Source organism: Periplaneta americana, chromosome 14 (assembly GCF_040183065.1).
Source record: "Periplaneta americana isolate PAMFEO1 chromosome 14, P.americana_PAMFEO1_priV1, whole genome shotgun sequence".
NCBI classification, from domain to species: Eukaryota; Metazoa; Arthropoda; class Insecta; order Blattodea; family Blattidae; genus Periplaneta; species Periplaneta americana.
Window position 1 is genome coordinate 127478139 of NC_091130.1, and position 487587 is coordinate 127965725.

Genomic DNA, 487587 nt, shown 5'->3' on the forward strand with positions numbered 1-487587 from the left:
TTTCATAGCATTTTTATTGTATTTCTTTCCACATTTGATCCTATGATTATCTACCATCTGCAACACGCACGGTATGCACAATAATATATCATAGATGCTATGAATACACACAATATTTTACGTTTCATGCATTTGATATTTCTTCCACCGGGGAACGATGTTATTATAGAGAAAAAATTAAAGATAAAAATTGGCCTCGTGGAATCAGAAAAGGCAAAGAAAATAACCTCCACAGATAAGGATCTGTTACATAATCAATGCATTGATAAGCTTATATTTTTTACCAAGAAATATATCATACAATATCAATACTTACAATTGAAAACAATCTGGACTACAAACACAACAAAAATATCTTCTTTTAACAAAGGGAATCGGATGGTGTATTCACTCATAAATTCAAAGCTGTAGATCTCACAACTCTTCGAGTAGTTTCCAAAAAATCTGCTTACGTCACTGCAAGAGCGCAGTGAATAAAACCTATGTTATAGTAGGTTCGTTCCTACAACAGTCAGGAACCGTCCGTAACTATCGTGAGCATGCGCAGTACAGAAAAAACGTACCAACACAGTCCAAACCAGTTCTGAACCGGAAACATGTACTGCAGTCGGACGTTCCAACAAATTTTTGACACGGGTCCGGAACGGTCAGAAGTAGTCAGCGGATTGAGGGTGTGTCTCTCGCACATGCGCATAGGCTCACCAACGTCTCCTGAATACTGAAGAAAGACATGATCGACTGTTCACATAAATGAGATTAAGATGGAAAGTGACAGTGCAGACGAATAATAAAACTAGGGATGTAGTTTAAATTTTCGCCAAGAAGGAAGAGCATGAAAATTATTTGGGTATTGAAATAGGTAATTACAATTTCAACATGCAACTTTGATTAAAAGTATAATAAATAACGTACACAAATTAATGATTTTAAAAAACTGCTTTTAGGTGAGAGTACCCCAGTAGATGACATTGAATTAGTTTAATTCTTGCCTTCAATATTTTCTGTTGTCTTTTTATAGAAAATTATCGAAATTCTATTTTCTGAAATTTGAATTAGCTGCGAAACGATAATAATTAAGCATCCTGTTCTCAGGCAAAGATGATCACAGTTATAGCATCTCTGGACTTAGTACACGATGATCCGAAAAAGCATTCCAATATCATCCAGTTCTGTTTCATTCCCGTTGCAGATACCCAACCAGCGCACGCGCATAAGATGGTCCACGGTTCGTACATGAATTGATACATGAACCGTTGTTTGAACGAACCTAGTACATCTTCTGCCATTTATACTTTACCATCAAAATTAAAATTGTCGCTGGTGTAATTTCGTGGTAGATTTAAAACGAAATATCACGAAATTAGTCGAGTTTGCTCTGTATTTGTAAATTAGGGCTAACTTTCTTCGAGATTCAACAACATTTTTTCATGACAGTAATTTTATTGAAACTGTTTATGACACGTAATTTTTACTACAATTGGAACTGAGATAAATCTCAGCACGAAATCACATGCAGAACTTGTAGAAGAAATACGTTTCACATATCTGATATGCTCCCGAATCGTTAAAAACAGTAGTCACGCTGCGAATCCTATTACATTTTCAAATAAGTTACCTGACTTGATCTCTGCCAGTATTGCATGCTTTGTACCTTCAGTTCTTTAACTCTGTGATTATTTAAGCCAGCGGTGACCAAAACTGGTATCGTGATTATATCGTGTAATCACAGACATTCAAAGGGATAAGAATAGTTTTCTGTACATTGCTGTCTGTCCCATTCACGTGCTGTAAACAAGCAGTGGCGATATCATGTCGCTCTACAAGCAGGAACAGAAGGTTTCATAAGGAATCGGAAGAGGAATAATTTCGTTCTCTTTTGCCCAACGGTTCAATCAAATTATTTAGAAGCAACAAAAGACATTACAACAAGTCACACTGAATACAAAGACACAAAAGGGATTATTATTATTATTATTATTATTATTATTATTATTATTATTATTATTATTATTATTGATCAGTAAATATTATAAATTTATTCTTCTGTACGTGCATGAATATTTTTAAAGTCTAATAATAATAATAATGTTTTATTTTCGCTGGCAGAGTTAAGGCCATAAAGCCTTCTCTTCCACTCAACCAGCCTTAATCAATACAATACATAAATTTAAATTACAAATATTTTCATTACACTTAAAAGGTTCTCCAGCAATAATCTTCACTACACATTTATTTAAATTTAGATAAATCTATAAGGTAAAATAGTAACTTAATTTATGAGCTAATTTAATTCAATGAATTATAATTAATTTAATATTTGAGATAGCTAGTAAAATGATGAAAATTAATTTAATATAAGCTTACTAGGACTATGTTACAGGGAGAATATATATATTTCTATTTCTATAATGAGAATATTAATGTAATTGCCATTAGAGGTTTTGTAAATCTATTTAGAGAAATTAAAGTATCTTCCCTTGAAGGATAAAATTACTATACTCCGTTTCATAATGTCTGACAGGCGACGTAAACATTGCAGGCAGAGGAGGAGAGAAGTATAATATTGCTATTCAACCAATGACAGAGATCTCATTCCACGTTTATCTTGAAGTTGGGCGGTCTGAAGCGTTCTACCCCCGCCCAACTTCAAGACAGATTAGAATGAGACTCTGCCATTGGTTGAATAGCAGTTAGACCTATACTTCCCTCCCCCTCTGTTTACATCTCCTGTCAGACATTATGGAACGAAGTATAGACTACATATCAATTTTAAGCCTTTTTAATCTTTAGATGAGTTTATCTATTATCAGTTATTTACTAGTTCTTCATTTAATAATAGCCTAATATTAAAGAACGACTGAATTAATATTATATGCATTATAAGAATGAAACGAGCTATGAAACTCCATTATCCTATGCTTAAAACGTTTGCTGCTAGATATTAGCGTATTTTTATTCTACTTATGTCAACAATATTGTTTTCACAAGTTACATTTATTAAACACAAAAATAGGTCCCGCCTTACAGACAAAAACAGTGCAGTCGAGAATTTCCGTGTGTAACATTCAGCCGGACTTTGTGTCCTTTGCAGAAAGATGTACAAAAAATAATTGAAGGTTAAAGTTTTGTTTCAATAATTAAGTTAATATATTTATGTGTTTGAAAAATGGGTTTTCTTATATTTTAAGTGATCTTATAAGTGAGGTCTGTTTTTATCTTATTAAATTATTCATGAATTATTATAGAACGATTTGCTTCCTTGCAAAAAAAAAAACTATTGAGATGAATTAATACACTGCTTGATTATAAATATAGTATATTCTACCTAGAGATAGACAGGAAATGAGCTATGGAATGTTGAGTTCAGTGTGTGCACGAACCACCACTGGTTGTAGTTTTCATTCAAAGTACTTTTTCCCCGTCTCCGTATTTCTTAGACCATACCTGCACAAACAGCGCTCAACGAGCGCGCGCGCTCCTTCGGAGCGGGAGAGCTGTGTTTACCGCTCGCCGAAATGGAGAGGAAGATACGTCAGAATGATATAGACTTGCTATGGGTAGAGGAGAGGGAAACGACCATTCAGTTATCTAGTGGAGTGCAGTGTGTAGGCCTATTCTCAGTAACTGTTTCACGTTGCTTACTTACTGCTACAGTATAGTATGGAGGAATCTAAAAGACGGAACATAACATTTAACATTTAACAATTTACAGCTCGAACTTATTGATCTTCAATGTGACCTAAGGGCTAAAGATCGTTTGAATAATACTACTAGCCTGGTTGAGTTTTAGAAGACTAAACGTTAGCAATAATATCCACGACTACACAGGCTGGCTGTGAACATCTGTAACTGATATTTCATTACGATCAGTAGGCTACTATTCCTTTCAGCTGTCAACAGCATAAAACCTCGTTTTGATGTACTGATAAACAAAAATATAACAAAATAATACTGTATATTTAAGTAGCTGTAGAATTTCTATTATTTCTGTAAAATAAATATTTCTTTATTAATTAATAATAGTCCAAGATAGTTTTGCAAACACTGAACGGGAATTCATTTCATAAACACTCGTAATAGTGCTTCCTTTTGTGTATATTTTGTACGAGATCACTCCTTCTTCCAGTCCACTCTTATACAGAGCGCAGCTAATATCTGCATTGCGCTCATGTGCTGTGAGCCGGCTCGGAGAGCGCAAACATTGTGCAGGCCTGTCTTAGACTGTCTCTCACGTGTAATCACAGCCGTTCGAGTTTTGATCACCGCTGATTTAAGCCCACTTTTTCAATCAAACAGTATTACTTCCATTATTTTCAACAACTACTAATTTCCTTATATAACTGCTACTATGTATATCTAAAATAATATAACAGTTTTTGTCCTCTTTCACTTTTAACATTTAGTAACAATAATCAATTTAAATTTATTGAAAATTTAAGCAACATATCAACAAGAAGTAATCATAGCCAAAAAAATACAAATATGGTACAAAAATCAGCAAGAGGAGGGTACTATGCAAGTAGAGCAGATTCATCCTGATGGAAAATTGAATACTTTAGGAAATAAAGAGGCTACAGGAACGTCTTACAGACATCTTTATAGATTAAAACATAATGTAGAAAGGAAATTGTTAGTATTAAAGTGACAATGAATTACTGGGCCCCCTGCCTCAGCCCTGCCGAGCCAGGTCCCATCCGCATGCGAGTAGTGATAAAACCCAGGTCCCGGAGCCCAGTCTCTTTCTGTACCAGCATCGAAACCCCTGCTGCATCCAAGACTTCGCCCCAACCTATTTTTAATTACATCAGATGACAGATGAAATGAGGGGGAAGTCCAAGTCTTGGTGTAGTGATAATAGAGGAAAATGAGAGTACCCCGCTTTATCCATCACAAATTCCATCACGATCCCCGGGTCGTCTGAATGGAAGACCAGCACGCTAGAGCTTGGCACATAGACACGGCACAATTACCAACACTATTACGAACATCTTCTCCAAAACTGTTGTCTTCACCGTTAAACCAATAAAAATAATCCACAATAGGAGGTAAATTACTATAAGAGCATTACTACATGTACAGACAAAGTAAAATCTTCACTCGTATAAGCTGAATGCATATTAAAAGGCCTTAAGTAGGCCTATCTACTTGAAGGATTTAGTGAAGAACTGTTTTCAGAACATGGGAGGAGTGATCGCAGGAGGAAGAAGAATAAAGTGGGTAAGATTTGCTGAGGATATGGCGTTGTTAGCAGAAGAGAAGACGATAATAATGGATATGCGTTCACACCTGTGGAGTAACGGTTAGCGCGTCTGGCCGCGAAGCCAGATGGCCCGGGTTCGAATCCCGGTCGGGATATGTTACCTGGTTGAGGTTTTTTCCGGAGTTTTCCGTCAATCCAATAACTATCGGTGCTGTATCCCGGACTCATTTCACCGGCATTATCACCTTCATCTCACTCAAACGCTAAATAACCTGAGATGTTGATACAGCGTCGTAAAATAACCTACTTAAAAAACTAAGGGATATGCTACTGGAGCTAAATAACAGCTGTGAGCAGTACGGAACAAAAATAAATACAAACAAGACGAAGACAATGGTCATAGGAAGAAAAGTAAAGAAGGTAAACTTGCAAATTCTAAGTGAGGCAGTAGAGCAAGTGGACAGCTTCAAATACTTGGGGTGTACTATAAGCAGTAACATGAGCTACTGACAGGAAATCAAAAGGAGGATAGGAATGGCCAAGGAAGCTTTTAATAGAAAAAGGAGCATCGTCTGCGGACCTCTGGAAAAAGAACTAAGGAAGAGACTAGTGAAGTGCTTTTTATGCAGTGTGGCATTGTATGGTGTAGAAACATGGACATTGCTATGAAGTGAAGAGAAGCGACTAGAATCATTTGAAATGTGAATGGTCGACCTAGGTAGCGCAGTGGGTATAGCGCTGGCCTTCTGCGCTCGAGGTTTCGGGTTCGATCCTAGCCCAGGGTCGATGACATTTAAGTGTACTTAAATGCGATAGGCTCATGTCAATAGATTTACTGGCATGTAAAAGAACTCTTGAGGGACAAAATTCCGACGATATAACCTCTGCAGTTGCCAGCGTAGTTAAATAAACCAAAATTAAAAAAATAAATAAAAATGTGGATATGGAGAAGAATGGAACGTGTGAAGTGGACAGACAGAATAAGAAAAAAAGGTGTGTTGGAAAGAGTGGATGAAGAAAGAATGATGCTGAAACTGATGAGGAAGAAGAAAAGAAATTGGTTGGGTCACTGGCTGAGAAGAAACTGCTTACTGCACGAAGCACTGGAAGGAATAGTGAAAGGGGGAAGAGTTCGGGGTAGAAGAAGATATCAGATGATAGACGACATTAAGATATATGAATCATATGAGGAAAGAAAGAGGAAGGCAGAAAATAAATAGGAAAGTCTGGAGAAAGCTGGGTTTACAGTGAAAAACCTGCCCTTGGGCAGAACACTAAATAAATGACTGACAACTGAAATTTTCTATTTTGTCTTCCATCATCCGCTATGTAAACGTGGTGTCGATCTCCTATCTTTGTAAGCACATTCTGTTTCATACGTCCAACTTGAAAACGGTTTCTCTTTTTTTAATTCCAAAAATAATTACCTCAATGTTCTCTCAGTATGAGCCATTTTACATAAAGTTAATATGTAACACATACACGAATGCACTTTTCATTAAACTAATACTCAATAACGCAGCGCATTCAGAGAACACCAATATAGCGTAACGTATTATTGTGACGTAACGCTAGCCTCGTTTAGCACGGAGATGTAGTGAATCGATACCCCCTTCCCTAGCCCCGCCCTCTAGCTTACGAGTCAAGGTCGTAGACTTGTGACGACAAGCCTCGCCTCGCACTGAACTCTCGGATCCTGGAATAACTACCAACAGTGAATTTAATAAATATGTGGAAGGATCGGAGTTACACCACAGTCTAGTATATACCGTCATGAAGCTTGAGTTATGAGGGTGCTAGAAACAATAGTGTGTGCCGGTACTATTTCGCATTGTCTGTAATGAGGCGATATTAGCGATCCTAGTGGTTAGCAACTATCTATGCATGCATATTTACTACGTATTGAGCTTCGTGACTGTATATACTAGACTGTGGTTGGTCAAACCAAGTGTTACGATGCATCGTTATTACGAATTTATAGGCCTACTGTTCCTAGGAATAATAACGGAAATTTTTTAGTAGGCTAAGCCTCAAAAGTCTCTTAAAATCTTCGCCACTGATATCTTCTCTGTTGTTCAATTTTTTTTTATCTCAGGTTCATAACTATAGCGGGAAGTGTAGGCTATATTAAAGGTTGCTATTTAATATGAATCAATAGTGAACATGTAATGAAATTAAAAAGAATATGTGTGACTTTTATGCTCAACCAATTCAATTAATGTTTTCAATGAAAAAAATCTCAAATACTTTAGCATATAGTACTTCGAAAAAAATTTCACAAAAAATCTTTATATAATTAGAACATATAGCCAACCGTTTCAGCTAATCATGGAGAATAATTTAGCCCGCACAGCTTCTTAGTACTAACTGCAATACCGCCCGAGGAAGGAACTTCATTTCAGAAATGAAAAATAAGTAAAATTATTATATAAACCGTAGCTACTTGTTAGAAACGCGTGCTACATGATTACTCTCGTATATTTCCATTCGCGTACAAAATGAGTAGCCTATAAAGCGGAACTGGAAACAAATATTTGTGCATTACTTACTTACTTACTTACTTACTGGCTTTAAGGAATCCGGAGATTCATTGCCGCCCTCACATAAGCCCGCCATTGGTCCCTATCCTGAGCAAGATTAATCCATTCTCTATCATCATATCCCACCTCCCTCAAATCCATTTTAATATTATCTTCCCATCTACGTCTCGACCTCCCTAGAGGTCTTTTTCCCTCCGGCCTCCCAACTAACACACTATATGCATTTCTGGATTCGCCCATACGTGCTACATGCCCTGCCCATCTCAAACGTCTGGATTTACTGTTCCTAATTATGTCAGGTGAAGAATACAATGCGTGCAGTTCTGTGTTGTGTAACTTTCTCCATTCTCCTGTAACTTCATCTCTCTTAGTCCCTAATATTTTCCTAAGCACCTTATTCTCAAACACCCTTAATCTCTGTTCCTCTCTCAAAGTGAGAGTCCAAGTTTCACAACCATACAGAACAACCGGTAATATAACTGTTTTATAAATTCTAACTTTCAGATTTTTCGACAGAAGACTGGATGATAAAAGTTTCTCAACCGAATAATAACAGGCATTTCCCATATTTATTCTGCGTTTAATTTCCTCCAGAGTATCATTTATATTTGTTACTGTTACTCCCAGATATTTGAACTTCTCCACCTCTTCAAAAGATAAATTTCCAATTTTTATATTTCCATTTCGTACAATATTCTCGTCACGAGACATGATCATATACTTTATCTTTTCGGGATTTACTTCCAAACCTATCTCTTTACTTGCTTCCAGTAAAATTCCCGTTTTTTTTTCCATAATCGTTTGTGGATTTTCTCCTAACATATTCACGTCATCCGCATAGACAAGCATCCGATGTAACCCGTTCAATTCCAAACCCTCTCCGTTATCCTGGACTTTCCTAATGACATACTCTAGAGCAAAGTTAAAAAGTAAAGGTGATAGTGCATCTCCTTGCTTTAGCCCACAGTGAATTGGAAACGGATCTGACAGAAACTGACCTATACGAACTCTGCTGTACGTTTCACTGAGAGACATTTTAATTACTCGAACTACTGGGTGTTCAGTTCAAAGTGTGTCATGGCTCGCTGTATGCCGTCATGTGGCTAGCCGATGAGCCTAGAGAATTCAATCTTCCTACACTTCCGCAGAGGTATATTACCTATGAGGTAGAGAAGTTGCCTAGCAAGTGAGGCGTTCATTCTCAAGGGTACGTACCGATACGTACGGTAACGCCGGTAGTGGCAGGAATGTGAACTGTTTGGAAATACGTACTGTCGGGATATGGGGAGAGGGTTAAGACGATTACTTACGTATTTGTTGACTTTAACTTCGACGGTCAACATGGACACGGAGCATTTGATTTGTGTTGTGGAATGTTACCGTACGCAACCGATGATAACAAATACCCTGCGTACGACTTGCCGGCGCAAAACACAGTTCGAAAGAGGTTATGGTAGCACACAGACCGTACAGACCGCCATCTGTTGCTACGACGTTCAAGTTATACCGTACACGTTCTCAAGTTCAGATTGAAGAACGCCTTGAATAATAGGCAACTTCTCTGACATATAAGCTGAAACTCGCTTCAAATCGGTTACTCAACAACAGTGACGTCATGACACACTTTGAAATGAACACCCAGTAGTTTCTTGGGAATACCGAATTCAATAAGAATATCATATAAAATTTCTCTCTTAACCGAGTCATATGCCTTTTTGAAATCTATGAATAACTGATGCACTGTATCCTTATACTCCCATTTTTTCTCCATTATCTGTCGAATACAAAATATCTGGTCAATAGTTGATCTATTACGCCTAAAACCACACTGATGATCCCCAATAATTTCATCTGTAGATAATCTAATATTTGTGCATTATGAATTAAAAATGTAATATAAACTTACTTAATCACTCACACAAGAGGCTTTTATTAAGAATTTAAAAAGACTATTACATGTCTGTAGATTTCCGTACACAGTAGAACCCGCGTTATACGTAATTCCGGTTTGTACGTAATTATACAGGTCCTGGCAAAATTACATTTAATTACATATAAATTAATTCTGAATTGTAGCCCACGTAATTGATTTGTACGTAATTCGTTTTTGTGAGCAGTAATTTTCTTAAATCGAGTTAGAATTGTACGTATTTTTGTTCGCTTTGATGCTAAAATTGGATTGTAACTTCACATGTTTTGTCTCATGAATTTGATTTTTTTTGTCATAATCATTTTTACAATAAAAATGTTGCCATTTGAATGTACATCTACATAACATTGCGTGACCTGTTTCACAATCAAAAAGTGACAAAATTTCATTAATTAATACGATACATTCGAAATGTCTATGAAGTAGCTAATTTATACAAGGGTTTAAGCCTATATCTTTCAAGTGTTAATCTATACGAACAATATCACTTTTACATAACAAACAAAATCAATTTATAGAACTGAAAATAAACATGAATACATAACACAATTTTTAAAAAGTTTAAACAACACATAAAAATCCTACACATGAGGGTTTATATGCATAGATGTACTAATTTATTATCTTTAACATTATTTATTTATTTATTTACGTTGATAATAGTTGGGTTTAATAGAAGTACTTATTAGTTAGATTTACTTTTGCTTATTGTGGGCGTTATTATAGCATAGTTTTTATTTATAGTCCTAGGTTTATTGCATCTATTTAATTATAGTTAGAATTAGGTTTAAGATAACTTCTAAGGTTTTATAGCAGTGGTGGGCAAAATGAACGCAACCCATAAGACAGGATTTAAATGGCAACTACTTACTGTGGGAGGGGTTGCACTCTACAGTGCAGTGACGGATTTGCAGACAGCTGCGCCATTACACTCCTACCTACCATATGTAATTAGAATAGTCCATTCACGTGATATTTAATTAATCATTTTTCAAAGCAATTTCTCGAAATTAGGATTTATATCCGTGCATGCTATTTTCAGTTGCGCAAGGAGATGAGCATCGCTTAAGCGGGATCTGTGGCTGGACTTTATAAATTTCATTTTAGAAAACAGCTGTTCACACTGGTAGTTTGATGAATACATACCGTCATTTCCCATAACTATGATCCTGGAACACAAATATGGTCCACGATACAACCATTCAAAGATCATTGTAGAAGTAACATAGACCGTTCGTAGATAGCTGCAGTGACTTGAATTCAAACTACAGTACAGCAAGAATATTGATAAACGAGGTACTAGGTACGTTATGGAGTACAAAATTTGAATAGTTGTATCGTGGACAATAGTTATGTTCCAGGACCATAGTTATGGGAAATGACGGTACTGATTATTTTTTAAGCAAACTGTCTAAGCAGTGGATATGTACTACTGGACATCTTTTAAAAATTTTAGCCCCCAGTAGACCTTCACATTCTGCTTTCAAGAAGCCATCATTCTGCAAATCCAGTACCTCTAACTACAATTCTGGGATAACATTTTCAATTTAAACATGAAAAGGAGTGGCAAAAATATTGAAATCTTTCTCCATCCTTTAAAAATCACTGCATCTGTGTCCTTTGAACTCGTATAACAGGTGATCTATTTTAAGAATGTACACATTTAAGTTCGCGTCCTGAATATCTGTAACTAATCCTAAACATGAGAATTGAAAGAACCGCCTTTCTTGTAAGTGTGATATCCTCTCGATTCATATGATTCTGCGGAAGACACTGTATCACTAATGAAGCTCCGAAATACAGCAATCCAGTATAATCCGCCACGTACACGAGCAGTATTTTCATGGAGTGGAGGAAGGGGAAGGGGAAGGGGAAGGTAGGGGATAAGTTTAATGCTTCGCTGAGGTCTGACGTCTTGCGGCAATGCCGCAGGAATGCCCACCATTGTTTTATAGTAAACACGATAGGTTTAAACATGCATTAATACCAGACGTAAGTGCAAGTTTAAACGAACACAAATTACATAGATATATGATAGAAAAATTAGTTATTAACTTGTATATATTATAAATTACTATTTGTATATGATAAATTTTAAATTATTAAATTTATGTACTTTTGTCAACTATTAACAATAAATACTAAAAATACTAAATACAATAATTTAGCTATCATTCCTCCTTGAATAGAGGGGCACGGGCTGGGGACTGCCTTCGCACGTAGGCCGCTGTAGTGGGTCCAATGTACAATCCATAATTTTATGCCATAATGTCCCCGCGTAACAGATTCCCCTACGAGCCGTCGCTGAACTCCACCCCCTACAGCCTACAGTATCCCTTTACCTATCCGCTTAGGTATCACCGCGTTCCCTCAACCCCATGTCCTACGAGCTACCATGAGCCCCAGGGTAGAGCCCTCGGTACATAGCACTACCATCAGCAACTAGTGTTCACATATCACCTGGTTCAATTTCGGTGGCGGCCTGCAGCCGATTCTACATCGGAGCAAGCCCGAAATATGAGAAAGAAATGGAGATGATGTTGAAAGAGGAGAAGTGTAATTATGAAGGTGAAATGAGTCCGAATTCCAACGTCGAAATTTATCCAGCAATTATGCTTCAATTGGTTGAGAGAAAACCTAGGAAAAAACTCAATGACGTAACTTGTCTCAATTAGGATTTGAACCCGAGCCCGCTCGTTCCACGGTTACACATGCTGAAGATATGCTAACCGTTACTCCACAGCGGTGGACATAATTATCATTACTACAATCGTCATCCCAGTGTGTGACAGGGGTGTATGGAGGAAAAGGCATAACCAAGAACTGTATTCTCTTTATGAAGATGTGGAAGTCTCTAAATACATAATGTTAACCAGGCTGAGATGGACAGGACACCTGATAAGGAAGGAAGAGGCAGAGATCCCAAAGAGAGTAATGCTAACACAGCCGGATGGGACGAGAAGGAAAGAAAGGCCGAGATCGAGATGGATTGTTGGAGTGGATGGTGATGGGAGAGCTCTTGGAGTGAGAAATTGGAGGATGGTAGCTTTGGATCGCGATGGCTGGAGACGAGTCCTTGAGGAAGCCAAGACTCAGCAATGAGTTGTAGAGCTACTGATGATGATGATAATCGTCATAATTATAGATATGAGTTAAACTAAAGATTGGTTCTAATCATGAAGATATTAAACATATTTTAGAGGGATCATTCCATCACCTTCTAGGAAGGAATATTAAGATAATATCACAGTCTAGTACATACAATCACGAAGCTTGAGGTGATTTTTTGCATTTCTCGCGATGCAATACTCCAAGCGGTTAGCACCCAGAGTACAAAGACCAATATATTGTGCGATAGTAGCGATCCTAGTGGCTGGCAACTAAAGTTCAATTGTCATTGGATGCATATTCTCTACATACTGAGTTTCGTGACTGTATGTACTGTGATAATATTATGATAGTGAGTACCGTGTAATTATATGAATATTATAAATAACTGAAACATGCAAACTTTATGGGAAACTTATCTAAATAAGCCAAATAAGGATCATACAATGGCACACTTTAATGATAAAAGCTATTCACAGTCGAAGCGCTTCTAGTTTGAAAATTAACGGAAGAATAATGGAATAAACTAATCACATAGCTATCTTGTTCACCTCAAATATGAAACGTGGCGGGAATGGAACGCTGTCCGTGTGAAGAGAAACCAACAGCGACGACTACGTTCGAATCGTTGCATACGACTTCCCTTCCATTTCAATCGATTCACCGCGGTTGCCACATTTTCTGTCTGGAATTTGCGATTCTATGTCGCTTATTGCGTTCAGTATAGGATTGCACTTTTCAGGCGGGAGAACCAAAGTTTGTTATCATTTTACTTTGTCGAAGTACAATGACAAAGTAAAATGATAACAAACTTTGGTTCTCCCGCCTGAAAAGTGCAATCCTATACTGAACGCAATAAGCGACATAGAATCGCAAATTCTATATATATATTTTTTTTTTCAGAAAATTTTCACGGAAATACACATTTTCAGCATCTCTACAGTTCAACAAGTAGTATTTTTGTCAATTCCTGCTGAATGTCTGTCATTTCTCTAATTCTGTTGTCGATTTGCAAAAGGAGACATGTACAAAATCACAGTGTTGGAAAATCGCAAAAACTATAACTAAGTTAACAAATTATAATGTTCATAATATTGTTTTCTAATTAGATCATATGGAGACATAGATTCAGGATTCATGAACATTTTAATTTTTTAAGACTGTTATGATTTTTTGCGATTTTCCAACACTTTGTTATTTTGGATGTGTCCCCTTTTGCAAATCGGCGACAGAATTATAAACTATTAGACGAATTTTGTCCATACTCAGTATTTAAGGGTCAATTCAATCGAAGATTAGCCTATATACATGAATTTAATATTTTTTACTGAAAATTGACGGATCTCTATCTGAAAATATCACGAAATGCAATTTAAATGAAATAGATTCTGACGATCTCCTAATTTTGCTGCGTACATAAGGAAGATAAAAGATCAATAAAATATGTGAGTAGTATATTCATACATGCCTATCTTTAGGGTATATTAATTATACAGAGTGTCTCGGAACGAATGTAAAATACTTCAGAATAATGTAGTTTGGGTTAACCTAGGCTACATGGATTTAACCTGATACACCTACAGTATGTCCGAAATGTAACGGTTGGGAAGTTATTGAATGGCGGACTTTGAAATTGAGAGGGGCATACAGACGTATTTCTACTGTAAGTTTTAGAACATTTTTATATGATGTATTATTGAAAATGTTACATCTTATCCTGTTCCAATGAATTTATTTTAGGGAAATGCAAACTCAGTAAGAAAATAAAATAATTACACAAGACAAATTATTAAGGTTGGCCTTCTTATGGATTCCATGAATGGTAAATTCATATTATGTACAGGTACCGGTTCTCTTTCCGACCTCAATGAAACACTTGGTAGCTTACCAGTTTCATATAACATCCGATAAACACGGAACCCTTCGATTGGGAAAACGTCGTCTGTATCACTCAACTGCAGCCAGTGAATTGCCATCACAAAATCCATAAACAAAAAGCATGTCTGCATATTTACTATGCGAATAAACACAAGTGAACCTGGATTCAGTTTTGTGTGTGTTGCGCAGGCGTTGCGGTGCTCAGATGCTGCTGTGTACAAAAGATCTGACGTAACACGTCAAGTATAGTACACGGAACCGCAAGATGTTTTAGTATTTCTCCCCTTAATTTCTTCCCAACCGTTAAACTTCGGGCATAGGTATATCAGATTAAGTAGTTGGATATTAAAATGTCCATTTCAATACGTCCGCAAACAGAAATGTCCACTTACATAAATGTCCATAAAAATTAAATGTGTGTTACCCATATCAGCATTGGTCACACATTTCGCATCACAGGTGCTTCTTTCAACACACCTCCAATATAATTTATTACCATTTTTGCTCCTTGAATGAAAGTGATACGAAAAGACATTGTGTACTAGAATGTTTCTCCTTTTTTTTTGTGAACGATTTAAAATTATTTGGTACGTCGCTTAGCAACCTCAATAAAACATTTTACATTGTAGTCTTTCTCCTGGTTACTGCTTCTGTAAAGAAACTATTATGGATTTTTTTTTCCCCAATGATGGACTTTTTATGAGCATTTTTTAATTCGGACTTCTTTATACTAGACATTTTGTTGTGGAATTTGCTAGTGGACATTTTTTATACTAGACATTTTGTTGTAGATATTTTTGTATGTGGACATTTTTACTGGACTTTTCCCTTGGACATTTTGCTCTGGACATTTTTTGTGGCCATTTTTCCTCTAGTCTTCTGAAGTGGACAATTTAACCTGGAAGCGGTTAAGTCGATGTAGGTTAACTCAAACAATATCTATTATCCTTAAGTATTCTACAATCCTCCTGAGACATCCTGTATACATAACATAGGCCTATTGTGAGTCTAAAATTTGAAACCTTACATTTGAACTTAAAATTGCCCATATAAATTAAATGCAGAATTAACATAATAATTCTAACCGTTACAAAAAGCACCAGACGTGATATTTTATTTTCCCCTAAAAATGTAATTAATTATTACTTACAGAAAATGACGCCCCAACTGAAACTTCCTGAAAAAATATAGGCCTTAAATACAGGGACATCATTTTATTTTTATTTCAATTTTTATTGTACCTGAGTTTTCGAATGTACTTCACTCACACCCCTTCTACTAATGAAGTTCAACCGTCCTGCACACAGATCCTAGACCGCATATACAGTCATAGTAGCCTTACGGTCATAGTAAACAGTACGTTCCAAAAATATGTTCGCGTTTTCCAGTGACGAAACAGCTTTCAATATTGAATCATTTTCGCACAGGTACTGTCGTCCATTTGCCTACGTCGTATCCCGGTTTCCCCCACCTCCTTTTCTTCGCCAGCTAGTGGCTGGGCTGACTTAGCTCTTTTTTGAGAACATTAATCTTTGTTAGGAATTGGACATATACGTAATATTATACAACTGTTTAAAATAACTTAAATTAAAGGGCCTCGTTAAGTAATTATCTGTCACGTGATTTCCCCCCTTTTTACGACACTACGACATAACCACTTGGACGGACAGTAGATAGTATGTCTGAATAATTTTATCTTTTCGGATCGGGCAGAAGTGAAGATTGAATTTACAGACTTTTATAGAGTAGATATAGAATTATTTCAACATGAGTTACTAGTACGAAGGACGAAACTGGTAATTGGGATTAGGTACAATAGTCTATAATGCGATAATATGCATATTAGAACTGAAGCCTGTATCGAAATGAATGGCCATCATTTTAAAAAATGCGTTTAAATATCCATATTATGATTATTTTTCAATTTAACTTCATTCTCTATATTGTACGCTAATGTGCTGTAGACAGTATAATATACACTGCATAATGAATATGTCCACATGGACAGCTCAGTTCGTGAGTAAAAACACTCATTATTAATACAGTACTGTATTTTGATTAAACGAAAACCTGGAGGAAATTATCAAACTCAAAAGCGCAGTATTTCCTAGTTTACATAAATGGATGAACTACTTTTCTTCCCTCCTATACCTAATAAAGTGATTTGTTTGTACATTATCCCAGTATCATTGAACTCCAGTCGTAGAAGGGGGTAGTAAACGGTGTTGATCCAAAGGTATAGCCAGGTTAATATTAAAAATGTTAGTAAAAATAAAATGATGTCCCTGTATATGTAAAAGAATGTATTTTCAAAACTAGTGTAACAGTAACCGACACGAAAATAAGAAAAAAGAAGAAACCTGGGGGTTAAAGAGGCGAATGAGATCTGATAGGAACTAAAGAGATAGCGTGCCTAACGAGAAAGACAGGCTACAGCGCGACGTCACATTCTTAGTCATAACAAGGCCAACATTGAACAAATATATATATATAAATGCACTTTTAACATAAGTTTAATACAGTAATTCCTTTGCTTTTAGAACTTTGAACATGTATTTATATTAGGCGATTGTCAAGATGGCCATGACTAGACCATGATAATCACGTGACTCTGATTAGTGCCGAAGCCTGTCTTTCTCGTTAGCCACGCTAGTTTAGGCTGTGACGTGGTGAGGGCAACAAAGACTTGGCGCAACACGGTGATTAGCTGGTTCATTAACAGTTCCACCAATATTAAATATCTTACAAGTTTAAATGAAATCGCACAATAAATTAAAGTGACGTTGAGAGCGGAAGTCTTTATGTAGCTATGAAAATTTAAGGGGTTAGGTACAGCTTACAGCAGTAAATGTTTTGGGAATATTCAACATTTTTTCCTTCATTACTGTATCTTGTAAAATAATGAAAATTGGTATGTGTAAAACACTGTTCTTCTGCTATATGAAAAAAATATTTTTATGATTTAAAAAATATATGTATATATATATATATATATATATATATATATTTTTTTTTCAAAATTCAAAGTTCACTGTGCAGTAATGAAGCTTTTCCCTCATAACTCATAAACTTGTTAACTTTTTCATGTTCTCTCTCTTTTATTTTATTGCTGAAACTCATGTTCATGCTCATTCAACTATATTCCTTAATAAATAATACATTAGTTATTTTGTGTTAGATATTTGACCATTTCTTAAAATGAATTTATTTTTTTTGTCAGACAATCTATCAAAGGTAGAGACATGATTTTACAACATATTGTAGACATGACATGCATAAATACACACAAAAAATTTCATCACAGAATGTTGGATACTTTTTGAGTTATGAGGGAAAAGCTTCATCACTGCACAGTGAACTTTTAATTTTGAAACAAAATATAAATAATTTTTTTTTAAATCGTAAAAATATGTTTATTGTATAGCAGAAGGACAGTGTTTTACACATACTAATTTTCATTACTGTACAAGATAGAGTAATGGAGGAAAAAAAAAGTTGAATATTTTCAAAATTTTACTCCTTTAAGCTGTACCTAACCCCTTAAGAGATCCAACAGCAACAAAATAGGCTAAATTTTATTTTCCAGAAATGAACTTCTTCGACGCTTGGATGAATAAAGTACGTGGTTCGAAGATGGGACTTTCAGTGTGTGCCCAACAATACAGCGTGGACCGCTCGAATGTATTTAATTTCAATTGTATGTGACTGGTGAACGGTTGAAGATAGAACCTTGCGGTAACGTTTATATGAAAGGAAAACTCAACAAGTTTCGAATCCTATCGGTAGATGGTGGTCAGACACGGTTTCTTTTCGTAAATTGTATCTATTGTCAAAATGGCGACACCGCAGATGAAAGTGCAAACTGTGTTGTGGTATGCGGAGTTTAAATCAATTGTTCAAAGGGAGTATCGGGGAGTGTTTAACCATGATGCTCCAACTGCTAAAAGCATTAAGAAGTGGCACGATACATTTTTAGCTACAGGATCGGTGTTGAAGAAGCATGGTGGTGGTCGTAGTTCATCCGACGAAATGGTTGCAAATGTTCAAGCCGCGTATGAGCGAACCCCGCGGAAGTCATTAAGAAGAGCTTCGCGGGAACTTCAAGTACCAAAATCAACATTGCAACGAATTGTCCACAAACGTCTCAAGCTGTACGCATTCAAAGTGCAGTTAATGCAACGTCTGGAGCCGGATGACAAACCCAAGCGAGTGGAATTCGCCAATACAATGCTAGACCGTCTCGGCGCTGATCCTCATTTAACACAGCTCGATTTCTTTCTCTGGGGTACGTCAAAGATAAAGTGTACCCCATCCCAGTCAGAGACCTTCGTGATCTTCGGGAGCGCATCATAGAGGCTATTGAGAGCATTCCACATTCCAGAAGACATGATCCAACGTGCTTGGCAAGAAATCGTCTCGATATCGTCACAGTGGCAGCTGGAGCTCACGTAGGGATATGGTGATGTGCATAACGAAACTTGTTGAGTTTTCCTTTCATATAAACGTTACTGTAGGTTTCTATCTTCAACCGTTTACCAGTCACATATAACTGAAATTAGGTACATTCGAGCAGTCCACTCTGTATTATGATGCAGATTTTTACCATATATGGTTTTTACAAGGAACACGTATTTCTTTTAGTTTACCGTTTCCTATCCATAAAACAGAAAGCTCCTTAAAGAAGGGTTCTCGCAGAATATTTTTGTTTTGTATGCAATCCATATTAAAGTATATCTGGTATTGGTAGGCATTAAAATGTGTTTGTTAATGGATTTGTATGGATAATAGCTCAAAGAAAGAAGTATATATCATTCTCAATGATAAATGAACCCATGTTTTCATCAAATTCAGTCATGTAACGATATGTTGTATATTATTAAAGATGAAACGGTATACCAATAAATTTAAAGATTACGGCGCATTAAACAAAGTGCTGCTAAAGCTCTTGAAACACTATAAATTATTCGAATTGTTTCCATTGAGCTAGTTTAGAAGTGCATGTATATTTACATTAAAACTTGTAACATTTATTTCAAATAAAACTTGTAACGAAAACTTGAAGCTTATTAGAAAGATTAAGTCAACGTCTCGAAAATGTTAATGACGACATCGGATAATGAAAATTTCCGACACGAAAGTGGCTCGAACTTTGTGAGTAAACAGTCAACTTCGGCATTGTGGAATACATCAACTTATAAGGCAACAGTAAGCCGACTTAATGACACTTGACTCCGTACACAATAGGGATGGCGGTGAAAACAAATAGTTTCTATGACAACAGTGTGAAGGCTTGAAATATCACACCAAGCAATTTATTGCATATCTTGAAACTTTGGTTGAAATTCCAATTAGGTTTTATGTTTTAAACATAAAACAATTAATTCTGAGCCTTTATGAGACGGCTAGTCAAGAATTTATTTTTCAAGCAATCTTATTTTAAGGGGAGAGGATGGTATTTTTTTATGAAAAAGGAGTAAATTTTCAAAAAAAAAAAAATTTTTTTTTCTTCAAAATGCTCTGTGATATGTGTGGAATGCATAGCATAATATTTTGTGGGTATTTGTGCCCTTATCAAATGTTGAGACGCCATTTTTGAACTTCCTGCGTTATGGATCTTTAAATCACTCGAACCCTTTTATTGTTGTTTCCAGTAAATTGAATTTTCAAATTTTTTTTCTTTAAAATACTCTTTGATATGTGTGGAATGCATTGCATAACATTTCGTGGGTATTTGTACCCTTATCGGATGTTGAGACGCCATTTTTAAACTTCCTGCGCTATGGACTTTTAAATCACTCGCCCCCTTTTATCGGTTTACGGTAGCTTCATTTTTTTGCTATTAAAGATACATCCTTGAAATTTAGAACACACATTCTTTAGACTATTAGGAAACTTTCTCTGTAACAGAATTTTGTTAATTGATTTCATTTTAAAACTACGTCCGTTTGTTTGCAAAAAAGGAATTCAGAAAAGTGTCGTTAAATTTTAATTGTTTATTTTACAAACGTAGAGACTAATATCAAAGTTGTTACAGACAGTTTGTAGAGCATGATTTTGCAAGTACATTGCAAAAAACGGGATGAATCTACCTTTAAAAATGGTTTAAATATATCGATTTTTGTAAAATCCTGCATTGGGCATATTTTTTTTTCAAATCTGAGCCCCTAAATATTTTTTTTCAAGATATTTATTTTTGGTTGAGTTTCTACAGGTATGAGCTCTCTACGTACAAAAAATTAATATTTTACACCAAATGGGAAAAAAGTTAAAAAAAATACCGTCCTCTCCCCTTAATTCAAGAGTCACGTCCACTGCTGTGAGTAACGGTTAGGATGCCTGACCGTGAAACGAGAGGGCCCTGGTTCAAATCCTGGTTGGGACAAGTAACCTGGTTGAGATCTTTTCCAGGGTTCTCCCTCAACTCATTAACAGCAAATGCTGGGTAACTTTCGGCGCTGGATCCTGGACTCATTTCGCCAGCATTATCACCTTCATATCCATGGGTGGGCAACTCATGCTCTCAGTGTCAACATAACCTCAGTGCAGGTAGAACCGACTCTGTACTAGCTGTAGTGTCTGTATGCGGTTCTTGCAAGACGCAAGTTCGCTCGCGTCTGCAGTAAGTGGCGGCTCGTTTTAAGTGAAAAACAACATAGTCCCCAGATCATTTCCCTTTAGTGATGAGTGAAAGAGAAAGATTTTATTTTAAGGGAAGTAAAGCTTGTATTATGTTCTATTACACTTTCTTACGCATAACGTTTTATGTTATAAATAAATACAGTGAAGGTTTTAGTAAAGAAATACTGTCTAGATCTGCTTTAGAACAGATAAAGGTAAGAATGGGATATCAACAAGATGAGATTGATTGATTATGTGTCCGAGTTACAGATCTGCACGACATATGATCGACTAGCTAAGAGCACTTAAGGATAAATTTGAAATGTGACAGTATCATGTAGAACATAGACAACTTCACTTTCTTTGACTATAAACTATCTTTAAGAGTGGTAATAAAATCTTCTTATAAAATATAAGACCCTACTTCAAGACCTACAGCAGAATTCACTGGTAAGTTCGGAGAAACAGTGACAATTGGCAAGGAATCGAGATTTTTCTGAAATCCTTTTGGCTTGCAGCCGATAGAAGATCCTGAAAGTTTATAACTTGAATTGATAAATCTACAGAACAGGACGCCACTCAGATTCCAGCGAAATTAGGAATCGAACTGTTAATAATGCTGCGTAAGTCAGAATTTCCTAATACACTCTTTGCTTCCATATATATGTGCTTGAGGCAGAGTTTAGTACAAGAAAGAAGTGTAAAAGCTCTCAATGTACAGACAGAACTCAGAAGTAAGTTTATTTCATTTGCCGTGACATGTAAAAAATACTTCTTTGAATTTGTGATGTTTTGCTAATACATACAATTAATTTTCTGAGAACATAGGAATAATTTTTAATGTATAAAGACTTGTAAATTCCCACATTCTTTGTTTCAAATAATACATATAATAAGAAATATTAACAAATAGTGCAATAATAAATAAGTGTTGCACCTATGTTTGTTGTATCTTGAAAAGGTTGTATTCAGTTTCTGTTTCCAGTATTAAACTAATTTACAAAGCTAGGAAATAATACAATTCTGTTATGTGTGTTTATATATAGTCTAACTAAAATTACTACAATTATTGTACCACGCGTCATTCTGAAATTCAAATTATAGAATAGATATTACGACCACCTGGATGAGCCGCCAGAGCGCACCGTGGCAGTGAACTGCTTTTGCAGCGAAACTGCCAACAACCTGTAACTGCTGCGGCTGGCTCCGTCTATCTTTCCCTTTTTCAAGGTTTTTTTAGCACTTTGTGAGCACGAGTTGCCCATCCATGTTCATATCAGTATTTAGGCCTTAGCTTCGCCACTGACAGGATTACCATTAACTGCATAATAACAGGACCGAATTGTTGCGAAAGATGCCAAACATGATGAGAATGCATGAGACATATCCGTGACATCAACTTTCATATTTTAAAATGGCCAAGAGTACATTAACAAAATTGCCAATACTTTAAATACATGTCATGAACCATACGCAAGAATTATAACACTCACAACGATAGCTGAAATAATTCCATTTATGCACAATATAGGCTTATTAGAGGAAAACTATGTGTGGGATGTTTGTTTACAATATGTACCTAATTACAGACACCATGAATTTATTAAAGCCAGATCGTGTATGAACTGTACGTTTACAATGTCACAATTAGTAGGAAGCGAAAGGAATATAATTATCTAACACTCTTTGTATTCGTTGATTACGACAGAGTATGTATGTAATTATTGTTACCATTTATGAGGAACAACAGAAAGTAAAGGCTTTGCACACCGCCTGATTGGAGCTTTGTAGAACATATTTTGAAGTAATAAAAGTATAATTGATACTAATTTAGTTGTAATAATGAAAGTAGAAATAAACCGAAAAATAAGATAAAAATTATTTTTATAAAAAGTAATATTTAATATTTGTGTTGATACTAAACAATGAATAGTTTTTCTAAAAAGCAAACTCACTACCGGTAATCTAATATAACATAGTGGTAATAGTAATATTACCGGGACAATAAACATGATGTAAAAATGTATGAAAGACTGTGCTCTAATCTAAGAAAATATAGAGTCACAGGGGAAATTGTTTTCGCAACAATGGTTAATTTTTCTACTTTTAACGTTTAAAACACTTTATTTTATCTTTATATTGTTCATGTGTGATTACCAAATTTAATATTTAATTAAAAATGTAGATTTATAAATTGATAAAATTGTATTATTATTTTCCATTCCATACAACTCAGAAGAAATAGTAACATTGCCGTATCTAAAAAAAATTATAAAATGTTTTAAAAAAATGTTTATGCATTTACGCATTAGACATTATTGTCTGTAGCAATCTAGGTCTACATATCTTGTTCCATGCCACCGTTTTTTGGATCTTCCTATATTTATTTTCCCTACCGGTTTATAATTCTTAAAATTAAATGGTAGTCTATGTTCATTCTTTGTACATGACTTATCCACTTATAATCTTTAGTTTTATCGTTCAGATTATATATATAATTCCTTTCTAATATCTTCACTTCTTTTATGGTCTATTTTCTTATGGCCAGCAACTGCTCTTAGAAATCTCACTTCATTTGCTTCAAGTTTACTTTTATTTTTCTCTGTCATGATCAAGTTTCGCTTCCATACAATAGTTCTGTCACTGACATTACTTTATAAAACTTTAATATTGTATCTTTACTTGCTTTATTTTTCAAACTTTTTTTTTAAATGCTATTAAGATATTTAAATACGTCCATTTTTTTTCATGTGATCAGACTCTTTTTGATACGATATATTGCATCCTAAGTATTTAAATTCTGTAACTTGTTCCACAATATTATCTTCAATTACAATTTTTGATCGGATGCACTCTTTTCCTTTGAATGCCATCACTTTGGTTTTACTTAGGGACACTGTCATGTTATATTCTTTTGCTATTTTATTTAATGCATATATTAATTTCTGCAGACTATCTTCTGAATTATATATAATCTGATTACCTGCAAACATTAACGTTAATGCATATTCTATTTTGTTACAATTATGGGGGTAGAAGGGTATAATATTCATCCATTGTCTAGCAATTTCATCAATGTATATGTTAAAAAGCAGCGGAGACATACTGCATCCTTGTCTTACACCTATATTAATGTCCTCTGTTTTTAAATCTTTGGTTCCTGATATCTGAATTTTTGTTCCTTGATATATATATATATATATATATATATATATATATATATATATATATATAAACTACTTCAATTAAATGGAGTGGAATAACTCATTTAAACATAATTTTCCAAAGTACATGTCTCATAATGTGTATGTATTTATGTTAGTAAAATGGTGCAGGAGGTGTATGTAATCATTTTAGTGGCACTTACGTATATAGAGAAGACTCGGCTAATTCCACAATATTAAGAAGTAAATCTATAATATTTTTATCAAAATGTTTATTGAAAAATATTATCAAGGTATGTAGACATGGCCGAAACCTTTCATTACCAAATGATATAAAGAGACCTATTAAAATTCAAATATATTTACTTGTACATACATTACAGTTGAAAAAGAACAACTCGGGTAATTTCGCAACAGTGAGGATAAATCCGCAATAGGACTTGGCTAATTCCACAGTAGTAAAAAATTATGAAATGCATTATAAAAGTAACATAAAAGGAAAAATTTATATGTAACAATGTTCACTTTCTTCACAGCTGTGTAGCAAAACACGAAAAACAGCCAACTTTCGATGTTTCACTGTATTGCCGACAGAGGTGTCAACCAATATCCTTGATTTTTTTCTATAGCACTACAGAGGACATGCCTCCTGTTGACAGCCTCTCAAAACTTACGTTCACGGTATTGTAAAGCCGCAGTAAAATCATATATGCACTACTGCGGAATTACCCGACTGCGGAATTAACCGAGTTTCCCCAATATAAAGAAAAAAAATTTATTCAACATATAATTATTAACGAAATAAACTTTATTATTTCGTTAATAGTAATTATGTCGTTAATAACATTAGCCTATATTATTAAAAAAGATTGCGTAGTCTCAGAGATGAGTAGTCTGAATTACAGAGATTTTATAATACGTCTGTTTCTAAGGGTTAAACTACAAGAATAGTTCACGAAAAGACGAATGAGAATTGGGCATCCTACAAAACCTAAGTTATTATATTATCGTAGACGGAAAACAGATATAATCTCATTTCTAATTCTTGATGTCTATATGATTGAAAGAAAATATTTACCATAGGTTATTATTGTTGAGGTTAGTCGACATAAGAAAAGTGACGAATGGAAATTCGCCTCGATTACCGCGAATTATTGAAATACAGAACGTGAATAATTTAGTAAAGTATTATTAGTAGGGCTCGGAAGTTGATGACCTAAAATCACAGAAAAATGACCTATAAAATGACCTTAAATTTATGAAAATATGACATTAAAATTAATAAAAATGACCATGATTTTAATAGTAAAATACCAACAAAATAATAGTAGACTATACTTCCATCTCTGGATAATACGTCATCAAACTCAGTCACTAACTGTCGCAAAAAACTTTATCTGTCTTGTTTTACTTTCGGCATTTTTATGTCTTCATTTCTGTGACAACGTATGCTCACTGCGGGCACTGAGGCTGCAGTATTTGCTCGTAACACACGTGGTCAGAAGTCAAGGCTAATGCAACCATAAGGAAAATTCCTGTATGACGCAATCGAATTGCGTAAGAAATCTGCATATGTTCTCGAATATAGATAGACTACGGCTATACCGTAAAAAAAGTACGTTCATGAGCAGAAAATGGCAAAAATGCGACAAAAAGTAGAAAATTTCCTAAAAAAAATAACCAGTAGACAATAAAATATCGAAAAATTAAAAAAAAAATGCAAAATAAAAGTAGGCTATATTGGTTCATGTTGAAGTGAAACGAATTTGTATTGCATCCTGTATTGTCTGTGATGTCTCAGAAAAAAAGATGATATTTCATCAACTTCCGACCCCTAATTATTAGGCATAAGGTATAGTAGTAGTATAGTAGTATTAGTAATAGTAGTAACATAGTAGTAATAGTAATATTACTGGGATAATAAACATGATGTAGGCGAAACTTCTGGTTTAGCCTAATTTAGTGTCAGTTTCCCGCTCTTGTGACCAGACAGAGACAGGTAAATATAAAGGATGAACCGTAAGTAATTTTTTCTTCTTCCATTTCGAGATAAAATTGTTTTATATTAAACATTACATAGTGTGTTTTGGGAAAGCAATTGATTGAATTCTCTCTATGTTCAGTCAATTTAAGAGTGCAGTGTATTATGACAATAAAGTGATCGAAATAATTTTAGTTTTGTCCTTTAAATGTGCAGAAATTTGATCCAATTAAATGTAACTAAGTTCTGCAAATAAATTTTTCAATGTTATAATATACGTTCGGTTCAAATTTCTACACATTTAAAGGAGAAAACTAAAATTCTTGTAGAAGTGAAAATTCACGAAATGAATTAAGAGCGACTAACTTACCACCTTCATATTGTAGATCTAGAACTCCAGCGCTATACCTCTCCACATCGTGAAATGGCAAAGGAGAAAGTCTACTTCTCACTTTCTCTCATTTCCTCTAATGCACAGATGAGACTCCAGCCGTACAGCAGAATAGTTCCAGTTTCCACAAGTTTAATTTAGTGTACTTTCGTGTTTCCTAAAATCCTACTCAGTTACTACACTGATATACAACGGTGAATATTCTCGAATATCGTAACAGTTACTCTGAATTTTTACAGAGTGGAGAAGAAACAGTTTACACTAAAAAAAATAGCAGCACAAAAGCGAGTATTTGTTATTTCACGTATATCTTCAAGGCATAATCAAACGACTCTTACATACATTTCAACAGCGTCGCTAATGTAGAATTCCTATTTATACAGACGTACTGGTACCATGGAATCCATTAAATAATGAATCACTGTTGCCGTTTGCCAACAATATTTTAATGTATTGCTATGGAAATGTAAAGAGAAATGAAAACGATGCGAGGATTTCTGGCAGTATATCAGTATATTTGAATCGTAGTGAAATATTTTTATGATTAGGGGGCGGATTCATATGCACCAAAAACGAAAAAATAAGCATGCACGCATGCACTTAAAACCAGGATATATATATATATATATATATATATATATATATATATATATTTGAATTAGTAATGAAAATTATGGGAAAACAGCTGAACTGATTTTAATAAATGACTCCTCATTTTGAAGCTTGGAACCCAAAGTTTTTCAGAAAAATAGTAGTTTTCAGTGGATGTCAATTTTTCTACATCATTTCCCTATTTTTCAAAATGTATCTGTCGTCAGTTTTGAGAAATAATGGCTTTTCAAAACAAAACAAAAACACACTACAATAAACCATATTACACGAAGGCCATGATCTGCAGGATTTCTGACATATTTAGAGTTCAATTTCAATTGGTTATTAAAAACTTCAAGGCTTACTAAAAATAATTTACAAGTCTGATTCTGTGGTGTGTAATTTTCTGAGTACAGCTGTGTATTGGATATTAAAATCTACGAAACGTGAGGTGGTTTGATCACATTATTACCATTAGCAATGAAATATTGTTATAGTTACTGCCATGATGTGACTATTTTTAATTAATTATACATATTAATGCTATACTGATGATATGAAAGTGAAACGTTTTGGGGTTATGTAAGTAAATGTAGAAAATATATGAAATTAGATCTTCATTTCTATAATTTACTGAGTGATGTTTATGTAGTATATATAACTATAAAACTTACGTAAGATAATATTGTTATTAAAAATCAAATATTTTTATAGTTATTAATCAAGTGGGGTTGGGTCTTTTTCACATACTTAATGGCGGTGTGCTGTAGATATTTATATGCGTCATTCTCTTCAGTATTGGCTCGACAGAGTGCAAAATTACAGTTCCTAAGGAAAGGAGCTATAGCTTTACTCCCACATGAAAACCCACTGATCGTCCTGACATTGTTACTTGCGTTTTCGCGTTGAAACTCAAAAACTGAAGGTGGATAAGTTCAAGAAAAAGTATTTGGCATTAAAAACATTCACAGGGAGTATCTTTCTTTATTATGGAAGCAAATAACTTTCAAAATGTCTGATATTCTTCATTGAAAATAAATCTGAAAAATTCTTATTTGAACATCTAATGAACTTAGTTTGCAGCATTTGCTGCACAAGCCACTAGTATGCTCTAAAAATAGCAAAATATCCACTGTTAAAATATTATTGTTACTATTATTGTCGGTTTTTCTGTTACACATAAGAATACTGAAACACCAGCAATGGTTCAAGTTGTATATCCGACCTACTGCTTAAGCCAGAGGTTCCCAACCGATGTGTCGCGACACACTGGTGTATCGAGCAGCCCCATGGAGTGTGTCGCGAAATTTGGAATTGAAAAATAAATTTTATGCCATCCAGAAGTATCTTTACAACGCATTTTTTTTATTCACAACGAAGTCTTTTATATAGTATATTTTATTTTGAGACAGACTTTACTAATGTAACGCGAACAACTGCAACAATGTTCAGTTTAATTTTTCTGCCTGACGATTATTCGAATGAAAGTGAACACCTGAAACAATGCTTAGTAGTTCGTTTATTCTTTCCATTTAGTAATAAATAGAGTTTAGAATCGTCAGAACATATCTACCAGTTTCAGTATATGCGTGTGAGCGGGAGATAGCGCGACTATTTTATCAAAAATGCTTTATTTAGATTTTATCATGGACAAATTTTTAATTCGAAAACGGCAATCTGAATCAAGTTCTGGGTTAGATGACAGCAGTGCTATAATCCCGTCGTTCTAATTTCCGGCAGCCAATCACGTTGCAGGTCGGCTACATTTAAACGTGTGCGTCTTGTGATTCGCTGATGAAGACGTTATACATTTCCTAATATAATCGTCCACCATTTTGGCTCTTTCGATGTCGTTCGCAGAAAGCACACGAGGACGTTATTTGCCGCTCAATTATTTGCTCAATTACAGTGCGTTTGATTTATTATCATAGGAGCTACGACATGATAATGCTTAACGGTGTGGCAAATAGATTCCTCGTCTGGCAGCTCGGCAACGAAAGGACAAAAATGGCGAACGATACTACCTACCTAGACTTTATAGAGCCTTGACTTCCTAAGACGTAACCAAAGAGGAGGAGTGACGCCGGAAATAACAGCGTCGCGACTAATTCAAATAATGTGAGCGAAAATTCCCTTCAGGGTTCACAAAAACATACTGCCTTTCCTAAATATAGTAATGAATACTTTCAATATGGTTTTATGTGGCGTGGAAATGAATATACACAAAATCCCAAGTGTCTTATATGCGGATATGTTTTGTCACATCAGTCGAAGGTGCCGAATAAACTAAAAATACATTCAGAACTGCCGTTTTCAACGTCATACTTGTGTAAATGAGCATTTTCTACCATGAAAATAGTGAAATATAAACAAAGGAACAGACTGCTGCATCTTGAAGTTAATTTACTTGTTGGTCTGTCAACCATGTATAATTAAATATTATTTTTAACTTACATTCAGAGCGCTGTAAGATCACAAATATTACAACAATATTTAAAATTCTTTCTTCTGTTTTCCTCGTGTACTTTTTGAATGCATCTGGCATTGGTGTAAGAGCGATATGATGGATTTAGTTCACTTGTGGTAGCAAGATCCCTAATTTTAGGCAGAAAGTCACTGAACTCTTTGCTGAAAATTACAGGAAAATAGAATTCAAGTATAGAACAGTTTAGAAAACTTCAAAGTTCCATGAATTTATTATATTAATTTCTTACTAGGTCTATTATTAACTTAATAATAATAATAATAATAATAATATTTATATAAATATTCACGGCATAAAACATTGCTTTTCGTTTCTGACTTGAATGTTCTGGCACTACTCAGACAAAACGGCTTCAGCCGCAGCTGTTTTTGTGGTGCAGAGCTTCAGTCTCCCAAGTTCACATGAATTCTGCTTCAGTACCATAATATAATGTTTATAATTTTACTCACCTCACTACGTCATATTAAGCAAAAGATATTACTATGCTGTTGGAGTTACTCGCTCAATGTATCTATTTAATTCCAGATTAAACATCGAAATTCGCAACTGCACAAAGAACAAATACCGTCATTTCCCATAACTATGGTCCTGGGAGAGAACTACGGTCCATTCAAATTTTGTGCTCCATAACGTAGTATCTCGTCTATCTATATTTTTGCTGTACTGTAGTTTGAAGTCAAATCACTGCAGCTATCTACGAACCGCTTATATTACTTCTACAATGTTCTTTGAATAGCTGTATCGTGGACCATAGTTGTGTTCCAGGACCATAATTATGAGTAAAAGACGGAAAAATGTGCGTTATGCCTTAAGTTCAGTGTCAACGGACTATAGTGTTATCATTCACTCATGTAAACAGCGGCAAGAGAGTACAGTCTGGTAATGAGAACCCCATCACTCCATTCAATCGATCTGTAATTAATACTGTGATGAAGTTGTGATATAGTTATGATTAGTTAAAACTTACCTCAAATGTTAACTGCCACCGCCTGAATGATTAAAGGATGCATTATACTGAACCACAATATATATCCATAAATTATCGAAAGAGAAAGTTCGACGTCTATCACTCAAACAGTTTTTCAACATCGAAAAGTTTCTTTCCGTGTCAGAAGATGTTAGAGGTGCAAATGAAAAAAGAGCCATAGTATCGTCGTTTTTCCATCCACTCAAAATGTTACACATAACTGTATAACAGTATAACCGATATATATATATATATATATATATATATATATATATTTTTTTTTTTTTTTGCAGAATTTATGGAATTTTTCTTTCACCTTTTCAACTCTAAAATGTTGATTATAAAGTTTCTTGAGCAGAATATTTGCAGAAATCATCATATTACATTAAATTCAGATCGTGTATGTTTTTCATTATTTGATGTCGAAGACCTTTGTACGTTTTCGATATGTTTCTTGATGTTACAATGCCGCTCTGTGTAATATTTTCTACGTATTTTAATTTCAAATTTTCGCACGGCACAGAAAATATTTTCTCCTTGCGGAATCAAAATTTCTCTTCCGTATTTATTTCTCAGATTGTTTAATTCCAAATCCTTCGACTTAGGTATTTTAAATCACTTTTACACAACACTGCACAAAGGCAATAAACAATATTGTAAACACCTGGCTTCCTTCTCCATACGACTAGAAGTTGACAGTGAAGGTCATTTGTTGGCTCCTACTTGTACTGCCGCCCTCTCGTAGGGCATTTATGTTATTGTGCTTGTACCTGTGACGTCATCCATACTTCAGAACAAACTAACCTGTATCGCGTGGTAATGCACATTTTTCCGCCCTCTAGTTATGAGAAATGACGATACCTATATTTTCTTTTAATATTGCTGGAAAGAAAAGAATGAAAAAGGAAGTAAAAATAGAAAGAGAGAAAAAGAGGAAAGTTATAAAAGTGAGAATGCAAAGGAAAAAGAAGAAAAGTAAGAAAATATAATGAAAGTTATCAAATAAAGAGAAAAAATAGAGGCATAAACGGTAAGGATGTAAATCATGTAAAAGAGGTACGAAAACAAGAAAGGAAATTGTAAAAATGGTAGATATGGAATTTCAACGCCTGTACTTATATGAAGGAATTGATATGAGACCTTTAGATCTCTCTCCAAAAGTACCTGTCATACTAGACGCTAAGTTCGACGTGGCGGAAAACTCAACGATGATGTAGGATTTTTCGAATTATCCCATTCCATTGCTTCCCACCCTTCTCCTCTACGTCAATCTCACAGATATGGTTCAGTTGGCAGTGAATTCAACAAAAACTAAACCAGTATCAACCCGACAAAATATAATCTGAGAACTTATACATATTTAACTTCAGCTTCAATGTAATTGATGTAAATATGATCACGAATATGAAATTAGAAGTCACCATAATATGTGTGTGACATAAATAAATCAAATATCGATAACAGGCTATTGACTTCTTAGCTAACGAAAAAAAGGAAAATTGAAAATCATTCTGTTAAACCTTAGCCGAATGATTTTAGCGTCAGATTTTTATGCTGGAGACTTCGGGTTTAAATCTTAAATCTCGGCTAGTGCTAATAGAATTTATGGTACAAAAATACGGTAGGAGAGACTTTCAAGATGTACTCTCGTGTTTATTGGCATTCCATTATTTCACCATTATTTATTTTCTTGGTGTAGCTTATATTCACCTTCCATGGTGCATCAAATGCAAAGTAAAAATATGGCATAAGTTAGTAACGTACAGTTTTAAGACATTTATTCTACAGTGAGACTCAAAGTTAAATGATCAAGAATTGAAATAGGTCTAAAAGGATCTGGATTGATTCCGCTCAGAAACTACAGCGTGTTCATAACGCGTGCGTCCGCTTCATTTGTAATGTTCGATACTATGATCATATCTCACCTTCTTTCGAGAAGTTATCATGGCTTAGGTTACATGAGAGGAGAAATCTGCACTCACTTTCTCTCTTATATCGAATTATGCACACTTCATCCCCCCTATTATTTATTCGCTCGTTTCCATACTCTCTCTCGGTACCATAATATTAATACTCGATCACAACGCGATAACACGCTAGAAGTTCCACTTCATACATCATCTCTGTATTCCTCATCTTTCACTGTTGCTACTTCTCGTCACTGGAACTCTCTGCAGCCTGAAGTCAAGGGCTGCCGAACATTGAAATCTTTCAAATCCAAGTTAGAAAATTATCTTATGATGAGTTGCCAAAGTAACTTACTATTATGACAAGTGTTGTATTGCATGTTACCACGTATTCACATTTTTTTCTGTTCTAATGATATTTAACTTATTTTATATTTTTGTTTTCATATTTTCCGATAATGGTAGTTTAGCTATATATAATCATAATTTTCCTTACTGTGTGTACTTAAAAATATTGTATTCATCGTATGCTTAGTACTGCACTATTTTATTACTACTATTAGTATTATTACTATTCTTATTTATGATTATTATTATTATTATTATTATTATTATCAATAATCGTTTTATTTTTTATACTTTGCATGTCTCATTTATTTTGACCTGCTGTTCATATTTTATTATGCTTTCTCCTTTCTTTCTGTATGTTATATATTATGTTTGATTTCTACTTACTTGTTGTTTACATTTTATTATTATTATTATTATTATTATTATTATTATATCTTATTCAGTTTTGTGTGTAAAATTGTAGTGTACTTTGTAAATTTGTAGTGTTTTTTGTAACGCAGTTTTACTCCTGGTTGAGTGTTAGAGAAGGCCGTATGGCCTTAACTCTGCCAGGTTAAATAAATCATTATTAATATTATTATTATTATTATTATTATTATTATTAACTATGAGACTAATTGCAAATATTTTAATTGCGGTAGTTTGTTTACCAGACGTCAGGATCTTGATTATTTATTTTTTTGTAAAGTCATTAAGGGTGATATTGATTGTGAATCTTTCATAAGCAATATCAGTCTTCATATTCCTGCTAAGGGTTTAAGATTTCATAAAATGTTTTATAATAGGAATTCTAAATCTCTGTCTCCGGTCTGCAGATCTATTAAATATGCTAATTTGCATGGATTGAACTTGGATCCATTTAATGTGTAGTATATCTTTTGAGTTTTTATGACAGTTTTATTAATTTATGCTATTGTCAAGATATGTATCATACTATTCTTGGCAATTCATATCTTTACAATATTACTTATATTATTCCAGTCTTCATTTATTTGATTTCATTAATACATTTGTAATTCACTCTATTCAATTGCCATTATTTTTAATTATCTCACTGAACTAATTTTAATAATTATTATTTGTGCTATTTATTTTGATGCATTTGGTCAATTGATTAATGTAGACTATTATATTGATTGTATTTCATCTCACTGCCATTTCTATCATTCATTCTCATCATCATTTGTTGTTTTGTTTGTATCTTGTGCTAAACTGTAATTGGCCTTGTGCTGTTGTTTCGCACATTAATATTATAAATAAATAAATAAATAAATAAATAAATAAATAAATAAATAAATAAAAGCGTTATAAGAAAACAGAATTTCAGACCTTCCGAATAAAAAATATAACACAAAGTATCATATCTCTCCCTCATTCGTGAATAGACTTGTAAATAACATATTGAAACGCTTTATTTTCATGTGAAGTAAGTAATACAAAGTAGTAATAAAATTATTTTCAGATTAAACAAGAATACACGTTATTTTAGTAACCTAAACAGACGTTGAATGGTAACTTTTCGGTCTGAGGACGCTCACTTGGAGGAACCAGATAGCCTACGGCTATGATATGCAATGTTTGGTAACGGCTAGCGATCAGCTTCAGTCATCTTGGTAGTATGTCCGGGGCTGAAAATACATTCGCATGGATTCTACTCCCTCGTTCCACTTTCCTGTATGAATTATGTTTCGACTTCCGTACACACAAACACACACGAAGGAAGCTGCCAGGCTCATCAAATGATTCGCAGGATTCTGTGAGCTGACTTGCTTTCTGCCTCTAATCACTGCATGGCTTCTCTGTTTGCTTGCTTCAGTATCAACTAATATCGCTGATGAATATTCCTCATCAACGATCTCGACGTTTCACTTCAGTATTAATGATGTTGATCAAGTTTGTTAAATACACGTCATTAGTTGTGTGTAGAAGCCAAACATCCGTGTCTCGAAGTTGTGAATTGTCTCTGTGTATGAGATGAATCAAAGACGACGTTGTTACTACGCTGAATCAATAGCGAAACACTGTCGTACCTTAGTGGTATCCAACTGTCCAGCCACTCTATTTAGACTATATCAAAGGTACCTGTTCTATACTAATTTATAGGCCTTGCATTTCGCAGCATTTACGGAATTCACATTGACAAAAAGAAATGTGATCCAGTATGTTTAAAAGATTACAATTACAGAAACTGAAGGCATATATTGTAGAAACATTTAAAAGAGCTTTGGGAACATATCTGTGGCTGGGAGGAAAGAGGTCTTTAGTCAATTTTTTGTGAAAATGAGATTTTTATATATTCTGAAAGCGGAAACAATCTATATATATATATATATATATATATATATATATATATATATATATATATATATAATTTGAACTGATAATGGAAATTACGGGAAAACGGCTGAACGGATTTTAATGAGTGACCCCTCATTTTCATGCCTGGCATCCAAAGTTTTTCGGAAAAATAGTAGTTTTCAGTGAAATGTTAATTTTCCTACATAATTTTCCTATTTTTCAAAATCCATCAGTTGTCAGTTTTGAGAACTAATTTTATTGAATCACGGCCGACTTGATTGAATTTCAGAACAAAACACACACTACAATAAACAATAGGCTATTACACGAAGGCCATGACCTGCAGGATTGCCGATATATTTAGAGCTCAATTCAATTTGTTATTAAAAACTGATTCTGCAGTGTATAATTTCTGAGTACAGCTGTGTATTGGATATTCAAATCTACGAAACCTGAGGTGGTTTGATGACATTATTACCATTAGAAATTAAATATTATTATAGTTAATATCACGATACGTCTATTTTTCATTAACTGTACATAATATTGATGCTATATTGATGACATGAAAGTGAAACGTTTTGAGGTTATGTAAGTAAATGTAGAGAACATCTTAATTTAGATCTTCATTTATATAATTTACTGAGTGGCTGCTATATATAACCACAAAACGTAAGTAAGATAATAATATTGTTATTAAAAATCAAATATTTTTATACTTATTAACCCAGTGGGGTTGGGTCTTTTTCATATACTTAATGGCAGTGTAGTGTAGATATTGATATGTGTCATTGTCTTCAGTATTGGCTCGAGAGAGCGCAAAAATTACAGTTCCTAAGGAAAGATGAAAAGGTATTACTTACTGATAAAATAAGAGGCCTAGAAAATTTTGTAGTCTCCTGATCATTTCAGCAAGATCTCTTAGTAGGATAAAATGATTTTACGCTCTACATTTCAAGTTCTACATGCAGCAGCTATATAAAAATGCTATTGTTCGAAAGCTTAGCAAACCTGACATTTTTTTAACTTTTGCCTACAATCCACAATGAACTGAAATAGCTACTGCTATCGTCCTGACATTGATACTTGCGTTTTCGCGTTGAAACTCAAAAACTGAAGTTGGATAGGTTCAAGAAAAAGTATTTGGCCTAAAAAAATCCATTCAGAGGGAGTATGTTTCATTATTATAGAAGCAAATAACTATCAAAAAGACAAGTATTCTTCATTGAAAATAAATCTGAAAAATTTTTATTTGAACGTCTAACGAACTTAGTTTGCAGCAGCATTTGCTGCACAAGCCACTAGTTCTCTATAATCTGGTAAAAAGGCTAAAGTCAAATAAGACTCCTGACTGAACTTATAGAGCATTATCAAATGTCCAAGAACTTTTTGAATCGAGTACACACAGAATAAAGGACTTAAGAATATTTAATACTTTATTCCTTACAAACATCACATGTTTACTTTCCATGCTTCCCTATTAAAAACGTCTAACTTGTATTTTAGCCATTTTATCACATACTGATGCCCTTTCCTTTTAAAACTTTAAGCACCAGAGTAAACAGTCCTATAATTGTTTAAGACCCATTTTGCATTCCTAATAATTTACATTTCTCATTCATTTAGACATGAAAAAGGTATTATGTTTAAATAGTCCCTTCTACTCAGTTTGGGTTCTAGTCTTAAAAGCGCTTAAGTGCGGCTATTTTTGGAAATAATCGAGAAAATTGTTAAATGAGCAACATTACCTATTTTAGAAGAAATATAAACAAATAATAACCAGCAAAAACCTCTTAATTAAAGAACTCTATAAATGAAACCAATTTCAATCCTTCTACTGCTCTCCTGAAAAGTATAACACTTTTACTTAAGACCTTTTTTCCTCCCAGCCACAGATATAATCATAGTCTAGTATATACAGTCACGAAGCTCAATATATAGGGAATATGCATCCATAGATAGTTGCTAACCACTAGGATCGCTACTATCGCCTCATCACAGACAATGCGAAATAGTACCGGCACAGTCTATTGTCCCGAGTACCCTCAACAACTTAAGCTTCGTGACTGTATAAACTATACTATGATATTATGATGATAACGGCAAGAAGTAAACAAGCCTTACTCTAAATATTTTCAAAATTGAAAGAAGAAGTTAACTAATTTGGTTTATTAATAAATAAAAAATATATATATTTAAAATGAAGTAACTATAATAGGAATCCAGAAGCCATTCTACACAACGAGCTTTCCATTCTAAATTCGCCATTTTCAAAAAAAAAGTGACATACGGCTCAAGCAACAATGGGTATTGCCAATGAATAAAATCTCCCAACTTTTAACATCTTACAATAACCATAATTCAATTATTCTGATCATGTTATTATATATTTGATATTATTTTGTTATACTTTATTTTTTTTCATGGAGTGCAGTTTCATAGAAAGGACTTTGCCGACAGACCTTCTACTGCCCCCTACTAATTGGTTGTCATAAATAAATGTCTTCCTTACTATGACGGAAATCTTGTCTTCTCTTGTTAGTAACCAATCACAACCCTCGTTCAGAAGAATTGACAGGTGCCCGTCAAATCCACGTGGAGGCAGAGTTGCCGCATCGATTCCGAATTCCAAGAATCCCGTCAGTTTCACTGCATAATTTCGAAGGTCATCAGGATTGTGACAACTGTGCAATGTTGGGATTAGGGGACAGGATGGAATTGTCAGAGCTGTTGTGTAGAAAGTCATAAATCTGTAAATGGGTGTTCAAAGGAATCACCGAACTGCACTCCTTGAAATAAAATAAGGTATACATTATTTTATGCTGAAAGTTTCGTCTACCGTTTGAAACTTATTAAGATATTCTTCAGAGCAGGAGCGAACTGGGTGACAATTTAATAGGAAACCGTCCAGAGCGCAGCACGAGCTGTAATTCAACCGATAACGAGGAGGGCGCCAGCACTGGCTCACAGAAGAGCAGTAAATCATGCGTAAGGCTGGGTAAACACAACAGGTATAGTGTTTCCATAACGTGCATGAATCCAAATATTAGCGAGTTTTCTTGTACACATAAATAATTTCACTTACGTGCGGCGTTAAAAAAAAGCAGCGTTTTCGTTGCGTGTTAGTTTTCTTGCTTTCTACACGAAAACGGCTGGTTTGCACCATAACGGTGAATATTTTGTAGGGCTATAAGGAAATAAAGGGGAGGAAAATGTGTTTATGACTTAATTGAAACATTTTTGTTTCTACCATTTGTCACTGTGGTCTGTAAACGTGTTCTGTTACAGTAATAAGTTTATTACCAATTAACTCATTAATGTTGTCACATGGTTTCATTCCGTTCATAAAAGGAGAATGGCACAAGAGAAGCTACGAAATGTTCATCTTTATAATAACATTTCACGTTTTCTTCTAATACAGTGTTTCCCAAACTTTTTTAAGGCGTGAACCACTTTTGTACGAAACCTTTTTTGCAAACCCTCCCCCACACCTGCCCCTAACTGGTACTTAACCCCATTTGAAAAATGAAAATTCCTATAAAATTGAAAAAAAAAAAAACGTTAATTTTATTAGTGAGTATCACCCAACTTCTAATGTACCGATACCTACAAGTTGAGAAATCGGAATAATCAAACTGTTGTTATTGTTGTTATCTAATGCCGGGCTTTGGCAACGAAGCCATTAGCGTTCTTGCTCTCCAATATTTCTCTGTGGTGGATCCATCAGGTAGAACTTCACATGTTTGTAGATGATCTTCAGTCATTTCTTCTTCTTTGTTGCATAGAGGGCAATTTGGATTTGTGTAAATTCCTATTTTATTCAAGTGTTTGGCCAAATAATCGTGTTCTGTAAGCAGTCTGAATTTTGCTACTGCAGATTTACGTGGGATTTCTGGAATAATTTCTGTTTTTTTTTTATTAAAATGCTCCATTTTTTATCTTTGGATTTGGTACATAGTGCTTGGTTTTGCTTGATTTTATATTTATTTTTAATTAGTCTTTTGATAGATGTAAAAGGTAGGCTTGTATTTGTATTCTGAATTAAATCGGATCCTTTTTTGGCAAGAAAGTCAGCAGTTTCATTTCCAGCAATTCCGCAATGTGCAGGTATCCATTGCAATTGAATTCTTTTCTGTAGTTTTTGAAGTTGTTGGATCATTTTGTGACATTCTTTAATTTGGATTGACATCATTTTATATGAATTGATTGCATATAATACTGCTTTAGAATCAGAGAGAATGACAGCATTTTGAAATGTATCTATTCTGTACAGTAGGTGTCGGAGTGAGATATGTATGGCCATTATTTCCGCATCAAAACTTGTTGTATGATATCCTGCTGGTTGATAAAATGAGAATAAGCAAACTTATTTTTCAAATCTCCTTGGCTTCTTAGAGTGGCCTTTCTTGTTGCTGTATTTTTCGAATACTTAAACACTTCAAATAATAGTTTGCAAGACCAACATGTTAACGTAATAACAGCCAGAGATAAAATCGATGGATTTATGAAGAAACTTGATTTCTGGTCGACATCACTTGACAAAAAGAAATCTGATTCAATGTACTAACTGTAGTAAAAAAATTATGGAACATTTAGCTACGTACCACGTGATACTATGAATACTGAGTTTGTTTCTGAGGCATGCAATTAAATTTGCACAAATTTTAAACTAAAGCTTTCGAGTGTTTTCTCGAAGAAACTTAAAACTATTATGAGAATCACAAATGGATACTGAATCCGTATTTAGACAGTTGTGTTCAACCGACTGAAATTAAAAAATAATAATAAAGTAAATGAAAGACTCCTTGATATACGTAGCCTACACATTATTTGACACAACTCTACATCACATGAACGCACCCACACAACAGGTAGCGAAGTTGAGATAGCACCGAGATCTAGTAGGCTCTGAGGATGGTGTCGAATAGCACCGAAACAGCTGTAAGCCGCACATGCTTACATAATTAACACGAGTAAGATCGCCATTTAATCAATTATTTATGAGTGAATTTAAATACTTTATAGTCACAATCATGCCATGGTATGAAAGAAAAATTTCACAACTTCGAGCAGGATTCGAACCTGCGACTTCCTGTACTCCGGTCAGGCGCTCTACCAACTAAGCTATCGAGTTCGTCTAACGCTAAAGGCTCGGAATCATCCTTTCATACTGGCGACTCTGTTATAGAGTACTGACCATAGTGTCTGATCTAGTCAGCATTGCTTATGGGTGGGAAGAAACATTACATACGTCATCCAACATCGCAAGATGAATTATTTACGTTCAAGTGTTAAAAGTAGTGTACGAAAGATTCAACATGGATTTTCCATTATGTATTTTGCTTTTTTAGTAAGGCAATGTGTTATTATAAAATTTCTTGGAAATATTATTACTGACTGTTTTACAAATGTGTAGGCCTATGGTAAACTTCAACATGTTATATTAATATGAGCATACATTTTACACTTCATGAAATTACCAAAACAAAACCATATCTAAGATTGGCTAAGTTTATTTCTACTGCGTAGCATTACCTACTATGAAGTACAGGTTAACTTCGCATGATATGTCTTAAAACACATATCATGTGGCACAACTTTGCATTTTTTAAGCATCATCCAGATCTTCTTGAGCAAAAATCCGGATCTTGTTTGCTTACCCTGAGATTATACCAAACTATTAGGCCCTAATGTGACACCTTGAGTCTACATGTTTTATAGACGATTAATGCTGTTGCACGGTCGCTGAATTCTTTAAACACAATATTTCAATTCTTCTGAAATAGTAATATACGTTACAAGAGCGGTATGTTGACGTTTTCATGGTCGAGGAAAAGATTGAAAAAGCGAAACGTAGTTGAGCTTTTTTAATTTCCGAGAACATGGAAACAAATATACCGCTCGTGTATTGTACATTATTTTGTGCGAATATCGTTTATTACATACCTGAAAGACGAATTTCTAATTAGTTGCAATGAAATCTCCATGTTGGTTTCTGTTTAATGACGCCAACTTCGGAACACCAAAATATCTTTCTTCAACATTGTTGCTATAAAATGTTTTCTGTGTTTACTATACTCCAGCAGGCCGTGATATACGTCTGTCTTTTTTTTCCCCCAGTCTATAAATGCGAACTTAAAACAAACGGTAAGGTTATGTAATGATTTATTTTTCATTTTAATATTAACAATATTATTTATGTAACATATTGCAGTAATAACATTGGCATCTGGAATTATGTTAATTTTTTCACGGCTTCCTTAATGTTACTTGTATCAGGAATGCAATAAGTTTCGTGGAGTAGTAGACTTTACTTAATTTTTGCAAATATTTAAAAACAATAATTAACATTGCAATTTCGGTGAAATTGCAGTGGTAAGTTTCCAATTTATAATTATTACTATGTTAAACGTCTCTAAAAATAATATGTTAAAAGCCTAAAGCAGTAAAATGAATGTCGCGCTTGAGCGGTAAGAAGAGGGAAATTGTTATGTGTGTTACGTTGGAAATACTGAATGTGGTATTTCACACTTACCGCATAATGGTTCTGTGCGGAAAACAAGCAAATACGCACGATCTCGCACAAAATCAAATTCATTCTCTTTTCCTTCATTGATCCTTTGTAATTGCCAACCGTTCCGTTCACAAACATCGATATAACTTAAGATAAGTGAAAGATACTATTTTTGCCTCGAATGGTTTTCCTGGACAAGTTTACATTCTGATCACAGTCTAAAATCTACATCTCTCGTGCCAGCATTGTACACTTTGAAAATAAAGCTGTGTACGGAATTGCCCTATTTTCCTTCTTGGAAAAGCGCTAAAGATCATGGAGCGGTGTTGACTTATAGCCAGGGTTGGGATTTCACGCGTAAAAAAGGTTATTAACATTACAGTAAAATACACGTAAATAATGCGTAATTAACGTAATAAATGTAAAATACGTAAAAAAAAGCCTCCAAGAACTTTTATTTCTAGTCTTTCTTTGTTCAGTTTGTGATGAAAATTTACCGTCTGAACTGCCAACAAACCTAGCATATAGGGGAGAGTCGGGTAGTATCGGACAGTGCGTTTTTTTCATCTACCACCATATGGTAGTACCTGAATGACATGGTTACGTTTCTCTCTGCGACATCACAGAAACGTAACCATGTCAATCAGGTACTATCATCGTGTGGTAGATGAAAGAAACTCACTGTCCGATATTACCCGATGTCCGATACTACCCGACTCTCCCCTAACTCGAGGCTACCAATTAATGTTAAAAAAAATGAAGACCTTAAGAAGATTTTGCAATTCATACCGGATGAAGTCAAAGGTACACATGGCCTACGAGTAACAAAGATAGTAATGCCAGTGGAAGCGAAGATTGAAAAAATAAGTTTATTAATGTTCTGACATACAAAAAGTCTATTCAGCCATGCTTTCCAACTTGTTGATGATTAGTTATTAACAATATAAAATTTCTAAAATTATTACATTTAATGAGTTATTATGTTTAAATCATAACGTTTACCTTAAATTGTTGTACTATAAAAAGGCCTTTATCATTAGAATCGTTTATTTTTAAAACCCCACAAGTGACAAAAACATAACTTTCGGGAAATCGATAAAAATTGTTTAATTTATTTTATTTTAATTTTCAAAATGTATATTTTACAAGTGATATTAGTTGCTAAATGTTAGGTTTATTCTTTATTAGTTGTGTTTTATAATATATATAAAGTCCTCCAAAGAATTAATTAATTAGGATATTATGGAGGTTTTCCAAAAACAAATGAAAGTGTGCAAAGTATTGCTATTTTTCTAAGTATTAGAGTGAATGAAAGTATGAATAAATGTTATAATCTATGTAAAAAGTACAGTATAAAATCACAAAAAAAAAAAAAAAAATTCTGCTACAACAGACATTTTTCTAATCAGGACTTAAAAGGAATGAAGTAATTCATGTTTAGATTATCACAATCAATAAATGTTAATTTATTATTCCGTGTATAAAACAATTTTCTACATTACATACTTTACATGCAAATTACACGTAAAATACGTACAGGTAATTTACTCGCCCAACCCTGCTCATAGCCACTCAAAAGAAGAATGCCTACGAGAATAATCACTTTTGCCTCAAAAGTCCCGAAACTGTATTTGCACACTACAGAGTTATAACTGTGCATAATGAATAGCTGAACAATTTCTTCATCAGACACGGTGAGATATCCGCTAGAGAATGAATCTTTGGAACAGAATTCACTTCAGGCTAATCAACACTGTTTGAATTAACCCAAAACACCATATTTGAAAGATTGTAGTTTTGCGAGAAAGTGGGTAAACTACATCTGTCAGGTAACGGTTATGGCCATGCAGAAGTTTTTCGTCATTCATAGTAACCTGCAAACATATCATTCTCCAATCTTTCCTATTTTCGGTCTTCCTCTTATTCCATATATCTTAATGTTGTCTATCATCTGATTTCTTCTGCCCTAAACTCTTCTCTCGTTCACTATTCCTTCCAGTGAATCGTTTAGTAGGCAGTTTCTTCTCAGCCAATTCCTTTTTCTCATCCTGATCAGTTTCAGCATTATTCTTTCTTCAGCCATTTTTTTCTAGCACAGCTTCATTCATTATTCTGTCTTATCCATTTCATACGCTCCATTCTTCTCCATATCCACATTTCAAATGCTTCTAGCCGCTTCTCTTCAGTTCGTCGCAATGTCCATGTTTCTGCCCAATCTTCATTAATACTGATTATTTCAGCTTGAGCATGAATCTTCACAAATCCCGAATATACGTAGAAGGTTGACACATTCTTTTCATGCCCAAAATCCTCATCGGTGATCATATCATCGACAGAAAGAGGAAAATCATAACAGGCAACTCGGTGTCGGGTAGAGTTCCCGGGTAGCTCAGTTGGTAGAGCGTTGGTATGTTAAACCAAAGGTCCCGGATTCGATGCCCGGTCCCGGAACAATTTTTCCCTCGAAATTATTCAAATCAACTTTACAGGGAGTTATACCTGAAATCTTGATTTGCATAATACACGTCACTGTTTGTTAACAGAAAACCACAATTAAAGTCACACGGAGTTAGTGTGCACTCGAAGTTGGTTGCTTGACGGTTGTCAGCCCACTTTGAGGTCTGTGGATATAGAGGGAAAAATTGGATCGGTGTTGGGTAGAGTTCCCGGGTAGCTCAGTTGGTAGAATGTTGGTACGTTTAACCAAAGGTTCAGGGTTCGATACCCGGCCCTGGAACAATTTTTCCCTCGAAATTATTCAGGCAACTCACCACTTCCAAACACTTCGTTATCATCCTTAACTATTACCTCACTTTCATCAGAAGTCAAACAAATGAAAAGAGTACGTACATTATAGATCAAAGCAGTTTTCCTGCCTATGTTTCTTTAATGTCTTCAAGTAGTTACGTAAGCTAACTAATGGAAGTAAAAGAGAAAACAGAAAATATAAAATTTAAGTAATACATTTTCATGGTACTAGAATATTTACCTTCATAAATTTAGGTGAACTGGAATATGTACTACAGCTTTATAGATTTGTTTAAGTTATATATTTTCTTTCTTCTCCGCAATCTGTCTTCTATTGCGTCTTTGAAAAGTGCAACATTTCAGCGGTCTAAAAGTGAAGTGTAGCACATAAAAATAAAATAAACCTGATAGAGTACTTCTTCAACAATCGCGACAATGATTCCAAGAGCGCTACTAGCCCAAAATGAAATACGAGTTTATCGATTAACCCTTAAATTGGCAAAGCTTCATTTCTCACACTAGTTTATTAAACCGTGTCGGACTGTAAAGAAAACAACTATCGCAATGTCCATATTATATATGTTGTACAATACTATAGTATTGTGAAATTTTGGTTATTTAATTTTCCTACCAATTTTTTCTATCGTTCTATTAAAATTATAGCATCTACATATATATATATATATATATATATATATATATATATAAATTAATTTAATTTCTTCCTCTAACCACTACAGGTTGCCGTCGACAAAGAGTACCATGATACAATAGAGTAAAAGCCTTGAGGCTGAGCGATAAATTGTTGTTAGAGTGAAAAAGAAAGAATTTGAATTATATTGAAACACATGATGTTAAACGAAGTAACGTCAAGGAGATGCGAATTAGTCATGGTCCATATATATACTGGTAATGGAAATTACGGGAAAACGGCTGAACAGATTTTAATAAATGGCCTCTCATTTTGAAGCTTGGAACCCAAAGTTTTTCGGAAAAGTAGTAGTTTTCAGTGAAATGTCAATTTTCCTACATAATTTTTCTATTTTCCAAAATCCATCTGTTGTCAGTTTTGAGAACTAATTTTATTGAAGCACGGCCGACTTGATTGAATTTCAGAACAAAACACACACTGCAATAAACAATAGGCTATTACACGAAGGCCATGGCCTGCAGGATTGCCGACATATTTAGAGCTCAATTCAATTTGTTATTAAAAACTGATTGTGCAGTGTATAATTTTCTGAGTACAGCTGTGTATTGGATATTCAAATCTACGAAACGAGGTGGTTTGATGACATTATTACCATTAGAAATTAAATATTATTATAGTTAATATCATGATGCATCTATTTTTCATTAATTGTACATAATATTGATGCTATATAGATGACATGAAGTGAAACGTTTTGAGATTATGTAAGTAAATGTAGAGAATATCTTAATTTAGATCTTCATTTCTATAATATATTGAGTGGCTGCTATATATAACTACAAAACTTAAGTAAGATAATAATATTGTTATTAAGAATCAAATATTTTTATACTTATTAACCCAGTGGGGTTGGGTCTTTTTCATATACTTAATGGCGGTGTAGTGTAGATATTGATATGTGTCATTGTCTTCAGTATTGGCTCGAGAGAGCGCAAAAATTACAGTTCCTAAGGAAAGATCAAAAGGTATTACTTACTGATAAAATAAGAGGCCTAGAAAATTTTGTAGTCTCCTGATCATTTCAGCAAGATCTCTTAGTAGGATAAAATAATTTTACGCTCTACATTTCAAGTTCTACATGCAGCAGCTATACGAAAATGCTATTGTTCGAAAGCTTAGCAAACCTGACATTTTTTTTAACTTTTGCCTAAAATCCACAATGACCTGAAATAGCTACTGCTATCGTCCTGACATTGATACTTGCGTTTTCGCGTTGAAACTCAAAAACTGAAGTTGGATAGGTTCAAGAGAAAGTATTTGGTCTAAAAAAATCCATTCAGAGAGAGTATGTTTCATTATTATGGAAGCAAATAACTATTAAAAAGACAGGTATTCTTCATTGAAAATAAATCTGAAAAATTTTTATTTGAACGTCTAACGAACTTAGTTTGCAGCAGCATTTGCTGCACAAGCCACTAGTATATATATAAAAATTGAGCTGGTAATTGAAATTACGGAAAAACGGCTGAACGGATTTTAATTAATGGCCCCTCATTTTGAAGCTTGGAACCCAAAGTTCTTCAGAAAAATAGTACTTTTCAGTTAAATGTCAATTTTTCTACATAATTTTCCTATTTTCCAAAGGCCATCTTTCGTGAGTTTGAGAGCTATTCCATTTCAGAAAAAAAAACAAAACACACACTACAATAAACAATAAGCTATTACACGAAGATCATGACCTGCAGGATTGCCGACATATATAGAGTTCAAATTCAATTGGTTATTAAAAACTTTTAAGACTTACTAAAATAATTCACAGGTTTAATTCTGCGATTTGCAATTTTCTGAGTACAGCTGTGTGTTAGATATTAAAATCTACAAGACTTAAGGTGGTTTGATAAAATTATTACCATTAGAATTAAATACTATTATAGTTAATGCCATGATGTGATTATTTTTCATTAATTATACATATTAATGCTATATTGATGATATGAAAGTGAAGCGTTTTGGGTTTATATAAGTAGACGTAGAGAATATCTTAAATTAGATCTTCATTTCTATAATTTACTGAGTGGGGACTATACAGTGCGGTATATATAACTACAAAACTTTGGTAAGATAATAATATTGTTATTAAAATTCAAATATTTTTATAGTTATTAATCTAGTGGGGTTGGGTCTTTTTCGTATACTTAATGGCGGTGTGGTGTATTTATTTATATGCGTCATTCTCTTCAGTATTGGCTCGAGAGAGCGCAAAAATTACAGTTCCTAAGGAAAGACCAAAAGGTATTACTTACTTATAAAATAAGAGGCCTACAAAATTTTGTAGTCTCCCGATCATTTCAACAAGATCTCTTAGCAGGATAAAATGATTTTACCCTCTACATTTCAAGCTCTACATGCAATAGCTATACCAAGATGCTATGTCTATTGTTCGAAAGCATAGTAAACCTGATATTTTTTTAACTTTCGCCTACAATCCACAATGACCTGAAATAGCTATTGCTTTACTCCCATATGAAAAACCCACTGATCGTCCTAACATTGTTACTTGCGTTTTCACGTTGAAACACAAAAATTGAAGGTGGATAGGTTCAAGAAAAAGTATTTGGCATAAAAAAATCATTCAGCGGGAGTATGTTTCATTATTATGGAAGCAAATAACTTTCAAATTGTCTGGTATTCTTCGTTGAAAATAAATCTGAAAAAATTTTATTTGAACGTCTAATGAACTTAGTTTGCAGCATTTGTTGCACAACCCACTAGTAGGCTATAATATATTAACCTGTTGTATTCTATAGGATACTCCGTGAACTTAAGGGTTAATAGGGACCCAAAACTAATTATTAACATATTATTCTTAAAAGAGAACGGTGAGTAGATCTGAATTGAGAAAGATGAATAAATCAGAAATAGATGTGACTGTATATCCTCCTGTCTATGTTTGAGACGCAGAAATACATTTTCTCATTTGATTAAATACTGCACACTCCAACAATTCCTAATTGAGATGCTACGAAATATTTTATCGGATATATAACGCAAGGCTTTTAGAATGATGAACACTGCAAAAACTCGTCATAAAAAAAACTTTGATATTCCTACCACGGAAAATTAATTTTGCTCTTGCGTATCCCGAGAAATTATATAATACCGCCGTACAACAGTTATAACCATATTAAATCATTAAAAGGCCGTACAAAATGCAATGTTGTATACATACTTGAGAGAACCTTCAACCCGTGTTCATCCGCAGTTACAACAGACAGATGTAATTTGAGCTTCTTATTAATAAACCGAGTTTGTAAAGCTAATACGTTTTCTAATAAAATGGATGAAAGGGAGATTAATAAACTCGAGAAAAGATTTCCAGGCTCTCTTCAACCTTTATAAATACACCGCAGTTACAAATTATTGGACGATTTCAAAAGACTATATTTTCATCAATATTGAACATAAATACACGATCTTATCACCATTTGAAAGAGAGAAGTTTGAAGTTTTATACTGACCTTTGATGCATCAATGTGATCCCCACGTGTAATGCGGCAGACGTCCAGGCGGTGATCCCATTCTTGCCAAACCCTCTCAAACATGTCTTGTGTGACGTTCCTGATTGCTGTTTTAATGCGCCTTCTCAATTCGGACAACGTCGCTGGAAGTGGAGGTATGTAAACATTGTCCTTGACGAAACCCCACAGAAAGAAATTGCACACTGTGAAATCCGGTGAATGGGGTGCCACGTGCAGAAGGTGCTGTCTGCGTTCGTTGCACGACCAATCAATCGACCTGGTAGGTGTTTATTTAGGAAAATTGGCTAATGCCACAAATCACGGACGAGGAGGAACAGTGGTTCATTTTCCAACAAAACGAAGTTCTCCACATTGGCATACGGAGGTTCGGAGGTACCTAAATCAATATCTATCAGGGCGATGGATTGGTCGTGTAACGAACGCAGACAGCACCTTCTGTACATGGCCACGAATTCACAGTGTGTGATTTCTTTCTATGGGGTTTCGTCAAGGACAATGTTTACATAGTTCCACTTCCAGCGACATTGGCCGAATTGAGAAGGCGCATTAACACAGCAATCAGGAACGTCACACAATACATGTTTAAGAGGTTTGGCAAGAATGGGATCACCGTATTACACGTAGGGCTGACATCCAGTGCATCTAAGACAGTATAAAACTTCAAACTTTCCTCTTTCAAATGGTTGTAAGATGATGTATTTATGTCCAAAATTGGTGAAAACATAGCTTCTGAAATCGTCCAATAATTTGTAACCATGGATATGCAAACTTATCACATGTTGTTACGCTACTCAACGTATTACAAATAACTGTTAATTCGTAACAGTAATATTCTATAATCTGCAATAGAATAAAATATTCCTGTCACTATAATATTAACATTATGATAGCATACATCACATATTTCAAGCACTACATGATATTGGGAATAGCGTGATGAGGCTGAGGTTTCGCCATACATTACCTGACATTCGCTTTACGGTTGGGGAAAACCCGGGAGAAACCCAACCTGATAATAATCGGCGGGAATCAAATCCACGCCCGAGCGCAACTCCGGATCAAAACACAAGCCCCTCTACTGACTGAGCTACGCCGCTAGCTCGTAACAAATGTTACAGTAAATTGTTGAAAATAGGAGGGGCTCGGGCGTAAAAGATGATAGACCTAATTGACATTTTTGTCAAAAAATGAGATATGTAGCGCATAATATTATAGTATCTTACATTCTGTTTCTATTGCAATAGTTTTCCAACATCTCAACAGATGGCAGAAGTATACAGATTTCACTTTCCTGATAACTATACAAACTGTTGCATGTATAAATAATGTTTACCTGCCTAATAACTTCAAAACACTAAAACGTCACTTACCATGTTTTACTCCCGAATATCTCAAATAATGGGACTGTCACAGTAAAAATCGAGATATGGAGTTTATGGAATAATTATCCCGTAAAATATTAAAATCACAACAACATAATATAAAGTGATAAGTAAATATGGACTAAAAGAGAGAAGAGAGGATCACAATAAAGTGTTCTGAACTACAGTAAGAGCCTGTAATGGGAAAATAACTACTTTAAACCTAAATCGTACAATTATACCCACTAATAGGTTATGCATTAAAATTGTATAACCACTTTGTTATCTTTAAGAGGAAGTATTTAACAACAAAATATTGAAAAACAAAATTTTTACTTTTTTAATATAAGAAGAATAGTGAACATCTGGAAAAAAGGGCAAATAAATTTCAGACAGATTAGAAAGATTAATGACGGTATATTGCGATGATATAACCATGATTAACTTCAATTGTTACAACTACGAATTTGTTGAAGCAAATAACTTGTAGAATAATGAACATCTGGAAAAAAGGGCAATTAAATTTCAGACAGATTAGAAATATTTATGACAGTATATTGCGATGATATAACTATGACTAACTTCAATTGTTACAACTACGAAGCAAATAACTTGTAGTCCAAGGCAAATTTTTTCTGCTGTAATAGCATAGAGTAAAATAACGACACAGAATATTTACCAGATAATTAAGTCCCAGGATTTAGAGAACTGCATGTTGAGATACAATCAATGAAATATTATGATTACATTTATTAAGCAATCGCTATGTAAACAAATAGTCAAAACAATGCAATGAATTGTGTTTTACTTTTAGTAGAGGGGAATACAGCAAAATTGTATTTGTTTTTCCTGTTTGAATTGTTTTGTTGTAATTACTAAAAATGAAATCTGCTACAAACATTTTTTTACAGATCGTATCAAATCTTCTGCCCATTAAACAAAATAAATAACCCATGAAATCCCACACAAATAACCGAATTCTAGTTTCAGGATCAAACCCCATGAATATCAATTTCTGTTTCATGGTTTATAACAATGATGTCAAAGCAAGCGCATTTTTCTGACCTTAAGGTCGTGCTCGGGCATCAAGCGCTACTTATGGAAGGAGGAATAAGCAGCCTGTTGGATTAAGAAAACAGTGGTGCAAAAACTTCATACGGAACGTGAAATTTTATGTCGTTATTTTTATATGGCTTCTTTCTATTTGATATTGTCTATATTGTCTGTAAAACAAAAATATCTACACCATTTTCTTAATATTGCAATTGTGTTTTAAACGTTAATAACATGATAAAGAGTTAAGAAGGAATATTCACTTAAATTCCATAGAACCTGAAACTATACTATACTAAGCGAATGAAACACATCATTCATAAAGAAAGTGATATCCAGAAAAAAAAAAAAGAGATTGAGTATGACATGGTAAGTTGGAATTGATATTGATGGTATCTTTAGCCTTATAAAAGTAATTAATGAACTAATCAAAACAATATTATAGTACAAAGAAAAGTTACCTAGGTATCGCATATGTTTTAAGTGTAACTATTATTCCATAACAAAACTCTTATCGCATTATGCTTTTAAGGTGATATTGGTGAGCAACTTCCAATCATTAGAATATTAAATTATTTTCTCGATATCTGCTGAAGCTACAGAGCTGACATTTTTACAACACATGGGCACGTATCTTTTGCTTATGATGTAACAGTAGTTGCTTTGTTAATTCATTTCCATACAAACATTAATTTTCCATGCGAATATTTTCAAAATTTGTAATACACTATCTTCAGTAATACGTATTTACGATATATCACATTTATGAAAACATTGTTTCAGTACCTGTAAGGCTACTAAATAAATAGGCCTATATCTGAAAATTTCACTTTTCTATAAAAAAAAAGTTGAGAAAATATTCATTTTCAATAAAAAAAACAAACTTGTGACAAATGAGCATTAAAATTAAAACTTACATTCTCATAATCCACTTAGACTTCTCAGAGAAATCTAAAAATTAACATGGATACAGTTTTAATAAGTTCTCTTCCATTTATCCATTGAATCAGTGCTGGCCATCCTTGTACATAGCTCGATCAAGCGGCATATACTACCTCTTTCGTCTGTCTCTTTCCTTTCCGCTGTAAAGTGCTCAGGCTCTCCTGAGCTCTAAAGCGCGCAGTTGCTCCTATGGGCATCAATTGACATGACTGGTTTATAACTTTATAGCTCAGCTTTGTGGGCTTCGTTTCAATTCCTCATTGGCTTGTGACTTAGTTCGTTATTGGAACAAGGTTTTCGTCTTCATCGCTGTCATTCTTATCATTCCTCTTTCAATTTCCGACCCGTCCCACCCCACACCTCCAGTACGAATTTCCAAAAAGATTTATGATCTAGTTCATAAAGTTTTATAACTGGTGATTCGATTTCTTTACAGCCATCAATCATGCTCTCAATAGATGGCAGCTCTCCACTACCTTCATATCTGTTTTATTGATATCTCTCGCCTACCGCACAAGCGAAACAAAGATAATAATAGGAAATCTATATCAGTTCTTTAACACAGGAATACTTAACGCCTTTCGAAAATAATGCAGTTATATTTATACTCTACTGTGTTTTATTTTATATTCTGTACGTGGGAAAGTCCTACAGCCTACTTCCAGACATAAACACTTGGCTGTTGTGCATTCATGAGTTATTTTCAACCACTTTAATTTAAAATTAAGGCCACCATTCGGACTATTCCATCTCAAATCGACCGAAATATAGAGAAAACTGACCTTGCAATTTTTAAATACAATGAAACTTTTTCTGTCCGTTGACAACTGTGATACAATGCTTTGTGCAAAGTTTGAGACATCAGAACTTCATAGTGTTTAAATTAAAAATATTTTAATTTATCGCATTTTCATAAAATTAGCAACTTTAAACTGTTGTGGCTCCGAAACCCTTTCACCCAATGATCAAAATCATGGTTTATTTTGATGCTGAGAAATTAAAAGTTTATATTAACATGTAAACAGTTTTTCTTACTTTTTATGGAAATGGAGAAATTTAGATTTTTCTTCATTAAGACGCCTTTGCCCACGAAAAAATATTTTTAAGATATATGGTTAGATTCCGTATTGAAGGTACAAATAAACACACATTTTTTACTGGTGTACCGTTGATAATGAAGTATTGAAAATATCAAATAAAGAAAATAAATAGTACGCGCGTGAACTAACCAGCAGACTGTGAGACGAGAGGTAGTCGAGACAAGCACGGCCAGGAGACAAACACGTGATGTGTCGTCTAGCAGTCATCGCTGGGCTAGCTTTATCACAATTTTCATAAACACAGGAGTAAAATAACGCCCAATGCTCGCTTATCTCCAGCTCTCTGCCAGTGCGTGCAGTACTGCGCCGTTCAAGTCCAGGCGTGTGAAAATAATTTATTTAATACCCTCGAAATTTATTGCCGAGCCACTAAGAAAACAATGCCGAATCCCTCTTAATAATGCACGGTTTTTTCTCAATATTTTTTACATTTTTACAAATGGGCAAAACGCCTAAAAGTAAGTAAAATCATAGTATCTGTCTCTCTGTATACAATAAAAACAAGTATTACTTCTTATCAAAACCTACTAAATGTCAGCTTCAAAATGAGCTCCCATTCAATGTTCTGCAGTAAATGGTTCCAGAGTTCTGAGCGCTGAAAGAGGCTTGTTTTTATAAAATACGCTAAATTTTTTCGCTCAATAATACGAAAACCGTTTGACTTTCGATAACATAAATAGGGAAAAAATTAAAGTATTAAAAAATGCGAGGTTTTTACTGATCGATTTCATATGGAATAGCACATTCACACTTGATGTGGTAGAAATATTTAAAAAACTAAAAAGGGTTTTTTTTTTCCTGCATATAAATTAATCACAATGAATGATTTTCTTTCTCGCACACATACTAATTAGTAATATTCACTTTCTGTTAGCTTTAATTATACACGCTGTGACATCATCACTGATGTATAAGCCTATTGTAACTACCATTGTTTTCGTTTGGTCAGAGTTTTATAGCGCTAATATCAGTTAAACGTGCGGAAATAGTTGTGAATTCCAGTCACGTAAAATAATCACTTTGTATTTGCACTCTATACAACGATCATAATATATTTTATTTATTTTGTTTTTATTATTGTTTATTGATATTTATGTGCTGGTCAACAGCCGTTGGTCAATTATAGTCGAACACAGTAATACAATAAAAACAAATAATGTGTTATAGTAGTGTTATAGTTTTAAACAATGAATATTAATAAAGAAATAGAATGAACAAGGTTAACTACTGGTAATATTAATTAATACAAACGTATAATAAAACAAACATACAAATTAAATAATGTAACTGAGATTATAACAGAAAAATAAAAAATAAAAAATGGCTGAAGTTTACAGATTATACTGGGTGTTCATTTCAAAGTGTGTCATGACGTCACTGTTGTGCATCAGCGATTTGAAGCGAGTTTCAGCTTTTATGTCAGAGAAGTTCAATCTGAACTTGAGAACGTGTACGGTATAACTTGAATGTCGTAGCAACAGATGGCGGTCTGTACGGTCTGTGTGCTACCATAACCTCTTTCGAACTGTGTTTTGCGCGGGCAAATCGTACGCAGGTTATTTGTTATCATCGATTGCGTACGGCAACATTCCACAATACAAATCAAATGCTCCGTGTCCATATTGACCGTCGAAGTTAATGTCAACAAATACGTAAGTAATCGTCTTAACCCTCTCCCCATATCCCGACAGTAAGAAAAAAAACTCACCTCTGTACGTGTTTCCAAACAGTTCACATTCCTGCCACTACAGGTGTTACCGTACGTATCGGTAAGTACTCTTCAGAATGAACGCCGTACTTGCTAGGCAACTTCTCTGGCACATAAGTAATACGCCTCTGTGGAAGTGTAGGAAGATTGAATTCTCTAGGCTCAACGACTAGCCACATGACGGCATACAGCGAGCCATAACACACTTTGAACTGAACACGCAGTATAATACAAATAAATCACTTCATAATTAGCCACTATTATACATGAAATGGATCGAAATCACAATCCTGCTTGTTACCATTTTTATGCATCTAGGGGTAGATACCAGAGAGCTGTTTATATGAACAGAGTATACTAAGCTAATGCAATAGATCTATATATCTGGTGTACTTAATCTGAAAAACGTATTTTGGTACGAACTTCCTAAGATTAGTTATTACCAGAGGAAGATGGTAAAAATCTATATGCACGTAAGGATATAAATTTTCTTTGGATATTTTCCAATTTGACAGAATCAGTAGTTGTAAAAAAGTTTCAAACTACAGAGCCATATTCAAGTTTCGATCTCACTAATGTATAGTATAATATCAATACGGAGTCTACTGGGTGTTCATTTCAAAGTGTGTCATGACGTCACTGTTGTTGGGTCACCGATTTGAAGCGAGTTTCAGCTGATATGTTAGAGAAGTTGCCTATTATTTAAGGCGTTCTTCAATCTGAACTTGAGAACGTGTACGGTATAACTTGAACGTCGTAGCAACAGATGGCGGTCTGTATGCTCTGTGTGCTACCATAACCTCTTTCGAACTGTGTTTTGCGCCGGCAAGTCGTACGCAGGGTATTTGTTATCATCGGTTGCGTACTGTAACATTCCACAACACAAATCAAATGCTCCGTGTTCATGTTGACCGTCGAAGTTAATGTCAACAAATACGTAAGTAATCGTCTTAACCCTCTCCCCATATCCCGACAGTACGTATTTCCAAACAGTTCACATTCCTGCCACTACCGGCGTTACCGTACGTATCGGCACGTACTCTTCAGAATGAACGCCGTACTTGCTAGCCAACTTCTCTGCCTCTTAGATTATACACCTGAGCTGCGGAAGTGTAGGAAGATTGAATTCTCTAGGCTCATCAGCTAGCCACATGACGGCATACAGCGAGCCATGACACATTTTGAACTGAACACCCAGTAGTGTAGAAAAAGAATAAGCTATTGACCTTATTATTCCTAGCATTCTTAAGGAGTGATTGTAGATGAAATCAACATGTTCATCGAAATATAAATTAGGACTCAAGTAAAACGCCAAGGCATCTTTTGCAATCTTTTCTGTTACGTCCAATGATATCTCTTGAATAATTCAATTTAGAATTACAAATGCACAGCACTGACAACATTCATTTCATTTCATTCATTTAGTGTTCTGCCCAAGGGCAGGTCTTTCACTGCAAACCCAGCTTTCCACAATCTTTCCTTTTTTCCCTTCCTCTTTGTCTCCTCATATGATCCATATATCTTAATGTCGTCTATCATCTAATATCTTCTTCTGCTCCGAACTCTTCTCCCGTTCACCATTCCTTCCATTGCATTCTTCAGTATGCAGTTTCTTCTCAGCCAGTGACCCAACCAATTCCTTTTCCTCTTTCTGATCAGTTTCAGCATCATTCTTTCTTCACCCCCTCTCTTTCGAACACAGCTTCATTTCTTATTCTGTCTGTCCACTTCACACGTTCCATTCTCCTCCATATCCACATTTCAAATGATTCTATTCGCTTCTCTTCACTTCGTCATAATGGCCATGTTTCTTCCCCATACAATGCCACACTTCATACAAAGCACTTCACCAGTCTCTTCCTTAGTTCTTTTTCCAGAGGTCCGCAGAAGATGCTCCTTTTTCTATTAAAAGCTTTCTTGGCCATTTCTATCCTCCTTTTGATTTTCTGGCAGCAGCTCATATTATTGCTTATAGTATACCGCAAGTATTTGAAGCTGTCCACGTGCTCTACTGCCTCATTTAGAATTCTCAAGTTTAACTCACATTATATTTTCAAATTTCGTCTTTATACATATATCTGGCTGATTGAGGAAATGTCTTATAAATTGCTCAGTGACGTACCGTCAGAGTGACAAATGCCTAATGAATACAAGAAGCATAAGACTAGAAAAGGAAATTTTCCAATATTATTATGTTATATATATATATATATATATATATATATATATATAAGCATATATTATTTCTTAAATCCAGACATATTTATCAAGTATTTTTTTAATTGTAGGCTTTATTTAGATTTATTTTAATTTGAGACTTTGTAAGGTTCTTTAAGTGTCTAATTCATAATTATTACGGTAGTACTATTTAATATTCCTTTACGTTTAGATAAATTTCTAAAAAACTAACCCAAATCGTCATTAAGGGTATATGTACGTGAACGACCACAAATATGATCAGAAAACGCAGGCTCTAATTTCTAAAATTTTATAACTCACAATTTGACAAAAATTACCAGATACCACAAGACTTATTAGAACTTAAATATCTGATAAAAGTGTAGAAAAAGGTTACTAATAATATTTTTGAAGCCAGTTTTATCAAAGTATGAAAAAAAGCTGCAGTTAGCTATATCATTTGGTAACCATAACATTGTTATGGTCTATCTGACATCTTTAATATTTTTCCTGCATGTAATAAAGACTTATTTCTGAAAAGTAGACTACTCTCAGACATGTAGAGTTATTTATTTTAATACAATTAATTTATTTGTCCTATATAAAATATATTAAAATTTATATAATGTTTTGTGACCTAATTTTTCTATTTTCAAAGAAATGGGCATTATTGTAGTCTACATTTTGTATAAATGCACGTTAAATCAGTGTACAAAATTTCAGAATTCTATCTCTAATCGTTGTGGAGTTATGAAATAATGTGTGAAAATTTTCGAAAATTTAATTTAAACTAAAAAGTGAATTCTTCTTCTTCTTCTTCTTCTTCTTCTTCTTCTTCTTACCTTCAAGTATTTAGGCTTATATCGCCTGTTACACCTCTATTTGCTGGTCTATCCAGCGTTTCCTTGGACGGCCTAAACTTTTTCTTCCTTTTGGCTTGTATTCCATTATTTGTTTCGGAATACGGTCATTATTCATTCTTTGAACATGCTGTGACCAAGAACTTCTATATTCTTCTACTTTCTTTTATTAAGTTTTCAGCATTGAGTTCCTTTCTAATATCTGTATTTCTTTTCCTATCCGTTAAACTATATCCAGCCGTTGCTCTTAGGAATCTCATTTCTGCTGCCTGCAATCTAGATATATCTCTCTTCGTCATGGTCCATGTCTCGCTGCCGTATGAGCATGTTCGTATCGCTATCACTGTATAAAACTTCATTGTAGTTTTCTTCCTTACTTTTCGTTTAAGTGTTCTTCTAATTGTGCCGTTCATTTTATTAAATTTTGCTATTTTTCCGTTAATGTCCATTTCACCATGGTAAGATATAACACATCCCAAGAAAGTGAAGCGGTGAATCTGTTCAATAGGAGTGTTATTAATGACTATCTTGGATCTTACGGATTTATACCTTTGAATGCCATTACTTTAGTTTTTGATGTCGATATTTTAAAATTATATGTTTCAACTATTTTTTGAAGTTCATGTACCGCTTTCTGTAAATTATTCTCAGTATTGGCTATGATTACTTGGTCATCCGCATATAATATAGACATTATAATTTTTCTCCTTATGTCAAAACCATAATTATTTAATTTAATTTTCCACTCTCTTAGAGCTTCGTCTATATGCAGATTAAAGAGAATAGAGGATAAACTGCATCCTTGTCGTAATCCTTGATCAACCAATTAAAAGTGTATTCTAAAAATTATTATTAGTAATGTTTTTTATACTTTTATCAGTTATTTAAATTCTAATAAGTCTTGTTGTGGTACCTTGTAATTTTTGTCCAATTGTGAGTTCATTTCCTTATAAAATTTTAGAAATTTAGAGCCTGCATCTTCTGATAATACTTGTGGTCGTTCAAGTATACTCTATTTTATTTCAAGGAGTGCAGTTCGGTGGTTCCTTTGAACACCCACTTACAGATTTATGACTTCCTACATAATCACTTCTGACAATTCCATCCTGTCCCCTCGTCCCAACATTGCACAGTTTCCACAATCCTGCCACAATTCTGGTGACCCTCGAAATGAGACAGTGAGACTGACGGGATTCTTGGAATTCAGAAAAGACGCGGCAACTCTGCCTCCACGTGGATTTGGCGGGAGTCTGTCAATTCTTCTGAACGAGGGTTGTGATTGGTTACTGACAGGAGAAGACAAGATTTCCGTCAGAGTAAGGAAGACATTTATTTATGACAACCAATTAGTAGGGGGCAGTAGAAGGCCTGTCGGCAAAGTCCTTTCTATGAAACTGCACTCCTTGAAATAAAATACAGTATACATATATCCTTAAGAAGATCTGTTGTTTTCAAGTTGCAATAGGTGCCACCTCTCGCAGATGGAAGGGTAGTTACCTGTTGTGTGTTATGATTACTATAAACCTGAGGCGTCATAATGAAACCCCGTTCGTAAGCCACAAATGGGGTGACTAAGAATCGGTTCCGGTCATGATCGCAAAGAGCCGTATCCTAACGCCCTTAGACGTCAAAAAAGATATTAAACCGCTGACCCACGTCGACGTGGAGAGCGAAATGTTAACCGTAAAAACAGAATCAGGAACTGGAATCTTCTCGCGTGAATAAAACACAGCATGAAGCCTTCCAGTCCAATCTGCTAGGTATAATGAACACAATTTTGATAAAAGTAATTCATGTTGGTAGACTCTAATAAAACCTAAACGTCGAGGTCTAGCAGTCTCCCCTCCAGTGGAATCTTATCAGTCTGATTACCCCCGTCCCCGTATCGGTGTTATCAATCCCGAATCATGACAAGTGTGTGTTCAGTTCGCTTCACGAGAGCCTTGCAGTTGCGTGTTGTGTGCGTACAGTGACGAGCAACAAAACCCACTTTTTCAACAGGAAAATGTGACGTAAGTGTTTAGCATTTCATATACCTTCTTCTAATCCCTTTCAGAAATATTTGAAATCCAAAGATAACTTAAACTTCAGCAAAAACGTTGGATAAAAAGTGTTTGTCAACATATGGTGATACTTGAACAAGGTAATTTTAAGCGTGAAAACGTGGAACATCACTTCAGTTGTAATACTCATAAAATATAGTAAGTTTCGCAGACACCTTGTTAAATTTCGTCTTTCTAAAATCATGCACATACTAACGCCCATTTTAAAATATATAATATTGAAATAATTTGAATTATTCGTGAAAACTAAAATATTAGAAGTGATACCAAATTTAAAATGACAGGGAATTGGAGGAAATCACTGCCATTGTGTGCATCTATGCAGCATTTAAAGTATTGTAATTAGAATAAATAAAGTTCGCTGTAAGTTTTAAGTTGTCGAATGAGTAGAATGAAATAGGTTATGAAATAACAGTCAGTCCTATAATAATAATAATAATAATAATAATAATAATAATAATAATAATAATAATAATAATAATAATAATAATAATAATAATAATAATATTTTTTATTTTATTTATTTAGAATATTAACGTGCAAAAACAGCACAAGGCCAATTACAGTTTAGCACAAGATACAAAACAAAACAACAACAATAATAATAATAATAATAATAATAATAATAATAATAATAATATTTTTTATTTTATTTATTTAGAATATTAACGTGCAAAAACAGCACAAGGCCAATTACAGTTTAGCACAAGATACAAAACAAAACAACAACAATAATAATAATAATAATAATAATAATAATAATAACTATAATAATATTTTTTATTTTATTTATTTAGAATATTAACGTGCAAAACAACAGCACAAGGCCAATTACAGTTTAGCACAAGATACAAAACAAAACAATAATAATAATAATAATAATAATAATAATAATAATAATAATAATAATAATAATAATAATAATAATAATAATAATTTGTTACTCTGTAATTTTCCAATTATAGCTATATTTTACAATTTTGGCTATGATATCTATATTTAACTATTTTTCATTTATTTTGTATTTTTCATTTATATCTATATCTGTGTCTTTTACTTAGGTAGTATCTATTTGTCTGTTCTTTTTTTTCCTTTTCTCATTTTCCATTTTAATTTGTATTTACACTTGTATCTGTTTCATCTCTTTTTTCATGTTATATGCAATTCTATGTTTTTTTTTACGAATATCTGTACTGTCTATTGTAATTGGGGCTTTGCCCTGTTATAGGCATAAATAAATAAATAATAATAATAATTTATTTTTATTTTGTTTATTTACTTATATTTAATGTGCTGTACAACAGCCAGTGGCCAATTACAGTTCAGCACAAAGAATATAACAAAAACAACAGCAATGATATAAATTACAATAAAAGTACAATGAAGTAATTAGAATAATGACAATTAAATAAAATGATAATTACAAATGAAATAATGGAATCATATAAATGAAGAATGGAATCACATAAATAGTATTACAAAGATTTGGAAGATGACGAGAATATTATAATACAACGACAATAATGACATTGGACGGACGGAATAAAATGGATGACTAAAATACTTAAATAATGACAATTAAAAGTAATCGTAATTGAAAATGACTGGAATCATGTAAATGAATAAACAACAAAATAATATAAAAGGTGATGAGAATAATATTGAAATACATATTTAAACAAAAGACATAAATTAAACTGACATAAAACTCCAAAGTATATGCTACACATTAAATGGATCCAAGATAGATCCATGCAAATTAGCATATTTTATACATCTGCAGACCGGAGACAGAGATTTATAATTTCTATTGTAAAACATTTTATGAAATCTTAAACCCTTAGCAGGAATACGAAGACTGATATTGCTTGGGAAAGATTCACAATCAATATCACCCTTAAGAACTTTACAAAAAAATAAATAATCAAGATCTTGCCGTCTGGAAAATAAACTACAGCAATTAAAATATTTGCAGTTAATCTCATATTTATAATCATCAGAATTACGTAAAAATCTATAAGAACACAGGGAAATAAATTTTCTTTGAATATTCTCTAGCTTAGCCGAGTCAGTGGAAGTAATGGAGTTCCATACTACAGATGCATATTCATGCTTGGATCTGACCAATGTATAGTATAAACACATAGGAGTATAATAATAATAATAATAATAATAATAATAATAATAATAATAATAATAATAGATTAAAATAGAATACACTTATAAGAGGACAGGTAAATAGCTGTTTTTTGATTTACAAAAAAAGTAACAGTCAACTGGTATACTGTATATATAATCTCAAGAAAATATAACGTAAATGTTATTGTTATTTATCTATCTGTATGTGAAAAATGCTAAACTTGTATTAACTTTCCATATTAAGCTATGTATATCGTCGTTGTTCCTGCAATAACTCCTATGTGCAAAATATAAACTTTTTCAGTAGGAAGAAAGAACACATTTATTCATCCTATGGCAGCCGTACATAGGAGACTGTGAATTCTTACATTTTCGAAACAAAGAAATATAATTACATGTAGGAGATTTTATTATTTGCTGTATCACTATTTAAGTTATATAATAGAGCAAAAATCTGAAAATCGATCAATATGTCACATAGGAGTTATTGCAGGAACAACGATGATATATTGTGCACTTTATTGCTTTGCGTATATGTCAAAACATAACTGAATAATATTATTTTATATAGGCCTGTTGTAACCTTCTCCCCTTCAAGGATTATAACAAATTCTCCCAAATGCATTATTTATGTATACAATGCGGATTCCCCTTGTGTACAGAAATGAACTCGTTCACATTGTTGTTTATCGGATATGAAACAAGCATTTCCATGGCAACGTCAGTGTTTCCATAAAATCCTTTCATTTTTTTTTCATTAAGGGGAGAGGATGGTATTTTTTAAAACTTTTTTCCTATTTGGTGTAAAATATTAAATTTTTTGTATGTAGAGAGCTCAAGGCTATAGCAACTCAACCAAATATAAATATTTTGAAAAAAAATTTTTGGGAGCCAGATTTGAAAACAAAAATGTACCCAGTGCAGGATTTTACTAAACTCGATATATCTAAGCAATTTTTAAAGATAAATTCAAACAGTTTGTTACAATTTATTTGTAAAAGCATATTCTACAAACTGTCTATAACAGAATTTTGATATTAATCCCTACTTTTGTAAAATAAAAAATTAAAATTTAATGGCATTTTTTTTATTTTCTTTCTTGCAAACAGACAGACTTATTTTTAAAATGAAATCAATTAGGAAAATTCTGTTACAGAGAAAAGTTTCCTAGTAGTCTAGAGAATGTGTATTCTAAATTTCATACATATATATTTAATACTTCAAAAATTATATCGATTTTTGTCTGGCAATGTAGCAAAAAAATAAAGTTCCAGAAACAGCAATCAAAGGGAGTGTGATTTAATAATCCAGAGCGCAGGAACTTTAAAAATGGCGTCTCAACATCCAATAAGAGCACAGATATCCACAAAAGTTATACAATGTACGTATTCCACACACATCACAGAGTATTTTAAAGAAAAATTTGGTTTTGAAAAAAAAATGAAGTTCCGGATACAACAAACAAAGGGAGGTGTGATTTAAAAATCCAGAGCGCAGGAAGTTTAAAAATGCTTTTCAACATCCGATAAGGGCACAAATACCCACAAAATATCATACAATATATTCCACACATATCACAGAGTATTTTAAGGAAAAAATCTTATTTTTCGAAAATTTACTAATTTTTCACCAAAAAATACCATCCTCTTCCCTTAATGTAGAACGAGTAATATACATTACAACTCAAAATATAACATCTTTAGCTGAAGTGAAGTTCTGTTTTTCTATCAAGAATAGTAATATGCGTTACAAGAGCGGTATGTTGAAGTTTTCATATTCGAGGAAAAGTTTGAAAAAGCGAAACGCATTTGAGCTTTTTTAATTTCCGAGAATTGAAAACATACCGCTCGTGTATCGTACATTATTTTGTGCGAAGATCGTTTATTACACACCTGAAAGAGGAATTTCTAATTAGTTGCAATGAAATCTCCATCTTGGTTTCTGTTCAATGACGGCAAATTTGCAAAACAAAAATAAATATCTTCAACTTTGTTGCTTTAAAATGTTTTCTGTGTTTACTATACTCCAGCAGGCCGTGATATACGTCTGTCTTTTTTTTCCCCCCAGTCTATGATGAGTCTGGAATCTTGTTGATTTTTTCACGGCTTCCTTAATGTTACTTGCATCACGAATGCAGTAACTTTAGTGGAGTTGTAGAGTTTACTTAATTTTTGCAAATAATTAAAAACCATAATTAAGAGTGCAAATTAGGTGAAATTGCAGTGGTAAATTTCTAATTTATAATTATTACTATATCGAACGTCTCTAAAAATAATATGTTAAAAGCCTAAAGCAGTAAAATCAATATGTCACTTAAGCGGTAAGAAGAGGGAAATTGTTGTGTGTTAGGTTGGGAATACTGAATGTGAAATTTTAGACTTTCCGCGGATTGGTTTTGTGCGGAAACCAAGCAAATACGCACGATCTCGCACAAAATAAATATTACCTAAATATTACCTAATTATTATTATGAATAATTTAGTGATAAATGACAAATTCAGCAATAAATCTCATACATATTATCGTAATAAAAACGCAACAGTACAGCCATTTCATTCACTTATATTTACCAATTTTAAGTATAAAATGTTACTTTAATGAAATTTTAAACCATTGCCTTCTCTTTCATCCTTCACATCTAAATCTCATACGAAGAATTTTAAACGAATGACGTTACAAATGAATCATTTTTTAAGAGCGTAAGTTAGGAAAATTAAACTTGTGGGATATTCTGGTAGAATTATTTCAACATGAGTTACTAGTACGAAGGACGAATTAGATGCAATAGTCTATAGTGCGATAATATGAACAAAAGAACTGAAGCCTGAATCGAAATGAACGGCCATCATTTTCAAACTTGTGTTTAAATATCCATATTACAGTATGGTTATTTTCCAATTTAACTTCATTCTCTGTATTGTACGCTAATGTGCTGTAGATAGTATAATATACACTGCATAATGAATACGTTAGCATGGATAGCTCAGTTCGTGAGCAAAAACACTTATTGTTAATACTGTACTGAATTTGATTAAACAAAAACCTAATGAAAATTATCAAGCTCAAAATAGCGATGGGCCTATTTCCTAGTTTATGTAAATGGATGTGCTTCCGTTTCGTCTGCAATATTCGACGGGCTGATCACGTAACACCAACCCTCGAAATGTTGTCCTGGCTCCGTCTAGAAGATCGTAGGAAAATCCACTGTCTTTCCCTTCTCTTTCGCATACTGCATTTCTCCACTCCTGTCTAACTTGCGTCTCGTTTTCAAAATTTATCCACCCATCATAACCTAGACATACGATCACAACACTCCTCAATATTATCCATTCCCTCCCACCGAACATCCTCATATTCTATCTGTTCCTCGGCTTTGGAATTCCCTACCGAGTAAGATCAGGGACTGTCAGACATCAAACCAATTTAAGAATAGGCTAACGAAATATTTTTCTAACAATTCCTGTTAACAATAATAGCTATTTCAGGTTTCTCAATGTTTAATGATATATATATATATATATATATATATATATATATCAAAGAATAAATATTTAAATATTATTATTATTTTTATTATTATTATTATTATTATTATTATTATTATTATTATAACTATTTCTTACCAATGTTTATTATTGTCACACTAACATTACTCTTCCAACTTTCATTATTTACTTCCATGTTGTTTTATGGTCTAGATATTAATGTAATAACTATGTAACCAATTGTATTCAATTAGAATTGGAGTCTGGCTGGGCGGAAGAAAAGGCCTACTGGCCTTAGCTCTGCCAGATTAAATAAATAAATAATTAAATTATTATTTTCTTCCCTCCTATACCTAGTAAAGTGATTTGTTTGTATTTTACGCCAGTATCATAGAACTTCAGTCATGGAAGGGGATAACAAACGGTGTTTCCGGTTCTCAACCGTTAATCGGAAGGTATAGCCAGGTTAATATTAAGAATGTTAGTAAAAATAAAATGATGTCCCTGTATAATTACGAACATAGAAAAGATGGATTTTCTTAATTTGCCATAATTATTTCCCCTTAAAATCAAAAGTTCTGGAATAATGTAATGACTATCTATCAAGAAGTGAGTTGAAAGTAGTCTGATATCCATAAAATGTTTTCTTTATCAGAAATTTGTACGCTCACTTTCGTGGAGTTACTCTATAATAATGTACAGTGACTAAAATAAACTGAACTGATGAGGTCTACGTAAGTTACAATGTGTGAAGTTCGAGCTTCTCTCTTTCCAAGGTTTGTTTAGTGTCAATATAATCTTATCAGGGACTGGCACAATCTGATTGAACGATTTAAAAATAAGACAATTATCAGACTTGTTGCACTATTCAGTTTTATTACAGGACATTTTCAAATGTATTCAGGATTTGCAAGAGAGAATTCAAACGGTTTTCGCTGACGATATTACACCAGGCAAATTGTAATAATTGCTGCAAATATCTATATATAATTTGAATTGGTAATGGAAATTACGGGAAAACGGCTCAACGGATTTTAATGAATGACCCGTCATTTTCAAGCTTGGCATCCAAGAATTTTCAGGAAAATAGTAACTTTCAGTGAAGCGTTAGTTTTCCTACATAATTTCCCTATTTTCCAAAATCTATCTTTCGTCAGTTTTGAGAACTAATTGCATTTCATAATAAAACAAAACACACACTACAATAAACAATAGGCTATTAGACGAAGGCCATGACCTGCAGGATTGCTGACATATTTAGAGCTCAAATTGAGTTGGTTATTAAAAACTTCAAAACTTACTAAAAATAATTTACAGGTCTGATTCTGCGGTGTGTAATTTTCTGAATGCAGCTGTGTATTTGAGGTAGTTTAAAGCTTGAGGTAGTTTAATGACATTATTACCATTAGAAATTAAATAGTATTATAGTTAATGCCATGATGTGACTATTTTTCATTAATTATGCATATTAATGCTTTATTGATGATATGAAAGTGAAACGTTTTGGGGTCATATATATATATATACACACACAAAACTTATTATAATTTATTGAATGGCGGCTATGTAGTATATAACTACAAAACTTAAGTAAGATAATAATATTGTTATTAAAAATGAAATATTGTTATAGTTATTAATGAAGTGGAGTTGGGTCTTTTTCGTATACTTAATGGCGGTGTGGGGTAAATATTTATATGCGTCATTCTCTTCAGTATTGGCTCGAGAGAGTGCAAAAATTACAGTTCCTAAGGAAAGACCAAAAGGTATTACTGATAAAATAGACGCCTAGAAAATTTTGTAGTCTCCCGATCATTTCAGCAAGATCTCTTAACAGGATAAAATGATTTTACCCTCTACATTTCAAGCTCTCCATACAGCAGCTATACCAAGATACTATGTCTATTGTTCGAAAGCTTAGCAAACCTGACAGTTTTTTAACTTTCGCCTACAATCCACAATAACCTGAAATAGCTACTGCTTTACTCCCACATGAAAAACCCACTGATCGTCCTGACACTGTTACTTGCGTTTTCGCTTTGAAAGTCAAGAACGGAAGGTGGATAGGTTCAAGAAAAGGTATTTGGCATAAAAAAGAACATTCAGAGGGAGTATGTTTCATTATTATGGAAGAAAATAATTTTCAAAATGTGTGGTAGGCCTATTTCTTCATTGAAAATAAATCTGAAAAATTTTTATTTGATCTTCTAATGGACTTAGTTTGCAGTATTTGCTGCACAAGCCACTAGTATATAATATTTTTAGCTTTGGTACAATCATTAATACAATATGGTATAATAAATGGGGTGGAGTAGAATAATCTCTACTTAATCCATTAATTTTATTACACAGAAGATTAATAAAAATTTGTCTGACCAAAAATATGGATTACCCAACAAATTTAATTTACAAGATTTTAATGTATTGCCTATTGAAGAAATTTATAAAAATAATTTACTAACTTACTACCACAGAAATCAAATAAAACATAAATCTAATTGACATAAATATCGTACTCGAAGACAAAAGTCTACTTTCCCATTAATTGAGCTTAAATGTCATACAAGTGCAGCTCTTATACATGGTGCTAGTTTCGGCCCAAGACTTTATAATAAAATTACAAACCATTTTCCAAATTTGAAATATTTTAAAATTGAAGCTTTTAAAAAAGAAATTTGTAAAATTATCCATGATATATAATATTAACAAAACTATTTTTTTACCTTTTATTTCTGTCGACTATATTCATGTTTTTATTGAATATCACTGGCTTCTGTCGGATTGTCAATTTATATTAAATGTGTATTTTTCTCTCTTTTTCTCTTTCTTCTTTATTCTTGCTCTTGTGTTGTATTTATTGGTTTGAATTAAGTTACTTACTGTATTTAGTAAACTGTCCTTGTAAATATTATGTTATATTATTGACTAAGATCACACGAGCCTGGCTCTTACGGTAGTGGCTAGAAACATTTTTGTTTTATCATTTTAATTTGTACTCACTAGCTAGCTAGTTAAATAAATAAATAAATAAAATAAATATAAGTAATGTAAAAAAATTGACAATTTCAATTTATTGGTCAGTGACACCAAAGAATATATGCGTTTTTCCATGCCCTGAAGCGAGTTTTTCTCGCCTGATGTGTATGTACCCCACTCCGAGACGACGAAAGATCAAGGTTAATAAAGGCCGTGTTTTTCAGACTAAGAAAGTATTTACTCTGTCCGAATAGTTCAAACAAAATTCCCTCAATGAGACTCCACAATTGCTGCATTTCTTGCAAAATATTCACTATACATTTAGAATTTTTATATATCTTGATTATACAACTTTTAACACTATATCACTTCATAATATATACTGTATTTACTTTCACGTGTTAAAATTAGGTATCTTGTTGTGGACTAGTTTCAACCTGTTGTAGGTTACCTTCAGAACTGGTTGTTACTGGTTTTTGCGCCTTCTGATTGTGCTTCCTGTGGGAGTGTGTTTGTGTAGTGAAATATGGAGTCAAATAGACAACATAATAAGAAAGACAAAAAAGAATTATAGAAAAGCAATACAACACAAACACAAGAACACAACTTACGGAAACAAAAACACACAAAATTGCAGCCTCACTCAATAAATTAAATTATAACATCGCATACAGAATAAAAAACACTCTACAAAAGCATCTCAACAACACAAACAAACAAATATAACCACACAGGCAAATACAAACTCAAATGCAACACCTGCAACAACTTCTACATAGGACAGACAGGCAGGTCATTTCAAACACGTTACAAAGAACACATCACAGCCATAACAAAATCACAAAACACTTCCACATACGCAGAACATATTAAAAATGCAAGCCACGCCTACTGCAACATAAATACAGACATGGAAATTCTACACATTGAACCAAGAAACTAGGAACTAAACACATTCGAACAATACGAAATATACAGACACACAAAAACAAGCCCTGATGATATTTTCAACACACAACTCAATTTCAGAACACACACACTATTTGACTCCACATTACACTACACGAACACACCCACACAAGAAGCACAATCAGAAGGCGCGAAAACTAGTAATAATCAGTTTCACAGAGTTCGTGTGCACTCAATGTTTGTTGCTTGACGGTTGCCAGTCCACTTTGAGGTGTGTGGATATAGAGAGAAAAATTGGATCGTTGTCTAACAGAGTCCCCGGGTAGCTCAGTTGGTAGAGCGTTGGTACGTTTAACCAAAGGTCCCGGGTTCGATACCCGGCTCCGGAACAATTTTTCCCTCGAAATTATTCAGTTCTGAAGATAACCTACAACAGGTTTAAACTATTCAACAACAAGGTACCTAATTTTAACACGTGAAAGTAAATACAGTATATATTCCGAAATACAATCTTTAATTTCTCAACCGACAAGACATCACGTATGTCTTCTCAGAAAATATTGTTTCACTTTCGTGTCATCTTTACTATTACAAAAAATAGTGAATTATGACCAAGTTGGATCACCGCAATGGAGTAACGGTTAGCACGTCTGACGTGAAAACGAGTGGGTCCGGGTTCAATTCCTGGTTGAGGTTTTTTCCGGGGTTTTCTATCAACCCATTCACAGCAAATTCTGCGTAACTTTCGGCGTTGGACCCTGGATTCATTTCCTTAGCATTATAACCTTCATCTCACTCAGACGATCGGTAATCTAGTAGTTGTTAAAGCGTCGTAAAATAACCAACTAAACAACATGACCAAGTTGCACTAAGTTTTCACGTATGAGCCATTCTGAAATACGGACTGGAATTTATTCTATAGAATGTGTTGGTAAGGTTTCTCTCGAAGTTATTCCGTCTCCTTTCATTATATAACTTTTAATAATAATAATAATGATAATAATAATATAATAATAATAATAATAATAATAATAAAATAATAATAATAATAATAATAATGATAATACTTCATTACTTAGTTACTTAATGGCTTTTAAGGAACCCGGAAGTTCATTGCCGCCCTCACATAAGCCCGCCATCGGTCCCTATCCTGAGCAAGATTAATCCAGTCTCTATCATCATATCCCACCTCCCTCAAATCCATTTTAATATTATCTTCCCATCTACATCTCGGCCTTCCCAAAGATCTTCTTTCCTCCAGTCTCCCAGCTAACATTCTATATGCATTTCTGGATTCGCCCATACTTGCTACATGCCCTGCCCATCTCAAACGTCTGGATTTAATGTTCCTAATTATGTCAGGTGAAGAATACAATGCGTGCAGTTCTGTGTTGTGTAACTTTCTCTATTCTCCTGTAACTTCATCCCTCTTAGCCCCAAATATTTTCCTAAGCACCTTATTCTCAAACACCCTTAACCTATGTTCCTCTCTCAAAGTGAAAGTCCAAGTTTCACAACCATAAAGAACAACCGGTAATATAACTGTTTTATAAATTCTAACTTTAAAATTTCTTGACAGCATAATGGATGATAAAACTTCTCAACCGAATAATAACAGACATTTCCCATATTTATCCTGTGTTTAATTTCCTCTCGAGTATAATTTATATTTGTTACTGTTGCTCCCAGGTATTTGAATTTTTCCACCTCTTCAAAGGGTAAATTTCCAATTTTTATATATCCATTTCGTACAATATTCTGGTCACGAGACATAATCATATACTTTGTCTTTTCGGAATTTACTTCCAAACCTATCTCTTTACTTGCTTCAAGTAAAATTCCCATGTTTTCCCTAATCGTTTGTGGATTTTCTCCTAACATATTCACGTCATAATAATATTAATAATAATAATAATAATAATAATAATAATAATAATAATAACCTTCTTCTTCTTTATTTCATAAGGCCAATATCCGTTCTTTGAACCACACTTATACAGACCTATGGCCCTGTCACACAACAGCCTACCCTAACCTCACTTTGAAAGAAGATAATTTACTTGAAAAACATTTTAAAATCCCAGTTTCTCTTTAAGTTCCTTCAGCCGAGTACTCAAAATAAACAGGGATATATAATGCCAATAAATTCTGCCGATAGTGTTTTATAAGTTTACATAGCGATAAGTAGAATATTTATTTGCGAAAGTATTATCTAACTTACAAAGAGCGTACAAGTGGCAAGTTGAAGTCGTCCTCGGTAGTAAGCGACATGATTAACAATGAACAAAAGATTCAAATGTAATCACAGGACTGCAGCTCATATATGCTTTTCTGTTTCACAATTTTTATTCCAAGATCGTAGTCTTCCTTTTTTAATACAAGTCGAACTTTAATGCCTACGACTCCTCCACACATACACAAGAAATGTGATTTATTGGTCTCACATCCTAGCAGTTCATAAAAAACGTGGTTTTTCAACACATTCACCAATGTTTTGTATTGGTTGGACTCATACCGGAAAAATTATTATTATTTTTTTTTTTTGTTAAGCTTCTCACTACACTGTATACACTGTATCTTATTTAATAACATAATTTGGTGATGAATGTTATGAAGCTTTTATTAGTTTTCGGAGAAGGAAGATGGAAAAGCATTCTGCACTGCGTTCACTAATTATTATTGATAATTGATTAACTGGTGAACTTACTCGTGTTAATTATGTAAGCATGTGTGGCTTACAGCTGTTTCGGTGTTACTTGACACCATGATCACAGCCTTCTGGGTCTTGGCGTCATTTCGACATATCTGCTTGTTGTGTGGGTGTGTTCGTGTGATGAAGAGTTTAGTCAAATAGTGTGTGTGTGTTCTGAAATTTATCTGTGTGTTGAGAATTTGATTAGGGTGTGTTTTGGTGTGCCTGTATATTTCATGATGTTCTAGTGTGTTGAGTTTTTGGTTTTTGGGTTGTATGTGTAGGATTTCCATGTCTGTATTTATGTTATTGTATGTATGGTTGGCATTAGTTATGTGTTTGGCATATGTAGATGTGTTGTGTCCTCTGGTTATTGCTTTGATATGTTCTTTGCAGTGGCGTATACTGGTTAAGGGGTTTGGGCTACCACTGACCCTATTATTACACAAAATATATTTTAAAATCCCTATAATAAAATTCCTTACATATTTATGTGAATTCCAGACGTCATGATTGGGACGAAAATACGTTGATGACTTCGTCCTTGAAATTACAGTTGGGCCACTTGCAAAGTTTCTGTAGAAATGACTTTTCAATGGATATTAGTGCCAAGCCGGATAAACGTTCTTGTGTATGAGTTGATCTACAGTAGGATTTTATTCTCTTCAACGCAGAAAATGTTCTTTCTACTGATGCTGACGTAGCTGGTATTGTCACGATTAATGTTGCCAATTTAAGGACTTCAGGAATAACTTGGTTCAGCTGGTTTTCATATATGGCAGATAATATTTCATGGATAGGTTTGTTCGAAAAATCAAAGACTTCTGCTGAATATATTACACTTAATTCATTTTTCAAACGCACTTGATCAAAGTGACTGTTATAGGACTGAAATAATTTGTTTAGTGCCTCATTCGGGAAGTTTTCTCTATAAGCAGAAAATTTTTGAGAATCTAGAAGATGTGTGAACTGAAGCTTTCCATAATCAGAAAATCTGTCAGTAATTTCCATGTGCATACGATCTAGTATGCTGTAGTACAGCTACCTGTATTTCAATTCATCATCTCCTTTTCTTCGCTTTAATGGTGGTTCCATTGTATTGGCTGAAGAATTTCCATTTTCACAATTTCAACTTTCTCGTTGTATGTACGACGGTTAAAAGGCACTTTTAATAAACCTTCTATTACACAGTCATTTTCAACACAAACCTCTCCAGAAACTTGTTCTGCCATATTTTTCACAATATCACTTAATTGGGAAATTAAAAACTTAATAATTCACAATTAATATAACTCTTAGACACTCGAACAAATCACACATTTAAAATAATGCACTGCAAGAACACAATCACATTCAATTGCTAGCGTACTAAGCGTATTGCTGCTTCGCGCCTGCGAAGAAACCGATCACGAGAGCGGTAACTCGCCCGGCCTACAGTGCACGATGGAAACAGAAGGGAGCGGGGGGGGGGACGGGCAGTTGTGCGAAGGACAGCGTGAGCGAAACGGTCACAGGCTACCTCACGTAGCAAGCGGTTTCTCCAGCGATGCCGCCTTGACAACTTGTTTCTTTTCGAGAGCAGAGAGCGCATATAAATCTAACAATTACTTTCATTTTAATTACTATGGTAAAACTAATAATACAAAATTATTACATTATGTTATATTATAAACTTTTTCTTTTGTAATTTCCTTGGGCTACCGCCGGTAGCCCCGGTAGTCCGCAAAATACGCCCCTGGTTCTTTGTATCGAGTTTGGAATGATCTGCCTGTCTGTCCAATGTAGAAACTGTCGCAACTATTGCATGTGAGTTTGTATACGCCTGTGTGGTTGTATTTATTTGTTTGTGTTGTTTGTGTGTTGAGATGTCTTTGTAGTGTGTTTTCTGTTCTGTATGCTATGTTGTATTTCTGTTTTCTGAAGGAGGATGCGATCTTATGTGTGTTTTTGTTTTCGTATGTTAGTGTGATGTATTTCTTGAATGAATTACTATTGATCTCTTATGCGTACTGGATCCCCTTGGAAGAAGATGGCACTAAATTAAAATAAAAAATAACTCTATAGATGGAGTGGATTTATAAACCAGAGATATCACAGAAATAAATTTATGAAGATCCGTAATATAATTGTCACCAGTTCTAAATACCGCCTCATACGTCATGACAAACGAGTGTCTCCCAACTAGCTGCGGTAGTTCGTAATACGTGAGTCAATTTTTATTTATCCTTTCTTCCATCTCGTATCATATAAGTTCTTACAGCATCCTCTATCATTTTTATGTAATTAAATTATGTGAAATGAAAGAAACGCAAGATGAAGTACAGTGTTAGTGGAATGAAATTTCTAAAAATAAAGTTGAAGAAAATAAGATAATCAAGCGAAAAATGCTTCTCCTCGGATCTTATCCACTACGACTATCACAATAGTCAACACAGGAGAGTCGACCTGGGTGTCGCAGTCGGTAGAGAGCTGGACTTCTGTGCCCGAGGTTGCGGGTTCGATTCCAGTCCAGATTGATGGCATTTAAATGTGCTTAAATGCGACAGTAGATGTCAGTAGATTTACTGGTATGTAAAAAAAAACTCCTTTTATTCTTCTTCTTCTTCTGCCAATACACAGTTTTGGGTTGTTTCCCGTCTGTGAACTTACAAATGGAATTGGTCCGTCCAACGTCGGTGAAGTAGGCCTATGCCTAAATCTCTTCGTCCTCGTGGATGGTAATACAATATTCTCTTTGGTAAACGATGTACAGGCATCCTAAGAAGGTGGTTTCTCCATTTACGTCGATAATGTTGGACGTCTACGGCTATCTCCTCAACTTCTCACTGATTTCTTACGTCTTCGCTCCTAATGCGGTCCCGCAAGGTAACACCTATCAGTGATCGTAGAAATCTCATTTGTGATGCGTTGATTCTATTTATTTCCTTTTTTCGCAGTGTCCAACATTCACTGACATATAACAGAGCTGGTTTTGATATTATATTGTGAAATCGGATTTGGACCTCTTTTCGCATTTGTTTTCCAAAGTTCCTTCTTAAGATACCATTTAATTAATTATATTTCAATATATTTTATGCTCGACCATGCCGAAATGTAGTAATTATACACCTGGTAGCAGCCCTTTAAAGGACCTCATTAAAGTACACCTATTCATTAAAGTTCAGGTGTTCCACCAATCAGAAAATACCATTGTAGCAATATGAAAGCGCAAGTATCGATTATTCTCGGATCTGCAATCGAAAGACAACTAGCGCGAGACATTTCTTCTCGGAAAAATCAATACTTTCGCGTCTGCGCACATCTCACAATTTACGAGGTATTGCACAAGGTCAGTTCCGCTCCTCAGTCAGATAAGAATAACATGAATAGTTATGAATAATTTCAAGTTAGAAATATGGTCGAGCATAAAAAGTCGTATGAAACTTGACTATAATGGTAATTAAGACGCTCGTTTCATAAACATACTCGTGTCTTAATTACTACCATTATAGGCTCGTTGCATAATGTACTATTTATTTACGCCTTTTTGATAATTATACAAAGAAATATGACTTCCTAAATATACAAAATCTGTCACTTATTCTATTATTTTGTTATCAACCATTATTTTTGCCCGTAGAAGGTTTCTGTCAAAAACTGCCACTACTTTTGTCAAAAAAAAAAAATCTTCTGCGGGTTAAAATTTCGGTACACCGGCGACGCTGATTAACCTCGATAGTTACCAGACACGATGTTTTGCCTTTCTTTTTTTATTTGCTTCAAGATCGTTGTGCTCATTGTATAAGTACAGGACGAATCTACTGGAAAAAAATGTTCTGATTGTTCATATGTGAATTCATTATTTCTTCCATCATCAGTCCAGTTTTTTAGTTACCGTACTGTATGCGTACCTAACAATAGTGGAGGGAAAACTGCAACAGAACTCGTTATTAGGAAATGAAGTTTGTTACCGTGATTACCGATCCTTCAACAAAGGAACGATCTTGCACTTGCTACTCATATTTAAGTTACCTTAAGAGTCAGATTTGTCATTTGAAATTTGGTAAAAACGGCGAAGTTGGTAAGCTTGTTTGGCTCAACGGTGATGCCTATAGCAGATTCTGTGATTTCAAAAAGAGAAAACCTTATTTGTCTTATCAGTAAATCCACGTTCTAACTGACCTTGCTCCTTATCATGACAGCCTCTGCATGATGGATATAGCAGAATTGGCTAAACGTTACTCTTGTACGTACATGACTGAACAAAGAACAGAGATAAATATGAATAGTAGAACTAATACGTGTAACATCCCTTCAAGTAGCGACTCTCTTAAATTGTGAAGGTTATTCAGCAGCGGTGAGATGACAACCTGGGGTGACCAGACGTCCTCTTTTGTCCGGACATGTCCTCCTTTTTAGACCTTTGTCCGGAGTCCGGGCGAATTTTAAAAAAAATCAAGAAATGTCCTCCTTTTCGTAACTTGCATGCCTAATATTTTGAAATTATCTGATTTGACGCCTTTCTCATGTAATTTGCCTGTAGGAGGCAGCAGCAACGACGGAATATACTCTTTGCCAACGATCATAACTCTCTTTGCTCCTATTTCTTATTGTCGTTGCTTTCATACATGTAGCTAACTGTAAAATCATTTTGTGCGAGATCGTGCGTATTTGCTTGGTTTCCGCACAAAACCAATCCGCGGAAAGTCTAAAATTCCACATTCAGTATTCCCAACCTAACACACACAACAATTTCCCTCTTCTTACCGCTTAAGCGACATATTGATTTTACTGCTTTAGGCTTTTAACATATTATTTTTAGAGACGTTCAATATAGTAATAATTATAAATTGCAAACTTACCACTGCAATTTCACCTAAATTGCACTGTTAATTATTGTTTTTAAATATTTGCAAAAATTAAGTAAAGTCTACAACTCCACTAAAGTTACTGCATTCGTGATGCAAGTAACATTAAGGAAGCCGTGAAAAAATCAACAAGATTCCAGACTCATTACATAACCTTACCGTTTGTTTTAAGTTCGCATTTATAGACTGGGGGAAAAAAAGACAGACGTATATCACGGCCTGCTGGATTATAGTAAACACAGGAAACATTTCAAAGCAACAATGTCGAAGATAGATATTTTAGTTTTGCAAATTTGCCGTCATTGAACAGAAATCATGATGGAGATTTCATTGCAACCAATTAGAAATTCCTCTTTCAGGTATGTAATAAACGATCTTCGCACAAAATAATGTACGATACACGAACGGTATGTTTTCTTTCAATTCTCGGAAATTAAAAAAGCTCAACTACGTTTCGATTTTTCAAACTTTTCCTCGAACATGAAAACTTCAACATACCGCTCTTGTAACGCATATTACTATTATATTATTAAGTTTTGTCATAAGGAGACCTATCCCGTAATAAAATATATAATAATAATAATCCGTGGCGCTACAGCCCACGAAGGACCAAGACCGACCAGCCGGCTGCTGGCCTCACGGCCACATGCCGAAGCAGAGGTGGACGATCATCAACCAGAATGGAGGTATCGTGTGGTTAGCACGATGAGCCCCCCAACCGTTATAGTTGGTTCTCGTAACCGGATTTCGCTACCTATCGTAGCTTCCAAGTGCATCACGATGCTGGATGGGCATCGGTCCCATACACTGGTCAAAGTTCATGAGAAAATTTCTTCCCCCATGAGGACTCGAACCAGTGCTCATTCCGTAACGCGAGTCCCAGGCAGGATGCCTTAGACCACGACGCCACGGCGCGGGCCAATAAAATATATATTGACATAATTTTAAGTATAATATATGCCTAAACATAAATCTAAATAGATATTATATCCTCTTTAATAATTGAATCGATTATTTCGAAAAAGTAACATGTACAGTTCTGCGCAAACTACTTCAGTAGCAGTAGCATCATCATCATCATCATCATCATCCTTCACGAATTAGGCCTCTGTAGACCTGTTTCGGCACCATCTAGCAGTCTTCTTAAAGGTCTTCCTGGTCTTCCTCTAAGTTTATATTGCATCATAATTTTTGGGATTCTTGAATTTTCCATTCTTCTTACATGATCTAGCCAATTGAACTTGTATCTGCTGATTTTTTCTTCTACTGATTCTACTTCTAATTGTTCTAAAATTTCTTCATTCCTTTTTCGGTCTAAAAGAGTATATCCTGCTGTCCTGAAAAATTTCATTTCCGTTGCTTTGGTTCTGTTCATGTCATTTTTCTTTAATGTCCAAATCTCGCTTCCGTATAAAAGGGAGGGTAATGCTAGTGTATTATATATTTTTATTCTTGTAGCTTTTGTACTAATTGAGCTTTCAATGTATTGTAATTTTCTTGTTCACATCTTTTTCATTTTGATAAGATATTTCACAACCCAGATAAGTGAAATTTTGCACTTGTTCGAGGCATTGGTTATTGTGTATTATCTTACTTCTGACTGGGTCTTGTCCTAAAAATGCAATTACTTTTGATTTTTGTGCTGAAATTTCCATCCCAAAATCTTTTAATATTTTATTTAATGTATACAATCCTCTTTGTAAATTATCCTCTGAATTGGAAATTATGACTTGATCATCGGCATAGAGTAAGGTATTTAATGTTAGAGCACTGGTTATTTTGATTCCTGATGTGTAGATTTGGTTCCATTTTAAAATAATTTCATTTATATAAATATTAAATAAAGTTGGTGATAGTGGACAACCTTGTCGAACTCCATGATTAACTAATTTTCTTTCGGATATACAGTTATTTATTTTGACACTTATTTTGCTGTCTGTGTAGTTTTCTATTATACTTCAGTAGCATTTAGTACATTAATCAAACTAAAAGTCCATTTTTATCCATTTCTATAGATGAAATAGCCTATGCGACTTATTTTATGATTTTTTAGTCCTTAACTTGTTCATTATTTTATATCCGCCTATCATAACAGGTGACCATATAGGTCCGGGAAACAATTAGAGTCCGTGGAGCTATCGCCTGTCTTCTTCGGAACAAGGGTTGGGAAGTTCATGAAGAGGTCCACTGCATTTCTGAAGACGACTCTCACAGAAGAGCGGATATAATAGCAATAAACAGGCAACAACAAAAGGCTATTATCATAGATCCAACTATACGCATGGAGAGAGATCTAAACCAAGCTCATCAGGTTGATCAGGAAAAGAGGGCCATTTATGAACCTTGTATTCCCTACCTTAGTGCCAAGTATAACATCCCTCTCTTCAATTGGTCAGTGACAGGTTTATTTTTTGGTGCTCGGAGTTCTTTACCAAAATTTACATATCATTTTTTAAAACAATTATCAATATCATCTTTTGAAATTCAAAAAATCATCTCGCAAATTCTCAAAGATTCCCTGCAGATTATACAATTTCATTTATACCACTCAGAAGGCCTTAATTAAGGACATGCTAATTTTACATAAAATCTTTTATTTATCAGTATAATTTTATAGTCATCTTCTAAGATTTTATTTTATAATTGGTAATCAATGGTGCTTAATTATTTCACTTTATTTTTATAACAATATTCATATTTAATTAATTATATTTGTTTGCTATTAATTTCCGGATCCTCGTGGTCATCCTTAATTAAGGCCGGATGAGATTTCTCTCTCTCTCTCTCTCTCTATATATATATATATATATATATATATATATATATATATATATATATATATATATATGGAATAGAGAGAAATATCAATGCAGCAGGTAGCAATGATAGCATAATATGCAATATATCCATACAAAGCTTCATTTCTCACTTTCTCACACTAGTTTATTAAACCTTGTCGGACCGTAAAGAAAACAACTATCGCAATGTCCATATTTTTATATGTTGTACAATTTTCCTACCAATTTTGTTCTATTGTCCTACTAAAATTATAGCATATAGCATATTAACCTGTTACATTTTCGAAATAATCGATTCAATTATAGTTCCCTTGACTTTGATATGTAGCTAACTGTAAAATCATTATTATTAAGTTTTTCAAAATTATTTTCTAATAAAATAGATATTAATATACTTTTAAGTAATATGATATAAGCTTAAATCTATACTGTAAATATTTTCTAATAAAATAAATATTACTATACTTTTAAGTAGTATAATATAAGCCTAAATCTATACTATAAATATTTTGTAATAAAATAGATATTGACTGAATTTAAACGACACATATAAATAAGCCTAAATCTAAATACATATTTTATGTCCTCTTCTTTCGAATAATATCCTCCTTTTTTAAACTTTGTCTCCTCTTTTTTATCGATGTGAATCTGATCATCCTATAACAACCCCGTATTCTATTGGAAAAAATCGACAAAACTAGACACACTTGTAGAAAAACTCAACTTTAGTTAATTCGCACGCTACAGTATCTGAAAATGATCGAACTCTATCGCCTTCAGGAAGATCAACGTGACATGGATCTTCTACTGTAGCTCAAGGAGTATTGTTTTCGACTTAAAGAAAAAAAAAACAGAGAAAATAGGTTCAATTTCTGGCATAAAAGACATAGGCTTAATATAGGCTATCTTCCCCTAGGAAAGAATGTATGATTCCTGTTTTGTGTTCGTCCTTAGGGTTTGCGTATTTTAATCACATTAACAGTCTCCCACTTTTTAAAACAAAAAAGCAATGAAAAATACTAGTACTGCACTGTATACATTTTCCACAATCTTCCAAGCAGAAATATGTTATTTCACAATTTTTATGTAATATATGAAAGTAATTTATGTAAAAAGGAAAACTGTCATAGCACCTTATGTAGTAAACGGACATCAAATAAAAAATTGTATTTATACTGGTTCTTAAATACAAGCTGAGAGACCTTGTATTGTATTGTAGTGTATTTATTAACATTCCATGGTATTCATACATTGCTTTACAGCTAGAATATGGAACAAGTCAAAAAACTTAATACTATTATAAAGTCTTAATTTATAGTCACAGTCTAGATGAAATATATATACAGACGAGATTTACAATATAGTCTACTAGTACAACACATAGTTTCAGTATCAATTTCATGAAGTGTTGTTGAATGTCATGAATTCACCTACAGAATAGAAGGCGTGAGAAATTAGGTAGTTCTTTAATTTGACCCTAAATAATCTTATGTTTTGAGTTTCATTTTTTATATCGATAGGGAGGCTATTAAAAATTTTTTCTGCCATATAACGCACTCCTTTTTGATAGCACGATATATTTGCCGATGGAGTATGAAAGTCATTTCTTTGACGTGTATTTATGCTATGAACTGTTGAATTAGTTACAAAGTTTTCACGATTACATACGAGGAACACTATTAATGAAAAGATAGACTGAGAAGCCATGGGCATTATTTGTAGTTTTTTTTAAATAGTCCTACAAGATTCCCTAGATTTGGCACCTACTGTTATTCTAATTACTCTTTTTTGTAATAGAAATATACTGTTACTATCTGTGGAATTTCCCCAGAATATTATTCCAAACCTCATTACCGAGTGGAAGTATGCAAAGTATATTGTTTTTAAGGTATTGATATTTAATATCTTTTGCATAGTTCTAATAGCAAAACAAGCTGAATTTAGTTTGGGGGTAATTTCTTTAATATGATTTTTCCAATTTAACACATTATCGATTTTTAAGCCAAGAAATTTGGTTGTCGTTGTTTCTAATAGGGATCTGTTGTTAATTATTGCGCTAAAAGTTTGCGAGGTTGAATTTGCACAGGATTTAAATTTAGTTTTGTTACAATTTAATACCAATTTATTGACTGAGAACCAGTCACATATTTTGAAGAGAATTTCCTCTGTTGAAGATTGGAATGTGTTGGAGTTATTGGCTGTAATTACTATACTTGTGTCATCTGCAAATAATATGGGATGACCTACCTTGGATATCCTGGTCCAGCGAACTTCAGTAAAATTGTTCTGGATAGGGGAAATTGTGAAATCATAGGCAATGGAAAAAGTGTATGAACCTGAAAAATATTCCCGGACATTTTCCCGAATACCTATTTTTCCGAAAGACTCCTTCCCGAATCCAATTTTCCGAATGACTGCCCGAAAACAAATTTCCCGAAACAAAAACTATCCCAAAAAATGCCTATTATTGTAAATACTTGTGTAAATATATGGGATCTTACCTTGAACGTCGCACCGAGAAACCAGACTTTTGAATAATATTTATAAATTTTGACGTCTTCCGAACACGATTGCCCGATTTTCAGTATTTCCATCTTCATCATAACTATCAACTGGAAAGTAGTTATCGCCTGGAAATTTGTTTAATATCTCTGGGTTTTCCTGAAATTGTGTTCGATATACAGTAGAGATACAGTAGAACCTCTATTATCCGTGGCAATGAAGGGGGTGCACTCAACGGTTAATCGAAAGAATCGGATAATCCGTACCATAAAATATTTTCGTAAATTAAGTAGATAATACTTGTACTTTTTAAATTTCCTTCGTGATCTTGTGTTTAACACGCTAGGTAGTGAATCAGTATTTCTCTCATTTAAGTCTGGTTGTCAACGACGAGTTTTTGAGGGGCAAGGAAATTCCTTGTAATGGATGTCAGCGGAAAGATAGGAATAGTAGAAATCTCGTGTTGTAGATTTACGTACTTTACGCACTTCATTGTTGATTTTTATTAATTCTCGCACAATTGTAACGTCAATCTCGTATTCTGATGCGAGATGAGCCACAGTTTCTCTTTCCCCAAACAACTAAATTAGTTGCACTTTTTTCGGTGCTTAGCACAACACGTTTTCTTTTGTTATTCATGGAATATATTTTATATAAAGTACGGCGACTCGTACAGTAGACCAAATTGTTTAAATGTCAAGGCTTGTAATAGTACTCTATAGAAAGAAAATACGTACTGATACTAATATAACGTACAGTAGTATCACTTCATATGCTTCTGTAGCAAAACAGAAGAAGAGGGAGAGAAATCCGGCAATCGGTTAATAGGGTGACGAATAATCGGGGTTTTACTGTAGATCTTTTCATCTTTGCCTCCTTGTAGCTTTCTTTAAATATTCACAGACATATGTTGACTCCATAAACGAATGTTGCTTTCTGCTACAATGAATTCTCTTGCAGTTGCCTGTTTTCGCGGTTTTCAATATAAAGCATAACTTTTGCTTAATCCGACAGCTTTCACTTCTTGTCTTCCATCACCTGATCAAGTACAACCAAATTTGGAATTTTTACCGGTTTAACAAGTAATCTTGCTCAGGAAAGGGACCGATGGCGGCAGTGGCGGCTGATTGACTGAGGCAAGTGAGGCCGGGCCTCAGTCACTTGGCTTAACAGAAATCAAATTTTGTGTTTTTATATAATGTACTAGCTGTACCCGTGCGCTCCGCTGCACCCGTTAGAAATAAATATAAAATAATTACATAATTAAAATAGGACATTTGATCCAGGGAACATTCGTGTTTGATATAAGGATAAATCGTTTATTATGTTACTTAATTTAAATTGTATTTGCATAATTAAAATGCGATCATTTTGATCCAGAGACCACTCATTTGGTCATAAAAATTATTTTAGGAAATACAGGAAACGAATGTACAGAATAGTCTATCAAGTTTTCTGTGCATAAGAAGCTATTTTAATCTTACCTGTCCTCGATTCACTCAGACGTTACTTTAATAATATTATAGCATTATGTCCATCTACAGAAACTACACTTTCCAATGGTGAATTAATAATTAATTATACAAATCGGTTAATTTAGCTTCTGATATTACTTCATACAAACACAGAAACATTATCTGTAGGCTATCTTACATAGATTTCGATTGTTGCTGTCCAAGGCCCCTTATAGACGAAGTCATTTGTTTTTTAATTCATTACACGGCCTTAGATGGCAGTTATTTTAATTTTAAAACTCATTTATCTCATTAAATATCAGTCCTATCAATATTTTTCAAGGAATAAAACTTATCGGAAATTAATTTTAAAGAAACTTTTGTTATGTAACATTTTTCACAAAAATCAATAATAAGCGAGATATTTCGATTTATTTAATTCAGGCCCCCTTATAATCCCCCTTTCAAATAATGTATTTTGAATTCCATATAGCCTAAAATCTAAGTTACAACGAACTTAATTTATATTCCAATTTTCATCGAAATCCGTTCAGCCATTATCGCGTGAAAAGGTAACAAACATACAGACAGACAGACAGACATACAAACAAAAATTTAAAAAAAGCGATTTTCTGTTTCAGGGTGGTTAATTGTATATGTTAGGACCAATTATTTTTGGAAAATCGAAAATTACCAGAAAAATTTCGGCTACAGATTTATTATTAGTATAGATTAGTTATTTGAATGAAGCATCGCTGTAGAAGCATTTTAAAACTTTGTGATGTATATAGACCTGTTTTGCAGTAAAATTTATTCCTGAGGCGAGAATCGCTCGTGCCGGGTCTGGCTTGTGATGTATATAGACCTGTTTTGCAGTAAAATTTGTTCCTTAGGCCAGAATCGTTCGTGCCGGGTCTGTCTTCTGAATTTTCTGTATTTTCGCGGGGTTTAAAACGTTGTAGCCGAGGCACAATTCGTCTGGCCTCGTGGCCTGGTCAGGTTTCACTCCTCACATCCATGGGCTCAAGGGTAGAGTGGGGTGGGAATAGCAATGGTGACTTGTCTTCCTAAATAGGTCATAAATAACACAAATTCCAGCGCTTTGGCAGGCAGAGACCCACACTATTCCCTCCCCTTATGTCTCAGTTTATGACTTAAGCGAGGGTGTTGTACTATTGTAATTCGTAGTACAGTAGTGAATCTGGGCCAATGTTGTTATGTATTTCGGGAAAATATAAACAGAAACAAATGCGAGAAATAATGCTGGTGTAGTTAATTCATTGTTAAAGTGTCCTTCTTTCAAGAAGAAATAATATTGAAAGAAATAAAGTTTTAAATAAAGAGAGAGTCTACCGAGACACCTACGACATCGCTGACAATTTTTCTGACAGATAATCTTAAAACGCGAGTTTCTATTGCATCCTGGTAAGGGCAACATAAATGGTTAAGTGGTAATGTGGTGTAAAATAAACTTCTCTGTTGGCCTTGTTCGTTGCTGCCAAGGGGAAAAAAAATAAAAAGAACAGAAAGGAGGGGATTTTCAACACATAATGTGGGTTTCTTCATCACACTGAAACAATCACTGAAACTCACAGCATAACAGCTTATTTGGTGAGTGACATTATTTTTCATCAATAGTAGGCTAATAATAATAGACTAATAATAATAATAATAATAATAATAATAATAATACAGTAATCATTATATTAATAATATAACAATAATTAATATCATAAATAAACATTTCCTATCGGAGGCACTTAACTAGCTGCATCTGGCCTCACCGAGGATTTCGATCACCGGCCGCTACTGGATGGCGGGCTCATGCGAGGTTGGCAATGAACCTCTGGGTTTTCTAAAAGCCATTTGTAAGTATGTAACTATTAACAACAAAAATAAAAAACAAGCAAGTGCTCGAAGTGAGGAACGTGGTAACAGAGTAATCCGATCAGCTGAAGCACACGCAAAATCTAAGCAGAACGATAAGCAGAATTTTCGAGTTTGCATCAGAATCTCTGCCCCTAGTACTTTAGTACTTGATCTACTACTTTTTTTTATTTTTAGTACGCTAGTACTTAGTTAGAAAATTTGTATTTTTAGTGCCTATTTGACAATTTTAGAGCATATTTTTAGGTGTTTAAACGTGCATTTTTAACGGCCTAAAAATCCGAGATCTACTTCTTACGCAGTCGCTAGATGGCAGCACAGTGAAACTGATAAAAGTTGTTGCCGTTAAAGCCTATAAGGCTGAGCAATCTGTTATATATGTGATCTGGGATAAAAGCTTAAACATAAATAAAGTGTTAGACAGTGATGCTATGGAACAGACAAACTTTCAACGCGTTGTAACCAATGTTGGCTGTTGAAGAGATGAACACGTTCGTAGCTCAATTAATCATAAACAACATGATAACCACATGGACAGCACAGCGAGTGTGGTGAGCTAAATCATTTCACAAAACGTCTAACCAATGTGTAAACAGCGAATGTAGGTGACGCGGTTTGCAATATGTATTATCTATCAGAGATGTCATTATTACGTGCTCATACTACAAGCAATACAAATCCAACAAGGTTCACTTTTCAGCGAAATAAAGTACAATCATCGCTCTTAAGGAAATGTTGTGCGGGTTCTTGAGAGCACGCAGTGCAGACGCTTTGAAATCCCTGAATCTGTATCATCGGAGTCCGAATAAGCTTCGGCACAGCCGCGTTTGTGGCTCTAGTGCTACGGCTGGTCTTTCATGTAGGCGACCCGAGTTCGATCGCAGGTCAGGTTGTGATGAAATTTGTGGTGGACAAAGACATACATCAACAACACAGTCTAGAATCTTTTACCTATTCCTTCAAGATTTTTTTTTTCTTAATCGTTACCTGCAGCTCATCTCTGGAACTCTCTACCACAACATGTCAGAGACTGTCGGACATTGTCTAGTTTCAAAAATAAATTAAAATTGCACTTTTTTGAATTAGATTCCTTTCAGTTATAAGCCCTTTTCTCTGCCATAGTTTTGTAAAAATATAGGCTATATATTTCTTTTTCCTTCCTTTGCCCTTTTTGTTCTCTTTATCAGTCGATGAATTTATTATCATAGCCTTTTTATCGTGGATTTTATTTAATTTTTGTATTTCTTTTCTGTTTTATTACTATTTTATTACATTCCATTTTGATATCTTCTTCCTTACATTTTTCCATATTAACCATTTGTACTAAATGATTTGCTTTCACTATATTCCAATGTATTTTACTTTCTTTTTTTTATATTATGGTATTATTTTCATGTTGTTTAGTGTCGATTTTATTATGCTACTATTATTTTTTTTGTAATATGTCAGTATTCTGTTCTTTAACTTTTTGTTAAATTTTAACTGCTTGTATACTTTGTGACGTGGTAGAGTGTAAGAGAAGGCCCTATGGCCTTAACTCTGCCAGTATAAATAAAGTATTATTATTATTACTATTATTATTATTATTATTATTATTATTATTATTACCTTCAATATTAAATTTTCTAAAATTTTCTATTAAGAAAAAAATATTTCCTGAAGGAATAGGTAAAAGATCCTAGACTATGTTGTTGATGTAGGTCTTTAAAACATTCCAGTAAAAGAATCATGCAGATAATTAATTGGACGGAGTTACGCAATACGAGACGAAGCGCCAAAAACCTGTTTCGAGATATTGGCTATTGAAATAAATCTGTTTTTATATAAAATATTTTATGCAAGAAGTATTATAACATTCATACTATTACAAAACATAGCACAAATAGTACCAAAAAAGGCTAACCGATTTTGAATAAGAGACCAGCAGTTGAATTAATATTTCAAAGCAAAATAAATAAATGAATTTTATGCAATAAACGAATTTTTGCTTATGAATAACAGCTAAATTCAGATATCGCATTCTTGATTTTCCTAGTTAAATTACTGTAGACTGTCATCAACAAATTTGTGCAAATATCTTTTTTTTTTCTTTTTTTTCAAATTGTCGGTTGGTCTATTATTGTGTAACTCCGTCCAATTGTAAATTCTATTATGTAAATGCTTTACGGTTGTAATAGTACATTATGCAACGAGCCTATAATGATAGTAATTAAGACGCGAGTATGTTTGTTTATGAAACGAGCGCAAGCGAGTTTCATAATTTTCATACGAGCGTCTTAATTACCATTATAGGCAAGTTTCATACGACTTTTTATGCTCGACCATATTTCTAACTTGAAATTATTCAGAAGTATTCATTTTATTCGTATCTAACTGAAGAGTGGAAGTGACCTTGTGCATAGCTCGTAAATTGTGAGATGTGCGCAGACGCGAAAGTATTAATTTTTTGCGAGGAACAATAATGTCATTGACCTTGTTATAATCTACAGAATAACATGAACTAATTTTGATATAACCTGGAAATTGATTTAGAATTGAAAAACGAGATGACAAATTGAATTTATTTGAATATTATTTACAATTAACGCTAATTATTATAGTAACAGAACATAACCTTCTGCGACAGTATTGGATTTCCAGCCTCCGTGACGTTTCCCTCGTTTTTCGATTGCATATCCGAGAATAATCGAAAACCTGAACTTTAATGAATAGGTGTACTTTAATGAGATCCATTAAAGGACTGCTACCAGGTGTATAATTACTACATTTCGGTATGGTCGAGCATAAAAAAATATGCAACTTTGATATTATTTTTACGGGTAATTATTTGATATTTAAATATTCTGAATAGTGTTTCATAAAGCGTAATGTATGTATATTAAGCTTGAATAGAGGACACAATAGTGAGGAGAATGGAATTTACGAGGAATAAGAGTGCTAAAAAGTGAGTGCAAGAAAGTTAGGGGTGGCAAAAGTGATAGAATACGAATAGAGAAGAAAGTGTTTAGTGTAAGAGTGTAGTAAGATATACATACAAACAATGAATAAAAGAAAATTAAAGTGAAAAAAACATTTGAACAAATGTGAAGTGGAAGAGAGAGAAATTGGAAGTGTAATGAAGTGAATTAGATATTTCAATGTTTTTTAGTGTTGTGGGTTGTCAGTAGCATCAGGGGCACTATAACTGTAATTACAGAAATACATATATGGAAAGAGGTAATAAAATAGGAAGTTTAGGAGTGAAGCAAAGAGAAATAGATAAATACCTCAATAATCAGAGGATAGAATAGTGAAAAAAAGTGATGTAAGTGTTGTAAAATAGGGAAAAGGGAAATGTAAACAATTAATTTAGGAGAAAATAGCTGGAAAAGAATGATAATAGATAAATTGAGAGTAGAGGAGAAAATAAATAAATAATGTGAATTATTAAGGAAAGGAATATGCAATATTTAATAGGAAAGCGAGAAATGGAAGGGAGACAGTCCAGGTATGAGAGAGAATAGAAGAGGATAGACAGAAAAGGATAAATAGCAATTCAGTTAAAACAGAAGAATAGGAAGTAATCAAGAAATACTTGGCAAATGAATATATTAATAGAAAAGAGTGGTATGTATTAAAGGGACGGTGGATCGAAAAGCAGAAATTTGATGGACCCCTATAACACTGTGAATTATAAAGTTGGCTGACAAATAAATATTATATGTATTAAGCATATAAAGTTCTGTTCTTTTAGTTTCATAGTAGACAAGATATAAAAAATGAATATCACTCAATTTTGGCAGACTAATGGTGTACCTTCCCCCTTAATCGCGAAGATGTTGAGAAACACTAGCATAAACATCACAGAAAAATATTTTGTAAATGTATTGGAATTCATTCATTCATTTATTTTGTGTTCTGCTTAAGAGCAGGTCTTTCACTGCAAACCCAGCTTTCTCCAATCTTCCCTATTTTCTGCCTTCCTCTTTGTCTTCTCATATGATCCATTTATCTTAATCACTCAATCATCTGATACATTCTTCTACCTCGAACTCTTCTCCGTTTACCATTCCTTCCAGTGCATCCTTCAGTAGGCAGTTTCTTCTCAGCCAGTGACCCAACCAATTCCTTTTCCTCTTCCTGATCAGTTTCAGCATCATTCTTTCTTCGCTCACTCTTTCCAAAACGACTTCATTTCTTCTTCTGTCTGTCCACTTCAAACGTTCCATTCTTCCCCAAATCCACATTTCAAATGCTTCTATTCTCTTCTGTCTGTCCATTTTAAACGTTCCATTCTTCTCCAAATCCACATTTCAAATGCTTCTATTCTCTTCTGTCTGTCCATTTTAAACGTTCCATTCTTCTCCAAATCCACATTTCAAATGCTTCTATTCTCTTCTGTCTGTCCACTTCAAACGTTCCATTCTTTTCCAAATCCACATTTCAAATGCTTCTATTCTCTTCTGTCTGTCCAATTTAAACGTTCCATTCTTCTCCAAATCCACATTTCAAATGCTTCTATTCTCTTCTGTCTGTCCATTTTAAACGTTCCATTCTTCTCCAAATCCACATTTCAAATTCTTCTATTCTCTTCTGTCTGTCCATTTTAAACGTTCCATTCTTCTCCAAATCCACATTTAAAATGCTTCTATTCTCTTCTGTCTGTCCATTTTAAACGTTCCATTCTTCTCCAAATCCACATTTCAAATGCTTCTATTCTCTTCTGTCTGTCCATTTTAAACGTTCCATTCTTCTCCAAATCCACATTTCAAATGCTTCTATTCTCTTCTGTCTGTCCACTTCAAACGTTCCATTCTTCTCCAAATCCACACTTCAAATGCTTCTATTCTCTTCTGTCTGTCCAATTTAAACGTTCCATTCTTCTCCAAATCCACATTTCAAATGCTTCTATTCTCTTCTGTCTGTCCAATTTAAACGTTCCATTCTTCTCCAAATCCACATTTCAAATGCTTCTATTCTCTTATGTCTGTCCACTTCAAACGTTCCATTCTTCTCCAAATCCACATTTCAAATGCTTCTATTCTTTTCTGTCTGTCCACTTCAAACGTTTCATTCTTTTCCAAATCCACACTTCAAATGCTTCTATTCTCTTCTGTCTGTCCACTTTAAACGTTCCATTATTCTCCAAATCCACATTTCAAACGCTTCTATTCTCTTCTGTCTGTCCATTTCAAACGTTCCATTCTTCTCCAAATCCACACTTCAAATGCTTCTATTCTCTTCTGTCTGTCCATTTTAAACGTTCCATTCTTCTCCAAATCCACATTTCAAACGCTTCTATTCTCTTCTGTCTGTTCATTTTAAACGTTCCATTCTTCTCCAAATCCACACTTCAAATGCTTCTATTCTCTTCTGTCTGTCCATTTTAAACGTTCCATTCTTCTCCAAATCCACACTTCAAATGCTTCTATTCTCTTCTGTCTGTCCATTTTAAACGTTCCATTCTTCTCCAAATCCACACTTCAAGTGCTTCTATTCTCTTCTGTCTGTCCATTTTAAACGTTCCATTCTTCTCCAAATCCACATTTCAAGTGCTTCTATTCTCTTCTGTCTGTCCATTTTAAACGTTCCATTCTTCTCCAAATCCACGCTTCAAATGCTTCTATTCTCTTCTGTCTGTCCATTTTAAACGTTCCATTCTTCTCCAAATCCACACTTCAAATGCTTCTATTCTCTTCTGTCTGTCCAATTTAAACGTTCCATTCTTCTCCAAATCCACACTTCAAATGCTTCTATTCTCTTCTGTCTGTCCATTTTAAATGTTCCATTCTTCTCCAAATCCACACTTCAAATGCTTCTATTCTCTTCTGTCTGTCCATTTTAAACGTTCCATTCTTCTCCAAATCCACACTTCAAATGCTTCTATTCTCTTCTGTCTGTCCATTTTAAACGTTCCATTCTTCTCCAAATCCACATTTCAAGTGCTTCTATTCTCTTCTGTCTGTCCATTTTAAACGTTCCATTCTTCTCCAAATCCACACTTCAAATGCTTCTATTCTCTTCTGTCTGTCCATTTTAAACGTTCCATTCTTCTCCAAATCCACACTTCAAATGCTTCTATTCTCTTCTGTCTGTCCATTTTAAACGTTCCATTCTTCTCCAAATCCACACTTCAAATGCTTCTATTCTCTTCTGTCTGTCCATTTTAAATGTTCCATTCTTCTCCAAATCCACACTTCAAATGCTTCTATTCTCTTCTGTCTGTCCATTTTAAACGTTCCATTCTTCTCCAAATCCACATTTCAAATGCTTCTATTCTCTTCTGTCTGTCCATTTTAAACGTTCCATTCTTCTCCAAATCCACACTTCAAATGCTTCTATTCTCTTCTGTCTGTCCATTTTAAACGTTCCATTCTTCTCCAAATCCACACTTCAAATGCTTCTATTCTCTTCTGTCTGTTCATTTTAAACGTTCCATTCTTCTCCAAATCCACACTTCAAATGCTTCTATTCTCTTCTGTCTGTCCATTTCAAACGTTCCATTCTTCTCCAAATCCACACTTCAAATGTTTCTATTCTCTTCTGTCTGTCCATTTTAAACGTTCCATTCTTCTCCAAATCCACACTTCAAATGCTTCTATTCTCTTCTGTCTGTCCACTTCAAACGTTCCATTCTTCTCCAAATCCACATTTCAAATGATTCTATTCTCTTCACTTCGTCGTAATGTCCACGTTTCTGCCCCTGTATTGGAGTATGAATCAGTAATTCATTGTATCTGAAAGTTAGCATTAATAGGCCTAAGTGTGCATATAATTTAAGTAGGCTGCATAGGCTATACGCAGTATACAATAGATAGCTCTTACAAGGTTACATATAAATCTATTCCTCAACGTAACAGACATGATTTATAGACTTAACAGAATACCATTATACAACCTTACGGTAATGGAAATGTGTACCTTCAGTCGTTAATATGAGAAATGGGTAATTTGTGTGTAACAGCACGGGACGGTAATTGAAATGAATTTTATTACTCCCTCTCACACCACACAAATTCTTTTCGCGGTATCAGTTTTATTGCTTATCTTCATTTACTACACCAGTAAAACGCCATAATAAAGCATGGTTATAATTCATACAGCAATGGTTTTGAGGGGGAGATATGACAAATGTAATGGGATAGCTATTAATGTAATGAAGAGAGAATAATCCTCTCATTCTTCTGCTGTAATCGTGAAACAAAATACTTGAAAATATCTACTTAATTTAATTGTATTTTAAATTATAAAATTCCTAAGAATAACAAACGAACGACGAGTATGATAATGATGACTACGACTATGCTGAACATTTCTTGTAGTAATGAACAAAACTAACTGCCGCTCTCGCTCGCTGTGTTCGTTGCATTTAACTTTCGAGTTTCGTCTCGTCATTCTCGTGCGCTTCGAGTCTCGCTCATCATTCTCGAAATAGCATTTGGTCGGCGTGAAAAGATTTCGTAGCTTTGAATAACATACATCATTGAAATAAATAACATTATAAATGTTTAAATGAGACAAAAAGACACAACAGGACAGTATTTTACAAGCAAACGTTTTCTTCCACCATGTTAATAATGTCAAAAGAAGTGCTGATACAAATTTTGGCCACTCGACCGCAATTATGAGGGCCGTAAAAAAATAAGTTCGCCAGGGGCTGTTAACAGAAAAAAAATGTCATTGAAAAAAATTATTGAAACAGACACAGCAATTGTTGAGCTATATTTCAACATATTTTCCACTGGAATTGAGACATTTCTCATATCATGGGATCGACAGAGAGAGGTGCAGACGCAGTCAAACGCTGGTTCCGATCCCAGGCGGCTGATTTCTACGACACAAAAATTGATCCCATGGTATGACAAATGTCTCAATTCCAGTGCAAATAGCGCAACAATTGCTGTATCTGTTTCAATAAATATATCCTTGCAATTGTGCTTTTTTCTATAAACGGCCCCTGGGAAAATCACTTTCTGGACGGCCTCGTAATTGCGGTCGAGTGGTCAAAATTTGTATAAGCACTTCTTTTGACATTATTAACATGGTGGAAAAAAAAAATAACTTTTTTATCTGCCCCCATCAGAACGTTTGCTTGTTAGTTATCAAAATGTTCTGGTTCTATTATATGGTATTACCTATGGTTATATAAAAAGAAAAAAAAATTCTCAAATAAATTTGCATTTCTAAGAAACATAAAACATAAAATTAATATATTTTTATTTGAGATTGCACACTTGATCTCAAACATATGAAAAGAAAATTCCTAGCCTTTTAATAAGGGCCTAGTAATTAAATAAAGAGTGGAGAACGGATTATTGTACACTGAAATGTAGAGATGATGTTTCAAATAGGCTACTTGATTGTTTATACATACATAACAGTTGCGAAAGTAGATAAAAGTTTAGTCAGGTATAAACAATTGTGGCGATTCAAGGCTGCTTGACGTTCGGGACTTTGGGAATAATCAATCTCGGCGTCTCGAAACACTCACAAGCAGTCTTTACGTCAACGACGAGACGTATACAACATTGTCGCGCGGGTTTTCTGCTTTGCGGGAGGTGTTAGTCTTGCTTTCTCGAACGTTGTTCATCTCTAATGTTTGGTATGACCGCAGTCTAGTATATACAGTCACGAAGCTTGAGGTGATTTTTTTGTGTTAACTGAGAATACCGATACTAAGAACAATAGATTGTTCCGGCACTACTTCACATTGTCTGTGATGAAGCGACAGTAGCGATCGTAGTGGCTAGCAACTAAAATTCAACTGTCATTGGATGCATATTTCCTACGTATTGAGCTTCGTAACTGTATATACTAGACTGTGGCATTACTATTATAAACTAATAATAATAATAATAATAATAATAATAATAATAATAATAATAATAATACTGTAATTGTTCTCATTAATTTTCATCTTCCAAACACCATTCATTCAGTATAGCACACCGTGAAAGTTATCATCCATTAAATAGTATTGGAAAATTTAATTCAGTAAAATATTTTGAAACATAAATTATTATAAATAAAAATATTTTATTATAAAATACAGAGTGATAATCTGTAATTATATCAACATACCTTATTCCACTATAATAAAATCGTACCCCAAATTAATTAGTTGTGCTAATAAGGTCTCTTTCTCTTCTCCTATTCCTGTTCCTTTAATCTTTCTCTACTTCTCCTCCTCTTTGCCCTGATGATTAAACTCTCAACTTTATGTTCAAGTAGACTTTAAATTATTTCCAAGATGTGGTCCTTTGTCTAAATAATTGGTTTCGACTTTTTGCGAATCTCAAATGCAACTTTCTATTAGACTTCAGACAATGTCTGTCACGGACTGATGTTAATATGGGCTACATTGTAGACTGTTCGCTACAAATGTATAATAATAATAATAATAATACTAATAATAATAATAATAATAATAATTATTATTATTATTATTATTATTATTATTATTGGTATTATTATTATTATTATTATTATTATTATTATTATTATTATTATTATTATTATTATTATTATTATTTACTTACAAATGGCTTCTAGAGAAACCGTAGGTTCATTCCTGCCCTCATCGGTTCCTATCCTGAGCTAGATTAATCCAGTTTCTACCATCATATCCCACCTCTCTCAAATCTCACCTTATTATTATTCTCCCAACTACGTCTCGGCCTCACCAAAGGTATATTTCCCGCAGGCCTTCCAACTAACACTCTATATATATTTCTGGATTCGCCCATACGTGCTACGTGCCCTGTTTATCTCAAACGTCTGGATTTAATGTTCCTAATTATGTCAGGTGAAGAATACAATTCGTGCAGTTCTGCATTGTGTAATTTTCTCCATTCGCCTAAGAACCTTATTCTCAAACACCGTTAACCTACGTTCCTCTCTCAAAGTGAGAGTCCAAGTTTCACAATCATACAAAACAGCCGGTAATAAAACTGTTTTATAAATTCTAAGTTCATATTTTTTAACAACAGACTAGATGACTAAAGCTTCTCAACCAAATAATAATACGCATTTCCCATATTTATTCTGCCTTTATTTTCCTCCCGAGTGTCATTTATATTTGTTACTGTTACTACAAGATATTTGAATTTTTCCACCTTTCCGAAGGACAAATCTCCAATTTTTATATTTCCATTTCGTACAATATTCTGGTCACGAGACATAAGCATATACTTCGTCTTTTCGGGATTTACTTCCAAACCTAACTCTTTAATTGCTTCAAGTAAAATTTCCTTGCTTTCCCTTATTGTCTGTGGATTTTCTTTTAACATATTCACGTCATATGCATAGACAAGTAGCTGATGTAACCCGTTCAATTCCAAACCCTCTCTGTTATCCTGAACTTTCCTAATGGCATATTCTAAGCAAAGTGAAAAAGTGAAGGTGCTTAGTGCATCTCCTTGCTTTAGCCCGCAGTGAATTGGAAAAGCATTAGGTAGAAACTGGCCTAAACGGACTCTGGTGTATGTTCACTGAGACACATTTTAGTTAATCGAACTACGTAGTTTCTTGGGAATACCAAATTCAATAAGAATATCATATAAAACTTCTCTCTTAACCGAGTCATATGCCTTTTTGAAGTCTATGAATAACTGATGTGCTGTACCCTTATACTCCCATTTTTTTAAATAAATGAACAAGTACTTTAAATTGTATGAAAAGTTCATCGAATCTCTAACACTAAAATACATTTTGAACAGTCCCTAAGGTAAAGTTTTGAATCATTACTAGAACGTCAACTGCAGAACAAACAAGATGGTAATTATTTCCTTATAGTATCTGTGCCACGCTCCAACATAACGTCACGTCAATATAATACGGTCCCTTACTTAGTTACTTACAGGCTTTTAAGGAACCCGGAGGTTCATTGCCGCTCTCACATAAGCCCGCCATTGGTCCCTATCCTGAGCAAGATTAATCCATTCTCTATCATCATATCCCACCTCCCTCCCTCAAATCCATTTTAATATTATCTACGTCTCGGCCTCCCTAAAGGTCTTTTTCCCTCCGGCCTCTCAACTAACACTCTATATGCATTTCTGGATTCGTCCATACGTGCTACATGTCCTGCCCATATCAAACGTCTGGATTTAATGTTCCTAATTATGTCAGATGAAGAATACAATGCGTGCAGTTCTGTATTGTGTAACTTTCTCCATTCTCCTGTAACTTCATCCCTCTTAGCCCCAAATATTTTCCTAAGCACCTTATTCTCAAATACCCTTAACCTATGTTCCTCTCTCAAAGTGAGAGTCCAAGTTTCACAACCATAAAGAACAATCGGTAATATAACTGTTTTATAAATTGTAACTTTCAGATTTTTTTGACAGCAGACTGGATGATAAAAGCTTCTCAACCGAATAATAACAGGCATTTCCCATATTTATTCTGTGTTACGAATCCTTCAAATAATACGGTCCCTAGTTGCAATAATATAATTTGTATAAAATACGGAATATATTATGGAACTATTAACACATTTACAAATACTTGCAGGCCTACAGAAAATTGCTGATCTCCTCAGCAAGCAGCGACTATTCTCATTTTTCAGAATCAGCTTAGTATGTTTTTTATAAATTGTATATTTATATAAGTTGAACAAACTTTCTGTACTTATTTCACCCTCAATAACCTCGCAAAATGTGATAAAACATTTATTTTCAGTAACAAGAGAAGGAACGTAAGTAACTGCACCAAACAGTGGTGTTATATATATCTATCTTAATATATAAAATTGAATGTGGGTATGTATGTACAGTATGTATATATGTATGTATGTGTGTATGTTCCCTATACAAATCTACACGCTTTGGCCGATATGTGCCAAGTTTGCACATTTAACCTTCATAATCAGGAGAAGAACATAGGCTACATTAAAATTGTGCAAATGGAAGTTAAACTAATTAAAAATGTAAAAAATAAAACTAAATAGATCAAATATTCATGTACAATTTTATTATTAAAATTCAAAATCTTCTACAGTCAATTGTTCTTTATTATTTCCTGTTGTATTCAACATCGACTTTCACGAGGCCTTGGAAATTTTAGCATGAAATTAAATTACATTGTTGTTACAGATCGCGAAGGCTAAAACTAGATCATTCATGCAATAAGTATCTTTACGCAGTCCAGGACCGTATTATGAATTCCTCGATGCAGTTTTGTAGATAGTGAGCAGACTGTTTTATCCAATTGAATTCTAGAATTCTTTCAAACTACAAGGATTGCTACCACATAATTTACTTAATATTGAATAGCCATAGTAGACCTACTATTGCGAAATACTGACTCACCAAAATTATGCACTAACAAGAATTTGTGTCAAAAACTCATGCGAAACGTAATATGAGTGGCAATATTAACTGGCAAAACTAAAGAAGATGTTGTTTTATCCCACGTATTGCTATTATAGCCATTCGATTTTAAGCAGTTATTATAAGTTACAGTAATATTTGTGATAATATTACAATATTATAATATTGCAATAATAATATAGAGCCTATTTTACTGTTACTGTTAACCCGTCTCTTATTAATAAGTTATGGTCACTAATGACTTGGCCGTTTATAGAAAAATATGATTTTCTGTTGTGGTAGTGTTCTACATTGCCTTCTCCAGGAGAGTGAATTCCGATGAGTATAGTGTCCGTTACTGCAAAGCACCCTGAAATCCATGTAGCCTATTTGATAGAATCCATCTGTTACAGATTGTAGTTTGGCCTTGAAGGAAATTAAATATATTGTGGGCAGAAAGGCTTAATAATGCATAATGCCGTGGTACGATAAATATTATCATCAATCACAATGTTAAATATCTTAAATATCCCTGTAGCATAAGGTCTTAATGTTGTTAAAACTCTATTCATAGGTGAGATGGAATTATTTCGATTAGTCAGTTTCTTTGGATATTAGTGGCACTTTCTTTAATATTCGTCACTAGGGAGGAGAAAACATAAGTAAATATGGTTCGTTTTGGTTTTATATAGTTCCCTTGCCGAGGTCTCCGATAAGTCTAACAAAAAGTTTATTTAGAAATAGACCAAAATTTAAAACCCGGGCAACGCCGGGTAATTTAAGGTAGTCTTATATATAAAAGTCAATGTGGCTATGTATGTATGTATGTATGTATGTATGTATGTATGTATGTATGTATGTATGTATGTATGTATGTACTCTATACAAATCTACACGCTTTGACCGATATTTGTCAAAGTTTCCACGTTTAACCTTCATACCAGGAGAAGAACATAGGCTACATTCAAATTCTGTAAATGGACGTAAAATTAATAAAAGAAAATAAAAAATAAAATCATATACGATCAAACATTCATGTACAATATTAAAATGCAATTTTCTACAGTCAATTGTTCTTTATTATTGTCTGTTATATTCAACATCGACATTCACGAGGCCATGGAAATTATAACACGAAATTAAATAACATTGTTGATACACATCATAAAGGCTAAAACTAGATAATTCATGCAATAAAATATCTTTACTCAGCCCAGGAACGTATTATGACTTTCTCAATGCAGTTCTACATAGTGAGCAGACTGTGTTTTATCCAACTGAATTCTTGAATTCTTTGAAACCACAAGGATTGCTACCATATAATTTAATACTTAACACTGAATCAACAATAGTACTATTGTGAAATACTGACCCACCAAAATTATGCAATGAAACAAGAATTGGTGTGAAAAAACTCATTCAGAACGTAGTAATACAAAAGAAGATGTTTTTGTCCACGCATTCTTATGATACCCACTAACATGCGTTTCGATTTTAAGTAACAGCAATTTCAGTGCGAATAGCATTTGTAATGGACATATTAAAATTAAGCTCAAGGACAGTCGCTCAAAGTTGCAGACGTTAACTTAAAAACTCCGTGTTTTTCACATTCTCAACTATATTTTATACAAAGAAGTATGAAAAAAAAAATTTACACACATCAAAAATAAATCCAATGATACTTTTGTCATATTGCTAATGTAGTATGTGAATGTACGTAAGCCGAATGAAAATAACACTGTCAGGTCAGATAGTAAAAATAAAAATAATATCATACGTCTCTCAAAAGATTGTTGTTCGTGTCCGAAAATTTGTCACTGCGAAATTCTAACTGTATAACCACGTTGCCAATGTAGTATGTTATGCGTTGTGGAAATAATCTCTTAATTTATAAAAAGAAACTGGTATACGTCTCTCAGAATATTAGTCTCTATGTTAAAAAATTACTTATTGCGAGTTTATTCTGTGTATGAAATAAGAATTAATGTAGGCCTGAATTTGTGAGATATAGTTTCTCAAATCATATTAAAAAAATAGGCATGCAGAAATCAAGGGGTAAAAAATCTTCCAATATAAATTAATAGTAATATACGTTACAAGAGCGGTATGTTGAAGTTTTCATGTTCGAGGAAAAGATTGAAAAAGCGAAACGTAGTTGAGCTTTTTTAATTTCCGAGAACATGAAAACAAACATACCGCTCGTGTATCGTACATTATTTTGTGCGAAGATCTTTATTACATACCTGAAAGACGAATTTCTAATTAGTTGCAATGAAATCTCCATGTTGGTTTCTGTTTAATGACGGCAACTTCGGAAAACCAAAATATCTTTCTTCAACATTGTTGCTATAAAATGTTTTCTGTGTTTACTATACTCCAGCAGGCCGTGATATACGTCTGTCTTTTTTTTTTCTCCCCAGTCTATAAATGGTAAGGTTATGTAATGATTTATTTTTCATTTTAATATTTTAACAATATTATTTATATAACATAGTGCAGTGATAACATCGGCATCTGGAATCTTGTTGATTTTTTCACGGCTTCCTTAATGTTACTTGTATCAGGAATGCAATAAGTTTCGTGGAGTAGTAAACTTTACTTAATTTTTGTAAATATTTAAAAACAATAATTAACATTGCAATTTAGGTGAAATTGCAGTGGTAAGTTTCCAATTTATAATTATTACTATGTTAAACGTCTCTAAAAATAATATGTTAAAAGCCTAAAGCAGTAAAATGAATGTCGCGCTTAAGCGGTAAGAAGGGGGAAATTGTTATGTGTGTTACGTTGGGAATAGTGAATGTGGTATTTCACACTTACCGCGTATTGGTTCTGTGCGGAAAACAAGCAAATACGCACGATCTCGCACAAATGATATATGTATATATTGATTCTTTGGTACGACCGAAAAGTCTAACAACCAGTTAAATTTAAAAAAAGAAGCAAAAAGAAAAACTCGGGCAACGCCGGGTGCTTTCAGCTAGTATACAGTAATATCTGCAAAGTAGGGACTTGTAAGCAATGTGGCTGCATCCGAACAGAGAACTGAAGTATCTGCAAGAGAAAGAGAGAGAACTGGCTTCTGAAGTGTTTGCCTGCGCATTATCAGCTGGCTACCGTTAATCTGCTCCCGTTCCAACACTAACTTACTGACAGCTTTATCGACGAAACGTTCCCGATGAGATACCACACACAAGCATACATAATATATAAAACATCCAAACAAGAAAGCTGTGAACCAGAAATCAGAAAATACACAAACCTCTTCTTCCCCCTTTTCGATGTCACCTAAATAATGGAAGCTGTGTTTACAGAAGGCCTAGCAGCATCTTTCTCGATGATAGTAGTACGTTAACATGCCCGTGTAACTCCATCTATCCTTCCACACAATTTGTAAACAAACATATCAAGACATTGTTTGTTCTGTTTGGAATATTCTTGTCCGTTACTGACTCAACATGGAGCATAGTGCCATCTACTATACGTTGTGCTCTTCTACGTCTCGTTTAACGAGGGTTTCTTAACTGATCTCCACATTGAATCTAGGAATTTGAATCATTTGGAAATGCTACAGAACCACAAAACTATATGTAAGGAACGAAAGAGTGACAGGAGATTTGAGGAATTCCTTATGATGTAGTGTAGATGACACCACACCGGTGTTGAAACGTGGCCCATCTGTCATAAGGCACACTACCTTTTTTTAAAAAGTGTAACACTTTTAACGTTTTTACTCTAGAAAGTTTTAAAATACGTCCTTCGTTCCAAAATATGGTACAGTAACAAACAAAACAAGTTTCATTATTGCGCATGCGTGCACGAAGTGTTTCGCGGTGTGGTATTCTGTTCAGTAGTCAGACAGTGCAGTTGTGAATGTTTCTAATCTTCTGCAGTGCATCAAACTATAATATTTAAATAGTTCATTATGAACAGAAAACAAATGGACACCAGCTGTGGTGTTCCGGTTGCAGAAAATGTAACACCAACCTAGTCAATGTTAAATAGAACATCTGAGGCACAACAGTCTTATAAAAATGGGTTATAATATATTGCAGTTTTTATGTTGATTTGCCTGTCTCAAAACAATGTTTGTTTTTTCTCTTAATTTGACATCACACTGAATGAAATGTACCTTATTTTTATGTTTTTCTTATGTAGATGACACCACACCGGTGTTGAAACGTGGCCCATCTGTCATAAGGCACACTACCTTTTTTAAAAAGTGTAACACTTTTAACGTTTTTACTCTAGAAAGTTTTAAAATACGTCCTTCGTTCCAAAATATGGTACAGTAACAAACAAAACAAGTTTCATTATTGCGCATGAGTGCACGAAGTGTTTCGCGGTGTGGTATTCTGTTCAGTAGTGAAGGGACTATCAGACAGTGCAGTTGTGAATGTTTCTAATCTTCTGCAGTGCATCAAACTGTAATATTTAAATAGTTCATTATGAACAGAAATCAAATGGGCACCAGCTGTGGTGTTCCTGTTGCAGAAAATGTAACACCAACCTAGTCAATGTTAAATAGAACATCTGAGGCACAACAGTCTTATAAAAATGGGTTATAATCAGGGAACGGATTTATATGGACTAAAAATATATGAAATATGTAAATATATATGTAGTTATTTTTACCAAAATATGGAATTAAATATGGATTTTTACCAAAATATGGAATTAAATATGGACTTAAAATTATAAAAAAATGACTATGTACGTTAAATATTGGTACATTTTAATCAAACTAAACAAAAAATATAATGGACGTACCTTATCTTCCAATGTAGTTTCAACAAAACACAATTTTTATTGTCTGTTACCATAACAATAGGTTACAAACATTTCTTTCAAGTGCTGAAAAGTGAATCTTCTTCTATTGTCTCTGAGGATAGATTTATACTGACTAAAAGAGCGTTCGACGTCACAAGAAGTAACTGGTACATAATTCAATTTCACAATGTCTGCTGGGGATAAGTCCAAGTTAATCTTCACTGTTGATTCACCACTCATCACAGCAACAACCTTTTGTAGTTCTTCATATCCAGGGTTTTTTGAAAGTACAGTGTCCACCTTAGCTCTTACTGCATCTGCAACTTTACCTCTACCACGATTCAGTTGTTCCACAGTACTATTTATAATTTCAAAACTTTCAGATAGTGAAAGGTGCCTATTTTGGAGAATTTTGAGCGTTTTTATGATGCATGAAAATGTATGCTGAATGTGAGCTAAGTCATTCTTCACACTTATGTCACAGGTAACTGTTTTCGCAGTATCAATTGAGACTGCATCTTCAGAGTCCAATGCAAGGAGAACATTGTTAATAGAGTCTATATGTTCGGCATAATATTCAACTGCTTCTAGCCATGTACCCCATCTAGTTAAAATTGGCTTTGGTGGCAATGGAATTTCAGGGTACATTTCTTTCAACACGTTAACTCTACTGGGAGCTTTGAGAAATACTTTTTTCACTGATGAAATCAACAAATCTACTTTAGGGAAATTGTCTCTGACCACTTCTGCCACACGATGAAATGCATGCGCCACACAAGTAAAATGAGTCAATTTAGGATATACAACAGATAATGCTTGTCCAGCTTTGACCATATAAGGGGCAGCATCGCTAATAAAGAATAACACATTATCGTACATAATACCCTTTGGCCACAGGATACCCATAGCTTCGTTGAACAGTTTAACTATAGTTTTGTTATTGCACTTTTCTAGAACATCACAATGTAAAAGAATTCGTTCAGAATATTGTTCACTTAACAAACCGATAACTACATTACCAACAAGTCTACCTTCTTTGTCGGGAGTCTCATCAATGGAAACCCAAATTGAACTATCTTTAATTTCATCTCTTATCTTCTGTATTGTCTCATCGTAGATGGATGGAGCATACGTCTTCCTAAGTGTTGACTCATCCGGGATTGTATGTTGAGTATATTTTTCAAGGAATTCCCTGAAGACCTTATTCTTTAGTTTGTAGAGAGGAATATCAGCAGAGATGAGAGAACGGCACAGGTCGATGTTAAACTCAGATCTTACATTCGATGTTGTTGGTTGTGTTAAAAACAATTGTCTCTGCTTGGAATTTAGTTGTTTGTTGGCCTGATGTTTACTAGTTGTAATGTGTTGTTGCACCAGGAACTTTTGTGTAGATGATACTGCACACTGACACAAATTACAAAATAATATTTTATTGTCAGTTGATAAACCATCTTCTTTAAATTCTGAAATGTAACTTGTTAGTTTTGATTTTAAATTGACTGAATGACGTACTTTTGGCATATTTACCGTCTTTATAGTATGATTTACAAAACTGAACCTATGTGTACTCTGACTGGCATTTAACTGTTGAGCTGCACAACTGAAGTCTGTTAAAAATTTTAAATTAAATTAATACAGTTTTGTAACTTACTTTCCCATTGTTGATAGGACTGCTAATTTTCAAATAACTCTGATGTTAAAGGGATTACTGAACATGTGTTTAAATCTCTATTGTTGAAATGTATTTTTAAAAGTTAATGGAATTTTGTTTTGTTTTATTGTTAAACCTAATATAATATGGACTGTTTTATATGAAATATGGAAAATATATGGAAATTAACGAAAATATGTACTAAACTCTAAAATATGGAAAAATATGGAAAATAAAAGTAGGATTTTTCAACCCTACACATTGTGAAACATAAAGATAATGCAAAATATAAATTATATTAGCTTTATAAGTAAATATGTATTTACATATAAATCCTTTCCCTGGTTATAATATATTGCAGTTTTTATGTTGATTTGCCTGTCTCAAAACAATGTTTGTTTTTTCTCTTAATTTGACATCACACTGAATGAAATGTACCTTATTTTTATGTTTTTCTTATGTAGATGACACCACACCGGTGTTGAAACGTGGCCCATCTGTCATAAGGCACACTACCTTTTTTAAAAAGTGTAACACTTTTAACGTTTTTACTCTAGAAAGTTTTAAAATACGTCCTTCGTTCCAAAATATGGTACAGTAACAAACAAAACAAGTTTCATTATTGCGCATGCGTGCACGAAGTGTTTCGCGGTGTGGTATTCTGTTCAGTAGTGAAGGGACTATCAGACAGTGCAGTTGTGAATGTTTTTAATCTTCTGCAGTGCATCAAACTGTAATATTTAAATAGTTCATTATGAACAGAAATCAAATGGGCACCAGCTGTGGTGTTCCGGTTGCAGAAAATGTAACACCAACCTAGTCAATGTTAAATAGAACATCTGAGGCACAACAGTCTTATAAAAATGGGTTATAATATATTGCAGTTTTTATGTTGATTTGCCTGTCTCAAAACAATGTTTGTTTTTTCTCTTAATTTGACATCACACTGAATGAAATGTACCTTATTTTTATGTTTTTCTTATGTAGATGACACCACACCGGTGTTGAAACGTGGCCCATCTGTCATAAGGCACACTACCTTTTTTAAAAAGTGTAACACTTTTAACGTTTTTACTCTAGAAAGTTTTAAAATACGTCCTTCGTTCCAAAACATGGTACAGTAACAAACAAAACAAGTTTCATTATTGCGCATGCGTGCACGAAGTGTTTCGCGGTGTGGTATTCTGTTCAGTAGTGAAAGGACTATCAGACAGTGCAGTTGTGAATGTTTCTAATCTTCTGCAGTGCATCAAACTGTAATATTTAAATAGTTCATTATGAACAGAAATCAAATGGGTACCTGCTGTGGTGTTCCGGTTGCAGAAAATGTAACACCAACTTAGTCAATGTTGAATAGAACATCTGAGGCACAACAGTCTTATAAAAATGGGTTATAATATATTGCAGTTTTTATGTTGATTTGCCTGTCTCAAAACAATGTTTGTTTTTTCTCTTAATTTGACATCACACTGAATGAAATGTACCTTATTTTTATGTTTTTCTTATGTTAATTTATCAAGGAAATAAGTATCTAGAAGATGTATTAAAGTTATATTATATTACTGAGAACTTTAACAAATCTATACAATATTTTGAAACAGAATTAATGACATCTTTCTATACCATATTTTGGAACAGAGAGAGTAACAAAATAATCTTTAAGTAGATCGAATATAGAAAAGATAAAAGTTAATATTAATGATTTATTAATTTGTCCTACAGAATAATATATGTAATATTAACAATTAATATTTGAGGAGAAAAATTCACTCCGGCGCCGGGGATCGAACCAGGGTTCTTGGTTCTACGTACCAAGCGCTCTGATCACTGAGCTACGCCGAATTCAATCCACAGCACCGGATCGAATTCTCCTTCAATGTTTCCCTTTGTGGCCTTACTCCAAGTTAGGCATATATGTTGACGTTTTTTTTATGTCCAATGTCAACTGCCATTAATTGTCAATATTACAGATATTATTCTGTAGGACAAATTAATAAATCCATAATATTCTCAGAGTTAGCAGTTCATGTAACTCCGGCCAAACAAGTCATTCAGCTGAGTGCGAACCTAGTATAATGGCAGTTGACATTAGACATTAAAAAAAAAGTCAACATATATATGCTTAACTTGGAGTCAGGCCACAAAAGGAAACATTGAAGGAGGAGAATTCGGTCCAGTGCTGTGGATTGAATTCGGCGTAGCTCAGTGGTCAGAGCGCTTGGTACGTAGAACCAAGGACCCGGGTTCGATCCCCAAATTTTTCTCTTCAAATATTAAAAAAGGTTAATGTTTTCTAGTACAAGGATTTAGTATATGTATTATTATTATTTTTAGTATTATTATTATTATATTTTTGGCGCATTATATAAATTAGATAGAAAAATAAATGATATTAGATTAGCAAACGTAGAAGTGTTAGTACTATACTGTATATTTAATAATACAGTATTTACCAAAAGTTTAAGAACACTCCTCTAATGGTGATGTTTCACTCTGTCCTTATACTTATGTGAAACCACCTGATGTTTATACGGGAACCAAATGCCTGTGAACGTCAAGTTTTTACTGCAAACCCAATCTATCTTCGAGACTGTGGATTATATAACAATTTTTCTGTTATGAAACTTATTGAAGAATTGCATATTGTGTAGCAAGAAAATTAATTACTCCAGAATGGGTTGACTTAAATCAATGAATTTTGAAATGGAGTTAGATATTATCTCCACATCCCAATAATCTGCGATTTCACGTCCGCACTCACTGAATTTCGACATATTTCCATTTTTTTTTCAAGGAAGAAATCCAATCTTTCCACACTTGTAACAAACTTCACAGCTGATTACTAACAATGGAGGGAATAAGCTGATTCACCAATGTTACCAATTCCAAATGTAAAGTTGTAAATGACGTCCACGCCTGTGGAGTAACGGTTAGCGCGTCTAGCCGCGAAACCAGGTGGCCCGGGTTCGAATCCCGGTCGTGGTAAGTTAGCTGGTTCAGGTTTTTTCCGAGGGTTTCCCTCAACTCAATTTGAGAAAATGCTGGGTAACTTTCGGTGCAGGATCACGGACTCATTTCATCGGCATTATCACCTTCATCTCATTCAGACGCTGAATAACATTGTAAAGTAACCCACTTAAAAAAGTATTGTAAATGACAGTGGCGGACCCGGGTCTATTTGCCGTGAATTTCAAGCTCAAGAGAATTTTAGAAAATGACAATTTTTCCTGAAGGAAAAAAAAAGTAATTGCCGATTTTACCATTAAACAAAACAAAATGAATCATTTTACAATATCTAAGCACTACTTACAACCAACCACAACTTACTTTATCTAAGTAATTACTATAACAATTTTTCCTTTTTGTTGTAGCATCTTACGAGCTTTTAAATATCTTCATCAAATAAACTTGCTGCCGATGAATACAGCCAAATCTTGACCACTACTTACAAGTTTTGGTCGCTGACGGAACTCTGTTTAGGAATACTTTTTCGTAGAGATTGTTCTAGGTGCAAAAAGAGATGGAAATCGCTGGGCTGGAGCTGTACTGTGGGTTGAAAAAGTGCCTCCCAAAATGTCGAAGCAGCTCAAGGTATGTTATGCGGTTTGAGGGCGAGCGTTGTCATCCAAGGGGACGACACCAGTAGTTAACAAACCGCGTCTTTGTTTTTGTTGCTCGCCGCAATTTGTTAGGATGCCATACTAAGTCTCATCGTTGATTGTGGTTCCTCACTCCAGGAAATAAACCAGCAACACGTCTCTCGTAACCCATCTCCGAAAACGGTGGTCATAAGCAAAATGATTGTTTCAAGTTTTCTTTTTTTGGCTTGAAGGTCCCTGTGTACTGTATAGCCTATGCATTGCATCGATTATCGCCTGGTTTACACACACGCGCACACATACACACACACACACATACGCAAAGGCATTCCATGTCTCAATATGATTATAATCCGAATCTTCTTATTTTATACTCTAAGGGCGAAACATAATCAATTCACCCCTATTAATACATAATAATGCTAGTGGATTATAGTGATTTTTTAGTTGCCAGGCTAAATTTCCTTTTGCCAACTTTGTTTCGAATTTCGTTGTTTTACAAATACTATAACTGGCAATTACTTTCTGTTATGTTGGCAGCATCGTTATTGGCGAATATTATTTGAAATTTGAACTTAATTAATAATTAATAGTTTAATATTTATAAATAATAATAATAATAATAATATTATTATTATTATTATTATTACCACTACTATTATTATTTTTATTTGTATAAAGGAATTTTCCATTATAACACAGGTTTAGTCAACCAAAAGATATCTTCTTTATCCAGTTCTCTCGATCTAGTCAGTTTTCATCTGTCAGGTTTCTGTTCTGCATAATATTCTTCATTTTCTCTGCCCATGTGGATTGTGGTCTACCTCTCTTCCTTCTTCCTTCTAGTTTCTAAATTAGGACTTCTATTTTCTCTTCTCATAACATGTCCATATCACCTTAGCTGCATTAGTTCTATCATTTGAAAAATATGTTTTGTCACATCCATTTTCTCCCTTATCGCGGTATTTTTTTTTTATTTCTTCCCTTTTTTTTGAAATTTTTGCCGAACGTCTTAGATAATCCATCTCTGTAATCATTAAACTTTTTACTGTATGTTTTTGTTTAAATACCTAAGCTTCGGCTCTGTATAATAAAATGCTTTTAACTATTGTGTTATTTTATTTTCTTTAATAATATTTCTACTCCACAGGATTGTATTATTATTATTATTATTATTATTATTATTATTATTATTACTATCATCATTATCATTATTTTTTCCGTATTACCTCATTGTCATTTTATCTGCTTTGGCGATATCTGATAGCAGTTGGCAACATTGAAAAGACGGCCATATTAGGTTTTTAGGAATTAATATTACGTGAAGCCCACAGTAGCCATATCATTAAGGAATTCGTCGTCATCTGTCTCGTAGCGCTGCATAAATTTAATATCATAGCTAAATCCGTTCGTTTGTGAACATGCGTGTCAATATGTTTCCATAGATTGTATTCTATTGTAGTTTGTCTGTGATAATTACACTTAATAATGTAGGTGAAACTTGTGAAAATGTGTTGTAAATTATGATATTGCGAAGGGCTTAATTTCGCAAATTGTCAAGTCCACATGTTCCATAAGCTGATCAAGAACAAGATTGGGCCGGCTGCATTTTTCCTAATCAAGCAGGCTCGCATATATAGAACTATACATAGTGAACCGTAAGTAATGTCATTAATTTCAGGGAGTTATTCTTCGACACATTTCAAACAAAAAGGTTTAATACAATTTTATTTGTTTTTGCTTCTTTTTTCGAGATAAAATTTGTTTTATATGAAACATTTCAATGCATATTTTGAGAAAGTCACTGATTTAATTCCAATTATGCTAAGTTAATTTAAGAGAACATTGAATTATGATAATAAATTATTGAAAGAATTTTAATTTTGTCCTTTAAATGTGCAGAAATTTCATCTGAACAAATGTAACTTTTCGTTCTGAAAAAAAAAATAGCCTAAATGTTACATTAATTGTTTGGATCATAACATAGCGTAACTAAGATAATTAAATCCAGATATTTGAAATGGGCAAGACATGTAGCACGTATGGGCGAACCCAGAAATGCATAATTGACTATAGAATGTTAGTTGGGAGACCTGAGGGAAAAAGTCCTTTGGGGAGGCCGAGACGTGAGGATAATACTGTGTGTCCGCAGAAACATTCCGGGGTTATAAACTGCTATAATTCTGTCACTATGTGTTTTACGAAATTCATAGCGGTGTCATTAGAAAGAACAGCTCAAAGAATTTAAGGAAATGCGTAATTGATAATTGTTAATCGAAACAACAGATGGCAGTTGGAAGAAAGAAAAAGCGTCGTTTCCGCTATTTCGCTTGTCATTAAGGCATTGTTGGATATAAGCAAATTGTGTTAAATGATCTGAATGTTACATTTTTGTGAAAATTTATTAACACTAATGGCGGATGATGAAGACCTTTGAGCCAAATTTATTTTTAGTGACGAGGCAACGTTCCATGCCAATGAAAAATAAGCAATGTTAGGATTTGGGGGAACGAGAATCCACTTTTCATTTTGGAGGTTGGATGTGACTCCCCTAAGCTAAATGTGTTTTGTGCCGTTTCGAAACGGAAAGTGTATGGCCCATTTTTCTTTCAAGAGAACTCTGTCACCGATATGAGGTATCTTGATATACCTACTGAGTGGCTGTTTCCACAATTGGAAGGAGAAGGAATATCGCCTTGATGTCTGCAGCGTAACACGTGAAGAACACATCCAGTGTCTTTGAGATAGGTACAAAAATTTTTGACTTTCTCTTTCTAATGATGCCAGTTTCGTATAAATCCGACAACTGACAGCGACGCTATAGCAGTCTATAACCCCGGAATGATTCTGCGGACACACTGTATTAAAATTGATTTGAGGGAGGTGGGATATGATGGTAGGGACTGCCTGAATCTTGCTCAGGATAGGGACCGATGGCGGGCTTATGCGAGGGCGGCAATGGGGCAGGGCATAGTTGCGCCCCACGGTCAGTAAAATGCAGCAAATAAAAAAGGGTCCCTGTTTTGTGGGCATAGTTGAGCCCCGTTCCCATCAGGTAGAGAAAAGGGCATGGCATAGTCGCGCCCCGATGAAGTAAGTAGAGAAAAAGACATTACGGGAACTCGAGCCTCGTAATCAACCAACCTTATTGATTTCTTATGCGATTTAATATTCATTATCGATACCGTTAAAATGAACACCATGAAGATGGTAGTATTTTATTAACTGTTTTTCTACTGTTTATGCAGTGATTATCGATAGCCTACCGTTAAAATGAACACCATGAAGTTGGCAGTACTATATTAACTGTTTTTCTACTGTTTATGCAGTGATTATCAATAGGCTACCGTTAAAATGAACACCATGAAGTTGGCAGTACTATATTAACTGTTTTTCTACTGTTTATGCAGTGATTATCAATAGGCTACCGTTAAAATGAACACCATGAAGTTGGAAGTACTTTATTAACTGACATATTCAAATGAGTGAGCCGTTGGAATATGGGGGCTTAGCAGTCTTTGGCATTTTATTAATGATTTTCATACCGTCTGTGGCGTATAGTGAAGTTAATTTAAAATGAATGTTAAGTTTAGTGAAAAGGGTAAAGAGTTAATAATTCTCAATGGTTCTAAGTTTCAATTTTCGAAACCCTGTACCGTAGGGTTAAGATATCGATGTACAAACAAAAAATGTAGTTCATTTATTTTGTGTGATCGATAAAAAATGTTATTTTAAATAGTAAAAATGATCATATGCTAGGCCTACCTGATTTCAATGCAGCTATCACTGTAATATTTGTAAGTAATTTGTTTATATTATGACAATCACTTTCATGTGTACTATGCCCATCGGGGCGCAACTATGCCATGTCCATTCTGCTACCTGATTTCTTCGGGGCGCAACTATGCCATGCCTAGGCCTCCCAATTGACCGCGGGGCGCAACTATGCCATACCGCGGCAATGAACGTCCGGGTACTTAAAAACCATTTGTAAGCAAGTAATAACACTTTAAATTTTTAAGTGACTTATGAATGGCCTGATATAATGTTGAAAACAACTTATAAATCAATAGGCCTATAAGCTTCATGTATTAGCTACCGTGACAGCCCTGACAGAAGACATCGTTGCGATTAAAATCTGAAGCACAGAACACAGTGTGCTGTGGTGCGTCGCGTCGCATCGCTCAAGCTTCATTATATGCCTACCTCCGTCTTCTTCTATAATCATCCCAGCATAGCATCCCTCTAACGACTGTTCTCTTCAGCCACAAATCTCTTTGATGTAATAAAGAGTCGGTAATGATGGTTCAATTAATTCTGCATCTCTTAGCACCTGTTCTACAAAGCACTCGTCTAAACTCCAGCAGTCTGAAATATCTCGATGTGTAGCGTGATGCTCTCAAAATGAGAAGTCCTCATTCTGGTTCCGACTGGATAGCCTGCATTTATTGGAGAACTTCGGGTGCTTCAAGTGCTTTTAGCAACAAGAGTTTAAGAGGATTTCAATAATCGTGATGCTGATAAGCCTATAAAGAAAGAAATTCGAAATAAATAGGCAACTTTTTCATTCGTTTATTTGATGGTTATCAATTATTTAACGACGTTATATCAATTATGCAGCGTAGTGGGATTGGTAATAGAGAGATGAACTTTCTGAGAGAGTAGTCCGAAGATTTACCATAATAAAGGCAAACCAAAGTTCATATAAAAGTAAAAAAATTCGTATGTATTGACAAAGGTAATGGCCCGGGAGAAATAAGTGCAGACATAGATGCTGGTCTTAGACAAGGATGTTTTCACTCTCACCAATACCTTTTATTTTTTATTTTTTTCTTAACCAAAAATTTTAGAAAATTTAATATTGAAGGTAACGATTAAGAAAGAAATGTATATTTCTTCCTAGACTGTATTGTTCATGTAGATCTTTAAAACATTCCAATAAAAGAATCATGTACATATTTAAATAACTGTATATTTTATTATATAGGGGAGACTCGGCTAATTCCGCAATATTAAGAAGTAAATCTATCATATTTTTATCAAAATGTTCATTAAAAAATATTATTAAGGTATGTAGACATGGAAGAAACCTTTCATTACCAAATGAGATAAAGAGACCTATTAAAATTCAAATACATTTAGTTGTACAAACATTACAGTTGAAAAAGAACAACTCGGGTAATTCTGCAACAGTACGGATAAATCCGCAATAGGACTTGGCTAATTCCGCAGTAGTAAATAATTATGAAATACATTATGAAAGTAACATAAAAGAAACAATTTATATGTAACAATGCTCACTTTCTTCACGGCTGTGTAGTAAAACACGAAAAACAGCCACCCTTCGATGTTTCACTGTATTGCCGACAGGGGTTCGACCAATATCCTTGATTTTTTTCTATAGCACTGCAGAGGACATGCCTCCTGTTGACAGCCTCTCAAAACTTACGTTCACGCTATTGTAAAGCCGCAGTAAAATCATATATGCACTACTGCGGAATTACCCGTACTGCGGAATTAGCCGAGTTTCCCCTACATGCTTTACGTTTGTAAAAAATTACGCAAATTTAATATTATTTTTACACGTAATTATTAGATATTTTAATATTCTGAGTAGTGTTTTATAAATTGTAGTGTATGAATATTAAGCATGAAAAGTTTTGTTCATTTAGCTTCTGTAGTAGCTGAGATAAAAAAAATGAATTTCACTCAATTTTTGCAGGCCTTTTCCGCACCTCTGCCTTTAAGGTTTATTTTCTTTTAAGTATTAAAAGTCGTTAAACCAGCATGTCCTCCCATCCCTGATTACTTCATTTGGGTTACGTGGTGTTTCAGGCACATTCTATATGGGCCTAATATGTAGAAATGGACAAACGTACGAACTAACGAATTTACTAACTAATTAACAAAATATAGGGTAAAGGTTGGTAATATTGTGATAGTCCTTTTTGAGAATTTTTTACAATTTTACTGAGCGAGAGGAAGATTGGGTTTTTGCGCCAACGTATTAAGGGAATGTTCGTGGACAAGTTGCTGCACAAAACCGATCCTTTTCTCGCTCAGTAAAATTGAAATAAATTATCAAAAAGAACTATCACAATATTACTCGTATCACAATTTTACCAACTTTTACCCTATGCTACTAAGAGACTGAAAGTAGATCAATAGTAATATGCGTTACAAGAGCGGTATGTTGAAGTTTTCATGTTCGAGGAAAAGTTTGAAAAAGCGAAACGTAGTTGAGCTTTTTTAATTTCCGAGAATTGAAAGAAAACATACCGCTCGTGTATCGTACATTACTTTGTGCGAAGATCGTTTATTACATACCTGAAAGAGGAATTTCTAATTAGTTGCAATGAAATCTCCATCTTGGTTTCTGTTCAATGACGGCAAATTTGCGAAACAAAAATAAATATCTTCAACATTGTTGCTATAAAATGTTTTCTGTGTTTACTATACTCCAGCAGGCCGTGATATACGTCTGTCTTTTTTTTCCCCAGTCAATGGAATCTTGTTGATTTTTTTCACGGCTTCCTTAATGTTACTTGCATCACGAATGCAGTAACTTTAGTGGAGTTGTAGAGTTTACTTAATTTTTGCAAATATTTAAAAACAATAATTAACAGTGCAATTTAGGTGAAATTGCAGTGGTAAGTTTCCAATTTATAATTATTACTATATTGAACGTCTCTAAAAATAATATGTTAAAAGCCTAAAGCAGTAAAATCAATATGTCACTTAAGCGGTAAGAAGAGGGAAATTGTTATGTGTGTTAGGTTGGGAATATTGAATGTGGAATTTTAGACTTTCCGCGGATTGGTTTTGTGCGGAAACCAAGCAAATACGCACGATCTCGCACAAAAGAATAATATGTATTGTTTCCTTTTAACTAATTAATAATAAAGGATATGATATTTTATCATTTGATGTGTCCATAAGTGAATTTTCAGTATACATGAAGGAAATCGTCCTGGCGTTATGTTATTTTACGTTCTCATAGCGCTCTAAAGTTCCCATCTCCTTTACAGTTGTGCGTTTTATCAAAATTTAAAAAAATTGTGCAACATTATGTGCAGTGATGAGGGTGTTGAAACGTGAAACACATCTGCAATTAAATTTGAGTTATTGCCTACATTTTACAACGTGCGTTTTTAAATAATTGATCATTTTTAATTAGTTTTTCGCGCGTTTCCTGTTCCTTGGTCCTTTTTATTCTCTCCATGACCATGCATTAACAGGATTGTTACGTCTGCTCTCTCGCACCTTATTGGATGATCAAGTAAGCCACATGGCTTCATTAATTATAAGCCTGTTCGTTTGGAAAGTCTGTAATTAGAGAGATTCGGGATTGTACTACGAAGGTCTGCGACTTATTAATTATCAGGAGGGCCGTGCATGTCATTCGCGCGGGAGCTTTTCATCATTGTGCAAATAGGTTGGTAGAAATGCTGTTTGCTGTTCTGTGCTCTAATGAAAGTTATAAATTGTAGCGACTGCTTAGTTCCAATTCGAAATACAACGTATTATGTATGTTATAGTAGTAGTAGTCAATCGTCAATTGAATTCTGTTGATTACGACACTATTCTCTATTGTTAACAATGATTTGTGCTGAAATAACGGTTCCGTAGTTCCTTTTGATCACGGATCAGTTAGCTTACGTTAGGCCTATACCTAGTAATGCTAATTTAGCGATTTTGTCGTTACATCTATAAAATTTTCAATGGTTTTGGCGATAAAAAAAATAATTTCGGAATCTAGGGACAAATATAGCTACTTTCATCGCACAAATCTTAAACATTTTTATTAATATTGATTTATCTACGAAGTATATGATTATGTCTCGTGGCCAGAATATTGTACGAAATGGAAATATAAAAATTGGAGAAGTGGAAAAATTCAAATATATTGGAGCAACAGTAACAAATATAAATGACACTCGGGAGGAAATTAAATGCAGAATAAATATGCAAAATGCGTGTTATTATTCCATTGAGAAGCTTTTGTCATCTAATTGCTGTCAAAAATATTGAGGTTAGAATTTATAAAACAGTTATATTACCGGTTGTTCTTTATGGTTATGAAACTTGGACTCTCACTTTGAGGAACAGAGGTTAAGGGTGTATGAGAATAAGGTTCTTAGGAAAATATTTGGGTCTAAAAGGGATGAAGTTACAGGAGAATGGAGAAAGTTACACGACGCAGAACTGCACGCATTGTATTCTTCATCTGACATAATTAGGAATATTAAATCCAGACGTTTGAGATGGGCAGGGCATGTAGCACGTATGGGCGAATCTAGAAATGCATATAGAGTGTTAGTTGAGAGGCCAGAGGGGAAAATACCTTTGGGAAGGCCGAGATGTAGATGGGAGGATAATATTAAAATGGATTTGAGGGAGGTGGGATATGATGATAGAGACTGGATTAATCTTGCTCAGGATAGGGACCGATGGCAGGCTTATGTAGGGCGGCAATGAATCTGTGGGTTCCTTAAATAATTTTTAAGTAAGTAATGATAATGTTGCTCAGGATAGAGACCGATGGCGGGCTTTTGTCAAGGTTGCAATAAACCTTCGGCAAATACCTTACTATAATAATACCGGAGAGCTGTATACTATTGCATAGCAGCATTGACGGGAATGCGAAATGACGCGGAGCTGACATCTAGCGGAGAGGTGTGGTATTACGACCACAAATACAAATATTAACATGGCGAGAATTGGACTATTGTTGAAAATGTGAGGTACTAATGTGGAATAATATATGAGACACTTGTGTACCGAACAAGGTTATACCTTTCGTAGTGTCCTGACGTAAGCATTTAGAGTCAGAGTTTGCATCCTAAAACTCCAGGATAGACTAACTGATAACTTTTCTCACTTTTTTGGGAATGAAAATGCGCTGCCTGGTTATGACATATAAAGCAGTTTTCAAGTGAAGAGAAAAACCGGTCTGCTCGCACACTCAATTCCGACCCCTCTACAGTATAACGCAAAATGGTAGCAGAGTGTTGCCAGCAAACACAGAAGTGTAGACAGTGTTTTAAGAGCAAATGAGTTCGTGCTTGAAGAATGGAACACGTTGGAATAATACACTACTATATTCTCTAACATAGGTGCATCACTGTACTCAATAGTGGAGTTGTAGGGGGTAGCTTGGATTGTGTTAAACAAAGGGGTTGGCAGCCTGGCGGTTACACAAGGGTGTCGCACTATGATGGCAGAGGGGAGGGCAACTCTCGACCTCATACATCGCCGATAAAAGGGAATCACAGGGTGATTATTACAGAAGCTATACACAATTTCACGCCTGACAGAGTTTTTTCGTCCACTGCAGAAGAACACAATTGCAGCTCAGGGCTTCCAGCGCTTTGAGAAGCGTGATGTTGAATAATTTCGTTGAAATGTAGTTAGAGTTGTTCAAAGTAGAACGTACACAATATTTGAGTTGCTTTTATCTGATCTGTAACTGGACAGCTACACAGTTATGTTAAATTAACACAGAATGAACAATGCTCTGGTCTACAGAACTTAAAAAAAAATGTATACCGTAAATTCTCTGTGTTAGTCCTTCCATTTACGTGAGTGTGTGTCTGATTAAAGGTCTTGTGCATTTTATTTTGTATCGACCTCTTTCCAACATAATTATAGCCTAGCGAGCGCCACGCCTTGTTATTGTTTCCACATAAATAGGGATATGAAATTATTTTAACAAAATGAAAACCATGACTCTCGATGAAATGTGAATTTCCATCTGGCTTATTCATTCTATACCAGAAATATCTAGCTGTTGGTTGTAGGGATTCAGTGTTAGGAAATTGAAGTATAGGCCCTCTCGTTTACAGAAATATGAATATGAAATTCTGCGTAGCATTTCTGATCTGTAAATTTAATTATTCCGTTTACGTTAACTTCTGCTAAATTTCGAAAGATGGATTAAAAATATATCGGCGTTGATTTTATGAAACCTCCTATGTGATAGTACAGAGCATATTTTTTTCAGGAGGAAGAAAAAAGTAATTAAATACAGTATCAATAGACCTGGAGAAAAAATATTAGATAATTCGATAGGAAACGTTGGTGAATATGATGACATCATCGAGGATCAGTGTAGACCTATTGATATTTAATTATTTTTTTTTCCTCCTGAAAAATTATACCCTGTACTGTCACATAGAAAGTTTCATAAAATCAACGATATACGATATGTTCTCGTGCAACGTTAGAAGCTAATGACCGACAATAATAAAAAATGGTAATTATTAGGGCTGGGATATTGATGTAACTGCATATTTTTTCTAGTAAGCCAGAAACATAGCTGCTTTAGTATTTATATGTTATGTGATAAACTGAGTGTTTTAAAACATATTTGTTAGGGCATTTTTTTGCATTTTTTTGCCTCTTACAACTTATAAGAATATTTTTTTGTTTTATTCGCTCATTTTTGGGGTATTTTCATTTAATTTTGACCATAAATCCCCATTATTAACGTAAAATATTATTTATTTCCTTTGATATTGTCAATTAATATCCATTATTTTGCATATTAATTTAATCGTTTTTCTACACAAATATTGTCATTTTAACGTAGTACACCTCGATGTAATGGATCAGTCCAACCACTCCTTTAATATAGACTTCTCTATACCTACTAGTTCCGGATAAGAGTGGCCTTGTGGTGAACTACATGGAACTACATCAGGTAAAAAAAATTAATTAAAGCGTTCTACTAAGAAAAATTATGTAAAATTAAATAAACTTGAATGTTGGTATTAGAATTTAATTTAATTAATAGTCTAAATATTAATATTCCTACTAAGCCAATTATGTAAGATCAATTTTAGGGCATTTTTAAGGGCATTTTTTTAAGATTTTCAGGTCATAAATGCACCGTTCTAAGAACATCTTTTCATGATTTATAGTCATCTAAATCCTAGTCCTAGTAATTATTTACAGGCTTTTTCGTATTCTAAGGTCGGTTTACCTTAATGCTATATTTGTTTGTCAATTTTTAATATTACAATACGGTCGCTTAATAAGACTCCCGTAAAAAAGTGCCAACACGACGCCGGCCTTTCTGTAAGTTAAGACAACACAAGATATAATTTTGTAACCAACAAAATAACCTCGGAACAATTTTTCCCTCGAAATTATTCAAATTAACTTTACAGGGAGTTATTCCTGAAAGCTTAATTTGCATAATACACGTCACTGTTACGTAACAGAAAACCACAATTTAAAGTCACACAGAGTTAGTGTGCACTCAAATGTTGGTTGCTTGACTGTTGTCAGCCCACTTTGAGGTCTGTGGATATAGAGGGAAAAATTGGATCGGTGTCGGGTAGAGTTCCCGGGTAGCTCAGTGGGAGAGCGTTGGTACGTTTAACCAAAGGCCCCGGGTTCGATACCCGGCCCCGGAACAATTTTTCCCTCGAAATTATTCAACAAAATAACCTGATCGCTTTAGTAGTTTCGTACATCGCACCGAACAGTCAAACATCATCCCTATTAAAAAAAAAAAACTTGTATTTGCGTCACACGTAATTGACCATCTGCCATGTTGGTCGATCCCCGCGATTTGTCAGAAATTGGTAGATGGCTGTGCTGGTAAATTCTAGCAATATCACCTACATTATGAGAAATCTAAGTCTGAAAACGAGAATAACCTGACTGGAAATCCAGATTTTATTCCATATTATAACCAATATTTTATGAAATTTAAACTTCGGGAAGTCTTAGCCTATACAGTAGAACCCCGATTATCCGACATCCTATTAACTGATCGTCGGATTATCCGACTCTCTCCCTCTCTCTCTCTCTCTCTCTCTCTCTCTCTCTCTCTCTTTTTGCTGCAGAACAATATGTGAAGTCCTATACAGTTACTTGTTGGAGAGGGTGTTTTTCCCAACTTGTAAACTAATCATTATACCTGCTTTAAGTTTAATGATCTCAAGAACGTCCCCACAATTGTAAAATCCGTGAATCATTCAGTCCTCGTCCTACTGTTGAAGTGGCCGTACTGTATAACTTATATTATGTAATATTTCTTCCATGAGAGTCGAAAGAAAAGGAAAAAAACGCAACAAATTTAGAGGTTAGAAAAGCAGAAACTTTATTTTATGTCGAATCAGAATATGAGTTTGACGTTACAGCTTTGCGCCACTTAATAAAAAAAAGAGATTAAAGTGTATAAAGTACGAGTACCTATGTAAATCTACAACACGAGACCTCTATTCCTATATATTCATACAGTAGACAACCATCACAGAGTTCCCTTGGCCCTTAAAACCGGACTTAAATTAGTTAACTTCTGATCCTCCAACTAGCATGTTATACACAAGACCATGGAGAAAATTAGGCCTATGTGTTATGCACTTAATGTATGGAAATATTTTATGGTATCGGTATGGATTATCCGATTTTTTCGATTAACCGTTCATTTCACCCCTTTCATTACCATGGATAATAGAGGTTCTGCTCCTATACGTTTTTCATCATCAGCAACAACCTAGAAAAAATAACAAATGTTTCCTTTCTGTAATATAAATTATATTCTTTATTACATATATCAATAAGTACATACCGTACATTGGAAATATACAGAGGTGAACGATAAAAACTGCCAAAATTATATCGACTGTAGGCCTACATCTCGATCTACTAAACATGTGTAGTGAACTCTTATTTTTTCTTCTATTTTTGTTTTTAATTCAAAAAAATATATTATGTTTTTAGGATTGATAGTAGTCTAATATTTACTGTTCGAGTAAATGTAAACGTCATTGTCAATGACCTTCCGTCCAACACACGCTAACACCGCACCGTCACAATATAGAGACAACAGAGTACCCTGATTTATAAAGAAGGATATCACCACAGTTGCAATTTACGTGGCGAAATAACTGTCTACTAGCATTTCCAAAAACATTAGACTCACAGGTAACATTTTTTTCTAGGGCTACCACAAAAGTTACAGAAAAATTTTATTAGACTTTTTGTTCAGTAATTTATACTTATTACCAGTTAGTATAGACTGATGTAATATTGCTGGTGATGGCTGTAATTACTGTGAAGTCTAATAATAATTGTATTATCTCAATTATAATCTGTTATGATTTATGTTGGTAGTAGCTGTAACACACACATGCAAGTAAAGCTGTCAAAATGACAATTAAGTTACCACTCCCTGGAAAACACAATTGTTAATGACTAGAACCTACTACAATATTGTGTTTATAAACGGATTGTCGTATCGAACAGACTACGATGGCATCTGATAAGGTGAGGTTGGCCTGTACTATTAATTGCTTCATAGGCAGGGCAAGATCGTTCATCGTAGTAGGTGTCTACGATTTAACAGTAAATCACATCAGCGTTCTCGTATTTCAGTTGTAGGCCAACAAAGGAAATATGTCACAGTCTTCGTTTTTACTACTCATTCATCTTTCACTGCTTTTCCTGAGAAAAAAAGTCTTACAACGAACACGCTAAAAAATGGTGAAGAAATATGTTGCTTTGTGAGACATTGCACATGAGTGCAAGAAAAAAAATTACCCATTACCTGAAAAAACCCTCCGGTCAGAACTGACGGAAGATGTATTGTTTTTACCTGTACTTTTCTTTTTGTGAAAGAATTTTAATACTTAAACTCTCCCTGTCAGTACATTCCCGTCATTTCTGTAAAATTTAGTTATCCTTTGAATTCTGTGGAGTGTGCAGTAAGTATGATAGTGCAAAATTTGCAAGCGGGAATCTCTGTCTATAGGTAAAAAATTGATACACGGATGATATGTCCACTTCTTTATGTCCACAGACAAAATGTCCATTTTTTTATGTTCACACTCAAAATATCCAGTTTCTTCTGTCCTTTACATTAAAGTCCATTAATTTATAGGTCCAGTTATTTAAAGTCCACTACATTACAGGTCCATTTGTAGTTGTGTCCACGGATGGTTTGTCCATAATTTAAAAGATCCACAAATCTGAAGTAATAACCAGTTTAAAAAATCATCAGTCTGCTTTTAATATGATGGAAATAATAGTCAACTAGATGTACATTATTTTAGAAGTTTAATATGACGTAATAACTGTAATTGTAACATAAGTTAATTCAATTATAAATATACCATTAATTTGCTTCATTATCATTTTCATCATAAGGAAATTCTTCTGCATATACTTTCAACCGTTAACTAATGCCTCTAAGATATGTCAACGTCACCGTTTTCTCTATATAACTTACATGGTAATTCCACACCATTTCCTAAATGTGTCTTGAATTTAAAACATAGGACTTGTTTATAAGATGACGTATTGTCATATGACCTGCCATTCATTGATTTATTAATAACTGATTGTCATTTTGGTCCTTCTGCAAGTTTTCGATGAACTTCCATATGTTAGCATGGTGAGTTACTACACATTTTTTAAATTTGGAGTGCCATCTTCTATTGTATTAACTGTCCTTTGAGTCCCATTCAAGACTAGGTTATAAACATTCCAGACATGCGGAGGAAAGCGAGGCGGCACCGCTCGTCATGTACATCTGACAGGTATCCCTCTTACAAAGGTCATTTCTATGTATAATGATAAATCTAATTCTGATTCCTCTACACCTTCACATCTAGTGATGTAAGATGTATTATGGTCAATATAATTAATTGACAGTAAAATTCGTTGTATATAATGTATATGAACAAAATTTATTGTGAACAAATTTGTTTGTGGATTACATGTCTATGTACGTTATGTTCAGTGGACAAAACGCTTGTGGACATATCGTGATTATGGACATTTTTGTCTTTGGACTTGGTGAGAAATGGACATAACTGTAGTGGATCAATCATCCTCGAACCAAAACATTAAATTAGTGTTGCTATTAGCGATGTATCAAGTGAAGTTATCTGTAGTTACTTGAACCGCGGAGAAAATGTTATCAGTACAACACATCCAAAAAACGATCAAAGATATTTTTTTGTCATATAAGATGAGCTCTTATTTGCAATTTTCTCTGTAACTAATGCATAATAAAATATGTTTCCTATGAAGTAGTGTCTAAATTATTGTTTTCCCCATTTCTTAAATGATTTCCCGTTTATAGCGCTGTCCCGCTTATAACGCTAAAAATGTTTAATACTACATAGTCTAACTTGCTATGACGTCTAATACTATTATGCCTAAATTATAACCTGTATATTACATATAACTCAGGAGTAAATTACTGTAGGCCTAATGTTGAAGTAGTTGAACAATGAAAATAAAGATTAATCTTCATTTTCATCTTCCGGTACAGCATGGAATTTCAGCCTGTAGCTTAAAGTTCTCAAGTAAAAAAAAATTTCTCCATGATCTTTATAGGTGGTAACGTGTTATCATTCTCTCTACTTGTCTTCGATCAATTTGGTATGATTTCTTTATGGGATGCTGAACTCTTCCATGTCCTGCCAGGAGCTGTGTTATGAGCATTTCATTATTACGTTAATCTGTTCTTATACTGTATATTATAAAAACTTCCATATGCATGCATGATGAGATATGATCATTTTTTTTAATTTCGAGTGCCATCCTTCAACACTATTTATAGTTCTCTGTAGTCCATTTAATACAAGATTAAACACATTCCACACTTTGTAGTCTTGAATGTTATCCAAGTCCTCATTGATGACACAAGTAGCATTGCAAGCGTCTCTGAGTGAACATCTCCAGTAGACCCTATTGCTGGTTCTACTTCTCAATCTTAAGCGGTAGCCGAAATTATTATGAACAATATATATATATATATATATATATATATTTATATATATTTATCTTTAGGCGAATTAATAGTACAAGTATTCATTTGCTAAACATTTTCTGAAACTGACAAGGTACCGTATTACTAAGGAAACGTATGTTCATTACCGTAACAATATCAACTTTTTAGTAAGTATTGTTAAAATTATTTAAGATTTATACATAATAATAATAATAGTAATAATAATAATAATAATAATAATTCTTTATTTATACTGGCAGAGTTAAGGTCGTAGGGCCTTCTCTTACACTCTACCAGGTCACAAAGTATACAATCAGTGAAAAATTAAAAAAAAAGTTAAAAAAACAGAATACTAACATATTACAAAAAAATAATGATAATAGCATAATAAATCGACACTAAACAACATGAAAATAATACCATAATAGAAAAAAGAAAGTAAAATGCATTGAAATATAGTAAAAGCAACTCATTTAGTACAAATAGTTAATATGAAGAACGTAAGGAAGAATATAACAAAATGGAATGTAATAAAATAATAAAAAAAGAAAAGAAATACGAAAATTAAATAAAATTCACAATAAAAAGGGTATGATAATAAATTCATCTGGTGATCAAGAGAACAAAAAGGGGAAAGGAAGAAAAAAGATATTTATATATTTTTTAAAAAACTATCGCAGAGAAAAAGGTTTATAACTGAAACGAATTAGAATTGAAAAAATGCAATTTTAGTTTATTTTCGAAAGTAGACAATGTTCGACAGTCTCCGACATGTTGTGGTAGAGAGTTCCAGAGATGAGCTACAGAGACGGTAAAAGATGAAGAATAGAAGGATGTTCTGTGTTTAGGAATGGAGAGTGTGATATTGTGTTGTGAGCGAGTATCTATTTCGTGATATGAGGACAAATGTTGAAAACGAGAAGCTAAGTAGCTACGGTTAGAGAATTGAAGAATATAGAAGAATAAAGTGAGAGAGTGAATAGTTGTTCGCTCTTTGAGACGGACCCAGGACAGCATATTTAGCGAAGGTGTGATATGGTCAGATCTACGGACGTTGCAAATAAATCGAACGCATGCATTATGAACACGCTGTAGTCTGTCTGTCAGTCTCATGTTAAGGTCAGTGTAGAGAGTGTCACAATAATCAAAATGAGGCATCAAGAGCGACTGCACTAAATTCTTAAGAACCAACGGAAGGAAATTTCGAATTCTTTTTAGAAATGTACACATTAGACGTAAATTTTATTTAGACAGTCAGGCATTAGACATTTTTCTTTTAGACCTGAGTTGATATTGGACATTTTTCTATTAGACTTCATGTTTTATTAGACCTACTGTCCATTAGGGAGGCGGACACCCGAAGGGGAAGTGAAGCAACTGTCTGACTTATTAACGGATTTTCATTTTCCTTATGTCAAGCACTTGAATATAATTTTATACAGTACAAGGCTACAAACTAATGTTTAGTAAGTGTAACGAAGAAAGAAATGAACAAGAAAACATAGGACACATTATCACAACCTAAAATTAACTGTCTTCAGAAAGTCTCTGCGACAGAGTTTCAAAATCAGGAATTACGTCGCTTACTGCCAGTCGTAGTTGACCACGAAAGTATTTGTCTGTCAGTTGTGATCTAAATTTGGTTTTTACTATTTTCACTGTTGAAAATAATTTTTCACAAACGTAAGTTGTAGCGAACATAGCTTCAGCAGAGCAAGCGAAAGAACGAAGCTTCGGATATTTATTTTTGGCAAAGATTTGAAACGTTCAACATTTGTCAAGTCCTTACATCTAGCTTTCATTTAACATCACATTGTAAATCTGTGAGTTTAAATTGAAGATCTAACGGCATTATTCGTACATCTGCTGAAAAAGGATCGACGTACAGAGATAACAATAATAATAACAATAATAATAATTATAATAATAATAATACTTAACCTTTTAATTTTTCATGAGTGATATGTAGTACAATGCCGTTTTATGTTATACAACCGTTTTCCTCGTAATACTTGTGAACAAATCATACATTTAATATTTTCATCATATTGGCATCAAAAAATGCGTCCTCCCATCCTCCTTGAAACTTTCGTTTTTGTAGAGGTACATGGTTACAAAATTTTCATTCGGCGTGTTTCCGTGTAATAGTGTTGTATGTCATGTTACCTTGCTATACTCTTTGGCTTGCAACTGTCCATCAATGCAGTACGTGAAATTTGTCCACTCAAAAGTTTGCTACCCTATAAGAACAACGTTGTACGTGTACACAGTTTTGCAGCTCCTGTAAATTTTATCAAATGTAACTTATAACGTTGTTCCAGCCGACGCTTCAATTATTGAATGACCCATGTATGTGGTAAAAGTTTCAGATTAATTGGTGTAAAAATGTAGAAGTTAGAAATTTCACAAATCCGTAACCTTAACTACAGCAGAATAAATAAATAAATTACGATTACAATTACTCTGTATGTACGTACGTTAAAAATAAAGTGTATGGGTTTTGCATCTACGGCGGCGACGCACGGGGGCTTCACTGAGAGTTCGCCTTTATAACAGAAGGATACTTCCCTAGTTACGTTCTCTCTTGTTCGCTGAGTGAACATTTGTTCTAATGCACAATGAAGTGTTTTATCATAACCGTGATGGGAGCCCTGTGAAGTCGCTTTTCAACCCGGCTCGGTTACGCTCGACCAAGTAGCAATCGATGAGCACAGCTAGCGAGGGACCGGCGTGCGGTGGCAGGTTCAACAACACCCCGATACCGTGCCGCTGCCACCCTTGCGTTCAGCCTGCATTAAGATGTCGCACACTGCGTGCTGCAAGCCGGCATGCATCGTCTCCAATAGACATGCGATCTGGACAAGGCTATTATTTTATTTACTTATCTGCTCATAAGAAATATATTGCGGTGGTCCGTGGCCAGGCTCGGAAAATAAACTCCTCTCCGTGCATAATTTTATGCGCATTGCGATGCCATTTATCATTTAAATCACTTCTAATCTGATTATTTAATTCACTTATTATAAGTAATCTTTATATGAAACAACGAGTCAAAGTCAGGATAGGAGAAGAAATGTCAGAAGGAAGTGAAATAGGGAGAGGAGTACGTCAAGGATGCCATTTATCACCTAACCTGTTCAACATCTACTAGGAGGATTTATTTATTTATTTATTTATTTATTTATTTATTTATTTATTTATTTATTTATTTATTTATTTATTTATGTCTATAACAGGGCAAAGCTCCAATTACAATAGACAGTACAGATATTTGTTTAAAATATAGAATTGCAGATAACATGAAAAAAGAGATAAAACAAATACAAATGCAAGATACAAGTGTAAATACAAATTAAAAATTAAAAATGAAAAAAAAAAAACAGACAAATAGATACTACCTAAATAAAAGATTCAGATATAGATATATAGATAGAAATATAGATAGAAATACCACTCCACACATCATCTCTTTATGCTTCATCTTTCACTGTTGCTACTTCTCGTCACTGGAATTCTCTGCAGCCTGAAGTCAAGGGCTGCCGAACTTTAATTTCCTTTAAATGTAAATTAGAAAAATATCTTATGATGAGTTGCCAGACCTATCGCGTTGCAAATATTTAATGGAATGTGTTCCATTGTATTTATTTTTATTTATTTTTATTTATTTTTGTTTCTTATTTTTATTGTGTAATCATGTAAATCGTGTTTATTTATCACTTAATGCCAATATGTATACCACTGTGTTGTTTTTTTATTATTAATCTATTTTTGTGTACATTTTATTCAATTGTCGGTTTCTGGTTTAATTATGTAAATCCTACTTAATTGTAATCTAATATTAATATGTGTACTAATGTGTTTATTTTTATTTTTACTGTGTACATTTTTCTTTTTTTTTATTGAATTATCGGCTTCTGTTTTTATGTGATTCGTATTTGATTCTAACAACATTAATATGTATTCCACTATGATTATTTTTATTTTATGAGATAAATTTTTATGTAACTACCTCTTTTCATCTCATTATGTACCTAAATTGAATCAGGATGTAATTACTTAATTCCCATCCAGTTTTATGTTCAACTATGTAAGCAAGTTTTAATCCTGGTTGAGTGTAAGAGAAGGCCTTACAGCCTTAACTCTGCCAGGTTAAATAAAGCCATTATTATTATTATTATTATTATTATTATTATTATTATTATTATTATAAATAAAAAATACAAAATAAAAATAAACGAAAAATAGATAATCATAGATATCATAGCCAAAAATGTAAAATGTAGCTATAATTGGCAAATTACAGAGTAACAAATAGATAGAAATATTATTTAAAATCAACTACCTTCAGATATTAATAAGAAAATGTTTATATTTCATGTAACAAACGCTGAAATCTAGATCCCATGTTTTACATATTTCATTGAAATTTGAACACATTGTTAACACTTATGAATTTTTAATGTGCTGAAGTGTTTGGTTTTTTATAATATAACAATTTACGATTTCATAAATAATGTGATATTCTAGCGTTTGTCTGCATTTGTGATAATATTTCGCTATTATCCAGCAGGCCGTTGAATATTTTATATACGTAATAAGAGTTGCTCAACAAGTAATCTACGACTTCCAAGAGACATTAAATTAAATTCAGCAAGTAGATTGCTGTACGAAATTTTGTTATGGAGGGCCGAATAATGATATTTTCTAAAATACAGATATCTTGAGAATCGTTTTTGAATTTTTTCAATTTGATTACTATATGATTTGCAAGTGGGTGACCAAATTACTGAGGCATATTCCAATTTAGAGCGAACATGACAATTAAAAGGGAGTGTCAAAGTCGAAGTGAAAAAATGTTTTCAGAACATGGGAAGAGTGATAGTATGAGGAAGAAGAATAAAGTGCATAAGATTTGTTGCTTTGTTAGCAGAAGAGGAGATAATACTAAGGGATATGCTACTGGAGCTAAATGACAGCTGTAGACAGTATGGGATGAAGATAAATGCAAATAAGACGAAGATCATGGTCACAGGAAGAAAAATAAAGAAGGTAAACTTGCGACTTCTAAATGAGGCAGTAGAGCAAGTGGACAGCTTCAAATACTTGGGGTGTACTATAAGCAGTAACATGAGCTGCTGCCAGGAAGTCAAAAGGAGGATAGCAATGGCCAAGGAAGCTTTTAATAGAAAAAAGGAGCATCTTTTGCGGACCTCTGGAAAAAGAACTAAGGAAGAGACTAGTGAAGCGCTTTGTGTGGAGTGTGGCTTTGTATGGAGCAGAAATATGGACTTGCGACGAAGTGAAGAGAAGCGAATAGAAGCATTTGAAATGTGGATTTAGAGAAGAATGAAACCTGTGAAGTGGACATACAGACTAAGAAATGAAGCTGTGTTGGAAAGAGTGGATGAAGAAAGAATGATGCTGAAACTGATCTGGAAAAGGAAAAGGAATTGGTTGGGTCACTGACTGAGAAGAAATTGCCTACTGAAGGATGCACTGGAATAAATGGTGAACGGAAGAAGAGTTCGGGGCAGAAGAAGATATCAGATGATAGACGACATTAAGATACATATATGGATCATATGAGGAGACAAAGAGGAAGGCAGAAAAAGGGAAAGACTGGAGAAAGCTGGGTTTGCATTGAAAGACCTGCCCTTGGGCAGAAAACGAATTGAATGAATGTGTTTAATAATTCCTTGCTGTGGGACATTATGGCAAAACGAGATATCCCACTACATCTAATTGATGTCATTAAGGGGACACGCTACTGAGATTTCTAATCTCCACAATTTTGATTGTAAGTTTTTGAAATTTTAAAATCGAATAGATGTTGATGAGTTACATGTGCACAATAATTTTAAAATTTTTATGTTGAAAAATGTACTCGGAAAAAAATAAAATATAAAAAAGTGTTTATAACTTTAGTAAACAAATATCTGGGACTCATATAAAGATAATTTGTTTCTTAAACTTTTAAAATGTCGCTAAGACTACCTACAATGAAATGGTGCATGGGTTTGTTCCTAGTCAATACAGTTCATCTGTAAAAAAAATTAACTTTTAACATTGACCAAAATTGACGAAAACTCAGTAGCTTGTCCCCTTAAGAACATGTACAAAAACTCCAAAATGATGAAAATTCAGGTAAAATAGAAAAAAAAAAATTAAATTAGGAGTTCGACAAGGCTGAAGTATGTCGCCGCTTTTATTTAATATATGAGCCGTTCAGAGCAGAAGTGGTGTAAGTCAAAATGTTAATGAGGATTAAAGTAAACATTCTGTAACATACAGTGTAAAGTAGCAATTAATATTCAATTTATTTAAACTATTAGTAGTCAGTGGATAGCAAGAAGTACATACTAATTGGTACTTTGCGCTGTATTTTACAGAATTTTTACTTTAAACCTCATTAGGCCTACCCAATTTTGACTTACACCACTTTTTCTCTGAACGACTCATATGTGTATACAAATATTATTAGGCAGTATATCTCACTTGACGATATGTGTCAGAGGAAGAACAATTGTTTTTATGCTTTTGAAGTCTGATTAGTGTAATATGAAGTTAATCGGCGATGTATACAATGGAGGGGGAACTGGGCACCCTACCCTTTTATCTCCTGGCCTAGTTGCCTCATAAGTAGTGGCTTGTTGGTATCACTTGTAAGGTTCAGACCTGTCTTCTTATAGTTTACTATAAAAAAAAAAAAAAAAAAAAAATTAATTCATTCTCAGGGAATCCTTTTTCGAGAATAAATAATATTGAAAGAAAAGGAAGTTTTAAATAAAGAGACACCTATGCCATCACTGACAACAACAACTTTTCAAAAAGATAATCATCATCATCATCATCCTTCACGAATTAGGCCTCTGTAGACCTTTTTCGGCCCCATCTAGCAGTCTTCTTAAAGGTCTTCCTGGTCAACGATGTCCTCTAGGTTTATATTGCATCATAATTTTTGGGATTCTTGAATTTTCCATTCTTCTTACATGATCTAGCCAATCGAATTTCTATCTGCTGATTTTTTCTTCTACTGACTCTACTTCTAATTGTTCTAAAATTTCTTCATTCCTTTTTCGGTCTAAAAGAGTGTATCCTGCTGTCCTCCTGAAAATTTTCATTTTCCGTTGCTTTGATTCTGTTCATGTCTTTTTTCTTTAATGACCAAATCTCGCTTCCGTATAAAAGGGAGGGTAATGCTAGTGTATTATATATTTTTATTCCTGTAGATTTTTGTACTAATTTAGCTTTTAATGTATTGTTTATTATTCCTAGAATTTGTGTAAATTTGGTAATTTTCTTGTTCACATCTTTTTCATTTTGATAACATATTTCACAACCCAGATAATTGAAATTTTGCACTTGTTCGAGGCATTGGTTATTGTGTATTATCTTACTTCTCACTGGGTCTTGTCCTAAAAATGCCATTACTTTTGATTTTTGTGCTGAAATTTCCATCCCAAAATCTTTTAATATTTCATTTAATGTATACAATCCTCTTTGTAAATTATCTTCTGAATTGTAAATTATGACAAAAAAGCCTGTCCAGAGGCTAAAAGTGGCAGCCACACTACTGGACTACCTAACGATAAGGCTAGTAACCTATCTTAGGGAAAATTACATTACTTTCAAGCCTCAAACAAGCAGATCATTTGATGACAACCAAGAGCAAGTCAACGGTTAAACGAAATTGGAAAAAAACAAAATATGTTCACATACGCTACCTGGAATGTTAGAGGGATCAATCACAAAAAGATAATCTTACAACGCAAACTTTCAATGCATCCTGATATGGGCAACGTGAATGGTTAAGTGGTAATGTGCTATGTAATAAAGTTTTCTGTTGGCTGTGCTTATTGGTGTCGAAAAAAAGAATAGTGTGACTTACTGAGGCCTTAACGCAGTAACACTGCGCAAGGATATTTCTTTTTGCATGTTAGGCACTGTAGCATTCTTTCATTTTATTCTGATATCGAATAAGCTCGCATAGCCCGACTGAACGATTTCAAAATAAAACGTAGTAGGAAATAATGGATATCAAATTGTCGCAACAATTTTCCTCGGCGCGTGTGAACGCCGTGTCGTGTCTTAACTTTCTAAACGCAAGAAACGCATTTGTAGTTTCTGCTCCCGTCACAGAGACAGCATTACATCCATTACAAAGGATCTGAATTCCATTTTAAGTAGCCAGTCGTGATCTAATATTCCTGTGATAATTTCAAACTGGAACTATTAAAAAATTTATATATTAGTAACTTATAATTTGAATGTTTTAATTTATTATTTGCTTCATTGATTCGGATGAGGGACAGTTTCTAAGATGCAATAAAGAGAAACGGAATGAAAAGATATTACTTAAGGCCAATTGATAATTGTCTTCATTAAATGCAAGCACTTCCCACTTACCTCCTCAATACGTCTTTTCTTTTTAAGAAAAGTAAACAATGCCTCTTGTTTTGCTATCGTACACTGAAATATTTAGGCCTATATTTACTATATAGCCTACGCTACAACCTATATTTTATTTTATAGTCGCGACGCTGTTATTCCCGGCGTGGCTCCTCCTCTTTGCTTACGTCTTAGGAAGTGAAGGCTCTATAAAGTCTAGGTAGGTAGTATCGTTCGCCATTTTTGTTCTTTCGTTGCCGAGCTACCAGACGAGGAATCTATTTGCCACACCGTTAAACATAATCATGTCGTAGCTCCTATGATAATAAATCAAACGCACTGTAATTGAGCAAATAATTGAGCGGCAAATAACGTCCTCGTATGCTTTCTGCAAACGCCAACGAAAGAGCCAAAATGGCGGGCGATTATATTAAGTATTTATCGAGCCTTAGGAAATGCATAACGTCTTCATCAGCGTATCACAAGACGCACATGTTTAAATGTAGCCGACCTGCAACGTGATTGGCTGCCGGAAATTAGAGCGACGGGACTATAGTATACAAAATTATTAGTCTACATAAACAAACCTAACACTGAAAAATACACCAATAAAAATATAGTACGCCTGACGTCTTAACTGTAGCAATCAAGACTGAAAATTCGGACGGTTTAAATTTCAAGCAATCAAGATCGACCACCACACTACTAACCTTCATGGGAACAACTATAAGAAAATCTATATAACATTTATTTTAGTTACTGAAAAGTCATAACAAAATGAATTGTAATATTGTGAAAATTACATTATTTTTAAGTTTAAAAAGTCTGAAATCTCCAGGGAGGGGGACATCTTTAAATCCGCCCCTGCCACCGGGCCACCCACCGAATTCATCACTGATGTGAACTTCGAAAATAATTACCTATATGCAAATCTGGCTTTCAGGTATAGCTATCTGTGAAGCTCATTTGAATAATTTCAAGGGAGAAATCGTTTCAGGTCCGGGTATCGAACCCGGAACTTTTGGTTGAGCGCGCCAACACTCTACCGGCTGAGCTACCTAGGAACTGTACGACAGCAGCTCAATTTTTCTCTTTATATCCACATACCTCAAGTGGGCTGACAGGCCGTCAAAGGTACATTGAGTGCACACAAACTGTGTGTGTGACTGGAATTGTGGTTTTCTGTTAACGAACAGTTATGTACACCCTGGAAAGGAGATCATCCTGCATCGCCTCACACTGTTCGTCTCACCGTGCAGAAAATCAGAACATTTGGGTGGGAAACTCTTCCGCAATCTACCTACAGTCCCGATTTGGCACTCTTCGACTATCATCTTTTCGGCTGTAAAGGAGCAGCTGTGAGGCCAACGCTACGAGACGCTGGAGGACATCCGGAAAGCAGTGCGTCAGTGTCTTCGGGAAGATGAAACGGACTTCTACAGGAAGGGAATCTTCAAACTTACAGAACGGCGGAAAAAATTTGTGCAAAGAAATGGAGACTATGATGAAAAGTCACACAAAAGTCGGTAGATTAAGATGATGTGTCTGGTTTGTCTAAAAAATAAAAATTAAGATTTAGAACAATGGGTTGCTCATGACTTTCGGTACGATCCTCTGTATATTATGCAAATCTGGTTTTCAGGTATAGATGATTTGAATAATTTCAAGGGAAAAATTGTTCCAGAGCTGGGCATCGAACACGGGACCTTTGGTTGAGCGCGCCAACGCTCTACCGAATGAGCTACCCAGGAACTTCTATGTCTGCAAGCAATACAAAAACAAATTCGACTGTAATTTCGACTTGCAGTGTCTGCGTCTACAGATAATAATTATAAGTCACTGGTATGATCTGGCTCGCTACGAGTGCAGTGATTAATTACTGTATGAATTGGCGTATGTAAGTGTGCCTTGTCCTTGGCCCACACGGAATGAATGGAAGACAGACACGCTCATCGCCGCGCTCCATTATCCGTTCTGCACTTCCTTGTTTTTGTCCCCCCGAGAGATGAGTGCCTCATTTCGCGGTTGTAAATCACAAGGCGGGAGTTGATCATATGTTTGTGCGGCACTGATAACGGAGTCACCCTCCACCTCGGAGTCCATAAATCATCCATAGGAGCCTTTGCTACTACCGCCAGTGAATCTGTAGTTCATTATTATGTATGGATGAAAGGCATGTGTGATGTCCTCACCTTTAAAATGTGAATGGTACACAGTGTCTTACGACAACATGCATGGAAAAATCACTCGCTCAGTAAACAAGACAATTTTCATAGGAAATAAATTTAAGCACAGGAGTGTGTATACTGTACATATTCTCTGTGTATAACGGATTGATCAGCCTTATGAGCTTTGAAGGCAACAACTTTGATCAATTTCACTATGCTGCCATCTAGCGACTGCAGAAAAAGTAAAGTTATAATCAATTTGAATTGCATGGAGCAACTGTACTTCCATCTAGCGGTCCTTACCAATCGACAGTGGCAGAGCCTTCTTCAGTTACAAGCCGGAGCCATACGTCGGCAACACTGTAATTAATTGTCAAATGGAGGCCTACTTACTATCCAAAACATGTGTTGGTTCTAATGCCGATTTTAATGTAAATTAATGTTACAATACAAGTGTGTGTCGATGTAATTATGTTCGCGGTCGTACCAAACGTTATTTGTTGATGTATTATAAACTAAGGGCATGTTGGCGATAAAAACAAGACAATAAATGAAAATATGGCTGCAGTCTTTAGCAATTTTTATGGTTACTAAATGACAAAGTGATTGACAATTCTTCTAAATATTGAAATATTGTATGAACTACATTTTTATAGTCTTACTTGTGGTTTGTGGTGTATCAGAATTCTAGCCAAATTGTTTGGTCTCGCCTGCTATATCAATAAAGTTACGCTGTTGATTTTCAAGTTCATTGTAAACAGCTGTTTTGTTATCCCATAAATGTTGCAGTTTTGTTGAAGATTCGAAATGCCTGTTATACGTCAGAACTACCATAATTTTGTAGATGCACACACTCATTTTGTTGGTTTTCAAGGTTTATTTATTAACATTATTTCTTTTGTAATAAATTACAGTACTGTTGTCACGCCAGGAGAAGGCGGCTGAAGTACTTAGACGGGGCGGAGGGGAAACAGTCGCGCATGCGCACCGCGCTGTACACTGCAATATTCCTGTTTCACAAACATCTACTGCACGTGTCTATGAGTCTTTGCGACTTTGTGAAAATAATAGTGGGGTTTTTACTGTAGTGTTTTATTAGTTTAAACAAGACAATTGTTTTCAGTATACCACAAATCTTGTATTGCTTTAGTTATCCTTTGCGTTTCGTGTTAATAGTGTTGATAATAATATAGTTAATAGAATTTATGTTATTGTATACTGTTATTTAGCTTTATATCAGTTTTTTGTTTATTGTAAATATGTCGACAAAGAGGAAACAAGGATTGACAATATATAGCGAAGAAAGGAATATTATTAGAAGTGCAAAATAATTCTGTGATGAAGAAAAACAACAACAGTGCCTTTGCATTCCTCTTACGAAACCTACAGCAAAGGTAGAAAAGTACTCTAATCTATCCACAAGAACAATACAGCGTATAAGGAATGAAATGAAAGACTGCACAGAAGAAAGTGCGTTGTCGACACTTGAGGGAGAAAAATAATGTAAACGTCCAGACTACCGAAACGCAAATGTAGATGACTTCGACGGGAGATTGACAAAAAAGATATAATTGAGAATTTTTATTTGAAAAAGAAAGAGGGCCACCGGCGTAGCTGAGGAGGTAGCGCGTTTGCCTGCTGATTTGCAATTGTGCTCGGGAGTGAGTTCGATTCCCGTTTGCGCTGACTACGTGGTTGGGTTTTTTCCGAGGGTTTCCCAAGCGGTAGGCAAATGTCAGGTAATCTATGGCGAATCCTTGGTTTCATTTCGCCAAATACCATCTCGCCATCATCAATTCAATCGACACTGAAGAAGCTAGTAGTTATTGCAGTGTCGTTAAATAACAAGTAAAAAAATAATACCAAGCTGCAACTAACGTCTACCCTTTTACAGTAGAAAATTTATTTGAAATGAAAGACAACATTAAGACGAATACTGAAGAAAAAGGATTTCAGGTGGAAGAAGTGTGCAGCAAAAAAAAAATTGAGGAAAACACTGTAAATTAGAATACGTGAAGATATATCTACAGCAAATAAGAAAGCTTAGGAAAGTGGAAAAACCGATTTTGTATCTGGACGAAATGCGGATACATAGGCCTACCAATTTAACGTTTCCCAAGTGCTGGCAGGATAAAAATGTTACGGGAGTTTTGACTACCGTAAATGTGTCCAGAACATTCATTGTTGTCCATCAGGATGGGGGCGGTGGGGCTAATGGCTTTGTTGAGAGATTCGAATTAATATACACGGCTGGAACATAAACAGACGATTATCATGGAGAGATCATACTCCAGAAAGTTTGAAAAATGTGATAATGATAGTCATAGCAACAGCACCGAAGATGCGGAATCTTTTATGTCTGACTCCGTTCCCGTGTATCCAAGTAAGTGGACTGAAGTTTTCAGGCCAGATTGAAGCGTAAAGTTCCCCCGTCCCGCCTATCTACTCCCCGCGCCAACTCGTAGCGCGAAGACAGTAGTTATAAACATGTTTCTTTTCACTTCGTATTTACGAGATTTAAAGTTCACTGAGTTTACGCTAATTGGCTCATACTTAATAGATAATGATGTGTTTGTTATGTATTATGTTGAAGGTATGTTTCTTCATTTTTATAGATCTTTATACTTGGCCTTGGCCTATTTAAAATTATATTTTAGAAAATTTGTAACAAATAATTTAGGATAACAGTATTGTTATGGTGGCTGCGAGGTTCAAACTAAAACTGGCTTCCCGGGCATCTGAAATATTTATAGAAAAGCACGACAGATAATCCTATGAAATTAAATTGTATATGATATCCTAGACCTTTCACGACTGAGATGAAACAACATAAAGCGGCAAAACATTGTTAATTTACTAGCCACATAATAGTTAATTGATTGGTATTGGGTACTGCGAAAGTACGTCGTTATTTTATTTGTTTTTGGTGCAAATAACATTTCTTTAAGTATTTATTTATTTTCCCTTGTACTATCAATAAAAACATGTATGATTTTAATTTTTTTAAGTTATAAGTGGCTGTATGCAAGTACTTACGCTGTATTCTGAAACTCAAATAAAATAACATTTCGGATTTCGTAATAAATTACGTACATCAATACACTGAATCTTGATCATATGCACTTAGTTTTGTATCAATTAATGTCGAAAATGTACATGTGACAACGAAATCAAAGCACTAAAACGTCAAACGTCATGCCTTTATTTCGCCTCCGCCCGCCTCCACTCTGCGTTGCCAAACCTACCCATGCTCCGGCTTATAACTGAAGATGGCTCTGACAGTGGCGATCATGGTGATTGTTCTCTTCTACATGTTACTGTTTTTAACCTGGGGATGGCCAATCTGTTATATATGTTATCAAGGCAGAATGCCCAGTGCCCAACTGTAGCGGAATTTGAGGCTTCGGGAGACATAGCGTCGATAATCGAAATCCTTCCGAAATGTAACGGAAATTAAATAAATTCATTTTATAAGCTTAAATTTGTAATATTTTCTCTCAAACTTCCCAAATAAATTATATTCGTTTTCTTACAACAGAGGAGAATGTGTTTATTGTCCAGCATTATTTCCGATCATACGGAGTACTGAAATTACAAATATACTCTAAAAATGGAGATGTTATTATAACATGCAAAATGACATAAGATTGATCCCGTACGACGGAACTTCTCGACGACAGCTAACATTGTTGTGTTATTTGGTGCCGCATTTTTAAATCGCTCCTGGTACTACTCTTTAACGTGGCGCAAGCTCTGCCCATTCTGACGCCCCACTTCGTATGGCCGGAAATAACGCTCGATGATAAACACCTTCTCCTCTGTTGTGAGAACCATAATTGCAGCACTAACCTCAACACTGAATGTGCAATATGTACATAAAATAAATAAATATTTAGTTGTTAGGGAAACGTGGACAGCAGATGAGAAATAACTTCAGTATTGTTTTGTTTTGGCGCATACTATACCTAGTCTAACGGAAAACTATACTGGTTTCAATGTATTGTATGATTCTTAGACTTTATTTCTTCTTATAAAATTACTTCTTCAGTTCAAACTCTATTCTTCAAAATTATGTAATTTTACGTGCTTTTATTTATATGAATGAATGTATGTTTGTCTTTAAGCAATATACCTTTTGGTGAGGCGACACTTCACATTACTAATATACAGTATCGTCTCACCTTTTACAATGCCTCTCGTACAAGTCATTTAGGACATTACTTATTTTTAATTTATTATTGCAATTCTTCCACTAGTCTTTTCTTGTCTGTCATCAATTCTTCCTCTACTTCACTCCTAACCCGTCATTACACCAAAAATACTGTAACCCCCCCCCTCACTCTACATCTCTAATTATTTGCACTTTTCACTACTCCCTTTTCCACATTGCTACTTTTTAGGTCTTAGTTTTCTTTTCTCACGATTTATTTCCTATCCACACCATTTCCTCAAGTCATACTGTTCTTTCACCTTGTTTTCCTATCTTCCTTCTTCATCAATGCTCCCTGAACTATCTCCTACTTGCGTTATACTCCATTTTTTTCATGGAGTGCAGTTTCATAGAAACAACTTTGCCGACAGACCTTCTACTGCCCCCTACTAATTGGTTGTCATAAATAAATGTCTTCCTTACTGTGACGGAAATCTTGTCTTCTCCTGTCAGTAACCAATCACAACCCTTGTTCAGATGAATTGACAGGCTCCCGTCAAATCCACGTGGAGGCAGAGTTGCTGCATCTTTTCCGAATTCCAAGAATCCCGTCAGTCTCATTTCGAGGGTCACCAGGATTGTGGCAACTAGTGCAATGTTGGGACGAGGGGATAGGATGGCATTGTCAGAGGTGTTTGTGTAGGAAGTCATAAATCTGTAAGTGGGTGTTCAAAGGAGCCACCGAACTGCACTCCTTGAAATAAAATAGAGTATACTCTACTTCTAGTCAGCCTCGATTTAGATCTTAGTTCCTTCACCCGCTTCGGAATTGCTCCCATCTGATGTCCACTATTTCCATTCGCTTGCATTGGGGTCTTGCTCTGCTGAGCTTGCTGAATACCAGTTCGCGTCACTCCTGTTTCTTCTTCAGTTGACGTCACTGCCTGATTTCCGGAAATTTTCGCTGAGTTTGATACGTTTACAATTGACTCGCGTACACTCACCACACTTGTGTCACTAACCTCGCCTTTAGATACATTTTATTTATTTCATAAAATCACGATCCTACTCGCATTAGTTACCCAATAAGAGATTGTTAAACATTTGGGGAAAAACATTTTTTTTTCTGAAAAAACTATGAACTTTCCACCAATATATTATAGTTTTTTGTTACATACAACATGAGCTATTCCTTCTGGAAATCTGCAAGGCTATTTCACTTCCACACTATATACACAGATGGATGAAGGCCGCATAACAAAAATAATGTTAAACTACAGATCTATTGGAAGAAAAATAAACGTTCGTATACGGAGAATGAGATGGTCGGATCAGTTTCCTAAGACAGAACGAGCCACGAGGTTCATACGTGATGCTAATGTCAATGATTTAGAGTTGCCAGAGAATGTCTTGAGTGTGCATACAGCAAATCAATTTTTACATCTCGTTATTCTGCAATAACTGCAGAATGTCATTACTAGTTTCTGGAGTACATGTCGTTTGTCTGTAACAAGCAGCTTGCGTACGAACACTGCAGGCACATTTGGTGTGTCAATAGCATGTGTGATGTAAAATATGTACGAAGACATTCCATTACATACATGATTCAAGAGAAGGGAGAACTGTCAAGTTATAACACAGGAAACCTTCGACATATCAATTATTCATAAAACTGTTCCAGAGATACGTGGATTTTCACACCATTATCCAGCAAAAAGTATCGATAGACTGAAAGAAGCTTTAAATATGAATTGAGTTGTAGGGTATTACAATTGCATGTGGATTTTAGAGATCGTAAAGTGGCGATTTACTTGTAATTCGACTACAACTTTTTCATACAAGCAATATTATCAGAAACTTCAAACAGTTTCACAATGATTATTACACTTTTACTACGTCATACTACTTTTGAGCAATAAAACGGTACGAAAGGGCGTCTTTCAATCAGTCTTGGCTGCTTATCGCACAATTTTATCGCTTCCCTAGCATTTGTTTGATTTTATCGCTTCTCTAGCAGTTGTTTGTTTTTATCACTACCCTAGCATTTGTTTCTTTGTTTGCCAACATTTCAAACTACAAATTCTTGACGGTACTATAAAACATGCTTTGCGATCATAATTTGTTTCCCGCATAGATAGTGGACTTAAAATGGCGGCTCCGTTCAAACATTTTGGTGAAATAGAATTTTAGTAAGTCAATTAATATCTATTTTATTGTATTAGTGTACTTTATTTCTTCTAATCTTGTTTTTTATCATCTTCCTATCATTTGTTTCTTTGTTTTCCAACATTTCAAACTGCAAATTCTATATGGTACTATAAAACATGCTTTGCGATCGTCATTTGTTTACAACATAGTCAACTAAAATGGCGGCTCCGTTCAAACGTTTTGGTGAAATAGAATTTCAGTAAGTCTATTAATATTTTATTGTATTAGAGTACTTTATTTCTTTTAATGTTTATATAGTTTCTTCTAATCGTGTAATAGTCAATTAAATCCCACTCGAGTTTTGATTTTCTCTAGATAAATCAAAACCTCTAGTGAGATTACTGTTGATAAAAACTTCAAGAAAATTGATGAGAAAATTGAGACGCTTAAAAAAACACACAGATATATACCTGTTTAGCTTGTTTTGTAAATAATAATAATAATAATAATAATAATAATAATAATAATAATAATAATTAAAATGATTAACCCATTGGGTACCTAGTTACATACACTATACCTACAACAATAATTATCTGTTATGTTTAAATGCTTTTACATAATGTGTAGTGCATTGCTTTACATCTAATACTAATTACTAGAAACTTTAATAAAATAACTTTTTTTTATTTTTTCAGGGCGCAATAGTGATACAGTCAGTATGACAATACATCGCTAAGCGGGAAGCTGCTGATCGAAGCGAATTTCTTGCGTAAAGAAGGTAAGTGTTAAAATCCTCAGAACTTCCCCTTACAGAACCTTCATTTTATAATATGTAGCCTACACATCTCACGGTATAACTTGAGCGCTGGGTGACATCATTGGACGTTGAATGGAATGGAATGGAATTTTCGGGAGGGGGGCACTATGACCCAGCACTGCGACCTATTACGATCTATTGCGTTAACACTCAAGCAAGGCGCATTTCCAAACCCACACCGGCTGACTACACTAAGGTTCGTTGCGTACACAGGTTTCGAGAAAGCAACCTCCTCATCCCTTGTCCAGTCGGCGTCCGGGAATGCTATGTAATGTTGGCGGAATGGAGAGATGTTGACGGAATGATGTAGAAGCCTAATTGGGGAAATTGAAAAATCCATAGGCCAGACCCGGACTCGAACCCGGACCATCTGCGTGACAGGCTGAAAGTCTGACCACTCAGCTATCGCAGGGGTCGCAGGGGACTCAGTGGACGTTAGAATATTGTAGTAAAAACGGGCTCTCACACATGGCAAACTATAAACATTGATCATATACCTCATCTGATATAACTGATAGGTTGTAGCTAGACTGTAGACAGTATTGTAACGCATGCACTATGACTACCACCCACTTCCAATTTAGCGGCAGCTGTCGCTCAAGATATGCCGCGAGTATTATGAACCGCGAGTAAACAAGTTGTTTGTGTTCATTCTAAATTCCAGACTGTATTTGATGGCATTTTTATCGATCTTATTCAGCGACGGTGGGTAATCATAACATTAAGCATTCGGCTAACAATATTTCCGAATATTATGACATGTCAAACTTTATTCAAACTTTTCCTACTATATCTTTTCCAGTTGTATTTCAGAAAATATCAATTGTATTTCAGTTTTGTCATTTGTATTTCAGATTAGTCAATTCAATTTCAGGTAGTATGAATTGTATTTCAGAAAACATCAATTATATTTCAGACTTGTCAATTTTATTTTAGATAGTATCATTTGTATTTCAGATTAGTCAATTCAATTTCAGGTAGTATCAATTGTATTTCAGAAAACATCAATTGTATTTCAGATTTGCCAATTGTATTTCAGAAAATATAATTTGTATTTCAGAAGTTACGGTTGGCACCTTATTCTCCAATGTTAAATCCAATCGAGATCATTTGGTGTAAAGTGAAGACGTATGTAAAAACCCATCTTGGAATTCCTGACGTCATAGTCCTGGTGTTGTAGGCAAAATTACCTACTGCAGAGAGTAAAATTGATGAAGCAACACACGTAATATTGTTGGTGGTGATTGTGCTCGTGCAGTACAGCGCAGTACAATTCATCAAGCTGCAGCTTTAGCTATCTATGGTGAATATGCTAAATTTCAATGAAGTCGAAGATTTTTTAAATCCATTTTCCATTTTTTTAAATATATATTAAAATCTCAAGTTGTCCTACATTTGTTATTTTGTGAAATAAAAGTGACAATGTAATCTTAAATGCATTGCTTATTTTCTGAAATACATTTGATACCATCTGAAATATAACTGACAAATCTGAAATACATTTGATATCATCTGAAATATAATTGACAAATCTGAAATACATTTGATACCATCTGAAATATAATTGACAAATCTGAAATACATTTGATACCATCTGAAATATAATTGACAAATCTGAAATACATTTGATACCATCTGAAATATAATTGACAAATCTGAAATACATTTGATACTACCTGAAATACAATTGAAAAATCTGAAATACAATTGAAAAACCTGAAATACAATTGAAAAAACTGAAATACAATTGAAAAAACTGAAATACAATTGATACTATCTGAAATTGAATTGAAAAATCTGAAATATAATTGATACTATCTGAAATTGAATTGAAAAGTCTGAAATACAATTGATACTGTCTGAAATTGAATTGAAAAATCTGAAATACAATTGATACTATCTGAAATTGAATTGAAAAATCTGAAATTGAATTGAAAAATCTGCAATACAATTGACACTATCTGAAACTGAATTGAAAAATCTGAAATACAATTGATATATCTGAAATTGAATAGAAAAATCTGAAATACATTTGATACTATCTGAAATACAATTGACAAATCTGAAATACATTTGATACTACCTGAAATTGAATTGAAAAATCTGAAATACAATTGACAAATCTGAAATACATTTGATACTATCTGAAATTGAATTGAAAAATCTGAAATACATTTGATACTATCTGAAATTGAATTGACAAATCTGAAATACAATTGATAATTTCTGAAATTAAATTGACTAATCTGAAATACATTTGATACTATCTGAAATACAATTGACAAATCTGAAATACATTTGATACTATCTGAAATTGAATTGAAAAATCTGAAATTGAATTGAAAAATCTGAAATACAATTGATACTATCTGAAATTGAATTGAAAAATCTGAAATTGAATTAAAAATCTGAAATACATTTGATACTATCTGAAATTGAATTGACAAATCTTAAATACATTTGATACTGTCTGAAGTTGAATTGACAAATCTTAAACACATTTGATACTTTTTGAAATTGAATTGACAAATCTTAAAAACATTTGATGCTATCTGAAATTGAATTGAAAAATCTGAAATACATTTGATACTATCTGAAATTGAATTGACAAATCTTAAATACATTTGATACTATCTGAAACTGAATTGACAAATCTTAAATACATTTGATACTATCTGAAACTGAATTGACAAATCTAAAATACATTTGATACTATCTGAAATTGAATTGGCAAATCTGAAATACAATTGATACTATTTGAAATTGAATTGAAAAATCTGAAATACATTTGATACTAACTGAAATTAAATTGACAAATCTGAAATACAATTGATAATTTCTGAAATTAAATTGACTAATCTGAAATGCATTTGATAATTTCTGAAATACAATTTATATTTTCTGAAATACAACTGGAAAGGGTGTAGTAGTGAACAAACATCTTCCGTTATTTACAGAGATCCCACCAAGTGTTTATAATATTTCCGTACGATTTTCACGACACACTCGCAGATAATTCGACTATAGTGTCCTGTCCACGTGCTGGCTACCCTCTAGGGTTTGCTGCACCAATTAGCATAACAATGAGAGTAAGGGTGGGGGTGAATCAGTATGCTTGATCAATATGGTTGAAGGGTGCAACTCTGGAGAGGGATGAGGGCGGACTTCCCCTTGTGTCACACAGCTTGTCCAGCTGTCACCACCGCCATTTGTGTACAAGGGGTGCTTTTTAATACGATCTGAAATGTGCTGGGAATATTATGTTTTTAATGTTGGGGGAATTTTCTTATACTATACACATCATCGCTGTCCCACACAAGGTGCCCGCTGTCTGGAGGCTCTATTGAGAGATCGATGTGAAAGCGTACAGGCCTCAAAGAGCAAATGTGAAGTAGGCGTACACAAAATGAGTGCCGGCTCCAATGCAACCTTGTATTACATCACAGTTCACGTTTAATCTTTAGAGTATATGAATGGCGCTGGTTGAAAAGAGCGTGAGTGATGCGATTCATGGGTGTTCTATTGATTCATGAATATTTTCACTGCTGTTCCCATCATCTCTGAAGATGTTATTAATGCAACAAGTATTCATACAAAAGAATTTTTAATATTTTCTGTGGTTACAGTGGTACAACGCAATATTTAAATGTTTATTGTTAGTAAAATAACATGTACAAAAATACAGTCTTAACTCTTCCCTGAAGGAGTAAAAACTCGTGCTCAGAGAGTCAACTAAACACATACACAACATAAACAAAGACAATTAAAGTAGGTCAAGGAAAAAAATAGGAATAAAGTAACTTTAAAAAATAAAATTTCAATTTTAACAAATTAACTCATACAAGTACAACAAATTCCACAATTTGGGACATCTGGCCGAAATCTACGGCTGACCACTAGGATCCAGAATACAAAGCAGAGGTTAAATGAAAAATACAATATGATTGCGGAGAGAATACGGAATAATGATAAATTTAAAAATAAATTACAATTTGATTTCGGAGAAACATGAGATGAAAATACATTGAAGAGTAATGAAATGAAGTGAAAAAAAAATTACATAGTATTATACAAGTGATTGTGTAAAATGGATAATGAATATCTCAATAACATTAGACAAATTTTGTTAATGTCCTCATTAGAAAATTTAAGAGAAAGGAGAATGGTTTTGGTTAACTTAAATGAAGTTCCCCTAGCGCCAGAAAGAAGTCCTTTCACTTCCCATGTATTAATATTCATTTTGTATCTCTCACTGAAGAGAGGAATACATGGGTTGTAAATAGACTTCTTTTCATCGTTAACGTTATTGCCTTGTTGATCATCCTTCTCAAAACGGACAGTAGGGTCAAGAATGAGGCTTATTAAATCAATATATATTATTTAAAAATTAAATTCCTAACGCATTTTTTAAATTTCTGGTACTAAAATTTTTCATATTTGGGTATTTTTAAATATTTTATTATATAACCTTGGACCAAAGTAGGTACCATGGCTAAAAGCTGTGTTTGTGAAACACTTTGGTTTCTTTAGTCGTATAAAATCGGATCTTTTAGTTCCATATTTATGATGATACAATTTGAATTTATTGCGATTTTTATGTATGAAGTTCAATAAGGCAATATAATAAATTTGTTTAATTTTCAAAGCATTAAAATCAGTGAAGAATAGCTCGGATGAGTAATCAATTGGTTTATTAAGGCATATTTTAATTATTCTTTTCTGAATAAGTCTTGGTGGATTGAGATTATAATTACAAGCATTTCCCCACCCTAAAATTCCATATTGGAGAATGGATTGAAATAAAGCTAAATAAATGAGACTTAAAATATTAACTGGTAAATATGACCGAAGTATTACAAAGAGATAAATTGTTTTACGTAATCTATTGCATAAATATGTAATATGTTTATTCCATAGTAAGTGTTGGTCGATTGTAATGCCTAAATACGTAACTTCTGAGGATTCGATTAATATGGGACATGTACTATAGATGTTTTCATTTAGGATAAACGAAGCGAATTGCGTGAAAGAAGAAATTACAAGAATCTGGCAGGCTTCCGCAGTGAATCAGACATTCCGTTACAAGAGACTTAAAAAATGTGTTCCCACCCACAAAAAGTCACTTACTATTTTAAGTTTTCACCCAGGTAAATCAGTTCATTCTAAGTGAAAAAAAAATATTGTTCTACTCACGTCGAACGCGTCTGCAGCTTTAATATTCTTTGGAAGCCACGGTGGTGGGTTCAAATCCGATGACGTTATTTCGTTGTCAATGTGATATCCTGTGTTGTCTCAGGTGGAGACGCGGAGTCGTGCTGATTCCATTTCCTTCTAAATATTCAATGTTGGAGCAGCTATCTGAAAAAAGTGGGAGATGAGTGTATTAGTGCTATATCTAGTGGCAACATTGTAAACATTTTCCATCTTCGTCGTCTCGTCCTTGTCATCGTCATCATCATTATCACCGTTATCGTCGTCACCTCCACCCCCACACCACCATAAAACCTCTTTATTCTTTTTATTAAACAGATTATGATGAGCAGACAGCGGAAAAAAGTCATGTTTACGGTTTACAAGTATTGTACGCATAGACTATAGCATGAGGTGTGCACGCTTCCCAAGTAGGTAGCTACAACACGGTACCGTCCGCAGAGAGCACCACGCGAACACCAAAAACAACTGCCACTCTGCGTTCTCAGTCAGTCCTAGTCCGTACGTGAACATAGAACATTGAGATACGTAAACATATTATTCATTTGTGTTCAGTGAAGTGATCATAATGCCGAAGACAGATGTTAAAAAAACATAGGGTGTATTCTTTAATACAAAAATATGGTGTCCACATTTTAGTAGTGATAATGGTGAAACAATTAAATATCGGTTATGTATGTGTGCATTAAAAAATATAACAAAACAATCGATAGAATATCAGTGTAATACACAGAAACACATGAAAAATGTTGCTCTATGTTAGAAGAAAATAAGGGTTCAAGTTCAAATTCCGCCTCAAATATGAAATATGACTTTTGCCAGGATTTGTTTCGAATGATGATAAGCTGCAATATTCCATTCAAAACGTTGGACAATCCTCACTTTAAAGGGTTTATAGAAAAGTATACAAAATATCAGGCACCTTCTAAATCATCGCACGTGCCTCTAGTATGCCTACTGTGCTTACGTAAACAACAACCCTCTGACGAGACAAACTACTCGCGTTGTAGTTACCTTCACATCCCAATGACTTTCTTCCGCTGTCTAATGATGAGTATGTCAGACCTGCATATTTCAATTTATCTACGTTATTATTTTTATCACTAAAACTAATGCACTTGTTTAGTAGTAAGCAATCACATCATGGAAATCGCCCAAAGTTTAAGACACCGCCAGAAAGAAGGGACAGAAAATAAGACTGACAAGTTGTAGGAATAAAAATGTTAATAAGGCCTACAGGTTTAAATCCCGCACCACGAGGAGAAATCAGAAGTATGTAAGCAGGAAGAGGAAAGTTTTGCTGAAAATTATTCTAAATGTCAGATAATAGCCTTTTGTGGTTGCCTGTTTAATGCTATTTTCTCTGCTCTTCTGTAAGAGCCATCTTCAAGAATACAGTGGAGTTCTTCATTAATAGAGGAGACAGCATCCACGGACTCTATGATACCTGTTGTTACGCAATTACATTCCTTTCCGACAGAAGCCCCACACTTGATAAATATTTATTTTAAAATAACAATAAAGAATGAAATTAATCTACCTGTAGCAAAATCAACCCAATAATTTCTCTACATTTTCAGGAAGCAGACTGTATCGTCTATCTGTCAATATGATATTAGCCTATATGATAAGTTTAGTTTCACATCACATGATGTAGCGAGAGAATATTTATAGCTTGCCACACTCAAGTACTTTTGTTTTCAGGTTGATTCGGAAGGAATATTCCTTTGACAGTACTTTTCCAAAAAACCTCTGAATTTTGAATTTCCAATTTCCATTCTTCTTCAGGAAAGTATTTGATATTAATGCCCACCATAATTTCTCCAAAACACCGATGCTGTGATTCTGTTGACGTATGAATTCGTGAGCAACGTTTGAACTTAGGTCTGAGATCCACTTTCTTGCATGATACTGTAGTTAAAACTTTGTTTTACTACTAACATTAATTAGATAAACACAAAATAGTAATGTTTTGTGTATTTGCATTTATTTCTTAAGTAATGCTGAATTTAATACAATAATTTTATACCAACATCTTTGTTACAATAGATGCAGAACATTATATTTCCATTACTTGTATAGCATTTAAAATCAGGTAACGGGGCTTGAATTAAGGTAACTGCACCGAAAGCTGACACTGCCTCAAAGCCTGACACTTTTAGTTTCAATGTGTTATAATAAGATTACATGTAGGATATCCTCGAAAAAGCAGTTCCAAAATATGACAATAAGAACAAATATATCAAGTAAAAGAAATTGAAAAATACGACGTCACACTGACTTAAATTGACCTCAAAGTTTGATCATTTTCTTACAGTAAGAGCTTTTAGGAATTCTCGACATTATATGATATATTTCGAAAGAAAGTTTCATTTTTTTTTCAATATTGTTCTCATAACTTAACTGTTTCCTTGTACTGTTTAATATAAATAATGTTTTATTTGTCAGTGATGAATTAATTTAACTCATATAGAAAATTTTTATGTTAAGTGTTAATTTTTGGAGCATATACCTACATGTCAGCCTTTGGGACAAAGCTATTTTTGTTGTGTCAGTTATTAGTGCAAGGAACATACTTAATTGAAAAAAATATATAAATATTTGTTCTTCATATAAAGCTTTAGTTTTTGTGTGTCTCCAATTGACAAAAATAAGTAGGGTCTACTGTATATTCTCTCTGTTACCTGTATCAACTCATATAAATAATTAATTTGCTTATAATAAAGCAAAATTCATAATTTGTTTCAAGTGTCAGCCTTTGGTACACTTACCTTACACTTTTCGACATTTTCACAAACAAGTAAAAAGTGAGCACACGAATAATGCAAAAATAAACTGTAAAGTGAGCATGAAGAGAAACCACTTTCTGTACTGAAGGTTAAGGCTGATAAACACAACCCTATCGATTATTTTATTACAGTCAAATGAAAATATTTGTAAACTATCAACATTTGCTAAATATTTTAAACAAATATGAAAATTTTCTTAAAAATTAAGACTTTTTTCAAACATTATGAAATATAAAAACCTTTTAAAATTTATTTACATTCTCCAGTTTCTAAAACGTACAAATTTCTGGATCCAACTCACTTCTTTATAGTTTAGAATATGAAATTTCATAACTTTACTCGCTCTAATTTATCATCATCGTTGTCGTCATCAAGAGCTTCAATCAAATTATCTAATTACTAGAGATTGAACAACGATCGAGAAAGCAAGACTAACAGCGCCCGCAAAAGCCAAAAAACCCGCGCGACAATGTCTGCGTAAAGACTGCTTGTGTGTGTTTCGAGACGTTGAGATTGATCACTCCCGAAGCCCCGAACGTCAAGCAGCCTTGAATCGCCACAGTTGTGTATACCTGACTGAACTTTTATCTACTTTGGCAACCGTTATATATGTATAAACAATCAAGTAGCCTATGTTAAACATTATCTCTACCTTTCAATGTATAATAATCCGTTCCCCAGTCTTTATTTAATTACTAGGCCCTTATTAAAAGGCTAGGAATTTTCTTTTCATATATTTGAAATCAAGTGTGCATTCTCAAGTAAAATGATATTAACGTTATGTTTTATGTTCCTTATAAATGCTAATTTATTTGAGAATTGTTTTTTTTTCTATTTAGGCCTATATAACCATAGGTAATATATTATAATAGAACCAGAACATTTTGATAACTAAAATACTGTTCTGTTTTGTCTTTTTGTCTCATTTAAACATTTATAATGTTATTTATTTCAATGATGTATCTTATTCAAAGTTACGAAATCTTTCCACGCCGACCAAACAAATGCAACGCACACCGCGAGCGAGAGCAGCAGTTAGTTTTGTTTATCTCTACTCATTCATATATCGGCAACAATAATTACAATGCATCTCTTGATTCAGTTAGGTTTTAATAGATGACATACTGTATGCATATAAATCTACTTCGTTGTTAGCCAGACAGACGTAAACGACATTATAATTTGACAAGAGACTAACATATTACGGATTTCAACACTGTTGACATTTTTCCTCTTCAGCTGACAGTTGGTTTGTTTTATCTCTTGATTAGTGACAGTTGAAGGACGCCGTATTCCGTACATTCTACAGATAAATGAATTATCTATGCCTTGTCTTTCTTAAGCTCTTACTCCCTATAAACGTGTCAAGTTAATATACGAAGAAAACTTTGATTTAATCAGACGTGAACATTGTGAAAGTTGGGTGTGTTACCATCATGACAGTAAGTACTTCTCAACTTTAAAGACAAGTCAAGCACTTGATTATTCAGTACGACAGGTAAATTGTATTCTTGACGCATGTCATATTTGAGTCCAAGTAGCTATCAATATATGATTTACTTCTGAGACTTGCAATGCAATCACGGTAAAATGAAGTCCTCAAAAATAATTATTTTTGCACGATATTGTGTTTTCTCGTCGGTACAGCAAACGGCCGTCACGATTTAAAGTTGATTTTACTGAATTCAGAGTTGCCAACCTAGATAAGTATGTTGAAATATTACAAATAACTGCTCTAGAGTCGTAATGAAAACCATTGCCTTCTATGTATGCTACAATCCTACAATGCATGTAAAATTCATATGCAAACGGCAGTATTAATTAATCTATTCGGCGGTATATACACATACTAAAACTGGAACGATACAGAGAAGATTAGCATGGCTCCTATGGAAGGATGACACGCAAAGTCATTGTAAATAGATAACGTAATCAGTGTTAAGATATTGTAAATAGTAAAGTCAGTATTAGTGAAAGTGTAAGATAAGTTTTGTAAATAGTAAAGTCAGTGTTGAGAAAGTGTCGGGTAAATAGTGTAAATAGCAATCAGTGTTGTTGTCAGAGTGCCAGTGTCAGTATAATGTATGTAGTGCAAGAAAAAACAAATGAACAAAGAACAGAGTGCTGAGACTAGTTAAAGTTGAACAGGGTTATTAACCATGTCACAATAGTAATATACGTTACAAGAGCGGTATGTTGACGTTTTCATGTTCGAGGAAAAGATTGAAAAAGCGAAACGTAGTTGAGCTTTTTTAATTTCCGAGAACATGAAAACAAACATACTGCTCGTGTATTGTACATTATTTTGTGCGAAGATCGTTTATTACATTCCTGAAAGACGAATTTCTAATTAGTTGCAATGAAATCTCCATGTTGGTTTCTGTTTAATGACGGCAACTTCGGAAAACCAAAATATCATTCTTCAACATTGTTGCTATAAAATGTTTTCTGTGTTTACTATACTCCAGCAGGCCGTGATATACGTCTGTCTCTTTCCCCCCCCCCCAGTCTATAAATGCGAACTTAAAACAAACGGTAAGGTTATGTAATGATTTATTTTTCATTTTAATATTTTAACAATATTATTTATATAACATATTGCAGTAATAACATCGGCATCTGGAATCTTGTTGATTTTTTTCACGGCTTTCTTAATGTTACTTGTATCAGGAATGCAATACGTTTCGTGGAGTAGTAGACTTTACTTAATTTTTGCAAATATTTAAAAACAATAATTAACATTGCAATTTAGGTGAAATTGCAGTGGTAAGTTTCCAGTTTATAATTATTACTATGTTAAACGTCTCTAAAAATAATATGTTAAAAGCCTAAAGCAGTAAAATGAATGTCGCGCTTAAGCGGTAAGAAGAGGGAAATTGTTATGTGTGTTACGTTGGGAATACTGAATGTGGTATTTCTCACTTACCGCGTATTGGTTCTGTGCGGAAAACAAGCAAATACGCACGATCTCGCACAAAAGTAGTATTCACGACAAGCTCGTCTGGATTGGCTCACCAAGCGATTACACTTGAGCCATCCCTGTCGAGGGGGTTCTAATCCTATCACAGGAAGCCTATGCCCAACATGGGACATCATGGCTAACATTCATTCATTCATTCATTACACGAAACAAATCAATGCATTTTAAATGTACTGAACTTTATTTAAACAATTCAAACTTCACTTAACAAAAAGAAATAAAAATTATTCCAATTGAACACGAAATATTACTCGTACAAGTACCTGAATCATTTTTACTCCTTCACAATGAAGTTGATTACGAAGTATGTACGTTGGCCAGACTGCTAACCTTCAGTCAGCTGTTCATGGTGTAATGTATAGTAGTGGAAAAAAAACAACCGGACTGACCCTTGTAGCTGATTTCAGAGCCTTGTTCACTCAGAGCACGATAGACTGGTAACTAAGACTTCCGTGGTTCGAATCCTGCCTGGGAAGGAAACTTTTTTTTGTTCCTTATTCAAATTTATTCTCAATACTTTTCGATTGCAGCGATACTACTTAACTTATTATACCCAGAACATGAATTTTACCAGCTTATTTTCTAATTACTTTCGAAATGTGCTACGTCAGCAGTCGAAACTACAACAATTTCAATAGATTACTCGCTATCTTGTGAATGCGGGCGTGGCATGCGCAGTGGCCCATTTCGGGGACTTTGATTATTCCGTCGGTCTGTCTTATTTTTGCCACTACTTACGTAGTGTATATTAAGATTTTAATAAACATTATTTTCAAAATATACCGTGCAAAGAATACTGTACAATACACGTTTGTGAAATGCATTACAAAATCTCGGAAATTGAAAAACTCGCTCTGCTCGTCTTTAAAACTTTTTCTCGATTTTGTAAACAGCACTTCCCAACCTTGTATCGTAATATACTATTCCTATGTCTTATATGTTCATTATAAAAGGCCTAAGTGCATAAGAAGTTGGACAGAACTTTTCTATACCGCTACGCAGAAAACCTTTATCGGCGAACATGAGAAACTGCACGTGTTTCTTGTACATTCCGTGCACATTATTACTAAGTGTCTTGATTGTGACAAATTTTCTTTAAAAGTATATCAGCCAACACCAACATTGCGTTGTAGCGGTATAGCGAAGATTTGCTCGTTTAGTATATTAATTATATTCATAAAATGTTACGCTACCGTGAAATTAAATATTACGATTCAGAGCGTTAGTTTCGGAGTAGCCCAAGCGTTAACATCTCTAGCTAAAAGTGCAGTGAGTACAGATTCAAGTCAAATAAGGAAATTAAATTCATCTAATTCTCGTAGGGCCGTATTCATAGACATTTTTAGCGCGGGCTTCCGGTGGATGATCAGCGTTTTTCGTATTCATAAACCAGTGTTAGCGATAGGATATGATTTGAATTCTGTACAAGTAACCAGTGGATAGACGGGGCTAGTTTAGCACACTCGTAGCGCGTGCTGCGAAATGTCTATGAATAGCATCCATAGAGACTTATTTTGTGACATATACAGTATCTTGTATTTATTCTAATTGTCCTAAGCGATGTGTTTACGTAATGTTAATCAATAGGTAGGAGTCTCCTTCTTGCTTGTAAATGTCAAACTTTATTCCACAAATTTCCTCAGGGGTGGAGATGGAACGGAGAAAACGGTCCATTCCTTGACAGATGGCCAAGATCGAGATGGTGACGTTAAATTTGTAGTTAAGGGGAGACTGTACTTCCATATCTTACAATGTTAAATTCCTCAATTTTGGGTGCACTTTTCTCTTAAGTTATAAAAGATACAAATGTAGAAAAATAGGGCATATGTAACTTACTTTAATGTATAGAATCGGCTGGATAAATTTAAAATTCCATTGAGCGGTTGGCAAAAAAAAATTTCATTGATAACATTTTTTGCATTACAATATAAATTCCACAAGGGTAGCTGCCCTTCAGTAAGGGTTGCTAAAAGACATAGCATACTAAACAAATAAAAAATAAAAATAAACATTTGTGTTATGATTACTATTTTCTAATGGAAGCTACCCTTGGGAAAGCACGTTTATTCAATAATTATTAATAGGCCTAATCAGATAGAATATGAAGAAATTTAGGTGTACAGGTGATTAGTTTTACTTTCGTTCAAAGCAAGTCCATTTGCATTAAAACATGTTTTTGCTTCTGATTGATATAATGCTAATTCATTTATATGTTGTTTAGATTCCTGTGATTAAAAAAATAGTATCGTCAGAGTATAGCAATACTTTCGCAAGTGCTTTATGATTTATATCGTGAATAGCTATTAGAAATAAAACTGGTCCAAGAATAGAACCTTGGGGTACGCTGTACTGAACAATTTTAATATCTGATTTATTATCATTAATTATAACACATTCCTTTCTGCCAACAATATATGAATTCAATATCAAAAGTTCTTTATCTGTTATGTATAACATATTTTAATTTTGCTATGTATGTACTAGGTATAAGCAAATGGAAGAAAATATGGTTTCTGTTATTGTGAAATATTACATTCTTCATTTTATCATATGTAGATACTTTGACTGTATTGTCCGAATTTCTTAATTTCGGATATATAAATTTAGTAGAAATTTCCTACCAGTTATTTATTTAATGTTAATGCCCAATTACATTTCTTTGCACATTTCATTCTAATGGTACACCTGATGTCAGTTGTTAGCAATTATGTTTGCAATTAAGATAGATAATTTCAAGTAGTCCAAAATGTGACAAGTTTACATAGTACGAAGCTGTTTATCCTATTAACAAGACTGACTGTCCTTCATTCACCTCTGCGTGATACTGTCTTTCTTATCAGATGTTGCTTAAGAGCGAGTTTATATTACATCAGCGTTCAAATATGTAAAATCACTGTGTAACCTTACACAACTCATTTATATTACTTTTACAAATCCGTTAATTGCAATTCGCAGAGAAAACGTCTACTTTTATAATTATTTAAATATTGATATTTTAAAATTGACGTTTGCAAATTCGCACAAGATACCAGCATTCTATATTAAATGAGGATACACTTGCAATTAGCACATACCAAAGTCTATTCCGCATACTTTGAATTTAATAATGTAATTATGCTTTGAAAGCAAGTTGAACGTTCTCTCAAGACTTCCTCTCCAACCCAAGTGCATTCAAAGGTCTAGGAACTACTCAATACACATAACATTATTACGCTGCGGTTAAAGCCTAATAATACCTTAGAAAGGCTTTCTCTGATAATACATCTTGTCTCAGGCTTTCTGTGATAGATGGATCCTCATTGTACGTCTCTCCTAATAGCTTTCAAACTCCTATTCTAGTCTGGGTTGGATCAAACAGCCTCTCACAGGCGATTGAATGTTAATTTTATGTCCATCGTTCTTCTTTATGCAAGAAACCAATGAAGGAATATTTTAAAGATCAGGTAGGTTGTCTAAAAAATCTGAAAACTAGTGCTGATGATCGATCAAAATATCTAATCATTAACTATTTGAATTTAATCGATTAATCGATACATTAATAGAGCTTTTATCGATTTGAAAAAAATGTTTTAATATAATGTAATATACAATTATTGTTAAATTTAACTTGTGTTCGGTGATAAGCATAAGTATTAAATGTTATATATCTGTATATATTGTATCGTTATATTACAAAACAACTATTTTAATTATTTACTAACATATTTATTATGAGGCTTATAATTTATTGTGTCAATTTCTCCGAGAATTTTTGAGACAAACATAAATAACAAAAAGTATGAAGACTCACCTAGTTAATACTGCTTCATACATGATTTTAAACATGTGAGTGCATTCACATGCTTCGAATTAAATGCTGCTCTGCATTTAGTAACAATATTTCCTGCATCACTAAACACAAAAAAAAAAAAATCTGTCAAGCACTTCTCCAGATCGTTCAATTTAAATCCAAACGTTACCTCTCAAATTCTCATAACACACAATGGAGTTTACACTTTTCACAAACCATAGAAAACTGATTTTTTTTTTCTTTATCAAACTGAACACACAACCTTCATATACAAACCCAGTACAGGAACTGCAACTGCAAAAGTACAGCGGTCGAAACAGAAGACTGGTTCCTATTGTAATCGAATTACCAGATTTTAGAAAGAGAAGAAGATAGTTACGTTCTCACTTGCACATAGTATAGATATGACTATTTTATAAGGGATGAGGGGGACGAATCCCAGAAAAGTATATATTTCATATGATAGGAAGATGAGCTGACAACAAGGTGGAAGTTTTCTTGAAAAACCATAAAACTTAACAAGGGTTTCGGATTGTGTTTTAACTTTCAATAGAGGTAGATTAGGTCACTGTCCTTATATTTCCATCTCTTTTTGAAGTGTTTGTGCAAAATTTTTCCTACGCTCCTGCTTTCCAGTTAGAAAATAACAGTACTATTGTGTTTTTTAAGTAAGCAATTTCCGAGAGAGGAATATTGTCGGAAATTTTAGTATGAGTTTATGTTAAATAATAATTAATATCAAATGCAACCCATTAATTTTAATCGACTCGATTATTCGATTAAATATTTTTATCGATTAATCTTACAACATAAATTGATGGATTAATCAATTAAATCCAACAACACTACTGAAAACCATTCATACTCCTCTAACTACACGCGATTAGTCTTATTTTCAATTTGGTCGTAATAGCCTGTCCTCGTTCGTGATAGCTTCCTGCTTTACTAATTACATCAAAAGTATTGAAAAACATAATTATAAAACAATATCTGCAGAGTTAATCCTAAGTAATGTCATTAATAAAGGGGGTTATTCTTCGCGATATTTCAAACAAAAAAGTTAATCACTGATGGCAAAGGAAAATGCATACAACACCAACATAATAGACAACATCATAAGAAAGACTAAGAGAAGCTCATGTTGTATGTAAAACAAAACTATAACATATTGGTGGAAAGTTCACAGTTTTCTTTTTTTTTTTTTTTTTTTTTCAGAAAAAAAAAAGTTTTTTTCCCCAAGGATTTAACCACTTCTTATTCGGTAACTATTGCGAGTAGGATCGTGATTTTTGCCCATATCGATAGAAAATCTAATAAAGAATAATTTAATTTATCCTTCTGGCGTATTTCAATAGCGCGCACGATTTTCGTGTAAATTTAATTTTAAAAACCTCTAATTTCAAGCCACTGATCAATCCGACCAGATAGCAACAATCTAGGCAGAAAGGGAGATGAAAGGTAGTTCACCTAGGGAGACAGACCTGAATTCGTTGACCTCTTACATTTTGTATTACTTAGCGACGATGTTGTCAGACTGTTGAAACTTCGAACTAAGTTTTGTAATTAACCGTGCATTTAATCAAAAAACGTAACATAGGTTTTCTATACATTTAAATGTACCCAATCGTCCCTTTAAATCTTCAGAATTATTTCACTTCCACCCTGTATACAGGCTATTAAAAATAACGTTTACAACGTTTCAGGGATGGTGAATGAGGTAAAAACAAACATCTCTTGTAAGTGACAAAACTTTGACAGATGCGCCGTTTATTATGTACGTAAGTGTTAGTGTAATCCATTATAGTGTAATCCATAAGGAACGAGACCAATTGTCGTTTTAGAGGTGGTGTGCAAACTGCCGTCCATTGAAGGCATTGCGCAACTGGTACTTTCGTACTGTGGAATGTCTGCAATGCTCAAAAAGGCTAACATTGTCTCTAATAACATGTGCAGCTTCAACAACGCGAGCAACTAAGTCTTCTACCGTATCGATCGGTGTCTCATACACAAGACGTTTCATGTCTCCCCACAAAAAGAAATCCAGTGGGTTAGGTCCGGTGATCGAGGTGGCCACGGTACCGGCCCACCCCTGCCAATCCAACTACCGGGGAATATAGCATTTACGTGGTTCCTGACACGACGATCAGTGTGCGGAGGGGCACCGTCATGCTGAAACCATATTTATTCTCTGATGTTCAATGAGATATTTTCTAAAAGTTCTGGTAGGACGTCGCGTAGAAAAACAAAATAATTACCACCACGGAGACTGTTAGGGACTCTTTTAACTTGTTGCAGGCACTGCAATACAAACAGAACTAACCAGTGTGTGTTGTGACGGAAGTCAAGCCATCTACCCTTCAGGCCATCTTGCGGCAAAACGGCGCATCAGCTAAAGTTTTGCCACTTAAAAAAGATGTTTGTTTTTACCTCCTCTATCATCCCTGAAGCATTTTAACAGTAATATACGTTACAAGAGCGGTATGTTGACGTTTTCATGGTCGAGGAAAAGACTGAAAAAGCGAAACGTAGTTGAGCTTTTTTAATTTCCGAGAACATGAAAACAAACATACCGCTCGTGTATCGTACATTATTTTGTGCGAAGATCGTTTATTACATACCTGAAAGACGAATTTCTAATTAGTTGCAATGAAATCTCCATCTTGGTTTCTGTTTAATGACGGCAACTTCGGAAAACCAAAATATCTTTCTTGCTATAAAATGTTTTCTGTGTTTACTATACTCCAGCAGGCCGTGATATACGTCTGTCTTTTTTTTCCCCCAGTCTATAAATGCGAACTTAAAACAAACGGTAAGGTTATGTAATGATTTATTTTTCATTTTAATATTTTAACAATATTATTTATATAACATATTGCAGTAATAACATCCGCATCTGAAATCTTGTTGATTTTTTCACGGCTTCCTTAATGTTATTTGTATCAGGAATGCAATAAGTTTCGTGGAGTAGTAGACTTTACTTAATTTTTGCAAATATTTAAAAACAATAATTAACATTGCAATTTAGGTGAAATTGCAGTGGTAAGTTTCCAATTTATAATTATTTCTATGTTAAACGTCTCTAAAAATAATATGTTAAAAGCCTAAAGCAGTAAAATTAATGTCGCGCTTAAGCGGTAAGAAGAGGGAAATTGTTATGTGTGTTACGTTGGGAATACTGAATGTGGTATTTCACACTTACCACGTATTGGTTCTGTGCGGAAAAGAAGCAAATACGCACGATCTCGCACAAACGTTATTTTAACATCCTGTATACATTCTTTTATTTTTTTATTTTAGTAGGTTATTTTACGACGCTTTATCAACATCTTAAGCTATTTAGCGTCTGAATGAGGTGGAGGTGATAATGCCGGTAAAATGAGTCCGGGGTCCAGCACCGAAAGTTACCCAGCATTTGCTCATATTGGGTTGAGGGTAAACCCCGGAAGAAATCTCAACCAGGTAACTTGCCCCGACCGGGAATCGAACCCGGGCCACCCAGTTTCGCGATCAGACGCGCTAACCGTTACTCCACAAGTGTGGACTACATTCTTTTATTCACAAGGCGTTGTAAAAAATTACATTGAAAATACCAAGTTTAGCTACATTATACTGCACAAGATAGGCCTATAGTGTATAATATCCGCTCAAGAAAATCCATGAATTCATGATCACTGTAACTTTTCTTATCCATTCAAGTTTGTCCCAAGGCATAACTGGTAACCTCAAGAATAATGAGTATGAGTGTACGATATCACGATTGCTCATAATTGGATTTTGATCGTTCAATAACAAGCATTATCAAATTAATATGTTTTAAGTAAACAAGTTAATCCCAGTTATCCAAAGATTGTCAATGCAAAGTTCACTCTCGTCTTGAGATTTGCATCATTCACACTGCAGCGCAGTTACGATAACCCGAACCCTGTCTCCATATTTCACAACATGATTCAGTATTTACAGCTGCAGTTTGGCTCTGGTGAAAAACGACTATAGTCCATCCAGTTGTTCTTGAGCCCTGTGGTAGAACTTCACTTTTAAAGTACAATCTTCCGCTACTCGAATTTCTTCCTTCTCTACCGCTTTCTACAACCTGTTCGCATTACAACGGGTCTCTTTATTTGTTGGATGAACAGTCATGAATCTTACAATCTAAATTCTTCCAAGTTCTAGTGATATACACGGAGTGAAAAAAACTGAGCGAAGTTGCCGTTACTTGAATGTGCAAAGATGGAAGCTACTAAAATATAATAAAATTTAAAATGTGTTAATGTCTTCAATTTAATTAAGTAAATTTATTATACCTAAATCAATAATCGGTCTATTTTGTATCCTCTAATTTTGGATTTTTGTTTGTATATATGTTACAGTCAGAACGCGAATTCCGTCAAGTTTCTAGAAAATTCTAATTCTGACAAAACTCTTTAGGAAATTCCAGTTTCCACTTATGTAATTCAGCTACATCTAGAAATAACAATGGATTTTTAGGAAATTCTAGTTTTGACTAATACAATTCAGTAAGGTCTAGAAATAACTTATTGTTATTAGTAAAAAACCCGTTGTAATTATAATTGGTGGAGTGAAGAACTTGATTTCAGCAGGTGAACTTGTGAAATATTATTTACCTGCCGAGGAAATATTCGATGTTATTGAAAGCGTACATGTAGCTACAGGACATGGAACTAGAGACAGGCTGAAAATGGAAAAATCAAGGAAATATGCCAGTATAACCCTTCAAATGATATCGACATGCGAAACTTGCTCATAGCAATCAGTTATTTCTAGATCTAACTTCATTATATTAGTCAAAACTAGAATTTCCTAAAGAGCATAGCTATTTCTAGATGTAACTGAATTACGTAAGTGAGAACTAGAATTTCTTAAAGAGTTTTGTCACAACTAGAATTTGATCGAAACTTCATGTTTTGACTGATTTTGCGTTCTGACTGTAACATATATACAGGATTTCCCGGTCTCTGATCGAGTCAATAACCCTGATATAACAGATATTTAACCCTTGCGGTGAATTTCGGTAAATTCGGAGGGCCTAAGTAGTCAAATCCACTTTCCTCACCTCCACGCTGAGGCCCTCTGGGATCTTTTAAGATGCGAAAGAGAGAGTTGTGTGCGAAAAGCAACGCGAAGCTACTGCATTTATCTTTCCCAAGAAAAACTGCAAACATGGCATGTTAAATGTTTTCAGAACATGGGAGGAGTGATAGTAGCAGGAAGAAGTATAAAGTGCACAAGATTTGCTGATGATATGGTGTTGTTAGCAGAAGAGGAGATGACACTAAAGGATATGATACTGGAGCTAAATGACAGCTGTGAGGAGTATGGGATGAAGATAAACACAAATAAGACGAAGAGCATGACCATAGGAAGAAAAATGAAGAAGATGAACTTGCGAATTCTAAATGAGGCAGTAGAGCAAGTGGACAGCTTCAAATACTTGGGATGAGCTGCTGCCAGGAAGTCAGAAGGAGGATAGCAATGGTCAAGGAAGCTTTTAACAGAAAAAGGAGCATCTTCTGGGGACCTCTGGAAAAATAACTAAGGAAAAGACAAGTGAAGTGCTTTGTATGGAGTGTGGCATTGTATGGAGCAGAAACATGGACATTACGACGAAGTGAAGAGAAGCAAATAGAAGCATTTGAAATGTGGAAGAATGGTATGTGTGAAGTGGACAGACAGAATAAGAAACGAAGCTGTGTTGGAAAGAATAGGTGAAGAAAGAATGATGCTGAAACTGATTAGGAAGAGGCAGTTTCTTCTCGACCAGTGACCCAACCAATTCTTTTTCTCTTCCTGATCAATTGGATGTCCATTTCACACGCTTCATTCTTCTCCATATCCACATTTCAAATGCTTCTAGTAGTTTCTCTTCACTTCGTCGTAATGCTTATGTTTCGGTCCCATGCAAAGCACTGCACTAGTCTCTTCCTTAGTTCTTTTTCCAGAGGTCCGCAGATGATGTTCCTTCTTATATTAAAACTTCCTTTGCCATTGTTATCTTCCTTTTGACTTCCTGGCAGCAGCTCATGTTACTACTTATAATACATTCCAAATATTTGAAGATGTCCACTTGCACTACTGCCTCATTTAGAATATGCACGTTTGCCTTCTATATTTTTCTTCCGATAACATTGTCTTCGTCTTGTTTGCATTTATCTTCATCCAATACTACTCACAGTTGTCATTTCATTTGACCACAATAGTTTGAATAGACGATACTGACAGGAAGAGCAATGGGCTTTATGAACAGTTTTTTTTTTAGGTGTCAGGCATAATGGGCTAAACAGAGTAGGTATAATTACTCAGTCAGGAGAACGCGAGCGGAAGAAATGTGACCTTTTTAACTGTGCCTGTTGATTATTGTATACATCGCACAGGTAAGCACAGTAGAGAGGTTATTACTCATGCCGAAAACATTAGTTACAATATGCGTATAGAAATTAAATAATACTAATTATTTTTATAAAGTATTAGTTAATAATTGCTTAATTATAATAATTAACAGCTTATCTTCTCACAACCTATAGAGGATTTCACGTTAAGAAAAAATCGTTGGTTTTAGGGGCATTGCGTAATACATTGTACAAGCTATGTGGTAGGTAGGCGTTTCTATGGTAACTGGTCATTTGATGGAATAGCTCCATATGCCCAATGCTTGTTTCTTATCGTGAAATCCTCTATAAGCACAATAGCGATGACCGGAAACTGAAGAAGTCTGCATATTTTTTTAATGAATAGTAAGTAACCTACCGCTACTTTGTCACTTTACGTAAGCATTTATATCACTGACATTACTTCCTATGCTCCTCACCTCCCGCTCTTCATCTCGAGAGTAACAAACACTAGCTCTTCAGGTATCGCTATACAGAATGTCCATAAAATAAGTAACTATTTTTATGAAAACGATATAGTTCATGATATTTGTATTCATAAGACGATTGTACACTACAAACTCACTCATACACAGTCATTGGTTTCTTTCGACATGTCGTCCATTGATGTCCCTGCACAATTCCCATCTGGACACGGGCCGACACACCTCCAACGGATTTCACTTAGCATATCAGAGACAGTCCAAAGACCAATTTGTGGTTGGGAATCACGCAGACAAAGATATATGGACCATTTTTTTTTCAGAGAGAAGACCATTACTAGTGCCTGTTACTTGTACATGCTGACAGAGTTTCTGCAGCCACAATTGCAACAAGATGGTATCGTAGACACTGTTGTTTACCAACAAGACTGGTCCCTTACCTCTATGCGACAATTGTTAGGGACTACTTGAATGAAGAGTTTCCCAACCGGTGGATAGGACGAGGCGGTCGTAGACCATGGGCAGCAAGATCCCCAGACCTTACCCCTTTAGACTTTTTTGTATGGGGATTTGTTAAATCCAAGGTCTACACAAGATAAGTGTCTAACGTTAATGAACTGAAACAAAGAATTCGTGATGCAGTGTCACTAATCACACCACAGTCTCTGCGAAATGCATTCCGTGAAACCGTGTCCAGATGGGAATTGTGCAGGGACATCAATGGGCATGTCGAAAGGAACCAATGAGTGTGTATGAGTGAGTTTGTAGTGTACAATCGTCTTATGAATACAAATAGCATGAACTACATCGTTTTCATGAACATAGTTACTTATTTTATGGACACCCTGTATAATATTATCCTGAAGATAGAATTTGTTTGTAGCTTCTAAACTTTGGATATGTTAAGTTCCTGCAATAACCAAAAATCTTCTTCTGCAAAATCTCATTCTTCTGTTGCAACTTGTTAATGTCTTCCTCCACTGCATCTTAAGTTTCCGGTTATAAATCGATCAGAAGAGTATTCAATTCCGAAAGGTAAATGGATATTAATCTCTTTTCGTAGAGAGTCGGTGTTAGTCCTGTCTGGATTGATGGATCACGGGTGGAGGGAGCTACAAGCCCATGCACTCTAAGATCATTGATCTACCCAAATTTTGAAGTGGGCGAGAAATGAATGATAAATTTTATCTAGATTCCTGTATCAGTGACAAGTTTCTTTCACGTGTCGAAAATCTACAATACGGATGTCCCAACTTGTTTCACTTTCAAAGGAAGCTCTTAAAAATCCAGCGTCCTGCATCGGATTGAGGCCTGTCTTTATTCTTTTTTGTCTTAAGACTGGTCCACACTAAACAGGGAACAAGAACCAGAACGAGAACGGGAAGCGGAGGACGTGAACGTGAATATTTTTTTTACAATAAACCGGAAAGGAAACGACTATGCATATCGATATGCATGTCAATAACGATATGAAAAGTCGATATTATTCATTCTGATGTTATTTGTGTATAATTGACCAACGGCGTTCTCTCAAGAGTAGGCCTACAAGCCAGCCAACATAAACACAAGTTAAGAGTGGCGCCAACTTATATGGGTCCATGGGGCCCGAGCAATGATTTGGTGTGTTATTATTAATTATTATTATTATTATTATTATTATTATTATTATTATTATTATTATCATCATTATTATTTGAGATTTATTTATTTAACCCCTTACTTACTTACTGGCTTTTAAGGAACCCGGAGGTTCATTGCCGCCCTCACATAAGCCCGCCATTGGTCCCTATCCTGAGCAAAATTAATCCATTCTCTATCATCATATCCTACCTCCCTCAAATCCATTTTAATATTATCTTCCCATCTACGTCTCGTCCTCCCTAAAGGTCTTTTCCCCTCCGGCCTCCCAACTAACACTCTATATGCATTTCTGGATTCGCCCATACGTGCTACATGCCCTGCCCATCTCAAACGTCCGGATTTAATGTTCCTAATTATGTCAGGTGAAGAATACAATGCGTGCAGTTCTGTGTTGTGTAACTTTCTCCATTCCCCTGTAACTTCATCCCTCTTAGCCCCAAATATTTTCCTAAGAATCTCATTCTCAAACACCCTTAATCTCTGTTCTTCTCTCAAAGTGAAAGTCCAAGTTTCACAACCATACAGAACAACCGGTAATATAACTGTTTTATAAATTCTAATTTTCAGATTTTTCGACAGCAGACTGGATGATAAAAGTTTCTCAACCGAATAATAACAGGCATTTCCCATATTTATTCTGTGTCTAATTTCCTCCCGAGCATCATTTATATTTGTTACTGTTGCTCCCAGATATTTGAACTTCTCCACCTCTTCAAAAGATAAATTTCCAATTTTTATATTTCCATTTCGTACAATATTCTGGTCACGAGACATATTTTTTGTTTTAACCCCAGATCACATATAACAGATTATGAACTTTGAAGGCAACAACTTTTATCAATTTCACTATGCTGCCATCTAGCGACAGTAGAAGAAGTAATGTCATAATTCTCATTTGAATTGCATTTACTAAGGGACATAACATAAATTCAAACAAACACCTCCGTCTTTGACGGGCTTATTAATCAATTTTCTTTAATATAACCTATTTTACATTTAAAATTGTATAGTCATATTTTTGTAAAAGGCAATGGTCTAAGGGACCTAATACTTTTAATAAAAACATCTTTAAAAAATTGAATTGCATGGAGCAACTGTACTTCCATCTAGCGGTCATTACTAATCGACAGTGGCGATCCTGGTGATTGTTCTTTCCTACATGCTACTGTTTTTAACATGGGGATGGCCAATCTGTTATGTATGCGATCAGGATTTTAACTTACAACTCAAGTATTTGAGCACACCTAATGTTTTCTAAAAGTTGGCGCCACTGCAAGTTAACCAACTTCAGAATGTATGACTCAGAATATTTAAGAATTCAATTCACGTGATAATCTTGTCACATATGCACGCAGCATAATTACTCGTACACTGAAAGTTATCCTTTTGAATTTCTGAGTTAGTTAAACAAGATGCAGGAAGAAGAAATTACGTCACGGCCTCCTTGCTACAAAATAAACGACGATTAAATACTTTATGATGACAACAGGAAGAATCTAGAAGACTGTGATCCGAAACTAGGACGACAAAGTTAAAACTTCGCCAACTTTCACGTTCCCGTTCCCGGGCTCCGGCAAGCTTCTCGTTAATTGTGAATGCTCACATTTAAATATATATCTTTTAATAATTTTTCCGTTCTCGTTCTTGTTTCCTGCAAGCCAGCCAACATGAATACAAATTAACCAACTTCCGAATGTATGACACAGAATATTGGTAATCTTGTCACATTTGCACGCAGCATAATTATACTGAAAGTGATTCTATTGAATTCCTGAGTTAGACAAGATGCATGAAAAAGAAATTATGTCACGGCCTCCTTGATACAAAATAAACGACTAAATGGCTTTATTATGACAACAGAAAGAATCTCGTAGGCTGTGATCGGAAACGAGGAGGGCAAAGTTAAAACTGCGTCAACTTTCAAGTTCCCGTTTCCGGGCTCCTGTAAGCTTCTTGTTAATTGTGAATGCTTACATTTAAATACATGTATTTTAACAATTTTTCCGTTCTCGTTTCCGTTCCCGGTATATAGTGGACCAGGCCTTACCCGATAGCCGAAATAGGCCAAAGTGTCATATTTTAGTGGTAAAAATAATAGAGTCGTCAATAATAATAATAATAATAATAATAATAATAATAATAATAATAATAATGTCCACACCTGTGGAGTAATGGTTAGCGCGTCTGGCCGCGAAACCATTCGGGGCAACTTACCTGGTTGAGGTTTTTTTCAGGAGTTTTCCCGCAACCCAATATGAGCAAATGCTGGGTGACTATCGGTGCTGAACCCGGGACTCATTTCACCGGAATTATCACCTACGCAGTGTTGCCATACCTACTGATTAAGCAGGAGATTTCCTGTTTTTTCATTGAATCTACTCCTCTACTTCTTTTTTCTTGTCAAAAATACGAATTTCTCCTTCGTTTTTGGCATGCTGCAGTCACCTGGTTCTATGCCCGAATTTTCAATTTATTACATATATTATATCACCATGTCTTACTTTTGCAACTTATACACTAGTCAAACAATCTTTTCATTTGTCTCCCCAACAAGCTAGAAGTAAGAATATTCTTCTAGCTCGTTGTGTCTCCCTGCTCATAACGCGTCGCCACAATGATGCTTAAAGGAGCAAGAACACGTGAAACAGTGAGAGAGTGAAATGTAGGTAATGGTATTTTGTGTCACATATCGTGCACAGGGATCTTTTAAAATGAGTGAAAGTGTCCCAGCAAGAAAGAAAAGTAAATACTCCTTTCCAGAATCATAAATCATAGTGGAAAAATTATGAACAGTTGAAAGGGCAGTTATACAAAAACAGGAAAAGGTATAATTCTTCGTCTGTTATAATCACAGCTAATGCAGTACTGTCTTTAATATAATCTTTAAAATAAATCTCGTTCTATTGAAAATAGTTTGTCAATATACAAAAAACTCCTGATTAATACATTTTAATGCGAAACATTGCCAATGAGACATTATTGTGTAAAACCAAAATTGCATGACTTATTTACATACGCTGAGTAAAGATGACAGTAGTAATATTTAGCAAAATTCTTCCATTTCATTGGTTAGGGATGTGATATATAGTAATACAACAGTATCACCTTTCTTACAGCATACACTGTTTTGTAATTAATATTATAATACGAAGAGAAAATAAATTCATATTTCGATGGTTTTCTCCTGATTTTCGTGAGTTGGTCGTGGCAACACTGCACCTAGTAGTAGTAGTAGTAGTAGTAGTAGTAGTAGTAGTAGTAGTAGTAGTAGTAGTAGTAGTAGTAGTAGTAGTAGTAGTAGTAGGTTTATTTTGCCTGGCAGAGTTAAGGCCATGAGGCCTTCTCTTCCACTCAACCAGGTTTCAATAATACAAATACATGAGATACAAAATTTGATTACAAAACAACACAAAAGAAAATAACTTAGAAATTACATAAAATATAGTAGGAAATTACAATAGACAAGATCAGTTACATAATATATAAAATAAAGTAGAAAATTACACATAATCAAAATCAGTTACATAACATAAGGGGAATACACACACACACACAAACACACAATTTATAAGATCTAAAATTCCCGAGACAAATTGGACGATTAATTTACTTGAGATATATTATTCAGTTAATATACTAATTGGAGAATACATATGAGTGACAAGACATAAAATTTTGATTAGCAAAGTCCTACTAAATGGCATACAAACACAAATAATTAAGTAATATATGAAGATAATAAAAAAAAAGAGAGAGAAAAAAAAGAGGAGAGCTCATTCAGACGCTAAATAACCTAAGATGTCGATAAAGTGTCGTAAAATGACCTACTAAAATAATAATAATAATAATAATAATAATAATAATAATAATAATAATAATTTGTTACTTCATCACCTTAAAACTGAGATTAAATGTAGTTCTAAAATACCTATTTATACAAGTTATGGACTATGCCGGAATTCCTGAGTAACTAAAACTTAAACTGGGTATCGAACCTCATACACAATACTCAAAATAAAGTAAACATAAGCCACAATCTTAACTCTTGTGCTAGACTCTCTACAGGAAAGATAACTTGAAAGCGAAATATACAAACGCACAAACTTTGATATAAAGTTTCTCGATGTTATAAAAGTTATTCAAATGAGAGCAGACTTCACGTCTACCAACTTTCCGACGTTTCTTATCAGTTCTGTTTCCGTGTTTGCGTTGGTAGTACCGGCCACACACGATGTTATTCAACTTGGAATTCTAAAGGTGTCAGTTAAACAATAGCTCTCAGGCGACTACGAAGGAAGTGTAACCTGTCAAAACACAAATATCTGTGCCAGCAAGAACGATATAATGGACAGCGATGCTACTGCACCGCCCTCTGAAATTAGCATGTCTTGGTACCACGTACGAATTTCTATTGAAATTTTCTCGGACATAACGAATGGCCAACTGTAATTCAGAATTTTTACTCGCATCTAAATTCTGATAGCACACATTTGTTTGCATTGTCTTCTCAACAATGTGCCAAGTCCTCTTTCCAAAGAAAACGCTATTTCCGTTTATAAATGTAGGAATTTTAACGTAGAACATTGTTTTAAGTTATCAAATCAATAGTCTGATTCTTTTTGCGCCTCTTCTGGTTATTTTTATGGGAAATGGCGCTCAGATTGGACATCTCGTGGAAAGAAAGGACAGTAAGCTCGGACTATGACTTAAGGAAAATTGACTGTACTCTTGAAAAATTAAATTAAAATAAGTAGATAATAAATTTATTGGTAGAATAAAGATACCGTACATATTTATATAAAAAATCTCTCTAGCATCCCCAGAAACAGTACATATTCGTGCTCGGGGGACGTTCCACAAAATTTTAACATAAATACTTTAATCGGCAGAATAAAAAGTAAAAAAGAAAAAGAAAAACTGAGGTATCACCAGTGGCGCCAACTTATATGGGCACGTGGGGCCTTAGCCCACTCAATAATTTGGTGCCACTGGGTATCACAATAATTGGAACTTTACATTTTCTCTCTAAACTATAGTTTTAATAGATTTTTTAAAATAAGAAGCATTAGCAAATTGTATGTTTGGAAATTTATCTTTTATCTTGTCATAATACAGCCTTAGACCGAAGTTCCTATTGTGATTATAACAGCTACAGTTGTGGTACATTTAGGTTCTGTCAAGCATATTATGTTGTCTGATATTTTAGTTTTATATTTATGTGAATACAAATTAAACAAAGTTTTGGGGTTTTGTATACGAAATTCAATAAGACATTGTTATAAATTTGATGGATATAAAATACTTTACATTCAGAATACAACAGTTCTGAGGAAAGTTGCCAACTGTTTATGAAGAAAACTTGGGAGATATTTCACTTGGAAAACTGACAAATTATTTAATTCAATTGACTTCAATTACGAGTATTTTGAGACATTTTGCCTTGTGTAACAATTTCAAACAAATTGTAAACATTCCCTGCATGAGTAGTTCAAGTGGACTATGATCTGCAGTTCTGATTTGATTAGATGTGTCGTGTTCCTGTTTCGAACATCTGTTCACTTACTGTTCATAAGAGAAAACACCCTCTGCATGAGCTTTGCTGCCTAGTATACTTATAACACAACGCCCTAGTTTTTTTTTCTGAATTTCTAACTCTAACATTGTTTGATTTTAAACTGTGAGCCCTGAAACAATTTCAGGCAAGGATTACCTTCTACAGAGATTGCACATTTCAGTGCATCTCTGGAACAACTGAATCTATAACATAAATCACGGAAAAAATTCAATGTTTCAAATAGATTTTTACATTATTCGAAGATAAGGGCGAAAAATTCTCGAAGAAAATAAAAATACGGGAGTCGTGAGATTGTTAAAAGTTAGGGCTGAATCCGGGACATCCCGGAAAATACGAGAGGATTGACAACCCTAGTTCTGTGGGATATTCAAGAGATTAATTAAGACATTTTTATTATTCGTTTCTCTACCAGTGTTATTGATATAAGGAAGGTACTAAAAGCGCAACCCCATTCTATAAAATTTACTCTGTCACACGTTAAAAGTGTTAAAATTGTTTAAAAAGTATTTACCTTCGACAGACGGCCCGTTTCGACGCTATTTGTCGTCGTCTTCAGTGTCTCTTGAACCACTGCTGATTTTGGCTCTGCGATGTGCAGTTGTCGATGGTAGGGGTGGGGGTGTGTTGTTCCCATGGTGGGGGTTGGCTGTCTGTATGTTATGACGTATTATGATGTCAAACAATGTGTGCGTATTGAACTGTAGTTGCGTATTAAGTATGTAATGTGGGTGTGCTATTGTGTTCTTATATATTTCGTATTGTTCTAGGATATTTAACTGTAAACTTTTTGGTGTGATGTGTAAAATTTCCATATCTGTTTCTATATTATTGTAGTCATGATTATTGTCGATAATGTGATCTGCATAATTTGATGTAATGTAAGGTTTGGTTATAGCTTTAATATGTTCGTTGTATCTTGTATGAAAGGATCTTCCTGTCTGTCCTATGTAAAAATGTGGGCAACTATTGCATTTTAATTTGTAAACTCCAGTTGAATTATATATATTTGAATGTTTAGTGTGGTTATTTAAGTATTTCTGTGTTGAAGACGACGACAAATAGCGTCGAAACGGACCGTCTGTCGAAGGTAAATAATTTTTAAACAATTTTAACACTTTTAACGTGTGACAGAGTAAATTTTATGTTTTTAACAAAGTGTTAACGTGAACTTTAATCAATGCCCATTCTATAATATCATATGAAACAGATCTTTGCTAGGATGGATTTGAATTTTAAGTATAGGAAAATGTTTATTGTTAAACGACTTTCCCTCAAATAGTCACTCTCTCGGATATTAAAAATAGCTAAATAAAAAGCTTAAAAATATCACCAGTTCTAAGTTTTCTCTAAATATCTTGTATGTTACTCCTTCAAAACAATATAGACTACAAATATTGTATTACTCGCATTCAAGAAAGCTAATTAATGTCGTATTAAAAGGAAATGTTGACTGACTTCTACCAGTCTTGTATGATCATTGTCCTGACAGTGACGCAGAAAAGGAGTAGATAATAAACTCATGATGTCCAAGATATTCTCAGATAAGGAGCACTTCAGTATCTCAGTGTTATGTAATACATTTATTGCACTATAAATATTACAAATCAGTCAGTATGTCAATATCACAAAACAATCCTGTCTGATGCAGAGAGAGACTATGAATTATTATGATTTTTTAAATGTCAATTTATAATTTATTAAGCAGTCTCATCAAGCTTATAATTAAACGCAACCATGATTCACTGTTATATGAAACCTCTAAGACATAACCTCTTTCAAACTGTTGATTCTCATCAAAGAGATAAAGACTTGATAGCCTATAGTAAGAGATTTATGATGGCAAAGTTCTACGACAGTTTCTCACTAAGAATTTCGACTATTTCTTTCATTCCGATTCCATCACTGCGTTTTATCAACTCTTCAACATTATTATTATTATTATTATTATTATTATTATTATTATTATTATTATTATTATAGAGATTATCCTTAATACAAAGGTTTCTCTTCAACCAAACAAATTGTCTCTCCAAATATTTCTATCTTGTGCATCTTCTAATAAATTAATACACCGTGTCCCGGTTAGAGGGATCGAGAAATAAATGCTAATCATTTAAAATCAGATGAAGACATTGTTTTGATTTACATCTGACGAGATGCAGAAACTGTCCAAGTTTATTCACCAATGGTTTAAAAACAGTTGCATGTTCATGCGCATGCGCACTAACGTTTATCGTGGGAACACGCCTGACGGAACATTCCGTCATTGGACCATTCTCCTTCATCGAGGCGACAATCAAAGGGAATGTGTATCTGGACATGTGCAGAACTTTTGTTGTTGATATCAACTCCTCCAGGATCGGTTTTTCAGCAACATGGGGCTCCACCCCATTACTATGGAGCAGTGCGTGGGTTCTTGAATTAAAACTTTAACAAAGGTTGATCGGAAAAGGAGAACCATTGCCTGGCCACCTAGGTCACCAGACTTGACACCCATTGATCTTTTTCTGGGGCTTTATGACGAATGTTTTGTACCAACGTGGTACAGTTGACACTGGAAAAACTGAGACAACGCATTATAAATGCAGCTGCGCTAATCACTCCACAAATGTTATGGAACACTTGGCAGAAGGTTGAGTACCTTTTGGATGTCTTCAAGTTAGCTCGAGGTGCACACATCGAGTTGCACTGACCATTCTCCGAAACTCTGAGAGTTTTTACATCAAGTTGTACAAAAAGTTATGGTATAAAACCATTATTTATACTTTAATTAGTACTTATTTCTCGACCCCTCTAAGCGGGACACGGTGTATTTTGTAGAGAATATTCAACGCCGGGTTTCCAAATAGTCATTGAGCTTCCACGTCGTCTTCTTCTTTCTATTTCCCAGACGTATATTAATTTAGGAATCCTTTCCAATCCCATTCGTTGTACATGTCCGCACCATCGTGATCTTCTTTTGTGAGAGATCGTGCGTATTTGCTTGTTATCCGCACAAAACCAATACGCGGTAAGTCTAAAATTCCACATTCAGTATTCCCAACGTAACACACATAACAATTTCCCTCTTCTTACCGCTTAAGCGCGACATTCATTTTACTGCTTTAGGCTTTTCACATATTATTTTTAGAGACGTTTAACATAGTAATAATTATAAATTGGAAACTTACCACTGCAATTTTACCTAAATTGCAATGTTAATTATTGTTTTTAAATATTTGAAAAAAATTAAGTAAAGTCTACTACTCCAAGAAACTTATTGCATTCCTGATACAAGTAACATTAAGGAAACCGTGAAAAAATCAACAAGATTCCAGATGCCGATGTTATTACTGCAATATGTTATATAAATAATATTGTTAAAATATTAAAATGAAAAATAAATCATTACATAACCTTATCGTTTGTTTTAAGTTCGCATTTATAGACTGCGGGAAAAAAAAGACAGACGTATATCACGGCCTGCTGGAGTATAGTAAACACAGAAAACATTTTATAGCAAGAATGTTGAAGAAAGATATTTTGGTTTCCGAAGTTGCCGTCATTAAATAGAAACCAACATGAAGATTTCATTGTAACTAATTAGAAATTCGTCTTTTAGGTATGTAATAAACGATCTTCGCACAAAATAATGTACGATACACGAGCGGTATGTTTGTTTTCATGTTCTCGGAAATTAAAAAAGCTCAACTACGTTTCGCTTTTTGAGTCTTTTCCTCGAACATGAAAACGTCAACATACCGCTCTTGTAACGTATATTACTATTTTTTTCACTATTGTAGATGTATCTTCTTCCACCTCCATTATTCGTCGAATCTCTGTATTTCGTATTCTTTCTATTCTTGATTTTCTAGAAACTCTTCTTAAAAATTCATTTCAATTGTCCTTAGTTGCTTGTTATGTTGAGCATTCATTGTCCAGGTTTCTGCGCCGTATAAAACAATGCTATGTAGGATTGAATTTAATATCATCCGTTTGGTTTTATTTATAATATTCCTACTCCACAGAATGGCGTTCAGCATACCAATCACTTTCTCCCGGTTACTAATTCTTTTTGTAATTTCCATTTTTGATGTTCCTCCTTTCTCTAAAATTATTATTATTATTACTTTACGTAAAATTACAGAAATTAAGCAGATTAGAGTTTTCACACTACTGGTGATGAATATAATGATCTCACAACGTTTCGAAAGTTGGCTTTACCTTCGTCTTCAGGTGGATAAAAGACGAGGACGAGAATGTATCCTGCTCGTTGATGGAGTCGTTGCAAATGATCAGTAAAGAGTATTTAGTTATTTGTAACAACTCCATCCTCATTATCCTTCATGCATTAGGAACCTTTCTCTGTAGCAGTCTATATTACTACTGGGTGTTCATTTCAAAGTGTGTCATGACGTCACTGTTGATGAGACAGCGATTTGAAGCGAGTTTCAGCTTTTATGTCAGAGAAGTTGCCTATTAATCAAGGCGTTCAATCTGAACTTGAGAACGTGTACGGTATAACTTGAACGTCGTAGCAACAGATGGCAGTCTGTACGGTCTGTGTGCTACCATAACCTCTTTCGAATTGTTTTGCGAGGCCAAATCGTATGCAGGGTATTTGTTATCATCGGTTGCGTACGGCAACATTCCACAACACAAATCAAATCCTCCGTGTCCATGTTGACCGTCGAAATTAATGTCAACAAATACGTAAGTAATCGTCTTAACCCTCTCCCCATATCTCAACAGTAAGAAAAAAACTCACCTCAGTACATGTTTCGAAACAGTTCACACTCATGCCACTACCGGCGTCACCGTGCGTATTGGTAAGTACTCTTCAGAATGAACGCCGTACTTGCTAGGCAACTTCTCTGGCAGATAGGTAATACACCTCTGCGGAAGTGTAGGAAGATTGAATTCTCTAGGCTCATCGACTAGCCACATGACGGCATACAGCGAGCCATGACACACTTTGAACTGAACACTCAGTATTATGTCCAACGTTTTCTTGTCTCTTCTACTAATCGGTCTGTAATTCATAAACCGATCTAGTAGCCTAATAGGTTGCATTCTTTCTACGTGGGATAACGAATAATTATTAATTATATATTGTTTTACTTTCTCGTTTATCTCAAATATTTCTAATTCTTCTCGGATATCTGCATTCATTTTGTAATCTCTTCTTCTGCAGCCTGCAATATTTCTTTTTAATTTTTTGTATGCTATTTTAGGACGCTGTATCAACAGCTTAGGTTATTTAGCGTTTGAATGAAGATGATAATGCCGGTAAAATGAGTCCGGGGTCCAGCACCGATAGTTACCCAGCATTTGCTAATATTGGGTTAAGGGAAAACCGCGGAAAAACCTCAACCAGGTAACTTGCCACAACCGGGAATCGAACCCAAGCCACCTGGTTTCGCGGCCAATTGCGCTAACCCAGGTGTGGACAAATATTTCTTAGAAACCTCATTTGACTTCATTCAAGTCTAGTTTTGTCATTTTCATTTGAAATCTAAATCCCGCTACCATACAATAATTTGGAACAGACATTGCTTTCGAAACTCTAACATTTCCTCGTAAACCATTGTTTTTATAAGTTGGACGAGTACTTCTTCAGAAACGATGTACAAACGGACAACTGATGTAGGTACTATAAACTCAGCATACATTGTTTTCACATAGGTTTCTATCATACTCCTTATCTCTGTAGGCCTACCTAATGCTCTGCTATGCGCCTCGATTTATGTTTGTCCTGCTCCGTTACTAGTTCTGTGAATTACTGTTAATTTTAGTTAGTCGTGATTTGCCATTTACGAATAACTAAACCTTTATTTGTACTGTATGTTGAATTCAATTACCTTGTAATTTGCTATTTAATTGAAAAATTCTTTTATGCTGCTGTCAATTTAATCAGTTTGTCATTTATTTTACAAATTCATTTGTATTATTATCAATTTTAGTTAGCTTGTGATTTGCTATTTACTTTAAAAATTTATTTGTATTGTTTTCGTAAGTTTTATTTAGCCTGTAATTTACTACTTTAAACATTCAATTAGCCCTAAACGTCTGTTTTTAACTTCACTCAGTTGGAAATTTGCTGTTAATTTGTATCTATTCTATTTTGTTTGTAATTACGATTTATCAATTATTATATTACGGTATAATCTTGTTTTTGTATTTATATTGCATATCCACACACCGTATCTGTATCTGTTTTTTTTTTTCATTTTGGTCAAAATTATCCATATAAGACTCAGTACATCCTAAATATTTAAACTAGCTCACTTGATCTATAGTATCGTTAGTATCGTTCTCTATTACAATACTGGATCCCGGGCCAGGTCGATGGCATTTAAATACGACAGGCTCATGTCAGTAGATTTACTGGCATGTAAAAGAACTCCAGCGGGACAAAATTCCGGCACACTGGCAGTTGCGAGCGTCATTAAATAAAACATAATCTTTAAATCTTTAATTAACGATTCCAATGAACAAATAACTTACCCTTCTGTCCACCCCATCTTATCTTTTCTATTTGTATTTTTTTATTCCCCTCTTTTTGCATTTTTGCATATTGTGATTTTTGTATTTATATTTCTCATTTACTTCTTCTCTCTGCATTTGTTTTTTTTTTTTTGTACAGGGTTGTTTCCGATCTCTGATAACGAATTTGAATGACATCATATGCGTTAGGAGTCACACGACAGCTGAACTTGTGGCGCGAGGGGACAGAACAGTAGTGAGTGATCTCATAGAGTGCACGGGTCTTCTGACCGTACGTGCTGTGTAAAACAAGTCCTACTTTGTAGGTTTCACCCCCCCCCCACGTATGATTACATCCAACCACTCTCCAAAAGAACACAGATTAAAATGAAAATGGCACAAACAGAACACATTATATAATATATCCTTCGGAATATGTATTATATGACTTTCTCGTGTTAAATTCTATCGTACTTGGTTTACACGTTTCGACCTGTTATTGGTATTCTTCAGAACTCGTTGTTGCTGGTCTTGGCGCCTCTTGTTTTGTTTCTTGTGGGGGTGTGTTTGTGTAGTGTAATGTGGAGTCAAAGAATGTGTGTGTGCTGAAATTGAGTTATGTGTTGAGAATTTCATTAAGTTGTGTTTTTGTGTGTCTGTATATTTCATATTGTTCTAGTGTGTTTAGTTTCTGGCTTTTTGGTTGGATGTGTAGAACAGGCAGATCATTTCAAACACGTTACAAAGAACACATCACAGCATTACAAAACAACAAAATTACAAAATATTTCCACATATGTAGAACACATCACAAATGCTAACCACACCTACAGAGACATCAACACAGACATGGAAATTCTACACATTTCGGAAAGGGTCGTAATGTACTCCGCCCAAAAAGGCTCGATTTTTTTTTGAATTTCTGCTGTGAGTCGCCGTGCACTCTATGAGATCACTCACTACTGTTCTGTCCCCTCGCGCCACAAGTTCAGCTGTCGTGTGACTCCTAACGCATATGATGTCATTCAAATTATAATATAGTACATCTGTATGCATAATATTGCTCAATAAATCTATCTGTCTATCTGCACCTTCACTAAATATGCTGTCCTGGGCCCGTCTCAAAAGAGCGAAGAACTATTCACTCTCTCACTTTACTCTTCAATATTCTTCAAACTTCTAACCCTAGCTACGTAGCTTCTCGTTTTCAACATTTATTTTGTCCTCATATCACGAAACAGATACTCGCTCACAACACCAAATCGCACTCTCCATTCCCAAACACAGAACATCCTTCTACTCTTCTTCTTTCACGGTCTCTGCAGCTCATCTCTGGAACTCTCTACCACAACATGTCAGAGACTGTCGGACAATGTCTAGTTTCAAAAATAAATTAAAATTGCACTTTTTCAATTCATATTCCTTTCAGTTATAGGCCCTTTTCTCTGCGAAAGTTTTGTAAAAATATAGGGCTATATATATATATATATATATATATATATATATATATATATATATATATATATATATATATATCTTTCCTTCCTTTCCCCTTTTTGTTCTCTTTATCACCCGATGAATTTATTATCATAGCCTTTTTATTGTGGATTTTATTTAATATTCGCATTTCTTTTCTTTTTTATTATTATTTTATTACATTCCATTTTGTTATATTCTACCTTAAGTTTGCCATATTAACAATTTGTACTAAATGAATTGCTTTTACTATATTCCAATGTATTTTACTTTCTTTTTTCTATTTTTGTATTATTTTCATGTTGTTTAATGTCGATTTTATTATGCTATTATTATTATTATTATTATTATTATTATTATTATTTTTTTTTTTTGTAATATGTTAGTATTCTGTTCTTTAAATTTTTGTTAAATTTTAACTGCTTGTATACTTTGTGACCTGGTAGAGTGTAAGAGAAGGCCCTATGGCCTTACTCTACCAGTATAAACAAAGAATTATTATTATTATTTTTTTTTTTGTAATATGTTAGTATTCTATTCTTTAAATTTTTGTTAAATTTTAACTGCTTGTATACTTTGTGACCTGGTAGAGTGTAAGAGAAGGCCCTATGGCCTTGCTCTACCAGTATAAACAAAGAATTATTATTATTATTATTATTATTATTATTATTATTATTATTATTATTATTATTATTATTATTATTATTATTGAAAACCTATAGAAAAAAAGAGATTGGTTCGTGCAAAAAGAATGATATTCTTTATAATTTAATTCGCAAATCTCACAAGTGCTTTGATCTCCTTGACAAATTCTTTGCGAGTATGTGTAAAACCTCCCTCACGTCTTCGCTCCAGCGTTAGTCCGCGTCAAATCGATACGCTGCTGGCTGTGTTGAATGCACTGTCTCTCCACGGCCATGATACAGAGGACCTGGTATAGTCTGCTTATAACCGGTGTAGCACGTGCGTGGAGCGCCATTCAGTGACTGGATCGTCTGCGGTGCGGAAGGCGGAGGATCAGTGCAATAGTGCGATTCAATAGTGTCAATTGTGTAGTGAGTGGAAATATTATCGCTTCAGGTAATTCCTCTTCCCTTAGCATTTACATCAACTCGTCGAATGTAGGGTAATATCAACTAGTTGCGGCGATATTTTTTAACTTTTATTCAAATTATCGGAATTAAGTGAAAGTTCTGAGTGAATACAAGATCGGAGTAGCTACGAAGTTGGTCAAACGATAATATTAATCAATGAAACCATAACTGCCTCTTTGCGGGCTACTTTTTAGCATCAGTAAATATGGAGTTGTGAAATAATTTTAATACGCCAGTTTCTGTAAATTAGAAGGTGTCCGAAATCTCCTGCAATTACTTAAGGTAAGTTGAAACTTCATGCTAGATGTGTTATTAATAAGAAATTGTCACTGCACTGTTAAGTTTGACATAATTTAAATTTTACTGTTTTCCGCGCGAGAAATGTTATAGGTACTTCATTAGTAAAATCTACTTGTCTATAAATTCCATTACAAGTGTAAGAAGTCCACACCTGTAGAGTAACGGTTAGCGATTCTGGCCGCGAAACCAGGTGGCCCGGGTTCGATTCCCTGTCGGGGCAAGTTACCTGGTTGAGGTTTTTTCCGAGATTTTCCCTCAATCCAATATGAGCAAATGCTGGGTAACGTTCGGTGTTGGACCCCGGACTAAATAACCTAGATGTTGATAAAGCGTCGTAAAATAACCTACTAAAATAAACAAGTGTAAGAATTCTTTATTTCATGCCTTCAGATTTTTTCTGTAAAGCTTTATGTATCTATTATTAAGAAAACAAAATATCTCCACGGTTGCACTGTATTCCTATTCAACGAATGCATCATTTTAACGAATCTTAAATCATAACGTTTATGCTTGAAATTAGAAGGCTTTAACGAGGTAATAACATTAAATTCGGATATTTTTATCGTAACTAAATTAATGCACACTCAAAAACAGCTAAACCGAGCAGATCAGCGTCTTGGCTCTGGGTTCGCATCCAATCTAAGACATAGCTATTTATCCATTGATATCTCTGTTGTCTTAAATGGAGCCTTCGCGTTGTGTTTGTACCTCGTAATGAGAGTCTAACCATGTCACTGTCTGTCATATTGAAAAGTCGAAAATGAAATTGATAAAGACAAAATTTCCAAACAGGATCATAAAATATGCATGCATGCATACATACATACATACATACATACATACATACATACATACATACATACATACATACATACATACATACATACATACATACATACATCTGGATAGTCAATGATTTACATTACATATAATTAAATTAAATATGGTTTATTTGACGACGCTCGCAACTGCCGAGGTTATATCAGCGTTGCCGGTGTGCCGGAATTTTTGTCCCGCAGGAGTTCTTTTACATGCCAGTAAATCTACTGACATATATGGAATTATCACTACATTAGCACATTTAATATATCACAAAACATACCATAAAACATACACAGAACGAACTAAATGTAATTATAATGAAAGTCGCCATATTTTCTTCCTAGAATTACGATCCACTTCCACTAGATGGCTACCAATAGGAGTAGCAGGGCTGGCAATACATGCAAACAAAATGATTCTAAACGTGAGGAATGTTTCTATAGGTGTGTAATATTATGTGACAGGTTAGGTTAGGTTAGATTAGATGAGGTGTGTATTATGTGACAAGCTAGGTTAGGTTTGATTAGGTGTGTAGTATTATGAGAGAGGTTAAGTTAGGTTTGATTAGGTGTGTAGTATTGTTACTATATTGGCGACACTGAAACCCACTGTTACATTAACGAAATATGGCCGTATTCTTCATTCACGCACGACGATTTTCGTATATAAGTAAGATACGTATTTAGGGTGGGTTGGGTGAGCTTACAGCTCTCCCAGTGATCACATCAATTTCTACTAATCAATACTATGAATCAAAGGCATTTTCAAGGTATTTTATCAAGTTCCTGTAGTGGCTAGGACATAAGTAACCTTCACCCGCCTTTGTTTGATATTTTATAATTTTTGGAAATTCTGTCTTGTTTCATTATATTCTTTCGAATTTGTCCGATATTTCTGTATAAAATTCCAAAAATTGGTTAAATCCCCAGCTAATCTGAAATTTAATTTCTTTCATGGCTCAAAATGTACAAGCACTATTTTTCCGAAAGAATTTCATTTCTTCTGCTTGAAGTAGGCCTACGTATTTTTCTCAACCGGTTAGTTAACTGTCTTGTTGAACTGCGTAACCAACATAAAATTGCAAAAGTGGTAGATGGAGTTATTTTGATTATTTTTCTTTATATTAATTCATATTTACTACATCATAGTTGTATTGGACTGAACAGATGCATCTGTTATATTACTAAGAAACACGATACTGCAGTACCTATTCTGATTTACACAAAGATACAACCCGCAGAACTTACTAAACGCTGTATTACTTCTACCGGAAAATGTACACATTTCAAGACCTCTGTTACGGAAGTGAGAGAAGTATTGTTAAATTAATTATTTTCGTAATTGACGTAGCGTGTATTCACACTTTCATTTCAGATTTAAATCTGTTGTAACTTATAAGCTCATTATCAAAGATGCATTTAAGTGTTAATTCTTGATTCACACACTTTTGACACTCGTATACACTAATAATAATGTTAAAAATTGTTCAAAACATTTAGACAAGAAATTAAAACGGACCTGTGAGTAAAATTATGGACCAACTTAAGGCGATGAGCTACTGAAATTTCTAAAATCCACAATCTTTTAGCTAAAAAGTTGAAATTTTTACTGATTATGCATATCAATATCATAATCACACAGTTTAGTTTTCAATATTTTTTCATAAACACTTAAAAAATTTAAATTAATTTTGTTGTTTGTTTAGTGAAAATCCTATTTCTAAAAAAAAAAAAAAATATTTAATATTTAAAAATGTAATTTTTTCTTAAAGGTAACACTGCATATTATGCAATGGAGCATTAGTAATGTCCTACTATAAATTTTTCATTTGTAAAAAAAAAAAAATAATTTCTTCAATGTTGAAACATTAATGAAAAATTAAACTGCTTTACGTATGATTCTCTAGCAATAAAACTATGATGAATATAGTCAATCAAATGCTCCATTTCACAACAGAGATATGAATAAATGGGTATGCCAAGATTCATCATTCTAATTTTAACCACTGAGAAATAAAATCAATATTTGTAGTTGAAAACATAGAAAACATCTTTTAAAGTTTCAAGTACACATAACTCGTACATTCTCACAACTTCTACCAATTCTAGAAAAGTATACTTATAATAATTAAGATGTTGAGATAAAATTTTCATAGAACCATACATTTTAGCGTGAAAATAAAAAAGGTTCAATTTGTCAAAATTCTAATATTTTCAGTAGCGCATCATCTTAAAATTCGGCATGAAAGTAAAACTTGGCAATTAATAATATTTAAAATAGAACATGTGAACAAATGAGTGTTCGAATAATTTCTCTCATCGGAGTAAGCCTACACCATTTTCTCAAACGTAAGTACCTCCATTATCGCTATTTTAGTAGGAAGTATTATGTTACATTATTAACCCAATATCAATAAAAAATGTGATATAATTTAAATATGTAAATAAAGTTAAAAAGCTTACTTACTTACTTACTTACTGGCTTTTAAGGAACTCGGAGGTTCATTGCCGCCCTCATATAAGCCCGCCATTGATCCCTATCCTGAACAAGATTAATCCAGTCTCTACTGTATCATCATAACCCACCTCCCTCAAATCCATTTTAATACTATCTTCCCATCTACGTCTCGGCCTCCCCAAAGTTCTTTTTCCTTCCGGTCTCCCAACTAACACTCTATATGCATTTCTGGATTCGCCCATACGTGCTACATGCCCTGCCCATTTCAAACGTCTGGATTTAATGTTCTTAATTAAGCGAGGTGAAGAATACAATGCGTGCAGTTCTGCGTTGTGTAACTTTCTCCAATCTCCTGTAACTTCATCCCTCTTAGCCCCAAATATTTTCCTAAGCACTTATTTGAAGGTGTCGTAACAAGCTGTTTTTTACGGTGATGGATTGTTAGCCCTTCGCCCAACCCCCAAGTTGGAGGACCACCCCTCATCGGCTGTCCGCGACTGCTTATTCAATATATTCACAGCTACCCTCCATATCTGGAGGCCGTCTCCTCGATCCGCAACGAGAGGATGCGCCATGCAGTGGTGACAGGGACCCATAATACATGGTTAATAAGCTTAAAAGAAAAAAAAATTGAATAAATATTTTAATGTAACAGGTTTTCACGCAATCTGTCTCCTTGGTCTCGGGATAGTGTGCCGGGTTCGATTCCCGGTCGTGAAGTCAGGGGGATTTTAATTCGGACCTATTCACGGAGACTGGTTGTCTGTCCGTTGTCAAAATGTGTGTGGCGTCTCGCAGTGACCCTCCGAATATCCTGACGCAGTAAATGGGGCAGTCCTGCAGTGTGTGCGTGTGTTCAGTAGAGCTGTGGGTCTAGGTACAGTAAACCTCAGGCTGCGGTGCCGAAATTAGTACAAAAGAGACAGCATTCTACAAATTAGAATTTACACAAAATTATTGGAACAACTATTAATATATTAGTCATCTATACTAATAATAAATCCGTAGCCGAAATTTTTCTGGTAATTTTCGATTTTCCAAAAATAATTGGTCCTAACATATATAATTAACCACCCTGAAACCGAAAATCGCTTTTTTGACATTTTTGTTTGTATGTCTGTCTGTCTGTCTGTCTATGTTTGTTACCTTTTCACGCGATAATGGCTGAACGGATTTCGATGAAAATTGGAATATAAATTAAGTTCATTGTAACTTAGATTTTAGGCTATATGGCATTCAAAATGCATTATTTAAAAGGGGAGTTATAAGGGGGCCTGAATTAAATAAATCGAAATATCTCGCTTATTATTGATTTTTGTGAAAAATGTTACATAACAAAAGTTTCTTTAAAAATAATCTGCGATAAGTTTTATTCCTTGAAAAATTTTGATAGGACTGATATTTAATGAGATAAATGAGTTTTAAAATTAAAATAACTGCCATCTAAGGCCGTGTAATGAATTAAAAAACAAATGACTTCGTCTATAAGGGGCCTTGGACAACAACAATCGAAAGCTATGAAAGACAGCCTACAGATAATGTTTCTGCGTTTCTATGAAGTAATATCGGAAGCTAAATTAACCGATTTGTATAATTAATTATAAATTCACCATTGGAAAGTGTAGTTTCTCTAGATGGACATAATGCTATAATGTTATTACAGTAACTTCTGAGTGAATCGAGGACAGGTAAGATTAAAATAGATTCTTATGCACAGAAAACTTGATAGGCTATTCTGTATATTCATTTCCTGTATTTCCTAAACTAATTTTTATGACCAAATGAATGGTCTCTGGATCAAAATGATCGCATTTTAATTTTTTAATTCAATTTAAATTAAGTAACATAATAAACGATTTATCCTTCTATCAAACACGAATGTTCCCTGGATCAAACGTCCTATTTTAATTATATAATTACTTTATATTTATTTCTAACGGGTGCAGCGGAGCGCACGGGTACGGCTAGTGAATGAATATATTGATTTTATGGTTGCTAACGTGTTGGTTGTCATGGAAAAAGTTTTTAATTCACAGCAGTGAATTAAAAAATTTTAATTCAGTGCTGTGAATAAAGCCATTGTTTAGGTTGCTAATTACGATCAAATAAAGACCAGTTATGGATAAAATTATTTTATATTACATTATCTGACCTTACATTTTTTTGTATAATTTAGCTTCTGACACATAGCAAAAGTATGTTATATGACTAGACCACTTGAGCTGAATACAAACTTAAAGATAAAAATCGAAAAACGTTGTCGGTAATATGTCTTAAAATAAATAAGCCTACAATTTGCATTTAGTTATGTTCCCATTTCTGTCGATTCTGTATGTGTAATCGTTTACAATAACTATATCTTATTTTATTTTGTTGTATTGAGAGTTTAATAAAATATTAGTACTGGTATTTAACTTGCGGTGTGACCTATTATTATTATTATTATTATTATTATTATTATTATTATTATTATTATTATTATTGTATATTGAAATATTTTGTACTTATCTTACCATGTAAATATAGGTACCTAAGTTATCTACTTTCTTTCTGTATTCTGCATAACGAGGCCAGACGTATATATCATTCTCATTATATCCGTAGCACCTCCCTTTTACGACCTAAACGCTATAGAAACAAGTCTTACACTCTTCGAGATTTCTCCCACTCTCACCGCATAACTTAAACTCGATAGTTATCTCACTTCTTCAGACTCCATATATTATTGCATTTAAGAGAAACTATAAGAAATAGGCTAACTGTTATAGTAGCCTAGAAAACTTTTTCAACGAGGTCTCAAAAGAGGAATACGAAAGTAAAATTCAGATACCAAGATGAGGTTTCTTAAAATCTGTTCTTAGTATAGCAAAGGAGAACAGACTAATCAAGAACTCAAGCATTAATTGCTAAATTAAGATATTAAATTATACAGAGGATAACTGTCGGATCTCATTAGTGGAATGAGTTGAAAGGTAATACATTCAGGTTTACGGTGGTAGCAGACATAGGCCTAAGCAGATTGACCTGGAGAAAACGTTGTGTTGTTTACTGCCATAATACGAGTAATTATATGGAAGTCAAAGAAGTTGGAAAGATAGAAAGTTAAAAATGGGTACCAATTCGAATATGTATGTAAAATGAGTAATTAATACATATATAGAAAAAATAGATTTAATAAAAATGATGTCTTTATGACAATTATTACTTCAAATTATTTTCATTTAGGTCATATGAAACCACATAATCCTCTAAAGCAGGCATGTCAATTGATGCCCACAGGAGCAAGAGCGCGCTTTAGAGCCCAGGAGAGCCTGAGCGCTTTACAGCGGAAAGGAAAGAGACAGACGAAAGAGGTGGTATATGCCGCTTGGTCGAGCTATATTCAGAGATGGCCAACACTGATTCAATAGATAAAGGGAAGAGAACTTATTAAAACTGTATCCATGTTAATTTTTAGATTTGCCTGAGAAGTATAAGTGCTTTATAAGAACTTAAGTTTTAATTTTAATGCTCATTTTTCACAAGTTCGACTTTTTTATTCAAAAGAAATATTTTCTCAACTTTTCGTATAGAAAAGTGAAATTTTCAGGTATAAGCTATTTATTTAGTAGCCTTACAGAATGTTTTCGTAAATCTAATATACCGTATATACGTATTACTAAGATAGTGTATTGAACATTTTTAAAATATTCGCATGGAAATTCTTTGTAAGGAAATGAATTAACAAAGCAACTACTGTTACATCATAAGCAAAAGATACGTGCCCATGTGTTGTAGAAATGTCAGCTCTATAGCTTCAGCAGATTTCGAGAAAATAATTTAATATTCTGATGATAGGAAGTTGCTCACAAATATCACCTTAAAAGCATAATGCGATAAGAGTTTTGTTATGTAATATTAGTTACACTTAAAACAGATACAGTACCTAGGTAACTTTGCTTTGTACTGTAATATTGTTTTGATTAGTTTATTGATTACTTTTGTAAGGCTAAAGATACCATAAATATAAATTCCAACTTACCATGTCATACTCAATCTCTTTCTTTGGAATATCACTTTCTTTATGAATGATGTGTTTCATCCACTTAATACAGTATAATATTATACTACTATGGAATTTAAGTAAATATTTCTCCTTAACTCTCTATTATGTTACTAAGATTTAAAACACAAGTGCAATGTTAAGAAATTAGTGTTAGTACTTTTGTTTTACAGACAATATAGATAATATTAAACAGAAAGAAGCCATATAAAAATAACGACATAAAACTTTACGTTCCGTTTGAAGTTTGTGCACGACTGTTTTCTTAATCCAACAGGTTGCTTATTCAAATACATAACCCTTCCTCTTTCCATACTTAGCGCTTGCTGCCCGCGCACGACGTCAAGGTCAGAAAAATGCGCTTGCTTTGACATCACTGCTCTAAAGTGAATTTTTTACTGCATATATTTCAATTTTGAGCGCATATTTCAACAGTTTTTACTGCATAGTTGCTTGCATATTTTTAGGTTTTTTAGTTCATAAAGTTCCGTGGTCTAATAACATTCCTGGTACTGTTTAAATATACTCACAAATTTGAGAAGTAAACGCGTTGTGATATCGTATCCTTAAAAGTCGATCATATTTACGGAATTTCGTAACTGAATGCATCTAATAGTTGTGACGTAATTTATTGGAGCGACTGCTTATGAAAACATAGTGAACATTTCTGCTCCTTAGTTAATACTGCTGGTGCAATTACAAGAATAATTAATTGGAAGGATTCCAGGCCAGTGCAGTGATCGGAAAAATGTCAATGGGGCGGGTTCATATCTGCGTACTTTATCTTCTGTGCAATGTGCCAACGCAATAATCATGACATTCTTGCTTCAGCCAAAGATGATTAAGACAAATATAGAATCTGAACTTTCCTACAAAGGTTATTAGAGGAGAAAAATTCGCTCCGGCGCCGGGGATCAACCCGGGTCCATGGTTCTACGTACCAAGCGCTCTAACCACTGAGCTACACCAAAGTTCAATCCACAGCACCGGATCGAATTCCTCTCCTTTAGTGTTTTCCCCTTTGTGGCCTTACTCCATGTTCGTCGTAGGCTATATGTTGGCATACATTAAGTCAACTGTCATTATACTAGGAGCGCACTCAATTGAGTGACTTGATGGCCAGGATTCCACAGAATATATCTGTTATGGTAACAATGGTTATAACCATATCAGGTATATTCCTAGGACCAAAAAATTAATCTTTACTTAGTTTCCTACAAAGGACTTTGGTTTTACCTAACTGGAAATTAACCATGCCTAAAACACCATTTACTCTTGTCCTATTCATTGTCGTCGCCCTCTTCCGTCTCTTCTTTGTCGTCGTCTTCGTCTTTCTTCTTCTCTTTTCCTTGATCTCTTATTTTCTGTGACACTACAGTCATATATCGGATTTTGCTTCTGTCCATATTTGAAATTCTTGGTAATCTAACACGGGACTCTCATGAGTTTGGGACTATACGAAGCCAAGGCAAGTAGGATTTTACATTGACAGTGGAAAAACTTCCAAACTCCAGATGGGATTCGAACAGTAATCGTGGTCTCTACAGGGTAATGAAGCTTCGCTTTAGCAGTTGCCTGTTTCACTATGCTGTTTTTATTATATATGCAGTATATATAACATTAAATTTGTTAGGATGTGTATGCCAATATTTTATTTATTTACTTCTTTATTTCTTTATTTATTTCTTTCCTTCTTTATTTCTTTCCTTCTTTATTTCTTTCCTTCTTTCCTTCTTTCCTTCTTTCCTTCCTTCTTTCCTTCCTTCTTTCCTTCTTTCCTTCCTTCTTTCCTTCTTTCCTTCCTTCCTTCCTTCATTCATTCCTTTCTTTCTTTCTTTCCTTCTTTCCTTCTTTCCTTCTTTCCTTCTTTCCTTCTTTCCTTCTTTCCTTCTTTCCTTCTTTCCTTCTTTCCTTCTTTCCTTCCTTCATTCATTCATTCCTTCATTCATTCATTCCTTCATTCATTCCTTCATTCATTCCTTCATTCATTCCTTCATTCATTCCTTCATTCATTCTTCCTTCATTCATTCATTCATCTTCTTCCTTCATTCATTTCTTCATTCATTCATTCATTCATTCATTTTATTTATTTATTTATTTATTTATTTATTTATTTATTTATTTATTTATTTATTTATTTATTTATTTATTTATTTATTTATTTATTTATTTATTTATTTATTTATTTATTTATTTATTCATTCATTCATTTATTTATTTATTTATTTATTCATTCATTCATTTTATTTATTTATTTATTTATTTATTTATTTATTTATTTATTTATTTATTTATTTATTTATTTATTTATTTATTTATTTATTTATTTATTTATTTATTTATTTATTTATTTATTTATTTATTTATTTATTTATTTATTTTGACATAGCATTTCTTATAATCCACTCTTAATGTCACCATTTTAATTATCAAAAATTGTATTACTCTCCAACAGTTGATACATCTCTTGGAACTGTGTATACAAATATCATTGACGAACATTGTTTCCAATAATTTATAATATAATGAGGATCCTGACAAAATAAGATGTCTACGCTCAAAAATTATGAAATTTGTTTACAGTACTTATTATAACAGGTTTAATGTTTCGTAAAACATTTTGTAACTGAAGAATGTTATAGTAGCCTCGAAAACTTTTGCAACGAGGTCTCAAAAGAGGAATGAATTGAAATTAAATGAAATGATTAGCCTAAATATGTCCCGTTAAGGGCAAAGGCCTCCTCCTATAGAGGGAGAGCTTTATTCAAAAGAGGAATACGAAAGTAAAGTTCAAATACCAAGATGAGGTTTTCAAAATCTGTTCTTGATATAGCAAAGGAGAACAGTCTAATCAAGAACTCAAGCAATAACTGATAAATTAAGATATTAAATTATACAGAGGAAATCTGTCGGTTCTCATTAGTGGAGAATGTGAGCCAAAACGTATTAAGTCCATTTTTATGAAAGGACTGGGCTAGTTTTTTTATCCACCGATCTACGGACTGAGCGAGTTTTTTTTATGATTTATACAATATAAGATTATATTTGAGATCTCTATCATGTTTTAACCTTGTTTTCTTCAAAACTAACACCTATCTTTGTCTAAAAGTTGGAGTTATTGTGCATGTCATTTGAATATAACTTCATCCCTCTTAAGCCCAAATATTTTCCTAAATATCTTATTCTCGAACACATTTAACCTCTGTTCCTCTCTCAAAGTGAGTTTTTTCACACCAATTCTTGTTCCATTGTATAATTTTCGTGGATCAATATTTCGCAATAGTACTATTTGTGATTCAATATTAAGTATTAAATTATATGGTAGCAATCCTTGTGGTTTCAAAGAATTCAAGAATTTAGTTGGATAAAACACAGCCTGCTCACTATCAACAATTGCATCGAGAAATTCATAATACGGTCCTGGACTGCGTAAAGTTACTTACTGCATGAATTGTCTAGTTTTAGTCTTCATGATGTGTATCAATATTGTTATTCAATTTCGTGTTATAATTTTCATGGCCTCGTGCAAATCGATGTTGAATACAACAGACAATAATAAAAAAAATTGACTATAAACGAGTGCATTTTAATATTATACATGAATGCTTGATCGTATTTATTTCTAATTTTTATATTTTAATTAACTTAACGTCCATTTGCACAATTTTAATGTAGCCTATGTTTTTCTTCTAGTTATGAAAGTTAAATGTGCAAACTTTGGCACATATCGGTCAAAGCGTGTAGATTTGTATAGAGAACATACATACATACATACATACATACATACATACATACATACATACATACATACATACATACATACATACATACATACCCACATTCACTTTTATATATTAAGACTGTTAGTAAAGTTAGTCATTGTTTCAAATATTTAAATTTCATACACATTACATTACAATTAATTAGAAAATTGCAACCAAACAAGAAATATTGTTTTAAAATGACAAAAAAAAGGTATTTATTAGTAAGGAACACCTTAAAAAGGCAAAATAGGTGAAATAAAATTTGATCTTATCACTTTGATTTAGCTACTCCAAATTACATTTATATCAATGCAAATAATGATTTACTTTCACCCAGTAAAAGGAATTTTGCCAAACATCCGGGCTCTAGTGATTACCGACGGAATGGAAGATGAATTACAACTTTCGTCTCAAGTTTGCGGATAGTATCAGAAACCTTGATACAGAACTGCGTCAGCGACTCCTACTTGTTTATGACCAGTTGAATACATTATCCACAAGACCACGGAAACCAGTTCTCTCTTGACCCAGCCTGTTCTACTCTTATGTATGTTGATCACAGTATCAATTTGGATCACGAATTTACAGCTTTAATCTATTTACAGACCACAATATCGTTACAGGCCTTCTCTGCCTGAGCCCTGTCTAAACTTTGTCACTTTTCATACATCTAACAATTATACACAAGGATGGAACGTAACTTTGTCACGGTTCATTAGAATACAGAGCCAGCCTCCCTCGTATATCAGACGGGATTACACATGCGGGGTGGGCGTGGTTTCGCGCATGTGCAGTTGACCAGAATTGCCTCTACAATAGAATCATATCCGGTTCATTGTTACCGTTATGGGATTAAAGATATTCCTTTGCCTAAGCACTTCCCCATGAAATCACGAGTGTAACTAAAAATATGGCAATAAAGGGATGTAGTATCACTTTGAATCTTCTTTTCAATGCTCAGTGCTAAAGATTTAGAAACACTGTGATAAACAGGGAAAAGATTTCTATGAAAATACATATGTACTAATAAAGCTAATATCAATTATATTTTGCATTAGGCCTATCTTTATGTTTCACAATGTGTAGAGTTGAAAAAATTCTACTTTTTTTTCCATATTTCAGAGTTTAGTACATATTTTAATTAATTTCCATAATTGTATTTTTTCGGAATATGTATAATAAGAATATTATAGATTTATTAATTTGTCAGATCTGCACGCATTGTATTCTTCACCTGACATAATTAGGAACATTAAATCCAGACGCTTGAGATGGGCAGGGCATGTAGCACGTATAGGCGAATCCAGAAATGCATATAGAGTGTTAGTTGGGAGGCCGGCGGGAAAAAAGACCTTTGGGGAGGCCGAGACGTAGATGGGAAGATAATATTAAAATGGATTTGAGGGAGGTGGGATATGATGGTAGAGACTGGATTAATCTTGCTCAGGATAGGGATCAATGGCGGGCTTATGTGAGGGCGGCAACGAACCTCCCGGTTCTTTAAAAGCCAATAAGTAAGTAAGTAATAATATCTGTAATATTGACAATTAATATCTGAGGAGAAAAATTCGCTCCGGCGCCGAGGATCGAACCCGAGTCCTTGGTTCTACGTACCAAGCGCTCTAACCACTGAGCTACGCCGAATTTAATCCACAGCACCGGACCGAATTCTCCCCCTTCGATGTTTCCCTCCAAGTTAGGCATATATGTTGACGTATTTTATGTCCAGTGTCGACTGCCATTATACAAGGAGCGCACTAAGCTGAGTGACTTATTTGGCCGGGATTCCGCAGTTAAGTGCACAGCAATCTGTACAGAGATATGCACTGCTAGCTATGAGAATATTATAGATTTATTAATTTGTCATACAGAATAATATCTGTAATATTGACAATTAATATTTGAGGAGAAAAACTCGAGAAGGGGGTGAATTCGGTCCGGTGCTGTGGATTGAATTCGGCGTAGCTTAGTGGTTAGAGCGCTTGGTACGTAGAACCAAGGACTCGGGTTCGATCCTCGGCGCCGGAGCGAGTTTTTCTCCTCAAATATTAATGTATAATAAGACTTTCTTGTGTGAAATTCTAACGTACCTTGTTTACATGTTTCGACCTTTTATGGGTCATCCTCAGAACTGGTCGTTGTTGGTCTTGGCGTCTCTTGTTTTGTTTCCTGTGGAGGGTGTGTTCGTGTGTGTGTGTGTGTTTTATGAAATTGAGTTGTCTGTTGAGAATTTCGTTGGGATGTGTTTTCGGGTGTCTGTATATTTCATATTGTTCTAGTGTGTTTAGTTTCTGGCTTTTTGGTTGGATGTGTAGTATTTCCATGTCTGTGTTGATGTCTCTGTGGTTGTGGTTAGCATTTGTGATGTGTTCTGCATATGTGGAGGTGTTTTGTAATTTTGTTATGGCTGTGATGTGTTCTTTGTAACGTGTTTGAACCAAAAAGCCAGAAACTAAACGCACCAGAACAATATGAAATATATAGACACACGAAAACACACCCCAACGAAATTCTCAACACAACTCAATTTCAGAACACACACATTCTTTGTCTCTACATTACACGACACGAACACACCCTCACAGGAAACAAAACAAGAGGGTCCAAGATCAACAACGACCAATTCTGAGGATGACGCATAAAAGGTCGAAACATGTTAACAAGGTACGTTAGAATTTAACACAAGAAAGTCTTATCATACATATTCCGAAGTGATACAGTGTTGAAAGTTGTGTAAACAAGATGTATTGTATTTTTTATATTACCTGGTTGGGTTTTTTCCGAGGTTTTTCCCCAACCATAAGGTGAATGCCAGGTAATCTATGGCAAATCTTTGGCCTCATCTCGCTATCACCAATCTCATCGACTCTAAATAACCTAGTAGTTGATACAGCGTCGTTAAATAACCCACTAAAAATTTCATATTTCATATACAAACAGTCCGTATTACACATATTAAGCATTGTAGCACTGAGTGTGGCATTGTATGGGGCAGAAACATGGACGTTACAATGAAATGTAGAGAAGCGAATAGAAGCATTTGAAATGTGGATATGAAGAAGAATGGAACGTGTGAAGTGGACAGACAGAATAAGAAATGAAGCTGTGTTGGAAAGAGTGGGTGAAAAAAGAATGACGCTGAAACTGATCAGGAAGAGGAAAAGGAATTGGTTGGGTTACTGGCTGAGAAGAAACTGCCTACTGAAGGATGCACTGGAAGGAATGGTGAACGGGAGAAGAGTTCGAGGCAGAAGAAGATGATAGATGACATTAAGCTATATGGATCATAATAGAGAACAAAGAGGAAGGCAGAAAATAGGAAAGACTGGAGAAAGCTGGGTTTGCAGTGAAAGACCTGCCCTTGGGCAGAACACTAAATCAATGAATGAATTATATTAAGCGGGAAAAGAGTTCGGGCCAGAAGAAGATATCAGATGATAGATGACATTAAGATATATGGATCATAAGAGGAGACAAAGATGAAGGCAGAAAATAGGAAAGACTGGAGAAAGCTGGATTTGTGGTGAAAGATCTGCCCTTGGGTAGAACAATGAATGAATGAATTAATTAATTAATTAAATATATTAAGCTTACCAATAAAATAAAATAAAATTCCATTAACTTTGAAGAATATATCTCAACGATAGAGTTTTAAACATTCTCAATAATTCCTTTAAAATCATAGTTATTTGAAAATTATCAGTCCTCTAAAAATGGGAGAGCAAGTTAAGAAACTATTATTTTAATGGTTGAGCTGTTTGGACTTTTTCCATTGCTAATTTTCAAAATTTTAACATAAGGTTTCGAAGAGTGGATCTCTCTTCGTCGTCCTGTGAAAATCTACTGTGGGGATCGTTACAAACAGCTAGCCTATCTGCCAGGGTAGTAGATACATAGTTACAGACATGGAAATTGTACACAACTAACCGAAACACAGTAGAACAATACGAAATATATAGACGCACAAAACACACCCACAAGAAATCCTCAATTCACAACTGAATTTGAGAACACACACTATTTGACTCCACACTACTTAATACAAACGCATTCCCCAGTAAAACAACTGAAGAAAGCGGAAGAAGTAAGAATCTCATTAATTCTGAAGATGGCTACCACTAGTCAACTAGTGTTCAGAAACTTAATTTACATTTAACACGTGAGAGCGATCATCATAAACATATTCCTAAATGAAACGTTGCTGCTTCCAAAAACATGTTTCTTGTAAGAGATGAAAGAAAGTTGTTACTTTCAAAAGCATTTATGATTATGTTTGTATTAGAAAATACAGAGGGTTGTTTCCGATCTCTGATAACGAATTTGAATGACGTCATGTGCGTCACGAATCACACCGACAGCTGAATTGTGGCGAGAGGTGACAGATCAGTAGTGAGTGATTTCATAATCAGAGTGCACGGTGTATCACAGTAGCAATGTCCAAGAAAATCGAACCTTTTTTGGAGGGATACATACCAACGTTTTCCGATGCCAAGCACAGGAGCTTGCAAAAAAACGTGGTTTTTGTTATTTCCAAGGAAGGCATCTTGTTTGTACCTAATAAAACTGGCAAAGCTCGGATGGGATTAATTCCAAAGTGGAAAAATCAAGCAAATTCACCCTCCGACACAAGTCGCCGCACCCCACGAGATGATACAAATTAATTCCATTCGAGCTTTACCAATCTTATTAAGTACGGTACACAGAAGATGCCTTTCTTGGAAATAACGAAACCTCGTTTATTGCAGGCTTCTTTTATTTTCACTTAACTGTACTCGACACTGAAATGGGTCGTAATGTACCTCTCCCAAAAAGGATCGATTTTCTTGGGAATTCCTGCTGTGGGTCGCCGTGCACGCTGACTATGAGATCACTCACTGCTGGTCTGTCACCTCGCACCACAGTTCAGCTGTCGTTTAACTTCTGACGCACATGATGTCATTCAAATCCGTTATCAAAGATCGGAAACAACCCTGTAAAACATGTGTTTTCAAAAACATTCATTGTATTACTTCATTTATAAAAGTAAATGAAATGTTGGTGCTACCAGAAACATTTGGGAGAAGATTTTTAAAATTAGATTATGTTCTTGAATGAACCATATTGCTCAACCCCATTTCTTAGCTATAATGTAAAATGTACGAGTATAATTTACCACCAGTTCATTCGATAAGTATTAAGTTTCATCTAGGCACACAGGGATCTACTAGAATCGCCTATAATAATGGTAACAACTTTGCAACTAAGTCTAATGCAAAACTATATGGAACTGCCGGCAATTCTGCTAGCCTACGTCTAGAGGAAGGCAAATCCAACGTTATGCAGTTAGTACCTAAAGGCTTCGCAAAACGGTGACCACCGTAAAAGGTTGAACACATTTTATTACTACCCTTAATGCAGTTGTTGCAAAACTTTAATGTAAGGGAGTTCCCCTTTCTGGCTTAGTAAAGTTTTCGTTGCGCTCCTACCCCAGGAGAAGTCTGCTTTGCTCCCCTCTGGCTTAACGAAGTTTATGTTCAGATTCCCCTTCTTCTAACAACAGTCGTCTTAGCTTTTTTGTATTAACAATTATTTAATTATTACTTCAATACAGAAAACTACAGCCTTTCAAAAGTCAGTAATAAGTAACAGACAGATCTAGTTCTGTTAATGTCTCAAATACAATAACTTATACATAGAAGAGACACCACTAATTGAATTATTTCTAATGCAAAAAATGTTTCTGTGTTGAATAGTTATAAAACGTTTTAAATTAGGGAGAAATTGATAATACAAAACAAGTTCAAATATGACCGTAAGTACTCTAAGTTTTCAAGACTTCACTTTCAACACTTTTTCAGCAGGAAAATTTCAATATAACGACGTAGTTAAATTTGTACACCGTATCATTAACAAAAATGCAACAGCTTCCCCAAAAGTTTCGGTTACCAGTAATTTTAAAGTAGCTGCCATATTTTAGACTTTTCATGATAGATGTTAATAATGTCTAAAAAATTGAAGGTTTTACTGCTCTTCTTCCTCTAATGATGTTGCAAAAACGTATAACCAAAATTTGTTTGAAAAGGCGACTGGATTATCCAACAAACTTGATCCATTCCGGATTGAATGTTTTTAGTAATGACCAAATTTATAAATACTCTTTAATGAAATTCTATCATAAAAATAGATTGAAATTTATGGCTCAGCCATATGATCATAATACAAGACGAAATGAAATTCTTAATTTAGTTGAACCTAAATGTTTCACATCTGCTGCTTTACTACACAGTACAAATTATGGTCCACGTCTATATAATTCGATAATAACATTTCATCCAGAACTGACTACTTTAAGCAATGAAGTTTTCAGATCCAGAATTAAAAAAATTATATGACAGACTTCCCTGTTTTATAATATGTATCATATATATTAAACAAGTTTATTTCAATCCTAAGTATATTTTTTTCTATCTTATCTTTGTTACTATGTCAACATAACCTGTAGTAATTATACTAGTAATAATAAGTTAACAGCCTATTAATCTATCACCAATTTCAACATCGTCTCTTTTTACACTCAGTTATTACTAGTATTATTACTACTAACTTTAATATTATCATCTTTATGTGACCTTTTTTCTTAAGTATTTTGTCTACCAAGTGTATATTTATGTATGTTTCTATCTACTCTTCTTAAGAATGTGATCTTAGTGAAAGAATTTTAAATTTTATTTTTGAAACAGTAGAGATTTCTATTTATATTTTTTGAATTACTGGTATGTATAATCTGTGTAATCAGAATCTTAAATTTTAATTCAGAAATAATAGGTATGTTTGGTGAACAATGTAAAATTGTATGTCATTTTCAAGTTTTTCTGTCAAAACGGAACTATCCCCGAACACGAGCTTTCGGGGTACTTGCATGTAGTGTTTTTTAATGTATATGTTCTTATTAAATAAATAAAATAAATATTATTAAATAAATTTTAAATTACGAGGTTACAAAACTCGGAATTACAAAAAGATATCCTGTGTCTCTTATGGCCAGTTTTTCCAAGTAATGTTCAATTTGGCTTAACAAATGTTAAATTAACAGCTGGTTTATTTTTAACGTTTTGTTAAGATATTTTCCATTTTTCCAACATAATTTTGTTTAAAATAACCAACACTTAACTTTAACTGTCGTTAATACTATTCAACAGCAGTTGGTAATGATTTTGCATATATAAGACAACTTCTTATTGGTTGATATTATTATTTAAATTCCGTACTATGGAGTAAGTCATGAAACATGTGTAAAATCGTAACCTATTACAGTAGCCTTGATTCATACAGTACAGAGAATTGATAAATGAAAGTTGCATTGACTGCTATTGAATAATAATAATTATTATGTATGGTTACATTTTATAATGCTAAATATGAATTTCTGTTTAGAAAAATCTCAGCATTATGACCACCAGGTGACAATAATTACACGAATGTGTGTGTAGTCAACTGTACAGAAAACCCCGAGGAGAATTCCGTATCATATAAAATTCTCTAATTTAGGTTCATGTATAAATTATATGTAATTTCGTCCTAAAGAAGCAATTGCTGCTGAAACATTTTATTATTTACTCACTGCGTATTTTGAAGCACTATTGACATCGGCTATAGTTGAAGAGCTAGTAACATAGAATCTAGAGTTAATAGTAGCTAGTGAATTGAAACAAGTGGCCTATTTCAACTAGGTAACATACAACTGAGTTTTATTTTAAAACATGAAAGTGATTATTATAACTACATACCGGTACCTAATAGTAAATTAATACATAATGTGCATTCAAACATAACAAAACTTAATTGGTATATTAACTTTCATTTATTATAATTATATTATAGCTAGCGATAAGATATATTTGCACTGGCTTTAAAACAGAAGCGAAAGAGCTGGATTCTTGGAATTTACAATAGTTTTCTTTCCGATGGAAATTTAATTTTCCAGCAGGATAATCACCCCGCGCACACCGCCATAAACGTTCAAAGACGGTTCACGGAAAAGCATGAAAAAGAGGATTGACAAATATCGAGACATCCCACCTCAAAATCCAGATCAGTTCTGGGATCAAGTTCTGGTTACCTGGGAAGATTTCGCTAAGGACCAGAACTATTTCCGCGATCTGGTGGACTCAATGCCCCGAAAATGCCAGGCAGTGATAGACGCCGATGGCATGTGGACAATGTATTAGATCGACATGTGTATTTCTTTTATCTTTCTTTAATTTGTTTGTTTATCTTTGTTTTATTTCGGGAAGAAAATTGATCTCCCAAGAGTTTTTTAAATTCTCCTAGTGGAGCCAGAGTTGCGAAATAATAAGTTCCACTACACAAAAATATAAAAATGAAGAAAGGTAACATGTATAAAAATTAGTTACGTTAAAAAAAAAACTTATCGCCGAGAATCGAACACGGGCCCCTGGAATAGCAAGCCAACACGCTACTGATTACTCCATCTGGGTACCATGACATAACCAGCGCGACGAGGCACATATAGCTGCTAGGCTTGAAGTCTACGGACACAGCTCACATAGAAACGTAATCGTGTAAATATTTCAGTGTTCAGTACTAGTTAATGTTTCATTTGGACTGATTTACTGAAGCTTGGTGAAACCGTCCCTTACTCTAAACATTCCTCAAAGAGAAACATAACATGTTACTTTCACAACTTTTGTCTGAACAGCTATGGTGTTATCCGCCATGTTTAACTGTTTGTTAAATGAGTTAACGGCCTGAAATCCTACATTTAAAGTTAACAAACGGTTAAGAATCTGTTAAGCCAAACTGGTGTTGAACAAATGGAAAAACTGTATTTAACAAACTGTTGAAGGTTTAACAGTTGTTAAGTCTTCTAACAATACTTGGACAAACCGGCCATTAGTCTGTTTATGAGAAAGATATAACAAGTTTCCAATAATATTATCCAAGTTAAACGAGACAGGGCACGTAGGGTATATGTTCAGTAAAAATTAGACGAATTCATTTTCCAGTATTTCTTGTAATCTCTCAGAATGTACGGTTAGATCTATAATATTACTTCTAATCACTGGATTGTTAGGGTATTTTGTTTCGATAATAACACGTTAATAAAATATGTAGGTACTTGTGTAATGAACCACCACATTACACTGCTATAATATTTCAGAATAACATATTGCGTTCAAGAAGCTTTGTGGCAAGATTTTTATAATTGATTTATTAATAAATTGTTAGTATATTTCTGTAATCTCTTATTTAAAATAAAATATAGTCTTAGATTGAGTCGTATTAATTTTCTTCGGACATAACCTCAACTTCTGACTATACGCGATTGTTAATTTTCTTTCTTAAAACTAATTCTCGGTGCCATATCATCCATCGTAAACAGTTCTTACTTACAAATGACTTTAAATCCTTGGTTTTTTTGAACCGACGCATGTGACGTGCGAGTTGCGAGGTCCGCCTCGCACAAATCCGGACTACACGAGAGATAGTGAGTGGTTTCTATAACTGCGAGATGCGAGGTCTGCGCACTTCGTAGCCATAGAAACCACTCACTATCTCCCATGTAGTCTGGATTTATGCGAGGCGGACCTCGCACTTCGCACGTCGCATGCGTTGGTTCAGAAAAACCAAGGCTTAAGAAAACCCGGATGTTTATTGCCGCCCTCACATAAGCCCGCCATTGGTCCCTATCCTAAGCAAGATTAATCCGGTCCTTACCATCACAACCCACCTCCCCTCAAATCCATTTTAATATTATCATCCCATCTACGTCTCGGCCTCCCCAAAGGGCTTTATATCTCAGGTCTCCCAACTATCTCTCTATATTCATTTCTGGATTCACACATACGTACCACATGCCCTGCTCATCTCAAACGTCTGGATTTAATGCTCCTAATTATGTCAGGTGAAGAATTTAATTTTTTTACGTCATTATTTTTGTTCATCACGTGTAGATACGTGAAAGTATCGTGTTTTCGCATTTATGAAACTGCAACATGTGAACGAAGTAACGTTCGTCTTCGATGTTCTGTGTCTCTTTAAGGTTACTAAGGGTACTAAGAAAAGGTTCTGACAAATCCAAAGAGATTGCATATAAATCACTAATACGTCCAGTAATGGAATATGGTGCTAAATGTTGGGATCCTTACAGATTAGAACATATTAAGACACTGGAAAAGATTCAAAAACGGGCTCTTAAGTGTTGTCGGAAAAATTCACCATTAAAATGTGACACACTCACGGACAGGAGAACGCGAATTCGATTATGCGCACTGTTCAAAACATACAGAGGTAAGCCTGCCTGGAGAGAAATAAAAAATAGGTTGCAGTCGCCAAATTACTCTTCAAGGAACGACCACTCATATAAATTGAGGGAAAGAAGGCAGAGGACGGACACTGGAAAGTTTTCTTTTCTCAATCGTACTATCAGGGACTGGAATGCTTTACCTGCAGACTTACTAAAGGCTTTACCAACAACCAAAAATGCATTTAAAAATAGGCTTAAGGACCTTACTAATAGACGGTAATTATACACAGTAGTTAAGGGGTGTAAATTATATGTTGTTATTGAAGTGTTGTATCAGTGAAGAATTATGTTGTGTCAGTGAAGTGTGTTGTATCAGTGAAGAAGTATGTCGTGTCAGTGAAGTGTGCTGTGTAAGTGAAACGTGTTCCTGTCAGTGAAGCTTTATAGTTTATAGTGGCAGTGCAAAGAATTTGAACAGTGGAATGTTTCTGAAGTGTTAGTGAAATCAGGATAGAATCAGTGAAATATGTCGTAGTTCCAGTGCAGTGAGTGAGTTGACAGCGAAATGAGTGTAATGTTGAAAGGTACTTGTGCAGATATGAACATATACTCGTGGGTTTTAGTTCGATCTTAGTTTTAAGATACAAATTAGAATATTTCAAATGTTATTTTAAGTGATCGTTTCATTTAATTTAGTATATTCCCTGTTGTTGTTGTTATTATTATTATTAGTAGTATTATTATTAATTGTATTTTTAATCAATAAGTTTATTATTGTCATTATTGAGTGTAATTAGTTACCACTGCCACCGGGTATATACCCATTGCAGTGTGAATAAATAATTAATTGATGAACTAGTGGACTTACTCGTGTTAAATATGTAATATTCGTCCGGCTTACAGCTGTTTCAGTGCATCACGCACCATCATCAGAGCCTACTAGATCGCGGCGTCATTTCGAACTTCTCTGCCTGTTAGGAGGGTGTGTTTTATTGTTTGAATGTGTTGGATTGTGGAGTCGAATAGTGTGTGTGTACTGAAATTGATCTGTGTGTTGAGGATTTGATCAGGGTGTGTTTTGGTGTGTTTGTATATTTCGTATTGTTCTAGTGTGTTGAGTTTTTGGTTCTTGGGTTGTGTGTGTGAATAAATACATACGAGGGGGATCCAGGAAATAACGACCGTTCGCGCATACCCGCCGCGCAGCTGACTCCCCTTCCTTGTTTGAAGGTCAACTGGCTTCCTTAACATGTGTTCTCATAATGTTGTAAGTACTGGTTGCAACAAGTCGCCATTGTGCATTTTGTGTTACTTCAAAATGAACGACGTGATTGATAATCCCGCCGACTGTGAGGTGAGGAGTGTGATTCGATTTTTGAATGCCCGACATTTGAAACCTGCAGAAATTTACCGGCAATTGAAAAAAGTGTATGGTGATACTGTAATGAATGAAAGAAATGTGAGAAAATGGTGCGAAATGTTCAACAATGGGCGAACAAATGTCCACGATGAAACTCGACCCGGAAGCCCATCACTCATCACAGAAGACCTGAAGACTAAAGTGAACGACAGAATCTTGCAAGACAGGCGCACATCACTCGACGAATTGCATATTGCTTTTCCTGACATTTCTCGTTCTTTGCTTGGTGAAATTGTGTCGCAACATCTTGGCTACCACAAAATCTGTGCCCGCCCGCACACTGCTGCTTCAACTCGAGAATTGCTGGATCAATTCGGTTGGGAAATCTTTGATCACCCGCCCTATAGTCCAGACCTTGGCTCCTAGCGATTTTCACCTTTTCACTAAGCTGAAAGACTTTCTGGGTGGTACGCGTTTTGGAAGTGATGCAGAGTTGAAGAAGACAGTGAACAGGTGGTTTAATGAACTGGCGGCAGAGGAGTATAACACGGGAATTCTAAAGCTAGTGAACAGATACGACAAATGTTTAAATGTAGGTGGTGATTATGTAGAGAAGTAAAGGAAGCTTCAGTTATGTAACAGACTTTGTTTTTTCAAATAAATATATATTTTTTAATTATTACAACAAAACGGTCGTTATTTCCTGGATCCCCCTCGTACATTATTGCGTTTCCGAATATCTTGCAAAGAGAAATACTATTTAAATAATACAAATATAATAAACTCCAAGAATTCTACCTTACTGTTAAAGAACTGAAGACAATCTTGATTTACCCGGCACTGCAAAGCTAGACGTCGAGTTGGCTCGGACTTAACACTGCGTGCTGCTTCTTAAATGGAGTTTACTTGGGCGTTAAGTTCCGTCGTTTGTCTGGCTTTTATTAGACTTGTGTTATAAAAGTTTTATAGCCTATACTCGTTCAGTCAACGACGATTACTGGCGCTACTTGCACAGTAAAATGCCCGTGCGCTGATCAAAACGTGACATTACGCCAGCATTCTGCAGACCGTGGTCTTCAATTGTGCACGCAGACAGCGGTGATATTATAATTATTAACCCATACGAACAGAAATAGGACAAGTTTGTCTGGAAATTCGTGCATAATGATCAGAAAACACCAAGACTGTTTGCCTTTATAAATGTGGAATTTTACTCGCTAATATGTTTTCGCGGGATATCAGCCGAGTTAAGATTTTGGAATGCTCCAAGCTTTCGACTGCTATCTCTGCAGCCATCTTCAGGGAAGTGATGTCCGAACGAAAAATCGAAAATCGAAAAATCGAAGGAGATTTGGGAGGAAAATTTAAAAGGTACGCAAAACGCGTCCTTGCAAGGGGTTGGGGGCTGTACAAAACTAAATATGTGAGCTCCAAGCCTGTTGGCCACTAGTCTCACTCCGGGTTACGCTGCTCCCCTGAAGGAGCTCTAGAAAATTTTGAAGGGGAAGCCGAAATTGGACGTAACCTCTTAGGTACCACATACGCGAGGGGGGCTGAGACTGATCAATTGATCACGGAACGGGGCGAGGAGGAGTTGGCTGGTGTGTGCCGTTAGGATGGCAAGACGCCGTCATCTGTTGTTCGATGACAAAGCAGGTGAAGGCCGTCGGAAGAAGCGCCGTGAAATCTAAACTGCAATTTGAGAGGTCCCTGTCCTTTCAATTTGCGACTTATTGAGTGACCTCGTATGTTTAATATACTATTAATATTATCTGAAATAGGGCATACATAATTTATAAGAAAGGTGGAATATATATGGGGAAGGGCATATAGGTCCGTGGCCCATTTCTTATAGGACTCATCCCGACATTTGTCTTACGCCTGAGGAAAACCACGGAATACCTTAGGCAGGATGAGTTGTCTCATATAAGAGACTAGCCAATTTGGCTATTATGTTGGAGGTCATGAGCCTTGTTGATTTGTCTCAATTTCGAGACCAGCCATTTGGCTATATGATGGCTCAATTGCGAAGAGGGGGGAGAGATGTGATTGTTAATTAGGGGGATTCATGGGGATATCAGTGCAGGTCCGTGGCCCATGATGTCCGAACAGAAAGTCGAAAGGTTATATAGATGTGGCTGTCTCAGGTGAAACGGGATTGGTTGGCGGATCGGCCAATCCGGGGCCGGGAATTGTCATCGCTCGTAAGCTCCGCCCCTCCCGGGATTACTGCGTGAAGTTTGGCGGGCGGCGAGCCCTGTTCCGCCGGTTGGAATCGGTTGCCTTCCTCGGTCCGTGATCTTCATGACCTTGATTGTAAGAGGGCCTAAGCTGGTCCAAGGCCGGTGGACTACAGCTCAGTCAGGCATGGACACCGGCCTTAGACCAACTCAGGCCCTCTTACAATCAAGGTCATGAAGATCACGGACCGAGGACGGCAACCGATTCCAACCGGCGGAACAGGGCTCGCCGCCCGCCAAACTTCACGCAGTAATCCCGGGAGGGGCGGAGCTTACGAGCGATGACAATTCCCGGCCCCGGATTGGCCGATCCGCCAACCAATCCCGTTTCACCTGAGACAGCCACATCTATATAACCTTTCGACTTTCTGTTCGGACATCACTTCCCTGAAGATGGCTGCAGAGATAGCAGTCGAAAGCTTGGAGCATTCCAAAATCTTAACTCGGCTGATATCCCGCGAAAACATATTAGCGAACCAACGCCGAGAAAGCCTCAAATCATACGTGGAATTTTACTGTTGCCCGGATTAGCATGCATTTTGCGTGGTGCATGTAACGATCTGCAGCATGTGTAAAAATGATTTCTTGAACTATAAACTTTGACGAGAGTTTTACTTGAATATTTAATAGTGAACATATATACGTATTTCAATAGGAAAACATTTTACATATTCAAAGATTCAGAAATATACGCTCATGTATGTATCTATTGCGCAAAATCTTATAACAGAACCCTTGTGCTCTCAATTTTTTTTAAGTTGAGTTAAAAATGTTTAGTGAGTGGCTGGTAGATTTGAATTATAAATAACTTACTGACTTTCAAGGAACCTGGAGGTTCATTGCCGCCCTCACATAAGCCCGCCATTGGTCCCTATCCTGAGCAAGATTAATCCATTCTCTATCATCATATCCCACCTCCCTCCCTCAAATCCATTTTAATATTATTTTCCCATCTACGTCTCGGCCTCCCTTAAGGTCTTTTTCCCTCCGGCCTCCCAACTAACAGTCTATACCTATGTATTTTTGGATTCGCCCATACGTGCTACATGCCCTGCCCATCTCAAACGTCTGGATTTAATGTTCCTAATTATGTCAGGTGAAGAATACAATGCTTGCAGTTCTGTGTTTTGTAACTTTCTCCATTCTCCTGTAACTTCATCCCTCTTAGCCCCAAATATTTTCCTAAGCACCTTATTCTCAAACACTCTTAACCTATGTTCCTCTCTCAAAGTGAGAGTCCAATGGCCAGTTTGTCCAAGTAATGTTTAATTTTGCTTAACGAATGTTAAATTAACAGTCTCTTTATTTTTAACGCTTTGTTAATGTCTTTTCCATTTGTTCAACATAATTTTGTTTAAGATAACCAACACTTATCTATAACGTCTGTTAGCATTATTTTAACTACTCAACAGCAGTTGGTAATGATTCTACACATGTAAGACAATTTTTGATTGGCTAAAATTAATCTTTAAATTATATTATAGAGTGAGTCATGAACTTGCATATCTTGTTATAGTAGGCCACGCTCCATAAACAAACAGTTGACAAATGAAAGTTGTAGGTGACGTGCTGAATAATAATTACAAAGTAAGGTTATATTTCCTCATTGCTATTATGGATACGAAATACGAAAGAAATAAAATAACACTGATGTATTTAAACAGTCCAAAGTATTTTTTAAATGTTATATTACCAGTCATATGCTAAACATTTCCTACAGAGAGACACAAAATATTAATTTCGCAACTTCTGTTGGAACAGCTGTGGAGACATCGGCCATATTTAACTAACTGTTAAACGAGTTAACTGCCCGAAATCCTACATTTAAAATTAACAAACTGTTAACAATCTGTTAAACCAAACTGGTGTTGAAAACATACAATTTTATTGATTAACAAACTGTTTAGAGTTTAACACTCGTTAAATTTTCTAACAATACTTGGAAAAATCGGCCACAAGTCTCACAACCATAAAGCACAACCGGTAATATAACTGTTTTATAAATTCTAACTTTCAGATTTTTTGACAGTAGACTGGATGATAAAAATTTCTCAACCGAATAATAACACGCATTTCCCTTATTTATTCTGTGTTTAATTTCCTCCCGAGTATCATTTATATTTGTTATTGTTGCTCCAAGATATTTGAACTTCTCCATCTCTTCAAAAGATAAATTTCCAATTTTTATATTTCCATTTCGTACAACATTCTCGTCACGAGACATAATCATATACTTTGTCTTTTCGGGATTTACTTACTTGAATTATGCGTAACATATTTTAACGATTATGATTTGACTTGTACTTTATCCATAAACAATAACAAATATATAAACCAGTGACGTAAATTACACCCCCGAAAACTCTGCGTTCCGGGGTGGGTCCGAGACCAGGGGGTCCCGAAAACGTTCAGTGATTACTGACGCATATTTGGAAATGATTGCAAATTACAGTTCAAGGTCCACATTACGTATTTTCCATATTTTTTACTATCTGACATATGGAAATCTGTGATAATTACCGCCATCACTGGACTCGAAGATGCGCATACGATGATCCAACCGGCAGTACTTCGCATCATACACCCTCGTCGATTGCCTCAGTGACGCCAATGTTAAAAATGTGAGAGTGTTTTTGATTTTTATTTTTTTATTTCATTTATTATTTTGCTAATAATTGTAACATAAAATATAATATATACAGAAAAACTTTAGCTCGCCCCTGAAAGAGTAGAACTCGTGCTCAGGGGCGGATTCCTGAATTGAAATTAATAATTATACAATACAATTTGTCTTATGTCTACTGTGCAATTATAGTATATAAATTTAATTTACAATTCTGCAATTTTTATAAAATTCATATATAATTTTTTTAATTTAATACTAGAACTATTAGAATTGACAAGATTGGGATATTTAAGTATAAATTTGTTATATATTCTTGGGCCTAAATCACTACTATGATTAAATACTGTAACAGTGTTGCATTTTGGTTCAAACAATCTTAAAGAATTCATACCTTTTGTTTCATAACTATGAGAATACAATTCAAAATTATTTCGATTTTTATGTATGAATTTTATTTATACAATATAATAAATTTGTCTTACGTTAAGTACATTAAAGTCTAGAAACAAATTTTGAGATGGAAAATCAATAGGTTTATGAAGACATATTTTAATTATTTTCTTCTGTAATAAATAAAGTGTATTAAAATTGGATTTAAATGAGCTACCCCATCCTATAATTCCATACATAATTACCGATTGAAATAAAGTTAAATATATTGTACGTAATAAACTTATTGACAAGTAATTCCTCAATGAAACAAAATAATATACTATTTTACGTAATTTATTACAAAGGTAATTAATGTGTTGGTTCCATTTTAAATGATTATCGAAAATTATGCCTAAATACTTAACTTCAGAGGACTCTTTAATATCGGACATATACACTGTATAAGACAACAATCAGAGTTATGTAATTTAATACTTAATATAGATGTAGGAGGTTTGTTACATTTTTCAGATAATGAGAATGGAATAATTATGGTTTTATTTTCGTTAATAGAAAGATGAGTGGAGACATTGTTTCTCGTGGTGTATTTTCATGTCATCAGGTTGCCAGTCATAGTCGCAGCAGATAAACAGTAAACGCACATTGAAATAAAGAAGTTTGTATAGCAACACGTCTACTTTTTATTAGATTTAATTCATCATTTTACTCGGGTTCTGTGACAAAGAAACCTTTTGAAAGTAATTATGAACATTTAAGTGGTGCAGAAAAACGCAAAAGGAAAAGAGAACTTGCAAAATCTGTTTCGAAATTGACTAAAATAGACTCAGTACTTCGATCAAACAGTCATACACAAACCACCTGTGGTGGAACGAATCCCAGTATTTCAGTACCATGACTCAAGAAGGACTTAGTGCTCTCAGTGTATTAAGTACTGAATGTGAAAAGGCCCGAAGACTTGATCTACATGATTTGATTGAGTCATTTCCTTCTCAAAAGGCCAGAAAGGAAAAGCGCTTGTTGAACTAAGCTTCACATTAAATTTATCTTAGGTAGGCTTATTATTGTGTAATTAGAGCCTTAGTAAAATAAAAGTTATATCATTTAAATTTTTTTCAGTTCTGTTTACTTAATTTTGTTAAAAAATGAAATATTTTGCTATGCTAAATTGCTTCATTGGAATTAGATGTAAAAAATAAAATTGGCAATAGGGAAAGGGGCCCACATTCTCATTTTTGCTAGGGAGGCTAGTTATAAAAAGTTACGCCACTGATATAAACATCTATATTCTTAAATTTGTCCAGTTGGAATTGTTTCGTGTGTACTTACGGATAGATAGTCTAATGATGATATAATTAATTTTCGCACACTAGCGAAACCACTTGAGTAACTCCTTGGCAAGAGTCGTTATATCCACTTAATTTCTTTTTTGGCTACAGCGAAAAACTTGTATCGTTTTCCTCATTAAAACTATAAAAAATGATCTGTTGTTTAAAAAAGCATCAAAAATATTTTTTAGTTAACAAAACCTGTATAATATGATATGACAAATTTAATACAATTTACATTTATTGAAATAAAATGCACTTGACTGGTTTTGCGGCTGGCCAAAGGAGTTAACTGTACAGATGCGAATACAGTTTGCCTAAGTCTTGGATCTAGGCTGTGGAATTAAAACATAATGTTATACATCTTCATTACACAACTTTTAACACTATATCACTTCGGAATATGTATGGTATATATGCAGAACACATCACAAATGCTAACCACACCCACAGAGACATCAACACAGACATGGAAATACTACACATTCAACCAAAAACTAAACACACTAGAACAATATGAAATATACAGACACACAAAAATACACCCCAACGAAATTCTCAACACACAACTCAACTTCAAAACACACATACTCTTTGACTCTACACTATACCACAGGAACACACCCTCACAGGAAACAGAACAAGTGGCGCCAAGACCAACAACGATCAGTTCTGAAGATGACCCATAAATAGGTCGAAACATGTAAACGAGGTACGTTGAAATTTAACACAGGAAAGTCTTACCATACATATTCCGATAATGTTATAGTTTGTACCTTATTAATATACACAAAATTTCATACTATTGTATATAACAAAAGACCAATTTCAGTTACTAATAGAAAAATATAAACATGTCTTTTTCTCTTTTTAGTCAGGTGTTCCTAATTTAATGAAAAAAAAAAATCAAATAGCCTTGTTAGGGAGAGTCTCAACTATATTACTTTCATCATCTATCATCGCATTAATATCCTCATCCATCAATATTCTGAAAGTAAAACTGATATATTGGCGAAGAATAAAATAGTGAGAATTACAGTTAGTCTTCGAAAATGCAGGTATAGTACAATAATTTATGAATTCGAACATGTTGATACAAAACTACTATATCAATAATATACAGCTGTTTTCCAGTGTAGTCGATATAGTATTTTCTCCTACTCACGTATTTATAAAAGTAATATACAGTAATTTTATTTATATTAAAATAAATTTCACTAATGACTATACATAATAGTAAATTATAGTATATTGTTTGGTCAACTGTCCGAAGACAGGTCTGAACCTCACAAGTGGTACCAAGAAGGCACCACTTATGAAGCAACTAGGCCAGGAGGTAACAGGGTAGGGTGGCCAGTTCCTTTCCCCCTCCATTGCATACATCGCCGACTAGTTACATATTACACTAGTCAGACTTCAGATGCATACAAGCAATTGTTCTTCCTCTGACACATATCGTTACGTGAGATGTACTGCCTGATAATAGATGTACATATCAGCCAGAACTCCAATCAGATGATAGTTATAGTATAAGAGAGTAAAATTGGATTTTATGCGCCAGTAAAAAGTTTAGCGCCCGAAGCGAAGCCGAGGGTGATAATTTCCACTAGCGCAAAAAATCTGTTTACCCTCGTGTGCTATACGGTAAACATTGGTAATTTCGTGGCAGTGGTTATTTCGTGGTACTTTTTCTTTGCTCTTTCGTAAACTAACCAATGGTGTTACGAGATTCAAATTTCCGCCAAGATATTGCGTATGTCGTCCGGTTTCCATAAACATACAGCTGCACTTTGTGTGACTATTGTAGCTGCTTCAGTGAGCTTTTATGTTTGGAGAGAGCAAGTTAGCGTCGACTTCTCAGGCGTACAAATTTTGTGGATGTTTGTAATTACATTACATCCGTACTGGGTGTAATGTTGCAACGTTCAGTAAATCATCCAGTGCCGATAAACCTCCCAGCGCGCTTTAACGCTTCCCGTCCACTGCTGCTGCGCCGACCGCTACACATTCTGTCATAAGTAATTAAATTTCCATTAAACTACTGGAGATCCCATTCTGATTTTTTCTGGAATTATCAAGAATACTTCAGTGCACCTAGTAGGCATTTTTTTTTTTAGATTTTTAATAGGGCTATTTCACATTGATATATATATATATATATATATATATATGTTTTAAAAATTGAATTATAAAAAAATATTTGTAATAATTATATTAAAATTAGTTAGTAAACATTTAATAAAATACAGTACTTTAAGCTTTTAAATGCATTTTTTTTTTAATTTAACATCAATATCGTCAGAAATATGACGCTTTAAATGTTGCATTGTGCGACATTTTTAACGAATTTTAACATGTAATATTTTTAAAACATGTGGACTTAGGAGGAAATAAAAATACACTTGTTGGTTTATTAGACCCATAGAGTTGGTAAAAAAATATAAACGCAATCAGAAATATGAAGGTCAAAATTTGTATAATTTTGTGCGATTTGACGTGGAATGACTCAATAATGTAATTTTTGAATAAATGCTGTGCATTACTTTTGTAGTGACCCTCGTAATATATAGTAAAGTCCGTAATAAAAGTGTTCACCATTTCAGGGCAAGGAAGATCCCTTTTCAATTTCAATTTTTACTTTGATTTCATTCTTATTATGTGTTGATATGTATTTCTATGTTATCTTGCTATGAATATTAGACGGAATTACTATGTTTCAAGTCTTGTAACAATAAATGAGAATTTCATTTGACTTTATTGAATTTTTCCACAATTCTTCTACCTCTCACGAAATTATCAATGTAATATCACGAAATAACCAACCTTTTAACTTAAGTTGTAAAAGTGGTTTTAGGCACTTGTTCAAGAACGAGTTCAATCTTTTATGTCTCCAGATTTGTACAGCAAATTATCGCCTTTTAGATGAAAAACCCGGAATAAGGATATGTTTATAGGTTTGCATTTTAAATTAATTTTCACGAAATTATCACGAAATTACCTATGTTTACCCTACAATATTTTATCCATTACCGGTATCTAAATTTTGTATTAAATTGCACACCTTTTCTTTGTAATGTGTTGTGTGTAAAGAAGTTATAAATGAATGAATATATGGATTTTATGGTTGCTAATGTGTTCATTGTCATGGAAAAAGTTTTTCATTCCCAGCAGTGGTATTTTGAATCGTAAATATTGTTTAACAGAAGTGCATATATACATGTAAAGTACGACTTAACGGGCTAGCGCCTTTATTTTACACTCAACAGGCTACACAACCGTTTCATTTAACATGTAACAATAGCTATCACTCGTTTAGTTAAATCCCATGTTCGCATGTTAAGTTCTACATAACCGTCTTGTAACGTAAATAACTATTAATTCAGTGCTGTGAATAAAGCCATTGTTTAGGTTGTTAAGGACGATGAAATAAAGATCAGTTTAGATACCAGTCATAGATAAAAGAATGTAGCTACTTTTGTGCGAGATCGTGCGTATTTGCTTGGTTTCCGCACAAAACCAATCCGCGGAAAGTCTTAAATTCCACATTCAGTATTCCCAACCTAACACACATAACAATTTCCCTCTTCTTACCGCTTAAGTGACATATTGATTTTACTGCTTTAGGCTTTTAACATATTACTTCTAGAGACGTTCAGTATAGTAATAATTATAAATTGGAAACTTACCACTGCAATTTCAACTAAATTGTACTGTTAATTATTGTTTTTAAATATTTGCAAAAATTAAGTAAACTCTACAACTCCACTAAAGTTACTGCATTCGTGATGCATGTAACATTAAGAAAGCCGTGAAAAAATCAACAAGATTTATAGACTGGGGGGGGGGGGGAAGACAGACGTATATCACGGCCTGCTGGAGTATAGTAAACACAGAAAACATTTTAAAGCAACAGTGTTGAAGATAGATATTTTTGTTTTCCAAAATTGCCGTCATTGAACAGAAACCAAGATGGAGATTTCATTGCAACTAATTAGAAATTCCTCTTTCAGGTATGTAATAAACGATCTTCGCACAAAATAGTGCACGATACACGAGCGGTATGTTTTCTTTCAATTCTCGGAAATTAAAAAAGCTCAACTACGTTTCGCTTTTTCAAACTTTTCCTCAAACATAAAAACTTCAACATACCGCTCTTGTAACGCATATTACTATTACAACCAGAAGTTTGAAGTTATCATGTTGTCATAATGATTTAGCTGTTTTTGCAATTGTAAATCTGACTGATGGACATAACTTCAATTGCAATTGGACACAGTAGAAATTTAACTTCTTTTGCACTTGAGCTAATTTCTTCCACTATTTTATATTGTTAGTAACTATTGTTTCTTATATCTAAAATGTTCAATTCGTAACCAAGAGACAAAGATATCCAGAAGTACCAAAATCTTTTTCTTTTTTGGACTTAGTTGCTTTCGCTAATGGCCTTCTCACTTATTAATTGATTCGCGTAACGTCGTCACTACTGTGTGTACAATATTCCCGGAGGAGCGCTTTCCGATTCCCACCAGAGGGGCCACCAACCGCAGAGTCAGTGCAGCGTCATACAATGGCCTCTCTTTATGCCACCAATCTGTTACTTTTTTTCTTCCCTCTTAGTTCGACAAGATCCTGAAGACGATGATATCACGATGATGAAGACTTCGGTGACAGTTGAAGGCTACAGTCCGCGGGGCAGAATGTACTCGATTCTTTTGAGAAACGGTTGAAAGAACCCTGGCACGCGCCGAGCTAGTGGGCTCAGTTCAAGTCCAGAGCAGTAGGCCTATTCCAATGTTTTCATGGGTGGTTCCGACCGGATGTGGAAATTTAAGTTCATTTCAAGAGGATGTAAGCCATTTAGACAGTAAAAAATATTCAATCAAGGACCAAACCTGAGTTGGGTTTCATAAGAATTGAATGTTCTTTCTTGTGTTCTTTTTAGAGGTAACTTTGAACCATGTGGACTATGAGACTAAATCGTGGCTAGGGCTCGGAAGTTTATGACCTAAAATCACAGAAAAATGATCTATAAAATGACCTTAAATTTGTGAAAATATGATATTAATATTAAAAAAAAAATGGTTCTGGAAGAATGTCTCGTATAAAGATCTTGTACCTCGCACCATTCAAACGTGGTGGCAGAGGAACGTCTTCATCATTTCAAAGTGTATCGAACAAGTGCCTCATCGCAAAGTAAGCTTACATCTGCAATGTAGTTCCTGACATTCCCAAACGTGTACTGAGGATTGCTTCCTAAACTATAAGTTCCTATTCGAAAGTTGTTGCATTTCGACCCAATACAATCCCAGTTTTGCTATACGGCTGCCAAACTTGGACATTGTCCGAGAGACAACGCTCAAGTATACAAACATGTCAGAGGAAGATGCAAATAAAAATACTGGGCACCACGCTACGAGACAGAATGACAAACGAAACACTACAAAGACTGACGAACACTACTGACGCAGTAGAACGAGCCACGGCAACGAAGTGGACCTGGGGGGGGGGGACATGTGGCGAGACTACAGCAGACAAGATGGACCATGCAGTCACGATGTGGGACCCCTACGTCGGAAAGAGAGGACAGGGAAGACCACGTCTCAGATGGTCTGACATATTTGCCAAAGAGGCGGGGAAACAATGGTCGAGGACAGCAAAGAACAGAGTTTTGTGGAAAGAACTAGGGAAGGTCATTGTAAATAGATAACGTAACCAGTGTTAAGATATTGTAAATAGTAAAGTTAGTATTAGTGAAAGTATGAGATAAATGTTGTAAATAGTAAAGTCAGTGTTGAGAAAGTGTCAGTTAAAGTGTGTTAGTATTATGTGAACAGTGCACAAAATGAACAAAGAACAAAGTGCAGAGACTAATTAAAGTTTAACAGGATTATTAACCATGTCACGACAGTAGTATACACGATAAGCTCGTCTGGATGGGCTCACCAAGCGAGTACATTTGAGCCATCCCTATCGAGGGGGTTCTAACCCCATCACGGGAGGCCTGTGCCCAACATGGGACATCATGGCTAGCATTCATTCATAAGCTCCTAAGTTTGTGCGCAACCTTTTGAATCATCTTGTATATAGACGAAGATTATGAAGATAGTGTTGATGATTACTATAATGAATATTGCGATGATGATGACTGTGATGAAATGATGAAAATGAACATGGTGAAACAAGAAAAATAACAAAAACTTTTTATGGTGCTCATAAGAAAGTAATTTCCTTACTTTAACTATTGCTTCTTCAGGAAGAGTTAATTGGTAAACACTTCCAGTAGAATTATTAGTCTGCTTGATATGTATGATGGTTTGTCTCTATTTCGCCTAACTTCTGTTGTTGAAATATTAAAAGGTGATATGTTACAGTTGTATGAACACTAATAAGTACAATAAGATTATTGAAGATGTTAGTCAGACGTGTTTCGGAGATGCTTCTCCATTTTCAGTGACTAATTACAACGACTGCAAAACGAAAACAATTATACCGTAATTAATAACTTGATTAGTTATATTTCAAAAATTAAGAAATGACAAATGGGAAACTAGTAAGATTATCTTAATTTATGATACTTTGTAAACGTCTTTCATTGACTAGAAAAGTTAAAAATATAAAATGTAAATGATTTCTGAATAAGGAATATATGTTCTATCTTCTGCATATGCAAGTGATAACGAAAAATGATATAAGAAATTGTAATAATGTATAATAAAATTGAATAAAAGTATGAAAATTTAAAAATTGAAAAGTTAAAATCTTATGATGTATATACATTTTTCTGATAAAAAGTAACACAGACCATATTTAAATAAAGATATAAGAAGAATGGACAAAATTGCAACTTAGATGAATGACTCACAGATATGGTTCAGTTGTTCGAATCGTGTTCTTGCTTGGCTTAAAGGAGACTAACTGAGATGAAATTAAGCTGACTAATACTACGTTAGTCTTTCAGGGTGCTATTCATAGACATTTCGCTAGCCCACGCTACGAGCGTGCTAAATTAGCCCCGGCTATCGATTGGTTACTTGTACAGGATTTATATCATATCATATCGCTAACACTGGTTTATGAATACGAAAAACGTTAGTTCGCTGATCATCCACCGGAAGCCCGCGCTAAGAATATCTATGAATACGGCCCATTCTATTGAAATCGGAAGTAACAGAAAGGTCAAAGAGAATGTTTTTTTTTTTTTCGTAAATTGCTTTTTCATTCAAATTGTGAGAATTTATGAATTTGTCTTTGTATATTTCGATAGACACCAGAATATTTAATAATTTACCTTTCCTATTAATATGTAAAATTTCCATATCGGAGTTAATGTCTGTAAAATAATGTTGATTATTGTATATGTGTTTGCTGAAAGCAGAATAAGAAATTTCATGGGAGATATTTCTATGTTCTTTATATCTGTTGTTGAATTCGGAGAGAAAAACGTGAACAATTCAGAGAGATCTCAGATTCGGATTTCTCAACCCTAAAAAAGATTTACGTCCTTGTTGCGCTGAGATTCGAATTGTAGAACAACGTAAACAAGAATCTGAGTGCTATAACCTTTCAACATGGAGTAGGTCAATTATATAATGGATTCATCATGTCAAAAAGTCGCTGCATGTGGAATATTATTGTTTGGAACATCCAACACAATATGATTAAAGAGAAACAAATGAGTGTTGCTTGTAATCGTATTGATCAAATATAGGCCTACAGTTTCAAGTTATGCATCACACGCAGTGATTATAGCATCGGGTAATGAAGAGTCGATCATAATTACTTCACAGGATTCAAAATTTAATGCACTCGTTTCTGTAGTACAAAAACGCGGTTTATGCTTCAAATCGTGTACACGAAAAACCCGAATAATAATGAATGACGAAAGACAGAAAACAAGCATGTGCAGAAGTTCGCTTGGAAAATAAAGCATTTGTAAACCAGTTCAGTACACATCGCTATAGGATGAAGTGCAAGGGAATCGCCAGGGTTTTGTTAGATCGAGCGCTCTTCGATTTAAATAGTGGTTAACTATTTCCAATGGAAAATGAAACAGCATTTGAAGATCCAGTCCCTTTTATCATAATGTGCTAGCAGTTGCTATAATAGGGTATATGATATTAGTTGGTAGTTGTTTGCTAAAATAAAAAAAAGACTACATGCATAAAAGTGAAAGGATTTTTTATAATTTTCTCTTTCCCGATTTCGAAATTAAATTTTCCCTCTGGAGGACTGGTCGATGTGACACGATATGTACGTATTTATTCACACTGCAAATGGGTAAATAGCCGGTGGCTGTGGTAGCTAATTACACTCAATAATGACAATGAATAATAAACACAATTAATAAAAAATACAAATAATAATAAATTAATAATACCAATACCGATGATAATAATAATAATAATAATAATAATAATAATAATAATAATAATAATAATAATAATAATAATAATAATAATGAGCATACTAAATTAAATGAAGCACGATCACTTAAAATAACGTTTAAAGTAAATCTAATTTGTATCTTAACCCTAAGTTCGAAATACGTTCTAGCAGTTGCTATAATAGAGTATATGCTATTAGTTGGTAGTTGTTTGCTAAAATAAAAAAAAGACTACATGCATAAAAGTGAAAGAATTTTTTATAATTTTCTCTTCCCCGAATTCGAAATTAAATTTTCCCTCTGGAGGACTGGTCAGTGTGACACGATATGTACGTATTTATTCACAATGCAAATGGGTAAATAGCCGATGGCAGTGGTAGCTAATTACACTCAATAATGACATTAATAATAAATACAAATAACAAAAAATACAAGTAATAATAAATTAATAATAATAATAATAATAATAATAATAATAATAATAATAATAATAATAATAATAATGCACATCCTAAATTAAATGAAGCACGAATAGTTAAAGCAACATTTAAAGTAAATCTAATTTGTATCTTAACCCTAAGTTCGAAATAAAACCCACGAGTATCATACATGTTCATACCTGCACAAGTACCTTTCAGCAATACACTCATTTCGCTGTCAACTCACTCACTGCACTGGAACTACGACACATTTCACTGTTACTATCCTGATTTCACTATCACTTCAGAAACATTTAATTGTTCAAATACTTTGCACTGCCACTATATATTATAAAACTTCACTGACACAAACATACTTCACTTACTCAACACACTTCACTGACACAACACACTTTTTCACTGATACACCCTATAATAGTGTGCATAATATGGGTATACTACCGTCTATTATCAAAGTCCTTAGCCCTATTTTTAAATAATTGTTTTTATTATTGGTAAAGCTTTTAGTAAGTCTGCAGGTAAAGCATTCCAGTATAAATGACACAGGCTTTAAGGTAATCTAAACTTAAACCATGCAGGCAACAAAGAACTAAACCAACACTTTGTCGTACAAGTAACTTTGCATAAATAAACCATGTGTTTACACTAAATTAAATTCTCTTCAAACACTTATTACACCTTAACTTCTACAGAAATTTCAGTAAATAATTCCTTTAAACCACAGAAAAACTGTTTTCTCCTCAACATTCAACACAATCCCTATTCACCAGCGAAAGAATTAAACCAAAATCGACACAAAATTTAATAGATAAATTTCAGAACACAAATTCCTTCCTTTCTCTCTTACTTCAAAATTCCAACCTTGTGCACACAAAATAAATTATTGGCACTGAAAAGTGCCTTTTCGTAAGCATGATGATGCGCATTCGACAAATGCAGACAAATCTACAATGTAACACCACTCACGTCAAACAACCAAGAACAACTGACAACGTCATTATCCATTCAAAATTAACGAAAATTCTAGAATAAATGACAACTATAACTAATCAAATCGAAAGAAAATCACAAAAATAATAAAATGACAAACTTTCAACAGCTTTAGCCATCAGACACAACATAACACCTCTCACGTCAAACAACCAAGAACAACTGACATCATTATCCATTCAAAATTAATGAACATTCTAGAACAAATGACGACTATAACCAATCAAATTAAAAGAAATCACGGCGACACCTAGTATAAAAAACCTAAATCACTAACATTTAACTCTGAAATAAAAAAGTTGGTAATACTACATTCAACAAAGTGCCCGTCTTCTATGAAATTACCGAATAATTGAGCCGGAGTCTGGGATAGTTCCTGGGTAGCTCAGTCGGTAAAGCGTTGACGCGGTCAGTTCAAGGTCTTGGGTTCGATACCCGGCCCCGAAACAATTTTTCCCTTGAAATTTTTCAAACAACTCTTATACAATTATTTTAAACTTACATATATACTTGTGTGCATATGTGTATATTTATTTATTTATTTATTTAAATTGTGTTTGGATATCAGATAGCGCCGTCGAGCTGCATAACTGAAGTTGCCTGTACTTGGATGTCAGCTGAGGATATAGCAGAGATATTTGAGATGTTTAAAAAATGTGGGGATGTGGTCAAAAAAGTGCAAGTAAAGTGAAATTGTAAATGATCGAGAAGTATAGGAGAGAGAGAGAGAGAGAGAGAGAGAGAGAGAAAGTGTATCAGCTGATGTGTAGAGATGAATATAAGTATTTATAGGAAGTGAGAATAGTGAGAATGGATTAGGTGTAAGTGGAAGAGTGAGAAAGTGAAAGTAAGCGCAAATAGGAATGAGTGAAAATAGTGAAAAGGGGTTAAGAGAAGTGAACAAGTGACAGCATAATATTAGTATTAACATTTGAACGTTGGAACAGTAAATGAATGTAAGAGAAAGATAGGAGAAAAGATCAAAGAAGAATTAGGAGAAATAATTCAATATGATAATTTATAGAGAAAAAGTGAAATTGAGATTTTAGTGAATAGTAGTTATAGGAAAAAGGGGGTTTGAAAGACGTATATAATATTAGATATATTAAGATTAATGAACAAATAGAGAATAGCAAATAAATGTAGTAGCCATACTGAAGATTGAACAAGTAATAAAAAAAAGGTACATAGGGTATTTTGGAGTATTTGTGTAGACGTGTACTGCAAATAATTGTGTTACTGTAATATGTTAATGGTGGCATCGGATACAGAGAAATGTGAGGTACACCATTACATGTAAAGAAGTGCTGTGACAAAATATATCATATCATATCATATCATATCATATCATATCATATCATATCATATCATATCATATCATATCATATCATATCATATATCATATCATATCATATCATATCATATCATATCATATCATATCATATCATATCATATCATATTTGGATGTACGTATGTACTCGTAGGTTTTACTTATTTATTTAGTAGGCCTATTTTCTGTGAAAGTGTCTGATATGAAACTTTGTTAATTTTAGTTCTGTCTTTAACAGTGACTAAATTGGTGTCCTGTGAATTTTCTTTTGCGTGTGTAATTTAAAGCGGTGACTTTGAGGTGTACTATTTACGAACAAGCACTTACTATTTGTCAATATTTAGTATGTTACGTATTAATGTGAGAGAAAGGGAAAATGATACTCGTATATTGATTATAATGATTTATTAATGTTGTTGATAATGAAGTGTTGCGACGATGACAACGTTGATAATAATCATGATGTTGATCAAGCCAAAAGAAAGGACAATGGTAGAAACGGATGCGATGAACCATACAGTTTCAATGTTCTTTTTATTAGGCCTACATTTTTTCCTCCGCAAAAAACAAAGAAGGTATATCATAGACTCTGGAATGCAACAACAATTATGTTTATATGCAAATTAAGTGAGAAAGGAATAAGTACTTCTGTGTAAAGCAATATTTCACTGATAAGACACAACAATACCTCGAATATTTCCATTAATGAACTTTCTCATGATGAGACCGGTTAACAGCATATTGGAAATGTTAATTGTGCAAGAATATTCATAACGGTGTGAGCTATACAATTAGCAGGCCTATATACTGCACATCATGAACGCTTGGTTGCAGGAACAGAGCGCGCATTATTTAAATTTTCATTCGAATGTAAATTTCTCTTGTTTGTAATAATTAGAGTACTCCTGGGCTACGAGTTTTGAAAATTAAATCTGTCAGCGCAGAAATTGATGTTTGTGTTTTAGGTTGGAATGCGAGCGAAATGAAATCAATGCTGAATATGCAATGCCAGGCCTTTCTACGATAGAGAGCTGTCATTTTCTACTGTATTGTGGTTTGGTTGAATGTGTTTTGCTTTCTGAAAGTTGAAAAACCACACGGATTTATATAAAAACACAATTACGAGTATTTATGCGTTAGAAATGGCATCTAATTCTCCGGTTAAATCAATAATCTTACAGCAATAATTTTAACTGTCCCTTTTAACCAATTCCTCTATAGTTATTCTTCACAAGTTTTCATTTTTATTTTTGGTGTACAAGTTAGCGCAAGTCCATGTTTGGTTTCTCCTCTACCTAAACACTAGAAACTAGATGAACATACGGTAGAGCTCTTGTAGCGTAGGGTCAATATGACGACGAGTTTCCATCTGAGGCAATACGGAATATCGCATTTACAACGAACAAACATCAATGTCGGTGCAACTCAAGACAGTGGATTTCGTCCAACATCAAAGCTCTGCGTACCTTAACAGTAATAAGGTCTTAATGCACGTTATCAAAGTAATCAGAATAATTATGCGAGATAATCTTGTGCCATATTGACCATATAAAATGATCAAAGATTGTAATTGAGAGCTTCTTTTCCGAAACTGACCATTTCTAAAAATTACATGATATTGAAAAAAGAGTTGAGATTAGTTATTAAAAGTAAAGGACGGCTATAAAATTTCTCGTAGAGATTTAAATAATTATTAATTATAAATATAGGGTATTCGTCATTTCGTGAAACCTAGATGTGTCTAATCACTTATTATTTTATTTTTTATTTACATTATTAATTGCCCTTTCTCGTTTAGTTATTTAGATTATTTATATAGAGCAGCGATGTCAGACAGGGACTAAACTGGTTGCATGCTCCGGTGTTTCCACAGACATAAGCAAGTTCAAGCTCCGATCTAGCTCCACAACCGGTATTGGAGCTTACAACTCTGACACTACTGATATAGAGTGTCCCAAATTGATGTATACACATTTTGAAACACTATTTCTCAGTAACGTGATGAGACAGAAATACGATTTTTGCGGTTTTGTATTTCTTAAGGGTATATGTACGTGAATTATCACAAATATTATTATAAAATATAGGCTATAAATTTCTAAAATTTTATAAGAAAAAGGAACTCACAATTCGACAAAAATTACAAGATACCAGAACAAGACTTATTAGAACTTAAATATCTGATAAAAGTAAGAAAAAGGTTAATAATAATATTTTTCAAACCAGTTTTATCAAAGTATGAAAAAAAAAAAAAAAATTCTGCAGTTACATCATTTGGTAACCATGGCATTGTTATGGTCTCTCTGACATCTTTAATATTTTTCCTGCATGCAATAAACACTTATTTCTGAAAAGTAGACTACTCTCAGACATGTAGAGTTGCTTATTTTAATACAATTAATTTTTTATTTGTCCTATATAAAATATATTAAAATTTACATAATGTTTTGTGACCTAATTTTCTTATTTTCAAAGAAATGGGCATTATTTTAGTCTGCCTTTTGCATAAATGCATGTTAAATCAGTGTACAACGTTTCATAATTCTATGTCTAATGGTTGTGGAGTTATGAAATAATATGTGTGAAAATTTTCAAATTTTGGAAAATTTAACTTAAAGTAAAAAGTGAATTCTAAAAAATATTATTAGTAACTTTTTTTTATACTTTTATCAGATATTTAAGTCCTAATAATTCTTGTTGTGGTGCGTTGTAATTTTTGTCCAATTGTGAGTTCATTTTCTTATAAAATTTTAGAAATTTAGAGCCTGCATTTTATGATAATATTTGTGGTCGTTCACGTACACATACCCTTAAGCCCGCATATGTTCAAAATGGCCCCCTTCCGCCACAGTACACTCCCAACAACGACGTACAACAGAGCGACATACCAACTGGATTGTTGCTAATGGAATATAATTACAGACATGTTCAATCTGAACTCTCAGTTCCTCCAGTGTTTGTGGTTTTGTGGCGTATACATTGAGAGCTCTAAAGCTCCCCATATGTAGAAGTCTGGAGGGGTTAAATCCGGAGATCGAGGCGGGAACTCCGCAGCACTTCCTCTTCGTCCTATCCATCTCTGGGTCGTCCTCATTTAGTGCGTGGACAAGTCTCGGAATGTAAGGCTTTCATTTTTGAGCTCGCAAAATTCGATGAACACTGGATTTGCTGATACCAATCTCACGAGAACATTGTCTCATTGACTTCTCTGGGGATTGTGCAAAAGCCTGTATGACTGCATCAACATTCTCGCTATCGGTGGAACTTCTCTTTCTTCCGCACCGCCCTTTCAACACATCTTGCACCGTTCCGTCGAATTCAAACTTGTCTCGGATTCTTGTGATAGTTAACCTTGTTGGTTGTTGTGTTCCAAATTCAACCCTCCAACGTCGTTGAATCTCAACAACATTCTCCACTTTCCAATAACATTTCAGTATCCACTTACGTTCATCGAACGATAATTGCACCGCCATTTTTGTTAATAAACAGATGAACATGTTTCCATGCATTTCATTGTTTTCTGAATCACAAACCGCAAAAATAGTATTTATATCTAATTTCTTTGCTGTGAAACAATATTTCAAAGAGTGTATACATCAATTTGGGACACTCTGTTTTAACATAGATCTTAAGCTTTGTTTAATAGTATATCAACTTAAAATGTTTATTGTTTTTTATTATCTTCTTTGTTTTGTGTTACTGCAATTGTAAACGTTCTTGTTTTGTTTGAATTAACGTTATTAATTTGTTTTTTCGCTGTATGTATAGGCCTACATATTCTGGTGGCGTGAATCAATTTATTATTATTATTATTATTATTATTATTATTATTATTATTATTATTATTATTATTATTATTATTATTATTATTATTATTATTCGCGCATAAGAGGAAGAAGAATGTGAACTGATGCATTTCCCTCCGCTATTCTTCCACTTGCAGCTAGCTCACTTACCTCCATTATAATGTTCTTACTCTAAGCTACGGCCACGTATTCATTTGTTTCTAACGAAATAATAAATGACTTCTATTGCAAAATAGTTTTTTTTTACAAAAATTACGATAATAAAGTTTCATGTTTTCGAAAAAATCTTGATTTTGGAAACAAAACTCACAATTGAGAAGTTTTCCATACGGGGACGGAAAAGTAAAAACTCCCATCCTTAAAGTAAAAGTACTCGTACAATTTGGGTCTTCATGTGATAAGACATTTTCTGATGAAATTTCGGCCATTGTATGAAACTGATACCCGTACAGCACATGATGAATTTGGGGAGCTACGATAGGTGACGATATCCGATTCCGGGAACCACCTACAACGTCTAGAGGGATTATCGTCCTAATCACACGATTTAATCCCTTATTGGTTGGATAATCGTTCATCTTCACTAAAGCATATGGACGTGAGGCCAGCAGACGGTTGGTAGGTCTTGATCTTGTATGGGCTATCGCGTTCAGAATTATTATTATTATGTTATTTATTTAGATATGGTAGTAACGAATAGAGGGGTCATTTCCAATTACTGAGCAACAAGAAAAGCTTCTACTTAAAACAATGTGTCCCTTATAATTTGATGTGCGCTGAATCCGAAAATGCATCTCTTTTCTTCGTATCACGTAAGATTTTTAAGATAGCCTATACTATGATTTCACTTTTCGATAAGCGCTCTCCCAGGAAACATCTGGAGCGGGCTGGGATATAAACCAAAACAAAATATAATCCATTTTATGAGTTTATGACTTTCCGGTTTCTTATGGTTGTTGGCATGTTCTTTTCTATTTCTAATAAATAAACAGATATTGGTCCCTTCTATTAAGTAAATTTCATAGCAGTTCAAAGTGAGGTCTATGCAATGAACAAACAAGGGTGTGGTTTTCAGTATTTAAAAGAAAAGTTTACCAGTTTGAGTGAAGGAAAATTAAAAGAAGGCATTTTCACCGGTCCACAAATTCACAAAGTTATGGCCTACCCTTTGTTTGAGGAAAAACTTTCCGTTACAGAAAGAATGGCATGGCGCGCTTTCAAAACGTTTGCTCAAATTTACTTGGAAATTCTAGGGCAGAGAACTAAATAGTACTTGTTGTGGAAACCATGTTAAGTTCATATGACAAAATGGAGTGTAATATGTCTCTCAAAATACACTTTTTACAATCTCGTTTGGATTTCTTTCCTCCTAACTTTGGAGCGTAAGCGACGAGCATGGGAAAAATTTCACCAAAAATATCTGAAATGAAAAGGCGATATAAAGGAAGATCATCAACCACCATGCTTGCAGAATATTGTTGGTTCCTTGTAAAAGACAGTCCCGGGTCTAGTTATAAACAGAAGTCATCCAGAAAATTATTTTAAATGTAAGTTCAAATTCCGAGATTTTTCTCATTATACGCATGCAATATTTTTATTGTTGTGGTGTTTCGAATTATGTAACATCATTTTTGTGTCCAGTACACATTTTTCAAGCATTATGAGGCATTTTGAATCCCTAGTGTGTTGTAAATTTATCAGTAGCAGTGAAAAATTAAAAACAAATAAGTTTTGTCATAAAATATTAAATTCATTTTCCCCGGAAAATGGTTTTTGTTGGGGCAATTTGGATTTTAAATTCAGATTTAGGGCACACATATTAGTAATATTCATCTATTTTTATTTCGGAGCAAAACAAAAATTAAAAATTTGTTGTTCAGTGAGGGCTAATAGCGAAGCACGCGTTTGTCATTTTCTTAGAGAGACTATAAATTAAATTCTATGGCTACTGAGAATTCTATTACATCTATGTACATTTCGAAAATGATGGTAATTATTTTATTTCTTAGCTTGAGGAATCATATGTGCATACCAGACAATGGCTTGTAAAAATAAATGCGAACAACAAACGTGTATCAGCTGCTTATGCACTCCTTCAGTATAATTTGAAATGCTGATCACCCCTTCCGCGAAAAAAAAAACAGTTCTCACTTTTATATGGCTTCTGTTAAGAGGTGTTGTTAACCCTTCTAAGCTGTCCTACACGAGACCCCACACTCTTGTTTGTCGCATGTTTTGGAGTTGTCATGCAATGTTTAACGGCATTCTAATTATTTTGGCAACAGCTTAATATTTAGTGTAAGCTACTATTTTTCCGAAGGTAAAGAACTGAAAACAGCCTGCATGAATCTGAATGTTAGTGTTTATGTACACAATAATTTGGACACGATAAGAGGACTTCAATCTAATTTTATTAATATATCAGTCGTATCATATATTATTAAATTGTGCAAAACGATGTCCATGTCTCTTAGGTCTATATAAGACAACAATAATAATAATAATAATAATAATAATAATAATAATAATAATAATAATAATAATAATAATAATAATAATAATAATACTTACTGGCTTTTAAGCAACCCGGAGGTTCCTTGCCGCTCTCAAATAAGCCCGCCAATGGTCCCTATCCTGAGCAAGATTAATCCAGTCTCTATCATCATATCCCACCTCCCTCAAATCCATTTTAATATTATCTTCCCATCTACGTCTCGGATCGACCTGGTTGGCGAGTAGGTATAGCGCTGGCCTTCTATGCCCAAGGTTGCGGGTTCGATCCAGGGCCAGGTCGATGGCATTTAAGTGTGCTTAAATGCGATAGGCTCATGTCAGTAGATTTACTGGCATGTAAAAGAACTCCTACGGGACAAAATTCCGGCACATCCGGCGACGCTGATATAACCTCTGCAGTTCCGAGCGTCGTTAAATAAAAAACATAACATTTCTACGTCTCGGCCTCCCCAAAGGTCTTTCTCCCTCCAGCCTCCCAACTAACACTCTATAAGCATTTCCGGATTCTCCCATAAGTGCTGCATGCCCTGCCCATCTCAAACGTCTGGATTTAATGTTCCTAATTATGTCAGGTGAAGAATACAATGCATGCAGCTCTGAGTTGTGTACCTTTCTCCATTCTCATGTAACTTCATCCCTCTTAGCTCCAAATATTTTCTAAGAACCTTATTCTCAAACACCCTTAATCTCTGTTCCTCTCTCAAAGTGAGAGCCCAAGTTTCACAGCCATACAGAACAACCGGTGATAACTATTTTATAAATTCTAACTTTCAGATTTTTTGACAGCAGACTAGATGACAAAAGCTTCTCAATCGAATAATAACAGGCATTTCCTATATTTATTCTGCGTTTAATTTCCTCCCGAGTGTCATATATATATATATATATATATATATATATATATATATATATATATATATATATATATATTTTGTTACTATTGCTCCAAGATATTTGAATTTTTCCACCTCTTCGAAGGATAAATCTCCTATTTTTATGTTTCCATTTTGTATAATATTCTGGTCACGAGACATAATCATATACTTAGTTTTTTTGGGGATTTACATCCAACCCTATCTCTTTACTTGCTTCAAGTAGAATTTCCGCGTTTTCCCTAATCGTTTGTGGATTTTCTCCTAACATATTGACGTCATCCGCATGGACAAGATGCTGATGTAACCCGAATAATAATAATAATAATAATAATAATAATAATAATAATAATTTATTGATAGAACAAAGATACATATTGCATTTTTTATATAAAATTCACTGTAGCACCCCCAGAAGAGTACATACTCGTGCTCAGGGTTTATTCCACAAAACTGTATCAGAACTTAAGCTCAATATATAATATAACTCACGAATCTGCTCAAGTTAATTATAATAACTGAAATTTATTGAAAATATTTCATAAAAAGGAGAAAAGAAAATATTCTCCTTGTAAGTAAATTGGTGAGTGAAGTTTATTTTTATTTTATTTGGACAGAATTTTTTAATTTCTAAGTTCTGATTGTAGTGAAATTATATTATATAGGGTAGAGTTGGGTAGTATCGGACAGTGAGTTTCTTTCATCTACCACCAGATGATAGTACCTGAATGACATGGTTAAGTTTCTGTGATGTCGCATAGAGAAACGTAATCATGCCATTCAGGTACTACCATCTGGTGAAAGAAACGCACTGTCTGATATTACCCGTTTTCCGATACTACCCAACTCTCACCTACACTTTTAATATTCTTCTAGGTTAAGTTAAATTACAAATTCATACATTTATTTCAAGATTTATGATTATTCTGATATCTCATCTACTGATGATGACGATATTTAATTTTACCATGTTCCTTCATTTTCACGAGCTAAGAAATCAATTCATTGAACTCGATGACAAACAATTTAAAATCAGAATTCGGTTACCAAAAATGTGTAGTGGAAGAACGTGAACAAAGGTTATGTTCTCAGTTACAACTATAAAAAAACATGCTCTGAATATCTGAATCCAATGTATTATCCGTATTGATGTGCATATTAAAGGAGGCAGAGATGATTATGTTTTCTCTATCATTGCCGAAACAGTTGAAAACCAACAGACTTTACACACGAATTTTATTCATGGTTCGCGTTGTTGCCACATATTTTACTGCAAATATCAATTAGTACTAAACCTAGTTTACATGTTCTTAAGTTAATTTTATAATAATAATAATAATAATAATAATAATAATAATAATAATAATAATCCGTGGCACTACAGCCCGTGGAGGGCCTAGACCGACCAGCCGGCTGCTGGCCTCACGCCCACATGACGAAGCAGAGGTGGACGATCATCCAACCAGAATGGTGGTATCGTGTGGTTAGCACGGTGATCCTCCCAGCCGTTATAGCTGGCATTCGCAACCGGATTTTGCTACCTATCGTAGCTCCCCAAGTGAAGTTAATTTTATACAGAAACTAATATCGAGTTATTTACTTGTATTCAGTTAGAAATAACCTACAGTTAGTGACTTGTATATAACTGGGTCTAATTCTCTTTATTCTCTGTACATTTTACATACTATAAGTTTCACTTTACTAGCTTATATCGTTGCCGAGTTATTTACACTTAAAAAACCCCTTAAGGGGACTGGATAGCGATGCCTGTGCGATTAAAAATTTTCAGTATAAAAGTTTAGTTCAATATTTCTAGGCTTTTAGTGCTCAGACTGGAATAAAAATTTCTATGCTTATACAATCAGTCATTCTGAATTAAGTGGTATAAAAGACATCTAATTAGTTTCGTATCCAAGTGCAAAAGAAAGGCCCTAACTAATAACCTGTTTTCCCACTTTGATAAGTGTACCTCTTTCTTCAGGTGCACATTACTTGCTACAGTCTTCACTCATATACTTTGCATTTTTTTAAGTTATCTAGCAATGTATATTGTAAATTCTAAAGCAAAATTTAGTTAAATATTTCACCCCTAGTAAAACAGAAAAAAAATATTGAACTTTGTTTAACATTTTTTTTTTAATTTTCTCAGTGTATAATTTTTTTTTCTCGTGTTATGTGCGTGATATTTTTAAACCCCTAGGTCTACTATGTACAACACAGGCTGCAGAAAACACTGTAAAAATGCCATGTAAATTGATTGAGTAAATTCAGAGAAAAATGCACTTACAGTAAGTATGAAAAATGTCAACTTACGGAAAACTGCATTTAAAAAAAGAAGGATGTATGAATTACATGCACCGCCAAATTTAAAGAGGCTATTTAAAGGGCTTATCTGCAGAAATACCTCCCACAATATTGTTTTAAAGAGCAAGTTTTGTACTTCTTTTAAACACAAAATAATAAAATCGGATTTTTTACCCATAATCAGTACCTGGTTCCCTTAACTTTCACGATATCCCAGCTTTACACAGAAATCTACATTGTAACTTCCAGACAGACGCATTCACGTCAAAAATAAATTTTCCGTATTATGTGTTCTTAAAGCTGTCGTATGAAATGTAGTGAATTCAAAAGAGAACAGCAGAGAAAGTAGAGAATCACAATAAAAGTGCTCTCTGTGCAATACATTGAAGCTCTTATCATGAGTGCCCAGGGGCCCACTAGTCTTGCCTTCTTGACGCCATGCAACTCTAAAGTTACGGCACGGAAGAAACAAAGGTGACGATAAAAGCAGAGTTTATGTCACAAGCTCCTATTTTCAGAACGCTTTGCGTGTTTCATATTTACTTCCCAAAGAAACCAAGTAGGCCTAATCCTTGCAGATGTGAGTGGTCACACCTTTGTCATTTATTCGTTGCTAATTAATGTCCATGTTCTCTTAAATGGATTCTCTGCGTCCTACTCATCCCAAACTATAAGAGGGCAACTACTTGTCCTTTTTTTCTAATGTGCAACGGGGAAAGCAAGGAGATTCATTATCACCTTTACTTTTTAACTTCGCTCTAGAAAATGCCATTAGGAAAGTTCAGGATAACAGAGAGGGTTTTGAAATTGAACGGGTTACATCAGCTTCTCGTCTATGCGGATGACGTGAATATGTTAGGAGAAAATCCACAATCGGTTAGGGAAAACACGGAAATTTTACTTGAAGCAAGTAAAGCGATAGGTTTGGAAGTAAATCCCGAAAAGACGAAGTATATGATTATGTCTCGTGACCAGAATATTGTAAGAAATGGGAACATAAAAATTTGAGATTTATCCTTCGAAAAGGTGGAAAAATTCAAATATCTTGTAGCAACAGTAACAAAATATAAATGACACTCGGGAGGAAATTAAACGCAGACTAAATATGCGAACTGCCTGTTATTATTCGGTTGAGAAGCTTTTGTCACCTAGTCTGCTGTCAAAAAGAGAAGCTTTTGTCACCTAGTCTGCTGTCAAAAAATCTTAAAGTTAGAATTTATAAAACAATTATATTACTCTCACTTTGAGAGAAGAACAGAGATTAATGGTGTTTGAGAATAAGGCTCTTAGGAAAATATTTGGGGCTAAGAGGGATGAAATTACAAGAGATAAAGTTACACAACGCAGAACTGCACGCATGGTATTCTTCGCCTGACATAATTACGAACATTAAATCCAGATGTTTGAGATGGGCAGGGCATGTAGCACGTATGGGCGAATCCATAAATGAATATAGAGTGTTAGTTTGAGAAGCCGGAGAGAAAAAGACCTTTGGGGAGGCCGAGACGTAGATGGGAGGATAATATTAAAATGGATTTGAGGGAGGTGGGATATGATGATAGAGAGTGGGTAGGGTGGCCAGTTCCTGTCCCCCTCCATTGCATACATCGCCGACTAGCTACTGTCCAAATTTCACGAGATGATCCATGCGAGGGGAGTATGATTCTTGCGGGGTAAGAGGAGAAGGTAAACTAGTAATTCAGTGCCTTTAAAGTAGCAGGTGGATAGAGGTGGTGTTCCTAATTCCTAAGGAAAGACCAAAATAAGAAGCCTACAAAATTTTGTAGTCTCCCGATCACTTCAGCAACATCTCTTAGCAGGATAAAATGATTCTACCCCCTACATTTCAAGGTAGTTCACGAAACATGCAGCAGCTATACCAAGATGCTATGTCTATTGTTGGAAACCATGGCAAACCTGACATTTTCTTAACACCTACCTACAATCCGCAATGATCTTAAATACTACTGCTTTACTTACTTACTTACAAATGGCTTTTAAGGAACCCGCAGGTTTATTGCCGCCCTCACATAAGCCCGCCATTGGTCCCTATCCTGTGCAAGATTAATCCAATCTCTATCACCATATCCCACTTCCTTCAAATCCATTTTAATATTATCCTCCAATCTACGTCTCGACCTCCCCAAAGGTTTTTTTTTTTTTTCCTCCGGTCTCCAAACTAACACTCTATATGCATTTCTGAATTCGCCCATACGTGCTACATGCCCTGCCCATCTCAAACGTATGGATTTGATGTTCCTAATTATGTCAGGTGAAGAATACAATGCGTGTATGAGGATGACGTAAATATGTTAAGAGAAAATCTACAAACAATTAGGGAAAACACGGAAATTTTACTTGAAGCAAGTAAAGCAATAGGTTTGGAAGTAAATCCCGAAAAGACAAAGTATATGGTTATGTCTCGTGACCAGAATATTGTACGAAATGGAAACATAAAAATTGGAGATTTATCCTTCGAAGAAGTGGAAAAATTCAAATATCTTGGAGCAACAGTAACAAATATAAATGACTCTCGGAAGGAAATTAAACGCAGAATAAATATGGGAAATGCCTGTTATTATTCGGTTGAGAAGCTTTTGTCATCTAGTCTGCTGTCAAAAAATCTGAGAGTTACAATTTATAAAACAGTTATATTACCGGTTGTTCTGCATGGTTGTGAAACTTGGATTCTCACTTTGAGAGAGGAACAGAGATTAAGGGTATTTGAGAATTAGATTCTTAGGAAAATATATGGGGCTAAGAGTGATGAAGTTACAGGAGAATGGAGAAGGTCACTGCTTTACTCCAACATGAAAAACTCAGTGATCTTCCTGACATTTTTATTTGCGTTTTCGCTTTGAAACTCGAGAACTGAAGATGGATAGGTTTAAGAGAAAGAATTTGACATAAAAATCATTCGAAGGGAATATGTTTCGCTATTATGGAAGCAAATAATTTTCAAAATATCTAGTATTCTTCACTGAAAACAAATATGAAAAACTTTTATTTGAACTTCTAATGAACTTAGTTTGCAGCACAAGCAAATAAAAAACTAAGTTCAGAAGGAATATGTTTATTATTATGGAAGCAAATTTTCAAAATTTCTAGTATTTTTAATTGAAAATAAATCTGAAAAATTTTTATTTGCAGGATTTACTGCACAAGCCACTAGTTACCTTTAAATGTTTCTGGAAAATAAGCGTATCCTATTTCGCCTTCTGTTGCCAATGTGTTAATTTCATAGTATGACTGCATTTAAATATCTGTGTATTCAAATGATTCAAATTACTGACATATGGCGAGTTCAACTACGTATACAACCGGATATTAAGGCCGCATTTGTGAGATAGTCGATTGTTCCGCTGAAAGCTTCCAGCAGCCAGTTCCATTAGGACGAACGAAAAGAAAATAGTGACTGGATCAACTGCAGCCCCCAACTCGGCTTTTAAGCTTCTGGGCTCCAGCAGGCGGGGGTGAACTACCTCGTGTCATACTCGCGATCGTAATCGAACGCCGGAAATACGAACATGAGTGACATGGCTATAAATTTCCCCGCTTCGGCGAGCCATCTGCCTCAGTTATATTTCTATTAGGTTACCACGAACAATAAAACAGACAACTGCGTGACATAAACGACCGGGCTATCTTTGTAATGGCTTTCACCCTATTAGTCTACTACACTCTCGCCAAATAAGTTCGTATAACGCCACCAGCAACCTGTGTACATAGACCCTCTCCAACACAGACAGCGCTTCTTTGACGAACTGACAACATCGCGAAAACGATTTTATATAAAGTACATACGTGGAAAGTATATACAGTACTATTACATTCCCTTGTCCGATTTCACAGTCTTTCTTAATATCATAACTTAAATACGCGGTCACAATGAGCGTATTCCGAATCTCACCGGTGAGCAATCCGATGGCATCACGGTGTTCCGAATTCCACCGATGACGTCATTGATGCTCCACCGGTGTCGCACCGGTGCCATCAACTTGCAGAGGTGGTGGCAGTCTCCATCAGCCGCCATCAGTGAATCTGATTGGTGCTTGTATAGGGCGGGAATTAGCAGACGAATGACATCGTGCACTGTTGTGTCATGGTGGTGTGTTCTGCTTTAGTTCTGCTGTATTGTTTGTAATGAGCACAACGTAAAAACAATATGTTAATGGCTTATGAGCGAACATGTCAACGGACCAGTTATTACTACCGGTTCAAGAAATAAGTTGTTTATAATCTCTTTTCTTTGAACGAGATGGCAGTACGGAAATTTCGCAAAATTTTGCTAGCGTAACACAGATAACCACTTACACAGTCGCCATGACAGCATCGATCCTTCCAGCAGTTTTGTTCCTTATTTTCGTTGCAACGTGATGTCATTGATGCCACCGGACCGGTGAGATTCGGAATACGCTGAATATGATAACACGCTAGAAATACCACTCCACACATAATCTCTTTATTCTTCATCTTTCACTGTTGCTACTTCTCGTCACTGGAATTCTCTGCCGTCTGAAGTCAAGGGCTGCCGAACTTTAATTTCCTTTAAATGTAAATTAGAAAAATATCTTATGATGAGTTGCCAGACCTAACGCGTTGCAAATATTTAATGGAATGTGTTCCACTGTATTTATTTTTATTTATTTTATTTTTTTTTTGTTTCTTATTTTTATTGTGTAATCATGTAAATCGTGTTTATTTATCACTTAACTCCAGTATGTATCCCACTGTGTTGTTTTTTTATTATTAATCTATTTTTGTGTACATTTTATTCAATTGTCGGTTTCTAGTTTAATTATGCAAATCCTACTTAATTGTAATCTGATACTAATATGTATACTAATGTGTTTATTTTTATTTTTACTGTGTACATTTTTTTTATTGAATTATCGGCTTCTGTTTTTATGTCATTCGTATTTGATTCTAACAACATTAATATGTATTCCACTATGTTCATTTCAGTTTATGAGGTAAATTTTTATGTAACTACCTCTTTTGATCTCATTATGTACCTAAATTGTATCAGTATGTAATTACTTAATTCCGATCCAGTTTTATGTTCAACTATGTAAGCAAGTTTTAATCCTGGTTGAGTGTAAGAGAAGGCCTTCCGGCCTTAACTCTGCCAGGTTAAATAAAGCCATTATTATTATTATTATTATTATTATTATTATTATTATTATTATTATTATTATTATTATTATTATTATTATTACATGTAGGGCCTATATGAACTTGATAAAAATAAAGTAGTTGTTTTTAACTGGAAGCATTGTCACACGGTCTTACTATTAAAAACTCTTATACAGATGTTTAACTGTCCTGTACTTACACAATGCATAGCTAGTTTATAAGTCGTGTGTAAAATTCTTACCAATAATCACTACATACGTCATGTATAACAGTACAACTACGTCATAGTTTCGTCATTACTTCATTACGAAAGGTAACAGAATAAGTGAGATTCTCTATTGCATCCCATACAACTTTAAGAACTTGATTCTTTACAGTTTAATTATGCATCCTAATGTACAGTCTTGAAGAATTTATAAGAGGGGTATGATTTGTAACAATTCTTGTGATAAATGCTTAATAAAATGTAATTTTGTAGTTAAAAGATGAAAAAAAAATCTGTACGAAGCAACTATGGAATTCACAACACATTTTTAGCTTCAGAATACTAGTTAATTAAAGAAATGATACTCCTGAATAGTTCATTCTTTATCTGTAATATTTTTTATCCTTAAAACTCAAGAATAATGGTACTTTAGCTACTTAGCATCTCATTTACAACATTTGTCCTCATATCACGAAATAGATACTCGCTCACAACACCATATCACACTCTCCGTTCCTAAACACAGAACATCCTTCTACTCTTCATCTTTCACCGTCTCTGCAGCTCATCTGTGGAACTCTCTACCACAACATGTCAGAGACTGTCGGACATTGCCTAGTTTCAAAAATAAACTAAAATTGCACTTTTTCCATTCAAATTCCTTTCAATTATAAACCCTTTTCTCTGCGATAGTTTTGTAAAAATATATATTATTTATTTTCTTTCCATTCCCCTTTTTTGTTCTCTTGATCACCAGATCAATTTATTATCATACCCTTTTTATTATGGATTTTATTTAATTTTTGTATTTCTTTTCTTTTTATTATTATTTTATTGCATTCAATTTTGTTATATTCTTCCTTACGTTTTCCATATTAACTATCTGTACTAAATGAGTTGCTTTTACTATATCCCAATGTATTTTACTTTCTTCCTTTTTTAATATGGTATTATTTTCTTGTTGTTTAGTGTCGATTTTGTTATGCTATTATTATTATTATTATTATTATTATTATTATTATTATTATTATTGTGTAATTGAGAATAATGTTCTTAGGAAAATATTTGGGGCTAAGAGGGATGAAGTTACACAACGCAGAACTGCATGCATTGTATTCTTCACCTGACATCATTACAGTAGGAACATTAAATCCAGACGTTTGAGATGAGCAGGGCATGTAGCACGTATGGGCGAATCCAGAAATGCATATAGATTGTTAGTTGGGAGACCGGAGGGAAAAAGACCTTTGGGGATGCCGAGACGTAGATGGGAGGATAATATAAAAATGGATTTGAGGGAGGTGGGATATGATGATAGAGACTGGATTAATCTTGCACAGGATAGGGACCAATGGCGGGCTTATGTGAAGGCGGCAATGAACCTTCGGGTTCCTTAAAAGCCATTTGTAAGTAAGCAAGTAAGTATTATTGTGCAACATGCTAGTATTCTCTTCTTCAATTTTTTGTTAAATTTTCACTGTTTGTGTACTTTGTGACCTGGTAGAGTGTAAGAGAAGGTCGTATGTCCTTAACTCTGCCAGTATAAACAAATAAATTATTATTATTATTATTAGTATTACTATTATTATTATTATTATTATTATTATTATTATTATTATTATTATTATTATTACTTTACAAATAACTTAAAATTAGTGTGGCTCTGAAAATATTGAGATTAGGACAAATGATTATATGACATTTTGTGCTCAGAATGTCTTCGGAAATAAGCTCCATAATCACCCTGTATATTCCCAAAAGGTTTGCTTCTGATAGTCCCTTTACCTGAAAACAGCAGCAACTAGCACTGCAATATTAGGAACGTAATATAATGTAACTCGATAGGCTACACAAACCTTCCTCAACCTGCGGCATGTTACATTCAGCATAGACATTGTCTCAGAAATAGGCTACGCAAATCTTGTTGAGAAATACACGACTCGCATGTTTAAACTTTAAGCGTTCATTCTAGAAGTTTGAATATTGCATTACAATATCTTGCCTAAGATCTAGTTCCTATTGGTATTCTTCCAGTGGCACAGTAACTTCCAATACCTTCGCTGTAACATAATGTATTATACAAAGTTTGAATCAGATTTCCAAGGCTTTGCATTTCCAAGACGAGTGTAGAATCCACTCTATTTCTAAAGAAAGTTGCTGACATCCTTATTGTCAGCTGTAACACCCTACGGTCGCGCTTAATATACATGAATTACAGAATGTCAAAACTCCAGTGTTTCGGAGAGAACTTAAAAGATGTGAAGTTGTGGTGGTTCGTATTGATGCATATATCTTCTTACAGTCTTTACATGTACTGTGTGGAAAGAAACAAAAAATAAAGTTGCCGTGCATTGACGTGTCAGGTTTCGAAATCCGCTTTCGTGTATTATAAACCACAAAGTCAGTGTTATTGAAGGAGAGACGAAAAAATGCTGAACTCTCCTGAAGGAAAAAAAATAAAGCCATTCATGTACAGTCACAACGAAGAAAACGGGACTGTTAGAGATCTCGAGCACCTTGTACTAAATAGTTACAGATCTCTAACGTATAGTGGTAAATAAAGCCATTCATGTACAGCCACAACGAAGAAAACGGGACTGTTAGAGATCTCGAGCACCTTGTAATAAATAGTTACAGATCTCGAACGTATAGTAGTAAATAAAGCCATTCATGTACAGTCACAACGAAGGAAACGGGACTGTTAGAGATCTCGAGCACCTTGTAATACACAGTTACAGATCTCGAACGTATAGTAGTAAATAAAGTCATTCATGTACAGTCACAACGAAGGAAACGGGACTGTTAGAGATCTCGAGCATCTTGTAATAAATAGTTACAGATCTCGAACGTATAGTAGTAAATAAAGCCATTCATGTACAGTCACAACGAAGAAAACGGGACTGTTAGAGATCTCGAGCATCTTGTAATAAATAGTTACAGATCTCGAACGTATAGTAGTAAATAAAGCCATTCATGTACAGTCACAACGAAGAAAACGGGACTGTTAGAGATCTCGAGCATCTTGTAACAGTTACAGATCTCGAACGTATAGTAGTAAATAAAGCCATTCATGTACAGTCACAACGAAGAAAACGGGACTGTTAGAGATCTCGAGCATCTTGTAATACATAGTTACAGATCTCGAACGTATAGTAGTAAATAAAGCCATTCATGTACAGTCACAACGAAGAAAACGGGACTGTTAGAGATCTCGAGCATCTTGTAATAAATAGTTACAGATCTCGAACGTATAGTAGTAAATAAAGCCATTATTTACAGTCACAACGAAGAAAACGGGACTGTTAGAGATCTCGAGCATCTTGTAATAAATAGTTACAGATCTCGAACGTATAGTAGTAAATAAAGCCATTCATGTACAGTCACAACGAAGAAAACGGGACTGTTAGAGATCTCGAGCATCTTGTAATAAATAGTTACAGATCTCGAACGTATAGTAGTAAATAAAGCCATTATTTACAGTCACAACGAAGAAAACGGGACTGTTAGAGATCTCGAGCATCTTGTAATAAATAGTTACAGATCTGGAACGTATAGTAGTAAATAAAGCCATTCATGTACAGTCACAACGAAGAAAACGGGACTGTTAGAGATCTCGAGCATCTTGTAATAAATAGTTACAGATCTCGAACGTATAGTAGTAAATAAAGCCATTCATGTACAGTCACAACGAAGAAAACGGGACTGTTAGAGATCTCGAGCATCTTGTAATACATAGTTACAGATCTCGAACGTATAGTAGTAAATAAAGCCATTCATGTACAGTCACAACGAAGGAAACGGGACTGTTAGAGATCTCGAGCACCTTGTAATACACAGTTACAGATCTCGAACGTATAGTAGTAAATAAAGTCATTCATGTACAGTCACAACGAAGGAAACGGGACTGTTAGAGATCTCGAGCATCTTGTAATAAATAGTTACAGATCTCGAACGTATAGCAGTAAATAAAGCCATTCATGTACAGTCACAACGAAGAAAACGGGACTGTTAGAGATCTCGAGCATCTTGTAATAAATAGTTACAGATCTCGAACGTATAGTAGTAAATAAAGCCATTCATGTACAGTCACAACGAAGAAAACGGGACTGTTAGAGATCTCGAGCATCTTGTAACAGTTACAGATCTCGAACGTATAGTAGTAAATAAAGCCATTCATGTACAGTCACAACGAAGAAAACGGGACTGTTAGAGATCTCGAGCATCTTGTAATACATAGTTACAGATCTCGAACGTATAGTAGTAAATAAAGCCATTCATGTACAGTCACAACGAAGGAAACGGGACTGTTAGAGATCTCGAGCATCTTGTAATAAATAGTTACAGATCTCGAACGTATAGTAGTAAATAAAGCCATTATTTACAGTCACAACGAAGAAAACGGGACTGTTAGAGATCTCGAGCATCTTGTAATAAATAGTTACAGATCTGGAACGTATAGTAGTAAATAAAGCCATTCATGTACAGTCACAACGAAGAAAACGGGACTGTTAGAGATCTCGAGCATCTTGTAATAAATAGTTACAGATCTCGAACGTATAGTAGTAAATAAAGCCATTATTTACAGTCACAACGAAGAAAACGGGACTGTTAGAGATCTCGAGCATCTTGTAATAAATAGTTACAGATCTGGAACGTATAGTAGTAAATAAAGCCATTCATGTACAGTCACAACGAAGAAAACGGGACTGTTAGAGATCTCGAGCATCTTGTAATAAATAGTTATAGATCTCGAACGTATAGTAGTAAATAAAGCCATTCATGTACAGTCACAACGAAGAAAACGGGACTGTTAGAGATCTCGAGCATCTTGTAATACATAGTTACAGATCTCGAACGTATAGTAGTAAATAAAGCCATTCATGTACAGTCACAACGAAGGAAACGGGACTGTTAGAGATCTCGAGCACCTTGTAATACACAGTTACAGATCTCGAACGTATAGTAGTAAATAAAGTCATTCATGTACAGTCACAACGAAGGAAACGGGACTGTTAGAGATCTCGAGCATCTTGTAATAAATAGTTACAGATCTCGAACGTATAGTAGTAAATAAAGCCATTATTTACAGTCACAACGAAGAAAACGGGACTGTTAGAGATCTCGAGCATCTTGTAATAAATAGTTACAGATCTGGAACGTATAGTAGTAAATAAAGTCATTCATGTACAGTCACAACGAAGAAAACGGGACTGTTAGAGATCTCGAGCATCTTGTAATAAATAGTTACAGATCTCGAACGTATAGTAGTAAATAAAGCCATTCATGTACAGTCACAACGAAGAAAACGGGACTGTTAGATATCTCGAGCATCTTGTAATACATAGTTACAGATCTCGAACGTATAGTAGTAAATAAAGCCATTCATGTACAGTCACAACGAAGAAAACGGGACTGTTAGAGATCTCGAGCACCTTGTACTAAATAGTTACAGATCTCTAACGTATAGTAGTAAATAAAGTCATTCATGTACAGTCACAACGAAGAAAACGGGACTGTTAGAGATCTCGAGCACCTTGTAATAAATAGTTACAGACCTCAAACGTATAGTAGTAAATAAAGCCATTCATGTACAGTCACAACGAAGAAAACGGGACTGTTAGAGATCTCGAGCACCTTGTACTAAATAGTTACAGATCTCTAACGTATAGTAGTAAATAAAGTCATTCATGTACAGTCACAACGAAGAAAACGGGACTGTTAGAGATCTCGAGCACCTTGTAATAAATAGTTACAGATCTCGAACGTATAGTAGTAAATAAAGTCATTCATGTACAGTCACAACGAAGAAAACGGGGTTGTTACAGACCTGGAACATCTTGTAGTAAATAAAGCCATTCATGTACAGCAACAACGAAGAAAACGTAAGAGTTACAGGCCTGGAATATTTAGTAATAAATACAGACCGGAAGTTATATAACTATGGAGATTGAAGAAGGCAATAGAATACATTAAAATACATTTTTAAAAAATTATTATGATGCGTTTTGTAATTAAGTGCAAGGTTAATTAGAAAATCATACTGAAAACCTACGGGCTATTCCATATGAAATCAATCAGTAAAAAAACCTCGCATTTTTTTATACTCTAATTTTTTCCCTATTTATAGAAGGTGCTGAGGGGAGTGCATTTGCAAAAATATACTATCGAAAGTCAAACGGTTTTCGTGTTGTTGAGCGACAAATTTAGCGTATTTTAGAAAAACAAGCCTCTTTCAGCGCTCAGAACTCTGGAACCATTTACTGCAGAACATTGAACGAGATCTCATTTTGAAGCTGACTTTGGCAGGTTATGATAAGAAGTAATCCTTATTTTTATTGTATACAGAGAGACAGATAATCTGATTTTACTTACTTTTAGGTTTTTTGCTTATTTGTAAAAATGTAAAAAAATATTGAGAAAAAACCTTGCATTATTAAGAGGGATTCGGCATTATTTGCTTAGTGTCACGGCAGTAAGTTTCGGGGGTATTAAATAAATTATTTTCACACGCCTAGACTTGAAAGGAGCAACACAGCACACACTGGCCGAGAAATGAAGATAAGCGAGCATTGGGCGTCATTTTACTCCTGTGTTTATGAAAACCTGTGATAAAGCTAGCACAGCTGTGAGTTACTAAACGAAACATCACGTGTTTATGTCTCCTGGCCTTGCTTGCCTAGGCTAGCTACCGCCTCACAGTCAGCTGGTTAGCTCACGCGCGTACTATTTATTTTCTTTATTTGATTTTTCAATATTATCTTATTAACGTTGCACCAGTAAAAAATACGCGTTTATTTGTACTTTCAATGCGGAATCTAACCATATATTTTTAAAATATTTTTTCGTGGGCAAAGGTGTCTTAATTGAGAAAAATCTAAATTTCTCCATTTCCATAAAAAGTAAGAAAAACTGTTTGCATGTCAATATAAACTTTAACGTTTCATCATCAAAATAAACCATGGTTTTGATCATTAGGTGAAAGGGTTTCGGAGCCACAACAGTTTAAAGTTGCTAATTTTATGAAAATACGATAAATTAAAATATTTTAAATTTAAACACTATGAAGTTCTGATGACTCAAACTTTGCACAAAGCATTGTAACATAGTTGTCTACGGACAGTAAAAGTTTCATTGTATTTAAAAATTGCAAGGTCAATTTTCTCTATATTTCGGTCGATTTGAGATGGAATAGCCCCTACGTAGTTTGGCAACAGTGCATCGCCGGCTTACCTACGAATACACCCATGAACTCAGGTCTGAATAGCAGCATTCCGTCCTTTAGTCATTGCAGCAGGATTAATAAAACTTCTTTATGGCAGGAAATAACGATACATGTTAATCTTGTTATTTAATTGGCAATAAAATCATTCATTTTATTGAAAAATTGCAAAGGAATAAATAATTTCTTTTCAGTTTCTTTAATGATAAGAATCTTCTTCTTCTGCGTTCCTTCAAGTATTAGGCCATATGGCCTGTTAAGATCTCACGGTTGAATTTTCAATCCAAAACTTCTTTGGACGACCGAGAGATCTCTTCCCATTTGGACGATAGTGGAGCATGACTTTGGGATTCTATCTCTACGCATGCGATGGAGATGATTTATCCAGTTATTCCGATAATGTTTCACGTCATTAATTAGTTGCAGTCCACACCTGTGGAGTAACGGTCAGCGCGTCTGGCCGCGAAACCAGGTGGCCCGGGTTCGATTCCCGGTCGGGGCAAGTTACCTGGTTGAGGTTTTTTCCGGGGTTTTCCCTCAACCCAATATGAGCAAATGCTGGGTAATTTTCGGTGCTGGACCCCAGACTCATTTCACCGGCATTATCACCTTCATCTCATTCAGACGCTAAATAACCAAAGATGTTGATAAAGCGTCGTAAAACAACCTACCAAAAAAAAATTAGTTGCAATTCTTCCATTACATCTTCATTGCATTTGTGATCCCATTTCGTATATCCCGCTGTATATCTCATAAATTTCATTTCATTAGCCGTTATCCTGCTTTCGTCTTTCTTCCTCAATGTCCATGCCTCACTACCGTAACAAAGTACAGGTCTCGTCAAGGTATTGTATAGGCGAATTCTAGTATGCCTTTCTACAAGGGAAGGTTTCATAATGTTGTTAATTATTCCTATTGTTTTGGTGTATTTATTTAGAAATTTTCTGTGAAATGTCTACTTCATCGAAAAAAGATAATGTGTATCCGAGATATGTAAAATAATTTACTCTTTCTAATATTTTTTAATCTAAACATATTTTGTTAGGCACAGGGTATTTTCCGCAAAAGACCATAATTTTAGCTTTTTTCTTTATTGATTTTCATATCAATTTTGTTAAAATTAAAAATTGAACGTTGTAATTAATCTTCTGAGGATACCACTAGAGCTAAATTGTCTGCAAAAAGTAATGAATCTAGTTGTAAATGATAAGAATAAAAATCTGAATCGTACGGATAGTACTTATCGAGTAAAACAGTGTTAACATGTAGGCCTAAGGGAAGATTATTTTTTTCTGAGAAAAAGTATTCATTTGGGACTAATATAGTAACATAATTTTTTGTTTTACTATATCCAAAGAATAAGCTGTTAAAATTTGCTGAGTTATATATCATGGTACCTCCACGGTTTACATTTAATTACATTAATTTTTAATTAGAAAAGATTCCATAAATGACTGAAACATTAAACAAATTAATCTATTGCACTGTCAGTAGGAGACATTATCGCTCTTCCATAATAGAAATTGTGACTTTTTTTGCCATGGTCTGACTGTGTTTTTATTTGCAGGTGTGTGCTCGCGTTTGCTCCGAAGAGAGACAAAGAGACGGCGGAAGGAAACTGGGTACTGGTATGTATTATTTTATTTAACGATTTATTTACTGTAAAGATCAAGAGGTTATTCTTATCCAAGCTAATCTCGGCATATTCATCTCGTATTTGGGAGTACCTGTTTTTCGTAAATAATCACTAAATTTTGGTCAAATCTGCTAAATCCTTCAAGGTACCGTAACTATGAAGTTGGTGGAATAATATTGAAATGAGACTATTATAGGTTAACAACTGGCAAAACTCCTATGTAGGAGGTTACTAAACCTTACCACTGTGCTGGAGGCAGTGTCGGAGTTTTCCCTCCATTAATCTGAACCATTGTCGCTACAGATTGACAAGTCATCTGACGCATCACTGCTGTCAGTACGCGCTACTATTGGCTGACAATTAGGAAGGAGGAGGTGAATAGTATATTGTGTCATTCTTTAAGATTGACGCATGCACAGACCAACGGAGTTTTCTAAGTTGTTTCCCTATAGCTCCATGAGAGCTAATGGAGGCGTGTGTGGTTCGAAGTGAGGAAAAATGTAGAAAGTGTCTTAATTTAAGAAGACTGTAAATAAACTCACCAATTAATCGGAACATTGGGAATTTTTCTCAGATCTCAGGCAATATGACGGATTTTATCTAATTGTATCTTCTTGATATGAGCTAAGGGTAATTTTCAACCGAAACGTTACACTACATCCTTCGACATTCAGCACATTTTACGAAAGACCTCGATAGACCTTGTGGATAGCGTCAAGGTCGAGGTAGTGTTTAGGAATCATTTTATTGTTATAAATAGGGACTGTATTCTGTCCCAGTGCGTACGGAGATAAGCTAGCTGTTCGTAGACTATATTGGCGAGACATCATGTTTAGCGCTTGGCACAGGTACTATAAGGGAACATGTTCATCTTGTTTGTGATGCAATTGACGCTCTATTCATGATTCAAAACTAGACCTCGAAGACTGAAGAAAATGCATGCTAACGATGAAGATTGATGCTTCTCTTCCACTGAACCAATATAAAAATACACAGGAAATATAAATGATATTAATACAGAAAACAATGGACTAATAATAATAATAATAATAATAATAATAATAATAATAATAATAAAAATAATAAGAGCAAAATGTAGATGTGTTGGTAACATGTAATTATAAGAGTTAAACAATTACAATTTAATGTTAAATAAGACAATTTGGATCGAAGGAATGATCAATATGATGAATTAAAATTGATGTATTACTTATAAATGGCTCTTAAGGAACCCGCAGGTGCATTGCCGCTCTCACATAAGCCCGGCATCGATCCCTATTCTGTGTAAGATTAATTGTCTCTATCATCATAACCCACCTCTCTCAAATCCATTTTAATATTATACTCCCATCTACGTCTCGACCTCCACATAGGTCTTTTTCCCTCCGGCCTCCCAACAAACACTCTATATGCATTTCTGGATTCGCTCATACGTGCTACATGCCCAGCTCATTTCAAACGTCTGGATTTAATGTTCCTAATTATGTCAGGTGAAGAACACAATGCGTGCAGTTGTTCTGCGTTATGTAACTTTCTCCATTCTCCTGTAACTTCATCCCTTTTAGCCCCAAGTATTTTCCTAAGAATCTCATTCTCAAACACCCTTAATCTTTGTTCCTCTCTCAAAATGAGAGTCCAAGTTTCACAACCATACAGAACAACCGGCAATAGAACTGTTTTATAAATTCTAACTTTCAGATTTTTTGACAGCAGACTAGATGATAAAAGCTTCTCAACCGAATAATAACAGGCATTTCCCATATTTATTCTGCGTTTAATTTCCTCCCGAGTGTAATTGAGGGCTTTGCCGGAAGAAAGGCGGATAGACCTATACGCCCTTCTTCGGGAAAACGGTTTAAAATGTAGTGAATAATTACAGTAGCGAAATTTTGTTTTGATTGTACTGTACATACCTGCAGGACAGGGCTGCGTGCGTGTATAACATTTTATTTAGGTGCGTTTTAAAATCTTAGATTGCATGTATCTCAATTCACCATATTGACGTATACGCCCTTTTTCCGGCAAACCCCTGAATTTATATTTGTTACTGTTGCTCCAAGATATTTGAATTTTTCCACCTCTTCAATAAATCTCCAACTTTTATAAAATTGATATATTAAAAATAAATATTCTACAAAAGTAATATTTGAAGAAAGATCATATTCTAGAGACGAAAAACAATCTTTCTGACAATCGGCTTCTGAAAGTAGTAAATGTTTGACAGTCCTTTACACTAGCTTATATAGGGCCTACACTAAAATACGCTATTTTTACTATTTACTGTACATTATCATAAAGAATGAAGACTTAAATTGATCTAACATTATTTATACTATTATAGGCGTACACAATTTACAAAATAAGTAGGCCATAGTATTAAGAAATAAAATACCCTGCATTATAATACACAAAACCGTACATAAGTTTAATATTGTAAATAATGTTCGATCATCTTAGGCCTACATTCTTTATTATAGTGTAGGCCCTAAAAAGTAAAAATAGCGTATTCTAGGCTAGTATACATTGTGGCAATAATTTAAATTGTAAATATTATTGAATTTGTTAAAGTGGTACGTTTTGTTCTGCCCACTTTACGAAATAACAGTCGCGTGAGCAGTCAGTCAAATACTTCGCTTGCTCGATGCACATGCGTCGTGCAGTTAAAAACTCCAGTAATACTTAATCTTGAAGCCTCGTGGGACAAAGTACGGTCCTTAGTTATAGAGCATTCATATCTTGAGCTCTCATACACGTATATGAAAGTTGCCCAAAAACTTTCATTGGTGCTAGATTTTCGCATTTGGTTAATTATACTCATAGATATCTAATTACAGATGTTAAGCCTTCAATATTAGCATTATCGGTGTACTAAACGTAGTTAGTAGCTCACCGATGTAATGTGTTCTTACATGCAATTAATAGTATGCGTACAGTGATGATTCTGAAATTGGACCTGGCCAACTTGTTCTCTGACGTTGTCAAGTATTGAGGTCATAGGCTACCGTATCGACTGACGGTGTGAAAGACAAGGCAGCGGTCGTGGTCGGTGCGAAACTCCTGCTCACATTGCTTGCAGAGACAGAGAAAAGCCACAAAATCGATGGCCGTGATAGTTACCAAGCACAACATCGCGATAAATAACGTTGCCTTGATTCTGTTCCATGAGCGAGAAGTTCATACCTTTAAAGCCAATCTAGTAAAATATCACAGACTGCCCTATTATGCGAACTTATGTATAGTAATGTCACAAGGGTTACATTTATTAGGATTATTTCGTGAATAAAAGAAGAATGTAAATAATATATCCCTAAAAATTTGCTTACAAAATGTTAATAATTGTGTATTTATGAATACATAACCTATTCAGACATTTTGAAGTCGAAATAGATGAATATAGATTACTCCAATAAACAAATTGAATGTTATTCAGTAATAACAATTGAGAAAATCAAAATACAGGTTTAACAATTTTAATTACATGTATTGCGTTTTTCTCTTGTTATTATAACAGAAATACGTTTTCATTATCTGCTGAAGGCATAATTTAATTTGAACATTTTATAATATAATTACAAATAACCTGATTAATACATTAATTAAATGAACAATTGTTATGAAGGAATGTCATTTTTCTTTAGATACAATGGACATGGAATTAGAAGATCTCAAGATGTAGATGTGGAAGTAGGATTTCGCACTTTATTTAGTACAATGGATCATGCCAGAGCCACCTTCAGTTAAAGCCGGAGCATGGGTAGGTTTGGCAACGCTGGAGGCGGGCGGAGGCGAAATAAAGGCATGACGTTTGACATTTTAGTGCTTTGATTTCGTTGTCACATGTACATTTTCGACACGAAATCCGAAATAGTATTTTATTTGAGTTTCAGAATACCGCGTAAGTACTTGCATACAGCCACTTATAACTTTAAAAAATTACAAGCATACGTGTTTTTTATTGATGGTTCAAGGGAAAATAAATAAATAAATACTTAAAGAAATGTTACTTGTACCAAAAATAGGTAAACTAACGACGTATTTCGCAGTACCCTATTCCAGTCAAAAGGATAAATCTCCAATTTTTATATTTCCATTTCGTAGAATATTGTGGTTACGAGACATATTCATATACTTCGTCTTTTCGGGATTTACTTCCAAACCTATCGCTTTATTTGCTTCAAGTAAAATTCGCCAGTTTTTCCAAATTGATAACATTAACATAGTTCGATTTTAAACGAGTGAGCACTGAAATCCATTTCCGGCAAGAATTACTTTCTAAAGAGGCTGCACATTTTAATGTCTATCTTGAACAACAAAATTCATCATACAAATCATTATCATTCACGGCAAAACTAAATGTTCAGAATAAAAATGGTCATATTATGCAAAAATAACGGATAAAATGCTCGAAGAGAAGAATAATACGGGTGCCGGGAATCTGTTAAAAATTTAGGGCAAATATGGGAGATCCCGGGAAATACGGGAGGGTTGACAACCCTATACTTGTTTTTTTGAAAGATGGGACATGGCAGTTAAGCGGCCGAGCTTGGAACTACAGTGCTATGTTGCCAATGTGGACTACCACGCTGTCAGCTGATGGAAGCTAGCAATTGACGTTAAGATGGCTGACGTTAAAACATTCATTGACAATTGAAGCGAAGGTAAGAAAACAATACAAAAATCGACAGAGAATCAAAGACGAAACGTACCAATGCTAACATTGTGTGCACAATAAATAACACCAAGAGAGATATTAAGCACTCGACACGTGGGAAAGGTAAGTTTGGCAACTCAACCGTTGTTACCATACCAACAGACCTACCACGCTATGTGACATTCAGTTGTTTTTCCGATCGCAACGCTCCTGTCATGTCCCATCTTTAAAGAAAAAAAACAAGTATAGTCCTAGACCTTCTGTGTTAATGTTTGGTTATGCAGCTGTTATACACAGTGACTTTACCCAGAAGTACATTCATGACCAGCAGTTGTGAAAGGGGATTAAAAGATATGGCCCAGATCTAATTAATGAATTTATTAACAACCGCCTTCCGATGTGAAAAACCACGAACATGAGCGAATAACGACTTCCGGTCGTTACTTCTCTCAGCGACAAGAGTGATGCACGCAACGGCTAAGGCTAATTTGATGCTGCGTGGAATCCGTAGTCACGGGTTCGAATTCTGTATTTGTTATGGTTGTCAGAATAAAGTGCATTAATATACGGTTAGGCCTATAGGCCCAATGGAATAAGAAATATGTTACATTAACCAAAATTACTTATTGTGACTACCTTTTTAATAGTCTTAAAAAGAGTAGGATTAATAAATTAAACAGGACTGAAACTTTAATAAATTTCAGGGATTAACTCACAGTTTCTCTTGACTATTACACTTTTACTACGTCATACTACTTTTGACCAATAAAACGGTACGAAAAGACGTATTTCAACCAATCATGGCTGCTTATCGCACAATTTTATCGCGTCCCTAGCATTTGTTTAATTTTATCGCGTCCCTAGCATTTGTTTAATTTTATCACTACCCTAGCATTCGTTTCTTTGTTTGCCAACATTTCAAACTGCATTGGTCTGGACGTAAAAAAAAAAATTACAAACCACTCCAGTCGATGCACAGCACTTTCAAATATGACTCGCATTGGCATTCAAGAACAAGAATTAATAAAGATCACTGGTCATAGTTATGCATCTTCCCTGAAATCCTATTTACAAATAAATGAAGAGCACCATTCGGAAATCCTGAATAAGTTGAGGAATACTCCATTTACATCAACGAGTTCCACTTCTTTTACGCACACGTCTAATATAACATCAACTGAACCACCAACCACTGAAACATTCAAATTTGAAAAATGCACTTTCAATAAGTTGACTCTTTTAAAATTATTCATGTTTATGTTTTGTCTTACTTACTTACTTACTTACAAATGGCTTTTAAGGAACCCGAAGGTTCATTGCCGCCCTCACATAAGCCCGCCAGCGGTCCCTATCCTGTGCAAGATTAATCCAGTCTCTATCATCATATCCCACCTCCCTCAAATCCATTTTAATATTATCCTCCCATCTACGTCTCGGCCTCCCTAAAGGTCTTTGTCATCATCGTTAATTAAAACTATTCTTGTTTATTTCATCATCCCTAATTAAAACTTTTCTAACACTTGTTAATATTATTTAGGTTATGTTATAGCTTCTGCTATATGATATTATGGATAGTCACGTATCAGAGATTGTTTAATACTAAGATTTATTCAAAATCATCTGTCAAGTGACGATTACTGGGATCCGGATAACTGAAGTGGAATGCAACTGTTTTAATAAAAATGAAATTGAATCAATAAAGCCTTCTTGACTACTAACCGTCTACAGAGTTCAATGAAGATTCCATAGTTGGCACACCTGATATCAAGAAAACAGCTAACTCTGCCATCTACCATGCATCTAGCGTAATATTTGTAATGTTGAGATGGTACAATAATACATTTGAAGACAGTTGTATTTTCGTAAGTCAATATTTTATTGTATTGGAGTACTTCTAATCTTTATATACTTTCTTCTAATCGTGTAATAGTCAATTAAATCCCACTCGAGTTTTGATTTTCTCTAGATAAATCAAAACCTCTAGTGAGATTACTGTTGATAATATTCTCTGTCCCGGATTTATTATATCAAATAATAAAACTGATACTGTCTGAGAATAAATAAACGAGTTTTGGCTTCGAAATCAGAGAGTGTCCTGCAATGTTCGAAAATAAGAGAGGCAACCAAGACATTAAAACCTTCTACTTATTTCGTATGAAAAACTAATCGCAAGATCTGTGCTAAAATCCTTAAACGGTTAAAACATGAAGGGGGTGGGAGTGGAATACAGCGAATATGTTTATAATAAGGTGGAACAAACAGGACAAGCCTCCTTTTGCACAGCGCACATCAGCGAATATCGAACTTCGCCAAAATCGACAAACTTGAACCGAACATAGCGCCTGTAATGTACGACGCTAGTCTCTACTTCTATTCAACAGTGTCCATATTTTGAATTTCCATCAGTGTCCATCCCGCGTATGTATTTTGCAAGCGTACAGTGTCTCATTTACAACCCATACTTTTAAACGTTATAAAAGCTAGAAACCAAGTCATTAAATGCAACCATTCACAGTACGCTTATCTAGAATTCTAGACGTAACCCTATCGTAGAAAACTTAGAATATTGGTATATCCAAACCTTTTTCTTTTTACATCGAAACAAAGAATTCGGCCATTCTTAAGACAAGGTAATGGATGATCGAAAATCAAATCAAAGCACGGAATAAATCTATCATCATATTTCCCAAAGTGTTTTGCGTCTTTGAAAAATTAAGAAATCGAACAACACTGCAAAATCTCCTTCCAATGCCAAAGTGTTTTGTAGTTTTGGCTGTGATGTGTTCTTTGTAATGTGTTTGAAATCACAGCCATAACAAAACTACAAAACACTTATGCGGAACACATCAGAAATGCTAACTATACTTACAGAGACATCAACACAGACGTGGAAATTCTACACATTCAACCAAAAAGCCAGAAACTAAACACACTAGAACAATACGAAATATATAGCAGTGGCGTAGCATGAAATTTTGAGCAGGGGAAGCTAACTCAAGTTGTCTTTCATGTAATATGAGAAAACGTATTACAAAAATATAGTCTTAAAATAAATAGTAGTCAATGTCAAGCCAGCAGTCGAAGATTGGTGGGAACCTCGTAAGTAACACCAATAAGGCATGACCTCAAATGGTACGTAGTAAATTATGATATCACTGTTTACACATACAGTACCTCTAACAAATAGACACGTATACGTATAACATTAGCTCACTCCCTGTCATACTTAGAGAAATCACAATATTAACGGTCATTAAATACAGTATTAGTATCATTACGCAAGTATGCGTCTGTCTTTTGGTTGTGTCCTTCATTGACAGCAAGGGAGTCGGTCATTTGTTTTTTAAATCACACTTTTGTTCGTAAGTCAGTCTTGATACTACAATTGTCCTAAAAAAATTCAAGTAAATTAGTGTCAGGAACTGTTATTTCGCTCATTATTATTATATCAGCCACAATGGACACTAATACTTCAACTGAACACAACTCACGAAAAGGGATAACTCGGAAACTACTTATTTTAAATGTTAAAGCTAGCTTCTTACGAGCCTTGCGACTAGGGTAGTTTAGTTAGAAAGGGATGGAAAATCTGCGGGGTGTATTACACAGAAGAAACCAGTCTGCTTGGGAAGCTGGTGTGTGCAGGCTTATCGTTTACTGCTGCATCACAAATCGTCCTGAGCTGCCGCATCACAATATATAACGCGTAAATATAAATTCTATTAAAATGAATAAATAATTTTCTCCATAAAGTGCAGGTTTATTATGAAATTAATATTAACTGGGGAAGCTAAGCTTTTTAGCTTACATTGACGCTACGCCACTGATATATAGACACACAAAAACACATTCAAATAAAATTCTCAAGACACAACTCAATTTCAGAACACACACACTCTTTGACTCCACATTACACTACACAAACACGCCCCCACAGGAAACACAAACAAAAGGTGCCAAGACCAGCAACAACCAGTTCTGAAGATAGCCGATAACAGGCTGAAACATGTTAACGAGGTAATGTAAAATTTAACACGAGAAAGTCACATAATACGTTTTTCGAAATTGGAATTTTCGTTGAGATAGAACATACACTTCCTCTGTCTTTCCTCGAATACGCTCCTTTCGTCATATCCTTGCAACCGGGCACACAAATCATTGCCGTCTGATTCCGTTTCGTCTGTTAAACAAGGTCGTTTTGGTAATTTCCGACCAGTCGGAAACCCAACCGACATGACGAGAGAGCTTCCAAAGCCTCCGCACTGTCTGGTTGACTGTGTAAATTGAGATCTTTTGAACTGCATAGGCTCTCAAATGTTGCGCATACAGCCTTGTACTACAATGATTTCTACTTGGAATCCCGCCTAAAGCATTGATGTTTATATGTGATGTCGAAAGCAGTGATCCAGAGGCATGCTGAACCCACGTCACGGATCCGACCATGTCATCGCCTAGTATCAGATGTGGACTCATTTAAGGCCCATTTCGGATTATGGAATCAAGAAAGAGTAGGCCTATTTCCTCTCCGTATTGAACATTATCCCTCAAGATGTCGGTATACCGAATTATTTCAGAGACTATTACACTTTTACTACGTCACACTAATTTTGACCAATAAAACGGTACGAAAGGACGTTTTTCAACCAATCATGGCTGCTTATCGTCCCTAGCATTTGTTTAATTTTATCGCGTCCCTAGCATATGTTTATTTTTATCACTATCCTTGCATTTGTTTCTTTGTTTGCCAACATTTCAAACTGCACTGGTCTGGACGTCAAAAAACAGAAAATTAGAAACCACTCCAGTTGATGCACAGCACTTTCAAATACGACTCGCATTGGCATTCAAGAACAAGAATTAATAAAGATCACTGCTCATAGCTATGCATCTTCCCGGATACCCTACTTACAAATAAATGAAGAGCACCATTCGGAAATCCTGAATAAGCTGAGGAATACACCATGTACATCAACGAATTCACTTCTTTTACGCACACGTCCAATATAACATCAACTGAACCACCAACCACTAAAACATTCAAATTTGAAAACTGTACTTTCAATAATTGTTTCTTTTAAAATTATTCATGTTTATTTTTTATTTCATCATCGTTAATTAAAACTGTTGTTGTTTATTTCATCATCTCTAATTAAAACTTTTCTAACTCTTTTTTATATTATTTAGGTTATGGTTTGTTATAGCTTCTGCTATATGATATTATGGATAGACACGTATCAGGCATTGTTTAATACTAATATTTATTGAAAATCATCTGTCAAGTGACGTTGATTACTGGGATCCGGATGATTGTAGTGGAATGCAAATGTTTTAATAAAAATGAAACTGAATCAACAAAGCCTTCTCGACTAGTAACCGTCCACAGAGTTCAATGAAGTTTCCATAGTTGGCACAACTGATAACAAGAAAACAGCTAATCATAACACACTACTGCCATCTAGCGTAATGTTGATATGGTACAATAATACATTTGAAGACAGTTGTATTTTCATAAGTCAATTAATATTTTATTGTATTGGAGTACTTTGTTAGTTCTAATCTTTATATACTTTCTTCTAATTGTGTAATAGTCAATTAAATCCCACTCGAGTTTAGATTTTCTCTAGATAAATTAAAACCTCTAGTGATATTACTGTTGATAAATAGATATTTATCATTATTATCACCAAGTAACTTTCATGGTTAGGCCATTTGTAGGCCTGTTACGGCCTAACATTTTGAACAATCGTTTCATAGATCTTTAATATCTTCTTCTTATATTTGGTAATGTAATGTATTTTTTTTTTTATTCTTAGTAATCCGTTTCGTATCATTCTATCTACACGTTAATACTAGCCTATATTACGATACAAGGTTGGGAAGTGTTTTTTTATAAAATCGAGGGAAAGTTTGATCAGTAATCGGCTCAGATATCTAGAACAATTTGAATTTTCAGAATTTGCGCTACCGAAAACTGCTTCTACTACTGCCAACATAAGTCAGAAAATCACTACCAGTTGTAGTATTTCTCAGTACAGAAATTCGAAACGAAGTTGGCAAAAGGAAATACAACCTTCAAACTAGAAAATCACTATAATTCACTAGCATATGTAGTAATGGGGAAAAAATGGCTAAGTTTCACCCTTAGGGTATGAACTAACTTAATCCGAACTATAACTTAGTTAAAATGAAATATATGCGATGAGCTGCAGAATTAGAGACGAAACGAAGAAATTTTAAGAAATTAAAAGTAGAACCTGCAGATTAGAAAATCTGTAAGTGCAAAAACAACCTGCTCCAATACACTTCAAGAACGAATTATACAAGACTCACAACACCTGTGGAGTAACGGCCAGCACGTCTGGCCCAGGTTGGAATCCCGGCCGGGGCAAGTTACTGGTGAGGTTTTTCCGGGGTTTTCCCTCAACTTATCGTGAGCAAATGCTGGGTAATGCTGTAACCTGGACTCATTTCACCGGCATTATCACTTTCACTTCTTTCAGACGCTAAATAACCTGAAATTTTGATACAACGTCGTAAAATAACCAACTAAAAAAAACAACTACAAGACTCGTATCTCCACCCCTAACAAATTACAAGCTACAAGGACATCGAAGAACTGAGAGACCGCTGAAACTTATTTTAGATGAAGCCAAAACAGATCTATTTAGGTCTAATTCATTATGAATGAAGAAGAAGAAGAAGAAGAAGAAGAAGAAGAAGAAGAAGAAGAATACGACGGCGACGAAAAGAAGGTGTTGACCATCACGCTGCTACATTATACGTCAGTGAAGGAAGTAAACGACTGAAATTCTAGAGCTCTTGATAGTCCATATCTTTCCCTTGAATCGAGCTTCCATTTCCTTGCAATTCACTCTGTTGCTGATTTCTATAAATTAAGTATTCGCTAAAAAAAGTAAGCGCCGCTGAATGGAAATCACGAGTTAAAAATAAACATCATACTCATCTAAAGCTGCTCGAAGCTTTAAAATTGCTGTGGGGTGTAATCCACTTCGATTCTGCCGATAATCACTGCTGTTTATTATAGAACTCTGAGAGAGCAATTTGAATTCATACGATGAAATCGATTATAAGGGTTATTTTCGCTATTATGAAAAATGTAGTGCGGCAGAATACAAATTAAAATGACAGTGTGTTCTACACTGTGAATAATATAACAGCATGCCCCACTTGGCGTGTTTGTCCAATCACACGCCGTAATCGTACGGTGAAATTGTGCACTGCAGTGTATCAGATGCGACCCAATGCACTTATTGATCAATTACCGCTTTCACATCACGTTAGTTATTCTGGCCAACATATGAAAACGAATTATCCCTAAACAAATTATATATTTTTTAAACATTTAAAGCAGTTTATTATAATGATAATCTAACTACCTATTTTTAAACGTGTATATATGTAGTATATTCATTTCGAAAATTTATAATGCACGCACTATTACAATCACATCTTGCAAGCCACGTGGATGCATATTTAAAAAACATTTTCTCGAAACGTTAATTGATACGATCATCGCAGAACTTAAGTGTCGCATAAAACATCTAGATTTTTACTTTGAAGTTTATACAGGGACATCATTTTATTTTTACTAACATTTTTATATCAACCTGGCTATACCTTTGGATTAATGGTTCATAGCCGCAAACACCGTTTGCTACCCCCTTCCATAATTGAAGTTCGAAGATTCTGGCGTAAAATACAAACAAATCACTTTACTGAGTATAGGAGGGAAGAAAAGTAGTTCATCCATTTACGTAAACTAGGAGATATCGTACTGTAATTCTGAGTTTTATAATTTTCATTAGGTTTTTGTTTAATCAAAGTACAGTACAGTATTAACAATAAGTGTTTTTACTCACGAATTGAGTTATCATTATATTCATTATGCAGTGTACATTATACTGTCTACAGCACATTACCGTACAATATAGAGAATGAAGTCAAATTGAAAAATAATCATAATATGGATATTTAAACATATTTTTGAAAATGGTGGCCGTTCATTTAGATACAGGCTTCAGTTCTTTTGTGCATATTATCGAACTATAGACTACTGTATCTAATTCCAATTACCAGTTTCGTCCTTCGTACTAGTAACTCATGTTGAAATAATTCTATACCTATTATATAAAAGAGTACCTTACGTACTGTAAATTTAATCTTCACCTCTTTCCGACCCGCACAGATAACTTTACTCAGACATGCTATCTACTGTCCGTCCAAGTGGTTATGTCGCAGGATCGTAGAAAGGGGGGAAATCACGTAACAGTTAATTACTTTTATTTAAGTTATCTTAAACAGTTGCGGGTGAAGGAAACCGGGATGCGAAGTAGGCAAACGGATGACAGTACCTGTGCGAAAATATGATTCAATATTGAAAACTCTTTCGTCACTGGAAAACGCGAACATATTTCTGGAACGTACTATACTCACTAACTCAATACTGTTTATGTTTACTACGACCTTAAGGCGACTTTGACTGTATACGCTTGGTTCTGTGAGGAGAACAGTTCGAAGTTTACTAGTAGAGAGGGTGGGAGTGAAGTACATTAAAAAACTCAGGTACAATAAAAATTGAAGTAAAAATAAAATGATGTCGCTGTATTATTGATTTTACATATTTAATTAGACTTTAGACAGTAACGTAACCCACAAACAGTATGAAATTTACGCATTTTAATTTTCTTTTACAGCCTAGCATTGTCTTAGTCGATTTGTCTAAGGCCTTTCACTGAGACGACAGGGGTTCGATACCCGAGAGTACCACTGAAATTCGTGGTGAAAAAAGCTGTTCTGGGGCAGGTTTTCTCCAACTACTTCGGTTTCTTCTCAAAATTCATTCCACTATTGCTTCATCCCCAGTTATGTGCGACAGTCTGACCAGACTGTAGACTTATCCCCATTGTCCATAGAAGGGATTGCATGTACCTAATCGGCTTCAAGAGTCGAAAAGAGGGTTGAGGATAATATCCTATTAAATCCAATATAAAGTTGTTATTTATAGAAATCCTAACTAGGTTTCTTTCGGATAGCAAATGAAATTAGAAACCTCAAGTAGTAGAATTACTGCATGCAAAAGAAATCTCGACTCTGAGGAAATAAAGAGTACAGAAGTGTCCATTAGTATTCCCGGTCGAAGTCGATAATATATTATATCTTACGAGGAGTTGGTTGCGAAACAAAATATACTATTATATAGATATACACAAGGCAATATAAACAATGCTATTGTTGTTAATATAATAGCATATTTTAGTTTTTTGTCTAGGCTTTAAATAAACTTTTGAGAATAAATTTGAAGAAATATCATGTCTTATACATCTTATAGTAATAGTATTATATAGTATTAGTATATACTTATAATGCTACACTAATTAGTGTTCTCGTTAACATCAGTATATATTATAAACAAGCTGCGGATTTTTGGGCACTAAAAACAGCTGAAATAGGCAGGCAAAATAGGCATTCAAAATTCTAAAATAGCCATTTAAAAAGGCACTAAAAATTTCTAACTCTCAATGGCTAACACGACCATAGTGTAGCATTATACACTACTTTCTATAGGAATGTCATTATGGAAGTGAATAAGTAAATATTCGTCCAAATGTTGTAATGAGAACTGATGTCTATTGTCTGTAAGAACGTTCTTAAATTGGGAGAAACTCCCTTCTACTTCACATGAAGTGATGGGGCAATACTTCAGGATCCAGTCTCAGCTGGGGACCAAACCAGTGGAACGCAGTAATGTCAATGTATTTTCCAATCAGTGCTTCTGATGGCTTTTGCTTTGGCATATCTCCACGGTATACTTCACGTATTACAGCAGAAAACTCAACTCCATACTCAATTCACAAACTCACAAAATGGATACACAGTTTAAAACAACTAATTAGCCTACCCTAGTCAACTACCACAATGCTTCATGCGGCTTTCGAAATACATTTTTTCTTATTGGTTGATTTTAAATTATTCGATTTCTCCGCGCTCTGCTGGCAGTAAAACGTAACACACAGAATTATCGATAGTTCTATATCACTTCCCTCTGCTAGATAAAAAAAAGAAACAAATTACAGATTCAAAAAATATCGATGAATAGTCAGTAAATTCAAATATAATATATAATACGGATATTTAGGCAACTTTTAGGCATTTATAAGCAAATAGGCATTTACTAGTGAAATAGGCAATTATAGGCACTATAGAATTCGCATATAATACTCACAATGTCTTAAAATGGATATGTAACCTAAAATTTTCTACCTTCAGGTTAAGGATTAAAATAGGCATATAGGCATAAATCCGCAGCTTAATTATAACTATCTAGTTTCATAGATAAGTTCTTAAATATTTTTCAAACTTTATTCTCACGTTTCTTCTGCCTACCGATGTCTCTTCATCTTCAGAACGTGTGTTATAACCTCTGATTGAAGTTCTGGCCGATATCCTAGATCATATATGTAACAGATTGCTCATCCCTATGTTAAAATCGGCAGCACTTTGAAGAGAACAAGCATAGTAAACCTGACAAAAGTCGTTACCGTCAAAACCTATAAGGCCGATCAATCTGGGTATAACTAGGCTGATATGTACATCTATTATCAGGCAATACATTTCACTTAACGATATGTATCAGAGGAAGAACAAATTGTTTGTATGCATCTGAAGCCTGATTAGTGTAATATGTGTATGTAGACAGGGATTTATGCAATGGAGGGGGAAAGTAACTGACCACCTTACCCAATTATCTCCTGGCCTAGTTGCCTCATGAGTGATGCCTTAATGGTGTCACTTATGAGGTTGAGACCTGTCTTCGGACAGTTGACTAAACAACAACAACAATTACTTTTGTAAGTAGTCAGAATTATTCTTAATTTTCAATTTAAAATTGATTTCCTGTTTCATATCATTTTATAATCTACATTTTCTTTTGTAATGCTCTGCTGGTTCTATAAATTGTTCCTGTCGATTTCATTTTTTAAAATGCATTCTCATTACTAGAGACCGGATTTTAAAGGGAATCCCTTTTTTATTTCAACACGAAAGAGGAAATAATTAATTACGATATTCAAAACTATCTTCCACCGACCAAATTATGTGGTTTTTGACTTTCCTTTTTTCCCCTTTTTCAGTCCATATTCCCCTTTTTTCTCTCTTTTTTAAAGAATCTCTTCTTTGGGTCCTTTTTTGACAGAATATCGCAAACATTTAGATAACTTTCCTATATTTTTTCCGATAGGCCTATAACTTCCTGAGTAAGCGAAAATAAATACCGTTCTTCTTCTAATTCCAGACATTGAAAAACTAATAAAGTGTGCTGATTTAGAGTTCAAGATAAAAAGAGAATTTTCACCTCTGGTTTCAGTTGATGTTGAGCGGTCATTTTCTATTTATAAAGACATTCTGCATTCAAAGGGGCAGAATCATACTGAAACATATTGAAATTTTGAATGTGATCAAATACAACACTTTCCTTATATTGTGAAGCGATAAATATAAGCTTGTGTGTGCTATGTCTATACATGAATGTGCTAAAGTGTGCTTTCAATTAAAATAGGACCCTTTTGAGGGAGTATTATAGTCCTTTTTGAAGTCCTTTTTCGACCATATCAAAACAACACTTTCCTTATATTGTGAAGAGATAAATGTAAGATTGGGTGTGCCATGTATATCCATGAATGTGCTGAAGTGTGTTTTGGGGAGTAAGTCCTTTTTTTTTCGCTATAACTGTCCCTTTTATTGTCCTTTATTGATGAAAAATTTACCCTTTAAAATCTGGTCTCTGCTTATTATCAACGAGTTAGAAGTTGCTTATTACACATGTTTTTTTTTTTTTTTTTTTTTTTTTTTTTAGTTTGTAGTTCTGGTTGAGCGGCAGAGAAGGCCTGAATGCCTTAACTCTACCAGACAAATGAATGAATGAATGAATGAATGAATGAATGAATGAATGAAGACAAGAAATTTCAATAGAACAGCATTGTTAAATTTCTATGGTTATAAAATACTGCTTGAATGTATCAATAAAATGGCATATGATACGTGTTAATTTCAGTATTGGTTCATATAGTGAGGAACACAATAACAAACAGCGAATATCATGCAATGGCACTGTTATCGATTGTAGCCTATTATCTGCCAAGTTTAACGTGAATATTCATATTAAATTAATAATCATTTGAACGCACGGTTTCGCACAATTCTGAAGTTGATATTGTGTTTCAGAGTTAAATTAATTAATTCGGTTCTGTTATAGCCATGATGGGTTGAATTCTCTGCAAAATAATTACATGCATTGGATTACGTCATACATAAACACAGTGAATATAGGCTAGTAGTGTTCAATTACAAAACTCGGTTTGTTACAGACTAATGAAACAATTCAGTATTACTCGACCAAGGTCAATGGAGTCCTGCAGCCCGGAGCGCCACTTGTACTTCTCCTGCGTTCGTATAGCGACATCGGGATAGTTCACATTACGCCCGCGTCTCCACTCGCCTCGGTCAAGTTATACTTTCGAAGTAAAGAAACAAACTCTACCGTGGGCAGATGATTAGGTGGGTAGAAAAGCACATTCATAAGTACCTAACTTAAAATACGCTACATAAACCTGTAGGGAAGTCATTTCTTTTCTTCCTTCGTACAGAGGACGTGTGGAAGACTAACACCGTAGCTGCGAATGGACTTATTGTGCCTTAAGCCTCGTTCACACTTTTCAAGTAGCTTGAATCAAGTGGCTTGATTTGACGGAATTGAAAAGTATGAACTGTGGTTAACATTTGGTTCAAGTCAAGTAGCATCTTGATTTTAGGTTTCAAATGGAGTTGAAACCCTTCTTTCTGACTTGAAAGGACATTAACCCAGCGACTTGGCTCATGCGTATCGCATGGGATTCGCATCCGGGAGGTCCATGGTTCGATTCCCGAACCGACCAATCTGACTAGTTTTTCCGTGGTTATTTAAATTTAAAATGTCAGACATGCAATAATGTTCATCTTCTTAGTAGTCTATTTAATGATATATTTTGCGATGTGTTTATTCATTTTCCGAAGATAATAGATATGGTGAGCGTATAATTATAGTTATTCGCCACCAGAGGCGCTAGTGATGCTAAGCTGATAGGTTGTCATAGCGCTATTAATAAAAAGTTTCCATACTGTATTAATACTTATATTGTGGTAGATAATTATAGTGACTCAGCTATGTGTACAGTAGTGGCAAAAAAAAAACGGACTGACCCTTGTAGCTGATTTCAGAGCCTTGTTCACTCCAGAGCACGATAGACTGGTAACTAAGACTTTCGTGGTTCGAATCCTGCCTGGTAAGGAAACGTTTTTTTATTCCTTATTCAAATTTATTCCCAATACTTTTCGATTGCAGCGATATTTTACTACTTAATTAATTATTATTCCCAGAACATGAATTTTACCAACAATCGAAAAGTATTGGGAATAAATTTGAATAAGGAACAAAAAAAAAAGTTTCCTTCCCAAGCAGGATTCGAACCAAGAAAGTCTTAGTTACCAGTCTATCGTGCTCTGGAGGGAACAAGGCTCTGAAATCAGCTACAAGGGTCGGTCCGTTTTTTTTTTTTTTTTTTTTTTTGCCACTACTGTACCATATGTCGTTTCAGCCATGTAGATTTAAGGATCCGATGGAGTTCCACTTCCCTTCCAACCTCCCCACCCCCCCGAAAGCGTATTATATTTTCTTCCTGATGCCATCTGTACGCCAGGTAAGTATTATGTCACCCCATAACGTTTTGGGTGAATAGATCTACTATTGAAATGATCATGAATATTGAAATTGAAAGTGATAGTGAATGATGGAGGGAAATGGGAGTACGTCGAAGAAAACCGTCAGACATCTTAGCTTTTTCCAACACAAATACGACTCCTACATCACCAATATTCGAACTCGGGTCCACGGCCGACGCAAGCAAGTACTCTGTTAAGTAAATTGCCAAGGGGACAAAGGAATTTTATTCTTCTTAAAATTTTAACTTCAGAGCTTTCATTTTGTTGCATACCGATAAGCTGCTATTATGAATTAAACAATTTTGTTGGGCCACCTGTGCTTATCTTCTTAAATAGTTTTTTATAACATTAACGTTTTCGATACTACTTATGTATCATCATCAGATGTTAGAGCGTTGTGTTGACTATATATAATGAAAACCTTACCTAATGGTATTTTATGAATTTACTATTTGGTTGCATATTACTTATCATAATGTCTAAGCCTTGTTATGGTAACAGTCCGTTATGATTTCTTAGCCTAGGTCAGTGTCTCTAGTACACAATAAAATACAATTAAAATGCAATATAAAATACAATAAGATACAGTTTTAAACAATTTAAAAACACTATATAAAATGTAACATGTAAAAACTGTGTACACTTGTTGGAATGGCTGTGTTGGTCAATCGTTTACGCCGTTAAATAGGGCGATTTAGCTGGTCCTAATTCAAATTCATTGTCTGGAACACGAAGCACTTATTGAGATCACTGAATTTCTGTCTATACTGTATGTTGTTATTAAGACCTTAATGGGCTTTTCATTTATAACCAGTTTCACTCTAACTTAACTATTCAAAATTCATTGATGTCTGCTGATATGCAAGTATCGGTGATTAGACGTATGTAGTTACAAGCGGTTTAATGTCGAGCTCCGTGAATCTATCAAAGTCGTGCATGTCTGCAACAATTGTTAGAGTGAAACTGGTTATAAATGAAAAGCCCATTAAGGTCTTAATAACAACATACAGTATAGACAGAAATTCAGTGATCTCAATAAGTGCTTCGTGTTCCAGACAATGAATTTGAATTAGAACCAGCTAAACCGCCCTATTTAACGGCGTAAACGATTGACCAACACAGCCATTCCAACAAGGGTACACAGTTTTTACATGTTACATTTTATATAGTGTTTTTAAATTGTTTAAAACTGTATCTTATTGTATTTTATATTGAATTTTAATTGTATTTATGCTCGGCCATGCCGAAATGTAGTAATTATACACCTGGTAGCAGACCTTTAATGCATGTCATTAAAGTACACCTACTCATTAAAGGTCAGGTCTTTCAGCCAATGACGACTCAGGTTACAACTGTTCAGCCAATGACAGGTCAGCTTTCTACCGTTATAAAACCGCATGTATCGATTATTCTCGGATATGCAATCGAAAGAGAATTAGCGAAAAGTCACGGAGGCTGGAAATCCAATACTGTCGCAGAAGGTTATGTTCTGTTACTATAATAATTAGTGTTAATTGTAAATAACATTCAAATAAATTCAATTTGTCATCTCGTTTTTCAATGTCGAATTCAATAATCAAGATTATAATATTATAATATTATCAAGTTTAACGGACTACGTCAAGGTCAATGACATTATTGTTCCTCGGAAAAAATCAATACTTTCGCGTCTGCGCACATCTCACAATTCACGACCTAGAACAAGGTCACTTCCGATCTTGTCAGTTACAAATAAAATGTATACATCTGAATACCGGTAATTTCAAGTTAGAAATATGGTCGAGCATAAAAAGTCTTATGAAACTCGCCTATAATGGTAATTAAGAAGCTCGTATGAAAATTATGAAACTCTCTTGCGCTCGTTTCATAAATATCCATACTCGATTCTTAATTACTATCATTATATCCTCGTTGCATAATGTACTATTTATTGTGAATTAGAGGCACTGACCTAGGCTAAGAAATCATAACGGACTGTTACCATGTTAGCTCTAACAAGGCTTAGACATTATGATAAGTAATATGCAACCAAATAGTAAATTCATAAAATACCATGAGGCAAGGTTTTCATTACATATAGTCAACACAATGCTCTAACATCTGATGATGATACATAAGTAGTATCGAAAACGTTAATGTTATAAAAACTATAAAAACTATTTAAGAAGATAAGCACAGGTGGCCCAACAAAATTGTTTAATTCATTAACTTCAGAGACTATCTAGAGCAGAATTCAAGGGTAATACAGAAGTTGTGAAGTCAAGAATTTCGCTGAAATGTTTCATTTCGAATGCAGAAAAGAAAAATCATGGAAATAAATATTCAACTTCACGAACTGAACTAAAAAATTGTGTTGTCAGCATAGTATAGAATTAGTGCACACGATCTCTCCAAGGTGTGAATACATTTAATCCAATACCATCTCTGAACCACAGAGCTTAAAAAAATTAAAACAAACAAGAGCTAGGTGCAGCCACAAGAAGCTTCGATTACTGGTTAAAAAGTGACTGCAGTGTAACGCGTATTGCTTTCATCTGGCGTACGAAACAAAGGAACGACGACAGTAAATTTGTTTGCGGAAGAACGAGCTGAACCATGAAACAGTTCACTACAAAGAATATGGACTGCAAAATACTGTAGCAAAGGCGTAATAAAACTAGCGATATGACGACGCCCCTGAATAATGTTCGAGCTAAAATATAACAAAATACAAAATTATCTTTAAATCGAGAAAAAAGTTCATCAAACAGATTCCTATGCACATAGAAAGCTTACGCCATCGGCGTGGCTCAGTCGGTTAAGGCGCTTGCTTGCCGGTCTGATTACCTGGTTGGATTTTTCCGAGGTTTTCCCCAACCATAAGGTGAATGTCAGGTAATCTATGACGAATCCTCGGTCTCATCTCGCCAAAATACCATCTCGCTATCACCAATCTCATCGACGCTAAGTAACCTAGTAGTTGATACAGAGTCGTTAAATAACCAACTAACTAGCTAGAAAGCCTACAAAAGTAACGTCCACACCTGTGGAGTAACGGTTAGAGCGTCTATTTTACGACTCTTTATCAACATCTTAGGTTATTTAGCGTCTGAATGAGATGAAGGTGATAATGTCGGTGAAATGAGTCCGGGATCCAGCACCGATAGATAGCATTTGCTCATATTGGGTTGAGGGAAAACCCCGGAATATCAAACAGATTACTTGCCCCGACCGGGAATCGAACCCGGGCCACCTGGCTCCGCGGCCAGACGCGCTAATCGTTACTCCACAGGTGTGGATTCCGTTCTCGATCTAGTTGTCGTTTCCGTTCCCGGTTTATTGTTAACCAGCCTTTACTTGAAAACGAAGAATTGTAAAACAGTGCGACGACGTTTTGCAAGGCAATTTCCTGATGTTCCCGTTCCATATAGGACGACTATTTTAAACTTCGTAAAAAAAGTTTAGAGAAACGGGGTCAGTTCTGAATAAAAGTGGAAAGAGAAACCCAAATGTAGGCCTACTTACTGAGGAAAAACTCGATGAGATAGGAGAAAGGTTAGAACATTCTCCTTGAAAATATTTCCGCCGTCACTCACAAGAAACGGATGTTTCGAAAACCACAGCATTTAGAGCCACTAAATTTCTTAAATTTGAGCTCTACAGAGTGACAATAGTGCATAAATTACAGCCTAGAGATAATGTGAGTCGTGTGAATCTTTGTTCAATTGAGAGAATTGTGTTAGTTTTATTAATATATACTTAGAGTTATTAACACATCCCGTCACCGGCGTAGCTCAGTCGGCTAAGGCGCTTGCCTGCCGATCCGGAGTTGCGCTAGGGCGCGGGTTTGGTCCCCGCTTGAACTGATTGTCTAGTTGGGTTTTTTTCCGAGGTTTTCCCAAACCGTAAGGCGAATGTCAGGTAATCTATGGCGAATCCTCGGTCTCATCTCGCCAAATGCCATCTCGCTATCACCAATCACATCGACGCTAAATAACATAGTAGTTGATACAGCGTCGTTAAATAACTAAGTTAAAAAAACACATTCGGGTTTATGATGCTAAGATATCATGTAAAACTGTAAACCACATTTAAAATTGTTGAAAATGATGAGAAATAAACAAAGTGAGGATTTGTTTTAATATCACAGTCCAGTATATACAGTCACGAAGCTCAATACAGTAGAACCTCTATTATCCGTGGTAATGAAGGAGGTGGGCTGAACGGTTAATGAAAAAATCGGATAATCCGTACCATAGAAGACTTTCATAAATTAAGTGTTGCATAATACAGTTTCGTAATTTTCTCCGTGGTCATTAGGTAGTGGATCAGAAGTTTTAAGTATAATAGTTCTGTTGGGAAGAGTGGGTGAAGAAAGAATAATGCTGAAACTGATCAGGAAGAGGAAAAGGAATTGCCTGAGTGACTGAGAAGAAACTGCCTACTGGAGGATTCACTGGAAGGAATGGTGAACGGGAGAAGATTTCGGGTCAGAAGAAGATATCAGATAATAGACGGCATTCAAATATATGGATCATATGCGGAGACTAAGAGGAAGGCAGAAAATAGGAAAGACTGGAGAATGCTGGGTTTGCAGTGACAACACTATGAATGAATGAATGAATATCAATGACGCGTTTCTAAGGTTCAGTGAAACTTCCTATGATGGATTTCTGTGAAAGATAGGAAAAGTATAGACCTAGGTCTCATGTTATAGATTTAAGTAATTTGTACACTTTATCCTTTTTTTAATTAAATCTCGCACAGTTGTAACTCCAATCTCAAATTCCGATGCGAGATGAGCCACAGTTCCTCTTTTCCAAAACCACTCAATTATATGCACTTCTCTTCGATACTTAGCACAACATGTATTCTTTTGGCACTTCTGGAAGACGTTTTGCAGAGAAATTAAACAGGTCACTCGAACAGTAGACCATAATGTGTAAGGGCAAAGACTTGTAGTATCACTCTCTATAAAAAGAATACGTACTAATGTAATGTTCAGTACTCAATATTTTTTCTGCAACAAAAAAGAGAGAATGACAGACGGATAATCCAACAATCGGTTAATAGGGTGACGGATAATCGGGGTTTTACTGTACTTAGTAAATATGCATCCATAGATAGTTGCTAACCACTAGGTTCGCTACTATCGCCTCATCATAGACAATGTGAAATACTAGGTGTTCATTTCAAAGTGTGTCATGACATCACTGTTGTTGGGTCACCGATTTGAAGCGAGTTTCAGCTTATATGTCAGAGAAGTTGCCTATTATTTAAGGCGTTCTTCAATCTGAACTTGAGAACGTGTACGGTATAACTTGAACATCGTAGCAACAGATGGCGGTCTGTACGGTCTGTGTGCTACCATAACCTCTTTCGAACTGTGTTTTGCGCGGGCAAGTCGTACGCAGGGTATTTGTTATCATCGGTTGCGTACGGCAACATTCCAAAACACAAATCAAATGCTCCGTGTCCATGTTGACCGTCGAAGTTAATGTCAACAAATACGTAAGTAATCGTCTTAACCCTCTCCCCATATCCCGACAGTACGTATTTCCAAACAGTTCACATTCTTGCCACTACTGGCGTTACCGTACGTATCGGTAAGTAATCTTCAGAATGAACGCCGTACTTGCTAGGCAACTTCTCTCGCATTTAGGTAATACGCCTTTGCGGAAGTGTAGGAAGATTGAATTCTCTAGGCTCATCGGCTAGCCACATGACGGCATACAGCGAGCCATGACACATTTTGAACTGAACACCCAGTAGTACCTGCACAGTCTATTGTTCCTAGCAACCTCATAAACTCAAGCTTCGTGACTGTATATACTAGACTGTGTCAATATTTCGAAATATTTTAAGACTAGTTATGACCATCTATTTACAGGCCATTTTTTTTCAGTTTGTAGTCTGACACTTTATTGCTTGCTCTCCTGGAAACAATCACAAAAAATTATTAATTTATTCCAATTAAAATGTTCAGTATTTATTCAATTTAATACGCATCAGTTTTTATTAAAGCGTTTCGTATTGTTTGCATACATGTACTACACAAGCACTCCGATGGCAACACGAGTGGAACATCTGCTTGTATTCGAGTTTTTACTAACGCTTCGAATGTTTTGTTGCTGTGATATATGATCATCACATTTGTTGCTCATTATTCAACCTCAAAATACGTCACTTCTGATCAAAATGTGTAAATTGTGTATGTAATAGACTCATTACAAGTTGCGTAAGTTTCACCGCATATAAATAGCATTTGGCTCTACATACCAAATATAATGTCAATTAAAATCATCCATATCATAGGGAAGGAAGAATTCTACAACATTATCATAAAGAACAAAACAACTAGCATGCTCGTGTCTGATACTTTTGTTGCTATGAAGAAAGGAGTGCGTGTGGATGAAATTAATTTGGATTTAGCTGGAAATCTGTACGGTTCGCCATTGCCAATAAGTCACAAAAAAGTGGATGATATTTTGAAGCTTGAGAAGTTCCAGTGTATAAGTAGTGGCATGATTATATTCGTGTAGTAGATGTGGATAGTGAAGAAAAGGACACAGATATGGACTCAGAGTGACAATACTAGCATATGAATATGATATGTTTTCTGAAAGCAGACATTGATATTTTGGTAAATAGTATTTATATTTATACTAGCTGAAAGCACCCGGCGTTGCCGGGGTTGTCCTTTTTGCTTCTTTTTTTAATTAAACTGGTCGTTACACTTTTCGGAAATCTGAGAAACTCAACTATAGACAACCAAAACGAATTGTCTTTACTAAGATTTCCTCGTCCATAAAGATGAAATCTTTACAGTATCATTTACATGAAGTAATGAACTTCTTAGCCGAATGCCTGAAAAGGATTAACTCAATTTAAAACAACTGTAGGTGAGGCAGCGAAAGAAAACATTTCATCACGTGCCATACGTTCAAATGTTTTTTAATTTGTATGTATGTATGTATATATATATATATATATATATATATATATATATGAAGTCTATATACAACAGCATGCTCCACCACTAGTTCCTGCAGTACTACATGCCTACTACATATACGAATATATCTATATACGATATTAACATGTGATGAATACTTCCTTGCTTACATTTAACGTTATGTACTCACTAATCCTGAGCTATCTAGTTATTATTCCTATTAACATTTCATTGAAATATATATTGTTCATTGATTATAACATTGACTTGGCCTAACAAGTTATGGTTCTTATTTGCACTTACTTAAATTATAATTGTTCGTTACTCATCCTAACAAGATGTGATTCCTATTTACACTTATAACACTGACTAATTCTGACAAGTTGTGATTAACATTTACACTCATTTAAATAATATACTGTTCATTATATTCCTCTTACGTTATTTCTATTTACACTTACATCACTAATTCTAACAAGTTGTAATTCCTATTTTATGTCTTTGTTATGTCTTTTATTGTAGTTTTCCTAAGTCTATACTATTCGCAAATTTGATTAATTGTTTTGTATACTTATTAGCTAATTTGTCTTTGTCTATGGGCCACCTTTCACCACTCCTATGTATAAAATTTGCTAGAGTTTGTCTTTCATTTTTAAATTTGATGCAGTCATATATTACATGGTCCACTGTTTGTTCGCCTACATTTATTTTGGCGTAGTTAAGGCCATCAGACCTTCTCTACCACATCACCATAAATACAAATAAAATAATAGAAAAATCAAACTATAAATAAAATAAAACCAAACGAAAATATATACAGGCTACAACCACGCAAACTAATGAGTTAGCATTGCTTTGATTTTAATTCTCCATTCTCCTGGCGCTACAGTCCATGAAGGATCCTGGCCTCTCCTTCAGCACTCGCACAATCTTTCTTGCCTTGAAGTTCAGCAAAACAAAAACGCACCTTAGTTGATGTAGGCGTAGTTGTTCCCAGTGTTGTCACTAGGTAGCATAAGCACAGCAGCGCAGCACACGCAGTGAGAAAAAACATGAACTGTCTCAGCAGGTGAGCAGTTTAGCTCTCGAACTGTGATCACTGTTTAAAGAGCTGTTTAATCATAGGCGTGATCGTGAGTTTTCGATCACTGTGATAAAATCACAGGTTAGTGATTTTCTGCTCATCATTAACTGCTAGTATTCTTTTCATTTTTGCACACTCACTTGTACAGGGACATCATTTTATTTTTTATGCTCGACCATGCCGAAATGTAGTAATTATACACCTGGTAGCAGTCCTTTAATGCATGTCATTAAAGTACACCTACTCATTAAAGTACAGGTCTTCAGCCAATCACAAGTCAGTTTTGTACCGTTATATCGATTATTCTCGGATATGCAATCGACAGACAATTAGCGAAAAGTCACGGAGGCTGGAAATCCAATACTGTCGCAGAAGGTTATGTTCTGTTACTATAATAATTAGCGTTAATTGTAAATAATATTCAAATAAATTCAATTTGTCATCTCGTTTTTCAATTCTAAATCAATTTCCAGGTTATATCAGACTAATGTTCATTCTTACTCTGTGCAAAGGTCAATGACATTCGGCCTCGGAAAAAATCAATATTTTCGCGTCTGCGCACATCTCACAATTCAGGTCAGTTCGCACATAACCATAAAAAGACCTACCTAATTTTCAATACTTTCAAGTTAGAAATATGGTCGAGCATAAAAAGTTGTATGAAACTTGCCTATAATGGTAATTAAGACGCTCGTATGAAAATTATGAAACTCGCTTGCGCTCGTTTAATAAACAATCATACTTGCGTCTTAATTACTACTATTATAGGCTCGTTGCATAATGTACTATACTTCAATTTTTATTGTACCTGAGTTTTTTAATGTCCTTCACTCCCACCCCTTCTACTAATGAGTTCAACCGTCCTCCACACAGATCCAAGACCGCATATATACAGTCATAGTAGCCTTACGGTCATAGTAAACAGTACGTTCCAAAAATATGTTCGCGTTTTCCAGTGACGAAAGAGCTTTCAATATTGAATCATTTTCGGACAGATACTGTCGTCCGTTTGCCTATGTCGCATCCCGGTTTCCCCCACCTGCTTCTATTCGCCAGCTAGTGGCTGGGCTGTCTTAGCTCTTTTCTGAGAACATTAATTTCTGTTATGAATTGGACGTCTACGTAATATTATGCAACTGTTTAAAAATAACTGAAATAAAAGGGCCTCGTTAAGTAATTAACTGTCACGTGATTTCCCTTTCTACGACCCTACGACATAACCACTTGGACGGACAGTAGATAGTATGTCTGAGTAATTTTATCTTTTCGGATCGAGCAGAAGTGAAGATTGAATTTACAGTACGTAAGGTACTCTTTTATAGAGTAGGTACAGAATTATTTCAACATGAGTTACTAGTACGAAGGACGAAACTGGTAATTGGGATTTAGGTACAATAGTCTATAGTGCGATAATATGCACATTAGAACTGAAGCCTGTATCGAAATGAACGGTCACCATTTTTAAAAATGTGTTTAAATATCCATATTATTATTTTTTAATTTAACTTCATTCTCTATATTGTACGCTAATGTGCTGTAGGTAGTATAATATACACTGCATAATGTATACGTCCACATGGACAGCTCAGTTCATGAGTAAAAACACTCATTGTTAATACAGTACTCTATCTTGATTAAACAAAAACGTAATGAAAATGATCAAACTCAAAAGCGCGATATTTCCTAGTTTACGTAAATAGATTAACTACTTTTCTTCCCTCCTATACCTAGTAAAGTGATTTGTTTGTATATTACGCCAGTATCATCGAACTCCAGTCGTGGAAGGGGGTAGCAAACGGCATTGATCCAGAGGTATAGCCAAGTTAATATTAAAAATGTTAGTAAAAATAAAATGATGTCCCTGTATAATTTAACTTGTGTGTTCATCTGGAAAACAAAATTTATTTCATCTGCACAAAAAAAAAAAAAACTTATCCCCCTTTACCCTAACACCACACCACAGATGTTTGTAGTATATATGAGGATATCTCAATTCGTGATAGAAGCAAAAGTTGATCTGGTTTTTTTTAGACTTTTTCGGTTTCTAAAAAAACAAGTTTGGACTGTTCAGTTACATTAAGGGATTATTGTAAACCGGTGTTTTTACCTCTGATATTAAAATGGTGGAACTGTGAAAGGAAATCTCGCGTTCCAAAGGGAGGGTGGGGGGGGAGGAGAGTGGAAATTTGATAGATTAAACTGGTCCACAGCGCCAGCAGCCCGCGCTTGTTTATACTGCGAGCTGTTCCCATGTGAAACAAAAAGCGAGGATGTATTTAGCGCTATGATGATGATGCAGCTAATTGCCGCCATTACGAGGTGAACCCCGCCTGCATCTTGCGGTGTGTCAGTTGTGTGCGGCGATGATTCTGCTTGCGTGACGGACTGCAATCCATCACTCTCAAGAGGGGCGGGGGAGTGCCTGCCCTGTTAGGGGTGTCCCACCTCAGTCCATGACTCACCCTCCGATAAAAAAAAAAAACACCTACTTATGTTTTTATTTATTGTATTGTTATTACCAAAGCTCGGAACTTGGGGACTTGTGTCGTGTGCATGAGTAAGGTTACAGGTGCAACGTACACAAAGCTCACGCTGCGAGTGCTCAGGGACAGTCGTGTGTACTAAAAAAGTGGCCACAACTAATGACAGAAAGACGGACGAAGAAACTGTTATGTCGAAGCCAATGATATTCAGAGAATTATAGGTAAACGGTCTATTTGAGGAATTAGAAAATACGTGTTATTCGAATGGGTATTATAGAAGTTTGAAAATACTTTTTTTTTTTTTTTTTTTTTTTAGATACAGAATTTCGTGGAGAATTCGGAAGAGATACATAATTTTTTTCGAATGGAGAGTTTATATTTTGTAAGTTGTGCCACACACAAACTAGAGGCTGGAAACGGAATTCATTGAAAGACATTGCAGTCCCTCAAATTGTAGAAAAATCTGTCCATAGCCATGGATCGAAACGTAGAGGGGCTTACCCTAGTAGTGACACACTAATTGAAAAATATTTTCGTGAAAAATTTAGGATATACTTATCTTTCTCAGATACGAGATCAGCTAGCAACTGCTGAAAATCGAACAGAAAACAGTAACAGTGAAAAAAGTCAGTATTTTAAGTCTACTACCGAAAAATCTTCGAATGTAGGTAGTCATACACTGTAATAAAATGTACACAGCAGAACAGTAAATTTGATATATTTCTCATGTTTATTTTTATTATATATATGCTATGAAATTACGTGTTTCAACCTACCATAATATTATCAATATGTTGTTGCAGCCAGAAACAACTTTTGTAGCAGACCTGACAGTACCTCCGTGCTGGAAGCTGGAGTTTGTTGACATTGAAGTCCGGTCGCTTAATCACGTGCAAAGACACAAGTCCCCAAGTTCCGAGCTTTGGTTATTACACTCTAAATTCGGATCAAATTTATTAAACCAGACAGTAGCGGCTGGTGGTCAAAATAATGAGTGTGCTATAATCTCTATATTGACCTACTGTAGAGGCCTACACTTATGTATTTATCTTAATTTGGAGTCTCGCCTAGTGATGAAATATGAAGCCCATACGACGTTCTTTCCTACTGTAGAACTTGTCATTTGGTGTTAAACCCCTCCATCTTGGACATCATACACTTTTCTATTGACAGTATTGCAAGAGCAGTGAGGCGATCCTGGGACATAGTGTTCCTTAAAAACGTTTTCATGCGTTTCAAGCAAGAAAAACATATTTCTGGCTCAGCAGTGGTCATTGGTGTTGTAACCAAAATATTTAACAACTTCGATACTTCACAGAATGGATCCTGTAAATTGTTGTTCGGAAGTCAGGTCTTCCGTATAGAAATGCAACTTGTATCTGGAACACTCTTTTGTTCAGTATAGTATAGCTGTTGACAGCAACTTTAACTGGTAGATGGCAGCAGCAGTCGGACACTTGAATTGCCAAATACATTGTACATAGTTCCGAATTCTTCCACAAACAAGCTTTCTTTCGTTACGCTTTACTTTTGCAATCTCCAAGCTGTGTTGTGCTGAAGCTGACTACAGCACTTTCCCGCGTAAAAATAGCCAATCAGAGCAGTGATTTTAGCTTCGCACATGCGCATAACTGTCTACATTTTTCATGTGGAGCTTTGAGTAGCACAACGAACCCCCTGAGGCACCAAAGAAGGCACGAAGACTAAACACTTCATAACGCGTCATGAACATAACCACGGGAAATTGTCAAATGACAGATCAAATACTATGGTGGTATTACAAATACATTATTTGAGCCAAAATTATCGTTGTGCTGTAGCGCACATAAGGACGGGCCGCCCCTGAAACCAGACTGTACCCACACGACTGTCCGATGAATTTTATTTTATCAGAAGCAATGTCATTGTTCTTACAGTTTTCTATCTAGCCTACTGTGCTTCTGAACAGAGTCGTAAGTTAATAAAAATAAATTTGATTTTTCACGTTTCTGCGTTTGTGACAGACATGTTTCTTTTTACTTAACCATAATTAGCGCCGGGTATTTTTGGAGATCGCGTAAATCACGACAAAATAGATATATAATATATTTTTACTAATCTTTACGAATTAAGTGATTCTCATTAATAATATGCGGATAAAACAATCGCGACAAATCGCGAAATAGCGAAATATGAACACATTCGCGAATTATTACTATTGCGTCGTTTTATAGCGAATTTCACAATATGAATTTTTTCGGATTTTTTTTTTTCACTTTAATTTGTTATATATCCAAGTAGGCTACATTACATGGTGTTGCAGGTGTTCTGATTACATTAGTGAATTCAAAAGACGGCGAATTCAACATTTAACTAATAATTTAAAAGTGTTAATTTGAGGGCTGCAAGTTTTTTTCCGTTTTTAATGAATGTGTGTTAAATAAAGTCTCAATCCAACAAATATTGTCTATATCGCACCTTTATTACCAGAGTCCAACGAACCTTTAATGTTAATTATTTGGAAAGTAAAGATTAATTTTTAGTCCTACAGAATTTATCTGTTATGATAACAATTAATGTTTGCGTTGAATCAACAAAACCTTCCTGACTAGCAATGGTCCATAGAGTTCAATGAAGATTATATAGTTGGCACAACTGATAACAAGAGAGCAGCTCATCATAACACACTACTCCCATCTAGCGGTTGGCGCGTCTGGCTGCGAAACCAGGTGGCCCGGGTTCGATTCCCGGTCTAGGCAAGTTACCTAGTTGAGGTTTTTTCCGGGGTTTTCTCTCAATCCAATATGAGCAAATGCTGGGTAACTTTCGGTACTTGACTTCGGACTCATTTCACCGGCATTATCACCATCATCTCATTCAGACGCTAAATAACCTAAGATGTTGATGAAGCGTCGTAAAATAACCTACTAAAATAAAAGACATCTAGCGGAATATTTGCAATGATGAGATTGTATAATCTATGCGGATGATATAGCATTAATAGCAGAAACACCTGAAAGGCTACAACAATGCTGAAGGAATGGAACGAAGAGTTAATGAGAAAAGGGATGCGGATTAATGTCAACAAGAGTAAAGTAATGTGGATCTGTAAGGAAGATAGACAGGAAACAGAATTTAACATTGAATGTGAAGGACAAAACCTGGAGAGAGTGGAAAGTTTTAAATATGTAGGAACAATAATAACTAGTGATGGAAGAGTAGATCAAGAAGTACTGAACAGGGTAAAGAAAGCAACATCAGCATACTATCAAATAAGTAATACAATACTTACTTACAAATGGCTTTTAAGGAACCCGAAGGTTCATTGCCGCCCTCACGTAAGCCCGCCAGCGGTCCCTATCCTGTGCAAGATTAATCCAGTCTCTATCATCATACCCCACCTCCCTCAAATCCATTTTAATATTATCCTCCCATCTACGTCTCGGCCTCCCTAAAGGTCTTTTTCCCTCCGGTCTCCCAACTAACACTCTATATGCATTTCTGGATTCGCCCATACGTGCTACATGCCCTGCCCATCTCAAACGTCTGGATTTAATGTTCCTAATTATGTCAGGTGAAGAATACAATGCGTGCAGTTCTGTGTTGTGTAACTTTCTCCATTCTCCTGTAACTTCATCCCGCTTAGCCCCAAATATTTTCCTTAGCACCTTATTCTCAAACACCCTGAACCTATGTTCCTCGCTCAGAGTGAGAGTCCAAGTTTCACAACCATACAGAAGAACCGGTAATATAACTGTTTTATAAATTCTAACTTTCAGATTTTTCGACAGCAGACTGGATGATAAGAGCTTCTCAACCGAATAATAACACGCATTTCCCATATTTATTCTGCGTTTAATTTCCTCCCGAGTGTCATTTATATTTGTTACTGTTGCTCCAAGATATTTGAATTTTTCCACCTCTTCGAAGGATAAATCTCCAATTTTTATATTTCCTTTTCGTACAATATTCTGGTCACGAGACATAATCATATACTTTGTCTTTTCGGGATTTACTTCCAAACCGATCGCTTTACTTGCTTCAAGTAAAATTTCCGTGTTTTCCCTAATCGTTTGTGTATTTTCTCCTAACATATTCACGTCATCCGCATAGACAAGAAGCTGATGTAACCCGTTCAATTCCAAACCCATAGTTGGGAAAAAAGAAATAACCACTAAGACAAAAATACAGATATATAATTCAATAATTAAACCTATAATACAATACAGTACCGAAAGCTTACCACTCTTAGATAAACATCGAAGTAAATTAACAGCAGTGGAAATGAAATATCTTAGAAGAGCTGTAGGAAAGACCAGAAGAGATACGATAAGGAATGACACCGGGTGCTTTTCACTGCCACCGGGTGCTTGCCCACTTGCGGTGTAAATAAATACATACATACAAATAAGAGAAGAAGTTAAACTGAGAAAAGCATTAACAGAGGTGATTAATGAAAGGCAATTGAAATGGTTTGGGCATGTATATCGTATGGGAGAGGAAAGGAAGGTTAAACAGGTGATGGAAATGAGAGTGGAAGGAAGAAAGAGAAGAGGAAGACCAAGGATTAAATGGGAGGATACAATAGAAAGAACAGGCCAACAGAAAGGAAAAACAATGGTAGAGATGAAGAGAATGTGTAGAGACCGGGAAAATGGATGAAATGGACGGAGAGGGGCGAACCCGACGCTTAGCAGCAGAAGGGACTGAAGAAGAAGAAGAAGAAGAAGAAGAAGAAGAAGAAGAAGAAGAAGAAATTGTATAATAATAGAGGAGACTGTTGTACCTTCAGCACAGCGTACCTTTGAACATTTTTTGTTTTTTAATTTTTGCTGCTACCTAGAGGATATATCCAATTTTTCTATATTAATGTCCGGCCCCGGAACAATTTTTCCCTCGAAATTATTCAAATAAACTTTACAGGGAGTTATACCTGAAATTTTGATTTGCATAATACACGTCACTGTTCGTTAACAGAAAACCACAATTTAAGTCACACAGAGTTAGTGTGCACTCGAAGTTGGTTGCTTGACGGTTGTCAGCCCACTTTGAGGTCTGTGGATATAGAGGGAAAAATTGGATCGGTGTTGGGTAGAGTTCCGGGGTAGCTCAGTTGGTAGAGCGTTGGTACGTTAAACCAAAGGTCCCGGGTTCGATGCCCGGCCCCGGAACAATTTCTCCCTCGAAATTATTCTTAAATGCAGTTCATTGGTCATTTTAGAAGAATAGAATGAAGGAAATAATAAATAATTTAAAATGATATAATATAAAAATAAATTGAATAAAAAATAGAATAAGCTGTAATAAACACAAGAATTAAAAGGACTTTCAGATGACAGGACAGCCGAAAGAATATCTGAAGTTGTATTTGATCATTTATAAGAATTTCACTGTAGCAAGAAATTAATTGCGCAAACGTACGACGGAGCATCGGTAAATATCGGGCAGTACAAAGGCTTAGGAGTCATCTTTGCAAATCAAAAGGGGAAGCGAATCGAACTTCACTACAAATAAATTGCCAGTTCCAGAATGGTGAGTCAAAGACTAACATAGGCCTACTTGTATTGATTTTGCATGCTCTATTATTATTATTATTATTATTATTATTATTATTATTATTATATTAATATTAGTTTCTGTCTTGGTCATCAGTCGTCAATCTCATATCCTACATACAAAAAAATATCACGAGTCGCCACTGATTTGCTCTTAATGGACTGAGGGAAAACCCGGAAAAAGCCTCAACCAGGTAGGCCTAACTTGTTCCAACCAGAATTTGAACCCTAGCTCGCTCGTTTCACGGTCAGGCATGTTAACCGTTACTCCACAGCGGTGTACCGATTTTTATTACATAACCTATGACCAAGATGACAAAATACAAGAAAATTATAAAGATGAATTTTAAATAAATTAAATATTTTTCAAAATGTTATATAACCTGTCACGAAAACATTATTGTGAAATGTATGAACGAGCCCTATGAAAGATCTATATCTTAATATTAAAGTCGGACTTTTATTACATTTCTGCATTGTACCTTCGGGAGAGACTATATTACGATGCTGTTGTTTTTCTCCATTCAGAAGATACTAGAGTTTATCTCTCAGGCTGACAATCCTTATTGGAGATTTTAACGGTTTTCTTCTTTATCCTGATCAACGTTAGACTTGGCAGCACAACCAATAACTTTGAGCCCTTAATGTTCGTGTCTCATCTCTGTAACGCTGAAAGGGATGCAAGGGAATGGTGCTAGTGTAGCGTAAAGGGGACTGGATTGTCGTAACTGCTATTTTATTTCAAAACATCCTGACGCGATCTACTCGTCGTACACACAAATCCTTGTATAAACTTAACTTGCGACCAATTTTCATTTTTCAATTCATTTTAGAAGTGTGTTTCAGATAAGTCTATGATCAATAATATAGGATATAAGTAGTTGAGGTGAATATTAAAACACAACGCTTCCAGGCTATATGTGGCACAATTGCCAAGAATTTAAAGAAGAAAACAAGGAAAGAAACGCAAATAAAATTTTATAAGACAATGGCTATACCAACTCTCTTATATGGATGTGAAGCATGGACCTTGAAGAAAAATGATATTAATAGAATCCAGTCAGCGGAAATGAAATTTCTCAGAGGAGTAAAAGGATGTACAAGATTGGATAGATATAGAAATGATGACATAAGGAATGAACTAAACCTGTTCCCAATTATAGATAAAATAAAGGAATATAGAATTCGTTGGTCGAATCATTTGAGAAGAATGGATAAGGAACGAATACCGATACAGGTGTTGGATTATAAACCACAAGGGAGAAGAGATATTGGTCGGCCAAGAACAAGGTGGAAAGTTGAGGACGGAACAGGAGACTCTCCTACTCCATGAAGAGAAGAAGAAGAAGAAGAAGAAGAAGAAGAAGAAGAAGAAGAAGAAGAAGAAGTTGTAGGGGAGAGTCGGGTAGTATCGGACATCGGGTAATATCGGACAGTGAGCTTCTTTCATCTACCACACGATGACAGTACCTGATTGACATGGTTACGTTTCTGTGATGTCGCATAGAGAAACGTAACCATGTCATTCAGGTACTACCATATGGTGGTAGATGAAAGAAACGCACTGTCCGATATTACCCGAAGTCCGATACTACCCGACTCTCCCCTAATTAATTTTCAGTCTTAATGACTTATAATATTATCTATCATACAGAATCAAGAAACAACTTTATAGTGAGTACACACATAATAATTTGTTCTTTATTTATATGATATGTTGTATAACGCATTCGCCGAATTAGGTATCATCAGAAGTTCTAGCAATATCTAAACTTCACACGAAGTCTAATACATACTAAATACATCGGTTTCTGATGTCAAAATTGTATAAAATAGTTGTAACATATATCAATTACAATATATTATATATACATAATAGCTGCTATAAAATGAATTTTAAAATCTTCTCTCTCTTTTTTTTTTAATTGGTTATTTAGCGTCGATGATATTGGTGATAGCGAGGTGGTATTTGGCGAGATGAGACCGAGGATTTGCCACAGATTACCTGGCATTTACCTTACGGTTGGAAAAATCCTCGGAAAAGAACCAACCAAGTAATCAGCCCAAGCGGGGATCGAACCCGCGCCCGAATGCAACTTCAGACCGTCAGGCAAGCACCTTAACCGACTGAGCCATGCCGGTGGCCTACAAGTGTATTTAATATGAATTAGATTTTATGTGAAGTTTAGATCTTGTTAGCACTTTCTGGTAATGCCTAACACGGCGAAAATGTTTACAGTTACTGGTGAGGTGATACGAGCGTTGAGTGACTTCCGCCGAATTTGGAGTAGTCATTGACTTGAACAGCCAATATAGAAAACAAAAAATCACTATCTGTTCAAGAGCGCAACACTATCGCTTTCACCTTCATCTTGACGATAATAAAAGCCTAAACTAACCTAACCTAACTTGTCACAGATTCGCCTATACACGGCATAACAAAAGACTAAACTATCTTAACCTAACCTGTCACAGTTTCGTATATGTAAAGCATAATAAAAGCCTAAACTAACCTAACCTGTCACTAAGATCCTAAACTAACCTAACCTGTTACCGTCCACACCTGTGGAGTAACGGTCAGCGCGTCTGGCCGCGAAACCAGGTGGCCCGGGTTCGATTCCCAGTCTGGGCAAGTTACCTGTTTGAGGTTTTTTCCGAGGTTTTCCCTCAACCCAATATGAGCAAATGCTGGGTAACTTTCGGTGCTGGACCCCGGACTCATTTCACCGGCATTATCACCTTCATCTCATTCAGACGCTAAATAACCAAAGATGTTGATAAAGCGTCGTAAAATAACCTACTAATACCTATTACTAAAATCCTAAACTAACCTAACCTAACTTGTCACAGATTCACCTATACAAAGCATAACAAGAACCTAAACTATCTTAACCTAACCTGTTACAGTTTCGTATATGTAAAGTATAATAAAAGCCTAAACTAACCTAACCTGTCACTAAATCCTAAACTAACCTAACCTAGCTTGTCACAGATTCACCTCTACAAGGCATAACAAAAGCCTAAACTATCTTAACCTAACCTGTCACAGTTTCGTATATGTAAAGCATAATAAAATCCTAATCTAACCTAACCTAACTTGTCACTAAAATCTTAATCTAACCTAACCTAATCTGTCACAGATTTGCCCATACAAGACATAACAAAACCCTAAACTACCGTAACCTAACCTGTCACAGATAAGTACGAAAGACATAATAAAAATCTAAACTAACCTAACCTGTCATAGCACTTCATTTTCTTACCCCTACACACTTCCCTGAGGTATGAAAATGGCCGAAATTTCTATCCCGCTGGAACATTACAAACTAGCGTGAAACGTTCGTAATGTCTCGTAAGTTATGTTGGTACGACATGTAAGACGGCTGAAGCAGTGTTACCAATTCAGCGGTTTTCCCGCTAGATCTAGAGTTTTTTTGGCAATATTTTAGCAGGTAAAATTTATGAAATTTGTATTGCTGATATAGGGATTTAGCGGGTATTTTTAGCACTCACAGCGGCAAAATAATATAATTTTACATTGACAATATAGCAATTTAGCGGTTTCTGCATGGCTTCACAGCGGATTTTTAAGAATCGAGTTGGCAACACTGGGCTGAAGATGCATAGGCCTATATCCGCAATAGGAAAGAAGTCACTGCCCAGTTATTCAACATATATAATTAAAGAACAAATTATTATATGTATGGTCACTTGATTCTGTATGATAATATTGTAAGTAATTAAGATTAAAAATTAATTACATCTTATATCCTATATTATTGACCAATTTTCTTTTCTTGCCTGAAAGCATACCTCTTGCAACTGCTTTTTCCTACTTATCCTATAAGGTTTTAGAGCTGACACATAGACTACACTATACTCCAACCACGACGTAAATACCGGATCACTTATCTGTGGCACGCTAAGTGTACTTCTTCATAGAGCATCTTGTTATTCATCATCTTTTACAGTATCCACCTCGCGTCAATGGAATTCCTTGTCACAAGGTATTAGGGGCTGCAAGACAATAAACACCTTTAAAAACAGCTTAAAAGATAACCTTATTAGCATTTCGCTCCAATCATACTGATTTAAACTATCACTGACTACATTGTTACTTCTTTCTTTAGACATCATCCTGATAGTGCTGTATTTTCAAAATTGTCTCATAATAATCTCTTTCTATTATCTAACATTATTTGAAATATATTAACATTCTATGTACTTTAGCTTAATTCTGCTACATAGTTTGTATTTCAGTGTTTAATTAATAATTCATAGTATTTTGTTGTTTAATTCGTAAATAACTCTTGTGTACATGTAACTCTCATCTAAATCAAATTGTTGAATTCTTTGTACGTTCAAGCATATGTATATACACTTTTTGCTGGTTGAGTGGAAGAGAAGGCCTTACGGTCTTAACTCTGCCAGCTAAAATAAATCATTATTATTATTATTATTATTATTATTATTATTATTATTATTATTACACTTTGAATCGTAGCCAGTCTAATGAAGTATGTGCTGTGTCATTACAAATTGTCAGATTTATTTTGTTCACCCCTGTGCCATCACTCAGAAGTGTAGGGTGGATGCAAGTTGGGAAGGGTGCATGGGCAATGACTCAATGGAAAACATTTGGAGGTGGAGTGAGACTCTAAAATGTTTCATATAGGAAATGCAAACTGCCTATTATCCATGCCAACATTTAGTAATAATAACGTGAATCCTACTCCGAGAGAGAAACACATCCCTATGCCATTGATAATGGTTGAGTTTTAGACGTATTTATTATGCATCGTAAGTAATAATAATGGAACAATGTTTGCTGCCGCGCCATATTGTAATCCGGCTGAATGCATTATGAAGTCCTACACGCAGATTCAAACCTCATGAACGCGCCATAAATTTTCCGCCAGTCCCTGGTAAAACGTCATTTCCATAAAGCTGTTTAAAACAAATAGCCAACCACTCCCTGCTAGCATAACCAATCTGGTCATCTCATTTCACAACGTTCTGATTGTGACGGTCATTTGATACTCTGGATCTCCATTTAGCCAGATGGATCACGCAGTTTCGCTGATCTCGGCATTCCAGCTGACCCAATAGACCCGGTTCTTTCATTCCATCGCGTTTCAAGTGCGGTCAACAGAGCAAAAACTTCATCGTTTAACGGAAAGGTTTATTGGATTCCATAAATCCTCATAGCCTGCGCGATGTTCTGTTTTAGCTCGCTTAATGTAACATTCATGTTAAATGAAATGCTGGATTTTGGTCTTGTGCACCAAATTATAACAAAAACTTTATATGTCGGCTACTACCGCACTTGTATATAACATGCTATATCTGCGTAGTCCTAAATTAATGACAAATTTGCTTTTATCTTGTGTTTCATAGATCGTTTAGCACTCCCAGCAAAATAGTGTCGGAACTCGAAAATTGTGATTTGTAAAGATATGCAATTTCCCGTAAAATACTGCTGTAAAATATTTTAATAAATAGGTACCAAAACCTTTGATATAATTTACTAAATATTTTATTATTATAATTTCATACCTCCAATAATGTCTCAGTGAAACGTACAGCAGAGTCCGTATAGGCCAGTTTCTGTCGGATGCTTTTCCAATTCACTACGGGCTAAAGCAAGGAGATGCACTATCACCTTTACTTTTTAACTTCACTCTAGAATATGCCATTAGGAAAGTCCAGGATGACAGAGATGGTTTGGAATTGAACGGGTTACATCAGCTGCTTGTCTACACGGATGGCGTGAATATGTTAGGAGAAAATCTACAAACTACATGTATTTGGGAAAAAAGTAGGCTTATATGATTATGCCTCGTGACCAAAACATAGTACGATATGGAAATATAAAAATTGGAGATTTATCCTTTCAAAGGGTAGAAAAGTTCAAATATCTTGTAGCAACAGTAACAAATACAAATGACACTCGGAAAGAAATTAAAGGCAGAAAATATATGGGAAATGCCTGTTATTATTTGGTTGAGAAGCTTTTGTCATCCAGTGTGCTGTCAAAAAAGCTGAAAGTTAGAATTTAAAAAACAGTTATATTATGGGTTGTTCTGTATAGTTGTGGAACTTTGAGAGAGGAACAGAGGTTAAGGGTATTTGAGAATAAGGTACTTAGAGAAATATTTAGGACTAAGAGGAATGAAGTTACAGGAGAATGAAGAAAGCTGGATAGCGTAGAACTGCACACATTGTATTCCTCACTTGACATAATTAGGAATATTAAATCCAGACGTTTGAGATGGACAGGGCATGTAGCACATATGGGCGAATCCAGTAATGCTTATAGAGTGTTAGTTGGAAGGCCGGAGGAAAAAAGACTTTTGGAGAGGCCGATATGTAGAGAGGAAGATAATATAAAAATGGATTTGAGGGAGGTGGGATATGATAGAGAATGGATTAATCTTGCACAGGATAGGGGCCGATGGCGGGCTTATGTGAGGGCGGCAATGAACCTCCGGGTTCCTTAAAAGCCATTTGTAGGTTAGTAACTAGTAAAACAGCGTTGGAAATTATTTACGAAAATAATATGTGATTTTCGACATACAACAGTATTTTACTGATTGTGCGATGTGGTCGACTTCCTTGCAAATTTTCAGACGCGAAACTAAAATCACCTTCATCATCAACGTCAAGATGTAAAACAGTATGGTTTATTCTGTCTTCATACATCTCTCTCTACATTTCTCCGTCGTCCTGTCGCTTTGAAATTGTATCTCAGCTTTGATACTCGAGTCTCTGACATTCGGAACATATTTATGTTGTTACCGTGTTTCCTTACATTTTTACATTTCTCCATTTAAAGTAAAATATACAATTCTGTTTAATGTCGTCATTTTCCATATGATCTCTAAAGGAATGTCACGCAATGTATAACTTATTCATAATGTCACTTTTACTCACTTTATTATTCTCTTTCGAGCATTAAACAGTGTAATTATTATCGCTTTTATATCAAAGAATACGAACCATCTCTGCTCTATAGACTATTAAAAGAGCTTCTTTGTACAAAGATTTAAAATTTCTCATACTTTTATCCCAGAATTCATCCATTACATGTTCATCAGATCGGCAGCATACGTTGGGTCCACAGCTGTGGAGTAACGGTTAGCTTGTCTAATCGTGAAACGGGCGGGCTCGGGTTCAAATCCTGATTGGGACAAGTTAACTGGTTGAGGTTTTTTCCGGGGTTTTCCTTTAACCTACTAAGAACAAATGCTGGGTAACTTTCGCCGCTGTGCCTGAACTCATTTCGCCAGCATTGTCACCAGGGGCAGGTATTTATGGAGATTAATTTTATTATTTGTGTTTTTTAATATTGGTGTCGGCGGAATTGGAATTGGAGTATTAACTCAGTATGAATATTACTTTCCAAATAATTAACATTAAAGGTTCATTGGATTCTGGTAAAGGTGCAGTATGGCCAATAGACAATATTTGTTGTAATGAGACTGCATTTAACACACAATCATTAAAAACGAAAAAGACTGTGTCTGTGTAGTGCTTATGGTAATTAATTAATTAACAATATTTAAATATATCGGTATTTGTTGATAGCACATAAGTTATTAAGCACAACAAGATTAATAGTTACTTGCAAATTTCTGTAGATTTCATTACGAGCAAACTTAAAAAGACTCGTTTTATTAAAATGAATAAGTACATATTATTTTAGTAAAAATTGTATTTATGAAATAACGTTTTGTTATTTTGTTCAATTTATTTAACGTCTAGAAACGTTTTGATTAATACATTTCATATGCATCGATCCTTGTTAAATGCATTATAGACACTGAATATGAAGACAATCTATCTAACAAAAAGATAATGTTACACAGACTAAAAGAGAATAAACCTCTACAAGAAACCGCTCTCTCAGTATTAAGGGAGCCACCGGCGTAGCTCAGTCGGCTAAGGCGCTTACCTGCCGATCTGGAGTTGCGTTCGGGTGCGGGTTCGATTCCCGCTTGGGCTGATTACCTGGTTTGGTTTTTTCCGAGGTTTTCCTCAACCATAAGGCAAATGTTAGGTAATTTATGGCGAATCCTCTGCCTCATCTCGCCAAATATCATCTTTCTATCACCAATCCCATCGATGCTAAATAATTTGATAGAGCGTCGTCAAATAACCAAGTAAAAAAAAAAAGTATTAAGGATGATGATAACCTGCATTTCCTTGAAAATTAGAAACTTGTTTTTGTTGAAAAAATGTACCCGGAGTGTTGAACGATTGTCACAGAGATTGTATCAAATATCGTTATATTTGATTTTTTATAAAAAAAAAAGGGGGGGGGAGGAGTTGGGAGAAGAAAAAAAATAAGTTTCGATCATGCACAATAATTTAATAGAAGATGACTTTACAAATTCAGACGTAAGATGCAGAAAATTATTTGCATTTTAAAGAATATGCTATGATTAGCTATGTTGACAAAAGTAATCATTTCTATGAATAAATATGGAAATTTACATTTCACATTTAATCACGTACCTTAGAAAAAACATTGAAACTATACAGATATATTCAGATGAATATGTAATTGACAAAGTTCTGTTGATACCGATTTGTCGACGATGTTCTGCAACATACTGTGTGTGGATGTGGAGAAGAGAGACAGAGATGAACGAATGTGTCAATGGAAACTGCTGACGCCACCTACTCGAGAGCTTGACAGCCATCAACTCAAAATGTGGACACAACGGAAGATAAGGAATCGATGGACATCCATTAATGGCCTGTCTATCTATCGGTCCATAAGGGTAGGGGTTCCATTAGTCCACACTTAGAATCAAGTGCTTTTAATCTCTTCATTTTGGCTTCCATCACGTTCTTCACTAACAAAAATTTATGGAAAATGTATAATAATTTTCTGTGCCTCTTGCCCTAAAATATGAGTAAGTTTGTAAAAGTTTGAAAAAATAACATTACTGGCATTGCAAATGATCATTTCGTAATGCAATACACTGTCTTCTGTGCGTGTTAAATCGTCCTCTGAATTCTTTGCGTTATTTAGGCCTACACAAGAAAAGTGGCGAAAGTTTTTCGAAGATCTTTTCAAGACCGTACGCATGCTTTGCCACTTAAAACGATTTGCCGATGTTCATATTAATAATATTTTATGAACTTGGGCCCTTAAAGGATCGTAGCGCAATGGATTATTATTATTATTATTATTATTATTATTATATTTAATTTTTAAGCATAGACTTCTTCTCTCAAGAACGTTGATTATGATGAAACGCTAAGTTTATGTGATTAGTGTAGTGCTAACAACAAACTTTTGTTATTCCAGTGAATACGCACACCAAACATAATTTATATGTTACCTAATAAGACGATTTCTAGAGCAAAGAGCACGTGATTTACTAAGATGCAGCTGGATGAACAATAGTAGGCTACTTTGGAACCAGTTCCAAAAACGCTAGCAACACATACACAAACAGTAAACCAAAAGCACTATCGCTAGCCCAAGAGTGCCCGCAGGATTCAATCCAATCTCAGTGGTAGCAAGATGGTTAGAAATTTAGAGGAAACATATGGACGAGGAGAGAGAAAATTGAGCATAAAAAACAGCGAGTTCTGAAATCTGGCCACGCATTCATAGTTTGAAGCACTCGCTTTTGTTGACGTGGCCGCATAAATACGGAGATATGGTAACCCTAAAGTAATCAGCCCAAACAGGAATCGAATCCGCGCCCTAACGCAAACTCTACCAAAACCATACAGCAGTGTTGCCAAAATATTTCGTAATTAACAAAAATAGTCAAAGTTTCAGTGTTCTGTGAAATTAAAAATACAAGGCTATTTTTGTTTCATTAAATTAATTTCAATATACATAACTTACTTCTTTCTTAACTTATCTATGTACACTGACGTTCAAAGATATCCGACCTACGATTTTATGACCGTGTAAACGAACTTTCCAGCCACGGGATAAGTCAGAACCAAAGATATGACAAATTGACAAACTTTGAAAGAGTTCCGCTAGTTCTCAATAGATGGCACTATTATTGGGAGCCGTTAAAAAGTATCAGGGAAAAATGATAATGTAGATTGAGCACAGTCTAGTATATACAGTCACGAAGCTTGAGTTGTGGGGGTACTAGGAACAATAGACTGTGCAGGTACTATTTCGCATTGTCGCGATAGTAGCGATCCTAGTGGTTAGAAACTATTTATGGATGCATATTTACTACATATTGAGCTTCGTGACTATATACTAGACTGTAGATTAAGTATAAACTATTCTTCTAATAGACAATATCAGCGGTTTCCACGAAACTCAGTGTTATTTTACAATCAGTAGAGTGGGATGAAAAATTGAATTCTATAACACGGGCATATTTATCTACGATTGGCAACAGTGACTATTATATTCGCCATCTATTCATAGAAGTAATAACTAAAGAATCCACATTTACACCAACAAATTATCGATTAGTATCGTTAGATATCTTTGAACGTCATTGTACAATTTCACTCGATGACAGTCCAGTATCACTGCAACGCCATAATGTGAACGACATATACTGCACATCTGTGATGTTGTTAAATAACCTTAATACACGATGGAAATACGAAAGAACTCCTACGACTTAGGGCTGAAATGACGTTCTGAGACATCACACTGGCAAGATATAAGTATTCACATCTTTGTCGAGATTCGAACCTAAGGCCATCATGACTTTCTTACTCGTTTAAAGTTGAGTCTGATATATCGTGCATATCACTACTGCTAGATGATTCAATATGTTCATAAAACATCAACTAACGACATCACTCGTCATGTTCTCTAACAGATTTTTGTTTTTATGATTTGATTCATTCATCACAGAAAATATATCAAATTGAGGGTTACTATAAATACAAGGAAAATTAGTATTGCCGGTACTTCAAGAGTTGACGTAGCAAAACACACGAGACGTTGAATGGTGTCTTCAAGAGGCAGTCTCATATAATATTTACATTCCAAAACTTCCGAACATTTTTCTGGTAACGAAAGAGGAGCCCGAACCATATACTGTACGCTTTGTTCTGCTTTTCTTCTACAGTAGCACCAACTCCACGCAACAGAATGTTAAACGTTATTAATCGATACTTCGCACATGTTTATCGAAAAGTGAGAATTAGCAGATGGATGGAATGAAAAGCAAACAAGCAAATTGAGAACTGGTAACTGTTCGGATACGGTGTACAGTTTAACATGCTACACTATTAGTAATAGTCGCCACTGGTAAGTTAATCTTTGTTCTGGAAAGGATCGTGTAATTCTTTATTCTACTTGGAGGTGGAAAAGCTGTTGCAAACGTGTACTTAATTATGCTTTCCTTTAACTACGACTAATAGAGTTATATAATAATTCAAGTAATCAATTAAATCTTCCCTAAAGAGACATTTTTAAACTTTTTATACACTTTACAACCAGTGGTCCCCTATATTTTGTAGATGTAAGATAGAATTAAAACCAGCCAGTTGTAGGTAACCCTTATGATCCTTGTGAAAATATCCTGAATATGTGTGAAGTATTTTTGTTATAAAACTAATAAAAAAAATAAAACGTAGTAATTATTTGTTTATTAAGACACAACTAAGCTACTGTAGTGAGAGATCAGTAAAATTAGGAAGAAAGGGGACTTGTTATGCGCTTATGTTACATAGGCCTATTCGAAAGGGTCACAAAGAAAATCTTTGAAAATTCGTACGTTGATTCAGTACCTCTTCTTTGAATTCTTAACTGACAGTTTCCCTGCAGGGAAATTTAACGGAGGAAAGAACTTTCTGAAATGAGGAGAATAATGCACTGTCTCCACATAGCCTAAACATTTCGTGATTATAAACTGCTATAATTTTGTAACTATGCAATTACATTACGTGATCGAACCCGAGTCGCCTGGATGGAGGACCAGCACGCTAGCGTATCGACTAGAGATGAACAACGATCGAGAAAGCAAGACTAACAGCGCCCGCAAAGCCGAAAACCCGCACGACAATGTTCTATACGTCGCGTCGTTGACGTAAAGACTGCTTGTGTTTCGAGACGTCGAGATTGATCACTCCCGAAGTCCCGAACCTCAATCAGCCTTGAATCGCCACAGTTGTTTATACCTGACTGAACTTTTTTCTACCTTGGCAACTGTTATAATATATTAATCAGGGATTGCAGAAACAGCATATGTCACTATTTGTGGCGAAATGAGTTTATTGGAGTTTCATTGACTGTTTATATAGGGCTATCATTCCATGCTGAACCCACATATGTCAGTATAGCCGTCTCACATTTGGAGACCTGTGAAATCTGGAAGAGTGCAGAAACAACTCATACCAAATACATGTGCCGATACATTGGTTCCGATTCCAGACGGCAGACATCTACGACACAAGGGTACAAAAACTGATTCCACTGAATGACAAATGTCTCAATTCTGGTGGAGAATATGTTGAAAAATAACTCAACAATTGCTATATCTGTTCCAATAAAACTTTCCATGAAACTTATTTTTTACGGCCTTCGATTGGTAAAAATTTGTGTAAGCACTTCTTTTACTATTATTAAATGATGGAAGAAAAAAAGATAATTTTTTTTATCTGCCCCCATGAAAATGTTTGCTTGTAAGTACATAGGAGAATACATATTTACCTTCTTCATTGCCATATCCAGACAAAATCGTGCCAATTCAAAGAGAGAAGCTTGACGATATACGCAAACTAATGCGTTACATACCACATGAATGTCAAAAATTTTACAATAATATTCTTCAGTGGCCTATTGTGGAAAAATAAGTTCATTTATATGCTGAACGTATGTATTAAGTACACAGTAGACCTATGTATATATTATATCCCTAATTTGACAAATAAACTTTAGTTGAACTGAAATTATTATACTACAATTTTGATTCCTTGCAGAAACAGCACATGTCAAGCTAATATATATTGATTTATTTCATTAACAGTTCATTAGATTCCAATAAATTTGGTATAAACCACACATCTATTAGGCTTCTGTCTGAAGAAGCCAGTACTATAACCACTGATGTGGTCTACCACTAGTAATACCGTTTTTTGTGTCTACTGAAAAATTTAGTTTTCATGACGTGCTGTTTCTGCAATTCCCGATTCATATGTATAAACAATCAAGTAGCCTATTTGAAACAACATCTCTACCTTTCAGTGTATAATAAATCCGTTCCCCAGTCTTTATTTAATTACTAGGCCCTTATTGAAAGGCTAGGAATTTTCTTTTCATATATTTGAGATCAATTGTGCAATATCAAGTAAAAATATATTAACGTTATGTTTTATGTTTCTTAGAAATGCAAATTTATTTGAAAATTGTTTTCTTTTTCTATTTATATAACCATAAGTAATATCATATAATAGAACCAGAACACTTTGATAACTAAGATACTGTTCTGTTTTGTCTTTTTGTCTCATTTAAACATTTATAATGTTATTTATTTCAATGATGTATGTTATTCAAAGTTACGAAATCTTTCCACACCGGCCAAATGCTATTTCGAGAATGATGAGCGAGACTCGAAGCGCACGAGAATGACGAGACGAGACTCGAAAGACAAATGCAACGAACACAGCGAGCGAGAGCGACAGTTAATTTTGTTCTATCGACCATAGATACGGCTGCGGCCGTTGATATTGCACACTGTACATCAGTGATGTCAACTGATGCCCATAGGAGCAAGCGCGCGCTTTAGAGCCCAGGAGAGCCTGAGCGCTTTACAGCGGAAAGAAAAGAGACACACGAAAGAGGTAGTATATGCCGCTTGGTCGAGCTATATACAGGGATGGTCAGCACTGATTCAATGGATAAAGGGAAGAGAACTTATTAAAACTGTATCCATGTTAATTTTTAGATTTGTCTGAGAAGTATAAATGCATTATAAGAATGTAAGTTTTAATTTTAATGTTCATTTTTCACAAGTTTGCTTTTTTATTCAAAAGGAATATTTTCTCAACTTTTTTTTTTTACAGAAAAGTGAAATTTTCAGATATGTTTGTTTAGTAGCCTTACAGGTACTAAAACAATGTTTTCGTAAATCATATATATCGTAAATACGTATTACTGAAGATAGTGTATTAAAATGTTTGAAAATATTCGCATGGAAAATGTTTGTAAGGAAATGAATTAACATAGCAAATACTGTTACATCACAAACAAAAGATATGTGCCTACGTGTTGGTAAAACGTCAGCTCTATAGCTTCAGCAGATTGAGATAATTTGATATTCTGATAAAAGAAAGTTCCCCACCTATATCACCTAAAAGCATAATGTGATAAGAGTTTTATTATGTAATATTAGTTACAGTTAAACATATACCTAGACAACTTTGCTTTGTACTATAATATTGTTTTGATTACTTTTATAACGCTAAAGATACCATCAATATCAATTTCAACTTATCATGTCATATTCAGTGTCTTTCTTTGGGATAACACTTCTTTATGAATGATGTGTTTAATTCACTTAGTACAGTATAGTTGTAGTTATTATGGAATTTGTGTGAATATTCCTTCTTTACTCTTTATTAGACTATGTTATTAACGTTTAAAACACAACTGCAATATTAGGCTAAGAAATAGGTGTTAGTACTTTTGTTTTACAGGCAATATAGAAAATAACAAACAGAAAGAAGCCATATAAAAATAACGACATAAAATTTCACGTTCCGTTTGAAGTTTGTGCACCACTGTTTTCTTAGTCCAACAGGCTGCTTATTCCTCCTAGCATACCTAGCGCTTAATGCCCGCGCACGACGTCAAGGTCAGAAAAATGCGCTTGCTTTGACATCACTGCTGTACATTAATACAGACTGCTAGCCACCAGCGTATCTCAGTCGTCAAGGGTGCTTGCCTGCCCATTCGGAGTTGCGTTCGGGTGCGGGCTCGATCCCCGCTTGTGCTGATTACCTGCATGATTTTTTCTGATGTTTTCCCCATCCGTAGAGCGAATGTCAGGTAATGTGACAAATCCTCGGCCTCGTCTCTCTGTCACATATTCTATCGACGCTGAATAACCCAGTATTTGATACAGCATCGTTAAATAATCAAGTAAAAAGATACAGGCTGATAAGGTGTTTACCTTTATGTTAATCTCTCGCAAGACGAAGCAGTATTTTCTTTACAGCATAAACGTAGGGATAGACTTTCTTTTAAACATCGCGTGATAAATTACATTTTGTTATTAGAGTTTACGTGATGATAATCGCAGCAATTACGTACTCCTGAAATGCAATCTGAAAGCCACTTCTCGTAATTAAAGAATCATAGTAATTATTCCCTCTATAAATTATCATTAGGATTTAATGCATGTTTATGATGAAGCAAGGGTAGACTGCTTTCTCTCTGAACATGGCGATAACCGTTACGTTTTTGTTTCAATCGTGTCATTTTTGTTTTAGCTTCTTTCACCTTCTAACGTTTATGCTTAGCTTTTCTTCTTATGAAGTGGGCCTTCAGAAAATTTTGTGGATTAGCACAAAACTAAGGCATTAGCGGTTCTGAAATTAAATATTATAATAGGACTTCAAATTACATTCTTAAAGCTAATTTATTTGTACATTGATTTCTGCTTGTAATTTTGAGTTACAACATTTCTGTATAAACATCTCGTAAGGTAATTGCACTTATAATTCATATACATTCATTTAATATAATTTCATTGCGTTATTTGTATAAGAATAAATGACTAACGTTTTTTGAAAACATTCTCATGATTAGAGTCAGGATTTTTATCTAATATTGATCCTGAAAATATGTGCCTACATAAATATGTAATTAAAAATCTCGCAATATGTAATATCAAAATTGCTCAGGGAGTTAACAATTATTGTTGTTAAAAATTATCTTAACCCTTTCAGACCTGAATTTATATTTAAAAATTGAAAAAAAAATGGTCACATTCATTCTGGGGATCCAAAATTCCCAAATCAAGTCTTCACAGAAAATCAAAATTTGGCCCCAAAATTGTAAATTTTATTTTTAATTCAGGTATAGAAATGTTTCAAAAATAATATTCTCCATTCCTATCCTATTTAATTTTTCAAAATATTTAAAAGTATCGAAGACATTCCAAAAAAAGAAAAAAAGAAACAATATACACTATAATGTACATCAGGCCTCAAGGGGTTAAATAAAAATAAATAATATTAATTTGATACAAATTACACATTTATACTAGGTGCACCAAAATTTAACAGGTGATTCTACATGTGAAATATAATAAGACTTGTATTACACTGTTCCTTCGATGAAGCACCGTTAAGCAGGAAAAAATAGTCTTTGCCCAATGTTTGCAGCGCTCTATTGCGGTAATGGCCCGAGAGAAATGGCTAATTGCTATTCAAGTTAGCCATTAGCCATTGCTATACAAGTATATTTTCGGTTCTACAGAGACTCGGAAAACTTGAACCTAACATAATGTCTCTGACCGGTTTACAACAGACTCGGTTATTTTAGTTTACATGCTTCATATCCACGTACTGCTGGATGCCTAAGTAGTAGGGCGTTGTTCGTAGTATCTTGATATCTCCTCTCATGTTTGAACATTGCATGACACTAGTGCGAATACAAGGATAACAAAGGGAAGGCAAGTAGAACAAGAGAAATAAAAGCAGAGCAAGCATTATACAAGGAGAACAACGGTACGACGAAGAGAAAGGGGAAAATAGAGAGAATACAAGTATAACAAGGGAAATACAAGGATAATAAGGGGAATGTAAGGAGAAAAGGGGAATGCAAGGAGAAAAAGTGAAGACAAGGAGGAAAGGGGAAAGACAAGAAGAAAAAGGAGAAGTAAAAGAAATAGGAGACAAGAAGGAAAAGAGGATGAAAAGGACAAGTATAATAAAAGGAGAACAAGAGGATCACAAGGAGAACAAGGGTGATACAAGGAGAACAAGGGAAATACAAGGAGAACAAGGGTAACACATGGAGAACAAGGGTAACACATGGAGAACAAGGGTAACACATGGAGAACAAGGGTAACACAATGAGTACAAGGGTAACACAAGGCGAACAAGGGTAACACAAGGAGAACAATGGTGATACAAGGAGAACAAGGGAAATACAAAAAGTACAAGGGTAACACATGGAGAAAAGGGTAACACAAGGAGTACAAGGGTGACACAAGGAGAAAAAGGGTGACACAAGGAGAACAAGGGTAACACAAGGAGAACGAGAGTAACACAAGGAGAACAAGGGTAACACAAGGAGAACAAGGGTGATACAAGGAGAACAAGGGTGACACAAGGAGAACAAAGGTGATACAAGGAGAACAAGGGTAACACAAGGAAAACAAGGGTGACACAAGGAGAACAAGGGTGATACAAGGAGAACAAGGGTGATACAAGGAGAACAAGGGTAACACAAGGAGAACAAGGGTAACACAAGGAGAACAAGGGTGATACAAGGAGAACAAGGGTGATACAAGGAGAACAAGGGTGACACAAGGAGAACAAGGGTGATACAAGGAGAACAAGGGTAACACAAGGAGAACAAGGGTAACACAAGGAGAACAAGGGTGATACAAGGAGAACAAGGGTGATACAAGGAGAACAAGGGTAACACAAGGAGAACAAGGGTGACACAAGGAGAACAAGGGTGACACAAGGAGAACAAGGGTAACACAAGGAGAACAAGGGTGATACAAGGAGAACAAGGGTTAAACAAGGAGAACAAGGGTGATACAATGAGAACAAGGGAAATACAAGGAGAACAAGGGAAATACAAGGAGTACAAGGGTGATACAAGGAGTACAAGTGTAACACAAGGAGTACAAGGTTAGCACATGGAGAACAAGGGTAACGCAACGAGTACAAGGGTGACACAAGGAGAACAAGGGTAACACAAGGAGAACAAGGGTAACACAAGGAGAACAAGGGTAACACAAGGAGAACGAGGGTAACACAAGGAGAACAAGGGTGATACAAGGAGAACAAGGGTGACACAAAGAGAACAAGGGTGATACAAGGAGAACAAGGGCAACACAAGGAGAATAAGGGTAACACAAGGAGAAAAAAGGTGATACAAGGAGAACAAGGGTAACACAAGGAGAGCAAGGGTAACACAAAGAGAGCAAGGGTGATACAAGGAGAACAAGGGTGATACAAGGAGAGCAAGGCTGATACAAGGAGAACAAGGGTGATACAAGGAGAACAAGGGTGACACAAGGAGAACAAGGGTGACACAAGGAGAACAAGGGTAACACAAGGAGAACAAGGGTAACTCAAGGAGAACGAGGGTAACACAAGGAGAACAAGGGTGATACAAGGAGAACAAGGGTGACACAAGGAGAACAAGGGTGATACAAGGAGAACAAGGGCAACACAAGGAGAACAAGGGTAACACAAGGAGAAAAAAGGTGATACAAGGAGAACAAGGGTGATACAAGGAGAACAAGGGTGATACAAGGAGAACAAGGTGATACAAGGAGAGCAAGGGTGATACAAGGAGAACAAGGGTGATACAAGGAGAGCAAGGGTGATACAAGGAGAACAAGGGTGATACAAGGAGAACAAGGGTGACACAAGGAGAACAAGGGTGACACAATGAGAACAAGGGTAACACAAGGAGAACAAGGGTAACACAAGGAGAACAAGGGTGACACAAGGAGAACAAGGGTGACACAAGGAGAACAAGGGTGACACAAGGAGAACAAGGGTAACACAAGGAAAAAAAAGGTGATACAAGGAGAACAAGGGTGATACAAGGAGAACAAGGGTGATACAGGACAAGGGTAACACAAGGAGAACAAGGGTAACACAAGGAGAACAAGGGTGATACAAGGAGAACAAGGGTGATACAAGGACAACAGGGGTGACACAAGGAGAAGAAGGGTGATACATATGAGAAGGTCACAATGTTGTACCTTCAAATGTTAACACATGGCATCAAAACAATTTATTGTTGCACACGATTTAAGTGGGATTCTACTTCTCAACCGTGTAACGTTAAAGCCGAGTTTAGTGATTTTATACAGTGGCCGAAACTGGATTTTTCCTGTCGTCTTAAAAGCCTATCAATCCGCGAAATTGACATGCAGATAACTCTGTTAGAAATAATATCTCTGAAATATTGAACGGTCTCCAATTCTCACCAAACGACGCATTGTATGATTTAAGTGAAATCCTTCACCTTCGCTGTAAGGGCTCAAAGTACAGCCGAGAGCTCTTAACAGTGTTGCCAGTTCTCAGAAGTAGGACATGACACTCACATTACACCCTGCAGAGGACTTCGGTAAGGTGACGGGAGCACACAAACTGCGTGCGATACATGTAAGGGGAAAAAATATATATGTATAAAAAAAAAAGCGTTTTGGTGTTATAACAGCTGCAGAACCAGGAGACTGGCACTGCCCTAACGATGCTGCCACAGCATGAGAGACTACGAATGATTTCTGACAATGTAAAACTAATCTCGTATGTTGAGTGCCATGTGAACATTCTCTCTTCTGTTCCAGGTGCGGTCTGCTCCGCGGAGACGACAGCTTGACAAGTACGTACATAGGTCCACACCTTCTAAACGATTCATTGTGTCAATATTTCAAATTACAGGAAGTTTGGGCGTGAAGCCAAATATCTTTAGAATAAAAAATTCAGGGGAAGTGGGATAAATATGTGAAAATATTCTTACGTCTTTCACAATGCCGTGTCATAGTACAAATGTATTATAATAATTAGTTACCCTACGCGACATTTCTTTCATACTATCAAATACGTATTAATTTTAATCGTAATAGTAATATACGTTACAAGAGCGGTATGTTGACGTTTTCATGGTGGAGGAAAAGATTGAAAAAGCGAAACGTAGTTGAGCTTTTTTAATTTCCGACAACATGAAAACAAACATACCGCTCGTGTATCGTACATTATTTTGTGCGAAGATAGTTTATTACATACCTGAAAGAGGAATTTCTAATTAGTTGCAATGAAATCTCCATGTTGGTTTCTGTTTAATGACGCCAACTTCGGAACACCAAAATATCTTGTTGCTGTAAAATGTTTTCTGTGCTTACTATACTCCAGCAGGCCGTGATATACGTCTGTCTTTTTTTCCCCCCAGTCTATAAATGCGAACTTAAAACAAACGGTAAGGTTATGTAATGATTTATTTTTCATTTTAACATTTTAACAATATTATTTATATAACATATTGCTGTAATAACATCGGCATCTGGGATCTCGTTGATTTTTTCACGGCTTCCTTAATGTTACTTGTATCAGGAATGCACTAAGTTTCGTGGAGTAGTAGACTTTACTTAATTTTTGCAAATATTTAAAAACAATAATTAACATTGCAATTTAGGTGAGATTGCAGTGGTAAGTTTCCAATTTATAATTATTACTATATTGAACGTCTCTAAAAATAATATGTTAAAAGCCTAAAGCAGTAAAATGAATGTCGCGCTTAAGCGGTAAGAGGGAAATTGTTATGTGTGTTACGTTGGGAATACTGAATGTGGTATTTCACACATACCGCGTATTGGTTCTGTGCGGAAAACAAGCAAATACGCACGATCTCGCACAAAAGTATTTTTCACTGCCTTCTTGGTATAATATTATAATTACAGATGAAGAAAAACACACTCGTATGTATGTATGTATGTATGTATGTATGTATGTATGTATGTATGTATGTATGTATGTATGTATGTATGTATGTATGTATGTATACGGTCCCGCGCCGTGGCGTCGTGGTCTAAGGCATCCTGCCTAGGACTCGCGTTACGGAATGTGCGCTGGTTCGAGTCCTCGTGGGAGAAGAAATTTTCTCATGAAATTTCGGCCAGTATATGGGACCGGTGCCCACCCAGAATCATGATGCACTTGGGGAGCTACGATAGGTAGCGAAATCCGGTTGCGAATGCTAGCAATAACGGCTGGGGGGATCGTCGTGCTAATCACACGACACATTCATTCTGGATCGGTGATCGTCCACCTCTGCTTCGGCATGTGGTCGTGAGGCCAGCAGCCGACTGGTCTGTCTTGGTCCTTTCACGGGCTGTAGCGCCACGGTTTATTTATGTATGTATACGTGTATGCCTAGATCATATATGTAACAGATATGTCGGGGTTATAGGCTTTGGGGTTAGCACCTTTTGTCAGGTTTACTACGCTGCCATCTAGTTATTACATAAGGAGTCACGTCATAATACCCATTTGAATTGCATTAAAAACTGTGCTGCCATCTCGTGTTCGTTTACGGCGGACGGGTGGCGATCCTGGCGGTTGTTCTCTTCAAAGTGCTGCCGATTTTAACGTAGCGAGGAGTATCTGTTACATATATGATCTAGGGTGTATGATAGCCTATAGCATACAGAGTGAACATTAAGTATGGAATACTGCTGATAACTTCTTAAATTGTTGGACATAAACCATACAGTAGCGCCAACTTATATGAGCTCGTGGGGCCCAAACCCACTCAATAACTCGTCTTGTTCTTATTATTATTGTTATTATTATTATTATTACTACAATTTTTTGATTTATTTATTTTAACCTATAACCACAGTCTAGTAGCCTACATACAGTCACGAAGCTCAATACGTAGGGAATATGCATCCATTGACAGTTGAACTTGCTAGTTGCTAGCCACTAGGATCGCTACTATCGCCTCATCACAAACCCCTTCCCTAGCAGACGACAAAATGTATTATACTTTCGTTATCGTGTTCTTTTGGAAAAATTAACACCTTTCTTCCATTATTGAAATATTAAATACATTAGGTTTATTTATTATTTTGATGAATAGTATGTTTAATAAACTCACTTTGCTGGGTCTTTCGGAAGAAAGATATCTCTGGCCTCTTTTTCTTACAATTTACAGCACTACAAACATCTCCTCCTTGTCCAATATCATTATTAAAATTATTTCTGCCATTAACATTTATTACAACCGATAATACCTCTGACTGATATGTATATCTATTATCAAGCAGTACATCTCACTTGACGATATGTGTCAGAGGAAGAACAATTGTTTATATGCATCTGAAGTCTGATTAGAGGAATATGTAGGTAATCGGCGATGTATGCATTGGAGGGGGAAAGGAACTGGCCACCCTACCCCATTATCTCCTGGCCTAGTTGTCTTATGAGTGATGCCTTATTGGTGTCACTTATGAGGTTCAAATCTGACTTCGTTCAATTGACTAAACAACAACCACCGAAAACGAACATTTCACAGTTTACACAACTTTTCTTTTTCCTCACAACAATGCGAAATACGGCACAGGCTATTGTTTCTCGTACTCCTAGTCACTAGCCGCTTGGAGCTCTGTATCGCGAGAAATGCAACAAATCACTTCAAACACATTCGACTCTACTGTGCCTCAAGCTTCATCTGTATGTACTAGAACTAGACTGTGGTATGACTCAACTATTTGAGCCCACCCATGTATTACATATGTACATATGTACTTTATTTTTCTTTGAGCTATAGTAATAATGATAATGTTATTTTAATCAACCATAAGCGTAAATTACATTTTAAAAATAGAAATCTAATTTTGTTCGTTGTAATTTTATATATATATATATTTATATATTTATTTACTTGTTTATTTATTTATTTATTTATTTATTTATTTATTTATTTATTTATGTCTATAACAGGGCAAAGCCAGTAGACAGTACAGATAATAATAATGACTAGACTTCGTGGAATTGCCACGAGAATCGTAAGGTTTACTATGCACGCGGTATAGACTGTATGAGAAGGGAGCATACAACGGATGGAGTATGCCTCTGATGTAAACATTGAGCAGTATGCTGCGGTTACAATACAACTTGTATCCTGCATTCAAGAAATGTAATCAATGATCATTAAAGTAGGAAATGTCTAAACATGTAAATACACAATTATTTTGTAGTGAGATGTATTAACTCTTAAAATTTAATATAAGATACTCACATCATCCTTGAATATGTGCATTTCAGTGAAGAGTTACGTACATTTTGAGCGACTGCAAAGTGAACCTCCTCCGATGGTCACTCAGACAGTTTTTATATTGGTAAAATTTAATATGTGGATATTTGAAGAACGGGAAGTCACTACTTTTTAGTACACCAACTTCAGATGTCTTGTCGTGACCTGATGGTACATCATTTATAATACGAAGTTGTGAATAGGCAGCATTTTTAGCAATAATGTTTCTCAACTTACATTTCACTTTTTCTGAAATTAGTGAATTGTTATTTTGGATAACGGTTTGTGATACTTTATCCACTATATTAAGGGCGTCTGAGAGTTATAGTTTAGACGATTCTAACAGGGTGATGCTTTTGGACACGATTTTAAAATTAGAATCAATGAACAGAATATCTTCCAATAGCCGTTCAGAAGGCAATGATTTTACAGCTGCAACAGCGGAACTGTCTGTGCTATCCAATGCATCAATTACTTCCATTATTTTGCCGTAATATTCTGCATAATAATTAACAGCATCCAACCACGTTTTCCAACAGGTCAAGACTGGCTGCGGGGGTAAGGGTATTCCAGGGGCAATTGTTTGGAACAGCAACACTCTCATTGTAGTATGTTTGATTGAATTTATTGTCTGCACTGAACAAATGTTAAGCTTTGACTATTCCAAACACAGTAATGCAAAAAGAAGTGCTTACATAGATATACATTAGCTGTAGCTGCTTTATCTATTTGGACCGGTCACATCTCTTAACATGAACTGCTTATACTACGAGACCGGGAGGTCGCTCACCTCTTCTATACTACCGTACATCGGCAACCTGATTGCATGTTGCGTGTGGCAATTCAACGAAGTCTAATAATGACTATTTCGTTTATATGACGTCATTCCATTTTCGACCAATGTAGGTAATGAAATGTTGAATTCTACCAATCACAGTCATGCATCGCGATAATTTTTGCACCTCGATTCATCACAATCAATTTATCGTATGGTCGTTCATTTGTTTAGTCACTGTCGCCAGCTGTTTCCCCGTAAATCGATGAGCATGAATCCATTAATATAACAATGAAGTACTAAATAAAGTGCGAAATCCTACTTTCATACCTACATCTTCATCTTCTAATTCCATGTCCATTGTATCTAAAAAAAAAAAAAAAAAAAAAGACACTACACCATTCAGATTTTATAACTGGGTTTTCAACAATTATTCATTTAATTAATGTATTAATCAGGTTATATGTAATTATATTATACAATTTCCAGGAGATAATGAAAATTTACTTCTATTATAGCAACAAGAGAAAAGAGTAATACGTGTAATTAAACTTATATTTCGTTTTTCTGAATTAGCATTATTGCAGTAATCCATATTCATCTATTTCAACTTCATAATGTCAGAATAGATCAATATTCATAAATGTACAATAATTAACATTTTATGAGCGAATTTTAGGGATATATTATTTACATTTTTATTTAATTCACGAAATGTCCTAATAAACGTCACTCGAAGTCTGAGATTATTATAGATATAACATAATAATAACAATAATAATAATAACATAACGATAATACAATAATAGTAATAGTAATAATAATAATAATAATAATAATAATACATTTCACATATTATATTTTAACACTAATACTCTTTTTTAAAGTGAATAGAAACAGGACATTAGGCTTGAATGGAAAGAAATACTGTTCTGCTACAGATTAAATGATCCGTAAGTAAGATATTCTGACCATGTCCAATCTAATCGAATGTTCTTTCATGCCACTGACGTGGAGAAAGTTGATTAAGCCACTGACATAGTTCAACAAACATTACACATAGTTCGGATGGCATTAAAACCAGTCTGAAAGGAGACTAATGGACTCACAATCATTTAAGGTCCATAAAATACTTAGCATTTCTTTTTCTCGACTTTAGCGTTTCGCTCCAAAACGTCTCACGTATTGGCTCAATTTTGTTGATTATAAGCTCCGATCGAAATACAAGATAAACTTCTATAGAACAGGCTTAAGTTGTTTGAATATGTTATACAAAAAACTTTTAAGGACATGCATCATAATAATAGGTATTAACTACGTATAAAACTCATTCTAGGATGAAATGCTGTTATACGACAGTACGAGGAGATACAGTTGCAATTTTTTTATGATTCTTTATTCATAATTTGTTTACCTATAGTGTTGTATGAAAACGCGTGGTAATTAAATTATTCATGAGTTATTATTTGTAATTGATTTGTATTATTTGGCATTGATCGTGCTCTCACCAAATTTTCATCAAAATACACCACAGTCTGGTTTTTATAAATTTTGTGATTGGTGTAATGAGTGTACATACAATAGTAGTTATTTACGTATTGTAACTCCTTAAGAAAGCCAGTCTACTGTACGAGTGAGATGTTTACGACGACTACCGTTAAAACGCTTTCTTAAGGAGTTACGTAAAATATTTTCTTTCATACTTACTTACTTACAAATGGCTTTTAAGGAACCCGAAGGTTCATTGCCGCCCTCACATAAGCCTGCCATCGGTCCCTATCCTGTGCAAGATTAATCCAGTCTCTATCATCATATCCCACCTCCCTCAAATCCATTTTTATATTATCCTCCCATCTACGTCTCGGCCTCCCTAAAGGTCTTTTCCCCTCCGGTCTCCCAACTAACACTCTATATACATTTCTGGATTCGCCCATAGGTGCTACATGCCCTGCCCATCTCAAACGTCTGTATTTAATGTTCCTAATTATGTCAGGTGAAGAATACAATGCGTGCAGTTCTGCATTGTGTAACTTTCTCCATTCTCCTGTAACTTCATCCCGCTTAGCCCCAAATATTTTCCTTAGCACCTTATTCTCAAACACCCTTAACCTATGTTCCTCTCTCAGAGTGAGAGTCCAAGTTTCACAACCATACAGAACAACCGGTAATATAACTGATTTATAAATTCTAACTTTGAGATTTTTGGACAGCAGACTGGATGATAAGAGCTTCTCAACCGAATAATAACACGCATTTCCCATATTTATTCTGCGTTTAATTTCCTCCCGAGTGTCATTTATATTTGTTACTGTTGCTCCAAGATATTTGAACTTCTCCACCTCTTCAAAAGATAAATTTCCAATTTTTACATTTCCATTTCGCACAATATTCTGGTCACGAGACATAATTCATATACTTTGTCTTTTCGGGATTTACTTCCAAACAGATCGCTTTACTTGCTTCAAGTAAAATTTCCGTGTTTTCCCTAATCGTTTGTGTATTTTCTCCTAACATATTCACGTCATCTGCATAGACAAGAAGCTGATGTAACCCGTTCAATTCCAAACCCTGCCTGTTATCCTGAACTTCCCTAATGGCATATTCTAAAGCGAAGTTAAAAAGTAAAGGTGATAGTGCATCTCCCTTCTTTAGCCCGCAGTGAATTGGAAAAGCATCAGATAGAAACTGACCTATACGGACTCTGCTGTATGTTTCACTGAGACACATTTTAATTAATCTAACTAGTTTCTTTGGAATACCAAATTCAATAAGAATATCATATAATACTTCCCTCTTAACCGAGTAATATGTCTTTTTGAAATCTATGAATAACTGATGTACTGTACCCTTATACTCCCATTTTTTCTCCATCATCTGTCGAATACAAAAAATCTGATCAATAGTCGATCTATTACGCCGAAAACCGCACTAATGATCCCCATACTATATAAAAATATTTAATATTTGTTAATTGTTGTATGTTGGAGATGCACCAAATGTACAAGGCTTCTAAACTTCTCATAGGTTGCATTAGTATCGTTCTTATTGGCGAGGGATCGACGGGGAAAGGATAGCGATTTTGACGTCACAAGATAGCTCAAATGCTTCAAAGCAGTATCTCGTGTTTTTTCTTGTTTATGTTGTTTTGAATGCATTATGCCAGGTCAAAGGTGTGCTGTTGCGGTATGCAACAATTCTAACGATAAAAATAAAGAGTTGTCTTTCTTTACCATTCCTAAAGATTTAGGAATTAGAAAAAAATGGGTAATTGCGTGCAAAAGACAGGATAAATTCAATCCTGATACAAGCAGAGTATGCTCTGATCATTTTAAAGATGACGATTTTGTTGCTGATTTTCGAACAGCTTTAATGAAAATAAAGCCGAACCGACCGAGAATGTTAAAGCCTACAGATAAGTTTAAATAAATCACGTAGGCCTATATAAGTAGCCTATATTGATACCAGCTTTGCATAATATTTAGATTAGGTTCATCTATGTTAACCTTCAAATTATTTTCTTTCTTTTGTAATCTTTGCTGGGTCGTACATAACTTACAATTAACAAAACAATCAAGCTACTTATGCTAACAGTCGCATACCAAAGGGGTGGAGGGTTAGCGACTGATACCAGTGATGTTTTTTTCACTATAATTCTCATGATATTGATTTTATATTAATGATTTATGACATTTTGTCCTTATGGCATATTCAGTGGGTTAATCATAAAAGCCTCCAGTGACAATTCATTGTTGAGTTATGATGATTATTGTAAATGAACGTGTGGCTGACATTTCAATACCGATACATGCTTCCTTTTTCCAAACTTTAGAATGAGATATTAAAAAACATTCGATGTTAGAATTTTTATAAACACAAGACTGGAAACTAGCAGACGAAAACGGACGGCAGACACTGAGAGCAGACGAATTATTAAGAAATACAGAAAAATAATGCAGTGACAAGTGCAAGTACAGTTTTTATATACACGGTATAAACACTTTCAACGTACTTATATTATCCCATGATACGTACACAAATTACTTTATGCCCATTGTAATGTTTGTATTTCAGGCGGTTATGTTTGTAATGTACGCTGATGCCGCTATCAATTTGAAAATAAAGGAAATGAGCATGGACTCTTCACGCGTCATCAGCCAATTAGCCATTTGATTGGCTAATTAAAAATGAGGTAACCTATTGAATGTATAGAAGCCTTGCCAAATGTAGGCAGGTAATACGCTAATTACAGGGCCCATAGTTCCGGTCATTGAACAAAAAGTTGACGAGTAGGAGAGAATTGTTGCGAATAATCATGGCGGCAGGTTTAAGAGAAAGATGTGAGATTTCAAAAAAGTATTAAAAAATTGCAACGAAGCGATGGGAAAATTAATCCCAAACAAATAAAAAATGACGTATGAGAAGCAGTATTTTTTTTTATTTTAGTAGGTTATTTTACGACACTTTTTCAACATCTTAGGTTATTTAGCGTCTGAATTAGATGAAGATGATAATGCCGGTGAAATGAGTCCGGGGTTCAGCACAGATAGTTACCCAGGATGTCGAGGATATCAATGAGGATGTTATGTTAGCATGAGAGAATCATGTACAATAGTAAACGCAATTGTAACAATGAAAGTTATACAAGATAATTATGAAACAGCGCAACAAAGGTGAAATAAATATGTATGTAATTAAATTAATGTAGCTTAGTTAGGAAGTTAATGCAAACTGACAGAAATACCATAGGCCTACGTATCTTTAATTTATCGACTTCAATTACGTAAATTCAAGCTTGTATACATATACGAGTATAATGCACAATACAGGACATTCCGATCGATAATGAAGATTTGCTTGATATTATGGGTAGTATGTCTCTGAACTGAAGCTTTTCTATGTGTGTGTTTTCATAGAAATGATTTGAAGTATATGTTTTGTGCTATGTTACTTTATTTTTTGTAAATATTATATGTTGAAGTCATAGTGATGGTTATAGGAATAACATAGACTCGTCCAAAAGTCTAATAATTCAGTTTTCTCATACTAAGTTTATCATGGTGTACGTTGGTAGGCCTGGAGTCTGGAAAGTTACTACTCGTATAATGTAAAGTTTCATTTTCTGTACTGCTTTGGAGTACTGAAAGAAGTAAAATTCGATATAGTATGAAACAAATTATATTGTGTAACTCATGTATATTTCATCACAATGATTCCACAATGGAATTTTATTTTTAATTCCCTGTCCCTAGAAGTCAGCTTCTTGTCTATGCGGATGACGTGAATATGTTAGGAGAAAATCCACGAACGATTAAGGAAAACACAGAAATTTTACTTGAAGCAAGTAAAGCGATAGGTTTGGAAGTGAACCCCGAAAAGACGAAGTATATGATTATGTATCGTGACCAGAATATTGTACGAAATGGAAATATAAAAATTGGAGATTTATCCTTTTAAGAGGTGGAAAAATTCAAATATTTTGGAGAAAGAGTAACAAATATGAATGACATTCGGGAGGAAATTGAAAGCAGTATAAATATGGGAAATGCCTGTTATTATTCGGTTGAGAAGCTTTTGTCGTCTAGTCTTCTGTCAAAAAATCTGAAAGTTAGAATTTATAAAACAGTTATATTACCGGTTCTTCTGTATGGTTGTGAAACTTGGACTCTCACTTTGAGAGAGGGACATAGATTAAGGGTGTTTGAGAATAAGGTGCTTAGGAAAATATTTAGGGCTGAGAGGGATGAAGTTACAGGAGAATGGAGAAAGTTACACAACATAGAACTGCACGCATTATATTCCTCACCTGACATAATTAGGAACATTAAATCCAGACGTTTGAGATGGGCAGAGCATGTAGCACGTATGGGCGAATCCAGAAATGCATATAGAATGTTAGTTGAAAGGCCGGAGGGAAAAAGACCTTTGGATAGGCCGAGACGTGGATGGGAGGACAATATTAAAATAGATTTTAGGGACGTGGGATAAGACGATAGAGACTAGATTAATCTTGCTCAGGATAGGGACTAATGGCGGACGTATTTATTTTATTTTATTGGGTTATTTTACGACGCTGTATCAACATCTAGGTTATTTAGCGTCTGAATGATATGAAGGTGATAATGCCGGTGAAATGAGTCCGGTGTCCAGCACCGAAAGTTACCCAGCATTTGCTCGTATTGGGTTGAGGGAAAACCCCGGAAAAAACCTCAACCAGGTAACTTGCCCCGACCGGGATTTGAACCCGGGCCACCTGGTTTCGCGGCCAGACGCGCTGTCCGTTACTCCACAGGTGTGGACTGGCGGACGTATGTGAGGGCGGCAATGAACCTGCGGGTTCCTTAAAAGCCATTTGTAAATAAATAAGTCCCTAGAAGTGTACATTTGAACTTCAGAATTACCAATATGGCATCATCTACAAATTCTACGTAATATGGACATTTTTTATGCAATAATTTAAATTTTACAACAGAATTTCTAAAATAGAATGATATATAGTTTAAATTTCAACATCTATAGTCATCATAAACACATACAAAAAATTATGTTTGGCCTTCCTCCATATTCTTTATGGCCAGTAGGAATAATATTGTAAAGATAACAGCCATTAACTCTTTTTGATATTCTGAAGTGCACAAAATGGACACTACGAGTGTGTTTTGTTTGTGCTGTGAAAGAATATGACACGATAGCACGATAAGTTTAATTACTGGCTGTTGGGATGTCAATAGACGAGTACAGTGATTGACGTTTCCTACGATATCAGCTGTGATAACCGTGTTTGTTCCGTTAAGACGCGTCTCAATATGTCTCTGTCACGGATTGTTGTTATAGCACTGCCCACAAGAATCTCAACAATATTCCCACACTTCGCGACAGTGGACCCTGTACATCATAAACTTCACTCCTGATTTTCTTACTTTATACTCAAAGAGATAAACCTAACCATTTCCCCCTTATTACTATATTATGCTAGAGAATTATAGTGACCTTATAGTTGTTAGATTGAAACTTTGTTTCGAATTATATAAATACTATAACTGGCACTTACTTTCTGTTACGTTGACATCATCATTTGTCTTTGAAGACGATGCCAACGTTAATGAAACGAAAGTTATTACCGAGTGTTATTTGAAATTTGAACGTAACTAATAATATTAATATTATTAAATAATACAGTAATAATTAAGGTGAATATTACTTATGTCCCAGCCACTAAAGGAATTTGATAAAATACCTTGAAAATGCCTTTGATTTATAGTACTGATTAGTAGAAATTGATGTGATAACTGGGAGAGCTGTAAGCCCATCCAACCCACCCTAAATATGTACCTTTCCTATATATACGAAAATCGTCGTGCGCGAATGAAGAATACTGCCATATTTCGTTAATGTAACAGTGGGTTTCAGTGTAGCCAACATAGTAATAATACTACACATCTAATCTAACCTTTCTCATAATAATACATACCTAATCAACCTAACCTAACCTGTCACATAATACACAACTAATCAAACCTAACCTAACCTACCACATAATACTACACACCTGTAGTAACATACTTCACATTTAGTATCATTTCATTTTCATGTGTATATATATATATATATATATATATATATATATATATATATATATATACAGGGACATCACTTTATTTTTACCAACATTTTTAACATTAATCTGGCTGTACTCGGAAAAACTGTTACCCCCCTTCCATTACAGGAGTTTGGAGTTGCTAGTGGGATATGTAAACAAATCATTTTACTAGGTATAGGAGGGGAGAAAAGTAGTGTATCCATTTATGTTACGGGGAAATACAGTATTACGGTTTTCAGTTTGATCATTACTTTTACAGTATTTTATCAAAAACAGTAGAATAGTAACAATTTTTTTTTGACAAACTCAACTCTTCAGGCGGTTATATTCATTATGTAATGTATACTTTATTCAGCATATTACTAACCTAATTTATTCCTGAGAATTTTGCGAGCATTTCCGTAAGAGTCCACACCTGTGGAGTAACGGTCAGCGCGTCTGGCCGCGAAACCAGGTGGCCCGGGTTCGAAACCCGGTAGGGGCAAGTTACCTGGTTGAGGTTTTTTCCGGGGTTTTCCCTCAACCCAATACGAGCAAATGCTGGGTAACTTTCGGTGCTGGACCCCGGACTCATTTCACCGGCATTATCACCTTCATTTCATTCAGACGCTAAATAACCTAGATGTTGATACAGCGTCGTAAAATAACCCAATAAAAAAAATTTCCGTAAGAAACCCCAATGTCTACAGCTAACTTCTTGACCGACTTATTACGACCTCGCTGCATCCTTTCTCTAGCATCTTCTACAGCATCTTCTGTCACCTTTGTTGGCCATATTACACTTTTCTTCCTTTCTGTACACTCTGTTGCTCTAAATTTATCTACCAGATTAATGACATTTCTACGAAAATATTCCATAATGATATAATCAGGAAATTGTGAAAAAAACCTGTTGTTCACATTCGGTTACATTGTAATTCCAGTTTCCATCATCGTCCTTCATACCTACAAACAGTAAAATAAAACTCGCACCGCACCATATTATAGGGTACCGTACTTTCGGTAACTCTAATCTTCACTTGTACTCAGTCCACACAGATAAATTCAGTTATGCTACACACGATACCTGTGTGAAAATAAACTTCAATAAAATAAGCTCTTTCTTCTATAGAAAATACAACATATTTCTGAAACACACTGTACTCTGTACTGTTTATTTTACTGCTAGTAACAGCGGCCGTAAGTTTGTGTGACTGACGTTATCAAGGGCATTAGTGAAAGGGGTGGGAGTCAAGTACATTTAGAAACGCAGGTACAATAAAAATTGAAGTAAAAATAAAATGATGTCCCTGTGTATATATATAAAGTTGTGTATATATATATTTATTTATATACAGGGTGATTCATTATTACGTGTAAATACTTTGTGTATGCGTTGTAGAAGTGAAACTAGGACTAAAACGTTCTATACAACTTTTTCTCAAAACATTTAATTCCAGAGTTCCAGTGGATGACACCTATATCGCTGTAACTGCATAGGCATTACTGTTTTCCCACACATTTGGTGTGGTATTGTGGGGAATCAGTTACTTGGACCTCGAGTTCTACCTCCGCGGTTGAATGGGGAAATCTACCGCGCATTCTTGGAACGCGAATTGCATGGTCTGCTACATGATATCCCTCTTGCAATGCAAGTGAACTTATGGTTTATGCACGATGGTGCTCCTGCGCATTACTGCCGCAACGTAAGGCCGTATCTCAATGCTGCATATCCAGATCAATGGATAGGCCGCGCAGGGCCAACTCCTTGGCCAGCCAGATCACCAGACATGAATCCTCTGGACTTCTACCTTCGGGGCCGCCTGAAGTCGTTAGTGTATGCCTCTGCTGTACCTAACGTAGAAGTACTACAACAGCGAATTGAACATGCGTGTGGAATTGTTCGTGATGAGATGAACGGGCTGTGTAACGTTCAGAGATCACTAAGGCGGCGAGCACAGGTATGTCTTCAAGTTGAGGGATAGCACTCTGAAGATGCATTACACTAAGAATTGTGCAAATGTGTAAAGTCTAAAGAAATTGCTTTACATTCTTTACTGTGTTTGGTTTTAGTCCACAAAACGTGCATAAGTAGACTGCCGAGGATATGCATTTAGTGACTTTGGATGTTTTTGTACTGAAATCCAAATGCACTGTACGAAAGTGCATGTTTGGGAGCGCAAGTTCCACGCAAAATGGCGTTAACTCTGGAATTAAAGGTTTTGAGAAAAAGTTGTATAGAACGTTTTAGTCTTATTTTCATCTCTACATTACACACACAAAGTATTTACACGTAATAATGAATCACCCTGTATATATAGGCCTATATATGAACCCAACTAGATAATCAGCCCATGCGGGAATCTAACCCAGCAGGCAAACACGCTACCGCCTGAGCTATGCCGGTGGCTAATATATTGAAATAACCTATCTGGAAGTGAGGAAATTAACTGTTCTTGTGCATACATTTATACTTTTTCTCTGAAGTTTAGCTTTCCAATTCGGTCTTGATTATTTTGAAGAAAGTAGTAGGATTTGTGTGACTCAAAGCTTCGGGAGCAACTCGGTAATGCGACTAAAGCAAAAATGTAGAATATATCCCCTGATCTAGGAGGGTAAAATTACCCTCAGCCTTTGTCACCAACCACAAAATATCCAAGCAATTAGTGCAGAGAAGATGCAATGGTAGCCAAGATGTGGCAAGATGAGGTTTCGATACTCTAACTATTGTAATACTGAAGCTAAGCCGATTAGGGGAGTGTGATTGGAATTAGTCACCCCGGGGGGAGCAAGGGAAACGCGATGAACGCTAGTTGTCCATGTCTGCTATTACTTCCCTCTCTTTCTCTTCTCTCTCTCTCTCTCTCTCTCTCTCTCTCTTGTTTCGAGATCTAAATTGCAATTAAGACCTAGTACCTGCAAGCTACATGAACGTTGTCCAGAATCCAGAGCAGAGATTGACGATTGATATTCATGGGAATTTAGTTTCCATGGTCACGAATTTGAATAGGGTAATGGAGAGCGTAGGATGCAAACGGGACAATCGTCATTTACATTCCCGGGGAAACATGGTCGCTACAGCTTATATGCTTTTGTGAATCCTATTTTGAAATCGCATGCATATACTGTGAATAACTTCAAATTAACTCATAACCAGGCAGCGCATTTTTGTTCCCAAACGTACAGCGGATCGAGTAGTTTCTTTTGGTACATCTATTACGTCACGTGGATGCATAAGCAAGGTAGAATAATTTGCAAGCAGGTACGAATAGACTATGAATAACAGCGCAATACAGGCGCTCCATCGTCAATATTGTATATGTAAAACACAAAGTTACGACTACAATGTGATCTGATTCTGATACTGAGTAAGTTCCATTTTCATTCAGACTTTTGTGTTAACTTACTTATTTACAATGGCTTTTAAGGAACCCGCAGGTTCATTGCCGCCCACACATAAGCCCGCCATCGGTCCCTATCCTGTGCAAGATTAAACCAGTCCCTATCATATCTCACCTCCCTCAAATCCATTTTAATATTATCCTCCCATCTACGTCTCGGCCTCCCCAAAGGTCTTTTTCCCTCCGGTCTCCCGATTAATACGCTATATGCATTTCTGACAGTTATGGTAAAAGATATGAATTTCATAATCTCAGAATATATGCTTTTGTTTACCGTAACGGAGTTGATTTTGTTAAATGAATTAATTGTATATACCGGTATTGTATTTATAGAGTTTATAGGCCTACAGTTAATGTGTATCATGTTTACTATTATGTTCCACAATATATATTATCAGCTTCTTGTCTAAGCGGATGACGTGAATACGTTAGTAGAAAATCCACAAACGATTAGGGAAAACACGGAAATTTCACTTGAAGCAAGTAAATCCCGAAAAGACAAAGTGTATGATTAATGTCTCGCGACCAGAATATTGTACGAAATGGAAACATAAAAATTGGATATATTATTTTAATGTACCGAAGTACATATGATATTTCCATGCAGATATTCTGCGTCATCATACGATGAAAGAGTAATGGAACGGAGAAAAACTCTCTTCAGCGCCGGGATTTGAACCCGGGTTTTCAGCTCTACGTGCTGATGCTTTATCCACTAAGCCACACCGGATGCCCACCCCGGCGTCAGACAGAATAGTCTCAGATTAAGTTCCCTCTAGTGGCCGCCCTCTGCACTACGTCATAGATGTCTATGAACGTAGGACTGAAGTCCACACATGTGCTGAAATGCACTCGTTATGAGTGACTAGTTGGCCGGGATCCGACGGAATAAGCGCCGTCTTAAATCACGAAGTGATTTACGCATATCATATATATTATTTTAATGAACCGAAGTACATATGATATTTCCATGCAGATATTCTGCGTCATCATACGATGAAAGAGTAATGGAACGGCATCCGGTGTGGCTTAGTGGATAAAGCATCAGCACGTAGAGCTGAAAACCCGGGTTCAAATCCCGGCGCCGGAGAGAGTTTTTCTCCGTTCCATTACCCTTTCATCGTATAAAAATTGGAGATTTATCCTTCGAAGAGGTGAAAAATTCAAATATCTTGGAGCAACAGTAACAAATTAATTAAGCATGTCACTCGAACAGTAGATCATAATGTGTAAGGGCAAAGACTTGTAATATCAGTCTATAAAAAATACGTACTAATGTATTGTGCAGTACTCAATAATTCATTGATTAAAGTTCTCGTTAACACTTTGTTAAAAATATAAAATTTACTCTGTCACACGTTAAAAGTGTTAAAATTGTTTAAAAAGGTATTTACCTTCGACAGACGGCCCGTTTCGACGCTATTTGTCGTCGTCTTCAGTGTCTCTTGAACCACTCAAGTTCAAGAGACACTGAAGACGACAACAAATAGCGTCGAAACGGGCCGTCTGTCGAAGGTAAATACCTTTTTAAACAATTTTAACACTTTTAACGTGTGACAGAGTAAATTTTATACTCAATAATTTTTCTGCAACAAAAAAAAGGAGAGAATGACAGATGGATAATCCAACAATCGGTTAATAGAGTGACGAATAATTGGGGTTCTACTGTAGAATATTTCAGTAAATGTATCTTTATCTTAGTTCGAATGGGTTTCTAATTGTATGTGTGGATAAAATGTGGTGGCTCCTGAAAATTTTTAGTTTTGTCTAATCGTAGTCAGAAATTATCTTTCATTGCATATAAGCTGCCTTTGAATAAATACATTGTTATTGTTGTTATTAAATCCAAGTGATATTTTGATTCACTATTAAATACTCTATTCATAAATAGACATTCCAGTTGTCACGGATGTTACATTTTTACTATTTTCAAACTCTATACTGTATATTGAAAATGAAATTACTTTTGTAAACTTTTATTGTTATAATCAATTCAGAAGATCAGTATCATTTTACAGAAAAAAGTTGTTGAATAAAATTTATCATTATTGTAGAAAATAAAGAAAAGGTTCCGTCACGAATGTTACAAGATTTATGAACTCACTTCACACCTTATTAACAAAAAGTGTAAACTCAGGACTCTGCCTCAAGCAAAAAGAGATTCATCCTCATAGTGTCCATGTGAAAGCTATGCAAATCTCATGGCATCCAATTAGTTCATAAAAACATAAATCGGTAAATATTTTATAGCTGTTTCGTCCATGTCACGGATGTTACAGATGAGTTAATGTCCTTCATTTTCCCAGTTTCAAAACAACTGTGATATTTCCAAGTCAAAATATTCACTAGAACTGTAGCATAGCTATTGTTATGAAACCAATCTACTTAAAATAAATGACAGAAAGAATATAATACAGAGTAAAAAGTTCCTTGATCCTGCAGCTCTGGAATTAACAGTGCAGGCTCTCAAAATATTTCTTTAACAATAGCTCCTTGAAATAGTAATATGCGTTACAAGAGCGGTATGTTGAAATTTTCATGTTCGAGGAAAAGTTTGAAAAAGCGAAACGTAGTTGAGCTTTTTTAATTTCCGAGAATTGAAAGAAAACATACCGCTCGTGTATCGTACATTATTTTGTGCGAAGATCGTTTATTACATACCTGAAAGAGGAATTTCTAATTAGTTGCAATGAAATCTCCATCTTGGTTTCTGTTCAATGACGGCAAATTTGCAAAACAAAAATATCTATCTTCAACATTGTTGCTTTAAAATGTTTTCTGTGTTTACTATACTCCAGCAGGCCGTGATATACGTTTGTCTTCCCCCCCCCCCCAGTCTATAAGTGCGAACTTAAAACAAATTGCTTCCTTAATGTTACATACATCACGAATGCAGTAACTTTAGTGGAGTTGTAGAGTTTACTTAATTTTTGCAAATATTTAGTGCAATTTAGGCGAAATTGAAGTGGTAAGTTTCCAATTTATAATTATTACTATATTGAACGTCTCTAAAAATAATATGTTAAAAGCCTAAAGCAGTAAAATCAATATGTCACTTAAGTTGTAAGAAGAGGGAAATTGTTATGTGTGTTAGGTTGGGAATACTGAATGTGGAATTTTAGACTTACCGCGGATTGGTTTTGTGCGGAAACCAAGCAAATGCGCACGATCTCGCACAAAATATTTTATAGCTGTTTCTTCCGTGTCACGGATGTCACAGATAAGTCAATGTCCTACATTTTTCCAGTTTCAAAACAACTGTGACATTTATAAGTCAAAATATTCACTTGAACTGTAAGATAGCTATTGTTATGAAGCCAATCTACTTAAAATAAATGACAGAAAGAATATAATACAGAGTAAAAAGTTCCTTGATCCTGGAATTTTGGAATTAACAGTGCAGACTCTCAAAATATTTCTTCAACAATAGCTCCTTGAAAAACATACATTAACAGCCGATCTATCTATGAGTATGTAGCGCAAACTTCAGGAAACAAAAAGTATCCATTACCTAGCCAAGATCACTTAGATTCAATGCCCATAAAACTTATAAAATATTTTCCTTTTGAAAATAAAACACAAGAATATTTAAATTTAGAGTCTTATCTATGTCACTAATAATAAACAAATATTTCTGAAGATTTTTTCATTGTAATTCCAGTTTGCCTGGAATGGCTGTGAAGTATTTATTTTAATTAATAGCGTTAATGTAAAGAAGGTTGTGAGATCACAAAATACGACGACTTAAAGATATTCTACGAGTATGTTCGCTCTCAACGCAATTGAAGAGTCCAGGGGAAAAAGGGGGGATGTCCACTTTTAAACAATTCTCAGGAAACCAATTTTAACATGTGAAACTATTATCATTCCGAATATAATACTGAGAATTTAACCAGCAGTTATTCTGTGACTAAGAACCTTCTTCCCCTGTTCTGAGTGTAGAATGAATTCACTTCATATGAAGTATATAAGCGAATGGAAATCTGAATTTTGCCTGAAAGTGGACATCCCCCCTTTTTCCCCTGTACTCTTCAATTTGAATTTAATGGACAACATTGTCTGAAGTAGAAAAATATTTTTATTTTATCTTTTGACTGTTGAATGTCAAATGTCTGTTACCAGAGGCCAAAAAGCTACTTTCAAACCATTTCATTATAAATTATGTTTTCATTAAGAGATTGCTTGTTCCTAGCAAATGACACTTGGACAGAAGATTAAGTTTAAAAAACTTGTCCAAATGAAGTTGTTCCACTGGACGTCCTTCGGGTGTCAATATGCTTTCCTCGCCGTATTCTTTTATTTCCAGTAACAAAAAGGATCCAGTTTCACGATAAATGTCGTGTACACGATCTCTGAAGCCACAAGTAAAATATATTTCCATAAAAAGTTAATAACACTGCAAGCTACATTTCTTTTCGTGCTGTAATACGAAAGCTTTTTAAGTGAAAGATGGGAAGTGATTTGAGGAAAGGGGACTTATCCGAGAAGCTTGAAAGCTTCTGGTGATGAAGCAAAAAGATGAAAATGGCCCACCACCATCGTTGCATCAACAGCAGTGCGAGGTGAGGTTCTAAAAGCTGATTTACACTACGTACCATCGCGCTTACAGTCAACTCCACTTCCATTGCATTAAATTTAAATATTTATGTTCAAGAATTGTGCGAGATTTAAGTTATACTGGGTGTTCAGTTCAAAGTGTGTCATGGCTCGCTGTATGCCGTCATGCGGCTAGCCGATGAGCCTAGAGAATTCAATCTCCCTACACTTCCGCAGAGGTGTATTACTTATGTGCAAGAGAAGTTGCATAGTAAGTACGGCGTTCATTCAGAAGAGTACTTACCGATACGTACGGTAACGTCGGTATTGGCAGGAATGTGAACTGTTTGGAAACACGTACTGAGGTGAGTTTTTTCTTACTGTCGGGATATGTGGAGAGGGTTAAGACGATTACTTACGTATTTGTTGACATTAACTTCGACGGTCAACATGGACACGGAGCATCTGATTTGTATTGTGGAATGTTGCCGTACGCAACCGATGTACGACTTGCCCAAGCAAAACACAGTTCGAAAGAGGTTATGATAGCACACAGACCGTACAGACCGCCATCTGTTGCTACGACGTTCAAGTTATACCGTACATATTCTCAAGTTCAGATTGAACGCCTTGATTAATAGGCAACTTCTCTGACACAAAAGCTGAAACTCGCTTCAAATCGCTGACTCATCAACAGTGACGTCATGACACACTTTGAAATGAACACCCAGTATATACACTGTTAAATGATAATAAATACAGCTTTGATATTTTTAATTTATCTGAGCTTTTCAGCTTCTCATCACTTACGGACCGGATTTTTAGGTTTTTAAAAAGATTACTCTAGATTTTTGAAATAGGTGAAATAGTTTTTTTTTTTTTTTTTAGGTTTTATGTCCAACCTGCTGTGAAAGATGTCGAAAAAACTGCTCGTCGTTAAAAATGTATCCTTACAGTTATTCTTACAGTCTTACTAATAAACCGTGTATAGTTTTTATACGAGACTTATGCAGAGTTGAGACAGAAAACGTTACTAATAAACCGTGAATAAGCTATGGACGTATAAACAGGCTGTAACTATACAATGGGAATTGCTTTGCAGTAGTTATATACACGAAACCCCTTGTTTAAGCGTTGTATATAGCGAAAAAATGGCCGCCCCTCTAACAGCTGTTCGTATCGACTGTCATTTTATGATGATGGTTACCTTGTAACCACAGAAGAACAAACCAAAGATCATAGAATTATTAGAATAATATTGCTGTAGCTTGTACTCTTTGACCAAAATGTAGTGTGGTAATCAATTAGAGCCAGTTGTACTATCGATATTTAACACGCCACAGTAGAGCGCTCTACCGGATGCAATAGAGAACCTCAGATATTCTATTACCTTTCGTAACGAAGTAATGACGAAACTATGACGTAGCTGTGTAACAGTCATACTGTTATAAACGACTTATGTAGTGATTATTAGTAAGGAATTTACACACGACTTATAAACGAGCTACTCATTGTGTAAGTATAAGACAGTTAAACGTCTGTATATAGAGTTTTTATTAGTAAGACCGTTAATATATATATATATATATATATATATTAAGACAACATGGACCACGAAAATGACCTTTCCAAGAACCAATCTATTTATAAAAATTTATAAAATTCGAAATTTTTGCTCCTTTCCCTTCAACATTATTTGTAGTTTGAATAAATTATTGTAACAATTAACATTTTATCTAATATAATTTGCCTTGATACAACTACATAAATTTCAATTTTCAATAGATGAAGGGTACAATACTTACACACAATTTTTGAATTAAATTTGTTCAAAATTGATCTAAAAATGATTTTGAAAAGTAACAAACAAACAAAAAGACATTATTTACTGGTACTTTTCTGGTTGCAATATATGACCAAATACTTTTCAAGATTCTCGACTGAGAAGTTTTCTGTTGTCTCTCAAATACATCTGAAGGATGAAATGATTCTTTTGACAGCAAATTTCATCGCTGCTATTGCAGCAGGTACCCACTGTAACTAACCATTGAAGCTTTCTCCCTGGAGAATGAAGCACAAATTTTTCATTTTTTCAAGCCCTGGATTCCTCTGCAATACTTCCTTCAGTTTTAATGTGAGGCTTCACCCACGGGTCCTGGTACTTGTTTCTGTAGAAGACATTGTTAGGTACTATTAAAATACCAATTTTAGGCATAGTTTTATAAGAACCGTGTACTTGCAAGTTTTTATGAACTTATCTTTTAAGGATTATAATAGGTTCCTACCTAAAATACGAAGTCTAGGTATATGTCACTTAGCTCAAAGTTCTATAGTTTCTGACATAATATGTCACTTTTCGACACATGTCGTTTTCATACTGCTATCCATACTTCGGGAAAGAATAAACGTATACATACTTACTGCCTTTTAAGGAACCCGGAGGTTCATTGCCGCCCTCACATAAGCCCGCCATCGGTCCCTATCCTGAGCAAGATTAATCCAGTCTCTATCATCATATCCCACCTCCCTCAAATCAATTTAATATTATCTTCCCATCTACGTCTCGGTCTCCCAAAAGGTCTTTTTCCCTGAGGCCTCCCAACTAACACTCTATATGCATTTCTGGATTCGCCCATACGTGCTACATGCCCTACCCATCTCAAACGTCTGGTTTAATGTTCCTAATTATGTCAGGTGAAACAGTGGCGGTTCCTCGGGGGAGGGAAGGGAGGAACGTCCTCAAATTTTTCTTCTTTTGAAAGTAAATACCAAATAAAATATGTTCCTTGAAATTCAAGGAAGATTCGATAATTTTTAAGTTCACAGCTATATGAAAACCTCGGTTGATCGAGTTTTAAACGATGCGCGCTCATGTGCTGCTAGAAAACTGTGAGAAAGATGCGAGATTGTTTGTGTGGAGGAAAGCCAATCCATTCCTCCTTTACTGCAGTTAGCACACATAGACAGCAGCGCACTAGCGGCTAGAGAAAGAAGCAAAGTTTTAAAGCTAGTAAATGAACGGAGAGGGAGGAGATCCTCCTCTGAATCTGCGCATGGGCGGGAAATAGAAACCGACTGGTCGTGCAGCAAGCTCGCTACCGCTGCCATCTAACGATCTTGCATTCAACCAGACTACAACACATCTAGGAGGAGGCACAATAAAAAAAGTTTTAACGCAACGCTATGAAAGACACCATATAAACTTTTCTTAAAATTATAAATCAAAAATATTATTCATTGCACTTTATATAAGCTACTATTCATAGTTTGAAACTTTCAAGGATATTTGAAAGTTAAAGTCGGGTTTATATAAAACAAAGAGGAAGTAGTTCTACGTTAATATCGCAGATCTTTTGGCCCCTGAAATTCACTTCCATTCATTGTGTACTACACAGGGCAACAGCCAAGTTATCAGTTTTGTAGAAATATATTTAAAATTGAAGGTAAGTACGCCAAACTACATTATTTTTAACATAAAAAATTAATTGGCCACCGGCACTTTGAACAATAATGGTAGTATGACTTTACACGAACTAATACGAGTATTCTTCAAAAGCATGTGATACTGAACTTTTAAAATGTACATGTGGGAACACAGACCACGTGGATAGGTGCAGTGTTCTCGTTTTCCTCAGATTATTTCCCATTCTCATTTCCGCGGTTCCGATTACGTGTTAGTAGCTATAGTCTCTTCGAAGTACGTGTGATGCTGTAGTGTGCTCGAAGAATGCTGTGAGGTGAATTTTCTGTAATTGTTAATTTGTGCAATTATTCAACAATGAATGGAAGTGAAAACATTATATATTTTGGAAAATTTAGGAAACTCAGTTTACAAGAACAAATTATTGCTATACAGAAGGGAAGAAAACCCCAACACTACCTGGTCTTACATGTAGGCCTATGCATGTTGGCTAATTTATAGCATGTTTCATTCAAGAAGGTGTCATTTCGTTCTGTTATCTTCTTTCCTCCTCTTAAGAAATACACAAGAGCCGCTACTGAGTTGAAGAATACAATGCGTTCAGTTCAGTGTTGTTTAACTTTCTCCATTCTCCCGTAACTTCATCCTTCTTAGCACCAAATATTTTCCTAAGAACCTTAATCTCCAACACCCTTATCTCTGTTCCTCTCTCAAAGTGAGAGTCCAACTTTCACAACTATACAGAACAACCGGTAATATAAGTGTTTTATAAATTCTAACTTCAAGATTTTTTGACAGCAGACTGGATGATAAAAGATTGTGTCCTCTACACGATGATATATGTCACTTAGCTATAAGTTCCATAGTTTCTGACACATAAGCGTTGGCCACACATGTCGAAAAGTGTCGCGTGTCGTTTTCATACTGCCATCTATACCTCGGGAAAGAATAGACGTGTTCTAGTTACAAAATGAGAGACAAAACAAAACAGACAACGTGGCACACGAGTTGCTTCGCCACACCGCACTTGTTACCAATCTCACACTCCATGCCACAAATCTCCGGCTCCTAAATCAGCCACAAGTGTCATCAATGAGTTGTTTGGTTATAAAGCAACAACTTACTCTACTACAGATAATCTACTTGCCTGCTTATTGATTTATTGCGCTATAAAATTGTCAGTAAAAGCCTTTTAATGGCCAATTTCGTCCGTAATTCAGTAATTTTATCTGTCATTGGAACATTATATAAGGTCATATTGTTAACGAACGGTGCCGTGTGATGTCCATCAACAATTTACAGGTAATAAATCTTATAGTGGTCTCCATTATCGAACGACGCAATGCAATGGACCTCACCTCCTGTCAATGCTCCATCCCAGATAACTTCACAACAGTAAGTTATTGCAACACATAAATACGAAGATAAGCGTTCACAAAAAATGTGCTACGAGCTTTCAGCGATTATGAATATCCAATAGATGCTGTTCACAGTTTCTTTCAGTCTATAAACACAAGCAAAGTGAAACATTTAAATTATTATGTGCCTCCTCTTTAGGCTTGCCAGTTTTGTGTCAATGGAATGAGAGAAGTTTCATGGTACTGTTCGATGGATATAGAGATGTGTTAATACAATATCGGTCTTACTAATAAAAACTCTATATACAGACGTTTAACTGTCTTATACTTATACAATGAGTAGCTCGTTTATACGTCGTGTGTAAATTCCTTACTAATAATCACTACATACGTCGTGTATAACAGTATAACTGTTAAACAGCTACGTCATAGTTTCGTCATTACTTCGTTACGAAAGCTAATAGAATATCTGAGGTTCTCTACTGGATCCGGTAGAGCGCTCTAGTGTGGCGTGTTAAATATAGATAGTATAACTGGCTCTAATCGATTATCACACTACATTCTGGTCAAAGAGTACAAGCTACAGCAATATTATTCTAATAATTCTATGACCTTTGGTTTGTTCTTCTGTGGTTACAAGGTAAACATCATCATAAAATGACAGTCGATACGAACAGCTGTTAAAGGGGCGGCCATTTTTTCCCTATATACAACTCTTAAACAAGGGGTTTCGTGTATATAACTACTCCAAAGCAATTCCCATTGTATAGTTACAGCCTGTTTATACGTCCATAGCTTATTCACGGTTTATTAGTAACGTTTTCTGTCTCAACTCTGCATAAGTCTCGTATAAAAACTATACATGGTTTATTAGTAAGACTGTATATATATTACTGTCTTAGAGTTCCTCAGAGTAAATGAGAATATGTACTAGAAATTCTTGGTTCAAGGGACAGAAGGCGGGAAGTATTGAGGGTTATATTTTAAACCATAGCGGCATCAGTTCAAGAGGACCTTGTCAACAGCATTGAGGTGGCGAAATGACGCAGCTTTAAGGTGCGTGTGCAAACAAAGGATAAATAGTCGGTTTCACTTTCTGTTTGATTTTCTGCAGCGTTGGCTCTTGTGTCTTACCGCGTAGGTAGATAATTTAATACATTTACGACTACCGCTAAGAACACAAGGAACTGTATTACGCATTATGGTTACTGTACCTATTTTAGACGTCTCGTTGTAACTGTAGCATTTGTTTCTAATTACAGCTCGGGTTGTGAAATTATTATAGGCGGTGGGTAATCTGTGTTGTAACTTTTGTTTTTTAATTCGCCGCACGAATCGGCTTCTTTAATGATAAGTATATTGATATTATGCTTACACAGCCTAGCTTCAGGCGCTTCCTGGAAGATCATAATTTTAACTTCCTTTGTTATCATTATCTGGGCATTAATATGGAAGGACGCTTGTCCATATAACCGCCGCTTTGTGATTCTCTTTGTGTTGCTGGTATCTAGAAAGATCTCGAATTCGTGTAAAATATGCAAATCAATTAAAAAATAGGTCACTATTTTCTTTTAATATAACATTAGATACAATAAAATCCTTCGTATCCGGCACCCAAATAACCGGCAATACCAAAACAACGGCACTTTTGGCTAGGCAAAAAAAAAAAAAGTCATTCATGCGAAAGGGAAAAGTCGGACGAAGATGTGAGTGGTTTTCGTGGATCATACATGCAGCTTATTGTGTTTACTCTGTACATTGTTCACGCTTGTTCACAGAAAACCCCGTTATGTCCCTGGAGTAGATCGGGTAGCATCGATAAGCTGTCACTTGGGCCTTGCAAACAATGCGCAGAAACTATATATTTAAATTTATCACTTGAACTCGTCCGTTTCGAAGGAGTGTTGGACGAGCCTAAATAGGAAAGTGTGAAATTCTCTGTTTCTACAGTGCGTAAAAGTTTCATTCAAATGATATAAACAAGCAAACCTTAGAGATATGTTAAAGAGGTTCAAATCATCGAGCGCTACTTCATCGTCTTCATAATTGCGAAGTTGGCTACATTGCTTCTCAACGTCACATGGCCGACATTTAAAATTGTCTTAGGTTACGAAAACGTTTAGTATTTTTTACGCTATTATGTATTACTACAATTATTTATTAACTGATTAATGTACATTACCGTATTCAGTACTAAAAATAATCATTGTACGTATTTCAAAACTATATTTTTAAATATCTATATGAAAATTAGTATATTTCAACATGGAAAAAAATGTCTGTGCATTACAGAAACCTGTGTCTTTAAATAACCTATAAACGCACCAACGCTCTACCAACGGTTGTCAGCCCATTTTGAGTTCTGTGGATATAGAGGGAGAAATTGGATCGATGTCTGGTAGAGTTCCCGGGTAGCTCAGTTGGTAGAGCGTTGGTACGTTTAACCAAAGGTCCCGGGTCCGATGCCCGGCCCCGGAACAATTTTTCCCTCGAAATTATTCAAATCAACTTTACAGGGAGTTATACCTGAAAGCTTGATTTGCAAGAGGAATTCTACTGTACGAGTATTTACTCTAACGCTGGGCAGTACGTAAGTGACTCCTGTTAGATTAATCTTAATCTCCTTGCACTTATTTATGAGTGGACTCTCTTTTTGGTAAACCTCGTATTATTGCTTGAAGATTGATGAGTATAACCCACTTTCAGACCTAAGTTAAAAGAACTATTTAAATACTTTGGTTGTCGCACGATGAAATTAAAGGACAATTTAACTTAAAGTATGTTTGATAGATAAGAATACGGTGATGGGACAGAACGGAATAAAGAAGAGAAAATTAAAAGAAAATCAGAATATATGAATAAGAAGATACTTACATTAAAGAAATAACGATGTCCAAGTACGAAGGTGGAGAAGAATGGTGGTGATGGCAGTTGTGACAACGATGACGATGACGATGACGATGACGATGACGATGATGACGATATAGTAAAAAAGACAAAAGAACTAACCCTCTGCCTGTTTACTGTGTTCGTTGTCCGATGACACACTTATTTCTTTCTTGGATGCAATATAATCCTAATTAGAAAGAAATTAATTCAAGTTCACAACCTGCTTGAATTGAAATAGGAGCAGAGTATAGAAAGAGGCATCACTGAAGGAAGATACATTCGTTTATCTGTCTGAATTACTTTTTAGATTTCTCAGTGTGGAAATGGATTCAGTCGGGGTAAGATTAAAGAACTTTCTCCTGAAAATGGAAGACTTTTTTCCCCCCTACAGTGCACAGGAATCCGTTCCCTCTTGTTAAATTGATACCGCCACTCTATCTGATTGACTCAGTGATTGGGATGTGACAACTTAGAAAGGCGGAATAAAGGTATTGATCAGTTTCATATAAAGGAATTGTATCTGTGGGTTTAAAATACACGAGGAAACTGTAGTAATATATCGTAGGATAAATACATCAGAATTTCAACTTCGCACGCTAGACTGAAGAAGATCTTGTTAACTTCACTGATTATGGACAGAAATGTTCACCTTTCACCTCTGGAACATTTGATATATTAGCTCTGAAATGGTGAAAATATTTAAGTAGCTAGTACAGTAGTATTAATAATTGTTAGAAACGAAACTGTTTTTTTTTAATGACATAGTTCAATGCTGAATAGCAGCATCTGTGGCTAAAGTATTACATCCCTGGTCTTCCATCCACTCGTCTCGAATTCGATCCTCGAACAGGTAGTGATGAAATTCATGGTTGAAAAAGCAGATTTTGCAGAGGGATTTTTCTCGGATGGTTCGGTACTTTTTTTTTATTTTGGTAGGTTATTTTACGACGCTTTATCAACATCTTGGGTTATTTAGCGTCTGAATGAGATGAAGGTGAAATTAGTCCGGGGTCCAGCACCGAAAATTACCCAGCATTTGCTCACATTGGATTGATCTCAACCAGGTAACTTGCCCCGACCGGGAATCGAACCCGGGCCACTTGGTTTCGCAGCCAGACGCGCTAACCCTTACTCCACAGGTGTGGACGATTCGGTAAATGTTGCACTTAAAGTCAATCGTCACAACTGTGTTAGTACGAATTTCTCCATTTTTTGTTGTTTAGTCAACTGTCCGAAGACAGGTCTGAACCTCACAAAAAATAATACCAACAAGGCACCACTTATGGTGCAACTAAGCCAGGAAATAATGTGGTAGGTGGGCTAGTTCCTTTTCCCCTTTTCTCCATTTATTTACGTCGGCCTGAGTAGCGCAGTCGGTATAGCGCTGGTCTTCTGTGCTCGAGGTTGCGAGTTCGATCCCGGTCCCGGTCGATGGCATTTAAGTGCTTAAATGCGACAGGCTCATATCAGTAGATTTACTGGCATATAAAAGAATTCCTACGGGATAAAATTCCGGCACACCGGCGACGCTGATACGTATAACCTTGGCAGTTGCAAACGTCGTTAAATAAGCCATAATTTTATTTTCAGTTTATTTACGGTACTTTTATTAAGATAATGGGTGCAGATGGCAAGAGAAACGAAGTAATCTGTGTGATTGTGTAGCAAAACAGTCTTTGGTCATAAAAAAAATCCACATGAATTTATCAAAATTTGAATCCGGAAATTCAGCTTAGTGCTATTACAAAGCTTTATCGGCGTCTGCAGGTCTACTGGTCATCAGCCATTTAACAGGAAGACAATAGTTGTACAAGCGCTAAATGAATGTGTTAGCAATAATGATAATAATAATAATAATAATAATAATAATAATAATAATAATAATAACAATAATAATAATACTTACTTACTTACTTACTTACTTACTGGCTTTTAAGGAATCCGGAGGTTCATTGCCGCACTCACATAAGCCCGCCATCGGTCCCTATCCTGAGCAAGATTAATCCAGTCTCTATCATCATATCCCACCTTCCTCAAATCCATTTTAATATTATCTTCCCATCTACGTCTCTGCCTCCCCAAAGGACATTTTCCCTCTGGCCACCCAACTAACACTCTATATGATTTCTGGATTCGCCCATACGTGTTACAAGTCCTGATCATCTCAAACGTCTGGATTTAATGTTCCTAATTATATCAGGTGAAGAATACAGTGCGTGCAGTGTAACTTTCTCCATTCTCCTGTAACTTCATCCCTCTTAGCCCCAAATATTTTCCTAAGCACCTTATTCTCAGACACCCTTAACCTATGTTCCTCTCTCAAAGTGAGAGTCCAAGTTTCAAAACCATAAAGAACAATCGATAATAATAATAATATAATAATAATAATATAATAATAATAATAATCCTGTCGCTACAGTCCTTTAAGGGTTCAGACCAACCAGCCGGTTGCTGGTCTCACGCCCACATGCCGAAGCAGAGGTGGACAATCATCCAACCAGAATGGAGGTATCGTGTCGTTAGCACGTTACAGCTGGCTTTAGTAACTGGATTTCGTTACTTATCGTGGCTTCCCATACATTGTCGTAGGCTTAATGAAACAACTAGCATTCCTCCCATTTCATTTCCCTATAAAGTAAAACTCGAATGTTTGTGCGGTACTCCCGCGATTTGCCTTATGTCGTTTTAAAGGTGTTTACTCTATCGTGACCTTCCCAATTGTCTCCGTTGATATGCTGGTGACCACATTTACATCTTCGTTGCTTTTGTTATTGTATTCATTAAGCAATTTTTTTTAATGTTTGAAGTATGTGTAGAGCTTTCACAAGAGCTAGGAATACAAAAAAAGTGACTGTGTAAAAAGATTTGTAGAACATTACAAGCATTTTAACGTACTTACAGTCCTGAGTTGGAGATTTTAGAGTGTACACTTAAGAAAATACAAGTCATTGTCGAGAATTACTTGTTGAAAGGTGGAACTGGTCGAGAGGTAACCTCAGCTGTCACAACAATTCTTTACTCAACGAGTGAAGATCGTAATGAATTAATAAATCGCCATGGGTTCATGTTTACATAAACAGACACTGCAAGAAGTGGCACTCGTGTACCTCAAGAGGAACAAGCCAGGATGAATAATTATTAGATTTGAAAAAATAATTATAAAAAAATATAAAACAAATTGCACACATTTTCTGATATTCCTCAGAAGTAACTCTGCTGTACAGAACCATATAGTGGGCTTACGAGTATGTCATTGGGCTCGGATACACTGGGACCAGGGTTGCCAGATTTCAGATATACCAAGGAGGGACATCTTTTCTTCATCATATACAGCACTTACGTTTTGTAAAAAAAAAGGATTAAAAATTATCTGTCTACATGCAAAATTGCAATTTTAATAAAAGAACATATTGTAGGTACAGGTTTCCAAGTACAAAACAATATTTATCTGGCTAACTTACAGCCAAATAAGGATTGTTTTGTACTTGTGCATCACGTTTCTCTCGCATCTTTCTGAAGAGCTTGTGGGAATATTATGTTATGCCAAATTATTAACTTGACGACTTAATGACTAATGACTTAATAATAGTTCTGTCTCACGGATTTCCCAAGCCGTTTATTATTGATTGTAAAGCACAAATTTCAAAAGATGGCATCACATTCACAAAATATGTTTCAATTTTTATTAATCGATTACAATGGCATAACATTTATTGATATTTAAATTCACATTTATTTTCTGACTTAGCATATTAGTACTCCAAACCTACCATTTGGCATACAGTATACATTTTCGGCGTTTATGTAATACTGTACATATTTATCACTGGACTTAGCATTTTCATCAAGTTTTTTTTCAATTTTCTGTACGAAGCATTTCTGATGAACGTCTCTTTTTAAATGTTAAAAGATATCATATTCACCACTGAATTCGCTGTCACAAACCTTACACGTGCCAAAATATTCTTTTTTCCAATGTGCAAATCTACATTGTTAAGAAAATTAATTTAAATTTAATGTAATTATTTAGGCCTAGAAGAAAATAGTTACTAGGTAATGAGAAAATTATACAAGTAGTGTTAATTTTCTGAAGGAGGGACTTTTTGCGTCCCGCCTCGAATCGAAGCGGGACTCGGGATTTTTATATGAAAATCGGGACATGTTCCGCCAAATCGGAACATCTGGCAACCCTGACTGGGACCCAGAAGACTTCGGGACTTGGTTAAACTTTCCAGTTATCTGGGGCACAATGGGTCCACTTAAGTGGCTACGTGCACGGGTTCGACAATAGGCGGAGTTATGGGGGCGCCATGGGGGGGGGGACTGCCCCCCAAACTTGCCTGAACTTTTTTTTTATATTAACATTAGAAAATACTGAATTTAAAAGATCTTTTTTGCTTTTGTTTATGATTAAAGTTCTGTGCTTAAATTGATGAATTAATGTCTTCAGATCATGTGTCTGACTATAATATTTATTTTAAATTTCTGAATGTATTAGAATTCCTATACTTCATTTGAGAAATAGAAGCATTGTAATGTTTCTTTTGTAACAGCCTGTACTCATGTGTTAGAAGTCTGCAGGTGTTCAGGCTGCCAGTTGGAGATGTATGATTAACTTACTGCACAACAATGCAGAGAAAAGAAAAGTGATCCCGGTATAATGTCTGTCTGTCTATGTGTGCTCACTTCACTTGCGTGATTCGGGTCCCGCATACTACGGATAGATGGCAGGACTGTGACCTATTTTCAAATTGCACACCACTTCGACGGGCCACGTTACGCATGATGTGTATCTGTGAAGAGTTGTGTTGTGTGTTAGGGTAAATGTATCTTAAGTGTTCGTGTAATTGTAGTGTAGGGAATGGGTGAGGATGATGATGGTAAGGAAGGAAGAAGGGGAAACCCGGTGCCGGCACGTAGCCTACTTCTGTCGAATAGCACCAACATGATTGAGTAGATTAACGAAGGTTTTTTTTTTCTCCGTCACTATAATAATATATTTTAGATATTTAGGTACGTGTTTGTTTCAGATGTTCTATCACTTTCCTTAAAAAACCATGAACTTTTGCACTATCGTGAACTAAGTATTCCGAAATTACTGAAAAACAAAGGTTCTCTAAATTATCACCAACTGAACTTCTGTAATGTACTGTGAATGGGTGTATTGTTGCTTGAGAGGTACTCCAGTGAACACAACAGAGAAGAAGGTGTTTATCGTCAAGCATTATTTCCGGTCATACGAAGTGGGGCGTTAGAGCTTGCGCCACGTTAAAGAGCAGTACCAGGAGCGATTGAACAATGCGGCACCAAATAACACAACAATATTAGCTGTCGTCGAGAAGTTCCGTCGTACCAGATTAGTACGAGGGGGATCCAGGAAATAACGACCGTTTTGTTGTAATAATTAAAAAATATATATTTATTTGAAAAAACAAAGTCTGTTACATAACTGAAGCTTCCTTTACTTCTCTACATAATCACCACCTACATTTAAACATTTGTCGTGTCTGTTCACTAGCTTTAGAATTCCCGTGTTATACTCCTCTGCCGCCAGTTCATTAAGCCAGATGTTCACTGTCTTCTTCAACTCTTCATCACTTCCAAAACGCGTACCACCCAGAAAGTCTTTCAGCTTAGTGAAAAGGTGAAAATCGCTAGGAGCAAGGTCTGGACTATAGGGCGGATGATCAAAGATTTCCCAACCGAACTGATCCAGCAATTCTCGAGTTGAAGCAGCAGTGTGCGGGCGGGCGTTGTCGTGAAGAAGCACAACTCCTCTCGAAAGCATTCCTCGCCTCTTGTTTTGGATGGCTCGCCGTAGTTTTCGTAAAGTCTCACAATAACGATTTGCATTGATCGTAGTGCCTTTTGGCATGAAATCCAGCAAAAGAACACCTTTGCGATCCCAAAAGACAGTAGCCATGACTTTTTGTGTTGAGAGAGTCTGTTTGAATTTTCTCGGTTTCTTGGGTGATGAGGGATGATGCCACTGACGTGATTGGCGCTTGGTCTCTGGGGTGTTGTGAGACACCCAGGTCTCATCACCAGTCACAATTTGATCAAGAAAGGCGTCTCCATCTGTGTGATATCGCATCAAGAATGTCAATGCTGAGGCCATTCTCTGAGTTTTGTGTTGGTCACTCAGTTGCCGTGGAACCCATCGTGCACAGATTTTGTGGTAGCCAAGATGTTGCGACACAATTTCACCAAGCAAAGAACGAGAAATGTCAGGAAAGGCAATATGCAATTCGTCGAATGATGTGCGCCTGTCTTGCAAGATTCTGTCGTTCACTTTAGTCTTCAGGTCTTCTGTGATGAGTGATGGGCGTCCGGGTCGAGTTTCATCGTGGACATTTGTTCGCCCATTGTTGAACATTTCGCACCATTTTCTCACATTTCTTTCATTCATTACAGTATCATCATACACTTCTTTCAATTGCCGGTAAATTTCTGCAGGTTTCAAATGTCGGGCATTCGAAAATCGAATCACACTCCTCACCTCACAGTCAGCGGGATTATCAATCACGTTGTTCATTTTGAAGTAACACAAAATGCACAATGGCGATTTGTTGCAACCAGTACTCACAACATTATGAGAACACATGTTAAGGAAGGCAGTTGACCTTCAAACAAGGAAGGGGAGTCAGCTGCGCGGCGGGTATGCGCGAACGGTCGTTATTTCCTGGATCCCCCTCGTATTATGGCATTTTGCATGTTATAATAACATCTTCATTTTCAGAGTATGTTTGTAATTTCAGTAAAATATTCCCCGTCGAAATGTGCATTAATATGCACAATCAAATGCAAGCAAAATTCTCGATCAAGTCATGACTATCGAAGAATGTCACTTGTGTACCTCTTTCAGAATATTATATGCAACAGGAAGTCTGAATACATAGTGAATCCCAACTGTTGAGAAATGTAAATTATAATCTGTGACAGTTGAAGATTATTTTTCACCCTTCGCTTCCATTTATATTCAACGGACATTCTGTCGATGTGATTAAGGAAAAGCTCCAGTCAGGATTTAAAGTCCGGAAAGTTCAAATTATCGATCAGCTTCAGAGCTTCATGTAGCACAGAGTGAAAAATTTGTTTCCATAACTCTCACTCTCTCTTTGCTGTCCAAAGATTATAAATGAGTTCATTACAGATTTTCTCCTTTCTTTCTACAAATTGGAATCTCAATCAATTTTCCCGGCTAGCCGCCACGTTGAAACCTGAGTAGTCCCTTCTCTCCCCCATCTTGTCACCTCGGAGATTGGATGGCTGTCGCTTGCAATTTTCTCCCCTCGTCCCTCACAATTCAGCGAACATGGCATTATGTACCATAGTAGACGACTGAACTCTGTACTGAAGAAAGGCCAGTTGCAGAAATGCGCTTCGTGAAATGAAAGGACGAAGGTGAAAGAAATTCCTTGAAAGCTAAATTCGAAATGAGTTCCAACACATCAAAACCATATTCCGAACTTTTGGGAAAGAGTTGGAATAAAGATATACAGTATATATATATATATATATATATATATATATATATATATATATATATATATATATATATATTATACAGGGACATCATTTTATTTTTACTAATATTTTTAATATTAACCTGTCTATACCTTTACAGAACCGGAAACACCGCTTGCTCCCCCCTCCAAGACTGGAGCTCGATGATACTGGCGTAAAACACAAATCACTCTACTAGGTATAGGAAGGAAGAAAAGTAGTTCATCCATTTACGTAAACTAGGAAATATCGCGATTTTGAGTTTGACAATTTTCATTAGGTTTTTCTTTAATGAAAGTACAGTACTGTATTAAGAATAAGTGTTTTTACTCACGAACTGAGCTATCCATGCGAACGTATTCATTATGCAGTGTATATTATACTGTCTACAGCACATTAGCGTACAATATAGAGAAAGAAGTTAAATTGAAAAATAATCATAATATGAATATTTAAACACAATTTTGAAAATGGTGGCCGTTCATTTCGATACAGGCTTCAGTTCTTTTGTGCATATTATCGCACTATAGACTATTGCATCTAATTCCAATTGCCAGTTTCGTCCTTCGTACTAGTAACTCATGTTGAAATAATTCTATACCTACTCTACGTACTGTTAATTCAATCTTCACTTCTGCCCGATCCGAAAATATAAAATTACTCAGACATGCTATCTACTGTCCGTCCAAGTGGTTATGCCGCAGGATTGTAGAATGGGAGGAAATCACGTGACAGTTAATTACTTAACGAGGCCCTTTTATTTAAGTTAAATTAAACAGCTGTATAATATTACGTAAACGCCCAATTCCTAACAGAAATTAATGTTTTCAGAAAAGAGCTAAGACAGCCCAGCTTTTACAGAGGGGCGAGCAGAAGCAGGTGGGGGAAATCGGGATGCGACGTAGGCAAACGGACAGTACCTGTGCGAAAATATGATTCAATATTGAAAGCTCTTTCGTCACTGGAAAACGCGAACATATTTCTGGAACGTACTATACTCAGTAACTCAGTACTGCTTACTATCTGCTGTCTTGGCTCTGTGTGGAGTTGGAACTTCATTAGTAGAAGGGGTGGGAGTGAAGTACATTCAAAAACTCAGGTACAATAAAAATTGAAGTAAAAATAAAATGATGTCCCTGTATAAAGCTTTTCTTGCTGCAGAAATCCCTTTGTGGAAAGTGCAAGATTGTGGGTCTAGTGCAAGGTTTTTGAAATTGGCTTTTATTGCGTATTTTAGCTATTTATAAAGCCTTTTTGCCTGCCTATTTTAGCTATTTATGATTCCTTTTTGCCTGCCTATTTTAATGATTCATAATGCCTAAACTTCCGGTCTCTGATAATGATAGTAATAAAGTAATAATAAAATCATAATGAACACATTTGAGAAGGCAGATATTGACTCTTCCACTTTTCTTTCTACCTTCAGTAAAGTTACTACTGTTGATGATTTCATGTCTCTTTAAATTTTAATTATAATTAGTATGTTGTTTGGTAAAAGTTAACATTCCGCGAAGATTAGTGTTTTACTTCAGATTGTATGGCAACATTAACTTGAGAGCGCAAATACGTAGTCTACAAAATGTATTGAATTGCGCAAGTTCTACAGCATTGCAGTAATATTTTATCCGCCTTCAATTTTTTTTTTTTAAATCAGTAGGCCTACACAATTTACGGAAAATTAATGGTCTGCAATGTAAATTCCACACGACTTCTTTAAGCTTTTGAAATCCGCTTAGAACCACTAAGCTGATCACTCAGGTAACAAAAGGCATAGGAAGGAACGGAACGGAGGCTACCAATTGCAGACCCTCTTCTTTCAAAGTGTTTACACGTCACTTTTTTGTCCAAACTTGAGGAAGCACGGTCGAAAATATGATGCAGTGCCTAAGAGTAATGTTTGCTATAACTCTTCAATGTACAGTGGAAGCTCGTAAATTCGACAGAAAACAAGTTCGACATCCTACAGTTAGACTGATTTTGTTAAAGGAAAACATAATGTTTTATTGATCAGGACACCCATATTTAATCACTGATTTTAAATTAATAAACTCTTCTTTTCCTATTTGAGAATTGTGCCGTTTGTGAGACGGAACTGTCGAAACCCACTGTGGTACTAGAAGCGCATACACAAGTCTCGGGGCGGGCAGGAAATGCAAGTACAGTACTGTATTCGTTGAAGGATAGCCAATAAGAATTTATATTCGTTTCACCTGCCACACCCACTACCCTTATTGGACTGAACTTTCAATTCTGTTCAGTCAAACTTAGGAGAGTCCACTGTACAGTACTACGTATTAGTTCGCTGTGAGCTAACACTGAAACTACTGTATGACAACTTGGCATATACCAATAACTTACTACAGTATAAAAGTATGCCCCAACTTGCATAAAGCACAATTTACGAAAAAGTTTCATTCGACATCATTCAAATAAATATGAAGGAATCTTCCGTTAATACCTGTAAAATTAGAAAGAGTCTGTCGTGGAAATATCAGAAAGGAAGTGAATCCTCTAGATTCTAGAATCATAACTCATAAGAAATAAATTGTAAAGAATATAAACTTAACATGTCCATGAACTCCATTACAAACATCAGGTCTATCCACCATGCTGTATCGACTACTCCGTGAAATTAAGAGAAATATGACTACATTAAATAAAAAGCAGCAGCTCGCAAATTTCGTAGTCAAAAACTCAACAAATTTTCAGACTTCTAACCGGACTATAATTTTCTCTCTCCTTGTCAATGGAAATAGAATTCCGATCTTCTGGACTTGTAGCCATAATTTCTACGCTTAAACCCTTAGGGCCGTATTCATAGACATTCTTAGCACGGGCTTCCGGTGGATGATCAGCGAACTAACGTTTTGCGTATTCATAAACCAGTGTTATCGATGATATTATATGAATCCTGTACAAGTAACCAGTCGATAGCTCGGGTTAGTTTAGCACGCTCGTAGTGTGGGCTAGCGAAAAGTCTATGCATAGCACCCTGGATGATTAATAGTCTTCGCCAGTTTAAACTCTAATAACACATACATGCAAAAATTGGAAATAGAGGTAGAGGTATAGAGAGGTTCTAATCTAGTCGGATGGAAAGAATCACTAAGCACGTCAGCCCAAATAGACTTTTTGTGCATTCGAAGTAAATGATTTGGTTACGAATTGTGCTGTCCGACTAAGCCGGTTCTATCAACTGCCACACTAAGCGTTCCTCTCCATCAAATCTATGAATATATACCGTATTATCACCGCGCTCTCATGGTTAACATTCGGCAGGTCTTTGAGCGGCCTCGTTGAAATTTAATTGCATTATTGTTTTCAAATTTCTTATGTCGCCGCTCCAATCACTCGCCTAAATTTCAATATTGCAACCAATAACCATGTCTAATCCACGTGGACTAAAACCGAGGTTGCAATGTCTTGTGCTGAGGACGAACATTAAGGTATGTGATTAAAAATTATTATTAAAGAGTTATTATTAAGAGTTAAAAATGTCAACGTACTCGTATATTAAATAATAATAATAATAATAATAATAATAATAATAATAATAATAATAATGTCATTTAACAATATAACAAACTAGTGCTTATTCCTATCGAGGAAGTAGACGTGACAACGTGACGCTTAGAGTGAAACCTACAGAGCAACAATCGGTCGGCAAAATTATGTTTTAAAAGCACACCGCACGTTATTGTATGATGCCGACATGTTAAGCATGAGGCCGCGGCGATAATACTTCTGGTGGTGGTCTGCTGTATATCATAGACCTATATTAGTCATGTCCACATCAGAAGTGGGATTCTGAGCGTCTTCTAGAATTCACCACAATTATTGCCATCTATCAATCTTTGGACAAACAGTGAAAGAGAGAGCGTTCTGCCGACTGGGTTACCAACGCAACTAAAATCAGAAATACACGCATAAATCCATGAAGATTACTCAAACAAAAGAACTACAAAATTCCCAGTGTCTTAAAGTTATGTATCCACCAATTACATTTATCATACAGGCTCTAGAAGACGCTCGATTCACAACGGTGAATATCAAATTTAATATTAAACACTAAAGTACCTTCATTGTCCTGAAAATAGAATCATTGTTAACCACTTCATATTTAGTCGCTAGCGCTATGGTTTTCATAGCTTTCGTGTAACTAATACTTTTATACGAAACAGGTTTTGGGTTGCACAGAATTGTGAGAGTTGTAGAGAACAGTTTACGATGACATACCTACATTTGCAATTCGATACAAATGAAACCGGAATACATCGAATAATGGCTCAAGAAGATATGATTTTCAGATCACAGCATTAATATTTACTCGTCTGAGACTGATCCGACTTTTCAGGCAATAAAAAATGATTTCTTGTCGCAGCAGGTGTGGAATTTTTCTGTCGACACAGGATAGTAATAACTGTCATCGTACTTTAGAGAAACTAAGTTCAGGTAACGCCCTTGGAAGAAAAATATGCATTCGCTCTTCATTATTGCCTATTAATATTCTACAAGTTGCATTACGACGCAGATCCCTTTCCTTGCGAAAGACACGCGTACATACCATGAGCGCCTCATATTGTAACACTGGAAATTTAGTACAGAGCAAATAGGCATTCCTAAAATTTTGCTTTTGTCGAATAATTTATTGCTTCGTGACTTCGGATCATGCTACGGGTTAATAATTGCTGCACCGAGCTTCTAGATTAACTTTCGGAATTTAGTAGGGTTAGGGGGAGAGAGTGGAGGAATGAGCTGTCCAGCACATGATGGCGAATCTCCCTACGCCAATTCACATCTAATCCCATTATTTTCAACTTAGCACAGACGGAGTACCTCTTGTCATTTTCTTAACGTTAATTTGGTGACAAATGCATGTTCTCCACACGAAGAAAACAATTATGAATCTCTTCTTTATCTGTCACGTCTACTTGTGCAATGTTTGGTGCGTTTTATTCGCGTTGTCATCACCAGTCCTAGAAAGTTCGTACCAAAACACTTTTTTCAGGTTGAGTGCAGCCAAGCATATGCAGGGTGATCCGTTTGGGTATGGATAAAATAAAAATACCGTAAAACATTTACTTACTTACTTACTTACTTACTTACTGGCTTACTGGCTTTTAAGGAACCCGGAGGTTCATTGCCGCCCTCACATAAGCCCGCCATTGGTCCCTATCCTGAGCAAGATTAATCTATTCTCTATCATCATATCCCACCTCCCTCAAATCCATTTTAATATTATCTTCCCATCTACGTCTCGCCTCCCTAAAAGGTCTTTTTCCGTCCGGCCTCCCAACTAGCACTCTATATGCATTTCTGAATTCGCCCATACGTGCTACATGCTCTGCCCATCTCAAACGTCTGGATTTAATGCAAATCTAGTCTTTCAGGTAAAACTTTCTGTAAACAGATTTGAATAATTTCAAGGGAAAAATTGTTCCGCGGCCGGGTATCGATCCCGGGACCTCTGGTACGTTCAACCAGAGGTCTCGGGATCGATACCCGGCCCCGGAACAATTTTTCCCTTGAAATTATTCAAGTCTGGATTTAATGTTCCTAATTATGTTAGGTGAAGAATACAATGCGTGCAGTTCTGTGTTGTGTAACTTTCTCCATTCTCCTGTAACTTCATCCCTCTTAGCCCCAAATATTTTCCTAAGCACCTTTCAATCACCCTTAACCTATGTTCCTCTCTCAAAGTGAAAGTCCAACTTTCACAACATTTACTACTGAACTTTATTTGTTGAAACTTTGTGCATACAACACTGAAAGATGGGAGATTCCTCAGAGCTCAACATGACCCCCATTGCTCACACTGCAAAACTCATAACGGTGATGTAATTCAGCCTATGTCCGTTGTAACATAAGAGGGGTGATTTGTTGAAAATATCGTCAATGTTTCTGGGTTTCTGTGAATAGACAATGTCTTTAACAAAACCCTACACGAAGAAGTCAGGAGGGGTTAGATGTGGGGACTTTGGGGGCCAAGCCAAGAGATAGTTGCTTCTCGTACTGAGTTTCGCCTGTGACCTCTTGCAAGTTTTTCTTAACACAGAACCTGTTTCTACAAATGTTCGATGCCACAACATTATGGAATCGTATTTAGGTACATTACGCACTCCATACTCACGTCAAAATTCCTTTTGAACTCTTTTAACACTCTCAAATTTAGCATACTAAAGAACACATAGTGCCCGCTGTTGATTTGTAGTAGCCATTTTAATTATCTACGATTTTCATTTGTCCTTTCAGATTATGGATTCTTGATTGTCATTTATGGAAACTTCCATCTTTTAATTATAATATAACAAGCAATAAATTTTTCCTACTATCATAATAGCTTTATAATAATAAATTAATATTATCCATATCCAAACGGATCAGACTGTAGCTCTATTGCAACCCTACATCACAATAATATGCATAGTAGAGAAGCAGTTTCATTACGTACTAACGTTCGAAGTGTAGCTGAGCAGTTGAATGAGCGGTTTTCAACATAACAGTAGCTGAATCCTAAATCACTATGAAGTTGAATGCAATTTAAACAAAAATTGTTTGTAATCATACTGACAAATTGAGAAACATTTTACTGGAAATTGTGTAATGTGGAAATAGAATTTATAAAACGAATAGTAGTTCAGAACACTGTGCTATGAAAAAACACACGGAAGACCTCTCTTTACATGGGAAATACTCAGCAGTGCATATGAAAAGAAGCCATATGTCACTGTTGACATTGATTCGTCCGTCGAATGGGGACGTTAAGCCTGGCGGCCTCCTTGGTGCTATTCGACAGGAGTAGGCTACGTGCCCTTCCCCTTCTTACTTCCTCACCATCATCATCCTCACCCATTCCCTACATTTCACTTACACATACACTCACCCTAGTACACGACACAACTCACAGATACACATCATGTACATTGCAGCCCGCCGAAGTGGTGTACAAGTTGAAAATGGGTCACAGTCCTGCCATCTATCAGCAATATGCGGAACCCGAATCACGCAAGTGAAGTGGGCACACACATACACACCAACATACACGTACACATACACATACACACTGGAGTGAAGACAAACAGTCTACTTCAAAACTGAGTCAAGTAATACATAATAAAATTCTTATCGATTATGTATAATGTTTGCATATTGCAATTTACCTTTAAACAACTGAATTGCCTGCAGCCGAGAAATGTGGAAATGACTGAAGCCGTGAAATATGTGAAAGAATAATATTGTTCCAGTATACGTATACCAATCCGCAGATGTCACTAAAGTCATTAATTTAAGAAAATACGAACTCAAGAAGATGGCCCATAACAGGCTGAAACTAGTTAACCAGGTACTATAATATTTAACACGCGAAAGCTATATAAGACATATGCCGAAATTTAATTTTGTAGTTTAAAAAAAAAAAAAAAAAAAAAAAAAAAATTTACGAAGCAACTATGGAATTCACAACAAATTTTTAGGCTTCAGAATACTAGCCAATTAAAGAAATGATACTTCTAAATAGTTCATTCTCTATTTTGTAATATTCTTCTACTCTTAAAACTAAACAAGAAAGTTGTTTCACATAAAACTTCAAATTAATGTAACTCAGAAAATATTGAGAACAGGACCCATGTTTTAATGACTTTTATGCTCGACCATGCCGAAATGTAGTAATTATACACCTGGTAGTAGTACTTTAATGCATGTCATTATAGTACACCTAATCATTAAAGTTCAGGTTTTCGATTATTCTCGGATATGCAATCGAAAGACAACGAGGGAAACGTCACGGAGGCTGGAAATCCAATACTTTCGCAGAAGGTTATGTTCTGTTACTATAATAATTAGCGTTAATTGTAAATTATATTCAAATAAGTTCAATTTATCATCTCGTTTTTCAATTCCAAATCAATTTCCAGGTTATACCAAAATTATTTCATGTCATTCTCTACATCAAGGTCAATGATATTATTGTTCCTCGGAAAAAATCAATACTTTCGCGTCTGCGCACATCTCACACGAGCTATGCACAAGGTCACTTCCGATCTTGAGTCAGATACAACTAAAATGATACTTCTGAATAATTTCACGTTAGAAATATGGTCGAGCATAAAACGTCGTATGAAACTTGCCTATAATGGTAATTAAGACGCTCGTATAGAAATTATGAAACTCGCTTGCGCTCGTTTCATAAACAAATATACTTGCGTCTTAATTACTATCATTATAGGCTCGTTGCATAATGTACTATTTTACTCAAAATGTCTTTGGAAATTTGCTCCGTAAGTGGCGGTAACTCCTCGTGAATCACCATGTAAGTTGTATGTATGTATGTATGTATGTATGTATGTATGTATGTATGTATGTATGTATGTATGTATGTATGTATGTATGTATGTATGTGCACACTTATCAATAAATTATGTCTGTAGGTTTAATCTTTTTTGTACTTTATCTCTAGGCTTCGAGACTTCGGACCCAATAGAGCAGTTCAGTGGGAAATCCGCATAACGGCGTACTGAGTGTAGTGGTAAAGCTTACAGTGGGTGGGGTTACTGTAGAATGAATGCCAACAAATACGCAAAGAAAAACGCTCTGGATTTGAAGGTTCTGCAGAATAATTTGATTTTCATACAAACCTTTTTCAAACTGTGTCTGAAAGTATTACACGGTTAGAAAAGTCAGAGCAAGAGATGCCGGAAGCCCTCAAATTAATTGAAGAAATGACACAGAGAATTAATGAGATATCAAGAACGTGTAAAACAGAAGTGGAAATCAATTTTATGTAAAAATAACGGATATTGAACATTGTGTAATATAAACAGCAAACTAGTGGATATAGAGTCACCCGAGAATAAAGGACTGTCTCTTACAGACTGCAATGTTAGGTTTTTTTCGTTTTGCTCCTATCAAGCAGCATTTCGCAGTACAAACTGTGTTTGGCAGATAACAGAAAAAGATTTACATTTGAGACACTAAAAATGTATTTTGTAGTACATTGCAATTCGGTATTGTAACTGCACTTCATCAAGACGACCAATAGGATAAATGAAGAAATTAAAATTGCTACATGTTTATTTCCACCATTAACACTGTGTATAATTAAACACAAATGCTTATAAAAGACAAGAGAATAAATTAATGCTATTCACATACTTTTGACATTATCATTGTGTAATGTATATTTACTTTCAGAATGTACATATTTGTGTTTCCCCATACCACCGTACTCTACTCTAAATAGCAACGTTGTTACCTCAACACATCTCTACCTTTCACTACCTGCAGCGAGTGAACAACCTATAGTAGGCCTACATGCACAGTAAACTTATTGTATCGGGTCCCAAGTCTCGAAACCTGTTTATCACACACGGTTTGGGAGGTCAAACTGACTATTACACTTTTACTACGTCACACTACTTTTGACCAATAAAACGGAACGAAAGGACGTCTTTCAACCAATCATGGCTGCTTATCGCACAATTTTATCGCGTCCCTAGCACTTGTCTAATTTTATCGCGTCCCTAGTATTTGTTTATTTTTATCACTACCCTAGCATTTGTTTCTCTGTTTTTCAACATTTCAAACTGCACTGGTCTGGACGTCAAAAATATATATAAAATTACAAACCACTCCAGTCGATGCACAGCACTTTCAAATATAACTCGCATTGGCATTCAAGAACAAGAATTAATAAAAAACACTGATCATACCTATGCATCTTCTGAAATCCGATTTACAAATAAATGAAGAGCACCATTCGGAAATCCTGAATAAGTTGAATACACCATGTAGGTCTAAATCAACGAGTTCCACTTCTATTATGCACACGTCCAATATAACATCAATTGAATCACCAACCACATTCAAATTTGAAAATTGTACATTCAATAATTATTCCTTTTAAAATTATTCATTCGGAAATTTTGAATAAGTTGAATACACAATGTAGGCCTAAATCAACGAGTTCCACTTCTATTACGCACACGTCCAATATAACATCAATTGAACCACCAACCACATTCAAATTTGAAAATTGTACATTCAATAATTATTCATTTTAAAATTATTCATGTTTATTTTTTATGTCATCGTCGTTAATTAAAACTTTTCTAACATTTGTGTATATTAGGTTATGTTATAGCTTCTGCTCTGAGAGGATAAAAAGAACTTCTGCTATATGATATTATGGATAGTCACGTATCAGAGAGTGTTTAATATTAAGATTTATTGAATAGTAATCATTACAGTGTCTGTATAAAGACACTACTGCCATCTAGCATGCATCTAGCGTAATGTTGAGATGGTACAATAATACATTTGAAGACAGTTGTATTTTCGTAAGTCAATTAATATTTTATTGTATTGGAGTACTTCGTTACTTCTAATTTTTATATACTTTCTTCTAATCGTGTAATAGTCAATTAAATCCCACTCGAGTTTTGATTTTCTCTAGATAAATCAAAACGTCTAGTGAGATTACTGTTGATAAAATGCATATGTTTTCACATTAGCTTAATACGCGTACATCAACTAGCGAAGTAATTACGTATATTGCACAATTTAATCGTATGTAAGTTATTTTAATGAAAATTGAATAACCTTAACTCATGTTTGCATATACATGGCCGTCTTCCAAGAGACATGTTAATGCTAAACAGAAACGGTTTTCATTATAAATGAAAATGAAATGGGCTTTATTGTGCCAAGTCACATTCAATGGAAATACCGAGATTAGAGATGGTATATCACGTCTTCGTTGCGACCCCACCCTATGAACTATGAACGAGGACTCATCGGCAAGTTTGAATGCCAGTTGTATTAGCTAATACAACAGATTTTTAGCTTCAGAACACTAGCCAATTACAGAAATGATACTTCTGAATAGTTCATTCTCTATTTTGTAATATTCTTCTACTCTTAAAACTAAAGAAAAAAGTCGCTTTACATACAACTTCAAATTAATGTAACTCAGAAAATATTGAGAACAGGACCCATGTTTTAATGACTTTTTTTGCTCAAAATGTCTTTGGAAATTTGCTCCATAAGTTTACCCATTATAGGGGAGACTCGTCCAATTTGGCAATATTTGTATCTTAACACAGTTTGTAGTTACATCAGCGAATAGGGATTATAAAGAATGGACACTTCGCGTCGGTACCTTTGATGTAGCCGGACTGATTTCAATGACCGTCAAGCCAGCTACAGCGTCAGATTCTGCTTTCTCCCTAGAGTTGGCGCTGACATCACACCAGCTAGCAGTCGACACAGCGGAAATATAACACATACAATTAATACAGCTAGGTACATTATGTACTCAAATAAAATTAATTGGGTCCATAAAATAATAAATCCTTCATTAACTGCAATGTCTAGACTCTAGAGTTCCTTTATAATGAGAGTTGAGACGTTGACCCCAACAACAATTAAAATATGTAATGATTTGATAGCGCTGAAAATGGAATAACAAAACTCTTACGAGAAGTAAAACCATATACCTATATTATATTATTATACAAATATTAAACGAATTCGATCCTTAATTGTATAATGTATTATATTATTTTATAATATAATGTATTATATCTGAAAAATAAAATATTATTATTACAACTAGTTTGTCACTGAGAAATGAGGAAAAGCTGTTAACTTGAATTTATTTGAAGCAAAGCGTTACTGGATTATGCAATAAGGTAGGCGATGTTTGGATCCTGTGTCTCAACTCTATTCTCAATTATTATCTTAGCGTATGCTCGATTACACTACCTCTAGAGCTTGAAAGTGGAACTAACCGCTGGCGCACAGAGAAACAAAACACAGGAAAATTCGCTCAGTGTCCATTCTTTATAATCCCTGTTCGCTGGTTACATATTCTGAAATTAAATATTCCTCTATTATGGAATGTGTTTAAACATTAAATCTCAATAAACCTTTGAAAGAAAATTCTACAAATCTAAATTACTTTACACATAACACACTAATAAATAACAAATGACATGTTTCCAGATTTGGTACTTCATCAGGATAAATTGGCAATAGTACAGGGGTAATTTGGCAATAGGATTAAAAATAAATTTTTGAAAATAAAACAGTGGTACAAGATTTATAAGACTTAATTTACTGGGACAAGAAGTCATTAAACATAAAAAAGAATTGAATGCATTTTTCCGACCACTCTTATTAACTATATTGAAGGGTTGTCTTCGAATTTCTTTTTCCGATAGCCCAAACCCAAGTTCTTGCATTTTGATTACATATGTCACCAGTTTTTGATCTTCCTCAACGGTTAGAGCTATGGGTCTTCCTTTCTTGGGAATGACGTCATCGGGTCCTGAGGATGCATACTGAAACCTCTTTAAGTTGTTAAAGGGCACATTGTACTTCTTAGAAGCCTTATAAGTCGATGATCTATTTTTCAAAACACTCCCAACCGCAGCCCGCAAATCATCTTTGGAATATTTTTCAGAATAATGTCCTCGTTCCCCTGGCATATCTGCAACACACCACACACAGTGCTGCATTGAAGACTGTAAAAATCCCTCATACGTCCCTACTCTTAAATTTTACCATCGAGTACACATTCATGTTCAAAGAGAGCAGCAATATATCACTATAAAGGAAAATGGCTAATTCACACTACCCTGGAGAAGACATTTTTTTTGCTAAGAAGAACATAAAATGAGCTAAGGGCTGATGAGTTATTGACAGAAAATATTAATTATATAAATGGCTTACCTTATAATATGGAATCTCATCTTTTGATATATAATGCACAAACATATGTAGGTAATGAAAAACACTTTCTTTCAGTCTTTGTGTACACACGTCCACACAATCACCACGTTCACAGGGAGTATTCAACACTTCTTTCTATTATGTATGTATGTATGTATGTATGTATATATGTATGTATGTATGTATTTATTTATTTACACTGCAAGTGGGCATGCACCCGGTGGCAGTGGTATACACAATATAAACAATACACAATAAAGAAATGATTAGCAATACACAATAAATTTACAGTACACAATACAATTATACAATACACAATAGGCCTACAATTTTATACACAATACAATAAGAATACACAATATAATTTAACACAATAATAACAAAAACATTACAACCTACATTATTATGTATAGGTCCTACATAAGTTTCAATAGTCTTTCACTTTACTCTCATCTCACTCACTGTAGTGGCACTATGACGCATTTCACTGACACTTTAGCACACATTTCACTGACACTATAGAACACATTTCATTGACGCTATAAATTATCACTGATCGGAACTATTCACTGCACTGTAAAACCATAACTTCACTGACTCACCTCGCTTCACTGATACAACAGTTCAAATAAGTCAAATAATTACACCCTTATGCATACTTATAAACAGAACTACATTTAAACTAAACATTTCTAGCCTAAGACCCTCTTACACGCTATTTTTAAATAATTTACAATTCAAACCAAGGAAGTAACTCGTCAGGCTAAATAAATACATGTCACCTTAAAAAAAATAAATGTTAAATGTCGCCTTAATTTTAATTTGCACTTTATACACAACTTTTTAAATTATTCTTGAATCTCCTTAAGGAAGGACAGCCCTCAAAGACCGCTGCAGGTAGGTCATTCCAATCATTTATAGTTCTATTTAAAAATGAGAATTTACCTACATCCGTTTTCTGTTTCCTACATTTGATTTTAAAATCATGATCGTTTCTACCATAGTACGTTGGCTTTTCTAACCGAGCCGTTATGTCTACCCATGCTTTCTCACCTAGATGTGCTCTATACAATGATGTTATTCTAGTTTTCCTACGTCTGTTTTCCAAAGTTTCCCATTTAAGTTCTTTTATCGTATCGTTTCCATCTTCTTCGTATCGTTTCCATCTTCTCAATATTAGTAACAATATGTGCCACTTTAATGCGCGGATTCGAATGAAACTAAAACTAAAAGTACACTCAGATGTTCCACTCTATGATCGTGTCATTGAACTTCTTAAAACTCTGGAGGAAATTTGGCAATAAAAGAAATACAGGAATATTGCCAAATTTCCCATATTGCTAAATTTGCCGAGTTTCCCCTACGTCAAAATTACGTACGATAGCATTCTTACGTAAATGCTAATAGTACGCAACAGCAAAAGACGCCTCTATGAAGATAGGCTTTAAACCACATTACATCACTGTATGAAGAGGTAATGATACTTCCCTTACTTGAACAAGCTCTTGGCTGTCCATTACAATGATAGTCACACGTCCGCCTCTCAATATTCCTACAAGTTTTTATGCCGTACACTGTTTATTTTCTTGCGATGACTTCAATATTTATGTCCACATTGTGTAAATATGTATTTTCCAATTAAGTTCTACAATTACAAATTACACTTTAATCATATATTTTGTTTTCGTATTTTTAGTGATACGTCATATTTTTGACACCACGCGCTTTTATTTTCGTACAGTGTAAACTGTACGCACACATAGAATGTGTAAACAAGCAGCAGTTAAATGTCCTTCACTTAACAACATATTTACTCGTGTAAATTTTGTTGCCTCACATTTGACACTGCGTTTCCAAAGTAAACACTCAGTCCACACTCGTTGGAGTCCTATAATACTCCTTATTAATGACGCAACAAGCTCTAGGGTGTTGCTACCACCGGAACAGACACTGCAGTTATATCACCTATACACCGTAACTGACTTTAATGATGGGTTATGCTACTTTTACCTATGTATGCTGTTCTCATTAATAAATAATTGAGCTCGTAGGAAACTGTAACTTCTGGCAAAATAACAGCGAATATTCAAAATGTCGTTGTCAGTACCATCACCATTATTCACACTACGAATTAAGCACATTGATCTGTTCCGGTGGCAAGTAATTTCTATTTTTAATTAATTCTCAACGTTTAGCTGGCTACCCAAAGTACTTTACCGTGTAGGTTATGTTTGTAGTTGTGAAGAGTTTTCTTATTATTAAAATCGTAATTTTAAACAGTTTAAAACAACTACCCTTGTCAACTACCACAATCATTCATGCGGCTTTCGAAATACATTTTTTGTTATTGGTTGATTTTAAATTATTCGATTTCTCCGCTCTCTGCTGGCAGTAAAACGTAACACACAGAATTATCGATAATTCTATATCACTTCCCTCTGCTAGATAAGAAAGAAACAAATGACATATTCAAAAAATATCGATAGAATGGTCAGTAAATTCAAGTATAATATATAATATAGATATTTAGGCAACTTTTAGGCATTTATAAGCAAATAGGCACTTACTAGTGAAATAGGCAATTATAGGCACTATAGAATTCGCATATAATACTCACAGTGTCTTAAAATGGATATGTAACCTAAAATCTTCCGCCTTCAGGTTAAGGATTAAAATAGGCATATAGGCATAAATCCGCAGCTTAGTCATAGTCTACCGTGGGAGAGGTGTAGACGGCTGTCACACACTGGTTCCGATCCCTGGGGCCTGTTTCTCAAAACTCACGGACTAGTAATACTAGTCTGTACAGTAGTAATATTAGTATATTTTACAAGTCTGTGTTTCTAGAAACTACAAGGGTAAAGTAGTAGTTATCAGTTCACAGACTAGTAATATTGGTCGATTTCACCAGTTCATAACTGATTCTGTTTCTCAAAATGCTAATCTAGTTGACTATACTAGTATTTAACAGGAATATTCCTACAAGACTCTAAAGACTGGTGATTTCTATATTATCAGTTACCAGTGGCAATCTTTCTCAGATAATCAAAACAAAATATTGTAGTTATTTTTTTAACAAATGTGGTTTAGTGATTTCGATTGAAGTAGTAAAGAAGTTGTTGTGAGAAGAGCTAAAACTATATCGAGAAAGAACAATTATTATTCCTTTACGGGAGCATTGTTTAAATATAATGAACGGTTTAAATAAAGTCCTGAAAAGCTTGGAGAGTTGTTAAATATAGTGGGACCTGCCATAACAAGACAAACAAATAGAAGTCATGCATTATCAACAAAGCTTCAAATACAGATTGCTCTACAAATCGGGATGTTGATTATTTTCCAATGCCATCTGGTTTTTCTGTCCTAGACCAGCAACACATGCAGAATTTTTTTCCTAATAATCTAATACCAATTCATCAACTGCAGTAATTTTTGCTGGTTTTCCTCCTCCACTGCCAGTTCTTCTGACATTGTCAACTTTAGCCTACAAATTAAATACAAAACGACACTAATTTATGAATAGATCAAACGTGAAACTGAAAAAAAAAAAAATATCGAATTTTTCAAGTCATAAGTGGCATCCATGTCGCCAGTAGACTCACTTGCCACATAATGTGTTCATATTATGATACTGTGAACTTGAATTGGTACTCGTCAAAGTTGCTTTCTTAATGTTGGGCCAATAAGTGTCCCTAACGTATGCATAATCTTTGTTCTGAAGTATCAGTTCCATAGCCTCACTTATTACAAATTTTTTTGTCCAGTCGTTTACTTTATCATTTTTGTTATTATGCTTGAAAACGCACTGAATGATATATCCTTTGAGTCAGTAATCATATTGAGTATAGTTAATTTGCTTTCAATTGATGGAATTTCAAGAATAGAGAGAAGTAAGAACCAAAACACAAACAACTTAGCCTCTAAACTCAAATAGGTTAACAATATCTACCAATGGGTATAAACAAATGAACCCAATCAGCTGACTAGTGAAAGAGATCATGTGACTAGTGAAAAATTGTCACAAGTTACTAGACTGGTAAAATAGATTGAGAAACAGATCTACTAGAGCTGGTGAAATATACTCTGGTAACTAGTAACTGGTGAACTACTAAACTAGTATTTTTGAGAAACAGGCCCCAGGCGGCAGACTTCTACGACACAAGGATACAAAAGTTGTGTATATCCCTGGCCAATGTGATAATTTGAATTGAACGCGCGTTTCGTGGCACACTGGTTGCGGAACACTGCATGGGTGTATTAAGATTCATAATCAGAAACAAGAATACAATTTCAGGACAAGACAAAAAAAACATATTTCATTCACTTTCGTCGAGGGCTTTTCCTCTGATAGAAGAAAGTGTAACAACGCTACTTCTCTAAAGGATTTGTCATCTCAGAAAATAAAAAAGTAGAAATGGTGTGACAAGCTACAAAAGATCGCGTCACAGAGTTTGGCTAGCATCCCCCTACTTGTCTCCCATTTCCTTTCCCTTCCACACGGAGCAAGCAGGCTCAGCCAGCAGACTTCAACAGTTTCACGGTTGCTTCCCAACACAGCGGAGGTAGGAAGAAGAAACTCGCTAACAACTCGTGTTAACTGGCCGTAAAACTGTCAGTTAGCCAGTTAAGTACCCGGGCTCCTGTAGTGTTAATAAAGAAGGAGAGGGAGGCATGCGTTTACATAAGCGCGTCGTTGTTGCCTCCTTCATTATATATTAGAATATCAACATTATCGTTTTTACTGCTTTGTAACAGGACAGATGTTATCACGAGTATGTGTGTGCGGGTCACAGGATATTAATTACTTACAGTTCTCTTTCGCTATTGGATTGTGCACGAACACCAGCAGCACAGAGGTAAGACCACAAGTGTAAAAGTATTAAGTTGTAAAATTTCGTCGTTGTTCCTGCAATAACTCCTATGTACAAAATATAAAAGTTTTCAGTAGGAAGAAAAAACACATTTATTCATCCTACGGCAGCCGTACATAGGAGACTGTGAATTCTTACATTTTCGAAACAAACAAATATAATTAAAGCCGGTTCACAATAAACCGGGAACGAGAATCGGAACGGAAACGAAAACGGTAAAATTGTTAAAATGTGTACATTTAAATGTGAGCATTCACAATTAACGAAAAGCTTGCCGGAGCCCGGGATCGGGAACGGAGAGTTGGCCAAGTTTCAACTTTGGCGTTCACGTTTCCGATCACAGCCCACTAACTTCATTCTATTGCCATCTAAATGCTATTTTGTCGTCGTATATTTTGTAGCAAGAAGACCGTGACATAACCTATGCATTATTTTGTTCTGTGCTGTGCATCATGGAGCAAGTTTTATTTGATAAGATTCTAATATTGAGTGTTGAGGAAAATCCTCACGTTTACGATAAGCGGCGCGCCTCGTATAAAGATGAGAAAATGAAGGAGAATACGTGGCTTCCAATAGCTGCATCTTGGAACACCGATCGTAAGTGAATCATATTTTATTACTGTATTGGTTGTATGACACACTACATATTCATACTTCAATTCAATAACTACTGTTGTGTTCAGTTTTGTTCTATTACAAATGTTTCTCCTCTAATTATTTTACGTTATGGTAGACTTAAAATAGGTTGTGATAATAAAGATGCATGTGCATATTTATAGTACCGTACCTAATGAAATGTTTCAGTTGAAATTTCGAAGTTGGTTAACCTATGTTTATGATGGCTGCCTTGTACTCATGAGAGAACGCCATTGGTCAATTATACACAAATAACATCAGAATGCGTAATATCGACTTTACATATCGTTATTCACATGCATATCGATATGCATAGTCGTCTACATTCTCGGGTTATTGTGAATCAAAAATTTTCATATTCACGTCCTCTGTTTCTCGTTTTCATTCTGATTCTCGTTCCCGGTTTATTGTGAACCAGCCTTTACTAGGGCTAGAATTTTGATGATATTGCATCTTTTTTCCGGATGTCCCTTTTTTTCTAGTAAGCCAGAAACATAGCTGCTTTCGTATTTATATGTTATGTGGTAAATTGAGTGTTTTAAGACATATTTGTTAGGGCATTTTTTTGCCTGTTTCAACTCATAAGAGCATTTTTTGTTTTATTCGGTCATTTTTGAGGCATTTTCATTTAATTTTGGCAATAAATCCCAATTATTAATGTAAAATAATGTTTATTTCCTTTATATTTTCTCTACATATTTTGTCCTTTAATACCCATTTATTTTGTATAATATTTTAATCGTTTTTATATTTTGTATAATATTTTAACCGTTTTTCTATGCAAATATTGCCATTTTAACATAGTACACCCCATGTAATGTATCAGTCCAACCACCCCTTCAATATACCTGCTAGTTCTGGATAAGAGTGGCCTTGTGGTGGACTACATGGAAACTAAATCAAGTAAAATAATTAATTAAAGTGTACTGCTTAGAAAAATTATGTAAAATTAAATAAACTTAAATGTTGGTACTAGAATTTAATTTAATTACTAGTCTAAATATTAAGTAGTACAAAACCTCTTTTCCTACTAAGCCAATTATGTAAGATGAATTTTTAGAACATTTTAAGGGCATTTTTTTAAGATTTTTAGGTCATAAGTGCATTGTTTTAGGACATTTTTCATTATTTATAGGGCATCAAAATCCTAGCCCTAATAATTATGTATAGGAGATTTTATTATTTGCTGTATCACTATTTAAGTTATTTAATAGAGCAAAAATCTGAAAATCGATAAATATGTCACATAGGAGTTATTGCAGGAACAACGACGGTTTACTATTCATATATCGAATCATGAATATCATAACTTTATACTGTGGGTGTATTGCCAGATATATACAAATCGTTGCACGGTGAACCAATTCTCAATATGTATAAAAATTGATAGTGTTTTACCACTCAATAAAAAAAGAGTTCAAACTGCCTTTTGTTTTCAACCTGTGGAGAAGGACGGTGGAAAGACGAAATATTCTTTATCCGATGTCCATTCAGTTTCATAAAAATCGTAAGTACTTTGTAATAGGGAAAGTCTGGACTTCGTTTTCTGGCTATGCTATTTAGAATGCGCAGGGATGAGTATTTATGGAGATCGCGAAAATCACGACATAATAGATATACAATAGATTTTTAGTAATCTTTATGAATTAAGTGATTCTGATTAATAATATACGGATAAAACAATCGCGAAATAGAGTTCTAATAGCGAAATATGAACATATTAGCGAATTATTACTATTGTGTCGTTTTATTGCGAATTTCATATTCTGAGTTTTTTTTTTCGGGTCTCTTTTGACTTGAATTTCGACGTTGTTCCTGCAATAACTCCTATGTGACATATTTATCGATTTTAAGATTTTTGCTCTTTTAAATAACTTAATTAGGATGATACAGTAAATATTAAAATCTCCTATATGTATTTGTTTCGAAAATGTAAGAATTCACAGCCTCCTATGTACGGCTGCTATAGGATGAATAAACGTGTTTTTTCTTCCTACTGAAAAATTTTATATTTTGTACATAGGAGTTATTGCAGGAACAATGACGATTTGCTATATATTTTTATTTTTTTAGTTGGTTATTTAACGACGCTGTATAAACTAGTAGGTTATTTAGCGTCGATGAGATTGGTGATAGCGAGATGGTATTTGGCGAGATGAGGCCGAGGATTCGCCACAGATTACCTTGCATTCACATTATGATGGGGGAAAACCTCGGGAAAAACCCAACCAGGTAATCAGCCCAAGCGGGGATCGAACCCGCGCCCGAACGCAACTTCAGACCGGCAGGCAAGCTCCTTAACCGACTGAGCCACGCCGGTGGCTTTTTGTTATATATCCAAGTAGACTACATTACATAGTAGCCTATTCCAGGTGTTCTGATTACATTAGGGAACTCAAAAGACGAAGAATTCAACATTTCACTAATAATTTGAAAGTGTTAATTTGAGGGCTGTAAGTTTTTTTCGTTTTTAATGAATGTGTGTTAAATACAGTCTCAATCCAACAAGTACTGTCTATTGGCCTTGTACCAGAACAATCAGAATCCAACGGAGTTGTAATGTTAATTATTTGGAAAGTAATATTCATACTGACTTACTACTCCAGTTACAAAATAATTGTATTGTCCAAAATTTCCATTAATCTCCGCTAAGAGTACAAATCAATCTCCAACAATCTCCGCCGACCCCAATGTTAAAAAACACAAATGATATAATTAATATCCATAAATACCTGCCCCTGGGAATGCAGCAACTCATATGAAATCGATGAAATTTTACATTGGATTATGAATACAATCGGCACTCTGGTTTTATTTAGACGCTCTCTCAAGTGTATTTTTCTTTCGGTAACACCTGTCACAAATGCCGCAGTGTTAAGCTTACTAATTATATGTGTAGTCCAAAGCTGTTCGTTGTGTCTAAAACGTTGTGTCAGTTAACATCGTCGTTGTCGTCCAACGGTCTTACTAATAAAAACTCTATATACAGACGTTTAACTGTCTTATACTTATACAATGAGTAGCTCGTTTATAAGTCGTGTGTAAATTCCTTACTAATAATCACTACATACGTCGTGTATAACAGTATAACTGTTACACAGCTACGTCATAGTTTCGTCATTACTTCGTTGCGAAAGGTAATAGAATATCTGAAGTTCTCTACTGGATCCGGTAGAGCGCTCTAATGTGGAGTGTTAAATATCGATTGTACAACTGGCTCTAATCGATTACCACACTACATTTTGGTCAAGGAGTACAAGCTACAGCAATATTATTCTAATAATTCTATGATCTTTGGTTTGTTCTTAAGTGGTTACAAGGTAAACATCATCATAAAATGACAGTCGATACGAACAGCTGTTAAAGGGGCGGCCATTTTTTCCCTATATACAACGCTTAAACAAGGGGTTTCGTGTATATAACTACTGCAAAGCAATTCCCATTATATAGTTACAGCCTGTTTATACGTCCATAGCTTATTCACGGTTTATTAGTAACGTTTTCTGTCTCAACTCTGCATAAGTCTCGTATAAAAATTATACACGGTTTATTAGTAAGACTGCAAGAGTTATAGCTGGATAAACCAGAAACGTATTCAAACTAGGTAATAGGCCTATGTGAAAGTCATCGAATGAGTAGGCCTAGTCTGTGAATATCATGTCATGGATTTTCTTCAATAAATTGGAAAATTTTAATTCGGCGATTATGTCTTCATTTCTAACATGGTCAATCATTCATTGCCCACAAATTCATTTCCCAATTTTATTTATTTATTTATTTGTTTATGTATGTATTTTATTTATATATTTATTCATTCATTCAGTCATTTGTTCACTTATTCATTCATTCATTCATGCTTCTAACTTGTCAGAATGTAACATGCTGATCTATACACTAATAACGCATTATTTTGGTAGTTTATTATAACGCTATAAATCGTTCACAATTGGCCTAATTCTGACACTAGTGCCAGAAAAGGTTACTTAGCAACTAGTATTCCTTGACATCATCACCGCCTTCACAACTCAATTTTATACAACGTACCTGTAATGGCTCGTCTCCACTATTAAACATTTAACAACAACATGTTAAATTTTAAATTGTTTACCGTTAACATCCCACCATGTTGATTGAACATGTTAATGCTAATTTCATTTAACACTTTGTCCACTCTGTTAAACATGTTAAACTTGACTTTCTTTGCGTAGTCCATCATAAACAATCTATGAGATGTAGGTAGTGTCTTATTTTCAAACCTTGGACAGTGGACTCAGATGATGATTTGGCTTTTGTAATTGCCTCTATTGTTTATTACAAGGCCTTGAAAAGGAAGAAAATGAGATTGTGGATGCGGCAATATCTTAGTAAAAGACACTATGCAGAAGACATTCTAAACGAGCTTAAAGTTGAAGATCGATTTGGATTCAAAAACTTGCTGAGAATGTCAGAACACGATTTTAACATAGTGCTGCAAAAATACTTCCTGTTACATCAAAGAAAGACACAATTTAAGAGCAACCATTTCATCTCAATTAAAAAAATTACAGCGCGATTGATTGACTATCATAGGACCTACGACATGATAGATGTTAAAGGAACGGGTAATATCGTATAATTATTCTTTCCGAAGTTTTACGAACGTTAATATACATCACCAAATACGACCATTACTTACGTCAACATAGCATTAACATTTAGCGTACGGCGAGAGTGCGAAAACTCTCTATTGTATTCTCGAGAACAATAAATAATAATTCCAGTTCTCTAAAACAGTCGGCCTTCTTTGTTTTGTCTCTGTATTCTTTTGCAGACACATCCCACAAACAAGGCCTTTCCATCAGTGCATTAATTTTATTCTAATGTATTTTCTTCCGTCCATTCCATTACTTCGAACAACTTACAGCCAACACCAAGGACCAATGATAGTAGGGCTATAAAAATGATCAAGATACGCGCCACAAAATCGGAAGATAGTTATTGCTATGGAAACTGTACGAACTTTGTCGAACTGTACCGACGCCGCACGAGCAAGTAAATTGACTTGACATGTTTTCCATTGCTGCTGGAAAACACCCCAACATGTTAAAAGTGTTAACTTCAACATACTCAGTCAACATGTTAAGTCAATTGAGACTTGAAATGTCCATATACATGTTAAATTCAACATGTTATATTTAACATGTTAAATATGTTTAATAGTGGAGATGAGCCTTAAGAAAGAGCCTCAAAATAACATTGTCTTAGAAACGGTTACTTAGCAACCATGCAATATATTACGTCATATCCAGTACTCATATCCTTAATACGTCATAACATTACATTTTGTAAATTTACAATAGTTCTTTTTACACATTTTAATGTTAGAATAGCATAAAAAGTTGTATGTAACATTTGTATAAAGTTTGTGCCATAATTACCAATATTATACACTAGTTAGCGTACATAAATTACTATTTCTAACGCAATATTTTTGTTGTACTATCCAATACAACATTTGGATATTATTAACTTATATATTTAAATAATTCAAATTACTCATACTTAGATGGTATCCCAGACATATACTGTAAAGGAAAATAGCTTAATTATTGTATCACCATCACCATCATCATCAATTTATTGTACGGATTAGGCCTCCTGGTCTGTTCTGGTTTCATAGAATTTTGTTTAGTTTTAAAAGTGTTCTCTCCAGCTTTTCTTAAGTCTGCCAACAGTTTGTTTCCCAATAGGTTTATAATCAAATTATACTGCAATGCATCTAATAATAATAATAATAATAATAATAATAATAATAATACCTACTAGGTCTCTTATTATGTCAATGTATTGTATTATTTATCAATAACGTATTTTACAACTATGTCATATTTGTCAATCATATTTACATAAAACAACGGAATTTTCTTAAAAAAATAATGTTTTCTTTTTAATCTTAGAAAAAGTGTAAAGGCTGTTCTATTTCATTTGTATTAAGACTATTTGTCTACTCGTACTTAAAAACAGTAAAACTAACAAGGAGAGGACAAGCTCTGTATATCACCGAATGAAATAAGATTGTGTGAGATGAAAGTACAAGAAGTACTGTTTAAAATCATACCTGGTATGGGTGGCCAATGACCCCTCGTTTTGGAAATATTGGCTATTGTTTGTGACATACTTCCGTTAGGTGCCTAATAGGGAAACATTAAACTGTGTAACAGCGTTGCTCACATGGTTGGTTGCTAAGTTGTTATCCAGGCAACCTGAGTTCTAATCCTAATGCCTTCTAATTTTTTAAAGCTTGATATCATAATCATCATCATCATTATTATTATTATTATTATTATTATTATTATATTTTCATTCATGTTGCAATATTTCTGTTTTTGTTTGTATATGACAAATTACCTCCTACTAAGCGCATTGGTCTCTATGCACATACAAATATTAAATAGTAAAAGTGCAATAATAATAATAATAATAATAATAATAATAATAATAATAATAATAATAATAATAATAATAATAATATCAAGCTTCAAAAAATGAGAAGGCATTAGCATTCGTACTCAGGTTGCCTGGATAACAACTCAGCATCCAACCATGTGAGCTACGCCGTTACACAGTCTAATGCTTTCCTATTAGGCATATAACGGAAATATGTCACAAACAATAGCCAATATTTCCAAAACGAGGGGTCATTGGCCACCCATACCAGGTATGACTTTAAACAGTACGTCTTATACTTTCATCTCACATAATCTTATTTATTTCGGTAATATACAGAGCGTGTCCTCTCCTTATGAGTTAAATGTCAACCACTATGTTGTTAAGACATCTTCATACAGCAGCATAATTTATTCTAACCGTTATGATCTCGAATTCCATATTACTTTGTCGATAAGTAAGCGAAAGAACGTTTCACCGTGTACTTACACCGCTGTAACACAGTGTACTATGCTAATTCTGAAGATATTTTAACGAACATATCTTCCGAGTGGCGACGCAAGTCTTTTACCGACTACTGAAATATGTGTGACAGACGGAAAGGTTAGCCCGTTGCTAAATGTTGGATCAACGAGATATTTCCGTTGTCACACGTCTCCGCTTCAGTCGCTTCAGAGAAATTGGATGTGGAAAGCAATAAATAAAGCTGTAAATGTATTTACAGTTAAAGAATAAATTACATATATTCAATTTTAAAACCCACTTCATTATCACTAATGGGCGATTATTTTTCGTTCTGTGTGTAATGAACGACACGAAATACAGAAATATGACTGTTGTACTCGTATTTTACTTTAGACGAGTTTTCAATTAAAATTAAACGCGATATTGAAATACATTCACGCACACTGTAATCGTTAAATGATAAAATGTTCAGATTAAAATGTTAATGGTGCATTGTTGACGCAGTTGATCATAATGTGATAACTTTTACGTCAGTAGAGTACAATTTATATTAACATTTTGTACTGTATCAGACTTTGGAATTAACTTCATTGGTATGAATATCTCCGCTAATACGAGTAGAATTAGTTCCGAGGCATACAAATTTGACAAAGAAAAAACCAGAATTGACTTTTAGAATGAAAGCTACATAACTGCTAAGGGGTATTGATATAATATATTAGCCTTGGACCTAAGTTATAAGCAAAAGGGGTTACCTAGTATGTTTGATAAAGAGTTACTCATTTTTATAAGATAAAAAGTTTAGCCGATTCTTATTGTGAATTTAAAACTAAATTGTGTCAGAAAAAAGTTCAATTTTGATCAAATTTGGTATCGATCGGTGATGAAGTATTACCTATTTTTGAAAGATGTGTCCGGTGAGGAAATTATGCGGATATGATGGAAACGCTGAGCGATCACTGTTCTTCGTATGCCACCATTACATTCTGTTACAGCATTTAAGTGAGAAAGGAGGTAAAAGATGAACACCGTGTTGGAAGACCTGTTTCTGTGATCACTCCAGAAAGTTCATCGCTGTGGGGTAGAGTTTAGCATGTCTGGCCGTGAAACGAGAGGGTTCGGGTTCAAATCCTGGTTGGGACAAGTTACCTAGTTGAGATTTTTCCAGGGTTTTCCCTTCAATTACATTAAGAGCAAATGCTGGATAACTTTCTGCGCTGGATCCAGGACTCATTTCCCTGAATTATCTTCATTTCACTCAGACGCTACATAACCATCGCAGTTATATAATAAAGCGTCGTAAAATGAGCCAAATGACTCCAGAAGAGTGTATGACACGATTTTAGAGGATCGACAATTGGTCTCAAACGTATATCAGAAACTGAAAATTTTCTAATAACGTGACTCTTATATCTAGGGTGGCCAACTTCTGATCACAAAAATACTAGAGACTTGATCACGATTAGAAATGAACAAAAGTAACTGCCGCTCTCGCTCGCTGTGTTCGCGTTGCATTTGTCTTTCGAGTCTCGTCTCGTCATTCTCGTGCGCTTCGAGTCTCGCTCATCATTCTCGAAATAGCATTTGGTCGGCGTGGAAAGATTTCGTAACTTTGAATAACATACATCATTGAAATAAATAACATTAGAAATGTTTAACTGAGACAAAAAGATAAAACAAAACAGTATCGCAGTTATCAAAATGTTCTGGTTCTATTATCAGACATTACCTAAGGCAGAAAAAAAAAAACAATTCTCAAATAAATATGCATTTCTAAGAAACATACAACATAACACTAAATAAAGCGTTAATATATATTTTTTTTTTACTTGAGATTGTACACTTGATCTCAAACTTACGAAAAAGAAAAATTCTAGCCTTTAATAAGGGCATAATAATTATATAAGGATTGGGGAACGGATTATTATACACCGAAAGGTAGAGATGATGTTTCAAATAGGCTAATTGATTGTTTATACATATATAACAGTTGCCAAAACAGCTAAAAGTTTACTCTGGTCCGTGACGATTCAAGCCTCGACAATTCCCGAAGTCTTTACGTCAACGACGCGATGTAGTCAGTATTGTCGTGCGGATTTTAGTATTTTCGGGCGCTGTTAGTCTTGCTTTCTCTATCGTTATTCAACTCCAGTCACGATATATTTTAGCGCAATTTGTTTGGGGTGTGAAGCCAGGATTCATTGATGGAATGGTTTATATTAAATAGTATAAAACTGTATAATTATAATACAAATGTGAGTTAGGTCACAATATTAAGTACAGTAATATTTAAAAAAATGCATGTTTCTTAGTTTATACCATCGTCTGCATTTGTCAAAATTTGTAACATCTTATTGGAAATTGTACCACCAGGTAATCTTTATAACTACTCTCTCTAACATGTAAGACTATGTGTAGGTCTATCACAAAATGAGACAAAAATATATAATGAAATATTTCTATCTGACATTTTAAAAGTATTGTCGGACCATCGATCTATGCCCCTTCAGCGCTGTCGTCGTTCTTGGAAAAGTTAACGCCTCTACTCACCCCATTCCACCCGTTTCTCTCCCACTACGTCAAACAGCAGGCCACGAACCTTGCCGAATAGGGATGTTTCCAAACTTCCGTTAAACAGTGTCATGTCTCTTGAATATTGCTTATAATACTGTAAGGTTAATTATTACTTATTCATAATTTAATTTAAGTAGGTCTAATGACGCTGATTGACTTATGCAAAATGCTTTACTTGCTTAATAATATTTCTTTCACCAGTCCTTGCTACAGTATTCATGTTGAGTTGACAACATTGGACTGCAAGTGCAAATAAACTGTCCCGCAAGAAGGCTCAAAATTGTGAGTAGTGGGGGAGAGAAAGAGAGAGGGGTAGAAAAGAGAGAAATAGGAATACAGGGGGAGAAATGAATTGCCGAGGCTGAAAAGGAATTAAGTTCAGTTCGCATATCTTACGGGGGCACAGATCCGATGGTCGGACTATAACAAAATTCAACCCACTCGCCCTCCTAAAAAATTAAAGTTATGTAAGTTGTGATATTTCTTTATGATTATTAAGTAACCGGACTGAAATCTGCGAATTATTATTAACGAATAATTTCTTTTTAATAGCATTGCCGATCTCACTATTAAGTCCCAATATTTTAGGGCTCGAAGATCAGAAAATGACATATAAGCTTATGGCATATTAGAAAACGTCATATAGAGTTTGCAGTTGTATTGCATTTCAGTGATTTACACATTTTGAATCGTTGATAGAATGTGGTAACTGATCAAGACTGTTTAATCTAAACTACCAGAGATATCCGTGAGATAAATACACAGACGATGAACGAAACCACGCCCCTGTTATAACATAAGTATTTCAACAACGCTATCACGTGGTGACAAGTCAATTACCACTATCTGCTGGATCACATCCTATGGCTGCTTACAAAGCCTGCCCAATCAAAGCTTATGAGCGAGTAGCCTCTAGGTGGAGGTAGTGACTTCGCATTTTACTGATATTTATTTTATTTATTTGGTGGTGTCAATAAAGACACATGTCATCACAAGTTCCAGGTCACATGGACTCTTGCCTTAACAGGAATATTGCTTAGTACAGGGACATCATTTTATTTTTACTAACATTTTTAATATTAACCTGGCTATACCTTTGGATCAACACCGTTTGCTACCCCTTCCACGACTGGAGTTCGATGATACTGGCGTAATATACAAACAAATCACTTTGCTAGGTATAGGAGGGAAGAAAAGTAGTTCATCCATTTACGTAAACTAGGAGATATCGCGCTTTTGAGTTCGATAATTTTCATTAGGTTTTTGTTTAATCAAAATACAGTACAGTAGTAACAATGGGTGTTTTTACTCACGAACTGAGCTGTCCATGTGGACGTATTCATTATACAGAGTATATTATACTGTCTACAGCACATTAGCGTACACTATAGAGAATGAAGTTAAATTGAAAAATAATCATAATATGTATATTTAAACACATTTTTAAAATGGTGGCCGTTCATTTCGATACAGGCTTCAGTTATAATGTGCATATTATCGCTATAGGCTATTGTACCTAATCCCAATTATCATGTTGAAATAATTCTGTACCGTCACACCTGTGGAGTAACGGTTAGCAAGTCTGGCCGTGAAACCAGGTGGCCCGGGTTCGATTCTCGGTCGGTGCAAGTTACCTGATTGAGGTTTTTTTCCGGGTTTTCCCCTCAACCCAATATGAGCAAATGCTGGGTAACTTTCGGTGTTGGACCCCGGACTCATTTCACCGGCACTATCACCTTTATCTCATTCAGACGCTAAATAACCTAAGCTGTTGATAAAGCGTCGTAAAATAACCTACTAAAATAAAGAAAAAAATTCTGTACCTACTCTATAAAAGACTACCTTACGTACTGTAAATTCAATCTTCACTTCTGCTCGATCCGAAAAGATAAAATTACTCAGACATACTATCTACTGTCCGTCCAAATGGTTATATCGTAGGGTCGTAGAAAGGGAAGAAATCACGTGACAATTAGTTAAGGAGGCCCTTTTATTTAAGTTATTTTAAACGCTTGTATAATATTACGTAGACGTCCAATTCCTAACAGAAATTAATGTTTTCAGAAAAGAGCTAAGGTAGCCCAGCTACTAGACTTAACAGAGGGGCGAACAGAAGCAGGTGGGGGAAATCGGGATGCGACATAGGGAAACGGACGACAGTACCCGTACGAAAATATGATTCGATATTGAAAGCTCTTTCGTCACTGGAAAACACGAACATATTTCTGAAACGTACTATACTCAGTAACTCAGTACTGCTTACGCGCCCTCGGCTCTGTGTCGTGAACGGTTGGAAGTTTACTAGTAGAAGGGGTGGGAGTGAAGTACATTCAAAAACTCAGGTACAATAAAAATTGAAGTAAAAATAAAATGATGTCCCTGTATAACATGAGTACGTAAATGAAGTGAGACCATCTTCTCCATCAGAAACGGAGACTGGTAAGCTGGACATGTAGGTAAACTTTCAGAGTCAATGATTTTTGCAGAAAAGTTAACATTACTTGATTGTTCACTGAATGCTATGTGTAATTATGGTTTAATAAGTGGATTAGGATGCGTTTGTAGTCTCTGAAGATAATTTTTACGTAAGTGCTGCACGTAGTCACTGAATAAAATGATTTCCAGCTCACTGTACAGTTGTGCTTTAGTAATGCAAAAATCAGCACCTGTGATGGTTGTGCACACAGCTCTTTGGATGGCATCGAGTTTCTTGATGTAGCGGGGATGGGTTTGAGACCTAGTTTCTGACGCATAGGACATGTATGATCGTACAAGTGATGTGTACAGCAATAGTTTGGTTTTGAGGGGAATGAAGCTTTTAAGTATTGGATATAATGCTAAGAATCTTTGCAAAGCTCTGTCTCGTATTAACTGTATATGTTGTCTGTATGTCAAACGACTATCCAGTACTAGACCAAGATATCTGACCGTATTTATTTTACTGATAATGTTAATAGCTGTGGACACTGCCTGCCACCTAGCGGCAAAATAACTTTGATTGAGCAGGCAGTTTACGTAGCTATAGGATGCGATCCAGCAGGCAGTGCAATTACCCAATCGGTGTCCCAGATGCAATGCCTGCTGGATCGCATCTTATAGCTGCGTAAACAGCCATACGGTGTGATCCAGCAGGCAGTGCCCGGATGGATACCACTGCCGACATAATTAGGATTATTTACACGATTGCCAGAAAATTAAACAATACGCTTCTAATCAATCTTGTGTCTATATTGTAATTATGCCTATAAAGTAGGCTCCATAAACTTTAGAAATATAAATAATATATAAATCTGCTTTAAGTGAAGACATTCATACATTCATACTTTAGTATTTCATTAGAACACGTAACAACGTTTCTACAAGAGTTTCTGCAATGCTGCCAACATTTACAACTTGATTCATTGCTTAACAAATAGGAAAGCAGTAGTTTTTCTAAAGATATACCATCAATATTCTGTCTCGTCCTCTTTCTAATAGTAAGGAGTCGTAGTAATGTTCTGAACCACCATAATTATCTGGCTGTATTGTATGATATCTACATAAAAACCATTTTTACGTTTACTCTTTTTCATTATCAACAAAGCGAATCCATTTTCAGTTTTCAAAGTAGGAAATGGAGTTTCATCCGTCCTTACAAAAACTTTTAGTGTGTGAATAATGCGTGTATATTAATTAACGTGTTACAAACCGTGGTTATTCTTTAATTAGAAATCTCATATAGTCTATTCAGAGTCAGCGAGATGATAGGGCGAGGGAAGCAATAATGGTGGAACAAAACTGGCATGTTAACTGTTTGTTGAGTCTTTCTGTTCCGCTCATTCTCACAGAAGCTACTAAAGATCGAACAGAAGTCCCTTTGTGAGAAGCTGTTCCAAATACGACTATCCCACTGTCTGTATTTGTCTCCCTATTCTGTGTGGTGAATTGCCTCAAGAGATGACCTTGTGCCATTCTAACTATATGACCAGCAAATTCCGCTTTCTAAATAGTCTGCAATTTGTTCGTAATTTCCACATTCTGTGCTTCAGTATGAATGGATCAAATTATGTATTTCGTGAAAGATATTTATTTTAAAAGCAATATAAATACTGAATGTAACGATGTTTACTTATTACATTTATTATTTTTTTTTTTTGTAACTTCACGGTTAGTAGCTGTATTCCTAATATTAAATTTATACATTTATATCACCACGGTTTCTCAGTGCTAGCGCGCTTAGCTTCTAAAGCAGGAGGCCTGGGTTCAAATCCCGGTTGATCAATCCTGAGTTCTGGATAGTCTTTGACGAACTAAGCGGTCTACGTTTCTTGTCACCACAGACATCTATGAGCCACGCTGATAGAGCCAGGCCAATAACGGCAAGTTAAGAGGACTATTTATAGCCCTTTTGGTAAGGGCCCTGCCACTGAAAAAAGAAATAACACCTACTGATTTACGCTATCGTGTAGTTCTTTCCGTAGAGCAATATTATTAGGGAAAACACGGAAATTTTACTTGAAGCAAGTAATTAGATAGGTTTGGAAGTGAATACCAAAAAAAAAAAAAAAACAAACAAACAAACAAACAAACAAAAACAAACAAAAACAAAGTATATGATTATGTTTCGTGACCGGAATATAGTACAAAATGGAAATATAACAATTGGAAATGTATTCTTTGAAAAGGTGAAAAAATTCAAATATCTTGTAGCAACACTAACAAACATAGATGGCACTCGAGAAGAAATTAAACGCACAATAAATATGTTAAATGTCTGCTCTCGAAAAACCTGAAATTCAGAATTTATAAAACAGTTATATTACCGGTTGAACTGTATGGTTGTGAAACTTGGACTCTCACTTTGAGAAAGCAACAGAAGTTAAGGGTGTTTGAGAATAAGATGTTTAGGAAAATATTTGGGGCTAAGAGGGATGACATTATAGGTGAATATAGAAAGTTACACAACGCAGAACTGCACGCATTGTATTCTTTACCAAACATAATTAGGAACATTAAATCCAGACGATTGAGATGAGCAGGACATGTAGCATGTATAGGTGAATCCAGAAATGCTTATAGTGCTTGTTGGAAGATCTGAGGGAAAAAGACCTTTGGTAGAGAGAGACATAGATGGGAGGATAATATAAAAATGGATTTAAGGGAAGTGGGATATGGTGTTAGGGACTGGATTAATCTTGCTCAGGATAGGGATCGATGGTGAGCTTATGTGAGGGCGGCAATGAACGTCCAGGTTTTCTTAAAGTCATTTGCAAGTAAATATTCTTTAGTATTAGTAGGGTAAAGGTGGTAATATAGTGATATGAGTAATACTGTGAAAGTTCTTTTTGAGAATTATTTTACAATTTTACTGAGCGAGAGGAAGATCGGTTTTTTGCGTCAACGTATTAAGGGAATGTTCGTGGACAAGTTTCTACACAAAACCGGTCCTTCTCTCGCTCAGTAAAATTGCAAAAAATTCTCAAAAAGAACTATCATAATATTATTATTATCACAATTTACCAACCTTTACCCTATATAAGAAATTCTTGATATTACTGAATTAATATTGGAACATACCTAAGTACAGAGTATGTTTAGAAGATTGTCCCTCAACATCAGCAACAGTAGGAAATGAGGCCTAAATAAAACGAAAATAAGTTATTACGAGCAGTGAAAATGAGAATGTTGATCCCAGAATGTGTGAGTACTGTAAGTAGAACTCAAAAATATTTCAATGCTGAAAGTAGAGACCAAAACGGAAAATAAGATAATGTTCAGTTAGAGGTCGAAACAAATACCTGCAAGATCTTTTCCTACTATACGTCACTACATGACGTGAGGGATTTAGTTACAATAATAAGCACTGGAACAGAGAACCCACATTCTCCGAAAGTCAAACGTGCTACTTCTGTTCCTGATGTATTCAGAAGATACCTGCTGAGACGTACAATTATTCCCGTTAAATGGTAGTTATTGAAATGTCCAGCTTGTAACGGTGTTCATTCAGACAACAAACAATGAAATGTCATCTCACATTCCATCTTCTGCAAATGTCTGAGCTGAAACTACTGTACTTGTAAGCTTCCGTAATGGTGAACTACGGAAACAGAAAGTGACTAACATGTTCTTAAAATATTTATTTGGAAGACCACCCAGTCGGTGAGATATACACATTGCATAGTACAGACAATGTTCATGCCTCATTAACTGTCTACGAAGTAACAGTTAAGTGTTGTGATGACGGTGATTCAGCTTTGATAAAAGTAGGGTAATCGATCAAATAGGAAAGTCTACAATATAGTGTCGAAACACGGGGTTACAAGAAATAAAAGCAAAATCAGGAATAGACGGTGAATAACGTGACGGAAAGCAACTGGTAAATGAGGATTTTAAATGGTAGAAAATAGCAGGCATCATTCTTTCACGTACTACTTATAGAGTAAATAATAATAATAATAATAATAATAATAATAATAATAATAATAATAATAATAATCCGTAGCGCTACAGCCCACGAAGGGCCAAGACCGACCAGCCGGCTACTGGCCTCTCGGCCACATGTCGAAGCAGAGGTGGACGATCATCCAACCAGAATGGAGGTATCGTGTGGTTAGCACGATGAGCCCCCTAACCGTTATAGCTGGTTTGCGTAACCGGATTTCGCTACCTATCGTAACTCCCCAAGTGCATCACGATGCTGGGTGGGCACCGGTCCCATACACTGGCCGAAATTTCATGAGAAAATTTCTTCCCCCATGAGGATTCGAACCAGCGCGCATTCCGTATCGCGAGTCCTAGGCAGGATGCCTTAGACCACGAAGCCATGGCGCGGGACTCTTATAGAGTATTCCAGCTTAAAAGAAAAGCATTGATCTTATGGGTCATGACTAGTAGGCCTACACTGTTGCCGCGAGATCCCTTCGTTAGAAGGTATGTTGAGTCCGTTCAAATGATAAAAAAACTATTAATGCCATAATGATGCCTGCAAAACATACATTATATTTTATATACATTATAACTAGACTTCGGATATTTACACCATTAACCAACTTTTAGACACCTCAACCAGGCTCCATATTGATTGAAAGTAGGCATTAAAATACAATTTTAGGCACCTAAAAAGTTACTGCAATAACAAATAATAGTACCAGTAGTAGTAACAACAACAATAATAATAGTAATAATAATAATAATAATAATACATCAACAATCATTTTATTGTGTTAAGAAGTGCTTATAATAAGATTTAAGATTACGTACAGCACACGTTTTCCGTTATTAAATGTTAAGAAACGCTTACAATACAAATTTAAGATTATGTGCAGCACACGTTTTCCGTTATTAAATGTTAAGAAACGCTTACAATACAAATTTAAGATTATGTGCAGCACACGTTTTCCGTTATTAAATGTTAAGAAACGCTTACAATACAAATTTAAGATTACGTACAGCACACGTTTTCCGTTATTAAATGTTAAGAAACGCTTACAATACAAATTTAAGATTATGTGCAGCACACGTTTTCCGTTATTAAATGTTAAGAAACGCTTACAATACAAATTTAAGATTATGTACAGCACACGTTTTCCGTTATTAAATGTTAAGAAACGCTTACAATACAAATTTAAGATTATGTGCAGCACACGTTTTCCGTTATTAAATGTTAAGAAACGCTTACAATACAAATTTAAGATTATGTGCAGCACACGTTTTCCGTTATTAAATGTTAAGAAACGCTTACAATACAAATTTAAGATTACGTACAGCACACGTTTTCCGTTATTAAATGTTAAGAAACGCTTACAATACAAATTTAAGATCATGTGCAGCACATGTTTTCCGTTATTAAATGTTAAGAAACGCTTACAATACAAATTTAAGATTATGTGCAGCACACGTTTTCCGTTATTAAATGTTAAGAAACGCTTACAATACAAATTTAAGATCATGTGCAGCACATGTTTTCCGTTATTAAATGTTAAGAAACGCTTACAATACAAATTTAAGATTATGTGCAGCACACGTTTTCCGTTATTAAATGTTAAGAAACGCTTACAATACAGATTTAAGATTATGTGCAGCACACGTTTTCCGTTACTAAATGTTAAGAAACGCTTACAATACAGATTTAAGATTATGTGCAGCACACGTTTTCCGTTATTAAATGTTAAGAAACGCTTACAATACAGATTTAAGATTAGGTGCAGCACACGTTTTCCGTTATTAAATGTTAAGAAACGCTTACAATACAAATTTAAGATTATGTGCAACACACGTTTTCCGTTATTAAATGTTAAGAAACGCTTACAATACAAATTTAAGATTATGTGCAGCACATGTTTTTTTTCGTTATTAAATGTTAAGAAACGCTTACAATACAAATTTAAGATTATGTGCAGCACATGTTTTCCGTTATTAAATGTTAAGGAATGCTTACAATACAAATTTACGATTATGTGCAGCACATGTTTTCCGTTATTAAATGTTAAGAAACGCTTACAATACAAATTTAAGATTATGTGCAGCACATGTTTTCCGTTATTATATGTTAAGAAACGCTTACAATACAAATTTAAGATTATGTGCAGCACATGTTTTCCGTTATTAAATGTTAAGAAACGCTTACAATACAAATTTAAGATTATGTGCAGCACATGTTTTCCGTTATTAAATGTTAAGAAACGCTTACAATACAAATTTAAGATTATGTGCAGCACACGTTTTCCGTTATTAAATGTTAAGAAATGCTTGCAATACAAATTTAAGATTATGTGCAGCACATGTTTTCCGTTATTAAATGTTAAGAAACGCTTACAATACAAATTTAAGATTATGTGCAGCACACGTTTTCCGTTATTAAATGTTAAGAAACGCTTACAATACAAATTTAAGATTATGTGCAGCACACGTTTTCCGTTATTAAATGTTAAGAAACGCTTACAATACAAATTTAAGATTATGTGCAGAACACGCTTTCCGTTATTAAATGTTAAGAAACGCTTACAATACAAATTTAAGATTATGTGCAGCACACGTTTTCCGTTATTAAATGTTAAGAAACGCTTACAATACAAATTTAAGATTATGTGCAGCACATGTTTTCCGTTATTAAATGTTAAGAAACGCTTACAATACAAATTTAAGATTATGTGCAGCACACGTTTTGCGTTATTAAATGTTAAGAAACGCTTACAATACAAATTTAAGATTATGTGCAGCACATGTTTTCCGTTATTAAATGTTAAGAAACGCTTACAATACAAATTTAAGATTATGTGCAGCACACGTTTTCCGTTATTAAATATTAAGAAACGCTTACAATACAAATTTAAGATTATGTGCAGAACACGTTTTCCGTTATTAAATGTTAAGAAACGCTTACAATACAAATTTAAGATTATGTGCAGCACACGTTTTCCGTTATTAAATGTTAAGAAACGCTTACAATACAAATTTAAGATTATGTGCAGCACATGTTTTCCGTTATTAAATGTTAAGGAACGCTTACAATACAAATTTAAGATTATGTGCAGCACACGTTTTCCGTTATTAAATGTTAAGAAGTGCTTATGATAAAATTTAGAATTAACTTATGTGCAGCACACTTGTTCCGTTATTAACTTCACACTATAATCAAACAAAACTTAAGTTACATATCCAATGCCTTTGTTGTTTTGCTGACAGTTAAATGTTGTGTACTTTATATAATAAGCACAGACAATGGTTTTTTTTTTCTTCATGGCTGTTATTTATACTCGCTTTAACATCTCTGGTCATATCGCGAGTTAATCTTTGGTTGAAATCCGAAGGCCTGTGTACTATTGTTGAGACTGGTTCTATTGTTGTGAACTAGATGGCGACTGTATATGTATGACTGATTTGTTATGAATATGATTTCGGTGATAAATGAGGCCGGTGATATTCAGGGATGTTGTGGCCTTACAGTTGAGGAAAAACCCTGAAAAACCTCAACCAGGAAATTCAATCCGACCGGGAATCGAACCCGGGCCCTCTGCGTAAGAGATCAGCATGCTGATCCCTACACTACAGAGGTGGTCACAGACAATGTTGTACGTGTTTTAACAGTGTGAAATCTTAACCTCAAGTGTACCACCCCTACTTGTCTGTTAAATTTATCAGCGGGGATGTTTGGCAATAAAGCGGAAGTCTATGCCACCAATTTAGCTGTTATCCCGTTATTCATAAATTAAATGTATGGTAATTTTAGAGGTGTAACACAATTTTAGCTCATGAAATCACTCTAGTTTTCAATGAAATTATATTCTATGAATTAAAGGAAACTAATTAATTTCCAGTTCTCAAGAAAAACAGCCCCCATATGTTCAATGCTATTTTCTTAACGTGGAAACCCCTATGTTGTAAATTGAATGCGATAACAACATTTCAATTGTTAAAATTTAAATTTAATTATACGTAAGTGGCAAAAACTAGCAAATACCTCATCAATTGGTAAGGAAGGTTGACAAACGTGTCACATAGTGGAGGATAACTGCTTTTCGTTCTGGTAGCTAGTGTTAGATGATAATAATTAGGGAACGGATTTCTAGGTGCTAGAAAAGAGATTTGGGATTTCATAAAATACAATTTAGGACTTTCAGGGAGTTTGTATAAAATTAGCAATTAATAATTTTAGTTTTAGTAAATATTTCATTTAATTGGAATTTATGTAAAAAGAACTGATGCTAATAATGAGTGCTACTAAACTGAAGATTCAAATTCGTGTGAGAGAGAGGGGGGATAGGGAGAGGGAGGGAGAGAGACTTGTCCCTAGCTCTGCAGATCACATCCAAGAATCTCTGATGGATGAGAAATTTATTGCATTTTCCGGTGATCATCAGATTCGTAGACACGTCATGAGAGTGGTAGTACGACTTTGCCTATCTATTTTATTCCATCAATGTCGAAACGGGGATGACGCCTGGGGAAACTCGTCCGGAGTAGAAGGGACAACAGCACTCAGAACAAGTGGTAAATTTCATGAGCAGCCAGCGATGAACCCTCAGAGACCTTACTTTTTTACTACGGTATGCCTAGGATACAGTATACTTGCGAAAGCTATTACAAACATCGGGGAAAAAGTAATAGAAAACTGGATGATAATGGATATCGTAAGTTAAGTATATGAAAGTTGTGGGTTTTATTAAAGGGATACTGAATAAAAAAAAATATATATTTTTTTTTTCTTTTCATATGTTGTAGGCAACAGGCAGCTGATGACAGCACTGAAAACCGCAACTCAAAATATCAAACGGTTCTCAATATACGTGCGAAGGAATGTTGTCCACCATTGCTGTTGACGTCATACTGTTGCACCCGTGGCATGCGTTGTTTAAGCTCCTAGCTACTTAGCGCTTTGTTATGAAAAGAAGAACGATATTTTTCACGAATTTAAATAATTAAAGTGAATGTAACGCAGTGGCGGCTCCTGCGTATTTCTTAAGAGGAGGAAAGAAGGTAACAGGACGAAATGACACCTTCTTGAATGAAACATGCTACAAATTAGCCAACATGCACACATGTAAGGCCAGGTAGTGTTGGGGTTGGCCTTCCCTTCTGTATAGCAATAATCTGTTCTTGTAAACTGAGTTTCCTAAATTTTCCATAAAATATGTTTTCACTTCCATTCATTGTTGAATAATTGCACATATTAACAATTACAAGGATAGTCACCTTGCAGCATTTTTCGAGCACACTACAGCATCACACGTGTTGGAAGAGACTAACACTGCACCCACGTGGTCTGTGTTGCCACATGTACATTTTACAAGTTCAGTATCACATGCTTTTGAAGAATATCAGTTCTTGTAAAGTCATACTACCATTATTGTTCAAAGTTGCCGGTGGCCAATTTTTTATGTTAAAAATAATGTAGTTTGGAGTACTACTTCCAATTTCAAATATATTTGTACAAAACTGAAAACTTGGTTCTTGCCCTGTCTAGTAAACAATTAACAGAAGTGAATTTCAGGGGCCAAAAAGATCTGTGATACCAACGTAGAACTACTTCCTCTTTGTTTTATATAAACACGACTTTAACTTTCAAATATCCTTGAAAGTTTCAAACCATGAATAGTAGCCTATATAAAGTGCAATGAATAATATTTTTGATTTATAATTTTAGAAAAAAAGTTCATACGGTGTCTTTCATAGTGTTGCGTTAAAACTGTTTTATTGTGTCTCCTCCTAGATGTGTTATAGTCTGGTTGAATGCAAGATCGTTCGATGGCAGCGGTAGCGAGCTTGCTGCACGACCAGTCGGTTTCTATTTCCCGCCCATGACTGATTCAGAGGAGAATCTCCTCCCTCTCCGTTCATTTACTCGCTTTAAAACTCTGCTTCTTTCTCTGGCCGCTAGTGCGCTGTTGTCTATGTGTGTTAACTGCAGTAAAGGAGGAATGGATTGGCTTTCCTCCACACAAACAATCTCGCAGTTTTGTAGCAGCACATGAGCGCGCATCATTTAAAACTCGATCAACCGAGGTTTTCTTATAGCTGTGAACTTAAAAATTATCGAATCTTCCTTGAATTTCAAGGCACATATTTTATTTGGTATTTACTTTCGAAAGAAGAAAAATGTGAGGAGGTCGTTCCTCCCTTCCCTCCCCCGAGGAACCGCCACTGATGTAACGTGATTAACTGAAGCAAGATTGGACTAGCTGTGGTGCGGCGCAGCAGTGTGACGTCACACGCATCGCCTGTATTCACGTTTAGAGATATGCAACTTGGAAAGAATTAGTAGCAGAAAGCTCTAGTTTGTACCGTTGTGTATATAACACTGAACAACAAATTTTTACTTTTTGTCTTGCTCCGAAATAAGAATAGGTCAATATTACTAATGTGTGTGCCCTAAATCTGAATTTAAAATCCAAATTGCCCCTCACATGCCATTTTCCGGGAAAAATGAATTGAATTTTGTTTGACAAAACTTATTTGTTTTTAATTTTTCACTGCTGCTGATAAAATTACAACACACTAGGTATTCAAAATTCCTCATAATACTTGAAAAATGTGTACTGGACACAAAAATGATGTAACATAGTTTAAAACACAACAATAAAAATATTTCATGCATATAGTGAGAAAAATCTCGGAATTTCAAGTTACATTTAAAATAATTTTCTGGAGGACTTCTGTTTATAACTAGACCCGGGACTGTATTTTACAAGGAACCAACAATAGTCTGCAAACATGCTGGATGATGATCTTCCTTTATATCGCCTTTCCATTTCAGATATTTCTTGATGAAATCTTTCCCCATGCTCGTCGTTTACCGCTCAAAGTTAGGAGGAAAGAAATCCAAATGAGAATGTAAAAATTGTATTTTGAGAGACATATTACACTCCATTTTGTCATATACATTTAACATGGTTTCCACAACAAGTTCTATGTAGTTCTCTGCCTTAAAATTTCCAAGGAAATTTGAGCAAACGTTTTGAAAGCGCGCCATGCCATTCTTTCTGTAACGGAAAGTTTTTCCTCAAACAAAGAGTCACCCATAACTTTGTGAATTTGTGGACCGATGAAAATGCTTTGTTTTGGTTTATACCACCAACCCGCGCCAGATGTTTCCTGGGGGAGCGCTTATCGAAAAGTGAAATCATAGTATATCTTAAAAACCTTACGTGATACGAAGAAAAGAGATGCATTTTCGGATTCAGCGCACATCAGACCATAAGGGACGCGTTGTTTTAAGTCGGAGCAAAATTCTTGTTGTTCAGTGTAATTAAATGCGTGTTATTTACAACATATAATCCCAGAATGTTTAGGTCAAAAGTTCTTTAAAGCATTTTAGTATGGGGAAGGGTGTTGCTGAAAATATTCATGAAAAATCTCCGATATCTCTGTATGACTCCGGGGAGCCAGCCGTCCCGTCATATTTATTTTTATTTTAGTAGGTTATTTTACGACGCTTTATCAACAGCTTAGGTTATTTAGCGTCTGAATGAGATGAAGGTGATAATGCCGGTGAAATGAGTCCGAAAGTTACCCAGCATTTGCTCGTGTTGGGTTGAGGGAAAATCCCGGAAAAAACCTCAACCAGTTAACTTGCCCCGACCGGGAATCGAACCCGGGCCACCTGGTTTCGCGGATAGACGCGCTAACCGTTACTCCAAAGATGTGGACATCCCGTCATATTCTGAACATTCGATCAAGTACGAGAGTGTTGTATAGTAAAGAATATGACAAGTGAGAAGAGATTCCTGAAGACCAGTAGTAGATTTAGCTCCGCGATAACCAACTCGAGCAACATGGGTGCATGCTGTGGGTTACAGAACGAGACAGCTGGCGAGCGTGAGTGGTGGCAGCCGCATCTGAAGACCGACACAGAAATATTACGTCACAAGATTTTTGAATCGCGTGAACATGGTGACAAAGCAAATTTTTTAGTTTGTGTTTCCAGCAGCTTTAATGTGTGGAGATCAGTGATGTTATATAAAAGGAGAAAAAACATTTTCAATCTTCCTTAACACTGGTAAGGTAAGCCTCCTAAGTTCGCCACCTTAAGGGTATATGTACGTGAACGACCACAAATGTTATCAGAAAATGCAGGATCTAAATTTGTAAAATTTTATAAAAAAATGAACTCACAATTGGACAAAAATTACAAGGTATCACAAGACTTGTTACAACGTAAATATCTGATAAAAGTATAAAAAGTTTAATAATATTATTTTCAAGAAATTCACTTTTTACTTTAAATTAAATTTTCCAAAAGTTGAAATTTTTCACACATTATTTCATAACTCTACAACCATTAGAGATAGGATTCTGAAATTTTGTACACTGATTTAACATCCACTTATGCAAAAAGTAGGTTAAAATGATGTCCATTTCTTTGAAAATAGAAAAATTAGTTCACAAAATATTATGTACATTTTAATATATTTTATATAGGACAAATAAAAAATTAATTGCATTAAAATAAACAACTCTACATGTCTGAGAGTAATCTACTTTTCAGAAATAAGTGTTTATTACATGCAGGAAAAATATTAAAGATGTCAGAGAGACCATAACAATGTTATGGTTACCAAATGATGTAACTGCAGAATTCTTTTGTTTTTTTACTACTCTGATAAAACTGGTTTGAGAAATATTATTAGTAACTTCTTTTATACTTTTATCAAATACTTAAGTTCTGATAAGTCTTGTAATTTTTGTCCAATTGTGAGTTTATTTCCTTATAAAATTTCAGACATTTAGAGCCTACATTTTCTGATAATACTTGTGATCGTTCACGTACATATACCCTTAAGCAAATTTATTTTTAAATTAAAAATGATGTCATATTTCGAAAGTATAAAAAATTGCGTTGCAATATTGATACTGAAGAGCATCTTAAATAAAAATTTCGTAAAGAATAAGGTACTCTTCCTCGTACAAAAACAAAGGAGTCAAGGGGATGCAATTGGCGAAGTTGAGACGCATGTGTTCTCTAAGTTTGCCACTTGTGTGCTTGTTGTAAATTCAAATAATATTTTAATATCATCAGGCTACATATGTAATATATTTTAATAGAGAAAAATGATCATAGTAGGAATTAAACAAAGTTTCATCATTAATATATTATCACAGGATTAATAATTTCATTAATTGATTAACTAGTGGACTTACTCGTGTTAATTATGTAAGATTTGAGCTAGTAGGCTCTGAGGATGGAGCGTGAAGCACTGAAACAGCTGTAAGCCGGACAAATCTTACATAATTAACACGAGTAAGTCCACTAGTTAATCAATTAATTGTATTCAAGTGTTAAAAGTAGTGTACGCAAGATTCAAAATGGATAATAATTTTAGTATTCTTTTACCTATAAAATATCTAAAATGTCACTGATTTAAATACTAAAGTTAAAATGCAATCAGTTATTTAAACTGCCAACTGTTTAAGACGAACGCAGAGAAGGAGCAACGAATGTCCGTGAAAGAAACTGCAGTGGCGAACTTAAAAACAGTGCCAACATTTAATAATAATGTCATAAAGTAGGACATCACTATAGTAATTATTCTAAAAATACATCTCTTATACTCCCATTTAAAGGTATAACGGTACAGTGCATTAGTTATTCATAGATTTCAAAAAGGCATATGACTCGGTTAAGAGAGAAGTTTTATACGATATTCTTATTGAATTTGGTATTCCCAAGAAACTAGTTCCATTAATTAAATTGTGTCTCAGTGAAACGTACAGCAGAGTTCGTATAGGTCAGTTTCTGTCAGATGCGTTTCCAATTCACTGTGGGCTAAAGCAAGGAGATGCACTATCACCTTTACTTTTTAACTTTGCTCTAGAGTATGTCATTAGGAAAGTCCAGGATAACGGAGAGGGTTTGGAATTGAACGGGTTACATCGGATGCTTGTCTATGCGGATGACGTGAATATGTTAGGAGAAAATCCAAAAACGATTAGGGAAAACACGGGAATTTTACAGGAAGCAAGTAAAGAGATAGGTTTAGAAGTAAATCCCGAAAAGACAAAGTATATGATTATGTCTCGTGACGAGAATATTGTACTTCAATGTAGTGCTAACGCATTATCAATCAAGTACTGTTGTCAACGTTTGGCCAAATATCGTATCTTAACAAAATTGACGTGTGGCGAACTCTGAAGACCTGGCGTATACCTATCGTATATTTACTTTTTCTCTGAAGCCTCTTTACTGGAAACCGACACAATACGAAAAACATTTTGCCAAAATATGACATTTATTTTGGAAAAGTATTAAAATAAGAAATAATATAATATTTCAATGCTAAAATATTTTAGTTCCTAAACACTTGGAGAGGGTTTATTATTATTATTATTAATATTATTATTATTATTATTATTATTATTATTATTATTATTATTATTATTTACAAAATATCCTTTAGAGATCAGTACTTTACATGTAATAGACTATAATACGCTACTAAATAAAATACTTGCAATTTCATATTTCATAAGATGGATCCTCAATTAGATACTATGTCACGGCACTTCAATGTACGACGAAGTTTGGTAATTTGATAACAGCAGCAAACTGTACTACGATAAAGGGAGGTGTGCACCAAAGTGGAAGGCGTTAGGAGAAAATAGCGTTTCACACTCTACCTCTGAACGGACACCATTAGTCTATTTTAGACAACTTAAAATGAAAATAACGTGCTAAAATATTTTGTGAATACGTATTGGTCAAAAAAGAATTGCCGGTAGCGGTAGTCAAAGTTATCACTTGGTCTCATTTTTGGACTAATGGGGACATAAGGAAAGTCAATATGCTTTTATGTCTGCGTTGTCGTCAGAGTGGAGTTAGCCAGCTTTTTGATAGCAATTAATTCATGATTATATGTGTTACACAACTGCGAAATATTGTTTTCAGGGTCGAGGCAACACTGAATCTCATTTGAAATATTCTGAAGTTTACTTTCTTATTTTGTGAAGTTTTAAGGCGGACTTTAGAATTACAAGTAAAGGCTGGTTCACAATAATATTAATAAATTATTATGATGTACCGAAGTACATATTATGTTTCCGTGCAGATATTCTGCGTCATCATATGATGAAAGATGAGTGAAACGGAGAAAAAATATCTCCGGCTCTGGGATTTGAATCCAGGTTTTCAGCTTTACGTGCTGATGCTCTAACCACTAAGCCACAACGGATTCCCATCGCGATGTCGGATCGAATCCTCTCAGTTTAAGTTCCACCTCTTGGGTTCCCTCTAGTGGCCTACCCTCATGCACTGCGTCATAGATGTATGACAGTGGCACAATGTCCACACATGTGCAAAGGTGCACTCGTTATGAGTGACTAAGTGGCCGGGATCCGACGGAATGAGCGCCGTCTTAAATTACTAAGTGATTATTCGCATATAATATAAAATTATGATGTACCGAAGTAGGGGAGAGTCGGGTAGTATCGGACATTGGGTAGTATCGGACAGTGCGTTTTTTCATCTACCACCATATGGTAGTACCTGAGTGACATGGTTACGTTTCTCTATGCGACATCACTGAAAAGTATCCATGTCAATCAGGTACTATCATCGTGTGGTAGATGAAAGAAACTGACTGTCCGATATTACCCGATGTCCGATACTACCCGACTCTCCCCTACATATGATATTTCCGTGCAGATATTCTTCGTCATCATATGATGAAAGATGAGTAAAACGGAGAAAAATTCTCTCCGGCACCGGGATTTGAACCTGGGTTTTCAGCTCTACGTGCTGAATCCAAGAGGTGGAACTTAAACTGAGAGGATTCAATCCGACATCGGGATGAGAATCCGGTGTGGCTTAGTGGATAGAGCATCAGCACGTAGAGCTGAAAACCCGGGTTCAAATCCTGGTGCCGGAAAGAATTTTTCTCCGTTCTACTCGTCTTTCATCATGTGATGACGCAGAATATCTGCACGGAAATATCACATGTACTTCGGTACATCATAATAATATACAGAGTGTTTAAAAAATACGGGGCATAATTTCAGGTATGTATTTCCCACATGTAGACAATCAAAATAGTTCATTACAACATGAAGCATTTCCGGACACATGTTGTAATGAACTATTTTGATTGTCTACATGTGGGAAATACATACCTGAAATTATGCCCCGTATTTTTTAAACACTCTGTATATGATATGCGAATAATCACTTAGTGATTTAAGACGGCGCTTATTCCGTCGGATCCCGGCCACTTAGTCACTCATAACAAGTGCACCTCTGCACATGTGTGGACATTGTACCACTGTCATACATCTATGACGCAGTGCAGGAGGGTAGGCCACTAGAGGGAACCCAAGAGGTGGAACTTAAACTGAGAGGATTCGATCCGACATCGAGATGGGAATCCGGTGTGGTTTAGTGGATAGAGCGTCAGCACGTAGAGCTGAAAACCCGGATTCTAATCCCGGTGCCGGAGAGAATTTTTCTCCGCTCCACCCATCTTTCATCATAATATTAATAAAGTTAATTGTGAATGCTCACATTTAAATACATTTATTTTAACAATATTTCCGTTCTCGTTGTCGTTGTTTCCGTTCCCGGTTTATTGTGGACCAGTCTTTATTGATTATTAGGGCCCGGAATTTTATGTGCTAAAAATGTGGAAAATATTTATGTTTTTAAGTGCTATAAATCTAAAAATATGTACCAAAAAGTCGAAAATATGTGCTAAAGCTTCCTTCAATTGTACTAATCTCTACATCCTATTGGCGTTGCAATGCGTAACAAACACCATTCTTAAATTCTCACTAGTGAATGAATGTCGATTATAACGGAACAAGGCTTGGTAACGTGAAAATATTCTTTCCACATCGCATGTTGTGAGCTTGGCGTATTTTAATGAAGCCAGTTGCTTCGCAGTCTACGCCTGGAAATATAGTACGTATTGTCTCGCAGATACGATGCAAGCAATGAACCACACACAATATAAATCAGGTTGGGGTAACTCACACTTAATCCAATGGCAGCTTTCTTCATGTACGCCGCTCCATCGGTTAGAAGGAGAAGCACGTTATCATAGTTAATATCACCTGGGCACAACAACTCCATTGATTCATTAAATAATATATCTATAGTGGTAAGTTATGGTTAGTAGCACTCATTTCTTGGCAGTTGAGAAGGAAATACAAAGAAATCCCGAAAATGTGTGAGCTTTATGCATTTATTTCAAAATATTCTGTTTTTTATGAAATATCATTAACAATATGTGATTTAAAGACAAAGAAATTCCGAAAATATGTGAGTTTTATGTATTTATTTCAAAATATTTGGTTTTTATGAAATTTCATTAACAATATGTGATTTAAAGACAACGAAATTCCGAAAATATGTGAGTTTTATGTATTTATTTCAAAATATTTGGTTTTTATGAAATATCATTAACAATATGTGATTTAAAGACAAAGAAATTCCGAAAATATGTGAGTTTTATGTATTTATTTCAAAATATTTGGTTTTTATGAAATTTCATTAACAATATGTGATTTAAAGACAACGAAATTCCGAAAATATGTGAGTTTTATGAATTTATTTCAAAATATTTGGTTTTTATGAAATTTCATTAACAATATGTGATTTAAAGACAAAGAAATTCCGAAAATATGTGAGTTTTATGTATTTATTTCAAAATATTTGGTTTTTATGAAATTTCATTAACAATATGTGATTTAAAGACAAAGAAATTCCGAAAATATGTGAGTTTTATGTGTTTATTTCAAAATATTTTTATGAAATTTCATTAACAATATGTGATTTGAAGACAAAGACATTCCGAAAATATGTGAGTTTTATGTATTATTTCAAAATATTTTGTTTTTATAAAATTTCATTAAGAATATGTGATTTAAAGACAAAGAAATCCCGAAAATATGCGAGTTTTATGCATTTATTTCAAAATATGTTTTGTTTTTATGAAATTTCATTAACAATATGTGATTAAAGACAAAGAAATCCCGAAAATATGTGAGTTTTATGCATTTATTTCAAAATATTTTTTGTTTTTATGAAATTTCATTAACAATATGTGATTAAAGACAAAGAAATCCCGAAAATATGTGAGTTTTATGTATTTATTTCAAAATATTTGTTGTTTTTATGAAATTTCATTAACAATATGTGATTTAAAGACAAAGAAATCCCGAAAATATGAGGGTTTTATGTATTTATTTCGAAATATTTTGTTTTGGCGCTAACATACAAAATATGCATATTTATTTATTTATCTGCTGAACAATGACATCTTCTAAAATACATATATCTAGAGAATCGTTTTTGAATTTTTTCAATTTGATTAGTATGTGATTTGCAAGTGGGTGACCAAATTACAGAGGCATATTCCAATTTAGCGCGAACATGACAATTAAAAAGGAGTGTCAAAGTTGAAGTGTTCTGTAAAGTTTTTGAATTTCTAATAATAAAACCCAGATTTTTGAAAGCATTATTTGTTATATTAAATATGTGATTATGAAAAGTCAAATTATGATTAATAGTTACACCGAGATCTTTTACACAATATATTCGTTGTAATGGTTCATCGTTCAATGTATAATTACCTCTTAAATAAGATGTAGTCCTTGTATAAGTCATATAATAACATTTTTTGTACTAAAGTTTAACCCATTATTTAAAAGCCATTGATAAATATTGTTGATATCAATTTGTAGTAATTCTAGATCGGACGTATTTTGTATTGATTTAAATATCTTTAGATCATTAGCATAAAGTAAACTTTTGAATATTTAATTATTTTAGGCAAATCAGTAATATAAATCAAGAATAATAGTGGGCCAAGATTTGAGCCTTGAGGTACTCCAGGATTAGCAGTGTAAATATATGACTCGCATTGATGGTATTTATGTGAAATAAAACTTCGCCAGTTGGATTTAAAATTACGAATGAATTAAATTACATCCATATGAGATACGAGAATAAGCGCAGCTTTCGTGTAAAGATTTTCAATGCGCAATTTGAAAAGAAAAATATCTATAGCTGCGTGATCCTCATTTTACAATGATCGCATCCGGGAATGCAGTGAGTCGCATACTGAACATTGCTGGAGCAACACAATGGTCACTAATGGCGAAATGAAGCAGGCGTCGGTACTGAGAACGGAGAGTTCGCAGCAATTCTGCACTCCATAGCAGATTACATCGCAGTGCATTTCCTGTGGCCAGCACGTAGTTAGACGCCTAGGGGACTTTCATTAAGGAGGAGGTGTAGGGCGGTGCCCCTGTGACGGACAATGAGTATAAAGACTCGTTCAACAGCAATAAACCACAGACACTTCACAATGTCTAGATAGATAGGCGCCGGCCGGCGATAATGTCCGTTCAACTACTAAGCGGTCCCGTATGTCGTAGGAAATTTTCATTATAATCCGTTGCGAAATAATTACAAAATTAATATTGATTATTTCGTTTATATGACGTCATTCCATTTTCGACCAGTGAAGTGTAATGAAATTTTGAATTCCAACCAATCACAGTCAAACATCGCGATAATTTTTGCAGCTAGATTTATCACTATCAGTTTATCGCATGGTCGTTCTTTGTTTCCCCGAAAATTGATGACCATGAATACATTAAGATGCAACTACACGGTTAAAATTTTTCTTTCAACTTTAAAGCAATGAATGCAAGATTGATATTTAATATTAATTAATGTATTTACGCAGTGAAGACGACGTTCGAAACGGCGCACCATGTAGACACAACATCTTCATGCATCTTAATTGAACGTACCTTTTAAACTTGATTCTTTCAATATTCTTCCCACATTACACGCATACGCGATTGAAATATTGAACTGTGTAGATGCAGCTTTATTTCCGTTACACACTACAGCGAGAATGCGTTTGTAGAGCTATAAAAAATGCTTTCGTGTAGCACTGATTGTGAGTAACGGTCGAAATAAGACAGCTGACATTGGTCCTGCTCCCACAGGTAACTTAACCTATAAAATTTGTATTTTGTGAATGAAATTAAACAATTAATAGAAAGTCAGATGTTCAAATTTATGTAACATCACCGCAATATCAAACCCAAAGACCTTGCATAGTAATAATAAGATCTTTGATCAAACTGCCTTCCGTATGGCGTAATAAAATTCGTGTTTTAATTAGGCCTATCTATATAGAGATGGCTTCACTGTGTAGCAACATGTCTCGCTGGGAATACATAAGCATTGGTATGTAGCTGTCCCCACTATTACTGTTAAATTAAATTATGATTTCAGCATATAATGAAAAAGTAAAATGTGTTTATATTATAATAATAAGAGAAAAGTGCAGTACATGTAATTAACATTGTTAAACCTGTATTTCGCTTTTCGCAATTGGCATTACTGAATAATAACATCGAATTTCTTTATTGCAGTAATCGACATTCATCTACAAGTATTTCAACTTCACAATGTCTGAATAGGTTAAGTATTCGTTAATATATAATTATTGACATTTTGTGATCGAATTTTAGGGATATATTATTTACATTTTTATTTTATTCACGAAATAGTCGTGCTTCGCTCGTGCATTTATCGGCAAATCTCAGACCTCTCGTGACATTACTACAGACTATTTTGTTTATATGACGTCATTCCATTTTCGACCAATGAAGCGTAATGAAATTTTGAATTCTAACCAATCACAGTCAAACATCGCGATAATTTTTGCAGCTAGAGTTATCGCTATCAATTTATCGCATGGTCGTTCTTTTGTTTAATTGGTGTCGCCAACTGTTTCCCTGTAAATTGATGAGCATGAATCAATTAAGAAGCATATACACGGTTAAACTCTTCTTTCAACTTTACGTATTCAAGCAATGAATGCAAGATTGATATTCAATATTAATTAATATATTTACACAGTGAAGACGATGTTCAAAACGGTGCACCATGTAGACCAGAGTGCTGCATTGGAGTTAAATCGCTCGCTTGAACTCGGTCGAATGTCGCACCCTCGAGTGAAATAAGATCGGTCGTGATACGCTCGTAATAAATAGAAGCACAGTACAAGGCCATCTCACCGACATGTCTTATCTTGTATGGAAGGCGACAGATAAGATACACATGTTTTGCTCACACGGTAAAAAAAAAAAGGCTTTATTTTCTGCGTTTATGACAGACGTTTAATGGAACAGTCAATGGAACGTACCGAAACAGTAACATTAATTTATAAATGAAATAGTATGAAAAACTTCGATATACAGTTATTATTGCTAATTAATAATTATTCAATGTTTGATTTACCACATATATAATATGTTAGGACACCACCTCATTCTAGTGCCGAGGTCATGGAAAGCATGGGGCTCTACCTCCATGCCCCCCCCAAGTGCCTTCAAGGCATGTTACGGGGATACCTTTACCTTTTTATAATATGTTAGTCCATACATAGTGTTCCGCCTATATACTGCGACAATGTAGAAACGTTTTACAAAAATTATTGATATAGTAGTAGCCTAGATTAATAACAATATTAGTACAGAGATAACGTCACAGAAAATACAATAAAACGAATAATCATGCTGCACAACTGTTACAGACGCAAAGATTGACTCACTAATTATTAGAGATTATTATTATTATTATTATTATTATTATTATTATTATTATTATTATTATTATTATTATTACTAGAAAACCTGATACGGTTCTTGCATTATCGTGATTGTGTTCTCCGTTTATAATAATTACATTCACATCCAATAACATCTATCAGATGTGGCAAAAACAAAATCACTCCTGTGTGTGGGGGGGAGGGAAACATTTACCTACTGAACATTTTAAAGCTAGTTTTGTAATTGTACTATGGAGAGGTTAGTTAAACACTGCCAAGTTTTGAAATGATAAACATCTATGATGTTACTACACAATTCATCACTGTAACAAGAACGAATGTTTAACGCTCGGCTTATACCTTTCGAGGATTTATCGCTCCCGACAATTTTACCCATCATGCATGTGCGCTACCTATCGGATTATGCTATGATCTGCTTGGCGCTCGAGCGAAAACGTCCGATGCAGACCTCTGATGTAGACACAAAATCTTCAAACATCTTAATCGAACGTACGTTTTAAATTTGATCATTTGAATATTCTTCCCAGACTGCATGCATACGCGCATGGAAAACTGAACTGTGTAGATGCAGCTTCAGTCCCGTTAAAAACTACAGCGAGAATGCGTTTGTCGAGCTATGGAAAATGCTTTCCTGTAGCACGGAGTAACTGTCGAAATAAAGCACAGCTGACATATGGTCCCGCGCCCACAGGTAACTAACAAATTGTAACCTATAAAATCTGTATTACGTGAATGAAATTAAACAATTAACAGAAAGTCAGGTATTCAAATTTATGTAACATCAGCGCATATCAAACCAAATGACCTTGTATATTATATACAAGGTCTTTGATCTTCCTTATGGCGTAATAAAATACGTGTTTCAATTATCTATATAGAGATGGCTTAACTGTTTAGCAACATATGTCTCGCTGTAGTGTGAATACGTAAGCATTGCTATAGCCTATAGCTGTTTCTACACAATATTACATAGTTCTTAGTTCTCGGTGTATTGTGTAATGTGACGACGAAGTACTAAATAAAGTGTGAAATTCTACTTCCACATCTTCATCTTCTAATTCTAGGCTATCTGAAAAAAATTACACTCCTTCATTCAGATTTGATAACTGCGTTTTCAACAATTGTTCATTTAATTAATGTAGTAATCAGGCTATTTGTAATTATACTATAAAATGTTTCAATTATATTACGATTTCAGCAGATAATGAAAACGTATTTCTGTTATAAGAGAAAAGTTCAGTATATGTAATTAACATTGTTAAACCTGTATTTCACTTTTCGGAATTGGCATTGCTGAATAACATCCAATTTCTTTATTGCAGTAATCAATATTCAGTCTATCTCAACTTCAAGGTTTCTGAATCATAAAATAAATGCACACAGGGATAATAGGATATCCCATATACATATGAGCCGTTGAGAGCAGAAGTGGTGTAAGTCAAAAATGTGTAATGAGGGTTAAAGTAAACATTCTGTAAAATACAGCACAAAGTAGCAATTAATATTGAATTTATTTAAATTATTAGTAATCAGTGGATAGCACGAAGGGCATATTAATTGCTACTTTGCGCTGTATTTTACAGACTTTTTACTTTAAACTTCATTACCCAATTTTGACTTACACCACTTCTGCTCTGAACAGCTCATGTAATGAAAATGCAAGACCACTTTAAGAACTTGAAAACAATGATCAATTTTGTTTTTAAAAAGGACGTCCAAAGAAGCATGAGATTGAACATGTGTAGATTGTTTCAGGTTAATAGATGTCCAATGCCTATAAGATGACGATTATATGACTGATCTTCAGTAGTTTGAGAATATTAAAGATTTATTAATTTGTCCTACAGAATAATCTCTGTAATTAATTGGCAATAAATATTTGAGGAGAAATAATGGCAGTTGACTTGGACATAAAACGTCAACATATATGCCTAGCTTGGAGTCAGGCCAAAAGGGAAACATTGAAGGAGGAAGGTTCGATCCGGTGCTGTGGATTGAATTCGGCGTAACTTACAAGGAGAGGACACGCTCTGTATATCACCGAATGGTATAAGATTGTGTGAGATGAAAGTACAAGACGTACTGTTTAAAATCATACCTGGTATGTGTGGCCAATGACTCCTCGTTTTGGAAATATTGTCTATTGTTTGTGACATACTTCCGTTAGGTGCCTAATAGGGAAACAGACTGTGTAACAATGTAGCTCATATGGTTGGATGCTGAGTTGTTATCCAGGCAACGTGAGTTCGAATCCTAATGCTTTCTCATTTTTTAAAGCTTGATATTATTATTATTATTATTATTATTATTATTATTATTATTATTATTATTATTATTATTATTATTATTATTATTTTCATTCATGTTTCAATATTTCTGTTTTGTTTGTATATGATAAATTACCTGCTACTAAGCACATTGATCTCTATGCACATACAAATATTAAATTGCAAAAGTGCAATAATAATAATAATAATAATAATAATAATAATAATAATAATAATAATAATATCAAGCTTTAAAAAATGAGAAGGCATTAGGATTCGAACTCAGGTTGCCAGGATAACAACTCAGCATCCAACCATATGAGCTACGCCGTTACGCAGTCTAATGCTTCCCTATTAGGCACCTAACGGAAGTAAGTTATGTCACAAACAATAGCCAATATTTCCAAAACGAGAGGTCATTGGCCACCCATACCAGGTATGACTTTAAACAGTATGTCTTATACTTTCATCTCACACAATCTTATTTAATTCCGTGATATACAGAGCGTGTCCTCTCCTTGTCAGTGGTCAGAGCGCTTGGTACGTAGAACAAGGACCCGGGTTCGATCCCCGGCGCCGGGGCGAATTTTTCTCCTCAAATATTAATTCAGTAGTTTGTATTATTGTCAAATTAAGCAGGAACGCCTTTTAACACTGAACTCAACAATATTTCTTCCGAAAATCAGACAAAGCAAGTACAAAACTGTAGTACTTGTTTAAGTCATTAGTGTTAGTTATAATAATTAATAATAATTTATTTATTTAATCTGGCAGACCTAAGGCCAGTAGGCCTTCTCTTCCGCCCAGTCAGACTCTAATTCTAATTGAATACAATTGCTTACATAGTTATTACACTAATATCTAGACCATAAAACAACATGAAAGTAAGTAATGAAAGTTGGATAAGTAATGTTAGTGTGACAATAATAAACATTGGTAAGAAATAATAGTAATAGTAATAATAATAATAATAATAATAATAATAATGAAATGATTTAGATATTTATCTGTGATATATAGAACCATTAAACATTGAGAAACCTGAAACAGCTGATATTGTTAACAAGAATTGTTAGAAAAATATTTCGTTAGCCAATTCTTAAATTAGTTTGATGTCTGACAGTCCCTGACATTACTCGGTAGGGAATTCCAAAGCCGAGGAACAGCCACAGTGAAAGAAGATGAATATGAGGATGTTCGGTGGGAGGGGATGGATAAAATTGAGGATTGTTGTGATCGTGTGTCTAGGTTATGATGGGTGGATAAATTTTGAAAACGAGACGCAAGATAGACAGGAGTGGAGAAATGCAATATGTGAAAGAGAGGGAAAGACAGTGGATTTTCCTACGATCTTCTAGACGGAGCCAGGACAACATTTCGAGGGATGGTGTTACGTGATCAGCCCGGTGAATATTGCAGACGAAACGGACGCACATATTATGAACACGTTGTAGTCTCTGCGCCGAAGTAACGCTTAGGTCAGTAAGCAGAATATCACAGTAATCGAAGTGGGGCATCACGAGTGTTTGCACTAACATTTTTTTTTTTTTTCATGGAAAAGGGTAGAAAATTCTTCAATCGCCTAAACGAGTGGATTAATGAGAATACTTTTTTGCAGGTTTCTGCAACTTGAATGTTCCAATTTAAACTTTTATCAACAGTAATCTCACTAGACGTTTTGATTTATCTAGAGAAAATCAAAACTCGAGTGGGATGTAATTGACTATTACACGATTAGAAGAAAGTATATAAAGATTAGAAGTAAGGAAGTACTCCAATACAATAAAATATTAATTGACTTACGAAAATACAACTATCTTCAAATGTATTATTGTACCATCTCAACATTACAAATATTACGCTAGACGCATGCTAGATGGCAGTAGTGAGCAATGCCTTCTCGTCGAGAAGTTCTCGATCTATTATACACGATGGCAATGTTACTAGTCAAGAAGGCTTTGTTGATTCAGTTTCATTTTTATTAAAACAGTTTCATTCCACTTCAATTATCCGAATCCCAGTAATCAACGTCACTAGACAGATGATTTTCAATAAATCTTAATATTAAACAATCTCTGATACGTGACTAACCATAATATCATATAGCAGAAGCTCTAACATAACCTAACTAATATAGTCTACTGCACACAAGTGTTAGAAAAGTTTTAATTAACGACGACATAAAAATAAACATGAATAATTTTAAAAGGAATAATTATTGAATGTACAATTTTCAAATTTGAATGTGGTTGGTGGTTCAATTGATGTTATATTCGACGTGTGCGTGATACAAGTGGAACTCGTTGATTTAGGCCTACATGGTGTATTCAACTTATTCAGAATTTCCGAATGAATAATTTTAAAAGGAATAATTATTGAATGTACAATTTTCAAATTTGAATGTGGTTGGTGGTTCAATTGATGTTATATTGGACGTGTGCGTAATAGAAGTGGAACTCGTTGATTTAGGCCTACATGGTGTATTCAACTTATTCAGAATTTCCGAATGAATAATTTTAAAAGGAATAATTATTGAATGTACAATTTTCAAATTTGAATGTCGTTGGTGGTTCAATTGATGTTATATTGGACGTGTGCGTAATAGAAGTGGAACTCGTTGATTTAGGCCTACATGGTGTATTCAACTTATTCAGGATTTCCGAATGGTGCTCTTCATTTATTCGTAAATCGGATTTCAGAAGATGCATAGGTATGATCAGTGATTTTTATTAATTCTTGTTCTTGAATGCCAATGCGAGTGATATTTGAAACTGCTGTGCATCGACTGGAGTGGTTTGTAATTTCATATATATATATATATATATATATATATATATATATAATTTTTTTTGACGTCCAGACCAGCGCAGTTTCAAATGTTGGCAAACAAAGAAACAAATGCTAGGGACGCGATAAAATTAAACAAATGCTAGGGACGCGATAAAATTGTGCGATAAGCAGCCATGATTGGTTGAAATACGTCCTTTCGTACCGTTTTATTGGTCAAAAGTAGTATGACGTAATAAGAGTGTAATAGTCCATATTAATATCTAGATTTTTTACTGATTCACTGAACAGAATTTCGGTGCCGTATATTTTAGTCGGGTGACAAATTTGGTATGTTACAGAAACACTACAGAATAATACGAGATAGTGAGTCTTTACGTTGAATTTACTGGTTGTAAAACAAAGTGGTGAGTTAGTGCCTGCAGTGCAACAACAATGCTTTCGTGAGTATACATTTAGTTTAGTTACGTGAAGACAAACTCTGCGAGAGCCCCGGTGTACGACCGGCATCAGAACAAGCACGTTTTCTTTAAGGGAAAACAAACGAGGCTCGTCTTCACTAACAAACACAAGGAAGCTCAAAGCTATCCTAAACTTCTTCCCATGTTCATTTCTTCTTTTACTCTCCTCCCATTCCAAGCTTTTCGCATCTAATGAATTCCGATATTTTTTCTTTTTACGAACACCCCGGTACCCATCCCAAACCATACTAAAGTTGTCGTGTTCATTACCGCCATTGTCTTGCTGGCAGCTTCAGGGCTAATCTCTCCCTGTAGCAGCCGCTAGGGGTTGTTAGCGGCATGGAGGAAATGAGAGGAAGGGGGTTGACTCCAGAATTACGATGACGTTCAATAGTAGGACGGAATCCGGGAGAAAGCGTCTTCCACGCCTTAACAAAACACACAGAAACAGGCAGCCTCGCATTGGCTCTCAGCAGAATTCGTTAAGTACTGAATTTGACACTTCGCAAATTAATCCTTTCAACGAATACGACAAAAATTCGCAGTAAGGAGCGCCTCTGACTTGCCCGTGAATTAGCGCAGTGCTTAATTCTCAGCATAATTTGGTCATACTCTCTTGCAACCAGTCGTAGATTACGTATAGTTTTTGACAGAGTTTTGAGGGTTCGAGGGCTCAGGGTTTAATTAAAACAGCTAATATTTTTACGTTGTCAAAAGATGTACTTACGCCTCAAGCAGGCCTACAGCTCTTGACCCTCTTAATGTGAGCTTCACCGTGTATCTAATATCACACTGACAATCCAAATTTCAAGGTTAAATTAATAAATAGTTCGCTTGATTGATTATTTCCATTCATTTAAAACTTTTCTCGCTTGGAAGTCTCTAACTTTCCGATGTACGACGTGCAGAACAAACAGTATTTCCGTAAATATATACCTATACTTAGTCTTAAGGAATGTACTAGTTTTTAATGCCGAAAAATATTCGATTCGCGACTCAATGCACCAAGATAGTCGTGGTTGGGACAAGTTATCTGGCTGAGGTTTTTTTCCGGGGTATTCCCTCAACCCGTTAAGAGGACTGGCGCTGGACCCTGCACTCATTTCGCCGACATTATCACCTTCATATCAGTCAGGCGCTAGATAATCAGCAGTTGAAAAAAGAAGCGTCGTAAATATCACAAGTCCACCCGAAAACTTATAGTAGTTTATTTAACGTCCTTAAGCTTTATTCAAACTCCTATGTTCCATCGACTTCCTTTTATCTTGTAGGTAACAATGAGTAGTTCTATTCAAAGTAGTAAAGACAACATTATCATCGTTGTTCCTGCAATAACTCCTATGTGACATATTTATCGATTTTCAGATTTTTGCTCTATTAAATAACTTAAATAGTGATATAGCAGATAATAAGATCGCCTATATGTAATTATACAGGGTGTTTCAAAAATACGGGGCATAATTTCAGGTATGTATTTCCCACATGTAGACAATCAAAATAGTTCATTACAACATGTGTCCGGAAATGCTTCATTTCCGAGTTACGGCCTTCACAACATTGAAATTCACCGGAACGTTTTTCTTTCCGCAGGTCGTTGTCATTACAGAAGATGTTCAAAATGTCCACCTCCTGCTTGAATAGAGACCTCACATCGATGTCTCATTAACCTGCGAACACGATCCCAAACTCCAGGAGTATTGCGTATGTCCTCAGAACATGCCACAATTCGATTCCGAAGGGATTCCAAATCAGGCACCGGAGACGAATAAACCAATGATTTTAAATGGCCCCACAAGTAGAAATCGTGTGCTGATAGAAGGAGTCATGTTCACAGCCTCCAGAATCTCCTGTACTTCTGGAGTTGTAGATCTTGGTCGTCCCCTTCCCAAACCAGAAGAGTTAAATTTTCCATACTCGCACAGACGGTAATGGAGACGTACAAATATCTTCCGATCTGGACATTGTCGCTGTGGGTACCTCTCCTGGTACAAACGACGAGCCAGCGCAGCATTGCCGTCCGCCTTACCGTACATGAAGTGTATCTCTGCCAGCTCTTGATTTGAATACATGTCGCACAGTCTAACGCCTACAAAACACAGAATGTAACCTTCGCCTCGGAATGAACTGTCAGAGTGCCCTCTTAATGTCTCCTTTGACGGCAACGACCTGCGGAAAGAAAAACGTTCCGGTGAATTTCAATGTTGTGAAGGCCATAACTCGGAAATAAAGCATTTCCGGGCACATGTTGTAATGAACTATTTTGATTGTCTACATGTGGGAAATACATACCTGAAATTATGCCCCGTATTTTTTAAACATCCTGTATTTCTTTCTTTCGAAAAGTCCACACCTGTGGAGTAACGGTCAGCGCGTCTGGCTGCGAAACCAGGTGGCCCGGGTTTGAATCCCGGACGGGGCAAGTTACCTGGTTGAGGTTTTTCCGGGGTTTTCCCTCAACCCAATACGAGCAAATGCTGGGTAACTTTCGGTACTGGCCCCGGACTCATTTCACCGGCATTATCACCTTCATATCATTCAGACGCTAAATAACCTAGATGTTGATACAGCGTCGTAAAATAACCCAATAAAATAAAAAAAATAAATTCTTTCGGAAACGTAAGAATTCACAATCCCCCATGTACGGCTGTCATAGGATGAATAAATTATGTGTTTTTTCCTCCTACTGAAAAATTATATATTTTGCACATATAAGTTATTGCAGGAACAACGGCGATATCCTAAAAATAACTTGTACAGAACAAAAAAGGAAAGTGTAGAAAACTATAGACCTAGTTCCTTGGTACCAATGTTTACTAAAATTTTCGAACCTATTATGAAAGATCAATTTTTAGAAAAGATAGGTCTAGAGTCACTGCCATGGAGACTGTGGTTAGCAATATTATTTCGGCGTTCGAAAGTAAAAATTATTATTATTATTATCATCATCATCATCATCATCATCATCATCATCATTATTATTATTATTATTATTATTATTATTATTATTATTATTATTATTATTATAGACCGGATTTGAAAGGGAAAATTTTTCATCAAAAGAGGACAAAAAAAGGGAAAGTTACAGCCAAAAAATAGGACTATATTACTCCCCAAAATATACTTCAGCACATTCATGGTTATACTTGGCACACACTATCTTACATTTATATATATCTTCACTACATAAGGAAAGTGTTGTAATTGATCACATTCAACATTTCAATATGTTTCAATATGATTCTGCCCCTTTGAATGCAGAATGTCTTTATAAACAGAAAATGACCGCTCAACATCAACTGAAACCAGAGGTGAAAATTTTCTGTATCATGAACTCTAAATCAGCACACTTCATTAGTTTTTCAATGTCTGGAATTAGAAGAAGAACGGTATTTATTTTCGCTTACTCAGGACGTTATAGGGGTATCGGAAAAAATATAGGAAAGTTATCTAAATGTTTGCGATATTCTGTCAAAAAAGGACCAAAATAAGAGATGTTTTTAAAAAGGGGGGAAAAGGGGAATATGGACTAAAAAAAGGGAAGTCAAAACCACATAATTTGGTTGGTGGAGGATAATTTTGAACATCATAATTATTTCATGTTTCGTGTTGAAATAAAAAAGAGATTCTCTTTAAAATCCAGCCTCTAATTATTATTATTATTATTATTATTATTATTATTATTATTATTATTATTATTATTATTATTATTCAGTAGTTATTGATGGAATGATAATAGTAATGAATTATGTAAAATATTATTGAAGCACGGAAAAAAGAGTTGTTATTGTAAAAGAAAATATGCAAATCTAAATTATTATCAACAAGTATAATAAAATTAATGTGTCAGCATTTTTACATACGTAGCCAGTGGAATGCGTACCCCTTGAGGTAACTCCGCGTATCCCCAGGGGATACCACTGAACTATCGTGAGAATGCATGACATTCATGTGAACGTATATAGGGTGTTAAAAAAAAGTATCCAATATTTTAGGAGGTACTAGTATGCATCAAAACAAGAAATTAATGCCTAATAAACATGGGTCCTACAACACATACTTTCTGAGATATGAACACTTGTTCATAGGAGGTGCTCAATGTGACGTCCATTCATGGCAATGCATTCCTCTGCCCCTCGGCGTAAGAAATCACGCACGCTTTGAAATTTGTTTTAATGCGTTAATAAGAAAGTCCTGATAACGAACCCCAGTTAATCTCTGTGGTAGCACGTATGGCCCTTTTAATCTATCACCAAGAACGCCTGCCCATAAGTTGATTGAGAATCGGTGCTGATGCCTTGTTTCTTCAACTGCATGGAGATTTTCATCAGCCTACACATGCTGATTACGAAAATTCACAACACCATCTCTGCTGAATCTCGCTGAACTTTTGTTTTCAGTATTCCTTGCGACGTATCATTATTCTATGCCAAGGGTGTCAACTACGGTATATCTGGTAGTCTACTGTGTTGTAGGGCAGAGAAATGTATTGCCATAAATGGACGTCATTGAGCACCTCTTATGAACAAGTGTTCAGATCTCAGAAAGTATGTGTTGTAGGACCCATGTTTATTAGACATTATTTTCTTGTTTTGATGCTAACTATCACATCCTAAAATATTGGATAGTTTATTTCTTAACATCTTGTATTTTATGGGTCCGCTTACACCTGAACATTTAATTAATCTAATGTAAGTAATCCAAAATTTTACGGTTCTGCCGTCGCTGTAATATTTCAGCAGCTGCTACAACTTCATGTATGTTCACAGTGTTTTGATAGTTACTGCAGTTCTGTTCAGTTCTTGCAAGTCCATGATTAACAAAATTCAGCAAGTTTAGCTGTTTACATCTCTTCCGAGCCATATAATACGTAGTTCTGTAATAGCGCCTCCTCTTATCGTCTTCTCGTTATAAAGTCGGGAACTACTACTAGTGACTCAACGTTCACTTATCGTTACCTAAAATGGTTATTACATCGCAGTTCTGCCCCCATGTTGTCTGTGATACTTGCGAGACTCGAGACGAATACAGAAAAATGTTTGTGAAAAATGTTACATAACAAAAGTTTCTTTAAAAATGATTTCCAATAAGTTTTACTCTATGAAAAATTTTGATAGGACTGATATTTAAGGATATACAAGTCTTTTAAAATAACAATACAATACATAATTTTCACCGCCGTTCCTGCAGTAACTCCTATGTGCAAAATATAAAATTTTTGAGTAGGAAGAAAAACACATTTATTCATTCCATGGCAATGGTACATAGGAGATCGTGAATTCTTACATTTTCGAAAGAAAGAAATATAATTACATATCACTATATATATGCTGTATCACTATTTAAGTTATTTGAAGGGTTCAGAACTATAGTGGGCCAAGCGCCATTTACTGAAGACGTAGAAAACAAGGGTTAAAATTAAGTTATTACCATAAGTCAATGGAAACATATAGCAATTAATATAAGTATACATATGAAAACTAAATGATATGTCAATCTTCATTTAACTATGGTTGCATGTAATAACAATTAAGAAACATGTTAAAGGAATTATCATTGCACCAAGTGAGTGATCTCTGAACGAAAATGACCGTATTTTAATTATTTAAATACAATTTAAATTAAGTAAACATTAAACGATTTATGCTTCTATCAAACACGAATGTTCCCTGGATCAAATGTCCTATTTTAATTATGTAATTACTTTATATTTATTTCTAACAGGTGCAGCGGAGCGCATGGGTACGGCTAGTAGTAGTAGTAATAATAATAATAATAATAATAATAATAATAATAATAATAATAATAATAATAAATCTGTAGCCGAAATTTTTCTGGTAATTTTCGATTTTCCAAAAATAATTGGTCCTAACATATATAATTAACCACCCTGAAACCGAAAATCGCTTTTTTGAAATTTTTGTTTGTATGTCTGTCTGTCTGTCTGTATGTTTGTTACCTTTTCACGCCATAATGGCTGAACCTATTTCGATGAAAATTGGAATATAAATTAAGTTCGTTGTAACTTAGATTATAGGCTATATGGCATTCAAAATACATTATTTAAAAGGGGGGTTATAAGGGGGCCTGAATTAAATAAATCGAAATATCTCGCTTATTATTGATTTTTATGAAAAATGTTACATAACAAAAATTCATTTAAAAATCATTTCCGATAAGTTTTATTCTTTGACAAATTTTGATAGGACTGATATTTAATGAGATAAATGAGTTTTAAAATTAAAATAACTGCCATCTAAGACCGTGTAATGAAATAAACAAATGAATCCGTCTATAAGGGGCCTTGGTCAACAACAATCGAAAGCTATGAATCATAGCCTACAGAAGATGTTTCTGTGTTCGTATGAAGCAATATCGGAAGCTAAATTAACCGATTTGTATAATTAATTATTATTTCACCATTGGAAAGTGTAGTTTCTCTGTATGGACATAATGCTATAATGTTATTGCAGTAACTTCTGAGTGAATTGAGGACAGGTAAGATTAAAATAGCTTCTTATGCACAGAAAACTTGATAGGCTATTCTGTGTATTAGTTTCCTGTATTTCTTAAAATAATGTTTATCTCAGAGAATTAACGAACAACGAAAGTGTATTGATTTAGTATGCAGTAATAATACGTTAGCTTAGCATTTCATTATTTTATAATCCAAATTTTAAGTATGCTCAATTGAATCGAGCTAAAATACATAAAATACATATGCATTAAATGCAATGCAAAAAATTTGGGTAATGAGCCAAGCAGATTATGTTACCCTGTTGTAAAATAAAATTTGTTCCTCCTGAGATTCAAGAGCCCCCATAACAAATTGAAAACTTACTTATCGGGGTACATTCGTTATCAACACACTTTTTATATAATATAATATAATATAATATAATATAATATAATATAATATAATATAATATAATATAATATAATATAATATAATATATTATAATATAATATAATTTAAGTTATTTGAAGGGTTCAGAACCATAGTGGGCCAAGCGCCATTTACTGAATACGTAGAAAACAAGAGTTAAAATTAAGTTATTACCATAATTCAATGGAAACATATAACAAGTAAAATAAAGTACACACATTAAATGTAAATGATGTCAATGTTCATTGAACTATGGATGCATGTAATAAAAATTAAGAAACATGTTAAAGGAATTGTCATTGCACCAAATGAGTGCTCTGTGGACCAAAATGATTCCATTTTAATTATTTAAATATAATTTAAATTAAGTAACATATTAAACGATTTATCCTTCTATCAAACACGAATATTACCTGGATCAAACGTCCTATTTTAATTATGTAATTACTTTATATTTATTTCTAACGGGTGCAGCGGAGCGCACGGGTACGGCTAGTAATAATAATAATAATAATAATAATAATAATAATAATAATAATAATAATAATAATAATACACAAAATTTAAAATACCGATACCTAATGTAAACTGTAAACAATTTTAATAAAGACCCCCCCACCTCTTGACAAAATTCTGTGTACGCTACTGTGGCTCACATTTGTTATGCACGCTGAAGATCAATTTTGGGATCCAGGCCGAATGATATTGAATCGTAACTTCCTGAAGGTTAAGTATATTCATTGAATTCCACCAGAACGCTGCTTGTACACATTCCACGTATTCTCGTGAAGTGTTAATCCATAACCTCATTTCAGTTTCTCTGTGCGTTGCAATACTTCTTTACAACTGTGAGAAAAGGAAGGCCAATTTTAAAATGTGTATCTAATCCTAAACATTAGTGCTATCACAAACGAAAAGAATGAAGCGAGTTGGCTCAGCCGATAGCGTTTGAGATTCACATTATGGAGGTCCCGGGTTCAAACCCAATGGTCGGCCAATCTAACTTGGTTTTTTTATTGTTTACCTTAGTCACAAAGGCAAATTTCGAATTGGAAATTTACATACTATGATCATCACCGCCTCAGTCACCAATATCATAAACATTAATCAAAATCTAAAATCAGTTACATGAACACAAGCCATCTACAACACATAATAGAAACAGAAACTCAATTATAGTAACAATGGCCTACTGGTATACCCACAGATCCTAAACACACTATATGACCACAAATTATAACTAAACTTTATTTATTTATTTATTTATTTATTTACTTATTTATTTACTTATTTATTTATTTATTTTATTTACTTATTTATTTATTTACTTATTTACTTATTTATTTATTTATTTATTTATATTTCGTTGCCACTATTATTCGTACTGTACATCAAAAGAAGACAGTGATTAAACGTATTATAGCAATAATTACATAATAGGCCTACATGCACTGATTTATGGATAATATTATTTACTTTGTGTTTTGCAATTATTAGCAAGTAGCTCATCAATATCAAGAAATTAAATTATAATATCGCATACAGAACAAATAATATTCTACAAAAACATTTCAACACACAAACACAAACGAACAAATACAACCACACAGACTTATACAAACTCAAATGCAACACCTTCAACAACTTCTACATAGGATAGACAGGCAGATCATTTCAAACACGCTGCAAAGAACACATCACAGCCATAACAAAATTACAAAACTCTTCCACATATGCAAAACACATCACAAATGCTAACCACACCTACAGAGACATCAACACAGACATGGAAATCCTACACATCCAACCAAAAAGCAAGAAACTAAACACACTAGAAAAATACGAAATATACAGACACACAAAAACAAATCCAAATGAAATTTCCAACACACAACTCAATTTCAGAACACACACATTCTTTGACTCCACATTACACTACACAAACACATCCCCACAGGAAACAAAACAAAAGGCACCAAGACCAGCAATGACCAGTTCTGATGATGGCCAATAGCAGGCTGAAACATTATAACGAGGTAATAATATAAAATTTAACACAAGAAAGACAAATAATACGTTTTCCGAACATTTATCCTTTTTCAGCACATGGATAATAGAATATACTTTTCTGCAGGTTTCTGTGATTTGCATGTCCCAGTTTAGGTTATTATCCATGTGAATGCCAAGATTTTTTACTGAAGAACTGAAAGAAATATGCACTGTACTTACTTTAACGGGGGAAATGTCAAGTTGTTTAACAGCGTGTTTGCCGTTTGTGTCCTAATATAATTGCTTGTGTCTCTCCAGGATTGATTTTAGTGACTAACTCTAAGGTTTTCGGAATGACATAATAAATTACTATGCGTTGTAGTACAGATGTAGTACTATTAGCTTACTTTTTTAATGCTCATATCTGTCGTCGATTTGCAAAAGGAGACACGTCCAAAATGACAAAGTGTTGGAAAATCGTAAAAAAGCCATAGTTCATGGATCCTGAATTTAAGTATCCATAGTGATCTAATTAGAAAACAATATATGAATATTTTAATTTGTTAACTTAGTTATAGTTTTTGCGATTTTTCTAGACTTCGTTATTTTGGACGTGTCCCCTTTTGCAAATCGACGACAGATATATTTCACTGAGATGAAGTAGCCCTACACCATCTTGACGTGGGATATATGTTTAATGTTAATTTATTATGGGACTACCTATGAAAAATTCGAAAACAAGATGAGCTCAGAATGTAAAATGATTTCATGAAATTAGCTTGGGTTCTCTGTAGTTTTTTTTAACTTAATCAACCTCATTTGTTTGTCAAATTCGCTTTAAAATGAAGGCCGACAGGCAAAAAAAGAAAAAGTCTCTTGAAAACAATTCTCGAATTCAATTATTCCAAACACAATGTCCTCACCAGCAGATACATCCGTCCGACATGGTGCCACAATCAGCGACAGCATTTTTTATTTCAACAGGTTTACATGGTATGAAGAGGTCAGCGTGTGTGCAAGAGCATTATTTGTGTTCCGCTTGACCGTAACAAATTACACAGTGCTTGTGAGGACTCCTCGTATTTTGAACCATCTCCTGTTATGGAATTTTCAAATACAAGAAGTAGAACTGGCGACACTTCGTCCTTGCTTGGTCTATAAATAACGCCGGTGAAGTGCAGGGAGTGGCTGTAAGTGGCTGCTAGGTCCAGAATGTTAATGAGTCAGGTGATAAATAAACAGTCGTCATCGACACCACGTTCTTCAAGTATGGAAATGACATCAAGTCCACCGAACTCGGAGAGGCTCGTTCACGTTCAGCTGAAGCCTCACGACCGCAAAATAATGGCCCCAGAGCCGTAAAATACTTCACTTCGAGTCAAGTTAGATTACATTACGCTGTGGTCAAATTGATTAAATTTCAAACGTGTAACTCAATATGCAATTAATTCTCCGGCATTTTAAAAATTATTAAATAAGATTAACTTATGCAGTACTAACGCCAACTATACAGAATTTAAATTTCCATGCAAGTTTGCTGATTTTCTGTTGCTAATAGACAGGCACCAGAATACTGAGAGATGATAATTATAATTTTATTTAAATAGCGCGTACGCTTGCCAACCAAGCGGAACGAGGTTCGATTCCCGGCGTGGGCAATGAAATAAATTTCAGGAGCACAGTATCAAAGTTTAGGAGAAAATCCACAAACGATTAGGGAAAATACGGGAATTTTACTTGAAGCAAACAAAGAGATAGATTTGGAAGTAAATCCCGAAAAGACAAAGTATATGATTATGTCTCGTGACCAGAATATTGTACGAAATGGAAATATAAAAATTGGAAATTTATCCTTTGAAGAGGTGGAAAAATTCAAACATCTGGGAGCAACAGTAACAAATATAAATGATACTCGGGAGGAAATTAAACACAGAATAAATATGGGAAATGCGTGTTATTATTCGGTTGAGAAGCTTTTATCATTCAGTCTGCTGTCAAAAAATCTGAAAGTTAGAATTTATAAAACAGTTATATTACCGGTTGTTCTTTATGGTTGTGAAACTTGGACTGCCACTCTGAGAGAGGAACATAGGTTAAGGTGTTTGAGAATAAATTGCTTAAGAAATATTTGGAGCAAAGAGGGATGAAGTTACAGGAGAATGGAGAAAGTTACACAACACAGAACTCCACGCATTGTATTCTTCACCTGACATAATTAGGAATATTAAATCCAGACGTTTGAGATGGGCAGGGCATGTAGCACGTATGGGCGAGTCCAGAAATGCATATAGAGTGTTAGTTGGGAGGCCGGAGAAAAAAAGACCTTTGGGGAGGCCGAGACGTAGATGGGAAGATAATATTAAAATGGATTTGAGAGTGGTGGGATATGATGGTAGAGACGGGATTAATCTTGCTCAGGATAGGGACCAATGGCGGGCTTATGTGAGGGCGGCAATGAACCTCCGGGTTCCTTAAAAGCCAGTAAGTAGTAAGTAGTATCAAAGTTAGACAACTCCATTTTTGCGATTTCGTTATATTGATTGTTCCTCGTAGAATGTTTGTGGTGAATGCGATTCTGGAACTGTTAAGGCTCAAAAACGGACAGAACAGAGCGAAAATAGCACTTAATAGTGCGCTTTAGAATTAAGATGTAGACAACTCCACTGTGGCTTGGTTTCAAATTAGGACAATTCCTTCAATAGCCAATGAGAAGCCCACATTCGTACCACCTTTTCCCATAAAGCAACGCCAATCCAACATGGCTGATTGTTTATATAATCGGTTTGTGGATGAATAAGTACTGTTTTATGTAAATTTGCTTTGAAACCGAGTTAGAAGAGACTTAGATTCAGAAGTAGACAATTTCACTTTAAATATGGGTTCGTTTGGTTTCAAAAACAGACAACTCCACTTTAAATATGACTTCATTTGGTTTCAAAAACAGACAACTCCATGACAGTTTCAGAGATGGACAAGTTCACTTTTTAAACCTCAATTTCGACCTGAATATTAATTTTAATCACATTTTGAGACTGAAAAAATATTTCTACGACCCATGAGAATGTTAAAAAAAAAAATCTACGTATAACGATGACATTGGTTTCCAAGTATCTAGTTTTTCGCCTCTCCTGTAAAAAAAAGCAAAATTGGAGTTGTCAAACTTTGATACCAAGCTCCCCATTTATCTTCCGTCCATAGGACGAGCGTTTGTTCGTTGTCTTGTGAATTTCTTGTGATGTCTCAGTGTTTGTGAGATGCGCAGTGTTCGATCCAATGAATCTCCCTCCCCTACCTGCAGTGATAAGACGGATAAAAGGGGAGGTTATTCAGACTGAGGAAGAAATTTAAATAAAAATTATCAATGGTACTTCTGGTTGAGATTCTGTCTGAGAATTTTATGAGGCAGTACATCTCCTTTGACGATATACAGTATGTCAGAGATCGAACAATTGTTTATATACATCGCAAGTCTGATTAGTGAAATATGTTACTAGACAACGAAGTACGCAACGGAGGGGGAAATGAACAGCATACACCACTATCTCCTGGCTTAGTTGCCTCATGAGTGATGCCTTATTGGCGCCACCTATGAGGTTCCAACCTGTCTTCGGATAGTTAACTAAACAAAATCAATTGCATTTTTAAATATACGTACACTTATGGAAATTACTAGTAGAAATCAGTCTGTCTGTATAAATTGTGCCAACACTTAATTTTATGTGTAACTTGAAAAAGTTAAAATTCCATACAAATCTGAACTTTCAATAAATCATGCTGTTGATAAAATGTGTAGGTCGTGCATTTAAAGATACATAAATTCAATTTTAACTTACTATAGGTATTATGTATTTATTTCTCTTTTTAAAGGAAAGAAATAGTGTAACCAATTTTCATCAGTTTCTCACTAGCTGCAAATCGTTTGCTCTGGCAGTAATCGTAGGGTTTACTGCAGTTTCATCATTGAGACTTCATATGTAATACAAATTAGCAAACCAACAACCTGACGTAGTAGAACTGAAGACGGACTGCAAGGAATGTTTTTAAATTAAGCAATATGCCTACATCTAAGCAATTATTCAATTCAAAATTACCTACAGAGAAAGGCCATGACACCCTGTAAGAAATAAGAAACTAACGTAAAAACGGTATTAAAGTTACAGAAGACAAAATTATGGATCAAATATGCACCGAATTACCTATACTGTGAAATTTCAACAACTATATTGTCGACATAATAAATTAAAGAACAAAATTTCAGGGTAACTGTAGAACAAGAAAACAAACACTGACGAAAAGATGATAAAAATACAAAAGTAAATTGTACAAAACATTCAGATTATGCATTGTTGATTATCATATATGGAAACTCCCATCTTTTAATCATAATATAACCAGCAAGAAATTTTTCCTACTATCACAATAGCTTTATAGTAATACATTAATATTATCCATACCTAAACGAATCAAACTGTATTTAATTTTTAGGTCTATTTGCGCAGGCGACAAAGAAGTTCGCTGTGTCGTTTAATTGAGTGGACCATCATAGAAACACTCTTCAGCGTAAATTATTAGGTGTTAATTAGTCAATATTGACACTGCAATACAATGGCCATTTACCGACAGATCGCCTCGTTTTACATTAATATTCAGTAGGCATAGAGTTGTTAGCTGATCATGTTTCGAAATGTGAAACAGTGCGCCTCTTCTTGTTGTGAACTAAGCTTCATTCTGTATGTGCCAAGCCATAAATTGGATGTAATGGTAGTCTGTGAGGACAGTAATAAACAATTAACCCCAATCAGGGCATTTACTCGTAACAGAGACGTTGTTTCCACAAACGCAATCTGGGAAGTAATTCTGTCTGGTTATTCAATAATACAACAGTTCCGTGAGATTAACGACAACTTTAGAAAAAATAAGGGATTGGATTAAGGTGACGACGTGTTATATCTCTTATTGATGTCTCCATTTCTCCCTACACGTAGAACGTTAATTTGAGTTTCAAACAACAACTACACATCTTCATTAGTAATATTTTCCTCCCGGGATGAATGGAGTGGTATGGAAATTACCTACTTAGAACTAGAGGAATGGCAAGGGAGTCTCAGCTGAAAGGTGGAATTTCTACTTACCTCGCGTCTCCCCGAGCAGCCAACCGCCCTCAGCGTCACCCACATACCGACGCAAATCCTGACGCAGCATCTGAAATTAACAATTTTACATCCCTGTTTATATACTACAATTTCATTTCTTTTTTCAAAAATAGTAATCAAAAGTTTAATAGTCTATAATTCTAGCCTTGTAGCCTACTTGTATTGCCATTCAGATTTTTGTAAAGGTTTAGGGAGAAAAGATATCTAAGATAACATAGTTTTTATTAGTTATTTCTCGTTGTTCACTTCCTCAGGCTGACCTTTATGATGTTCACATCTAATGGTAGAGTCGGGGATGTATCCTTTAGAACAGGGTTTAAGCTAGAAAATAAATAATTGTCGCAAAAATGCAGAAATGAAAAATTATATTTGTGCAAATTGCGAAATGCTTGTGCAATGTAAATAATTGTGCAGAAAGATAAAATTAATAAAGTATGCAGAAACATAAAATTATGTAATTTGTTTCTTGGAGTTTTATTACTTTAAGGCCATCTTATCACACTCTAGATGTACTGTACTTATGTAAGTAAATTATTAGACGTAGGTATGTTTAGAATCAATTACTGCTGAATTTATATCACATTAAAATACGTTATTTTATGGGCAATCTAAACATTGAAATTCTTTACTAGTAGGCCCTTCAAGATTTATTGTTAGCAGAGTGCTAACTCTTTTTACTGAAAGGTGGTTTCTAATTCCAGTTTTTACAAGATTCATGCAACTAAATCCTCGCTCACAATTTGCAGTATGCCGATGGAATTATATAAATCAATTAGAAGAAATTGTTCACTTAACTTAATGAATTGCACCAACTCTTTGAAATCAATTCCTCAACATCTATTGCTCAATACCTTTATAAACATTACCCATGTCATTAGCATTTCATTTAAATTCAGATTAGTTCAAACACATCTCTGATTTCATTTTCTCCATTACCATCTTCGTTTCTGAAGTCCAATGTGGTTGTCGCATTTTTGCACATTTACATTCACAGTTTGTTACATTTTTACAAATCGAGTAGCAAAATGCGACAAATGCGACTGTGGCTTAAACCCTGCTTTAGAACTACTTTCTTTAAAAGCGATTATGTCGATCCTACGACAACTACCATTAACAGCATTATGTATTTATTTTTCTTTTTAAAAGAAAGAAACCTACGGTAAGTTAAAATTGAATTTATGTACCAGCTGCACTCTTTAAAGTAATACCTACACATGTTATCAACAGGATGATTTACGACGCTTTATCAACTGCTATGGCTGTCTAGCGTCCGAATGAGGTAAAGTGATAATGCTAGCGAAATGAGTCCAGGGTCTAGCGCTGAAAGTTATTCTGCATTTGCTCTTAATAGTAATAATACTGCATTAAAACAGAATCCACTACAGTCAACTCTGGATATAGTGAACATTCGGCTACAGTGAACATAAATCGTCGGTCCCGACCCGCATACATTAAAAAGTACATTAATATTTCCGTTTATAGTGAACCTCGCTTCGGTTATAGTGAACCTAAAAAATTGAAGTGACAAGAGTTGTATCCTGACAAATTCTTATTTGAAGTCGGACCTTCTTGTATAAAATTGAAAGAATATGTTGAGAACAACATTCTAAGGCCCAATTGTATAAAATTCCCTGACTAAAGATCAACTTTGATCGAAGATCGAAATATGAACCGAGTTCAGACACTTCTTCTATTGTATAAAACTTTTCTGCGATCAAATTACCTTGGTTCAAATGCAATCTAAGTTCACGTGAAAAGGATTTGGCAACATCGCATAAACAGGTGAAATACATGATGCGCGGACCATGTTACACAGGTTTGTTCAGTGTTGCCAATTTAGCGACTTTAACTCTTTTTCAACAACAATTTCTTTTAACTTTTGTATTGCTTAAATAGTGATTTAGTGACCTTTTAGCACCCCATAATACTGACAAAATTTAATCTTCATTTGTTGATAATGAGAAATCTAGCGACTTTACAACTACTTTTTGGCGACTTTCCGTATTACACTCTGTTGGAGACACTGGTTTTTTGTGCAATGTAAATAATGGCGGACAATAAGAAGGTTGACTGTTCTCCAAATTGTTATCATGTTATTGTGTTTGATACTGCTAAACATAATAAAGCTTTATAAAACGACAATTTTCGTTTAGTAAAACAGTTAATTGAACATTTATGAATGTACCTATCATATCCAATAATAATTAATGGTTGTTATAAACATAATATAATTATAGGTTATGTTATTTGTTACTGCTGAACACGATAGAGCCTTATAAAATATAAGAATGTTTGTGTATTAAGGCAAGAAATTGAAAGAAATATATATAAATGTACCTAACATATCTATTAATATTAATAATAATGGATATTTTATTTGCACAATCTGTCACTCGTATATTTCAAACAGAAAAGAAGTAACTGAACTTGGATCATCTAACTTAATCAGAGAAATTTCTTCAGTCAAAGTTGACTTTAGTTTGAGACAATTAATCTCAGATTAGACTTTATACAACACAAAATTCCAAGTTCAGCTAAAACAAGGATCAATTTAACCTCTGATCTAAGATTAAATGGTTTATACAATCGGGCCTAAGTTTCTTATTCCTTTAGTCAAAAGGACAAAGGTAGGATTAGAGATTCCTAGAAAATGAGTTGCACTGTAAATCCAGGCAACGCGTGAATGCGTGACGACCTTGCCTCACTCCACCGTTGAAGGGTTGCCATTCTATTCTCAGACACACTACTCTACTGTTAATTCTAATCCTCCATCGTCAAAGGGTTCCCTTTTATCCTCAGAAACATTTCCATTATGACGGATGCATCCAAACAACGCAAAATGAAATTGCCTTCTTTCATTAAAAGGGTACGAACATTATGTCCAGAGCATAAATGAAGATAAGACTCCGATGGCTTTCAAACTCCATCAATTCCCTCCCAATTTTTATTAAGTGACCCGGGAAATTCCAAGGCTGAGTATGCAGTCACACCATAACAGCGTCTGTCATTTCTATCTGATCAGTCTGTTTCTAGTGTTCGAATAGTGAATGCACTGTATAAAACTGTCGAAGCGTAAAGTGTTTTCTTTGGAGATGAGGCGAATATTATCAGTGACATTGAGCGTGATCTTTCGCAAGCGGACGTAGGTCGACAGCATGGTTTAAGTAAATCAACTATGGGTAACACTATACATTATACAGTGTAATCCATTCCACAAAAATGAAAAGTTTTAATTACTGTATAGTATTTTATTTTCTTGTTCACAATTTATTTCATTTCTGTCATTTAAGGTTAGGGGAGAGACAGTTCGGATTTAGTGAACCTCGGATTTAGTGAACGAAATATGCAAGTCCGCAGAGGTACACTATATCCGGAGTTGACTGTGTTAAGAAAACAAGTAAAGAACTGTTTTTGAGCCACAGACAATGAACACTTAACTAGTGTACTGTATATAAGCAGATAAGGATAACCTGTCAATGTTGTTAATCTTATTTAACCAATAGCATGTGAATAATATAAAGTTTGTATCAATGTTCTATAATAACGCACGCGTCTGTTTTGCGTCCACGTCAAAGTACAACTAAATAAAATTTTTTTTTAATATATTGCACCCATATTATAATAAACTCTTCTAAGTAGAGTCATGTATATAGTGGACTTCGCCTGTGTATAGAAATAGATTCGGTTACATTTTTTTTTTATCGGATATGATGTAGTGTTGTAGTGTAAGCCTAAGCATTTCCATGGCAAGCGAAGTCTAATTTCCATTCCAAAAAATCATTTCGCGTTTTGTATCACTGTAGGCCTAGGACGAATATTGACATTAGGGGAGAGTCGGGTAGTATCGGACATCGGGTAGTATCGGACAGTGCGTTTCTTTCATCTACCAATATATGGTAGTACCTGAATGACATGGTTACGTTTCTCTATGCGACATCACAGAAACGTAACCATGTCCGATACTACCCGAGCTCTCCCCTAAACGTCAAAAAATATTTAAGGAATTTGTGCAATCTGTTAGAACACATATCTTACTTTCTCTAATATTTCTAGTACCTAGACGTAGGCCAGCAGCGTAATATTTCACTCATTTGACCATGTCAGCTCGCTCATCACCGAAATTTCATCTTCAGATCTGGTCATCGATTTAACGAATATAAAAATAACTAGGTTTGATTAAATGAAAATATTCTATGACGTTCTAGGATTTCACAGCCCTGTCCTAACCTCTGTAGACATTGCCGCAGGGAGAAACAACACTTGTCCATGTCTTAGGGTCCTGTCTGCAAAGCTAACTTTTCAGAAACTCACGCCAACATCGTGTTCGCTCCTTCATAGCTGAAGAACTTAAGGAAATTGATTTTTCCGTTTACGAAGAAGTCCATGGCTTTGCCGTTAATGGTAGTTGTCGTAGGATCGACATAATCGCTTTTAAGGAAATAGTAATAAAGGATACATTCTCGACCATATCATTAAATTTGAACATCACCAAGGGCAAGTGTTTATGGAGATTAATTTTATCATTTGTGTTTTTAATATCGGTGTCGGCGGATATTGTTAGAGATTAGTGGAAATTTTGGAAAATGCAATTATTTTGGAATTGGAGTATTAATTCAGTATGAATATTACTGTACAAATAATTAACATCAATGGTTCGTTGGATTTTTTTATTTTATTTGGTTATTTTACGAAACTGTATCAACATCTAGGTTATTTAGCGTCTGAATGAAACCTAATCAAAATGAATGCCATCAGAATGTGCCGTTTGTTGTGGTGCCCCATTCATCTTGTGCATTAACTTACACAAAATGAAAGACGACTGACGTCCGTATACGTCATGTGTTGTGTGTTTGCTATCTTAACATGTAAACAAAGCACAACTTTCGACGCCACAATCCACGTAGTGGCCTGCACGTTCTCCGGACCTGCCGCCACTAGACTTCCTCCTGTGGGGAACTGTAAAGGTCAGTGTGTACCAGAACATTCTGACAACACCAGACGACATTCAGCAACGCATTCGACAGGCTTGTGTGTCCATTCAGCCAGCAACATGCCGGGCAGTCATACAGTCTTTCGGGGAACGCCTTCGAATGTGTATTAATGTGAATGGTCACCATTTGGAACATCTTCTGTGACTCTAAAAGCATAACATTATCACATTGGAAGTACGTTTTCGTTTCGTTTTGTTGTAGTTATTGAGTAGGAAGGTGACATTGTGATACATTTTTGAACTCGTCTTAATGTGTGTAATCAATGTAAAATGATTAAAGTATGTAGTGCTATTTGAAAAATTGATGACGTCACGTGTATCTTGTACCATAATGTAGTTACATGCACCAAATCCCCACACTCATGTTAGCCCCTCGTTCATAACGCTCAAAAACAAAAATTCCAATACCTATCCAAACAAAAAAGTTATAATAGATGCACAAAATAAATGGGACACTCTGTATATAAAATCTGCAACGTTTCAGAACTGCATAGTCTACAGGCTTCATCTTCAGAACAAAACAGTACTATCTGAAGAGTCACCAATTCTGTTGGATTCATTATGCGTACGGCTAGTTGTCCGGAGTAGCCAGGCATAACAGTGCTCAACAGAGAAGGTGACTCTTCAGATCGTGCCTATTTGTCCTGGAAATGGAACCTGTATGCAGTTCCAAAACGTTGCAGATGTTAAGTTCCAGGATATGGTGGATTACCCAAAACAATCTGCTTCGGAAAATAACCTCTTTAACAGTTTTTAAACATTTGATATTCGTCAAGAAATCTTGATTACGGTTGGTGAAACCGGCACTTACAAATCAATTCGTTCTATTTTGTACACAATTACCATAAGTAAGTACTCTCGGTCCCGACCCTATTTTGTTGTCTATTGTAACGGCAAGTGCATGCGTGAGCATGGTTCTCAATTACAGCTCAGAACTGCGTTCAAACCGAAGAGCACTGCCGATATTTGAGCGTGCAAGGGCGAGCTTTGTGCTGATTATTCTGCAGATTACATATTCCTCGCTTGCAAGAGAGTCAATTCCTCACGCGGGTGCGTATTGTTCTGCTGCGTACGGGCTCTAATGAGTTGCATGTGTGATTGAGTGTGCGTGGAGCCTGTGGCCAGCCTCCTGGTGAATAATTCACAGCTCATTAGCAAGACACGGCCATTGTTCGTTTCTTTGATTTAACGCCTTACTTGTTACAACCTAAAGGAGTTGTCATGAACGTTGCGTACAGAAGGCAGAAGATGTATTACGTACTCAGTGGTGCTATTCAATATCGAACAGTGTAACATTCCAAAAGCCTCCAAGCATTGTTAGCAGTCAATTCGTAAGCTAGTATGAGTAGCAAATTAACACTAGTTTGTTTTTAAGAATACATAATTATGTCTTGAAATCTCTCGTTATTGTAACGTATCGCGGGCTGCAAGAACTCGGTTCAGTTCCAGATAAAGGCAGTGTTTTCAATTGCCATAAAAGCTGAGGGTTTCATAAAATTTATTTTCTATTAATCGTTCTTTCAGCGGGAAGCAGACAATGAGACATTCATACTCAACGATTTGAGAGTATGTAAGCTGAATGAGCAAATCTAGAGTGGTGCTTTCTTTCTCTCTTTATCGTCTAAAATGGTATTAGCGTATTTTATATCTCTATGTTAATCTTATGTTCCACCCGGCCTCTAATATGACGAGAACAATAGCAATGGAAAAGCCCAATCGATAGACCTCTCAAATGATATACACTTGAATTTGTCATGATATGATATATTTATTCATCCATCATATACGAGTACTATATCTGTAAGAGTCGGCCTCGGTAGCGTAGTTTGTATAGCGCTGGCTTTCTATGCTCGAGGTTGCGGGTTCGATCTCGGCCTAGGTCTATGGCATTTAAGTGTGTTTAAATACGACAGGCTCATGTCAGTAGATTTACTGGCGTGTAAAACAACTTCTGCGGGACAAAATTCCGGGACACCGGCGACGCTGATATAACCTCTGCAGTTACGAGCGTCGTTAAATTAACAATAATTTATATCTGTAAGACAGATCTGTTACAATTTTGTATTTCCCCAGATCTGCCTTACTTTACAATTTTATTCACCTATGTAAGTCTTACATTACCCTAAAAACTAGTTCAATGTACTTTTTTTAAACATAACACATTCAATTAGCTACTACCTAAACACAACCCCTCTCCTAAACATATCCATAACCACACCCCTTATTATCTAAGCAGGAAAAAACACGCACACTACAAGATCAATTTAATACACCATTAAATTTTAACTTTCTCTTCCCATTTCAGCTTCACTATCATTAAAAAATTGCCTAATTATTTTAACTCTCTTATATTAGTTTTACTACATATTTCTTATATGCTACTTATCTATTCATACTAAAAAAATTTTATCTAATCACTTTTTCCTTGTATTGTTTGTTTCTTGACATTATAATACTATATTTGGGTGACCAGACGTCCCCTTTTTAACTGAATTTTCCCCTTTTGTCAGCCTCTTGTCCCTTGTCCCTTGTCCTGAGAAGAATATGCTTGGACGCCAAATTTCCCTTTTTAAATTGTGTTCCGTTTTCCTAAATTATTGTTAAAATACTTTTCTTTTATTTTAGTTAATAATCACGTAAAACATTGATTATTTCTACCTGTTTCCATCAGATGTCACCGTAATGAATTCAATAAAGGTCACGTTAATCACAAAATGTAATTTCAAAAATGTATCTTGCATGAAGGAAAGGCCAACACTTCTAGAGAAAATTCACTCATCAAAGAAATATGATGCTGATTGTACAGTTGATCTTCATGGGGAATGTCAAATAGTTAAAAGTTAATATGAGGCAAAAAAATTTGTTATGAAACAAGTTCAGAATACAATGACATAGACATACAGTAATGTAAGGTCCAATTCTGCAGTTCCTGGGAAAAGTGACATAAGTCAGTTTCCACAAACCTTTAATGATAAAATTTATTGACAGCTTACACTGGTTTATGTCGATTTGATTTTTTTCTGTATGAATTACTGTAATGGGAGAAATATTTATGCCTCTTTTTTCAAGCGAGCAGATGTTCCGAAAGTTGTCAATAAATTATCAAAAAAGGTTTGTGGAAACTGACTTGTGTCTCTTTTCCCAGGCACTGCAGAATTAATCTGAAGTATTTTCAAACGGATAAGTTAACCTAATTAATCCAGACTAGTAATATAAATAATTGTTAACAATGACTTAAGCCAAGTATCCATGCTACTCTATTATGCACTTGCATAATATAGTCTAGTTATTGTAAACAGTGTAATATTTATTGCTTTAAAATAAATAAAACTGGTTTCCGTGATTTTCCTAAGGCGCTAAGACAAATGTCGGGATGAGCCCTAAAAGAAATGGGCCACGGACCTGCACTCATATCCCCATGAATCTCCCTAATTACTCTAAATTAATTAACAATTACATCTCTCCCCTCTCTTCGTAATTGAGCCATCATATAGCCAAATGGCTGGTCTCTAAATTGAGACGATTCAACAAGGCTCATGACAACAATCACCTCCTACATAATAGCCAAATTGTCTAGTCTCTTATATATGAGACAACTCATCCTGCCTAAGGTATTCCGTGGTTTTCCTAAGGCGTAAGACAAATGTCGGGATGAGCCCTATAAGAAATGGACCACGGACCTATATGCCCTTCCCCATATATATTCCCCTTTCTTGTAAACGACGTATGTCGTAGTTCAGAACCTATAAATTGTCTATTAAATATACTTAATTAGTCGCAATTTGAAAGGACAGGGACCTCTCAATTTGCAGATTTAGATTTCACGGCGCTTCTTCCGACGGCCTTCACATGCTTTGTCATCGAACAACAGATGACAGCGTCTCGCCATCCTAACGGCAAACACCAGCCATCTCCTCCTCACCCCATTCCGTGATCACTTGATCAAATCTCCGTCCTCCTCGCGTATGTGGTACCTAGGAGGTTACGTCCAACTTCGGCTTCCCCTTCAAAATTTTCTAGAGCTCCTTCAGTGAAGCAGCGTAACCCGGAGTGAGACTAGTGGCCAACAGGCTTGGAGCTCACATATTTAGTTTTGTACAGCCCCCAACTCCTTGCAATGACGCGTTTTGCGTACCTTTTAAATTTGTCCTCCCAATTCTCTTTCGATTTTTCGACTTTTTCGATAAAACTGGACCTTATTGCTCACTGACATTATATAAACACAAGTAATAAAAATTGTTAGGTAAAATATGGATTCACGTCCCGTTCTTTTATTTTGAAAATCTGATCACCCTATAGCCTACTACATGGAACGCGTCTTCTTCCATGCCGTAAAGGGGATAGATGTCCTTCTCTACGGTACCCTTCCTACTTTTTCAATTTCCATATTCCTAGCCTCCACCAAGCTAAGCCCATCCTCACTTCAATATTATTTATTCTTAAATATCGATGGCGGCCTAGATCTAAAACCACGTATGTGATTTTTCCAAAATTTTCAAGTGAGACATAAAACTGTTTATTATTTCTACATTCTATCTACAGGGACATCATTTTATTTTTACTAACATTTCTAATATTAACCTGCCTATACCTTTGGCTTAAAGGTTGTGAACCGGAAACACCGTTTGCTAACCCCTTCCACGAATGGAGTTCGATGATACAAACAAATCACTTTACTAGGTATAGGAGGGATGAAAAGTAGTTCATCCATTTACGTAAAGTAGGAAATATCGCGATTTTGAGTTTGATAATTTTCATTAGGTTTTTGTTTAATCAAAATACAGTACTGTATTAACAATAAGCGTTTTTACTCTCGAACTGAGCTGTCCATTCGCACGTATTCATTATGCATTGATTAGGAACTTAAAATCCAGACGTTTGAGATGGGCAGGGCATGTAGCACGTATGGGCGAATCCAGAAATGCATATAGAGTGTTAGTTGGGAGACCGGAGGGAAAAAGACCTTTAGGGAGGCCGAGACGTAGATGGGAGGATAATATTAAAATGGATTTGAGGTAGGTGGGGTGTGATGATAGAGACTGGATTAATTTTGCACAGGATAGGGACCGATGGCGGGCTTATGTGAGGACGGCAATGAACCTTCGGGTTCCTTAAAAGCTATTTGTAAGTAAGTAAGTAAGTATATTATACTGTCTACAGCACATTAGAGAATGAAGTTAAATTGAAAAATAATCATGATATGGATATTTAAACACATATTTGAAAATGATGGTCGTTCATTTCTATACAGGTTTTAGTTCTTTTGTGCATATTATCGCACTATAGACTATTGCATCTAATTCCAATTACCAGTTTCGTCTTTCGTACTAGTAACTCATGTTGAAATAATTCTATACCTACTCTATAAAAGAGACCTTACGTACTATAAATTCAATCTTCACTTCTGCCCGATCCGAAAAGATAAAATTACTCAGACATGCTATTTACTGTCCGTCCAAATGGTTTTGTCGCAGGGTCATAGAAAGGGGGGAACTCACGTGACAGTTAATTACTTAACGAGGCCTTTTTATTTAAGTCATTTTAAACAGTTGTATAATATTACGTAGACGTCCGATTCTAACAGAAATTAATATTTTCAGAAAAGAGCTAAGACAGCCCAGCCACAAAGGGACGGGCAGAAGTGGGTGGGGGAAACCGGGATGCGACATAGGCAAATGGACGACAGTACCTGTGCGAGAATATGATTCAATATTGAAAGCGAATATATTTCTGGAACGTACTATACTCACTAACTCAGTACTGTTTGTGTTTACTATGACCGTAAGGCGACTTTGACCGTATACGCTTGGTTCTGTGTGAAGAACGGTTGAAAGTTTACTAGTAGAGGGGGTGGGAGTGAAGTACATTAAAAAACTCAGTTACAATAAAAATTGAAGTAAAAATAAAATTATGTCCCTGTATATGAATCACTGAAAAACACAATAATCAGTAAGAATATTGATTATTGTGCTTTTCAATAGTTCAAATAGATATAATGTAGAAATAATAAACAGTTTTATGTCTCTCCTGAAAAATTTTGGAAAAATCACATAGTTTACGTGGTAATAGATCTAGGCCATCGAAATTCTTATTTGTTGCTATGACGTTTTTATGTACAGGGACATCATTTTATTTTTACTTGCATTTTTATTGTACCTGCATTTCTGAATGTACTTCACTCTCACCCCTTCACTAATGTCCTTGCTCCCGTCAGACACACAAACTTACGGCCGCTGTTGAATTCGAAGTCTTCAAGCAGTGAAGTAAACACTGCAGTGTATAGTGTGTTTCATAAATATGATTGCGTTTTCTATAGAAGAAAGAACCTATATTAATAATATCGTAATAAAAAATTATATTCAAGAAACGATAAATTCAATTTCAGAGAATATGCTTCAAATGTTTTTAATAATATGCGTAAAGAATTGAAGCCTGCATTGTAATGAACGGCAACCATTTTCAGCAACTAGTTTAAAAATTCAGATTAGCTTTTATTGAATTGAGGTGGCTAGAAGCAAAGGAATGCTAGTGACATTTGTAATAACATGAGTTAAGTGCATCCAGTGTAGGCAAAAGTATCTAAAATTTTAGTGGTAAAGGGATATTTTAATCGCATCACACATTAAAATTTAAATAAATAATTTCACCGATTTTACGAAAGCTTAAATATTTAAACCCCATTTTCTCAAAAGTAACTTAAGTGCACTTACAGCCCTTTACTTATGACCCCCTCAATTTAAATGCACTCTCTATATTGTATGATAACATCAATAATTAATATGCTAAATAAAGTAGACATTACATAACGAACATAGCCGCCTGAAATGTTGAGTTTAAAAAAAAAATGTTACTACTCTACTGTATTTTGATAAATTCCGTTAAAGTGATGATCAAACTGAAAATCGTAATATCGTATTTCCCTACAACATAAACGGATACACTACTTTTCTCTCCTCCTATACCTAGTAAAATGATTTGTTTACATATTGCACTAGTAACATCAAACTCCTGTAATGGAAGGGGGAAACAGTGTTTCCGAGTATAGCCAGGTTAATGTTAAAAATGTTGGTAAAAATAAAGTGACGTCCCTGTACTTAAAATTACTTAATGTTCTTAAACCGTTCAGATTTTGATATAACTGTTATCTCGTATACTAATTCGTTACACCTTTCTTTTACGATTTTATAAGTTACATTTAAATTCATTACCTCAATTAATTCATCTCATAACACACCTGCATTTAAAAACTACAGAGTCCACACCTGTGGAGTAACGGTCAGCGCGTCTAGCCGCGAAACCAGGTAACGCGGGTTCTATTCCCGGTCGGGGCAAGTTACCTGGTTGAGGTTTTTTCCGGGGTTTTCCCTCAACATAATATGAGCAAATGATGGGTAACTTTCGGTGTTGGACCCCGGACTCATTTCACCGGCATTATCACCTTCATCTCATTCAGACGCTAAATAACCTAAGATGTTGATAAAGCGTCGTAAAATCTTAATATATAAAATTGAATGTGGGTATGTATGTATGTATGTATGTATGTGTGTATGTATGTGTGTTCTCTATACAAATCTACACGCTTTGACCGATATGTGCCAAAGTTTGCACATTTAACCTTCATAACCAGGAGAAGAACATAGGCTACATTAAAATTGTGCAAATGGAAGTTAAACTAATTAAAAATATAAAAAATTAAAATAAATACGGTCAAACATTCATGTGTAATACTAAAATGCAATCTTCTACAGTATAGTCTATTGTTTTTTTATTATTGTCTGTTGTATTCAACATCGACTTTCACGAGGCCATGGAAATTTTAACACGAAATTAAATTACATTGTTGTTACAGATCATGAAGGCTAAAACTAGATAATTTATGCAATAAGTATCTTTACGCAGTCCAGGACCGTATTATGAATTCCTCGATGCAGTTTTGTAGATAGTGAGCAAACTGTTTTATACAACTGAATTCTAGAATATTCTTTGAAACTACAAGGATTGCTACCACATAATTTACTTAATATTGAATAACCAATAGTACTATTGCGAAATATTTACCCACCAAAATTATGCACGAATAAGAATTGGTGTGAAAAACTCATACGAAACGTAATAGAATTGGCAATATTAACTGCAAAAATAAAAGGATATGCTTTTATTCCACGTATTGCTAGGATACTCATTCAATTTTAAGCAACTGCAATTTCAATGTCACTATCATTTGTAATGGTCATATTAAAATGAAGCTCAAGGACAGTCGCTCAAAGTTGCAGACATTAACTTAAAAACTGCGAGTTTTTCACATCCTCAACTATATTTTATACAAGGAAGTGAAAAAAAAAATGATTTTACACATATCAATAAGCAATTCAATGATACTTTCGTCATGTTGCTAATGTAGTATGTGAATGTACATAAGCCCACTGAAAATAACATTGTATTAATTCTCAAAATATTGTTGTTCACGTTGCAAATTTAGTATGTTAAGCGTTGTTAAAATAAAAATCTCTTAATTTCTAAAATACCGGTAGGCCTATACGTTTCTCAGAATATTAGCCTTTATGTTACAAAATGACTTATTGCGAGTTTATATTGTATCTGTATTTTGTGTGTAAAATTAGAATTAATACAATATGTTCTGAATTTATGAGATATAGTTTCAAGTTATATAAAAAAAACTTGGTATGATATAAGTGGGTGTACAGCGGTCAAGAGGTAAAAAAATCTTCCAATATAAATTAAATTATATATGTATATATTGATTCGATGCTGAAACTGATCAGAAAAAGGAGAAGGAATTATATTTTCGTTGGGTTTTACTTTGTTTATAGTTTGACTTTTCTATTACTTAATTTGTATTTCTGGCGGTGTGGAGGAGAAGGCCTAATGGCCTTAACTACACCAGAATAAATCAATAACATAAACAAGTAAGTAAATAAATAAATAAAAACAAATAAATAAATAATAAATAAATAAACAAACAAATTTAAAACAACAGTTTAACGTCAGGCACATGATGAAATGTTTTCTTTTCGGTGCGCGATTTACAACTGTTTTAAATTGAGTTAACCCTGGCAGGCATTTGGCTAAGGAGTTCATTAATTCATGTAAGTGACGTTAAGTAAAGATTCATCTTTATGGGCGAGGAAAGCTTAGTAAAGACAATTCGTTTTGGTTGTGTATAGTTAGGTTTGCGAGATTTCCGAAAATTTAATAACCAGTTTAATTAAAAATAGAAGCAGGAAGGAAAACCCTGGCAACGCCGGGTGCTTTCAGCTAGTAACCTACTAAAAAAAACTACAGAGAACTATAGATCGCTGCTCCACTGAAAACAGCTAATTTTTTGTTTAAAACTCGCTTAGAGTGAATATAAAAAATGTAGTTCAGCGTACACGTATATATATGCATGGGAACAAAGGTGGTAATTACATGACTTGCGGATAATCTGTAGATATGAAAAACATTTTATGAGCACTTTAACACAGTGAAAAAAACAAGCTAAGTTCGCTTAGAGCAGTGTCTAGGAGCACAATTTAGAAAGCGCTTCCTTCTCCCCTATAGAAACAATACAAAAGAGGATGCGATGGGCTAGAGTGTCCCACGAAAAGGCTGTCTGTATCCTCCTACTGATTTCACATTTAACAGACGTCAACTGTCAAAAGGACTTTAAGAGGCCCATCATCATGTCAGAGCGTTACTACTCAATTATGGACAATAAAGTACGACGGATGGACGTGTCAGCACAGCCACTGCAAGTGTCGCCCGTAACGAGCCATGAGCCACTGCGTGCCTTATTGGCTGAGAAGCGCTGCCATTAAGTACTGCTGTGTCTGTTCCAAAACAATTCCACTCCTTAATTATGCTTCTCACTCTCCACACGAATCCTTAAGAAAGCCGGTAAATCCTATAATTACAGGATATGCCAGAAAACTATGAGAACTGTTATTATACATCATCAGCTTTTCGTTCAATAAATAAATAAATAAATAAATAAATAAATAAATAAATAAATAAATAGTTACTACTGCTACTGCTAATGTATTATTATTGTTGTTGTTTAGTCGATTGTCCAAGACAAGTTTGAACCACATAAGTAGAGCCCGGATGTTTAGGCATTTTATAATGTATATATATTATTTCAATGTACCGAAGTACATATGATATTTCCATGCAGATATTCTGCGTCATCATCGTGATTTAAGACGGCGCTTATTCCGTCGGATCCCGACCAACTAGTCACTCATAACGAGTGCACCTCATCACATGTGTGGACTTCGGTCCTATGTTCATAGACATCTATGACGTAGTGCAGAGGGCGGCCACTAGAGGGAACCCAAGAGTTGGAACTCAATCAGAGACAATTCTGTCCGACGCCGGAGTTGTATCCGGTGTGGCTTAGTGGATAAAGCATCAGCACGTAGAGCTGAAAATCCGGGTTCAAATCCCGGCGCCGGAGAGAATTTTTCTCCGTTCCATTACTCTTTCATCATTTTATAACGGTTAAAATAATTGCTCGTGCTGGAGCATCAGTTGATCTTGCTATTTTCTCGTTACACTTAGCAGGTGTATCTTCAATCCAATTTACGTCACGGCAAATATGAGCAGTTCTTGAAAATGCTATTTCAATATTTGGACAATAATGTATTGCTAGAAATAATCCTGTAGCAGTTTGTATAATTAAACATAATCCTAATAGTGAACCGAGGGAAAAAAGGCAATAAATACGTAAAAAAAAAAAAGGCACAATAATCCTTGAAAAAGGCATTATAAATTTTAAAAAGGCATAATATATAAGTTATCTTAGCAATAAATTTAAATTATGTGAACTTAACTCACATATTTACTTCGTATGTGACACATGTTGACTTATAAATAAAGAGCGGAATTTTAGGCCCTAAAAAGTTGCATTTTAGGCGCCTAAAATAGGCTCTTAAACTCCTTTATTTAGGCTCTATAAAATAAAAATAGGATTTTTCTGTTAAAGAATGTCACTAATATAAAATTCAACATTCATTTAACGCAAAATTCTAGGATTAAAATAAACTTCCACAAATTTCACATTTTACAAGGGTACACATGCGTACACAAAATGAAGACATTCTGTCTTTAAGTTAGTGTTTTTCATTCACCAATCACATTTCCATAGTCTGCTTCACAGTAGATGATCAGCACCTATTGTGGGTATTGTGTCGCTCACTGCTATACTTACAAATGGTGAGAAAAAAGGGGTTGTTATCTGTCTTGGGATGTAAGAGAATGCTTATTCGGGTACAACCCAGCGAGTTGTCTTAAATTGCTGACAAACAGGGGAAGATATAATAATAATAATAATAATAATAATAATAATAATAATAATAATAATAATTTGTCCCGCAGAAGTTCTTTTACATGTCAGTAAGTACATGTCGAGCACAGAAGGGCAGCGCTATACCAAATACGCTACCCAGGCCGACTGAAAGTTGGAAGTTTTGGATTGAAAGATTGTAAGAATGAGAAGGAGTGACCTGGAGGTATTTCTCTATTGTGTCGTTCACTGCTAGGAAGGAGTTGTTGTTATCTGTCTTGGAATGTAAACGATACGAAACAGTTACGAAAAGTGATGCAAAAATAAAAAAACAGCTTAAAAATAGGTACTAATGTCGAAATAGGCATTTGTAGGCACTATAAAACCCCTTTATTTATACTTATATTTCCATGAAAAATGTAAATATTAAATCTGAAGCTTGTATGTATCAAGGAAAAAATAGTTTTTTACCTAAATTCCTCTCTCTACTTATTAAATATTTTTTTCGTGATTAACTATCTTTTCACAAACCTTACATAACAAAACTGTTCCATCGGTTGAAAACACATGGGAACCAGATTCACTAAAGTAAGCATGAAGTTTACTTTTCAATGGTTTACTGAATTTAGGCCTTCTAGCTAACCGATCTTATACCTTCTGTCACCCAACAATAACTGACTGTTCTTCACTCAGATTTCTTTCTCCTACAATAATAAACTCGTGTAGCGCAAAATTGTAACACTAAGATTTGAAAATATGAAAGCAAACAATTGGAAATGCTACGTGACAACTTCTGTGAAGACGAGCTTAATATTTAAAATTATAAAGCTGATTGTTGGTACCGTGAAGACATGACAATATTATATTTGTAACTGTGGATTGTCGATATTATTCGTATTACACCAACAGTATTAAAGCACGATTATTAGCAGATTAAGCAGGAAATAAATTACTTTTATTTACTATTGTTAGTAAAGTTAGTCATACACATTACTTACTTACTTACTTACAAATGGCTTTTAAGGAACCCGAAGGTTCATTGTCGCCCTCACATAAGCCCGCCATCGGTCCCTATCCTGTGCAAGATTAATCCAGTCTCTATAATCATACCCCACCTCCCTCAAATCCATTTTAATATTATCCTCCCATCTACGTCTCAGCCTCCCTAAAGGTATTTTTCCTTCCGGTCTCCCAACTAACACTCTATATGCATTTCTGGATTCGCCCATACGTGCTACATGCCCTGCCCATCTCAAACGTCTGGATTTTAAGTTCCTAATTATGTCAGGTGAAGAATACAATGCGTGCACTTCTGCGTTGTGTAACTTTCTCCATTCTCCTGTAACTCCATCCCGCTTAGCCCCAAATATTTTCCTAAGCACCTTATTCTCAAACACCCTTAACCTATGTTCCTCTCTCAGAGTGAGAGTCCAAGTTTCACAACCATACAGAACAACCGGTAATATAACTGTTTTATAAATTCTAACTTTCAGATTTTTGGACAGCAGACTGGATGATAAGAGCTTCTCAACCGAATAATAACACGCATTTCCCATGTTTATTCTGCGTTTAATTTCCTCCCGAGTGTCATTTATATTTGTTACTGTTGCTCCAAGATATTTGAATTTTTCCACCCCTTCGAAGGATAAATCTCCAATTTTTATATTTCCATTTCGTACAATATTCTGGTCATGAGACATAATCATATACTTTGTCTTTTCGGGATTTACTTCCAAACCGATCGCTTTATTTGCTTCAAGTAATATTTCCGTGTTTTCCCTAATCGTTTGTGTATTTTCTCCTAACATATTCACGTCATCTGCATAGACAAGAAGCTGATGATACACATTACATTACAATTAATTAGAAAATTGCAAATAAATAAGAAATAATTCTTTAAAATGACAAAAAAATCATTTATTAGTAAGAATCACCTAAAATAGGTAAAATAAAAATTGGCCCTATCACTTTGATTTACTCCAAATCGCATTTATATCTATAATAATTTACTTCCACTCAGTAAAAAGGCATTTTGCCAAACATCCGGGCTCTACTCATAAGTAACACCAATAAGGCATCACTCATGAAGCAACTAGGCCAGGAGATAATGGGGTAGAGTGGCCGGTTCCTTTCCCCCTCCAATTCATACATCGCCGATAAGCTACATATTACACTAATCAGACTTCAGATGCATACAAACAATTGTTCTTCCTCTGACATATCGTCAAGTGAGATGTACTGCCTGATAATAGATGTACATATCATCCAGAACCTCAGTCAGAGGTATGTTATTATTATTATTATTATTATTATTATTATTATTATAGTAATTGTTAGTTATGAAAGCTCTTGGCTGCTGAGTTCGCAATGTGGTTCCAGGAAAACTTTGGTTCTTAATGGAGAAAAATTCGCTCCGGCACGGGGATCGAACCCTGGACCCCCAGTTCTACGTTCTACGCTCTAACCACTGAGCGAATTTGTTCTCCATTAATAACTAATATTAACCATAACAGATAATTCTGCAGGATAAAAAAATCTTTGCGTAGATCATTCGCCAATAGTGCATATATACTGTGGAATCCCGGCCACCAAGTCACTCAAATGAGTGTGTTGACTGTTGACTTAATACAAGTGTCAATATACAGTAATGTCGAACATGGAGTAAGGCCACTAAGGGAAAATACCGAAAGAGAAAAATTCGATCCGGTGCTGAGCCTCGGTGTAACTCAGTGGTTAGAGCGCCCAGTGCGTAGAACTGGGGGTCCCTTGTCCGATCCCCGGCGCCGAAGCGAATTTTTCTCCATTAATAACCAATCGTAACCGTAACAGATAATTCTATAGGACCAAAAAATTTGTTTACGTAGATCAAGAAAAACGGTTTTCCAGTTAGTTATTTGAAGAATACTGAAATAATTTTTAAATGGTCGCTATATCGATGGTGTTGAACAGAAAAAAAAATAATTTCACTTCATCCCTACAAAAAGAAAACGTCTTTCCGAATTTTCTGCAAACATAATCTTGGATACAAACTTTACACGAAGATATTTAAATACCGTCTTATTTGTTCGTTATCAAGATATTAAAATGCTTTTTTAGCTCTACTGTAAAAATGAATATTTTGACATACGAGGTTGCTGTTCAACATCATCGATATGTAGGTCAAGGACTTCTTACAGGTTGTCTTCTTGTTCAAGCACATAAATAAATGTTTACGTTAACGTTTTACTTTATGTTTCCTAACAAAATTTCATAAATCTTTAATTTATATCGCGATAGCATATCCGATTACAAGTTAAACGAATTTGGTTTGAAAGGAAATGGAGCGGATGCATGTCCTGGTCTTGTATTGGTTTTGTTATTCAAGAATGTCAAAGCGCGTATATTACGTGCTAATACTGCAAGCAATACAAAGCCAACAAGGTTCACTTTTCAGCGAAATAAAGTGCAATCACCGCTCTTAAGGAAATGTTGTGCGGGTTCGTGAGAGCACGAAGTGCAGGCGCTTTGACATCCTTGCGTTATCTTAAGCAGGCCATATTACCAGAAATTCGAGAATAATGCCAATTTTTTAATTTATGGTGTTAATTCAAAATTTACACAAAAGAGAGGAGGAAAGTGACCAAGATATGCAGTTCTTGAAAAAAAAAGTTTCTTTTTGTTATTATTGTTGTTGGTAGTGGTGGTGGTGATTATAATGATGATTATTAAGAAGTCGATATAACGTAATATATCAAAATAATGCAATAAAATTCTAATATATACCATAAAAATGTAATATAAATAATAATAATAATAATAATAATAATAATAATAATAATAATAATAATAATGGTAATAATAATAATAAATAAAATTAATGATAATAATAATTAATAATAATAATAATAATAAATTATTATTATTAGGTACTGGATTTGTAGGTTTTTACCTATTTTTTTTTCCTTGCTTTCCTAAATTGGACCTTAGTATCTAAAAAAAACCTAATTCATTGTTCATAAGCGTTATCCTATATTTACTGCGTTATATATTGATTTTTTTTTTATTTTGAGAGAAATATAAATACATTTCGAGAGAGAGAGAGAGAGAGAGAGAGGAGGGGGGAGGAAGGAACACTCTCGACGTGAAGGAGGCTGCCTCAATCCCTAAGGCAAAATCTGGCTCCCTTGCTTTTCTAAAGGCACATTTCAGTAACCTTCCAAAATATATTTAGTACTTGGAATCTTCATCACTACAACTGAAAGACGCAATTGTGTCATTGACTCGCTTCTACAGAAACAAGTACCAGGACCCGTGGGTGAAGCAGTCACATTAAAACTGAAGAAAGTATTGCAGAGGAATCCAGGATTTGAAAAAATGAAAAATGTGTGCTCTATTCTCCAGGGAAAGCTTCAATTGCCAGTTACCGTGGGTATCTGCTGCAGTGGCAGCGATGAAATTCGCACCTATGACGTCAAGTGCTGTCAAAAGAACCTTTTCGTCCTTCGTATTTTTGAGAGACAACAGAAAAAACTTCTCAGTCGAGAATCTTGAAAAGTATTTGGTCATATATTGCAACCAGAAACAGTACCAGTAAATAATGTTTTTTGTTTGTTTATTAATTTTTAAAATAATTCTTGATCAAGCTTAAAGAAATTTAATTCAAAAGTCGTGTGTGTGTACTGTACCTTTTATCTATTGAAAATTGAAACTTAGTTATATCAAGACAAATGCCTGCCACGCAGCCACGCAGCCACGCATGGAATGTTCTAGTTTCGATTTACAAATGCAGGTGGAGTGATTGGCGCAGCTTATAACATTGCGTTGAATGATAATTTTAAGCACTCTCGGTAATTCGGCACTCTCGATAATCCGGCACCCATCTGTGCAATGAATGGCCGGATTAGCAAGAGTCTACTGTAATTAACTCAGCAGATAGCCGCTACAATACGCTCACCACACGCTTAATATCTCAAATTTGCATTTTTTTTGGACTATGGTTCTTTAAAAAATCTTCAATTTTTATATTATAAATTTTTTTTTATTAATTTGTCATACAGAATAATATCTGTAATATTGACAATTAATATTCGAGGAGAAAAATTCGCTCCGGCGCCGGGGATCGAACCCGGGTCCTTGGTTCTACGTACCAAGCGCTCTGACCACTGATCCCCGGCGCCGGAGCGAATTTTTCTCCTCAAATATTAATTGTCAATATTACAGATATTATTCTGTATAACAAATTAATAAAAAAAAATATAATATTCTCATAGCTAGCAGTGCATATATCTGTACAGATTACTGTGCACTTAACTGCGGAATCCCGGCCAAATAAGTCACTCAGCTGAGTATGCTCTTAATATAATGGCAGTTGACATTGGACATATACGTCTTATATAGAACTGACACATTTCTTTCATTAATTGTTTCAAAACGAATTGTGCTAGCGACAACTTATTATACCTAAAATGTAGAGGAATTTTGGGAGATTATTTACCTCTATAGCAAATGTTGAAAATGTCCTCCATCCTGCATAAGGCACAACTCAACACGTCGTTGCATGTTACTGGCCACTCGTTGGAGGACTCTGTTGTCAATAGCTTGAATCTCCTGTGTGATGTTGTGCTTCAGATCGTCCAATGTCTGGGGACGTGTGGCGTAAATCCTGTCTTTTAAGTAACCCCATAGAAAGAAGTCCGGCGTTGTCAAATCCGGAAATCTCGGTGGCCACAGGTTCCTGGAAATTATTCGGTCGTCAAAGAAATTTGCAATTAGTTCCATGGATTCATTTGAGGTATGGCATGTAGCGCCATCTTGCTGAAAATATCCTTGACTCAGCTCTACATCGTCCAGTTGCTCAACAAACTCTATGAAAATCAGTCGGTACTCTGCAGTGTTCACAGTCTGGTTAAAAAAAAATTGGCCCCACTATTCTCTGTGCGGATATTGCGCTCCAAACTCCGATTTTAACCGGGTGCATAGGTGCTTCATGGATGACATGTGGATTTTCGATGGCCCAATGGCGTGAGTTCTGTGAGTTCACATAAAGAGTCGTTGATTTAATGTGTACTGCATTTTCACGTTGACACAAAATGTCGAAAACAGCTGCCAACAATAGGAATAAAACATAAAAATCTGCGCATCTAGTGACAAGGAATCGAAACTCCAGAACATTCTGCTTAATTTGGTGCTAAAATTGGGTCATTGAATGAATTTCCAAGGGAATAATTAAAGAAAGAAATGTGTCAGTTCTATATAAATCACTCTGTATATGCTTAACATGGAGTCAGGCCATAAAGGAAAACATTGAAGGAGGAGAATTCGATCCGGTGCTGTGGATTGAATTCGGCGTAGCTCAGTGATCAGAGCGCTTGGTATGTAGAACCTTCAATTTTTAGTTCACAATTTTATGAATGTAATACCTTACTTTTTACAATTTGTAGTTATAACATCGTAATAATTAAGCTAAACTATCTCGCACTCTGAACTCTAGAATGGCCTAAAAGTCTCACACTTCTCACACTTCACACAGCTAATAAAAGTTATCCATCCATACAATGCTTAAACATCTACGCTTGAAAATTTGTATTAATATTTAACTGTTTCCACCTTATTTTCTTACTTCACGCAGCATGTACATAGAAAGGAATAGTTTCATCTTGTATTGATTGTTCCGATAAGCTGACTAATAAGTAATGAAAATTCAATTAGATCGTCTCTGCTTATCTGTATTACAATTATAATTTATTGATTTCTTACATTAACGTTTTCGGTACCTCAGTGTACCATCTTCAGATGTATTTATGATACTAAATTTAAATGTAAACCTGGCCAATAGGTACATATGTTGTGGTCTTGGATAGTGTGTGTGTGTGTGTGTGATACCCATATAAATGTTTACAGTGGTTATATGGACCATGAAACACTTATATACTATCGATTGTTAAAACAACCAATTAAGATCAATTAAAAACATGTGGTCATTGTTCTATGACGTTATTTAAATATTTAACACTGTGAATTTTATTATGTTTATCGTGACTGTTCGTTGGGGCAACTAGTCGTTACCTTAATTGCACTGTATTGTTGAGCATAAATAATCTTGAAGATTCTTTGCATTGTTTGTTCGATGATAAACACACATTTAGTATTGGAGCACTTGAAATTTAGAATATTCGTAACGTACACTTTGATGGATGTTTTGTGCTTGAGTTGACTAAATCACTTCTTATGTTTTAACTTACAATATCATTTGGTTGTTGTTTATCACTCCCCGGGCTCCAGTCAAGCCTTGCTTTCTGCGAACAATACATCTGAAAATGGTACACTTACTTACTTACTTACAAATGGCTTTTAAGAAACCCGAAGGTTCATTGTCGCCCTCATATAAGCCCGCCATCGGTCCCTATCCTGTGCAAGATTAATCCAGTCTCTATCATCATATCCCACCTCCCTCAAATCCATTTTAATATTATCTTCCCATCTACGTCTCGGCCTCCCCAAAGGTCTTTTTCCCTCCGGTCTCCCAACTAACACTCTATATTCATTTCTTGATTCGTCCATACGTGCTACATGCCCTGCCCATCTCAAACGTCTGGATTTAATGTTCCTAATTATATCAGGTGAAGAATACAATGCGTGCAGTTCTGCGTTGTGTAACTTTCTCCATCCTCCTGTAACTTCATCCCGCTTAGCCCCAAATATTTTCCTAAGCACCTTATTCTCAAACACCCTTAGCCTATGTTCCTCTCTCAGAGTGAGAGTCCAAGTTTCACAACCATACAGAACAACCGGTAATATAACTGTTTTATAAATTCTAACTTTCAGATTTTTTGACAGCAGACTAGATGATAAAAGCTTCTCAACCGAATAATAAACACGCATTTCCCATATTTATTCTGCGTTTAATTTCCTTGCGAGTGTCATTTATATTTGTTACTGTTGCTCCAAGATATTTGAATTTTTCCACCCCTTCGAAGGATAAATCTCCAATTTTTATATTTCCATTTCGTACAATATTCATCATATACTTTGTCTTTTCGGGATTTACTTCCAAACCGATCGCTTTACTTGCTTCAAGTAAAATTTCCGTGTTTTCCCTAATCGTTTGTGGATTTTCTCCTAACATACACTGGTACACTGAGGTACCGAAAACATTAATGTAAGACGTCATTAAATTATAATTGTAATACAGATAAGCAGAGACGGTCTAATTGAATTTTCATTACTTCATAGAAAGGAATGCCACTATAGTCATATTATCGCTCATTCCGGAACGAGAATCGAATAACGGCCTTTTTATAAAATTATACCGAGTGACTGCTCAACAGCAGCTAGATCCAGCGCCCTCTGTTTAGGACGCAACCATTTCAATTGGTTGTCATGAGAACCAATTACTGTAGATAGGTAGGGTTGAGGGGTTCCCACGATAGTATGATATTCCGGGAATGGCACATTGCTCACACCGCTTTGGCCCAGGATATTCTTCAGGAAATGGAATTGTAACCACATTACAATATTCAATTTCAGATGTCGACCGCTAAACCATCAAAAGCATTTCCGTTCTATTTATAAACGAGAATTCATTTTAATGTAAAAATGCAGCCGTCCCTGGAGAGGTCAGATTCCAGTGACAGCTTTCATATTCCGTAAGTGGCACTTGTTCCAGACGCAGTGTGGTTGGTGCTCAGAACGTCTCTTGGATTAAACGGAACGTTGAGCACGTCCAGTGATTCAAATGTTTCATTAAACACATACTACTACATTGTTGTTAGCAATGATCAGCCCTTTCGTGTTTGCCTCACTTCTAATTTTATTGAAATGTATGGTTTACGGATAACAATGAACACCAGGGGAAAGATTTATTTATTTATCAAACTTATCTATTTATTTTATTTATTCTGGTCGAGTTAAGGCCATGAGGCCTTCTCTTCCACACTACCAGAAGTGAAATAGACAATGAAACATTGACAAAAATAGTAATATTAATTAGAATTGAAGAGTCCACTGCAAGAATGATGGATGTCATTTGGAATACATTTTGCAGGAGAAGCAATTGAAAGTTTGAAATGCTTAGCGCTCAAAGCTTAACTGCGATTTTCCGATCATTACTGGACAATGACTATCAGTGATAATACCATACAACTCTCTATGTACATTCTACAGGGTGTTTAAAAAATACAGGGCATAATTTCAGGTATGTATTTCCCACATGTAGACAATCAAAATAGTTCATTACAACATGTGTCCGGAAATGCCCAAAGTCCAGGAGTATTGCGTATGTCCTCAGAACATGCCACAATTCGATTCCGAAGGGATTCCAAATCAGGCACCGGAGACGAATAAACCAATGATTTTAAATGGCCCCACAAGTAGAAATCGAGAGGGTTCAGATCAGGTGACCGTGGAGGCCAAGCAATTGGGCCACCTCTACCTATCCATCGATCAGGAAACCTTCGATCCAAGTACCGGCGAGCCGTACGACTGAAGTGTGCAGGAGCGCCATCATGCAAGAAGTGAATGTGTTGACGATTGATCAGTGGAGTGTCTTCTCAAACATGAGGTATGGTGTTTTCCAGGAAGTTTGTGTACGCCTGCCCCGTAAGTCTGTTTACAAGTACATGGGGTCCAACTAATCGATCACCAATGATACCGGCCCACATGTTGAGGGAGAACCGCACCTGGTGATGAGATGGAACAATTGCACGTGGGTTTTCATACGCCCATACATGCTGATTGTGGAAATTTGTTATGCCATCTCGTGTGAACTGTGCTTCATCTGTAAATAATACTAAGGCAGGAAAGTTCGGATTTACACCACACTGCTGCAAGAACCACTGACAGAACCTAACTCGTGCAGGGTAATCTGCTGGTGACAGGGCCTGTACATGTTGCAAATGATAAGGATACAATTAATACTCTTTCAACAGTCTCCAGACAGTCGTATGAGGAACATTGACTTGCAACGCTACCCTTCGTGTGCTGATAGAAGGAGTCATATTCACAGCCTCCAGAATCTCCTCCTGTACTTCTGGAGTTGTAGATCTTTGTCGTCCCCTTCCCGAACCAGGAGAATTAAATTTTCCATACTCGCACAGACGGTAATGGGGACGTACAAATGTCTTCCAATCTGGACATTGTCGCTGTGGGTACCTCTCCTGGTACAAACGACGAGCCAGCGCAGCATTGCCGTCCGCCTTACCGTACATGAAGTGTATCTCTGCCAGCTCTTGATTTGAATACATGTCGCACAGTCTAACGCCTACACAACACTGAATGTAACCTTCGCCTCGGAATGAACTGTCAGAGTGCCCTCTTAATGTCTCCTTTGACGGCAACGACCTGCGGAAAGAAAAACGTTCCGGTGAATTTCAATGTTTTGAAGGCCATAACTCGGAAATAAAGCATTTCCGGACACATGTTGTAATCAACTATTTTGATTGTCTACATGTGGGAAATACATACCTGAAATTATGCCCCGTATTTTTAAACACCCTGTATATGTCTTAAGCTATGCATTGACAGTCTTGGTTAATTTTCGACAAGAAAGTGACATCCATCATTCTTGCAGTGGACTCTTCAATTAGAATTAGCCACGAAATTGCATGAAGGGCCAGGGCCTCCTGACTATGCAGGGTGGCTTGTCAAGCAGTTCCCGGTTAGCCACTCCGGGAATGATGGTCACTTTTGTAATGCCATAGTTGAGCGGTCCACTGTTCACTAGTCACTGTTTGGGTTGCAAGTCACTTTGTGATGAGTAGACCTCGGATTTTGAGTAAAAACCTATTTTGTTCCTCATGATATATAAAAGAAAAGTTGTATATATACGAATTATGGAAATGTATGTTCGAAAATGGTGGTCCTATACAACCTAAAATACCTAATTTCACGTTAGAAACTATTTTTACCTAATTTTACATTTTCCAATTTCTACAGTTGGTAATATGGAAACGCTGTGTAATTCTGTATGCCAGTCGTTCCTTGACAACAATCGCAGCATCTACGAGGATTCAATTATTTCGAGAGCAATTTCCCAATGTGCCACTTCCACCAGAACCTATTCTTACCCGATGGGGAACATGGTTACAGGCCGTGGAATATTACAGCAAGCATTTGGAGGACATTAGGAACTTTGTTTTGAAACTGGGGGAGGATGCAGTGAGCATTACTTCAGCTAAAAAACTTCTGCAGGACCCAACAATTGCCCGGGATATTGCATTCATCAAATCACATTATGTATTTCTGGTCCCCATTATTAATGCTCTAGAGTCTTCAGGCAAACCGGTCTACACGCAACTGGGATTGATGGAAGAGGTGACAGAAAAAATCAACTTGGTTCCTGGTTATGTTGGTGAAAAAAATTCTGAAAAACTCAAATCAGTGCTTCAAAAAAACCCAGGATTGACAGTTCTCTGCACAGTTGCTGACATCTTGGCTGGCAAAACACCTGGAAATGAATGTGCTGTTCCCTTGCATTTAATACCAACATTTAAATATGCTCTGGTGTCATCAGTTGATGTGGAACGCTCATTTTCGGCATATAAGATGGTTTTATCCGAGAAGCGATGCAGTTTCTCAATGGAAAACTTAGAAAAGGTGTTAGTTGTTTACTCTGGCTCTAATTATGGACATGTACAATGAAATAATGTCAAATGTTTTGGCTAATATGTAATGGGAAATGAAATAATGTCATTTTTTGTTCACCTATTTTTGTAATTTTAGAACCTATTTTGATTTGTGATAGAACCTATTTTAGGTACCTAATTTAAGATTTTTAGGACCTAAAAGTCCGAGGTCTAGTGATGAGCTTCCATTGTTGTCGGTCTTTCGCTGTTCTTGACCATAGATGGCCGAATCTTGCTCTAAGTTCGTCTGCCCATCTTGTCTTCTGTCTTCCAGCGTTCCGTTTGCCAATCCTTGGGTCCCATGTCGTAAGTATGTGTGTCCACCGGTTCGCGTTGAGTCGCATCACGTGTCCTGCCCATTTCTTCTTCAGCTTGTCGGCCGTCTTTGCTGTGTCTTTGAGGTGTGTTTGGTTTCGTATGTAATATTAATAGTTATACTTAAATATAAAAATCATTTTCATGCACATTAACAAGCTTACATGGGCTATAATGAAATATTAACTAAACATGATACATAATTAAGTAATTCATATCCTGATTCTATTTTGTGATAGGCCTAAATGACAATTTTTATACAAACACACAGCATAAACTATAAAAATCGGCTAACGCTCACAAATCAATTTCATGTAAAAGTATGTAATTCTTAATTTTTAATTTAAATAGATTAACTGTTTGGCAATCCCTGATATGACGAGGTAAGGAGTTCCATAGGCGACAAACTGACACGGTGAAAGAGGATGAATAGAAAGAGGTACGGTGATGAAGAATGGATAATAAGGAAAAAGGCCTGATGTTGATTCCGTAACGTTGTAAGATATTTCAAGCGAATTCTCAGATATTTTGGAGTAAAAGTAGTAATATTCTAAACAGAACAGAGAAAGAATGTGTTGTTCTACGCTTCTTTTAGGCGGACCCATGAAAGAACTTCAAAAGTGTACCTTCAAATGTGTACCACATAATATTCACAAGTAAAAAATTATTGCTATTAGGCATACTTTTTAATTAATTATTTTACGATGCTTTATCAACTGCTATTTTTATCTAGCATCTGAATGAGATGAAGGTGATAATGCCAGCGAAATGAGTCCAAGGTCCAGCGCCGAAAGTTACCCAGCATTTGCTCATAACGAGTTGAGGGAAAAAAACTGAACACGGTAACTTGTACCAACCAGGGTTTGAACCCGGGCCCGCTGGATTCACTGTCAGGCATGATAACCGTTCCTCCACAGCGGTGGACTATTGCTATCACTATAATAATTTGTCAACTTGTTTAACCACCCGTCACGGCATTCTCAACAGTTAAGGCCCATTCACAATGAAAATTAAACATAACCGTAACATAAACACAGAAGTTTGCGCCCAGGCTACCAAATGGGATCATTCACAATGATTCACATAAGCACTGACATAAACATTACCGTAAGACGTTAACATGAAAGTTTGCAAACTCCAAACTTTCATGCTTATGCTTACGTGATTTGCAAACAAAACACAATCGTGGAGCGCTGAAGTATACGAGAGAATATGAGGAAATGGCGTCGTTGTTATGTTTCCATGGTTACCAAGTATGTTTGCGGTTATGTTATGTTCCCATCGTGAATGATGGTATGACTTCTTGATTTTACCGTAGCGTTTATATTCTTAAGTTAACGCTTACGTTATGTTTAATTTTCATTGTGAATGAGCCTTTAAGTATATTTTGGATTGCCCGTACTGTCCTAGGAACCTAGACGCAGTCTCGGCGTTATGTTTTTTTAATGGGTTATTTTACGACGCTGTATCAACATCTAGGTTATTTAGCGTCTGAATGAAATGAAGGTGATAATGCCGGTGAAATGAGTCCGGGGTCCAGCACCGAAAGTTACCCAGCATTTGCTCGTATTGGGTTGAGGGAAAACCCCGTGAAAAACCTCAACCAGGTAACTTGCCCCGACCGGGATTCGAACCCGGGCCACCTGGTTTCGCGGGCAGACGCGCTGACCGTTACTCCACAGGTGTGGACTCGGCGTTATGTTAACTTCGTCACGGGATTCTACTGAATGTAAATTTAGTAACAAATCTAAATAACCCAAAAAGAGGCATGAGGTAACCACAGCTAGGAGTGTGAAAATCCCCAACAGACAAGCTTATCTTACTGATAAAATGGCTGTAAATCATTACAATTATCCTTCTTTGGAAAAAAAGGAAGCTAGCGAGCTGTAAACTGAAATATTAATTCTAAAATGTTAAAAAACAAAAGCTGGTCAGAAAAAGAAATGTATATTTATAAGTAGAGACGAGAATTTCTTGCACTATAAAATCCCAAAATATGCATGCATTCATGTACTATCAAACTATGAAAATGCACGAACAAGCGGAAAATAGTTAAAATATGCACTTTCATTTTTGTTCCAAATTTCTTATTTAACTTCACTTCTTTTTTGCACAGTTAATAATTAACATCATAATTTTAATTGGTTTCTGTGAGGTTTCTGCGCTTGTCAGTCAATTCTCTACATCGCAAGTTATGGGTGCAAACTGGAATAAATCTTTTTCTGTTATTTAGTTCTTTCTTTCTTCATTCCTGATTCCAAAATAAGAGACATAAAAATCGAGAAACTGTGGTGTCCACTCAAAATCATTAAAACATGCATTTAAACTGATTATAATGTAGGCCTATGTATGATTAAGCTAAAAATTGCTTAAATATGCATTATGCATGTTTTTATCGTCAAAAAGGCAAAAACATACAAATATGCACGAAAAAGTACACATATTTGAAACCGGAAAGTAATGAAATGGATAAGTAGCCCTACTAAGTTTGAGCCATGTCCTATCTTCCTATAAAAACATGCATTTGCATGGAATTCTCGTCTCTACTTATAAGATAAAGATATGCTAAACAGATAGGCGTCATGTGGTAAATTATGAATACATAAACATAAAAATTTTCTTAGTCATAATGCCGGTTTCACTAACCTTCGTCGGACAGGCTATTGCTTAAAAAACAACTGAATTTTGTTACGTACCTCTATACTAATCAGAACCGTTTCATCAACATTAATACAAAATTGATGCTCTTGACGATTCTCTAGTTTACGTACAAAGTATTGAGAAAAATAGATAAATGCATATTTTGGAGTATGCAGAAACAAAATTTATAATATACAAATGTTATGATTGATCAGACACTCTCAGAATTATCCGTGTATCAAACATGAAACACATGTATTGGAAAAGTACTCAATATTTGACACGAAAATGAAATGTCAAAATGAAAATCAGCCTGTGGAAAATGAACATAGAAAGGTGCTGTAATTTCAAGCCCGGCGAGATGATATTAATAATTTAATTGAAGAGAGCACGTACAAAGCTTGAAGCAGAAGTTTATTGGCAAAATAATCGCACAAAGTAATGACAAGAAAAACAATGTAAAATGGTTCTGTTGTGTAAAATCTTGAAGTAAAAAAAAAACAGTCGCTATGTGAGAATTGATTGACTAGTTTCAGAGCCAGGACATAACTTTAAAATAGTTAAAATTAATCTAGAAATTTTAACATGATTTCTTTTGAAATATGATTTGTTGTAAGTTAGTATCCAGCAAAGAGTAGGCACGTGATATTAGGTAATGGGATTTCTAGATAAGACAATTTTCAAAGTATTATCTAAAATATTATTATAAATAATTATATAATTCTTGTAGATTAGAATAATACTATTTGCTCTCATCTAGTATATTAAAATGTATATCATATGTCTAACTATTGATAAGAAATGGGGTTTTTTAAAGGTTGACGATTTCAATTCTTAAAATGGAAGAGTACATTTTATCCTAAATACTGGAGATGAACAAAACTAACTGCCGCTCTCGCTCGCTGTGTTCTTTGCATTTGTCTTTCGAGTCTCGTCTCGTCATTCTCGTGCGCTTCGAGTCTCGCTCTTCATTCTCGAAATAGCATTTGGTCGGCGTGGAAAGATTTCGTAACTTTGAATAACATACATCATTGAAATAAATAACTTATAAAAGTTTAAAGGAGACAAAACGACAAAACAGAACAGTATCTCAGTTATCAAAATAGTCTGGTTCTATGATATGATAGTACCTATGGTTATATAAATAGAAAAAAACATTCTCAAATAAATTTGCATTCCTAAGAAACATAAAACATAACGTTAATATCTTTTTACTTGAGATTTCACACTTGATCTCAAACATATGAAAAGAAAATTCCTAGCCTTTTAATAAATAAAGATTGGGGAATGAATTATTATACACTGAAAGGTAGAGATGATGTTTCAAATAGGCTACTTGATTGTTTATACATATATAACAGTTGCCAAAGTTCAGTCAGGTATAAACAACTGTGGCGATTCAAGGCTGCTTGACGTTCGGGACTTCGGGAGTGATCAATCTCGGCGTCTCGAAACACTCACAAGCAGTCTTTACGTCAACGACGCGACGTATGGAACACTGTCGTGCGGGTTTTCGGCTTTGCGGGCGCTGTTAGTCTTGCTTTCTCGATCGTAGTTCATTTCTACTATAGTCCCGTCGCTCTAATTTCCGGCAGCCAATTGCGTCGCAGGTCGGCTACATTTAAACGTGTGCGTCTTGTGATTCGCTGATTCATTTCTTAAGGCTCGATAAATACTTAATATAATCGCCCGCCATTTTAGCTCTTTAGTTGGCGTTCGCAGAAAGCACACGAAGACGTTATTTGCCGCTCAATTATTTGCTGAATTACATTGCGTTTGATTTATTATCATAGGAGTTACGACATGATAATATTTAACGGTGTTGCAAATAGATTCCTCGTATGGTAGCTCGGCAACGTAAGAACAAAACTGGCGAATGATACTACCTACATAGACTTTATATAGCCTTCACTTTCTAAGACGTAAGCAAAGAGGCGGAGTTACGCCGGAAATAACAGCGTCAGGACTATAAATACTGGCTTTAACGGTTTGTATTTAATATCATGTGTTTATACAATAGAAAATCCAGACTATAAATCATGTTAGACTAGCGTTTAGAATAGGCTATTTCTCATTTTTCGAATCACTTTATAATGTAAAACGTTTATGCGCTTTAAATTTGAGAAATTTGGTCGCACTTTCTATTAATACGGTGACGTCATCCAAGTGTAAGTTTTATATGTAACATGCCAGTTATCTCGTGGTTTTCCACGTGGTCCATTTTCTAATTAATTATTATTAGGATGTACGTATGTAAAATCATAAATACCGAGCGAGTTGGTTCAGACGGTAGCGTTTGTGACTCGTATTGGGAAAGTCCCGGGTTCAAACCCCGTGACCGGCCAATCTGACTGGAGTTTTTCATGTTTCCCTCAGTCACAAAGGCAAATGCCGGATTGGGAATTTACATATGATTCATTACCGCCTCAATCACAATTTTACAAAAAATCATAATAGTTTTTAGACATTTTTAGTATCAGAATTTTTATTTTAAATATACGAAGAATGCTAAAAAATTTCAGGAACAAACGTAGGTTTTAGGCATTTATAGGAGTTCATGCAGATTTGAGAGAAACGGAAAACCAGACAAGTGATTGAGCTTATTGCTACTTTCTCTCCCACTCTCTCAACATGACCCATAGGTTTTGATGTAATAGAGATCGAGAAGGCATTGTCCATAGCGGTAAAAATTCATCTCCAAGCCGACACAACTTTCCTTAAGTTTACTGTCAAACAGCTGTCAGCAGCGTCCTTGACCGGTGTCCAGTATTTCCTTGTCACTCAAAATTTTGAAAGCCTGGGAGATAATCTATTAAGAAATGGTCAAAACCTTCAAACAACTTGACAAAACCCAAACTTCTCTTATACTAGTGATAGACTACAGTCACTAATCACGATTACAATTGATTACTGAAAATGTGTGGACACACTAGGTCGTGTTTGGTCCCGTCTGGTCAACAGCTGAATGACCATAGAGGAAACAATTTTCTCTATGTACATACTTATATCACAGTCTAATATATATAGTCACGAATATCAATACGTAGTAAATATGCATCCATAGATAGTTGCTAACCACCAGGATCGCTACTATCGCCTCATTACAAACAATTCGAAATAGTACCTACACAGTCTATTGTTCCTAGTACCCTCATAAACTCAAGCTTCGTGACTGTATATACTAGACTGTCATTTCTGGACAACATCTGAAGTTCATACTTTCTTTCGATGTTTGTTCATTGCTTTTCTTTTTTTTTATTGTTGTTTCTTGCAGCTTGATATGGGAATTTAGCCTATTTGTTAAAACTTTACATGTTTTATAATCTAAACTGTTACACTTTATACAATTACTATTTATATTATTTTGGGAAGAGATTTATAACCTATATAATTTATATCATTAGGCCTACGATTTATATTATTTTGTAATAAAACATATTTTTAAAATGAACCCTATCTCAATGATATCGTCGTAAAGGAGACTGAAATTAAAAATATGCAAAATAAATCAGTTACAGTTTACAATCCAAGATTTATTTATTGAAATGAAAAATCTTTCAGAAGCCTTCTGTTGACCTCCATATATGAGTAATTCGTCTGCCATTTGTTAATATATTTCTTTTTACTTTTTCCACATCTGCATTAAATTTCTCCAATACGCCATTTTCTAGCCATCCACTTCGTTTTCGTTTCTCTTCCATATAATACAATGAGGGGGTAACAAAATTCCACAGCAACAGCTACCTAAATAATAGAAAACTTCAAAATATCAAGGTGATTCGAAATCAAAGATTACTAAAATGTTACTGTCATCCAATGGGCCGTGCCTCAGCGTGATTATCTAGTTCTGGAAACAGGATTAAGCTCCTGATCGCGATCTGGACGGTGACACTACAACCACAGTCTAGTATATACAGTCACGAAGCTCAATTCGTAGGAAATACGCATCCATAGATAGTTGCTAACCACTAGGATCGCTACTATCGCCTCATCACAGACAATGCGAAATATTGTCGGCACAGTCTATTCTTCCTAGTTCCCTCACAACTCAAGCTTCGTGACTGTATATACTAGACTGTGCTACAACCACGATCGCGATTAGGTCAATAATCGCGATTGGTTACTGTAGTCTGTCATTAGTATAACAGATTAAGGGCGATTTAGGTAATCCACCCACGGCTCTTCGAGAATTAATTGTACAAGTATTTTTATGTCGATACTTATTTTTTAATTAACTAAAAAATGTAGTGGGCCTATAACTGTGAGAATTCCACATAACAATCAAAATTCGATCAGTCTGGCAACGATGCTGGTAGGCCTTGGCCCCTATGGATTGTTGCGCGACGGATTTGTATTTTTGTTTTTAATAATAAATTAATTGGATTGTGAAGTACACACTGTTACTGTAATAAAAACATCACGTTACTATGCCATGCCTTTATTTTAGACAGCACGCCAACAAGCAGAACGTTTTTCGCCTTTCTGAAAAAGGTATAAAGATTATGATCCTTCCAAGACTTCTCACGACATTATTTACTTGGCATTTTCTTTCTTGCCATGCTATGAAATATTGCGTATGTCACGAAAGCGAAGGGCCCGAGGCAATCTCTTCACTTGTGCTATCCGAAGGAAGACTTTGTCAACATGTAATATCCTTCAGTTTCCAAGTCTTAAATAAGATGGCTGACTTTTTATGTACAGCGATACATTCACACAGATAGGCCTGCTGTTCATAAGCATTTAACAGGGAACCCAATATCAAAATTCCCCTCCCAAATCACATTTCGGCATTCACATCACCATGCGACTTATATCCGTATCAGAGGTAAAAATTTACCTTTTTCTTACAACTTGTGCCACGTGAAATAGCGAGGAAAACGTGCTTAATACCAGCATGATACGATCACTCTCTGTCATCCATTTTTCGTGGATTTTTTCTCTTTTCAAATGATACGCGGTAGGCGTATATAAAAATTTAGCTCTTTCATTTCAGCTGTAGCACTTTCATTTTGTAGAATTGCATTACCATGCCGCATCGGAAAACCTTTCCCTTTGATCAGTTCCGCTTCTGGCCGATTACAGATTTGTTCACACCACTAATAGTACAATATTTCAAAACGTAGTAACATTCACGACTTAATAACTCCGTAAAATATATTTCAATAAGTGTAATAACAATGCGCAGACGCTCCAAATCCGGCTTTACAATGCACTTAATGTAACGTAACTTAACCTCCCAACTAACACTCTATAGGTATGCATTTCTGGATTCGCCCATACGTGCTACATGTCCTATTCATTTCAAATATCTGGATTTAATGTTCGTAATTAAGTCAGGTAAAGAATACAATACGTGCAGTTCTGAGTTGTGTAACTTTTTCCATTCTCCTGTAACTTCATCCCTCTTCATCATCATCATCATCATCATCATCATCATCATTGGCGCTAGAGCCCTTGGTGGGCCTGGGCCTCCCTTAGTAATTGTCGCCAACCATCTCTATCTTGTGTAGCAGCCTTCCAATTCTTGCACCCCAACTTTCTGGCATCCTCTTCCACTCCATCAATCCACCGCAAGTGCGGTCGACCTCGTCTTCTCTGACCTCCTGGATTTGTTATTACAATTTTTTTGCATGGTTCACTTGGGTCCATGCGTATTACATGTCCTGCCCACCTTAATCTGCTAGTTTTAACTGTATTGATTATATTTGGCTCTCCTAGAAGTCTTTATAATTCATAGTTGCATCTCCTCCTCCAGAGACCTTCCTCAAATGTTGGGCCATAGATCCTTCGCAGAATCTTTCTTTCGAAAATCTCCAATCTTTTTTCATCGTTTTTGGAGATTGACCACGTTTTTGCCGCATATGTCAAAACTGGTCTCACTAATGTCTTGTAAAGAATAACTTTTACTTTCCTGGATAGAGCATGCGAACTAAAGTGATATTTCAAGCCGAAATATGCTCTGTTTGCTTTCATTAATCGATTAGAGATTTCTTTGGACATGTTATTATCGCTAGTGACCACTGATCCTAAAAATGTGAAGTTGTCAACTTTCTCAAAATTATAATCTGATATCTGCAGGCTGTCTATTTTGTCACCTATCTTTCCATTATCTGCCAACATATATTCTGTTTTCCTTTCGTTGATGATGAGGCCTATTTCTTTTCCAGCCTGTTCCAAGGAAAGGAACACTTCCTTTACACATTTCACGGATCTGCCAATAATGACAATGTCATCCGCAAATGCCAATATTTGTGTGGTCATCCCTCTTAGCTCCAAATATTTTCCTAAGCACCTTATTCTCAAACATCCTTAACCTTTCTTCCTCTCTCAAAGTGAGTGTCAAAGTTTCACAACCATACAGAACAACTGGTAATATAACTACTGTTCCATAAATTCTAACTTTCAGCATTTCTGAGAGCAGACTGGATGACAAAAAACTTCTCAACCGAATAATAACACGCATTTCCCATATCTGCGTTTCATTTCCTCTCGAGTATCATTTATAATTGAGGGGTTTGGCGGAAAAACCAGGCAGCTCCAATTTTTTTCATTTTTTAGTTATTTATGCACAGAGGACAAAAAAAATACGCTCTATCGTTTGGTCGAAGAAGCAAGTAGTTCCAAGAATTACATTCACAGTTATAATGCATTTTGGACCTGGCTCTTCTGTATATGCTTACTGTTTGTCGGTAAGTTTTTCTTCTTTATCTCGAAAAGTACTGAGTTGGATCTGCCTGGTTTTTTCCCCAAACCCCTCATTTGTTGCCGTTGCTCCAAGATATTTGAATTTTTTCACTTCTTTAAAGGATGAATTTCCAATTTTTACATTTCCATTTCGTACAATATCCTGATCACGAGACACAATCTTATACTTCGTCTTTTTGGAATTTACTTCCAAACTTATCTCTTTACTTGCTTCAAGTAAAATTTCCGAGTTTTCCCTAATAGTTTGTGGATTTTTTCCTAATATATCATCGTTGTTCCTGCAATAACTCCTATGTGACATTTATCGACTTTCAGATTTTTGCTCTATTAAATAACTTAAATAGTGATACAGCAAATAATAAAATCTCCTATATGTAATTATATTTCCTAGTTTCGAATAACAGTAGAATAACAGCAAGTGAGATGAGGTTCATGAGAGCAACAGCTGGATATACTCGCTGGGATCATAAAAAAATTAGGACATAATGCAAGAACTTCAAATAGAACCCATTATGCAGTTCATCAACTTCAGTGGAAGGTTCATCTCGAACGAATGGATCGATGCAGAATTCCAAAAGCACCGTTTCATTACCACCCGCATGGCAAAAGATCTCTGGGTCGTCCGAAGAAGAGATGGACTGAAAATTCTAGTTTGAGACCGTAACAGGCCACCCGGCCTAATAGTTGTTAGGAAGACGATGACGACGTTTCGAAAATGTGAGAATTCACAGTCTCCTATGTACGGCTGCCATAGGATGAATAAATGTGTTTTTTCTTCCTACTGAAAAATTTTATATTTTGCACATAGGAGTTATTGTAGGAACAACGACGATATTCACATCATCCGCAAAGACAAGCACCTGATGTAACCCGTTCAATTCCAAACCCTCCCTGTTTTCCTAGACTTTCCTAATGGCATATTCTAGGATTTGGTAACCAAGTTAATTAAATTGTTGTACTTGTACAGTAACTTCTCTCTCATCCGGACAGTAGGGTAGGTAATTATTATTGGCTACTCACAGTATAGTACATGCCTTCTTTCTCCCCGCCATGTACTTTTTTCCTCCTCCTATTTGCAACCCCGTCGCGCTTTCAGTAAATCACAGGTTGTGTGTGGAAGAAGTTCACTATGCTTTCTAAGACATTTACTGATAAAAGCTCGAAGTTTAGTTATTCTTTAAAAGACAAGGTGGATATTTTGAAGTGGCTGGATGAAGGGGAAACTACTTCTGGTACCCCAAGAAGTACAATTTATGACTGGAAGCTTAATCGGGCTGCATTGGAAGAATATTGTGCATCCACGATCTCTAATGACAAACGCCGTACATTGAAGCAGCCTTATGTTTTCAAATACGATAAGGAACTGTTTCTATGGTTTCAAGAACAAGTACTCCAATATCTGATCTGATTCTGAAAGAGAAAGCGCTTGATATGCTTAAGAAATATGGAGGCGATAATTTCTGTGCTAGTGATGGGTGGTTGTCAATGTGGAGGGAAAAGTATGGTGTTCGTCCACTTGCAATTTGTGGAGAGAGGATGTCAGCTGATACCGTTGCAGCTTAAGAATAGAAAATTACATTCCGAGATTTGGTGAGTAAACTGGAATTATCTCTCCAGCAGATATACAATTGTGACGAAACCGGTTTAAATATCAAATGTTTACCGAAAAGAACTTTAGAATCTACATCATACAAAACTGCGCCTGGTTTCAAAATCCAAAAAGAACGTGTGACTGAATTAGCTTGCTACAATGCATCAGGGGCAAATAAGCTTCCCTTGATGTTAATTGGAATAAATTAAAAAATATACTGATTGTAACTATTGTAATCGGTGATTTAATTACTGTATTATTCAAATGTTCACAAATATTTTATCATATTTACTCATAACAATTATGCAGATAATGAGGGATAGTTAACTAATTTCCGTACCATCTTGCAGTAAGGCGTGGCCTATGAAATCTCGTGAATGCCGGACGACGAAGCGGACGGACGACATAGCAACGGATCACAGAGAATTTACTGTAGTTGGAATTGATTACTAAAATGAAAAACTTGCACGTCTTCCAAAAAGCTATTCAATTTTCACTCACTTTTTCGTTACTATAGTATTTTCATATCACCTGCGTAATATGTATATTGAGAAACCAATGTTCAATTTATATTGACAGTTATTTTGAATGGCAGGAAAGACTTCAGAGCAGAAACCATTTGCTTCTACCAACTGAATTAACATGACCGCTACAAGCTTTTCTATTATCACCTTCACTCCCCTTTACTTCCTATAACAGCTGATTACTAATCCTTTCAGTTCACAATGGACATTTGGAAGTTTCTTTGTCCAGAAGGACTATCCAAATGGTAATCTCGCACGACTTGTCTGCAGCAGTGGTTAAGAACCCTCTCTTCAACTTTTGTTACGACTGCAACAGACTGACAAGGGTTGAAGGAAAAGAGCCCATTTTATTCCTACCCTAATGACAACATAACACTAAGACTGGACCCAGCGTAGGTAAAAGGATTGACCACTGAATAGTCCACTGATGATTTCCGGTTCCATGGAGATAATTGGCACAGCGCGTGTGCATTGATTTCTACAACGTCTAAGGGTAGGGTTCCACTGCATAGAAGTGTTCCTTCCATCTGTATTAATTTTTCTTGCTGCATTTTCAGCATCATATTTTCGGAATTTAATCCAATTCACTGTATTTCTTAACCGGCAATATAAATGTGAATTTTGTAACTAATGAAAGATATAATTCTGTAATATACAAATAAGACTTGATTAATAAAATGGAAGGCATTCTAATATAGAGAACTTGTGGGAATTGAAGGAATTTTTTCACGGCTCATCGATAGAACTGAACATTTCTTGTCCAAAGCTCAATAATCATACCAATTGCCAGAATTTATTTTCCCCTATATTTCAATGTGTAATACCTTCAATTATGATTATGTCTCGTGACGAGAATATTGTACGAAATGGAAATATAAAAATAGGAAATTTATCCTTTGAAGAGGTGGAAAAATTCAAATACCTGGGACCAACAGTAACAAATATAAATGACACTCGGGAGGAAATTAAACACAGAATAAATATGGGAAATGCCTGTCGGTTGATAATGTTTTATCATCCAGTCTGCTGTCAAAAAATCTGAAAGTTAGAATTTATAAAACAGTTATATTACCGGTTGTTCTGTATGGTTGTGAAACTTGGACTCTCACTTTAAGAGAGGAACATAGGTTAAGGGTGTTTGAGAATAAGATGCTTAGGAAAATATTTGGGGCTAAGAGGGATGAAGTTAAAGGAGAATGAAGAAAGTTACACAACATAGAACTGCACGCATTGTTTTCTCCACCTGACATAATTAGGAACATTAAATCCAGATGTTCGAGATGGGCAGGGCATGTAGCACGTATGGGCGAATCCAGAAATGCATATAGAGTGTTAGTTGGGAGGGCGGAGGGAAAAAGACCTTTGGGGAGGCCGAGACGTAGATGGGAAGATAATATGAAAATGGATTTGAGGGAGGTGGGATATGATGGTAGAGACTGGATTGATCTTGCTCAGGATAGGGACCAATGGCGGGCTTATGTGAGGGCGGCAATGAACCTCCGGGTTCCTTAAAAGCCAGTAAGTAAGTAATACCTTCAATAATTATCGCGCATATCATTATCTTAATCTGTGAATCGATAAGAAATCTTTGTTCACAAAAGTTGGTAATTGTTCTTCCTAACTGCAAGTTAAAAGTAGTATTGTAGGATTTAATATTTAAAGAACTGTATATATTTTAAAGTTATATAAAAATACATTCTTGAACTTGCATGTTTGCTTCAGTTTCGCTGTTCCAGGAGGACATTTTGTACCATTAATTAACTGCGAGCTAAAGCAAGGAGATGCACTATCACCATTGCTTTTTACTATTTATTCTATCATTATGCAACGAAATATATTAAATATGCCAGTGGTCGTCAGCACTTGCTGAAATGAGTAACATGTAAGAAGTGTATATCAGAATATGTACCGTGTCGTGCAGAAGAGAGAGGGAGAAAGCATACCCGCCAGCAGCCACAGATGCACGCTAGTACAATGTCTTATCCGCGGGTAAAAGACGCTAACCCGAGGATGCACTGTGCTGATAACCGCTGAGATAGGCGAATGGCCTGAAGATTTTACGGAGACAGTGTTGCGGCCAATACCGAAGAAAAACAATGCCAAGAAATGTAACGAGTTCAGGACCATCAACCTGATATCGCACTCAGCGAAGATTCTCCTGCGAATACTGAATCGACGTTTAGACTATGCCTATATTCTAAGACGGAATGACAGTTGGAAGAAGAGCAGTTTGGCTTTAGGAAGGGAAAAGGTATGAGAGATGCAATTGGACTGCTGTGAACAATCGGAGCACTCTATCAAGAATCGGGTTACTTTACGTATCGTAAATCTACGACACAAGACCCGCAGCTTTACTTCCCTCCCGGCGGAAGTCATTTATCACCTTATAAATTTCATCGCCTTTGTCAGGATTTGATGTCACGATCTCGGATCGAGCGGCTAACACGGAATTGCATATCATCCAGGATGATTATCATAATATACGAGTACAATAGAGTTGATCTAGTGAACTACTTTATTTCTATTGAGCTATTGCAGCGTCTTCTGAATTAAAGGTATAAAACTGTATCACTTTGGCAAAAAAGGGCTATTGTGCACCCCATAATTTAGAAATCAACCCAGAAGACCGCAATGCGACACCAGCCTTCCGATACTACAAGGCTTAACCCCTTCAGACCTGAATTTATATTAAACAAAATTGGGGGGGGGGGGAAGAAAAAGAAAAGAAAAGAAACAACTGGTCACATAATCATTCTGGGGATCCAAGATTTCCAAATCAAGTCTTCACAGATATTCAAGATTTGGGGACAATTTTGACCCCTGGGGCCCCAAAATTTTTAATTTTATTTTTAATTCAGGTATAGAAATGTTTCAAAATTAATATTCTCCATGTCTACCACATTAGTCCCGCGCCGTGGCGTCGCGGTCTAAGGCCTAGACTCGCGTTACGGAATGCACGCTGGTTCGAGTCCTCATGGGGGAAGAAATTTTCTCATGAAATTTCGGCGATTGTATGGGACCGATGCCCACCCAGCATCGTGATGCACTTGAGGAGCTACGATAGGTAGCGAAATCCGGTTGCGAATACCAGCTATAACGGCTGGTGGGAACATCGTGCTAACCACACGATACCTCCATTCTGGTTGGATGATCGTCCACCTCTGCTTCGGCATGTGGGTGTGAAGCCAGCAGCCGGGTGGTCGGTCTAGGCCCTTCACGGGCTGTAGCGCCACGGATTATTATTATTATTATTATTATTATTATTATTATTATTATTATTATTATTATTATTATTATTATTACAGTTGTGCCTTTTAGTTTCTATTTGGATGATGATCAAGTCATAATTTCCAATTCAGAGGATATTTACAAAGAGGATTATATACATTAAATAAAATATTATAAGATTTTGGGATGGAAATTTCAGCACAAAAATAAAAAACAATGGCATTTTTAGGACAAGACCCAGTCAGAAGTAAGATAATACACAATAACCAATGCCTCGAACAAGTACAAAATTTCAATTATCTGGGTTGTGAAATATCTTATCAAAATGAAAAAGATGTGAACAAGAAAATTACCAAATTTACACAAATTCTAGGAATAATAAACAATACATTAAAAGCTAAATTAGTACAAAAATCTACAAGAATAAAAATATATAATGCACTAGCATTACCCTCCCTTTTATATGGAAGCGAGATTTGGACATTAAAGAAAAAAGACATGAACAGAATCAAAGCAACGGAAATGAAATTTTTAAGGAGGACAGCAGGATATACTCTTTTAGACAGAAAAAGGAATGAAGAAATTTTAGAACAATTATTAGAAGTAGAGTCAGTAGAAGAAAAAATCAGCAAATACAAATTCAATTGGCTAGATTATGTAAGAAGAATGGAAAATTCAAGAATCCCAAAAATTATGATGCAGTATAAACCTAAAGGATATCATCGACCAGGAAGACCTTTTAGACGACTGCTAGATGGGGCCGAAACAGGTCTACAGAGGCCTAATTCGTGAAGGATGATGATGATGATATTATTATTATTATTATTATTATTATTATTATTATTATTATTATTATTATTATTATTATTTCTATCACATTGAATTTTTCAAAATATTTAAAAGTATCGAAGACATTCAAAAAAAGAAGAAGAAGAAGAAAAAGAAAAAGAAACAATCTACACTATAATGTACATCAAGCTTGAAGGGTTAATTTCCTAAAATCTATTGTAACGTCACAATATGAAACTAAAGTTACCTTTGGATTAATCTGATTAGACCTTGTCTTCTCAGCACGGTCTCGCAAGTCGAAGTATAATACAGTAGAAGTTAAATCATAAAGACACGTAGACATCTATAGAATGGAACCCTTATTTCTAGTTACTGAACACCAGCTGCGATTTTTCCCGCCCCTGCTAAAAGGGTGTGGGGGAGGTGATCTTTCGCAAAATTTGATGATCTCGGACTTATACTCCACCGTCACGTTTGCTCGACCACCATCATGAGGGTGAGATAGAAGGGGTAGTTTTATTGAGTTCGGAACCGTTTGTGTGAACAGAAGGTTAGACGCTCCGTTTATTTACTTACTGCGAAATCCGTTCCCACTAGATTGACGTGACGTATCCTCATCCCTAAGCCCAATCAATTTCCTGACACATCGCAGTCTTAATACAAGAACACGGGACGGGTTGATGACGTCATCATGGGGGTGATACTGGAAACCTCCCAATCAAGGAGCTAGCATTCTCGGTAGTGTAAAAAGAGTATGTTCCGTGAAGAAAACAAGACATAAATCAACAGATTATATTTCTCCTCTCCCTCTTGCACTGCGGAAAGTTCCGAGAACTAAATGTATGGAGTTTCCAATGAACTGGTGGATTGCTGTTGCGCCCAGCATTATTCTTTTGTCACAGACAAAATAACTGCACACACGTCAGAACAGTTCCCATGGCAGAAAATCTGTTTGGCTGTACGAATTACATAATCGAAGTGGAACTGGCGAATGTATATTATTCCGGGAATTATAACATGTCATCACATCAATCCGATGCTACAACGGTTGTAAATTATATTTTTCGTTTCATACTAGAACCCGTTGAGATTTTGATGAGTGATATCTGATTTAAAATAGGCTGACCAGATTTTTTATGAGCCAACAGGGGACATCGGCAGTTTCAAGAAAAATCACAAACACCGTTGAAATGTTGCAGAAATTATATGTAACAGTAGATACAATTATAGAACTCTGCACACTAAAAATATAAGAGTATCTTAACTTTCTGAATCTATACCAATAATAAATCAGTAGCCGAAATTTTTCTGGTAATTTTCGATTTTCCAAAAATAATTGGTCCTAACATAGGCCTATATATGTAATTAACCACCCTGAAACCGAAAATCTCTTTTTTGAAACTTTTGTTTGTCTGTCTGTCTGTCTGTCTGTCTGTCTGTCTGTCTGTCTGTTACCTTTTCTCGCGATAATGGCTGAACCGATTTATATGAAAATTGTAATATAAATTAAGTTCGTTGTAATTTAGAATTAAGGCTATGTGGCATTCAAAATACTTTATTTAAAGGGACCAGAATTAAATAAATCGAAATACCTCGCTTATTATTGCTTTTTGTGAAAAATGTTACATAATAAAAGTTTCTTTAAAAATTATTGCCGATAAGTTTCATTCTATGCAAAATTTTGATAGGACTGATATTTAAGGATATACAAGACTTTTAAAATAACAATATAATACATTTTTCACCGCCGCCTCAGATTGTAGCGTTGTTGTTCCTGCAATAACTCCTATGTGCAGAATATAACATTTTTGAGTAGGAAGAGAAAACACGTTTATTCATTCCATGGCAATGGTAATAGGAGATCGTGAATTCTTAAATTTTCGAAACAAAGAAATATAATTATATATCACTATATATGCTGTATCACTATTTAAGTTATTTGAAGGGTTCAGAACCATAGTGGGCCAAGCACCATTTACTGAAGACGTAGAAAACAATGGTTAAAATTAAGTTATTACCGTAATTCAATGGAGCAATTGTGGTTCTTAAACAAAACTCAGTGCATTAATAAAAATGCCATATATATGACACATTTTAAATGTCCTAGTTTTATGGTAATCGAATTAGAAATTCAACAAAGTATGTACGCTTTTTATTTCTATTTCACGGTATAAAATATGAAATAGATGTGATATTAAGACGCGTAAAGGAAGATTGAATTATGTTAAGGCCACTGCAGATGTACCTTAACTGAAATTCGCAAAGTATCCTATAGGCTACAATAGGCTACATAATTTTCCTATTTTCCAAAATCCATCTTTCGTCAGTTTTGAGAACTAATTGCATTTCAGTATAAAACAAAACACACACTACAATAAACAATAGGCTGTTACACGAAGGCCATGACCTGCAGGATTGCTGACATATTTAGAGCTCAAATTCAATTGGTTATTAAAAGCTCAAGACTTACTAAAAATAATTTACAGGTCTGATTCTGGGTGTGTAATTTTCTGGCTATAGCTGTGTATTGGATATTAAAATCTATAAAACTCGAGGTAGTTTGATGACATTATTACCATTATAAATGAAATATTATTATAGTTAATGCCATGATGTGACTATTTTTCATTAATTATACATACTGTATTAATGCTATATTGATGATATGAAAGTGAAACGTTTTGGGGTTATGTAAGTACATGTAGAGAATATCTTATATTAGATCTTCATTTCTATAATTTACTGAGTGGCGGCTATATAGTGTATATATATATATATATATATACATATATATACAAAACTTATGTAAGATAATAATATAGTTATTAAAAATCAAATATTTTTATAGTTATTAATCAAGTGGGGTTGGGTCTTTTTCATATACTTAATGGCGGTGTGGTGTAGATATTTATATGCGTCATTCTCTTCAGTATTGGCTCGAGAGAGCGCAAAAATTACAGTTCCTAAGGAAAGACCAAAAGGTATTACTTGCTAATAAAATAAGATGCCTACAAAATTACGTAGTCTCCCGATCATTTCAGGAAGATCTCTTAGCAGGATAAAATGATTTTACTCTCTACATTTCAAGCCTACATGCAGCAGCTATACCAAGATGTTATGTCTATTGTTCGAAAGCACAACAAACCTGACATTTTTTTTAACTTTTGCCTACAATCCACAATGACCTGAAATAGCTATTGCTTTACTCCCACATGAAAAACTCACTGATCGTCCTGACATTGTTACTTGCGTTTTCGCGTTGAAACTCAAAAACTGAAGGTGGATAGGTTCACGAAAAAGTATTTGGCATTAAAAAATAATTCAGAGGGAGTATGTTTCATCATTACTGAAGCAAATAACTTTAAAAATATCTGCTATTCTTCACTGAAAGTAAATCTGAAAAAAAATTTATTTGAACGTCTTAGTTTGCAGCATTTGCTGCACAAGCTATAATTTTAATAGAACAATAGAAAAAAATTAATAGGAAAATTAAAATTTCACAATACTATAATATTGTACAACATATGAAATATGGACATTGCGATAGTTGTTTTCTTTACAGTCCGACACGGTTTAATAAACTAGTGTGAGAAATGAAGTTTTGCAACCATTAGTAAAATCATAAACTAACTTCTCGTAAAATATCTCGAGAATTAAATAATTTTTAGAAAATATAAACAGCATCTACTTTAGTAAGACGTACATTCCTTTTACATCTCTTTAAAATGGTTAAAATGTGCATTAGTCACTATGTTTTAAATTGCTTTCATTAACTTTTTAAATCACAGCAATTTGTTAGGTCACAAGTTCACATTGGCAGATGAATGCACAAAAGATAGGTAAATCATACAACGTGAACAAAGAACTTTCATGAACGACAACATATTTGTAGCTTTTTATTGTTATTTTTATTTATTCCTATTTTGTTTCTTTCTTTTCCAGGGAACAGCGGTCGTCCGTGGAGTGAACATTCATGCAGTAGACCGACAATTTATTTTCGTCATCGCGACATACAGCGCAGCCATCAGAAGCATGAAGTGAGAATTATGGGTAATTACCGGTGACTTCTATAAAGCATTTTTTCGAGTGACAGTAGCAAGAATCCCTCCACAATTTCGAAGACATGGTGTGGTTCGAGATAAAGAGACAAAAAATGTCATTCTCTCGACACAAAAAGGAACAACTTGAAATTAATAACAGACGCCAACTTCAATAGTTCCACATCAAAATAAATTTCGCTTCAGAGACAGTCAGCCAACTATTCAGTGAACAGTTTGTGTCAATCAATGACTCACTTCAGTTTGTTTTGGACATAGAAGTGCAAGGATAGAAACTTTTTATGAAGACCATATCTGAGTGGGATGACGGAGTAGTTCGTTACATTTCGAAACTTGAGATCAAAACAGGATGTAGCAAATGTGTATAGTTAGCGAGAAAGCGGTCGAGTCGAAGAGCAAGTGTTTTGTGTTCCGCCGACGAAGAAATTGAAAACGCATAGCGTCGCTTGAATATGCAGTCCTTGTAAGTCCTGCAGGCATTGGGAGGTCGTAGCTCGCACGATGTATCGTGATTGGTACTTCGTGTCGGTTTTATTCATTCTGATTATGACCGAAAATGGCAGCGGGGCCGAAAAATCAACCGGAACTGGAAGTGCTGCAGGTAGCAGCGGGGGTAGCGGCGTCAGCAGCAGTAGCAGCAGCAGCAGCGGCGGCTCGTCTACTTTGTCGTCATCCTCTTCCGCTGTGGGAGCCGCCACTCCGCCGAGGTGCGAGGAAATCACAATTCCCATGTGCCGTGGAATTGGCTACAACATGACGTCAATGCCCAACGAGCTGAACCAAGAAACTCAAGACGAGGCAGGGCTGGAGGTTCATCAGTTCTGGCCACTAGTCGAGATCCACTGCTCTCCAGATCTTAAATTCTTCCTGTGTTCCATGTACGCACCTATATGCATCGAGGATTACCTGAAGCCCCTTCCGGCGTGCAGAAGCGTCTGTGAGAGGGCACGGAACGGATGCGTGCCCATCATGAAGCAGTACGGGTTCCAGTGGCCGGAGAGGATGGCGTGCGAGAAGTTTCCGGTGCACGGGGACCCCGTCAACCTGTGCATGGAGCAAAACAACAGGACCGACACCAGCGCCACCACGACGGTCAAGCCCACCAGGAAACCGACCCAGGGCTGCAAGCCGGGCAAAAGAGGCTGTCCGGACATCGTGGGACCTCCGCGACTGGGAGAAGGTCCGAAAAGCAAGGAGTGCGAGTGCAGGTGTCGCCAGCCCCTCCACACAGTGACGAAGGAATCGCCGTGGTACAACAGGAGCGTCTCCGTCGGCAAGGTGCAGAACTGCGCCTTTCCTTGCCGCGGAGTATTCTTCTCGCAAGAAGAGAAGGACTTCGCCTCGGTGAGTTTTATGAGTTATATTACTGCACTATCACCACCAGTGTTGCCAACTCAAAATTCCATTTACCGCTGCACAACCTTAAAAAAACCGCTAAACTGTAGTTGAAAAACTCCAGATTTTTTTTAACACATCACTTCCAAATTTTAAATACAGACTATACAGTTTCAAGAACTGGAGAATTTTATAAAATGTAGAACCAAATTATGGAAAGTGTGTGTCACTTCGTAGGCTATATGTTCTATGCAAAATCGTATGGATAATTAAATCTGTATATTTTGCATTCAATATATCACCTTACACCATTTACATCGAGCTTTCGATCTATCACCGGCAACTTCTTCCACCTAATCTTTCAACACAATGTTTTTTTCACACATATCTAAACTTTAGATCGTATAGAGTTATACGCGGCACATTTCTTCAAAATTGAATGAAGTAGATCAATAATATACTAGACACTTCGGAAACAATCACATTCACAATCACATCAGTCGGTTCGTAATCTGATTTCACACTAAACTGGAGACGTGCCTGCCAACAATGAGTTTGGTTTTAAGTTTTAAGTATGTCTGTGTTACATAAAAATTATGATAAATTAAATAATATATCATATTATAAGTTATCATAAATGAAAATAATAATTCAATTCATTATCTACTCTTTATGATTGAGTATATCAATTTATTTACAAAAACAATGCATACATGAATAGACTGACAAGGGAAGGGTTTCGACTCGAATTTCGTATACAAAATTTGCAAACAGGCCCATCTTTACATCTCTGTAAAGCTCCCAAAAGCATTCGTTTGTGTAATGTGTGGTTTGTATGTTACAGCACTGTCTGTACAAGTTGAGGGGTGGGGAGAGCCTAGCCTAGAAGCTAGTGCGAGTGGTAAAATGTCTAAAGCCCATTTAAGAATATTTTTCTCCAACGTTCTGTCTGAAAATATTGCAGCTAATCAAAAACGTACACTGTTGTGTGAGTCATTGAATGCGCACAAGGACACAACCTTAATAAATGAATCATTCTAAGGCTAGGAAATAGAATTATGATCATTTCATCTAAAAAAACTAAATATTTCCAGCCTCTGAATATCTATTTCCTTAGACAATACAAAATATATGCTCGGAGGATAACAGATTGCTTAAGGACTCTTGCTGAGAATCCACAACTTAACTAGGGAAATCGAGTGTTTATAATGAAAATGCACTCTGTTATTCATAACCAGTTGTCTGCTCCAGTATACCTCCCTATGCTTCAGTATTCCTGGCAGTCAGCTGGTTACGTGAATCCTGAACAAGTCTCGGACTTCAAAAATGTAATTCAGGTGGCATTCGATTTTTGAGCACTGAGGTGTGGTTCAGAAGATTGTTCAGGTGTTGCTTCTGCGTGTTGTGCGTATTGCTCTGCTCCATGTTGTTTCATGCAGTTTATAGAGAATCCTCATGTACATTTTAAAGAAGTGTATTAACCAATACCAACCAAACGGAGAGTTACAAAAATGAATGCTTTTACGGACTTCATCACCATTGTGAGGTAAACCTCTGTACAAATTTTTAACCAAAAATTCCTGTTCGAGCCGAAACCCTCCCCTTGTGAGAGTTTAATAAAATGCGACATACCTTATTTGTACAACAACAATGAATGAGGCAGAAAATGGACATGGTTGTACCAAATCGAGTTAACATAAAACGTTGATATTGTATATTCGCACAATGAAAAATTGTGATAATACCATATTAAACTCTGATTTATGATTAACTAATTTTGTTGTCCGCAAGTACACATAAAACATTATATCTTTACAGAAAAAAAACTTAAAAATACCGTCTCTTTCTGCCAGAATCGTCAAAAAACGCCAAATAAACAGCTAGCCGCTGATGGTAAAATTCTGTAGCTGACCATAGCCCTGAAAACACCAGATTTAGCTAAAAAACCGCTGACTTGGCAACACTGATCACCACCACCACGATCATCATTATTATGAGTAGCAGGCTTAAATATTAGACCAAATTTGTACATTCAACCTCTTAACGCTTTTTAGTGTGTCATGGTTCTCTTCGTATTTTGATTTGTACGGTATCCATATCTTGCATGCCTCTTAATATTCTCCTTAGAACCCAACCTTAAAATTGTTAAAATAACTTTATGAAATTTAAGGACTGTTTTTTCTTCATGTTATTTGCCTATGTTACAAATTTTGCTGATATTCTGTTTTTTGTTTTAACAGAAACATGTATGAACAGAAACCTCGCACTACAAAGACCTAATTTAAAAAAAATAGCTTGTTCAACTGCAGTATTATTACTGTTTCTAATAGAATCATTTTCTTGGACTTTTCGTTAGGCCTAATAACAATAAGTGACATGTCAGTTAAGTTGAGAGATAGGTTTGAATAATTTCAAGGGAAAAATTGTTCCGCGCCATTTTTAAAACTAGATCAAAACTCGATTAATCGATTAAATTCAAATAGTTAATCGATGAAATATTTTGATCGATTAACAACACTATTAAAGAGTACCAGTGGTTGAAACTTGGGAAATAATTTTATATTTTAAACTTCAGTTAATTAAAAAAATGTTTATACTTCTCATCTAATGAAATTATTGAACAGTGATATATGGAATACAGATGTTATTTCGTTCAGTTTTTAGAATAGAGGATTCGCCGCTCATTGTTCTAATCGGCTTGCAGGCAATTTTTATGACTCATAACGATCTGGACCTGCGCTTTTCGACACAATTACGAAAATTATTCTCATGACAATATTTCCACTATTAAATACTCATTCGTTAAAAATGCTTAGAAGATTAAAATGACAGATTCCAGGAGAATATCCCGCCAGGTATAATTGATGTCAAGGCTCGGCGGTTGAAAAACACTGATCTAAGAGATCTGGGAGAAAATGCTACGTTTATTCTTGTTGTTTAGTTGACTGTCCAGGTCCGAACCTCATAAGTGATACCAAGAAGGTACCACTTATGAGGCAACTAGGCCAGGAGATAATTGAGTAGGGTGGTCAGTTCCTTTCCCCCTTGTGGCATTGTTTTTGCTGTATTTTCGAAACGCCTAGGTTACTTTTGAATAATTTCTTCTTTTTCTAATGGCCATCATTGGAGGATGAGTCCATTTGTTGCCTAGCAACCTAATAGCGTGCGATGATGTTTTCTACTTCTTGTAATTCGTATAAAAATCATATCCTACAAAAGTTCCTTTCCAGAAGTTTCACTTGGGCTGATTGTTTGGTTGGTTTTTCCGAGATTTTCCCAAACTGTAATGCGTATATCAGGTAATCCCAGAGCGAATCCTCGGACTCGTCTCGCCAAAATCTTATGACCAAATCCGCGACAAAAATAAGTCTTTAAGCTGCGGTGCGTCCGAAAAGAAATCGTAGTAGGCTGTACCGAAGCGACAGCCGAAAGTTTGATCGAAAATGCTTACGTCGTCGCTAATAGAATTGCTGTTAAGGTAAGCGTCAGCAGTGACAACGCCTTTTAATGTCGATATCAGGTACAACAGACGCAGAAACACGGCGTAGGAATTAAAAGATTTTATATCAACATTTTATTTCAAATCCTAAACATTCTTACAAACTCAACCACGCTCACAGTAACAACCAGCGTACATGTTTCACACGATTACAGGGATTCCATGAATTGCCCATCGCTTTTCTTTTAATTCTTATCCTATGGCGATTATAATAACGATTATGAAGATGATGACGCAGCGGTGACCAAAACTCGAACTGCAGTGATTACATGCGACAGACAGCCTATGAAGTATGGAGACGGAGGAAAGATACTTGGCATGAAAACTACAACCAGTGGTGGTTCCTGTACTAACATCTTGATCAATCCCGCGGATAAAAATCTAAAGCTTTGCTGTATCAGTAATGTCACTGCTGTCATCAAGAGCCAGTGAATAATATACGATTTTTCTTGCTTCTTTTTTTTTAACCTTCCTCTTGAATATAATCAGGAATTTTCTAAATTCTTATCTCGATACTTGGTCAAGAAATTCGTAATTTTTCAAAATTAAAAACTTCTTATGGACAAGTTATTTAAGCTATTTTAAACATTACTCTTTTGAGAAATTCTGTTCTATTAAAAGGCTTTAGAGCACGAGATATTTCAAACCCCTTTAGGTAGCTGACTTCCTTACATTTATTTATCTCATCTTTCTCTTACTGGCTATGATTAAAGACATGTCAATTCTTGGCGTTTAACAGTTCGTTGGCACATACTATTGAATCAGTCTTTCTACAATATTATTATTAAATGAATAACTAATAAATAGTTACCCTCATTTAAAGATTAAGTAGATTAAAATTGAGATGAAACCTAATAATTTTATTCTAGGGAAAAGCTCTAAAAATATTAATATTCATGCACGTACAGATGAATTACAGAAACACATACTTAGTGGTCAGTAATAATAATAATAATAATAATAATAATAATAATAATAATAATAATAATACATTATTCAGCGCGGCAATTAATGTTTCTATATACTCCTAATAGAACCGTTGAGCAAAGTAAACATACTACATTTTGTCTGACAGAACAACAAAAAGTCCACACCTGTGGAGTAACGGTCAGCGCATCTGGCCGCGAAAACAGGTGGTCCGGGTTCGAATCCCGGTCGGGGCAAGTTATACCTTATTTTATTTCAAGGAGTGCAGTTCGGTGGTTCCTTTGAACACCGAACTGCACTCCTTGAAATAAAATAAGGTATACCTGGTTGAGGTTTTTTCCGGGGTTTTCCCTCAACCTAATAGGAGCAAATGCTGGGTAACTTTCGGTGCTGGACCCCGGACTCATTTCACCGGTATTATCACCTTCATATCATTCAGACGCTAAATAACCTAGATGTTGATACAGCGTCGTAAAATAACCCAATAAAATAAAAAATAAAATAAAAAAACAACAAAAAAGTTCCCCTTTTCATTCTTCACGAAACCATCTCTTATTGCTTGTAGAGACAGAGTTTGTAGAGCGACTGCTTGCCTTCAGTACGTGAATGAAACACACAACATTGTACAGGAAACTCCTCGTACCCGTTTGAATGTCTGTGTTTACATGATGTAATCACGACACCCGCTTTGGTCACAGCTGCGATGACGATAATATTGTTGACAACGACGATAAAGACGTTACAAAACGTTCTGTTTTTTAAACTGTCTACAAATTGTACCTTTAACGTTGCGGCCATAATTGAGTATAATTTTATCAACCACCCTGTAGCAGGCTGACTCATATGAACACAAGAGGTCGAATATCCTGGCAGACCAGAGTTTTAATAGACTCTCCTGCCAATCACAGACTAGGACAAGCAAACAATATCAGCCACTCTGTCACAAGACGATGCGACAAGGATAGGACGAATCAAGTTAATTCTGTTCGGATGTCGGCAGTGATCAGAAGCAAAGAGCTCTCCGAACAGATCATCTAGCGAGTAATGCAGTGAGGGAAATGCAAATTCAGTCAGCTTGAGGTTTTACGTGACCTTCGTACAGGACAATGTTCTCCTCTTAGGAACCTGCGAGAGTAGGCAATAAATTCCCAATGCATTAGGCGATCTGATACTCAATTTTAATTTCAGTTGTGCAATACAATCATTAATGGAAAGTAGAGTGAGCTCTCAGCTGTTGTGCTGCACTTTCATTAGTTAATCCGCCGATCATCATACATTACAATAACTGGATTTTCTTCCTAGCATTACTGAACAGATAGGTTTGGAAGTAAATCCCGAAAAGACAAATTATTATGTCTCTTGACAGAACATTGTACGAAAGGTGAATGTAGAGTATCCAACGCCCACTGAACGAATATTTCACTTTTATCACTGCCAATGTTGCGCTATAATCGTATATGAAGGGTACACGGGAAAAACGAACAATGTAACATTTCCATTAAGGGTGAGATAATGATCTATTTCAGTATATTACTGCAAAATTTATTGTTGTTTCTACTTGAAATAAAGGAAATAATGAATGTATCCGTGGTTTTAATTATCCTTTACCGCTTTTGGTAAAAATAACATTAAAGTTTGTAGTAATACAGTGAATTAGATAACGACATCACCTTTAACAGAATAATTGTGACCTTGTTCGTTTTTCCCTTGTACCCTTCATATGCAAGGTATGCTATAACCAAAGCTCGGAAGTTGGGGACTTGTGTCTTTGAACGTGGCTAAGCGACCGGACTTCAATGTCAACAAACTCCCGCTTCCAGCACGGAGGTACTGTCAGGTCTGCTATAAAAGTGGTTCCTGGCTGGAACAACATAATGATAATATTATGATAGGTTGAAACATCTAATTTTATAGCATATATATAAATAAACATGCAAAATACATCAAATTTACAGTTCTGCTCTGTACATTTCATTACAGTGTAAGACTACATGTATTCGAAGATTTTCGAACCCATAAATTCTTCGTCTGTTAGTTAAACATGATTTGAAACGAAGGAAACTTATTTCCACGTCACATGAAGTGACGGGAGCAAACTTTAATTTTTTTATTTTATTTATTTTAACTAGCTACCTAGTGAGTACAAATTGCATTTATAAAATAAAAATGTTTCTAGCCACTACCGTAAGAGTCAGGCTCGTGTACGGTGTGGTCTTAGTGAATAATATAACATAAAATTTACAAGGACAGTTTACTAAATACAGTAACTTAATTCAAACCAATAAGTACAACACATGAGCAAGAATAAAGAAGAAAGGGAAAACGAGAGAAAAATACACATTTAATATAAATTGACAATCCGACAGAAGCCAGTGATATTCAATAAAAACATGAATATAGTCGATAGAAATAAAAGGTAAAAAAGTACATTTGTTACTATTATATATCATGGATAATTTTACAAAATTCTTTTTTAAAAGTTTCAATTTTTAAAAATTTCAAATTTGGAAAATGGTTTGAAATTTTATTATAAAGTCTTGGGCCTAAATAAAATACTGAATATTTCACTGTCACTGTTTCCTGTTCGATTTTCAGCAGATCTCGTATCTGAGAAAGATAAGTATATCCTAAATTTTTCTCGCAAATAGTTTTCAATTAGTGTATCACTACTAGGGAAGGTCCCTCTACGACTTAATCCATGGCTATGGACAAATTCTCCATCAATTTAAAGGACTAAAAATGTCTTTCAATGAATGCCCGTTTCCAGCTCTAGTTTATGTGTGGTACAACTTACAAGATATAAACTCTGCATTAGAAGAAAATAATGTATCTCCTCAGAATTCCTCCACGAAATTCTGTACCTAAAATTTAAGAAATGCATTTTCAAACTTCCATAACACCCATTCGAATAACACGTATTTTCTAATTCCTTAAACAGACCGTTTACCTGTAATTCTCTTAATGTCATTGGCTTCGACGTGACACAGTTTATTCGTTCGTCTTCTTGCCATTCGATGTGACCACTTTCTTAGTACAAACGACTGTCCCTGAGCACTTGCAGCGTGAGCTTTGTGTACGTTATGCCTGTAACCTTACTCAAGCACACGACACACAAGTCCCCAAGATCCGAGCTTTGGCTATAACAAAAACTTAAACTAACCAAACCTAACCTGTCAAAGAAGCAACAAGTTATACTAAATAATTGTAAAATTGGCCTATATCTCTATAGTGGGCGGGACATAAGTAACATTGACCATAGTAACAAATATAAATGACACTCGGGAGGAAATTAAACGCACAATACATATGGGAAATGCTGTTATTAATCGGTTGAGAAGCTTTTAACATCCAGTCTACTCTTAAAAAAGCTGAAAGAATTTTTTTTATTATCCAATTTAATAAACCCTATTTCACCCTGAGGTACAAAACAGTTATATTAATATTACCGGTTGTTCTGTATAGTTATGAAATTAGGACTCACTTTGAGAGAGGAACAGAGATTAAGGATATTTGAGAATAAGGTGCTTAGGAAAATATTTGGGGCTAAGAGGAATGAAGTTACAGGAGAATGGAGAACGTTACACAACGCAAAACTGCACGCAATGTATTCTTCACCTGATATATAGTCCCGTCGCTCTAATTTCCGGCAGCCAATCACGTTGCAGGTTGGCTACATTTAAACGTGTGCGTCTTGTGATTCGCTGATGATAACGTTAAGCATTTCCTAAGGCTCGATAAATACTTAATATAATCGCCCGCCATTTCGGCTCTTTCGTTGGCGTTCGCAGAAAGCACACGAGGACGTTATTTGCCGCATAATTATTTGCTGAATTACAGTGTGTTTGATTTATTATCATAGGAGCTACGACATGATAATGTTTAACGGTGTGGCAAATAGATTCCTCGTATGGTAGCTCGGCAACGAAAGAACAAAAATGGCGAACGATACTACCTACCTAGATTTTATAGAGCCTTCACTTCCTAAGACGTAAGCAAAGAGGAGGAGTCACGCCGGGAATAACAGCGTCGCGACTAATTATGAACATTAAATCCAGACGTTTTGAGATGGGCAGTGCATGTAGCAGGTATGGGCGAATCCAGAAATTCAAATAGAGTGTTAGTTGGGAGGCCGGAGGGAAAAAGATCTTTGGGGAGGTCGAGGCGTAGATGGAATGATATTAAAATTGTTTTGAAGGAAGTGGGATATGATGGTAGAGACTGGCTTAGTATTGCTTAGGATAGGAACCGATGGCGGGCTTATGTGAGGGCGGCAATGAACTTCCGGCTTCTCTAAAAGCCATTTGTAAGTAAGTAATTTCCTGTCCTTCAAGTATATCCGTATAAAATCCTTAAGTTTCTAATACAAGTCCCTAAAAAATCCCTTGCAGATTGAACCATTTTCACTTCCAAAATCACCGGAACTATAGTCCCGTTGCTCTTATTTCCTGCAGCCAATCACGTTGCAGGTTGGCTACATTTAAACGTGTGCGTCTTGTGAGTCGCTGATGATAACGTTATGCATTTCCTAAGGCTCGATAAATACTTAATATAATCGCCCGCCATTTTGGCTCTTTCGTTGGCGTTCGCAGAGAGCACACGAGGACGTTATTTGCCGCTCATTTATTTGCTGAATTACAGTGCGTTTGATTTATTATCATAGGAGTTACTATATGATAATGTTTAACGGTGTTGCAAATAGATTCCTCGTCTGGTAGCCCAGCAACGAAAGAACAAAAATGGCGAACGATACTACCTACCTAGACTTTATAGAGCCTTCACTTCCTAAGACGTAAGCAAAGAGGAGGAGTCACGCCGGGAATAACAGCGTCGCGACTATAACTCAGCGCTTGTTTCACCAAATCCCTTATAAATTCGACTATTTTCACTTCCAAAATCACCTGAACTTCTAGTGCGCTAGTTTAGCCACGAAATAAAAGTAGGTACTCACTATTAAAAATCAAAATGCCAACAACCGTTTTTGCGAAATCCATGTGTAGTTGATAACACAGGAGCATCAAGACGCGTATCCATACATTCCTCACTTGCTGTAGGCAAAAACGTCTTTGGTAAGCAATACAAGTCGCGACGCAAGCTAAATACGTTATACATATTTTATGCTCGATCATGCTGAAATGTAGTAATTATACACCTGGTAGCAGCCCTTTAATGGACCTCATTAAAGTACACCTATTCATTAAAGTTCAGGTGTTCCGCCAATCAGAAAGCACCATATGAAAGCGCAAGTATCGATTTCACCAATTGCACAATAAATAACCTACATTTGAAATAAAGTCAGTTCTGTTACTATAATAATTAGCGTTAATTGTAAATAATATTCAAATAAATTCAATTTGTCATCTCGTTTTTCAATGTATAATTCAATTTCAAGGTTATATCAAGATTAATGTTTCTTTTACTCTCTAGATTATATCAAGGTCGTCGACATCTGTTTCTCGGAAAAAATAAATACTTTCGCGTCTGCGCACATCTCACAATTTACGAGGTAGGCTGTTGCACTAGGTCAGTTCCGCTCCTCACTTAGATAACAATAACATGAATAGGCCTACTTATGAATAATTTCAAGTTAGAAATATGGTCGAGCATAAAAAGTCGTATGAAACTTGCCTATAATGGTAATTAAGACGCTCGTATGAAAATTATGAAACTCGCTTGCGCTCGTTTCATGAACATACTCGCGTCTTAATTACTACCATTATAGGCTCGTTGCATAATGTACTATTACAATTTACCCTTACTTTACCTACCTGCTATAACTATCGTAGGTCTCACCAGTTGGCTCTTCTCATCGCGTTGTCCAATTTGTTCGTGTAAAACTTGGAAGTTCACTGTTTATAAACTCACTATATATAAAAGAACACACTTATTGGCAAAAAAAAAAATAACATACTTATTGGCGCTAATCCATGTTTGTTCATGCTTTCATTCATTAATGAACTACTGTATAACGTATATCTATACAGAAAGAAAGTAAAATGTTATAGTAATAATTTCATAATTACGTTCATATCTAAATTCTGCCCGAATGTACTTTTCATAAAGAATTCTCTTAACTGTACGAATAAAGACAGATTGTTGAAAATCGACGTGTTCACATTCTACTAACGAGACACGTTGTTTAAAATTTATGCAGAACTTACTAGTAATAATTTAATATAACAGCATTAATAACAAACACAATATTATCAATGGTTATACGAACTTGGCATATACAGTAGCAACCCACAAACGCACACACTATTAAAAACTTCACTCTTCTTTAGGGACGCTGCCACCGGACAGCAGGTCCAGAATTCGGCGCTCATTCCCGCCTTCCATATGACTCGAATAACATGTAAAAAAACGAGGCGGTATCTACTGAGGAGCTTTACAACTTTATCTTACATTTAATGGAGAAATTGTGAAGGGCTTTGATCTTTTTTGAGACTAGGGTTTAGATTTAGAATAATATTATCTTTGTTCAACGGACCAACTGAAATATTATTAAAACAACTCAATTATTCCATGAACTTGGCGTACACTGTAGCAAAAACACACGCAACACAAACACACTACTGAAGCCCACTGCGAACTGCTGCATAAGGAACCAATCAAAACGCAGCGCTCTGTTGGTACGATATCTAATGTGAAATGTCCAATAACATTAATACCAACCTAGCAGTTCTAATATCATTACACTTAACAGATTGTCTTCTACATAACTACATTGAGTCTTTTCAATGTGCATGTTTGTATGTATGTTTTATTAATTGGTTATTTTACGACGCTTTATCAACTGCCATGGTTATCTAGCGTCTACGTATTTCCTATTTTCTGTCTTCCTGTTAGTATCCGCATATGATTCATATACCTTAATGTCGTCTATTAGGCCTATTTGATATCTTTTTCTGCCCCGAACTCTTCTCCCGTTCATCATTCCTTCCAGTGCATTCCTCAGTAGACAGTTTCTTCTCACCCAATGACCAAACCAATTCCTGTTTCTTTCCTGATCAGTTTCAGCATCATTCTTTCTTCACCCACTCTTTCTAACACAGCTCCGTTTCTTATTCTGTCTGTCCATTTCACACATTCCATTCTTTTCTATATCCACATTTCAAATGCCTCTATTCGCTTCTCTTCACTTCGTCGTAATGTCCGTGTTTCTACCCCCCATACAATGCCACATTCCACACAAAACACTTCATTAGTCTCTTCCTTAGTTCTTTTTCCAGAGATCAGCGAAGATGCTCCCTTTTTTTTTATTAAAAGCTTTCTTTGCTATTGCTATTCTTCTTTTGACTTCCTGGCAGCAGCTCATGTTACTGCTTATAGTATACCCAAGTATTTGAAGCTGTTCACTTGCTCTACTGCCTCATTTAGAATTCACAAGTTTACCTTCTTTATTTTTCTTCCTATGACCATGGTCTTCGTCTTGTTTGCATTTATCTTCATCCCATACTGCTCAAAGCTGTCATTTAGCTCCAGTAGCATATTCCTTGTCCCGCGCCGTGGCGTCATGGTCTAAGGCTCTAAGGCATCCTGCCTAGGACTCGCGTTACGGAATGCGCGCTGGTTCGAGTCCTCATGAGGGAAGAAATTTTCTAATGAAATTTCGGCCAATATATGAGACCGGTGTCCACCCAGCATCGTGATGCACTCGGGGAACTACGATAGGTAGCGAAATCCGGTGACGAAAGCCACCTATAACGGCTGGGGGGGGGGGATCATGGTGCTAACCACACGATACCTCCATTCTGGTTGGATGATCGTCCACCTCTGATTCGGCATGTGAACGTGAAGTCAACAGCCAGCTGGTGGGTCTGGGTCCTTGGCTGTACTGGAATTGGTTCCCAAATCTGTGAATTAGTTCCCAGTTCGTCCCAGAGCTATACTCGAGTTGGTTCCAGGTTGATTTCGGTCTTACAATTAAGCGGCTGCGGTATACATTATTCCTTACCCTACAGATGTCACTGTTAGTCAGAGTCTGAAAATCATCTTTTTCCATTACCTCAAGGCGAATAATTTTCGATGGACGTTCGTTCAAGTGCTGCATAGCTTTTCGTTTCACTTGGTTGCTAAACTTTTAACGGTTTAAAGTTGCTGTGTCACATGTGTCGTGGTTATGTTTTACGTTAAATTCCATTGTAATATCTGAATCAGAAAGTTTCACGAAACACTTACATCCTCTTTTAACACAAGTATATCTTTCCACCAGATAATGTTTTCTGAAAACCGAACTTATAATCACTGATAGGTAAGAGTTTTTCCCCTTTTTACTAAGCATAGTAGTAAAATCCATAATTAAGTGCAATACAGCTGTCCTGTACTTCCACTGCCACTGTAACTTATGATCGATTAACATCCATGTCCCACACAGCGTAGATAGAGTCACGGGTCATGATCGATTATAGGTGGCGTTATAGGCAATAACAAATACTCTGCTACATGATCGATTAACATCCATGTCCCACACAGCGTAGATGGAGTCACGGGTCATGATCGATTATAGGTGGCGTTATAGGCAATAACAAATACTCTGCTACATGATCGATTAACATCCATGTCCCACACAGCGTAGATGGAGTCACGGGTCATGATCGATTATAGGTGGCGTTACAGGCAATAACAACTACTCTGCTACATGATCGATTAAAAACAATAGCAAGAATGGTACAACTGCATCCCCTTTTAAAAACACGTGCATTGTCAACATCTAAAAAAGTAACAATTTATAAATTGCTGATTAGATCAGTGCTTTTGTATGGTTCTACAGTATGGGGATACGCACCTAAGACAACATTAGATCCCATTCGAGTTGTACAAAATAAAGTATTACGTGTAATTCATAACAGCGGGTGGTACACAAGAAACGAAGAGATACATCAAGATCTAAAAGTGGAAAGTATCCCAGTTATCATTAGGAGATTCGCTGAAACATTTTATAAACAGGCACATTCCCACCAAAATGTATATGTATCAAAACTAGGAACTTATAACCCTCAGTACTACACAAGACATCGTACACCTTTGTTCCTCTTCTCATAGTTATCTGTCAAATTTGTTTTCACGCTGTTCATCCTGGTTATGACGGGAGTGCAGCATCATAAATGAACTACCTCTCAGCAATAAGTAAAAGTAATTAGGAACAGTCGGGAGATCACCCAAGATTTCGATACTGTATCCAAAAGTTGACGAATTTAAAAAAAAAAAAAATGATCGATTAACATCCATGTCCCACACAGCGCAGATGGAGTCACGGGTCATGATCGATTATAGGTTGCGTTACAGGCAATAACAACTATTCTGCTACATGATCGATTAACATCCATGTCCCACACAGCCTGCTACAAAATCACAGCCTTGGATTTTGAACATGCGGAACCAACTCATGTTGTTCATATTTGAACATGGGGAACCAACTCACGTTGTTGATATTTGAACATGGGGAACCAACTCACGTTGTTGATATTTGAACATGGGGAACCAAATCACGTTGTTGATATTTGAACATAGGGAACCAACTCACGTTGTTGATATTTGAACATGGGGAACCAACTCACGTTGTTGATATTTGAACATGGGGAACCAACTCACGTTGTTGATATTTGAAAATGGGGAACCAACTCACGTTGTTGATATTTGAACATGGGGAACCAACTCACGTTGTTGATATTTGAACATGGGGAACCAACTCACGTTGTTGATATTTGAACACGGGGAACCAACTCACGTTGTTGATATTTGAACACGGGGAACCAACTCACGTTGTTGATATTTGAACACGGGGAACCAACTCACGTTGTTGATATTTGAACATGGGGAACCAACTCACGTTGTTGATATTTGAACATGGGGAACCAACTCATGTTGTTGATATTTGAACATGGGGAACCAACTCACGTTGTTGATATTTGAACATGGGGAACCAACTCACGTTGTTGATATTTGAACATGGGGAACCAACTCACGTTGTTGATATTTGAACATGGGGAACCAACTCACGTTGTTGATATTTGAACATGGGGAACCAACTCGCGTTGATATTTGAACATGGGGAACCAACTCACGTTGTTGATATTTGAACATAGGGACCCAACTCACGTTGATATTTGAACATAGGGAACCAACTCACGTTGTTGATATTTGAACATGGGGAACCAACTCGCGTTGATATTTGAACATGGGGAACCAACTCACGTTGATGTTTGAACATGGGGAACCAACTCACGTTGTTGATATTTGAACATGGGGAACCAACTCACGTTGTTGATATTTGAACATGGGGAACCAACTCACGTTGTTGATATTTGAACATGGGGAACCAACTCACGTCGTTGATATTTGAACATGGGGAACCAACTCAGGTTGTTGATGTTTGAACAGGGGGAACCAACTCACGTTGTTGATATTTGAACACGGGGAACCAACTCACGTTGTTGATATTTGAACATGGGGAACCAACTCACGTTGTTGATATTTGAACACGGGGAACCAACTCACGTTGTTGATATTTGAACATGGGGAACCAACTCACGTTGTTGATATTTGAACATGGGGAACCAACTCACGTTGTTGATATTTGAACATGGGGAACCAACTCACGTTGTTGATATTTGAACACGGGGAACCAACTCACGTTGTTGATATTTGAACATGGGGAACCAACTCACGTTGTTGATATTTGAACATGGGGAACCAACTCACGTTGTTGATATTTGAACATGGGGAACCAACTCACGTTGTTGATATTTGAACATGGGGAACCAACTCACGTTGTTGATATTTGAACATGGGGAACAAACTCGCGTTGATATTTGAACATGGGGAACCAACTCACGTTGTTGATATTTGAACATAGGGAACCAACTCACGTTGATATTTGAACATAGGGAACCAACTCACGTTGTTGATATTTGAACATGGGGAACCAACTCGCGTTGATATTTGAACATGGGGAACCAACTCACGTTGATGTTTGAACATGGGGAACCAACTCACGTCGTTGATATTTGAACATGGGGAACCAACTCACGTTGTTGATATTTGAACATGGGGAACAAACTCACGTTGTTGATATTTGAACATGGGGAACCAACTCGCGTTGATATTTGAGCATGGGGAACCAACTCACGTTGATATTTGAACATGGGGAACCAACTCACGTTGTTGATATTTGAACATGGGGAACCAACTCACGTTGATATTTGAACATAGGGAACCAACTCACATTGATATTTGAACATGGAGAACCAACTCACGTTGTTGATATTTGAACATGGGGAACCAACTCACGTTGTTGATATTTGAACATGGGGAACCAACTCGCGTTGATATTTGAACATGGGGAACCAACTCACGTTGTTGATATTTGAACATGGGGAACCAACTCACGTTGTTGATATTTGAACACGGGGAACCAACTCACGTTGTTGATATTTGAACATGGGGAACCAACTCACGTTGTTGATATTTGAACATGGGGAACCAACTCACGTTGTTGATATTTGAACATGGGGAACCAACTCACGTTGTTGATATTTGAACATGGGGAACCAACTCACGTTGTTGATATTTGAACATGGGGAACCAACTCACGTTGTTGATATTTGAACATGGGGAACCAACTCACGTTGTTGATATTTGAACATGGGGAACCAACTCACGTTGTTGATATTTGAACATAGGGAACCAACTCACGTTGATATTTGAACATAGGGAACCAACTCACGTTGTTGATATTTGAACATGGGGAACCAACTCGCGTTGATATTTGAACATGGGGAACCAACTCACGTTGATGTTTGAACATGGGGAACCAACTCACGTCGTTGATATTTGAACATGGGGAACCAACTCACGTTGTTGATATTTGAACATGGGGAACAAACTCACGTTGTTGATATTTGAACATGGGGAACCAACTCGCGTTGATATTTGAGCATGGGGAACCAACTCACGTTGATATTTGAACATGGGGAACCAACTCACGTTGTTGATATTTGAACATGGGGAACCAACTCACGTTGATATTTGAACATAGGGAACCAACTCACGTTGTTGATATTTGAACATGGGGAACCAACTCGCGTTGATATTTGAACATGGGGAACCAACTCACGTTGTTGATATTTGAACATGGGGAACCAACTCACGTTGTTGATATTTGAACATGGGGAACCAACTCATGTTGTTGATATTTGAACATGGGGAACAAACTCGCGTTGATATTTGAACATGGGGAACCAACTCACGTTGTTGATATTTGAACATAGGGAACCAACTCACGTTGATATTTGAACATAGGGAACCAACTCACGTTGTTGATATTTGAACATGGGGAACCAACTCGCGTTGATATTTGAACATGGGGAACCAACTCACGTTGATGTTTGAACATGGGGAACCAACTCACGTCGTTGATATTTGAACATGGGGAACCAACTCACGTTGTTGATATTTGAACATGGGGAACAAACTCACGTTGTTGATATTTGAACATGGGGAACCAACTCGCGTTGATATTTGAGCATGGGGAACCAACTCACGTTGATATTTGAACATGGGGAACCAACTCACGTTGTTGATATTTGAACATGGGGAACCAACTCACGTTGATATTTGAACATAGGGAACCAACTCACGTTGTTGATATTTGAACATGGGGAACCAACTCGCGTTGATATTTGAACATGGGGAACCAACTCACGTTGTTGATATTTGAACATGGGGAACCAACTCACGTTGTTGATATTTGAACATGGGGAACAAACTCACTTTGATATTTGAACATAGGGAACCAACTCACGTTGTTGATATTTGAACATGCGGAACCAACTCACGTTGTTGATATTTGAACATGGGGAACCAACTCACGTTGTTGATATTTGAACATGGAGAACCAACTCACGTTGTTGATATTTGAACATGGGGAACCAACTCACGTTGTTGATATTTGAACATGGGGAACCAACTCGCGTTGATATTTGAACATGGGGAACCAACTCACGTTGATATTTGAACATAGGGAACCAACTCACGTTGTTGATATTTGAACATGGGGAACCAACTCGCGTTGATATTTGAACATGGGGAACCAACTCACATTGATATTTGAACATGGGGAACCAACTCACGTTGTTGATATTTGAACATGGGGAACCAACTCACGTTGTTGATATTTGAACATGGGGAACCAACTCACGTTGTTGATATTTGAACATGGGGAACCAACTCACGTTGTTGATATTTGAACATAGGGAACCAACTCACGTTGATATTTGAACATAGGGAACCAACTCACGTTGTTGATATTTGAACATGGGGAACCAACTCGCGTTGATATTTGAACATGGGGAACCAACTCACGTTGATGTTTGAACATGGGGAACCAACTCACGTTGTTGATATTTGAACATGGGGAACCAACTCACGTTGTTGATATTTGAACATGGGGAACCAACTCACGTTGTTGATATTTGAACATGGGGAACCAACTCACGTCGTTGATATTTGAACATGGGGAACCAACTCAGGTTGTTGATATTTGAACAGGGGGAACCAACTCACGTTGTTGATATTTGAACACGGGGAACCAACTCACGTTGTTGATATTTGAACATGGGGAACCAACTCACGTTGTTGATATTTGAACACGGGGAACCAACTCACGTTGTTGATATTTGAAAATGGGGAACCAACTCACGTTGTTGATATTTGAACATGGGGAACCAACTCACGTTGTTGATATTTGAACATGGGGAACCAACTCACGTTGTTGATATTTGAACACGGGGAACCAACTCACGTTGTTGATATTTGAACATGGGGAACCAACTCACGTTGTTGATATTTGAACATGGGGAACCAACTCACGTTGTTGATTTTTGAACATGGGGAACCAACTCACGTTGTTGATATTTGAACATGGGGAACCAACTCACGTTGTTGATATTTGAACATTGGGAACCAACTCACGTTGTTGATATTTGAACATGGGGAACAAACTCGCGTTGATATTTGAACATGGGGAACCAACTCACGTTGTTGATATTTGAACATAGGGAACCAACTCACGTTGATATTTGAACATAGGGAACCAACTCACGTTGTTGATATTTGAACATGGGGAACCAACTCGCGTTGATATTTGAACATGGGGAACCAACTCACGTTGATGTTTGAACATGGGGAACCAACTCACGTCGTTGATATTTGAACATGGGGAACCAACTCACGTTGTTGATATTTGAACATGGGGAACAAACTCACGTTGTTGATATTTGAACATGGGGAACCAACTCGCGTTGATATTTGAGCATGGGGAACCAACTCACGTTGATATTTGAACATGGGGAACCAACTCACGTTGTTGATATTTGAACATGGGGAACCAACTCACGTTGATATTTGAACATAGGGAACCAACTCACGTTGTTGATATTTGAACATGGGGAACCAACTCGCGTTGATATTTGAACATGGGGAACCAACTCACGTTGTTGATATTTGAACATGGGGAACCAACTCACGTTGTTGATATTTGAACATGGGGAACCAACTCATGTTGTTGATATTTGAACATGGGGAACAAACTCGCGTTGATATTTGAACATGGGGAACCAACTCACGTTGTTGATATTTGAACATAGGGAACCAACTCACGTTGATATTTGAACATAGGGAACCAACTCACGTTGTTGATATTTGAACATGGGGAACCAACTCGCGTTGATATTTGAACATGGGGAACCAACTCACGTTGATGTTTGAACATGGGGAACCAACTCACGTCGTTGATATTTGAACATGGGGAACCGACTCACGTTGTTGATATTTGAACATGGGGAACAAACTCACGTTGTTGATATTTGAACATGGGGAACCAACTCGCGTTGATATTTGAGCATGGGGAACCAACTCACGTTGATATTTGAACATGGGGAACCAACTCACGTTGTTGATATTTGAACATGGGGAACCAACTCACGTTGATATTTGAACATAGGGAACCAACTCACGTTGTTGATATTTGAACATGGGGAACCAACTCGCGTTGATATTTGAACATGGGGAACCAACTCACGTTGTTGATATTTGAACATGGGGAACCAACTCACGTTGTTGATATTTGAACATGGGGAACAAACTCACTTTGATATTTGAACATAGGGAACCAACTCACGTTGTTGATATTTGAACATGCGGAACCAACTCACGTTGTTGATATTTGAACATGGGGAACCAACTCACGTTGTTGATATTTGAACATGGAGAACCAACTCACGTTGTTGATATTTGAACATGGGGAACCAACTCACGTTGTTGATATTTGAACATGGGGAACCAACTCGCGTTGATATTTGAACATGGGGAACCAACTCACGTTGATATTTGAACATAGGGAACCAACTCACGTTGTTGATATTTGAACATGGGGAACCAACTCGCGTTGATATTTGAACATGGGGAACCAACTCACATTGATATTTGAACATGGGGAACCAACTCACGTTGTTGATATTTGAACATGGGGAACCAACTCACGTTGTTGATATTTGAACATGGGGAACCAACTCACGTTGTTGATATTTAAACATGGGGAACCAACTCACGTTGTTGATATTTGAACATAGGGAACCAACTCACGTTGATATTTGAACATAGGGAACCAACTCACGTTGTTGATATTTGAACATGGGGAACCAACTCGCGTTGATATTTGAACATGGGGAACCAACTCACGTTGATATTTGAACATGGGGAACCAACTCACGTTGTTGATATTTGAACATGGGGAACCAACTCACGTTGTTGATATTTGAACATGGGGAACCAACTCACGTTGTTGATATTTGAACATGGGGAACCAACTCACGTTGTTGATATTTGAACATGGGGAACCAACTCACGTTGTTGATATTTGAACATGGGGAACCAACTCACGTTGTTGATATTTTGTTTGGGAACCAACTGCAGAACAGCGGGGTCCTTCAAGGGCTGTGGAGCCACGGATTATTATTATTATTATTATTATTATTATTATTATTATTATTATTATTATTATTATTAGTAGTAGTAGTAGTAGTAGTAGTAGTAGTAGTAGTAGTCGTAGTCGTAGTAGTAGTAGTAGTAGTAGTAGTAGTAGAAGAAGTAGTAGTGGTAGTAGCATATTCTTTAGTATCATCTCATCTTCTGCTAACAACGCCATATCATCAGCAAATCTTATGCACTTTATTCTTCTCTCTCCTACTATCACTCCTTCCATGTTCTGAAAACAGTTCTTCACGCATGTTGTTAATATTGCAGGTGTGGATAGCGCTGTGGTCGGGTCTGTGCTTCGTGTCCACCCTGATGACGCTGACCACGTTCCTCATCGACACGGAGCGTTTCAAGTACCCTGAGAGGCCCATCGTGTTCCTGTCGGCTTGCTACTTCATGGTCAGCATCGGCTACCTCGTACGGGTCATCCTTGGCCACGAAGCGGTCGCCTGCGTGGACGACATGATTCGCTACAGCTCTACCGGGCCCGAGGCCTGCACTATGGTCTTCCTGCTCGTCTACTTCTTCGGCATGGCTTCCTCAATATGGTGAGGGCACAGTTGACGTTATAACTAGAGACAGGCAAAATATGAGATTCCATATTCTAAACCAGGCCTGCAGAACTCGCAAGTAGGTGAAATATGATGTCAGCCTCACTCCACTTCTATTGGCGATGATTGACTTCCGCCGCGAGAATGAATGTTGATGCAGCCGAGCGTAACTAGAACGCCGTGAACGCACAGGTAGAAAAGGTGGGTGGGGTAAGAAAGGGGAGAAAAGAAGTCGTTCTGAAGAGCTACAGTTCTGCAGGTCTGTTCTAAACCTATACATCAATCCTTCTATAGAGGATTCCACTTTAAGAAAACAGCATTGAACATATGGAGGCTGTTCCAGCAACTATTTATAAGAATTTTTCTTGAGAACTGGGAATTAATTAGTTTCATTCAATTCATAGAACATAATTTCATTGAGAACTAGATCGATTTTGTGTGCTAAAATTTTGTTACATCTCTAAAATTACAGTATAATATATTTAATTTACGAATAACTGGGTAACAGCTAAATTGATGGAATAGTCTTCCGCTCTCTTGCCGAAACTGTCCGCTGAAAAACTTAACAGAGAAGTAGGGGTGGTATAGTTGAGGCTAAGATTTCACACTGTTAAAACAGCAAAACAACAAAGGCATTATGTATGTATCTTAGGTTCTTGTTTGATTATAGTGTGAAGTTAATAACGGAAAAAGTGTGCTGTACATAATCCTAAATTTGTATTGTAAGCACTTCTTAACATTTTTAATAACGAAAAACGTGTGCTGCACATAATCTTAATTTTGTATTATAAGCGCTCCGTAATATTTAATAACGTAAAACGTGTGCTGCAAATAATCTTAAATTTGTATGTAGGTAAGTATATATTAACAGTACAATTGGGTATACATCCGGTGGCACTGATATATAATATACAATAATGCCATTATAATTCTACAATAATTACAGCAATAAAAGAAAAATAAAATAAAATAAACCTAAAGTTATTTCTAACTATAAATAAACAGATGCAATAAACCTAGGACTATAAATAAAAACTAGTCTATAATAACGCCTACAATAAGCAAAAGTAAACCTAACTTATAAGTACTTCTATTTCACCCAACTATTACCAATTTAAGTAATTACATATCACCTTAATTAATTACAATTCAACTTAATTAAATATCATCTTAATTAATTACATATCCCCTTAATTTATTTACATATCAACTAAATTACATATCATCTTAATTAATTACATATAAACTTAATTAATTACATATCAACTTAACTAATTACATGACACAACTTACACTGCACCTACAATTACATTTTCAGTCTAATCTTCTCAACCTTTCCTTAAATGTATTGATTTTGAGAGAACCACCCTGAAAGATTGCCGCAGGTAAGCTGTTCCAGTCTACTATTGTGCGGTTAACAGAGGAAAATTTTGCCACGTCCGTTCTTTGTTTTCTACATTTAAACTTCCTAATATGATCTGCCCTGCCTAAGTATGATGGTGTTGCTAATCTAGCATTGATGTCGGTCCATACTTTGTGTCCCATTTGTGGCTTAAACAATGCAGTGAGTCTGGTTTTTCGTCGCCTTGATTTGAGAGATTCCCACCCTAAGTCTTTTACTATCTCTTCACCATGTCCCTTTCCCATTTTGACATATTTTGTTGCCTTGCGTTGGACCTTTTCTATTGAATCGATTTGGTTTTGTCTGTACGGATCCCAATCTTGTTCCATATTCCATAATTGGGCGAACAAGGGTTTTGTACGCTAATTCTTTTGACCTTCGGTTAGATTTCTTCAGAATACGCATAGAGAAATGTAGTGCTTTCCAGGCTTTCCTTGTGGTATTAGTGACTTGTTCCTCCCAACCCAGTTTGTTACTTAAATATATACCTAGGTATTTACAAGTGTTCACTTGTGGCACCGATGTACCATTCAGCAGATATCTGAGAGAAATTTCTTTATGGGTTCTACAGAAGGATATTGACTTACTTTTACTGACATTGATTTTCATTTTATTTTCTGTCGTCCAGGTTTCAATAACGTTAAGATCGTTTTGTAAGGCGGCGATATCGGATTCGTCATTAATTTGTCTATGTATTATACAGTCGACCGCGAATAACTTTATCTGAGACTAGTATTTCTATTTATGTCGTTTATATATAAGAAACAATAGAGGTACAAGGACCGCCCCTTGAGGCACGCCTGATGTTGCATTTCCTAGTTCCGATATTTCTTTTCCTAGTCTGACCTTTTGGGTTCTGTTCTCTAAGAATTTATTTATCCATCTTACTACTTGATTATCTACTGGAAGCCTGCTTAGTTTCTCTAAAAGTTTTTCGTGAGGCACTACGTCGAAAGCTTTAGCGAAATCGATCACAATTCCATCTATTCTTCCCCCCCCCCCTATCAACTTCATCGGATTAAGGATGTGATTTGACTTTCGCAAGTGTATCCTGGTCTGAAGCCGTGTTGATTTTTGTTCAGCCACTCGTTATTTTCTAAAATGTTGCGAATATACTGTGTTATTAGATGTTCCATTATTGTGCAGATAACTGATGTGAGACTGACAGGTCTGTAATTGTTTGCATCGCATTTGTCTCCTGCTTTATATATGGGGATTATGATAATCGATTTCCAGTCGGCCTTCGTTGTTTTGTCTCGTATTCTTTTGCAAACAAGGCCTTTCCATCAGTGCATTAATCAGTTTTATTCTAACATATTTTCTTTCGTCCACTCCATTATTTCGAACAATTTACAGCCAACACAAGGATCGTATAAAAATGATCAAAATATGCGCCACAAAATCGGAAGTTAGTTGTTGCTATGGAAACTGTACAAACTTTACCGAACTGTACCGACGCTGCACGAGGAAGTGAATTGTCTTGACATGTTCTCCATTGCTGCTGAAAAACATGCCAGCATGTTATAAGTGTTAACTTAAACATACTCAGTCAACATGTAAAGTCAAATGAGACTTGAAATACCCATATACATGTCAAATTCAACATATTATATTTAACATCTTATTGTTAAGTGTTTAATAGTTGAGACGAGACTTAAGAAAGTACCGTATACTATGAAAATAAGAAAAATAGACAACTCTAATGTAATTCTTCGGAACATAAATTTTCAAATTTCGCAGAGGAAATATTACTCTTGACAATTTTTTAGAAATAAAATCAACATGGTCTGCCCAGGTAAGTGTGCTGTCCACAGTAATACCAAGAAGAGATTAATAAAGTGGAATGTTGGTCGGCCCGCAGGTGGGTTGTGCTGTCCTTCACGTGGTTTCTGGCGGCGGGGCTGAAGTGGGGCAACGAGGCCATCGCTGGATACTCGCAGTACTTCCACCTGGCGGCGTGGCTCATCCCCACGGTCAAGTCCGTGGCCGTCCTCATCACCTCCGCCGTGGACGGCGACCCGGTCGCCGGCATCTGCTACGTGGGCAACCAGAACACGGACAACCTGCGAGGCTTCGTCCTCGCGCCCCTCGTAGTGTACCTTCTAGTCGGAACGTCCTTTCTTCTCGGGGGATTCGTGTCCTTATTCCGCATTCGTAATGTAATTAAACAGCAGGGCGGCATCGGAGGTCGAAGTAAAGCCGACAAGTTAGAGAAGTTAATGATAAGGATCGGGATTTTCAGTGTTCTGTACACGGTGCCGGCCACGGTGGTGATAGGCTGCTACCTGTACGAGACGACGCTGTACGCGGAGTGGATGAAGCCGCTGGTGTGTCCGTGTGAGGCGGTGGGATCTCGCTCGAGGTTGCGACCTCTGTACTCAGTCCTCATGCTCAAATACTTCATGGCGCTCGCCGTAGGCATCACGTCGGGGGTGTGGATCTGGTCGGGCAAGACGCTGGACTCGTGGCGGCGGCTGTCCCGGCGGCTGTACGGGGGCGGCGGCGAGCCGGGGGCCGTGCTCATCAACCCCACCGCCGGCAAGCAGCGCGCCGCCGTCAAGCAGCACTACGTGACGTCGGCGGGCGCCGCGCCCAGCAGCACCCTGCTGTCGGGGCCCCACATCGCGGCGGCGGCCCCCGGCAGCCTGCAGTCCTCGAGCCAGCACCACTTCCACCACCACCAGCAGCAGCAGCAGAGTCAGCCGCTGAGCCACGTATGACAGCAGCGCCCTGCCTCCTCGGACTGCACGCTGGAGGACGACGAGCGCGGCGTCAAGGTGGTGGTGGCAGCCTCCGAGGGCCTCAGCAACTACGGACCGGTGTAGTGCAGTGCTCTTTCTTTCTCTACTTACGTATTCAGTTTAATTTCTGCCCAGTCATCGGTCAAACAATCCCGGAAGGGAGGACGTTATGAATGACACGGCAGTAAAAGAAATGGAATAAGGAATTGAATAAGATAATGGGAAAAGGGCGAGGTATATAAGAATGAACTGGCCATTTGAAATTCAAATTCATCCGTCTTCTCAATCAAATGCACAAATGAAGTGAAAAAGTTTACATTCTCCTGCCAGAACGAGATAAAATAATAGAAGTGGGGGACTTACTGATCAAAGCAGCGAGGGAACATATAATGCGATTTCCATTCATTTGCAGCAGGGAAGTTATTTCAGAAAGAAGTTAATGCAGTTTTATATTTGGCAGACTACTGTCTGTCGACTTTAATTCACGATTTCCATTATCCAAGCTTTGAGCGTTCAAATTTGTTCGTCAGATAAATAATGCATTACAGTTTTAATTTACAGTTATATTTTTGATATTGAAGAATACATTTGAATTTCAAGATTGAGTACTTTAAATATGAACTTATCCAAATCTAAATTCTGCCAAATGGGCATCTGTTTTTCACAATTTACTAGTTAATATATTAAATTATTAGTTTATATATTAATCATTTCCTCAGTTTGTATGCTTCATTTTACATTCTTTAAAGAATAGATAAAATATGGAACTCCTGATAAGGGAAGGGTTTCGGTTCGAACAGGAATTTTTGGTTAAAAATGTGTACAGAGGCTTACCTCACAATGGTGATGAAGACCGTAAAAGCATTCATTTGTGTAACTGTCCGTTTGGTTGGTATTGGTCAATATACTTCTTTAAAAATGTACATGAGGATTCTCTATAAAATGCATGAAACAGCATGGAGCAGAGCAATAAGCACAACACGCAGAAGCAACACCTGAACAATCTTCTGAACCACACTCCAGTGCTCAAAAATCAAATGCCACCTGGATTACATTTTTGAAGTCCGAGACTTGTTCAGGATTCACGTAACCAGCTAACTGCCAGGAATATTGAAGCATGGGGCGGTATACTGGAGCAGACAACTGGTTATGAATAACAGAGTGCATTTTCATTATAAACACTCGATTTCCCAAGTTAAGTTCTGGATTCTCAGAAAGAGTCCTTATGCAATCTGTTATCCTCCGAGCATATATTTTGTATTGCCTAAGGAAATAGATATTCAGAGGCTGGATATATTTAGTTTTTTTCAGGTGGAATGATCATACATGCCATGTCCTAGGCTTGGAATGATTCATTTATTAAGGCTGCGTCCTTGTGCGCATTCAGTGACTCACACAACAGTATATACTTTTGATTAGCTGCAATATTTTCAGACAGAACGTTGGAGAAAAACGTTCTTAAATGGGCATTAGACATTTTACCACTCGCACTAGTTTCTAGGCTAGGCTAGGCTTACGGGTAAGGTGTCCCATTCCCTTAACTTGTGCAGTACTCTCCCCACCCCTCAACTTGTGCAGTACTCTCCCCACACCTCAACTTGTACAGTGCTCTAACAGACAAACCACACATTACACAAACGAATGCTTTTGGAAGCTTTACAGAGATGTAAAGATGGGCCTCTATACAAATTTTGGATACGAAATTCCTGTTCGAGCCGAAACCCTTCCCTTGTGAGTGATAGTACACTGACGTTCAAAGATACCTGACCCTACTAATCGAAAGTGATCGATAATTTGTTGGTGTAAGTGTGGCTTCTTTGTTATTCTATGAATAGATGGCGAAGAAAATAGTCAGTTTTGCCAATCGTACATAAATCTACCCGCATTCAATTTTTCATACCACTCTACTGATTGTAAAGCAACACTGAGTTTAGCTGGAAACTGTTGATATTGTCAATTATGAGAATAATGTATACTTAATCTACATAATCATTTTCCCAGACATTTTTAACCGCCCCAATAATGGTGCCACCTATTGAGAGCTAGCGGAACTCTTTCGAAATTTGTCATTTTTGTATATCTTTGGTTCTGACTTATCCCGTGGTTAGAAAGAACGCTTACACGATCATAAAATCGTAGGTCAGATATCTTTGAACGTTAGTGTACATATAACACGCTTCAATGTCGACAGATGTGCAATGATTTACTGCAATAAAGAAAACACTCCAAATTCATTTAATTAAACATTTAAGGGGAGTTTGAACATAGATTTTCTGTTTCCAAATTTCTAACGTATTATCTCTGAGGACGAGACGAAGTGTTTAGTTTATTTTATGTTAACTTACATGACTTTTTCAAGGCTTAGTTGTAATCGATGTAATCAAAAAGCATTATTATCCTTAACAAAGTAAACAACATAAGCACAGTCCTATTTATTTAAACAATATATTCTTTGTCCAGTTTTTTATTTCTGAAGGTTCATAAGTAATTTATGAGATGCCTTTCTTCGCAGTGTCATAAAATTTAAACCATTGCGACTGGGCACTTGGGAATTACTTGGAAGAATTTTATAGCAAAAAAGGAATGTCAGGCGGACAGAACAGTAAAGTTATACGCCCTGTACAAGAAAGAAATCGCATTGTATGTTGTAACGATCAGTCCTAACATCAACCCATAAAAAGTTATAACTCCTGGCATAAATGTCTCCTCCGTTTCCCCAACCAGTAGCGTTTGATATTTTCCTCAAGGGACACAGTGAAATATCAACGCGAATTTTATACGTAATAAACTGGATGCAAGAGATTTTAATTCTCGTTGTGTGTTGATAAATTAATGTTGGTACCACTGTATATTACCTTTCTCTGTGTTGCTATACATGTATGTGTACGTGTTCATAACCACAGTTCACATCTTCAGTTGGGGCGAAGTTGGTCTATTTTGATTTTGATATGTTCTGTATAACAACAAAACGATATTTATATCAAAAGAAACTATAACAAAAATTTAAATACCCGATACCTAATCGTATGGAATGTAAATATATAATTGTAACTTATTTTACTTACAGAATGTAATTCTGATTGAATATTCAGTTTTATTCTCAAGAGTACAAATCAAATTTACTGGAGATAAGGAGTCGTTATGCAGGGACATCATTTTATTTTTACTAACATTTATAATATTAACCTGGCTATACCTTTCGATTAACGGTTGAGAACCAGAAACACCGTTTGCTACCCCCTTCCACGACTGAAGTTCGATGATACTGGCGTAAAATACAAACAAATGACTTTACTAGATTCTGATTGAATATTCAATTTTATTCTCAAGAGTACAAATGAAATTTACTGGAGGTAAAGAATCGTTATACAGGGACATCATTTTATTTTTACTAACATTTCTAATATTAACCTCGCTATACCTTTAGATTAACGGTTGAGAACCGGAAACACCGTTTGCTACCCCCTTCCACGACTGAAGTTCGATGATACAGGCGTAAAATACAAACAAATCAATGTACTCGATATAGGAGGGAAGAAAAGTAGTTCATCCATTTACGTAAACTAGGAAATATCGCGATTTTGAGTTTGATAATTTTCATTATGTTTTGTTTAATCAAAATACAGTACTGTATTAATAATAAGTGTTTTTACTCACGAACTGAGCTATCCATTCGGACGTATTCATTATGCAGTGTGTATTATATTGTGTACAGCACATCAGCGTACAATGCAGAGAATGAAGTTGAATCGAAAAATAATCATAATATGGGTATTTAAACAATGTATGAAAATGGTGGCCGTTCATATTATCGCACTATAGACTATTGTACCGAATTCCAATTACCAGTTTCGTCCTTCGTACTAGTAACTCATGTTGAAATAGGCCTAATTCTGTACCTACTCTATAAAAGAATAGCCTACCTTACGTACTGTAAATTTAATCTTCACTTCTACCAGATCCGAAAAGATAAAATTATTCAGACATGGTCTCTACTGTCCGCCCAAGTGGTTTTGTCGTAGGAAGGGGATAAATCACTTGACAGTTAATTATTTAACGAGGCCCTTTTATTTAAGTTGTTTTAAACAGTTGTATAATATTACGTAGGTGTCCAATGCCTAACATAAATTAATGTTTTCAGAAAATAGCTAAGACAGCCCAGCCACTAGCCTTTACAGAGGGGGGAGCAGAAGCGGGTGAGGGAAACCGGGATGCGTCGTAGGAAAATGGACGACAGTACATGTGCGAAAATATGATTCAATATTGAAACCTCTTTCGTCATTGGAAAACGGAAACACGTTTCTGGAACGTACTATACTCACTAACTCAGTACTGTTTATTAGGCGATTCTGACTGCATACACGGCATTGGTTCTGTGTGGAGTGCGGTTGGAAGTTTACTAGTAGAGGGAGTGGGAGTGAAGTACATTCAAAAACTCAGGTACAATAAAAATCGAAGTAAAAATAAAATGATGTCCCTGTTGTTCTACAGAGACATCTGAAGGAGCCTATTTCCTTCCTTCTACATAAATCTTTCTATAGTGAAAATGTATTACTTTTGACTTTTCACCTCCATGTAATTTATTTATGGATGCAAAATGCACATTTTCAACAAAGTAATCAACTCTTATTTCTGAAGAAAAGAAATAAACCATGAACAGTTATTAAATAGCTTTATAAATTGTGACAGGGTTACTAAGCTAGTCATGGTACTGATTAGTCATGGATTTCAATGTGCCAGATTTGTTCTTGTTGAAAGTTTTTTACCACTGTACTCAGCACATTTCTTACACTTATTTATCTCTCTAAATTATATCCGTCAGCATATATAAAATTCACCATTCGCCAGCTCAAATTCAGAAAATAAGAAAGTATAATTATCCCCATAATGTCCAGATGACTTCATTCCTTTGCTACAAAAGTTGCTCATAATACTAAGGAATCAAGTAAGTAACTCACCTTTAGCAAGTCCATGAACATTGATTGATGTCTCTTGAGGAGACTCGGTAGTCTGTGAAATAAGTGAAATTTTATTACTCTTCAATTTTTGAATCTATCAATTTTTTACAGCATACACACAATATTTTCAGGTATATTTTGCGTTTTAGATTATATTTATACCTCATATACTTGATTTTATAAAAAAATTTAAAGCTGAAAAATATTAATAAAATTAAATCTAAGTTAAAAACAAGAGTAATTTAGGAACATTTTTCTCAGAAACAACTGGAGCTAAGAGGCTGAAATTTTGTATACTCCTATTGCATATGGTCCTGAAGAAGCATGGCCACTTTCATATAGTTATCAAAATTATTGTGGATTTTACAGCCAGAAAAATATGAAAAAGTATGACAATCTTTTAATAATTTTTTTCAGGATGGAATTTTTTTTCTATTGAACGATTATTCATAATGTGATCAATCGAGCGCCAAATATAGCCAACTGCATTGGAAATATGCTTGAATTTTTAGGAACTTGCAGTGAAAATTGTTTCTGGGAAAAATGTTCTTAAAATACCTATGTTTTTAACTTAAATTTAATTATTTCCAAGTTTAAAATGTTTTATAAAATCAAGTATAAGAGGTAGAAAGATAGTCTAAATACCAAAATATACCTTTAAATATTGAGTGTATGCTGTCAAAATTGTAAATTGATATATTCAAAAGGTGAAGAATAATAGCAAAGTTTCTTCACTCGTACGCAACAGCCATATGCTCAGACTACCTAGTCCCCTTAACATAAAATATTAACTATATTTTTTGACCGATCGTGTTTTTAACAACCTTACCGACGTTCTTGTTAGGCCTTGTAAGTTAAACGTACAATACACGTGCGGTAAGTAAATAACAAATGAATAACACCTATCGACAAATACAAATAATAACAAACGGCGATCACACATCCAAAAATAAACTACTTATTTAAATTAAAAATGATTAATAATAATTTATTTTTTTATTAAGATCGGCCAAAAAACAGTGTGTAATACATGTGTGTAAAGTGTATTACAGAAACTCGGAAAATGAAAAGACTAGACTTCGTTTCGTATCGCAATATATTACTATGTATAACAGAACATGTTAAGATTAATAAAGACCATTGCCACAACTTCCAGTGAGTTGTGTTCTCAGCAATTTTTAAAATAATTTTATATGAAACGTTCTTTAAAGTCTATAAAAATTGACCGTTCATGAAGTTAAGTCCTTTTCTTCTTGTAGGACCAGTTAATTTCTGTAGACGTAATTTGTTTAAAGTGTAATTATTAAATATAACTTATTTAATGTTGAGTAAAAGCCATGTTAAGTTGCATGTGTATAGTATGTATAAAGAGCAAGCGCATCTGAGTTGATGAAGGGAAATTTATTGTTCAGACGTTTTTAAAATTAAAGCTTCACAGATAATTCGTCTTCTGAATGAATTGGTTATTGCATTTCTTTACAGTACAGAGCACGACACAAAACTGGTTGTATATTAGTACATTATGCAACGAGCCTATAATGGTAGTAATTAAGACGCGAGTATGTTTATGAAACGAGCCCAAGCGAGTTTCATAATTTTCATACGAGCGTCTTAATTACCATTATAGTCAAGTTTCATACGACTTTTTATGCTCGACCATATTTCTAACTTGAAATTATTCATAAGTATTCGTGTTATTCTTATCTGACTGAGGAGCGGAACTGACCTTGTGCAATACCTCGTAAATTGTGAGATGTGCGCAGACGCGAAAGTATTGATTTTTTCCGAGAAACAAATGTCGACATTGACCTTGATATAATCTAGAGACTAAATTAAACAATCTTGATATAACCTTGAAATTGAATTAGACATTACTTTGTCTAATCTCGCGCTAGTTGTCTTTCGATTGCATATCCGAGAATAATCGATACTTGCGCTTTCATATTGCTACAAAGATATTTTCTGATTGGTGGAACACCTGAACTTTAATGAATAGGCGTACTTTAATGAGGTCCATTAAAGGGTTGCTACCAGATGTATAATTACTACATTTCGGCGTGGTCGAGCATAAAATATTAATTAAACCTTTTTCACTATTCTCTTAAATTGTGTTGCACACCGAAATAATAGAAATAGCGTTAATATTGGAATTACGTAACACTATCTGATAAAAAGGCTATCCGTGTAATACAAGTTTAGTCGTACAATTGTATAACCTAGGGCTACATAGCTTTTATAGCAGGACTCTTATCTTTTTATCTGTCTCGAACATTGCTCTTGAATTATATTCTTTAATTCTTATATTGCAATGTGCATAATAATTTTATTCTACCAGAAAATGTAAAATTTTCTGTACTCTGTGTGCAAACAATTCAATTTTCACTGCAGGTATAAACTTTGAGTTTTTCATAGAAAGTACTTAAAAATATGCACAAATTAAGTGCCTTAATTCGGTTTTATTCTCTTTTTCTACCATTTATAATAATTCTAAGTTTAATACTACAGATTTCAGTTAGTAAACTTTACATAAATCACACTTGGACGTTAGCTTAAATTAGCAACCAGTTTTGATACGAAAAAATAAAGTTAATACAAGTGTTTCTCAGCCTATTAATTGCTATGTACAGAAGATGAATTGCAGTTCCCAAACATAAAACATATTAAAATTTAATTGCCATGAAATGTAATTAAAAACGTGTAAGTAATGTGATATAGACGATTAAATATTATGAGATTGCATATTATACGCTAAAATGACGTTTTTAAAGTATTTTGATATTGAAGAAACAGATCAAATATCTGGTGTCATAAGAATATTCCGAGAGAACAAAATTTCTAATTAAAATTAATGTTTCTCATCGACTTTCTTAAACGTTGTTCCACTTGACAAATTTACAACGTAAACATTAACAATTAACACTTCAAAGGAGCATTCGATAGAAGTATCTAACCCATTTATCTGAAAGATAATGTTTTTGTACAGAGCATAACACACAATGTTGTCAAAGCACAGATCTAATTCAACACAACCAGCACTATAAGCCGGCATAAGGTCGTCAGATTAGTAAGTTAACGTACTGTCTTATGTATTCATATTACCTGAACTAAAAACATTAATTCATTTTCCGTTTATTGCTTCGGCTCTGCGTATCACACTGAGATATATTCTGTTTGTTGGTAATGCACTGTAGGCTTATATTCAGACCTCGGATTTTTAGGCTCGAATAGGATAGGTTGCAACAATTTTATATAAAAATCCCTAAATGTATGCAACACGAGAAACTCTCGAGAGATGATATTGCCTAAAGAAAGTATGTTTCAGCCTACGCTAAGCGAACCTAAAAATCCGAGGTCTACTTATATTCATATGCTGCGCAAACGCTCTGTTAACTAAATGTATTAATGTAATTTTTATCACCAGCTAGTGAACATTTTACATTTTAAAAGGTTATAATTTTTTTTTTTGTTTTAAAGATCACGATTTCCGTTAATAGAATGCTATGTTATTTAAATTGTATGACTGTAGGTCTGATAAAAACACGCTGTAGTAAATGAAAGTATACCAATGCGAAACTTATTTCAATTTCATAACATTATAAAAAAATATTAGAACTCCGTTTATTTCTTCAAATTAGTATAACGCCATGGAAATTTAAAGAACAATCATAAAATTACAAACAATATTAAAATAAAACTACAAGAAGCAATTTTAATGGATTTACAAGGAAGAATAATTCTTATTATGTGCGATATTAATCTAAAATCCAAACATATTACATGATCGTCTCATTAGACTGTGAGAATTCAGAATCATTTCATTTCATACGTTGATAAATATTATTAACAGACCAATGTACTATAAAGGGAAGTATTTTTCGTATGATCTGTCGGTTGCTAATAAACAAAAGTCAGAGACTTTTCACGTCACTTTTTCTACTTAACCAAAAAACATTGGATTAAAGTACGAAGTTAGCAAATTTGGTAAATATGATAGCCTAAGTTTTAATTACTTCGCACATAACTTAAATGTCCTGCCTATTTTAATATATGAATGATGAATGATGCAAGGCAAAATCTAGTTCTATTTTCCACATTTCGCCATTATGAAGAGTTCAACAGTTTATCAGCATCGCAACTATTACGTCACTAGTCTTTCTCGTGAGACATTTTAAACGTTGATATTATATAAAGGCTGAACCGTAAGTAATGTCGATTATTCTTTGAGATACTTCAAACCTAAACGTTTAATACCATTTTGCTCGTTTTTGCTTCCTTTTAGAGACAAAAATGGTTTTATACGATGCATTTCACAGCGTGTTTTTGGAAAACCATTGGTTTAATTCCCAATATGCTCAGTTATTAAGAGATCAGTGTATTATGATTATAAATTATAAAAAGAATTTTAGTTTTGTTC

The 487587-nt window shown here is 35.3% G+C and overlaps 1 protein-coding gene, 1 non-coding gene and 1 pseudogene across 4 annotated transcripts; all 3 read left to right on the top strand.

Annotated features, from left to right (window-relative positions):
• The first annotated feature begins 59998 nt into the window (after positions 1-59998).
• Positions 59999-484523, top strand: fz2 (frizzled 2). 3 transcript variants are annotated; one of them, XM_069846042.1, is made up of 7 exons: positions 59999-60076; positions 141433-141515; positions 243743-243803; positions 297773-297807; positions 451610-453069; positions 473789-474069; positions 477336-484523. In XM_069846042.1, exons 5-7 carry the CDS (start codon positions 452227-452229, stop codon positions 478192-478194), a joined length of 1983 nt encoding a protein of 660 aa, XP_069702143.1. In that variant the 5' UTR covers positions 59999-60076; positions 141433-141515; positions 243743-243803; positions 297773-297807; positions 451610-452226; the 3' UTR covers positions 478195-484523. The 3 variants fall into 3 exon arrangements, with proteins under 3 accessions (XP_069702143.1, XP_069702144.1, XP_069702145.1); XM_069846043.1 differs by lacking the exons at positions 59999-60076; positions 141433-141515 and adding an exon at positions 179302-179683; XM_069846044.1 differs by lacking the exons at positions 59999-60076; positions 141433-141515; positions 243743-243803; positions 297773-297807 and adding an exon at positions 350034-350286.
• LOC138714011 (U6 spliceosomal RNA) lies at positions 151391-151487 on the top strand (annotated as a pseudogene).
• TRNAN-GUU (transfer RNA asparagine (anticodon GUU)) lies at positions 277814-277886 on the top strand. Its single transcript has one exon. It is a non-coding gene; the product is annotated as a tRNA-Asn (tRNA).
• Positions 484524-487587: the final 3064 nt, after the last annotated feature.

What these genes read in the sequence shown, in the direction of transcription:
- fz2 (XM_069846042.1), top strand. Translation starts at nt 452,227, where the DNA reads ATGTATCGTGATTGGTACTTCGTGTCGGTTTTATTCATTCTGATTATG. An exon ending in AAGAGAAGGACTTCGCCTCG is followed by an intron (nt 453,070 to 473,788) that starts GTGAGTTTTATG and finishes TTAATATTGCAG; the next exon opens with GTGTGGATAGCGCTGTGGTC. An exon ending in GGCATGGCTTCCTCAATATG is followed by an intron (nt 474,070 to 477,335) that starts GTGAGGGCACAG and finishes GTCGGCCCGCAG; the next exon opens with GTGGGTTGTGCTGTCCTTCA.